The following is a 517,138-nucleotide window of genomic DNA, read 5'->3' as shown; positions in this document are numbered from 1 at the left end:
TCAATGTATTTTCATTGTAAATTTAGAAAATGTATGTGTGTGTGTGTGTGTGTGTGTGTGTAATAATAATAATAATAATAATAAAACAAATATAATATTAATAAAGCATAAGGTCTTTAAAAAAAGAGAGAAATGTCCAGGGTAGAAGACATTATGTAAAAGTTAAAACACTGCTGCGTAGGCTTTACAAAAACAAAGTCAAGTGATTCCCATGAGGCCACAAGCTATCATCTGTGATAATCACCACTACAGGAAGTGAAATGCATCAAAACAAACTGGACCTCTGTTATAAATATGAATGGGCCATTGTGACTATCTAGGCACGAGTTGGTTGGGTTGTACATTTGGCCAAGACATACAAGACAGTGCCCTTGTGTGTCCTTCACCCATGCTGAGGAGAGAAGTATAAGACCCGGCCATGGCTGAACAAGATTCCCCCATTCTGCCCACAGAGATATTGCTCTCAGACCACAGATATCATAGTGTCAGACAGCACATACTTCATGCGGAAAGAAGCTATTTTGGGCTACCTATAACTGTGTGTTCTGGAATGACAAGCAGATGATAACCAACTAATAGAATATGCTAGAATAATTATTTCTTACTCTCAGCTCAGCTTCACAAGAAAGCTCAGTGTGTATAAACTGTCTGCAAAAGATTTAACTGCCTGTTATAATATACAAAGGAATATAAATCCTTACAGCGTCTTTAAACGTGAAGTATGCTGTTTCTGCGCATACTACTGTCACCTAGTGGAACTACACAAATAAAGCATATTTCCAAACAATCTTTACAAACGCCCATTATATACATATACCCTTATACCATAATTATTATATTTACAGTATCTTACTATTTCATATGGGGTTTGACAGTAAAGAGCTGACATGTGCACCAAAGACAGTAATGAGCTAAAATGTGTGGCAAAAACTAGAGTTTAGCTTACCTGTAGAGAAGAAACTCCACACGAGTTCAGTGTCTTGATTGAAATTCAAACATTCCATCAAAGTCTTGTAAAAGCACCGCCAGCATTTACCCTTGTTTTACCCCATTGTCTATCTCTGTGTATTTTGGTAAGTCTTCGGATTTTGGCTTGTAACCAAATTTGGATTTCTATTCCCATGTCAGCCCGGGTCCCACACTTGGTAAACACCCTCTGACTCAGCCTACTACAGTAGCTACACCCAAACTCTCGCCATTGACATATCTGATCCGACCGCCCTAAATGTTTTGATCAGGGGTCTCCGAACTCGGTCCTGGAGGGCCAGTGTCCTGCAGAGTTTAGCTCCAATTTTCCTCAACATACCTGCCTGGAAGTTTCTAGTATAAGACCTTTAATTAGCTAGTTCAGGTGTGTTTAATTAGAGTTGGAGCTAAACTCTGCAGGACACACACCGGCCCTCCAGGACCGAGTTTGGTGACCCCTGGTTTAGATGGTATCTGGGTGTCTCAGTGTGTTGTTTACACTTTTGGGGGAAATAGACCCATGAATGGAATATTTATAGTAGTGAATGAACAATAAACTGGGTTAAGTTAAGAGAATGTATTTTGACAAAAGTCTTTCAAACTTCACCTTTAAATTTTGGTAATCAATGGTTTACATGTACTACTCATTGTCATGCATTAGGGGGAGACAAATACTCACAAACTCTATACTGGGGTACTATTGAGAATGTAACTGTAACACTTTACTTTTTATTATTGTATTTTTAAGATATTTTGTGACGTTTTTGGTAGTCCAAGTGAAATATTAGATTGTCGTGATAAAAGCTGCAAATGGATGTTTTTTGTTTTAAATACTACAAAAATTTCCAGAGACTGAGTGTTCAACTCAGAATGGAGATGTTAATCATGTTTGCCGCATACTTGGAGGCATTCTCCTCACATACTTGAGAGTGTCTTCAGGACTGTGTGCTGAGTAACACACTCATGAGGCCTTGTGGCCCGGGTTCAGTGCTCCTCTGCATTGCTGTCAGCCAGCTCATCTTCAGCTCTGTCAAGCAAGGGCTCTCTACGTCTGAAACAATTAGCAACTTGATGTGAGCTTTTAGAGTACAACAGCCCAACCTTGACACCCGTGACAGTCTTTCAGTTCGGCAAAAGGGAAATGTGAACAGCACTTTCTAAGAATATCATATTCTTTGATGTGTCATTACTTTAGTGAAAATTATTAGATAAGTTAAACTCTTACTAAACTATTTCTGATCCTGATAAGCAAAAACGTTAAAATGGTTATTTAAAAACATTTTCACAATTTTTATGCAAAAGCGTTTTGTTGACTGTATTCATGCATGCAGCTCAACCACTAAACAATTAATTTTGTAAATCTTATTTAATATAGATGTTTAAATTTTAATGCCAGAAAACAACAACAAAAATACTGATCATGGTTTTAAAACTTGGCCCAAATTTCAGTTTTCAAAGGGTTGCAAAAATTGTATTCAAATCTCTGTAGTTTCTCTGTCTAGATTTAATTTATTCAATATATATATATATGCAAACTTTCTATTTACCAATATAAACATAGGCCTGACCTGCAGTACACAGACATGGCCTTTAGTAACTGAATTTGTTCATACTTTTACAAACTCATAAGACGATTCTAGTTTTACACCCAATGACCCTGCAAAAACATGCACAAGAACGTTTTCCCTTGCTTTACTTATTTTTCTCTCCAGTGTAAAACACACTTTAGAATGTGATAATTTGACTTTTGAGATATAAATTTTTTTTTTTTTGAAAAAAATATATGTGGAACCAGTTGCATAATACAGAATAATTGGGAACAGAAGTTAGAGCTGTATTGTCTCATCTTTATTATATCTTCCACTATCTGTGTTCAGATTCTCTTTACAGCTGAATTTCTTAGCCATGGTTGATCTTTTCAGCATTATTAATGAAGCATGCATTTGAACAAGTGCTGACATTTCTGTACAGTATATCCTCCTGATATCCTTATCCTGAAAACCATATACAATTCTGTCAAAATGAAAATGACTGATTTCCTGCTGCCATATTCATTGCCCCGTATCTGCCTGAAAACACTGAATATTTCATATTTCATATTTTCCCCACATTTAAATTTTATGTTTCAATCTTCAAATCTTTATTCAAAGCTTTTGAATTCAAAGCTTTCAAATCAAGAAAATCTTCCTCTTCCTCTCATGGGTCAACATTGCAAGGACCCAAGGTCAGGGAGCATACTCTTGCACAACCCTAAAAAATATGTATTTATTAATGAAATAAGGACTTTTATTTTTATTATCTGTTATTTTGAAAAAAAAAAAAGATGTAGGTCTACACTTGGTAATTCCATAAACCCTTGATTTCTTCATTTTACCTCTTCATTTGTGGAGTTTCTTGAGTGTTTCAGGTCATTGTTTTGTTATTGCTATGTCCACTTGTGGTTCAGCCTCAGCCTTTAGACAGATGGTCTCACATTCCCCTCAACTACTTTCTGGTTTTGTGTAATTTATGGTTGACTCAGTGTCGGCAGTCTGGCCAGACCCTGAGGCACAGCAGCAGCCCAAAAGCATAATGCTTCCATCACCAAGCTTTACAGATGGTCCGAGGTGCTGTTGGCCAAAGGCAATCCTTGTTTTTTGCCAAACATGTTAAGCTTTGGTGCCAGTCAGCTCTAACTCTGTCTCATCTGTCCACAACACACTGTTCCAACATTACTTAGATGTAGTTTGGCAAACATGCCTAATGAATCTGCAGTATAAATCCTGTAGCCTCATAGGTTTCCTGATCACTTCCAGAAAATGTTATTGGTCAGCTTGTGTGGTGAAATCATTTGACCTGATAGATAGCCCATGGTTTGAAATGTCCCCAAATAGACAATATTTCAATCAATCAGAAATAACAAATTGATAATGTTGAAAACGTTTGAAGATTTATAAATTTGTAAGATTTTTCAATCAATCAGAAATAACATATCTATCTATCTATCTATCTATCTATATACAGTATATGTGTGTGTGTGTGTGAAATTATATAGAAATATATATAGAAATTAATACTTTTATTCATCAAGGACACAATAATTTGATCAAAAGTATGACAAAAATGTTACAAAGAGGTTTACATTTTATTTTATTTATACTTTATGTCGCTTCATAACGTTATGGTTGATCCACTGATGGCAGATGGAGTATTCTGACGATGCTTTTCTACGGAAGTTCTAAGCGGCCATGCCATTATAATTTTTTTTCTTTTTGGTTTTCTCGTTATAACGACTTAATTTTCTTGTTATCTCGACATAACGAAGTTCGTTTTCTCGTTATAACGACTTAATTTTCTCGTTATCTCGACATAACGAAGTTCGTTTTCTCGTTATAACGACTTAATTTTCTCGTTATCTCGACATAACGAAGTTCGTTTTCTCCTTATAACGACTTAATTTTCTCTAAGAATTTACAAAACTGCGCCCAGCAGGTGGCACTATAGACCTGAATATAACTGATGGGGTGTTGTATACTATCCACTTTACTGTACGCGGACCTTCCTCGTGATCGCTATAATTTGTGCAGTCTTGTTTATTACTGACATTTAATTCATTCATAAATGTTAAATGCTTGAATCAATATGAATATTTTGTGTATTCAGTTCCTGCTAGATGCATGAGTTTCACCAACGCATTCTGTTTCATCAATAACTGCTTATCAAAACCAAGGTTGACATCACTGTATTCTGTTTGCACCAATATATATTATATTTGTGCTTCTTTTAGGCTCATGATTAATTTAAATTAAATTTTTATTTAATGATTAGGTAGTTAATAAGCGGAGATGTTCTGTTTATCTACAGTAGGACGGGGTTTAACAATGTAGGCTGATGTGCTTCTTTTCCTTATTACTAATCTTTATTGTTAACCATATTGATGAGAAATGTGATGTATATGTAAAAATCCATAGGCTAATTTAATTCAGTTTTGTTCTGTAATGTTGTAATGGTTTTTTTCTACACGCATAGTTTTAAAAACTGTATTTATTATGGAAATAACATACTTTAAAAGAATTCACGGTAATATGTGACGTCATTATGTTGTGACTGACGACATGAAATTTCTCTACTAGTCTTCTCCCTGGCGTGATTGTTACTGTTTTATACACAAAAATTGTAGCCTACTTGATGTACTTGTACTTTGATGTTTAATAAAAATAAATAAATAAAAATAATTAAAAAAAAAAAATCTCTGTACTGTTTAGGCTATGTGTTGTAGCCATTAAAGAAAACATATTTGGTTTCATATTTGTTTAAATATTATAGGCTAATGTAATTTTTTTATTTATTTAATCAATGTTTATTATGAAAGTGAGCATGCAGCATGAGAAAGATATGATACATCATGCGCAATAGCCTATGAGACATGGAGTGGGTAAGACATGATTTTGACCACTTTATTCAGTTTTGTTTTGTAGAAAGACTCTGTTTAAAAGATTTTCGTTTTGTATAAATGTATCTTAATTTTGATCAATATTTTATCAACCCATTGCCTGTATTTAATAAACAAGCAAATATATTAGCAGACAATGTAATAAGGTGCCGGCACATCACTTGTATTGCACGTGAACTGGAGGGCGCAGAAACTCAGCTTGTGCCTCACAGACAGTTTTGAGAAATATAGGCTATCTATTATAGAAAGCTTAAAAATGTCTACTTTTAAACGAAAATATTCAAAACGAAAAGAAATAGGCTACTCTCTGAATATGTAGGCCTAATCCATATGAAATGTGCATTTCTCTCTGGCGTTCATGGCGAGTCCGCATCGTCTTTGCAGCGACACAGAAATATTAAAATAATTAATCATTAGTTTATATCTTATACACTATATCTTAATCCCACATTAAACACATATGTCTGTTTTTTATTTTTTTTTATTTTTTTCACGTTTTTAAGTACAATATTAGGTTAATCCACAGCCCCCCACCAGGGGGGGCTGATGCTATGACGAGGGGGGCTGCAGCCCCCGCAGCACCCCCCCTTCCCGCGCCATTGCACACACACATACACTACACGTACACATGAACGCTCTTTTCAAACAGAAGCTTATAACACACATGATATCTGCCACATAATGACTACTACAAATTACAAATTATATATAATTTTATTTCATATTAAGGGAAAATTAAAAGGGAGTTTAATCCAAGCAGCTCTAATGGCGCGGTGTTGCCATTTAAACATGTTAATTACAAAAACAAAACGTTCGTTGTACTGTCTCTGGAAAAAATCAACAGTGATTGATGAGCCTTTATTTATACAGTATTGTAGACGTTATTATTACCTAGGCGAAGCAAAATTTGCTGAAATATAGGCTACAGTAAGAGCGCCTGCATGGCTGTCCATCAGATGCCTGTCAAAGTTGAGTTCGTTACTATAGCAACAGTAAAAACTTTCATGTCGTTATAACGAGGGAAAACAAACTTTCGTTATGTCGAGATAACGAGAAAAATAAGTCGTTATAACAAGAAAACAACTTTCATTATGTCGAGATCATGAGAAAATTAAGTCATTATAACGAGAAAACAAGAAGGAAAAAAATGATGGCCGCTTAGAACTTCCGTACTAAACGACTTTCGTTATGTCGAGATAATGAGAAAATTAAGTCGTTCTATGGGACAGTCTCAAGCCTCCCTGTTTTCATCCAAAATATCTTAAATTGTGTTCCAAAGGCGAACAAAGCTTGTACGGGTTCGGAACTACATGGGGGTAAGTGATTAATGACAAAATTTTCATTTTGGGATGGAGTATCCCTTTAACATTGTGAACTGCCATAATGAATAATTGCATGAAACTTGGACTGTTTAAAAGTTTCTAAAGACGAACAAAGCTTTTACTGGTTTGGAACTACATGATGGAACTTACAGAAGCCAGAAGCTTTATTATTATTATTATTGAAGTAATTAAAAAGGGCAGAGTAAAAAGAGTATTTTAATCTGGAATAAATTAAAGTCAAGATGTAACAACAAGACTCAAACAGAAAACCCGAATACAAAGGACTTTTAAACGAGTTACATCTTTATTAAGTTGGATAATGTCCACCTCCCTAAACAGTAGTGTCTCTCATAGTTTTTCCACACTGGTTAAAACACAATGAGCAACAAGCACACGTACACAGACTACTTCACAATACATCTGCGAACCATATTGCACCCATATACATGTACATACTTGGTCAAACGCACAAATGCACAACCCTACATTATGGCAAAAATAAAAAATCTGATGTGCAAACATTATGAGCACATCTGGAATTATTTCATTTGAGACATCAAACTGCGAAAGGAGCATTAATGAATGTCTTTGAAGAATGTCAGTTTATTTTATGAGCATGTAATGGTATTGTAGAATACGACATCTCTAGTGTCACGAATCTGATTGAGGCGGGTGTGTCTCAAGGCACAGAGGCAGCTTATAGTTTTGATTGACTGACTAAGCAGGCATAGAGGTTTAGTTAGATATCAGTGGAGATTTTTCACATAAGCAAATGTGCATCCAGATCAAAGCAGATCAGATTTAAAGGTAAAAGTATACAAAAAAGTTAAAATCCTGTCATCCTTTAGTTGTGTCCAAATGAGTAATATATATTTTTTTCTTAAAAAAGGGATAGTACACCCAAAAATGTCACCTCACTCTCATGTCGTTCCATTTCTTTCTTTTTTTCCTGCTGAACACAGTAGAATATTTCTGAAGAACATTGATAACCAAACCATTTTGCTTTCCATTGATTGACAATTGCATTTTTTGTACATACTGTACAATGGAACTGAAACAGTTTAGTTCCCAACATTCTTCAAAACATCTTCTTTTGTGTTCTGCAGAAAGGCAGGTTTGGAACAACATGAGAGTGAGTAGATAATGACAGATTTTTTATTTTTGGGTGAACAGTCCCTTTAATGTCAATGACGCCAAACGTCAGTAGATCTTGTAACTGATCATAAGAAGCCAAATTTACAATATGTACGTATATGGCAATTTTCAGCAAATAATCATTTAAATTTGAGCCTTTTCTTTCCACAATGCTATCACATGGCTTCAGAAGACTTTGAATATAGTATATAAGTCATCTAATTACTTTTATGGTAATTTTTATGAGCTTGTATAGAAAAGAGCAGTGTGACTATTTTGCTAAAAATCTCATTTTTTTTAATCAACCATTTGGAATGACACGAGGGTGAGAAAACAGTGACAGAAGTATTATTTTTTTGAGTAAATTACCCCTATAACAACCATCAATTCACGTTCAGATCCTAAAAATCTGCATGAGAAAATGCGACAGATCTAGATAACTGTTTGGCAAGGGGTGGATACAGAGGTAAAGAGTTCATTAAATAATTAAATGCTGATATAATAAAGTAATATGACTAAATACACATTTAGATCCAAAGTCACTGCTCTTTCAATGAGCATGTGAACGCAGAAACGCTCAGAAAGAGCTCACATCACTTGAATAAAGCCGTTTTGCAGCATCATTCTTTTTAATTCTTTGGAAATCAGACAGGAATTATTTAAACACTACTATTACCCTAGTTAGTTTAGACATGTTAGGCATTAACATATACAGTAGACTTCTGACAAGGATACTAGCTCTACGGGTCCATCAAGAACACTAAACACTGAATCTTCTGACGTGACGGGCTATACAGTTTTAACAGTCTCTTGGTCAGGCTAGAAAGGACTCGCATTCACTAAAGATGCTGCCTTAACGAGAAGAGAATATAGTTACACCTACTTCTAAAAGGAATTTCGCTTTTCCTGCTCGATTTTAACAATAGAATACAACTGACACAAAGATTTAGAATAAAGATTTGTTTTTCTGCATTAATTAATGTCTCGCCCCTCCTGAGACACAGATCAGTCTGATATACACTACTGTTCAAAAGTTTGGGTTCAGTGATATTGTGATTTCTGAAGGATCATGTGACATGGAAGACGGCTGGTAACCGAAATAACGGCTTCTGAAAATTCAGATTTTCCATCATAGTAATAAATTACATTTCAAAATAGATTCAATTTGAAAATAGTTGTCTTGAATTGTAATCTTATTTCACAATATTACTGTTTTCACTATGCCTTTGATCAAAATAAATGCAGTCTTGGTAAGCATAAGCGATATTCAAAAGCAACTTATTGACTTTTGAACAGTAGTGTAAATTGAGTGTGTAAGTGAAATACATTTGTGAAAGAAGTGAAAGAATTTTAGTGTGTCCTAACAAGACCCAATGCAACAAGTAATCATCTGAACGCAAAACAGCTATGCAGCGTGACAACGACAACTGATCAGAAGATAATGTTTAATATAATTACCTTAAGTAGATTTTTAAACCTATGATATTTCACTGTGGGAAAGGCTAGCAAGTAATTTGTCACAGAGACTGCAATCATGCGATCAACAAAATGCACTTTTTTACATTTAATATCTTTTATCGCATGATGTCTGGTTAGGACACAGTGTTCTAGTCATGAGATGAAATTGAAAGACTTAAAATCTGAAAGCACACATAAAACATTTTTAAACACTGCAGACAGCACAATTTGCTCATAAAAAATAAAACATAACTAAATTAAAAATCACAAACACAGGTCAAAAGAGTTGAGGTGGGTAATTTTCAAATCCATTCTTGCTAGTGAAGCTTAAACCACACATTTCAAAGAATAATTTTAAAATAAATTATTTATAGTTAAGATTAAACCACACATTTCAAAGAATAATAATAATAATAAAGGCCAATTCCAATACTCTGCTTTTGGAGGGCGGCACAAGATGAGCAGGCAGTTCGCTTGGAAGCTCGTGACCTTCTAGTTTGACCTTGATCAGATGATTGGCCAAGGCAAACTCCTCGTCATCGAGCATCCCATCGTTATCAATGTCAGCCAGTTTCCAGATCTTACCCAGCACAGTGTTTGGCAGCTTGGACTTCACCATCTCCTTCTTGGCATTGGCTCCAGTCACTTTTCCATTGACGGGTGAGAGAGTGTAGAAGATTTCATCATACATAGGTTTGTCACGTGCCACCACCCATTCGACTTCATCAATGCCCTCGCCGGCTCCCTCGCCATAACCGTGTCCGAACGGCCCATTCATGGTTCCCTCGAAGGCACCGCCCTTCACCACCTGGTTGGGGTGCTGCGTCTCCTCCTGGCGCACCAGAACCATAAGCTGGGCGATGTCGTGAGCCAGCATGTCATCCACGGTGTCCAATAACTTCATTTTCAGAGGATGGAACTTGTTCAGATCATGTGCTTGAAGTTGCTCCTATTCAGTGGGAAAGAACGCTTAAGAAAAAACACTGTAGGAAGTAACAAAAGATCCTGTCGACATCTGTTGATATTTAAAGGGTAAACCAGCTCCACTCCCTTCACATACTCTGTTCCAGACAGGCTGTGTCAGGCTGTTAATGCTTAGGCTTCTTTTGGAAATAGTTTCATTGGCAGAGAAGAAACATACAAACTAACTAGCCAAATCTTGTCTGAAACAAAATTTACTCAATATTCATTTGTTTATAGAACTGTTGTATAAAAACAACAGTAATATAAACAGCATTTATACTCAAGTGATTTTTTTTAATTATAGAAAATGCACATCATCAGGTTTGGAGAGGTCCACCCAAAGCTGAAATTTATATAGCTGTTTGTTGATGTAAAAAATGTGGGACAAATGATGCTGATTTTGAATGTGCACTGAAAGACCCTTTAGAAGCATTCTTGAGTCAGCCTCAATCTTTGTTGGCTAAATTGACCTTACCTGCATTTTCTTAAGATTAGGGAAGTCTCCCGGGGAAATCTGGTGCTCCTTCTCAATGCGGCTGTAGATCTCTCCCAAGCTGTTAATCAGCTCCTTCTTTTTGTTGTCCTTCCCAAAGACTGAGGGCATATCTTTTTTCAAGGAGCTAATGATGTATGCATGGACCTGTGAGAGCACAAAAGAAAAGCTCCTTTTAAGTTTATAGAGCAAAAATCAGTTTATTACAATTACAAAGAGCATGCCTGGGTTGTATTTATCACAAAAAAAAAAAAATTATTAAAAGGGACAGGGAGAGAACTTAAATGTTCTTCTTTAATGCATCCAGCTGGATCTGGAGATTTAAATCGAGTTTGACAAGTGACCAGCACTGACAGTCCCCAACACTTGGGTCTCTATGGCCCAGCCCATGTGTTTTGAGCAATGTTTGTACTGATGGGGATAATAAAGGATTTCAGACGTAAATGAACCGACATCAGAGTGTTTTTTGTTTCCTTTTAGATGACAGCTTTATGTTTGACTACCTATGTTATTGTTCTTTTATACAGTGGGTATAGAAAAAAAATCACCCCCCTTTAAAATAATCACATTTTATCGTTTTGCAGCCTGAATTGAAGATGGACAGTTTTTGTTTTATCCAGCTGTATTTACTCAGTGAAACGAAGGTCTGGAATCTATGGCAGCTTTCATTGGCCAAGGCCTGCCCATGTGGCCGTTTGACCGACATGTCAAACAACCAATCACACACATACTTTAGAAAATCCAGCATTTAGTTGATCCTGATAAGCACTCGTTGTCACAGTTGTAAACACTAGGCTTTCTTCTTTCGTGAGGGGGTTTGGCACAACTGTATCTTTGTTTCCAGGTAGAACGTTAAAGAATGCGACACATGTCTCGCGGAAATCCTGTAGAATTCAACCAATCTGATGATGGCTTTGACAGTCCTGAAATGTTTCTACTTTTGTGTGCCATATGCATCAGACGTTTAGCCAACGGTCCATGGGTGTGGCGTCTGAGGCTGAGACTATTTATAACCATGTCTTTATGAGGAATGTCATTATGAGTCATGATCCCTCAGTATCTTTCATCACATTTAACAATCCCCACTAATCATCTGAGTCAAAGTCAAGGGCTTTCTTTGCATTTTCTGGTCTAGTTTTCAGATGTAGCTGATTATCTGCACAAACAGTATCTTGTTTGACTTGCATGTTTAATATATGTATTCACATATATTCACATTTATTGTATATAAAAAGAAAGGGAGAGGCAGACAGATATATGACTACTTCATAATGTCCTTTGTTTTTTTTTTTACAGAACATATATATACAAATATATGTTAATAGAGCTGAATCAAGCTTAGATTCAAAATTACTGTAGAGGCAAATATAATGTGCTTAATGTGGAGTCGAGAAAAAAAAAATCAATGACTCTGAGTTCAGTCTTGATCAAAAATGCAGGCGAACATCAGGGTCATTCACAGAGCCACATCAGCAGAGTGTATAGTTTGGAAAATGGCCTCATTACTTGGGCAAAGTCTGCAAGACCAGACAGACAAAAGGCCTGTAAACACACAAAGTGCATGTCACTGCTATTACTTTTATACTAGAGCTATATGCTGGACCACATCAAAAACATGTTGGAATGACAACAGCATTCACAGCATCTCAACTAAATAAATGGAGAAAAAGAGACCTTTTATTCTGAATCACACACTAAATATTTTCCATTGAAAATCAACATATAAATCCATAAGTGCTTGTTTTTGCTTTTAACAAAATTTGCTAGTCAAAGTTTGAGCAGTTTGTTAGTTGTTTCCTGCTTTTGGTTTCAGGAGTGGTTTGGTTCAGAACTTTCCAAGACTTTGGAACATAAAGGATTAGTTTACCCAAAAAGGAACATTCTGTCATTATTGTCTGATGTTCCAAATGCTGTTATTTTTTCTGTGGAACACACTCTATATTGAAAGAGTTTGAAGTGATGACTGCTTTTTTATTTTCATAGCCATGGTAACTATTATTGATCATTTTAGAAGGGATGATTTCTCGTCACTTTCACTTTCACTTTTTTTGTATTCTGAGGAACGAATAACAGTGACTTGAAGAATAACAATGAAGAATAATGAAGAACAGTAAAGAATAACAATGATTTCCTTTATTTATATGCAGCAACGGTTTGAGTTAAAAAGCTTCATTTGTGTTCTACTGAAGAGACAAAGTCACCTACATCTTGGATACCCTGGGGGTAAGCAAATAAACTTAAAATTTCATTTTTGGATGAACTATCCCTTTAACTTATACTGTAGATATAACCTTATTAACAATCTAGTTGGGTCATTTTTTGGTAGGCTACATGTCAAATCTCAAAGGCTAACGTAATAGAATTTTACCTTAGCAAGACGAGCTCTTTTGATCAGATCGTTGAGCTTGCGAAGGGCGGCGTTACGAGGCAGCGACTGGATATCCTTGAACAGGTCTTTCTCTTCCGCCTCAAACAGTTTGCGATTGTCTGGAATCAGTAACGGATGTGACCAAAAAGAGCCGATGTAGACACGAATCACCTCAGGTGTGTTGACAATCTTCCCCAGTGACCACATGAGAGCGCCGTAGACCCGCATTAACTGCTGCGTCTCGATCTGGTCGGCCTTATTAAGCACAACGCGGATCTTGTCCTCATGGTTCTTGAGGGCCTTAATGACCTCTGAGAACTCGTCTGAGATGTCCAGCTTGTGGGCGTCGAACAGCAGAATGATTCGGTCCACACGTTCGGCGAACCACTCCAACACCGCAGCAAAGTCATAGCCTGAAGGAGAGATTGGAAAAGAGAGTGATATCCTGTCCAGTATTTACAGTTCACAAAGCTTTCGCACCGGATGGATGCTCGCACGAGAGCAGTGAGGCAGCCAGCCAATCAGAACGGGCAAAATGACCTTGCTAGACCTGGCGCTCACCAGTACTGAAGCTGCTGACTCTCTTCCAAGTATCATTAAAATGCTCGGGCCTGTTGTGGTTTTTATGATCTAATGTCTGCCAGTAAATGGCTTCTGCAGCTCAACTTCACTCCCTCTCCAGGGATGCAGACAGTTAAACTGCAAGTCCACCATTCGAGAGGACAGCAAGATGATGACTCATTTTAAACCAAGGCTGCATTACGTAGAATATTATGGAATTATTGTAACTAAATGATGCATTTAGATGCATTAACCAATATTAGCAAATGTGTTTTATATTAAAAGTCAATCTAAACGATAATAATATCTACATCAATATATACAGTGTTTTTTCCCCATGATAATTTAAAATACTGTACAGTACTTGGAAGTATTTACAAGTGTATGAACATGCATATGGTGAGTTTCGTATAAAGTACTGAATTTTTTTTTCTATGTCTGATTTCTGCATGCAATGTCTGTATGATTCAGAATGGCTGTTTATGAGTCTGGCTCTCTAAAGAGCCGCAGACTCTTGTGAAGGAGCGTAAAACTAGCTTTTATATTATCTGGGTGACTGCACATTCAACTGAGATTTGGGAAGGGGTAGACTGCTAATAAAGGCAGAATCCTGCAAATGAAACCTAATGCTGTGGTCTAATTAATTTTGTAATGCATGTTATGATATCTCTAAATCTATTTGCGTTGCTGCTATGCAACCGAGTACAGAAAAAGGTTATGATAATGCAATACTGCTAAATGAATCAAAAGCCATGCCGTTGTGTCTGAACCAGCCTCAACAGGAGATTATTACTGTGCAGAATTTTTGCTTTAAGTGGGGACAGACAAATAACTATCCCATAGCAACCGGTTATGACAACATGTGCTCGTGACAAGAAAATCATAACCTTGCTAGAGAAAACAAGGTTCACACTGACAGAAGAAAAACCTTGAAAAGCTAAACTATCAGTACTCATATACTGCAAAAAATAAAAAAGTTTTTTTTCCCCCCTTGGTCCACCTCTACACTACATGCCTACATTTGCTCTGCTCAGTGATGTTATTGTTTACTAAAATTAAAATTATTATTTTTTTGCTAAATCAAATGAAGCTAAAATAAATAAAATATGAACATTACATAAAAAATTAGATATGCTGGCAACTAACTGAAATGAAAATAATTTAAAGCTACATAGAAATAACTTAAAAAGCCAAAAAATGACAACACTGAAGCTTAAACTAAAATTAAAATAAAAAAGCTAATTCAAAATATTGATAATTGCAATACCAGTATATCAACTGTAGTATTATTTAATGTATAAACTATTAGAATTAATTATGATTTTTAATTTTTAAGTCTGGACACACCTGTTGGAAAAAATGGTTTATAAATAAACTTAATATGTGTAATAAGTTGTAATTTTCCAAATTTTCCACCCTGAATCATTAAGTTGAAAGACATCTGAAAGGAGGAAAGGTAATGATTGATTCTTACAAGGCTCTGCTGTTGAGTCTAGCTGTCCTTTTTTTTTTTTTCCTGATGTACATCTTCTGCAACAACATCCTGCTTATCCTTAGATACACCGTCAGTGTGCTTCCTTCATAACCAAGCATTTTTGCTATGACCCTGACTGAAAATGAGTACATTTACAGGAGTAAAGAGGAATTAGTCCGTTAACATTCTGGTTTTTATTGGTTTTTTTGTGAGTGTGCGAAGTTTTTGTCATGCCCTGACATTTGTGCTTTTTTCAGTTTGCTTATAAATATCTAAATGGCTAAAGTCTAATCTCACTGTAATCAGCACAAACTAGGCTATAATAATATGTGAGCAGCATGTATGTACATGATTTTTGAGAAAAAAAATGTTATTCGTGGTTAGTGAAAAACTAAAAATGTTAAATCACTTGAATAAGGCAATAAAAACATATAGAAAATTGGTTCCCAGATATTTTGAGAACTGGAGCTTGTAGCCTAGAATTTTTTTTTTTTCTAAATGATGTGAAAAATCATCTTGTTTACTCACTTACAGAAAAACAATATATTGATTTAAATTTTCTAAGACACTTTTTGTTGGTTAAAAGTCATATGCGAGTAGGCGTCAACTATCATGAATTCACACCTGAGAAGACAAAGACCTGCATAATGAGCTGCATAATGAGCCATTCAGTCAGCTGTGTCAATGAGAGGGATGAGTTACAAGAAAGAATGTGAGGACAAAATAAATTCTATTTAATTTTATGTTTGTAGTTTATTTAGAATATATTTAATTATCCCACAACATAATTTAATATTCACTTGTGAGTGCAGTTAAACAGTTTTATTAGGAAAAATCAAAGCTGGCTTTCAAACTGAATTTTTTGCATCATTACTCCAGTCACACAATCCTTCAGAAATCCTTTTAACAATCTTCTTTTTACTACAAAAAAAAAACATTTATTGTTATTATTATCATCATTGTTATTATTATTATTATTATATTATTATTATTATTATTATTATTATTATTAATGTTGAAAAGAGCTGAGAATATTTTTTTTTAGGTTTTTTAGGGGGGTGAAAGAACAGCAATGATTGTTACATTTGTTACAGTTACATTTATTGGTACATTTATATTATTTACATCAAGCTTTTGAATGGTATAGTAGTGTATATTGTTATTGAAACTTCATAATATTTCACTTGATTATACATTTAGTCAGGAATTATAGTTTTGGAAAAAGTATTTGGAAAAAGTCTAACTAGTAAAATGTTTACACGTTATGTGGAAAACTAGTACAAGTATATAAATCAATAAAAAGAGACTTACTCATGTTTCTGATTTCTGCTGAATAAAGTGCTTCATTCTTTTTTCTGAGGAAATCAAATCTCAAATCCTCAACCACATCACATCTTTTTGGGGGAGAATTATGTCTTATTCCTCTCATCGCGAAGCAACAGTAAAATAATAAAAACTTGAAGAACAGTCTCGCTGCGTTGTCTTCTGTTGTGTGGGCGTATTCAAAAGCCGCGCGCTTCAGTGAAACATTTGAATCTCAAAAGCGCGCTCGGCGCGGGGGCGTGGTCGCATTAGAAGATAATGAAGGGAGACGTGAAAAACGGACATCGCGTTGTTTTCATATGGATTACTTTATCACAGAATATTTGTTTTTCAGCAGCACTTGTTTAGTTTAAAAGTAGACATGTCAGGCTTTCTATATAGATATCTCTCTCATGTCTCTTCGTTGAGTATTCACTGAGTTACAGTTCATTTTAATGACGCATTTGTATCTGAAGATCAGCGCAGACAAAGGCTGCAGACAGAATCTCCTTGTTTGTTATCTTTATTTTATAAGTGCACAAAGTTTTGTGTGTTATTATGTCTGTATACAAAAAAAAAAGTAGACCCTTTACAGATTCGATTGATGTATTGCACTTATCTGTACGATCAAAAACTGAAAGTGTAATTTAAGTTCTTTTCGGGGTTATCAGGAGAAAATACCCCAAAACGCGTATACGCGTTAATCGACTCCAGAGGGTTAATATTTCAATTTATTTAAATGTAATTTGGGTGTTATTCGGTGTTAATATCTTAAAATGGGTGTATGCGGTGTCTACAGGAATGGGGTGGACCATCCCTTACGATTTGGCAGTTTCACTTGAGGAAGCTTTATTGTCACCTGCAATAGTGTGTTTTGTCTTTTCAACAACTTATAGATCTCTATCCAGAATTATCGTAACTTCAGACTGGGACTAGCCAACTCAATAAAGGTCTAAGAAAGATACCATCTACAGTAACAGACACATGAGACAGTGTCATTGAGAGCAGGACAATAACAGCGGTGAAACTGAGCTCGGTATTACAGCTGTGATTATATTGTTGCAGAGGGACAGATCTGAGGGTTAATATCAGGAGGCCTTATGATTTCACAGCACATCTGGTGTCGAGTGGTGCTGGAACTTCATTGGTGTAATAAGCTGCAGGTGTTAACAGTAGTTTGGCAGTATCTACAATACCTCCGTATGGACATTTACGCAGGAAGCTATAACCAAAGCCATCTTCTGTAGCAACTGTTCATGGGAAGAGAAAGATATAAAGATGTCAAATTACAGTAACACAAGAAAAAAGAATAGACTTTTAATTAGAAATGTCTCAGATTCTTCCCTGAATGACAGAAGTGAAAGTTTAGGTAGTTCATGGCACTAGAAAGCGAAACAGTCTGGTATGAACTGATGAAAAAACAAATACAAAAAGGGAGATATAAAAGAGCATGAAAAAAAAAGGAAATGGTTTTGGTTGACACTGTGCTGCGTTTGCACTCTGCAACATCCTGAACTGATGAAGATGCTAAAAAAGATGTTAATGAAAGAACATGCATAATCAAAACCATAATCATAAAATGCATCATAAAAAAATATAATGATTTCTTGCAATTCAGTTAAGATGGTGATTCAGTAACCGCTCTAAACAATTCAGTTTAGTGAATGATTTGCCAGACTGATTCAAACTGGTAACCCAACTTTTTGAAATTTTCACAAAAAAAAATCCTACTCATATGTCTGGGAAACAGACTCTACTGGTCATGCTGTGTTTCTGATTTACCAAAAAGGGATTTGTAAGTTTTAGCTTACTGTAGTTGTGCTGGATGTCACTGATTCACTCAATAGGAACCAGCTCATAAGAGCAATTTGTTTGTGAATTCAGACTACACTGGTTGTGTTGGATGTTATCGATTCACTAAGAAAAAAAAAAACAGCTCAGGAGAATAATTTATTTATTTATCATACTACACTGGTTGTGCTGAGTTTTATTGGTTCACTGAAAAGAATTAGCTTATAAGAATAATTTGTGAATCAGACTACACTGGCTGTATTGTATGTGTTGTCTTGTACACAATGCAAATGAATACTTATTTTCAGATCCTAAAATGTCTATTTACACCAACTCTGATGTGACTAAATAACAAATACAAAATATTCACACTAAGATAAATGTCGAATATTCATGATTCAATAATCAAGTAAATAGGCTTGTCAGTAGGCTTGCTTGTCAGTTAAGACTTTTCATTTCGATGAAATATAGCTACAAGTTGTTCACCATAATGTTGCAATCTGAGCCTAACCTTTTTCCAATTAAAAACAAATAGCAGCAGGTATGTGGTTTTGAGCTTCATGTGGTTCAGAGCCGAGGTGTTATTTAAGACAGCATGCTACTACAACAAATCTCTAATGCCATTAAATGAACCTTAACCACAAACAGATATTTAAGTAACCACTGCTTATCTACAAACCTACGATCATCTGTTACACAGTCAGCTGAACATATAATACAACAGAACCACTCCAGTGATTGGATTTGGCAGATAGCATTTCCTGGAGGAAATAAGGTCTATTTCACAGCACCTGCCTGTGGTGGAGGTAGAGGAGAGCTGGGAATAATAAAGCTACTCTTGGGAGCAGTGCTGGCATGCAGTCAATAGAGCCTTACAGCTGCACGCTCAAAAACATGCTACACTGCCAAACACTTGATAACAGAGTAGACCAGAGAGAAAGGGATAATGAGTCCTGCAGAATTACAGCGATTAAAAGTTGAATGATAAACCTAATGGCAATTCTCCACTAATGACTCTCTATGCAGAGGTATAACTAGGATCATATGGTCCCATATGTATATATATATATATATATATATATGTCTATATATATGAGAGAGAGAGAGAGAGAGAGAGAGAGAGAGAGAGAGAGAGAGAGAGAGATGTTGTTTTGATGTTTGTCAGACAAAGCCGTTTAAAAGCAAATGCTTTCTGTGAGATGCTGTTCTTGTAATAGATGCATGAAAAAGTGCTGATGGGTGTTAGAACTGTATAGATGTTATTAATGGAGTGATCTGAGTGGGAACCGTCTCTCAGTGTTGGTGATGATCTAAACACTACAGCTTCAGATCGATCCGGTTACTGTAGTGATACTGTAGGTAACACAGTTAATCTCAACTAGTCAAATTATGATTATATAAAGAATTTCAGTGTCTAGTCTGGTAGATAATGCAGCTTATTTTTGTCAAGAACCATCCACTCCATCCATCCAACAGAAAGAATCTATCTTACATTACCATTTAAAGGACTGGGTTGAGTAAGATTATTATTATTTTTTTTTAAGAATCCGATTAATTTATTCAGCAAGGATGCATTAAAGTGCTCAAAAGTGACAGTAAAGACATTTATAATGTTACAAAAATTTATATTTTAAATAAATGCTGTTCATTTGAACCTTGTATTCATCAAAGAATCCTGAAAAAGGTATGTTTTCTCTAAAATATTAAGCAGCTGTTTTCAATATTAATAACAACAAGAAATGTTTCTTAATCTGCAAATTACCATATTAGAATGATTTCTGAAGATCAAGTGACACTGAAGGCTGGAGTGATGGCTGCTGAAAAATTCTGCTTTACCATAACAGGAATAAATTATATTTTAAAATATAATAAAATAAATAGAAGAGCGTTATTTTAATTCATAATATTTCACAATATTACTGTATTTACTGTATTTTTGTTCAAATAAATTCAGCATTGGTGAGCATCAGAGACTAAAAACATTAAAAAGTGTAATGTGTAAATGTTTCAATGTGCATGTACAATGGGCCCAAAAGTCTAAAAGAAGTGAAAATGCTTTGATTTTGCACTTTTGACACATTATCCCATTACAAATTATACTAGCCTAAAAATATTTAAAAAATATTTAGTAGGTAGAACTGGAAACATTTAGAATTATAATCCCTATTTTTTTTAATTATTGTTGAATCTTATATTTTTGTAATATGTATGTATGTATGTTTTCAAGATTCAAGATTCAAGAATATATATATACACACACACACACACACATACACACATATACATATCTTAAGCGTTTTTTCCAGGTTAATTTAATTTGATTTTCTCAGATTCTATGTCTTCTGTACAGCACTTTATAAACACTAAAAGGTGATTAGAATAAACTGACCAGCTATATAATTGTGTACAAGCAGGCCAATCAGACTGGACTCTTTCAGCAATTTCCTGTTTTTTGTAAGTACAATATGCATCAAACAGTGATCATGAATGGTCTGTGGGTGTGCCATCTGGGACTAAGGCTGAGTAGAAACACAGCAAGAGCATCTAATTACAGACACACAGTGAGTATAAACAAACACATACACCTGGCTGAATACACCTGGCCAAATGCTCCTCAGAAAGAGAACTCACAGAGCATGCAGGAACATCTTATCTTACTTACAGGAACCATATCTTATCTCACTGATCTGATTCAGTGCATATAACCAGTCAACGGGGAAAAAACTGCCTATAGCCATGAAAATTAGTGAGAAAGTTCCTCCCTATAATCTCATGTGACTGCTGAAGAAATTCCACAGACCTGCTGGACATATTCAAAAAACAGAGGACACATGACAGACATTTTCTCATTATGTCCTGCTAAATACAACCATCTCACTGATGTGTAAATGAGAATTTTGGAAAGGAAAAAGTGAGGAGAAACAAAGAAGACAGCTGGGATGGAATTTAACAAATCTGGTTCTGACTTCCTCCGTTAGTCTTTGGAACACAGTTTAAGATATTTTAGATTTAGTCCGAGAGCTTTCTGTCCCTCCATTGAAAATGTATGTATGGTATACTGTGCATGTCCAGAAAGGTAATAATAAAAACATCATCAAAGTAGTCCATGTGACATCAGAGGGTCCGTTAGAATTTATTGAAGCATCGAAAATACATTTTGGTCCAAAAATAACAAAAATGACGACTTTATTCAGGATTGTCTTCTCTTCCGGGTCTGTTGTGAACGCGACTGCTGTGACTGTTGACGTACGACGCTGCTGACGTGTTCTCTTCCGGGTCTAATAACAAAGAAAACACGTCAGCAGCGTCGTACATCAGCGGCGTCACTGCAGTGTTGTGAACGCGCTCACAACAGACCCGGAAGAGAAGAAAATGCTGAATAAAGTCGTAATTTTTGTTATTTTTGAACTAAAATGTATATTCGATGCTTCAACAAATTCTAACGGACCCTCTGATGTCACATGGACTACTTTGATGATGTTTTTATTACCTTTCTGGACATGGACAGTATACCGTACATACATTTTCAATGGAGGGACAGAAAGCTCTCGGACTAAATCTAAAATATCTTATACTGTGTTCCGAAGACGAACGGAGGTCTTACGGGTTTGGAATGACATGAGGGTGAGTCATTAATGACATAATTTTCATTTTTGGCTGAACTAACCCTTTAAGATCAGCATGAAATGAAAATTCACTCTATTTTGTAATGCATGAAATATATCTTATTGTTAACATTAAGTTTGGGTGCACTGGTCTTTTTGACTAATACATTATAAATTAGTAATTCGTTTGCAAATAGCACTACATTGGACAAGAACTTCACAATAGAAACTTTCATGTTCAATTAACATCTCAGCTAATACAAATTCATTTGTAAATTCAGCAACTTGTGTCAGTTGCCACATAATGTTCATTTCGTTACTGAAAACTAAAAATGTTCGTCGCTGAGATTTTTTCCCATGACTAAAACAAGACTATGATGAGACATCAATAAGGTGAATAAACAATAACTGTGACTATATCAACATGCAATATCATTGACGATAAAAGACGAGACTAAAACCAAAATCAAAATAAATATATTATTGCAGACTGCCTCAAGAGTTCAAATCCCCAAATCAGAGCATCTCTGTTAAAATGATACATTTTCTGCACGGTGTTTTGCTTAATTTTTGCAATCTGGCAACCATGTGCACACGCTCATTCTTCATTACGGAAGCTACGATGATGATCTGAAAACACCGACAAACAATTAAGCTGGAGTTTTGAGATGTTTGGCTTGAATAAAAGTGTCATTCAGCCAGTCTGTGATCTCGACTATTTAGTCGACATTCTATTGATTTGTGATTATTGGTGAATTAAATTATATTATATATATATATATATAATTTTTTTATTAGTTTAACCATTATACAGCATAACAAAAACAAAAACGTTTTAATTGACTTAAACTAGACTAAAATGCTCAGACATTTAGTTGACTAAAACTTAAACTTGACTAAACAAAAACAAGACAAGGTTGTCTAAATAGGATAATAACTAAAAAGTACATGTGACAGAGAACTAAGACAGAGACTAGTTAAAAAGACTTTCTGTTCCAGTATATTAAAAAAATGAACCAGTTCTCAATTCCCAACCCTAAAAGAGAGACAGACGGTGAGAGACAGAGATAACCATTGTAGCAGCACATGCTTAGATCCAGTGTTCAAACAGGAAGAAAGAATGCTAAATACTACAAGATTATTGTTATGAGAGTAGCAGAATGCAGTCTGAAGTGAAGGTGCCATTAGTTGTCATGAAACTGCTTGCTCTTCTCTCATGCACTCATGTGTGAGAACTTAATGACTTAATCCACAATTCAATGGAAACTTTGAAAGCTCACAAACAACATGTTCAGTGCGATCAATAGCTCTTTAAAGCCGGAGCTACGCAGCCATAGACTAGCACACACACCAATGCCACTTGGTCACTGTAGCAGTCTAGTTTTTGACATGAGTACTATTGCATAATGTATTCTGTTGCACATAATACAATAATACTTTGTAAAACTTTTAGGCAATATTGAATGTATATACTAGTACTCCAGTGTGTATCTATTTGATGCACATAAATTACACACTTACACTTTGTTTTCTACAGAGGCTCTAGTATCAGATGGCGACTAATTTTACTGCCACATTAAAGTGCTTACCTTTAAACCTACATTTACTGCTTTCAGCACAAACAAGAGCTACTAAATATTTGTCCGCTGAAATCACAGAGGACCTTGGAGAGCCTGGCTCTTGGCTCTGGCCTCAGAAACATGAGTGTCTAATCCTCGGGCTGTATCAATCCGGTCTGTCAGGCTGAGTGCTTGGGTAAAATGAAAAGCGCTGATGCCAGGAAGCCCAGCGGTAATACTATGGGCCGCTTAGCTGCAATGGACTTTTCTGAATGAGTGATGAAGTAACCATGAGCTAAACAAGCTTAGTGTTACAAGGGCATCAGTACAGTAATTCAACCAGAAGTGACTTTGTACAGTAACTTTTATATCACTGAAATTATATCATTTAACATTTTTTATGAAAGTCTAGAATGCTCAATCATGCATGAAATGTAATGGCAGGTGGAAAACTTATGCATACGATAGGCTTAAGAGTCAAAGCTTGTTAAAAAAAAAATCTACTTGAACCAAATAAGTTACAAAATATCTACCGTGAATATCCATTACTAAGCATTAAGTAGCAAACCAGAGAACAAAAAGAAGAACACATCCACCATCCTTTGATACGAATACAGTTGTGGCTGAAAAACACTATAGATACAAAACACTATAGATACAATTTAGTGCAAACTCAAATACATTGTATCTGTTCTTAAAGTTATGAGGCAAAACAACATTCTTCATCTTGATAAAGCCTCGTCTCTCGTCATATTCAACACAGACTTTCAACACATCACAATTAAAAAGTAAAAACAGATTGAAACTTCAGTTACACAATACACCAATACACCAACAGTGTTGCTTTTCATTATAAAAATCACGAAGACATCATGAAAAAATTATAATCGCTTTTTCTCAACATAGCGATCAAGTGAACTCTTTGGTAGTTAGTGTTTCTTATGGAAAATCTTTTTCATATGATGCCACAGGGAAAAAAAACTAGTATTGAAATTTGAGATCACATGATCTTGTTATGCTGTTGTTCTTTGAAAACATTCGGTGATTGGTATAACCAACCACAACAATACTTAACCATTAAACCTAGTTATACTAAAATGTACAATGAGTCACTTAAAACCTTTTAATATTTGTTTACGTCCTGCAAAATATTACAAATTATGTGTATTAAAATAAAGGTTTGGCAAATCCTACTTAATAACATCTAAGATGTGGGTAAACCAAGGAGAAATTTTGGGGTCAGTAAGTTATAATACTTTTATTCAGTAAGGACACAATGGCTTGATCAAAAGCCTTTGAATTGTCTGAAAATATTATGCTTCAAATAAATGCTGTTCTTTTGAACTTTCTGAACTTTCAAAGTATCTTAAAAAAATGTATCAGGGTATCCACAAAAATATTAAACGACAACAATTTCAAAATTGATAATACATTTCTTGATCATAAAATCAGCATATTAGAATGATTTCGGAACGATCATGAAACACTGAAGTAATCGATGCTGAAAATTCAGCTTTGCCATCTCACACAGTATTCCTGTTTTTACTGTATTTTTGATCAAATAAATGTAGCCTTGATGAGCATACTGATTTATAAACAGTACCATCTTTTGAACAGTATTGGATAAATATCAATAGCTCCTGATTCAGATGATTTTCTTCATCTGTGCACATGCATGTTGATGCATTTTGGAAGTCAGTTACCTCTGCTGATCCTTTGTTTCTCTCCGCTCAGGATTCCTGGGGTGTCAATCACACTGATGCTCTCCAGAACAGGGTTGGGCAGCTGGGCACACACAAACCTGAGGGCCAACCCAAACAAACCAGAGTCACACTCAAGGACACTGCAGCAGTCTTCCAAGCACATGACTGGCACACTAACCATCAGTTTCCACACTTTTATGCTTCAATCTTGATTTGAGCTTGTTGTCTTTGCTCTCTCTTCAAAATGAAAATATACATTTGTCATAGAGTAAAAAATGCTCTCTGATTTCACACTGCTATAAAGTCCCAAATTTCGTAGTAACTTGGCATGAAGACATGGAGCAGTGTGCCATAAATCATTATTTTGTTACCATTTACGTTACAGTAGTTTGACCAACCTGGACATAGTAAAACATAAAAAGCAAGACAGACTTCACATTTTTATAGCCTGAGAAATAAGTCTGCTCTGAGATGCTTTAACAACAAGCCAAAAACTAGTATACATGGCTTTTGTGGCTTAGTGTGTGAACTAGGCTCAGAAAAAGTGTGTCATGTTTTGGAGTGAATCACTAAGGACCTGAGGCTATGGGGAAACATTATCCTAACATTATTCATTCTCCTTTAGACAGTCCCTACTAGAACACATTGGACACAAACAACTTGAAACCACTGAAGAGCACATTCTAGCAATTACATTTCAGAACATCTGGCATCAGACCACATGCTAGTACAATGCATGGAGTGGATGAGACCAAATATGAAAGTTAAGCAGGAAAGTTTTATTTACTATGGGAAACTACTCAAAACCAAACTTCAATCTGATTGAAGAAATTATAAATATATAATACCAATACTAAATAATTTGATGTGTAATTCTATGCACTACTACACCATGCTCACTGAGCTGCTGCTATTTGTGAATTCATAAATGATATAGTTATCTATAAATAAATCTGAAAACCAGGGCAGTTGTCTCAGGCATTTTAAATTACATAAACCTACAGCCAAACAGGGTGCATGGCAAGTCATGAACATTTTTCATGAAATTTGCATTTGCAGAAATATCCAAAAATGAAAAATCCTGTAACTATTTGCTCACAATCATGTCATTATTTTCTTTGTGTGGAACACAAAAGATAATATTTTAAACAAAATGTCAATTTTTGTCCATAAAATGGAGGTCAATATTGTTGTGGCCCCCATTTACATTAATATGGACATTCTTCAAAATATTTTTATGTTTTGCAGAAGAAAAAAAGTCATACAGGTTTGGAACGACATGAGGATGAGTAAATAATGACAGTGCTTGTGGTTCTGGGTGAACTTTTCCTTTAAAGTTGCTGCTCTTCTGACAGAATTACATGAGAAATATTCAAAAATATGCAGGCTTTGCAATTGCAAAAGGCAAAGAGACAATTTTCTCAAGAGTTTCTGCTGATTTCCACAACAAGCAGACAGTCTGCCAAACCATCAAACTATGTAGTACAGCAAAGACCACCTGCAACAATAATCACATGCATGCGATTGCATCACTTGGAGGTTTTATAAAGGAATGTTACTCTATCGTTGTGTAATTTTAAGACTGTGAATGACAGCCTGTTTAATAATATGCTGGTGAGCTCGATGTTATGATGTGCTCTTATCTGTCTGTTGCTCATTCACGTGACGGGAGGTCAGCATGAGGAAACTCAATCAAGAGAAGGAATGTTGCCTAGCACCAGCCCCCCTCTGTGACATCATCATAAGATAGGAAGACCATGTTACATATGCAAACCTCTGCCCAGACTAAAGCTCTAAACATGTCCATTTCAATAAACATGAGAACTAAAACAAAACGCACTGTTTTATCATTGTTTGAATCCCACCTGTTAAGGAAGGCATTGCCAAAGGCGTTGAGTTTCCGAAAGGGTTTTTTGGGATCCACTACCAGAGCGTTTCCTGGTATTAGTCCCTCCATGGTGCCATGCATCACTGCTATGAAGGAGTCAGTTGTGGGTTCTGGACCAATCCGCATACCAGGGAAGTCCTGTTCCAGGAGATATCTATACAAAAAAAATAAAATAAATAAAAATATGCACACACAAATGCATTTAGTTGCATGCAAACACTTTTTAATGGCGATTATCATGTGTAAAATATGACAGTTATGTTGTTGATTTGAGAAAGTTTGGTTATTTAAAATGGTTTCTGTTATAAAAATACAGTGAATTCAATATATATGTAGCATTTTTACATATAGAGTCCAAGAACATGTAAAAAAAAAAAAAGATCCTTTTCTGCACTTTTTCTAATTGAATTAACTTTTTACATTTTCAACATAATTTTGTTGTAAATTTGAATAAAAAATAAGTTAAATATCTTAATCATTTTATGTCATATTTTTTTTAGATTTGTCATTTTTTTTTATAAACTTTTAGTTTATTTCCATGTTTTAAAAAAGAAAAAAAATCCCTAAATTCCAATCTCAGTTCTCAGATGTTTGAAACTTTTATCCACTCTTTGGTGTCCATCCCTGTAATGGATGCCTCATGTATTGTATTTTTTTTTTTTTTTTTAAAGAAATTAATACTTTTATGATTGATCAAAAGTGACAGTAAAGACATTTATAAAGCAACAAAAATGTGAATTTCAAATAAATGTTTTGAGCTTTTCTATTCGTCAACAAATCCTGAAAAAAATGCATCACAGTTTCCACAAAAATATTAAGCAAAATGTTTCTTGAGAACAAAATCAGTATATCAGAATGATTTCTGTATTTAGCTTGTAAGACTATGTTCACATAATGGTTCAGATGAGTTAATAATGCTAAGATCACACTCTAATGGAGAATGTGAGTTTGCTAAGATAATGTTTACTCTTCTCAGCACAGAGCCATTCAAACAGACCCTGCTGTGGACATGTGATGGCACTGAGACTGTTTGGAATACAGTGCAGGTCAGAATGACAGTCTGAGAAACTACAGAACACTTGGCTTCAACTGAGAACTTTTTTAGCTACAGTTTATGTCAGTAACACAAAAGTGTAAACAGGACACTGGTGTCATTTACGATAGGATGTTTTGCCATGGCCAATATATCTAATACAGATGAAGTTAACTCTTGCTTTTCTGTAACTCTTACAATCATTCCAGTGATTTCAATTCCACTTCACAGTGACAGTGAAGACTGGAGTAATGGCTGCTTACAAAACAGTTACAAAACCCCAGGAGCGACAGTGGTGGATGAAGGGATGAAATGATATGTGACAAGTTCATTTGAGCATTTGAATTGGTCAGCTAGAATGACTGCTCGCACATTTCACTGTGTTAAAAGTGCAATTAATTTTACATTGACAAAATTACTGGACATGAGTGTCTCCAGACTCCAGCTCCTTTTAAAACAAAGTGCAAAACAGTCATGAGCCAAACTTTTGTATTATGTGACCATGTTGAAAAGATTCAATGTTGAACTTGAAACCACCCCGACATTATAATGAAGTGTTTCATGGGCTTTCTCACATTCAGGAAGCACACATAGAAAGCTGAGCTTATTTACTTTCGTAGTTATGTGTTCAGTCAGCAGAATAGCCGCTGTGTCCACTGAGGCTCTCATGGCCCTGATGAATAATGCACAGGAGGAAAGAGAGCCAGAGTGAAAATGAGGAGGCACGTTTGTTATTGCTAGGACAACACCTCACTCTCACATTTAACACTCACCTCAAGCAAAAACACAGCTCAGTTACTAAGATGTTTGGAGATGGTACAATTGTTTTGTGTTGCATTAACTTGATGAAAAATACAGTAAAAACAGTAATATTGTGAAAGATTATTACAATTTTATTGAAATGTTTTCTGTTTTAATATTTTAAATTGTAATTAATTCCTGTGATGACAAAGCTGAATTTTCAGCAGCCATTACTCCAGTCTTCAGTGTCACATGATCGTTCAGAAATCATTCTAATATGCTGATTTGATGTTCAAGAAATAATCATTGTTATTATCAATTGGTCATCTTAATATTTGTGTGGAAACTATTTTTTTTTCAGGATTCTTTGATTAATAGTACAGTTTTAATTCTATATGTAATGCAAATATCTTTTCTGTCACTTTTTAATACATTCAATGCATCCTTGCTGAATAAAAATATAAATTTCTTTATAATAATAATAATAATAATAATAAACAAACAAAAAAGTAGCTAGCCGCACACTGAATCCAATGCAGACTGAAAAAGTCTAGAAAAACATATCTTCAGTGCTCCAGTGAATTTTTTATAATTAAAAATAAAAAAATAAAAAAAACTCACTAATTTTGAGGAGTAGTGAAAAGAAAAAAAAAGTGATGTGACACAGCCATGAGACATACTCAGAATTTGTGCTCTGCATTTAACCCATCCAAAGTGCACACACACACACACACACACACACACACACACACCTGGAGCAGTGGGCAGCCATTTATGCTCAAGGGCACCTCAGTCGAGGTATTGCCGGCCCAAGACTCAAACCCACAGGATTAGGAGTCAAACTCTCTAACCACTAGGCCACGACCTCCCCAGTAGTGTAATTCATGGTTAGAATAAAGTAGACTCAAATTAAATGCTTGCTTAATGAAATTGCTAATATATCTACAACTTGGCAATGAATTCAGAACAATGTTCAGGTTAGTCTTAAAAATGCTGTAATGACCACATGAGTCCTTCTAAAAATGATATCTGGCATGTCTCTATCCACATTTACGTCTCTTAAATTTTCTACATTCTGGAACCTTTTGACAAGTTACTATGGCAATTCTTGAGTCGTTGGAAGTGTCTCTCGTTTCCTGGTGATCTTTAGCAGTCTGTTGCCTTTAATCTTGATTCACTGTAGACCCGTAAACCTTAAATCACCCAGCAGACAACCATCACACCACAGCAGCGACATTGTGTCATATAGATACATCTTAGAGCTGGAGCCAGGCCTGGTCTGTTCACAAGGTAACCGTCTGTCAAAGCTAAAATTATAGTACTATGTTAAGAACCTTGTTTAGCATGTAACATCAAGATCTGTATTCAATGAACACAGAAATTAGGTTCTCATGTAAACAGATTAATGATATCTGTAGCACAGAAGTCATGAAATATTTTGGCTTATAAACTTCTCGTCAATTACTTTTTTAATCTATTTACATGCTTCCCCAACAGATGAATCAGTCTTGCACTGATAAAGCTTTTGTAAAGTTACACATGTGTTCACTCAATATAAGTCCTTGTGGTGAACTGACAAGGAGCCATTAACATTCCTATAGGATTGTGAGGAATCTCACATGGAACATGCAAAACTGTTTTTTAGGTGTTACAAATGTGATTGCTACAGTTATTCAGATATACAACATACTAAGGAGGTTGTGTTTGACATGACTATTTTATTAAATCATCAACAGGAGAATATTGTATAATCATAATCATCAATATTGAGAATATTTTTTGATTTTATTGTAATGATATTTTGTCAGTATTTTTATAATTTTTTTTTATCGTTTTATTTTAATGATTATTACATTAAATACTAATTAAAATATAATGACTTAATGCACATTAAAATAATTAGAAATTACCTTATATTAAAGTATTATATAAGGAGAATATATATTTATGTATGTGTGTGTGTGTGTGTGTATATATATAAATTACATACAAGTATGATGCATTATATAATGTTTCTGCATGTAATGTATAATTTATTATAAATATAATAGAGTGCTTAATTATAAAGTTTCCTAACTGGTGTCTTCTAAAGGGTTCAGGACGCCAGAAACTGTTTTACAGGAGCCAAAACTGCCATCTTACCTTATGAAGCTCGTTTTGCCAGTGGAATACTGTCCCACCAGGAGAACCATTGGCTTATTGTCAAAATCTGCTTCCTCTAAAGCGGGTGAGTGAAACTCGTGGAATTTGTAGTGTTCCTCCAGTGGAAGCAGTTTGGTTTTGTAAAGCTTCTTGAGTCCTTCACTGACAGTCTGGAAGACCTCTGGATCTTTCTTCCTCCTGTCATCGGTACCCAACCAGCTGAACATGATGCAACTCGAGTATAGGCAACCGTAGACGATGTATCTGTTTTTTCGTGTGTTATTATTATTTCGCAATATGCACAAACGAGCCGAAGACCTATTCAAATGAATGGATTTGTAGTGACGTCGATGTATTTCAAGAGTCCATTGAAACTGTTCCCTTGTCTCGATAGGCCACTCACGACACAAAACGCACAAATGACTAGACCATAATTACGAAAAGATACCGATGCATTATATAATATTCTGCTTATATGTTACGGTCGAAAACATGGCCAAACATGCAGCCTTTCATTCAGACTTTGTTAGAATAAACGCGCGCGCCGCTAGAAGCTACAATGTATCACTGAGCAAATGCAAGAGATACAATTTCTATTATGAAAGAAAACGAGCGCCAAATCCTCCAGTAGAGCAGATTCACTCACGATGACAGTCGTCCACAGACTTCCCACTGCAGCAGATTTAAATACCAGTGCGCTGTAGAAACCCGACACTAGAGGAAATGCCCCACTGGCAAAGCCCCACCCAGAACACGAGAGCTCCAGTCAGGGATGCAGCGCCAATGTAGCGGATGGTGATGGTTGGTACTGCTGCTGCTTTTAAAACAATACAATACAATATACAGGTCCTTCTCAAAAAAATTGCATATTGTGATAAAAGTTCATTATTTTCCATAATGTAATGATAAAAATTCAACTTTCATATATTTTAGATTCATTGCACACCAACTGAAATATTTCAGGTCTTTTATTGTTTTAATACTGATGATTTTGGCATACATGAAAACCCAAAATTCCTATCTCAAAAAATTAGCATATTTCATCCGACCAATAAAAGAAAAGTGTTTTTAATACAAAAAAAGTCAACCTTCAAATAATTATGTTCAGTTATGCACTCAATACTTGGTCGGGAATCCTTTTGCAGAAATGACTGCTTCAATGCGGCGTGGCATGGAGGCAATCAGCCTGTGGCACTGCTGAGGTGTTATGGAGGCCCAGGATGCTTCGATAGCGGCCTTAAGCTCATCCAGAGTGTTGGGTCTTGCGTCTCTCAAATTTCTCTTCACAATATCCCACAGATTCTCTATGGGGTTCAGGTCAGGAGAGTTGGCAGGCCAATTGAGCACAGTAATACCATGGTCAGTAAACCATTTACCAGTGGTTTTGGCACTGTGAGCAGGTGCCAGGTCGTGCTGAAAAACAAAATCTTCATCTCCATAAAGCTTTTCAGCAGATGGAAGCATGACGTGCTCCAAAATATCCTGATAGCTAGCTGCATTGACCCTGCCCTTGATAAAACACAGTGGACCAACACCAGCAGCTGACATGGCACCCCAGACCATCACTGACTGTGGGTACTTGACACTGGACTTCAGGCATTTTGGCATTTCCTTCTCCCCCCAGTCTTCCTCCAGACTCTGGCACCTTGATTTCCGAATGACATGCAAAATTTGCTTTCATCTGAAAAAAAGTACTTTGGACCACTGAGCAACAGTCCAGTGCTGCTTCTCTGTAGCCCATTTGCTGCTGTTTCTGGTTCCTGTGCACGGTGGCTCTGGATGTTTCTACTCCAGACTCAGTCCACTGCTTCCGCAGGCCCCCCAAGGTCTGGAATCGGTCCTTCTCCACAATCTTCCTCAGGGTCCGGTCACCTCTTCTCGTTGTGCAGCGTTTTTTTGCCACACTTTTTCCTTCCCACAGACTTCCCACTGAGGTGCCTTGATACAGCACTCTGGGAACAGCCTATTCGTTCAGAAATTTCTTTCTGTGTCTTACCCTCTCGCTTGAGGGTGTCAATGATGGCCTTCTGGACAGCAGTCAGGTCGGCAGTCTTACCCATGATTGCGGTTTTGAGTAATGAACCAGGCTGGGAGTTTTTAAAAGCCTCAGGAATCTTTTGCAGGTGTTTAGAGTTAATTAGTTGATTCAGATGATTAGGTTAATAGCTCGTTAGAGAACCTTTTCATGATATGCTATTTTTTTGAGATAGGAATTTTGGGTTTTCATGAGCTGTATGCCAAAAATAATCAGTATTAAAACAATAAAAGACCTGAAATATTTCAGTTGGTGTGCAATGAATCTAAAATATATGAAAGTTTAATTTTTATCATTACATTATGGAAAATAATGAACTTTTATCACAATATGCTAATTTTTTGAGAAGGACCTGTAATATAATATAATATAATATAATATAATATAATATAATATAATATAATATAATATAATATAATATAACACATATAATATATTATAATATATCACAATATGCTAATTTTTTGAGAAGTAACGATATTACAAATATAACATTAGTTTACACTAATATTGCGATATTACAATATAATTAAAACTAAAAAAAATATATATATATATATAAATATATATATATATATGAGAGAGAGAGAGGTCTAAATTAAATTATATCTAGCCTGTATAATGGTATGTTCAGTTTAGTGTTGATTGTTATAATCTATTTTGTAAAGAAAGACTAAGGTGGGCCGAAACACTGTGTAATCAAGCATGACAGAATAAGTTAAATATGTTGAAAGATTAGTCTGCAGGCAATATTCAGCATACTGCAGAGCAGTCGAAGAGGATTCAGTAAATAATTGTGTAATTAAGTGTTATTTAATAAGTTTGATGTGTTGTTGTGTAAATGATTTTTTTGTGGGCATTTTTTTTTTGTTTGATTTAGTAAATTGATTGGATTAAATCAACAGAAAATAGAAAGCAAGACATTTTATCAATTTAATTCATGGAGTAGAAACTGTGACTATAGCTTTCACCACCAGATGTCTCTCTCACTCACACAATAGATTTGATCTTTCATTTCAAAGTTTTAATTCAAGTCGAGGACAAAAACATATGATTGCTGCAGAAACAAATGAAAACAAACTGCTCCTGTAATTACATCATATTATTATACAATTCTTGTGAGAGATAATAATTCTTGTGCCAGATAATAGATGTAATATGCTGTGAAGCAGTTTCGTCATGTAATGTATAGCAGAAACAAATTTCTCCCATTTGTGTTTTTGATGAAAGGAACATAGAAGCAAACAACCATGACACGTTTTCCTAGATGAGGGGCATATTTTTATTAATTGAAAAAGGAAGATAATTGAAACCTGGCTATTTAATATTCAGGAGCTGTATTGTATCCCACTGTTGTCCTTGTTAGAGGCTGATGAAGCACAACAGATATGAAGACGCACTTCTGCTAAGCTCTGTTTCATGTGCATGAAGGCCTGAGGCTGTTCGTTTTGCTCTCTGAATCCCCATTACAAGAGCCAACTGTTGTTCTGTTGTACTGTGACACAACACTAGTTCACCTAATGGACGATCAAAGTAAAATAAGCAAACTGTTACACACAATAAGAAGAATTTTGCCCTTGTAGCACTGTGGAAATCCTAATTTAACAGGAAACTGCACTGTATCAAATCTAAACAAGTATCAAACACTATTAAAGTGACGGTTCACCAAAAACAGAAATTCTTATTTACTCACCTTTTTGCATGATTTTTTTTCTTTTTTGGTTACCATTTGGTTACCATTGATTTACACTGTATAGTAATCAGAATCAGAATCAGAATCAGAAAGAGCTTTATTGCCAAGTATGCTTACGCATACAAGGAATTTGTTTTAGTGACATAAGCTTCCAGTACACAGAGACAACAACAACACACAAAAAAACAAAAAAACAAATTGCAAATAAATAAATTGTATGAACAGTTGTGCTATAGATGACAATGGAATAGAATAGAGTAAGATGCAGAGATGTACTTGGATGGAGGGGTAACAAATAAATATAAGAATATTGCACATTTTTTGCATAAGTGGGGAACATTTAACTGTAGTAAGGTAGTTTTCCTCTAAGAACTGTTTTAGCTTTTATTAGAAGGATAGTGTTGTCATATAATTTGCCATTAGGCCTATTGTCCTAAAAAAATTAAATAAATTTCAGTGTACAAATCAATCAGCCTAGCATGAATAAATAAATATTAAAATAGTATTATGAAATTTCAGACAACGGAATGCTGCAACTGACCAATCAGAATCAAGTATTGTAGAGAACTGCATCTTAATTTTATTTTGGGGGGTAAACTATTCATTTAACTCAGCCATAAACTTTATGGAAGCCACTGGAATGCAATCTTGACTGAGGCTGCAGGAGGTATTTGAGTATATTTTGAGGGAACAATGAAAGGAAACCGTCTTGTAAAGCAGAGAGAGGTGTGGATACCTGGGGAACGCGATGCTCCATCTGTCTTATCATATATTTAAGGAATAAGTCTCTGGGGCAGCTCGCACAGACTTGATTTATACTGTGTCATACATCATGACAAGGTCGCCAGGCATAGCATCTATGAGCAGCAGCGTGTTTGTGTGATTCTGTCACTTTGATGGAGTCCATGAGGCTATGCAAACCTGCTGCTTGTTTGTGCCATTTCACTTGTGAATTCTGAATCTGGGCAAATCTCTGTATAGTAATATCACAAATGGAGGTTACTTAAAGGAATCTGTCACCCTGCATTTATCTTCTTGTGATTCTGTCACGTCCAATTTCCTACAGTTCATGGCTGTGTAGCATTACATACAGACTTAATGTATTGATAGGAAAAAACATAATTTTTTCTTCCTTGCTCCTCTTGAGCTGTGATGTGGGCTGGCGGCTCCTTCTGAGCATTTAACAGTTTGAGTGGCTCCACAAGGATCTAATTATACACACATATTAAGCCATACAGTGGAGTGTTTAATAGCATAAATGCCGAGGTGTTTTTTTTTTTCAATCCTGTTCAAATTATTACTATGTCAGGTGTTGGGTTTTTTGCAGCTAGCTCTTGACAATCCAGTCTCAAAAAATATCACAAATGATTTCGCTTTACAGTAATATCTCAGTTATTCCTTCTAGAAAGCAATGAGATTAAGGAATAGTTCATGCAAAACTGAAAATCTTTGGAAAATTTACTCACCAATGGATCTTCTGCAGTGAATGGGTGCTTTCAGAATGAGAGTTCAAACAGCTGATAAAAACATCAGAATAATTCACAAGTAATTGACACAACTCTTCACGTGTTATGAAACAAATCCATCATATTTATATTATCTTTTAAGTGTTGCTTCCAAATGCCAAAATACAAGTCCATAATCCATAATAATGCTTCCTACAGTGAAAAAGTCCATCCCCTGTTGTCCTGTCACATCATAATCCACCAGCATATATGTTTAGAATGGTTTTGAACTGTTTTTGCTTGTAAACAGTGCTTGATCTGTGCATATATCTCTCCTGATTCAGCTAAAATGACTTTCACTGGACTCATATTTTAGCAGGAAGCAATGGTTTGAAGTTAAAAATGTTTTAATTATGAATTAGATGTTTTTTTTTTTTTTTTTTTTTACAAACAAGCAGCTTTTCACTTCCCAAGATGTTAACTGATGGACTGGAGTCATGTGGATTACTTATGATATTTCTATCAGCTGTTTGTACTCTCATTCTGACGGCACCCATTCATTGAGCAAGTGATGTAATGCCAAATTTCTCCAAATCTGTTCAGATGAAGAAACAAATTCATCTGCGACTTGGTTGGCCTGAGGGTGAGTAAATTGTCTGCAATTATTCATGTTTTGGTGAACTATTCCTTTAACTGGGGAGTTAAAGAAAACCTAGTAACAGTCATTTCAGATTAGATCTCAGCTGTGATTTCCCAAGATACTAAAGTATGCAATGAAATGTCAGCAAGCTCAATATGAACTCAGATCACCTGGTTTAGGGATAATTTTATTACAAAATGTTTGAGTCATGCTACCCACATTCATTTTATAGCTATATACAGTAGTTACTTAATGAACAGTATGTCAACAACTGTCAGATTTTTCTATTTTTAAGGAATTTTAAAAGAAATATCAGACACAATATAAACAGAACTCATCATGAACTAAAAGTATAATGTTGCTGAGCTTCTTGTGAATTAATCATCTGTACAGTACATGATATTCAAATAAATAAATAAATAAATAAATAAAATCACACCATACATTTATCGTCATTTGATATCCCGTTTCCTAGAAATATATTATGGAAATAATATGGTTGTTAATGCTGTTTCATGTTGAATTTGAATAAAACAACTATTGAGCAAATGCAATAAACAACATGTAAGCAATAACATATCCTTTGAGAGGACTGATGGTTTTTCAGTCACACTTTTAATTAGACGTTACACAAAAATCTAAATGAATGCATAGTGAATAGAGTTCAAAGGGATATAATAAGATAAAAAAGGCATAATATGCATGCAAATATATGAGTGTATTGTGGTGGGAGTGATGGAGGATTTGAAAGGAGGACAGAGTGAGATGTGAAAATCACCTGGCCTGATCACTAATGGTGAGGAAGCTAATGGACTGATGGACTAAACTGCAGGTGGGTCAGAACCACAGGCAGATTAGTGGGTCAATCACAGAGCACTCCCATCCACAGCAGGATTAAACAGCACTGTAAATGTGTGGTCTGTATCAAATATTACTGCCTGAACATTATTACGGCCATTACGACAATTCAGTGTTCCCACAATGTTCAGAATCACTTCCTATGGACGCCTGCTGCTGCATGATTTATGCCTCTGATTTCCTGCGACTTTCAGAAAAAGATCAATGTTAGAAATAACGCTGATTTTATTACGCTAAATTCTCTATTCTGTTTTAGATTGTTACATTATGATCTTATTGTGCTTCTTTAGTGGTTGATGAGATTTCACTTTTTTTATGAAGGCATTTTCAGTTTAATAACTACAAAATGACTTATTCTGGTTCTAGTGTGGATTCCCATCCTGTGCATAAAGACATGAGTTATTTTGAAATGCATTCAAGCCTTTAGGATTGTAAGGGTCACACTTCATGGCTATTTAAAGTATGATTTCTTTGATCATTTTCATTAACAAAAATATTTACTAAGAACGTTTTGCTTATTAAGTTAAATTGCTTATTAAGTATGGAAACATTACATCGTAATGTTCTTTGAATGTTCAAAACAGCCATTGAATTTTTATTTTTTTTACCTTTTTTTTTTTTTGGTTATGCAAACAGAAGATTCCATTCCATTTTACATTCCATCACTTTGCAAACATTATGGTAATGTAACTTTCGAATGCTTTATTTTGAACATTATTAAAGCTCCAATAACACTGAACGAACATTCTGTTAATATTACTAAAAAACATTTATTCATAACTTTGAGAGAACTTTACCAGAAATTTAGCCAAAGTTCTGAAAATGTTCCCTGTTAGATGGATTGTTACTAATGTCTGCTTTGCGTTCAAGAACATGTGAAATGTGGGAATGAATGACGCTTGAATGGGACATTAATTCATCTGACACAGAACAAGACAGCTTCAACTGAGAGAGATGAAACACCTGTAAATAATAGAGGAGCTATAAATCAATGCTAGCAATCTCACCGAGCAATACAAAGTTTTTATATAAACAATTTTAACTCTTAAGTATCAACACAGCTGTTTTATGCATTCTGTAGGTGATGTAACATGATGCAAATGAGCTGTTGTTCAAGAACTCAAGGAGCTGTGTCAGTAAAGAGATTGAGGGTGACATCCTGCCAGTCAGGTGCATTCATGCGGAGTGATTCCGTCTGTCAGGCACTCTTCCCACAGTTCAGCTCTTTGTCACCGCTCTGACTGGAGTGGGAATTTGGTGCTTCAGCCATGATGGATGACATTCTAATTGAGGATAGAGAAGGTGATGTTCAAAATGATCAGTGGGCCTCATGAGGTGACCAGATAATCAGTACAGGCCAGAAATGTGGATAGTGTGCAGTGGTAGAAATTAGGTCTATGCTGGGGACCTGAGTTAAATCTGGTCTGGGTGTTTTGAGTGAAGGCTTTTTTTTTTTTTTTAAGGTGAATTGTTGAAGAATACAGTCTGCCTACTTTACATTGTTTGTGTTTAAAAGGTGAATTGTTGAAGAATAGACTTATTCAGAAGAAGAATCTTCTGAAGCAATACAATAACATACTGAAATGTAAGTAGTTTTTGAAACTAGTTTACATTTTTAACTATTTTTTTTTTCGAAAAGCATGTTCTAGACCAACTTTTCACATTCATGAGAGCAAATCGTTTGAGTCAGATAATTTTTAATGAATGAATCAGTTCACCCAGTTCTCAAAATCGGTGTGAATGATTCATTCACGAATCAGACTGATTCCCTGTTCACCTAAATGACTCAATGATTCGGTTGTCTCGGTTAACTTAACAGCCTACTAGAAATGAAGATATTTTATTATCAATGATATTGATGATTGTTGATATTACTTCTCTTAGGAATACTTGATTCTGATTTGTCAAGCGCAGCATCCAGCAATCATATATCAGGCACTATTTTCATGTCTCTCGTATAGCACCACTCACACTCTCATTTCATACAAACTTAACTGCTGCCATCTTGGGTCTGAAATATTGATTGTAGTGAAAATGATCTCAGAGAACCTCAGTAGGTAGTGTTATTGTAATACTGTTGCACTGTTAATCTTGCTACTAGGTTAGTTGGTTTGTACATTGTAATGGACAATTTTTTCTTAATAATGTAGCCTGCAGGTTTCATGGTTTCATCTGAAATTAATATTTTATGTCTAAAAATATATTTATTACATGTCAAGTCACTATAATAATTTTTATGGTGGTTTTACAATCTTTTTGTAGCTTAAAAATGCAAGTCCCTATTTATTATAATTGCATGCAAAAAAAGAGACCCACATTCAAAATTAGTCCTATAATCTAGTCTCACAGAAGAAAGTCGTATGAGTTTGGAATGACATGAAGGTGAGTAAAGTATGCCTGAATTTTTATTTTTGGGGTTAACTATCCTTTAAGCAAGAAAGATTTTAAATAACATAATCTCAAGGGGCTTAGAGTCTAGAAAAAACATACTATACACTGTTTTAGCTTCTATGTTTGACAAATATCGTTGCTTTATAAACAGTCTCTAATCTATAATTTTGCCTAATTTTGCCTATAACTAACATATGTTACAGACAGTAACATTGTCTTTCTTTCACACTTTTCTCTGTATATACGTCTACAATAAAAGAGAGAGAGAGATTTTCTTCCAGGCCAATTCAATATTGAAAGCATGAATGTGTCACTCCATGCTATCATTGCCTGCAGTAACTGCTTTTCTGCCATGATAGGCTTGCAAATCTGAATTTAAAACTGCAGTAGTGCTAGTATAGGATGTAATATACACAGGTCCTAATAACTCACTTTGACAGAGTTGCTATACAGTTGCTTTCTTTAGAAGCTCCTCAGAGTGGGCTGTATAGGATAATGGTTCAAAGTCATGCATAGATTTATCAAGTACAGCTAAAGAATGTCTATTGTGCCCATTGTGAGCTCAGGAGAATGCATGCATGTGTTTGAGGCTATTTCTAACAGCATACTAAGGCAATCAAAGCCAATAATTTGGCCTGCATTAGGAGAATAATAAAAATCCACGTCCAAAAAGGAGAAATCCATTTGCACACTTTCCCTCTGTATCGCTCCAGTCCCAAAACACATTAAAAAGTCAGATGAAGTGTATGAATTCATTCTGATCCATTAAAGCACAGTCAAAATGTAAAAATAGGTACAATGCACCAGTCTTGCACAATAATGTTTCTGCTGCAGTCAGCAGCTAAGAAGCTCAGTGGATCAATGAAGCTCTATTGACACCACATCTTTTTCATATCATGAGCTATCGCTGCATGAATAATTAAACTGATCAATCTAAGCTGGGCAAGAGCTATTATCCTTATTGACTCTGACATTTCTTTATGAGCACTGTTGAGCTTCTGAAAAGATGGTGAGATTGTCTTTTTCAGACAGAGTGAAGAGCAGGATTTTTGAAACATGACCTTTTATTGACAGGGGCCAGAAGAAGACTGCTAAACAACAAGAAATTGGAGAAGAAAGTAAGTAAACTCATTTATATGTCAGATAATATTAATTTGATCTGTAGTTACTAGAATTTGAAATATTAGAATTATTATTAGTAGTGTTGTAGCCATTTTTATAACAATCATCTTATCTTTTTGTGTACAGTCGTGGCCAAAAGTTTTGAGAATTACATAAATATTAGTTTTCAAAAAGTTTGCTGCTAAACTGCTTTTAGATCTTTGTTTCAGTTGTTTCTGTGATGTACTGAAATATAATTACTTAGCACTTCATACGTTTCAAAGGCTTTTTTATCGACAATTACACGACATTTATGCAAAGAGTCAGTATTTGCAGTGTTGGCCCTTCTTTTTCAGGACCTCTGCAATTCGACTGGGCATGCTCTCAATCAACTTCTGGGCCAAATCCTGACTGATAGCAACCCATTCTTTCATAATAACTTCTTGGAGTTTGTCAGAATTAGTGGGTTTTTGTTTGTCCACCCGCCTCTTGTGGATTGACCACAAGTTCTCAATGGGATTAAGATCTGGGGAGTTTCCAGGCCATGGACCCAAATTTCAACATTCTGGTCCCCGAGCCACTTAGTTATCACTTTTGCCTTATGGTACGGTGCTCCATCGTGCTGGAAAATGCATTGTTCTTCACCAAACTGTTGTTGGGTTGTTGGAAGAAATTGCTGTTGGAGGGTGTTTTGGTACCATTATTTATTCATGGCTGTGTTTTTGGGCAGAATTGGATGAGAAGCAAATGAATGGTTTAATGGTGTTTTGATGTTTTAATGTTGGAGTGATGATGGTATGGTTGTCCTTTTCTTCTCCGGACAAGCCTTTTTCCAGATGCCCCAAACAATCGGAAAAGGGCCCCACACGGAGAATATGACTTTGCCCCAGTCCTCAGCAGTCCATTCACTATACTTTCTGCAGAAGATCAATCTGTCTCTGAATTTTTTATGTTTTTGGAGAGAAGTGGCTTCTTTGCTGCCCTTCTTGACACCAGGCCATCTTCCAATTGTCTTCGCCTCACTGTGCGTGCAGATGCGCTCACACCTGCCTGCTGCCATTCCTGAGCAAGCTCTGCACTGGTGGCACTCCGATCCCGCAGCTGAATCCTCTTTAGGAGACGATCCTGGCACTTGCTGGACTTTCTTGGACACCCTGAAGCCTTCTTTACAAGAACTGAACCTCTTTCCTTGAAGTTCTTGATGAACCTATAAATTGTTGATTTAGGTGCAATCTTAGTAGCCACAATATCCTTGCCTGTGAAGCCATTTTTATGCAACGCAATGATGGCTGCACGCGTTTCTTTGCAGGTCACCATGGTTAACAATGGAAGAACAATGATTTCAAGCATCACCCTCCTTTTAACATGTCAAGTCTGCCATTCTAACCCAATCAGCCTGACATAATGATCTCCAGCCTTGTGCTCGTCAACATTCTCACCTGAGTTAACAAGATGATTACTGAAATGATCTAAGCAGGTCCTTTAATGACAGCAAATGAAATGCAGTGGAAAGATTTGTGGAAAGGTATTAAGTTAATTTTCATGGCAAAGAAGGACTATGCAATTCATCTGATTACTCTTCATAACATTCTGGAGTATATGCAAATTGCTATTATAAAAACTTAAGCAGCAAGCTTTTCCAATTTCCAATATTTATGTAATTCTCAAAACTTTTGGCCACGACTGTATATTATTAATTTGCTGTATTTTTGTTTGTATTTTGCTTTTTATATTTATAAAATAAAAAGTAGCATATGGTTTGTTTTAAAATAAAATAACATAAAATAAATGCTATTAGTGAATTTTTTAAACTAAGTTATGTTACACTGTAAACCCTAATATTAACAATTAAATATTTTAAAACACAACCAAGTGGTCTTAATTAAGGATAATTAAGTAACAGTTCCTTTATTTTACATTGATTGTGCAAGTATTGTATTGTATTGTAGTTGTTGCTGTAACCTTAAATTGTGTAGCTCAATACAAGCACATCAGATAGTCGCTGTATTTAATTGCACTTAATTAAGATGACCTGATATGGGTCATTGCATCAAATCTGTCTCACAGTGACTCTGAAGTGACTCAGACTGTAACCTTGGTTATTATGGGCTGGTCAGACTGCCTCAGATCTGTTCAGCTTGATTTCACAACTAAAGAGTAGAAAATCAATGAGCTCTAAAATGATCTGCATGGGTCAACAAGATGACCATGAGCCTGTTGACTTCATAGATCTCATTCATCTTGTTCGTGATGTCTCTCTCTTTATATCCTTTAAACGCAATGACACACACATTAACACTTCATTTCAAGTGGATACACAAACATATGCTTGATATACAGTAGCTCCAGTCTAGTAATATAAAATGAGGAATTTACTTATTTTCCCTCGTATATTCCATAATCTTTAATTCATTCAATGATTCGTTCATAACACTGAATCATTCACGAACTAAACAAGCGACTAGGTGCTTTCCTAATCGCCTACTTATGCACTATTCTATGAAGTTTTGTACTATAGATAGTGTGAGTAATGCGTTCACACTGAAAATTCCAAAAAGAAAAAGTGCACTTTAAACACCTGGATGATGCACTTAACCGAAAAAACTAAGTGTGGAATGTTGGACACTTCATGCAACTGTCGCAGCTGTACTTATGTAACAAAGGGGGAGGGGCTATCAGACTCTTATAATAAATGACAAAACCTTACATGGTTGAGTACACAGTGCTTAAGTACATAGTGTATGAGTGCATAGTGTATAGTGCGACATTTGGAACGCAGCTACTGTCTTTATGAGTGAGTCATTGAATCATTTACTTAATCGATTCGTTCAGACACTAACAAATTCACGGAGACGCACAGTTTCGGCTTCTTTGAACTTTTTCATGGATTGTGCAAAAATAGTACGCAAATTAACTAGAAATAGTGTATCCAAAATGCTGGTTACTCAATTGTGTCTTCTTGTTTATTTAACTGTTGAATAAAAGCACAACAGTTGTAACATGTCGCATTCCTAGTACTTTTCTAAATATAATTTTTTTGCACATGTGATATTGCTTCAGCAGCGGTTTGTGGTTTAATCTCTAAAACATCACTGATAAAATTCTTGTCTGTCAATACATATATTGATCCATAAATAATTTTCCTGACAGCAAGGGTGTAGGTGTGGTTTTGGCATTGCTGGGGACATGATGGTAGACAACAGACGTGTAATTGTCAAGTTGCAATTTAGTAGTCATCTTTGTCACTAACCTTTCGTGTCTATATCCATGTAGACAATCCTTATATGCCACTTTGGTTGAAAGTGTCAACTAAACGACAAATTAGCCATTAGTAAAACTGGAAATTTAGGGGAGCATCATCTTGATAACTGCAATATACAGGGATTTACAGATTAAAGCATTTAATGGCTGAAGGACGTATGTTTGGGCTGAGCAGTCACATCAGCAGTGCTTGACAGAGGATGTGGTGTCATTGTGAAAGTGCACAACCTTTGTTAAAGTTCCACAAGGCACTTTTGACTCCAGCTAATTAAAATTCCCATTTCACCCTCAATAACACTTTATTATTTGGTTGAGTAACTTCCCCTTCCCCTACACACTCTGACTTTGTGTAGAAGTACATGCTCTGCTGTATCAGATGAGGTTTAAGAGGTTTAATCTGGCCAGACAGAGCCAGTAGTAGACTGATCCTCCTACTTTGAGGTAACACAACAAAATAGCATAAATTAATGTGTTACGTGCCCACTAACTGCCACTCACCATAACCGCTAATTTGCTTAGTAGTGCCAAACACACACTGAAGCATCCAGCATTTTCCTTACAGAGGGAAGCTGTTGAAGCCAAGTTGAATACAAGAGAGCACCATATTCTTACCTTGTTGTTTGGAAAACAAAACAAGTCAATCTACCATGATCACCATGATGCTCATAGTAACATTGCTCTACATTTATGTAGAGCGATTCATATGCTAGCTGTACATGATTACATATTCTGAATGCCTCTAATAGCTTGAAGACTGAGAACATCATGAATACATTTATAACAATATACATTTATAAACTAATCAAATTAATCATCAGTTTTCCCCAGACTGTTCTCGTGTCTGATGAAAGTATGTTCTGCTAAAACTGTTAGGGCACAATGCAATGTTATTTTTCTCCTCCTTCAGCAATGCAGAAGGTTGTGTGAAGTTCATCTGATCAATTCTGCTGGTGAGCTCTCTGTGGGAAACTTCAGAGACTTTTTATGGACACCTCTACATACAGCAATCTACATACTCGTTAAGATCTAATTCTGCTGGGTTGCACAGGAGGCAGACAAAATCATCAGAGACAGCTGGCTCCCCGTTTAATGAGATCTTCTCAATCTTTTACTGACCATTTATTATAAACTGGTTTTTATGAAGGTCTTCTGAGCGTTACTGGATAAATATTTGTTACAGACAACCATCACAACACAACAGAGTAAACCACCACTTCCACACAGCAAATTAAACAATGTCCATCCTCTGAAACACTGTGAATACACTGGTCTGACGGCATCTGCTGCCAACACACTGCAGTCATGACCACAGACTGTTGTTATCTCTCCAAAACTAAATCCAACCTGCTGTTAGATCACTTCACAAGCTAGCAGCTGCTTAGGAGGACCATAACAACATTACAACAGGCATACTGCCAGGGCCCTGTTTGGAAATGCTAGAAGCCATAGATTGCATTATAAGGATAAGAACATTCTTTCCCAAGAAAGTAAGGTTATTATTAGATTATTTTTATGTCCTGGAAGCCATTAATCTTCTCAAGTTGTGACCACCGACCATGCAGATTGCATTTTCTTTCCTCTTCTGTTGTGTATTTAATTAAATTAATGGAAAAAAATCTCAGTCGTCCAACAGTGTAGCAGAATAACCATGTTCGAAATCGACAAAGACTCAGTGTTTTAACATTGGAGACAGAGTGAGATTAAACAAAGCAAGCAACATAACATATTGGTCATTTGGGAAGACCCTAATATATATATATATATATTATATATATATATATATATATATATATATATATATATATATATATATATATATATATATATATAATTCAGTATTTCAGAGAGCCACCTAATAAGCCTTAGCTTGTCAGGCCTAATAGTCAGACAGCTTGTGAGTGCAACACAATTGGAGTGGGTGGAAACATAATGTCTCTGAACCCCTCTGAAGCACTCAACTAAAGAATGTCATTTTTTTGCAGCTCAGTTTACCAACTGGATGTCATTTTAGCCCATCCCTTAGTTTTCACACACAGCAGAAAACAAGAAAAATTATCATAGCCTTAAAGATGATAAAGATAGCAACATAGGAAACAATTAGTGTTTTCATCATGTCTTCTTCTCCAAATCTGGTCAGTTGATGAAGAAACAAACTCATCTACAGCTAGGATGGCCTGAGGGTGAGTAAATTTTTAGCAAATGTTCATTTTTGGGTGAAATATTCCTTTAAGGAATCAAACTGTTGTAGGCTCCCCTGTGCAAGTTAATATTATGCTAATGTTCTCTTTGTTAGCATGCAAAAGCCATTTTTCATGCTGATCCCGTTGTTTTCAGCCTGAATAGATTCGTTTCTTATTTTTATGAAACCGTTCAAAGTCCAGGTTGCAACTGTTTATTGAATTCACCAGCTTTGTTTTTCAAACCAGAAATAAAATGGCCTTTCAATTTATACTTTCAATTAACTTCACCATCCCATACCTCTCTTTATCCTCTGCCATGATCTTTAGCCAGCAGCAGTTTGAAACGGACAGAAAGTGTGTACCGACACTACGAGTATGTTCTCTTGCACCTCTTAGCTGTGTAGTAAGTTACTGTCAAGACTTACACCCATCAAACAACACCCAAGGCCTGCTCTTCAAATCCACTCTCTGTCCAATTTAAGGTGAACTGTTTTTGAACGTGTTCAAAGTTACTGCAGAACTCAAGTTGAGATCTGCTGTCATGGAGGGAAATCTTTGGACCCTCAATGTTGAGATGGTGACCAAGACAGCCTTATTAATGTTCTAGTCCTCAGCAAGCTGCTGTCAGCTTGTTTTAGATGTTGTGTATGCTCATATTCTCTAAAACAACAGCTCCACTGGCAGTTGAGTCGAGGCAGTTTTTGAATTAAATTCTAGTTGCATGCAGGCAGTCATAAATCACCTGCCAAAAGGTGCAAAACAGAGGGAAATTTGTCACACAGACGTGTTGAAAAGAGATTATTTATTTTTTATTTTTGGCAAGGAATGTCATTAAAAAATGCAGCTATAGAACTACAACATGTCAGTCATTTTGAATAGCACAGATGAGAAGTGCAGATGTTCACGATCCAAGAAAATGACTTTAATATGTTGGAGGGAGGTGAATGGCTTGCTACAATTTAGAGACTAAAATAGCAAATCCCTCACATAACCTGCAGTACCTTGTTCTATTCAATGGATGCCTTCAATGTGCTTATAAGAAGCAATCTTCAGCAGCCACTATGAGCTGCATTATTGCGAAGGAGCTTAAATTAGCATTTTTTTCCCCTACAAAATGTCAGTACAGATAACAGTACAGACTATATGGAATATTTGTACATTAAAAGTTAATTCGTCACACTGCAGGATATTTTCACATGAATTAGTGGAGGCAAAAATAGTGACTGCTACAGGGTTCTTTCCCTTGTATACATATAAATTATTACTTAAAATTTGTAACTTAAAATCTTGATACTGTTTTAAGATGGTATGATTTAGTAAATTATTCATACTAGAATTTATATCCATTAAAATGAGAGATCCTGTTCATGTACATCTGTACTCCTATAGCATTGCAGCACAAAGGTAATGAGTTTGATTTCCAGGAAACACATATACACATATGCAGTATAAACCTTCAATTTATTATGTCACTTTTAATAAAGTGTCTGCCAAATAAATATATGTACGTAAAGATTCCAATGCTATAAATATTTTTTTAGATTTTTCAACATAGATTGATCATGTTGAGATATTTTGTATCATTTTAGAACCATAGGAAAGAAAAGAAAAAGGATCAAGTTTCAGTTTTATCAGTATGCAATTAGTCATAGCATCTTGCTCTCACTTCCTTAATTTATATTGCATAAATTATCATAATCTCATGAATAATGAAGAGCTATAACAACCTAACCCTAACACACACATACAGAGAGAGAGTTTCCCAATACTAAATACTACTATTATTTATATAAAATATTATTTATTGAATAATATTTTTTAATAAACAACAAAAATAGCCATCATAAAAGTTGCTAGGCAATTAATTCAAAAGTACAAAGGCAGTGCTCTGATATGCATTAAAGATACATAAAATATAACGTGATGAGATTTTGCCCTCAGCCAAAACTATTTGCTCTGGAACAAATAATAGATTAATGAGACCAAAGACCAAAGACGTTAGATTTACCCAAAACGAATTACTGTCTAACCACTACAGAGACATCAGAGCCAATGGCGAATTCCAGAAGATCTGGCGGAGGCGAGGCTACTCTCGGCAGGTTCATGAGAGCTGAACGACCACTGACACCATGGAGCTCACATCTCCGAAAACGTTGAAACAAATGTTTAAATAGACGTTATCTTTTTTAACAAACTGCATATTTGAAGTCTAAACAACTACATTCTCGCCTTAAAAACTCTTAAAACTACATTCCGTGACAAAAAAAATGTAAAATTATAGTGTATTTGGGCATACGTCATGACACTCGCTGTGAGAAATACAGGAAGCAGAGTGATACTAATGGTGTTATCACTCTAATATTGCACTCTTATCAGCCAATCAGATTCGAGGACCAGAAAGAACCTTTATAGTCTATAGTGTGTGTGTAAACACTAATTATGATATAATAAAATTATTAGATATTCCACAGTCATTCCATTAATGTGTGTGTGTGTGTGTGTGTGTGTGTATATATATATATATATATATATATATATATATATATACATACATACATACATATATATATATATACAGTATATATTTTTTTTTATTTATTTTTTTATTTATTTTTTTTTTTTTTGAGTAACGTGACTACTCAATGTGAGTAGTAGGCCTATGAACACTTAATACAGAAGTAGCAACAACAGACAGATGTCTGGCGGATCAAACCAGCAGACTGACTGATGCCAAGCAGCAAAGTGCACCAAGATGATATCAGATCCTGGCATATAAGACAAAACCCTGGAGACACTACAGACAACAGTGTTGTGGTCCCACTGGTGGGCTCTTTTGAAAAACATGCGTCCTAGTTTCCAAAAGGGTGGAGTGAAGGAACATATCCTCTGTTCTACTGATCTGATCTTTCCACACGCACAGCTGGGGGTCGCTTGAGATTCCTCACAAACCCTTGGGAGCGACATCAGATGAGGTGCGCCTCACCGAGAATGGCTCACAAATCTTTTCAGATTCCTTTACGTGGCTCACATTCTTTCATGCATTACTTTAAGTGCAAGCTATTAAAAGTTCACAGGTGAGCACTGACTTTTTCAGAAATTCAGGTCACAAAATCTCAGTGGAGACGCTTAAAGATAAAAGTCTTCACAATGGAATCACGACATCTCATTAAAATCTGAAGCAGTGAATATCACACTGAGGTGAAATAAACAAGCAGCAAGCAAGGAAAAAGAGAGATTTTACTGTACATTTAAAGAATTTTTTATGATATCATTTTATCTTATATTACTATTGATGATATCTTAGGAAAACAGCATACAGAAGAAAAAAATCTGTATATCACACACACACACACACACACACACACACACACACACACACACTATTGCGATTTAAATTATTGTTTTTTTATTTAAATATACTTTTAAAAATTTATTTATTCATGTGATGCAAAGTCTTTAGTGTCACATGATCCTTCAGAAATCATTCTTTTAATGATATTATCACTATATTTTAATTTATTATCACTGTGGAAAACAACTGTGATGCCTAATATTTTTTTGGAACCTATTTTTTATAATATATATAGCATTTATTTGAAATAGAAATCTTTTGTAAACACTACCATGAAAATTCAGCTTTGCCACAAAAAAAAAAATATATATATATATAGGGGTGCTAATATATATATATATATATATATATATATATATATATATATATATATATATATATATACATATATACCAGACTATACATATAATCCATTACTGGTTTATTTTTATTTATTTTTTACTATAATAATTTTTTATTACTAATATTTTTTATGACTATTATTTATTTAGTTATTTATTGTAGATGAAAATCTTTGTATATGTATTGTTTTGCAGTGTGAGAGAAGAGCCAAGAACTCTGAGAGCCCAAATGGCCAGTCAGCACTCATAGAGCATGTCTAAATAATGCAGGAGTGAAGCAGCGGCTGATGTGACGGACCTGACAGACTGGGGTAAATGAAAGTACAATCCTCAATGTCAAGCAGACAGTGGTTAGGCGGAAGGTATTTATTCACCCATTGGGTCTCCTGTGCACATTGTGTGCCGTGAGAGGTGACAAATGTTATTAAGATTGCCTAGTTTAATCTGATCCCAACTGAGGTCTTATCGTTAGCAGGATCTTAAAAGAGCCTCTCAGCAGTGTATAGATTTCAAATATAAGATTTTACAGGGGACATGAAGGACATTTGGATGTCATTAAATGTATGAGTTTTAATTTCTAGCCTAATTAAAATCTAAGAACATTTTTACCAACAACACAACAGTAGAGGACAGAATCAGCATTCATGAAGAAGGTGAAGACCTGCAGTTAATGATGCTTACAGTTTTAAATCACTTACGTAATAATATAAAAACTAATTTAGTAGAGAAGATAGATAGATAGATAGATAGATAGATAGATAGATAGATAGATAGATAGATAGATAGATAGATAGATAGATAGATAGATAGATAGATAGATATATAGATAGATAGATAGATAGATGTGCAGGAGCAGCCACACAGAAGAGAAGGTGGACGTGTAGTTTGACACATAGTGCTGAACAGCAGCTGTGATCTGAGATGCTTGTACATGTCGCATGTTTGATGTGAACACAAAGCACAAAAGCAGAAAAACGTTTTCATGTCTGACAGGACAGTGTCTTATGTGTACTGTGTACTGTACATGCTCATATTGTCTAAGAACAGTTCCTGTTACAGAATATTCCTGAGTGGATTATTCTGGAGTCTCTTTGTCTGGTTTGGCTACTTTTCAAATATGAAAAGAAAAAAAAAACAGCTCCATGCAAGGCAGTTGGCAGAGGCTTCAGCTAGATCCTTTAGAGGTAGTTCACCCAAAAATGAAAATGATGAAAATCTGTCATAATTTGTTTCAAAAGTGTATGATATATATTTTTTTAATTTCTGCAGTCAAATAAGATCATATTTTTTAAAAACCAACTGAACATGAGACAATAAAAAACATAAATCCACATATTATATTTGCATTCTATTAAAAGGCCTCTACTGAGCAAGCAACATTTCCATGTGTAGGTGGCTGATAAATGAACTTATCATATAATGCAATTATGAAATGATTTCTTTGTTTGACTTGGTTCCTAAGCAGTTAAACATCAGGCCGCGTGAAAACCGCATTAGTCGGAGGGACCCAGGAGGCATCAAAGCGCAATCAACTCATTTAGTGCCCCTGTGCTTGCTGTGTAATTACTAAACCACAGCAGCCAAATGGAGATCGATGGCTGACCGAGAGGCAGAGTGATGAAAACAGCGAGCGAGAGAGAAAAGGCTTATGCTCAGCTGCACATCTGAAATGCCATGTCTGCGCAATAAAATGTCACAACACGCCGTGTCTGCTGCAAAACAAGATTACCTGATGTCAAAAGCACAAGATACATATACAGCCAGTCATGCAAGGGGAAAAGCATCAAGCATGGAAGATTCACTGCGGCTCAGACATCAAGCAAAGTCAAATTTGGTGGTTCGAGCTACAAAGCAGAGAAAATGAGAGAGAGGTAATGCAGGGGTGAATCAAGACAGCATTAATTTCACTCTAGAAGGAGCACTGATGGGGAATGAGGGGGGATTTTTTTTTAAATTAACTAATTTAATTTAGGAAGCTACAGGAAAAGAATCTGGTGCAAATCAGTAAAATGTACTGAACTAAACAGGAACCAATTTGGCATTGCACAACACCCTTTATCATCTCTAATTTTGTTAAAACACAGAATAGAACTGATACTGCCATTTTTTTGCATAAAGCAGCATTCTCAGCAGAGGTCACTGTGTATCAAGGCTACTTTCTTTTACAGAGAATTTAAAGGAATTGTTTCCAAAGCTGAACACCAAATCAGCATGATTTCTGAAGGATCATCTGACACTGAAGACTGGAGTAATTGCTGCTGAAAATTCTGCTTTTCCATCAAAGAAATCAATCACATTTTAAAAATATATTAAAATAGAAAAACGTTCTCAAAAATGTCCTGCACACCATTACATACCACCAGCAGACCCGAACCACTGATACAAGACAGGATGGACCCTTTCATGTTGTTTACGCCAAATTCTGACCCTCCCATCTGAATGTCGCAGCAGAAATCGAAACTCATTAGACCAGGTGACCTTTTTCCAATCTTCTATTGTCCAATTTGGGTGAGCCCATGTGATTGCAGCCTCAGTTTCCTGTTTTTAGCTGATGAGAGTCGCACCCAGTGTGGTCTTCTGCTGCTGTAGTCCATCTGCTTCAAAATTCGACATGTTGTGCATTCAGAGATGCTCTTCTGCATACCCGTGTTATAGCGAGTGGTTATATACTTTTGCCTTTCTATCAGCTCAAAGCAGTCTGGCCCTTCTCCTCTGACCACTGGCATCTGCCAGGCATTTTTGCACACAGAATTGCCGCTTACTGGATATTTTCTCTTTTTCGGACCATCCTCTGTAAACCCTAAAGATGGTTCTGTGTGAAAATCCCAATAGATTAGCAATTTGTGAAATACTAACAACCATGCCATGCTCAAAGTCACTTAAGTCACCTTTCTTCCCCCAATTTGATGCTCGGTTTAAACTCCAGTAGATCATCTTGACCGTGTCTACATGCATAAATGTATTGAGTTGCTTTCATGTGATTGCCAATTGGCTGATTATATATATATATATATATATATATATATATATATATATATATATATATATATATATATATATATATATATATATATATATATATATATATATATATATATATATGATAGATGAACTTGAGAACTGTGCAACTGAGCAGCTAAGTACAAGTTCTGCATAATAATTATTTAAAAAAAGAAAATATACAATTCTTCAAAGATATCTGTTTTTGGATCTGCATGAGAAACAAAAGTCATTTGGGTTTGGAACTACATAAGGGTAAAAAAATGGCAGAATTTTCTTTCTTTTTTTTTTTTTTTGGTTGAACTGTCTCTTTAAAGAAGATAATTGCCAACCTCTCCAGAGTGACTGACAGTTTGAGACGAAATTAATGAGGGGAAACAGTATGCGCTTGAACACGATTGGCATGATCAGCAAGAAGGGGTGAAGAACAAAGGCTGAGAAATTACTGCAAAATCCTCAATTCTTCATCTCCTGACAGCTATTCATCCCCGCTCATCTTAGTCTTTTTGGCAGGATCTTACATTTTCTTCTAGCGGTCATTTTCTTGACCTTTGTCTCTGGCAGAGCAATTTCATCGTCCTGCCTCCAATATCAGAAAGAAATATCAGCGGGGTTATGCAGTTGACAAAGGGGCAGCACATAACAAGCACTGCCAAACTCCTAGACATGAACTCAGAGAAAATCGATAATGGACCCACTGGTCCTGATCTTTTAAACGATGTGGACTGATGGGAGATGTGGGTGCTGGCAGAGCTGAACAGAGCAGAAGCAAAAGTGGAACCATGGATCTTCAGTTGTTGACCTCCTGAGTGACTATAGCATGGTGGAGTCAGTGGGGTTACATTAACACAAACCCAGTAGAGAATCTTTTGTGTCCTCCCCCTCAAGTGCACAGAACCCTGCACTGATGGAGTTGGCAGGGGATGCTTTATAATAGAAACTGTTACTGGCTAAAACAGAGAACTCTAGGATCCTGCTGAGGATTTTGGAAGGACAAATCAAGCTTTTAACCCTACAAAGCATACTGTATTATTTTCTTCACTGAACAGCATTGCTTTATTATGGAGCCCCACAAATGACATGCAAGAAAAAATAAATTTACGAAATAGTGCACACGATTTCGCCCTCCTATTTTTTTCCTGCATGTGGGGCTCCGTACTCTATATGTTTTGCCCACCACAATAAAAAACTACAATATGATATGATACAATATGATCTTTGATCATAAAACTAAGCATTTAAATATCATCTTATGACATATTATTGGGAGATACAGAGTGACAAATTATATATATATATATATATATTAAGTAAGTAGTCTACTATAAAGATCTTTTTGATTTACATTACATGCTATCAGAAATCCATCTTACTTTTTGGCCATATAAATATCAGCAACTGCATCAAATTGTATATTCTCAGTATGAGTTTTTCCCCCCTCGAGTATGAGCTCCATATTCTCCTATATCATACTATTTGAGCCGTAAAAGCCTGAAGTATGAACAACAAAACACATATGCTATTAATGAACTAGTTATTTCATGTTAGGCTTTACAGCATTGCTCTAATATTCAATAAATGGCTATCATCTGAAACTACAAATATCAGAACATTTCACTGATCTGCTGTAAATACAGTAATGATCATTCAGTGGATTGATATTTATTACCGTCACTCATGGGAATGCTGTAGATATCAAAACACTCTTCTAGAGAGTTTGGAGAAGTTATTTATTAAACAGCGCTTTGAAATACCTTATTCTGATTGGTCAGTTGTGCCAATCATCTGATATGTCCTAATATTCACCGTCATCCATAGCAAAAGGTTTCTTATTACTGGAGGCCCATATAAAGGTAAAAATATAAAATAATCCTCTCAAATCAATATTTCATACATGACTACACATTTCCTCTTACATATGCATATGAAGAACCTATTTCAGTTCATGTAAATGGTTTTCAAATTGTATTTACTTAAGGAGCACAGTTGTGATGATTCTGCCAACAATGACTTTAGTGGGATTTAAAATGACAATGTGGCCAAAGGCTGTACGCTCTTCAGTGGAGTGTTAAAGTGCTCTAATGCTGGGGATCCTTTCACTCTCTTTTTTCTCTCTGTGACTGACAGAGGGCAAAAAGACTGTAGGGGTCTTGGCCCTGCTTTCAATTGAGAATGACAATTTGTTTTCTCTTCACAATCTGCTAAGGGATCATCCTAGTGTTTGCTTCTATCAGCATCAAACTATTAGCCTCAGAACAGCTACATATGGCATACTTTCATTTCTTTGTGTCTGTTTTGATTTTGAATGTAGACATCTTGAAAAGCAAGCATGATCTGAAAGTGACCTCTAAATTTGTTTTTCAGAGTGTTTCAGTCTTGGGCTGGTAAAAGGCTAAAACTGGATATTCAATGCAAAATAAATCAACAAATAGGAAAGAACTTAATTTTATGGACATTATACAGTAGCAGTACAGGTTAAGAAGATGTAGTAATGTCAGCCAAAAACCAGGTTGTTCCAGAGGCGAAGCTAGTTTCCTACGCTTTTATGAAATGTTACACAAACAAATGCTAGAGATATTGTCTTGTGTTGACCCAGGAACTGTACATTTAATTAGAAGCAGTAACTATATTATGCAGCCGTTTTGAGCCATTTTTATAGCCTGCATTATGCATTGCAGCAATAACTAAGATAAGGAAGACCAAAATGGACCAAACTAAAATGAATCTCTATTCACAAATGTAGAACAGGATTCCATTCAAAATCTTGATGTTTTCTGTATTGTATGATGTGAAGCACGCAGTAGTATAAGTGTTAGGGGTGAAGGTTTGAGTTATTTGGTCACTGGCTGTGATAACCCACAGTGGCAGCTTGGCAGCTCACAGTTGTCCCTTGATAGCCATTCTTAAAGCTGGATAATGATGACCCCCCACACCATGAGTCTTGAAGACAGGAAAATCTCCCTGAGACAGAGGGATGTACATGGAGACAAAGCCTTTCTGTCGATAACTGCGAACTTACAAGACGAATGAGACGTCTGCTCCTGCTTTTCAGTGATTGCGTTTCATTTTCATGCGATGCCAAGGCTGGAGTAATTGTTGTCCACTGAGACATAATAAAGCTGGTTAATATGTTTCTCTATCTGGACTCCAGACCGTTTCCTTCAATACAGTGGAAGTTAATCCACCTTGGGTGAATGATGCTCAAGGTCGTGGCAGGGGCTGCTCTCTCTATTTAGCATCAGAGAGACACTGAATTTGTCTTTATCTGGCTAATGCAGAGCTGGAGTTTTCAGCCCTCCAGTGATGCAGTGTTTCATGAAAAGTTTCAGGCTTAACACTGGACATTTTGAGACATTAAGTGTGTTATTATCTTAAAGGATACAGGTATGCTAAGAAAAATAGTCCACTACAATGTACAAAAAAATTGTCCCAGCAACATATTACAGTCATATTAATAATGAAGTCTTTTGAGGTGATATTTTTACTATATTCATTAACTAAGATGCAAAAAGAGACGACAGTTGCATTTATAAGAAACAAGAGAGAGCAAGTTCACAGTTGATATAAATGACAAAGTAATGCCAGCATATATTAAGATGCAATCACATTTACTTTTTTCGACAAATATTTGCTGTTGAAATACAGTCATTTCAATAGGAATCTTGGATTTCGCCTAATGGCGAATGGGTTCATGTGGAATCAAGTGATGCCATAAACAATTTCCCAAACACTCCTTCCATCTGCCATTAGTTGAAAAACAGATAGACCTGCCCCCAACCCACACCCTTAGAATCCAACATAGTCCAACCAAGGTGAATCACAACATTACAAAAAAGTATTTGAAAAACGACAAAACGACAAAGGTACAAAACTATGCACTTAAAATCTTTGACATAAAATAAAAATGATGGATAAATATAAAAATGTTTTTACATTCGCTAGTTTTCAAATATCTGATTGGTGTTCAGGTGTAATTTTTCCACCAGGACTTCTGCTGTTAAAAATAAAGTGAAATAATGCGGACAGACGGCTTCCACAGAAAAATATGATTAACAACCTTGTAGCACACAACAGGTCTGTCTTTAATGGTTTATAAGTAATGGTTAAGAACCAATCAAAATGAACAGGACTTTTACTCCTGGAACCTAGTTGTTCACTCTGTTTGTTGAGCCAATGTTGCTGTACAGGGATGATTGTGAGCCAACGACAAACATTTTGATAGTGCCACCACAGAGCCACATTTCAAAGAAATCAACATTTAAATGGCCAAAAATTGTCACTGCACATTAAGCAGGAATAAAAAGTATTTCAACATCATTATACTTCAGCTTTTAAATATCACAGTTACAGTGCTGCTGAAGCAATTTGTAGGTCAAAAGAAGAGATCTCTATGATATAACGATTTTTAAACCATAAAGAAGCGCTCCTGTTGTGACATCCTTAACCACCAGGATTCCGAGATTCTCTAAAAATAGACTCCTCTGCATTGTATTGACTAGTGCAGCTCTCCTACACATATCATTACATAACACGTCTGAGACAAATCTTCCTGCTCTCACCCTTCTCATCTTGATCTTCCCTCATAATGACTCATTCTCACTGAAATAAAGTTTAAAGAGTGCAGACTTTTAGAATGTCAGGTATCAAATAACGACTCAATGGTTTGTTCTTCAAAGCTATTAGGTCCAAACTCTGCAATGCCAAGGAGTTTAACAAGAAAAAACAAGTAAAATCACTACAGCATCAGGAAGGGCTATGTAAGAAAACACCAGAACCTAATTGGATGTAATTGCCGGATGCAGGCAGCCAGACTATAGCAAGTGATGAGGGCATCTGAGCTGCGCCACGTCTGAGTCTCAGTATTCTCCCGGCTCCTGCAGAGCTCATCCTTCTAATGAGAAGAGGAGGACAGACTGAGGAAGTGGTAATTGGATCCTCCCTGTCCTGTCGCCTGGGCATGTGTGGCGATGTGGCTGTGCTTTATTTAGATCCTCTAGGCAAACAGTCTCAGTTCTCCACTTGCCAGCAGCGACCACAGAGCTCGTGAGAACAAACCACTCCTGCCTATCTTGAGCTCATTCATTTGCAGAAGAGAAGTTTGCTCTCTGCAACTGCATGCAACAGCTATGCCATTATATTATGAGCTAATGAGGTTGTGCTGACATGCTAATTAAAGCAGGCTGTCTGCACAATTCGTTTGGGATTTGTCTACTTTTGATGATCATGTAAACAACTACCTTAAATATACTTTTAATCACTGTTTACTTACACAACCAGACGAAATGGAATAAATGCAAGCAGCAGGCCATTAAGAAAAAATAGGGTATTTATTTAATGTCAGTGTGCTAGCAGATATATCTCACAAGTGCTTCATATTGGGGTAAATTCAAGCGAAACAAATAAAAAGGTTGTGTGCTGTTCTCCAGTGTGAGTGTGTGTCACACTCGGTGTGTGTCTCGCAAGTTTGTGTGTCCAGCTGCCAAACTCTGTTCTGGAGAACATCAGCATGATTGACACTCTGGAAACCTAGGGAGGAAGACAGAAGAGAAGATCAGCCAAAGCACATACAGGCAGACTGGGTAGGTTAGACCATGTTTAATACTTTTAGTTTTTTTGTTAACAATAACAACACTGCCCAGAAGCATTGTGAGCCTAACTGATCATACAGATCATTGGTGCCACTGATTTCTACAGTCTACTTAGGTTTACAATGCTTTTTGGAAATGCAGCCCTCGTCGAGATGCTTAAACAAACAGAGCAATATTTTGATAGTCACAGTGTCTTCAGGGGAATCAGCCAACAAGCAGCTTACTTACAGTTGACTCTGCATATTAAACTGGGATAGGAAAAAATATTTTACTATTAGAAAATTACACACTTCACCTTTAAGTATTTGCCTGATTATCTCTAAACCTCACTCAAATTTGTTTTCCTTAAGAGCAAAAACCTTCAGCACTTGACAGCACATGTTTTTTATCAGACAAACTGTAGAAGATAGCATTAATATAGAGGCAGTAATGAGGTCATGTCATTGAGTCAGAACGTCCTGCAATCCCAGCATACCTGGGGTGTGCTGAAGAGACAAATGGAGTGGACATAGCCGCACAGCAGGACACAGATGTAGCCCCTCTTGGAGGTACATGCTCACTCTCTCTGCCTCTCTATCCATCTTTGACTCCAGCTGAGCTCTGAAAGGTGAGGAGAGGCCAAGGAGGAAGGATCACGAGAAAGGCATCTCCCATCTCTGAGTGTGTGCTGACTGTTCACATGGGCTGATCACCAGCATTTTACTGCTCTCGATGCCGTCCAGAGCCATCTCGCTGTCCACGCAGAAACGAGACACCAGGTGCTCCAGGTGAGTGCCAGATTTCTGCCAACGCTGCAGTAACACAGGAGACATAAACACATGTGAAAGTGCACATTAGCTGTGGACAGCATAAAATATCTTGCATATAATGTATAGAACACATTCATACTTCCCATATATCAACTTATATGTACGCCTCCCTGCACAACAAAGCAAATGTTTTCTGAAGCTACAGTATGCCGCATGTCCCTGACATGACAAATGTGTCGGGACGTGTGGAAATGCTGACATCGGCCTGAGAGTAAAGCCTCTCCTGAAGGGTTGTCTAACACTGGGACTGATACTCATAGAGCTGATGTTAGTGGGTTCCTCCGGGAGCTTTCTAAGTGCATCTTGATTTATGGTCTGTCAAAGATGTCTCCTGCGTTCTCGCCGGGAGTGACTGCAGTGGAGTTACCTGCTTGCCGTCGCTGATGTTGCATGGCACGAGCAGTATCTGGGAGGCAGGGAAAGTGGTAAGGATGGACAGACAGTGTTGCTGCTGGCGGATTTGCTGTCCATGGGTGTAGATCCACTCCTGTGTGGGAAAGAACGCAGGCTTTTCTGATGCTGATCCAACATATAATGAAATGAAAAAGCAATAGCAATTCCCTTTCTAGAGAATTACTGTACACAGATTTCAATAGACTGCATATCTTTGCTGTAAATACATAGATCTTACAGATGATTTAAAGGAATTGTAGCGTGAACCAGACAAATTAAAGATTCGATCGGGAGCCTGGTTGAAACATGAGCTGAATTCCACAGAAAGGCAGGATGTTGTAAATCAACTCCCAGCACCACAGTCTGATAACCGACCAACTCTTTCAGAGAACAGCTTTCAACATTAACACCATTAGAACAATTATTGACAATTTCAATTCGAAGAAGAGATTGTCTAATTTGGGGCAAGTCATCGAAGAAATGGACAGTCTGACCGTCACATGTAAAGCCATGAGAGTAAACAAGATCGTTGGATTGACTTCCCCCCACCTAGCAGAACCAGACTGAAATTCCTAAGGAGATCTGTTAACCCCTCTGGTCTTCACAGGACATATCCTTTCTCCCCAGAATGGCACAGAGAATGCCTTCCAATGCATATATGCACCAAATGAACTCAAAAAAGACTTCTAAATGGATATCAGTCCATTGCTCAACTCCATATCATACATGAAGCCACACATTTGATTTTAATGTTTCTAATCACTTATTGTGTATGTCTTTTTAAATAACTCTTGAATAGCTTAAGGGATCATATTCATGTTTAGTATGTGTGTGTTCGAATATTCTTGCTTGAAACGTTTTCTGACCATCAGTTATTTGTCAAATGTATCATATTCTTGTTATAGGAATCATGCCCAAATTATACCCTGCAAGAGCGGGAAAATTCGGACCACGAGCTTGATAAGATAACATATGATTTATGAATGGGTGGGACAAACATCGGAAACACCCTGAGAAAAGACAATATCTAATTGGTCAAGACAACATTTGAGGTGTGTGCCAAAAGGCCAGTTTAAATACTCAGGACACCATCAAATTATGCTTTTAGCTTTGCTTTTAGTTTAAGCTTTTAGTCATGCTTTTGGCTTTTAGCTTTGAGCTTTCGTTTAGCTTTTGCTATCAGTCATGCCGGCTTTTAGCTTTTGCTTTTCGCTTTTAGCTTTTAGTCATGCTTTGTCATTACTTTTAGCGTTCTTCGAGCGCCGTTCCAGCGTGCTTCGGCCTGCACGCCTGCTGCTACTTAGCCACGATGAGAAGAAACACCACCTAGTCTCGTCAAACGTTTACTTCTTTTCTTTTCTGTTTGAGAGTTTCGTGTTCTGAGTTAAGTTTTGTAACGCCGTGTCTCCGAGTCTGACCTCGCGTGCCCGTCTGAAACTACAACCAGCCCACAACTCTGCATCTTCAGCCAACGCCCAACCACGGGCTTCCCAAGACGTCCCTTCAACGACTACTGAACTTCCAGCCAATCAGCAACTTCGGGAAAACCCCCTTTTCAGCGACAACAAAAGGGAACCCCGTTAAACAGGCAACGCAAGTAACCTCCAGACTCACATCTGTACTGGTGTTATCTAATATAATTTTAACCTCATTGAGGAACTCAGTGCGAGGGTTAATTAAATGATTAAATGGTTGTTCATGTCTATGCAATTTCACGTATTGCTGTAAACTTGGGATTTCACATTTTCATTCTCTTAAACTCACTCTTTCCTAACGTTCTATCCTCCTGCAACTTGTGTGAATGTGTGAGTGCGTGTGCTTTTGTTTAGATTAGTTTATATGTCTTAGATTTATCTAATAAAGCCTTATTTATATTGAAAAGAGAAGTATCTTGTGTTTTGTGCTCACAAGTTAATGTCTTAAACTGCCGATCTTGTTACTGTGCTAATTAATAGTGTTTTTCACTATACTTTGGATATTAATATCCAGCGCAGATTTGATGTTATACGGCTCGTTCAGTGAATCGCTGGCCGTTTCTGTGATCAGCCGTGAAAGTGTGATTCTGTTCAAATTCCCTTTAAAATCTTAAATGATTCCCTTTGAGCTAAATTGACCTGTTTCCCTTACAATCTTTGCTGTAAATACATAGATCTTACAGATGATTTAATGGAGTCGGATCGTCTGGACTGAGGGACGACTTCTCACTAAGAGAACAAAGGTCTTTCCTGATAATTAACATTTGAACACTCTCTTGAACACCCTCCTGCATAAGTAAAAGTGCCATCGGAGATGCACCATGCCTAGCAGTTCACACCTCACATCACACTCCCTCCTCACACTATGATCCCCATCCTTTCTCCCTCACCTGAAACTCACTCTAAATCTATGCAATGTTAAGTGTATACAGCAAGTGACTATATATGCTTGGTATCATTTGAAATGTCTCAGTTTGCCTGGTACAATGGTCTCAACCTTACAAAAGTAGACTAAAAGATAATACAGATCCTAAGAGTCAAGAGATATTTTGATTACTGTAATTGGAGTGCCCTTTTTCAGGGTTTTCCATGTAAATTACCTTCTGTTCCCTTTGAGGTGTAAACTACACTGGTCTGGGACCTGACTTAATCAAATTCCAAATGTTAGTTTCTGTTTTCATCTCGGGGGATGTTTGTCTTGGTCTGAGGTATTTAAAGGATTGCAGCAAAAAAGGATCAGGGCGATTTCTGTAGCCAGAAAGCCCGTAGTGTGGTGTGTGTCTCTTCACTTCATACTTTGTATTTCACTAGAAGTCATGTATGCATCTTTCACTCTTAGATTCATCTTTGAGAATTTGATGTCTTGTATTGATTTGATATCTTTGAATTGGGTATGTAATTGGCAGAATACATATTTACCTGACTGATAATAAATTGTTACATTTGATTTTATTCGGTGTTATTCTGTAATTATTGACTCTAGTAGATTACGTTGTATACTTGCTAGCGCATGAGCATGAATGCACGAGTACACACATTAAAGAATAAATAGAATAATCAAATGTGAGAATAATAATAATTAGAGATAGACAAACAACCAATTTGCCTTTCAAAAATTCCAAATTCGAGGTCATACTAAAATGGAGTCAGATTAGATCATTAAATGGAGTCAGATTTGAGTTTAATCTAAATTGAATAACTCTACGCGCTGAAAAGACCGAACACGCAGGAAACCTTCAGCCAGCACCGGATACCGTCCTTGGACCGTGTGCGTGGACCTTACAGCTTACTCTCAAGACATCCAATATATAGATAAAGAGTTAAAATGCCTTAATGATGGGCTTGTTTCTTACATGCAGCTTTATGCTTCACAAGATTAATTGATGGACTTGAGTCATGTGGATTATTGTGATGTTTTTATCAGCTGTTTGGACTCTCATTCTGACGGCACCCATTTACAGCAGAGGATTCACTGGTGAGGAAATTATATAATGGTAAAATTTCCAAATCTGTTCAGATGAAGAAACAAACTCTTCTACATCTTGGGTGGCCTAAGGGTGACTACATTTCTTTTAAATGTTATGTGATACATTGGACTGATAGCAAATAAACCTTCGAAATGGAAAACTAAATCAGAATCAGAATCAGAAGGAGCTTTATTGCCAGGTATGTTTACACATATAATGAATTTGTTTTGGTGATGGAAGCTTCCACAGCACAAACAGAATGACAAGACAAGACAAGACACAGATAATAAAATTAATAAAATAGTTTTAGTAAATAGGAAATAACAATATACAAATATATATATATATATATATATATATATATATATATATATATATATATATATATATATATATATATATATATATATATTGTCTACACAATGTAGACAATAGATGGTTGTACAGGTATGTTATGCATAAATGCAAGGAAATGTAAATGTAAAAGGAGGTATGTGTGTTAAATAAATGTATAAACAGTGTTTGTATTACACGTTTTTTGCCAAGTTAACAGTTCATGAAATGGATTGCCTGAGGGAAGAAACTGTTCTTATACCTAGCCATTCTGGTGCTCAGTACTCTGTAGCACCGACTAGATGGCAACAGTTCAAAGAGGAAGTGGCCTGGGTGTGAGAGGTCCAGAATGATTTTGCCAGCTCTTTTACTCACTTTGGTTGAGTGCAGTTCTTGGAGAGTGGGGAGGGTTGTACCAGTGATTCGCTCAGCAGTCCGGACCATCTGCTGCAATCTTCTAAGGTCTGATTTGGTAGCTGAGCTGAACCAGACAATTATAGAAGTGCAGAGGACAGATTCAGTGACTGCTGAGTATAACTGTATCAGCAGCTACTGTGGCAGGTTGAACTTCCTCAGCTGGCAAAGGAAGTACAGCCTCTGCTGGGCCTTCTTGACAATGGAGTCTATGTGAAACTCCCACTTCAGGTCAAGAACTTCAGGAGCTTGACAGAGGGGTCTTTAGAGGTGCAGTCATTGGTGTAGAGAGAGAAGAGCAGTGGGGAGAGCACACATCCCTGGGGAACGCCAGTGCTGATGGTGCAGGTGCTGGATGAGAATTTTCCCAGCCTCACTTGCTGCTGACTGTCTGTCAGGAAGATGGTGATCCACTGACAGATGGGGGTGGGCACAGAGCGCTGGGTTAATTTGGACAGGAGGAGCTTTGGATAATAGTGTTGAAGGCGGAGCTGAAGCCCACAAACAGTATCCTCACATAAGTTCTGGTCTGTCCAGATGTTAAAGGATATAATGCAGTCCCATGTTGACTGCATCATACACAGACCTTCAGGGGGTCCAGTAAAGATCCAGTGATGTCCTTCAGGTGGCCCAGCACCAGTCTTTCAAATGACTTCATGACCACAGATATTAAAGCCACAGGTCAGTAATCATTTAGTCCTATAATTTTGGGTTTCTTTGGGATGGGGATGATGTCGGAGCGTTAGAAGCAGGAAGGGACTTCGCACAGCTCCAGTGATCTGCTGAAGTTCTGTGTGAAGATGGGGGCCAGCTGGTCAGCATAGGTTTTTAGACAGGCTGGTGTAACACCATCTAGGCCTGGTGCTTTCTTTCTCTTCTGTTAAATAAATGTCTTCTAGTTTTAAAGTCATATTTGTTCATTAATTTGCAATTACCTTAAAAAAAATCCCTCTTTCATAGGTTTGCATTAACATTACATTTATGCATTTAGCAGATGCTTAACCAAAGCTATTTATCAATAGAGGAACATAAGTGTTTCATCACAGAGTCGACAATATCCATAGTATACAGTGTCATATTTATTAGAAAACAAGATTAGGAAACAAGCTAGAGCATTCACAGACAGTTCATTTAAAGATGTCTGTTCTAATATGTCAGCTCTACTTAAATGGTAAACAGAGAAAGAGATGTTAGAAGAAAATAGTCACTTTTTGCTTTACTTCAAGAAGGTTGTCTCATTTGCTGTTCTGAGACAAGTAAAGGGAGAGAATGACACACGAGGGCATGTGTTTTTGTGAGCCATGCTGATGAACTATTTCCCATCTGGTGAGTCTTACAGATGCTTAACAAGGTCATGCGCATGCAGGCAGCAGGGAAACATGCTCTTGTGGTGTTATGAACACACTTAAGTGCTCTGAAATCACTTTTGTGCTGTTCTGGCCCGAAATCTACTGTCTACCATCATCTCTGGGCTTCATAATTTAGAGAATAAACATCTGTAAAATGCAACTTTTTACAGTGCACAGAGAAACAAGTGAGAGACTCAGTTAAATAAATGATGTTTTATTAACAAAGTTTTGGAGGAGCATGTTCAGATAATAAACTAATTCAGCACATGTGGAGTATGTTCAGATAATCAATTTAATTAGCATTATAGTAAATATATATATTCAGCTAACTTTCCCACAACAATTTTTCTGGCATCCCTCCTCTCCTCTCCCCAACTCCTCACTCCTAACTATTCGTTTCCCAGCTCAGGGATACGGGGAACTCTCTGGGTTTGGGCTGAATTCTGAGCTCGGAGCCCTCCCATTGGACAGCATGCCAAATATGCTCACTATTTGCTCAATCTGATTATATCTAAGTGCAAACTCAAGAAACTTTTCTGAGGAGAATGAAATTCTAAGGCTATATGACTAGTAGTTTGTGGCTTTGGATGAACCACATTTTCAGTTTAAGAATTGGATCCCTTTGAATCTTTGAGCTGGAGTTTCTGGCGTTTTTCTCATCATGGTCCATTAAATGAAAATAATAATACAAAGTTAAATTAAATTAAATAAACATAATATAATTGAAACTTTATTTAAAAATCAAACATTGATTATAATTTATAGTTCCTTTTAAAACACCCATTTAAAAAAATGTTTATTGATAATTCCTAGGTGCAAAATTGAATAGTTATATTATTTCTACTGAACAGTTTTACTATTACTTTAAATTCAAATTTATCCTGTTTGTTAGCTCAATTAAAATCCAGCAATTGAATGGACTTTAATAGCCATTTTTGATTCAATTCTGAATGACACACAATTGTGTTTTTCTTCCAGGCTCATGCGCAGGTGAGGGAGCCATGAAGGGTGACAGTAGGGCAGATTAACTGCTCAGAGACCAGAGGGTACCTCTTTGTTTAATATAATTACACAGCAGTGCACAAATGTGACCTGAATTAAATCCCATTACCCCGCTGTAAAAGCTGCCCTTTCAACATGCCCCTGGTTGCATAGCATTTAATATAATCTAGCGTCTCAGAGTCATAGCCTAACCGTGTGAGATGTCACTGATTCCTGGTGTGAGAGTAAAATATACACACTACCTTGGCTCCTTCTCTGATCTTCACCAAACTGTTATTAGAGCAAGATATGTTCTAAATTGTTATAATTCGTCATCTAAGGTGTAAGTTTTGTGAATGCCAAATAGGTATGGATAATGCAGCCAGTAATTCTTCCAGCAATGGCAGTACCTTAAATACATTAAATGATATGGAAAAACAAATTAACACTTCAAGCATGGCTTTTCTGATATTATGCTAGAGATTTTACCTGGTTGGCTGCTGGTATGTCTTTGGTGATGCTGCAGGGTGCAAGTGTGAGCACTGGGAGATCCTGACCCTCAACTATACGAGACTCTAGACAGTTCTGTCTCTGCCGGATCACACCAGATATAGCATCTGAATCATCAGGAACTCTGGAGTGTTGTGATGATAAATACCCCACAGAAAAGAAAGGGAAAAAATACAAATTAGGTCCTTAAATATCTCAATTGTTTCTTCTAGGAAGCAAAGAGTAGCAAATTATAAAAAAAAATTGCTTAAGTCTCCTGACTTTTAATCGCAGACTTTGGCAAATCTGAACACAGTTTGGGACAATATTTCTCAGTGAAAACTTCCAAAACCAATTTACATGGTATATGTGATCCGTGTTCATTTTATTTCTCTATTTGGGACATTTTTTATCATTGGTAACTTCCAGAAGAAATTTAAGTTGCACACAACACACTGACTCCTCAACTCACCTGAGCTCTGGATAGACATTGTCCAGATACCACTTGAAGGATTTGCACTTGAGACTCTTGCGAAGCTCCTGCCTACCGTGAATACTGATAAGAGAGGAAGAGAATGAGCAGAATAAGAGATGAATCTTTTCCCTAATGCCTCCCCATTATAGATACACACATAAACACACACATGCCATCAGTCACTCACTCTCCGTAGGATTTTCCCCTAGCAGCCGGTCGAGCTGAATAGTAAAACAGTTTGAACTCATCCATCCAAACCTCAGCAGTCCTTCTGGTGTTTCTGAAACAGAAGGAGCATTGAAATGTGAACACTGAAGTGTGCTATATGAAAGACTTCACTCAAAGATACACACTTCAGCCTCAAGAAGATCATTACGATGACCTACCAATTCATCAGCTAAAATATTGCTTGTACAGACAGGTACTGAACAGACTTGCAACTGTAATTCTGAAGAAAACTGAGTGGAAAACTCACTGCCACATGCTAGGGTGTTCTGGGTGTTTGTCAGGGTATTGCTATGTGGTTGCTAAGGTATTCAGAGTGTTTTTTTAGCACAGTGTTTTGGGTGGTTTATACTTGTGGTTAATTCATATGTTCCTGTAAGTGAGATTTATTTATTTATTTTTTTTTTTGTTTATTTTATAAAGTGAGATTTATTTATTTTATACACATTAAAACTCTAATTTCTTAGAAAACTAACAGCACTTTTCTCCTCAACAAGCTGCACAGTTAAAGCTATCATTCATGTCTATGGCATAAGCAGAGCAGGACGAATTAAACAGCAAAGTGTAATACTAAGGGTTAGGGTTTATCACTTATATCAGTTACTGTGAATTTAATATCAAGATATTTGATATTTTGCAAACAATTTTAAGTGGGATTAAGTGGGTATAGGAATTATAAGTGGAGAAAAAAACAATTCCATGTCCAGTCAGATTTTAGTATTTAAAAAGCCTTTATTTGCAGGGGTACTTACAGCATTAAAAAGCACCTTTATATACTTTATATTTTATTTAGTTTTATGCAGTATAAATTTAATTCAATTTATTTATTCATTTTTATTTAATCAATCATTTACATATTAAATGAAGTCATTTAAAAAAAAATAAAGTAGCTTACACTGATTTGCCCATAGTACAAACAAAGTGGTGGCATGATTGTTGCTGACAGCTGTAGAAATTATATTCAGAAGGAGTTTATTATATTAAGTAATTTGTGGTGGAATGATTGTTGCTGACAGCTGTAGTTATATATATATACATCATATACTATATATACATTATACATATGTATATATATATATGTATATATATATATAAATATTTTATATCCTTATCATATCTATATCAATAACTTGTTTCTGTATGAAATCTGGTCACATATTGCACGTCTTGATTCGTCAAGACATTTTACTGCAGGTTATGCACAAAAAAAGCAACAACACAAAAACAAACCATATCTGATTGTTACATATCTAACATAACTCTGCTAACAGACGTAAAAGGACATGGTTTTTAAAGTATCTAGTAAAGTCAGCTAACGCCTTCAGCATTTATTCATTAGCGTCTCTGAACTATATGAGGAAACAGATTTTGTTGACTGAGCACACTGCATAGCAATTCAGATTCAGAAAGAATGTTGTGCTATGCCCTTAATATTTCATATGGTTTCATGCTGAGGTTTTTCCCTGGAGGCGAAAAGTGATAAAAGCAAACAAATTTTACACATCAGATTTTCTTCTAGGCAGAAGTTGGAGTATTATCTCTATCTTTGGCATGAAAAATCCGACAAATAACATAGAAAAACATTCAACATAGATAAAAAATAAAGAAGATTAACATATTCATATTTACAGGTTAACACCCCCCAAGGACAAAACAAGGTCTTCTGATGTTGATAAAAAGTGTTACACCCTTTATCAGCAGGAATATGTATTATTAAAAACTCAGCTGAATATGCTGGATATGAATTAATATTATAAGTATATGCACTTCTCAGGACACTTACTTTATGTAGGTGTTGGCATTGCCCTCTGGGAAGATGTAAGGATGTTTCTTGCGGTGTTTATTGCCGATACTTCTGCAGGGAATGATTTATGGGATTGATTTATAGGATTCATACTCTAATAGATATTTTTGAAGAAATATCTGAATAAATAACAATATAAGTGTGCTATACAGTATTTTAATAGCATTATAACCTTAGAGAGTATACACTACCGAAAGTTTTAAGTCTGTAAGATTTATTTATTTATTTACCAAGGCTGCATTTATTTGATAGAAAATAGAGTAAATAAATACATTTAGTACATTTTCGACATTATTACAAGTTTAAAATAATGTTATCCATTTTAATATATTTAAAAATTTATTTATATGATAACAAAGCTGAATTTTCAGTGTCATTACTGCAGTCTTCAGTGCCACATGATCCTTCAGAAATCCTTCTAATATGCTGATTTGGTGCTCAAGAAATATTTCTTATTAAGTATATTATCAATGTTGAAAACAGTAGTATCACTTAATATTTTTGTGGAAACTGTGATACATTTTTTGAAAAATTTTATTTGTATAAGTTTATTTTTATTAAAAAAAAAAAAAAGTAATTACTGAAAAAAAAAAGTGTGTTACTGTTTAAATATATATTATGTCAATAATATTATGTCATGTAGAGTAAAATAACTTGCTGATGTGTGCATGTGATTTACAGTAGCCCTCCAGGATACAACTTCACTCTCACGGCAAGAATTAGATCATACGGTTGAAATCTCTTGTCTAAATATGCCACTGCCCAATGCTCATTTGCAATTATAAGCACAGCAGCCTGAATAAACCAGCCCTGCAACAGCTCCAGTCTAACTGTGTCATATATGTATGGTTAATGATGGTTTAACCCAACACAGAGAGAACCATTCAAATCCCCATTGTGCATTCCTCTTAAGAATTTTTACAGAGCCAAGAAAAAAATCTTTATATAAAGTTAAATAAATAAAGGCACACACGTTTTGAGAAAATTGATTTCACAGCTATTTCTAAGTTCAAATGTCACTGAGTGCCATTTCCCCTCTGTGAAGAGACAACAACCCTAAGTTTCCTCTGTCAGAGCTTGATCGGGGAAGGAAAGTGATTGAGGTTTACGTGCTGTCAGACAGGTGCTCTCATGCATAGTAATAACTCACCAAAGTTCTCCCCTCCCCAGATGTCCATGGCTGTGTCATATTTTCCCAGGCGATTGAACCAGGATCTGTCAATCACAAAAAGACCTCCTGCAATGATGGGCGTTCTGAGGGTTGAAAGAGTGAAAAAAAGAGTGAACATTAAGACTTGACCCTAAACACTTCAATCCAAGTGACTGCTTAAAATACTGCTGTCACTCAGGATTGATGTATGAAAACATTTCCTCTTGAATGTGGTTTCACTGAAGAGTCTTGGAACGAGGAAAGAGAATAAAAGGTCACTGAAGTGAGGGAGTGTGGTAACAGTACAGCTCAGTTCTCATTCTCCTGATGAAGCTCAGCTTGCCCTTCAAAATCACTGTACCCAGAGAGCTGCTTCAAACGCTAAGGACACTAGAGGAAATGGTCTGGTATTATCGTAACCATCTGAATTCCATCAGCAGTAATCTCTTATTGTGAAGAGGCAGGACACATTGTTTCATCTGCCACTCCTCAGGGCCACTTACATACTTTCATTTCAGATTTATTTACTTTTCACACATCTGTTCTCATCTCATTTTAGAAGGCAGAAACAATAAATAATAGAATAAAATTGATTTCTGGGAAAAAGGTATGCATATAATATATCAAATTTATATATTATCGCCAGGATTGAAATTATGTAGTTATCATCATCAGATTGATTAGAAAAGTAATAGTGCACTTGTGCACAAGTGGCATGACTGGAGTTGTCCTTAACACAAACATGTGGGAATGGTTATAAGTTTAAACAGATATTAATCCCAAGTATAAGTAATATTAATAGTGATAATTGCTTTTTCAAACACCACTATAATAACTATCTTATGGGAGGCTAATATAGGCACTGCTTTTAGTATCACCTAACCCACTATGGATTTTAACTGCACACCCTTGATGTATTTATTCTACATACATACTGCTTTTACACAGCAAGGAGGCATTAAATTGATTTAAAAAGTAAGAGTAAAGACTTTTATGATGTTACAAAAGATTTCTACTTTAATGCACGCTGATTTCTACTTTAATAAAAAAGAATCTGGGGGGAAAAAATAGTAAAAATAATTTTTTTTAAAATTGTAAATCAGCTTATTAAAATTATTTCTGAAGGATCATGTAACACTGAATAATGATGCTGAAAATTCGCTTTGCCATCATAGGAATAAGTCATATTTGAAAATAACTAAAAATAGAAAACAATTATTTTAAATGGTGAAATTATTTAACAAAATTATGTTTTTACTGCTTTGATCAAATAAATGCAGCCTTGGTAAGCATAAGAAACTTCTTTCAGAAACATTTATAAAAATTTTACCACCCCCAAACTTTTGAATGCTAGTGTGTGTAACACGCTAGAAATATATATATTGTGACGTGTGTCCCGAGCGCTCGTCAGCGTCGCCCTGGAAACACAGTGAAATCACCGGCACTAGCTCGTTACAGGGCTGAGCGGGCCGCACCTGCAGCTCGTTAAGCGGCGTCTACTTAAGCCGGGAAGGAAAGCAGTGTCGGGGGAGCAATGTCCCCGACGCAGACACTAACTCTTTCCTCCTCTGTTATAGAGAGCAGCGTGTGACCGTCAGCCCCAACCAGGAGAGCAAAGCACGGGGATCCACCACTCAAGGCACAGAGAGCACGACGGCGAGGCACCGTTTTCACTCAGAGCACAAAGTTTTCAATAAATCCACCCTTCGGGGATTTTCTCTGTCTATCGGTTGTCGTGTAGTTCCTCCCCTCGCCACACTGGTGGAGAATGCGGGCAAAAGTGTGAGGTGGACACCGACAACCGACCCCAGAGGTCTTTTCCCTCTGCTCTGTTTCCACAGGCGGCCGCTCTCCCCCGGCATGGAAGAGCTGCTTAAAACACCTCACCGAGGTGAGCATCCGTCAGCAGCAAATAATGGAGCACATGGCCTCACGTCAAGGAGACGCCGAACGCGAGCTCGCCGCCCTCCGCACCGCCGCCCACCGCACGCCGCTGCCTGACCCCCGTGTCCAAGCCGTACAGCTGATGCCGCGAATGACGGCGCACAACGATGTGGAGATGTATATTCAAATGTTTGAGGCCACCGCGATCCGGGAGGCGTGGCCAGAGGACGAGTGGGCCAGACTTCTCGCGCCGCTGCTGACCGGGGAAGCGCAGCGGGCGTATTTCACCATGACGGCTGAGAGAAGCCGGGACTATGGAGAGGTGAAAAAGGAAATCCTTGCCGAGTAGGCCTCTCCCCAATCTGTGCGGCGCAGCAGTTCCATGACTGGGAATATCGAGCTCTAAGACAGCCTGCTCGCGCCCAAGCGGCAGAACTAACCCGGTTGGCCCAACATTGGCTGTTGACAGGGGGTCCCCCCGCACACAAGGTAGCTGAGCGTGTGGTGATCGACCGACTCCTCCGCGCCCTCCCCCCGCGCGTTGAGACAGGCGGCTGGCATGAGGAATCCCACCGATCTCGACGAGCTGGTGGAGGCCATCAAGCTGGCGGAGGCCGCCCAACACTGGGAGGTTGGGGAGCGAGCGCTGCATTTTCCCCGAAGGGTGGTCCAGGAGCGACGCACGCCAGAGGGCACCCAGCGACCCGTGAGCAGGCCTGCGGTTCCCGGCCCCCAGGACGAGCCGATGGCCGATGCCCACCGAACCGCCGCGCTCCCCAGGACGGACGTGGCTAGCAGGCTGTTCAGTTCACAATCCGCCGCCGGAGGCCACCGCGAGCCGAGGTACACATCAATGGCCGGCCGTTCATCGCCCTCCTCGACTCGGGCAGCGGGGTAAGCCTGATACAACCAAATGTCCTTCCGCCCCGAACAGGTTCCAGAGCCCGGCTGGCGTAACGTGCGTGCACGTGCACGGGGATACCAGACATGTACCGGCATGGCGAGTGACCATCACCGCGACCCCTGGTTCCTGGCCCGTCGAAGTGGGAATCTTAAAGGACCTACCGGTACCCGTTCTCCTCGGCCGGGATTTGGCCGGGGTTCGATCAGCTCCTCACCTCCAGCACACAGCCTGCTAGCCTGGCCGGGAACCGCCGACGCCGGAGGGATCAGCAAGGCGCCCTCGACGACGCCCCGCGCTGCTGACGTCGGACAGCCCTCGAGGAGGTGAGTCCCCCTCCCAAACCTCTAACCTGTTCTTTGATGTCTTCCAGCAGATAGCGGGAGGGGGGACGCTCGCCAAAGAGCAGCGTGGGGACGAGAGCCTCAAGCATTGCTGGTCTCAAGTGCGGGTGGCGGAAGGAGAGGATCTACAACCAGCTCCCCACCCCACACCCCACTTCATCATCCAAAACGGCCTGCTCTATTATGTCGGCCAGCGGAGGGGGGAGGAAAAGACGCTGTTGGTGGTACCGCGGAGCAAAATCCAGACGGTGTTGGAACTCGCCCATGCCCACCCGATGGCTGGCCACCTCGGCGCTCAAAACACCGCGCAAACGGATCCGGGATCGATCTTCCACTGGCCTGGACTGGAGGCGGATGTCAAGGCGGTACTGCCAAGCTTGCCCGACGTGCCAACGGACATCGCCACACGCTCCTCCCCCCAGCCCGCTGATCCGCTGCCTATCATAGAGGTGCCCTTCGAGCGCATCGGGATGGAACTGGTGGGGCCGCTGCCGAAGTCCGCCCGGGGCCATGAACACATCTAGTTATCGTGGATTATGCCACCCGCTACCCAGAGGCCATTCCCCTCCGCAAGGCCACCACAAAGAACATCGCACAGGAGCTCTTCCTACTGAGTAGTCGGGTTGGCCTACCAGCGGAGATCTTGACCGACCAGGGCACCCCTTTCATGTCCCGGATCATGGCTGACCTCTGCAAGCTCCTCAAAGTCCGGCAGATCCGGAACGACCAGTGTGTATCATCCACAAACTGATGGGCTTGTGGAACGTTTTTAACAAGACCCTTAAGCAGATGCTGCGACGAGTCGTGGCCGAGGACCAACGCGACTGGGACCAAATGATCCCCGTATGTGCTGTTCGGGATCCGGGAGGTGCCCCAGGCTTCCACCGGCTTCACGCCCTTCGAACTCCTCTTCCGGCCGCCACCCCCGAGGGCTTCTAGATGTCGCCCGGGAAGCCTGGGAGCAACAGCCTGCGGTATGTCGGACCACCCTCGAGCACATCAAGGCCATGAGGGAGCGGATCAACAGGGTCATGCCGTTGGTCCGGGAGCACCTTTCCAAGGCCCAGCAAGACCAGCAGCGCCTCTTCAATCGGGCCGCCCAACCACGGGAGTTCCAGCCGGGAGACTACGTCATGGTTCTGGTCCCCACCTCCACCTGTAAATTCCTGGCACGTTGGCAGGGCCCATACACGGTCACCGAACGGGTAGGACCCGTCACCTATAAAGTGCGCCAACCAGGTCGCCGAAAGGAGGGAGCAGCTCTATCATATAAATCTGTTAAAGCGCTGGGGTGGGGACCGGACCCCAACTCTCGGCCCTCTCCACCACCTCTCCCGTGGTTGTAGACATGGATCCCCATCTCTCCGCGGCCCAGAAGACGGAAACTGCAGCACCTGGTCGTCAGTTCTTGGATGTGTTCTCTCCCCCTGCCAGGGCGGACGACCGTCATCCAGCACGAAGTCCGAACACCACCAGGAATTATCGTCCGGAAAGCGGCCCTATCGTGTCCCGGAGGCTCGGCGACACGCAATCGAGACAGAGGTACAGGAGATGTTAAAGTTGGGGGTAATTGAGCCCTCGCGGAGTCCCCTGGTCCAGCCCCATCGTAATGGTCCCGAAGCCCGACGGCACCCCTCCGGTTCTGCAACGACTTCCGCCGCCTAAATGAGGTCTCTTGAATTCGATGGCTACCCCATGCCCCGGGTCGATGAGCTCCTGGATCGACTGGGAAGGGCCCGGTTCACATCGACTCTCGACCTCACCAAAGGTTATTGGCAAGTCCCTCTGTCGAAGGATGCCAAGCCCAAGACAGCCTTCTCAAACCCCCAGTGGCCACTGGCAGTACCGGGTCCTTCCCTTCGGCCTGCACGGGGCCCCCGCCACCTTCCAGAGGCTCATGGATGTCCTGCTGAGGCCCCATATGGCCTACGCCGCGGCCTACATCGACGACGTGGTCATCCATTCCGAGACCTGGAGGGAGCATTTAGAGCGGCTCCGGAGGGTGCTGCTGGAACTCCGCCGGGCGGGGCTCACCGCCAACCCCCGGAAATGTCACCTGGCTCTCTCCGAAGCCAAAGTACCTGGGCTTCTGCGTGGGTCGCGGCCTCATCCGCCCCCAGGAAAAGAAGGTGACAGCTATCCTCTCGGCCCCGCGGCCCACTACCAAGACCCAGGTACGAGCCTTTTTGGGGTTGGCAGGATACTACCGTTGTTTTATCCCTAACTTCTCCTCCTTAGCCTCTTCCCTGACAGATCTGACCAGGAAGGGGCAACCCGAGAAGGTGGCCTGGAGTACAGAAGCGGAAGAGGCATTCCAGCAGGTGAAGTCAGCCCTCACCTCGGAGCCAGTCCTTCGAGCCCCCGATTTCAACTGCCCCTTCCTGGTGCAGACCGATGCCTCAGACACCGGGTTTGGGAGCCGTTCTCTCCCAAGTCCAGGACGGCGAGGAGCACCCGGTGATCTATATTAGCCGGAAGCTGACCCCCCCGACCGAACAACGGTATGCCGCCGTGGAGAAGGAAGCGTTGGCCGTCAAGTGGGCAGTCCTGGAGCTTCGCTATTACCTCCTCGGCCGCCGGTTCACCCTGCTGACCGATCATGCGCCACTGCAGTGGATGGCCCGCGCAAAGGACACCAATCCCAGGGTGACCCGGTGGTTCCTTGCGCTCCAGGACTTCCACTTCACCGTACAACACCGGGCGGGGACAGCCAACGCCAACGCGGACGGCCTCTCCAGGATAGGGGCAGCTTTCGCAGGTCTGTCAGGCTCCACTCCCCACCCTCCCCATATCTCCCCATTGTTCCGCAGACGCAGGTCGACGCTTAGGGGGGGGGAGTGTGACGTGTGTCCCGAGCGCTCGTCAGCGTCGCCCTGGCAGCACAGTGAAATCACCGGCACTAGCTCGTCACAGGCTGAGCGGCCGCACCTGCAGCTCGTTAAGCGGCGTCTACTTAAGCCGGGAAGGAAAGCAGTGTCGGGGGAGCAATGTCCCCGACGCAGACACTAACTCTTTCCTCCTCTGTTATAGAGAGCAGCGTTTGACCGTCAGCCCCAACCAGGAGAGCAAAGCACGGGGTTCCACCACTCAAGGCACAGAGAGCACGAGGGAGTTGGAGCACGACGGCGAGCACCGTTTTCACTCAGAGCACAAAGTTTTCAATAAATCCACCCTTCGGGGATTTTCTCTGTCTATCGGTTGTCGTGTAGTTCCTCACCCTCGCCACAATATATATATATATATATTTTACCACCCCCAAACTTTTGAATGCTAGTGTGTGTAACACGCTAGAAATATATATATATATATATATTTGGCATTTTTTGTTTGTGATTTTTAGGGATTATTTATATGCGCGTTTCCACTGTCGGGCTTAAAGCGGGCGTGCTAGTGCGTGCCAGGGCCATACGTGTTTCCACTGTCACTTCCGGGGCTTGACCGTTTGCCTCGTCGGGGCTTCCTCGGGGCCAAAACCTTGGGCCAAAGCGGGCCAGCTGGGGCTAGAGGAGTGGTTATGAACAAAGGCGGAGTTTCTCCACATCTGGAGAGCGTCAGCGCCGTTCATTTCAGAAAGATGACAGCTATAACATCAACATTAAAAACTTTTTAAAAAATAAGCTGAGCTCAAAACTCACTTTCAGTCAGCAGCGAATGTTTGATATAACGCGATCCGATGTGGATTATAATCATCATAAAAGGCAGTAATATTTATAAGCGATGTAAAAGACTATGCACGCTAAACATTATAACGTTACCATAATAAACATGCTAAATGCAACCACTTGGAGAAATCAGACGTCCGCTTCCTATTCTCTATCACAATTGTGTATTTATTTAGTAACATATTTTATCTGTCATAAGTCTCGTCTCGAGAGTTTAGCTCCATGTAGCCTATCATAAAAATATAATAATGATTTTTGTTCGGGAGTTTTTATAAAAATAGAAAAATTATCATTCATTCTAAATGTAACGTATATAGGCTACTGTGGCTACAAATAAACAGAAACAGTCTCGACTGCATAAGCAGGCTATTTTCATAAGCGTTAAAAATAAATAAATAAAATAGAAATACATTTATTTCTGTGTGATTAATTTTGAGTCCTGATAAATTGATTCATTATGCTCAATGTATCACTTATAGTAAAACATAGATGCTTTTGAATTTGAATATTTAACAAAGCATGCAAACAAAAGACCGCTGTTATCGTGTTTGTTTTGTGATCGCGCTATTTCCAGTGACTTATTTCTCATTAGTTTTCTGATAACTTCTCTTTGTTGGTGAAACGATGGGGTTGCATGACGTTGTTCCTGAGAGGCGTGTAAAGGGCGGGTTTTAGTGACGGAGCTTCTGGCCCGACAGTGGAAACGCAGCGCTATTTTGGCCTCGTGCTACTGGCCCGAGGCTATTAGCCCCGCCCGGCCCGTTTTAAGCCCTGGCTCGCAAAGGCTCGCACTGGCCCGCTAATGAATCACCTAGGGTCAAAAGAATTCTTGCAAAACATATAACATGCCAGAAACATATTAATCATTGAAATAATGATCCAATCCTAGATTTCAGTATTTCAGCATTCACAAAAGTTCCAATTTCACATTTACAGCACAAATATACAAAAACTCCTGCCAGCCAGGGAAACAACTGGCTGTCAGTCAGGGGTCATGTTTGTGCAGTCCCTCTCTCATATCATTCTTAAATATACACCACTGCTTCCCATCTGCGTCTTCACACACAGCTTTCAGTGACTCAGTTCGCTGAAAGCTGAAGTTCGTGTTCACCGGTGCACAGCACACACAGGAGCAGACGGGATCTGAGCCCCTCTCAGCCTGACTGCCTGCTTATCTGAGCTATTAACAGCCTTCATTACAACAGCCTCTGAGAGCGCTAGGAACAGTGTGAATTACACCATAACAAGAGGAGAGAGAGAAAAACGATGGATGGGGAAAAACAACCAGGATTTAAATGTTGAAGTTGCTTTGTTTATAATAATCAAAACTGATTAATTAAAGAACTTTATAGCAGCTTAATATTTAAATTATGATATAATATTTCAATTCTTAATGATCAACCAAGCTGAACTTCCGAGTAGAAATCAATGCTTCGAATACCCTTTCTCTCTTCAAAGACAACATAAAATTAAAATAATATTTAAGTTCTAATAAATGCTAAATGCTAACTGGAAATGATTGATCAGTGCATGTTATTCATAAGAAAAAATGTTTTAATCAAAATGTAGTACATTTCTCCAGACCTGAAATAACTTATTTTTTGTTACCAAGGCCACATGGTGGAGGAAAATGATATCAACCAACCAGGGCCGGCTTTCCCGATAACGATTGATCTTAGCGATTAAGAGCATTTTCTACGAGTAATTTTACGATCGTTCGTTATTGTTTCATGTGCATTTCCCAACAATGCACTTAAAGCAATCGCACGTAGCTGTGCTTTAAGTGCTACTTAGGAGTCGCTATCCGTTTGTCAAGTGCTGAAATGTCACCTTATAGAATGGCTCTTAATGCTGCGTTCCAGACAGACAACTTGGATATAATAACTATAATACAATACAATATTATCTTATATTATAGTGTATAATATTATACTTTACATAATAATATATAATGTACTTTATATAGAGTATAGAGAGAGAGAGAGAGAGAGAGAGAGAGAGAGAGACAGACGTTATTTCCGGGTCTAATACATAGCCGGTTTTCGTGCACTTCAGCAAGTCATTGACATATTTTTTCCCCCCAGTCTTTGAAGCATTTCCTACATTACTTCTTTTATTCATTTTTTTTCCAGTCATTTAATTTAGATGTGTATTTCTATTTTTTTCTGCCCCTTTTAATTATTTCATTTATAAATTAATAAAAATATAAAGAAAATGAGTCATAAAGTGTACAATAAAGCAAAATCAAATCCTCATATTATAATCACATTGCACTTGAATCTAGTTAAAGGTGTAATCTGCAGATTGTCCTGCAGGTGACTGCATTAATCTGTCTTCTTACGATGCACTCCAGAGCACTCGTAGATCTATGATGATTTTCAAGTGCTACATAAGTTACGATGCTTTTGGGAACCAGACCGTAATATTAAGATCAGTCGTACGATCGTTTTTACAAACTTCTTAGGCTTACGAAGCTTTTGGGAAACTCAGCCCAGATTTTTATATTTTCTGGAGAAAACATGAGTGATTCTTGCCCTTGTAAAACTCGCCCCCTGCGATGTAAGAGTAAAACAGGCTCCACTTTTTTCACTCTCAGCGTATAAGACTGCGCCAGTTCTCGAGATTAATCGTTTGACAGCACTAATTAATAATATATCAATTTAAATATGTTTAAGTCATCTTGTGGCCCCCTACGCTGTAAAAATATTTTTCGAAGTTTTTAAATAAAACAAAGATTATTTGATTACATTTTACAAGAAAATACTTTTCAGTCTTTCTACTTCAAAATTTCATGTTTAACGTATTGGCAATTCTTGGTAATTAATTGGTAATGAATTTCTGAGTAAAATTTTTTTCTACACCAAATGTTTTTCAGCATAGCTGAAAAGAGACAAGAACCGAATTTCAAAATTCTCTGTAGATTTTAAACATGGTGCTCAAAGTCCAATAGGTGCTGGACCAAACCTCTGTCCTCATTTTGCAGAATAGTTTTTATAAAAGCCCTTCTGCTTCTCTTCACCTACTTAATAGGCTCTGTAGGGTCAGCTCTCTTGGCTCGCTTTTCAGCTGATAGTTGCTCCCATTTAAAATGTAAACTCCAGTCGAAGCCTGCAGCAGAGATAGAGGGAAGAAAGAGAGATCAATGAAGATCTTTTTGCTTTAATTTCTTGTAACTTTAATTTTTTTAATAAGTCATAATTATACACCGCAGTGGTGGTTATAATTAAAGTGTTCTGCCGATGATAGGGCGAGGCTTACATCACAGCTAATTGTTAGATTTGTTTCTGTGTGACATTGCTGATTGGGGACTGTGACAGACGCCCCTTGATGTCGGTGGTGGGACAGTGAATGAAGAATTGTAATTGCAGCTTTTACCTCCTCGCAAGTCTGAGGAAGCGGCGACATAGGCAAACGTGTCCATATTAATGATGTCAATCACAGGGCTGGCAACACAGGTCGGCTCCTGAAAAATGAAAATATTACAAAATGAGACAAAAGAGCACAAGAGATTTAATAAGGAATGTGAACAGCTTGACTCTCTGTCTGTTCAGCTTGATTTCACAACAAAGGAGGTGGAAAATCAGCTAGCACTGGGATTATCTGTTACTAAGAGCGAGTGAATGTGCACACACTCTCGTCCAACATCATTACACCAGACTCTCTGACCTCATCGCTCAACTCTCTCATGCCACACAATACCGTCTTGCTGAAATAAAAGAATACTTGAGATGTGTCAGCACTACTAGGTTTTCAAACTACTTCAACTTGCCTGTGAAATGCATTTTGAAAAATGTGATTTTGTGAATTTTTTTTCTAGGTAAAAAAAAAAAAATTTTGTTGTTTTTGTGTGTGTTGTTATTTTGAATAAAATCACAATTTTTTTGTGGTGCAAAAGATCTTTTTATTTTTTTGTGATGTGTGCTGCTAGCAGTTTTATATGCACAAAATATATCAAATAAAAGAATCAGAAAAATAATCAGAATCAGAAGAGCTTTATTACACACACACAAGGAATTTGGATTTTGGATTGGAGATTGGAGTTTAGAGTGAAGGTAAAGAAGTTGAAGAGTTGGGACTTGGAAGGGATGGAATATAACACTAATATAAGGAGAAAAAAAACATAAATTAAATAATGTACTGTATACAGAAATAGAAGTATAGGAAAAAATGTAATGATGGTCAGTTGGGGGAGTGCTGGGGGGTTTCTCCTGAAGTACACGAGTACAGTTTTGAGCGTGTTGAGCTCCAGGTTGTTGTGACTGCACCAGACAGACAGCTCTTTAACCTCCTGTCTGTCCTTGATGAGGCCGATGACTGTAGTGTCATCTGCGAACTTAAGGAGCTTGACAAGGGGTCCTTTGAAGTGCAGTCATTCGTGTAGAGAGAAAAGAGCAGTGTGGAGAGAACACAACCCTGAGGGGCGCCAGTGCTGATGGGGATAGTCCTGGATGTGAGTTTGCCCATCCTCACTAGCTGCTGCCTGTCTGTCAGGGAGCTGGTGATCCATTGACAGATGGAGGTGGGCACAGAGAGCTGTGTGAGTTTGTCTGAGAAAAGGTAAGGCAAGATGGTATTGAAAGCTGAACTGAAGTCCATAAATAGGATTCTTGCATAATTCTCAGGTCTGTCGAGGTGTTGCAGGATGTGATGCAGTCCCATGTTGACTAGGTGAATGTGTGAAGTGCAGATCAGAGCGGATGGGGACTGGCCTTTTCAAATCGGCAGTAAAACACATTCAGACTGTCAGCCAGTTGTTGATTCTCCACAGATTGTGGGGGTGGTGTCTTGTACAGGTACAGAACATCCTGGTAGGAATGCACATATCTTCACAGAAACTGATATATGAAGTTACAGTCTCTGTAACAGTCCAGATCGGTGGCTGCAGCTCCAAAAAACACTCCAATCAGTGAGGTCGAAACAGAACTGTAAAACTTGCTCTGTTTCATTAGTCCATCTTTTAACAGTACTTAAAACAGGTTTAGCTGATTTTAGTTTCTGCATGTAGGTCAGTATAAGATGAACCAAACAGTGATCAGAGAGCCCCAAAGCTGCTCGTGGGACAGTGATATGCATCCTTTATTGCTGTGTAACAGTGATCCAATATATTACTGTCTCTGGTGGGACACGTAATGTGCTGCTTGTATTTTGCCAGTTCACGGGAGAGATTTGATTTGTTAAAATCTCAAAGAATTAGGGCTGCACGATATATCGTTTCAGCATCGATATCATGATGTGGGCAGCCGCGGTAATCACATTGCAGGATGTGCGATGTTTAAAATACTGATCGTTACATTTATACTGATCGTTTTCTTTGCTCACACTCAGACACGCGTCTACACCGGACACGACAGCTGTACAGAGATACCCATTTTAAATACATTTTCAGTGCTGGAAATACATTTATCCTTTGTTGAAACTTCCACATCGTCATGGAGAGCGCAGGTCACGGTCGCTTAGCAACGGCAGACACCATGAAAGCACAAGCTTCAGAGCACTTTGGAAAGAAGGAGAGAGGGGCGCGGCTTGCGCTTTTCACACATTTTTAGGCGTGACGTGAACGGCCCCAAAGTCTGTCTATATGGGACGCGACAAACCGACCGTTACCAATCATTTGAACTTTGTGTCAGTATGTCATAAACGAGGCATCAGTTTACTGTCAGGGATTTGTCATGTCAAATTGTGAAAATCGTTTATTAAATAAATTCATTGCACACAGAAGCTGGCTGTTCAATGAGTGCTGTATCCAAGCATGTTAACAGAAAGTTGAGTGGAAGGAAAAAGTGTGGAAGAAAAAGATAACCAACCGAGAGAACCGCTGCCTTATGAGGATTGTCAAGCAAAATCGATTCAAGAATTTGAGTGAACTTCACAAGGAATGGACTGAGGCTGGGGTCAAGGCATCAAGAGCCACCACACACAGACGTGTAAAGGAATTTGGCTACAGTTGTCATAATCCTCTTGTTAAGCCATTCCTGAACCACAGACAATGTCAGAGGCGTCTTACCTGGGCTAAGGAGATCCTCATCTGCACTGTTGCCCAGTGGTCCAAAGTCCTCTTTTCATATGAGAGCAAGTTTTATATTTCATTTGGAAACCAAGGTCCTAGAGTCTGGAGGAAGGGTGGAGAAGCTCATAGCCCAAGTTGCATGAAGTCCAGTGTTAAGTTTCCACAATCTGTGATGATTTGGGGTGCGATGTCATCAGCTGGTATTGGTCCACCCGTTAACCAAGAAATTTTGAAGCACATCATGCAGATGCTGATTTCATTTTCCAGCAGGATTTGGCACCTGCCCAAAAGTTGGTTAAATGACCATGGTGTTGGTGTGCTTGACTGGGGTATTGTGGGGTATTGTCTATGGGGTATTGTCAAGAGGAAAATGAGAAACAAGTGACCAAAAAATGCAGATGAGCTGAAGGCCACTGTCAAAGAAACCTAGGCTTCCATACCACCTCAGCAGTGCCACAAACTGATCACCTCCATGCCACGCTGAATTTAGGCAGTAATTAAAGCAAAAGGAGCCCCTACCAAGTACTGAGTACATGTACAGCAAATGAACATACTTTCCAGAAGGCCAACAATTCACTAAAACATTTTTTTTTATTATTGGTCTTATGAAGTATTCTAATTTGTTGATATAGTGAATTGGTGGGTTTTTGTTAAATGTGAGCCAAAATCATCACAATTAAAAGAACCAAAGACTAAACTTATTTAATACACAAGTTTCACAATCTGAGTTGAATTACTGAAATAAATGAACTTTTCCACGACATTCTAATTTATTGAGATGCACCTGTTTATAGGTTCACAGCAGTTTAATGTTCCTGTTGCTTTCTGTCATGAATGTTCATCAAATAACAAAACACAAAGAAAATATAAAGCACTGCTTGTTTGATTTGTATCTTTGTTCTGTTATTTATCTATGCCTGTAATTTGTTTATTTCCTATCTATTCACCTACAAAATCACCCCAATCACTGATCTTTTTTTTTTCAAATAGAGCTATTGAAGTCATCACATTTTATTTTCATATCACAATATATGAAAAAAGTCCTTGTTGGTGTGGGTGAGGAGAAGAAGTGCATCCGTTTTGTTAGGAAGGGAATATATATTCGCGAGATGAATGCTTGCGAGCGCAGTTCGAAAGCCGCCCGCACAGAGCTTAACCAGCGTGCCGGCACGTTTCCATCTTCTGCATCTGTATGCGCGTTTGAACAACACAGCTTTACCTCCAACAAGAATGTCCAACAAAACGTCTGAATAATCGAAAACCCGAAAAATATGTCTGGGATGTGTTGCTTAATGTTAAGGAGTTTATCTCTGGTAAAACTTATAGAAGAAGAACACAAACATTGAGGATGATTGAAACATCAGAAGAATTGAGGCCATTTGCAGTGCCATCTTGAAAGTTATGTATTCAGGTAGAAGTGCTCAACAGACTGCTGACACAATATGAATAATTGTAAAAATGTACCTCTTTGACCCTCTGCAGCAGTGGAGGCAGCCAATCTTTGTTGACCTCACAGTGACTGTCCAAAAAGGTCAGGATCCCGGCTCCTGCAGCGTCAGCCCCTCGAACCCTGGACCGGATCAGTCCTGTGACACACAGACACACATAGATCAGAGACATGGAAGAATTCACTGTCCATCAGAGCTGCACATTACATCTGTTGAGAAGCCTGTTAAACTGACAAATACTCTCATCTCAACAATCTCATTCACAGAAAAAAATATGAGAACAGCCATTTAAATCTGATTAGTTGAAGGGACAATTAAAGCCTTATGGTTATTATCGAAATCAGAGCAAGAAGCTTTTCCGTGAAAGCAAAGCTATTAAATCGGCAGAGCCTGACTGAAGATGCATAATAATTGTAAACGTGCAAGACTCATGCAAAGTTTCATGCTGCACAGCAACTTCAGCCAATTAAAAATCCCATTTCATCCTCAATAAGGCTGTATTTTCCAGATGGGTGAGCGCATCCTCTACAGAGTTGTTGAGAGCAGGATGTGTTTGTGTGTGCATGCATATTGGGCTGGTGTGGCCCTTCTGTGTATGCGCTGGGCAGATGGAGAAGGAAGAGAGAGTGAGAAAGACAGACAATGAAAGAGAGAGTGAGAGAGTGAGTGAATGGCAGAGATTACATTAACCTACAGCTAATAGAGTCAACATAGCAGAACCGCACACCCTGTTTGTAGCTCCGGGACGACAATAGGGTTTAAATGCCTTTAACAATTTTCTCTTGTACAGAGTTGGCTGCACAGGGGTTTTATGCATTAATCAATGCTGTCTAAGCGACAATGTGTGACAGTGTGTAATGGAACCTCAAAGCACTGGAATAAACAGGGAGGGGGCAGCAACTGGCTGATCATTACTAATAAGAACTTTGAATTTTTCTTGGCAATGATGACTGAACATTACATTATTATTCTTATTAATACTATCATTATTATTGGTGCTTGCACATACTTTGGTTTAGGGAACAAACCCTAAAGCCTTCTACAGACTGCACAATTTTACCAATCCTATAAGATCATCGCTGGTCACACTGTGCGACAAGGATCTAATAAACTTGGGTAAGACATGCATGTAGACTGTACAATGATGACACCTATGGACTTGTAAGCTACGACTCACGTTTCTATAGAAGAATAAAACATCATTAGCATGCGATAGTGGTAAACAAAAAGACCCTAATGAATTACACTTTAACAGTTGTAGTTTTTATCTGTGCTCAAAAAAAGTGGAAGCGGCAAAAGAGGAAGGAATAAGAGCTTGAGGTAAGGAGTTTTATGTTTTAGCGCCATGTCGCGTTGATTTTATGTCGCATTTTTACTGGTTGGTCAGTAAACGTGGGTTGTAACTGCAAACACACTGAATTTCTGACACTGCCAGAAAATTATCGTAGGCTATCTTTGGTTGCATTGTTTCACGATGCCAATCTTTTGTCTGGGACAGCCGAAAATCATGGAGTGTGTCTGGGCTTAAGCCAGTGATCTCAAACCCAGCTCTGCAGAGTTTAGTGCCAACCAGCTCCAAATCACCTGCTTGGAAGTTTCTAGTAATCCTGAAGACCTTGATTAGCTGGATCAGGAGTGTTTGATTAGGGTTGGAACTAAACTGTGCAGAGCTGTGGCCCTCCAGGAACTGAGTTTGAGACCAATGCCCTAAGCCCTGATATTAAACTTTTGTGCATAACTAGACAGGGCCATGACTTATTAGCTCATTTGCAGCTTATTTAGAAGAGTTGTGCTATTGCTTTTCTAAGCGATTGGACTTCACCTGGCAGATGATAAAATTAGCAAACAAATCCAACAGACTTAAAATGAAGGAAGGAATCAAGCCTTATCTAGGGAGCAGATTATCAGAGACTTTGAAAGTGGGCTTTTGACCACCTAGCAAACCCTCAGAACCAGTATTGTTACCTAAAACTATAAAAAATTTGTTTATGGTAATTAAAATAAAGCTGGAATAAAATAAAATAAAAATATTAGAAGAAAAATTTTAACTTAAAAATTTTACAAAACAAAAATGAAAAATGTTGCCTGGGCAACTAACTAAAGAAAGAATTGAATAAGTTATAAATAACTACAAAATTATTACAAATTAAACTAATAAGTAATAAAATTATAGCTATATAAAGCTATATAGAAATATAAAAAAATTACAAAAATATATAACAAATTACTAAAGCTTAAACAAAAATAAAAATATAAAAATAATGGAAAAGCTCAAAATACTCAATATTAATAAATACCATATTAGTATATAAATAACAACACCCTGCATCCATCCATAACACTGTGGAGAGTTGTATTGTTGCACAACGACCATGATTTTTGAATGAGAATGCCTTACTCATATTACCTTCAGAATGTATGAAAATCCAGTTATTAAAGTCTGAATGCATTTCATCCCAGTGACATTAATGGCATAGTGATAATAAACTAAATGAGAAATTTAAATACAAATTGGACATGGAAATTTATGTAAAGCTTGACCTGTTTAATTTACCAAAAAGCTAACCAGCCATAAAGATGACTTAACCTTTCAACATCCATAATGTTGTTAAACCATGCTAATGGGATTTCATCAAATATTAAGTGGCCATTTTAACCAAAGTCAATCTCTAAGGGCTTGGACAGCCATTCTGAACAATAGCTGACATAAAATCTGCCACAGGCTGTACAGCAGTGGCAAAATCAATATTTGCTATAACAGTTAGATGCACACCAAAATGCTCTGCTTACAAATGGGTTTTTAAATTGTTTATTTTTTATCATAAGTGTAATTCTATGCGAGCTGTTTGCAAACGAATCTATACTCCGTCACCCTCTAGATTCAATATACTGTATCTGTTCATCCGAATGGAATGATATAGATGATAGTATGAGTGGATGGCAGCAAAACTGTATCTGCTCTGTTTTCCACCTGTGCAACCAGTACATGTAAGAAAGTGTGAAACACTGGCCAGAGTTTCAGTCAATGTGCAGTAATCTTCCTCACAGTCTGTTCACCATCACCCTCCCAGTAACACACCACCTGCTGTTAAAACACACACCAGCACACGGGCGAAAAGCAAACAGCTGCTTTTAGAGCCTGGATGGTATTACAAACAGGCGTGTTGTCAAGCCCAAAACTAAATATTTAATTCATAGGGAGAGGGAAAGAGTGACAGAGACGTCGTCACTGGCCTACCTTCTCTGCGTTTATTGCGAAGACACTTTGTTTTGGGCAACTTGGTGAGAAGAAGGCAGTCATTTGCTGAAAGGGAAAAACAAATATTTAAATGTATTTATTTTAAATATTTATCAAATATATTACTTAAGAGTACATTTATGTCATTAGAATATGAATTTTTACTTTTTCTAACATAGAAATTCAAATATGCTATAATGCACAAAACTCACGATCTTCGCTGAAATCGTCTACCAGTATGATCTCATGAATCAGATGTACAGGAGTCCGATTCAACACACTGAAGAGAAACAGAATTAAAACTGTTAGAACTCCTGTACAGCAAAAAAATTATAATGAAATGTTTTTAGGCTGTAGGCTATAAAATGAATCTTTCTTGAGGTCTACATCAATGTTATTGTTAACTAAAACTAACAAATTGTTTTCTGCAACTGAAATAAAGCTGAAATAAAATAAAATATTAGATTAAAATCTTAAACATAAAATACTTAAATGAAAATTTTAAATGCTACTTTGGCAATTAACAAAGATTAATTAGTTTTAGTACTGCAATTTACAAAAATAAAAGTGAAATAAAACTAAATTAAAGCTAAATACACATATTTTAAAAAAAACTTAATAAAAATAACAAAAGCATATAACAAATTTATTAAAACTATAAAAAACTAAAAACTAAAATGAAAACTTAAAATATAAAAAATCTAAATATTAATAAACACTATAATTGTATATAAATAATAATAAAATACCACATGCCTACATACATATTCATACATTTAAAATACAGAAACTGCTATCATAATGGCCAGTTTATTCACATAGGAGGTATTCACATAGTATAGGAGGTTGTCATTCTGAAAATTCTCAAATAACTATTTGCAAGGGAAAAAATAGATCAAGTACTTATCAAGTGCTCCATTATGCAATTTTTCAAGGTTCCTAATATTGTTTTGGGAGTCTCTTACAAAAGGTTTACATGCATGCAAGGTCAAAAAACACTTTAGTTTTCTCAAAATATGCATTAAATATCACCTCATTTTCCAACAATTCTCAAACGATTTGTTTGAAGTAGTGGAGCTGGCACACCTAAAAATAGATGTAGAATAATTTTTTATAAACTAAAAAAAACTATAAAAAAAAAAAAATTCCCCCTCAAACAGGAATCGAAAACATAGTGCCTACAGAAAATGTAGTACAAGTCTAATATAAACACCTGCACAAAATTGTTTTTGCAACCTATTAATTAATCAACCTTCCTCAGACTTACCTTACTTCTCTCAAACAGGGAATTTTTTAACAATCAAAACATTTTACATACATACTGTTTGGATTTAGATGCTTTTCACTGAGACATTTTTGCTTTCAAGTGACAGTGACTGCATGCTGATTTATTTTGATTTATGTATTCATTTGGAATACTGTCCCTCTTTCCTTTTATACCTGCTCAGACTAATTACAAATCAAAGCACTTCATCACCAATTTATGCTGCTGTTTTCTATCAGTGCTGTACCGACTGTGAAAGTGAATGTCAGTCTACTGATTTTTGTAGGTGGCTTTGAAGGAGCAGGGTAGCGCACTGGCCCAATTAGAACCATAAAACCAGGTAAGAAAACAGAAAATGTGGCTCTGAATTGTGCTGTACTTGGTAAAAAAAAACAGTTACTGCAAAGTTACTTAATGAAATAAGTTACTAAAACGTATCTGCTTTAAAGCAGTTACAATACATTTACATGTATGCATTTTCCAGACACTTTTATCCAAAGCTACTTGAACTAAAATTTTCTTATTCTTTCAGTCTAAAATAATTTATTGATTTAAAAGTATACTGTAAGTTTCAAAACTCATAACTTCCTTCTGAGTCCCAAAAAGGCCATTTATCGCAAAAGCTGTAAAAATTTCTTTTTTCTGAACTAACATTTTAAAGGGACAAAAAAATAAGTGGAGGGGAAAAAAGGGTATGATATGATCCCAGAAATTTATTACCATCTTGAAACATATGAAGTGTCTTAATTGATTTTGTAAATAAAACTTATTTACAATTTATATAGTAAGTTAGCATAAACTCTCTGCTGCCTTCGGATGCAAATAATGTAACATAGCTGCTTGCCATCCATCACATTGACACAAGAATGTTAAAAGTTTTTCAAGGCCCTTCTGGTGAATCAATTCACGTCCTTTCTCATCCATTTCCTGAATTGCTTTTTTTAGTCTACAGTAGGAATTACTCATCTTCAGACAGGAGGAAATAGTGCCTCTGTTGCATGGACGTCGCCAAGGTCTGTTCTGACCTCCCTATACCTGAGGGGTTAAGAAAAGCAAATAGCCTCTCCGCATACCTCCTCTCACATCTCTCTCGCTCGCTCTCATTTGCCTGTTAAGTAGCCGCAAGGAGAGTCTGAGAAAACAAGGAAATGCTCCAGAAAGTTTCTTTTCCACCTCTTAGGACTTCAACAGCAACACCCATCAAAAACTGCCTGGGGCCTACACTTCAAACCCACTCTGTGTAAATGCTTAGTCTATGAAAGCGTTCATGTGAAGAGATGTTTGTGTGCGTTCATGTGCATGAGAGAATCCCCACATAGGGAAAAGGTCATAGAAAGATAAGGTTTAATACTGCTTTGCCATCAGAGACCATATCTACAGGATATGTCAACAGGATATTTTGACGTCATTATCGGTGCTGTTGTTAAATGGCTGGTAACTTTAACAAAGATTTAGGGTTAAAGCAGGGTAGAAGTCATTGCCGTGACTAATGTGTGATGAGTGGAGTTTAGATTCCACACACTCCAGGGTGAAACACCTCACACCACATCCCTTCACCGTAGCCTCCGGAGACAAACTGCACCTGGATACTGTTAATGCTCCAAAAGCAGTTTTTGGCTGAATCTAACAAAAACACACCTGGCTCATATTTCATCCCAAAATGTTATTTTATTTATTGTTAGAATACAGAAAAATGCATGAATACTGCACTGACACTTCAGGTGCTTGAATCAATATTTTTCTTTGTTAATTTGTGTCCTTTCTCATGGCTCAATTAAAGTAAAAGCAAATCATCTAAAAAAAGAGTGAACTCTGACAGAATTGTGACACACATTGCAATGTGTATTTTATCGTAAGGTATTTGGCTACACCAATCCCTAATATTTCTAGAACCATTAAATGGGGGGTCTAATGCTATTTCATGCATTCATATTTCATTCATGCAAAATTAGTTATTTACACTGTTAAAGAGTTGGATTCTCATGCTAAACATAGCTAAAGTTTCAAAAACAAGTTGGATGTATGACAGAGTATTTCTGTGCCAAATACACTCCTTCAGGGTTTGTATACATTTCTGAAAGTTTTTTTCAAGTATGGCCCTTCATAACGTCATGAAGGGCGGAATTCCTTGTATGGGCCCTTCTCCTGGAAGGGCACGCATACACATCAACCAGAACGAGAGCAAGAGCATTCCCATCAACGTTCTTCATTCCGGTTATGGAAGTCGTCAGCAGTGCTGCACAGGACTTGCTCGAGAAGAATGTCTTCAAGAAAGTTTGTTTTTGGTTGTGAGGGAAAGATACCCTTGTTCAGCTTCCCAAAGAACCCAGCATTATGGGAACAGACGATGCAGTTTTTTTTATGGCAGCAACGGAGTTGTGCACGTGTATTTGTATGTTCTCATCATTTCAGTGACAAATGTTTTATTAACAAGGGCAAAGGTCAAGACTGAGGCGATAAACATATGCACCAACACTGTCAAAAATAATACCTTTGGGGTAGAACAGCTTGTTACTGGGGCATAAATTTGTACCTTATTTACCCCTAAAAGACGCTTATTAGTACTTTAGTATAATAATAATATGTACCCTTAAGTCATTCCTTTGAGAGTACTACCCTAGCGACAAGCAGTCATATCCCTAAAGGTGCAATTTTTGCACATTTTGTCTGAAAATGAATAAGGCTAAAGCAAATAATAGTGTTCCGTTTTATGTATCTCAATAGGGGCTAAAAGCTACATGTTTTCTTTGTGTCACAAAAGGAAAAGGAACAAATATGCATAGCAGCAGCTTATGAGAATGGAACTGATGGATTTAAGTCCAAGTCTTACCTCCGAACTGTGCGCAGCAGGGTAGATCGTGCCTCATTGTGAAACGTGATCACTATGGTAGTGGATGGCAGGTCGGGATCATAGTGCAGTGTTGTACACCTGGGAGAGACAGGAGGGAGTCAAAATAATGAGACTCTGTGGTACTAATTAAGCATCAAGTTTAACGTGTGGCAAAACCTTTACTGATTTTACACCTACTTAATAATCAAATGTGTTGGAGTTCAAGTCATCCCTTAGCATATGGCAAACAACAGCAACTCCTGAAATGTGTAAAGCGAGTGTTTTTGAGGTGCTTTAGAATCCAGTGAGCACTTAAGAATAGACAACATAAAACATGGGCCATGGTTAAGAAAGATGTTGCATGTGTTAACAGGCAAACAGCACCCCATTGTGTGGAGGAAAAGGGAACATGTGGTTAGAATGGAAAGGACAGCAGGCAGAACCCAGAGGAGAGCATAAATAATGGAGGATCTGATTAAAAATAAATAGCATTTTCGCTTCACCCCAACAGCAGAAGAAGTGGGCCAGTAAAAAGCACTTTGTTTTGAGGATGAACATTCTGACTTGCGGTAAACACCAAACATTACCCTGCAGTGCTCCACCTCAGAAATACCAGAGACTTGAGGTTTGGTTGTAAAAAGTGTGTGTGGACAAGAATAAACTAAAGATCAAAATGACTCAGTGTTATGTGAAAAAGTATACATAGTCTTCCCAACTTGAAACATAAATCTATTGTGTACTGACTACTGGAAAGCAGTTATGGGAATAACAGGTTACCCACCGAGCCATTTGGCCTTGGTCTATGAGAAAAGCCTACAGAGAGTAAAAACAGACAGAGGACAGCCTTTGTAGGGAGACTGTGTCCTAGATTCTGAAATCCATACACACATCTTTTCTTCAACAGACTTCATTTTCACACAGATGGAGAGAAATAAATCTGACCTTTAAGATGGGGTGGAAGATGATCTCTAGATACAGGCATATCTTAGACATTGTTATTTTTAAAATTGTCATTCCAGTTAATATACATTTTTTTTTTTACGAAAGATGTTGTTATGATGTAATGTTGTCTAAATGTTTAAATATTTGTGCTATTTGTAAATAAATTTGTACTGTTTGTAAATAGCTAAAATATACTTTTTTTATACTGTAGCTTTATATATTAATGTTTGTGTTTTAATAACATCACTCAAAATGCTTCATGTGACAAGTAGTTCATCCACCCATAAAAAAGTTCACAATCTATCTAAATACTAAATGTATAATAAAGTATGCTCTGCTAATGCAGTTAGGGTTGGGTGATGTCTATTCTCATTTCGATTTTGGCACACTCTGCAGCAGCTGACCACTAAAGGCCCGGGAATACTTTACTTTCCGCTTTCCGTTCCGTCTCGCACACAGCCGCATCCCCACAGCTTTCAAAGTATACTTACCGCGTATGAGCACGGACAGATGAGCACGACACATGCACAGTATCACCTACTTGACTCACTCTGTCTCAACATTAACCTCACACCTGCGCTGTTGTACATGGACCGTCCACGCGGGGGGATGGGGGAGTAATCGTGGTGTCTGTCAGCCATCAGGGATGGACGATGGCATAAGGCGCGTTTCCATTACAGATTTATTTTTAAAAAGTTCTGATTAATCTTGGAGCTACTGTTTTGGTTCACGACTGAAAACTCTTTATTGAAGATTTATTTAAAATCCCTTTTTTTTTTTTTTTTTTTTTTTTAACACTTGAAAAAAGTGGCCGGTCTTTGCTGTGTTCTATTGTTATGGCTTGCTATGACATTAAACATAATCATTGATAATTTTTACACAAACAAGCACATACAGTACATCTGTGAACATCACTAAACTACATTTTTCATTACTACACCAAAAAATTGAGGTGGTCTGGTGTAAACCCACTACTCAAACCTTCTTAAATTAGTTATATTAGTAGCAGCATGCTTGCATCATAATCACCTAAGTGAATATATATTTAATTTTGGGGAATGTATATTGAAATATGGCTTGCTTAATTAATGGCTCTGTTCCAACCTGGTAAGCCTTGCTATCTGCTGCCCACTCTCTCACAAATAGTGTTTCTTACACAAACCACACAGAGGAGACTGGACACAAAACTTCTTTCAAAAAAGCATACACTTAACATGTAACTAAGCTCACAATCAAACTCTAATAAGCATAACATACAAAACACATGCAAATATTAGGGCAAAATGGTAAATTAGACATCTAAGTTATGCTGCATAGCTTTTGGAAGTCTTTGCATCAAGGACCTTGTGAATGATGTTTTGTATTGCTGCCTAGGTAATTCACTTGGTTTTGAAACAGAGCCAATTTGTCTGGAAAGCCTGCTATTGAAAAAGTGAGAACTGACTGAAATTGATTCACAGAGTGTAATTTAGGCCTTTTCCATCTTGTTTTTTCACTCTAATGTGATCATTTAAATATTGAGTCAAACCGTGAAATAACATGATATAGATTTCACCAATCATTAGACATGCCAAAGCTTTTAAAATGGTTTAATCAGAGAATCAGCGCTTGGTTGGAAGAACACACATAATGTAAAGTGGAGATGTACTTATGCTTGATGACAAAACTTTTGGGGGGTTAAACAGTCATGATAAATTTGCTTTGGAATCAAGTACATGTATATCTATGCTTTTGCTTATTCATGAATACAGTTAGATCAGCCTTAAACACACTTTATGAGCTAAGGGCTGTGTTCACAGCTTTATATGCTGTTTGAAGCCTCTACTGGAGGCAGCCTGGGAGCAAGATCTATTGCTCAATGCAGCTATAGCCCAGTGTCTTTTGAGATAGGGGGATGCTTTAAACAGCAAAACACAGAACATCATTAGAGTTTCTGTCAGAATACAACACCTAGGAGAGGGGAAGCATATTGCTGTGTACTTGATATTTTGCCAAAATGATGGATGCGTCCCTGAGAAAACTGTGAACTGGGAATGTCGTCTTAGCATTTCTCATTATGATGTATCCAGCTCACTTTCCTTGAGATTGCTACTGCTGGACAAAAATCACAACATACAGCCTCACCAATGGAAATACTGCATATGACAAATAGGAAAAAGGCAGTAAAAGTTAATTAACTAAGCTGCTCTATTGAGTACTTGCTTTGCATTTGTTTTATTGTTTATTATACACAGAACAATGATAGGACCCGACAGGGAAATTTATCTCAAAAATATGCATTCATGTCTCAGATTCTCTATGGAGATGCGAACATCCTACAGGTGCTGCTTTTGTTATACACACAATAGGATGTCTAAGAGCTTTAGGGAACTGAGTGACACTGCTTCAACCTTGGTGAGCCGGAAAGGCCCAGGAGACAGCATGCCTTTTCGTTAAGCTTGAGCATGATGAGAATTAAACACACTCACATACAGTACATGGCCCAAAATATATATAAAAAAAAAAAGAAGGCATTTTTGTCCATTTATTGATAAGGCACTGGAGACCTAACAGGAGGGAAAACTGGAAATATCATGGTTCCTCGAGTTGATAATGAGCATGAACATCTGTTTTAAAGGGCCTGTGCTTGATTTGGAAGGATGCTGGTGTGAGTACACTGTCTAATTGGCAACTGCTGATGATCTGAGGCACTTCCTCTCAGGAAATCCGCAAGCACATGCCTATCATCACTCAGCAAATCAAACAAAACAATTTCAGTGTCTTGTCCTGTGTGAGTAAATTTTCAGTGACTGTGATAGTTTGTTCTTTGTTCGTGTTCATGCAGGGCTTTTCTTTTTTGTCTGCAGAAGCCTTTCGCCGGAGATCAGGTTGCAGAAAACACTAGCGTATCCATGAATTATTAGGCTATCGATTTATTTTTTATCAAACTATCACGTTTATTTTTCAAATCCACTGGTCACAATTGAAAGCCGAGCTCAGAAATAACTTGTATCTATCAGGCAGGCACTTATATAAAGTAGCCTAATATTAAATTGAATAAATGTTAATTAAATCAAAATAATGGAGAAGCGGCCAAATCAGTCAGCAGGACACCAGGATTTTTCTGGACTGACTGCGGGGCAGCAGGCTGTACACACATCAATGGCGTTCATTTTCGGGTCCAGTCGGGTTCGAAAATAAATGCCGTCGGGTCGGAATCGGGTCTTATTTCATCGGGTCTGTCTTGGGTCAGGTTTTTCTTTAAAAAATAATAATTTATGCATGTCGGGTTCGGGTAAAAAGTGATTCGGGTCGATTCAGATCGGGTACAGATTTTAAGACCTGAGAAGACCTCTAATTCAAAGAACAGAACTAACTGTTGTATAAAACGTAACAATTTAAAACAGGAAATTCAGAAAATATCCTACATTCTGGAAGAAGGTGCCAAGTAGACAGTAAAAACGTAAGTGCACTTTACAGAATCTTCACTTTCAGTGAAATTCATCAAGTCAGAATGTAATGTTTTAACCTTAAATCTACAGACAATCTTTACTATATGGTTATATTCCACCCCCTCCCCGGTGTTTCATCATGGTGACTCGGAAGCCTATTTTTGCATTGAATAAATGGCAGCTTTAATGAACAACATTTGCAAAGCTCCTGGTGCCTGAGCTTATCAGTTATTAGCCCTTGAGAAATGGAAGTCCTTCTGAATTGAGGTTCATGCTAATTTCCTCTGGTGGTGGTTCTTTTCTCTGCAGCAAAATGAGGTTCAGGCACCAGGCTAAGTGAAAGGACCAGGGTCTTGCCACAGATGGCTGTCAAAGTCTCATTCTGCATTTGATTGAATCCTCTGCCAGTTCAGCCTTAGATGTAGTATTTTTTTGCCTTCTCCACATTGATAGGACTAAGCTTGCCTGAAGAGACCTGAAGGAATGTGTAAACTGAGTGCAAATGTTCACTCCGGATGCATAACCCGTGTTGCTTAATATACTCTTATCAGATCATGCAGTATGAGAAAATGCAACAAGATCCAAGAAGCCTGTTAAACAAGAACAAATAAATCTAACAGGTTATATTTATTGACCAAATATAGTCAACAAAATAACTTGCATCTGTACTGACAACCAAAGCCACAATGAAACAATGGCTCCTGCTGGAACGGTAGAATTATCCTTTGTTTGTTGAATTTCAACTTAAGTTAATTAAGAGGTAAAGTTGGCACTTTGATTGCATTTTCCTGGAAATTTCAATATTGCTACTGGTCAACAACAGCGTGAACAATGAGTGTGGTGTTCCTACTCTAATTACAAAGGCATTTGAGTCATGTAAGAGGAAGGAAGAAACGAGGGCTACATAGAAAATAGACAACACTTGGAAAGAGAGAGAGGCATTACAGCACTGCGCCTGCATAATGAGCCGCCTCCTCACCTTTTATCGGAGATTCTCTCTACTGTCTCCAAGCCCCTGCATGAATTATTTCTGCAATGCTATAGAGGCCCCAAAAGCTCTCTAGATGATTTCTCATAAACCTGACACATACCTGCATATTTTTGGAGACTGTGCAACCGAGAATAACCCATGGTTAGGTTTTAGCTTACAAGGCACATTCATCAATAATTTTCTCTGTTGACAAAAGAGTGGATCTGTGGGCTCACATTGTGAAATACATCTGCAATTCTCAGAAAAGTCTGCATATGATGTTTACAAAACACCAATAAGATTATTTTATTTACTGTTGTTACAAGACGTAAGTTAATTGTGAAATATAATAAGCATAGTCTACTAATATGTATATTGTTTTTATATTTTTATTGTATATTTTTAAATAATTTATTAAAACTAAGGACTTGCATTTATTTTTAAGAAAATGCAATAAATTAAGGATGTAACAATGCACTGTGAGCCAGTTGCAAATCGATACAAATATGTGATAACTCAAATCGGTTGAGATGTTTAACGAATTACGATACAGTTGGGAGAAGGTATTTTCTTTTCATCTTGACTCTGTGTTATGCATATTAAAGCAGTGTTCATGCAGTGCTGCTTTGTAACCAAGGAAATGCTGTATTACTGCTTTTCCATAAGCGTCACCTGCTGTCAGAGAATGAAATTGCATTCTCATTCCATCTGTCAGCTGTTTTTGTCTCATTCAGATGTTTTATGTAGCATAATTTCACAAAGTTAAAGTCAGACCATTCCGTTTTTGCTTCAAATTTCAAAATTATACAATCTAATTTACATTAAAATCTGCTAATGCAGCATGGCATCTTTATTTGGATCATGATTAAAATACAGTGGTTGCCTCTTTCCTGAATGGAAACAGCACATTCAAAGCCTTAGTTTGTTTATATGAAGAGATTTCTTTTATTTGTGTTATTTATTTATTTATTTATTTGATTTGGGGTTTGTTTTAAAATTACAATTTAGTTGTGTTATTGGACATATTTCAATTATGCAAAGAAATGTTTAGCATTTTGTCTTAGAAATAATAGAATGACATCTTTTAACTTATAATTTGTCTTAAATCTGATTTTTTTTTTTTATAAAATAATATATATATATATATATATATATATATATATATATATATATATATATATATATATATATATATATACTGTATATATAATCATGAAAAACTGTATTGTGAAACTGTATTGTTTGCAGATGTCATCTCTAACCTATTTACTTGAACAATAAATACTTTTAAAGTTTATATAAAAGTAAATGAGTTTTCTGAACTGAGACTATGATGTTGAGAAAGTTATGATCAAAGTTCTTGTTTATTCATGGAATGCAAATAAAGATTTATCAGTTGTGAATACACAAGACTTCGACCCTGTTTATACCTGGATTTAACATCTGATCACAGTGGTCACATGAGGTGTAAACAAGAGAAAATCTGTCGCAGCTGATCACATGTGATCTGATTAAACGAGATAGATGTTAATATCTAGGTGTAAACATGGTAAACATGAAAAGAATCCAGAAATAGCAGCAAAATTAAATGTGGCACTCTGACTGAAGAAAGTGACGTGCACTAATGAGTGAGTGACCTCCCACAGTGCTGCAGTGTGAAAATGCAATGTGGCTAGGAGCGGTCTACAAATACCACAAGGTCATGTTGCCACAGAGAGCTGCCAAATATCACAGAAAGCATTCATAATGAAGCTCAATTACCACTGCAAATTAAAACATATTAACAATCAAATAATTGATATCTGCTGAATTTCTGAAACAACAATGATCCACCTCTTTTTAGTTTATATTATACATTTGCTGGCCATTGAATATGGCAGTAAGTGAGAAAAATGTGGTTGTGGCAAAGTTTTGTCGAGTTTTGTCTGTGCAATTGCTGAATTAGAACCAAAGGCTGATAGTACAGCAGAACAATCTCAAAATGATTGATTAATTCTACCAAAATTTGAGTTTGGGGTCATTAAGATTTTTTTTTTTTTTTTAAGAAATTAATACTTTATTTAGCATGGATGCATACAATTGATCAAAAGTGATAGCAAAAATATTTACAATGTTATGATTTCTTTGAATATTATTCTATCAGCACAACTTGTTTTCAACATTGATAATAAGAAGAAATCATTCTTGAGCACCACATCAGCATATTAGAATGATTTCTGAAGGATCGTGTGACACTAAAGACTGGAGTAACGACTGCTGAAAATTCAAGTTTGCCATATATTACCATAGAATGTTTTTTTTTTGAACTGTAATAATATTTTAATACATTTTTGATCAAATGAATGCAGCCTCTGTGAGCATAAGAAACTTATTTCAAAATCACTTTAAAACTCTTACCAAACACAAACTTTTTTTGAATAGTAGTGTAAATGCTTCATAATCTAGTACAGCATATCGACTTTAGAGAACCTGAGAAGCACTCATAAAAATTTTGCTCGTCAAATTTAATCCTTACTCTTTTTTTTTAATCTCAGTACACGTTTCATCAGTTTCTAAAAGTTTTCAAGAACTCACAGATGAACATTCATTAATTTAAAATGAACCATGTGGATGTTATATATAGATCTCACACACACACACACACACACACACACACACACACACTCATCAGTTTATTTAATTTTTAAAGTGTTGATGTTATATATAGAGGCTTACCTGTAATGCCGGGTGTCTCTGAGCGCTCTATTGCTGGGGATTCTCTCGCTCTCTCTTTGATTGAAGGCATACAGACTGTAGGGGTCCTGGCCTGGCTTCCATCTGTGAGCATTGAGGTAGTTTTTCTCTTCAAACTCTTCCAGCAGGTCATCCCACTCAGCATCTGAGATCTACAACATAATGAAAACACAGGAATCAGACTTACCGAAATTATTTACCTGTCCAGTTTTCACTGTCTGTTGTCTTGTTCCACAAAAACACTGGAAATCAAAGATGCTTTAGGCTACATTACTCATTTCTATAGGTCTAACCAAATCCTAGTATCTCTCAAAGTAAATAGTTTCAAATCCAATAATAATAATAACAATAATCCACTGCAAAACACAAGACTCTGATATGAGTATGTTCACTTGGTGGAAAGACACGTTCAGTAAACTATTTAAAAGAGTGGGAAAAAGTAAACAAAACAAAAAAAGTTGCTGTAGGCAATATTCTCAATTATCATTCTGAAGCACCATCACACCAAACACCTCGAAATATGAGGCACACAGCAAGCTGTAGTCACGAATATTGAGGGTTGAACACACTATGTCTTAAAATCCATAAGGCCATATCAATCATAATTTAATAAACCTCCACATTCTGCACCGACAGCAGCATGAGAGTTTCCATGTTTTCCCACTTATTATTTCCTTGTGCTTTTTTGCTGATGTTAGACCATTAAGGGGGCTGGAGGCTGTTGGTTTTGGTTGGGGTTGGTGATTACCCATGCCAGCAGGTTGGTAGTTTCTCCCCAGACGCCTGTATGAATGCTGACTGATGACGATGCCTTCCTTCTCTCCTGCATTCCCAAATGCAGCTACTGCCCTCCATGGAAATAACTGCCACTAGCATTCATATTTGTGTAGAGATTCTGCTTAAAACAATAGCGAGTGTTGTAACAATGAAAATACACATCGTAAATCAATAACCCATGTTTATGACAGGTGCAGTTTCAGAGGTATTGCTAATTAGGACTAAGGGGATACAGAGAATAAGATGTCCTTTTTTTGCTTTGTTTTGTTTTACAAAAAAACAGAATTGATCAAATATGAGCTTTAATGAAGGTCATACACATACATGTGAAGAATAAATCAAGTATGATCAGAAAACATAATATATAATTTAAAAAGAACCCGAAAAGTACCTAGAAAAATAAAAAATACCCAAATGTCATCAAGCACAAACCACCTCTTAAAGGCCAATTCAAACTGTGCCAACAAACACAGACCAAAGGCGACATCCAACCAATTGCAGTATCATTTCTCAGACATTCCAAAACCTGACAAATGCTGATTCACTGTGTTCATTTGGTGAAAACAAGCGCCAACTAATGCCAACAGACACAAACAAGGGTAACACACTGATCTGACAAAACCCGAAGAGCGCGTCTTGTTGCCTTTTGTCTTCATCTGTCTGTGAATTTGCCAAACAAATTTCTCAGTCACAATAATTTCAAGGAAGTTCATATATACTCTCTTTTTTAGAATAAAACAACAGCATTAATATTGAGCTATTAAATTGTACTTCTGGAGTGAGTAGACTTCAGGGCATTGTAAACACAATGAGTTAAGAATTCACCAGTGAGCTCACAAGTCATTTCACAGTATTGCGTGCATGGTTGGGATGTCATGGCCTGCTGCTTTAAAACAGCATCTTTACAGCCAGTAACAGAGGTGGGTAATTGCACATGTCTGTTTCTTTAGACTGCTTAGCATAAGATAATGGCTGGGCTTTCAATTTCACTCGCCATTTCAGTTTCCAAGTCTATTAGTATCAGATGATATTCAGTGGTGGAAAGAGTACTAAGAAATTGTACTTAAGTAAAAATATTGCTACTTAAGGAATAATTTACTTGAGTACAAGTAGAAGTACTGAAAAATAATATGACTCAAGTATTTTGCTGAAAATCTACTCAAATTACTGTGTTACAAAGTACTTTAGTATTATTTTTCTGTTTTTACCCAAAATTAGATGATGTGAGCATTATGGAACAGGGTTAACCCTAATCCTAATACCCATGTACTATAATGTCTGTTTCACAAGTGAGACCTAGGAAATCCCTTATATGGACAAATACATCTGATATCACTACAGCTGAATAACATGCAGATATAGATGCTTTGACTGATGAAACGTGGAAGACAATAAACACACAACTGAAATGCATTGCTAATTGACATAGCTTGTATCACAGTATAGAATTTTATAAAAAAATATTTTCTGTGATAAGAAGCAACATGGAACCAAAGAAGCCAACTGTTTCAAACACGACTGATGTTATATAGTGATTTTGGATCAAAGCATGATATCAGTCTCATAAATTGCCATGTTTGACACTATGTTAAGCAAACATACTACCTATCCCTGTTGCCAGGAGCAACTGTTTTATAACTTATTTTGAAAAGTACATTCAGGTATAAGATTATGTGGTTGTTTTTAAGAAGGGAAAAAGCAAAGAAGGGTAAGTAAAGGTTTAAAAGAAAAGAAAGGGTCTAAAACAGTGGAATGGAATGGAAAAATTCTAGTAAAAAATAATGTGGGGTAAGGGTAAGGTTGCACAATTCCTAATTTCGATTCCAATAAGTTAAAAATAAAGAAATAAAGAAATGAATCGTAGATATCATCTCATTCCAAAATATTTCATAGTTAGCTGAATACTATGAATTAAAATCAACAAGATAAAGAACACTTACACAAGGATGTGTGTGCAGCAGAGAAAACAGCCTGTGAGTCTTCTTGACTTGAATGGTTAAAATCACATTGATAATGTAGTCTGTTATAATAACAAAGGTGGACTCCAGGCACATTTTCGGTAGGACAAAAAAGGGCATTTTATTTAACCCATTCCTAGGCTTGGGAATCCAAAATCTATTCCAATTCTGGAATAGGACATTTAAGGTCAGGAATCGTCTACTTGTTATGAAATTAAAATTTCGATTCCTCTTATTGTAATATGACTTTAAACCATTCAAGCACAAGAAGACTTGCTCTGTTTTCTGTACTGCACACATAGGAGCGTAGCCATCATTTCAGAAATGAGGGGGACAGAAATGTAAAAAAAAAAAAAAAAGAACAACTTTTGACTTTTGTCTAATTGACAGGCTTTATTATTATTATTATTTTTTTAGCTACAGCCATAGCGGGATGCCTTTGTCCAGATTAGGGATTTCCTGCACATGGTAAGTTATTATATATTACTTTTACTAGGCTGTTTTGGACTTTCTGCGCGAGAGCGCCCTCCGGCTTCGAGTATGAATGAAACATGCACTGCATGTTCACATCATCTCGTTTTGGATATGAATAAATCGTCTGGTCATACATAGACATCTTGTCTCTTTGCCCATGTGCACACACATACAAAACACGCTGACTGACAGATAAATCATGGTTGATCTATCAGCCAGATGCACATAAAAATGTACACTATACTGGAGCACTAGGACCCACTCAGACCACAGGGTGAGCACCCCCTGCTGGCCTTACTAGCACCTCTTCCAGCAGCAACCTAGTTTTCCCAGGAGGTCTCCCATCCAGGTACTGACCAGGCTCAACCCTGCTTAGCTTCAGTGGGCGACCAGTTTTAGGCCACAGGGTGATATGGCTGCTGGCAAAAGTGCTAGTCCAGTGCCGGCTCACTCTGTTTCTCCATCAGCGCCACCTTTGTCTATTTTTTAGTAATTTTTGTACTTTGTACTTTTGGTGAAAAATAAATGTAGCGAAGTTGAATGCTTTAGTTTTATTTTACTCAAGTAAAAGTAAAAGTAGCACAATTTAATTATACTCAAGAAAGTAGTATAATAAAAAATGTACTTTAACGAAAGTATTTGTAATTATTTACTTTCCACCTCTGATAATATTGGTGGTATCTGTCTGTCTAAAAGCCAGGCTGATATTGAAATGCAGATGCACACATTCTCATAATAAAAACAGTATGTAAATGTTCTCATTAGGGATATGCAAAACTACATATTTTCAAAATCACATTTGAATAATTAGGGACCCCAATCATACAAGTCTCTCATGGACTGTTCATACAGGAGTCAGTTTTGGACACAACTGGACAGAGTGCAACAGAATGGAACAGGACAGAGATATGGTTTTTAAAAGCTAAACATTTATTTATTTATTTATTTATTTTGACTTGCTGGTTTAAAAATGCAAAGCTCACTGTGAGGTACTAAAAAACTCTGTGAGCAACAGCTAAAGATGTCTGTCTGCATGTGTACATAGCCCAACAGGTAAACAATACAGACTCAATCCAAGAAAAGATCTCTTCAACTGGGTTGCTAGCAGATATTCAACAAATATATAGGCTAAATATCTCTAACCTTTATTGCACAAAACTCCCATAGTTCTCACAAAAACTGAGACATTTGTATTATAATAGGTATTTTTATAAGCATAATATTTTACAGCAGACAATTTTAAGTTCCATGCCCTGTGCTTTAAAAAGTGGATGAATTGCACACTAAAACCCTTTAAAGCATAAATAAATTCATCTCCTTAAAAGTATTACTGCAATTAAATAAATAAACAAACCCACTAGACACCCTCAGCAATGGCCTGTTCAACTATACCTAAGGCTGGAATACAAAACACAACTTTTAAAATCTAAAAACACTAAGTATCATTCACTTGGCGACTTTGTAAATATCACAGAGAAAAGCTGGGCATTGTACACTAAAAGATCACACACTACAAGACTTTCAAGTTGTTCAGAACACGAGAAAAGCTGGGCATTGTACACTAAAAGATCACACACTACAAGACTTTCAAGTTGTTCAGAACACAAAATTCCCATGTAATCAAAGTTTCAAACCAAACATAGTACCTACTAGACCTTATGCAATTTCAGACGCAACTAGTGTGTTCTAAAATAGGCTAAAATATTAAATATGTTTGATATCCTCAGACTGGATGGATTCATAATCTGAAGCTAAAAAATATAGTCTGTGCCCATTTTACACTACACAATTCTCTGTGAAATGTATTAAACTGGACTGCCCAAAATCTGCAGACTGACTTTCGGCAATCAGCATTGACTCATCCAGACTGCAAATCAGGGCAAAAAAAAGAAGTTGTGTAATATATTATGCCTAGTATATTAGTCCAGCATTTAGTTCTTATTACTCACAACACCACAGGGACGTCTTCTTCATTCATTCTGAGTTTGTCTAAAACAGCCTAGCAACTTTAAAGCGAAATGTCAAGCCTACAGGCTGAGCTAATATTCAAATCACAAAACGTGAGAGCGCTAGTAAAAATGTAACATCATTGTTAATCTCGACATTTTGGATTAGGGCACGATGACTCACTGCAAAATTAACTCTTTTAGAATACTCAGTAACAGAAAGAGAATTTAATTAGCACATGAAAAAAAAAAAGATGACAGGTTCTGAATCAATCAAATTTCAATTGTCACATTTCCAATCTGCTTAATTTTAGTCACCTTCAAAAGACAGCGTTGGCGCAACCAGCCCCACGCTCCATCCTGAAATCATTAGTTTCTTGATGCTCCACAGTCAATGATCAGGGCATCTGAGCTTTGCAACAATTGGGGCTCAGTGTTCCCCCGGCTCCCACAGAGAACAGCCTTCTAATGAGAGGAGGAGGACAGAGTGAGGAAGTGGTAATTGGATCCTCCCTGTCCTGTCGTCTGTACTCTGTATGTGTGGTTGTGTGGGTCCTTTTTATAGAGCGTTCTTTTCCACCAAAGCCTCTGCCCTCTTGCAATGCACTAAACCACACATCTGAACTTCTTTTGAAATCCTGCTCCTTTTTTAAAGGCCTCAGCACACTCTCAGCAGGTACAGAATCCGTGCATGACTGTAAAATTGGTCTGCGGTGTTGCATTAAAATGATTCATTCCAATGTTCTGTCAGAATTCATGTGCAGGCAAATAATGAATCCATCAAACTCCATCTGTCCAGTCTAACACCTCAACGCAGTCACACAAAGCCACTATGAATATACCCCACAACAACACTGTCTGCTTGTGTAATCTGTATTGTGGGACAAATCTGCCATGAATCATGGTAATAGCAGATGTCATGGGTGATATCTCAGTCCTCCCTTACTATTATAAAGATAATGCATCTCTCGGCTGATGGGGGAGTATCTTCCCATCGAATCTGAGTGAGATGTCACCACCATTTGATGAATGGTTTGAACACACTGGCCACCGTGACACACACCGCATTCACCTCAAAAGCCGCTGCACCAACCCTGTATTTCACATTCATCCTCACCAATAACAGCTATTGCAGGTTCGGCCTTGCCTGTCAGGGTTATTATAGAAAATAGAAATTGAAGCAAACAGCAAATGGAAACATGATGCTCAACACAGAATACTAAAGTAGACATTTTTCTACCAGTGCTAAGTGCTTAGTTGTCTGCAAAATCTATCACCTGGAGATTTTCAAGGCCACATTAACTGTTGTTAACTTATTTTTAGTTTTACATACTCACACAAGGATTTCATTCACAAGGATGTACAGAGAAACTGAGAATAAAAAAAGTTAAATCCATCAATACTTAAGCATACATAAGCTAAGAATTCTTTCTGCATTTTTTGAGATAAATCCGATCATTAAACCATAAAAAGTCCATCATTGTCTCTGTACAGATGTAAGGAGCATCTGCGAACTGTTTTCATATTTCCGTACCTATAGTTTTGCTCAGTGTTGAGATATATTACACCATACATCATGTTTCATAGCCCATTGCCCTCAGTGATACTTTATTGTCATATACAAGCCGCTGTTTGAATGAAAAACTGACTTACAGCATAGATCTATACAGCAGCTAGATCTATTTATTAAGGCAACACATATGCGCATCATCTCGCTTTATACTGTTTGTGAATACCCTTGACCTTCTATTTACATTACTTTCTATCTTAATCATGATAGCTATTGAACAAAATAGTGGAATTATTTATTGATTGGTGCCTCCTGGTAAAATCCAGCACATCTTCAGAACTAGAGAACTATACATTCCTTCATTCACTATTTAATCTAACACATACCAAACTATTTTATATAGTATATTTCATATAATATATAAGAGAAAATATATGACAGTTCAGTCATCTTGAGTTTGCATATTTATACACCCTTACATTTTGTCCCAGATGTTTCTCCTTGTCTTTAAGATGAATAAAATAAACACAAATGAGACCGTTTAGAAATTATAAAATGAATGTGAATAATACAGCACACATAATTAGATTTTTGAGTTCATGCTGAAATCTCAGACTCCGGTATCTTGGCAAACAGACTCTTCTGAAACTCCAGAAAAGATGAACCACCTGAGAGATTATTACTTGTCAAGAGTAAAATAGAAGACTTTCCCTTAAGAAATAAACCTTAATAAAACTCATTGCTGTCTATGAGAAACAACTCTCATTTGTGCTTTGTCTTTCCTGTGGGGAGTCAAAAGGGGCTGAACACTTGTTTCTAAAGCAAATGTCAGGGGTACAAATGTTCCAGGTTCGTTTAGCGTTAATTACGACCATTTTCATACAGCCTATGTAAATATTTACTTTTCACGCAATAATCTAGATTGAATATCTCCTCCCTCGTGTACGCACGTGTATATTAAATTATATATTAAATTATAATTATAAATTATATCCTGTATATTAAAGCTATTTCAGTGCGTCCATCATACTGATAGAAATCCATGTTTGAACAGGAAAATGGACCAAATTGGCTATTACAGAATTATATTGTCAACAAATAAAATGTGAAAAGGTTATCGCAAAGCATATTTCGTCTCCCGAGGGAAAAGTAAGATAAATTTATCCTCCTGGTTCAGAATAAGTTCAAAAATTCATCTCACTAAACTGACCTGTTTTACAAACCCAATAATATTAAAAAAATAAAAATAATAATACATAATGGACAGTTTTGCCCTTTATTATTGGATCAGGTAGGCTATCTAGTAAAAGTGGTGCACCTTCACAAATATTTTCTATCCGAAGAATTAATATTAAAGAGTTACTGACAGGATTTAAAAAGCAAGAAACCACAAAAATCAAGCCATTTCGTCCATGAGGTTTGTTATTTCTAACATATCATGATGTATCACTCACCTCTTTTACTTGCGGTTGCTCGTTTCTTTGGTCAGGTAGTATTTTCCGGCTATTTAGCAATATAAAATAGAGTAAAGCGGCTATCCAAAACAACGCTGCGAGAGCTAAAGTCAGCTTTCGAGAAAGCCTCTTCATTTTAAAACGTTAACGATTCATTTCAGTTTGAAAACCATTCGCGCGCTTCTCTCTCAGCGAAGGAAGGGCGATCTTGTGTTCTCGACTCCGCGCGCTGCGCTGCGCCCTCGTGCCTAATATCCAGAAATGAGGTTGTCGCTCTCGTGCGCAGCGCGCTGACTTGCTGAGACTGTGGGTGACGCTGGACGCTGTCCAGCGCGATTAAAATCATCCTGTGTAACCACCGAGGTACCGACATGAATGAATTTAGCACCACCTACCGCGGAACAGCGCTTTTTTTACGGACATGTCTGTTCTTGATGCGCTTCTTACACAGTAGACTCGCTCTGAATTTCTCTCCGTTATTTGTGAAATGGTCTCACAATAAGCAGGGCTCGATTTGTAGTATTGCAAAGCCATGGAAATGAATAAATACTTAAATGCAAAGTTATGAAAACGTCTATGGTTAATATATTTAAAGTTATTATCACCTATAAAAGTTCGTTGTGCGTGCAATCAAAAAATATATATATATATATTATATATATATATATATATATATATATATATATATATATATATATATATATATATATATATATATATAAAATCCTGATCTTGTAATCAACATTGACTAAAAAACTAATGGAAATTAAATTCCACTAAGACATGAAATCAGATTTGAACCAATGATTTCAGATAACTGTGTTACATTTCTTGTAACTCAATATCAGGCAGCCAGTAGGTATACAGACTGTCTGAGGCTGAGACTAAGGTTGATCTATCACCATTTCATTCTTGAAACAGGGCACTTATCCTCAGGAGGACTGTGTTTAAAAAGTGCACTGCAAGACATGATAAGGCCACCTGTAAAAAATAAGTTTGAAGAATACAGACCTATATTACGCAGGGTCTGTGTCTCAGAGTCATCCTTGTTAGTGCCTGCTGAAGCATGCCAGATATATCAAAGCACATAGTTGGTTTCCTCTTCAGTCGCTGGGCCTGAGGGAGCACATTAGCATAGTTCTAATTAGCTTTTATGCCGTATGCCAAAGGTTGAATATGCAGCTCAGGGAATATTTTCACAGAAACATGAAAAGCTTCCTTAGTTATGCTACCCACTGTCGAATTTGAGCATATTCATTAGTATTGTGAATGGTGTTCGTGAGACACTCAGTGTTGCTAATGCTACATGGCTGTTAAAAAGCATTCTGTTTCTCTATTTTGCAATTAATCTCTCATCCTAAATTGGTTAAAGTTGATGTGAATTGGTGTTTGTAATCCAAGTTATTTTCACAATTTGACATATTTGAGAGCGCAGCAGGACATTCAATGAAAGAATGTACACTCTTAAAGAGAAAGGTTCCAAAAGGGGGTTTTCGTAATGATGGCCTAAAGTAATATTTTGGGCTCCCCAAAGAACCTTTCAGTGAACAGTTCCTAAAAGAACATATTTTTTTTTTCTTAGCGTCAAGACCATTTTTCCTCTTTGAAGAAACTTTTGTTCAATTGAAATTTTCCATGTATGGATGTTCAGGGTTCTTCATGAAACCATAGATTCCAATAAAAATCCTTTTTTTTAAGAGAGTAAGTTGATTTTATCCACTGGAATTTTATTAGATGGTGAAAAGTGGGAGTTGCATACATGATTGGAGCCACTACGAAAGTAAGTTTGCTAAAACAATGGCCATCATGTGTGATTCTTGATAAAACTGTGTTTTATGATCTATTGATTTCATGATTCTTTCCATGCCATCCCTTGCATCTCTGGAAAATCACTCTGTATAAGACAGGAAAGAAACTTAATTTGTACTTGTCTCTCATTTTTGATAAAACGGACAAAGGAGCAGGTATTTATGAGTGTGTGTTCTTGGTTTGCTTGGCCTTTCTTCCATAATTTTCATAACGCATTTTAGTTATGGTACTAGGAATAGGAATGCAATGCGAATACAACTTTTTTTCCTTTTAATTTTGCTGACTTGCCTTTAATAAATTTGATGTTGCCTCACTTCTAGATGTTACCATTCAGTCAGCATTGTGAAGCCAAACCTCTGGTCAACAGCGCTCTGGTCAACAGCGCACATTCTGGTCTGCCTTGCAGCTGGCCAATGCAAAACATTGTTTTGCTTGTGAATCTCTTGTTAACTTGCTACCAAGTGCTTCAGACAAACTTTAAAAAAAATTGGCAAACTTTGGCAAATCCAGTGAACAAGTGTTCTTATGAATCTGTTATCTTTTAAACATGATTTTGCTGGTTTCACAACTTCAGGCAGTCATAAATTACTGTTCACTGATACTGGCTCACACTGTTTTAATTTACAGATTTAAAAACAAAACTTTTTTTTAGTATAAAACTTTCACTGACCAACAAAAACTATCCAAACAGAATATGGCATTTCAGGGGGACATGGATATATCAAAGGCCCTGGTTATCCTGGCATTCACTAGACAGATAAATTAGAGGTAAAGAGCATAGACCAAGGATAATGTTATATGGACAGGTCTGTTCTACAAGGCAATCAGCCAGGAGTGAAAGGGGAGTGAAACACGGCTCCTGAAAAACGAATTACCTTAGCGTGACTGAAAGGGAAACAATAGACTAAAAGGGTGCAGAGAGCAAGAAATTCCATTTTGCTTTGTCTAATGGGTCGATAACAGTGGATGGGCAAAAAAGCAGCCAACAGGAGCGTGAAGAGAGAAACAACATCTGAGAGCATCATTTAGGACAGCCAGTCCTATAAGTATCCGAACAAGCACTGTAAAGTAAAAAATAACTGGTAAAACAAGCATGTATTCCATTTGAAGACAGTAAATTAAGAGAGAAAAGATGTTGTCTGCTGTGTGTGTATATATATAACGCTATATATATATATATATATATATATATATATATATATATATATGGCGGATATCTATGAGAATGCTGTATTGCAAAGTCTATTGACAGTGTGGGGAGATTCTTTTAAATTGCTATGCTTTATCTGAGTGGGCGCAATAAAATAAAAATAAATGAAAAAACATTTAAAAGTGCTGCTGTTCTTGGCACAAATGTGCAAAAGTGCCAGCACAGCCAGAAAGTAAAAGCAGAACGACAGGTGATGAGGCATTCCTGTGTGTTTGGATGTTGGAAAGGCAAAGCGGAGGCAGGACTGTAGGAGCAGAGTTAGATTCCACAAGTGCAAGATGAATCTTGTCTAGTGAACTGTGAAGATCGGGGAAAAGAAGCTGACTTTAACTGAATAAATGGTGGCGGTGAGAAGTCAAAGCATGTTTGTTCAGACAGTGAATGTGGAGAGCTTAATAAGGACATACTTCCACACAATCACAATCTGCCTGTTGAGGCACAAAAGTGCTGACAAACTTTCTCTATTTTCGACACTTTCTCTCATATTAAAAAGAACATTTATGCTTATATCTATAATCTACACCCAGAGTATTGTATATCTTGCAGGTAATGTATGAAATATCACAGTTTGATCATTTCTATTCAATGCGGTCAGATTATTTCTGATCCTCGAAGGATCAGCTCTTTTGACTATTAAATGTGTTCATATAAGCACCTGAGGGGCAGTAGGTTCCATCTTAGATTCAGCTCAGCTATTATTCAAGTCAGCCTAATGGATTTGTCTCAAAAGCCAGAGAAATAAGTTCTTATAATTTTCAGTATTATAGTGTCAAGTATCATGGCACAATGTTAATACCTCCGCACAGGGTGAACGTGCTGGATTGTATTGCACGGTGAAATGTATGGTAATAAATTGAGCTGGAATGGCACAGTCATTAATCAGATGTAGCACAGTAGGCCAGCCTCAAAGGAGAGAGATGAAGCACTTTGTAAGCAATGGAGGAGCTGCCAGTGGGGAAGATGGGAGGCTTTCAAGCCAGCCTTCCCCACATAGTCAGCAAAGATCAACAGCAAAGCGCAGGCAAGGTGCGATTGGAAGTGAATTCCGTTTCACTGAATTTACATGAGAAAAATAATTCATTCACAAATATACTTGAACAAAAACTGAATTTATGTTCAATTAAATTGAACAAAATAATTATTTGAGCAAAAGCCTGAAATACATTTTAGATTTCAAGTGCTAAAAATAATTAAAATGGTCTATAAAATTAAATTAAATTAAAATGTAAAAGTAAAGCAAAATTAGATTTTAACCTAACACTTGAGCCATCAGTTCTGAAAATGTGGCAGATAGTTTGTTGGATGCTTTTCGGTAAGAAAAAAACAAAAAGAATTAATTTAATCATTTAAAAAAATAAATAATTTTAAAATAAAAACATTTAATTAAATTAAATAATGAAATAAAAGAAAAAAACTCACATTAGTATGTACTAATCTAATACACATGGCCTCAAAGCCACAAAACTTCTGTTTTGAGTTTATGGGGTCTTTCAGGAGTAAAACTATCTGTCTTTGGGTCAACTGGACTAACGTCATCCTGAATAGAACTGCTATTCTCACTGGCATGCTTATCATCAAATATCCTCTTTGAGACCACCATCTCTCACACCAAATAACCATGGTAGATAAAACAACAAAGAAGAGACATTCATCTCTCTGAATGTAGTATTGTGAGATGTGTTTGTCCTGCATACTCACACAAACAATCTCACTCTCCTGGATGGGTGTTGTCCAAATACCACTTGATGGATGTGAACAGGAGTCACTTGCAGAGCTCTTGCCTGCCAAAAATTCAGATAAGAGTGGTGAAGAATGGAGAAACAAAACAACAGAGGAATATTTTCCAATATAGCCTTAATTTCTTACAAATAATGTACACCTTCAGACACAAGCATACGCAAATGGCCACCAAAAACCTAAAAAATTCAATGATGACCAGGACACAGAGAATACCATAAACAGAGCTGCATAAATAACACCTACAATATACTCTCATTGCCATTTTTCTGAGGTAAAACAACTTACTTAAGGTACAATAGAGCTGGACAGGCTGGTAAAGATTTTTATACCAACAGCATTGCATTACTTGTTAAAACTAACATTTTAATTATACAGAAAAGCTAGTTTATCTACATTCTAATGTTCATTTTTATTTATTCATTGAACTTAAACATGAAAAAGTAATGAGTCGCCATTAAAGAAAAGTCTGTCATTAAGATAAATAGCCGAATTGTGATCCCCCCACCCCTCTTTCTCAGTGCGGTGCTTTTTTTATCATACTGTTCCAACATCACTTTCTGTCAGGCGGAGTAAGTGAGCTCATAAGAATCTGCCTCAGGGGATAAAATCATCCATGAACAAAGCTGTAAAACCACAGATTAAATGCTCCACCAAATTCCTCCTGATTACTGTTTGTCATTAAACACTACATCTGTAACAGGTCTGCCAGAGCTATTATGAAGCTGAAGGCAACAGTGATAATCAGACAATGGAGATGTTTGACATGACGGTCAGTGTCAGGCGGTCTGAGGCAAGGAAGATGAGTTACAGACCCAGAGTTGCTTTGGTAAAGTTTCAGCAAATTGTATTCAGATGGAGAAGGATAGTGAAGCAGGATAAGAGGTGTAGAGATGAGACTGGTGTGACAGATAAAGGGGGTGTGATGCAGAAAGATGAATGGCTGTCTACAAAGCACTTTGGGAGAGGGATAATATGGTTGAGACGGACTCTGTCTCATTTTTCATGCTTAGGGAAAACAGCAGCAATACTTCTCCCTCTTTCTCAGTCCCTCTGTATTTTCACACCCATCTGACTTTGCGGTACATGAGTCCCCAGTCGCTGCATCAATTAAAGGTGTCATCTACTGAAAATAGAGCTAACTTGGTATGAATCCACTGAATGTGTGTCACACTTTTGTCAGAGCATCTCTTTATCACATGCTCACTTTGAGTCATCCTCCAGCTCATATAACTGACAAAAATCCACATTAGTTATCACCGTAACGTTGCATGTCCTGGGTTTGTAAGATAGCATTCAGAATCAGATGAGACAAAACAGCGTGGGGCGAATTCACTCATTTCATTACCTCATCTTATTCGCAAACCAGAGACTATCTAGTTTAACCAGAGAGTATCGGCAGTAAAATCAGTGGAAGTCGCTGTGATTCTATACAGCACAAATACACCTCTTTTTATGTAAATTAGGCTTATTATTTATAGATTGTGGCTTATTTACAAAACACAGCACTATTACCACCCACAGACAGAAGGAGGTAAACTGAATTTTATTAAAAAGAGATGTTTATTTGCATTTTATGGCAGCAGTAATTCATCAAATAAAAATCAAATGATGGAGAAGATATAAGTGCCTTGAAAACACACATTTTAGTGGTGGAAGTGGTGGAAGGGTGCTACAGTTCCAGTAAAGTATGCCAGATTGTAATAGTCTGCTGCATTCTCCACAGCTGTGCAATAGTAATTAAAAATACACATTTTTGGAAGCATGTTTGCTTTGTTTTGCCTAGATTTGCATAATTCCTTTAGTGAACTGGGAACTAAAACAATGCACAGCAAGCAAATAAACTATAAACGGGCACACTGCATTCTCTGCTAATTCTTTCCTGTATTTTAAAGCAGATTTATCAGTACATTTAGACAGAATTCAAAATAGATGGAAGAAACCAGGTTGAAAATTTTCAAGGTTGAATTGAACCTGGATGTACTTAATTGGTTTTGATGTTATCCTGCACTACTTTCTCATTACTTTGCCTGGACTTTCTATAGTAATCATCACTTCCCTTCAGCTGCTTTCTCAACATTGAGTTTTAGCCTTATAAATGTGCTTAGATCACAGCACAAAGATAAAGGCCACAAGGGCTTGGGGTTTTATTGCTTGATGAAATGAAAAATTGAGGCCTTTTCCCACTTGACTGACTAACACCTCCCCATTTTCATCTCCTCATGCCAACCAGATCCCACTTTCCTGCTTTTTTTCCATTAAGAAACTTTAGAGGTTAAAGGGGTCACTTCTCCCAGCTCATTTCTCAGCAACCATGTGATTCCAATTGAATCTGGTCAAACCTGCGAAAGAGAGACAGAGGGGGAGAGATAGTAGCTGCTTTCCAGTTCACAAGGTCCCTATGTGGTGTTCAGATATGTTCAGATGTTCACTTGCAACATAGTGAAATAACAGCTGAATCATGCACATGAGTTTTGTATATGATGATTGGATATGTAAATTAATCTTTGGTGGGTAAACTTCCCTCTCCACTGATAATGTGTATTATTTTAAATATGTAATAATATGTTTTTAAAAAATAAATTAAATAAATAAATAAATACTGATGAATGCATTATTATAAATGTATTACATATTTTTTACAGTATATATAATGCATATTGTATGTTTATTGTATATTATTGTATGTTTATTTATTAACCCAAAATTCAGATAAATAAATAAATATAAACCTGCAAATATACAGTAAATTGCCTTTACAGGCAAATAATATATTTTATATAATTACTCACTAATGTATTATATACACTGTTTAATGTCATATATCAAAACATACTGTTATATGTATATTGTATATTTAAAATCATTTATTAGGTATATGATGTCATCATGCTATTTCATGACTTTGCAGACTGTTCTTTTTCAACCAGTTTAATCAAATAACATCTCAGTATGAAGTGAAATATAATTTCTTCCATATCTGAAGTGCCCTTTGTACTGAACATGTATACGAGTTGGAATCTAAATTAATACACAAATATCAGAATTACATATGGAGAGCATTTAGTTTGCTAAAGACCAGCTGACAGGAATCCCTCTCTCTGCCTTAATTAATTTTTAGAGTAAAGACTGTCAATGATTAAAGCGATAAATTCTGCTGGTGAGGGCTTTAATCAGTAATGGTTCATTAATGGCTAGATCCCATCTGCCCACTGCTTATGCTGGCAATAACCTTCACATAGAACTTTAAACATGGCTGCTTTGTTTACAATCACACTAAATGAATAACTTCTCAAATTTATTGTTGTTAAAAAAAAGCTTGAGGCCATTAATTCCAAACTATCTTCTGTTTATAACATATTCAATCCTTTTGGTAATAGAACAGCTTGTTAAAATTCTGCGATGCATTATAAATACTATGCATTCCATTCAAGTCTGCTTTTACACTGGTCGATAAGCAATACATTTAGAAATGCATACACATGCTGAATGAGTAGCCAGCGATGCATAAATCTCTGGGTGAAATCCTTGCACCTCTCAGATGTTGATTTCCCAAGAACAACAGACTTGGGAGCATGATAGGTGAGCCCTGGAGTCCTGCATTAATCATAAATTCAGAGGTAAAGTTAATGCAATGCAAAAAAAAAAACATTCAGTCTGACAGAGCATAACGCACTCCAAAACATCTAGTCTCCAGTGTTTAATAAAACAAATGAGATATTGCTGTGCTAATCTAAACCTGTCTTAAATGCAAATACAGTGTCATTAGGGGGTTTATTTTTAGAAAGGCCTGTGTTCTGCTCCACAAAATGTTTCTTCCCATAATGCCATGACCATTCCATGTAATGTGAAGAGACACACATTTGTGCTGAATACCACAGCCTTGTATTGTAGGACAGTGTCATTGTGACAACACCAAACCTGTTGGAGCCCTTATATGGCACTGTAACCCTAGCCAATTAAAAATCCCATTTCATCCTCAATAACACTTTATTCTGGATGGGTGAACTCAGCCTCCCCTGGTTTGCATGTCTATGGAGTAGGTGCATACTGTTCAAATGAGGCTTGAGTTCTTCTATCTGAGCTGGCCAGCTGGGTAAAGAGAAAGCAGAAGCGATTATCTTCAGCTAAAGTTAATGGAACCAACATAGCAGAACAGGGAATACTCTGTGTGAGAATTAGGATGACAGTTGAGTTTAAACATAGTTAACCTTTAACAGTTCTGTGAGACGAGATGTTTCATCCAGTTAGTTACACAAAAACATGCATCAATGTTGAACCTGAAGTAAAAATCAACAAAGTTGTCAATCTCAAATGATTTGGGTCCCTTAAAACTGCTTTATATCTGTATGCGGTGACTTAATAAGAAGTAGAAATAGTGTGCGTACACACTATTTAAGATTTTTTAAAATGAAAATGATTTCAGCATATTGAAATTGATATTTAGGAAGGATGCATTAAATTGAAAAGACTAAATTGTTACAAAAAATATATTTATATATTACAAATAAATGCTGATTTTTTCATTAAATAATCCTGAAAAATGTATCTAGTTATTTTAAGCAGCACAACTGTTTTCAAAATTTATAATAACAATAAATATTTACTGAGAACCAAATCAGCATATTAGAATGATTTCTGAAGGATCATGTTACACTGAAAACTGGAGTATTCAGCATTGCCATCACAGGAATAAATTTCATTTTAAAATTTCTTCAAATAGAACAGTTATTTTAAATTGTAGTAATATTGCACAATATTTCTGTTTTTATTTGTATTTTTGATCAAATAAATGCAGCTTAGTGAGCATAAGATATATATATATTTTTTTTTAAAAGCATTACAAATATTACCGACCTCAAACTTTTGAATGGTAGTAGTATTTATACATACACTATTACTAAAATAGAACTGCATATTTTAGAAGTTACACAAGTTACACTAAAATACCATTTTGATTTAATAGCATCTTTAAATTGCAACATTTGAAATGCATTTACTATTTTTTAAATACAGTAAGAAATCTGATACAGCCATCCAGTAATTATCTGTATCTCAGAATAGAAGTAAAAGCTTAGGTGGACCAAAGAACACAAACCAGGGAAATGAACTCTTAGGAGGGCTTTGAGTCATGAAAAGAGCAAACCTGCTGAGCAATCACAGCATGGGAGGCATCGCACACGGCTTTCATTAAACAGCACACGCTCGTATATTAAGAGACCTCTGGACCGTCGACGCTGAAGGCACAAACCTGCTGAGCACAAAAAGCATCTCAATCAATACTCTCCTCAGAAATGCCTCCTCTAGATTTTCAGCTGAATGTCTGCCGAAGTGTTTTACCTTACTAATGGATTTTTCCTAGTTCTGGTAGTCGCAATCACTACGCAGATTGGTAACAACATAATTTATATCTCATTATACTGTGTCTCAGATGCTAATCAAAGCAAGTGAGAGTCCTAGATTTTTAGCTTATATTTGTTAAATGGAGCAGAATCTTTTTGTATCTCCTTATTCCACTCATTCCTCTCCTACAATCACCACGAAGAGAACTGATTTCACTCTCAAGCCTGCTCTCTCTGGGATCCGCTGCTTGAGATCCGTTAATACACGAGTCAGGAAAACCCCTACACAGAAACAAAGCTTCCTTCTCCAGCCTTCTGTTTCAACATGACATAATCCAAGTGGGTGGATGAATCTTGCTTTTAGCGCTTGTGAGATGGCTTAGTTATATATATTTTTTCACCATTGTTCTGATACAATCTGCGCCAAAAACATGAAATGGTGTGAGGGAAAGGCAGAAATACAGCATTGATAGGCCTAGTACAAGGGATGCAGTTTACAGCTCCGACAAAAGATTCAGTGACACAGTGCTTTATAAGAGAAACAATGCAAAACAGCAGTGCGTTAAGTTCACACTCTTAAGTGAGAGTTCAAAATCACAGGATCTTACAGAGTTTGGCACACAAAACACAGAAAGACATTGTAGTAAAACAAAATAACTGCTCCGCGAGGGACAATTCTTACAATATAAATAGAAAATAATACAATCGATGGATTGTTCTGACCACAGAAAGTATAAAACGCAATTATCTATTACCTTTACAACTGATACTTTCCACTTTATTGCTAGCCTGGCAACAGCCTGTTTCTCTGTTCTTTTTGGTCCATTTGCACAAATCCTGCTGGGGAGAATATGGATTTTTGGAAAGCTAGAAATGCATGTCAGGTTGCTGACAGAATGCCATTTGATCCTGGCATATGACGGTATTCCTTAGAGAGAGGAATACAGACGACAGTGTAGTGGAGCCAGAGATAGATGAGTCTTTTGAGGAGTCTCACCTCCCACTTTCACATATGGCTGTGTGTTATTGATCTAATATGATGCTCAACCCACTCACAACAGGAAATGGAACTGTACGTTACTCTGCAGGGTCACAAATAATAAGCCCCAAAAAAAGGTGTTGATGTTTGTGGTAATATATTGCAGCAATAATAATTTGCATCGAATGAGGCTGGATGACTGTGATGTGTGACGGAGCTTTATTATGAATTCACAAGGAGCAGAAACACAGTCTTAATTCACCGTAGTGTGTGTATTAGTAACTAGAAATACATCTCATTCTTCACAGACATGCTATGACTGATGGTATCATCAATCTTCATATCTGGCTCTGCTTGACGATCTTAATTAAAATTCACAGCCTTACTGTTGAGTTTGCAAAATACAGATTTTGAAACAAGGATTTTAGGATTAAATCAAAATCAAACATGCGATTCTCTGCAAGGTGAGTGTGAGAGTGCTATTTTACAGTGGCTGTCACTTTGGAGCGCGATTTAAACCTTCTTTTCTCTGCTGAGCAAGGTAGTTTTTCACTTTTCCTTGAAACTTGTGCTAGAAAATGCTGATGTTTTTGCATAAAACAGAATGTTCTTTGCTGCTTTTTATATACTACAGAGACATCAGCTGTTCCAAAACCTAATGAGCTGCCTCACTACCTGACAGCATCTTAACAGAAATGGAAGCTAATTTGAAACGCTTTGCATAGCATTCATCATTCAAATAGTGCTCAATGTAATCCAAAGACAACAACAGCAAAACCAGTGCACTCCAACTCCTGAAGGATTTAATCTTATCAGTCAACTCTTTTATGTGAATGAATAGAATACAGCACAACCAGTCTAGTATGATTCCTAAAGGAATGATTCTAATGAACTGGTTCTTTTTAGTGAATCAAACACATACTGCTGCTCAATAAATGTAATCCTTTCAACTGTAAGTACACCAAAAATTATAAATATAATGATAACTATTAATATAAAAATTATTATATAAATATATAAAAATTGCTTTTATTCTGAAAGAAAAGAAGAGAGTCCTGACTATAACCATTCACTTCCGGTTTTGAGGCTACAATAATGGGCACTCAAGGAGAGCAAGGAGTTGTTGCAGGAGCGTTTCCGCCTGATGAATTCCCGCAGATCTCATTTCTATTTCTGAGTGAGTTTGAGAGCCCGCCTCAGCACCACAGCTTCGATCTATCATTCAGGGCTAGAGATGAGGATGAGTTGTCTATCACAGCAACGAAGGGCAGGTCTGACTGATCGGACGAGATTCTTCCAGCCTGTCCTGAGCGATTACACTCAGGACCCAACTGAAAGGAAAGGTCTCCATTACATATGATAACCCTTGTTCCCTGATGGAGGGAACGGAGATGTTGTGTCCCTTGTGCCACAACTCTGAACTGGGCGACTCAACTCAACTGTGTGGGTTGAGACGCTTCTAGACTATTCAGAAAAAAACGAGTGAGCAAATGCCATGCTGGCCTATTCATACCTGGATGTCAGGGGCGTGGCTAGCTATGCAAATTTTGCTTGCCAATTTCATTGGCCTTTTCTCAATTATGTCAGAGGAGTCTAGGCTCCCAAGTGCGACCCCTAGTGTCGGACCTTCGACACAATGTCTGCATTTCCTCCATCAAGGAACAAGGGTTTCCATACGTAACCGAGATGTTACTGACTGGTTGTTCACATTACAGTGTGTAGCTAAAGACACACATTGTTCATTTTGTCAGAAGTATTTACTAAAAGTAAATGATGACTGAATTTGAATGACTATCAAGTAAATGTTTAATGGTTTTGTTTGAATGTCAGTGGGCACCATGCGGCACAGAAAACAAACAAACTGAATTTCAGCTTCAATTGCTGGTGTATCAACATGATCACTGCACTCTCAACTATTCACAGCTGTTGGTACACAGAATTACCATAATGCTGTACACCACTATTTCTGTTATCAGGACGCTCCCAGAGAAACATCTGAAATTGAGGATGAGTTTTCAGAGCTAATGTTTTTGAAATGCTGAGATTCTTGTGCAAATTTTATGAGCATGTGCTCTTTCTGTTCCATAATTGGCTGCTGTTGCAATTTTGAAACCCCACTCGCTCAACACCTCTGGAAGATCGCCATCAGTCGCATTCTCTCGTAAACCAAATCAGAGGTGCATGAGAGGGATGAAAACACTCAGTAAAGCATCACCTCTGATTGAGCATCATTGTCTCTCGCTTGAAAAACGCTTTTGACAGCAAGCTATCTGTGCTACACAGCTGCGGTGCTCAAACGCTGAATTTGGCATCACAGCAGAACTTGGGCAAAGCCAGATGCCTTTGAGTGGTTGAGATATATGATGGTCCGGTCCAAAAAGACATGATCAGTCTTTCTGTCCAATTCTACTGACAGACAATCATTTGCTGATGCATTCCGAATGGACGCCAATTTAAAATCAAATCAACATTTTTGTATACTCAAACGTTTATTTTAAGGTTTTAATACATTGTATTTCTTACCTGTAAAGCAGTTTACGTTCTGTTTTTCCTACAAGTTCAATGGGAGATGTATTTTGAAAATGCATCACCACTAAGGAAATAAACCATGAAAGAATCAATAGTCAGCCTAGTGAACAAATTTGACAGTAGTATTGTGATTATTCATCTTAGAGACACAGTTCACCCAAAAATGAAAATTCTATCATTATTTACTCACCATCATGTTGATCTGAACCTGTACAAGTTTCTTTCTTCAATGCAAAACCAAAGTCAAGTCAAGTCACCTTTATTTTTTATAGAACTTTATACAATAGAGATTGTTTAAAGCAGCTTCACATTATTAAACAGGAAACTAACAAACTTCAAATATAAGACAAAATTAATTCTTCTGTAAAGGAGCTCTAAAAAGAAAGTGGCATCATTTTTCAGCTATACAGTCAGTTCAGTGTTGATTCAGTTCAGTTCAATAACAGCGTAAAGTACTTCATTTAAATTCAAATCAGCTATAAGCTGCCCTACCGAAGAAAGTAGTGTCGATATACAACTTGAGTCAGTTCACAGTGAACGACAGTGTCAGTGTCACAAAATACATCAATTATGAACAAATGTGATTCAGCTACAAAAGCAGAACACAGAATAGTGAGAGAAATTTTAAAGGCCTCATTCTTTTGAACTGAATATTCTTGGCTGTTCTGGTTCAGAAATCCAGTCTAAACAATTTGTTCATGATTTGGACTGATTCAATGATCTTGTTAAAAATGCTAACTATCCCTCTGAATAATGGTTTAAAATATGTTTTTTCCCAACACAAAGCTATTGTATGGCTTCAGAAGACTTGGAAATTCGGGCACAGAGTCCCGCAGAGGCACATGATTCGTATATGATGCTTTTTAATCTTTTTTTGAAGATTAAAAACTCCAGTCCCAATTGCATTGAAAAGAATGACCAAATGTATCTGTTCATGTTCCACAGAAGAAAGACATCCTACAGTTTAGAGCAACATGAGGGTAAGAACTTTCATTTTTGAGTGAACTGTTCCTTGAAAGTTTATTCAGGTTGCTCATACACCTGAAAACTTGATTCTGAAGCAGAAATAAGCATTCATCTATTCTTATGCTGACTTAGCATCTAACAAACGCCACACATCAAATGGTGTTTACTCAGTCATAGTTCCTCAACCACAATTCCCTAAATTCCTGCACTGAATATATTATGTTACATAAATGCTTGGCCTGCCTGGCTTAAAAATAACATTATGTCTTTCATTACCTTTTGCACTGCAGAGGTTGTGACATGCAATAACAGGTTTCATCATTCTGGTGCAAAGGTTGTAATGCAAACTAAAGCTGTTATTTCTGTGCCACGGTACTGCCTTTATTGCAGATACATGGGTGACCATATTGAAGAACATCAAATGCATTTAGAGCCTGAAAAACAATATGGGAAGAGAAAATAAAAGGGGACTTCTTGCCTTTCCTTCCTCTGCCTAGGCAGACCTGAGTAGAGAGAAATAAGAGGTTATAAATTTAAGATTGCAAGCAGGAGACACAAAATAACCGAGAGCCTCTGGGGACAACAGGGCTTTGAAAGATATTCTGATGAGGCTGGGGAGACGAGTCAAGAAATCAGATGTTTGTATCGACTCTGTTTGCATGAGTGAATTAGAAGCGGGAAACAATGATTACTTGTGTGGTGTCTTAATCTTTTTCATGACATTATTTAACAAGAAATCTGAGAATGAAGATGGGCTACAGTGCTAAGTTTTTGCTAGAATCTCAATATCTGTGCTAAAAACCACTGATCATATCTATTTGGTCTATACTTTTTCAGTCATATCAACTGACTGCACTGTCACATGACAGCAAAGAATTACACATGATAGAGCATATTAAAAATGTATAAACATAATATAAAACTACAGGTTCTGAATGACATACAGTATACTTTGAAGGTAATAAATAAAACTATATTTAAAACAAAATAATAATAAACATAATAATAAAATTTCATAAAATATTAAATATACTAATTTCTAATTTAATAGCTTTAACATTAAAATATAAATACAAAATAGCTAATGATAAATAAAATCCTTTACAGACACATGTAGTGGTCTCAGCATCATTCAAACCAATCAGATACTGCTCTGGTTTTGATCTGATAGGTCTAATGTGGGCCTGAGGCCATTATGCTGGTATTTATAGCTAGACATCAGATGAACCCAAGGCAGGGAACACATTTTTTCAATATTCTGGAGAGAGTGGTAGACAGTGTTCCCACCTGGGATTTTAATAGGTAGCTGTTTGAGGAACAAATTTTTGCAGAACATTTTTAGCCTTTTCCCTGAAGACGTTTTTCTTTAAATTGCCACCATAAAAGAATAGTTCATCCAAAAATGAAAACTCAACCACATTTTGTTGCTTTGCAGCCTGAAATGAAAATGAACACAGTTTTTGTTTTATCCAGCTGAAAGATATAACACCAACATGTCAGAGATTAAAAAACCGAATCACTGAGTTGGATAAAGGATCACCCTCCTCCTAAAAATTATTTGTAAACTCAATCAGGTGTAGCTAATCACCTTCTCAATGGCACACAAAGCCATTTGACTTTCATCTGTGATTAGCTCAGCATGAAAAGAGCTTTCCAGGAGCATTTCAGTTCTTGGTAGTGCAACTGAAACAAACAATCAACTATGGGTGGCAAGGCACTGTCAAAAGATCTCCAGAATAAAGTTGTTTACAGGCACAAGTCAGGAGATGGATTTAAAAAAAATAAAAAATTCAAGGGCTTTATCAATGCCTAGAGGCATAGTAAATTCTATTATTAAGAAGTGGAAGGTATTCGGTACAACACAGACCCTCCCTGGATCAGGACGGCGCTCCAAACTGGATGAAAGAGTCAGGAGGAAACTGGTCAGAGAGGTGACCAAGAGGCCTACAGCAACTCTGAAGTAGCTGCAGGAATTTATGACAAGGAGTAGTCATTGTGTGCATGTGACAACAATATCACTAATTCTCCTCAAATGTGGCTTGTATGGCAGGGTTGCAAGAAAAAAGCCACTCCTCAAGAAAGGCCACATGAAGTCATGACTGAGCTTTGCCCAAACACACCTTGAAGATTTTGAGGCAGATGAGACTAAAATTTAATTATTTGGCCTCAACACCAAATGATATGTCTGACGGAAATTCAATAAAGCTCACCATCCAAATAATAACATTCCTACAGTAAAGCATGGAGGTGGTAATATCCTCTTATGGGATGTTTCTCTGCAGCAGGGACTGGAGCATTTGGGAAAATGAATGAGGCAAAATACTGTTAAATTCTTGAGGAAAGTCTGCTGCCCTATGCCGTAAGTTGCCAATGGGAACAGGGGTGGAATGGCCATCGGGAGCACCGGGACATTTCCATTTCCATTTCCACATTAGCAGGTCGGTCAGAATTACATTTACATCATATTTACTAGGGGTGGGACGGTTCACTGAAAAAAATAGAACTGTTTGGTTCTCCACACACGGTTCAGCACGTGCTGGGACCGCTGTTCAACTTAAATCTGACAAAGCATCTGCAATATGGTTTACTATAAATAACACGTAAAACAAACAGGGTTCAGTTACTGTATGTTTGTGTTGATGGTTGAACATTCTGGCTTCCCAGAGATTACAACAACAGCAATAAAAAAAAAAAAAAAAAAAACCCCGTGGACAAACCATTCACTTTTGTTCAATATGAATACGTTTTACACTGGATCAGTGCATTCAATTTAAAGTGACAGTCTTTATATTAATCGAACACCTAAAACAACAAAGAAATCACTCATTTGCTCTTGATTGAAAAGCTTTTGTAACTTTAATTTGATTTATCTTTAATTTATAGTCTTAAAATATGATAAAATATATGTTTTTGATTTGATTACTTTTTCCATAAAACATTTCTGTACCTAAAACAGTGACTCTAATGCTATACCTAACTAAAAAACCCTGAAAAAGAACTGTCAGTTTATTTTTATTTGTACGCTTTCATCCAAAGCGATTGTATTTATTTGTAAAAACTTTCTTGTAGTTACAAATATATCTATAATGATAGAAGTTTTATGATCAAATGATATAACTAGCACAGTACTTAGATACAGTATTTTTTTTGTGCCAAATTTGACCAGAAATTTTGATTTTCCATTTCTAGCCTACAATATGTAGCCTAGTCTAAATATTTCTTTTGAAGGTGTCGAAGGAAGCAACAGCGCTCCTGCTGTGGAACAAGAGGGGTCGGACAGTTCAGCTTTTTAGTCAGAGCAGGAACCTTCAGGTAAAGTTTAAGCTATAAGCAATACTAAACATTCTGGCTATACTCTTAGAACAATATGTGCTTTAATGATTTATAAGATCATCAGTAGTAGGACTGTGATCATATGGACATACAATTGATGGCTGCACAATTAATATAGATTACTGAAAGTGCTTATTTCATATTGCAGAGAAACTAGATGTGCAGAGTGAGAGAGAGGGGGATTCAGGGAAAGATGATATAGATGGTGTATTCCTAGTGAGTTTTTGAGCGTTTATTTATTTATCCATTCATATTATGTATGGTAGTCTACCTGTTACATCAACTAACAGGATTAGCCTACAAGTTTAGCAGTCTGGTGGACACATGAATTGGGTGGTGGTGACTGCAGCAATAGATGTGGCCTGGGGTGGAGTCAAATTCCCAGCCTGATTTAGTGTCCCAGTCCGCCACTGAATGGGAAGAAGGTTTACCTTCCAACATGACAATGACCCAAAGCACACAGCAAAACGGACGACACAGTGGTTGAAGGAGAAAAGGGGAATGTCCTTGCGTGGCCTATAGTCAGAGCCCAGACTTAAACCCTGATTGAAAATCTGTGGAATGACTTGAAGACTGCAATCCACAAACAGTCACCATCAAATTGAACTGAACTTGAGCAGTTCTACGAAGAAGAGTGGGCAAATATTCCAAAGTCTAGATGTGCAAAGTTAGTAGAGACAATTCCCAACAGACTAAAGGCTGGAATTAAAGCAAAACGTGGTTCAACAAAATACTGATACAAGGAAGTGATCCTTTTTTCAACTCAGTGATTCTGTTTTTTTATTTTATTTTTTTCTTACATGCTGGTGTTATATCTTTCACTTATGTTAAGTTGCACTGAGTAAATACAGCTGGATAAAACAAAAACTGTGTCCATCTTCATTTCAGGCTGCGAAGCAACAAAATGTGATTATTTTAAAGGTGATTATTTTCTATACCCACTGTCCATACTACACACACACACACACACACACACACACACACACACACACACACACATACACACACATTATTTATACACATACACACACAAATACATATGTAATTTAATGTATAACCACAGAAAAAGTCATACATGTTTAAAATGATAATAAATAATGATCACGAACGAACTATTAAGATTTTACTTTAAGATTTTCAAACTCAAGCATTACTTTCATCCAAAACTATTGACAATTTCACTCTGCTGGAAGCATTAATTAGCAAGAACACAGGAAAAAAATAACCAAATAAGTAATTATTTCTTATTTCCCTTATTGCTTGTTTTTGTTTTTGTCTTTTCTCTTTCAACCAGAAATCCAGCTAACTTCTAAACACCTTAGGCAGTAATCAACTTTTTCTTTCTTACAAAAACTAAGAAAATCTGCTGTAGCTGAAATTAAAACTTGCACAAACCGCTAGTATAGAACAAAGTCATGATGCCCTGGGATCTCAGATGATTTAAGGAAGGGGAGACAGAGAAATGAGGCAGCGTACACTGATGAGATTTCATTTTTCTTTGATTTAACTTTGTTTAAAATGCCTAGTGGTAAGTGGGCAGGCTTCTAAATCTGCGACCATTGGAGTGAGTACCAATTGGGCCTTTTTTAATGAAACTTCAATTTAGAGTAGGATAATAAGATATTGCGGGGAACATTACCTGTGCTTCACACATTTGACAAGCTGATAAAGCACACTGCTTAGGCTGCGTATGCCTGCAGTTATCTGAAGTCGTTCCAAATTATAATCCATTTATACTCCAGTGAATGTATGCGGGTGATTCTTCAATTAAAACAAAAAACAAACTGCATACAAATGTGTTTTACAGCAAGAGATCACAGTAATATTGGTTATGGCAGCATGCTGAATCTCTTGAACATTTCCAACAGGAGGATGGATGACTACAGCACAGGTGTCAACAGGAAGAGCAAGGCAGTCTGGGTAAAAGCTAGTGTTCTGGCAGGATAAGACACTAATCATCTCTCTCTTTCTGTATCTGTCTTTTGCATGGAATCGTAGCGTAATTCCTGCCGAGGTGGGGTAATATTGAAGGATTCGGATGAATAGTTAGAAGGGGGCTGATTAAGCTATTTCATCAGCCTATTGTGATCCTGCGCTGACAGCCCTAAGAGCTTATTCTTGTGAAGCCTTGTTATTAAGTTTCTCCAGATAAGTCTAAGTGTCTGTTACTGGCATTTTGCATTATTTGCTGGGTTCACTGTGCTGATGAATTACTGTAACACGGTTTGGGTCACTGTGTCATGTTCAGTTCAGTTACTCGAGTGTCTGTCAGCCTAAAATGACTTTTATATAGTTTTAACACCCTCCTCTGATGAAACAGAAGGAGGGTGTTTAGAAGGAAACTGGTTACTTACGGGTCGTCGGATCGCTGGCGGATCCATATCTTAAAATATGTTATATTGTAATGATATCGCACAGTATTACTGTTTATAATGTATTTTTCTCAAATAAATACAGCCAGAGTGAACATAAGAGACTTAAAATATTAAAACATCTTACTGACCTCAAACTTGCTTATGGTAGTGTGAATAAAATTAACTATTATTGGCATAATAACCTTTTCGCATATGAAATCAGTAGCAACACTCCCACAAATCTCCTGAATACCAAATAGTAGCTGATATGTAAACGTAGATGGTCATATGTAAATCTGCTCATGGGTATGACATCAATATCCATATTTGCTGCATAAATCTCCATATAGTCTTATGGACTCGGAGAAAGCTTTGCTTTATGAATGTCAGAGCATATCTACATGGTTCATCAAACTTTTTTATTTCAAAAGATCCAGAAAAATCCTGGTTTCGAAGATATGTCCGCTCTATTGGGTGGAATCCACTTATATAAAAGAAATATCTGAACCTGACATTAACAGAGATGATGAAACAGATGAAGCAACAGGGATCGCTGCTCGTGTCATTTCTTTCGTGAGCAGTGACACACACGCACTCACTGCCAAAATGTGAAACAGCTTCAAATTGAGGACATGAGACTTGTTTAAGGATTAGCTGGCTTTGATAGGAAACATCCCACAAATGATCACAGGGAAATCATAGGGAGAAAGATTGCAGCCTCTGCCAGCATACCTGCGCTTTCGAAGGGAAAATAGAGCATGCACTGATTGATTATTTTAAAGAGAAGGAGCGATAAAGATGTAAATTAGCTTTGAATGTGTTCATACACACTTACAGGGGAACCCAGATATTTTTGGCATGCCTCTCCAGGCTCTGGCAAAAAAAGAAAAAAAAAAGAAAAATAGACCTAGAACAAATACAGAGCATGCTCATTTTTTTACTTTAAATTTTCTTTAGAAGATTATGTTTAATGCATTGACTGAATTTCTGTTAAGTCCCTGAAATGAAGGCTGTCATTCAAATGCTTTTCTAACATTCAGGTCAAATAAAAAACAATTCACTCACGGCTCCAGTTCAAAGACCGGAAGACATGACCAACGTGCTTAACTGCATCTCACACAGGCAGAACGAAGCTTTAAATTCCTAAATCAATACAATGTCCAATGCGCTGAGAAAGCAATAGATTTATTATTTATACATAATGATAGGAAACAATTATGTTGAAGCACACTGCAATTTGTCAGTTGTTAAATGCAAGCATTTGTGGGGCACTGGCTTACACAGAAGTAACTAAAGTATCTCAGACACAACAATCAAAGTTTTAATTTGTGCATATTTATATCTATAGTTATATCTATAGTTTAACAACAACAACAACAAAACAATATCATCCTGTCAGGGTTTATTTCGCAGTAATGATTGTAAATGATCCCACTTTTTTACGTGGCTACTCAACAAAAAAACATGAAATGTATAACAAAAAAAGATGAAAGACTGATTTGAGTAGAGATTATTTCAAAAAATGAATGATAATAAAAAATAGTCCAGTACAATCTACAACACAATCTGCCTAGCAACAAGATGAACATTGCAATAATATTACAGTAATACTAATAATGATTACAGTCAAGGTGAAGACTATGAAATATAAAATGCAGCCATTTAGTAATAGCAGATAAAGAAATTATTAGTAAAGAATGATTACAATGTATATACATTATATGAAAGCAATGTGAAACAGAGACTGTAAATGACCCCTTTTTACATGGCTACTCACCAAAAAAAACATTAAATAAATATAAAAAAATATGAAATACTGAGTCGAGTAGAGATTATTTTATTATCTTTCCTGTATATCATCTAAAATATGAAAATGCCGGTTGATTGACTGATTAGAATTCAGTACTGCAAAGAGCTGTTTAATAATAATTAATAAAGAATGATCACAATGATGCTAAAAGCTTAGTATATGAAAGCAATTGTAAAACAGATTTACAGAATTAAATAAGAGGCTCTTAATGATCCCTTAGAGACAATTGATTAGGTTCTAATGAACTTGTCCCGTCTTTAATGTGACCCTTAACTTTAGTGTAACAGTGTTAATTGATTACAATACTCAAGTGGGTTTTTTGTGCAAACATATGAATTGCATTGACTTCCTTGCATCCAGAACATGCTGGCCTACAGACATCTGTCTAAGGATATGAGCTGGCTGGAAGCCAAAAATAATGTTGATTAGAGCTTGCAGAGGAGCAAAAGTGATTTCTAATAGCTGTCAGCATCCATTTTTCAACAGACGGCATCACGCTGTCAATCATGGACAGCAGGATAGTGGGCAATCAGTTTGACCAGCCTGATTCTTGGCTGTTTATTCAATTTGAAGTAATCAGGGTCATAACTGAACTTTCTGCCACACCTGCCAATGGGTTAACTGAGAAAATGTACCAGCCATAAATTTCTCCTAATGGCCAAGAAACTATATTGCATGATAACCTGCAATTTATATATATTTTGCCCCTATGTCACTATGATTTTGTAGCGGACAGCGCAGGTCACTATGTCACTTGCAGCATCATATAAACAGCTTGAGCCAGTCTGCAATCTATGAAACCACACCATTCAAAAAAACATGATTTCATTCCTCACAATTTCACTTTGGTTGTTTAATATTAGCAATATTCCTAATGTGTCATGGCTTTGAACAGAACAAAAAGCATAAAGTAGAAGATGTGTAAGCATTTGGTGTGTGAATTCTATGTCTTGATTTAAAATGCTCAAGTCATGTCAACAGTAAAGTGCAGAGTATTGTTTTAACTGTATAATTCAAATTTAATAATGTATTATGTTGCAATTCCTAATAAAGTTACTGTATAGTATAAATATTTTGTGCTGCAGTATTGGGAATGTAAAATTCCCTGTAAAACAACATCCCTGTGCATGCGCTCGCTCAGCATGTTTCTCACCGGGAAGCGCCACAGAGCTGACAGGACCTGCAAGGTACATCTGAGGCGATCAGTGTTTCTCTGGTGAAACAAATGCCGGGACAGCTGTTCCAGCTGGCTGAGTAAAGCTGACCTCAGACAGAACACTCCGGAGGTGGATCTGTGGAAAGGTATAAGAGATTCAAGGTGTCTGAAGCTGCAGCAGCAGCACATTGTTGATCCAGCCTTATCTCTTGTCTTAAGACTATTGTGTGATGTAGTAAAGTGGTTCTGAACTGACTCAGAGAATAAGCTGACATCGAAGAAACAAAGCAAGATGAGTTAGGCAAAGTAACCTTTGAATATAAATCCCCATGACAATGTAGCGACAATTGGATAACCAGTTGTCCTTGGATAACCTTTTCTAATGCACATAGCCTACCTTAAAGGGATAGTTCACCCAAAAAAATCATGTTGTTTCAAACAAGTATGACTTTCTTTCTTCTGCGGGATACAAAATAATATATTTTGAAGATTCTTTTTCCCAAACAATGAAAGACAGGGGAGTCCAAAACAACACATTTCTAATGGCCACGATGGAGCATGCTTTGAGCGCTAACAATAGTACAGCTGCATGTGTGAACAGTCAAATGCTCATTATGGCAAATAAACAGTAAAAACCTTAAACAGAGAAGATGAAAAAATTAAATACGTGTCAGAATATTGGATCCGTGCATTAGGACTTGCAGTGTAAATGCAGTCATGGAGCTGTGTGAATTGGGATGCAGACATTGCAGAAGGCTACAGGGCTTACCATGTAGAGAACTTCAGGTAAACTTTTCTTAATGAAAACATCCTAGATAAAGGGCTGATCGGATTGTGCAAGGAGAAACGGGTTAGGGTGTCAGAATATAAGTGTGTCCATGCGGTAGATGTGGGCTTTAAAGTCAGAGTGCTAAAAGCACTGATCAAATCTATACAGAATACAAACTAATGAAATGCATGATAAGCAGCATTCTGAATGGAAAAAACTTGGTACTTTGACATTAAACATACATACATATATAAATACGTTATTCACAAGAGATTAACACTTTATAAGGTTCCATTAGTTGAATATTAGTTAATGTATTAACTAACATGAAGAAACAGTTGACAAAATATTTATTACAGTATTTATTATTCTTTGATAAATAGTCATTTATTGTTAGTTCATGTTAATTCACAGTGCATTAACTAATGTTAACAAGCAAAAAAAAAAAAAAGATTTTAATAATGCATTAGTAAATGTTTAAATTAACATTAGCTGAGATATATAGAATATATAGAATATTTAAATATATAAGAATAAATGCTGTAGAAGTATTGTTCATGCTTAGTTCATAATGTTAACTAATGAACCTTATTGTAAAGTGTTACCAATATTTCACTTTATTTTCTTTACACATCATTCATATAAAGATTTTTTTTTTATTTTTTTTCCTTAATTTGGGTCATTAATATTTTAAACAAGTAGCATTTTGCATTTAAAGTGGATTTTCATAGCATGGTATTAAAAGTATATATATATATATATGTGTGTGTGTGTGTGTGTGTGTGTGTGTGTGTGTGTATTTATCATTTATTAAGTCTCAAAAGACTATGCATTTTTTTGATTTGAATTGAAAAAAAAAAAAAAAAAAAAAACGTAATGTAAAAAAAAAAAATAAACAATTTAAAATAACTTTAAATGTATTCCTGAAATGGAAAGCTGAAATGTTAGCAGCCATAATACTAGAAATTAAGAAAAATTTCTCAAGAAACATTTTTTTATTATTATTAATGTTGAAAACAGTTGTGCTGGTTAAGATTTTTCGGAAACTGTAATACATTTTTCTTTAGGATTCTTTGATGAATAGAAATAATTTGTATTTTTTGTCACTTTTGGCCAATTTAATGCATCCTAATGTAAATAAAAATGTTCTTTTTTTTTTAACAAAATGAATACCGCATGCTTATATATGTATGAAATCATACTGACCCCAAATATTTGAACAGTCGTGTATAACATCATGACTACCCATATAAATTTTCTATTTGGCTAAAAAAAAAAAGTTAGAGCAGCAGGAGAGACTGTCCTGTTGAGCACAGAAGAAACTGCCAAATATTTCCCAATGAGCAGAATAGAACAGTAATATTTTTGAGGTTAGCATGTGACTGGTGCAGTGAGACAACCAACTAAACTTCCTTGTAGTAGTCCACGGACTGAGCAGTAATTACGACTCCATTCATGTCAATGAAATAACAAGCTGGTTCTATTGGAGTGTTTAAAAGAAGACCAAAGCATGTGCACTCTATTAAAAATCTGTGATTTGGTCAGAGGCTGGCTACATGCCTGGCTGTAATGCCATTGTGGCTCTCAGGAGCAGCTGTTCAGTGGTGAGTAATTTGACAGCAGGTTGGATTTTGTTTTGTGGAGATAACAACAGGCTGTGAAGATGATTATGGTGCACTGACTGAAACCACCGCTACACGCTGGCAGTCCTGTGGGCTTCTACTTGAGGTTCAAACTCTCAGAGCAGAATGGAGTGCTCAGAAATGCTCCAAGACCACTGATGGGAAAATACAAGTGAGGCAGATTCCACTTCTGTGCTCAACCAAGTACTGGTTACTGGGACATCTTGTTTATTTAATGCAGAGCTTAGTAAAGCAGGCCTGAAATGTGGCTGTGGCAAGCATCAAGGTTACTATTGGTCATTCTTAGGGGTAGGGATTTAAACATCTTGAAAAAGATTTTATTGTGTGTTTCCAAGAAAATGGCAATAAATAAAATTAGTTTTTGTTTTTTTCTTTAAAATGCATTTGTACTTCTGTTTCAGAATAATACATTGTTCTATTGTTCTTAATTTTAATGAATTAGTTGTTTTTGCTTAATATGTTTAATAAATGTTAAAGGTTGTTAAAAGATTATATTATTTGATAAGATGGACTCTAGAATAATATTGTGTTTATTTATCTTTTTATTTTTGACATTTCTATGGTTCATAAATGTTAAAGGTTGTTAAAAGATTATATTTTTTGATAAGATGGGGGTATTTGTGATGCGTTTATGGTGGGGCAGTTGGGGGTTAGTTGGGTTGTTCGAGGTCACCTCAGTCATGGTATACCCGGCCCGAGACTCAAACCCACAACCTTAGGGTTGGGAATCAAACTCTCTAACCACTAGGCCACGACTTCCCCCTCTATTGTCTTTGCATGAATGTGTTCTCCACTGAAGCCACACATGGCTAATAAAACCCAGACGTATAACAACACTGATTTAAACATCTTTACACTTCCTCACATCCTGGCCTCTAATACATGTCCCAATACACAGAACTCTCCTGAACAAGTGTTCAATAACTGAAAGAAAAGAGAGATTGATTTCTCCTCTGCTCTCATCCATCAGTGTCTCCAAAATGAATACATCCATCTGTAAGCATATTGCTTATCGACCCCAATTAAACTAAGATACAAAGCAAATGTACAATTATCAAGATGCTTTACGATGTTGTACGAGGCTGTTTGTCATTTGACAGTTGATCCTGGGCAGTTGTGGCCTAATGGTTAGAGAGTCAGACTTGCGATTCTATTCCATCCTCCATGAGCAACAAATCTGCTAGTCTTTAATTTGAATAAATCTATCAATCAAGTAATCATAGGCTTACATTTATTCATTTAGCAGACAATTTTATCCAAAGCAACATTCAAATGAGAAACAATCTAAAACAATCAGTTTAAAATCTTAGGAAAAGTAAAGGCAGCAAATGCAAGAGCTATAATCTAGCCACTGCTTAATTAAATGTTATATTTCATTTCTACATTATATCTACAGCCTCTTTGGGATGTATGACAAATGTTATGCAGGAGCATGTCTTGCAATTGCACTCGGCTCTATTTTAAGTTCTCAGAGCTGTAAATTATGCAGAGACTGGATTGTAGCGGATGTGTTGATATCCTCCTCTCACATCTCTGACACACAGTGTAGTCAGGGCTAGCATAACAGCAGGATTCTAAATGTGAGAAGCTTAGTCACAAAATGAACTTCCTACTCTTGGCAACGTCATTGTGCTGTCATCTGATTTTTTTTGTTCTAGCTCACGTGTACTTACAGATTTTGAAATTTTCAGTTTTGTGGAACAAGATATGTTGCTGTGACTGTTTTGTAGTCATACAAAATTTATGGAGGCTTTGTATGGAGGCTTTCCGCCACAGGATTGAAAAAAAACAAAACAATAAATAAATTAATTAATAAAATAAAATAAAATAAAATAAACAAAACAATAAATAAATAAATTAATAAAATAAAATAAAATAAAAAAGTGAGAGTGACGTGTGGACAAGTGGTGGCCCATACACAGAATTTGTGCTCTGCTTTTAACCCATTAAAATGCACACAGTAGTGAACACACACGCACCGTGAGCAGCCTTTTTTTTTTTTTTTTTTCTGGCACCGGGGGAGCAGCTGGGGGTTCGATGCCTGGCTCAAGGGGTCTCACCTCAGTCATGGTATAGAGGTTGGAAGACAGAGTTGGTCATTCACTCCCCCACCAACTACAATCCCTGCTGGTATCGAGACTTGAACCCATGACATTTGGGTTACTAGTCCGATTCTCTAACCATTAGGCCATGACTGCCCTAATAATAAGGTAACTGAGACTTTTTATATCTTCCACTTGCGATTTTAACATCTTGCAATTCTGACTTTAAATCTATTCTGAGCTTTTATCTTGCAGTTATGTGTTTATGAATTCTCATTTATAATTCTTGCATATAACTGCCAATCATGAAGGGAAAAAAACAGAATTGAGAGATAAAACAGAAATGGTGAGATATAAACAGAATTGTGGGGGAGGGGGGGATAAATCACAATTGCCTTACATGCATATTGTATTGGTTTCTATGTTGCAGCTCAGGAGAAGGACTACAAAAAACACTTCCGAGTAGCATGGTGGCAGATTGTCTGTTAGATTCGAGCCTGCCAAAATTGGGGATGTGATAAAAAAGGAAAAGGAAATTAAAACCTTTTAAATGCACCTCACATTATTGATTGTTCCATCTACAAAGCATCTGCCTTGAATTGCATTATATCAGGAGAGTATTCATGGAGCTCAAAGTTTTAGAGAACAAGACACCTGTCTGATGCAGCACATGAAACCTAAGCAGAAATATACATGCTGAGAACATGCATTATAGCATCACAGATGCTTGTAAAACACCTTCATAAAAGCCTCACAACACCCTACAGCAGGATCTTCATATCTGGCCCACGAAATCCACATTCCTGCAGAGTTTAGCTCTAATCCTAATCAAACACACCTGAGCATGCTAATCAATGTCTTCAGGATCATTAGAAAATCACAGGTAGGTGAGTTTGATCAGAGTTGGAGCTAAACTCTGCAGTGCATTGACCGTCCAGGGCAAGTTTTGAGGAACCCTGCCCTACAGCTATCAGATCACACAAACCCATTTACCCCGCTGCTTGATCCCACAAGGAATACAAGGCTAAAAACTGTCTTTTTTTACACATTTGAATGCCTCAGTAGAAGTGCATGAAATTACACTTCAAATTGGCATGCATTTTCCCTCCCTACAGGAAAGGATGCATTCCCATGTCTTGGTACATTAATCAACTGGAAATTGAGACAGCGGGTGAACACACTACGGCTGTCACAGAGCCAAATATACAGTAATGTAGAACTTCCACCGTCTCAAACAAACCAGAGGGTCTCTGGTATCACTCAGTTCATTAACATTTTATACAGAGAATACAACAGAACAGCCCTCTGGAGTGAGACTGTCTTTTTACACTGATGGTGAGGAAGGGTCACACTTCACACTTTTCTGAACCTGCAACACAGAGGGTTCTGCTTCCTAGCGTGTTTCCAGAGCCAACACAAAACCGCAACAAATGGCCTCAAATCTAGGTTGTTTCCCAACCTATAAAGTTCCTGTAGCAGGACTGCCAACATCCTTCAAACAAGAACCTCTTCAAAACAAACAGCTAACATCACGAAGAAAGAGGTGTTAATTAGATAACACGTTTACTCAGTGTTAAAGGGATAGTTCACCCAAAAAAGAAAAATCTGTTATTATTACTCTTATTTATTTAATTTCTTTCTTCTGTGGAACATAAAATTAGATTTCAACAATAGAAGTCATTGGTCACCAACATTCTTTAAAATAACTTATTTTTTGTTTCAGAGAAGAAGAATAAAGTCTAACCGGTGCAAATGACATGATGGTTACATAATCTAAAATTTAAATCAGCAGCGCCTCAGCGTAATGCTTTGACATGCGCTAAAAAATTGAGGTCCCCAGGGATGTTTAGTATATTCTTGTTAGATTTATCCTACAATATTCAGACATTTTTATATCAAGGGAGATAAATAACTTACAGAATTAAATAGAAGCTAAAAGGCCTGAAAAATGTTTAGTTTGAAGTAAAAACTCCAAATTGAAGTGGTCTGTTTGTCTGGGAATTAGTTCTGTTATACACACATGCCTCTAATCTGCATTTATGTTCATCTTTAAAAGCATTTTCTAAATGAAATACTGCACTTTTATATGGAATACATTTCACTGCATAAAAGGCAACAGTCTCGTGATGTTTCAAATTATGTCATTTTAGAGTTCTCTCTGAATTGTGCTCAAGATATGTGAGAGAGCCACAAAAACAGATTGTCATGAACAAAGTCACTGACGGATGTCTGAATCCTTTTATTGCATGAATTCAACATGATTAGTGCTTTCTTTTACTGCTGAAACAATACTTACTTTAATAGTTTGAGTAAGAGTGATATCACACAATATGCATTTTTTCAAAACAGTGAATGTTCTAGATAATGAGAATACAGTTATATTTTAGATCTGACCACTGAGGAGATGTGGCATGGATGTGGCTTCTCACAGGCTTAAAGAGACAGTTCAAATATTCAGAAGATCTAAGGAGTTTCCTCTCTTAATCTATTCAGATCAACCTTTGCTGTCCTGTAACGCTGTCTGTCGGATGTCAGATTTGAGCGATGTGTAGTGTGAGGGGATCTTCAGAAGACATCCAAAACAGAAGTGATCCATCTTAAACTATCACCAGAGCAGCTACTAACCAATATATCAATCAGTCAGTATGACAATTCACGCAATAATACAGTCTACAGTGTAAATATCTTTTCAAAGTATTATTACTGGATATAACAATCACTACAATTATAACATAATATAATATACTAAAGTGCAAATATGCTCTAAATTATAATTATTATTTCTCAACATTTCAATACACATATCTGACCTTAACATTTATATTAGTAAATTTTTAGTTACTGTTACTCTTTACAATTCAAAAGTTTTTGGTCAGATTTTTGTAAAGACTCGCTAAGGCTGAATTTATTTGATCAAAAATACTGTAAAAACAATATTAATGTAAAATAAGTTTACAATATATAAGTTTCAAATATCAGTCCTTTTGGAGAGACAATATAATCATAATTGAATCACTATTAAATCAATAGATCTGAGCTGCTGGTGGCCTTTCTTTGCTGTAAGGTAATTATATTTTAATTCAAGTCACATTTTAAACTCCAGCTTGATCCTATTAAAGAGTGAGATGGGAATGGCCTTTGCTCGCTAAACTACTAATCTACTTCTACGCCTGCCACCTGATGTTTCGTGTAAAGACTGACTTGTAATAAAACTCTGGGCCTTCAACACCACATAATGACAAAAAGTAACACCAAACAGTGTTTCTATTACTTTACACACATGACAAGCTGAAGTTAATTTCATCATAACAACTCTATAATGTGAGTACTGTACATCGACTGTTAAAAACACTGGCTGTCAATCACGTCATTTGTGTCTTTTGCATTTATTGGTGGCAATTGAGCTGATTGGGTTTATGGGTTTTTAAAATATTGCATTAAATTCAGATGTTTGATTGCTGTGAGATCCTAAACAGTACTGCAGTATCTGTATTGAGAATCACTGTTTTTCATAGTGTCTCATTTCTCAGTGACCTTTTCCTCATACAGTCCTTGGGGAAGGAAACACTTGAAAAATGCATTTCACACATCAAAATAAATGCAAGACCTTCATGTACTTTGACCCATTTACTGTGATGCTTCTTTAACCTGGCCTGCCTCGCGGTTATCTGCAGATGTTAATATTTGATGTCTGTATGGTAAGAAGGATCAAGGTGAACCTCAGAACTGCTTAATGTTTTATCACTGCGTTTTTGCATGTTCATTTTTTGAAGGGGTCTGCATGGAAATTGTAAAGCAGAACTACAAATAATGAATCCTTTCTGAGATGCCTTTTTCATAAAAAAACCCCAGCTCATTTCAACAAAATGTTGCAGTTCACTGTCTCCTAATTATAGTCTTTCTCTCAGTATTACCTCCAATTACAGCAAAACATCTCCTCTTTTAATGTCCCTTGCTGTGTCACTCTCAACCTGATCAACACGTTTTTTTACACCAAATTACACCCACCATCCAACCAATTAATATTTAGTAAATGAGGACATTTCAGCATATTTATTTGTTTATATACTTACCGGTTTCACAGCCTCTCCAAATAATGATTTTACAAAAATGTCTTCTAAAACTGGTATTTATGCACAAATACACAGCAGAATGAGCTAATGGATCGTGTGGGTGGATAGGGTCATGCTGCCGGACAGATGGCTAGACAGTGTTGATCAGCCGCCTTATCAAACATAATAAAAAGTTTGGATTTGTGGGACTGGACCACTGTTTATGGCAAATTCATAAGTTCACATTAGCCAACAATATTATGTATTGGATAACATGTACAACATGGAATACGAGTTAATCCATAGGTATGTGAGGGGGTTCGAAAAATTCATGGGAGCACCTACTATTACAGGGGTTAATTTAATTTGTGCAGCAAAAAACAAACAAAACACAGGTCGTATATTAGTGTAGTATAAGTTGTGTTTAGCAGTGTTTTAGTCAGACACTCAGTGAAATGGTTGGCTTGTCAGACTTCCAAAAAGGCCAAATCATGCAAGTCCATTTAGCAGAAGCATCTGTAACCTAATCAGCCCAATTTGTTGGTAATTTAATATTTAGTATGGCAAGACTTCAGTGAAGAAGGCGGCGAAAAATTAAAATGAATGAAAGGGACAATCAAACATTAAGAAGGACTGTGTCCAAACAACAGAATTATCGAGGTAAAAGAAACAGCAAACCTCAATTATTTATCCTGAATACCGTTTCCATGAAAACTAACCACAAGAGAATATCACAAAGCCAACATCCATGAAAGAGCTCCAGCTGCTAAAACTTTTTATCACAGACATCAAAGTTGGAGGACCAAGATGAACTTGAACTTACTTGAATATTATCGAAGCACTTTGAGCAGTTTTGGAGAGAAAAGTGAGAAACAGATTCCTTCCTCCAACTGGCAGATGTCTTCATAGACATTAATAAATATTATAATATAAAGACATATTGCCATTTCTCAGTTGTTCACATTATTTTGTACAACCCCTGTAGCTATTGGTTCACATCAAAATGTAAGGAAAGGACAGTTAGCACTGATTTCATAACCCTGGGTTATAAAGACCTGCTTTAGAGATATTCTACATCTCTAAAACGTAACAGTGAGACGTTTAGAATCAAACAAGCTATCATAAACTGCCTCAGTACTTACTTCATTAAATATTAATGCACTTTGTACAACTGCAAAAACTTTCTAGCACTTAGACTTAAATTCATTAATAACTGGAGTAATAAAAACATGAGTATTTTTGCTGCATGTTTCAGAACAATTCTGGAGTTCCTAGAGTGAATCTACATGGCAACATTTCCACAGATTATTTAAGTTATTAAACGGGTCATCTAATGTCTTTGGCCAATCAAGTCTATTTACCATATAAATATGCAAATAAGTAATCCCAGCGTTTACAAACGGACACTGTTAAATCTTGAAACTTGACTACTCATGGTTAATTACTGACCCAAGAAAATATGAACAGTGTGACAAGACACAAACCAGACATGATAACCCAAGATCCTGTAGGTTTAAGAATAAACTTGTGAAAAAGCCCTGGCTGTGTATATTGAGTAGAATAAATCCACAATACAAGAGTGACCTCTAGTGGTTACAACATATGTTCACACAATACATAACAATTGAAATGTGTCCCTCTAATAGTTATATTTTGTCTATATATGATAAAATAATATTTATTTGACATATACAGTATGAATAAAAAATTAAATGCATAAATATATTTTTGAAAAGGTCAAACGTGCTTGACTAAAACCACTATGTAACGCTTTTCCTCGAGTAGATTCTTTTGAACTGTTCATTTCACTGAACCGGGTCAAAATATTTCAGTAGTTCAGTAGTAGTCGACAAACTTATTCCATACTTTAAAACGTTCCAATGCATCCATATGCTGTTGTGTATTACAGATTTTTAGGTGACTTAGTTCTGTTTGTTGCAGCCATGATTCAGTTCTTAAATAAACGGGTCATTAAAACATAATTTGCATAAGTTATGACATTATTATTCATATTAAAAACTGTATTGTAATACTCTTTTATAAATACTAAACAAAAAACATATTTAAAGTGATTACTGATTAAAAAGTACTTAAATCCATTGAAAATAGTCTGTCAAAATGCATAAATGTAAATTAATACCAACTCTATTTCGTATGTGTACATAAAACTGTCTTACCATCAAAAAAGAAACATTTTTTCGGTGCGTTTAATTTCTGCTATTCGTTTTCGCACCGTCACTGCAAACAAGCGTCGACTCACCCGTCGCTTCTCGGCTCATAGTGATTCATAGAAAAGATTCGACTCAAAAGAACAATTCATTCACGAGTTGGAATCGGGCGCGTCTAGTGACGTCATATTCAAACGCCATCACATCTATGTTTGTTTTGCTAGCATGTAACAGTAACAGCTAACATTAGATGTGTTTTCTCAGTAGTTTTGAGTTTCACTCCGCTGAGATGGTGCTAGGAAGTGTCGTGTAATGATAAGAGGACGCTACATGCGTCGACACCATGGTCGACACACGAATGGTAACAATGTCAGACCAGGAGTTTCTCCAAAGTAAGTTCATATTTGAATTGTGAGATCTGCTTGTGCTGCTGACTGTATTAAAATGAAAACAACATGATAATAGTATCTGTTTTAATATTTTTATTATTCTACGACACAACTAAGGATAATTTTAATAGACAAGATTAAATTTCATTGTACTTACATCTTATTGTAACGTTACTTAATTTATTGAAACATTCTGACGTATTTAATCATTTATATTTATTTCTTACATTTAATAATATAACTATAGTAACCACTGATAAAAGCATGAATTACTCATCATTTCCATGCTATTTGAATAAATAGCATATAGTACCATTTCTATTTAAATAATGGTACTAAATGGGGAAAAATAGTTGCATATATACATTTATAAACCCTAACTGCCATTTAACAATTAAAAAGTCTAAATAGATATTTCCAATGATTGTACAGTATTTCAGTTCACTTTAGTTAGTGTTTACTGAATCCTTGTAAATATTTCAAAGATTTTGTTCTGTGGTGTAATGACTGAGATTTATCTTTCCTCTTGCAGTCATCCCATGTCTGGCCGTTACCTGCACACAGTGGGCTCTCCGCCAGCTCAGACCGTTTACTACCACTGGAGACACTGTTATCAGCCTGGTCATTTAAGGTGGACACAACCATCACACCTGCAGCATCGCTTGTCCTCCTTCAGCACTGTCAGACATCCCTCCAGTAGGCCCCCGCGACCTCCGGATCCATACAACTGGAGCTACTGGAGGCAAACTGGAATACTGCCACACACTCAACCCAGACGAGGCCTTCAACTTTCTGCAGGTCTGATGGACCACTCTAATAGCGAGCCACCAAGGAAAAGAAAGAGGAGCTCAGACAGGAGGCAGGCAGGGGAAGATTTACAGTGCTCACATGAACGTTCACCTCCAAAAGGCAGCAGGATTCCAAAAGGAAGTCCTGAATGGCTACACAATGTAACCTGCACTCCAGTTCCTCCAGGAAAATTTCCATCAAGCCCAAACGAGTCTCCATCCACACCAGGTGAATGATTTAAACTGTTTATACTGATGTATTGTTATTGTTGCTAATGTAGTTGTCCATAAAAAGCCAAATATTTGACTTCCACAGAGTTAAAGAGACATTGGGAGGATCTTTCTCACCTCTGTACTGCTGCACCATCTGTGAATGGAGGGAGACAAAAATGGCCATTTGACTTTTCTGTGATGTCCTACAATATCCTCTCACAAGATCTGCTCTGTGATAACACATACCTTTACAGACATTGTCATCCTCCAATTCTGGATTGGCGCCATAGGTATCCAAACATCATCAAAGAGCTGGATAAGCACAGTGCTGATGTAAGTGAATGAACCATTTGTGAATGAATTGCAGAGCAACATTCGTTTTAGGTTTATGTTATTTATCTGTTATGTTCAGCGGACAGGAATTGATGATTTCCTTAAATATCTGCAAAATCATTTTCTCTATAGATAATGTGCCTGCAGGAGGTGCAAGAGGACCACTATAAGCAACAAATCAAACCCTCACTAGAATCTTTAGGTACTTTACTTTCTTGATGTCTCTTTAGGTGTCTTAAGTTTTGTCAGGTCTTTAGATGTTATATTTTATTCAGAATATTTTCTTTAAATATACACTACTGAACAAAAGTTTTTTTTTTTAATCAAAAATACAGTAAAACTGTAATATTCTGAAATATTATTACAATTTAAAATAACTATTTTTATATTTCATATATTTTAAAATGTAATTTATGACAGTGATGGTGAAGCTGATTTTTTTTTTTTTTAATGCTTCCTTGCTGAATAAAATAATTGATTAATTAAAAAATAAATATGACATTATTGTAATGGGGAAAAATTAATTAGATTGCAAAATAAAATGCAATATAAAAGCATTTTCACAGTTGGACTTTTGAAACATACTGTATTTAAGAAACAATAAAAAGTGATGAATACAGCACTTCATTTTTAATGCGGTGATCTTTTGCCCTTAAAACAGGCTACCATTGTGAATACAAACGGAGAACGGGACTGAAGCCTGATGGATGTGCTGTGGTCTTCAAACGTGAGCGCTTCTCTTTAGTCTCATGTCACCCAATAGAGTATTTCCAGCATGGCATCCCTCTACTGGACCGTGATAATGTGGGCCTGATTGTGCTGCTGCAGCCCATTGACCCCCGTTGCTCACTCACCAACATCTGTGTGGCCAACACACATTTACTGTACAACCCTAGACGTGGGGACATTAAACTGGCTCAGCTGGCTATGCTTCTGGCAGAGATAAGCCGGGTGGCCCAGTTACCTGACAGCAAAGTTTGTCCTGTTCTGCTCTGTGGGGATTTTAACTCCGTTCCTTGGTCACCCCTCTATCACTTTATTAGGGACAGCACACTGGAATATGATGGCTTAACTATTGGGAAGGTAGAGAATTTTGCAACATTTCCTTACTTTTTTTTTGACACAGTTTTGGCCTCTTTTAAATTGTCTGGCTTGTTGATTTTGCAGGTGTCAGGGCAGGAGGAGAACCCAAGGGGGCAGCGCATTCTAAGTGTTCCAATTTGGCCCAGAAGTCTGGGCATCTCTCAGCAGTGCCAGTATGAAAGCCAAACAACAGGTCACTTTTCAGCCCTAATTACATACAGTGGGTATAGAAAAGAATCACCCCCTTTTAAAATAATCACATTTTGTTGCTTGGCAGCCTGAAATGAAGACACAGTTTTTGTTTTATCCAGCTGTATTTACTCAGTGCAACTTAAAACAGTCAAGTGAATTTAGTGTGTTTAGATTTTGTTCCTTCTCAATGGCACACAAAGCCATTTGACTTTCACCCGTGATCAGCTGTGGTCATTTTGATCAGCTCAGCATGAAAAGATCTTTCCTGGAGCATTTCAGTCCTTGGTAGTGCAACTGAAGCAAACAGTCAACTATGGGTCACCCATCAAAGGATCTCCGGGATAAAGTTGTGGACAGGCAAAAGTCAGGATTTAGATTAAAAAAAATATTCAAAGGCTTTATCAATGCCTAGAAGCACAGTGAAGTCTATTATTAAGAAGTGAAAAGTACTGGGAACAACACAGACCTCTCCCTGGATCAGGACATCACTCCAAACTGGATGAAAGAGCCAGGAGGAAACTGGTCAGAGAGGCGACCAAGAGGCCTACAGCAACTCTGAAGAGTGGTCATTGTCTGTGCATGTGACAACAATATCACAAATTCTCCTCAAATGTGGCTTGTATGGGAGGGTTGCAAGAAAAAAGCCACTCCTCAAGAAAGGCCACATAAAGTCATGACTGAGCTTTGCCTAAACACACCTTGAAGATTCTGAGGCAGATGAGATTAAAATTCAATTATTTGGCTTCAACACCAAATGCTATGTCTGGCGGAAATCCAATACAGCTCAGCATCCAAATAACAACATTGCTACAGTAAAGCATGGAGGTGGTAATATCCTGTTATGGGATGTTTCTCTGCAGCAGGGACTGGAGCATTTGTCAGGATAGAAGGAAAAATGGATGGCAAAATACTGTCAAATTCTTGAGGAAAATCTGCTGCCAGAAAGTTGTCCGTGAGAAGAAGGTTTACCTTCCAACATGACAGTGATCCAAAGCACACAGCAAAACTGAGCACACTGTGGTTGAAGGAGAAAAAGGTGAATGTCCTTGCGTGGCCTATATTCAGAGCCCAAACTTAAACCCGATTGAAAATCTTTGGAATGACTTAAAGACTGCAATCCACAAACAGTTACCATCAAATTGAACTGAACTTGAGCAGTTCTGCAAAGAAGAGTGGGCAAATATTCCAAAGTGTTTTTCCTTAAAGTTTGTAGATGAAATTAGATGTGGAATGATTGGTGGAATTAAAGCAAAACGTGATTCAACAAAAGGTGGTCTTTTTTCCTGCTCTGTGATTGTTTTTTTTATTTTTATCTTTTATTTTTTTCTTATATGTTGGTGTTATATCTTTCACTTAAATGTTTTAAGTTGCACTGAGTAAATACAGCTGGATAAAACAAAAACTGTGTCTTCACTTCAGGCTGCAAAGCATCAAAATGTGTTTATTTTAAAGGGGTGGGGGGCTCTTTTCTATACCCACTGTATAATGTAAACAGATACTAATTGGATAATAATTGGCAAGAACATTTATAAACTTTAAGTGTGTTGAAATATTATTTCTAATGATCACTATTTGTACTGTTGAAACATTTGGGGTCTAAGAATTTTGAATGTTATTGAACGTAGTCTCTTATTCTTACCAAGGCTGCATTTATTTGATCAAAAATACAGTCAAAACAATAATATTGTGTGAAATAATTACGATTTAAAATAATTGCTTTCTGTCTTAAAGTGTAATTTATTTCTGTGATGGTAAAGCTGAATTTTCAGTATCATTACACCAGTCTTCAGTGTCACATGATGATCCTTCAGAAATCATTCTCATATGCTGATTTGATGCTCAAGAAACATTTCTTATTATTATCAATGTTGTAAACAGTTGGGCTGCTCAGTATTTTTATTCAAATGAATGTAACATTATGCAATTTTATAAATGTCTTTATGCTCACTTTTGATCAATTTAATGCAGCCTTGCTGAATTAATTTTTTTTTTTTTTAAATGTAGTGCCCCAAATTTTTGAACGGTTGTGTATGTTAACCATTATAGGAATTTTTTGTTTGTTTGTTTTTTTTGCTCCTCTGCTATAAACAGTTACAGAAACTTAGAAATTTATGAATGCCATTAGATTTAAAATATCAAAGTGGCATCTGAAAATAAAGGATGCAAGTCCTTTTCTCAGTTTTTTTTTTATATTCAGTCATTTTATGAAATTTCATCTTATAATGTAGTAAACAGTAATATTAATTTCAACAGGGACAGTCCCAGTTTTAATATAATTCTGGAGCAACTTTGAAAATTGTATGCAACTACTAACATTTAGTTTGAAATCTTTCCACAGATTCTGATTTGAGGGATTTGGAGCGGGCAGAACCAGATAGGTAAATATTAATCCATATCTCTATAGTGTCTTAATTTTTGTATAATACTGCCAGACACATTGATAAAAGTATTAAGTAAAGTTTCAGTAGATCTTTTGTGTTCCTTAGTCAATATTTTAAATATTTAAACCCAATAGTACAAAATATATATAAAACAATGTGGATTTTTTTTTAATAACTTAAATCTTTCAAGATATGTCACTATTTCCAGCAATATGGCTGCCCACTGCTCAGGGTGTGTGTTCACAGTGTGTATGTGTGTTCACTACTGTGATGGGTTAAATGCAGAGCATTTTCTGAGTATGGGTCACAATACTTGGCCACACGTCACTTCACACACTCATTCACTCACGTTATTTTGAGCCATACAAGTCTTAATACCCCGGGTTTCCTTTAAATTCTAAAAGTGATTATTCATCTCTCATGTGATCTGTTTGTAGTTTTACCAAGGCCAGCATTGAGCACTGTTTGAAGCTGACCTCGGCATACTCCCACTATCTTAAAGAGAGCAGTCAACCTGAGATCACAACATGCCACTCACGGACAGCCATCACAGTCGATTACATCTTCTACTCCGCAGCTCTGGGGGATGTGATGGCTCAAGCAGGTTCGACCATTACATCACTATTCTCTTTTAAATTCCTTGGAAGTGTTGTTGTGTAATGTAGCATTTCATTTCAAATAAAAATTCAGATTATTTCTTTTTGCAGCTATTGTGGTTGCTGTTACCACATAAACACGTATTTGAAAGTGTACTTCACCCGCAAGCCATCCAAGATGTATCTGAGTTTGTTTCTTCATCAGAAATTTAGCATTACTTCATTTGCTCTGCCGTGAATGGGGGCCGTTGGAATGAGAGTCCAAACAGCTGATAAAAACATCACAAGTAATCCATATGACTCCAGTCCATCAATTAATGTTTTGTGAAGTGAAAAGCTGCTTGTTTATAATAAACAAATCCATCATTAAGCCTCATTCTAACAGCATCCTTTTACTAAAGAGAATGCATGAGCAAGTGACATAATCATAAATTTCTCCAGATCTGTTCCCATGAAAAAATAAACTCGTCTACATCTTGAATGGACTGAGGGTGAGTACATTTCCTGCAAATTAAAATTTTAGGTGAACTATTCCTTTAAGTATCCTCAAAGTAGAAGCTGATGCCACTAGACTATTAATGTACGTGTTACATCACTGCTCCTGTAAACGTGTGACTTGTGATTCTGCAGTTTGCTGCAGTGCAGTACATTAAACAGCTAAATTTCTGCTCCTGCTGCTGGTTACCATGGCACTGTTTTTTCCTTCGTTTACCCAGAATGCAGTGTGCCACCAGAGAAGGGTCTGCAGCTCCTGGGCAGGTTATCCCTGGTGGGGGAAGATGAACTTCAGAAGGTTAATGGTCTTCCCAACCAGCACAACTCCTCTGACCACCTGCCGCTTTTGACACGTTTCCGTCTGCACCCTCAAGAAGAACAAAAGCATTTGCGAGTATCATAAAGCCTTTTATATGTTTGTAGCCAGAGATGAAACATTTTTCTAACAAACTCAAAAAAAAAAAAAAAAAAAAAGTTCTCATGTTTGTTTCACACCAGCAAAAAATGACATGACTCACAGATTCTCTTGAGACAGTCTATAACACACTTGAAGAAGAAGTGGAATAACTTGTCCAAAAGTTATTTAATAACTTGTTTACCAGACATGCAAACTGTAATCAATAAATTAGGGATGTTTTATTATGAAAAATCGCAGCTTTGACAATAAGCAAGTCATTTGAAGATGTTCATTTTTTTTCCAGGCTTTACAAGGTAACTATTTCAGACTTGGGTCATTTTAAAGATTATTATAAGAAGGTGAAAAATAATAAATTATTTTATTTTCAAGCAGTTATTTGTGTAGTATTTTATTGTGTTGCTCTTTATTTAGCAAAAAATGTACAGTGGGGTCATTAAAGCAAAAGGGCAACATGCTGAATACAGTGAAATTCTGAAATGCATGTCTTTCCAAATTGTTATGCTGATAATATATTTTATAATTAAATTATTTTTTAAGTTTGAAAAGTAAAATAGGAGCATTTAACTAATGGTAATTCTTAGCAGTGTTATTTTAGAATCCGATTCTATTTCTATCTCTTTTTAACATTTTAAAGTAATTTTTATTGTATCTCTGTTTTTTATTTTGATTTTAAAGCTTTAGTAATTTTGTTGTTTTGTCATTTTTATTGGTTTTTTATTTTTTTTTTAGTTTATTTTTTTTTTTTTTATTATTTTTTTTTCAACTAAGTAAAATGTGAAATTTTGACAACTAGGTGAAATAAATTTCATTCATTCAGTTTTTAGCCTGTTCCCACAACTAATTCCTATGACTTTGCATCTGAAACGTACATTACAGCTTGAATATATTCTGAAAGTGAAGGGAAAACTTGCTGACAGCGACAGTTACTTTCTGAGGTCGTTTCGTAAGGATTTTATAAAGAATTCAACTGTATTTCTGGATTATTAAAATGCAGATGATAAGACGCTGAAAATAGGGTGTTCTTTGACCGACCCGGGATTTTTTCTCTAGGCGCGAGACAATAGTGGGTGTTCTAGGAGGCCTTTTATCTTTGGTGTAGAGATGAATAATGAAGGATTGGTAAATCCGTCGGGTCTCTATTCCTGTGTGTGACTCCGTCTTTGTAAGTAGATTAATGCGGGGATATTCCCTGCATACAGACAGAGAGACTTCACTCAGGCTGCGTTCTGTAGCTGTGGCTGTGAGATTTAGGGCAACGTTGATGTTACATCACCTGGTTTTATCTCAGAGCTTCTCTTTTGCAAGAGCAGCTCTTTGGCCCAGAGAGGAGTGCTTTTGTTGAGCATTAAAACTTTACAAAACCAGTCTTCACTGCTAAGGTAACGTTAGGGGTAATATACAGTCAGCCGTTCAGTATCGCAACATAAACGAGTTTATTAAATGGAAAATAAATAAATACATGAACAAATTTCCGCTTTGAAAAGTATTAATACTTATACGCTTAAGTCTGAAATCAGTTTCATTACAATTGATAATTGAGACGCAAAATGGCATCGGTTGCGTTACACCAGATTGTCCAGATCAGAATCAAGTAGAGATCCGCGTAAATAAGCACAGTGAACGGCCCAATCACAGACTTACAGAAAAACAATAGTTTTTATTAAACCATGCTACAGAGGAATGAACAATTTACATTAATGCTTCATCATAGGGGAACTGAGGTGAACCAAAAACAAATTTATAACAGAACAGAGGACTGATGGTGCAAGTTGAGGTAAGGCTTACGAAAAATGTTTGTAAGACAGTTGAGGGTTAAATGAATATTGTAAAGTCCTTGTTCAGGTGAATACATTTATAATACGAAAAATATGAACAGAAAACTGAGGAAAGGTTGAGATTTTCATAATGAGAAAGTCACATCTTTAACATTCTTACTGAGAAAAACATTTCCTTTAAAATTTTTGATTATTTATCATACATCAAAATTGATTGTATTTTCAGACAAGCCTGCATTTAAGACATGGAAACCAAACTTCCATCTATAATCTCATGAATATTCATTTCACTTTATGAATTGTTTTTTGGTAATGCTATACCATTAAACGTATCTTGCAACTGAGATTAACTCACTTTCTAATCATTGTGCTACAGAGATGTAAATTTTATGTGCTCTTTAATCATAAAAAAGTCAGTGCTAAAATAAATTAATTTTATAATGATGGGTAAAATGTCTCATCTTAGCACCTTTGAGGAGAGATCACTGCATTTCCTTAAAACCAGAAAGCCATTTTCAAACCAAAACTTTTTTGTCTGCCATAAAGTTTCACTCACAATTTCACACATCTGATTAGTTAAACAAAAGTTATAAATGATATAAATCGGTAACAATGTGGTGTTCTCCAGCAGCAGACCCCTTCTCTCCCAGAAAGGGTCTGAGCAATTCAAGATGGTACATTAAATATGTCATTGAAACTCATATGACCTTTCATCTTCATGTGACTGGGATGAAACTTTCAGCCTATAGATGATATGGACGTATTCAATGGTCTGGCACTTGTGTGGTTCAGGAGCTTTTGATAGAAAGCTGGTACCAATTACAAGGCAGAATGAGCTAGCTATAATGTGGTAGTTTAGTCAATAGCACCCAATAAACATCGTTCAGAGAGGAACCGCTCATACAACCCACGAAGAATTGGTAACAATGTCACTGCTACAATTTTAAAGATAGGTCTCCTGTCAAGAAGAATGGATTGGCAGACCTTCTCCATGCGCATAGCTGAATCTCATGAGGTGAGAAAATTCAAAGTGATATGCTGTTGATAAAGAGATGCGATTTTGTGTATGCTTCTACACTTCTAATATAGCTAGAACCTATGAAGTCCTTAGGGGACAGAGACATAGTGATGGAAAAAAATAGAAATATGACATGGGAGTAAAATGTACATGTTAAAGATTTTGCATTCTCCAGCTAAACTTTTACATTCCCTCAAGAAACTCTCTTTTGCTGAGAAACTGAGCAGTTGATCATTTTTGTGAAAGTATTGCTCTCCCCCCAAGAAACTTTCATATTCTAAAAATTACATTTCAATGTAGCAAAAGTATCACATTCCCTCAATAAACTGTGTTCGCTGGCAAAAGCATTGAAATATAGTTTTCTCTTTCACTTCATATTAAAAAAATTATATTTGCTTTTGCATTCCCTCACAAAACTTTTGTTTCTCAGGAGAGTTAAAGTTTTTTTTTTCCCCATCACCATGTCCTTTCAGGACAGAGATGCTCAATCTCAAATAAAACCAGTACAAAGCCTTCAATGTAAGGTGACGTCAAACCTTAGTCAATAAATCATGTCCATTCCTTGCATTTCACAGGAGTGTTTGGGACTGTATGCAGGTAACAAAAAAAAAGTAAAGTGGATTGAATACAGTTCTTGTGGGTAGAATGAGTAGCTCTCTGAAGCTTAGATCCTTTGTGTCCTTGCACTTCTGGCAAAAAAGCATACGTCCTCTCTCCTTCAGGCCAGTCAGCCTCCAAAACTACCAGCAGCACAGCACGAGGCACTGAGGTTTACATCTCTCTGCCAAGCACAATCCATTCACACTCCAGCTCTCACCGCTTGTGGAGATTCTTCCAAAAATAGAGCCTTTTCCCCACATTTTCCATATTTGCCTGAATATTTCAGTCAGTTCACAACTATTTTTGTCTTCTAAAGTGCTTGACAATTACTAGGGTAAAAACAATTTTAAAGCAAAGTTGATATCCTTCACTATTAAACATTCCACTATTTAAAAAAAAATGTCGTGGCTGGAAAAGGAACATCATATTCTGTTAAAAACATTTTTTAAAATCGCTTTTAACTTTAACTTTTAGCTTTTTAACTTTTGACTTTAAGAAGGGCACCAAATTTTCCCTCTAACATGAAAGTACAACTATAAATATGTTCAATATGCTGTGCAGTTCACAATGTGCATTAAATAGTGTTTAAAAACATCTGTGGATCTGACTGAGGGAGGACGTGTGGAGGATAAAGCTGGTACGTTTAATGTCTTAGATGCGGATCTGGTAGCCATCACTGAGGGTGCTGAGCTCTGCTGGCTTTCTGTCCAGTGCTGCTGGCCTGCAAAGAAACATGTTTATGTTAGCTTCTTTTTTGAGATTATTGTTGCACAATGACAAATATGCTGAACCTTTTGGTTCATTCATGGATTAAATGTTTTAGAGCAGAATTAACCACATCAGTAAGAGTGTAAAAAGAGTGTTTTTTTTTTTTATAATGATGTAATTTTTTTATTAGTGAGAATGTTTTATTATTATTATTGTTTTTTAATTGGTTTGGTTGATTTTTATTTTTGTGGAAGCCTTTTTTTCAGGATTCTTTGATGAATATAAAGTGAAAAAAGCAGCATTTATTTGAAATAGAAATGAATAACTTTTTGATAAATTTAATGCATCCTTGCTGTATAAAAGTAAAAAAAGGTCTCACTTTTGAACAATAGTGTAAAAACACAAAATAATAAAAATATTAAAGACACAATCTTACATTAAAATGTTATTGTTAAGCAAATTCATCCTTCCACTAGAAAATATAGTCCCTGACAGATAAACCTACCTAGTTTATTTGAAATATTGAGCAAATTTCATTTTAGACACAATATGGCCAGCTAATTTCTTTTACTTTTGCTTTCTAGTTAACACAGACAAGTGGATTGATACAAACACTAAAAATTTCAAGTGCTGTTAGATAAACACAGTCCGAGGACAAGACCTAACTGCTGTTTTAGCCTATAACTAATTTGCATCTCACACCTTTTTTTTTTTTATCCCACAGGGTTTATTTGCTGAGATAAATCACATTCATGTTCAATCATCCCTTTCAGTTCTGCTGAGAACACACAGAGCTGCTGAAGAACAAAGTGCTCCATCACAGACCTCCAGCACAGCGTAACTACTGTTGCCTTCAAAGGTCTAGCACATTTTCCCTTCCACCGTTCACTTTTATGCTACTGCTCTTGTGAACAACTCAATATCTTCTCCTTGTTCTTTTAACTGATGTTGGCTAGTTGAAGCATGTGCTCTCCAGCTCTGCTTTTTACAATTCCTTCTTTCATAAAAGATTAAGAACGAAAGTTTCTCAGGCAAACTTTACCAAATAAATGTAAATAGATTTGTCATTGCAGGAAACCACAACCACAATAGCAGCAGCCTTATGATATGTCAAAACAAAACACTTTTATATCTCAACCCTAAGATACATAACTGAAAAAAATATTTTTACTTGTATAATAAGTTATATAATAAGTATCTTATGCTCACCAAGGTTTCACTGATTAAAAATACAGTAAAAACAGTAATATTCTGACTTTTTTTAACAAAAAATATTAGTCTAGTTAGGCCAATATTAGAAACAAATTCTAATAATTATTTTTCCCAATGCACTTTTTTTGACAGCTGAAGAACAACCTCCAGGAAGAATACTGCAAACTCCAAACTCTGTGGGTACAAGATGTACAAAGGAGACAGAGGAGGGTTGGGGTGAGCCTGCAGACAAGCAAACATCCTGTGTGTTAGAAATAGCCCTGGGTGGAGATAATGCACTTTGACAGGGAGGAGACTCAGGAAAAGGGCAGGAGCAGATTTGTTGTACCACAGCTAAATGTCATTTTGCCTGCCCCTGTTCACTCAACAGCTTTGATCTGTCAAGTATGGAGAGATTTAGATGTATATTTTCATTTTATCTTCTGGGTGTTTCTGGTCTTTAATGATGGACAGAAAATTGTGGTGAGAAAAACAGAGGGGAGTGTGGGTTCTTATGTTTGTTTATTTTATTTATTGTTGGATCTTTTTCTCTGATATTATTAAATTTTCCAATTTTTTGACCTTGTAATTTTAAGAGTAATTAAAATTTGATTTTTTTTTTTTATGTGGTGTGGTGTGATTTTATTTTCATTTAGTTGGATCTTTTTCTCTGATGACGTATGCAGGAATTTTCCAATCATTCAGTCCACTTATATTCCCCTTCTTCTTACAACTGACTGCAACATTGCAAATTTCAAAGTTGTAAATAAACGGGATTCTTTTACTTTTCAATAATCTGCAATTTCAGTCTTCAGATAAATGTCACAATACAGAAGTAAATTTGCCGCTACACTATTTCTGAGTGAAAATTTTGACACCAAATTTTAAGTGCTTCCATTTTATTGCAACCTTAAAGAAACAGTTCACACCAAATAAATTCTGTCATAATTGACTTATTATTTCTGTCAATATTTACTCTCACGTCACTGCAAAGCCATATTATTACGGCTTTGTTATAACTGTTAGTTCCTCCATAAACATAGAAGTACACAAAAATATGATTTTTGTACACTTGCCATAAAACAACGATTTTACACAAGAACTTTTTGGGCAATTTTGGTTTGTTCCTCACACAAACGTATATGGTTTAAACTTATATGGTTTCAGTAGATTATTTTAGTAAGTTATCTGGACTCCTTTTAAGATAATTTTGTTTCTTTTGTTTGCTTGTTTTTGTCCTTTTGGGAGTTTATGTCTTTATGATTTTATATGAGCTACATGAAGTTACCAGTGTTGGGGAAAGTTACTTTTAAAAGTAATGCATTATAATATTCCATTACTCCATAAAAAAGTAACTAGTTACTTTTTATGGAAAGTAATGCATTACGTTACTTTTGCATTATTTTTTGTCACCTGAGCTGGGCTTGCATATTTATCTTTAAAAACAAAAGACCCAAAAGTGATATTTATTTCTCTCAACACGGGGACAGGAGAGCTGTCAGTGAATAAATGAGAAAACAAACTTGTGTTACTTGTTTGAAAAAGTAACTTTAAAAGTTGGAAATTTAAAAGTAATCATAATTACTCCCCCATCAGCTGTAGAACTGTGGCGGAGTTGGAGAGCAGATTCAGCGTGACTTCATTTCATAACTTCATAATTCTCTCCACTGTAAGTGAATGAACAGACTCATCTGCCAAGAGATGCATTTGCTGTGAAGTTCTTCAGGGTAACTAAGGGTGATGCTGATGTTAAATGGTTGGTGTGTTTCAGCTGCTGCTCAGTAATTAACATCTCAGACCATGTGACGGGAAGGTGCTATGGAACACAGCAAAAATAGCTCCAATTGAGAAGCAGGAGGTCCACAGATTTGAAGTCTAAACTTAAGTATCATTTCATGCCTAGTGTGGTTCATCCTATCATCCTAGAGGAACATTAGTTTGACTAAACAGTTACAGTATTGTGAGACACAACAATCAAGAGTTTTTCTTTTCTAAGACGTGTCAAAAGAAGCACTTCAATACAACATGTAATTAAACAAAACTCAACGGCTCAAGCTTGAACTTACAGGGGACCTTGCTGTGGTATTTTTAAACTGCTTGACATAAACACTCTAAATGAGCATCTTTGATGGTGCTGATGGGGCTTGCTTTATTTTTCAGTATCTCACTTCGATTCAAGACATCAAGGACTTAAGCACTTAAGTAAAATGTGTTTTTTTTTTCAATTTCAATTAGAGTAAAATTATAAAACCTGAAAAGGTAAGTTTATACCAATCAGCAAAAAACACTAATCTACAAAACTAAACATATTACAGTGATCTGAATAAGTAATTTTTTTTTAAATCTGTTTTATCTATTCATTTATATGAACCATCTGAATGAATCGATTCACTTGAATTAACTGGCCTTTCAAACACTACATAAGATCATTGACTCACATCCTATTAGAGCAAACGCCAACCCAGTGTACTGCCCGAGGGCAGCTTGTACTAACAGCAGAGGAGTGTCACATCAGCTGCAAGTGTTTAAAACTCCACTTTGTTTAACTAATTAGCCCTAACTCCCTGCTCTAGGTCTTTTTATCCCACAGCTTAGGGATCCCTATGTACATATGTCTTTCTAAAACGACCACTTCTTTCAGAGAGGAAGCTTTGCTATCTATCACCATGTCACTTTTTATGACTCTGTTCTTAGTAGATACAGTGCACTGCCTATATTTCCCAGGATGGCACTAAAAAGAAAGAAACCTTATTTCCTCAACACTGCAAACAATAGAAACGTTGAATCCATAAGTCAAGCACCTGGATGAGAGGAACAGGGTTGTGCTTCAGTAACACAAGAAGCGGTCACCATCACAGCTCTAATGAGAATGCACTGGGTTAAAGCCACTGCACGGACGTGAAACATGAGCAGACAATGTGTGTCTTCTTCAGTGTTCAGTAACCTCAGTGACCACCGCTCAACATCTGGGTGTGACAGTGTGAGCATTTCACTTGCATTTGCAACTAAAAATAGATAGGAACAGTGTGCTAATTAAAAAAAATGTGACCCTGGACCACAAAACCAGTCATAAGTTGCACAGGTATATTTGTAGCAATAGCCAACAATACATTGTATGGGTCAAGATGTTTTTTCTTGTGCCAAAAATCATTAGGATAATAAGTAAAGATCATGCTCCATGAAGATATTTTGTAAATGTCCTACTGTAAATATGTCAAAAATGTATTATCATTAGTAATATGCATTGCTCAGGACTTCATTTGGACAACTTTATAGGTGATTTTCACAATATTTCGTTTTTTTTGCACCCTCAGATTCCAGATTATCTCGACCTAATATTGTCCTATCCTAACAAACCATACATCAGTGGAAAGCTTATTTATTCAGCTTTTAGATGAAAAAAATGGACACTTATGACTGTTTTTTTGTAAAAGACTGCATTTATACTTATTTTCTTGACAGAAACTTTCTACCAAGTGACTTGCACACAACCACGGCTTATTTCTCAGAACTGAGTTTCCTCAACATCAAAGTGTCCATACTTACGATTTGTCTCTTCTGTAGACATGTTGGCGTCTTTGGGGACTGCTGCCTGCTCGGCGGCGCGGTGATAAAGACTTGCCTCGGGTTCGTTCTTTGATTGGAGACTGAGCACTGGATGACTTGAGGATCTGCAATAAAACCCAATTGTTTTAAAACATTCATACGTTTCATATATTTTCTTTTCGTTATTATCTCATATATATATATATATATATATATATATATATATATATATATATATATATATATATATATATATATATGTATATATAGATGCTAGGTGGACTGCAAAAATTTTGCACTTTAAATAATAATATATTATAGTTATGGCAATTTGATTACAAAGTAAAAAATGTAAAAAAAATAAATAAAAATGAAGCATGCACGGATGAATCGTTTACAATAAGATCACAAATGCAATGTTTTGAAGAGTGAGTCCTAAATTCCTCAACATCCATAAAAAGACGCCTACATTACTTTTAAACATCCAGAGCACAGTTTCCACTGTCTGCTCATGTGGTTCATGGAAACTATGTCACAGCTGACTACGGTCATCCATACAAGTCATGGAACCTGGGACCACATGACCTACTTTTTACTGTCTAGATGATAAACATGTCCCATGGTACAGTCATACAGATGATGTCAAGCTAGTATGCTGGTCTAACTCTTTATAAACGGCCAAGGACAAATAAAGATTCATAATTTAACCAGGAAAAACATAATTGTTTACTTTAAAATAAGTGTGATCCTTGTAATGTAGCTCTGCCTCCCACAGGACCATATCTAGTTCATACTGACCTAGCTTAGTTTTTGAAAGGGACATTAGATCTCTGTTCCAAAACCTAAGATATGTCATTTTAGCAATATTATAAAGGCAACAAAAATATAAATATAAAATATCAATAAAATATTTATAATTTATCAATAATATATTTATAAAAGATATCAATAATATAGTAATGATATTGATTACAATTTTATTTAATCAAAAATTAATTTTATAAAAATAGGTTTGCTCACAATAAGATAAATAACGCAAATGCAATAACGCATTTAGAAAACAGACGTTAATCATAAAACAATTCTCATTACTGGAAATAAAATAAGTATTAACTGAAATATTATATATATATTTTATTTATATTTATTTAGTTATTTTAGTACTAAATAAGTATGTGTGTGTGTCATTTTAGTACTAAATGTGTGTGTGTGTGTGTACACATAATTATTTAGTACTAAAATGACTAAATAATTATAAATAAAAAACTCAAATTAAAACAAAATTTTATTCAAAATATTAACAAAAATACCATATAATCTCAGTGATACTTAATATAACACTGTCTCTTAGAAGACTATGGACTCACCTTCATCCTCATGTCACGGCCATGCTTCTCCAGCTCTTTGCGCATGTCTTCATGGCCCTGCTTGCAGGCGTTGATCACCAGATAGTTCCACTCAATCGGCTGGAAAACGTGCGGATTGTGGGGCACGTACAGGCCAATTTTGATCTTCTTCATGGTGTGCTGGTAGCGGCGGTACGAGTCCTCAAAGTCAAACACCAACTCGCTGAGCGTACGGAAGCCCAGAGATCTGTCCATAAGGTCAGCACGTCGACTCATACCCAGGGTGCCATATCGACCGTTACAGTAAACGCCCAGCACCACGTGATAGAAGTGGTGGCCGGAGAACTGGGTCTTAAAGCTGATGGGGAACCGTTCCACGGAGGTCAGACCGTTGGTTAGGTAGCTGGAAACACAGGGTCAAGGATTTTGCTAACGTTCATTTGTGATGAGTTTAAACACGACAGGTTGGGTGAAATCAGTCAAAAAAAATTCAAGTCAAAAAATACCAGCTGCTCGTTAATTAAGTAATAAATAAATGGCAATTTTTATCAGTGTTAAAATTCAGGAGGACACCAAAGTGTTGAAAAATAACTAATCCTCCACAAGGTTTTCTACTTGGTGTGTACTATTGATTTTTTCCAAATCCAATCAGAGCTTTCAGTAAGTTTAGTTTTGCTTACTTCCAGAAAAACAATAAGCTAATGATTTACTTTAGGTCAATAAGAAGCTGCCCTTAACAACCACTTTTTCCATTCAGACTCCTAAAAGTCACTTTTATTGTCACATCACAACAGCACATGTGCCTTGGTGAGTGAAATTCTTGGGAGCGTGCTCCAAAAATTGCAGAAACAATTTACATATAACCATACAGACTTCAACAGATGACAATGTGCAATATAGTCAGTACACACAGTGTACTATTAGACATACTTACAGTTAGCACTACACATTATATGCTATATGTACATACATACAGTTAGCACTACACATTATACACTATACACAGAATGTACACATTCTACATTATGTAGACATATATACACATAAAAATATGCTAAGGTGCAACAGATTATACATGAACTGGATACACAAAACGTCATGGATGTGCATTGGATGGTATCCAGTGATAGCAGGTAGATTATTATATTAAATGCAGTGTGTATGTATAGTCCAGTGTTGAACTGCTGAAGTTAAAGTGCAGTGTGTGGCATACCATATTGTGGGAGTATTCTGTAGGGTGCTGTAGGGTGTATTAGTTTTAACTGTTCAGTAGTCTGATAGCCCGAGGGAAAAAGCTATCCCTCAGTCGGCTAGTGCAGGATCGGATGCTGCGGAGACGTCTTCCTGAGGGCAGCAGAGACAGCAGTCTGTGGGACGGGTGGCCGGAGTCACTGATGATCCTCCGGGCTTTCTTTATACACCGCCTGGTGTAGATGTCCTGGAGAGAGGGAAGCTCACCTCCAACAATGTGGCAGGCAGTTCGAATGACCCTTTGCAGAGCTTTGCGGTTGCCAGCGGTGCTGTTTCCAAACCAGGCAGTGATGCAGCCCGTCAGGATGCTCTCTATAGTGCAGGTGTAGAATGTTCTGAGGATGCTGGGGCTCATTCCAAACTTCCTCAGCGGTCTCAGGAAGAAGAGGCGTTGATGTGCCTTCTTCAGCACTGCATCAGTGTGTGTAGACCAGGTGAGATCCTCACTGATGTTAACGCAGAGGAACTTAAAGCGGTTTACCTGCTCTGGCGATGGTGATGTGTGTGTGTTCTCTGCTCTGTCTCCTGTAATCCACCACCAGCTCCTTGGTCTTGTCGATGTTGAGTGAGAGATGGTTCTCCTGACACCATTTAGTCAGAGTGCTCACCTCCTCTCTGTAGGCTGTCTCATCGTTGACGGTGATCAGGCCTATCACCGTTGTGTCATCAGCGAATTTGACGATGATGTTGGAGCTGTGTGTGGCTGTACTGTCATGTGTATACAGGAAGTACATGAGTGGGCTGAGGACACAGCCCTAAGGAGCACCAGTGTACAGGGTCAGCAGGGATGAAGTATTGTTGCACATTCTGACCACCTGACTTCTGCCTGTCAGGAAGTCCAGGATCCAGCTGCACAGAGATCTGTTTAGTCCCAGAGTCTGGAGCTTCGCAACAAGTGTGGCAGGCACTATTGTGTTAAATGCTGAGCTGTAGTCCACAAAAAGCATTCTCACATAGGTGTTCTTATTTTCCAGGTGGGAGAGAGCAGTGTGTAGGGTGAAAGCAATAGCATCGTCTGTAGAACGGTTGCTATGATATGCAAATTGAAGCAGATCCAGTGAGGCAGGCAGCATAGAGCAGATGTAGTCTCTGACGAGTCTCTCAAAACACTTGCTGTAGATGGGTGTAAGAGCAACGGGTCTCCAGTCATGATTTTATTTTTCTTTGGTATTGGGACAATGGTGGATTTTTGACAGTTATATGACAGTTAAAATTTGTGAGTATATTCTCAGAACCGACACTTTGAATGAAGCTTAATTGTTTCATTTTATTCTCTAAAATAAAAATAATCTACAGTAAGTGGTTCTTCCTTACTCAACTTTGGAAATTCAGCATGTAACAATTTGGGCTACATGAATTAAATAAATGACCACTCATATTATGTGGTTTTCCTCTCTAAGCAATCAGTCGAAATATAAGAAACAATGCCAAAGATTTCTAAAGAAGAACTTGAGACCAGAATATCAAAAGGACTTTTTTAAGAAGAACTTGAGAAAAGAATATAAAAGGGAATTTATAACCTAGCAACTTACCAGAACTCCCTAACAACCACATGACACACACACAAAAACACTTTTAGGGCCACGTATCCACCAAAGCATTTTTAGCCAGCTGAAAATGCCAGGAGCTCTGCTGAAAACGCCCAGCTGTGAACGCTTGAGAGTGCAGCATTTCTTTCAGCTGAGATGCTGCGGTTGATACGGAACATCCGCTGAAGTAATATGGCAGACGCATCGTGAATGAAATGTTTCTCCAAGCCTTATTTTTCATAATAATAATATGGTAGTTTGGCAGTTTAATTTGGTAAAGACATAAATACTCATAGAAAAGCAATATCAACTTGTCCATTGTTGTTCAGTTCAGTTGTAGTACAAGAAGGGTGTGACGGTTGGTCGGTATTAGTCCCGCCCCTCCTCCACTGTGATTAGTCAGCTGACTAAAAAGTGACAGTGATGAGCGCTGTGTCTTACAGTAGCCCCTCACTGCGGAACACAAGTCCAGGGGGTGTGGTTGGATCCAGATCTAGGGGTGGAGATGGTTGGGTTTAGGGATTAGGGGGTGGAGACTGGATCTGGATCCAACCATGGCCCCTGAACTTATGTTCTGCAGTAAGGACCATCTCGTGTTTTACCCAAAGTTGAAAATGCTCGAGCGCTCAGCGTGAAAAAGACGCTCAGCGCTCGGCAAGCTCCTGGCTTCCCAATGAAAACAATTGAAAAAATAGACTAGCCTCAGGAAAAAACGCTTTGGTGGACACGCGGCCTTAGACTTAGAAGCTGCAAAGCAACATCCTAGAAACCATCCATAACACTCTAGCATTGTGGCAAGACTGGCAACAATGTCTGCATGTGCAAGAACCAATAAGAACACCCAAGCAATGACCAAGAAACTAATCAATGTCAAAAAATGTAGTTCAAAAATACTGACAACCCAAACTCTAACATTAATATAAAAAGCTGAACGTCTCAATATCGAACAAAAACGTTCTCTTTCCATGATGTTGCAGAGGAGTGATTGTATCTGCTTACAACATGGGGCCGTGGATGGCCACCTCCGTGTGGAGCTCTCCAGTTGTTTTAAAGTTTTTGTTAGTTTGTCCCGTTTTTAGCTATATTCCCACAGTCAGTTTTACCAGGGATGAATTGCTGAACATTCGGCAGTACACACCACCCAATATTTCACTGTGTATTGTCACTGTAAGCTGTTTGTATTGTGGAAGCTTCAGTCACCAAAACTAATTCCTCATATTTGTAAACATACTTGGCAATAAAGCTCTTTCAGATTCTGATTCTGAAGTTGGTCAGCAGACACTCGGCTAGACTGGCCTTCCCCTTGGGCTTGTCCTTGTCTCTGCCTGATCTCTTCTGTAGTCTTGTGCAAGTAATCTGTGCTCACTGCGGCATGGCAACACATGATGCAGCAGCTGCTGCCATGAGGAGTCACCAGGCTGTGAGTGTATCAGCAGGGTTCACACTAGGCATGGGCCGATTACCGGTTTCAAGGTATACCGCGATTTGAAAATTAACTAATTAACTAATATTTTCCATTATACCATTCCTGCTGTATGCGCTGTTTTCCATGTCTCCTCAAAGACTGAAAGAATAGGAATCTCTCAGGCTGAGTGCAGTGTAGAGAGTAACACTGACCCCTCGTCCTCATGTTGGTGCGAGCGAGCGGTCAGTCACGTGTGTGTGTTGGATGGCCGAACTCAAGGCCCGGGTACACTTCACATTCAGCGTTCCTTTCAGTCTCGTGCACAGCCGCATCTGCACATCTTTCAAAAGTATACTCAAATGTGAAAATATGAAGTGTGTTAATGCCCGATAACACAAGCCAGAGACGCTGAAGACAAACGCACAGAGAAAAATACTTTAGCAGGCAGATCAATAACTGTTAATGATGCACAAACTATTGGAAGAAAATCCTCAATATTGATTTGGGGGTTTATATGAATATGTTTCTGAGGGGAGCTGACTGTCTTCTGAAAAGTTTACATAGTGTAATTTCACAAAGCTTGTCAGAACATTCTGTTTTTGCTTCAAATTGGGTTATTATTAAATCAAATTATGTGTATGATTATTATTATACAACTAAATGATATGAAATTATATAAATATGTATATGAATTATATAACTAAAATTGCTAATATAACTAAAATATAACTGCATGGCGGCCACGCCAAGTAATGACGTCACGACGCCCAAGCCCTCTTTTTAGGAAACAAATCAAAGTAAAAAATAAACTAATTCTACTGTTTCGAATATTCTGTATGTTGCTCAAAAACAAAATATATTGTGTCCAGCGGGGAAAAATATATTTTTTTACCCAGTCATTTAAAAATAACACATTTCAGAGCTGTAACAACAATACCGTGATACCGGGATATTTTTGCTTAAGGTTATCATACCATCAGAATCTCATACCGGCCCATGCCTAGTTCACACCAGGACCCATCTGCACCTATGGACAAAAAAAGACTACTTTTTGACCTTAATGCCATCAATCTCATCAGTAAACTTCTTTTAGGGTATCCATGATGTAATTTAAGAAGTACCGTACAAACAAAACAAGAAGAGATTAGCCTGACTGCTGTTCTCCTTTCTGATGCTAAATTTCAATTCATGTTGCCTTGAGGTGCTAAAATGAGGAAGTGATGCTTTATTGTTTGCAACCACCGTTTAAATGAATCATTATCGTCACACTTGTCAGTAAACAGCGGGCCTGTTCCTTTTTGCTGTTGGGTACCGCTCAAGCTGCCAAGTCAGCCAAGAGCACATAACACAGATCTGTTGAGCCATGTGTGTCCAACAACACAACACAACGCAGTCCTGGAATGTCTTCACTGCTTACCATCTGCCTTTCAAAGACAATCACTAGCACAATATGCTGGTATTCCATAACACAAGCACTCTCATCTATAAATCAAACTCCAGTGGTCCACAAAAATATAGGCTGTTCCTCAGTAGGGATGTAACAATGCACCCCATGTCGGTTGTCACAAATATGTGATTTGTTGTAAAAAATCGCCACATATGTGACAATTCAAATCAGTTGAGATGTTTAATGAATTTTAACATGAAACTTTTGGGAGTGGGATTTCATATGAATGTATCTCTGAGGGGAACTGAATGTATTTTGGTTTGTTTGGTCTAACTGTTCTAGTTTAATTTAGTGTGTTTTGATTAAATTTTTGTGTTCATAAGATTTGTTTTGCTTTGTTTACAGCAGTAACCAAGGAAACATTGTATCGCTGCTGTTCCATAAGCGCCACCTGCTGTCAGAGAGTAAATTTGCATTCTCATCCAGCCTGTCTGCTGTTTCTGTTTTGTGCAGATGTTTTATGTAGTATAGCTTCACAAAGCTAAAGTCAGAAAATTCTGTTTTTGCTTCAAATTTCAAAATGTTATGATCTAACGAGTGGGATTTGGCTCATGAGCAGTGGGCTGCAAATTGGTTAATATTAATTGAGGCCTTGTTATCATCAGCAGCAAAGTTGTTACAAGCTGGTGAAAATCTTTACATTTTCTTAAGTAAAGCAAACATATTGTACTTAAGAACTTTTATAGACTGGTGAATCATACGTAATAAGACAAAAGACAGTGAGAAAGCAAAGTTACATTTAGATTTTTTATATATATATATATAAAAGGAGAATTGTTAACTCAAGTCCATTATTCTTTTGTAGCATTTTGAAGGCAAAACTTTCTTGTTATTCGAAGTAAATACATGCTCATTCAGTAAGTTTTGTTCGCATGCAGCTCTTTTGAGTTTCCTTCTCTCTCTGTGTAGACAAATACACACACCCAAAAACCCCACCACCAGTGTAGTAATGAGAAGACACCAGAGGATCACATTACCCATCAGCAAGGCCATGTGGTCCTCTCAGCAGCAGTGCAGAGAATTTCAACATTCTTATCTGCAATGCACGCACACCCAAACCTGCAGGGATTTGCTTCTGCTATACGTTCCAAGCACACAGTGTTTTCATTTTTTTCATTTTGTCATTATTTGAATATGCAGGCAGTCTTTTGAAGACTTCATTTCTATCCAAAATTTTGATAGAAATCTATAACAGATATAACAGCTAAAAAATGCTGACCTTGCATATTTAAAAAGTTGAAAAGAATATGGCCTTAACTAGTTTTACATCCCAAATTTTGGGGTAAATCCATAATGGACACCTAGAGTTGAGAAAATTAATTTCAGGATTTCTTCTTTTTGATGTTCAGACCCAACTGAAAAGTTACTGTAAATGGTTCCTGCGCTACTACCATTAACAAATGGAACTGCACTAGGTATAGCCCTGCCCCATAAGCTCACACAGTTGGTTAAGTGCTGCCTCTCAGAATGTCCTGATTGGGTAAAGATAAGTTCACACCAAGAATTACAAAGATAACAATAATAATCATATTACCGTCCTCACTTATTCGTGATAAAGTTCTGTTTTTTATAATCACGTGCTGCAGTTTTGTCATCTGCCACTTTAAACGCTCAAAAAACTCTTTAAAGGACAATGGATTCTGATTGGCTGTCAATGTTTTAATCATTAATCAGCTGAAAAAATAAATGTTTTGGAAGTGATTCCAACAAAATTGTTCTTCAATTACATTTTCCAGTCCCTCCAGGATTTTGCAATCACTGAATTTTTCGCAAAATCAAGCAAACTCTGCAATTTTCGCAAATTTTCGTAATTGCCGCAAATTTCCCACAGAATTTCGGATCAGAGTCGTCCCCTGACCGATTTACAAGAGCTACATTGGATAAATGAACTGAAAGCGGAACGAATCCATGCTACTAGTTTGGTCTACACAGCACAGACCGTTTATCTGATCGAGCTGGAGCCGCGGGCTGATCTCGATCACGCGACACAGTTAAACACAGCACTGGGAGATACAGTGTGAAGAAAGCAGTCGAATTCGCCACAGAATCAACATCTCTGTGAAATCTTGTGAGAAGCATTCAAACTCGGGGCAGAATTCTGTTAAAGCTGATATCAGAACAAACGCCACTGATGTGGAAACCAGGAAAACCTTGTTCAATAAACACAAATCTCCACCACTGTTCACCATGGATTTAACAGTAAAACTACAGGAACAACTTGTGGCAGAAATGGTCAAATGTTTGTCTAATGTGTTTTTAAATGCTTCACGCAACTTTTCCCAGCACTACAAAGCTTTAAGTATTACCGAATTTGAAAGAAATTTTTAATGTGACAATATTTGTTCATCATAGGTTTCCCCCATGTATAAAACTAAAAGTTTCATAATGTAGGAAAGCAAACAATTATTTAAAAATAAAAAATATATTAAATTACCACTAGTAGATGGCTGCAGAGAAGTACTTATAGGCCATTTCCACTCCCTAATATATATATTTTATATTTAGACATTATGAATGACAGTAATAAAAGTACATTTTATCAGATGTAATATATTTATTACATCTGTAAGATGTCTGCTAAAGATCTGGGTCTGATAAACGTCTCAGAAGCAGTTTGTCATGCGTCCTAATAAATGTCTATTTGACATCTGAACGGAAACATCTTAGAGACATATTGCAGATGAACAAGCACTCTTAAAAATACATCTTGCAAATGTAAATGCAGACATTAAATAGAAGTCTCCAAGATGTACATGTGCGATTAGGGTGAGTGCTTTAATGTCAGGTGCTGGTGCCACCTTCTGTAGAACTTAATGGCACTGGTGCTGGTGTCCTCAAATGTTAGTCTGGAGCCCTACAGTGGTTCTCGAAGTCAGAAAAGTCATAACATTGTAAGAAGAATGTTGTCTGTGGTATATTTTCACTGCAAAATAATAAGAAATGCCGCAAATATCACCGCAAATTTTGAGAAAAGCTGCAGCAATATCAGTCATTTTAGGCCGCAAAAATCAGAAAAAAGTTCAGCGAAATCCTGGAGAAACTGATTTACGTTATAATTGTGGTGTGTATTCTGCTATTCTTTTGAATTTAAAAAGATTTTTAAAGGGGTTATGACATTTATTTTACCAAGCTCTAGTGTTTTGTTATTTTGTTTTTGTGGGATTTGTTGATTTTTTGTGTTTGTTAAATAAATGTGTATTTTGGTTATTGTGGGTTTTTTCAAACTGAGTCAAAATGAGGGTTGAAAATGATTGTTTTTTCATTTATATATTTGCCCAGTATGAACATTTTATGTGCAGTATTTAAAAAAAATGGCTTACAGTAACTTAAACTTTAAAACAACAATAGCCTCAGTGTTCTCTGATAGTTTAATACTCATTGTTTTGATATTTGAGTCCTCTGGGACTGTAGGAAAAGCCCTTGAGAGCACTATAGATTAAAAGACGGGTTTTGTATACAAAGATACAAATCTCAAAGTGATGTAAACTGGAACCCTTCATTCTCCTGCTCCCCACCTCAAATCTACATGCAGCTAAAGCATTTATTTGCAGCTAATGACCCATGAGGTGCTTGACTCAAAGTGAAGTCCACACTACGGCTCTCGTGAAACATACCGCAATCTGCAAAGCAGATCTCCAAAACATTTCTCTGCTGCACTTGGCATTTGCATGGATGGAGATGATATTCACCTTGTGTTAACCCTTGGCCTGGATCTGATGAGCTAACTGACACTGATAGTTCCTGAAAGAACTCGGCCTCCCCAGTGGCACAGCTGCATCGACTGCATGGACAGGAAGCTGTGCCTCCCTTCAGGAGAATCTACTACGACAGTTTCCTAGCAACAGCTGAGCCTAAAAGCTACAGGCTAAGTTGAAGGGGTGGGGGATCATGAGGGAAGACAGTGATTTGAAGCACATTGCCTTTGATAGATCTCTGCTTAGTCCTCCATCCCAATTTCAGCAATTGAGAAATCAACAATAAAAATAAAAGTAAGGGAGAAATGGGTCTTTCCCAAGACAAATTAACTGTGCTCCATGTTCCCGATGGTGATAATTACTTTTATAAGAACTGATTTATACATTAGGGACTGAAGGGTTCAAGACTAAAAAACCCCCCCACAAGATTTCTACATTTTCAGAAGAAAGTGTGAGTGCTACCCACATCTATCTATTTTCTAATGCATGTTATTGATCTTATTGTAAATTATTTATCTATGCAAGTTTCATTGAATTCAATTAAGAGAATGTATTCGATCAATCACTGTTATTTTAATATTATTTATGCACACAATTATAGCCTCTTTTAACAATTACTCATATTATTTCTATTTATCTTTCATTTATTTTCATTTCATTATTAGTTTTGGTACAATTATTATATTCTTATTTGCTGATGCGATTAAAATTTTTCCTTTCTCTTTGGAGTGTTACAAGCTCTTGGTGCATAAAGAAGATCTGTGAAGTTGCAAAGACTAAAGTCTCAAATCCAATGAGATATTCTTTATAAAAGGTAAGAGTCAACCACACCCCCCTAAAACGGCCGTTCTAACACGCCCCTACATCTCTACGTTACTATGTGGAAAGATTTGCATAACACCGCCCAGATGTTCACGCAAAGAAAGAAGGCGTACCTTTTATTCTCGTCGTAGTATTGTAGTTGCCGCCGCCGTCATGTCGTATAGACGCTGTGTGTTTCACTGTGAAAGCGAAACTATTTTGTTTGGCCTTCCAAAAGAGGACGATATCCGCTTCGTCATGCCTGGGGCTAATCTGTGCTGGTCGCTGAGGAAATACATTAACTTTGCACTGTGGATCGCCGGATTGGCTTTCACCGTGGATGAAGTGGAGTCCAGCCCAAAGTCGTCACATGTGGTTGCCGCAAGCCCAACGGACACTCCTTCGTAGAATCCGCCGGCCGCGCCATTCTTAAGCCGCCCGCCTCTGCTCACTCAAGCCTGCCGCGGCTCACTTTAGGCCTCTGGCCTTCGCTCACTCAAGGCCGCGGTGTGTGACGCTGTTTCGTTGAGAAAGCGAAACTACTTTGTTTGGCCTTCCAAAAGAGGACAAGACTAGAAATCATGTTTATATCACGTTTATAAAAGGTTTTATGTTTATGTCTCGTCGTTCCAGCCGGACAGGGCATTACAATATGTTAAGGGGTGTAACATTTCCGTCACACGCTTGAGGTATTCGGCCAATCACAATGCACTGGATAGCTGGCCAATCACAGCACACCTCGCTTTTCAGATCGATGAGCTTTGTAAAAATCGATGCATTTCAGAAGGTGGGGCATACAGGAGAAACAATAATGCACAGTACATGGAAAATAATGTGTTTTTTGAACCTTAAACCACATACACCAAATACACAAAATAATGTTCTTTTTAACAGCATCATATGACCCCTTTAAGGTTTTTAGTTTGTCATTTTGGTACTTAAACTTCTCAAAAGTTTCTCATATAATATTTATGTTTCATTTTATTTCTATTTTTTTTTTCAATTAATAAAAATAATTGAAAATAGTTTTACTTTTTGTTAACAATAACAACACTGTTGTCAGTAAAGCTAAAGGATACATTCCAAGGATAACTGCTTCAAGGCATTTGATGGGAAGTGATTCTCGTATCATCTCTCTGGCGGTCTCCATCAACCTGGAAAGAGATAAGATTGATGCAATACAAGGTCAGTGACTTCTTTTCAATCTAAAATGAACCTAAAACTTGTTTTCATGTCTAGTTATAAGCTCTGTATTTTGTAAAAGGGCATTTCGGCACTTTTAAAATTAATATCACACCTGCAAAACATTTTTTAAAAGAGGATTTTCCACCAAGAGTGCAAAATAAGTGTAAAATAAGAAGGACCGTGTGGGGGGGGGGCTAAAAACAGGAAGGATGGGGTAGACAGACAGGATGATGAAATCACTTACCCACTCAGAGGTCTGGTTTTCTTAACCTCAAAGAACTGCGTTCCAGTATGGTTGTATCTGTCAACAGTTAAGGAGCTACATGAAGTCTGTACGGCTGATTTAGGAAGCCTTGTTTTCCTGTTTTTTTCACTGTGACTCATGCGTGTCAAAATGCACAGCTGAGAACAATATCCTGTTGAGCCCTACATACTCATTACCCTTCACAGACATTTCTGTATTTGTGGAAGGAAATTCAGATGCTGATATTTTAACCGCACACAATGATGAATATAAATACACACAGCAGCTTAAGTCATCTAACCAAGTAGCACAGACAATGCAATATCCAACGTAAAGGAATAGTTCAGCCAAAAATTAAAATTTGCTGAAAATTTACTCAACCTCAGGCCATCCTAGATGTAGAGGAGTTTGTTTCTTCATCAAACAGACTTGTAAAAATTCAGCACTATATCACTTGCTCACCAATGCATCCTCTGTAGTGAATGGGTGCCATAAGAATGAAGAGTCCAAACAGCTAAAAAAATTAAAAAAAACAGCCGTCAGCTGTCGAACTCTCATTCTGACGGCACCCAAATCTAAATTTCTCAAAATATGTTTAGATCAAGAAACAAACTCATCTACACCTTGGATAGCCTGAGGGTGAGTTAACCTTTAGCAAATTTTCATTTTGGGTGAACTATTCCTTTAATCTATATCAAAGCCACACATTTTTGCTAGCAGCCTTTAAAATATGAGGCAGAAAACTGTAAAAGTCAAGAGTACCAGAAGTATGCAGACCCATGCTGATATGTCTCTACATTAAAGTGACTGACACTCCAACCAAAAAGACACTTTGAGTAACTCAAGTTGACTGAATAAATTACACTGAGCGAAAAAGCCTAACCACACTCCAAAGAAATGAGTGCCCATGAATCCATAATGCATCCAGAAGAAGCAGAGGTTTAGAATACATCAGTTAAACTTTTCCAGAGCAAACGGTTTGTGGAGGTTAAAGGATACTGCAAATTTCTCATGTAGTTCTGGACGGCATGGAGCCAATCAGGCACAGACATCGATGGCTTAAAAGTTGGAACCGATGGCACAGGGTGCTGTGAAAACACAGAGAGAATTAGCAAACTATATCCTTAAACTTTTATTCAGCATTTAATTGATCAAAAGTAACAGACATTTATTATCTTACAAAGGATGTCTATCTCAAATAAATGCTGTTCTTTTGAACATTCTAATCATCAAAGATGATTATATTGATGATGATATTAATCAGCACAATTGTTTTTGACATTGATAATAATAAGAAATGTTTCTAGATCACCAAATCTGTATATTAGAATGATTTCTGAAAGATCATGTGACAATAAAGACTGAAGTAAATTCAGGTTTGCCCACTATTTCTGAGTGCATATGTCTTTATTCTAGTGTCACGTCATTGATGTTAGATACTTTTAGCTAACTTTTATTTGCTGGATTTCAGTGGTTCAGATCAGAACTGAACTGTTGGACAAGAACAGTTGAAACAAAAATATATTCCTTCATTTTCTGCAGTAAAAAGGCAGTCAAACATTTCTGGAGCGATTTGAGGGCAAGTAAATGATTACATTTTAGACTGAACTATCCTTTTAAATCTTAAATGAAATGTAGTATTAAGAAAGGGAGGTTGTCACTTGTTTTTATCCTGAAGTTGGCAACCTAGTCACAAGGTAACTTTTGTAACCACAAGGAGATTCATTAATCAGATTATCATGTCTCAATGGCATGAAAAGTCCTTATCTATAGAAACAGTGCTTCATTGCTCATTTGAAACCCCTACAATGACACTTCTAACTGTGAAGAGAATTAGCAATGAACAAAGGGCATCCTCTCGCACACAAGCCTCCATTCATTAGAAGAAAAGAAGAAATTAATGAAAGATAGAAAAAAGGCTGTCCTCTATCTGAAACAATCTCTTTATTACAACCCATTAACAGTATTAGACCAAAGTTTGTCACATAAATGCAGGCAGGATTAACCATTGGTTTTTACTTTCAATAAGGGCACAGTGTGTGTTGGAGGCGTGCAAGAGCTAGTGGGTCACAGGAGGAAATGAGAATGGGAATCATCTGCTGTTTCCTCTTTATCTCTATCTGCCCAGTGCAAGAGAATGAGAGACTGTAGAAAGGCAGCGTAATACAGTCTTGTGTGTCTGTGCTGACTTCTGAAGCCTTTGAATGCATGATACAGAAGCACAGAAATACATTGTGCAATTGGTCTAAAATTTTGTGCCAATGTTATGATGGCAGAATAACAATGCTGTTGTTCTGAGTAGAATAACTTTTGAAAGGCAGATGTGCGAACACACCTTCTTTCTCAGCACTTAAATAGAGGTGTTTAGAAACCTGAGGTGTAACAAACGCCACAAGAACTTATAGCCTCATTAAAATGGTGACTCAAAAGGCAACTCAACATAGTACCAATATTTTTACTAAAAGTAAAAGTAAACAAAAAAAATCAGCAATATACTGTTTTTACTGTATTTTTGATCAAATAAATTCAGCCTTGGTGAACATAAGAGACTTCTTTCAAATGAACCTTTCTCTGGCAGCTGAGAACCACTGCTTGAAATTATCACAGCGCAGACATCATTTTAATTCAGTTCAGTATTGATTTCCAAAAAGTGTATCTAAATAAAAATTACACTTTGAATATTGATTCTGACACTCTCTGAGAGAGGTTTCACTTACATCTACACACTACTCCACTGGCTCAACTGGGTCTCTCCTACCCTGAAAAGAGGTCAGCAATAAATAGGCCACAATCCACACTCACAGGGCCGTTAGCTGACCTCTACCCACCCAAGGGACTGTAGCGAAACTTGAGACTCACAAACTGTAGGTGACGATACAAGCCGCCCATCTAAAAGATCAGATGTACACTTTTTTTTCAGTGGTTACAAAGTTCAAAACAAATAGGTCATTACGAGTTACAGACACGCAAACTTTGGAAAAATTATATTTTTAGGACTATGTTGATAAAAGGAAAAAATATATATTTCTAGTCTCAACATTATTTGTTCTTCAGACATTCCCCTTTAACAGATGTACCAGCTGTATGCAAAGTGACCCACACATGCTTTTTGACAGACTCATATAGGGCCTTAGAAATAGTGGCTTGGTAAGTATTAATATTTTGGCTTTATTCTTCATTTATGTATTTCTTTCACCATAAAGAACAAATGTTTAGCTGGGGACCTATGGTTGAGATGTCAAGGAATGACCCAAAAACTATTCGATAAAGGCCCTACTGCTAAACAAAACAACAGGAATTATGCAGATTATCCCTAATAACACTCTAGCAAATGGACTGCAACCAAAAACCAAAGCCAAAGGATCAGTACCAAAGGATTGGCTACATTTTGGCATGCATACACTACCATTTAAATGGGATCATTGGTAGGTCTTGGTAGGCATAATGATTTAATGTTTTTGAAAGAAGCTGCATATGCTCATATGCTTTGTTTACATAATAACTGCAGTGTCCTTGGATCCAAGGTCCAGGATACTCTGATTCTCCATCAGTGTGATCATTCACAGGTTCACAGTGAGTTCTTTCCCTCTTTCCCATGGACTGTCACTCTCTGTCTAATGGCTCGAACATGTCTGGCTAGTGTCACAGCTGTTCGAGTGACTCCTAATCTGGCTGATCTGATGGATTCACTCCACGCACCTGTTCAACACTTGCTGGTGGGGAATGTCCCTTAATAAATCACTTTATTATACACATCTAGGGATCGGACTTAAAACTTTCGACCAATCAGATGCCTTTGCTCTGCACGCATTAACACATAAAGGCTTGCAGGAATGCACAATAGTGTTAACTAAAACAAAGGAGCCAGAATAGCACACTGCTTGACCCTCAGAATGCTGTCCGTCTGAGCACTGAGGATTATTTAGTCTGTGATTAAGACTCACTTTATCCCCTCTGAGGCCCTTGATCTGCACGCTCTATGAATCCTTATCAGATCTGAACGGTTTATGTTTGGAGGTTAAAACAATATTGTGACAAAGGGACATGGCAGCAACCTTAATCCTAGTGACAGTTCTAAGATGTCACATGGCATTATTCCTCACTTGATGTGCATTAACAGAGGCATGTTTCTGCACAGTTGTCATTGGTTGGATCAGATCTCTCATTTGCCTAGTTTGTAATGAAATTATGAAAAGGGAGCACAGTGTTGGAAAACACAGGGATGAGTAAATCCACTCCTTCCTCTTTGTGGAAACTGGATCACACAAATGGCAGTTTGTGAGATGCTATTTATATATAAACACTGTTCCGGTAAATGTTTCCAAGGTTTCATATATAGGCCAAATCTGAGGTTCAACTGTTGAATTGTTTTTTTTTTTTTTTTTTTGTGAGTGTGGTTTTGAAAGCAATATCTTATGCCCACCAATGCTGCATTTATTTGAACACAGTAACACATTTGAACACAGCTGCATTTATCTGAAAATACAGTAATGTTTTGAAATATTATTACAATTTAAAATATCCATTTTCTATTTTAATATATTTTAAAATGTAATTTATTCCTGTGATGGCACAGCTAAATATTTAGCAGCCATTTCTTCAGTCTTCAGTGTCACATGATCCTTCAGAAATCATTCTAATATGCTGATCTGGTGTGCAACAAACATTTCTTCTTATTATTAACATATAAAACAGTTGTGCTGCTTAATATTTTGTGGTAAACGTGATACTTTTTTTCATCCCAAACGCCATTACTGTCACTTACAATCGATTAAACGCATCCTTGCTGTATAAAAGTATTACATTTTTTCCAAAAAAAACAAAAATGGTTAATACTGACCCCAAACTTTTGAACGTTACTATGTCAAATATTACTTTGACAGAGAAGATGTGTTTACCACAGTACAGTAATGTATCAAATGGTATTATCTATGAAAACTTTAATATATACCAAGGTAAAAAAAATATTATATTCATGTAGCATTGTACTACACACATGTCCTTTTTTTATCCACTGCATCAATTTTTTTAACTGCACATATGTATAAACACACATACAGTGGCTGTTACTCAAAACCTAGTAACTTGCCAAGAATAACTGCTTTTTTGGACATTATATAAATAACTTCTCATAGCTAGACAGCATTTTTAGATATTCTGGGGTACCACATTTTTGGGGATTATATAAATAAGCTGCCTATCAATATATATGAGCTTCCTAACAAGATAACATTGTATAGTGTCATATATATCAAGACAGCATTTTTGGACATCTTTATGACACCCAAAATATTGTCTATGCATGCTGCTCACTGGGTTATGGGTTTTGGGACTCAGACTCTGCCTACATAAATAATCCACTACTTTCCACTTACTTTAGGGAGGTGTGTTGCATTTCGTATTCTATCCACCATCTCCTGTCCATCAGGATGAACTCTGGTGACGTGTGACCACATTCTCTCCCAGGTGACGGTGTCTATGGGAAAGCCCGTCCTGTTCACGAAAAACGGGACCCCACCGTCTTTCTCGTCTTCCTCACCGGACGACCTACCGGTGTTGTTCGCGGCAGTGTGTGAGGAGGATTCAGCGGCCGGGCCGGTAACGTTAGTGTGACAGTAGGTACTGGTGCTCTTGGACCGACCGTGTCTGCTGGTCTTGGCCGATGAGCCGCTGCTTGTGGAGCTGGGTCCGGTCATTGTTCAGAAGTCTTCGGAGGGGGAGTTTCCCCTTGTTTTTCCCCAGATCAGTTATGACTGCCCAGCACTCATGCACAAAGACATGTTGCGCTTCGAGCATGCATACTAATGTGCCAAAACCCACTCGGTCCTGCTCAAGAGTAAAAATTCAGGAGGTTTGAATAAGATCCAGAGGCAGAAAAATGGTCAGCGATACCATTTCTGGAGCAAACTATGGCTGAGTGTGCTTTATGTCAGAAACGGTCATATATGTTTCCAGTAAATAGCATACTGTAGTTGGCGATCAGCTCCGGATCTCAGGGTGTCACAGAAACTAACGTTACTTCATCATTTCGCTAAAAACACTGAGGAGGCGTCTGACTCCTGCGGAGGGATCACGGGCTAAATAATCCACGGTGGAATAATGTAACATCTGACTGTAGAGTATTAATGAATTATCTGATTTCCTGAGTAGGCGTGTAACCGCTTTCACTGACGGTCTCAACAAATGGTCACTCACGCTAGCGTTTTTTGATACTGTTATTGTATCACCATGAACTACAGCCAACCACGTTCTACTGGCTTTTCATTGGATGAAGCAACACAGTAAAGGCGGGTTCAGTTCCATATTAGGGCAATAGATCCGCACGTGATTTGCCAAAGTGGCGGAAATGGGCGTGTACCTTCGTTGTGCATCCAGCAAGGTTTTATTTTTGTGAGCATTTAAATGTGCATTTAAACTGATAGTGTAATATTTCAAACCCAAACCATAAAAATATATTACACCATTTTAAAAAATGTACGTTGAGGGCATTAACCACTTAACTGTCGCTACATTTTTCTAATAAGTAAAATTGCACCTTTTCATTCTTTCCGTTAAAAATGGCCCCAAAACACATGAAAGTAAAAACTGTCAGGAGTGTTATTTTAGTATCATTGAGATACTGTTATGGTTTTTATTATTATCTTGATTTAGTTTTTTTTTCTTCTCCGTTTTTTGAAATTTTAGTTAAAGGTTTAGTACTCATTATTTTATGTCTATATAGCTTTTAGTCATTTTTATTTCAATTTTAGCTATTTTAGTACATTATACTAAATGAAAATGAAAAATTTTTTATTGAAAACTAGCTTAAATAAAAAAAGTTGTTATTATTTATTTGAGTTTTATTTTATTTTGAGTGACAGTAATTATTTTTAAGGTTTTAGTTTTAGCTTACTATATTAACCCTAACTCAGAGTTTCTTTCTACCAATAAAGAAGAAATACCCAGTGTCTAAAACATATGGATGGGATGGAATTATATTTAATTAATATTTAATTACAATTTCATAAGAAAATAACATTAAACATTTTATTCCTGTTGCCCTCATATGAGTAGTGGTGGTATGTAACAACGCCCTGTTACTCATTGTTCAGGCACAGAAGCATCTTCCAGATATCTCCCATCTCCAACAGAAGCTGTATGCGCAGATTGAATCATCCACCAGTGCTGCATATTTTGGATGTTTCTTCTATAGACCACTCATCAGCTCATCAGCAGAGGCTTCAATGCGTGAACCAGGTTGACAAATGATTATTTTATAAATAGAATAAAGAAAGAAATGTTATATGTGTGCTTATTTCATTAGCTGTGATCATATTTTATATTATTTATAAGATAAAACATTTTATTATTTAAATATATTTTGTATATTTCTATATTTTAGTATATTTCTATTTCGACTGTCATCTCCTCTAGGTTTCTGAAATAAGAGATTGTACACAAGATATTTCTTACCAAACAATTGCGGAATGCTTTTAGCTTCTGCTCTCCCTTCAAGGAGAAGTTCAAAAGACCCAATTAAAATAGAACACATCTAATACCATTCCGAATGGCGTTTTAGTCATGAGTGACAAATGATAACTGTCCTGTAAGATCACTAGAGGGCGCGCCAACCCTTCTAAAGGTTTGCATTTCATCAGACTAGGGATTTGGATTTCATTCAGTCAGAACTGCTGAATCTGTGTACAAACTACATGCTGTTTTGCAGATAATTTCAACTTTATGTGTGCTATAGTTATCTATAGTTGTTTTTCCTGTCATTTTTATACATACAAACTGTATGTTCGACGTCATCATAATATTTTTAATACAGATTGTTACTTCCTAAAACGTCTTTCATGACATCTTATTATATATTTAGAGGTTTTCAAGTGGCCGCAGAACAGTGGTAGTGGGCCCATGAAAAATTCAGAGACAAATAATGTAAAAATTAATAAATATTAAAATTAATATATAAATTAGATTACAATAAGTAAATAAATCTTACCTCATAGTACTGTAATGAGTAGAAAAAACATGTAACGTACTTGAAACTAAAAATTGTCAGAATATTTTATGCATTCATGATATTAATTGTGTATCTAAATAAGAAACTACATAGATGCCATTGCAAATTTTAGGATGGAAGTTCTTTGCATGAGAATGATCATAATGATCACGTAAAAAAAAAAAACCTGTTTTAAATTACAAACATTTGCAATATATTTACATCTGTATTATTTCACATTTTATTGAACAAGTTTTTTTGTTTGTTTTTTTAATCAGCAAACAGCATAACTTAATTTTAACAAGATTCTTTTTATTATTTTACGACAGCAGTGATAGAAACATGACACATTTCCACTTCTCCAGTGTCCAGATTGTAATGCAAATGAGTTCCTGCACAGTTTTACTTTACAGTGAATCTTCCCAGTGAAGTTTGCACAGCTGCCTTCTTTAACCAACAAGTATACTAAGTAGAAACAGTACAAACTGAATCCAAAACTTAATACCAAAAAATATGCTGAAATAGCAATCTTTCCAATAAATATGCTTCACAAAATACAAAAAAATAATCCATAAAAGGCAAACCTAGGCTTATAAAATAATAGTGCTTCTCTTTCTACCACACGTCTGAGGTGTGACATTTTCATTAAACCTCACTAGGCTTGGCAGCGATACACTCTTGTAAATGGTAAACATTCTTTTTTGAATGAAACATTCTTAATGTGCTCTCTGGAAAAGACTAAACAAGTGTAATGTTCTTTTATGTTTTTCGGGTCAAAAAAGCACTACGCATTTGCTTTTAACTCACAATGACTGCATAAGCACTTAAAATGACATCAGTCTCTTCATGGTAAGTGAATTTTTCATGATAGACCATTTTGGTTTACAGAACACTCTTCATTTAATGCATGGGCAATCCTAATCATCCTGAATTGATACAACGGGAATTTATAGTCTTTGTGGAATGCAATGCAACAGCAGATGTGAGAAATGAACAACAATGCTTTACAGTAGCACACAGTCGGAAAGGTCCTTTGAGACGAAGCAAACAAACATGCTGTTCCAATCACACTAACCGGATTGTGCATATGGGCATAACAAGCCCTGTTAAATACCTAACATTTGGTCCACAATTCTTGAAACAAATAAAAAGTACTATGCCTGTATCGCACATTTCAGCGTACATTTGGAGAAATTAATTCAGAGCATATTTGTGAACACTCATCACTGTGCGAAAATTTTGCTTTTAAAACAAAATAAGGAGATTTCAAGTCATCTCAGGAGAGTCTGTGATCTGTTGTGATGTCTGCTGTGCTGTTGGAGATGTTTAAGTCTTAAATTGAAGTCTCACGATGTAAGCTAGAAGACTCTAACTTGAGGTTACTGGACACTTTTTCAGAAGGCAGCTCAGTGGGAACTCAGGAGAGACAAACACATGTTCAGTTAAGATCTCATTAAGACCTGGAACTTTTTGCATTTCTCTAAAGACAGCAATAAATCGAAAACAACAGGCTACCGAAAGCCGAATACAATACTGTTCAAAGGTTTGGGGTTGGTAAGATTTATTAATGTTTTTGGAAGAAATCTCTAATGCTCACAGAGACTGCATTTATTTGATCAAAATACAGTAAAAACTATAATATTGGGAAACTGGAATACAATTTCAAATAACTGTTTTCTATAGTAATATATTTTAAATTGTAATTTATTCCTGTGATGACAAAGCTGAATTTTTAGCAGCCATTACTCCAGTCTTCAGTGTCACATGATCCTTCAGAAATTATTCTAATAAGCTGATTTGGTAAAACATTTATTTTTATCATAGATTTTTATAAATAGACATTTTTGTAACATTATAAATGTTGTAAATAAAATAAAACTTGATGAATAAACTTTCTTTAAAGAAATCACACTGAAAATATGATCTAATGTAATATGAATATATATGTTATATATATATATGTGTGTATGTGTGTGTGTGTGTGTGTGTGCGTTTGTGTTTTTTTTTTTTTTTTTTTTTTTTGTGTGTGTATATATATATATATATATAATATATAAAATCCAATTTCTAGACATTTACATTTTCTAATACTGCTAGGCAAAATGCCTGTTTTCTCTGTACCAATGTCAATATCAAGATTTGCATGGTTGAGCCTTGTTGTGTTTGGCATATTTAGTTCACAAAAGTGACACTGGAAATAAAAATGAGGTGGACTTACGGCTTGTCCTTTGTTTATATTGCTCACATTGACGCCGTGTCTTTTGAGGTCTGATTTAATCAGAGCTGTAGAAACAACACAGAAGTTTCTTAATGCTCTTCATTAACAATACTGATTTATGAGAGAAAAGCCTGTAAATAGGAAAATTAACCTGTTAAAACAATGCCAAGGAGGATCCAAGCACACAAGAAAATGTTTCCAATGAGTGGGCTATAGTCTGTGGTAAGTTGCCCTTGGATGAGAGTAAAAATGATGCCGAACACCTAAAATTAAAGACAGCAGAGTATGAGACAGAAATAAGCCAGTAACAATGACCTTTCAAGAAGAATCTAAACCTGTTCTGTAACATATTGGAGGATACATAAAGCAAATGCTGAAGGACTAAGTTTGTCTAATTGAATGTGGGTGTGCATCTTTCCAGGTTGTTTTTATTTGAAAGTTGTTACCATGACATTTGGAAATGATCAACTGAAAGCTTCCTACAAAAATGAAACAAGTCAGGAATGAGCAGGTCATACATACCTGTGCAAATGCATTCAGAAGACCAGATGACGTGCCTTCCGACTCAGGGTATGTGATTTCAACACCAAATTCGAAGCCAATGGGAAGGTAACCAGTCATAAAAAACTTTTGAAAAGAACTGTATTAACATGAGTCATATACACCTACCTGGCAGTGAAAACTATTTGTATGTGAGGTGCTAATGTACAGCATGCACAAACATATTTTAGTGAATCAAACAACATTGGAGAAGCAAAACCTGACCACTGACCACTTCTGCTGGTTTTACACACAGAACTGTGTCAGTGGGCTGTTCACAAAAATGTCTTAAAACACTTGCTTTTGTTAAAATAAAATAAAATAAAATAAAATAATTTATTTTTTGTTATGACATACAATAATATTATTTGATACATAATAATATATAATAAAATTTTATATTTTTTGATGTATAATTTTTTTATAATAAATAAAAAATATAATAAATTTTAATTAGTTTGTTTTAAATTTATTTGAAATATATTAAAAAAAAATTCAGAAACAATAGTAACAGGTACACGTTGAACTCTAGTAGCAGGCTTACCCTAGGGCACCAGCAGTAAAAAAGATAACAAGCAGATGGTCCAAGTTCAGCGTGAATGTGAACACCACCATTCCAACGAAGGATAGGATGTAGACGGTCAGTGTAGTCAATCTAAATGATAAAAGGAAAAAATGAAAAACTTTGACAAGCTGCTTGATCTGATAAATAATAAACAGTCAATGGATAAAATGAAGTGATGAGGGTTAATCATGAGTATAAAAACTGAGTAAAGGTGTGTTCACATTTATCGTTGTTCTTTCAATAAGAATCCAAACAATCTGGAATTTCACATGAGGATGCGCATTTCGCAAAGAGTTCTCGTTGGTCACGCAAATTCACCAAGTTGACCAACAGAAAGTGACTTCTGTGTGAACTGTGCTTCATACATCACTGAACTATTGACAATAAAAATAGACCTTGATTGTCCACAATATTTAGCCAAGATGTGACCGCATCTTAAAAAGAGAAATTGTAGTAATAAAATAAATATACTCAACCTAGTGAAAAAGATTAAAACATCAGCAGTTAATAATCTGCTAAATAAGTACTTTAAAGCCATTTCAATTCAATTAAAATCTAAATATTTTAGGAATATAATATACGGTTTGGCAGATATACATACTTATAGGTTTTAGTACGATCCAACCAGATTCCACACAGTATGGAGCCAAGCATTCCAGCCACCACCAAAGTCAAGCCAATTCTCCCTGTGTTTAGCTCTTCACCCTAAAGAAAGAGTTTTTAAGAGTTTAAATTAGCATTTAAATCATTTTTAAACATGCTAGTAATGCTGTCCTCAAGTGAGCTTTGATTTCAGGGTTTTGGGATTAAAAGCTCACAAAAGCAAGTTCAAAGAAAGTCAAGAAAATCCTTAGCGATCATTCGTTTATAATTACTACTAAAGGTATTCATAGCTTAAGGGATTTGTTGCAACCAAGCCCAGAATGTGTTCTGAGCCTGTTCTACAACGCTTTTGACTAATGTTTATTCTTTTGTCAGGGACACCTCTTTCAAATAGATCTCACATCAAGACAATGAAGTGTTATGCACGGTAAGAACATGAATCACATGGTGTGTGATCACTAAACTTAAGCCTGGTGGGAAAGCCTGCAGAACATTCAGAAACATCAAACTTGGGAATGTACACAGTGCTTGTCTTTTCATTTGGACTCTGTTATGAGTAGCAGGCATGCATGAAAAGCGGCTAATGAACTGCAAGAGCCTGGACAATAAATCGGTGACCAGCCGCCCATTCCCTGCAAACAGTACCCAAGTGTGCCTGAGATGAATGCAGAAAGACTCCTACACTCATCCACATGACATTTTCACGCTGAGTTTATCAAAGGTCACTTACCGGATAATGAGTAATCATCATTTGATTGAGAAGTGTAGATACAGAGTAAAATGATCCGGTCATGATGCCTAAAAACAATTTCAAATATTTTATAAATTATGTTGAAAAAAATGATTTGATAATGTTTGCTGAAGTGCAGAACTTTCTACATAATAAAATTGAAATTGCAGCATTAGAGATGGGTTGATACTGTATTATCACTGTTAATAAGTTAAAGTTAATAATAAAGTTAATAAGCCATACATATGACGAAATAATCATCTCATAATGAATGGTGTATGGTGCACGAAAGCACAGGGAACTTATTAATATGGGATTAAAGTAACAGTTAACCCCAAAATTAAAATAATCACTAATTCAGTTTTTAATTATTTAAAGGGATAGTTTACACAAAAATGGAAATTCTGTCATCATTTACTCACCCTCATCTCGTTCCAAACCTGTATGAGTTGCTTTCTTATGTTGAACATAAAAGAAGATATTTTTAAATAATTGTCTTTCTCACCATAGCTGATGAGGAGCAGAATGAAGGGCTTGTTCTTGAAGAGGTTGATGATTGATTTCTTGTATGAATAGTCTTCAGCTGGAACGGTGGAGAGAACAGCTTGTGCTTTGCTGGGTGGGAGTGGAGGTCTGTCCTTGACGACTGAGGAAACGAATGAGAGAGACACACATGAACTTCTACTGTAATTCTAATAATCTCAACTACTGAACATGTCTACAGCTGTTGTGAGGATTAACATACTTGTATTCATTTTGATACTCTTTAAAATGTTAATCAATGTTGCATACAACTCTCTTGCCTGTGTTTATAAAACAGCTCTTTTCCATATTCTGATGAGAGATTACATCATTATATGCAAATATCATGATGTGCAAGGTGTTCGTTACAACTTGTTTGTGTATTATGAACTTTAATTGCATAAAAGCATGCACAAGACTGAATAACAAAAGGTGCATGATTTGTTTAGACCAAGCATTTATACATGTATTAGATGCAATTAAATCTTTATGTCCTGCCTCTTTCTTTCAAATGCTGGAAAAAAAAAAGGTTGTAACCATGTGAAATTGAAATACTAGGTATTACCAAATATTGTTAGAAGGAAGAACAGAGTTGAAAGTCCAGCTGTTCCATAGAACATTATGCTGATGTTGTGCCCCATGAGATCTTTGTCGTCAGCTGTGTTGGGAACCAGTACAGGTGGGAGGAGGAAACCTATGGCTACACCAAGCTGAAGGGAAATAAGACCATATTACACAAAGTCCCATGAACATATCAGTATATAAAACAATAATAAAACACTAGACGCTTTAAGAATAATAAATACACACTGTGAAATATTTCAGGTCACACTTTTAGTTATAGTGTTCATATTACTGTGTATTTAACTGCTTAGCACCCTTACAAAAATGTACCATGGTTACCATAGTTCAAATATTAACATACAATAGAAGTCAATGGAAACCAAAATTGCTTTGTTATCTAATTTCTTCAAAATATCTCCTATTGTGTTCCCAAAAGAATGAAAGAAAGTCACACAGGTTTGGAATGGCAATTTGCATTTTTGGGTGAACTATATCTTTAAAATAATTATACAGTAATAAAGTTATTTTGTAAGAGAAAACTGCTGATAAACTTCTCTATCTCTTAAAGTAATAAAAATTATTATTATTATTAATTATAAATTATCTTTTGCCTGTCTCATAAAATTTTTATAATAAAATAATACTATTTTTGCGAATAAAATTGATAATAGAATATCTTGTTATTCTCTTATTATAAAATAATAATGAAAAAATAATTGACTAGACTATCAGCTTGAACCAGCTGAATGCTCAAAAGACCTGTTTAAAGCAAAGGACCAGTGTGAATCCAGCTGGATTTTCCAGCTTTTACTTTAGTGGAAACTATGATATTTTTATGAAATCATGGCGAAAGCATCATATTTTTTTAGAAGGGAAATTGATAATTAACAAAATAACGTGAAATTATTTAATAATGCTGACCTGACTTTAGCTATGCGGAATTTTAAATACAAAAGCAAGTGATATTCGTAATATGTTAAATGTAAAGTAATATTTAACCAAAGTAATCGCTAATGGCATGTAATTTAGAGGTCACACCTGGTTTCCCAACACCGCTGTGGCACAGGCCGTGGAAACTTCTCTCGGGCCGAACCAAACCGACGCGATTCTGGAGGGGAGGCCGAGGATGAACACCTGTGCCACAGAGCATATGACCTGTGCGGTCATGGTGACCCAGAACAGGCCGGGCCCCACGCTGGCGCACTTTACCCACGCGCCCAGGGCATTCAACCCGGCCCCTAACAACGCCGTCATCCGCAGCCCCTTCTTATCCAACAGCCACGTCGCGGGGAAGATTAAAGGTACATACGCGACCATATAGACAATGGAGAGCCAGTCAATCGTGGTGCTTGACACACTGTAATAGTCCACGAAGATGTTTGAAATGATGCTGTACTGGATCCACTGAAAGGCGTTGACGAGCGAATAGAGGCTGAACACCGCGAGAACGGCAAACCGCTTCCAGTAGAGCCTCGTCTCCAGCGTTTCGTTATTCTGTTCGCCGGGCAGCATCGCCTCTTTTTCGTCCGGTGGTGGAAGCTCCAGTTTCTGCACCTTTGGATCCAGCGTTATATGGACCGATCCATTGGAAAGCTCCTTGTAGGCGCTGTCCTCGTTTGTATTTCCTTCAGTGACAGCGCCTTCAGGTTTACTGTTAGGCAGAACATGCTGCTCTTGAAGAAGCTCACCTGCCACCATTTCGACTAAATTAACACTCTTCACTTAGACATAAACGATTACACTTCAAATTGGACTAGATGCGTAGGCTAAATCTCTTCCGGATGCTGTAAGCGTATGAGACAAAGAGATGATGATGATCCACTTGATAATAACGCAGATAAGACACTGTAATTACACTTTATCAGTTTGAATTGGGTCCATCTTTTCGATCACTACCGGCTTCAGCAGCATGAGTGATGATGGCGTGATGTGCGCATCCTCCTCGGATTTGCTTATTCCGCTTTCCTACGTAGGTCGCTACAGTAAGTGGATTTATAGGCTTGGCAAGGACCAATGAGACTGCAGATGGGGCGGGGCAAGTAGCCGAGCGAGCCCTACAGTAGCTACAGTATCTACACTGTTTAGTAGACTAGGAACAATGCGAGCTGCGTTGAATGGCGCTTCAGGCACTTTTTTCTTTTTCCCATACATAAGAAGAGGGATCTTAATTTTCAAACCAAATATCTTGCATTTTTTTCTAAATTATACACAAACTTTATATATAGGCTAAACGTTCTGTAACAATCTAAAAAAAATAATAAAAAAAAAATAAAAAATACAATAAAATAAAAAAGCGCCGAAAACGTAAAATTTCTTTATATATATTATCTGATAGCTAATGTTACCTCTTTGTTCTTGAATTCTTTTTTTTATTCTTTATTCCATATTATTAAAATAGTATAATAAATGTCACAGCGAAATCAATGTAGGCTATGCTATTAAATTCAGTCTGGGCTTGGTGGAAATGTTGGAGACTTTTACAAAATCCTGTGTCGTGTTAACATGATAATGTGAGAAGCTAGATTACATATGTTCAATGTAATTTTTAAACACATTTACTGAAATTGACAATGCTGTTTCAGCAATGCTGCTTTTTCAAGACGTGTTAGAATGAGGCCTACGTTGAATTCATTCTACTGACAACCCTAGTTTTAACAGTAAAAAAGCATTTAAGTTATTGATTTAAGTTATGTGAGCTATGGCTTGAGGATATGTTGTTTAGAACTAGTGAGTGGTAATGATTTTAAATTCATATCATAATAAAATTTTATTGATATGATAAGGATACATTTTAAATTATGTTAATATATCTTAATGTCTAGGTATCCGTTCAAAAATAACCGACCAACAACAACAACCTAAATTACTGTTAAATTCTGAAATTGGTAAAATTTTCTGAACACCTGCATTAAAATGCTATATACAGGTGCATCTCAGTAAATAAGAATGTCGTGGAAAAGTTCATTTATTCAGTAATTCAACTCCAATTGTGAATCTTGTGTATTAAATAAATTCAATGCATACAGCCTGAAGTAGTTTAAGTCTTTGGTTCTTTTAATTGTGATGATTTTGGCTCACATTTAACAAAAAACCCAACAAAAACTCTCAACAAATTAGGATATGGTGACATGCCAATCAGCTAATCAACTCAAAACACCTGCAAAGGTTTCCTGAGCCTTCAAAACGGTCTCTCAGTTTTTGTTCACTAGGCTACACAATCCCGGGGAAGACTGCTGATCTGACAGTTGTCCAGAAGACAATCATTGACACCCTTCACAAGGAGGGTAAGCCACAAACATTCAATGCCAAAGAAGCTGGCTGTTCACAGAGTGCTTTATCCAAGCATGTTAACAGAAAGTTGAGTGGAAGGAAAAACTGTGGAAGAAAAAGATGCACAACCAACCGAGAGAACCGCAGCCTTATGAGGATTCTCAAGCAAAATCGATTCAAGAATTTGAGTGAACTTCACAAGGAATGGACTGAGGCTGGGGTCAACGCATCAAGAGCCACCACACACAGATGTGTCAAGGAATTTGGCTACAGTTGTCTCATTTCTCTTGTTAAGCCACTCCTGAACCACAGACAATGTCAGAGGCGTCTTACCTGGGCTAAGGAGAAGAAGAACTTGACTGTTACCCAGTGGTCCAAAGTCCTCTGTTCAGATGAGAGCAAGTTTTGTATTTCAATTGGAAAGCAAGGTCCTAGAGTCTGGAGGAAGGGTGGAGAAGCTCATAGCCCAAGTTGCTTGAAGTCCAGTGTTAAGTTTCCACAGTCTGTGATGATTTGGGGTGTGATGATGTCATCTGCTGGTGTTGGTCCATTGTGTATTTTGAAAACCAAAGTCACTGCACCCATTTACCATGAAATTTTGAAGCACTTCATGCTTCCTTCTGCTGACCAGCTTTTTGAAGATGCTGATTTCATTTTCCAGCAGGATTTGGCACCTGCACACAATGCCAAAAGCACCAAAAGTTGGTTAAATGACCATGGTGTTGGTGTGCTTGACTGGCCAACAAACTCACCAGACTTGAACCCCAGAGAGAATCTATGGGGTATTGTCATGAGAAACAAGAGACCAAAAAATGCAGATGAGCTGAAGGCCACTGTCAAAGAAACCTGGGCTTCCATACCACCTCAGCAGTGCCACAAACTGATCACCTCCATGCCACGCCGAATTCAGGCAGTAATTAAAGCAAAAGAACCCCCTTCCAAGTATTGAGTACATGTACAGTAAATGGACATACTTTTCAGAAGGCCAACAATTAATTAAAAAGTTTTTTGTTTAATGGTCTTATGAAGAATTCTGATTTGTTGATATAATGAATTGGTGGGTTTTTGTTAAATGTGAGCCAAAATCATCACAATTAAAATAACCAAAGACTTAAACTACTTCAGGCTGTGTGCATTGAATTTATTTAATACACGAGTTTCACAATTTGAGTTGAATTACTGAAATAAATGAACTTTTCAACGACATTCTAATTTATTGAGATGCACCTGTATGTCAGTGTTGCCAAGTTTGCGATTTTCCCTTGGAATTGGGCTACATGTAAACTTGTTTTTCTTTTCCCGGGGTTTAAAGGTTTGCCCATATTGCAAAAATTGTAATTGACTGAAATGCATGTAGCTACTGAAATATTTTACATTCTACCAAAGATAATACTGTGCTAGATTATGACATTTGTGAGGGAGCGGCCTTTGAGCTTCTGTTTATGACTACTACTAGTTGAAATTGTGTATAATGCATACTGTAAAATATGTATTTTAGGTAAGGAAGTGGCATATTTTGTGTTGTGACATCCATAACTATGTCTGGAGATATTCCCTTAACTTTTTCAGTGTGTTCACAGCAGATCATTATGTTTGCCAGCTCATTTCTAACCTAGAGCAGTAAGAAAAAGAAGAAGAAAAACACAGACAGTGAGCTTCAAAACATCTCAGTCATAAGGAAATCTTACATGTTATGTTCTAATATTATAATATTATAACAGGTTAGGACTTACACGTTTGTCAGTTCCCAGAGCTGGAGAATCTGTCTCGAGGCAAATGTGTTCCAGTGGAATCTGTCTGATTAATTTTGCTCTCTGCATTTAAAATACATTTTCATTATATTAATGAAAAGAAAATTTATGTTAAACCTCATGCCTGTATAATAACGTCCATATAAGTTTAAATATAATTTTCAGTTCAATCATATGTACATTATGTGCTAACATTTGCAGTAACTGGAATGTGACGTGGAACAGGGTCATTCTTTAATAATTTTTTTTATTGCATATTTTTTATTTATGACTTTATGATGATAATTAAATGAGAATCCTTATCCAACCTGCTCGTTTTTGCTGACAGCAGGCGAAAAGGAGAAGTAGAATCTAGCCTGAACCTCTTCCATAGCAACCGAAGGCTTCCCGGCAAAATTCTGCAATAATACTTGTCTAATCCCTAAAGACATAAAAGAAGAGTTATGTAAGAAATTCAGCTGCAAAGGTCACAGAGACACAATGATTTGCTAGCTCTTACCTAGTTCTTTCATTGTGGCTATGGTAACTTTGGCTGCTGACTGGGAATGTACATTCCTTTAAGATAAAAGAATGGACTGAGTTATGAGCATTAAAGAAACCACAAAATGAACAGTCAGTTATATAGTTTTATATTCTGTTTATATTCAGTTATAAAGTTTTATATTCTGCTATGTAAAGTAATGTCAAAAATTGGCAAACCACGTAACCATTTCTGAGCTGCTTGTATGATTTCTTTAAATTTTGTAATCATTTTTTATTTTCTTGTATGATTTCCTGTAACTGAAGTTCGGGTCTGGACTCGATCCCATTGAGGAGTAATTATGCTCGGCATCCCAGAACGACTGGCAAATTGCCAGGGGCGTTCTTTAAGATGATTTCAAGGCTGTTTTGTCAAAGACGCTTTTGATCTTGGTTTTTGACTGCAGCTGGAGAAGTAAGATGTTGAGATTCCGTACGTTGCAATAAAAAGAAATCCAGCGCATAATTTTAAAAGATCAAAGAACCGCAATCATGGTGGACCGATGAGAAAATGTGTAATGCCGTCCTTCCAACGGGATTCGGCAAAAAGCATTATATCAGCTGGCTCCAATGTTTTTAAGGCCAAACAAGTATCGTCGTGATGAGTTCATCTCACTACAGTAGAGTACTGACTGTCCTGACTTCAAAGTTTCAAATCATAACATTAGAAATGTGTAAAAAGGCCTATGTACCTTCACCTAGCCTTGTACAATTTTTTTTTATATCCAATTGGGAGTGGGAGTTTTGATTTAAGACACGCCCCATAATTCAAGTGCAATGGAGCAAGCCCCATTCCAGAATATGAGTATGATAGTCAGGCTAATGATTTCCTGTAACTTAGAGAAGGCTCCACTGGCAAATTCAGTTCTTTAGATATTTCAAGTTGTTTTGTAAAGACTTTTACTACGCTAATGAGTGATTTTTTGCAAACCTCAGGGAGTTCAAGACCAATTTTTTTTTAATATGTATTAGCAAGCATTAGATCACATTTTGTACTGAGACAACATTTTTCAACATTGAGTAAAAGCCTATGGTAGCCTTAGCAAGTGAGACTCAACATTTTAAATGGACATTTGTTTTTTGGCCTTTTAGATTTCCTAGCCTTTTCAGTGTCTATTGAGATTAAGCCTTTAAGATCCATAGTATTTATCATGATTTTGACAATATTTGAGCATTTTTTTTATATTTTGTTTTACAATTTCTGATTTATGGAGTTAGAAGATTTTTATTAATTTAATCACTCTAACACAAATCATTTTTTTAAGTCACTCCCAAAACATTTACTCTAAATCATTTTAAGTCATACAGAACTTATTTACATTTTCTCACTTCATTTAATTTCACATTCCTTAAAATGACTGCTCTACTTTGTATATAAACAATGTAATCAAAGTAAGCAGAATTTTTGTTTGGTAGGTGTTGGTTCATTTCATTTTACATAATATTAAATAATATTATAAAAATCCCCAGCAGTGTCTGTTGAAAATTGTCCAAAAAAGATAATATCTGCTTTACCTCCCCGACTGCCACAAAATCATCTGTGTATTTTGGGAACAAGGGAAGGAATGGCTCCAGCTCCTGTTAAAGCGAAACTAATATAAATCATGGGGGAATCTTTTAATGTAAATCTTCCTATGTCATGTTATTTTATATTCACCTGAATCTTGACACTATGCAAGTCTTGCCCTGATCCCTGAAGGGGATGAATCCCAAAACAAGAGAACACAAACCCAGGATAGCTATATCAAAAACATTAAATATTAGTAAAGCTGCATGTGTCCATTGCTGTGTAAGCATATGTGGTACTGTATGTGTGCAACTGGAACACTGTCATTCTAAACGCATCCAAAAAGCATCCAAAGCTTTTGTTGACACACGCGAAGTTGTGTTAACTTACCTTTTTGACAGGTGAATATCTTTCTCAAACTGGATCCCTCTGTAACTGCCACTAGAGCTCTCACTCCAGCCTAAAATTACATTTATTAAACAGAAGAGGACACCATTGCAACCTCTGAGTCAACTTTTATTGTTAATCAGATTTATTTTCTTAGGCTTGACAAAAGCTTACCCTTTTAACCCTCAGAAGTGCATCATATATGTCCGAGGGAAAACCATGAAAATAACGCCATTGAGTTTAGTTGACTATGAGTTTTCTTAACGTAACTTACCTGTGTAAACTCATTTGCTGGCAGGTGACAGTGACAGTCAGTAAATCCTCTAGCCATGATGTTGTGTAGCCTATATAAAATGTTTTGAGGACATTTCTGTGTAAATTAGTAAATAAAACCACACGTTTTCATGATCTCTATGCCATTTTCTCAATCTCTCTTAACGATTGCCTGGAGGGCGGAACGTTTCGTCCGCTGAAGTGTTTCTCTCAGGGTTTGTTTTGTTGTAACACATTCTGCTTCCGTTTCCAGGATTTATTTTGAAAAATAAGCGGTAGTCATGGAGGGAGATCGTGATTATAGGGAGGGAGCAGATTATAGAGTAAATGTGAAGTCGAAAAAACATGTTCGTGAACAGCTTGAGAAGTATACAGACTTATTTAAAAAGTTCCTCGATGGCCAGTGCCACATTTCTGAGGAAGACAAAACCAAATTGCTGAAAGAAATGGTTGTGGTAAGTCTAGTAGAATAAAAGAGATGACAGTTCAATCATTTTTTGTCTTTATCAAGTGTATCATGGTTTTAACATAGAAACACCATCTGTTTTGCCTGTGCTATTCAAGTATGTGAGTTATGACACTGACTTTATTTTCTAAATGTGTTTAGATAGACGCAAAACTCACTTAACTTTACTCCGATGTGTTTTTCATCATCTTTGTTATTGTTGTGTATTTTGTTCCCCCCATTCACCTTATTTGTCTTTTTTTTTATCTTTTAGAACTTTGAATTCACAGTGCAAGAAAATCTAGTTGTCGGTGGCTTGTCGTGGGACGAGGCGTCAGAGGATTATTGTGAAGGTAAGTTACTGTTACAGTTTTAGAGGACTCATTACACTTTTTGCAAACCCAAGCCATAACATTATTAACCATTACTTTGTGTATTTAGACTATGAGAGCACAATAAATGACATTATGGATGAGAAAATAGTTGAGACCGCCTGCAAACGCAACTCTTACCCAAAGCAAATACGCAACCAGGTTGTGCGATCATTAAGAGCAGAGAGGAAACTTCTGGTGAGACATGTTTTTTTTGTTCTCTTATTTCCTTTATTTGATCAAAAATACAGAAATAAACTGTAATCTTGCTAAATGTTATTACAATGTGAAATAATGGTTTCTGTTTTAATATCCTTTAAATAATTTATTTCTGTGATGCAAAGCTGAATTTCCATCAGCCATTACTTCAGTATAAAGTGCCACATGATCCTTAAGAAATCATTCTAATATGCTGATTTATTATTGGAATCATCAATGTTGGCAACAGTTGTGCTGCCAAATATTTTTTTGGAAACTGCGATACTTTTTTCAAGATTCTTTGATGAATAAAAAGTTGAAAAAAGAACAGCATTTATTCAAAATATAAATCTTTTCGAACAGTATAAATCTTCTTAACAAAATCAATATAATTCTTCTTAACTTCTTATAAATCACTTCTTAACAATTTAAAAAAATTTTTGCTGATTATTGGTTTTTATTTGTTTGAATTTATTAGAAAGAATAAAAATTTGCTGACCCCCAAATTTTGAACTGTTGTGTATATTGTTAGAAAAGATTTCTCTTTTAAATAAATGCTCTTCTTTTTAACTTTTTATTCATCAAAGAACCTTGAAAAAATATATCACAGGTTCCAAAAAAAAAAATATATTAAGCAGCACAACAGTTTCCAGCATTGATAATACAAATAATATCAACGTATTAGAATGATTTCTGAAGGATCATGTGACACTGAAGACTGCTTTGCATCACAGTAATAAATTACATTTGAAAACATATTTAAGTAGAAAAACTTTATTTTACATTGTAATTATATTTCACAATATCACATATATTCCTGTATTTTTTTTATCAAATAAATGCAGCCTTGATGAGCATAAGATACTCCTGTTTATTTTTATTTTGTATTGTTTTGTTCACAGGCTTTGAAGACTGGACACACACACACACACATATATATATATATATATATATATATATATACACACACACACACACACACATCACAAATTTAATTATTAAAATAATAACATTCCAAACTTAACATTAATATCTTTAAAAGTCTTTATAGGATATTATTTGTATTTATTTATATTTGGAACTATTTGAGAACACATTGCACTGAGTAAATTTTTTTTTTTTTAATTTTATATGTTCCACCTTTGGCCACTAGATGTCATAATATCATTGTTTTACAGTTGTAAAATTTTAGGTGTTCCACCTCTGGCCACTAGGAGTCGTAATATATTCGAAAATAAACTATTGTGCTTCTGTAACTCATACAGTATACTTTGGTGTTTTTTTCAGAGAACGGGTCAGTTTGATTTTTTTTTTCTTTTTTCAGAAGACCTAAATGTTGCTGTGTGAATTTAGCTTATATGTTTTTACTGTTAATCCATTATTTTAGGGTTTGTATGAACAGGCAGTGAAGCCCCAAGACCTAAAGCCAGACCCAGCTCAAGGTGTGTGCACTTTTTTTTTTTTTAGTAAAAGTTCATAATTTGTGTAACAGTATTAGTTACTAGCCGTTAAACGTTGTTTTCACAGAGTTTGTCATCAGAAATGTATCAGCTGCTGCACCTGCAGTGTTCAAACAAGCCAGTACTGTTATGAAGGTACAAATTTATTATAATTACCATATTTGTGTGTGTGTATACATGTACAGTATTGTGCAAAAGTCTTAGGCCATTAGTATTTGTGCCATCAAAAAAAAAAAAAAAAAAAAAATGTTTTAAGCCAGTTATTTCTATATTTTGCTGTAGTGTGTAAGTAGGAAATATAATTTTACATTTCCAAACATTCCTTTTGCCATTAATTGTAATAATCCAATATGCACAAGGAGTCTGACAGCAGCCAGTGCTCCACACAGAGATCTGATCTCACCATCATCTAGTCCGTCTGGTATTACATGAAGAATCAGAAAAAACTGAGACAGAATAAATCCAGAAGAACTGTGGCAACGTCTCCAAGACACCTGAAGAAACCTACCTGAAATATATGTGCAAGTGCACCTACGACAAAAGCTGTTTTACAAAAAAAAGGGTGATTGCAGCAAATATTGATTTGATTGTATTAAATGAAGTTAATTGATAAATACAATCTATTTATGACACTATTTTTGAAAGCATTCTCACTTTACAGCATTTTTACACCTTAAACCTTTCACAGAAGTGTAGCTTTGCAGATAGGTTCCTTCAGGTATCTTTGAAATGCTGCCGTGGTTCTTCTGGAATTAGTCTGGATGATGATGAGATCAGATCTCTGTGGAGCACTGACTGCTGTTAAACTCCTTGTGCATACAAAAATCTCACTGGATTGTTACAATTAATGGCAAAAGAAATGTTTGGATATTTCCTACTAACACTACAGCAAAGGACTTTTTTTTGTTGGTGAAAATATTAATGGCACAGTACTATATACAATGCTCAAAAAATTAAAGGAACACTTTTTAATCAGAGTATAGCATCAAGTAAATTAAACTTCTGGGATATTTATCTTGTCAGTTACTGTACATAGCAGAGTGGGTTGTTAATTCATTTCAGCTGCTTTGGTGTTAATAAAATTAACAACATGTGCACTAGATTAGAAAACCCCCAAAACAGGAATGGTTTTACAGGTGGAGGCCACTGATATTTTTTTCCCTACTCATCTTTTCTGATTGTTTTTCACTAGTTTTGCATTTGGTTAGGGTCAGTGTCACTACTGGTAGCATGAGGCGATACCTGGACCCTACAAAGGTTGCACAGGAAGTCCAACTCCTCCAGGATGGCGCATCAATATGTGCCATTGTCAGAAGGTTTGCTGTGTCTCCCTGCACAGTCTCAAGAGCATGTAGGAGATTCCAGGAGACAGGCAATTACTCTAGGAGAGCTGGACAGGGCAGTAGAAGGTCCTTAACCCATCAGCAGGACCTGTATCTGCTCCTTTGTGTGCAAGGAGGAACAGGATGAGCACTGCCAGATCCCTACAAAATGACCTCCAGCAGGCCACTGGTGTGAATGCCTCTGAGAAAACAATCAGAAACAGACATCATGAGGGTGGCCTGAGGGCCTGACGTCCTCTAGTGGGCTCTGTCCTCACTGCCTGGCACCATGTAGCTTGATTGGCATTTGCCATTGAACACCAGAATTGGCAGGTCCACCTCTGGCGCTCTGTTCTTTTCACAGATGAGAGCAGGTTCACCCTGAGCACGTGTGACAGATGTAAAAGGGTCTGGAAAAGCGGTGGAGAATGTTATGCTGCCTGTAACATTGTTCAGCATGACTGGTTTGGTGGTGGGTTAGTGATGGTCTGGGAAGGCATATCCATGGAGGAACACAGAGACCTCTACAGGCTAGACAATGGCACACTTACTGTCATTAGGTATCGGGATGGAATCCTTGGACCCGATTTCAGACCCTACGCTGGTGCATTGGGTCCTTGTTCCTCCTGGTGCACGACAATGCCCGGCCTCATGTGGCGAGAGTATGCAGTCAGTTCCAGGAGGATGAAGGAATTGATACCATTGAATGTCCCCACGCTCGCCTGACCTAAATCCAAAAGAACACCTCTGGGACATTATGTTTCAGCGCATGTGACCAGGTTGCCCCTCAGACTGTCCAGGAGCTCAGTGATGCCCTGGTCCAGATCTGGGAGGGAATACCCCAGGACACCATCCTTCGTCTCATTAGGAGTGTGCCCTGACATTGTCAGGCATGCATACAAGCACGTGGGGGCCGTACAACCTACTGAGTACCATTTTGAGTTGCTGCAATGAAATTTCAGCTTAATGGACTAGCCTGCTGCATCCTTTTTTCACTTTAATTTTGAGTGTCTTTGAATTCAGCCCTCTGTAGGTTGATAATTTTAATTTCCATTAAACAATGTGGCATCTTTTCATTCCTTACAAATTACCCAGTCCATATCAGTATAGATATCCTGCATGATATTTTTCCCCATTGAGATCTGATGTGTTTTTCAAAGTGTTCCTTTAAATTTTTTTTGAGCAGTGATATATATATATATATATATATATATATATATATATATATATATTAACATGCCCTCCATTTTCCTTCACTCTGTTCAGTCTCTGAAAAGTCTAAAGCAGGCAGCTGAGGGCTTGCATCAAGTACTTGACATGCAGCCTTCAGCGGAGTCAGTGGAAATCTACAAAGAGATTTTAGTAGGAGACATCTGTCCAGATCTTCACCACAGGCTTCCCTCCACCGTCAAAAGAGCTGTGTCTGATTCAGAATACAGTGCAGACTATGTACCCGCTCGAGAAATCATCCAAAAGACTGATGTAAATTAATGTGTATCTGTATGTGTGTGCATCATTTTTTGTGGCTATGGAGAAGGGCAGTAAAGGAGTGTTGTATTGACACCTGTTATTAAATAAGTGTTTTGTGTAGTGTAAATAAATATAAAAAAAAAAACTTTGTGCATATAGTTTCTCACCACTTTCTTTTTCCATTTCAATAAATTACGTTATTAGAGAACCACTGTGCTGATGTGGTCCAGGTTCATACCACAAGGTGTAAGTGGTCTACCAGTGTTGGTTTCCAAATTAACTGGCACTGAACATCTTTTCATTAAACAAATGAGCCAAATAAACATCGACTAGAAGGGCTCTTTTTGTATCCTAAGTGAACAAAGATGAAAAGCTGACAATTTTCTTAACACATAAACAACCATTATTTGATTTTTATGTGTTCTTTCTCTATAAAGATGCAGGAATGTATAACTTTGAGCGAAAGGCTAGTAATGACTAATTGAACTAGAACTGTCAGTCATGTTATCTTTTGTAATGCATTACGACAGTATTACCGGTTTTGTATTTAACTTATTTTGCCAGCATTTGATTTTACTCTTAAAGACATTCATATTGCCTGACGGAATGTTTAAAATCCTTTTTTTTTAAAAATAGCTTTTAGAAATCACCGGTTTAAAATGGAAAAGACAGTCATTTCGTGGAAAGATCGTAAAGCGTTGAAAATACGAAAACATTTACACCGTCAGAAGTTGGAGCTCTCGAGAGCACCACGTGACTTCAAAGAACATCAGCCGAAGGCATTTGTAAGAAATCACTAATGTTACTGAGGGATGTTGACTGACAGTTTAAACATGTCTAACTATGCGCTGATTAAAACGACATAATAGTTCGCCTTAATTTTCCATACAGTTTCGTGAACTGAAGTCTTTATTGCGCTCGTGCTCTTCTGCACCTGTCATGTCACTTTTCAATGCGACAAGTAACTTTACTCGAAATGATGCTCCAGGTTTACGGTTGTTTCGAAAGAGTGAGGTATGTTACTTATTTATTCTTGTTTCCTTTGCACAATTACGAAATAAGTTTATAACCTAAAATAAAAATGTGCCAAATTTACAAATAACTACTTTCCACCTAACACATACATTCTCATCTTTCTGATCTGTGCCACCCAAAAGGATTTTATGGTGAACTGTTTGTGAATTGTTCTGTTATAATGAGATAAAACTGAACATTAATTTAAATTATTAAGGAAACAACACAACATGATAACAATAACATATGATTGTGATTCAGAGCTCTGATGATGAAGACAAAAGGTTAAAAAGAAGAGAAAAGAACCGAGTTGCTGCACAGAGGAGCCGTAAAAGACAAACTCAGAGAGCTGATGAGTTGCATGAGGTTTGCAAGCTGTAAATTATATAAAAGATGCTGATTTCTGCATTTGTTCTTCTAAGTAAAATTTGCAGATATAATGTGTATTTTTCCCATGCAGACATATGTTAATAATTGTGGGCAGACATTGGAAAATACATCAAATGCACATTGACGCATCCGATTGATGTGGTTTTTGACATACTGAAATTTTCTGTAACCAGGCGTATGAATGTCTGGAACAGGAGAACAGTCTGCTGAGGAAGGAAGTCCAGATTTTGATAGAGGAACAGCAACGCTTGACAGATGCCCTCAAAGCCCATGAGCCTTTGTGCCCTCTTGAACTGTGGCATGACCTCAACATCAAGGTCCATAGGCACAGTGTCACCTGAGTTTATGTCTAGATAGAGACACTCACATCTGATGCTCATGATGTCTGAATTTCCATTTAGCATAAATTAATTATACTTGTAATCATGCAAGGGATTTATGCATACTAGCATTTTTAATCTAAAGTATTAATTTGTGTGTTCATTATGCAGTGTTTTCTTTGCAGTGTGTTCATAAAAGTGAATTATTAAATCCTGCTTGAAACTGCAATGTAACAAGCTATGTTCAGAATACAGAATCTAGCCACATGTTAGTTTTCCCAGGGTCACGCCTCACGTGAATACATCCGCTTTGGTATTTACTTTAATAAAGAAAATAACCACTAACTAAACCATCTGTCATACCACAGTTAGTTGGTTGTGAATGAATGACATGTGAGAACGGACTTCTGCTTTATGAGAGCCAATCCAACCAAAAAGTTAGTTTCAAAACTCTGTGAAAGCAGGTTTATGTCTGCATATTATTAATTACTATTAAAAATAACCATAACAGTTTAATTTGCATGTTAGTGTTACTTTTCTGTCTTGCTTGATTGTGTTTTGCTTTTGGAGTGTATTGTATGTGTTGTAAGAAAAATAAACAATTATTTTAATAAAAAACAATCATTCCGTTTTTATACACTTTGTGATGCAGACTGAAATCCAGTAATTACTGGAATTGAAATAGTCATACAATTTCTATTAAAATGAGGTCACCAAATCAGAAGAAGTACCCGGATATGATGTTTATTTCTCATTTGTGTTGAAACCATATCTGGGGGAGGTTGTGGTAAGATGGTGGTCATATTTTTTTTCTTGAATGCATCACTTCCTAAAACCTCTGATGACTTACCTTCCTAACCAGTGCAGGGTACACACTTCTGCATTTCTCTTCCAGTTTTCTCTTCTCTTCTGAAAAGTCCTAGAGCTCCACATGAAGCTGTTGACTTTCAATTCAAAACCTTAAAGCCAAAAAGCACTGCTAGAGAAAAATCATAAAACGGCTAGTTTTAGTATATTCAGTATAAATGTTTATTCAAGCACAAATGCAATTGTTCAGAATGGGTTGAGTGCAAAGGATATAGTACAGAAAATAAAATTGCCTTAATTAGGGCATGACAATATTTATGTAGAACACAAGTTTTATTTCATAGCAATTTCAACAATGCATAGCTTTATAATAGTACATACAAGTCTTCTGGTATGCATGGTGCGGGGAGCCTGTAAATGGAAATGAATATACTGTAGAAAGAGAGAGAGAGAGATATTTTTTTTATTATTATTATTACAACTGAAGTACATATCAGAAGTACATAATGTCTTAGAGTCAAAGTGCTGAGAACCAGTGTTTTATAGTCATACATACATATATACATATATTTAACAAATGAAATCATACATGATTGTCAACAGTTATCTCTGCTTCAAAAGTTATTAATTGCAATCTGACTGCAATCAAAGGTGTAGTTTTGGGTTGAACATTGGGAAGGGAGGGGGGTTGAAGTGTGAACTGTTTTAGTGGAGTCCCGGGTCATGCTCCCTCATAAGGTTTATTTATTTGTTTGGGTTATTTTTGTAAAATGGTCTTTTGTGCTATCATCCACACATGTAAAGTTGGTTGATAACATAACTGCAATAAATTAATAGCCTAGTTAACAATTACTTGTTTACATAGGATATATAATGCATTTTATATTATTTAGGCACTTATAATTTGACAGAATGTTCTAATTCAACATGCCATGGGAAGTCAGTCTAAAATAACATTCTCTAATATTGATAATGTTTATTTCTTACTCCTTAATAGTTCATCAGGCTCTTAATGATTTAATCTGTGCCATCTCTTGGAATATCTAAAGGCCAAGTTTTTCCATCACTCATCATTGTCACAGTTCGCAGGTCTGTGGATTCCTGTTCTGTTGTTTTGTGTGGGTGTGTCTTTGCTGTCACTTGTGTTGCTGGGCAACTCACGAGCACTGATTAGCAATCAGCTGCAGCTGTGGCTCGTCAGTGCTGCTATATTATGTCTCTGTGTTTGTTTGTTCATTGTTGGATTGTTCTGTACTCCTTGCAGTTCTCTGCTTTTAGTCTCCTGGGTTCCAGTTGCTCGGTTTGGAGTGGATGTTAATTTCGTCTTGGAGTTCCTGCCTCTGTTTGGAGTGGCTGTTTATCTGTTTGGATGATCCTTGTTGGATTGCATTCAGAGATCTGCCCATTGTAGTCCCTGTACTGCCAAGGACCAGCTGCATCAAGACTTTCCTGACCAGTCGTTGTTCTATCGCTGTGAGAGCTTTTCCTGAATAAAGGAATTATTCACTTGCAATTGAATCTCGAGTTTTCAGTCCTGACATAACAATCCGACCAAGGATGGATTCAGCAAGTGGTGAGTGGAGAGACGTCATTGCTAATAGCAATGTTCGTATGGATCAACAGGATGAAAAGATATTGGCTATGGGTCGTGTGGTGCAAGTCTTGGTGGCACAGGTGTTGGAGGTTACTGCCCAGCTCCAACGTTTAAGAGCGGACATCAACGGAGCGCCCACTGTGCCTACCCCGCCGTCTGTTTCCCCTTCTGTGGCGTGATCGGATCAACACATCAAGCCTCGTCTTCCACCTCCTGCTCTGTATGCTGGTGAGCCACATTTATGCCGAGCTTTTATAACTAAGTGCTTGTTGTTTTTCACTCTTCAACCCAAGTCTTTTCCTATGGAGCAGTCCAGAGTGGCGTTGATGATCACGCTGCTTTCAGGACGCGCTGCGCTCTGGGGAACAGTGGTGTGGGAAAGCCAATCACCATGCTGTGCCTCATTCCAGTCCTTCACGGAGGAGTTAAAGAGTGTTTGATCGACTCGTTTCGGGATGTGAAGTGGATTGGAAACTGACGGATCTGCGACAGGGTAATCATTCAGTTACTGACTATTCCATTGATTTCCACACCCTAGTGGCAGAGATGAAATGGAACGAGGAGGCACAGTGGGACAACTTTCTGCATGGGTTGGCTGACCATGTCCAACGGGAGATCGTCGGGTTGGATTTACCCATTACTCGGAATGGACTGATCGAGTTGGTGATTAGAGTGGACAGCCTTCTGCAATGTTGTGATCAAAGACATGCAAGTTCTTACCCAGAGGTGGAATTTGCTGGTGACAGTCCAATTTCAGATCTTGAACCCATGCAGGTGGGCAGAACCTGGCTGACCAGGGAGGAGAGGGATCGTCGACGGACCAACGTTTTGTTTATACTGTGGAGCGAGCGGGCATTTTGTTACAAGCTGTCTGGTAAAAGCCAGAGCCCGTCAGTAGATGTGAGTTTATTGACAGGTGGAGTTTCCTTCGAGAAATCCTCTACAGCTACTCTCCTTCCGGTCAGACTACAGTGGGCCAATGCTTTCCATACCTGCCAGGCTTTAGTGGACTCAGGAGCAGAGGGCAGTTTCATAGACGCGTCACTGGAGGCTCTGTTACTCATTCCGGTGGTCTCGCTACCTCAGCCTATCTCTGTCCAAGCACTCAGTGGGCAGGTTATGCCATCAGTCACCCAGAGCACAATACCCATCAAGCCCATCACCTCTGGTAACCATATGGAGGAGATTAGACTACTGTTGATCAATTCCCCTCTGGCTCCTGTGGTGTTGGGTCATCCCTGGTTGTCACTTCACAATCCCCACATGGACTGACAACAGAACACTATTTGTGCTTGGAGTAGTTTGTCATGCGTCTCGTTTGGTGTCTGCCTGTTCTTCCGTGTTGTGTTCTGTGTTTCAGGAGGAATCCATGGACCTGTCTAACATACCGAAGGAGTACCTGAACCTGAAGGAAGTGTTACATAAGTCTCGAGCTGCCTCTTCCTCCGCATCGTCCCTATGACTGTGCCATAGACTTATTGTCAGGTACGTCTCTGCCTAAGGGCAGATTATACCCTTTACGTTCCAGAAAGGGAGGCCATGGATTGGTTGTCCACCGAGCTGTTTATTTGTGCCTGAGAACTTGCGGTCTGATGTCATCCATTGGGGTCATTGTTCCAGGATCGCTTGTCATCCAGGGGTCAATTGTACCGGTTATTTGGTTAAGCAATGATTCTGGTGGCCTTCTATGGCTCGAGACATTCGTGGTTTTGTTTTGGCCTGCTCGGTTTGCGTGGTTGGTAAGCCTTCCAATCGACCCCCAGCGGGGTTCTTGCAGCCGCTGTCAGTCCCTTCGAGACCGTGGTCCCATATTGCGCTAGATTTCGTTACTGCCCTCCCACCATCCCAGGGCAACAGTGGTTTTAACCATGGTGGACCGGTTCTCGAAGGCGGCTCATTTTTATTCCCTTACCCAAATTACCATCTGCCAGGGAGACGGCGGTTTCTGTCATTTGATCATGTCTTTCGCATTCATGGCCTCCTGAAGGATGTGGTTTCTGACAGGGGTCCCCAATTTGTCCAAATTTTGGAAGGAATTTTGTTGGTTACTGGGGGCGACTGTCAGTCTTTCCTCGGGTTATCCTCAGAGCAACGGTCAAACTGAGAAGGCCAACCAAGATTTGGAGTGTTGCGATGTTTGGTTTCTCAGAACATTCTTGTCTATTCAGTCAAATGTATCCTGGACTCTAGGCGGAGGGGACGCGGATTTCAATACTTGGTGGACTGGGAAGGTTACGGTCCAGAGGAGAGAAGTTGGGTGCCTGCTAGAGCCATTGATCACTCTCTTATTGATTTCAATTGACAGGTAACGGCCCACGGGAATGCCTGGAGGCGTTCCTAGGGGGAGGGGTACTGTCACGGTTCGCAGGTCTGTGGATTCCGGTTCTGTTTTGTGTGGGTGTGTCTCTGCTGTCACGTGTGATGCTGGGCAACTCACGAGCGCTGATTAGCAATCAGCTGCATCTGCAGCTCGTCAGTGCTATGTCTCTGTTCGTTCATTGTTGGATTGTTCTGTGGGCTCATGCTGTGCTCCTTGCAGTTCTCTGCTTTTAGTCTCCTAGGTTCCAGTTTCTTGGTTCGGAGTGGGTATTTTTCGTCTTGAAGTGCCTGCCTCTGTTTGGAGTGGATGTTTCTGTTGGGGTGATCCTCGTTGGATTGCATTCAGAGATCTGCCCATTGTAGTCCCTGTGCTGCCATGGACCAGCTGCACCAAGACTTTCCTGACCAGTCATTGTTCTATCACTTTGATGGCATTTCCTGAATAAAGGAATTATTCACTTGCAATTGAATCGAGTTTTCAGTCCTGACAATCATTAGACCCCTCTTACACATAGCTCTCGTTTCTGACTTGTACTTGATCTTAAGAAAATGTACCATAGCTCTTAACTGTAGCATTTGTTATAAGGCTAGCTTATTAATCGCTACCAGGCCAATAATGACTCCTTATTCTATATAGCACTTATGAAAAACAACAGCCTGCAGATTTAGAAACAATAGTTAGGCTACAACATGCCAGTTTTATTAAATCTATAGGGAAGAATCTAGTCCCTTAACAGACTATCTATTATAAATTATCCAACAAATTAGACTATTTACCTCAAATAAACCTACAATAAAACGTGTCAAATTCATGAGGTTATGAGAAGTTTAAAAAGATTATAATAGTGCTATTATGTATATGTACTTGCTAATTTTGGTTATTCGGTGGTTACCTCCCCATCCCCCGCTGCAAACTACACCTCTGATTGCAGTATTACAAAACATCTGCAATGTTCCTGTCCGGGTCTGCATCTAAACAAGCGGAAATGAGAGTCCAGTGCATGCTGCAACTCAGCGTCTATTTGTGTTATTCCTCGATTGTTATGCCCTCTAGTGGACACATTAACACATTACATACACTTTATTTTATATAATCTGTCTCTATATAATTTGTAGCCTAAGTCCACTGAAAATAGACATAGCTGCTTTAAATTAAAGTGATAATGTAGTTTTAATCATCTACATCTACTGTAGCTACTCTGAATGAAGGCCATTAGTTTGTATGACTAGTCTGATCGACATTCAAGAAATGACGTCTCTTCTAAAACTCAGGCTGGGTCAGAGCTGTAAATATCTCTTCTTGTCACTACACGAAAATAAAAGGAAGCAGAGAAGATTATCTATTAAAAAGTTTCGTACTGTTTTGCATTGTCTTTAAAGTGCACATGTTTTGAAATCCGAATAGAGGAGCATGCAAATACGGTTTGTGAACTGGGAAATTAGGGGTGTGTCTTAAACGGAAAAATATTCCTGTTATGGTAACCTTTCCTTCCTGATCTGTTAGTTCCTGGTAGCGACTGTAGGTGGTTGCCCTCGCATCTCAAAATTCTTGTAAACCTTACAGGAACTTCGAGAATGTGGTCCTTGAAATTCCCATTTAACCTACACTTCCTTGAGCTCCCCCAAAATAAAGAAGGGACATTTTCATTGTACTGGCAAGGAAGTTTAAATGCATAAATCCTTATCTTTGCACACTGAGGGAAAACCAATCAATATATGAGTTTAGGAATGTACACCACAGGGTTGTCATTCATTATAATAAACCCCTAATAGTGTATTATAATAGTAGGCCTAATGGCTAAATGAGCTGTAAAACTGTCAATAATGTTGCATATGCATAGGTTTGTATACACTACAATGAATGAATAAAGCATTCCAATGAGCTAATAGGTTAACAACCTGTCAGTCATGAATGCAGTACATCAAAACTTTAAAATCATTATCATTAAAATAATGTTTAAGGTTATGTGATGCTTGAAATAGCATTACAACACCCTATTTGGCATCTGTAGACTTTCAACAGTTTTAATGCTTGCATCAGAATGTGAAGTTTCCACTGATTGCATTTGTTGCCAAGGGCTGGGACTATGTTGGTTCATATTCAGGCAGGGCAAAGTGCACTTGCCTTATATGGTAAAAGGCAGTTCATGATGTTTGGAATCTGGGTATTTAAAAAGGCATGTTAAATAGATTTTAGATTAGATTTCATAAATGCTTGGTTTTATTACTCATTCAAAACATTTTCAATTTTACATTTTGGAAATATTAAGTCCATATTTTTATCATTTTGTACTGTTTAAAAAAATATTAAGTTCCATATTTTGTATACTGTAGGCTGGTCATTTAGTTCCTGTATCTAGTTGAATGGTTTTGATTAGAAGTAGTGATTCACTTTCGTTTCATTGCACTGACCGGGAAACAAATGTGAACAAAGAATGTTTAATTCTCGGTGATGATGTTTTCAGGTGAAAGAGGTGGAAGTTATCCGAGAGTCATTTCTGAGAGTTCACATGTCTGACATCAGTCCGCATCAGCAATGATTAAGCAATGAGCAGCAACTCGGACATGATTGCCCCATATGTTTTTTTTTTTTGTTTTTTTTTTTTAATACTTTAAGGGATGTGTGCAAACAAAATGACACACATAAAAAGGCCAAAAGTGACTGTTTTTATTGTGGTTCATAGAAAGGGTGGAGTACAAAGCAATGATGGCATCCAATGAAAGATTACAAAGCATTTTATTAACTTAGATTAATTCAATAATAAAATTGATAATAAGTACACAAAAATAGACCTATATATATATATATATATATATCTATATATATATATATATATATATAAGTTGCATTTTTACTGAAAACCAGTAAGCAGTGTCTATTTTTTTTTTATTTATCATAACTAAAACCAGTCATGTTTTATTATTCCCTCTCAAAGTCCCCTCTCAAAATGTTAAAATGGAACTTTTTGTTCCTGTACAACCATGTTTCTTTCTAGAAACAATTTTGAAAAGCAAACCAAGGCAGTATTGGTAGCAATTATTCAGAATTCTAAATAATTCCCTCTTTTTTTTTTTTCCTAAAAGGAAGTTACCAAAACTTAGGTACCACCACAGCTAAGAGTTCTCTAGCAGCTTTGTTCTTTATGAGGAATTTCAGGAGCCTTTTACAGTTGCTATCTTCTGATGCAATTCCCACTTTTAATCAGTTCCAAAGCAATAATATGTTTCCCTTGTATGAAATTCCCCCACCTTCAAAAATAAACATTTAAATCAGCAGAAAATGCTGAATGTTCTCTGGCATGAAGAACCCAATCAACCTCAGTGTTCCAATTGGCATGTCTCTCAGGTTATACATGTGCAGACTTGCCCTACCACAAATTTCTCAAAACAACCATAAACGGTGCTGCTTTTTGAGCATGTCAAGTACACTTTCGAAAGTAGGCTAACAATATTTAGGCGTTGCCTCATCTGATGTAATCACGTCGATCCAGTTGTGTTTAATCACATCTGACTTAATATAAAACCAGCACAGAATGACTCAATTATAGATGGTATAGTTTTTATTTTATTAATAAAGTACAAAAACAAACAAGAGGCAGTCAAAATGAAGCCAAACATATTTCATATAAATATGTAATTGAATTTTACAGGCCACTATCTTCTCAATCATGACTTTTGGTAGCAATTGCACTTGAACACTTTGACATAGACACCAATGACGTGATAAATTCCGATTTAACCACAAATGGAAAGCATGTTTTCAATACACATTTAATGTCAGTAGTACCACATTTTGTGGTATGCCTGTTTAAACAAACACACACACACACACACACACAAAAAAAGAAAAAAAAAAGCTACCTGACGCCTGCATCACTTAACCTTTCAGTACATGACAGAACATACATTTAAACAATGCAACTATGCATTAATTTAAACATGAGGGAGAAGTTTGTGAAAAGATTAGGTGTTTTCCTCGGTTTCATATAAATGGAGTGATTTTTATACTCTAGTACACCTTTCTGTAATATTAGGAAATGCAGTCACAGGGCCTGATCAGATGTTTTGCAGTATGTGTTTCTTCACTGACAACAATACGTGACTACAATTGCTTGACACATGATCTAGGAACATAGCCAGACAATTAATAAGAGCTTTACTTCAAGTTTTTTTCCTTTAGAATAAGCCCAGCTAACAAAAATATGTTCTAAGTAGATTTTGCTAACATTCCCATTAAGTTATTTCTGAATCTTCTCTGAAAGTTTAAAACGTCCCGGTTTTTATTTTATTTATTTATTTTCTGGGTTATGCAAATGTTAGAGAAAACATTAAGGGGACGCTCCATTTAAACTGTTTGCAAACATTATGGGAAAATTACCTTTGAATGTTCTCTGAATGTTATGAAACCAACTAAAATGTTTGAAAAAAAGATATTCCAAGATGGTTTTGAGAACATTATTTAAGACCACATAACTTTAAATGAACATTCTACTGATGTTATACTTAATTTTGACAGAACCTTGTCAAAACATTAGCCAAAGTTCTGAGAATATTAGAATCCTGTTAGCTGGGAGTGTAGAGGTTTGTGCATCTAGACAATAACAACACACGGCTACAATATATGAAAAATGCAACACTTTAGAAAATAAGTATGTCCTTGCTAATAGCACAAAAACAATATATATATATTTTTTTACAGTAGGTTGACAAAATGCAGATCTTCCTGCTCACAGCATTGTAACAACAACATAGTCGGACAGTTGAGGTGATAGCGAACAGGCTTTCAGTGACAAAAGGTAGAAACTTCCTTGTAAGTAGTGTGCAGGACACCTCATTGTCTCAAAGTCCACTCTGTGTCGACTTCCCTGTTATTTTATTTCTCTATTTAATATGAGTTTCCTGCAATATAGACCAAGTCCTGAGAGATTAGTAGCAGCTTGAAATACTTCATGTGGCATGTTATGTGGACACCTAACAAGGCAGAGGCCCCAGATAAATATGTAACTAAACTAAACAACTTTGTCACCCTGTATGTCTTGCCAATAAATGAAAAAGATACACGCAAATTACTACATTTGTTTCCTCTCACTAGTATAGTACTTGCTGTCAAACACACCACCAGGGTTTCATTTAACCAACAAGCTGATAAATAAATGAAATCATGTTGTTCTAGCATCAACATGACATCAGGCTTTGGTGCATATAAAAAGCATATCATGTTGAACATACATATAATTACGAACACATTTAAATAAGAGGAAAAACGCATTAAACGTCCTTCAACACTTTAGTGCTTTAACAGTCTCTTTCAGTGTACATCAGATCGACCTTAACTGGCAGCATGGCAGACGCCCCATGTTTAGTCCTTTATAACGTGGGTGAACCTTCCAGTGTTCCTTGGCAAGGACTGCCAAACCATTAGCTTCTTGCCTGTACAGTTTGTGATTTAGAGATGTCCACAGCTAGTTGGTATTAAGGTGTGTGTTGGTCCACTTGTGGTAAGATTCAGACCCTGCAGGGTGGTCTCTTTGAATTGCTGGATGAAGAGCTTCCTCTCGTCTTCAGGGGTCTGGCCATTCTGAGCACGGACAATACAGGTGGGCCTATGCAGGTTGAGCATGTAAACTAGCTGCTGCTTTTGGTTTTTCAGCTCCTCAATCTGGGCTTTCAACTCAGCATTGATGGACTCCAACTTCTCTGACTCCTGAATTAAAATAAAAGCCATTTATGGAATATATATGAGTGAAAAATTCATTTTAGAAATATGAAAAAATATTTTAAATAAAATAACATTAAATAATAATAATAATAATATTCTAAATATATTCTAAATATAAATAACAAATAAAAATTATATAAAATATATATAAATAATATAAAAATATAATTGAATAATAACATAAAGAATACCTTTTGTAAATTGTCTGTTGTCTCCTTTTTCTTGTTTCTGCATTTCGCTGCTGCAATTTTGTTTCTTTCTCTCCTTCTTTTTCTCCTTTCGTTCTCCTCTGGATTGGTCTGAAATTACAATATATATCACATGCGTTCTAATATACCTATAGAGTGTAATACATATTGTATTTTATGAAAACGAAACAGCCTAATGATACTGGTTTAGCTCCGCAAGCGGATGAACAAGTGAATTGTGCAAGCATGGCTTTTCTACATGCATGTTACTCAATATAACTAAAGTGAAATACAAGAAATAACATTTGATTAAATGTTCTAACTGTAAATGAGTCGTTCTTACCTCACGCTTCATCACAGGTAGTTCAGTGGGGCAGTCTGTGTTCATACACGCTCGGTCAGTGGTCAGGGTGCTCATGCCGTTGGACAGGCGTTTGTTCTGAATGGCGTAGCGCAGCTCCTCTTTCACTAATGGAGTGAAGTTGGTGAAGTCGTCTAGCGTGAGTGAGCCAGGCGGCGAGAGGCAGGGTACTAAAGCAGTCGCACTGATCTCCGAGGGACCCAAACCAGGATGCTGGAGCATCATTCCGAAATCTAAAACATTTGAAGCCAGATTTAAATCATGGTCTTAATAAGGAAACTTTCTGTAGTCAGATACAAACTCTACCACCTTCTCAAAAAATGATTAGACTACTGACTTAACTGTAAAAAGTTAGTAATGTAATAAGAATGTGATTTTAAATCTGAAAAATTATATTAAAAAAACAATACATATTTCAGAAATAAAAAGTATGAATGAATATGATTGCATTAAATATATGCATATATTTATGATTTATTATAAACAATTGTATATATATTTTTATTCATAATTTATGGAGAAAATATTATATTTAACAAGGCAATAAACACACTGCTTAAATATGTTCAAATTACAGAAAGTAAATCCCCTTATGATTTAGAGAGTAAGGGGTATTCCCAATCTTATTTTATATAGTTCATTCTTTTAGTATCATTTTAATGTTGTGTATTGTTATCCTTATGGTGTTTTATGTTTGTAAAACTATAGCTTTATATTATTATTTACAAACAGTTTATAGAAAGTAAGGTTTTATAAGCTTAGTTTAAAGTCATTTGTACCACGTGTTATCCTCAGTATATTTTACAGTGATTTTACATTGCAGACTTAGCTCAAATAAGTTAGTATATTAAAATAATACAAGGCAATGGCATGTACAATGTGCTATTCCTTAATGTTTTTAACATCATCACAATATGTTATTTTAGAATATTTTCTGAACAGAAACAGAATTACATTTAGGTAATATATCAGACACATATTTAAATGTTATGCGATTACATTCAATTACTATACACGAATTATTTGTAATATATATGTTCTGATTATATGCACTGCAGGTCTACAATCATTATCAGTATAATCCGGTAAAATAATCATCTTTAACTGTTTAATAAACTCTAATCCGGTTACAGTGAAATCGCTATGTAAATCGGTGAAGTAACCCGTTTTTATTATTATTGGTTACTATTATTATTATTATTATTATTATTATTATTATTATTATTATTATTTTACAGTCGGCTATAACGATAACAGAACTAGTTAGGCTACATAAAATAATCAGTTATTCAGATATTTCAACATGAGTAAGCCTACCGCAGCCCAGTTCCGCACGTTTTGCAACAATTCTAGAGGACTTCGTTTATGCCGAGATAACAATTAAATACAATAAAATATAAACATAAACAGCATAAAAGATTACACTATGACTATAAAATGAACTATAATAGGTACAATCGCTTGATCCAAAACCACAATTGTATTGAAATCAGTCACTGGCTAAGTTTATTTATCAGAACATAGCGTAGGCAGTTTTCACAGTGTGTCCTAGAACACTTACAACAAAACCCATAAATAACGCGTGAAACACTGTTGTCACTCACCTTGTTTTGACTGAATAAAACGCGCGTGTTGTGATGCTCTCCTCCGACCGGAGTGTTCTCGCGTTCAGCTGCTAAAGTTACAGTTGTCGCCGGCTCGTTGCATCACCTCTTTTTATGGCTGGAGGACGTGAACTACTACTGTGGGCGGGGCGAGTGACCTCACCCTATTTATAGTATCAGGAAAGCAGTCTTTGAGATGATGCAACCGGGCAACCCTCCGTACGCACCATAACTGGGCAAGCTCAGACCCCCGCCCTCCCCGTACAATGGAGGAATCGAAGCCTGACATGTTCACCTAATGAGCAAATAAAGACATACCCGTGTAATGACATGGGATCTCTGGAATGCTCTAGTCTAATGTCCTGAATATTTGTGGGGAAAAATAAAACATATGGGAGAGGAGAAATTGACTGGCTAGTTGGTCAGAATGAGACCAGAAAATCACTCGCACTCTGTTAAACACACTCATATTTTGTCTGTTGGAGAATTGTATGAAGATGGAGAGAGGATCCCAAGGTCAGTGTGTTGCTGTCTTTTATTCAGTCTGTTCAGTGTTTTAAAGTCCATGAGTGAGCAAGTGTAATCAAGTGCTAACAGTTGGTTTTGCACGTCCACTAAAAATGTTTTCACCATTTAACAACTTAATGACCAGCCGTTTAACTTGCCCCAGTAATTTTAGATTTACACTCGAGTTATCAGAGGTTGATTTCTTCATCACTAATTAAATAAAAAAGTTTGAAGACATCAATGTAACTTTGGCATGACTTTGATTTTCCAGAGCATAAACTAGGTTTTCAATTTTATAGTGTGCTCAACTTTGAAAATATAATTTAAGGTTGTAAATATTATTATAGTGTTTTTTGTTGTTTTTTATTTTTTTCTTTATTTTATTCTATTTTTTTTGTTTTGTTCTAAATATTTTGTGATATCAGTTTATCGGTGTCAGTGTTAGATATAAATATGAGTAGACAACATCAACAATCTATTAAATAATCAGATAAAGAAACATGGTTGTAAAGCAAACGTTAGAGCTCATATAGTTTTTGTCTGTTTACTTTGATTTGTGGTGGATGGATGTTCAGTGGAATGATTTTGGAGTAATTTCAGGGAGTGGGCAGTCCGCAGTGTCTGCATTCCTCTACTTGATGTGAAGCACAGCTCTCTTGCTCTAGTTGGGTTATTACCCACCCCGGTACATGCTCTTACATCTGTGTTCTGGAAATTTCCAGTGATATCTCTTCACCAGTCCTGGTGCAATCACTACTAAAACACTCCCTTATTACATACAACTGTGCTTGTACACAAAATATTGTTACTAAGGAGTCATGTCTAAACCTGACACAAAGGTAATATTTGTTGACTGTCGGGTTAATGAATCTGGGTATAAATAAGTTCCATTTGACTCACAGCTATAACCATTTTAAAGTGAATTTGCTGTTGTTGTTTTGACATCCACTGATATATGAAAATAATAAGCTAGTGGTTTTATATAAGATAATTATATTCAGAGTTTTTTTTTTTTTTTTTTTTTTTTTAATAGCATTTCATGTGGTTTTTGATTTTTCCCTCAGTGGTTTATTTTTTCCTTATTTGCATTTTGCTAAAATTTAAATACATTCATTTAATATAAACTGAAAGAAAACAAGTAGCTTTTATAAATACACAAATATTTTTTAAGCTATAGTATTTTTTTTAGTAGTTTGGTAGGTTTTAAAATTGTGTCTCTTTGTGCTTTTTTATTTTGTATGAACTTTTATTTATTTTTAATTATTTGACTTATCTTTATTAGTATTTTTTTCCCTCATTACTCTAGTTCAAGGTAGTTCTTGGTATTTGTTTCTGCTTGGTGAAAATCAGTTTAAAATTCTGAAACAATAAATGTCTTGTTCCACATTAAGGCAAATTAAGTTTTATTTCTGGTTGTCCAACATTAGGGAAAAATGTCCATAGTTCATGTGATGAACTACACCTATGGTTATTGTGCTGGACAGCTGTGAACTTGATGGGAACGGACTTCAGACATTTACTGTCACCTTGACACCAGTTGGTTAAAAGTCATAAAAATGATTTCAAAAAGGGAAGTTAGTTCTGTGAAAAGCTCTCATATTATTTGTTGGCAGCTGGAACTTATTTGATTTTATGTTGCCCAATGCAATGAAATACAGTCATTTTTATATGCTGCTTAATTCTTTTTGTGTGTTTGATATATATGTCTACAAATTACAGAAATAATCTTATGAAATGTGTTAATTAAAGTTGTACATACACCAAAATCATCGCCATTTTTAAAAAGCAAATGTGTCCATAAATACATTAAATACTGTAAAGATGTACAATCTGAGTTAGATACTAAGATACATTTATACTAATTTTTCTAATGAGACATAATATTCAGTTTATGTTTAAGCTAAAAATGTCTACCAGACCTGTGTGTGAACCCACGCAAGATACGATCTATATCTAAAACGTTACACAGGGCTTAATATAGCAGTGTTCACCATCTTATCATCTCTTTATCATATCTGGAAGGGCAAAATCACGTCATAGAGTCCAGCTTGTGCTCCAGCGTATAAAGTCAAACAGGTGTTTAAAGGCCTGTGGCCATTATGTGTCTGGGACATGGATATACAGCTGTTATGATGTCAATATTGACCTATTAGCTATTAATACACAGTGAAGATTCAGGAGAAGTGATTTCACTTTTCCATCTGTTATTTGTTCATTGTTGTCTATCAACAAAAATTTGAAAGGTTTGAGTGAAAGAAAGGTGAACAAGATACATATAATATTCCGTGTAATATGTGATCCTTTCCATTTAGTTTCTTTATGATGTGAAGAAAACTTTGCAGCCATATTTTCAAATGTCTTTCAGTTTTGTTATTATGACACCGCCATTCAAACTATCTATATCTTTATTGCTGATCTGAGTCTAATAAAATTTTCTGATAAGAATTAACACAGTTCACGAGTTTAAGGGAGATAAATTCCTATGGATGTAAGTACGTATGTATATGTATTTATTAATTTATAAAATTATTATTAAAATTTAAAAATAGGAATCATCATTAAATCACATAGAAGTACTTGATGTAGCCTATTAGATTTTATATTGTTATGTTCATAATAATGTTGCATGTATCTTTCATTTGGCTTCATTTCCATTTATCTTTCACTTTTGTTTTTACCACACATCCACTATTTAACAACCCAACATTCACTATTTCATAACCAGCATCATCGTCATCATTATAATTAAATGTATATAAAACATGCCCTAATTGTGCTGATTCTCTCTGTATATATGTTGCCTATATTTTCTGAAGCACTTTGTAATATATATATATATATATATATATATATATATATATATATATATATATATATATATATAGTAATATATATATATATATATATATATATATAAAGCAAAGAAAGAAAGAACGAAGGAAAAGCCTGATATTTTTCTTTCATTTCTTGTTTTATTTTCTTTCCAATTCCATTCAACTGCGTATGGGCATTATGAAAACTGAAAATTTTATTAAAACCCAATTCAGACAACAATATAGTAGGTCAAAATGTAACCAGATTATTTTAATTCATTTAATTTAGTTAATTAATTATATTAGATTATTTTAATTTCTCTTTCTTGTACTTGTTTCTTTTTTAAACTACAGAAGATGTGGCCTTTGTGTCACAGGCACAGGTTCAACAGCGCACAAAGCACTCTCATAAGAAGCACAGACTGCGCATTGTTTCTTTAAAACACGCACGCGAGTATTCTCGCCAGGGGGGACACGTCATCCTTCCGGGAAATTGAGACTGTACGGTAATCCTGAGTATTTCCCTTGTTTTTTAGGCTGGGAGGTGTGAAGTCAAATCACTCTTTTCCCAAAACATCACGCGTATGAAACGAAACGTATATTGCTGGAATAATGAAAGGTCAGGATCGATATTTTGATTTGCACTTTCGGTCTGACACATCGCATTCCAGTCAAACGTTAGTCATCGAAAACGCCTGATGTTTTCTCTGTAGATGTCAGTAAATCCAATGATACAGTACAATATCTGTTAGTAGCCTATACCATAGCTCACTATGAACACAGTCAATACCTTTAATTTTTTATATATATATTATCATAATTCATAATAATCATATCTTAATATTAAAATAATAATTTTATTATTATTTTAATTTATGTTTTACAATTGTAACAATAACTGAATTAACTATAGTATTTTGGTGAGGCTATGGATAGCATGGTAATTTTTAGGTATAATATTTAGGTATAATGCCCCACCCTTTAACCGACTGCAGTCAGAATAATATAAAAGTAAAAATATAGACATTATCATATGAATCCAAATCTACCTAAATCATTTTCTAAATCATTTTGAAACTAAATCATTTTGAAACTAAAATTAAATCATGTGTTTGCATTTAGCTTGTTACAGTGTGACATGCTGCAGCGATAAACATCAAACTCTGGTTTATTATTTGTTAATTCCTAAACTAATTACAAACGTTTGCACATAAAAGTACAAGTAGTATTTATGGTAATTGTCAAGACCCAAAAATGGGTCATGGGTCTGATGTAGGATAATATCTTATACTAATATAGCTAATATTTGGCCTAGTGTTTGTTCTGTCACACTTTTGCTGTTAAGTATTTACTAAGTATTAGTTAATATTTATAATTTTAGTTATAATTTGCATATTGTTTGGGGTATATTCAGTACATTAAAAAAAAAAAAATCAGATTTTGAGATGTTTTAACTTTTAACTAGGAATGTAAAATCTGGGTCTTGAAGCAAAACAAGTCACTCCAGGTGGTTTCAGGGCTTTCACCTCATACACCTCAAAGTGACTAAATAATTGCCCATATTTCTAGTCTGACGAAGGTTTTTTTTTTTTTTTTTTTTTTTTCTCCATATGTATTTCTATATTTAGAAGAAGTTTTGTGTGGGCTGAGATGAAAATTTTCCAAACAGTGGATACGGAATGTATACGCAAGCTTCTTCATCTTGTGTATAATAATATAAAATAATATTGTATTATATTATAGAATGTAATATATGTAATTTTTTATTGTATTTTTTAAATTAATTGTTAATGGTAATACTAAAAGGTACATTGTCTTAAATGACTCAGCAGCACTGGGGCCCAAATATCTGTAGCATCACTTGCTCTGTATAAATGTTGACACTGCTTTCTCTAAATAATAGTTTATATAGCTTTCCTCTTACATATGTGACATAGACAGCTGTATGGCTCATAGTTATTTATAAAATCCCAGTTAACTCAGTGCTACCTTCACACTACCCTCACCCTGGCACTGTGTACGTGTTTACATCAGCTGCGTCCATAGTGACAGACTCTCGCCCAAAAGACTTTCGTCGCGGACAGTCGAAGTAGAGAAAGCCAGGATTCCCAACCCCATCACAGGCTGTGACCTCATTTCTCTCTCCAGCATTTTGTTATTTCAGTCCTATGTGCAAACAGCATGTAGGGTGGGAGCAAAAACCTAAAGGTCATTCCCCACGAAAGCATAAATGCCTTACACAATTCATAAGGAAACCAAATTGAATCACACTTGGAATGTAATACATGTAATGAAACATATTAGCGAAACCTTCCTCTTTTTGGAGGCACTCATTTTCCTGTCTTCAGTTTTTGGTTTCCATTTAGAATGAAACTTCTTTTTATGGTAATGTAAACTACGATCTCTACTATCTGCTTCCTGCAGATGTGAAAGTATATTGCAGCATGTTCTGTGACTAAGGAAGTTTTTATGAATTTTTCTTCTCATTTTGCATACAGTGCGCATCCGAGCAGTACCTCAGGCTAACCTCATTTTCATCATTCATTTCCCATTCCTCACTTCTTCAATTTGCTGTAAAATCGAAGAACTGGATTAATTGGGACATTTGACTTCTTACTGGCATGTAGAACGTAATTTGCTCTAATTTCTGGTATTTTATTTCAAGCAGGGAATTGAAGCAACACAGGCCCTCTATAAAACCCACTGCACTTAGTCTTAAAGAGCCACGTAATATTTAAGAAGTCACGTGACTGCCTGTAAAGGATCTAGCTCTGAATGATATAAAACTGATACGGTGAGCACAGAGCTGAACGAGAGGCTTCAGCCAGTCAGCTTGCTACGGTGAGATGACATCATCTGACTGCTCTGTGGTGTGACTACAGTATAGGCATCATTGCAGCATAGGATTAATAGTTAATGATAATCCCTTGAGATCAGCCAATCAGAGTGCAGAAGAAGGACATAGTCAGGGCATGTCCACAGCCAACAAAGCAGTGCAGGACTGAAACCAAATCCCTGTGCTTGGCCTTACCTGGGACGATAGTCTCTTTATATCTGAATCAAGATTAGTGTATATACACATTTACATTGATAAGAGATTCAGCACAGGTAAAATTGTGTAAAGGATGAAGATTTCTAACAAAATAGTGATATTTGTTTCTAAAAATGCTTATTCATAATTTTTAGAGCACAATACAATTCTATATACTGTAGACTATTTTTTCAACAATTTGATAGAATATTAACTTGCATGAGCTCATGTGACGATGAGTTCATTGTGTGCAATCTGACATCATGATGAGTCAGAGAGTAACAGGACTCTGGAAATGCAGGTAAAGGCAGATGAGTCATGGAACAGCAGCAAAACAAAAACGCCCTGTCTCAGCTTTTCCTTATTATTATCTAAAAGACAAATTCTCTTTTTATAAATTTTTTACTTTTTTTTTGGAATGTCACTTAAGCTAGCCTATGTTATTATTATGAAGAGGAAAGTTCACAAGGTTGATCATATTTAGGAGGTTGTGGCATCTTAAAGATTAAAAACATTGTTATAAACTTGTTAAATGAGTCATGTTTTTTGACAACCAATGTTCTCCATTAACAGTATACACATTGCATATACTGTTAGTATACACATTGCACTTTCTACGTTCATAGCATGATTATTGAAAGGTGAAGTGTGCTAGTTCTGCACCACACCAACAGATTTCAAAACCTCACCCCATTCTTAAATATTTGGTTATATTATTTGTCTGGCATTGTTATAAAAGCATAAAAGTTCTATAAATGTTTGAGTATTTTGTACACATGACAAGAATAATAAGTTATAGCCTTTTAGAGAGCACTTTTAAATCCAGAAATTGACAATAAATTGCGTAGTCCTGCAATATTATGTAAGCTATCATAAGCAAACAGAGATAATGTTACTCAATCTTTACAATGATTACAAGAAGATTTTTCCCTTATATTCCTGTACTTGATGTAAACAGTTTCAGTAAAAAGGTCACGGGACAGAACCAAGGACCCGTGTCATGTGATGAAGGGGAATTTCCTGTTTGCTGATACATAACAAAGAGCACGCTGAGCACGGAGCGAGTCATGTGACTTGAGGTGCTTCATGTGGCATTTGCAATATGGAAAACACCCTTATAGTTATTCAGCATTTTCAGGTGGCTTATGCAACAATGAGCCCATTCTTGCTGTTTCCTCATATATAGCTCATTACTTATCAAAAATAATAATAATAATAATAATAATATTTCATAAGCATGACAGTGCAGTTTCAGCTGTCTAACCCATAATTATTGGCAATTTGACGTCATGTTTTTATAAACTTGTACACTTGGCTGGTGTGTAGGTATTGGCTGTGGTACTAGCCACAAACTGACCCACATAGCTGCCCGAATGATGTCTCAAACTGATGTAATTAACTTGTTTTGTCCATAGGCTTGTGCTTAGCACTGTGTCTGGTACAAGACTTGCTAACCTCAGACTGTATCCCGTAGATGCTTTCTTATCCAAACCAATTTACTGTACACTTATAGTGTCAGTCAACTCTACATTAAAAGGGATAGTTCACCCAAAAATGAATTTCTGTAATCATTAATCATACATGTTTGGAACAACATAAGGGTGAGTAAATGATGACAGAATTATCAGCTCAGATTCTACCATATCCCTAAAATCTAGATGACTGTAAAAGTCTTAATTTGGCTAAATTTTTCTTTATTAAATGAAAATGTCAAATATTATTAATTAATTATTTAATTTATTCATTTAGTCAAATTACAAATGGAACAAAATGCACACAGTACTATTACTGTTTAAGCAATTAAGTTTTTTTTAAAGAAATTATATTTTGATTCAAAAATTATGCATTAAATTGATTAAAGGTGACAGTAAAAGACTAAAAAAAATTTCATTAAAGAACCCTAAAAAAATTACATAGCACAACTGTTTTCAAAATTGATAATAATAACATAATTTATGTATTTTTCTGAGCACCAGATCAGAATGATCTTAGAGATTACAATGATTTCTGAAGGATCATGTGACGCTGAAGACTGGAGTAATAACTGCTGAAAATTCACATAGATATGTATTAAATTATATTCAAATAGAAAACTTTTAAATTGTAATAATATTTCACAATATTACTGTTTACTGTTTTTTTTTTTTTTTTATCAAATAAAGCCTTGGCGTAAAAAATAAATGAAGACAATCATGATTTTGTGGCCATAACATTCTTAAAATTATACAAATATAATCAAAAACTAAACTGACAAATCAAAAGATTATGCAATGTCATGATTTGGACAAATAAATATTTATTCTTAGTGCATTAATTTCTTTCTTTCCAGTACATTACTTAAAGGGTGGCATATAGTCTTATCTACAACAGAGACAAAAGTTTTTTTTTTAGGGTAAAAGCAAGTATTGCTTCTATAGGGTTGTATTTTGTGCAATAGCATTCGTCATATGCTTCCCACGTGTCTAGGCATCTATTTTGTCAGATATTACTTAATTTCTTCCCGATTTTATTTCTGTAGAAAGCTTAGTTTGAACTTGATGTGACCTAGTTGTTTAGTTGATTTGAGCTTGATTATAGATATGTGCTGCCCTCTAGAGTAACCTGGGAGAGTTTTATTACAAGGAAGAGGAGCTCAAAATAATTGTCCTCCGTAGTTCTTTTATTGCAAGAAAGCAGCCTGTTGGTTCAATAATGCCTAATTTTTAAAAGCCAAAACAACAAACAGTTTTCTAGTCAAATAATGCATAATTTTAATGAACAGTATTATCACTCACATTATTTATTAACATTCATGGTCATTTTACAAAAGGAGAAGCATACTACAACCTGCAGAGTTTGCAAAACAAAAACATCAGTCCAACAGTTCTCCTTAATTTGTAGAACCAAGTAAATACAAATGAAAATGCTCCCAATATGCATTATTTATTCCAGTAGCAGTGCAATCATCATGCATCGTTACTGTTGCAGAGGTGAGCATGACTGTGTTTTGGTCCTGGAGAGTGTCCAGCAGCTGCAACAACAGATTCAGTGATATCATATACAAAATGTCCATAATTCACCCTTTGAAGTTTACAATGCAGATGTGAATGCATGGAAAATCATTATGTATGTATTATCTTTTATGCTAGCCATGGCGTGACAAGTTATGTTATGCTACAGGGATTAAAAAAAATTAATAAATATAATGTACTACAGTTTATTATAGCATGTAAAATCCTTGGCATGCCTGGCTGGGTCAAGGTTTACAAACAGGACCTCTAGCAGGTCATACTGAATGCCTGCTAACAACAGAGGATCTGAACTCCATTATACACTCGTCTCTCAGAACAGCCGCGAGGTCGTTTCCCCTGGGTCGAGTTTAGGGTTTGTGAGGAGAACAGTTCTGTGCTGTACAGCATGAGAGTTTCTTTAAACTAGATTTGTAAGGAGTTCGGCTTTCACAAGTCCACTTCTTTCTCAGTCTTGTGCTTAATTCTGAAGTTCCAGAGGCGTGCTGAAGGTTTCGTACACGTTGGCGGCAAACTCTTTCATCTGGTCTATCAATAAGAGATCCTAAAAACAAGAAAGAAAGCAAACATTGGTGTGTGTGGGCAGCTTTTATACCACATGAAAGTCAAAATGAGTCAATGCATGTGATAGTTCTCACTTGGACAAAATGACTGGGTATTTCGCTGCATATTGAATGTATCTGTCCGTTGATGATGGGAATGATTTTGGCTAGTGGGAGGCTTACATGTGATAGTCTGGAAGAAAAGCATGTGGAAAAACAGGAATGATTATTTTTACATCATGAATATTGTTTACAAACCCGAAATATATTGGCCTTAGGAAAGTGATAAAATGGCTTAAATGTTGCTTAACTGTTCAAATACTTTTGGGGGTCACTGTACGGACCTTCCTGAAAAAAATTAATTTATTTACACTGACCGGTCAGGTGTGCTGGAAGGGTTGGAGTCCCCCTGTGGGGGTCGGAAAAACTCTGACATGTTGTCTAAGAATCGGATAAAGCCTCGGCTCAAGCAAGTACAGAGTACAGTAATGAAGTCTGGACTAAAAAAAAAAAATTATTGTAATGTAATTAGTACATACTGAAGTGATCTCTTTAAAACTATTGATTTCAACCAATTTAGTCTCATCTTCTTTTTTCATTCTATCATTAATGCTCTCTGAATCCAGAATTGTGTTTTTCATACAAAAGCTCAAATAGTTATGGATTTCCTTTAAAAAGGAACTAAATGTGTTAAGGTGTTCAGTAAAAAAAATATATGATGAGATTTATTGTGATTAATTATTTAAAACTTTCAACAGTCCCAGCTTTTTATTTCCAATTGTCTAATCTCTAGGTTTATATAGGTGCCTTGATTTCCCTCACCTTTCAAGTATATCTCTGGTTTCATTCAGCAGCTTTATTGTTGTGACATCATTCTCTGTGAGACCACAAGCCTAAAAAAAATTACATAGAAATAAATAAAATAAACAGAAAGAAACCAAGAAAATGTAAAATGTGATGTAATGTAATATTAATTTAAATTGTTTTTTATTATTATATGTATGTATTTATAATTTTTTATATTTTTTAATTATTATTAATGTTATTTAAATTTAATTTTATTTTATTTTTTTTTGTGATGTATTTTTTTTTGTATTGTATTTTTAAATGTAATTTATTATTTATTTGATTACAGATATAATCTGTTGTAACATTTTAAATGTCTTTACTGACACTTTTAATCAATTTAATGTGTCCCTGCTGAAATAATAATAATAATAATAATAAAAAACATTTTTTGTAGTGTATCATGAATCAAAATATTATATATGTATACTTTATATTATATAAGCATATGTGTATGCATATAATTGAAGCTATACATAAAATAAATTAATAAATTATATCTAATTCACAAATAAAAAACAAATAAATGATATATATCTCTACCTGTGAGGCTAATGTGTTCTCTTCATCAGGCATCATGTACCAAGAAAGACTTTTGTGTTTAGAGGAAGCACAGCCCTCCTCCACTAACTGTCTGATCTGAGTTAACTGTTGTTCCAACTCTTGTAGGGACAAACTCTGCTTCAGAGACACCCTGAGGAGACATGGACTTTCCTGCTAAATATACAGGAAGACTGACACAACACAATAGCTGCAATGGCAAATAAAGCCACGACAATGGGATGAGTAGATTAAAGGGGTCATATGATGCTGCTAAAAAGACCATTATTTTGTGTATTTGGTGTAATGAAATATGTTTATGCAGTTTAAGGTAAAAAAAAAACAAAATGCAGTTTAAGGTTCCATAATGTAATTTTTTGTTTTTCTTCTTTGTGTAGATTTTTGTTTCTTTTTTTTGAATTCTGTGAAGTGAGTAGTGTGCTGTGATTGGCCAGCTATCCAGCGCGTTGAGATTGGCCGAATGCCTCAAGTGTGTGATGGAAATGTTTCACCTCTTAACATATTGTGATGCCCTGTTCGACCGGAGTGATGAGACATAAACATAAAATCCATTATAAATGTGATATAAACATGATTTCTAGTCGTGTCTTCTTTTGGAAGGCAAAAAAAAACAAAGTAGTTTCACTTTCTCAATGAGCAACAGCGTCACACACCGTGGCCTTGAGTGAGCGGAGGGGCCGGATTAGGGGTGGGGCGAGTGAGCGGAGGACGGAGGTAGTGAGCGGAGGACGGCTTGAGTGAGCAGAGGCGGGCGGCTTGAGAAGGATTCTATGAAGGAGTGTATCTTGTGCTTGTGCAAACCACATGTGACGACCCCGGGCTGGACTCTGCTTCGTCCATGGTGAAAGCTGATTCTGCGATCCACAGTGCGAAGTTGATGTATTTCCTCAACGACCAGCACAGATCAGCCTCAGGCATGATGAAGCGGATATCATCCTCTTTTGGAAGGCCGAACAAAGTAGTTTCGCTTTCACAGTGAAACACACAGCGTCTATACGACATGACGGCAGCAACAACAATACAACGAGAATAAAAGGTACGCCTTCTTTCTTTTCGTGAACATCTGGGAGGGGTTATGCAAATCTTCCCACATACTGACGTAGAGATGTAGGGGGCGTGTGTTAGAACGAACCGTTTCAGGGGGGGGGGGAGTATTAACCTTATAAAGAATATCTCTTTGGATTTGAGACTTTAGTCTTTGCAACTTCACAGATCTTCTTTATTCACCAAGAGCTTGTAACACTCCAAAGTGAAAGGAAAATTCAGAAAAATTCAGAAAATCGCATCATATGACCCCTTTAAAATTCATTCATCATCTAATCAGTCACTCAACGTACGGTCCAAGAACTTCCTGGACAGCTTTCTTCACCACTGTTATCAGTTCAATGAGCCCTAAAAAAAGACAAAAAAAATGAAGATCAGTATCAGCTATAGGGAAAATGCATTGTATTAACAGTGTTTGCATTTTAAAGCCTTGTATTTTCCAGGCTTGCATTTGTAGGGGCTGAAATTCAGCATAGTTGTTTATTTAAGCTGTGAATATTTCAATTCAAAACAATTCACATACATTTTCAGAACTAAAAATTCAAGAGTTAATTTTCACCTTCCAGAGTTCACTTCCTATATATTCAATCTGTTTAAAAATATGATGGATAATATTTGTTATGATATATAACACTGCGAAACGAGTAACAGTGAAGGTTTTGAATTAAATGTTAACAAAGCTTTTGCGTCTTAAATCAGCTTTTCCACATATACATACTTGCCCTGATTATCATATCTTCTACATACCGCTTGCTCTATTTCTACAAATCAGTTTTTTTGTGACTTGCTTTACCTGTTGCTTTGGTCTTCATCAACACCCACTTGCACCACCTTCTGGTGAGCGACTAACAGCAGATGGAGGTCATGCATCTGTCCTCTATTGCTATACCTGCAGTTCCCGGATTTTCTGCCGAATTTGAACCACTAATTTTGTGGAAGCAAATTTGTAAAGTGAAATAATATTATACATCGTATTTTTAAACAGACTGAATATTTCGGGGGTGAATTCTGGAAGGCGAATATGAATTATGGAATTTTTAATTATGAAAATTAAAATGTTTTGAAAATGTTTTGAAAATGTGTGAAATGTTTTGAATTGAAATATGCACAGCTTAAATAAACAACTATGTTAAATTTCAGCCCCTAAAATGCAAGCCCTGAAAATACAAGGCATAAAAAAATGCAAGCACTGTTAATGCAATGCATAATTTTTTCAGTTAGTGCAGTTCAACATGCTTTTTTGTTTCAAAGACATTTGTCATTATTTTTCTTCCATACAATGACCTCGTAAACAGAGGATTCAACTCTAATGCAGATTAAATGCTCTTTTTACAAATTTGACATTGTCCTCACCTTCTCCAAGAAGGTGCTGGATACTTGACAGATATTGTTGTTGAACATCAGGAGGGGCCAAGGGGGTCTAACGTAGCAGTATAAGAGAAATAAAGTAACATTTACATACTGTAACATGGTAAAATCAGGTTGCTTTGCCTTTAAAACACCAGGCCCTGACATACCATTCCATTCTTTGTCACAGAGTTGTCCAGGTACAAGTAGCCACCAATTATGTTGAGCTGAACTCTGAGTAACACCACCAGCATGCAAGTGCTGTAAACCGCCACAATGCTTCGGGTAAAACCTACAGAGTAGAAATCATTTATGAGAACAGGAATAGATGAGAGTTTGATTAAAGTCAATTAGAATTTTTGTTCATAACCCATTTTACTTCCGTAATCTGGCATATAATTGTCAAACAGGACATTCAACTAATAATTGCAGTACGGGAATCAAGTGGGTGTTGCTTAATAACTATTTAGTCATTGCTCAACATTTTCAATAACCCACATGACATCAGCAGAAAATAATTTTTGTGTATTACATTTCACTTATATATATATATATATAAAACTTTTCAAAAGTTTGGGGTTGGTAAGGTTTTTTTAATATTTTAGAAAGAATACAGTATTAAGAGTAATATTATTGAAAGATTGTTGCAATTTAAAATAACTGTTTTCTATCTTTAAATATTATAAAATATAATTTATGTTTGTAATGGGAACGCTGTATTTTTAGCAGCCATTCTTCCAGTCTTCAGTATCAAATAATCCATCAGAACTCATTCTAATGAAATCAATCATATCTAATCATTCTAATTTGATGCTCAAGAATCATTTCATATTATCAATAGTCCAATCACAACACTCACTGCAGTGCTCTCCCAGCTCATATAGGTGCGGAGACCTATCTCTTATATCAAACGTTACTCAAGGTCTGCACTCTAAAATCCTTTTTTATTGCAGGAGATATAAAAGCAGATGACAAATGTTTTGGCTTGCTGCCTTTATCAGTGTCAATGAATAACGTTTTATTATCAATGCTGAAAATATTTATGCTGCTTAATATGTTTGTGGAAACTATGATTAATTTTTTTTCAGGATTTCAGGATACTCTGATTAATAGAAAGTTCAAAAGAACAGCATTTATTTGAAATATTAATATTTTGTAATAATGTAAAAAAAAAAAGGTAATAAAGTAAAAGCCTTTACTTTCTGTCCTTACATCCTTTCTGAATAATATTAATTCTTGTAAAAAATAAATAAATAAATATATTTTTTTTTCTGAAAAAGCTACATTGAATTGCCACTGCTCTTCCATATATTTAAACACAACAAATGCTAAAAACAGCAAAGAAAGAAATGTGCAGATCGTGCATTTTGTTTTGTAAAGAATTATTATTTTATTTGTATTATTATTATTATTTTATTCATTTATTTATAGTTATGGATGACCAAGCTTTATAGTTTTTTTTTTTTTTTTTTAAGTTATTATTTGCTTGTCTTACTATCTTCTTGTTATCATTTGTATCATTTGTTGTGTGGATCCTTTTATTAACAATATGTATGTGTATGTGTGTATATGTATATACATACATATATGTATGAAGGTTATATAAGTATATGTATATGTTTTGTAATTGTATGTTATATTTTGTTTATATGGAAAATTTAAATAAAGTGAGGAAAAAAAAAAAAAAAAGAATCTGCATTAAAAAAGTAAATACCCTATTAAGTAAATTTTGATTTCATGTTGACTTTAATGCAATTAATCCATAATACTACACCAAAATAAAAATAAATAATAATAATAATAATTATTCAACTCACTAATAATCTTTAGATCCTCCCAGATTTCAAGTTTATTAGCTGGCCTGTGTAGGAAGACATGATCACTTATGTCAGTTATGTTTATTTATTTTGTAACGTAGATAATCATCTATAATTTACACGAATGACTCACTTAGTCTTCAGCAAAGCGGTGAGGCTCTCTGAGTTCAGGTGATGTACGATCGTCTCTCTGAGAGTGGGGAGCATTGATAACACTATAAAAAAGACACAATTACATACATGGGGCAGAACAAACATCACTTTCATGACATTTATTAATTGATCATATCATTCTGGTTTTTTTTTTGTTTTTTTTTACCTGTCATGTTACATGTCCTCTGGTTGCTTTCAAAATGAAACTGTCTCCGAGCTTGAGCAATGTATTCAGTTGCCTCTCGCTCCTGCATCTCCTGAATTTTTCTTTGTGCATATTTACCAAGTAGATAGACACCTGAAAACATTACAATATAATATGCATCTTAAGAAACTGACATGCAATATGTCAGATACATTCAGTGATATAAAATATTTATGCTGGCTATAAATACAATGGGAAAGTCCATATCAACTTTCTTTGACTGTGGCAGTAGAAAAACTAGGTGACAGGTGAACTGAGATTGATTAGATGGATGTGGAAAGAAGATCTAATGCTTGGCAACACTGTAATAACATGCTAAACTATATGTTTTCGCATATTAACATATTATAACTACATGCATTTTTATTCAGCTGTTAAAACAAGAAAGAGTTAACGCACAGTCACACGTAGCTAACAATCTCTAAACTATACGCATGCAGGTGGTCAAGCTGTCCACGTTACCTCCAACAAAAACCCCAGTGAAGATGAATTTCCTCTTATGGCGTTTGATGAAATTCCATGTAGAACTCAACATTTTAAAAACTGACTTTACACCGCAAAAAACGACAAAACTAGATGCAAAAGCGTGTTTTACACGTAACTCACTAGCTAGCACAATGCTACATGGCAATAACTTCAACTGTTAGCAGCAAACAGGCGATCTACAGATAACAGATATCGTCGAGCGATCGATTATGCGTTCGTTTCACCGCCCTGAACGGTACATCTATTTTTACGGTCCCCCGTAAACACGTGTGCATGTAAGCAGAACGCTCCTGATTCGTGCTGCTTTATTGAACTTAGACGGTTATAGATTTGTTGAGGATACTGATGGAGATGCAAACAGACAGTGTTGAACCCGAGAAGAGGGATTTTCTGGAGCCGTTACAAACAGGGATGTCAAAGGCGTTTGACGTGGTAAACTTCTCTGATATTTATAGTTAACTTAACAGTATTTACCCTTAAATACTGTAGTTACTGCAGCCATTGATATACAAACAGGGATGTCAAAGGCGTTTGAAGTGGTATGACATTGCCGTTGAAACAGTTGAAAATCCGAGTATGTATGCATGCATTTATGACGATTCATATAATATATGGTGTTTTTTGTTTTGGTAATAATAACTATCGATATTTTGGTTGTCGTGGTAAATGTGCCTACATGGTAAATGTATTTTGGGTGGTTTTGAGAACATTTTAAACAAATGAATTACTTTTAAAGGCACTGGAGGCCCTTGAGAATGGTGAGGTTCCTGTTGGCTGTCTGATGGTTTACAACAATGAGATTATTGGAAAAGGAAGAAATGAGGTGAATGAAACAAAAAATGTAAGTAGCTTCACAATGTGCCTAAATAATTATAATAATGATTCCATTTATTGTTGTTATTGGAATTAAGTAGAAGCCAGCATCAATACTTATTATAATGTAATTGACTATAACCCAATGCTTCAGTATTCACAATGTAGTATATGCTGTTTCAAATCTGTTAAGTTATTCAGAAATACATAAACAATACGGTTCTTGCAGACTGTGATGTGAATATACCTCTTTTATGATTGACATGCTTTCAGTTTCTCAATGTAAATCCATTTTGGTATTTTTGTGAGGCTTAAAGTCAAAATGTGTGGGTGGAGTAACTGTTTAGAGATTGTCAAAAATAAAAGTCTCATATCAAGGCTTTTTTTTCTTGTAAGTGATTCATAATCATATTATGATTATGATGTGTATTCTCAAGGTGAGAGAAAAATAACTATGTTTTACTTTAGTGGTTGTGTAATGTGAATTTCTAAGAACTGGTGATGCATTATGAACTAGTTTTTAAAAGTAATTTCTCATTTTAATAATCTCAGACATCTTTATTTGCCATTGACCTATATATTACAGTTTCTGTTACGCTAAGACTTTGATTAATGGTTTTTCCTAGTAGAACACAGAGAAACTTTGGAATAGATGAAACGACCTCACGTCTGTGCCTGCTTTGCCCAAGCTACTCGGCATGCAGAAATGGTGGCACTGGATCAAGTGCTTGATTGGTGCCGTTTCAGAGAGAAGGACCCAATGGAGGTGTGTGAACAGACTGTACTCTAAGTGGAGCCATGTATCATGCGTGCAGCTGCTCTGTGCCTGCTTCATATCCTTGATGCCAAAATGTGGTTCACCATTAGTTTAGAAAAGTTTACACATACAGTACCATTAATGGTTTTGAAAGAATCCTTTAATATCCACAAAGGCTGATTTTATTTGATCAAAAATACAGTTATATTGTGAAATATTATTTCAAAATATAAAATAATCATTTTTTTTTTAATCTTTTCATTTTCAGTATATTTTATTTTTATCATTTCAAATTGAATTTTACTGTTGAATTTCACAATTTAGGATTAGGGGTTGATTTTTTTTTCAGAAATCTTTGAAATGAATAGAAAGTTAAAAAAAACAGTATTTATAATAAATAGAAATATTCTCTAGCATTATGAAGTCTTTACTGTCACTTTTGATCAATTTGATGCATCGATGATTAAAAGTATTAATTTCTTAATACTTGACAGACACCAAACATTTTAACAGTATTGTAGATCTTTGTGTCAATCACAGCACTTTTTCACTGTTTCTTGCGAATAGTAAATTTTGAAAGCATTATTACTTTTTTCCCAGGTTTTTATTGTCTGGTAGTATTAAAATAATCTCAGTGCTAAAAGGACACCTTAACATTTAGACAGACATACCTCTTGTTGTATATGGGTGCAAAAATGAGCGGTTTGGAGGCTGTGGATCCGTACTGGACGTCTCATCAGATCATTTACCACACACTGGAACTTCATTTAAGGTAAAAGAATTTCCCTCCAGTTCCTATCCAGTTCAGTTTAAATTCCAGCTCATAGACATTCTGAACCGTTCTATGTGGCTAGAATATTTTTCTTGTAGAAACATCCACATTCCCTAAATTGTAGTCCAGACCACATTGCATATTTTTGCTGTAGCACATGCTTATTTGCTTATTACAGTGCATCGCTGGCTATAGAGCGGAAGAGGCTGTTGAAATGCTCAAGACTTTCTATAAACAGGAAAACCCAAAAGGTAAGGGAGATCTGTTAATTTATGCATGTAAATGCCGTTAATGGTTTCATTGTCCTAATGTTTTTTTCTCCCTTTTGTTAGCTCCCAAACCTGAAGTGAGGAAAGATTTGATCAGTCCACCAGATGGCGCTGTACTCATTTAGGTAAAACCAGGATCTCAAAATGAAGGAAGAGAAACAATTGCTCCTTTGAGCTGAAATGGAATATATTTGAACATTCAGATTCATTTACAAGACATTGTCAGTGCCTGGATCTCAAAGACTTTTGATTTTGCCATCTTTTTGAGATCACTGATTTAATCTACTATTTGAGGAACCACGTTTGCTCATTATCTGGATCACATTGCTTGTAAACCTCTAGGCCTCCTCTTCTCTGTGGCTGGACGCTGTGAGTTGTCTGTTAAAAGTGTGTAGAAGCAATAGACTGGGCCTGTTCTGCATTAAAGCACAGGTTCTTCTCCAGCTCTTGCTCTCTTTGTGTCCTTATACAACCCAGAGAACTGGTTCTGAACTCTCAATGATCTCAGTCTTGGGCTCACTAACAGATGCAGGACAGACCCAGGTTTTAAAAGTTTTCACTTACTTCATAGCCAGAAACTTTAAAGGGATCGTTAAAAATTAATTTGTATCATTACTTTCTAACTCTACTTGTTTTTTTTTTTCTATAATGGAGTACAAAAGAGTTTTTCAAAAACATATATCCCATTTTTTTTTTTTTTTTTTTGAAAATGGAGGCTGACAATTTTTATAATACCAAAAAAGACCATAAAAGTATCATAAAACTGTATAAGAGTAGTCGTGCTTTATTTACTTTCCTTTTGTGTTCCCTGGAAGATGGAAAGTCCCACAGGTTTGGTATGACATGAGGGTAAGTAAATAATCACAATCAATTTTAGGTCATGTTTTTGAAGGTCTTTCTTTATGTTTGCCAGTGTGTGTGTTTTTTTCTTTTTGCAATATCTCACACATACTAACTTGGAAAAATACTCAAAATACTACTTTCTCATGTATTTTTTAAAGATATTATCCAATTTAATTTCAACTTTAGTTTAATTTTTTTTTATGTGCTTCTGTTATTTTTATTATTTTTATTTTATTTATTTAATTTTTAATATTACCATTTTGATCTGTATTTTTTTTCTTCTTTTTTTCCAGTCAGCAATTTAAACTTATTTTGGTAAGTTGCCAAGGAGGCATTTCTAATTTTCATTGAGTTTAGTCTTAACTTCTAATATTTATTTTATTTAATTCTTTTTAGTTTTTAGTTTTAGTTAACAGTACAAGTACAGATCCGCACAGTTCCACTTGTTGTGAAAGTATTCATGTCATGTTGCGTTTCTGGTTATTAAAGTATAACATCTCAGCTCAGAATGGTTCCCAAACCTCATGTTATTAAGTTGCCATGTAATGTGTTATTAGTGGCTGGAAGTGGGAACGTATGAAAGAGCAATCAAGCGGTTCTGGAAGTAGATGTGAGGTGTCTGAGATGTTTAGGTCTGTCGTTTTTCAAGGTCTGTCATCTTATATGGTTACGGCTTCTGCTGGCCATATTATATATTTGAAAAATATCCTCGGTCAGTTACTGCTCTGTTATTGTCATTGTAAGCAGAGAATCCATGGGTTTTATTGTTTTGTGATGAATGATCAGACATGGAGCGCTCGCAGCTGGCTTTTTTAATATGACTGTTCTATCCTGATGTTGAAATGACAGGAGCTGTCATGTCTAAATAAAAATAATCATTTAGATTCTTTGTGTTAATAGTATGGTCTTAGTAACTGATTCAAAACAACAGAGCACTGCTCGCACACCTGGTAAGCATTTGACAGGTGTTATGCCTTGGCAGCGTCACGCAGTGAGTCAGTGCGAATAAAGAACATCGTAAAACTAGCTGCAACCACCTACGCTGTCCCTGTTCACATGGAACGAGAACAATATTTTGTCTCTAACTCTTTATCCATAGACGGTATTTCATAAAGCTTCATTCAGCTTTTAATAGAGTGAAACAAAGTGTTGAATTCATGTGAAGGAGCGGTATATTTCATAGTAGATTTTCCAATGTTCATTTTTTTTGTCTGAGGTGAATCGTAGGTTTCTATAATCTCACAGAGGGCTTGAGAAAGCTCACAGAGATAGTTAGGACACAAGGCGTCTTATTCTACAAGCAAGCATTTATTTTTAAACGTGATGTGTTATTTCATTATTTACAGGAGAAAAGGGTACATGAAAATTGGATTCTTCTAGTTTTCTTCAGTCTGAATGTCAGCAAGTACTGTTTGTTAACTGTTTTACTTAAAATTGGCTTTTTCATGAGGGAAACAGGATTTTCGGTGCTAAAAAAACGGTGGGAATTGATAGAATTGTGAAAAAGCAAGTTTTGCATATGCAAATGTGAACTTGCTAAAAAAAAAAAAAAAATTGCTAAATAGCTATTGGCTAACGTTTTCAATTGCCTGTGTGGCCCAAGTGACATTAATGGAAAAGGAAATTAATTTCAGGGAAGGTTATTGCATTTTGATTTGATAAGTTATTATAATTGAATTTAAAGCCAAACATTTGGTAACACTTCATAGTGTTACTTAATATTAAATAATAAATAAACAGAATGTATTATTCCAAGCCTCTTATGCTTACCCAGGTTGCATTTATTTGACCAAAAATAGAGTAAAAACAATAATATTGTGAAATATTATTGCAGCTGAAAATAACTATTTTCTGTCTTAATATACTTTATAATACAATTTTTGCAGCCATTAATCAAGTATACTGTGTTTTTTACCCCCCAGGGTTCTTTGTTGAATAGAAAGCATTCATTTAAAATAGAAATCTTTTGCAAAATTATAAATTTTTAATTTATAAATTACATTTAAAAGTATTAATCTCTTTTATTAATTTCTTAATTTCTTAAATTAATTGACCCCAGACCCCCAATGCTAGTGTATACCAATACGTTTTTAACATTTCAAGTGGTATAAATAAATAAAAAATAAAAAAAGAAAATCCTGTCATCATTTACATTAGTATGACTTTCTTCTGTGAAACAGAAATATTATTTTGTGTTCCACTGAAGACAGTAAGTCATACTGGTTTGGAACGACATGAGGGTGAGTAAATGATGACAGAATTGTTCCTTTAACTATGAACAATACAAATATTTACAAATAAAAATGTTAATTTTCTTAAAATTGTTGTTCGTTGTAAGTTTATGATACATTAACTAATGTTAACAGATTAAAATACATTACAAAAAGTGTTACCACAATAACATACCAATGAATTGTTCACAAGACCAGGAATGTGCGTTAAGAAAGTAAATGAAGCTAATGATCCAAAGTGTTAATAATGTGGCATGTAGTCCTTTATGGACTGTTTTATCTGTCATCGAGCTGTCCTTCAAATGCATCCCACACACCATTTACACTGCAAAAATTCTGCTGTACTCACCTCATTAACATCTTTTTTTTTTTTTTTTTAATACACATTAGGGGACTGTTCAGTTTGGTACTTCTACATGCAGGAGATATAACTCGTGTTAACGAGACTATGAAGTGTGGTTCTGAAATTAACACTCTGACAAAGAATTTAAACACACATACACATACTTTCACTCACTCGCAACATGCCTCCAAACACTGTGCTCAGACAAAATTGTCAACAAAAGTAGACCTATCGGAGTTTTAAGTCTATTATATATGAAATAGTAATGAAATTCAATTGCCAGTCAGTGTTAAAGGTATTCTACATCTATTTTTTGACGATTCTCCTGAGAATAAAATGCATGATGAGGTGTGAACATGAATTATGAGTATTTTGACAGTTTTGTCTGAAAATTTAGATGTGATAATACAAGGTTTCTCACTATAGGTTTTTTTAAACAGCCCAAGAGGCTTTGCTCCTCAGGTTTGTGCTTTTATCGCATGGCATTTCACTGTTGTGTTGCGCCAAATTCATCTTCTTCACTATTTGGGACACACATTCTAGACTTCAAGTTGAAAATTGGACTTTAAGGGGATGAGGGCCTGGTTATTTGGACTTGTCCATCAAAAGGTGATTGCAATTCCTTGTTGAGCGAAGTCCTTTTCCTCAGGCCTGAAATGTGTGTGTTTCTCATTAAAAGAATGTCCAGCTCTCCACAAAGGAATTGTTATGTTTGGGCAACATCTGTGTCTTAAAAGGCGAGGGGGAAAAGGCCAGAGAAAATATAGGACAAACATTAAATCATAAGTACAACAATTTTTCCTTGGTAACTGAATGGTTGGCTCTACTTTTCCCACAGAATTGTGGTGTGTCTGTGTGTGTGAGTGTAAGGAGAGAAAGAAAATCGCTGAGTGAAGACTCAGTGTAGGTTTCGATTCGTTCTTCCTCTCGTCTGGCTTCATCCATAGCTTTGGAAGAACATAAAAACGACAATGAGAAAATTATTTTTGAACTTTATTAATAAAAGAAAAAAAAAAACATTAGTGAATTAAACCAAAAAGGCTAGTCATATTCATAAGATATGAAGCATTACATCCCTTTGAGATAAAAATAAATAAATAGGAGGTAACACTTTACAATAAGGTTCCATTCAATAACATTAGTTCACTACATTCATTTTATTTCAATTTTTAATTAAAAAATAAGTAATTTAAAGAAGTAAAAAGCTTAATTTGTTAACATTTATGGCTATGAACTTGCAAACAAAAATGAACAATTGTATTTTTATTAGTTAACATTTACAAAGTTTGATAAATGATTTAAAAACTAAATTGCTTATTATTAGTTCATGTTAGCTAATGTTAACGTATGAGAACTTTGTTATAAAGTGTTACAAAATAGGGCAAGGTCAGTTTCTCTTCTGACAATATTTGGATTTCTTGCGGAAATATATGCTCCTCTTAATCAAAAACTTTTATGGCTTCAGAAACACCATAAACAGCTCATCAAAGTGAATTATCTTGTGCTTATTGTCGTTTGCCAGATGCTACTGTGTATATAAAGGTGTTGCTTATTTCTTTTACAGGGGCAACAAATGACAAATTCCCTCATAAATCATCCCTCTGTAAATAAATAATACCTGACGTGAGTCATATTTATAATGTGGTTAGTTAAACTGGCTTTAGACACACGAATGCAGCATGTGTGCAGTACACATCATTCAATGCTCACACAATGCTTGAGGTACTCTGAAATACTGTAACATTCATACCATAAATTAAATACATGAATTATTCAATTTAATGTTCAACCCAATGCAGGTCTGTGCTTTATTTAATTAAGGGGCAGTAATGAGGATGAGACAAATGTCTCGGGAGACTAAGATAATTATATAATGTTAGTTTGAACTCCAAAGTTCATCAACTGATTTAAATTCAGAAGAAGAGAAAAGGGGCAGGATAACATCTGTGGTGGTCTTCAGTCAGTTTTGGTCTTGTCTGATTCCAGTGTGCCTAGAAGAAAAAAATATTTTGATTATGTAGATATCATTAGGTGTGCACCAGTATGATTTAACTGATATGGATAATCAATTTATTTTTTTTGACCTGAACTGATATGATGATGGAGCTGTTTTACTGAATATAGCTGATATATTTCCTGTATACACCATCCTTTGAACAAGAATTTAATATTGAGTAATTCACATTTCAGACACTAAATGTGTAAATGTCCATTTATTTTGTTTATTGTTGTGGTGCCAAAGCAGGATCTAACCAGAAGTAACTTTTGTATTAGCCTATGTATTATAGTAGTAGGCATATAAAACAGTATATCGTGTGAATTGCAATTTGCCTTCAGAGTCAATAAATGATTAATTTATTGAAATGTTAAAACTGTATTAATAATGTATCTACAAATTAATCAAGATTATAATAATTGTTGTACTGTAATGTTTGTGACACCAAATGCATTAACTAATTATAACAAATTGAACCTTATAATAAAGAGTTGCCATTAAATTATCATATTAAATAATATTTTATCATGAGCTTGCTTGCAACTTCAGCAGAATTTGTCAGGTGCTGATAATTTTAAAAATATTATGCATGCAGTAATATTAATTTTTTAATAAACGGTTTCTTTAGTATTTTTCTTTAAAATTTCACATTAATTGTTGGATACTGCAGTGACTGCATATTCAAGATCTGTGATCTCTTGGCAGCTGATTAAGCATTTCAACAAGCTGTTCGAACCATGAGTCAGAGTGAAGAACAGCGCAAAGCATTAGTGACGGATGTGTTCATGGTTAGTTTAGCTGGAGGGGCTGTCGGAGATTACGGTACTGCTGATTTGGACATAGGAGGGAGATCTTGTACTTAGGGTGAAGGGACATAAATCAGCTCCATAAGAGAGAGCCTGAGGTGTGTGTGTGTGTGTGTGTGTGCTGCTTCGGTGATTCGCAGGTCAAAGTCAAACAGGTGGGAGGAAGAGAAGCCTTCGCCGTCTGCTGCTCTCAGACTGCTCACGGGCTCTGTTCTCATCTGCTGCACATTGCCTTTGGCGGCACTACACCCACGATGCACTGCTCCCAGTCTATAGCGCTAACAGGTGGAGAAGTGTACGTGGGTGCATCAGGAAGCTAAGCGGGATATATTTACATTTACATTTATGCATTAAGCAGACACTTTTATCCAAAGCGACTTACAGTGCATTCAGGCTATACATTTTTTTACCTAATGTGTTCCCCTGGGTATCGAACCCACAACCTTTTGCACAATGCTCTACCACTGAGCCACAGGAACACAGGGATGTATATGTACCTGAGGGGAAGCGTATAATGTCTCTAGCGGTTATCCCTGCGTGGGTTGAGGAGCAAGAAAATTTCTAGCTAGACATGATAAACATAAAATTCACACAAACTCACACATGTAGCCAGTCAATGGTGGATAATTCATAAAATCAGAAAAACACCCAGAAAAAAAATTATTTGTCATCCCAAACCTGTATGACTTTCTTTTTTCTAGAACACAAAAGGATGGTGTGAGCACCGCTCTTTTACATCCAAAAGTGAGCTTGGAAAAAGAGCACAATAATACAGTATTTAATGATTGTCTTTTATTAATTTTAATTCGCTTATTTAATTAGACAAAACCGTATAGAGTTTTAATATCAGCCATTTATTAATATTGGTAATATCAGCCAGATATCAATATTGGTGCATCCCTAGTTTGTTCCTCACATAAAGCCTTCACAGGGCTTGGAATATAGTGCGGTTATATGGACTACTTTTATGTGGGTTTTTTTTCTGTTCTTTTGTGTTCCTCATGTCATGACATGAGGATGACAGAATTTTCATTTTTGGTTAAACTGGTTGGTTGAATCCCTTTAAGAAGATATTTTGGAGAATCTTGGTAACCAGTGTTGGGACCCATCGACTTCCATAGTTTGTCAATGGGACCTTCATATGTTTAGTTACCAACATTCTTCAAAATATCTTTGTTTGTGTTCCACAGAAGAAAGAAACTCATACAGATTTGGAATGACATTAGGGGGAGTAAATTGTGAAACAATGTGCATTTTTGGCTGAGCTATCCCTTTAACTTACTCTTTGAGGAATCCCAGATGTAGTTGTTCAGGATTTCTCCCAAGACGTAGTAGACGCTGATCAGAGCCGTGAGGCAGATGAAGAAGAGAGTTCTGGCCATGGGCCCAATGTGCTCCAGCAATGGATAAACCCACACCCCTGTCATGCTGTGCACCCAGCACATCCTATGAGAGCGAGACAGAGAAAAAAGTGACCTTTGCACCCGTGATCTGTCCGTGTGTCTGCTAAATCCAGTGTTTGAAAGGCTGCAGAAGCAGTCTCCGCACAGTAAATTTGTCTACCATTCATGTCTGTGAATGCTAGACACTGCTCTTTTTCTTACGATGCGGTGCTGCTTAAATTATTATTTTTTTTGCTGGAGCAATTTTAATGCAGTCACATGGTTATAATCTACGGTTTGACAGTCCGTTTATGTAATGGATTGTGCCTGTTTAATCTACTCCTGCACTCATAACCTTAGCTTTAATATTTGATGAATATTAAAGAAGCCCCATCTACCTACTTTTCAAATGGCTTGTTTTCTCAGCCTCGTGAGTGACCTGTGAAATGGTGTGTATATAAAAGCTGTTTCTGGAAGGTAATCCTCATGTAAAGCTGCCTATGGATTTAACAACTGCAGACAAGTCTTATTCCCTGACTAAATAAAATGCAGTGCCTAATCTGCTTAATTTAAGGAAGGGAAATAAGAAATATGAGAGGTGTGTGCTGATAATCTTATACTTAAGGTGATTTTGACAGAGGCCTCCTTCATGCTGTCAGACTAGTTTAGGTTGGCTCCAAGGACTTTCTTCATATTGCCAAGTAATCTGTTATATGCAAGACTAAATAAATCCTTGGCTGATTATTTTCCAAAGGTTTCTGGGGCACTGAAACTGGGGTTGTATCTACTAAAGACACTTTCCATGAATTTGGTACAAAACAGGGCTTTAAACTCTTAAAATATCCTTTTTTCTCCAACAAATGGTGCTTGTCAACCTCAGGAGGTCAAACTAAATGTTATACGAGCTGTTTTATTTTCTATTTATTTTATATGAGGTTTGCAGTTTTCCAATGTTGTTGCCAAGTTGAGACTAATTGGATCTAAATAGTTTGAAAACCTTTATTTTTGTAAATATGTTGTTTTATTTTTATATAAATAAAACAACATATTTACAAAAACAATTGTAAATATAATATTTATAATTATTATTATAAATATCAATAATTATATTTATTATTATTATTGTTGTTGTTGTTGTTTTTAAACTACACCAGGATGTGTAACAGACGTTTCAAAAACCTGATTTGTGTGAATTTATTTTCCAGACATGATGATGATGATTATTATTATTATTATTATTATTATTATTATAAGTATTCATATTTATTTTACTTTATTCTTAATTATTTATTAATATTTATTATTGCATCACCATAATTACATTTATTAGTAAATAAACTTAATAAAATAAATAAAAGTGCTATTGTTTTTAAAGTACACCAAAATGTATGGTTTGTTTGATTTTTTTTTTTTCAATTTTTATTTTTGTAAGCAACAATTATTATTAATTATTATAACAACATATACTGTATTTAATAATAATTAAAATAATAATAATAATAGTAATTATTGTTCTTGTTGCTGCTGTTATTTTAAAACTGCACCAGAATATCTAACTAATATCTAACATTTAGCCTAAAGCTTTGTAGTTATTGATTAACTTATAGTCAAAGTCTGTTTTAAATGATGATGCAGTCATTTTGTATGTTTTAAACTTTCTCCTTTTGCTAGGTTCATTTCATGTTAGGTGACAGTTTACACAGGATTTGTGCCTCTAATGTTTTTACAATGTAATGGGAGACCAAAGTTTACCCTGTTCGTGCAGGAAAGTGCCAGAATTCAAGCCAATTAATTACTGTTTAGAAAGACATAAGGGAATGATTTGGAGGTCAGGAAGTTCAGGTGGCCAGATGGAATCTTTCCTTTTCACTGACACTGTGCTAGAACAATGCAAATCCAATTTCCCCTGATCATCATACCAATGACTGGTGTGAAAAGAGACATTTACCATACAACATATCCCACAGCAAACATGCACACCACGAAGAGTCCACAGGTCCTGCTGGGATATCGATGGTATGTTGTTCTCATCTCAATTATGATGAAAGGAAGAACTGTTGTGTGCTGAAAAGAACAGAAATAGATAACGTTTAGCTTTACAAATTACTTTAAAGCATAAAGCGATGGCAGCAGTGTCCCCCTGTTTAAACGCGGTTTCACTGTGGACTGATGGGTCATAAATCTGATATATTCAATTTCTGACTTACGTTATCATATTGGTTACTCTGATATACTATTGACAGATTATAAATATTACACTTTTGAAGATTTTTTAAAATTAACCACCTGCAACCAAAATGCAGCTCTATACAGAAAATAAACGTATTTCAAAGATTCTCCGTCGAGTATTTCTTTTAATAACGCCTATAAATTATAAAACGGTTATTGTGAGTGGGCTGAGGATAATCATTACAAACCTGATTGCTGAAAAATGTAATTTACAAGTAGAGTGGGATCAGATTTACATCCAAATGCTAATTAATCTGCACAGAACGGAACCCAAACCACAAAGTGTAGCTATAATCTGCTTAAATTATCCGGTTTTAGTCAAAATTACTGAATCAAAAAGATGTTTGTGTCTGCGTATGGAGCCTTTTCTAAACAGTGGGTGAATAGTTCTCTCTGTTATTATTTTATGTTGCTTCACAGCCTAGATCATAAACGCTTGTTGCTTCAAGAACCTACATCATAAACACTTGTTGATACACACTTTTATCTGTATTTGTTGCAGAATTAAGCAAGTGATGTGTGGCAAAAATACGCCATGAATTATGTAATATATGCAAAACAGATGTTAAACAGCTATTTTTCAGCCATCTTGATTAACTCATCGTTACACTCTTCTGCATAAGGACCGTGAATAGAACGGTTACATAACTTCAAGCAAATTACTCAAACAAGAAATGCAAAGGAAGCTGGGTGTGAATTGAAGCCGAGTGTTTGACAAACAAGCTGACATGGTTTCATGCACTTGAAAAGATGGAGGCATGCTAGACGAGCCGAGCCTGGGCGGGGGATTCTTCTGCCATGTGAGTGACGAGAATGGGTGAGCTATCATTTTTATAACCATTACTACCATTATGAAAGCCAATGCAAACACTTCAGGTCATGGATGATAACATAAAGTTAGTTTATTGGGTGTTTTTTAATGTACAGCTGAACATCTGTTTCATTTTTATGAGAGCGCTACCATGTGCATTGTGCATGAGAAAACATTTAGGCTGATGGTTTGTTAAAAGTTGCAATGAACAATGACATAATGCACATAATTTACTCATCTTTACATCATTTCAAACCTGTATGACTTTCTACTTCTGTAGAACTCGAAAGAAGATATTTTAAAGAATGTTGGTAACCAAACACTTTTGCTTCACATGGACTTCCATTCTTGACTGTACAATGTGGAAGCCTGTTTTCACTTTGGAATAAAAAAATGAAGAATTGCAAATTTAATCTCACATTTTTTTCTTGGAATTCTGAGTATATGTCTCACAATTCTGGAACAAAACTCAGACTCAGAATTGCAAGACAGAAAAAGTCTCTTGGCTTTACTTTTTTATTTTTATTTGTTTTAGATAGTGGAAACACATTATGGACCATATAATGGAAGTCAATGGGAACCAAAATTGTTTGGTTACCAACATTCTTCAGAATAGCTTCTTTTGTGTCCCACAGAAGAAACAAAGTCATACAGGTTTAGAATGACATGAGAGTGAGTAAGTGGTGACAGCATTTTAAATTTTGGGTGGACAATCCCATGGGTCTCCTTTCATTGCATGTTCACTTCTTCTGTTAGTCACCAGATGGCACCCTTCTTACATAGAGACAGTCAAAACTCTCATCCCCTGCAGACCTTGCCTCATTTGACCCCACGTCTATGGTGGAAGCAGCATTCAAAGGAAGACTTACAAGCCTTACTGAAATTACATGACATGTTGATATTCTGATATGCTTTTAACATGCCACCACAGCTCTTACTGAATCCCCTTTTGCAACACATAATCATATTTCCACACTAAATAAAAAACAGACCACATTTACTGGGCTTTCCCTAGATATGAGCGTGCCAGCCCGCTTAAAGCTCCGATGCTGGGTGTTTAAGTCCGTCTCATGAGATCGGCAGGTCTGAACTTGTCTTTGACAAGTGTGATGAGTGAGATGTACAGTCAGTGAGAAAGCAGCTATTTGTGTGTGTGTGTCATTCTGTGACTGAACCCATGATGTGCTAGTTATCAGTTATGAGTCATGTTACTGCTAACTAAACAGATACTGTAATGTTCCAGAAAAGCGGCCAATGTCAATCAAAAGTCATATACTGTAGTAAGGTTAAACAGCTCTGGTTCACAGTTTTCAGCATATACAGTAGTTGTTGTTTTCACCATTGTTGTTAAGGTTTACAGAGTGTCATAAGCGCCTCACTTTAAAAATCAAGCATTGCGATTTTTGAGTCTTAATAATTGTTCTCAATAAAAATACTAGATTACTTAGAGTCAAATTTGCTTGTTTACTAAATGGAAAATGCCCCATATAGCCAATACATTCATGTCATTGTCAATAGTACTGTGTGTATGGTTGAAAAAGATGTTCAAAACGATTCTTCTGTTACTTCCTTCATGTAAACCTAAGAGTTGTTTGATGCCTGTCACCATCATTGAGGTTTATGTGTAAAGCATTGCGGTCTATGTGCATTCAACTGAAACTTTTGCACCTAATGCCTTTGCTTAGCAATATGACTGCAAAGTTGAAGTAATTTTTTTGTCATTTGTAATTTGTGTCATATATACACACACACATATATATTATATATACACAGTGGTGTGAAAAAGTGTTGCCCCCCTTCATGATCTCTTATTTTTTTGCATGTTTGTCACACTTTAATGTTTCAGATCAAACAAATTTAAATATTAGTAAAAGATGACACAAGTGAACACAACATGCAGTTTTTAAATGAAGGTTTTTATTAAGGGAAAACTAAATCCAGAACTACATGGCCCTGTGTGAAAAAGTGTTTGCCCCCTAAAACTAATAACTGGTTTGGCCACCCTTAGCATCAACAACTTCAAGCATTTGCGATAGCTTGCAATGAGTCTGTTACAGCGCTGTGGAGGAATTTTGGTCCACTCATCTATGCAGAATTGTTGTAATTCAGCCACATTGGAGGGTTCGAGCATGAACTGCCTTTTTAAGGTCATGCCACAGCATCTCAATAGGATTCAGGTCAGGACTTTGCCACTCCAAAGCCTTCATTTTGTTTTTCTTCAGCCATTCAGAGGTGGACTTGCTGGTGTGTTTTGGATCATTGTCCTGCTGCAGAACCCAAGTTCGCTTCAGACTGAGGTCATGAACAGATGGCTGGACATTCTCCTTCAGGATTTTTCGTTAAACAGCAGAATTCATGGTTCCATTTATCACAGCAGGTCTTCCAGGTCCTGAAGCAGCAAAACAGCCCCAGACCATCACACTCCCACCACCATATTTTACTGTTGGTATGATATTCTTTTTCTGAAATGCAGTGTTACTTTTACACCAGACGTAATGGGACACACACCTTCCAAAAAGTTCAACTTTTGTCTCGTCAGTCCACAAAAAGCTCTATTCCCTTTACTTACTTTCTCATTTGTTTCTGAATTTCTTTGGATCTCGGCATGATGTCAAGCTTTTGAGGATCTTTTGGTCTACTTCACTTTGTCAGGCAGGTCCTATTTAAGAGATTTCTTGATTGTGAACAGGTGTGGCAGTAATCAGGCCTGGGTGTGGCTAGAGAAATTGAACTCAGGTGTGATAAACCAGTTTTAATAGGGGGACAAACACTTCTTCACACAGGGCCATGTAGTTTTGGATTTTGTTTTCCCTTAATAATAAAAATCTTCATTTAAAAACTGCATGTTGTGTTTACTTGTGTTATCTTTGACTAATATTTAAATTAGTTTGATGATCTGAAACATTAAAGTGTGACAAACATGCAAAAAAAGATGAAATCAGGCCAACACTTTTTCACACCACTGTATATATATATATATATATATATATATATATATATATATATATATATAATTAATACTTTATTTATTTGATAAATACATATATGTATGTATGCTTGTGTGTGTGTGTGTTGTGTACACACACACACACACACACACAAATACAATCATACATACATATATATAGAGAGAGAAATCCATATAGAAATATAAAAACTAGATAAAAATCTAGTATAGAAATGTGCGTATGTACACATCCAGACATCTTTACCTGTTTTCTCAGCACCATGAGTGAAGGATTTTTTAAAGACTTGTTAAAAATGTCATGATAAAAATGGTTTTAAAAAAATGTGTTGTGAACCCCCTGCATTCTGTTCCCCATCTAGCTATTTGTGAACACAAGAACACGTCCTGTGTGAATGAGTCCATGCTTCTGACTCATTCTGTGCTGTCTGCTCTCAGTAAGTGTGGTTTGGCACACTGCATTTAGTAGCTGCTAGTCTATGCTGATTGCAGGCTGCAAAAACACTAGGGCGTTAATTGTACTTGCTAATTTCTTTATTGTGTTTTTGTTTCTTATTAATAAGAATTTATTATTAAGATTACTTCATAAGGATTAATCACCTAAATTAATATAAATTTAGTGTAACATTCAAAGTCAAATGATGCAGTATAAAATGGAATGTTTATATATATATATATATATATATATATATATATATATATATATATATATATATATATATATATATATATATATATATATATATATATATATATATATATATATATATATATATTTTTTTTTTTTTTTTTGACAGTGATGTTGGATACTCCCTCTAATCCTTTGTGTGTTCTCTGTTCTTCTTGTGTGTCCATATGTACATCTTTCATCACCATAATGATTTTTCCCTAATCATTCAATGCCCTCAAATATTTACAAAACATGTTTGCAACAAGTTTCAGAAACCTTTTCAACTCTTCCCAGAAGCAAGTCAGGGAGTCGAAGTTGGCACTTGGATAATAGATGGTTATTCTGTTCATTACGGTGATTACAGTCTAATTGCTATAATGCAAAACCTCTGCAGAAAAAAACAAAGAATGTATGCTTCTAGAGGTGTGGAGATGTGTCTCAGCATGCATGTAACACTGAAGTATTCTCGAAGGAGCTCGCTCACCCACACACATTCCATCTATCAAATCACAGTGAGGGGTAATCTTTAATGCCCCACCATCGAAGCCCCTCATGATCTGCTGAAACGACTCTCAAGCTCTCCAGACTGATCCTGAGAGGCTTGTGGCAGTACTTGAGCACTTATGCAGGGACCGGCGTGGGTTTTGAAGCTGCATACCAAAAAGAGAATTGTAACTAGCAAAAACATTTACATTAGCTAGGAAGGCCAAAAATATTGAATAGGACACAATTTGAGGCCTAATTTGGCAATGATTTGCACCTGCTTTGTGAACTTCTTTTTAAAAATGAACCCTTATTGGCTGGTGCTTTTCAAAATATTTTCACCAGCTCACCAAGTCTGCATTTATTTGATAAAATATAGTAAAAACAGCAATATTTAGAATTATTATTACAATATAAAATAACTGTTTTTTATATATATTTGAAAATGTGATTTATTCATGTGATGGCAAAGCTGCACTTTCAGCAGTCATTACTCCAGTCTTTCAGAAATCATTTGAAAATGCTGATTTGGTGAAACATTTATTATTATTATCAGTGTTGAAAACAGTTGTGCTTTTTTGTGGAAACAGTGACACATTTTTTTTGTCACTTGCAATAGTCAAAAGACACATTTTTAAGTATATACAAAAAAATCCATAAATATTACAAATATATTTTTACTAATAAAAATTATTTGTATATGTATTAGTTATTTTACTATTAAATATCCGTTGTTAAAAACATCTAAATAATATTGTAGAAGTACAATTCTGTGTTTCTGTTATTGATTAGTGGTCTCTTTAAAGATTGTAGGAGCAACACAGTACTCACAAAAATATTCTATAAATACTTTTACATTAAATATAAAATGTATTAAAATATGTAAAATGCATATTAAAATGTAAATATCATTGACATGACCTCTGACACAAACCACGCAACTATTGCTTCACTTTATTAGTTTCTTTCTGTTTGACTGTTTCCATCCTAAAATATCTCTCACACTCTCCTTCACAGACCAAGCACAGGCTTAGGGATAGTGTTGGGTTTGACCCCAGGACCCTCTCTCTTCATATACATAGTGTCTATTTCATTGGTAATGATAATAATCATAACCTCACAAGCAATTATGAGTTGTGGTTATGGATGCACAACTGCCAGATCTCAGAAGAGACTGAATTTGAGAAAAGCGAGACTAAGAGAGATTGTATCTGTGGGTGCAAAAATCCAAAGCTCCAAGAACAGCCCTTTGCCTGGTGATCACACTTAATGCATTGTGATCAGTGATAAGCTATGCTTTAATGCTCACTGACACAAATAGTTATTTCATGATATGGAGAGCTCTAGAGGAATAGGCTCATTGGCAGAACCTTTGCCCAAACCTTCCAGCTCCTGGAGTCTGTTAAGCAGCACTGTTTCTTGTTTTTGTCTTCTGACAGTGGTGAGACAGCGTATGTAAGGATTTCACAGCTGCGTCCCGGTTGGGATTCAACCAAACACTCTGTGGTCAAAGTGTCAAGGCTTCAGCTTCTGCCACATTAGCGTTTGGCTGCAGTCTGTCATTCTATACTTGAACCAAGGACATAGTTTGTCATTAGCGGAATAAAAATATATCACGGTGCAGCAATCTGATAATAAAAATCTATGTATCCATTACACAATTTAATAATCAATTATAATGACTATAATAATTCTCCATGTGTTACAGATGCCATCTCAGATTACTTAGTTCCTGAGTTTGGATTTCTGCATCATTCACAGTTGATTGCCTCCATTTGTTGAAGCTTTCTTTCCCAATTGTGATTTATTTAATTATTCTAGAATATTTGGACAATATACTTTACTTTAAAGTTGCATTAATGTATAGTTGTTAATTATTTGGCGTTGTTTATGTAATGTTTATGTTTATGTAAATTGCAGTCAAAAGTCTGGGAGTGGCAAGTTTTAATGTTTTTGAAAGAACTCACCAAGGGTGCATTTATTTGATCATAAATAGAGTAAAAACAGTAATACTGTAAAAATATTAGTGCTGGGCAATGATTAATCACATATTTAAATATATTTTAAAATGTAATCTATGAATTTCTAGCAATCACTACTCAAGTCTTCAGTGTCACATGATCCTTTAGAAATCATTCTAATATTCTGACTTGGTGCTTAAGAAATGTTTCTTAGTATTTCTTTTTTCTTATTAATGTTGAATAACAGATGTGCCGCTTAATATTTTTGTCATTACTAGTCATTGTAGTGGTCAGTGTTGACAAAGCATACAGAATATAAAAATATGCCACAACAAATAGGCCAACAAAAGTGCTCTTCTTGGAAATCGATAGTGATCTGTGCAAAGAGAGCAGAGTTGTTCTTTTCGAAAATGCAAGACAACTATGATTAATGGGGTGTCATATAAATACACCTACTACAGTTCGTTTGGTACTGTGGATAGAGTTACTTGTGACAGATGAGCCAGTTGGTTAAAGGCCCATGATTCAGTTTGCGCTGCTATCTTATCACAGTCCAGCTTGCCCCGACCTGTCAAAGCGGCAGAACCCTGTGGAATCTGAACAGGAGATATGCATGCTTACCATGCAGCTGGCCGCCTGATAGAAGGCTCACAGAGGGTATAGGGTGACGGAGAGAGTGCTCCCAAGGTCGGGTGTTGGGTTTCCCTGCTTATAGCCTCCCAGGCTGGTTGTGAGATACTCCCTACGGCTCCCAGTCGAAAGGGGCTTACATGACCTCTTAGCCCTTTTCCCTTTGGCAGCCGTGAATCCCCACTAAATATCACCCTGAGCTGCACCGCAAACAGCCGCCACCACAAGGAGAGCCTGTTTAGGTCCCCGCTCAGCTGGATGGGTATCAGTAGATTTGGCCTGACGGTGCATTTTTCGCCACTGAGGCGAGCTTGAATGTGACCCAGACTTGTTTTATTTTAGCCTGTGTTTGTAGGCCCCTGTGTTAATTTAACATGGCAGCTCTCTTTCTCTGACCACCATGCTGAGACGCTCTTGGAGTCTTGTGGTTTTGGCCAGCATGCCTGGGCTGTCTGCGGAAAATCCCCTCCAACAAAACAGCACAACTCACTCAGAGGACCCTGAACTATAAACAGGTCAGGCCTTGTCAAACACTTCCAGGATTGACTCCATATCTTCCTCTTTCAGTGAAAGTGTTGCATGCACTTCAGTTTGATGCCGTGCGAGTGTCAATACACAGAAACTATTTGTAATTTTGTAATTTAGATGATTATATATGAATGCATAACAAAAATCATCTTAGTGTTATTTATTCATTGTCTTAGTAAAATTAATGATAATCATCATTGATATGCAGAAACCATTTCTAAATGTTGTTTTCAAGAATTAGAATGCAAAAAATATTTTTTATATATATTTAAATAGTTTATTAGTAGTAGTTATAAACATAATCTGAGTGTTATTGTTATATATTCAGTGTTTTAATAATTACATGACTAATAATAATCCTTAATATCGATATGCAAAAACAATTTTTAATTGTTTCAAATAAATTTTATTAGAATGCAGAAAAGTGTTAATTATTAGTAGTAATTAACATAATCTGAGAGATATTGTTACTTATTTAGTGTCATAATAATAAAATGAATCATTGAAAATCAATACACAGAAATAATATATTTGTTTATTGTTATTATTGATCAACATCTCAGTGTTTTTATAATAAAATAACTAATAATAATAATCATTATCAACATTGATCATCAATATGCAGAAATGGTTTGTATTTGTTTTTTAAATAAATTATTAGACTTCAAACATTTTGTATTATGTATTGCATTATGTATTTTGAGTTTATTATATATATGAATAATCAGTGTTTTTGTCATTTATTCAGTGTCTTAAAATTATTATTATTCATAATAAAAATGATTATTATTTATTCATAATTAATGATGTTTTCTGCTGCAATAAACTAATCATTTAATAAAACAGTAATTACAAATTAACAGGCAATGGACGTTTTTAATTATGTTTTCTGTATCTAAATTCTAAGCTACATTTCTCACTTTAAAATGAAGGCCTGTAATTTTTTTTTTTTTTTTTTTTTTTTTAAGTATTTATCCGAAAATATGCATTAAGTTACTTTATCTACAAATACTGTTGACACTTGCTCTGTGATAATAGATTGGATATTGAGAATTACTGGCCAGAAACCTGTGAGCCCTAAAGTTTTGTGCAAGACCAAGTGCAAAAGACTCCAGTGTAATGCGTGAGACTTTCTGTGTGAAGCACATGACGAGATTTCACAAGCTCATTATGCACCGCTGATCGCACTTCACTGGCAGCCTGCTATAGCAAAACTGGTGTGAACACAGATGTTTCTATGTGCAAATTAAAAGCAGGGCTTACTGCTTGCTCTACTGTCGAATACACTCCAAGAATTCTGAGCTAGAGATGTTTTCCAGCCTCTCCGATGTAAAAACTTCTTGGCCAACTTTGTCAACAATGGGCAAGGATACAAACTACAAAACGGACATCTTTCGCTGGGTTGAGATGGGTAAATATTTTCCCAGTTGTTAAGGATGAGCTAGCAAGCCAGCTATGCGCTTATTTTAATGATGGAATTGGATAGAGGAACTTCACCTAGTAACTTTTCCAGGCTCAACATGGCAACTCAATCATGAGCGCAAGTGTGACATCGTACACCGCCGTACCCTGAAATATTACCGTCTAGAAAAATGGACCTGCAATTATTGATCTTTATAAAGCAATCCCCCAGCACTTAAGAAAACCAAAGGAAATAGCTGAACAGAAAGCACTTCAAAAGATTATTTCCCCGTAGAGAATCAATGTCATTGAACATAGTAGTTTTTTACCTCTTTGCACCATTTGTTTAAGATTTTGGGTTTGTTCTGTGAAAACCCAATCTGTCTCTTGATCTTTGCGGAATAGCACATCTGTTTCCTTTGCTCCACACAAAACCAGTTCAGACCACGTAGAATCACACTGACTGTCAGCTGAAACCTCCCGGTTCACCCTGATAATACGCACATGCATTGCTGAATATTTGAAACAATTCACCGCTGACCAAAGTGTCTGCTTTTACTCAGAAAGGTCAATGTGAGGCCTCCATTGCTGATTTTATAGAGACTTTATGATTTGTATTAGTGTAATTGCTAGCTCATCTCAAGCCAAAAAAAGTCAAATGTAAGTGCATGATATTTTTAGTTTTATGCTTAAAACAAGGGAATGAACCTTGTTAAAGTTAGCTCAGTTTCTGACAATCTCAAACAATCTCATTTTGCTTTTAAAGTTTTTTTTTTTATTAATTTTTTATTATCTGTAAGATTTTTGATTCTAATTGTTAATGTTTGTTAGTGCTATTTAGTGTCATCATAAATGTATGTATTTATTTATTTATTTAGTCCCTCAAAGCAACAAAAGATTGCATTCTGAAAATAATATTATTAATAATAATATTAATAATTATTATTTATTTATTATTTATCATTATCAGTGTATTTATATTATTATATTTTATTATTTTTGCAAGGCTTGGCACATTGTTGGATTTTCATCTCTATTTCCTCTAACTATTGTTTTCTCCTAACAAAGGCATCTTTTTTTTTTGGCTTCTTGGGGTGATAACCATTTGGCTTATAAATCAGGGTATTGCACATCCAGTGTTACTGAGATACTATTACAGTTTTTATTAACATTTTGAACTATTTTTCTATTTTCTATTTTCATTAGTTTTAGTAATTTTGTTTTGTGTTTTTGTCATATTTATTTTTCTAACTATTTAAAATATGTCATTCTTATGGTTTTAGTTTTAGTTTTAGCTAACTATAATATACATCCAGTCTATACATCCAGCTTTTTGTTTCCTTGTTAAAAATACACAGTAGCATAAAAAAATGTAAATTAATCTGTCATTATTCATTCAAAATCTGCAGATATGGCAATTGGAACAATTTGTAAAAACTAATGTTAATATGTTTTTTCCACCTGCCTGCTTGATAAGAGGCAGTTGTTTTCACGTTTGAACACAAACGCTGGATTCTGCTGGAAGTCTCTAGGGGAGATGATCTCTTGTTATGACAGGCTGTTTTGGCTCAGAACGGCTGGCACAGCAGCAGGGATGCTCTCTGGCAAGCGTGGATACAGTGCTGGCATGATGGGGCTTTTTAGTTCTCTGTGCCAAGAAGTGTGTTGGTTTGGTAGCTGCTCTTTGGCCCATCACATGACAGGATGCTGATCTAGGCTTAATTTGTCCCTCAACACACTAATGCAGAGTACTGATCCCGGTTTAATTTGCTCTACATCACGGCTCACCCTAATTTAATCCATAACACATTAGAACCTGACCATCAGATACAGTATAATCAAACTGCATTTGTGAAAATCCAGCTTAAGATGTCAAAGCCTTTTTGGATGTCTTTTGCACGTAACAGGTCTTTGATAAAACATCAGGATATTATAGTTTGTTTGACTTCACTATACCGGGTTATTTGCAACGAACCCTCATTGCATAAGGCCTTAGCGCATTATGTCCTTTGTAAGTGGCTGGAGGCATGCCAGGCAAAACAACCAGATCCCTCATGTCAATCTGGAGCTTTAGTGAGTGAAGTGGTTGCCAAGCAAAGAGATAAAGCTAACACCACAGAACAATGACAGAGAAAACAAGAGCAGCCGCTTCATAATCCAGCATGGCACATGGTCAAATCACAAATGAAGGAAATTTACAGAGATGCCGTCATGATAATAGAATGCTTCTTTGTGTTCTAACATGCACTCTTGAGTAATAGAACTTTTTGTATACACAGATCCAGTCTATTAATATTGGTATCTTATGGAAGCTTGTTTTCACCATGGAATCAAAAAATAAACAAAGGTGACTGTGACTTTATATCTCATAATTTCACTCTTTTTTCTTTTTTGAGTTTACTATTCTTGCAATTTTGAGGGGGAAAAAAGGATTTCAAGATATAAACTCAGAGATATAAATGCAGAATTGTGGCATAAATGTGTAATTCTGAGGAAAAAGTGAGAATTTTGAGATGTAAACTTGCAATTGCAAGAAAAAAGTTAGAATTGTAACGTTGTTATTATCATTTTTATTTCATGGCAGAAACATACAAAAAAGAACTGTAAGATAAAATATCAGAATTCTGAAGAAGAAAAAGTCAAAAATGTGAGATATAATATCAGTTGCAAGAAAAATAAAATGAATTCTGAGAAAAAAAATGGGATGGGGGCAAAATTGCAACAAAACTTGTATATTTAGAATTCAGAATTAAGAGTAAGATTTTTTTATTGTGCGATACAATTTCAGAATTGCATGAAATGTCATATATATATATATATATGTTATGGCAGAAACAGGCTTCCATAGTATCTAGTGGCATTTTTAGGTTCAAATAATTTATTAGTTATTTTTATGTTATCTTGGTTTGTATTGAAACAATATTTTTTTAGGTTAGTATTTTAGTTCATAGTTTTAGTTTTGTTAGGCCTGCCAAAATTAATATGCTATCTGCTATAATTTTAATGTTTAACAGTGTAATCGCGTTTATGGTAAGGTTTCAAGTTTATAATATACAGTACTGTGTTTCCAAAACTAACATTGAAATAATTTATTAGTTACATTTATTTTATTTTAGTTAGTATTGAAGTTCCATTTATGTTTTTATTTCAGTTTTTGTGTTAACACTTTCTATAAAGCCGTAATTTATAATACATTATAAGGCATTATAATGAATGCATAATGTATTATAAAAAACAAAAAAACTTATAATATGTTGTATCCTCTCATGAGTAATCATAACAACAGTTTTAAAGCATTATAATATTTTCTTATTTGTGGTTATAGCATTTAAGATTACGATGATTTATAATACACAATGAACACAATGCATCCACTTAACTTACAATGGATTATATTTCATAGTTATAATGTATTATAAACCTCATATCTTGTCATTATTAACTTGTTACTTTACTTAAAGCAGACAAAGACCACTTATAAATAATGACAGCAACAATAATAATATAAATAATATGTGTTCTTAAACAGCCATAAGATCAGATATCTGATCAGATGAATGTGTAATATGGCACATTTAATTTTAACTATATTAACTGTAATATCAGTAAGATAGTAAGATACTGTAGAGATCTTAAATAAATAACATCAAGATATGAGACTTATAGCCTATTATAAATTAAGTGGATTTAACATGATGTTTATTGTGTGTTATAAATAATCATACTCATAAAAGTTATAACCATCAATAAGTACGTTTTATAATGTATTATAATTGTTATGATTATTTTTGATAATGCATTATGCATTCATTATAATGTCTTAGAATACCCTTATAATGTATTATAAAAATGGGCTTCATAGAAAGTGTAACCATATATATATATATTTTTTTTTGTTAATGTTAATAACACCGACCTCTCCCTTATGTTCACCAGTGCAACCGCTGATTGTACTATGCTTTCTGCAACAATACTGAACCGCTTGTGTTTCTCAGCCGGGCTGATATAAGATCAAAGCACACATCCTCCGGCGATGCATGAAAGAATCCGTGGGTAAACGTTCTATGGAAGATGACGGTGGCACTCCACTGTGGAAAATACCACAAATATGATGATTTATTTTGCTTCACTTTACTTCACTGCATACTAGGAATGGCAAGCCACGGGACAAAACATTTTGCAGGGAAACCTCAATGGCCATAATGAAGGGGAGCCTTGTTTTAACATGTCATTAAAATGATTCTGCATCTTGCAGCAGTCTGCGGAATTACAGTCTGAGCTTGTACGAGACCAGTACCAGTAAGTTGGCAAGAACCACCAGATGGCAATGTGTCAACAGCCTGATGTATGTTTGCACTTATGGAGACTAATACTAATATTTCAATAATATGCATATGAATCAGGGTCTGGGCACTGCAGGTGATTACTAGCCTCTGTAAATTGTAATTTCTAGTTGTCAGATAGATTTTTTGGTTTATATACTTGGGCAGTATAATAAACGATGGGTAGTTTGCATCCAGTTTATGAGTCCTGAGCCACAATTATTTTGAATTTATGTGTATTTTATCATCATTCACTCCAATGAATTGGTTTGGACAAAAACAGTCGAACAGTTTCCTTTTTTTTCTTCCCCTCTTTTTGTTTCACAGAAAAAAGCAAGTCATAGAGGTTTAGAATGACTTGAGGGTGAATAAATGATGTCGGAAATGTTATTTTAAAAAAAAGTTATTATATATATATATATATATATATATATATATATATATATATATATATATATATATATATATTAAACTTATACTAATTAACTTGGGCAGCCAGCTAGTGCGTTAACTTTGGCAGCCATAAAATGATAAGAAAATAATAATAATAATAATAATAATAATAATAATAATAATAGAATAAAAAAGATTTTAAAGAGAATATAAAATGTTTTTAAAAATGCACAAAAAAAAAAAAAAAAAAAAACTTTTTCCGTGGGAGTTTGCCTACCTTATCTAACTGTAAAAGATGCATGTATTGTATTGGTACATTGGTACAAAAAAAAAGGAAAAATTTTTTGGTATTTTTTAATGTTAGTTTTTATTTTATTTTTTCCTGAAAAAAGTCTGATATACTCTGACATCTGGTGCTTATCCTTGCGGTATCCTAAAGATGGTCTGTGTAACACCGTTGGTTAAGCAGAAACTAGTCTGTCTGAGGTTGTTCTGACAGTGGCAAACCAAACATGTTATTAGATGCAGAGAAAACACCACTGGAGTGCATCAGGAGCCCGGATCAGTTTAGCACTGCCATGGATGGTGACATTGATCGATTTGAGTCTTATGGATGTATTTCTCCTCTCGCTCAGAGGATGGATTCTTGTTACTGTAAATGGTGAAACACTTATCCCCACAGTCTGAACGTACTGGTAGTCACAGCAAGAGTGTACAGTTAAAGACAATTTTTGGAGGAAGGCACTCTTCAAATTGGCCTGTGGGCACAGCTATTTTCTACTCTAAACAACATCTCACAAATCCAACAGAAGGAATTGTAGAGAAATTTCACAGACAGGTTGAGAGACAATTTTAAATAGCGAAGTCTGCTTCCTCTCAGTGTGAGTTTTTCTTTACAGGCCAAAAGAAGCTGGAATTGCATTACTGACCTATAGTGTTCGGTTAAATTGGATACTTGTGTAAAAATCATTCTCTGTTGCAGCAACAGATGTTTTTGAAGGTTTTGAAACTGTAAGTCGGTCATAAATATTGATTGTCTTTGAACTTACTGCATGGTTATTTAACCGAACCAAGGGCATTCAACGTCACCCTTTTAAAATGAATTGCCGTATATCGTGTTTGTTTCTCCCGAACAATTAGCAGTGTGAATAAAGGAGCGACTGAGAACTTGGAGTTGTTTACCACAGGTAATCAGTCATCATTTAAAAGCTACCGTGAACCTACCTGCTGAATTATATATGAGGAAAGTAAGAACTCAGACTGGGCATTCTAGCGATATGTCAGCTACTCCAGAAAATACCTTTACATGGGAAGTCAGCCTCTCTGGGTCTTTTGTACTTTTATTTCGAGATGTGCAGCAGTGGTGTCTGGTGTCAGATGTTTATTTGTGATACATGTTTGGAGCGAGGTGCTTTGAACATGGGGGCTTCTCAGCGGGAGGCCACTGGCATTAACATTAGAGCAGCGCAATACTCTTCTGACAGGCCTCTCTCTGCAGTGGAGTAATTGCAAAGCGGAGATGGGATTATTGTCACAGATACTTTGACGCAGGTAAACCGCCTCCTGATGATGCCATGAAACTTTAGTAGCGGCCTCTTTAAGTCCCATTGAAGTGGCTTTGATTGTTAGCGCCACATTATGAGTCCTGACAGACTTGCCAAATATACAGCAATGGTGCTGACAGCTTCAAAACAGGGAAAATGTCCTTTCCCTTGTCACTTTTTTTGTCTTATTTCTGTTTTTTCATGTCACTTACTGTCTGTACTTACAGAAACAAAGTTTTCAAATTCTAGTGATGTGATTATTATTTGCAAATATTTGCATGTGTCTACATATATCTAGAGAGTCCCTGAAAGTTTCAAAGGACTTTTGTAGCCATGAGCTGCACGCACCAGCAGAACTATAAATATGTCTAGCATATTCAAATAAAATGACTTAAAAGGCGCAGTTGTCCAGTGCTGTTATATTTTGTTGTGGCCTACTTTCTAGGGAAGCTGTGAGAAGCAGCCTCTCTCTCTCTCTCTCTCTCTCTTTCAGTGCATCAGGGTGTAAAGGATTCATAAATGCCCAGCTGTGGGTGTTTCACTGACAGGAACATGGTATGAAATAGAGATTTGACACTAATAAGCAGAACTGATTTGTTTTATTTCTGTTTTTTGACAATAACTAAATCATTCAACTACAGCAATAATAATAATAATATTAATAATAAATAGTCCATTTAGTTAATATTATTATTTTAAAAATAAACATTTTATTATAAAATTATTATTTATTATTATTATTATTACAAAGTTGTTTGCAGTCTAAATAGTATTTATTTCTTAAATATATTTTTCATTTTTTAATATTATAATGTTATTGTTATAATTTATGTTAGTTTATAAATGACTTTTATAGTTAAGAAAATTATTATCATAATAATTATTATTATTATAGTTGCAGTCTAAATAATATTTTAGTTAATAAATTAATTGCATAATTGTAAAGAAAATTATTATTATTATTATTATTATTATTATTAAATCATATTTATTTTTAAGAGTATAATTGTATTGTTATAATTTATTTTAGTTAATAAATTAATTATTGTAAATTATTATTATTATTATAATTGTAGAAGTCTAAATGGTCTTCATTAAAAAAAAAAAGTATTTTTATTATTATTATTATTAAATTAATCTCTGGTATAAATCTATTAATAACTGGTATAAATGCTCTCAGAGAGAAAAGTATTTTATTATTATTATTATTATTAATCTTTGTTATTGTTTCTTTGTCAGAGCAGCCAGTGAACAGAAGACAGTTACCATAGCAGCATGGGTAAACAAACAAATGTGGTTCCATGGAATGCTTCAAAATATTTACAATGGAGTAACCCCTTTCAGTCACAGGCGGGATAATCTGGAACTTTCTGCATAGCGCAAATTGTTCTCAGCTGGAAGGTAGTTCTCTCCTGTGGGTCATTCCTCAGCAGCACAACTGTATTTAGATCACAAGACCTCTGCTTCTTGGCTGGCTAGAGAAAACCATTGTCTAAAGCAGAAAAGAGCATTCGCTTCACTGAAAACCCTGAGTTATGGATTTTGAGTGGCCTTTAGTGTGAATATGGGGTTGAACATTTTTTGATCTTTCCATCCTTACAATGCACAATCATACTCTTCATTATTTGCATGCTTTTTTTTCCCTGCTGTCTGTGACCAGAATATTTTTGAGTCACCGTCCATCAAAATCATTAGGGAAATATGAAGAAATGACATGTACATTTTCAGCACATAGGTGAAAACCAAACCTAAAAAAAATCATGTACAGTCTAATGTGTATTAATGACAAAAGTTTAACCCTGTGGAAAATCCAGTTGCATGTGATTTCATATTGCCACTGCAGATTAAAGATAGAGACAATTTCTGATTAGGCTCAAAGGTTACATTCATGTTGATTAATAACCGAGACATGTTTCCCTAGCAACTGCTACGTGTGTTGTCACTGGCCCCAGGCTATACCCAAGTCAACCGAATACATCCTGTTATTAGCGACGACTGAGACATCCAACCACATTTCCAGTAATAGCCTCATTCTGAGTTGTATTTCCTATCAATCTATCAGAAGCCTCTAGGTCCCAAAACCTCTTTCGTCGAGGCCACTTCAGCAGATTAAAGAAGGATTCAAAATAGAAGCATTAAGATTATTAAATATCTTTTGTAGAGTCTCTTCTACACTAATTGCGGCAAAGTCATTTCAGTTTTTCAGATGCTTTAATGCTGCATTCGTGACAACATATCGACTTAAACATTCTTTCTCACTGATGCCAGCAGAGTCACTTTTGTGTTTTGCTGATGGAATTACACACCAGCTAAAAATGCTGCCACTCTTAACATCACAACACTCACTTGTCATGAAAACAAGACCTGCCACTCGGACCCCACCTTGGAGCTTTTGTTCCATCTGATTGAAATGAAAGTTTGCACAACGACTAGCATTTCACATCTGACGTCAATGTGGCCCAAGAGATTGAAAGAACAAAATGTGCTTTTCTTTTGTTCCTGCCTGAGAGTGAAGTATCTGTCTGTCTGTCTGTCTGTCTGTCTGTCTGTCTGTCTGTGTCTGGATTGTGTTTCCCAAAAGCATCGTTAGCTATGGTCGTTAGTTCCATTGAACTCCACTGGAACTTACGATCATAGTTGCTTTTCGGAAACACACCCCTGTCTGTCTGTCTATCTATCTATCTATCTACAGTATTTATCTAATAATATCATTGTTCATTTAGAAAGAAATTTGTATTGTCAGTGATTTCAAATTAGCAAACATATTTTACAGTCTTGTAGTTTCTAGAAAAAAAGAAAGCAGTTTCCCACTCACCATGCCATGGTTTAGCCACTGAGGTATGAAGTTGTCCAGGAGTCTTGGATATACCAAATCTCTGTCATACACATAAAGGGTCCAGAACATAGTCACCACAAACTGCAAATCAAAAACAAAGAAGACACTGATAATGAATCATCTGATCACAGAAAAAGACTTTACTTTATCAGCATTTTGCATACTGTAAAATATGTCTTTTAATTTTTATAGTAATTTATTTAAGTAATTCCTTAATATTAAGTAGATGTGAAGAATATGTGTGGTATGTGATATGATTTAATTTGGTTTATATTTATTTTAAATAAAATGTGTATATCCACACCTGTGACTGAACAATTTTCTGCTGTCAATGTTTTTTTTATTTTATTTTTTATAATAATGCTGGTGTGTCACTACTACGCTACTGTGAGGAACGACAATGCTAAAGCACTTTCCTATGATTAATATTGTATGTATTCGGCGCAGAACAAGCATTAGAATAATAAGTGATTCTTGAATGTTATCAAGTGCCAGCCATTTAAATTATGGACTTTCCTGAAATGAGCTAAAATGAGAAAGCTACATTTTATCTTCAGAGAACTTCATAACTTTTTAAGACCTCTCACTCCCCACAATGACTTTAAATTGAGCCCATTCCTCACCCACAAATTCCCAGCAGGTCTTCCGGCAGACTGCCTAACTCCTGCTTCACGCCGGCACATCTCGTTATGCTGAAAAGTCTAACTTTTCTAATATCCTCTTTGATTTCCTCATCTACAGGACAAAATCTCTGTACAAAACCATCAGTAGCACTAAAACCAGCCATGAGCACAGCGAACCAAGACACAGAGCTCATATTTTCATTTCAGCATACCATAATTAATCCCTAAGAGCTGACTTAATTTTTCTTGCTTTTATCCAACACTCACTTGGAGCTACAGATGCCTTCTGTGAAAAAGGCCAGTGTTAAGATGATGAGGACATCACATATGTTGTCAAAAAACAGGCAGGTTGGTGTGGGGCATACAGGCCTTGTGAAAGAGCGTTTGAAGTCCCAGGCTCTCCGAGGAGGAATTTCACCTCCCTTGCTGTAATCCCGAACTGCTCAAACGTATTTGCATTAATGGGCCTCATTTATGGGCGTGACAGATTTCTGTTTGGTTTGGGTGTGTTCGATTATTTTGCAGGATTCTTGTTTCCAGTAAGAGCTTGGATGATGGTCCCTGTACCCAAATAAATGGGCGGCACTATGAGGATAGCCCTTGTGAAAGGGAACTGTTGTACTTTTAAAGCATATTTCAAGTAACCGCTGGGCTTCATCTTGAAAGCAGAAGTTAAATAAGTTCACTGCTGGACAGGTGGTTTATTTGGATTTGCCTGTTCTACACACTCTCATCGGGCACTGTGGATAAACCACATAACAAACCTCTAACCTTCTCTATTATCCAGCCAAGCTAGCTGGAATGGGAGACTCCATCCCTAGGCCTGACATACTGTTTCCACCTTATACAAGCCTTTCAGTGTCATCCGCTTCCAGTTATTTTAGCTGTACAACAACAGTCCTTTGTGCAGCAAGATATTACAAACTGTTATTTTGAATCATATAATTTGAATGTATTATCATAATCATAAACACACTGTGTATCGCAGATAGTTTTAGCATTTACTGCACTTTGATATTCTTCTATTATTCTTCTAGTTTTTTACCTATAACTGAAGTTTTGCTCATTCACAGACAATATCTTACTTATGCTTTTTAAAATAATGTGGATAGACTAAGGTTGTTAAAGAAATATTTCACCCAAAAATAATTGTTGAAAATGTACTCACCCTCAGGCTATCCAAGATGTACTGTAGGTGAGTATGTTTCTTCATCTGATTTTTTTTTTTTTTAATTGCATCTCTTGCTCAACAGTGGATCTTCTGCGGTGAATGGGTGCCGTCAGAATAAGAGTCCAAACAGCTAATAAAAATATCACAATAATCCACAAGTAGTCCACTCTACTCCAGCCCAGCAATTAATGTTTTGAAAAGTGAAAAGCTGCATGTTTGTAAGAAACAAATCCATCAAAACTTTTTTTTTTTTTAAATCCTCTATCCATAAAATTGCCAAAAAAACAAAAAAAAAATTGTGAAAAAGTGGCCTTGTCTGAATCAGGATGGAAATGCGCACAGATCAGGCACCATTTACGAGTGAAAACAGTCCAAAACATTTCTAAACAAATATGTTGATGGATTTTGATATGAGAGGACAACAGGGGATGGGCTTTTTCACTGGAGGAAGCGTAACTGTGGATTATGGCCAGCAAGAGTTTCAAGTTAAAACGCCTTAATGATGGATTTGTTAATTATAAAAATGCAGCATCTCACTTAACAAGATGGTAACTGATGGACTGGAGTCATGTGGATAACACTTGTGGATTATTGTTATGTTTTTATCAGCTGTTTGAAATCTCATTCTGATGTCACCCATTCACTGCAGAGGATTCATTGGTAAGCAAGTCATGTAATGCTAAATTTCTCAAAATCTGTTCCTTCATCTACATCTAAGATGGCATGGAGTTGAGTAAATTTCCAGCAAATGTTTGTTTTTGGGCGAACTATTCCTAGTGCCACTGTGTCTCAGTCTACAATGCAGAAGAGTGAATATCAGCGAGACACATATACCACCAACAGGTGCCAGGAAATGACCTGGGCTAAGGCTAACAGAAAATACACATATCACTCAAACACAGTAGAGCCAGTTCCCCAATATTAACGTCAACACTAATTATGCTCATTGTGATTTCTGTAAGCTGAGCCTCATGCCTTGCTCTTAGACTGAGGGCCAGGGCCAAGTCAAGCATCTACTTTGTGTTTGTTTCACGGCTGTCTGGCTGCGAAATTTTTTACAAGCTAACAAGGAAGCCTCCCCTGTCTGCTATCTCGTTAATCCTGCTGAGAATCTGCAACCTACAAACATCCACAGAATGATGCAATAGTCAAATCTATATTTTTATGTATATTTAAAATATTATATTTATTTATTATATTTATATTTTATAATACTGTATTTAATATTAATTTATTGTTATAAATTTTTTTATTTGTTTAGCAGAATTTCCCCAAAAACATTAACGAAAGTGCATAAAAAACATTCAGTATAGTCATCAGAAGCCATCAGCCAAAAGTTTAACATAATTAAGATTTTTTTTTTTTTTTGAAAGAAGTCTCTTATGCTTTCCAGGACTTCATTTTTTTTATATCAATAATACATTAAAAACAGTAATATTGTGAAATTATTTTACAATTTAAAATAATTTTCTTATATATACATATACATACACACACATATACATACACACACATATATATATAAATATACATACACACATTCAGTATCTCAGAAAATTTGAATATTACTTAAGACCAATACAAAGAAAGGATTTTTAGAAATCTTGGCCAATTGAAAAGTATGAACGTGAAAAGTATGAGCATGTACAGCATTCAATACTAAATGGGGCTCCTTTTGCCTGAATTACTGCAGCAATGCGGCGTGGCATGGAGTCGATCAGTCTGTGGCACTTTCTCAGGTGTTATGAGAGCCCAGGTTGCTCTGATAGTGGCCTTCAGCTCTTCTGCATTCTTGGGTCTGGCATATCGCATCTTCCTCTTCACAATACCCCATAGATTTTCTATGGGGTTAAGGTCAGGTGAGTTTGCTGGCCAATTAAGAACAGGGATACCATGGTCCTTAAACCAGGTACTGGTAGCTTTGGCACTGTGTGCAGCTGCCAAGTCCTGTTGGAAAATGAAATTTGCATCTCCGTTAAGTTGGTCAGCAGCAGGAAGCATGAAGTGCTCTAAAACTTCCTGGTATAGGGCTGCGTTGACCTTGGACCTCAGAAAACACAGTGGACCAACACCAGCAGATGACATTGCACCCCAAACCATCACTGACTGTGGAAACTTTACACTGGACCTCAAGCAACGTGGATTGTGTGCCTCTCCTCTCTTCCTCCAGACTCTGGGACCCTGATTTCCAAAGGAAATGCAAAATTTACTTTCATCAGAGAACATAACTTTGGACCACTCAGCAGCAGTCCAGTCCTTTTTGAAGCAAGACGCTTCTGACGCTGTCTGTTGTTCAAGAGTGGCTTGACACAAAGGAATGCGACAGCTGAAACCCATGTCTTGCATACGTCTGTGCGTAGTGGTTCTTGAAGCACTGACTCCAGCTGCAGTCCACTCTTTGTGAATCTCTCCCACATTTTTGAATGGGTTTTGTTTCACAATCCTCTCCAGGGTGTGGTTATCCCTATTTCTTGTACACTTTTTTTCTACCACATCTTTTCCTTCCCTTCGCCTCTCTATTAATGTGCTTGGACACAGAGCTCTGTGAACAGCCAGCCTCTTTTGCAATGACCTTTTGTGTCTTGCCCTCCTTGTACAAGGTGTCAATGGTCGTCTTTTGGACAACTGTCAAGTCAGCAGTCTTCCCCATGATTGTGTAGCCTACAGAACTAGACTGAGAGACCATTTAAAGGCCTTTGCAGGTGTTTTGAGATTAATAAACTGATTAGAGTGTGGCACCAGGTGTCTTCAATATTGAACCTTTTTCACAATATTCTGATTTTCTGAGATAATGAATTTGGGATTTTCCTTAGTTTGTCAGTTATAATCATCAAAAATTAAAAGAAATAAACATTTGAAATATATCAGTCTGTGTGTAATGAATGAATATAATATACAAGTTTCACTTTTTTAATGGAATTAGTGAAATAAATAAACTTTTTGATGATATTCTAATTATATGACCAGCACCTGTATATGTAACCCTGGACCACAAAACCAGTCTTAAGTCGCTGGGGTATATTTTTAGCAATGGCCAAAAAACATTGTATGGGTCAAAATCATCTATTTTTTTATTATACCAAAAAACATTAGGATATTAAGTAAATAATGTTCCATGAAGATATTTTGTAAATTTCCTACCGTAAATATATCAAAACTTAATTTTTGATTAGTAATATGCATTACTAAGAGTTAATCTGGACAACTTCAAAGGCAATTTTCTCAGAACCTCAGAAAACACAGTGGACCAACACAAGCAGATGACATGGCACCCCAAACCATCACTGACTGTGGAAACTGTGTGTGTATTGTATTTTTACACTTTGCTTTATTTAATATTTAGCCATTAAGAGATAGATTTTGTTATGTTATTATGAATAATCCATTGCAATGTAAGTGGAATGCCTGTGTCTCTTTCATTAAAAAGAAATGAACAGAGCAGAGTCAATTTTCTTTCCACTTAAGGTTTAAGTCACATTGACACTGTCATTTGACATCTTAAACTCCTTACTAACATTGTGCCATGCAATATTAAAAGATCTTTAGGCAGCCAGAGACAAAGCAAGACATTTGTGATCAAAATTTAAATATTTTCCATGCAATTATTATCTGATGGTCATCACGGACACACACACACACAAAACAGAAACAACATAGTGTTTCCTTCTTCACTTCGCAGGACAGGATTTTATTGCATAACTGGTTTTGTGGCAGTGCCAGATAGATGACTGAGCATTTGCAAAACAAATAGGCTGTACATTTAAGACAATGCGTATTGGTGTCTGTAGTCCCCTAATGCAAAGCAAAATGTGTGGATGTGGCCAGATATAGCGGCATGTGTTAAGAGAATACAGATGCTGTCTGACCAGACCTGCAGGCTCATGCCTTTTCCATCAGTTCACCTATTGTACCTTTTAAGGAATCAGATGATTCAATGTTTTGATGGTCTAAATACAAATCTAAAGGCTGTCTATTCTGACAAGATGCAGCAACCGTCTGAACTGGATTGCACAGTAAGGATACATTAAACTGATCAAAAGTGACAGTAAAGACATTTATAATGTTACAAAAAGATATCTATTTCAAATAAATGCTGTTCTTTTGAACTTTCTATTCATCAAAAAATCTGGAAATAAAACGTATTACAGTTTCCATGAAAATATTAAACAGCGTAACTGTTTTTGGCTTTGATAATATTTAGAAATGTTTCTTGAGCAGCATATTAGAAGGAATTTCACAATATTATTGTATTTTTAATCAAATAAATGCAACCTTTTAAGTATAGACTTTTCAATAATATATACAGTACAGACCAAAAGTTTGGAAACATTACTATTTTTTAATGTTTTTGATAGTATTTTTTTTTGTTTATATTGTATCACACCTCTCATAAAAGCAGATGAAAAACCGGTAATATTGTGATATATTATTACAATTTAAAATAATTGTTTTTAAATTTATTATACTTTAAATTATCATTTATTTCTGTGATGCAAAGCTGAATTTTTAGGATCATTATCACATGATCCTTTAGAAATCATTCTAATATGATGATTCATTATCAAAGTTGGAAACAGTTCTGCTGCTTAATATTTTTTTCAGAACATGTGATACTTTTTTAGGATACTTTGATGAATAGAAAAAAAAAGAAGCTATGTTTTTAAAATATAAATATTTTGTAATAACAATATACAATACTGGTCAGTAATTTGGGGTCAGTAATTTTTTTTTTTCTTTCTTTTTTTAAATAAAATCAATACTTTTATTCAGCAAGGATGTGTTAAATTGATAAAAGGTGATAGTAAAGAAAATATATTATTAGAATTTTTTTTTTTATTTTGAATAAATGCAGTTCTTTTTAACCTTTTATTCATCAAATATATTAGACAGCAGAACTGTTTCCAACACTCATAATAAATCAGAATATTAGAATGATTTCTAAATGATCATGTGATAGACTGGATGTTACATGTGACACTGAAGGCTGGAGTAATGATGCTGAAAATTCAGCTTTGCATCACAGGAATAAATTATTTAAAAAAAAGCTATGTTTTTAAAATATTAATATTTTGTGTTGTAATTATATTTCACAATATTATTGTTTTTTCTGTATTTTTGATCAAATAAATGCAGGCTTGATGAGCAGAAGAAACTTCTTTCAAAAACATTAAAATAGTAATGTTTCCAAACTTTTGCTCTGTACTGTGTGTGTGTGTATATATATATATATACTGTACACTACTGAGAGATGTACACAAATGTATGTAACTGCAAAATTGCAAAAATATAAAACCATTGGTCAGGCATATGCAGTATTTTACCTTTGGTATCCCCATACAAATCCCCCATGCTCTATACACAACCCTCCTTTCTTAGATCCACTGGATGATTGCTCGAAATAAGTTTTGAATAGTCAACTCTGTTTTTCTGTGGTTTCAGACGTCTTAATGTCAATGACATGTGTGGGAGGGGAAGGGCAGCTTCAGACAAAGTATTGCATTCATGTTGCATTACTGTAGTTTTTTTTCTTTCCCACACATTAACAATGGAACTTGATGGCTCAGAGAGTTTACGGTAGGTTCACACACTTTAAACTAACCACACTGTAAGTCACCGCCAGCAGCCAATGACTTTTGCTGATTTTCCGTATACAAAAAATGCAATGTTTGCATGTGTTCAGGCTTATATAAAAGCTGAAACTTTTCCAAACTCTAGTTTGAATATTAGATTTCTTTGCACGGTAATAATCTGGATCACTGCATCATTTCACTTTGATAATAGTCCATATTGGTGTTTTTATTCCATTTCAGTCCAATTTTCAATGTTGATTCTAAGCATTGATTTTATCTGAATATCAACATATCCTCATTGAGCCAGCAGCACTGCTCACAGTCTCCAGGTCCAGCTAACAAAAACACAGAGTATTTTTACAGATCTCAGTCAGTTAGTGCATATATGCAAAATGAGAAATCTGATTGGTGGTTTATACATACCGCACCAACGGGAAAGGCCAGAACAGCCATCATCCAGTCTCGTAAGCCAATGAGCTTCCTCAGCTGTCTCTCTTGCTCCATACAGGCACTGCCTTTTGTCAAAAGGCTTGAGAGGTCAGTCAGGACACACACTCCAAAGAACACCGCCTGAATGACCTGACATGGGGAATCATAACATACTGGTCAGGAAAAAGTAATGAAGTATAACCAGAAAAAATGGGACACGTCCCATCAGATTTGAAAACTTCAAAGAACAATTATGGGGCATTTTGACTTTTCTACATTTTAGAATATACATTTATTTTATATTGTAACAATATTTCACAGTATAACTGTTTTTATTTTTAATTTCTTTTTATTTAGATATAAGCCGACAAATGCTGAATGTCAGCGATTAGTAAATATAATTGAATAAAAGACATATAAACGACTGAGGTCATGTGGGGTACTTGTGGATTATTGTGATGTTTTTATCTGCTGTTTGAACTCTCATTCTGACGGCACCCATTCACTGCAGAGGGTCCATTGGTGAGCAAGTGATGTAATGTTAAGTTTCTGATGAAGAAACAAACTCATCTACATCTTGGATGGCCTACGGGTAAATAAATTATAAGGACATTTTCATTTTGGGGTAAAATATTCCTTTAAGCCCTAACTGAAAAGAGCAGTCAAAGCTCTCTGAGATGTAACTTGGTCCATTTTAGTTATAAATAAATAAATGAATAAAATTTCCATGTTTTTTTTTTTTTTGAAGGCCTCTCATTGACACGCAAATCAAAGCTGTCTTATAAAAGGAACACAATGGAAAGTTGAAGGGAAACTTGATGAAAGCCATGCATTCATCTTTGGTTGTCTCAAAATATAATATGAGTATTTCTAAGTGGCATTTTTTTACAAGAGCAAACAAACTCACATCACAAGAAACAGAACAATATACAGATAGAGTTGTCAAGCTTTAAATGTTACAATGCATGACAGACTGCAAGAAAACTGGCATTGGAATAATTTAATACACAACCTTTCCTCCATAACCTATTTCTCGTCTTAAGCTAATATATCTTAGCCCATTTTCCATTAGCGACATTCGTGATGAGAGTGTTAGGAGATTGCTTTGACATTAATTTAAGATGGAAAGACATTATGGAATTATGAGGGTTTCTTTATTATATCTCCTCCACAGATATCCAACATGCAAATAAGTCTCCCATTAATACACTCTTTAATATTTCATTCCTCATTATCTTTCTGCTCCTAAATTTGTTTCCTGGTGTCTGAAGACAGGAGAAGCCCTTCTAAGACTTCATATAAATGTTCGATTTGGCCAAAACCAATCTTTTATTGGAAAAGTCTTACATCCCTATTACCAGCTGCCTAAAATGATCTATTTTTCTTACTTTACCCTGACTATTGTTTTTGATCTTTGCTTTTGCTGAGCTAAAATGGACATTTATTCTTTTCTCACATCATTTCAGAGAGTTAAAAAACAGCCATGGTGCATGGACATGAAGCCAATATGGGCATAAAATCATTTATTAGCTATACAAAGTCTTATTTTGTGCTTATAAACAACCACAAGGATTTCTGGACTGAGACTCAAGTCTCCATGAAATCTAGTGAATTGCTTGTTTGAGGCTGGGGATAATAATAAAAACTCAGTTCTTATCAAACAACATACCGCTACAGTACTCTGCAGAAACAGTGGATTGCAAGAAAATTAACTAATAACATATAGCATTCGTGATAAAATAAATGTAATAAAACAATGTGCAGTTGTTTTATTTCAGACGCTATGCATTCAAATGCACCATTTCAGTCTTAAATTATTAGACGTGAACAGACTTTTTCCAACCCTATTTGTCTTCAAATCAAAGATTTTATAATTATACTTGCAAAGCGTTTGCAACATAGCAACTGTTCTCACAAAAATATAGGCTGCCTTTCATCACGGTAATGATACACTCAGAAAACCTGTGCATCTGTGCTAATTACACTCTGCTAATTAATCCACGGGTATCTCGTCAGATCAATGAAATCTTTCAGCCACACTTGACCAGGTACTTTATATATGACACTGAGAGATCAGTTCTATGCCAGGCTCCTCAAGTGTCCTATTGTGAGAATGGAAAGCCAAATCGGAACCCCTATATTTAATAATTAATTAAGCCTGATGAAAACATAAATGGCTAAAATCACAGTTAACACAGTGGTAGTTGCTTAGAGTGTTAATAAACATAACAATGCTACAGTGAAGTAGATCAGTTGTGGATAGTCAATGCAAGTATTTGATCCAGACGTACTTGCGTTTCTTGTGCCAAGATGAGATAATCTGCCTCTCTGAATGTGGCATGTGTTTATCGTCTGTTCTAATATTAGTTTCACACAGCCTCATCATCCAGGTTCTTTATAGCAATGCTATGAGTGGTGTCAGAGGTCCTTAAATGCTGTCAGAATTAATCATTATACTATTACACAAAGCAGCACAAACAATAAATCACGTTCCTGTCTCTCTATGGTTGTGGTAAAAGTGAGTCTAGTTTTTCTGTGCTTATGGACAGTTAAAGAGTTTATGAATAAACTTATAACATAATCATTGTGTTTTTCAGGTTATAAAAAAACTATTAAAATAATTTTTGTAAATAAATTTGATGTGCACATATGAATGAAAGTTTGGGTTATGACTGTTTTGGCAGATAAGAAAGAAACATTTCTTATTTCTTATTGAAAACATTTGTTCTGGTTATTATTTTTATGGAAACCATGTTATATTTTTTCAGGATTCTTTGATAAATTGTTTAATTTGAAACATTAATATCTTGTAACATTATAAATGTCTTCAGTCACTTTTGTTCAATTTAATGCATCTTTGTTGATTAAAACTAGTCATTTCTTTCTGAAAAAATAAAATAAAATCTTACTGAGCCCAAGCTTTTGAACAATAGTTATATTTGTTAATTCTAGTGCAGTGACTACAGTGCACTATAATTTCAAATAAGTACTATGGATTCTGAGAGAAAACAGCATAAGGTTCAAAAAGCTCCATCCACAGTAATCTGAACACATCTGCACAGAACATATCTGTACATGAGATTATTCCCAAACAAAAATGGAAAAAAAAGCAAAAACTGCTCTGGAACAGATGTGTAAAAGTGAAGTGTAACAAAACAACTTTTATTGCTATTAAAAATCACTTCAGAAAAAGGGGGAGAAATGGGCTGTTTATGTGGAAAACATGAGTCATTGGCTCACAGACTGTCATAACAGTCAGTGTGTATGTGCGTGCGTGCAGTTGCTGGTGCCTAATGTGACCTGCATTTACTCGAACAGACTGGTCCCTTATGGTGCCAGAACAAAAGGATGAAAAGGATAAAGGATGCTTCAATTTATATGTAAAAACTGTAAATGCACTCTCAATTTGTCCTCCTGTGAACTGATCATAATCCAGCACAACCCTTCAGAATAAGATTCATTATTAATGATGTGACAAATGAAAAGCATGACATCATCATTACAGATTTAAAAAGTCATTACGTCGTGTGATTAACGTTTAATGCTCAGTAAATATGTCTTAAGATTATTTGTGTTGGCGTTTGGACTCCTTTTTGAAGGAACCTGCATATTTCAGCATAACGGGCCTGTCATTATAATGCATTATGGGGATATCTTATAAATATATATCAGGCACTGCATGGGAACGATGCACATGCACTTACCAAATCTATGAATGTAAGAAACTTCCAGCTACCGCCGTATGTTTGATGCGCGGGCATGTCTATGGCTTTGTAATTGCAGAGGATGGAAAAGTAAGAGAGGAGTATCGCTACTCTGAGGATCTGTGATGGGATGAGCGCCATTTTCCTTCCCCCGTCGTGTTTCCGTCTCAGGAAATATCCTGTTGACAGAGGGATGCTGTTATGCGGTGGGGAGAGGGAGAGGGTCGCGGGGATCCGTGCGAGATGTTGGTGGAGGCGCCGGACGTGCGCGAGAGGTTGTTGCTATAGTAACAAGCATCGCTGCCTGTGCAGAGCAGCTCGAAACTGTTCTTCGTGTCCACGCATGCGCATTAAGTTGAGACGCTGGACAGCACCAGTACTGAGTTTTGGGGATTTGTTTCGCCTGTTCTTTTCGTTTGTCTCTCAATAGGATAATAATTTTCTGGATTTATTTACTGCCCTCATATAGCACAAAATGTTTAGATTAAACATTTAGTCTCTATTCTAGAGTCTAGGTCATTGTATTGCCACACTAGTCTGTTTACTAGGTGGTTTATTAAGTGGTTTATTTTTTAACATCAGTTTGTATGTTCATATACCAAGTTACAAAAATGATTGCAATTTCCACCATTATTGGCTAAAATAAAAAATTTCCAAAAACAAAACTTTTGTTCTAAGAATGTTTTGCTAACATTCCCATTAAGGAACGTTCAGTTCTCTGAAAGTTCAGATGTCCAGGGTTTCAATTTTTATTTTATTTTTTTCTGTAAACAAAGGGAACACTCCATTTTACCATTTATAATTTTTATCATCGTGTGAAGGTTCTTTTTGATGTTCTCTGAAGGTTCTGAAACGAGAAGTAAACTTAAAAAAAAGAAAATGTTAAATGAACATCCAACTAAAATGTTTCAGAAAAAAAATCCATAAATGATGTACAGTATAAATAATGTTTTCTGCAAATGTATTGAAAGCATTATTAAAGACCAGATAACTTTGAGTCTTAAACTGTGGTGGTTGAAACCAAAGTACTAAACCACTGATACATTTGACTATATTATATTATATTTTATTATATTATAATTATATTATATTATATTATATTATATTATATTATATTATATTATATTATATTATATTATTTACTTAGATTTTCAGTATCAGGCATAGAAGCTACCAGAATATAATGAAACATAAATAACCCTTCAAAAACAACCCTTTCCCACCAACCCATTTCTGAACTATTAAACTGTAACCTATAATTGGCCATTGGAGCCCATCACTCTTTGAGAGATGTCAGACAGTAGCAGACAAAACATTTTTGCCCCCATAAAACCTGCATTATGATACAGTATGGCAGCCGGAGAGGTTTACAGTGGAAAATCCCTTGCCACAGGCACATAAATGGTTCCCAGAACTAGCCATTTAAGAGGATGGAGGAACGAGGATTAAAAAACTATGCCTGCCTCCACTAAAAGCAGCGTTACAGGGGCTGGCGTAATTCCTGTGACCTGGACTATACTGGACTATCTCTACATTACCTAAAACAGGGTGATTTTTTTTTCTCTTTTTTTCAGACCAAGGGATAATATACATAATAGACACAATTTTAGCGGTCACACCTCAAATAGCATTATGGAATGCTTTTATGTTTGGACTTGTCACTCACATGCCATATTATCATAGCCAAATCCACTTATTACCAGAAAGTTATTGCTTTTTAAAAAAGTAATATATATATATATATCTAAAACAAATCAGGTCACTGAAGCTGATGTGTGTAAAATGCTTTTTTTCTGTGAAAAATGCAAAACCTTATATTTATCTAACTCGACCTAAGCCTCATGAGCAAAATGAGAAAATGCAAAGAAAATATAAGGCACACTGACTGCTGTGCAGGTTCTTCACCTACTGTGGAGTTTGATGGGATCTGCCAGAGTGCAAGAGTGCTCCACAGTTCGTGGTTAGCTGTAGGGAGCATGCAAGAGTTTCCAAAGCTGAGGTAGACTTGTTCACAGTAAGTGCACTTGAGTGAGATGCGTGTGCATGTGCTTCTATGAGTGGGTCCTCCAGCAACCCAAATCTTTATCTCATTCGGTTGGCCCCAAGCTCTCTGACAGGCGAAGCTCAGATTTCAAGTCCAATATATGTGCAAGAGTAGGTCTCAATGAAATGTGTTTATCATTATGATACAGTGCCAAAAGTCTTGAAAACACAGTTTAGGCGTCCCATCTCACATTTGAAAAACATACTTGCTGAGTAGATAGTACAGTCAGTCAGGGCAGCCAGTCTATTTTGGTTTTAGTTTTCTTAGGGTTTATTTTGTGATATCTACCATTTGACTGTACATCATGCCGCTTAATTGTTATACTCTACACCTACTCCTCAAAACAATAACTATGCAAACATTAAATATTGATTTGAGTTTAAAATTTTTACCTGTGCATTATATTTGAGACTTCCACTAAGAAAAATGCCCCTTAATGTGCAAAACAATCAGCCAAACAACAAGGTGAATAATATCACTGTAATACCAAAGCCATCTTTGGTCTGACTACAATCTATTTTTCAACACAATCAATGGAGGTAAAATGGCGCCAGTTGCATTAAACAAGAGAGCAAGAGCCTGCAGAGTTATACAAGAGACAAGAAAGTAGCACCGGTTTGGTTACAGTAATATCGGTCTGATATGCAGCAGTGTATCCGTTGCTTCCTATTATTCCAGAAATATAGTTTACACAAATACATGAGTGCTTGGCCTACAGGCGTACTGTTAGTTGTTAGAATCTACAAAAAAGATTGACATTGCAAAATATTTGTAACCCAACACAGGTGCTATACGTGTGCTGGGCAAATGCTAGTGGATACATGAGCGCACTTGCCTTAAGTACAGGTATATGGCTTTTCACACTTGAAATAGTTAACCATGGGTGATTCTAAACCCCAAGTAAATTAAATTCTGGGTTATCTTGTTTCACACTTCCCACTGCTCATAATTTATCCAGGGTTAACAATTAATCCTGGGTATTCATAAGAAGACATTTCACACGTTTCACTGTAAGTTTCTAAACCCTGCATTATTTGCATATTTTCCAGGTCAGTGTCACTGATTTGGCAGACGCAGCACACAGTGTTTTTACATAAAGGCTATACTGTGCATTCTTATAGGCTAGACTGCCGACTGCACTATCAAGTTTTCCTGATTGAACTTTTTGTTCATAAAGGGGCTTTGCAGTATGAAAAGCCCATGTGTTTCTGGCTTTATAATCAACAATGCTGTCTACAATAGATGGACAAATGGACAAGGATAGAATTTTCATGACTGAGTTGTTTTTGGAACGTTCTCACACTGAACATTGCGATTAACCATTTAAAATCACATACACCAGAGAGCCACATAAAACTTTGTATTATTCAAGTTTATCAAGTAATGCAAGAACAAACGTGTATAATGTATTAACAAAGAAATACTGCCTTTTGTTAATGCAGTAGGGAAAAAAATAAGCAGTGACTGTGAAGGAGATGGGCTTGTGGCTTGTGTGGCTGGCCTGCTCTGCTTTCTATATGTCTCTTTCGATTTTCTGTTAACTTAAAAAAGTTCATAGTTTATAGCCAATAAATGTGCAATGGCAACTATCATTCAACCACATTTGAAAAGAGAGTTTAAGGCACTGAACCACAAGTCTTAATGCAGTTCACAGATGGTGTGTAGAGCAATATATCTGTCTTTTGGATACATTTATCATCATGGTTGGAGTTGTGTGGGGAAAGTCATGCTAATCTCTAGTCAGATCTGTAACAATATCTCATGTAATTAGGTTGAGTTGCCTTTACGTCCGTATACCAGCATGACATTGTAGTAGCAGCTTATGGTTTATAGTTTATATTTTTTGTTTTTTGTTTAGTAATGCTTTGTGCTATGGAACTGGTGCTGGTGCTGGTGTTTGTGTTTGTTTTTGTTTGTAAAAGTCTGCCCAATCAATCTAATGAAGAGAGCGAACACACACATCTGCTTGCTCGCCCGCCTCCTGCTTACCTTTGTCCTGGTTCTGCCAATTAGATGTCCCTTCTCAGAAACCTCCCACTCTAATCCCGCAGATAATAAGGAAATATTATTCATTCATTACAGTTGCCTCCAAATTCAAATTTGGTTTCATAACTGTCCTATGGTTAATCAAGAAACGTCAACACAGATTATGAGCTTTTTGGATGAAGGTTGGCAGGACCACGGGAGCTTCAGCGGTCACATTGTGCTCATTGAGAGAGCAGATCTTCAGTATTGTGCACTAACAGTTCCATTTCAATTCATGCACTTAAATTGACAGGACGCATTTAAATTTGATTGTAAGTATTATTAAAATGAAGTGAAAATCATATGAGCAGCATATCAGTTTTCAGCATTTATAATATTAAGAAATGTTTTTTTTTTTTTTTGAGCTCCAAATCAGTTGAATGATTTTTGAAGGATTGTATTTATAATGTAAAGAATTTTTTTTATTGAGCTCCAAATCAGCTGAATGATTTTTGGATCATGTGATACTGAAGACTTGAGTAATGGCTGCTAAAAATTCAGCTTTGCTATCACAAAAATTAATAAATTTATAAATATATTAAAATAGAAAACTGTTATTTTAAATTGTAATAATATTTTCTTATATTACTGTTTTTCGCTGTATTTTGATCAGTAAGTGTCTTGTTCAATCCCGAATCATTTGATAAGTAGCCATTTCTTAAAATCGGAATTTTTCAAAACCCTGCAGGTCTGCATCCTGTATCTTCTCTCTTTGTCATGGGCCATTTGCTTGAGAATGAATGATGCATGTGGTGAGGTTTATAATTGTCCCTGTGGACTTCGAGATTTGAGTGTTGTTTACTGTGCCGGCGGCTTTCATCATCATCTTGACAAGCAATAAATGATACGGTGTGTATATAAAACACTCACCGAAAGCAATGGAGTTTCCATCATCACACCACACATTTCATATCATTACCGTTTATGGTCTGCGGTCACAGCCTGTCCAACTATACAGATAACACACACAAACACACACACACACACACACCTACAGAGATATTTAAAGCACAAGGTGTGTGTCCATAATGGAGAGGTGTGAAAAGACAGATGGCCGATGAGAGGTGTCTAAACACTATACTTTAACTGGTTTGGAGATAGAGAAAGTACATAGAAAACGCAAACATACACCATGACAGCATAAAAGCTGGGCAAACAGAATTATGAGCAATAATAACACGCAGATGAATGATACAACTATATAAGAATAACTCACCTCCTCACACTGAAGTATTTCCATTACCTGTTCGCAACAGGTCACTCATTAGACTCTTGTTTAGAAATAGAGCACAAAACCTTTTTTTTTTATATGTATTTATTGGCTTTTATTTTAGACTATGAATCAGCCATTCAGGCTGTTAGAGTGTTAACTGAAAGGGCAAATAAATTATTCATCTATTAAATTAAAGGAATAGTTCACCCGAAAATGAAAATTCACTGCAAATGTAGCACCCTCAGGCTGTCCAAGATGTAGAGTTTGTTTCTTCATTAGAACAGATTTGGAGAAATTTAGCTTTACATCACTTGCTCACCAGTGGATCCTCTGCAGTGAATGGGTGCCGTCAGAATGGAAGTTCAAACAGCTGATAGAAACATCACAATAATCCACAAGTAATGTAAGTTATCCACAAGCTGCGTTTTTGTAATAAATCAATCATTGAGATGTTTTTAACTTCAAACTGCCACTTCAGACAAAAATACAAGTCTTCTATCCATAATATTGCTTTCTCTAGTGAAAAAGTCATTTTGTCTGAATTAGGAGGAAAATATGCACTGTTTACAAGTGAAAACAGTCTTAAACAGTTCTAAACAAATATGTCGGTGCATAGATTTTGATGTGAAAGGACAACAGGGGATGGACTTTTTCACTGGAGGAAGCTTTATTATAATTGGACTGTATTATATTTTGATCTCTCATTCTGATGGCACCCATTCACTACAGATGATCCATTGGTGAGCAAATTATGTAATGCTACATTTCTCCAAATCTGTTCCAATGACAAAACAAACTCATCTACGTATTGGATGGCCTGAGGGTGAGTACATTTTCAGCAAATTTTAATATTTGGGTTCCTTTAAATTTAGATAGTCTGTGAATCATTTTGTGATCTTAGAAACTCTTGTGTGGTCCTGCTATTGTCTTGTTTTATATCAGATGTGTGGATAAACTGTTTTCATTTAATTAATTTGGTCTTCAGCCAAGAGTGTTATTTTTATTCACTGGTGTAGATTTTAGACTATATCAGCAGTCATGCTTCACTACGATTGTGTTGTCTTCTATTAAGGGACTTTATTAAGATAGCAAGCTTTTTTCATCAACTTTAATCAGTGAATATAATTGCATTTGACAGATAGGCAAATGTCAAAAATAGGCCACTGGCTGTTAAAACAAACGTTTTATTGTTATAATGATGTCCTTTCTGATTTGTGGGAAAACACGAGGACAAAATCCGTGTGTGCCAAGTATACTGGAAAACCAGTGCTCTGCCAGGCTTCAATGTTTTACCGCTTTCTGTCAGTTGTCAACTTCAAACACAGTGCTTTGGTCTCACAGGATGGAGGAGTCCGCAATCACTGCGCTTTTATCTCATGAAAACACGTTAACCGCCTTTATGCAGGGGCCTCTGTGCGGTCTCCAGCGTCCTGGAAAATGAGATAGGGATGAGGAAGCACACACTGAAAGTCATATTGACCATGAAAAAGAAAGCAATTAAAAGGCACCAGTGTACTCTACAGCTAGAGGTTGATCACACAGTTAGGGGTCAAACTAAATGCTAATGCTTGTGGCATAATACCAAGTGGCTATTGTATTATACAAAATTAGTAAAATGTTATATTATTAAATATTTGCATTTTATTTCTGTTCAAATATATTTTACATTTAAAGGGTTACTCCATCCCAAAATGAAAATGTTGTCATTAATCGCTTATCTGAGCTGTACGCAGATGGCTTACACTCTTCTCTGTCAGCCGCGCTGTGACGATGCGTTGTTTGCTTTCAACCCAAAGTGTAAATACACGTAAAAAACGTATCCTTGTGGCGCTGCTGATACAGAAGAGCGTACACCATCTGAGGAGACGAATTGTTGAATAAAGTCGTTATTTTTGTTTTCTTCGTGTACAAAAAGTATTCTTGTCATTTTATAATGTTACGGTTGAATCACTGATGGCAGATGATGATTCTGATGATGCTTTTCATACTTTCCTGGACCTTGACACTGTTATTTACTTGGTAGTCTATGGGACAGTCTCAAGCCTCCCTGTTTTCATCCAAAATATCTTAAATTGTGTTCCGAAGACGAACGAAGCTTTTACGGTTTTGGAACAACATGGGGGTAAGTGAATATTGACAAAATTTTCATTTTGGGAGTATCCCTTTAACTTATTTTTTAATGGCAAAGCTTTATTTTCAGCAGCTATCACTCCAATTTTTGCAATGTTACATGATACTTCAGAAAGCATCAAATATGCTGATTTGCTGCTCTAGAAATATTTCTGATTATCAAAGTTGAAAACATTTGTGAGTCTATGGGACAGTCTCAAGCCTCCCTGTTGTCATCCAAAATATCTTAAATTGCTTAATATTTTGGTCAAAAAGGTGAGAATTTTTTTTTTTTTCAGGTTTGTTTTATGATTATAAATGTCTTTACTGTCACTTTTAATAAATGTATTATGTCATTGCTAATTAAAAGTATTAATTTCCTTAAAATCTTACTGACCCATAATTTTTGAACAGCAGTGCTTTATGTGACAGCCATGATTTTATTTTATTATTATTATTATGTTTGAAACATTAACAATAGTAATAAAATAAACTTTGTTAATCAGATGATAATGCAATATCATTCTCAACCACCAGAGGTCTTGATTTTACAGTATGGCCGCCATTGAAAATTACCTTTGACACTGATTTCTAAACAGCTATATTTCAATATTTCAAAAAGATTAAATCTTAGTATCTGAATAAAATTAAATGTTAAAGATTGATTTAATGATTCTGATGATGTTGATGATGAGTGTGTGATTCATTAGAAAGCATGTCAGGTAACTTCTTGTAATTAAACAAACGAATGAATCATAGCGGCATTCTCTTTTATAGTCAGCAGACCCAACAAAGGAGTATTTGAAATGGTATGGACTCTGAGACTTTAGGTGTGTCTACTTGTCAGACCTTTGCCAATTTTACAGGGCGGTTTTACACCTTTGGTACATGAGATGAAAGGAGTTCTTTGGCAAGGATTCACACATTAGTGCCCTGCCTTATCACAAAGACAACCTGATCTTTGTCAAGTGTAACAGTTTCTTATGTAATTTACTGGCAGTGCTATAAGAGCAGAAGAATGCTCTGGGATTCCTAAGAATGACGTGTTGCTGAGTATGAGGTTAATCACAGGGATGTGAAAGCTACACAATAGTCGCAGATTACTGGGGGTAAAACTGGGAGTGGAAAAGGGTGAGGCAGATCCCTTCATGTAAGCTCTGGCATGATGACTGCTGTTGAAGCAATATTACACCATCTCAACTGGAGAAACAGATACAGCCTTGGGCTATTCCTCTGTGTCATATATATATATATATATATATATATATATATATATATATATAATACATATATATACACACACACACACACACACACACACACACATATATATATATATATATATATATATATATATATATATATATATATATATATACATATATACATATGTATATATATATATGTGTGTGTGTGTGTGTGTGTGTGTGTGTACGTGTGTACGTGTGTACATGACTTCTTTCACAGAGAAGTGGGACTCTGTGTCTCAAAGAAAGCATGAGGAAGCTTACTGTTGACTGCTTGTTTTGACATCTTAATTATGAAGAATGTGGCTTTGAATTAGCTATTTTTTCATAAATATTTCACCAAGTATAAGGGAAAGAGACATTAAATTCTTTGATATATGTGTGTATACAGTGTTTAAAGGTTTGGGATTTTAAGATTTTTATTTATTATTTTTTTAATGTTTTTTTTAAAGTCTATTATTTATTTGATCAAGAATACATTAAAAACAGTAAACTTTCTATTTAAATATGATAAAATGTATTTAATCCTGTGATGGCAAAGCTGAAATTCTTACTATTATCAATGTTGAAAACAGTCAATTTAATACAAATAAATTATCAAAATTAAAATAAATATAAATAATAATTATTTTAATGTAATGCATCATTGTAGAATTAAATATCTATATTATCATATTTAATTATATTATTATGTTAAAAGTCTACACACACACACACACACACATATATGCACTATACATAATATACTATACATGCTCTTGCTATACCAAAACTTACTTCTGATTAACACACACACACACACACACACACACAGATATGCACATATACACATTCATAAACAAAGAGCTGTGGCTCAACAGCACGTACAGATATAAAGGCCCTCCCATCATTGCCTTGCTTGTAAACAATGAAGTAATCTACTACATCTGTATTAATGTAACATGCATCAGACATATATAAATTAAGTATATTAATGAAGATGCGGAGGAGGAGGTGAAGGTTAAATATCTATATATATATATATATATATATATATATATATATATAAATATATATATATATATATATATATATATTTCAGTAATCACAGTCATGGGAGTTATGATTTGCTTCTATGAATGTCTATAGTGGTGATCACCTCTGGGAAACAAATGTGCATTGTGATTCATGACATTCAAACATTTATAATAGCACGGAGTAGTGTTTTATCTGGTCCACTGATAATTAACTGAGAACTGCTCTGTGCTGCTGGGAACACCCTTGTGTCCTTGAGAAAATGACTTTGCAGGCTGAGTACATGCAGACACCTGCACAGGCACTAGCGAGCAAACGCCAACCAGTGCAACAAGATGACTTGATAAATGTTGATGAAACAAGCCCTTTGGGTCAAGTGCAGACATTTCCATTTCCTTTTTATTTCCTGCGGGAAAGCATCATTGACTGTGATGCCTAAGCTTGTCCGGCAATGCTGATTTATGTCTGTGCGCTGTCAATTATGCTTGAGTGACTCAGATGCCAGCACTTCTTTGGGGATGCCCTTGCTGAGGATTACAGAGGAGCTCCCTATTGCCAATGTGAAGGGAACTCCAGGTCACAGCTGATGTGATCACAAGCTCCTTAAAGGAAACATAAGCCACTCTAACCTAGCCAGTAATCCATTTAATACAATACAGAACAGACGCACCACTCCCGACAAGACAAACATGCACATTTCATACCACGGACAGGACTTTCCCATAATTTCTATTGATTTTATAATGAGCTAGAGATATTTTCTATCTCCCACCCCTAAACTGATGCCTCAAACAAGCCTTCCTGCATTTTGGTTTCCCATAATGTAGGGTTTACTGTTCTTATAAAGATATTTGGTCCCCACAATGTAGGCAAAACCTCATGCACATGCACAAATTGAACAGCTACAGGCAACCAAGCAAGAATTTCTCAGTTTACTTAAACAATCTCTCTTTATTTGGGGCCAAACAAAACCTACATACATGTGAACAATGACCATGTTTATATGTATATAATACTCCAATTTTGGTTAAAACTTTGCTCAGAAAAAGACTGCATTTTGCAGCATTTAAGTAATATTGAACAGTAGTCAACTTATTGTCACTCATGTATACACACACACACACACACACACACACACACACACACACACACACACACACACACGTATATTTCAACATCGGGGGGACCAATATATATATATATATATATATATATATGTGTGTGTGTGTGTGTGTGTGTGTGTGTAAAATTAACATGTAAAATATTGGCCAAAAATATGTCAAACAAGATATGATTACATGACATTTATATAATTAAATATGACGAAATTCTAATAGACCGCATATAAACACTGTCAATGATGCAGAGCGGACAACTAGGTAGTCTACCTCTACTTACCGCCTAGGGCTTTTCTTTCCTAAATATGTGTCATGCATGGAGGCAGAGAAAACAGGTCACTGCCATTTTAGAGTAGAAAATAGAAAAATGTGATGCTGAAAGAAGTCATATTGTGCAGTAGTTTATGGATGATTACATCTACATCTTGGTACAGATACTAAATCTAAATTTGTCATTTAATACTGCCCTAACATTATGAAGGGGCATTTCAAAATGAAATCTTACTCTATTACTCTAGTGTGACCTGCAAGTCAAGTAGATCTAATGTCACTGAGCGTTCCCGCCCTGCCCTGATGCATCAAATTGCAGGAACACAAGACATCTGTCGCGGTTTGGAGTCAGAGGAGCTCGTTCTGGAGAAATTTCACCAAGGGAGTTCCCTCCTCCTATCAAGACAAGGAAGAGGCCGGGCGGGTAGTCTCGGTCAACCCCACTCCCCCCTCCCCCTCCTCCCCTCTGCAGCTCTACGGGGACGCGCGCTGGGGGATCCGATGACGTCACAATCACACTAACACACGCGCGCGCAGATTCTCGCTTTACTTCTTTCTCCCTCTCTCGTTTTTCTATTCTGGGAAGCGTCGCTAGGAATAACCCCGTCTCCCCTCAGCCGGTCGCGAAGCCCCAGACGAAGCGGACTAACTCACTTTCATATCTTTCTGAAGCAAAGAGCACTACATTGTACTCCAACACCTGGCGTCTGCAGCGTTGTCGTCACAATTCGAGTTTAACTGATATTTTGTGCCAGAGCTGGAAGTGGCGACAGTGGCGTTTGACACTCTTTTGGAATGTTGTGGGCGGATTTGAAAACGTTCAACCGGTAAGTTTTAGTCTTGTATACCTTATTCTTATTATGTCAAGGAGTGACATTTTTTTGAAAGCTCGATTAAGTGAAAATGAGTAGCGGATTGGTCCCCTCCGTTTATTGGGACATGTGGGGAATACCCCGTTTGCTTGGTTGGAGATAGTGAATATTGCGTAATATCCTAAGGAATTTGCAAGGCTGGTTCGGGAAAGTGAAATAAATCACTATCTTGAGAGCAACTGTCATTAATGTTATATGGTCTGTACTGTTTTTGTGGTCGTAGACCGTTGTTTTTTTTTCAGCATGGGTAATGTTGTGATCTGTATTTTCATGTACACACCGCCTGTGCGCGTGTATGTGTGTGAGCCAGAGAGAAGGTGGGTGGGACTTAAGCTCGTTCCGGGAATGTTCCATGACGCGCTCTCAGTCAGTGAAGGGCCCCATTAGGGAGACTCTCGACTTGCGATTGTTGCTCAAGTCAGGTGGCACCTGCTGTGATAGGAAGAAACATTTATTAATTTATCTTTTTAATGTGGCAGCGCAAACATACATTATATACAAGATACATATAAATTAATGTTAACACACACACACACATATATATTTATTAAAACATTTTGCTTTCATGTTTTATATTAATGTAATTTTGAGAACCACTGTCTTTTTTTACATTAAATTTACATTTATGCAGGCACTTTTATCCAAAGCGACTTCCATTGCATTCAGAGTACACAATCATTTTTTATTTTTTTTTGGATCAGTACTTGCTTTCATTAACGCTGTACTGTTTGAGCTACAGGAAAGCATTTCTGTCAAAAATGTTTAATGTTCTATTCTTCCATGATTAATATAAGATATTATATATTGTATATAAGAGGAATAGACAGTAGGGTTATGTAACAACCAAGCACACCAGTAGAGACATGGTCAAGGGTGTAGCCAAGTATTTACAACCCATCAGGCAAATTAGTTTATTTGACTATGCCAAATAGATGAGCCAGTGCCCTTTGCACTGGCTTGATATACATGTCCAGTGCAATGCATAAACACACCCACAGTATCTCTTCTTGACACTGACATATGATACATAAACATCATTTTGTTTTCCATCACCTGGGTTCTATCCATCAAGAAGAAACAGACAGAGCTGGAGGTTTGACAAATGTCCTCACGCATTTTTTCCACAACAGAATCAATCACATTGATTCCGTGTTGAGCTTTGACACATCTAGGCTTCCTGGCAAGTTTTTTTGTGATTGTTTCTGATGGAAAGTCACTTTTAAAGGTAAACTGACCCACCTTTTGTTCTCACTTAAAACACTCACTCACACACACATTTATGATTAAACTCTCTAAATGGCTTTCATTCAGTTATGCCAACATAAACAAATGGGTTCCAGGAATTAGGAAGGCATATTCAAAGGCTTCAAATTCTTAAGTGCTACTTTGATGGAAATTTGAAGAAGCTTTCTTTGTGACAGCCTGTTCCCCAGTGCAAACTGAACCATTAAATGTCGCGAACCCTCAGCACAAATTTAGGAAAGCAAAGGTCACTCTCCAGCACTTAGTTAAACGACACTGTCATTGGCTACAGAGGGCACTGGCTGCAAGTCTTTTAGAGCTCATGCCATTTTAATTGGATCAAGGTCTTTTAGGAAGGCACTGTAAAAAATATTTTTCAAAGTTGTAAATAAAGATTATTGGTGTATGTTTACAATTCAGTGCCTTACTTGCCGTTTCTTTGTAATAATTTGCCAAATTTACCATCACAATTATTACTAATTGTTTATATAATACACCTAATTTTGTAACAAACTACAAAATTAAATTGCATTTACAATTATGCATTTAGCATATGCTTTCATCCAAAGTAGCTTTTGCATTCAAAGTATACAATAATCGCTTGAACTCATGACCTTGGGGGTGCTTGCGGCATGCTTTGCTGTTTATGGTATGGGAAAACTGGCATGCACCAGTTGTGGTTAAATGCTAAATTGTGCAGCGGACCACTGTTGTTTTTCATGTGCATGATGAGGGGAAGGATTTGTTCTCATGGTGCTGGTATGGAAGAAAACAGTTGAGGCATATCACCGCTTACACAGTGTGACAGAATGGATGCCAGCATCTGGGTTGTGCTTTTCCACTTGTTGCTTCAGGTTACATAATTGAGGTTTCTTCTCAAGAATACAAGGTTAGGAAGTAAAATAGCGATCTAGGGTGGCCACATACTTAGGCTGAGTCTTTATTGAAGACAATCAGAGATGAGCGATTGGCGGAGGTGCTTCTTTTAATGTGGTTTTAATTTTCTCATAACATTTTATACAACAATACTGAACTATTTCATGGCAGTATTAAAACTAGCTCTCTATCTCACTACATAGTGTTAAATTTAATCCAGTAAGGATGCTAGGAGAATTCTGCATGTGTGTGTGTTGTAATCCTGAGGCTGTCTTGAGAGTGTCAAGATGAGCCGGCGTCTGTGTTGACACCCCGCCAGAGTGCGAATGCTGTGCGTGACGTCCTCGCTCGCTTCAGCTGCATAACAGGAAATACTCACGGCCTCCCCTCCTTCCTGCTTTGAAAAAGAGGTAGTCTCTCACTCGCACTCATTCTCCTGCCCTTCTTTTCTTTCGTTTCCTGCAGCAGCAGGGCAAGGCGAGACCTATTTTTATTTTTTGAGGCATTGGCGTTGGTTGTTGCTCTTCGGACCAGCCGACCAATCAGAGAGCAGCTGCTTACGCCGAAGAAACATGATCATTTTTTTCACTCTTTTGCTCTTTTCTCTGAGCAAGTGAAGGTAGCAGGAGGGGGAGCAACCAAAAGAAAGAGTGTGCAGGAGTGAGGGAGGAGGGAGAGAGAGAGTGAGGGAGAGAGAGAGAAGGCTGCAGACAGCGGTAGGGAAATAGCTTCTCTCACAGAACGTGAGCGAATGGTGATTGTACAGGCTTGCGCGACTGCCACAGCAGAGAGGAAGGAGGTTTGGAACCCCTGAGGATCTGAAGGATGCCATGTCAGGTGAGCCACTGATCTGGGCCAGGAGAGATAGTAGAGGAGCAGTGAAAAAGAATGAGAATGAAAATAAAGAAATGATGCTTGTGGTTTCCTGCTGCTTGTTTTTAAGTCCTATAAGGAGTCAGGCTGAAGTGACAGCTGATTAGCAGGCATTGCCAGGGGCTCTGACCGATGCTGGACACATTTGCACAAGTTCAGTAGCTTACGAGAATAAGTTTGTTAACCCACTGACATACCCTTGCCGATAATGTGCAGCGATTAAATACAGATACCTTGCACGATTATAGATAACTTATGCACTAGGTGACTTGACATAATGAATACTGCTGCACATTTTTTGTTGGTATGTGTGTGCTTTAATAAAACCAGTGTTGCATGCACTAATGACATTATCTTTTCTCTTTCTGAACAGGGTGTGTGAGGAGGGTGTGTACCTGGATTAGATTCCCGGGACCGTCAGGACAAGAAAACCAAACACTGGGTACAGTATGTTTAAGATGTGTCTGAGATGCCAAAATCATGTCATAAATTAGCACAGGTGTTTATGCTATGCTTGCAGCTGCATCAATCAGAAGTTCGTAAAGCAGTGACGTCATCGGTTTCTGTGTATTTGGTAAAGCATCTCCAGAAACGTTTGTGCAAGGGTGTGTTACTCGAAACCCATCGCGCTTTTGCAGTTTCCGAGCTTTGTTAATAGGCCTGAATAATTAATGAGCAGGTAATTGAGTTGGGCTAATTATTCATTATAAGAATGATGAATATCATCACCGATTTGGGAAGTATTTCTCGCCTCTCATTATTTTCAGTCACTTTTGATGAACTTGCAGGCGACTTTTTTTCTGGGTTGAGTTTGAGATAACAAAAAGAAAGAATATGTGGGACGAGAATCGAAAAGAGGAAGTGAAAATAGTAAAAGTTGAAGGAACTTTCTAATCTATTTTAGAATATAGTCATCTTCAGTGCATGCATTGTTTTGGTGAAGGTTTTTGAGGTAGGCCGGATGTAATGTATATCATGTTATGTTGTGTGCACACATTTTGTAGCCCAGACCTCTTCTGTTTTTCTTTCTTTCAGTCAGTCTTCCTCTACCATATGCTCTGGATACAAAGAGCTGTTTGTGACTGTACATAGTTTGCCCCGTAAAAATAGACGTATAAATAGTTGATAACCATCAAGCATCGCACAAGCCTTCCAGTGAGGCACCAACTATGCTGAGCAAATTGTACAAGAGTGTATAAAAGTAAATTGAACGTGTGTTGGTTGATTCAGGGTGTGGTGCTGTCATGTCTGTTACGGTGTGTGTTTGACGTTGTGGAACTCTGTGGTTAGCACTGGGCCGTAGGTAGAGTGTGAAGTGTTGTGTCTGTCTGGACTGGAGTATTGTGGGGGAAAAATGTTGATCCATGCCTGAAGCAGTCCGGTGATGTAACTACAGTTTGCTCAAGGTGATAAAACAGGCAAGCCGTTGAACTTTTCTGTTTGTGTTTAGTCTGTTCAGGTAATGTTGAGCAACAAATTTGAACAGTTTGATGTGGAAGTCTGAGAGGGTTTGCCGTGCCGATGTGTATCACAGTGCGCTAAATGGCACTTGATTGCTCTTGACTCCAATTGGCTAGGAGTGTTGTGATGCTCTTTGCTGATTTAAGGTGACAGTAAAGTGCCTTCTGGTTATCATACGCTGTTCTAATTGGAAAAACATGGGTTCCCTGGTAGAAAGACAGCTGTACGACAGTCGGGCGGTCGTTGCCCTCTTCTGAGTGGCATGTGTTTGTTTACTTCAGGGAGCATGAGGGTGGTGGGTATGCAGAGGTCAAAAGGTCATTCTGTCAATCTTCTTCCAGCAAGGGGTGAGTTATAAGTGGATCAAAATGACAAAGGTGATGAGAGGAACTTTGGTAAGGGTGCTTTGAGTATGGAAATAGTTTCACATTTGGACTAAGTGAGCATTTGGATTTATGCTGTATAATTTTGACCTTCTGAAGCATTATGGTCACCTGAAAATTGGTGTGCTGAGTATGGCTAGATATTGTTACATGTCTTCCGAATCAAATATGTTTGATTTGATTCAGATTTTTTATTCAGATTCTGATTCATTTGGGTGAAAACGTTCAGTTTTCTCACGAATGAAAGATACTCTCTCTTTGCTGATACTGTTAATGATTCAGGGCAGTGTTTCAGGTGGATTCAACTCATCTTTTTGAACTGAAGAACCAGCTTAAAAGACTAATTTATTTTTGGAATCAGTCATCATTGGTCGTGCTCTATGCTTTTGATTCACTAAAAAGTACCGGCTTATAAAGTCATTTGTTTTTGAATCGGATATACTGGTTATACTGTATGCTTTTGAGTCACTAAAAATAGAACTGATTTGATTCACTAAAAATCAGCAGCTCATAAGAGTCATTTGTTCATTAATTGGTCTACAGTTGGTCAGTACACAGTGTACATCAGAAAAAACATGTTTCAACTGGTTATTATCATCAGCATGTGAGCTTTGGCATTTTTAGTGCATGTTACTTAAATGACTTTTGGTTCAGTAAACAATGCTGAGGCGTTTTGAAAAAAATATTTGTAAATTTCAAAATCACATTCTTGTGACGTTAGTGCCACCTGCGAATACCAGTTGAACTTTTGACCAGCACGAGCATGATGATGTCATGCACTCAGCTCAACAGTCCAGTAATGACAAGACAGTGATTATGACTAATACTTACAGGCAATCTGTGCACATGTTAGTGTTTTTCAGCTCAGTGTGGCAATGGAGGACTTTTGTTATGGATTGCCACTCAGAAAATGCTCACGGTCAGGACATCACCTGACCTGTGTGTGTATATGTAGGTGTTTGTCCCTATATACTGTAGTTCATGACACTTTTCACCTTATTGAAGGGCTGTCAGGTCAGGCATCTTTCATCCAAGGCAAAAAGGTCAGAGCTGCCAATGTAGTGACCACAGTTCTCTGGAGAGAGACGTGCTTCTGCTTCCTGCCTTACAGCTCTTTAATGTTTAAAGTCTACAATTAGTTTGCGACAAAAAACCTTGAATGTAGCAACTCGCAGCATGGGCTGGTTGAAATCTCTCTGAATGATCATCAGGTGAATATTCTGTCCCGAATACAGAGAAGGCAATGAACAAGAACTGAATGAAATTGTGCAAGGAGAGTGAGGGATTGAACTATTTAACTATTTTTTTTTCTTTTCATACATGTCAGGGCTAAAACATCCGAAAGCTCTTTTTCCAAGTTGGTTGAAATGTTTGTGATTAGCTGTGTAAAGTGCATGCAGCATGACTGCAAAAACTAAAGTGTGTGTCTTTTAAGGAATATTCTTGTTTCAGCTTAATTAACAGCATTTGAAACAGCAAATTATTTTGATTTTGAAAAAGAAAAAAATCAAGGTTACAGAGGATGCAAATGAGGCACATTTTTAGAAGATTTAAAAGCAGAAATGTATAGCTTATCATTTTAGAAAAGCATAATGCATGCTGTAGTATTTGAGCTAAAATTGTTCTCATAATTTTTACATGGCAAATATGCTTTAACTTAATAGTTAGTGATTATTATATTTTTTTAGAACACTAAAATCACATAATGTGCATATTGTTTGTCTTTTGGGTAAACTTTGAAACGGTGAGTATTTTAACGTTTATTGACTTGCCCCATTCACTTTCAAATAAGGGTGCATGATTTGCCAATTTTTTTTCTTAAATTTTTTTATTAAAAAAAAAAAAAAATTTAATTGTTATTTTATTGTTTGTATTTTTTTGTTTTAGTATTTTTTTTTTTATTTTTTTTTAATAATTTTATTATTATAATAATATTATTTTTTTTAATGTTTTTTGAATTTGTTTTTATTTGTTTTTTTTTTTTATGAATTTTTTTAAAGTAATAATAATAATAATTATTATCATTATTTAAAAATATACAGATTACTAAATAAAAACAAAGTAGGAAATATTACTATTGTAATTGTACTGAAAAAAAAACAACTAAGTAATAATAATGATTTTATTACTTGTCATTTCTTCATTTTCAAATGTTAAACCATCAAAATTAATATTGATTTAAATGTGTGAAAGGGGATGTCAGTCTTACAGTGTGCACTTTGAAATAGACTCCATTTTTAGACATAGTTTGTAGGTTGTACAGCAGTTGCACTGCCTGTTTACAGTTCCTTTATGCCATCTGATATCACTTAAATCCTTCCTTGATACATTTAGTCGTCCATTAGCCCTTAAGTGGAGGAAACGGCCTAGTACGAGCGATCGACTTAGTAAAACACACGGCACGGCAAAAACACTATGCATGATGATTATACAAATCTTTCCCTTTCAGCAGTTACATGTATCATGCTAATGGAGGATCTCACTCATCAGAAGAGCACGACCTCCCTGATCTACAACGCTGAGATATCTGCTTATGATCTGAAACATAGCAGGGGTTCCAGGTCACGCCGACGGCTCCAGGTTGAGGGAAACGAGAGCTATCGGTCAGCCTGGAGCTTTTGTATGAACCCCGCCGAAGAAGACAATGCACAAAAGCCCCCTAAAGTAGCAACACATTCTCTGTTACTATGGGAACCTATCAGAACTGTGCTTTGTCCTTGATGGAATCGGATGGATAGAGAAGCTGTATTAGTGGAGCTTAGAAGAGAGAGAAACAGACAGAGAAAGAAGAATTAAAGCAGGAACTAGCTTGTGTGAGGATGAATGGAGATACAGTACGAGAGAATTTCAACACGGCGGGAGACTCTTGACCCTCAACCCTTGCTCTGATTGATCTGTCTGTATCGATTCAGTGCATTAAGAATTTATTATGCCACTAGACATGTCACTAGATGAGTGCTTTGCTGATTAATTAGGTAATGGCAAAAAATACAGCAGTGTATTGGGTCAAAGAAACAAAGGATATGCGCACACATATACACATAAAGAATAAAGCACATGGCGCAAGGGGACCAAAACTAGTCTCGTCTTTCCCAAGCAGAACAATAGTATGTGCAGGTGTTTCATCTGATCAGAAATAGAGCTCCCATCCACCCACACACACATACAGTTATACAAAGACACACGGAAACTCATACGTATGCACCAATGAGCACACACATACATTCTCATTCACCTAAACCATTTACGAGCAGCCACGCATGGAGCACACCTTTGTCTAAAAAACAATGCTATGTTAGATACAGTATCTTTGGGTCGGAAAATAAGTTAACAGATTTGTTACCCAAAAATGTAAATTCTGTCATCATTTACTCACCCTCTTGTAGTTCCAAACCTTGATGACTTTCTGTCTTCCATGGAACACAAAAAGAGATTTTTTGACTAATGTCTGGGTCACTGTCTGTGCAATTTTTAAAAAGATTTAAAAAGCCCTATAGTAAAAAGTATACAAATATTGTAAATATCCTCCATACAACTTGTGTGCTATAAGAGTCTAGAGCCTTTGAGACTTACATTTAAGTTATTATTCACTTATTTTTCTTCCAATCCTATTGGGAACACAAAAATTGTATTACGTTTGCCACTATAGACGTTTAGACGTTTACTCAACTACGATGACTTCATGAATTATTCATTCATGGATTGGACATCGGTTCTCTCATAAACTCTCATGAACATGTGAAGTTTGGGCATATGTGAGGGTTTTTAGTGAATAACAACATTTGATTGTTCTTCACACTAGTTGCTATATTTGTTATATACTGCATAATTCGTATGGACCATTTTGAACCCCTTTTACTTTATTAATATTGAAAGAATGTTCTTAAAAAATTCTGATTAATTAAAACACCTTTTGTGTTCCGCCAAAGAAAGAAGGTTTTAGAGGATGAGCTTAGCGTGAGTAAATGATGTAAGTAGTAAGATTTTTTGGTTGACTTCTCCCTTTTCTGCCAAGCTGTTCAGTAGATACTCAGCTCCTCACAGCCCCTCAGCTGTTCTATTCTTCCTCATGCCACTTTCAGATAACAGAGCATTTGAATTTGAATAGTCCAGGAGTGGACAACAAGCGTGTGCGCTGTTGTTTCCTGTAGCCGGGCAGAGGCAAGGCGAGCGGCGTGTGTCCGTAGGCAAAGCACATGGAAAGCAGCGAGAGAGCGAGCAGGAACTGTCCTGCCTCGGTCTCCCACACATCGCGCCAAACAGGGCGTGCAGGCAGAGAGCTGAAATACGCCCTCCTTTCGTTTCCTTCTCTTTGACAATGCAAATCGCACACCGTCCAAAAGCTGCACCGCTGCAACGGAGCACGCTTCCTGTTTGACAAGGTGCATGTGTGAGCGTCTGAAGAGGTGGAGGGATGCGTGCTGGAGTTGAAGCCGGGCCTTTGGTTTTTATGCCCACTCAGTTGCCACATTGCAAGCGTGTGTGCGGGCACTCAGCTGTCTCGATAAGGTCAGACGGCGAAGGCTGTTTCTGGCATGGTATTGCATCACAGCAAGAGACCCATTACATTTGCGGCTAGAACCAGGTTCTAGTGATGCGTATCTCCCTATCTCGCAGACTCCCCTGTGCACTGCTATCTCTCCGGATGTCAAAGGTAGACAAAGCAGCACTTATGTGACACTTCTTTAACTAAATCCTCTAATTTAATCATGGGATATCTATATCTTAATCTATTAACCCAGCATCTGCAAGTGACCAGCAGAATGTGTCTCTAATTTGCATGAAAATCCACATAATTAGATTGCTAACATCATTAAATGATCTTAGGTTTCTCTAGTTTTTGTCCTTTGTCTCGAATCTTTGTTGTTGGATGGAGGAATATATTTATATCATATTACAGGCTAATACATGAATCGACTGCAATTGCTAATCATAATGACTTTTTGGCAGTGGGTTGTCCGAAAGCTGGAGAAAATTGTAAACCCTGATTGGGGGTTATTCAAGGAGAGCTCTGTTTTGACTGTCTGTAGAACAGGTGGTGAGCTGAGCTCGGTAGGATTGGTTGGCAGAGGCTGTTCGTTGAGTTGGTGAGGTGGCAGCTGCGTTGAGCACTGAGCAAAAAGTAGCGCTTTCCTCCCTCCCCGCCTCACTTTCAGCACACCCACGTGCCACCCGCATGCCGAAAAGAGCTGCTCTCGCCCCACTCTCGCTGCGATGGGATGAAGGTGTAGCGAGGGGGCGGATGGGGGGAGTGTGTTGCAATCAGTGCAATGGAGAGATGAGGAAAGGTTTCAGTATAGATCAGTGTGAGTGTTAATTTTGACAGTGAAATGTTTGTTAACAAAGTTTTGTTTTATTTCATCGATCTGAAGTAAAAATTACACAATTTAAATGAAAACCTATTGCTTACAAAAATTAGTATGAGAAAATACACTAAAAATGCAAGATATTAACAATGTGCTAACAATGTTTTATTTGTTAAAATTAATATATAAAATGTTTGAAAACTTAAATGTTGTTTTTCTATTTTTTATTAAATGCAGTGTTTATTATTATTTATATACTGTAATAGTATTTATCAATAGTTTGAATTTATTTATTTTCAGTTTTAAATTCAATTTTACTCTTTATATTATGTGCTTTTCTTCTTTATATATATATATATATATATTATATATATATATATATATATATATATATATATATATATTTCAATGTAGCTTTAATTTATTTGTATTTTTATTTTAGTTTTAGTTATTTCAGTTCTTCAACTTAAACTTATTTTGGCTAGTTAAGGCAACATTTCTCATGATTTTGCTGAACATTTCTCTTAATTTTTTAAGTTTAAGTTTTTCATCTATATTCATTTATATATCAATTTCAACTTTATTTCCATTAACAACATTTATTTTTTTGTAATTTTAGTTTCAATTAACAGTAACAGCACTATTAAGATGCCTTTTTAGTCAAAATAAAACTGATTAAAATGTATAAAATGAAATATATATTAAATTTAAAGACAGAAGCTATGAATAAAAAAACTTTTTAAAATTAAAACAGGTCAGTACAGTTATTTTATTCTGTGCTCAGGGGTTGTTTTGCTTTTTAATTTTTTTAATTTTTATTATCACACTATCTTGTCATTGTTTTGCTCATTTTGTCAGTCATTGTATCCAAAATTTACTTTTGTTATTTGATTTTTGTTCAGTTGTACAACAGCAGTCTCACCTATCTCCTCGTTTTGAAGGTGACCTACTTATAAGTAGGCATGGAGTATGTTCCCCTATTGTGTGGTATGAAGCAGGTAATCCCTACTGTATGTCATCTGTCATCCAACACTCTTGCATATGGAGTATTTGGCCAGTGATGAGGGGTATAGAGGGGGTAGGCCACCCCCCTGCCCACACGATGAGTGCCCTGCTGGGAATGGAGCACTTCTGACACTGGCCTGTTGGCCCATCTTCCCAGGTCATTAATCCAACATTCTGTCATTAGCAGTCCCACGCTTTTCCTCAGCAGCTGTCCTTCACACTTGATAGCAGTACACTGAAGAGCTTATTAAACAGAGCACAGGCTGGACAGTGTGCTTCTGTTGACACAAATGAGCAGCGGATGACACTCGGTCTCCCTGCAATCAAGAAGGGTGCTTGCAATTAATTAGTGATGGTCTCTCAAGCTCAAGATGCAGCCAAGAGTTGCCCTAAGATGTTTGTACTCTGGTCGGGAGACTAACAACAGGACACATGGGGATCAGGAAGTGGTTACTTAATTCTTTGCAAACAAAATTAGGTTTGTGTGAGATTAACAGCATCCGAAATCCTCAGGCACATCAAATTAAAATCAGACAATAACCGTGCACATTTGGCCAATTAGCATAAGTTAGGTCATGCCAGGTCATGTCTTTGACAATTGACCCTTGGTAATTGTTGTTCTCTCATACTGGAGATTTCCAAGAATAGTAAAGTTAACAATTTAAATAAAGTGTGATGTTGCAACACATTTTGTTTTTCATATGTTTGCCTTTAAATTAAAGGGAATTACGAAAAGCTGCTTGAAGCCTTATTTGAAAGCAATTTCAAGTGATTCTTTTTAGCTAATCAATGAATGACTCTTATAAACCAGTTCTTTTTTTTTATCAAAAGCATACATTTAATGACAAAATTCACTCCACCCCAAAATGAAAATGTTGTCATTTGTTCACTTACACCCATGTCGTTCCCAACTCTGAAAGCTTTGTTCATCTTCGGAACACAATTTAAGATATTTTGGATGAAAACCGGGAGGCTTGTGACTGTCCCATAGACTGCCAAGTAAAATACACTGTCATGGTCAAGAAAAATATGAAAAGCATCGTCAGAATAGTTCAAAGGTGTTTTCCAAAATGGCGCTACGGTGATGTGGGGAGAGACAGAGGAGACAAATTGTTGTCATTATTTTAGTTTTCTTCTCGTACAAAAAGTATTCTCGTCACTTCATAACGTTACGGTTGATCCACTGATGGCAGATGGACTATTTTGACAATGCTTTTCATATTTTTCTGGACCTAGACAGTGTATTTTACTTGGCAGTTTATGGGACAGTCACTTACAAGCCTCCCGGTTTTCATCCAATATATCTTGTGTGTGTGTATATATATATGTGTGTATATATTGTGTATATTGTGTTCTGAAGCTGAACTAAGCTTTTACGGGTTGGGAACGACATGGGGGTAAGGGATTAATGACTAAATTTCCATTTTGGGGTGGAGTATCCCTTTAAGCCAGTGTAGTCAGATTACAGAACGAATGACTCTAAACCGGTTCTTTATAGTGAAACAAAAGCATGCAGCGTAGCTAGTGTGGTTCAGTCTCAGTCTTAAATCAGTTTCTGACTGGTAGTTCATATAGTGGTGTGTAGTTAAACATGCACTGTGCATTTTATCAGTGTTGTTTTATTTATGAGTTGAGTATGTTCACTTGTTTTGTTTTGATATTAAATCGTTATTTCTATATTTAAGGCCAACTGTTACATTTATGCTATGTCTAAAAGACTGTAGAAAGTCATTAACTGCTTTTGCAAAAATTGTTTTAGATGAAGGAGTTTTAGATGCAGTTTTATTTATTTTTCCCAGACATTTATTGCTTAAAAGTACAAAATAATTGCTAATGAAACTGTTAAGGACAGAATCTTTAAGAATTCAGAACTGGAATCACTAAATTCTTAATGATTTCTGTCCCTATTTATTCTACCCTATTTGTTGGAATGACAATGAGAGCCACCAAGCTTTCTAGACATCCACTATAGGACACCTGTAATCTGCCAATGGATTGAATTATGTTAATTAAGTTTTATGAGCTGAGAGACAGAAAAAAGCATGAACAATTCTTGATGCACAGATTTGAAAGTTGGATGCACAAAGTACACATGAGGTTCTGATCTTTTGCCATTTGTGATGAAGGACAAGATTTGAATCTACATCTGCTTTAATAATCTGCCCTCTCTTTTCCTCCTTGTAGCTTTGGACTGATCCATCCATGCAGGATTGCCAACATTTCAAATACTCAGGAGTGTTCATTTCTTTTCCTAATGAGACATTTTATCATTACACGGCCAGAGTGGCTCTTATAATTTGTTGTTCTTCCTTGCTAAATAAGAAAACTCTGCTTTGGACTACCCAATAGACTGCCCGGAATGTTTTTATTAAAACTGCCATCTTCACATAGTCTAGTGATGAATGGCCTGCTAAATCTTTCCCTTGCTCCAATTTACTGCAGGGATTAATAGAAGCCAAAATGTAATTATGGCATGTGAGCGGAGACACATATTAAAGCTCTTTGTTCTCCCTTGACATGAAAGGTGATTACAGGTGTAGTACAGCTCTATGTATCACTACTTTGGAAATACACCTCTGTGAGTCACCTTTACTAATACTCAAAAGTGGTTTTGCATAAGCATGCCTATTTTGGGTCTGTCAGCTGTTGAGGTTTGATTAAGGTTCTGACTAAGAAAACTCTTACTGTATATCACTTTGCTGAGGCAGGGAGTTACAGATGTTACGAATCAAAGCTAGCAAAGTGCTGACAGAACCCACAGCGTATTACTCACCTGACGTCTTGTCACAGAATTACTTTTTCTGCCTAAACAGTCCTTCCAGACAAGTTGGAACGAGATCTTGGAAACAACAGCATCATGGGATTGGGTTTATCTAATGTGCCTCACAAATTGACTTGATATTTGTTTCTAGTAAGACAAAATTTTATATATTTCATATATGTGTACTCTAAATCAGGAATATAGCCATCATAGACACCAGTTAGACTGCATTATGCATGGCTCTGCTGGTTGTTAGGATGACAAAAAGAAAAAAAACAAATTTTTGGCTGGTCTGCCTTAGCGGTTTAACACTTGTGTCAGTGTCAACATGATTGAAATGGCTAGTCAAATAAAAGAAGGCTGTCTTTAATGTTTACAGAAGCCAAGATTAACAGCTCAATGTTTCAGTTTTAATACTGAGAGGGTGCAAGGTAAAATGTAATAATTCATATTTAAAATATTATATTTTCAACAGTTGTGTAATGATAGAAATGTTAAACAACAGACACTAATATCCAGTGATGCAAAACTGCTTGTTTTTGTCAAATTTAACTGTTTTGTATTGGCTCAAATCATAATATGATGCAACAAGAAACATTAACGGCTGTTTTTGTCATTTTAGGCATATGATTAAACATAAATGTGTGCATATTTTAAAATAAAAATAATATTCGCAAATAGTTCAAACTGATTGAAAACTATAACAATAAATTATAGTTATTTTGCTCTTCTTATTTTGGTCCCCCCCATGGTCAGGACACATTTGCTGCTTTGCTCTAAATCAATTTAATTTTTGACAAATTAAACAACCCTGAAGTATCAAAACTTTTGGAGTGCTACCCAGAATGTTTCTGAGGCATTTCGATGCACTGGCTACTGATGCATATATCTTTGAGTCTTTGCATTTGATTTGTGTTAAGCTCCTCTTCATCACAAGAGGACAGAGGAAGGGAGGGAAGGGCCGCCACTCCACCTCCTCCTTTGAGTCTGGATCCCTTGATCAGAAGCCTGCGACTCCAAACGGCGTGTCATAGGTTCTGACGAGTGCAACCGCTCTCTGTATCTGCGGCGCGCGCCGCTTCAAAGACCTGAGCTGTCTGTCTCGGTGCATTGATCCCAGTCTCTCTGATAAAAAGATATAAAAACACTGACAATATTAGCAAAAGAGATGAGCTGTAAACTTGACATGTGTTGAAACGTGCCCTGCTTTGAGAGCCCACCAAGCAAGCTGGGAGGGGGCAACTACGCTTCATGACATGCTTTATAAAATGCTTTTGGCTGTGAATGACTGTATCTTCATGCAGTGGAAGAAACGGTGGCATTTTGTTTTGCTCGAGCGCTATGATCAACCAGCTTGCCTGGGTCACCATGTGACAGGAAGCATTGCTAACAGAGATGTTATTACACTGACAGCCAAAAAAAAAAACACCAGAGATGTGAAGCATGTGATGAGATAAAATAGACCTGTGTTATCAGTATTTTGCCATTATTTGAGTGTTTACTTTGTTTCATCCATCTGGTTGTCTTCACAGCTGACCCCGTTAGCATGGTTTGTTTCAAGAGAGACAGCATTATGCCAGCCTAGTCTTCCATAGCCAGACTTTTGACTGTGACATAAAGTCTGGTCCACATTGCAGCTAATTCTGGCCAAGAACTGCCCACTTAAACAGGAAGAGACCATCTGACCAACCACATTTTGTTTTGTTTTTTAAGTGCTGCCAAAGGTTTGGGGTCAGTACGATTTTTTTTTTATACAAATTAATACTTTCATTCAGGAATAAATGTGTGCCAGTAAAGACTATTTGTCAGTAAAGACAAAAACATATCATGGTTTCTACAAAAACTAGTTTCAATGTTGATAATAATAAGAAATGTTTATTTAATCGATCTAACATGCTGATTTGGTGCTCGAGAAACATTTCTGCTCTTATTTTATTATCAATGTTTCTTCTGCTTAATATTTTAGTGGAAACCGTGATTCACTACTATTCAAAAGTTTGGGGTCAGAAAGAAAGAAAAAGTGACATAAATAATATTACAAAAGTGTTTTTATTTCATATAAATAACGCTAAATTCAACAATGAATGTATCACAGTTTTCTCAAAAAATTATTATTGCTGACAACTGAGCACCAAAACATCAGAATATAAGAATAAAGGATCATTTGACACTAAATAATGAAGTAATGGTCGCTTAGAAAATGTAGCTTGCCATCACAGCAATAAATTACATTTTAAAATATATTTTTGAAAAAACAGTGATAATACTGTTTCATGATATTAGTTTTTTTTTTTAAATCTTACCAAACATTTGAGCAGGAGAACATGTATATATAACATATTATATATTTTAATATATTAATATATACATTTATAATTTATAAATACTTTATTAATATAGATAATTTATTTTAATATTTATTCATGTCTTCTGAGACAGACATTTTTTATTAGTTGAATGGTAGAGGAGACACTCATAGTCAAAACACAAAACCTGATGGTAAAAATCAATATTTGATCACTTTCCAAGCTTCAGAAGTTTTTTTTTTTTTTTTGTGGTCGTGAGATAGATGGAAGATTACACAGTCGTTTAGCGAAGCATACTCATTTAGCTCGACGACTTTCTGATCTTGGTTTCCTCTTTGGAGAGGGGTAGCCACCTGCTCAGTGTCATGTCAGTGATGTCTGCTTTCCTCTGCTCAACATGTGGTGTGATGTAGGGCTGTTGAGTGAGAGGAGGTGTTGCTGGTGTTCGCACACACATGCGTTCTCACACATGCACACACAACGTACTGGGAAGTCTAAGGAAGTGTGAGCTACCACAGTGTCAGGTCTCTGATGCTCCCAGCAGCCCATGCTGAATACACTCAGCATCCTGCCTGAGCTGACAGTCTGCTCTCTGCTGACTACTTGTGCAAGCATCTGTGTGCGTTTGTGCGTGCAAGTGCAAACACTGTGAAATTCTGTTCCTTTGAAATGTCAGGTGCGCAGGCCTAATGCAAAACCATGTTAGTCACAAGGCGTCCCTAAAAAGATTTTCCTAGCTTTGAAATCTTTGGAGGAACAATGTAAAAAACTGACTTGTAAATTGCAACCTGCAAGTATGACATCCATTTAAAAGGTTTCGGAACCAAAATATCCCAACCCTTGCTCACTTTCTCCCTCCAGTCACCCTGTGGCCAAAACAAATTGTGTGGCAAAGCAGGAACATTTTAAGTGAGACTCGAGGCACTGTTCCTGGAGGATTGGATCTTGGCAGGGCTGCACCGGTAGCGTGGCAGGAGGGGGGTTTCACTTTATCCCAATACTGTCAGTTTCCTCATCCCATCTGTGAGCTTGGCAGCCTTGTTAAATTGACATTGCTAGTCTCCTATCTCACCTTCTAATTTTTGCTCTGCAGCCCATCCAAGAATCGCAAGTGCATCCGTTCTCCTGTGCTGCTGGTTTCCATGGTGTTGAGGAACTGTGGTCTGTGGTGGCATGCCAGTTTGGTGGATGCTGTGCTTCAGTGGTCCTCCTTACTGGGCAAACTGTTTTTGTTGCTCATGATTTAAAGAGACAGTTCACCCAAAAATATAAATTCTGTTATCGGTTACTTACCATCATGTTGTTACAAACCTGCATGTAAAAAAATTAATGACCAGTACATTTTTCCATTTGCTTGTGTGATACAGGTTACGAATAGCATGCAGGTGAGTAAATAATAGAAACCTTCTATAAACCTAGGCATTTTAGATTTTAAACTCAAACCACTCTGGAATTATTTATTTTATTTTATTTGCTTATGAATTAATTACAAATTCTATAAATAAAATAATAATCTAATAGGGGTGTGACAAGATCTAGCGAGATCCGACTGGTCTCGTGAGAACGTCACGATATCCTCGCGCTATTGGCACGTGTCTTATTTTTTAGAATTTTTTGCATTTCAGTTGTTTTTTCATTAGTATTTGTATTTAAGCTATTTTTTTTTTGTCTGTGAATACAATTTGCTTACCTGCGGTTAACAGGATGCTCCAGTGTTTAAACTAATCAGCTATCTGAACGATCGGGCTAGTGCTGCTTCCTCCAGAACGTTTATCATTCTCACAAGTTTTAAGCCTTGTCAGTTTTAAGCCATTCAAATGTGAGACAGTGTGAAAGAGATTTCAGTGCGGTACTCAACGAACGCACGCACACATGCACGCAAAAAGCCGCAGCTCAGACAGCATATGCGAGAACCACATTGAGTTTTCTTTCGCGCCTTCTTGACCAAATGCACACAAAATTATGTCAGAATCATGGTCTTGATGATTATCCACGTAAACACGTATTGTTTCCAACCCACTCTTCGCCCCCAAACCTGCTGGATCAGCCCTCACCATATCGGCTCAAATGCATAAGCAATTGCACTTATTATGGGCTCAACAGTACTTTTAAGTTACTTTTCCTTAATTTAAAAACAAGTGTGTGTTCAAAAAGTAAAAAAATGATTACTGCACTGGCCAACGGAGCGAACCAACCCTGTGACGTCACACGCTGTGGTACTGCAACATATATATATACATTTTTTTTCTCGTGGGATAAGTGTCTCGTCACACCCCTATAATATAATTATATATTAAACTGAATTAAAAGAAGACTAATTATAAATGGGTAAATAATAGAAACCAAAAAATATAGTTTTTTAAATTGTCGTCACATTTTAATTTAATTTAATTCAATTATTTTATTTGCTTTAAATAAAATTATAAATTGTTTAAAATTAAATTAAAACATTAAAAGTGGACTAATAATATATGAGTAAATAATAGAAACCTATTAATACAGGCTTTTTTGATTATAGTTGCACCACTGTGTAATCGTTTTGTTGCATTATCTTTTATTTTATTTTATTATTTGCTTTAAATGAAATAAAATAATAAATTATTTAAAATAGCAATATATAATGATATTAATTAAATTAAATTAAATTAAAGCATTAAATGAGGGGTAATTATATATCAGTAAATAATAGAAACCTATAAATGTAAGGGCTTTTTTATTGTAGTTATGTCACTGCAGAAGCATTATTTTATTTTATTTGTGTTTAGACAGACACACTCTAGGTCTGGGTTGATGGCCTTGGTATTTAATCTAAGATGCAATTCCGGGGGAGATTTTAATGAGTCCCAAAAGGCTACTTTGGTTTGTCAGGGCATATAAATATTGAAGCAGCAAATTTTGGGGCTCAAGACTGTAATCCTGTCAGCGATTGTTGCATTTTTGCTGAGGTTCCTTTTCATACATTTATGCAGGGGTGTTTGAAGGTTTCTTATCCAACATTTAACACTGTCTCAGGCTGCCAGTTTGCAGCACAGTGAGTAATGTTTCGAAGATCCAGGGAGGTATGAGGGAAAAGTTTAGGACATAGAAATCTTTGCTGTGTTTACCACAACTACATGCAGCAACGTGGCTCCCAGTGAACCCCTCAGAGAGGTTAACTGTGTTAATTAGCCCTAAATAGGTACGACAGTGTACTGCCCAAACAACTTTGTGATTCAAGAGACTCTAGTATTCTACCATTTGACAAGGGAACTCCCAATTACTATGCAGAGCCTTACATGTTGATGTGTAAAATCGTCGTTATTGCTTTTACATATATTGGGTGGGGAAGTCTAATGGTTAGAGAGTTTGACTTCTAACCCTAAAGTTGTGGGTTTGAGTCTCGGGCCGGCAATACCACGACTGAGGTGCTCTTGCGCAAGGCACCGAACCCACAACTGCTCCCCGGGCACCACAGCATAAATGGCTGCCCACTGCTCCGGGTGTGTGTTCACAGTGTGTGTGTGTTCATTGCTGTGTGTGTGCACTTTGGATGGGTTAAATGCAGAGCACAAATTCTGAGTATGGGTCACCATACTTGGCTGTATGTCACGTCACTTTATATTCAATCTTGGATTGGCACAGCCAGAATAAAAAAGAGAATACTAGTCTGGCTTTTTACAAATATCCTGCTGAGGGAAGCACTTTATTGGCTTAGACTATCTACTTGGTGTAAATACACAGCACTGGAAGCCTTGGCAGTGGCAGGGTGAATTGATTTCCTCTGGTGGGACAGACCCTGGATCTGTGAGCAGAAGAGTGAGACAGCAGCCGTTTACTTTTCTGTCTCTCTCTCTCCATCACTATGCTGCATCAAGGCCACTTTCAACCCTATTTCTACCCATTTACTACTCCCTCCTTCTTCTCACACTCCCTCTCTGCCTACACTTCATCATGTTTTTTTTTCCTTCTGACACTCAGTTTTTTCCTCCTCTATCTCTGAATATATTGTCGCGTCTGGCTGTGAGTGTGCTCTAAGCACATGCTGCAACCTTGATAGATGTTCTCTTCCTCTATCTCTTTCTCTCCCTCCCTCCCTGCCTTCTTGTCCTCCTCTATTTCTGCATCCCAGTGCTGCAGGTCTGTATTTCGCTCCCCCAAACGAGTTCGGGATCTTTCCCCTGTGTGATGTCAGATGCGGATCTGGGTGAAGGAATGGGCATCCGTTCATGTATCTCTTGTTCTGTTGATGGGCTCTTGGAGAAACCTAAATTTAGCAGCTCAGTGCTCTCTCTGTTGTGTTTGCCATGCATTGCTTAATTAGCTGTTGCACACAGCATGGCAGAGTACATCTTGGATGCATTATATAATGCGTTATATAATTGGATGCATATTTCATGTTGAATGTTGGAGAGGGAGGCTCTTAAGAGTCCCATTCTGTAGTTGAAGATGAGTGCTAGTGTCAAGAAGAAAGAGAGTTTGGAGATATGAGGCAACATAAGGGGTAACCACTGCTGTTATTAACCTGGTTGAGGTACAGCTCATATTCTCTTTCAGTTCTGTCAAAGTGTTAGCTGGTAATCAAAAGGCTGTAAAAGGTAATAATTATCAAATAATATTTTAGGGTAAATGTACCCATTAAGCCCATGTACCCTTTAAGCCCACTTTCAACTCTCAAATTAAGTCAAATTAAAAGAGAAAATCTGATTTTATGCTGGTCATTATTTTAACCAAGTCAGTGATTTGTTACTTCCTTGACATTATTTTTATTGCATACCAATTAACATTTGCCAATGTTGAGTTAACTCCACCCATGTGCATACTGTCTCAGGGGACCTCACACAAAGACACGCAAAAACTTTGGTGTTTCAGGACCCTTCAAAAATCAGCACATTTCTGCAATTTTCAGCTGTTCCTTTAAGTATACTGATATTATTTCAAATAAGAGATAAATGTATTGTTGAACAAATAGTACTTTATCATTTTATATAATTTTCTTTTAAATGGAAAGATGAGTTTTATTGACTTGCGCACAAAGCTAATCTCAAGGTCAAACCATTAGCCTAACTGAAAGATAGATTGACGAAGAATTAAGCATGTGAACTACAAACACTAAGTGTTTCGTTTACACTAATTCACAAATAAATACATCATAACTTGTTTTGTAGAACAGATTATTTTCATGAATTAACCTTTTTTCAAAGATGGGCTTAAATGGTACAGAGCCACAAAACATATGCAAACTACAGCCAACACAAGCTAACTTTGAATCAAAATTTTTTACATTTCTTAATGTGGGTGCAATGAAAATTACTAGAATGCTTAGACCACAGTATATTTAAGCTTCATGCATGTCTTTGTAAACATATCTTACAGACAAACATTGTCTTTTTTCACCATTACTCAATGTGGAACCATTCAAGCCCACCTAATGTTTTTCAATGAGGAATCCAGTCAAAATTCAGGAACTCAGTCAAAAGTACAAAGGCAGCGCTCTGATATACAGCATTAAAGTTTTATAAGATATAACGTTATGAGACTTTTTAAGAACCAGATAGAACTGTTGTATAAAATGTAATATATCTATATCTAAATATATATATTGGAAACCTCTGGCCTAAAAAATATCAGTATTATTAGGCAGTGTTCCTGCAAAAAGTGAACTGAAATTGCTTCAGATTGCTTTATTGTCTTACAATGGACTGATAAACTACTAATGTAAATGAGATCTTCTGCTAACATAAAAGCAAATGTGTTTTTGAAGTCATTGTATAGTTGGCTTCTTTTCTTTGTTGAGCGTGATTAGCTTGTCAGAAACTCTCTATGAGAGATCAATTCAAGATGTTTTCTAGAACGACGTTCTTTATAAACCAACAGGTCTTGTTGATTGTTGGAGTAATTGCTGTAAGCCTCAATGAGTCATTTCTTTTCCCAAAAGCGGAGAGGTTTACAATAGATGTTAACAAGCTCATGGCATGACACCAGCTTACAAATTTCTGACTGGAAAAGGGCTGCAACATAATAACCCCTCAGGAGAGGAACATTTGTGTAGTTTACAACTGGAAAGTTAAGCGTGTCATGACCTGGCCGTGATATTGTAATGTAATGTGAGTTAACACAGATACACCCAACTGAGTCATTCCTTCACAAAGTCTTACAAGGCAAATTTGATGGTTGTGTTTGTTTCGCACCGCAGGAAATAATGTCATGGCATGTTGAGGTTTTCCTTGAGCAAACATACGCTCTTGAAATGCTAGCTGATTGCGATGCAGTGGCCCGAGATGATAGTGGCATCCAGGGGGTGCTCGGAGGGGGTGCTTGTGACCAGGCCACTGCTGCGTGAGTGGATTGCATTTCCAGAGTGACAGATAATACTGTAGCCCAGCTCACTGACAGAAATTCATTTATTCGTCCTCTTCAGGAAACTATTCATGTTCACTAACCTCTCTGCTTACAAATCCATTAGCCTTGGAATAAATCATCCCACTGGAGAAAATGGACTTTTACATTTTTTAACCACCTGTCCAGCCAGTTTTTATGTCCACTGGTCTAAGTTTTTAACACTTTTTTTATACTACACTGGTGATATCTTTGAAGCTATCATGGTGATATCTTTGAAGCTAAAAGAACAGAAATAGTGTTGTTATTTTTTTCTTGCAATGCAGAGGTCATAGTTGTGTACATTTGGAGAATATGAATGGCTCATGGACTTACACTGAGAATGTTCCAGAGCCCTTCAGGGACATTCAGTGGGACATCCTAGCATATTTTTAGAAACCAACAATATGTTCAATGTGCCCTACTGTTCATCCAGGATCAAGGCCCAAGTTTAGACCTGCCACACAGCAGGGTTGTAAGCTATTCACAAGTGAATTGAGAATGCCGTTAAAATTCGGTTTAAATTCCTGGATATTGATTGACTTGGCTTACCAAAGCAAACATGATGCATACTTGCAATTTGAATCTGAATGCAAGTAATAAATAAAATGAAATTCAAATAAATACTGAATCTCTATTTTTAACTTTTAAATGTTAATAACAGAGCATAGATAGATTTGCATTGACATGTACATATTTATGCATTTCATGCCAATTCTAAACATTACACAACCCAGCCACACAGAAGAATTTAGAGCCCTGTATTTTTGTACAAACAGTGTGTAAATAGAGGCAAAAACAAAACCGCTCCCAAAAGGGTATAATTCATTTTCCCTTCTGGATTTTTCAGATTGTAATTTTAGAAGTTTGTGATGAACAGAGCAAGCATTGAATTTCTATTAATAAGACAATAATTTATTGTTGAATGGAGATTTTTTTTAACATTAGATTTTTTTTTTTCTGTCAAATGCATAATTATCCCTGCATGATGCATTCTGTAAATGAAGAATGAAAATAGCTTCATTTCAGTTATGAAAACATGTAGATCAAATAAGATACTCTAAACTGCTCTAAAATTGACAGTCTGATGCATGAGAATTGATGAAAAAAATGCAGCTAAAGTGCCTTTAGCTTTTGTGCTTGACGTTTCTTTTTAATTCTTATGTAGCTCAAATGTGTTGTCAGAGCAATTGAGTTAATTTCAGCTGCAAATGTTCTATTCTCAGTAACTGTTCTGAAGTGGAGAAATATAATTTCTTAAATTACCCCCAATCTAAGGTCTTTTCCATGCCGCAGTGGACTTCATCCGGTTCTGGGTGCTAAATTAGAGGCAGGCAGTATATACAAAGCTCGAATCTGTTTGCTGTGCACTTTATAGAACATTTGTTCTCACTCTGGGCAGTGGATGAGTCACCTGCACCACAATGTGTTTTTGTTCGGGGAAGCAGAGGGGAATTGGACGCAACAGGGGTCTTCTGTTTGGGAAGCCCCTAGTGTTCAATCCCAACATCAGCCATCTGATCTGATTCAGGGCCAGGGCTAAAATTGGTCGTGCTTGTCTGGGCGATTTTTGTAAACTGACACTGCATGCAAGTGGGCTCATTTGGGGTGGCCTTGCCCCCTCCGTGCCTCGCCTTTAAACGCAACAGGTGCAGCGGAGCAACTTGAACCCTATGGAATGACAGACTGCTGAGAGAGATGCTCTGAGAACTATGCTCAGAGGGGTATTTGCTCCACAAGGTTTCTTTTCCCCCATATTTTTCCTTAGGGCAAAATTTGAGACAGCTGCTTGGGAGAGCCGCAGATAGGAAAACATGCTCCTGGGTTGCATAACAGGAGAAAGCAGGTCCCCGATGGTGCACAGAGTGTGAGCCACTGCCTCGCACTCCAGTGAGCAATTGTGCAGCCCTCGCTTGAGAGGCTGTTTGTTTTGGAATAGCTGCTGAGTGACTGTTTTCATCAGCGTTTGCGCATGGCCTGTCAGACTACACACACGCACCCCCTTGAACTCCTGCTGGGCCTCCTAGGAGAATCACTCCTGGCTTGAGTCATGCTGGGGTTGAGAGGTCAAATGGAACACTGACATGAATTTGTGCTCAGTTCATCAAGGCCTGAAGTGAGATGTCAGAAATCTGTGACTGTGACCCTGCAGTATGTTGAATAAAAAGCTAATTTAATCTAGATTTTAAAGTCCATGCTTGAGCCTGGAATGTGGCAGTTTATTTATAGGACATTTAGCCTGAAAGTTGTTAGATGCAAATTATTTTTTAATCATGTCATAAGCTGTTTTTTAGTGTGCACAATTGTGATGAATGAGTGTGTGCATACAAACATACTGTACATACATACATACATACATATATACATAGTGTGAACTATCCCAATATTAACATCTGCCTAAAAATATAACCATGTGTACACTGAATAAAAGGCCACATTTATTTCATTAATATATCTTATATTCCTGATAATTTAGTTAAAAATATATATTTTGTCCTCACATTCATTCTGCATTTACAGTTAAATTATCACTTCCTGTATAGAGGAACACTGTGTAGGTATTTGATAGGCGTGAGGTTTCGTGTTAATTGGATACCGCTGTGATTTTGATGCGCTGGCTCAGTTCCAGACTATCTTCAGGTCAATCGCTTACTGAATCTGCAAACCCCTCTGTACTTTTAACATGTTAACATGCCCTAATTGTGTGATTCATTCATGTGTGAATAAGCTCTTGTTTTCGAGCAGTTGGCTGTGCCCTGTTCGCATGCGCTTGAGGGATCTGATGGAAAGTACTGTGCACCGTTACAAATGAGACCCAGCACAGGTTGCCTCTCAATTTTCTCTGCTCTAGTTATCCACTATTGCATGATTTTCCCTCTTTTTAGCATCTTTTCACAGTCCTAGTACTTCCAGCAAATGTGAATGAATGACTGGTAAAGTAAAACAGGCTCAGGAGAAGTGATTTCAGGATGTACCCTGCTGATTACGCTGCTTTTTTTAGTTATATACAACTGAACACGCTCTTGACAATTCCCACTCTGGAGGATTGATGGTTCCTGAAGGCATGAACTTCTGTTGTCACCATTGCATGGAAACAAAACATCCCTTATTTCCGTTATTATTTTTCTTTTTCATTATATTTAAATTTATATATTTGGAAAAACTGAACAAAACATCCCTTATTTCCGTTATTATTTTTCTTTTTCATTACAGCTCAATAAATATATTTCAAAAAACTGCTGGCATTTGAGTGATGCAAGATGTTGTTACAGAGAAACATTTAGTTATTAAGCATTATTATGAAACCACTTTGATACAGATACCAGAAGTTGTCTTTTTTGTACACCTCTATGGGAAAGCAATATTTCCAGCAATACTTAATTATTGATGCAGTAAATGTATACTGGAGGAATAAACATTCCTATTAAATCACTGGGTTTGTAAAAAAAAAAAAAAAAAAATAATAATTATACACACACACACACACACACACACACCCATTAGTAGTAGAAGTAGAATTATTTGCAGTGAAATAGACTCAATATAATAATAATAATAATAATAATAATAATAATAATAATATACTATTATTATTATTATATTAATGTGAAACAGACTGATTATTATATTAACATAAATATAAATATATAATTAATATATATTAGAGAATTATTGATGTACAGCAAGTGTTTGCAATAAGTGTTCTATCATCAAAATAAAACTACTAATTAAGAAATGGAATTAATGAAACAGCCTTGGGGAGCCAGTTGATTGATATAATGATCTGCTTATGACACAGTTTGGAATAGATCAACCTGATCTTAGAATTAATACATGACAAATATGCAAGAAATGGAGGTTGACATATTTTGCTACAGCATCTTGTTTCACAACATGTCTAACTTCACTGATTTCTCAGTGGTTGCTGATTTAGTAATGATACTCCTAATGAATAATACCATGACTATTCAGTTGCAATACATCAATGTCAAAAAGTTCAAAGGTGTGGGACAGTAACAGGAATCTCACCACTGTGGCAGCAGGACAGTGAGGTCACTTCTCAAGGTAGTTTGTGCAATAGATGTCATTAGCATCAAAGAGAGGAAAACTTCCACGAGAAGGGGAAAAATAAAGGCAAATCCCAGCTGGGGGTTTGGTGAGGTAAGCAGAGGATACTGTGGTGATGGGAGGATCCTTCATTTCTCTCGAGTCCATCCCGTCATCGTGGCCTGCTGATTAGGGGAGTGCTCACAGCTTGCCAAGGTCCAGAGCCTCACCTCAGCCATTAAACTTGTTCATTCAGCACTAATGCCAGCTGAAATCTTGTTCCTGTCCTATTGTCCCCTAGCCACAGACCTGTCAGGATGCTTACTTACTGAGGATGATGCAAAGAAACAGCCAGACATCCATTCTGCCCTAGATCTTGTCCTAGACCATTTCTCTGACCATAACCATGAACAAGACAGGCCTGTACCTGTCTGCATGGATAGCATTTCTTTATTTGCTCTCACACTCAGCACATTGCCTCATCAGTAGTGACTTGGGTTGAGGGACATCTACATGTAGGCAGAATGTGGACTGACACCATTTTTAGATCAAGGGCAATCACATTCTAAGCAGTTAAATATTAATGAAGCTTTACCTGCCTAGTTTAGCAGGAAATGCACTATTATGCGTTACTGCATTTACTAGGAATTTGTGTACATTTGTATGCTTGCATGCATATGGCCACAGGTAGCGGATGAATAATTAATTTGTGCAGCAAAACAGTGGAAGATAGATGAAGCCTGCTCTTTATTTCTTCATAGTTAGCAGATGGCCTCCTTTATAATATTCGCCAATGGTGAATACCAGATGATCTTACAGAAAAAGTATCAATATGTGGAAATCCCTTTCCACCTGTACAAAACGTTTTTGCAATATGGGTCATTTTTCATCTGCGGTGGGAAATCGTACCTTTTAATAATAATAATAATAATAATAAATGTAAAAAACATACACTATCTTTGAAGTTTTTTCTTACCGACCCCAAATTTTTGAACTGTAGTGTTCATTTTGATAAATGTGATTGTATCAATATTTCTAAAATGTTCTATGATATTGAAACCATCACAATGGTAAATTTCTGGAAATCTGACCATGAAAGTAACAACCCAGACAAAGTAGTCATTGGCTTTTGATTAAACCTTCTATTTCTCTGGATATTGGGTGATAAACAATTTTTAAATGCATATCTATAAAGAATATTTTTAAATAACAAGGACTTTGCCAAATTTATGCATCTCATTTGCTACTCCAGTTAAAGAATGATCCGTGTAGTTTAATTAGCAGAGCAAATCGTACCCTATCAAAAATAATCCAACACATTTTAATGTGATGCCCTATTGGAGATCTATCGCTAGCTTAACCAGCAGAGTTGTTTACAGAGAGAATTGTTCAGACAGTGAGTGAGAACACCCAGGGAACCAGTTTGGGTCCTTATAGTGTTTCTTATTATAGTCAGCGATGTCACAGGGGATCCTGGCTACCAGTTGGCCAGATTCTTGGTTAATCACTGAGTCGCTCTCCAGAGGTCAGACCTGGTCAAATATATTTAGCTGCGTAAATTAGATTTTGCGGTAAGGGCAGAAGTCTGCCGAATAGCTGTGTATGTTTAGCTTGCAGATGTGATAAACTGATTCATCTTTGGGATAACCGGGATGGTCGTTATCACGGTGACTCCTGACAGCTTGATGTCATCCCGCAGGGTGAGTAAATGCTCCCTGGAATGGTGCCGCAGCTGTGGTCCGATGTGGCCATAACTCTTGATCCGACAGCTCATTCAGGTGACCCTCAGAAGGGCTGTATTGCTGTCACTCAAGACAGTGTGGTGGCAGTAAATATATTAGAATAAGTTAGAATTAATCTTCTCTGCGGTGAAGGGGGTGGCCGGAAGTCTCCGCTCAGCAGCCTGGTTCTCCCGTTAGATCTTCTCTCTTTGGGATTGTCGCAGTGCACGCATTTCATGGTGTGATCTATACGCTAAATGTATCAGTGTCTGGGCCTGGCCGAGAGTGATTGGTGAAAGCACATCTATAAAGGGATATTTGTAAGAATTAGCCCAGTGAGCTATTTTTAGCCCTGCGGGAGGTGGCGGAAGGAGGGGTGAGTGGTGTTACCATGTTGTTATACACCATACACTGTAGACAATCCCAGGGTCAAAGGCACCAAGGCCAGACTGCAATTAAAGCACTGTCTGATAAGACCAGAACTGTGTTATGCACAAATGCACACGCAAGCGGTCAGAAGGCTGTCTGTGATTTTTCTGAAGTCCTTTGACCCATCTGCAGTATTTGTGTTCTGAGCTCTAGAGATTTAAAAAGGCACCAAAACAGCCCAGAAGAGCAGGCACTGCAAAAGTACCTCTCAGTGTAGTCTGTTGTATAATCCCTCTAGGGGCCCCAAAGCTATTTTTGTTCCTGGATATGCGTCACAACTGGGTATTTTCTCTGGTGACTAGCTTACATCAGTAGGTCTCCTAGTATACGCTCTATCAGCGAGAGCCTTCTGATTGATGGGAGTTTCGGCTGGGGCTGGTTGGCGTTTTATTTCTGGCCTCTTAAAATGGACAAGGGGAATCTGAGATCGGCGGAATGTTGTGGATGACCAAGGACCTTGAGAAGCCAGGTTGGTTGACAAATAATTTTTTAACCTTTCTCAAGTTGTCTCTACCAATGCGTCTAGCATTGATCAGAGAGGTGATATCCTGTGTTTTTGTAAACTGATGGTGGCTGATGTGACCGCAAGCAGCCGGGGAGCACAGGCTTGGGAGCAGAGGAGCGTGTGTTAGCTGTTTTCCATGGGCTGCAGCAAGCTGTCAGTGACAGAGTCTCTGCTTGCCCATTCTCCCTGTATTGCTCGCATGCTACCGTAACATTACCACAGCGATATAGCCTTGCTTTTGTTAGGAATCTTTTTCATGTGCATGACCCTTTCTTTTTCCGTTCTCCTGCATCTATTCTCTGCTGATGGTGCACTTGTTGTTACGGGGCTGATGGTACATTGCTGTTAGACTTTGATACTGATGCATCCTCAGCGTCTGTGCACAGAGGAATGTCAGTTCCCTTCTCAGTCGCGGAACACCCCTCACATACCCCCGCCAAATTCCCCTTGGGTTCACATGCCTCAAGTCATCCATCAGTTGCACTGGGAATTATAAAAAAATGCTTTTTTTGCACAATGCGTCTCATCTGTCTCCAGATATGCTACCCCGCCCCCCAATACAGCTGTCTGCCTTATCAGCATGGGATAATTCATTATGTGAGGAAAGGCTCTGGCAATAATGCAGGGAAACACCAGGCGAATGTCACGGATGCATGTATCCCAGTTCTAGTTAAAAGTCACCAGTTTAAAGATGCATTGATTTCTTTTGTGTAAAACTCAAACTTATATAAATGTACCAATTAAGTTTCATTCAGAAATGCTGAACTTTACAGCGACCTTGAGATGCAGGTCAGGAGTGCACATCCTCCTCGTTTTCTTGTTGTATGTCTGCTTGTGTAGAGTGAAAGAATTGTAATACATCTGTCTGATTGCAATGGAATGGTCCTCCCTGCCAAGTGTGCTGCATTTTCCATTCACAAATACTTCATGTTCCGGATTCGTCTGCTGTACTGGAGTTTGGAGAGGTGTCTCTGTAACAGGGTTCAGGAAATGCCTCATTTGATGGCTATTGAGAAATATCCCGTGTACAGATCATTGTTTGTTTGGGGTTTACATTATTTTCCCCTTGGGCTCTGAACATCTAAAGTGTGTCAGCGGAGCGTACCACCGCGGATCCTTTTGACCTGTTATTGTGATAGAAAGCAATTACCGATCAGAGTGGGAAACTCTGTCCGCTTGTGAGCACGAGAGTAACTGCTGCACTCACGGGATTAAAACAGACCCTCGTGCACAACAATCAGGTACAGACCCGCTTCATCAATTGCTCTGTCTTGGCGGTGGGACAGGAAGTAATTGTGTCCAGGTTTGGGCACGCCATTCTTTACCGTTTGTTTTCTACTTGCCATTATTTGATTAGCCCCAAGTCCTGTTTTTTCTGAATTTGTTTGTATGTGTCACACATATAGCGATCTCCTGTTTTTGTTTTCCCAATTTAGTGTTTAATTCTTTAGCATTTTTTCAACATTTACACACCCTCATGTAATTCCAAACCTGTAGGACTTTCTTTTTCTTGTGCAACACAAAGGGAGACATTAATTTAATAACAGGCTTTTTTTCCCCCCGATATAATTATTTATTTAGATATTTTTTGTAATTTTGCGTGCTTTTGATATTTTTATATTTCTATTTTGCTTTAATTTATTTCTTATTTCAGTTGTAGTAATTTGTGTACTTATTTCAGTTAGTTGCCTAGGTAACAGTAACACTGAGCTCTTTATTTTCAGTTTTTCATTTAATATTCAGATTTCAGCTTTATTTCCAATAATATTTTTAGTTAAAGGTAAAAACATTGATTGTTTACTAATTATACATAATTACTTACCTCAAGAATTGCCAAATGTGAGCTAGGGCAGATAACAACTTAAATTTTGTTTATCAGATGCCTCAGTTTCACTATTTAAGACCTGGAATATAGTGCAGAAGTCATATAGACCACTTTTATACTGCTTATTTGATGCTTGTACTGTATGTTTTTTCTGGACCTTAAAAGCTCCAGTCCCAATTAAATGTAATTGCAATGAAAAGAGCGTCCGGTGCATTAAACAATGTTCTTTTGTATTTCACTGAGGAAAAAAGAAATGAGTGAACGTGAACTATTCCTTTAAAACAAAGAAAATGCTAAATAAATATTTGACCAACAATCAAGATTCTTTCAGTCTTCGAAGAGTACAGCGGAACGGCACTTCATTCATGACCTTGTCTTCTTTTGTGTGTCCTACACAGTGTTCCTGCATTTGCTGTCTTTGTACACTTCCTCTTTTCACGGTTTACTTTAATGAAACAATTTCTCCGCCGAAAGGCTCGCCACTCATTTTCACACATTAGCATGCATTTTCCTTCTAATCATGACACATTTTCATTCCCAGACAGAAATGGATGTTATGCATCTTCGCATGCTGATTAGAATCAACCATTTACAGTTAAGGACCTGATTTCTTAGAAGTATAGAAAATGGTGTTTTGATTATAAATTCCACTATTCAATAGCTAAGCTGAAGGCAGCTCCATTTGGAGACAAAAAAAGAAATAAATAGAGAACCACAGGGTACAGATGGCAGGAGGAGGTCACCTGTACACCTGAATGGTCCTCTGTGGCCTTGTGCCACAGCGCTCCTCCTTCTGTTGAAGAGGAGTGAAAGAGACAATACTACCACATCCATGCCTGCTCCTCCTGCACGATTTCCTTTTTTTTCCCCCAAGAATCTCTAATGCTGAAACAGAGGTCCCTTTTTTGTCATGTGTTGACAGATAGCGATGAAATATCTTCGCATTATGTTGGCTTCTGACAATGGGTTTGGCATCTGCAGTCTTGAAGGATTCTATAGTGACCATCGGTGCGGGTTAAAAGTCAAGGCTGCTCCCTGAGCAGCATTAGAGAGATGCACAGGAGAAAGGCAGCGTGTCCATGGTGACACCACTGGCATTTTGCCCCTATTAACTTCTCTGACCTTTGTGTAAGTAAATGTGGCTATTCTATGAATTAATTATCCTGACGTCTGCTTCCTTTTCGCTAAATAATAAAAATTTCTATTTGGTTAATTTCTGTTTTAGTGCATTTATATTATTCCTTGTATTTTCCGGTTTCTATTTTATTTCCATTAGTACATTAAATTGAGAACTTTTGAAAAGTTTCTAATGAAAAGTTTTCATTAAAACTTTCAGTAATCAGTGCCAGTAGCCACTGTCATTTGGTTAATAATTTTCTTAATAATTCCTGTTGGATTCATAATTTTTCAATTTATTTCCCATATTATACTTTCATTTCCTTTAGTATATTATAGTGAGAACATAGAAAAAAATATTTTCAAATTAAATATTTTATTATATATTATATTTTGTAGTAAAGCTATATTGATATAATATAAAATCTTAATATTTTCATATTATATTACATTATATGTACAAACATTTCTATTATTTATATTTTGTATAGCTAAAAGACATATGGTTCATATAAATGAGATATATTTATATATATATATATTTATATTATTTGTATTTTGTTTTGTTTTATTTATTTTTTTTATTGTTAAATGGTTCATATAAATGAGAGATATATATATATATATATACACACACCTCCACACTCCACACACATATATATATATACACCATTTAATTTTCTTTTTATTACTTTTACTTTCAGTAAATAAAGCCAAAGGAAACATTTGCTGAAATGTATATTTGCTGTCATTAGAAACCACACATGAGCAAATACAGTGCAAATTCAGGCAGGGTCTTATCGAAAACAGCATGGCCAGGTTTTCATAATGAATACTTAGGCTTTCATTCAAAATCTACTCTAGCTGTGCCTTGTGACGCAAATGTCACTGATCCGAGTGCCAGAAGAGTGTGGAGGTGTGTGGATGGAGGTTGGACAGACCCTTACTGCGAACCCTCTCTGTGTCTGTGGCCTGAGCTCCAACTGGGCAAAGCTCTCCATACCTTATGTTCGGTCCTGGCCAATGCCAGATCTGTAACAAACAGTGAGACCTGGATACCCAACCTGAGCCAAATGGGCAAGCACTCTGTGACTCACACTTCAGCGAGAGAGAAAAGGTGGAAAAGACGGGATCCAGTGTTGAGATTCAAAATCATGATTTGTTTTGAACAATTATGTGATCTCCTGACCTAGATTATTGTATAGTTGTTATTTATGCTGTTTACGATTTGAAATGCAATGCATCTGTGAACACAAGTAAAGCAGCAGAGGGGGGCAGAAAGTTCAGTCATGCTGACCCCTTGACTTATAGCAGGTTAATGTAGATTTCAGTGTTTGCGTGTGTACTATGCATCGCCAGCAACATTTTTTGTGTCTGTATGTGTTTGTGTGCATCATACTGTATGTGTGCAGCCATAGCATTGGCCAGGCCCAGTGTGTGGGCTGAACTCAGGAAGTGGGCAGGCAGCCACTTGGACCCCAGGGTTCCTATCACAGATGGCCCACTGACATTAGCCCAGGCCTAGGGTCAGCTAAGACATCATATGGAGAGAAAGAGAGAGCGAGACTCATGACATTCTCAGCCTGAAAGGATGAAAAGATAACAGCGAGAGACTGTCTGATGAGAGACGCACAAATACACTTTACCTTTGCTCAGGTGAGGCTTCTCGCAGTTCTTGAATTCGAGAAGTGGAGAGAGAAGGTGAGAGAAACTTGAGAACAGCCAGGAAAATGGTGGATTTATTCCATGGAATCACAGGTGAGACCACCTGTCTCCACTGGCCTGAATAAACCACATTCCTGGCAGCTTTCACGCCAGAAAATCAGTTTGCTACGATCGAGATTCACATAAAAGCAATTTACGGTTCAGATCTATCCCAGTTACAGATTTGACGTTTAATAACACATATTTACAGACTTTTATTGCACGGGCATAAATTTATCTGACAACCTTGTCTGAACTTACCTTTACGGCATGGTTTGAAGGTAAAAATTTGAAGTTGAGCTTCAGATGCTTTTTTAAAATTAGTGTCTTTTTTTATCTCTTCTTTTTCCAAAGAGCCCTGTCAGATAGATCAGAGTTTTTTTCCCGTCTCTTTTTCTCACCCAGACTCCCTCTGCTCACTGAGAGTCTGTGGCCTTCATTATTAATGCTGAAAAAAAATCTGGCTTTACACACCAGGCTGGTGGACTGTACCCTATAAAACATATCATCTAGCATATGAGTCACTCCATGCTGGATGCAAGATTTTATAGGCAATCGTTTCAATAAAATCCCCTTTTTCAGCAAAACCTTTTGTAGAGGGATTTTGTAGAGAATGAGGCTAGTCCCAAACATATGTTGTATTTTATTTGCTTATTAGTATTATTTTAGTATCATTACTATAGTATCTTAATATGTAGCCTATTAATATTTTGTATTAATTCTTATTTTTGTATTTCCCTTTTTTAATTTTAGTTAAAGATGTAGTCATTTTGTTGTTTTAGTCAATATGTTAATATAATATTATTATATTTGTATTATTTTATGTTATATTAATTTTTAGTTTTAATCATTTTAGTACTTAAACTAAATGAAAAACAGACATTTTGCTCCCTCGGCTAACTGAAGGTTTTTATATTTTATTTTAGTTAACATTTATTTTATTTAAATTTTATATATATTTTGTATATTTTATTATATATTTTGTTTTAATAATTGTAATTATTATTTTAGTTGTTATTTTTAATTATATTATTATTTAATTTAGTTGTTTTAATTTTAGAGAACAGGGAGGGAACAGAAAACCGGGCATAGACCAGATTCAAACCTTCATTTCCCACATGAGCACCACAACTAAATATGTATGGAACATGTGTTTGCATACTAAACACTTCACCATAGCTTTTTATTACTGCAATACAGAATTTAAACATTAAAAATGAAAAAATGAATTATGTTAGAGGAGGCTGTTGGTAATGAATCATCTTTCTTTATCTGTCAGAAACAGAGATACAAGATCCCTGTGCCCTAGGGAAACAGTGTGTGGCTTTTTTAAAATGGGAATCATCCAGAGGTTTCAGAACAGGAAAGAACCAGATTAATGGAGAAAGAGAGAGGTTACTGTAATGAAACCCACCTGAATCTTCAACCACTAAAGAGAAGAGAGCAGCTGACTTTTATTCAGCACACTGACACTCTGACACGCTGACACTGAGGCAAGGTGAGGGCCTCACTTATATTTTTAGTCTGTGAATGGAAGGAGCCATGAGTTGAGTCAGAGGGAAAAATAGACAGAAAAGAAATGGAAGGAAATGGGAAAAAAAAAATCTGCAGGCAGATGGAGAGGCAGCAGCCGTGGGTTGCTGTGACTGAGATTGTGCTGCTCTATTTAAAAACCAGAGGATTTTGTTAATGCTGCCGTGGGGTACATGTTATGTGTGTGGAGATGGAGAGACAGGAGTGTGTAAGTAAGTAGGAGGACAGAGGAAAGGAAATAGAAAAACTGCTGCTAGCATTGCAGCCCTCATTACAGTGCGACACAGATCTGACCACATACTGCTGTGGGCAGTGACACTTATCTATGAACATTATAGCATGGCTGTTTATGGTTTAACATCACTGCCTTTTGACCTCTGCCCTTGGTAAACATCAACGTTTAATGTCTGAATATGGAGATTTGTTTTTGTTTTTACCAGTTTTCAGCATCAACTAGGATTTTTCTATGAATATACTAGTTATTATATTTACAGTAAAATTAAGTAAACACTTCTTCTCAGGTACTACACAAAATGGGTCTATAAGATTTTTAACGTTTTTTAAAAGAAGTCTCTTATGCTCACCATGATTGCATTTATTTGATTAAAAAAAGTAATATTGCAAAATATTATGTAATGTAAAAATAACTTCTATTAAAAAAAAAAAAATTATATATATATATATATATATATATATATATATATATTTATATATTCCTGTGGTGACAATGATGAATTTTCCAATTTAATTTTTAATTACCATTTTAATCAGTCCTTTGCTAAATTACGTATTATTTTATTAATTTTATAAAGTAATAATAAAAAATGTAGTGACCCTAAATGTTGGAACGGTTGTGTTAAAATGAAATGAAATAATATGAATACAATGTAATGTAATAAAAAAATGAACTTTTTTTGTGTAGGTTATGGATAATGGCATCCTTAATCTGAAGCCAGAAGTTAAATCACACATTGTACAGAACAGTATTATGTTGTTTGTGATGTAGTTGAACAATAAATATTCACATATTTATTTAATCCATATCTAGCCATCAGCTTTTGACCCAAGCTACTGCATTAAACTAAAATGCATGAAATTACAACATCAGAACTCACTTAAATTTATCTCAGGAAAAGGAACATTGTTGAAACATTGTAAAATTGCTGTGAAAGTCTGTAATGGAGAGGGCCGAACCTCATATGCCCACTGTGCTGAGAGTGGTTCAGATTGTTCATTTTTCAGTGCCAGTTATGGGAGATCTCTCTGTGATACAGAGGAGAGGAGGCTGCTACTCATCCATCTGCGTACAGTCACACCAAACAAAAGCTGAGCAGGAAGCCGTTCAGCAGTGAGAGAAACTAGATCTTTATTTTGTTTCTGTCTACATTTATCACCCATGGAGATGGCCGGAGCTGTCCAGGTTGAATGTAAAAATGGCCTTCCTTAGAGAAAAGGGGTATTAGTTTTTGGCTTTGCTATTGGATTGTATTAATATTGCAGTCTGGTAGAGCCAGCCATTGTTTGCATTAGTTAGGTTGTGGCCTTAAAGAATGAAACCTCAGCTGCCATGAGTTTTGTGTTTTATATAATTTAAATTTCAAATGTTTGAGGGCTGTACATTTTTTTTTTAAAGAAATTAATACTTTAGTTCAGCAAGGATGCATTAAATTAATCAAAAATAGCAATTAAGAATTTTTTTTGATGTTTTAGAACATTCGGTTCATCAATCAGTTGTGAATAAATGTATCACGGTTTCCACAAAGAATATTTTCAACATAACTATTATAAGAAGTAATAAGAAATGTTTTGTGAGCACCAAATCAGCATTTTAGAGTGATTTCTGAAGATTTGTGTGAAGCTGAAGACTGGACTACTTTGCCATGACAGAATAAATTGTGTTTTAAAATAGATTAAAACAGAAAACAGTTATTTTAAATTGTAATTTTATTTTTAAAACAATATTTTACAATCATTTGAATCAAATAAATGCAGCCTCAGTGTGCATAAAGAGACTTATTTTAAAAGCTTATTTGCAAAAATCTTTTTCAAATCAAACTTTTTTTTTTTTTTAACAGTAGTGTGTATAATATCTTTTTCTATTCTTTAAAATGTCTAGACTTGATTCGGTCTACATGTTCGGATAAAATGCCTTATGGCATTCCACATCGATTTTAAGTTTTGCAGTGTATACACAGAAACTCTGTCGGTGTTAAACAACACCAGTGGACTGCCTGTGGGGATATCCCGTCAGCAGGTAGACATAAACACACTGAGAGATCCTCACACACTCAGACTCCAGCATATGCAGGGCATGCATGTCTGGCCCATGGAGAGGGAGGAATGTGGAAAACCTCTTAATGCACCTCTGATTTTCCACTCCTGCTGATACACATCCCATTATCAGTTTTATAAGAAGGCTGGAAATTCCTCCGGTGAGGTGGCTCCAGCGTGCAGATGCCCTGGGCGGCACAGCCACTACATTCCTGACTGGGGGGCCTCTTTCCGAGACAATTTAGGGTGGCCCCTTCATGGCTCGTTTAATAGTGATATAAAAATGCTCCTTTTCCCCACTTCTCCAGTCATCAGCATGCAATGCAACACGACATAATGCGTGCGATATACTGTGAACTCATGAGCTGGCAGGTCAGGCAGTCATTTGCTCAGCGTTTGTTGATCCAAAAGATATTTAAAACAGGTTAAGAGTTTTTGGTGATGGAAAGTCAAAAAGGAACTGTTGATAGATTTCTAATGTGTCATGGAAGAGGATTGGTTGCATAATATGCAGGGCGGACAAAGGCTTTCTAAGCCAGACTTCAGTTTGAATGTTATTTCATTGTTAGTGCTTGAAATGGGTGGATTTTTGATTGTTAGAACATATTTTGACAAGAACGATACCACAGAATCAAGTCCTGTAGACGTAATACAGGCAACACAATCCAAAATGTTATGTAGCAGTACTGGCTCTTCTAGAAGTACTGGATCTTCTAGAAGTCATACGCTTGTATGATCTGTGTCAGATACATACAGTGCAGTTGATATTGAATATTCAGCAAATAAATGGTCATGCCTGGAACTCATTTAGCAGTCTATGTTACACAGTAACAATGGTATCGGGGCTTTTTTTCTTTGAAATCCGTATTAACACACTCAGAATGTGTGACGTCTACCTCCGAGATTCTTGAACAGATTTGACGTAGTTGCATTTCACTACGACTCAGCAATAGAAAGTAGATGAATGGCTAATCTGGGTTAAAATGGGATCAACTTGGTTTTGCTTTAGAACTGTTACAATCCATTTTTGGTATTATTTGTTTGTTCTGTTCTAAATTTATCCCAGAGCTACTTTCAGATTATAGCAACGTGTTAATCAGGTGCAGCTGTGACGTGGCAGATTTAGCAGCTCAGCTCAGATCATTTTCGTAAAGCATCATCAGTTACGTAGTATTTGGGTGTCCTTTCTACATTAATCTCAAACTGCGACTCAATGATTTGAAACAGGTAACAGGACAGATTACAAATTATTAGAATGTTCCGTTCTATATTTACAGCAGAACTATATTTAGCTAGATGGCTTTAGCAGTTTTGAGTTCCTGGGTGGCAAATATTACTGACTGCTTACTAAGAACAGGTTAATGAAACTGAACCCATAATAAACATTAGACAGACTTTAATTAGTAATTTATCAATATCTGTCATTATTGAATATTTAACTGTCCATGTTCATTTGCTGTATTTTTTACATTTAAATTGTAATTTTTGCTATCCTCTTAAATTTAATCTACACTAATAACTAACCTACACTAACACTTCCATGTAGCAAATCTTGAAATGATTATACTTTTTGTATTGTACTGTACATTATAATGCCTAAACTCACTTGTAGCAATTAAAACTATTGATATTAGTGTTTATTTATTATTTTAAAATATATAGATAAAATAACGTGTCATTTTAATTCACCTCAAAAGTTTGATAAAAAAAAAAATATATATATATTTTTGGTAGACCATTCCAGCTTTTGCAAGGCGAACTAACAGAACTAGATAATGTGGTTGTAGCTCAGCTTTGTCCAGCATGTATACTTGGACAGAGCGATATAATCTGTAGCTTGATTATAACTGCACATGTAAATATAGTGAGGAAGTTAGACCTTAGCTGCAAGACAGCTTATTAGTTTTTGCTTCATTTAAAAAAAAAAAAGTAAACGGCCATGATTTGCCTATGCGGTTCGTTTATGTGTTTATTTACTTCTCTTACCCCTAGTCTGATGTGTCTCCAGGGATAAATGTAAATACACACGTACAAACAAGCTCTCCTGGGATCCGTGCACACCCTTAAAAGATATACACAAACAGCATACGTACACACTTAAGCATTCAAGAGGCCTCATGTGTGCGTTCCTGCTCAAGGCCAGATGATGAGGACTTGTTTGTGATGGGGGCCAGCAGTGACCTCAGACTCTTAACAGAGAAGCTAGTGTACCCCTCCACCCCTCTGACACACACACACACACACACACACAGACTCGCACAGTGCAATTTGTATACCCCTCCGCCCCAGCGAGACAGCACAGCATCTGTTATGTAAGTCACGCAAACACTGCCAGAGTTCACCGCAAGGTTCTCAACCGAGTTAGATGGTGGACCTCAGTGCCACCTCATCCCCTCCGTCTGCGAGGAGGTCTGCATTGTCAGAGACACAAAACAGGGCATCCTGGGTGTTACGCAACACACTCACAACTCGGGATTTTGACTTTTCGTCTTTGTATTTGCTCCGCACTTCAGGACAAAGGGCTGAAGTAAGAACTTCATTGTCTGGATCTGATTCTGTTAGACAGGGCTTTCCTCTTGAGAGTCAGCTTATGACATTAACTGTACTTTCCTCTCATCCAAAGTTACACCTTCCTGTGCATGGAAAACTGAAAAAAGGGTTTTGTGTCTGTCAGGTGAAATGAATGTTCAAGTTGTTTGAATATGGCAGACGTGTTTGTAAGATCGAAATCAGAAGGCAGAAAGGGCTTGTTGAAATTGCAATGGGCGTTCAGACTGGAGCATTTGATTTGTGTCCGGGCATGGCCATTGTTTTCATTTTTTGAGTTGCTGATAGACAATAGTTTTTAGCTTTTAGAATGACTCAGTGTTGAATTGAAAGTTATGCAAAAAATGAGAAACCTGAGTGGTGAATTTGAGTTTACAGTCTGAATTAAATGTGATGAGATAAAAATACATGTACTAAAAAAAAATTAACAAGAATTTTTTATTTATTTATTTTTCTGTTCTGCTTGCAAAGTGTAGGGCGATTCACACATAATTCTTGTGATGTGGTTCTTTTTAGGGAATCACATTCATACAGCATAACCATTGTAGTCCGATTTACAAACATGTGACTCTTATGACACGGCTCTCTTTAGTGAATCACATACAGTACTTACAACTTGACCAGTGTATTCTGAATAAATAACAAATGACTAAATTTGGTTCTTTTTAGTGAATCATATATTTACCATGTGTAGTCAGTAACAGTTTTTTTTTTTTTGTAATTCAGTAACTCATTCCTTTAATGAATCATTTAAAAAGACTCACAAACTCAGTCTGTACTGAATGGATTCATCTGAATGAATCCTTTACTAAATAAACTTACTGAATCAGTTAAAGCTGATAAGCTACTACTAAATATTGTAGAAACTTAATTTTCTGTAAAGTTGCTTTGCAATGATTTGTATCGTAAAAAGCGCTATACAAATAAACTTGAATTGAATTGAATTGAAAGCTGTCCTTGAATCAATATCTGGCTCACTAAACTGCAATATGACTCACATTCTAAATTTGTTGTTGTTGTTATTATTAATATTGTAGTTTCAATATGCTAGTCAATGTAAACTGGTCTGTGATAAGGTCTGCATCATTAAAGTCTAATTTGGCTTTTATTTGGTGATTTTTTTTTTTTTAAGGGGTTCACAGGGGAATCTGCTAACCCGTTAGCCAAATAACTATCTGTTTTAGCTGTTCATGGCTCCCCAGTATCACATGTGACTCAGCTGAATGCAGCCACGGTACAAACATGATATGGAACAAGCTGAGCGGGAAACACAGGCACATGAAAAAGCTCAGCTGCATGTCAATGGAACTGGAAAAACAATTATCTTAATTTCGTATTGAGGGGTTTCATCCCAGTGCTGGGAGAGGCTGAGAAATTGTGAATAAGCGGTTCCATCCCCACTGTGCTGCATTTGTGATGTATTTGTGTCTTTTAGAAATGGAAATTAATGGTCAGATTACACTATGGGCATGCCTTTGGAAATGAACATTCCCGGGGAGATGACTCGTCACGTTACGGCAGATGTGGAAAACGCCAGAGAGCTGCTTTATTTTCCACTTTCCAAGTAGCTTGGAAAAATAATTTCTCAAAGTGACTCACAACAAGGGAAAGAAAAAAACAACAATGCCATCAGAAAGTGCTTTGCGCAAATATGTGTATTTACGTGCTCGTGCCCAGCTTTTCCATGGGTAATATTTGGTCCGGGGAAATTTCTGGCATGTTCCTCCAATTCTTTTTCCTCCGGTGGTACCCAGAGTTTCCAAGCCTGGAACTGTTAATCAGTGTTTGTTCTCGGCCCAAGTGTGTGTGGCAGACCCCAATTCCATGGCTGGAAAACCTGTGGCCTGACCCTCGAGTCAGAGCAAATTAACAAAACAAACAACAAAAAAAAACAATTCATCATTCTTCACCTCACTTCCTTTGTTTCCTCACTCAGAAAGATCTATAGAGATTTGCTTTTGCATGTGGGCAGATGTGTACGTGTGTGCGAGCGAATCAGTCGCCTGCACTGTTGTGGTGTTGTAGCTACAGTCTTGTGGGAGTTGAGTTCGCACCTTTACATTACCACTTCCTCTAACGTCATTGACACAGTTCCGGCCTCAACAGTAGTAGTTGTTGTGTGGATCTCAGCGTTGCAACCTGGTATGTCACCCAAGATTGTGCATTCACTGACTTTCTGCGATTGTAATGTTAGTGCTATCTTCTCAGTTACTTTTAGTATCTTGAACTACTCGATGAAAAGGATTAATAAATGCATCAAAATCACAGGCCACACTTGTGTATTCCCTTAATGTAATATCTCCTATTTCTCTCTGAGTTCAGCAGCTCCTCAGAAGTCCAAAGCCACTCATTCTGTGCGCACACTTGAGGCCCTTTCAGGGATAGAGACAGGCAGATTTAGATAAGGAGAGAATTCATACATTGTTGTCTGACACTTCTCTTTCACTGAAAACCTCTTTACATCAGATCCATAGAAGCTTGTTTCTGCCTCTGAGTAAAAATAAATAAATAAATAAATAAATAAAATACAACGGTATTTCTGACTTCTTTCATATTCTTACAACATAACTTGTTATATCCCAGAATCACAACTGTATTTCTCCTAATTATGACTTAATTTTTCAAAATCTGAGTTTTCTCATAGAGACTATATCTTGCCCCTTTTTTCTTATTCTTATTCCTCATAAATGCAAATTTATGTCTCACATTGGCAATATCTCAGAATTAAATCTGACAGTTACCACTTTTTCTCATAATTGACTTTATTTCTTATAATTATGAATTTGTCTAATATTAAAACTTAATATCTCAGAATTTATTATAACTTCATATCTCAGAATTTTTTTTTTCTTGTAATGGTGCATATCAATATCTTAAAACAATTTCTCACAATTTTTTATATAAAAAAGTGACTATTTATCACAATTGTGACTTAATCTCTCCCAATTGCAACTTTCTTTCTTGTAATTATGACTTTATATCTCACAATGTGACTTCATATTTCACAATATGGCTTTATTTCTCATTTCAAGCTTTATTTCATAATTACCTGCTTTTTTTTTTTACTCTGAGGAAAAAAACAATCTTCCGTTCTGTTTGTGAGGCATCAAAATGTTGTTGTGGCCACTGTCAAAAATGTTTAATAATAATTATTTTAGCCACGTTTTCCGCTTTCCACAATCAGCAGATGTGAGAAAAAAAAAAGTGTTTATTACGTTAGAAATCTGGATATTTATCTTACAAAATCACATGGATTCGCTACAGGGGGCCTTTATTAACCCCCCGAAGCTGTGTGAGAGACGTTTTATTACAGATGCGCGCACTTTATTTCACGTCTTCTGAATTGACAACAAACACCCGCTTACCCTATTGAAAGGCTTGGAAGAGTAAGGACAGTTTTTAAAATAACTCCGATTGGATTCGTCTGAAAAAAGAAAGTCACATACACCTAGGATGCTTTGAAGGACAAATTTAAATTTTTGGGTGAACTAACCCTTTAAGTGCAAAGGTACCTCAAGGTACACATTATGTTATCATTACTAACTGATTTAATATTCAGTACACATGCATGAAGTGTAAAACAAGTAGGGCATAACCCTATGACAAAAAAAAAAAAAAACACAAATATTGCAGATTCTGTGGTTCTTACATTCCTCTGCGGTTTTCTCGTAAATAGCTCGGTATTGCGATATTGCGGTTATTGCGACAGCCCTAGTGTACATTTAAAATAATTTTCTATCTGTACAAATTTATTCCATTTACAGAAATAAACAGACTTTCAGAAGTGACCACCAAAAAATCGCACCTGAAAAGACCATTCTGAAAACGCATCTGAAAAGTTATCTTACTTTGGCCAGCTGATGAGTCAAAGGCACAAAGCCAGAGGTGAAGAGCAGCCATGTAGAGGAAATGGAGATGCTGTTATTTCACTGAAGATGCCGTAATTATGATGCCACAGTGGCTTCCTCTCCTTCCTCACACAGCTGTGACAGTTCCACCCTCAGCACTTGAGCCAGACACCAAAGACGCTTTGTCTCCCTGTCAGATTCCTGGAAGTAAAGGCTTTAATCGCATTACACAGATACGCCTAATTTGTAGGAACGGCCCTACTCTGATAAAGATCTTAGCATCAAGAATTGTTTGCAGTCGAAATTAGAGTGAGACTCTTGACTGTTTTTTTACTGGTGGAAAAAGGAAATATTGCGATTCCTAGGAAAGTTGGCACCTGGATGGCATGACGAGGTGTGACTGGCTGTTATTGTGCGTTTGGGACACAAGCTACTTAACAAGCTCTTCCCACAGGCAAAGCATAAAGGCAGGCTCCTGTTTTTGGAAATACAACCATGTCCTTAGGACTCAAGTGGTTCAAAATGCTCTCCCTCCCTCTCTATTTCCACTGGATTATGTGGCCTTGACTGCCAGGCTTGACTGTAGTGGGCCACTTTAGTCCTGCACTTCAATATTAATGCATCAGAAGGCTTTCGGAGGGGCTGTTATTATCTCCCGCGCATGTCTGTCTCCAGCAGAGTGACAGTTAAAGGGACAGGCGCCACAGAGCAAACAGGCTTGTGTTCTCTATGATGTGGGCCAGCCAGCAGAGCCCAGAGAAACACTGTGGGGTGACTGATTGATATTCTTGGCCCCCAGGATCGTCCCCCGTGGCCTGTATTCACTCTTAATTATAGGAGTGGTTAGAGGGCAGGGCACTCTCTCTCCAGTAATAATATTATTCTATTGGGTCTTAGGGGAGAGCCGCAAAATGTCAAATTTTCTCAGCTCCGTTAATGGCTTGGTTATGCACTCTGATCATGGGTAAAATCCTCCTGTGTAGTTGGAAATGGAGCATGGTTGAGGTCGAATCAGCATATTGCTCTGTCTGCTTCTCTTTTGCAGTGTGTAAGTAACACATTTATGCATTAACCACCATCAGTTCTTCTCAGGAAACTCTTTGTCTTGAAAAAGGGCTTTCAGCAGCAGCACAGCCTCCTTGACTCTGGTGTTGGTTTAAAAACAGCTCAGTGCAGACACAGCAGAGTGGATATCAAAGGCCAGAGAATGGTATGACCACGGCACTGTTATGCCTGCAGTGGTGAATCAGCACTTCATGCCCTGGAAAGTTTTTCCTCAGTGTTTGTGGTATAGCAATGCTAGACAACAGGAAATCTAATGTACTCTTTATGTTCCATAAAGTGCTTTTAAAGTAGGCCCACAACTCTTTCTGTTACTTTTAACAGCTGCGATACTCCTTTTCTTGGAAGTGTCTCTTGCTAGAAGTGTGATCTTGAGTAATAAGTGTGAGAAGGACTCTTGCATTAGTTCCTGGACTTAGTGTCACATTTGACCTAGACTGAAGCATATATTTGTTCATTAAAAATGTCACTGGGGTTAAAGAAAATCATATGAGCAACTTCCCTTCAGTGTGAAACTCCTTGACTTCCTTAAAGGCTGCTTGTCACTCACTGGTAGGGTTGTGACGGTGAGGAAATTTTATTAACAAAGAACTGTTATTAACAAACCAAATAAAAATGCACCATGCTATAGGCCTAATATAAAATAAAAAAAAAATGAAAGTTTAAAAAAAAAAAAAAAAAAAAAAAAATCAGAAAAACTGTTGTAAAATATTTTATAAGAATAAGAAATAAGAAAGCTTGCATGCACAGCATACAACTTGATGTAAAATTTTAAACAAATCTTCCGCCATCGTCTTGTCTGTCTCACCTCACTCTTCTTGTCGGTCAGCTTGACTCACATAAATGAAATCTGACTCCTGCTGCTGATCTGTGATGCGACTGTTGTTTGGCACACTGCATTGAGCAGCCATGTTCAGTTTTTAATTGTAATGTCTGTTTTCTAACAGAACTAAATGATTTTTGTAACTAAAAAAAATCAAAAAGACAGTGGGGGCTGTGCCGCGTTGGGCAAGTGACATAACCGGTGTTGCAGCTTAACACCGGTAACACTGTCAACACCGACTATTGCAGAAAGCCTACTCACTGGGTTTTGCCAAATTCAGAATTCTAGCTATCTATCCTTCTATTGTTCTAGCCATCTATCGCTCAATCTATTGTTATATAATAACAACAGTTCCTATATCAATAGCCTAACAAATAGAATAGACTATAATGTCAGCTAATTATATTATTTCTGAACAACTGTTTTGGCAGTGATGTAGCCTATTCTTTCTAGAATTACAAAAAATTGTGCTTTGCAGATGTAGAACTTATTTCTCATGGAAACCTAGCTATTAAGCTGTATTGTAATTTGACTCTTAGTTCTTTCTGATGTATAGAAGGAAATATTATATAAACATTCTCAGAGGTGGGTAGTAATGAGTTACATTTACTTCGTTACATTTACTTGAGTACATTTTTTGGGTAACTAATACTTTTGGAGTATATTTAAAGATGTGTACTTTTACTCTTACCTAAGTACATTTTTAGTGAAAAAACTGTACTTTTACTTTGTTACTGTGGGCCACGCTCCTCTCATTACTTTATCTTAATGCAATACAAGTTTTAAATGCTTCAATTTATTCCAAACGCGCCATCTACTTTTCTCTTGGCAATGAGCGATGCCCATTCGCTAATGATTCATTATTTTGAGTCAATTCTGTTCAAAAGCTTGATCAAACCAGTTGGCAAAGCAGTGAATTGGTTTGTGAATCAGTTTGAATGATTCATTCAGTTCCCTGCCGCGTGTGTTGAGCCGCATGAAGCAGTTCACTCAGAGTTGTAACAAAGTTTAAGAACATCAAGAGCGTTGAAGACGTGGCTTTGGATCTACAGCAGAAAGCAAATCTGCAAAGGCTATTGTTTGCTAGAGGTGAAGATCTTTATTAGATGAACAGCGTGTGCTGTCTACAGTTAAACAGGTATAACTTAGATAGGCTACATTTGATTACAGTACACGATACCACTATGACATTACCAGTTTGTTGTACGTGTAACTTATAAATTAAGTACAATGTATAATTTTTACATGAAATAAGCTGTCGCAGAGTATGAAATGAATACCCTCCAAACCCGTGTTAGCTCTGTTCCAGGAGTAATGCCTTCGCTTAGACACAATTAATATTGATATTTCCAAAATATTTATGCTTGCAGAAATATACATTTGTTTACATTTTGCAGAACAGATTGAAGAAGATCTGTCAATGTGCATTTGGTTCGATAATGTTCAGATGTTCGGTAACTTAGCCGTCGTGTGAGGAATTTTCACTCTTCTCCGTGTCAGAGGTTATTTATTCATATATAATACATAATTAATAGACTTTAAAATATAATTTAATTCAGTGATGCAAATCAGAATTTTCATCAGCTGTTTCTCCAGTTTTTAGAGTCATTTGATCCTTCAGAGATCATTCTAATATATTGATTTATTACCAGCGCTGGAAACAGTTTTGATTCTTAATATTTTTTTGGAATCTGTGACATTTTGATTAGGATTCTTTGATGAATAGAAAGCTAAAAAGTACATCATTGATAGTAAATCAACATATTGGAATGATTTCTGAAGGATTATGTGACACTGAAGACTGGCATAAAGGCTGATATATAGATATATATACACACACACATATACACACACACACACAACATAAATTGTATCTATATATCTAAATAAAAATACACTAGAGATATACAGTGATATATGATCCACAGTAACTAGTAACTAACTAGCTACTTGAGTAGTTTTTTTTTTATCCGATACTTTTTTACTCTAACTCAAGTAACTATTCAGACTTTTACTTTTAGTTTTACTTGAGTAAATATTTTTATACTTTTAGTTTTACTTTAGTACAATTTTTGGGTACTCTACACGCCTCTGAACATTCTTCACTTCTGAGTTGTGTAATGCAGGTTTCAGGAAATTTCATAATAAATCAAGACTGAAAGTAAGAGTTAGGTTTGAGGGGATGGAAGGAGTGGCGCCGTGTTACAAGACTGCTGCACAGGAAGTGCTGTTTACCCCCCTAGGAGAAAGAAGTGGGTTATTGGTTAGAGGATGCTGCTGAAAGCAGCTGGTTTCTCACTACAGGCCTATCAAAGACCATTACAGGAAGACCCTCTTCCTGCTGCAATACCTAATATCCAGAAATAAAGATGTCTAGCATCACCTCAGATAATTCAGCAGGAAATTGTACACTATATTACTCTCCTATTACTGTCTAGCCAACAATCTGGAATGACGTATTTTCAATGAAAACCTGAAAGGTGGCAAATGTGTTATTTTGTGTTTCATTCTGACTGGTGCCATTGCTGATTGGGTGTTAATAGCCATTGCTGCATCAAGTCTCCGGACTCCTCAACCTTCAGTTGGTATGTTTATATATGGTGGGCTTCTATAAAAGGAGCGCATGTCTCTCACAGGGTAATGGCACAGTGCGGTGGTTGTGCTGCCCGAGCCCATCAATTACACAGCCGTAAAGCTCTCATTTCAGCCCAAATAGCTGCCATTGCTGTGTCAAAGTCCCCACCAAACTGCCTGGGTACTTTTAACAACCGCCCTCCCTCTCGGCTGAAGTAAATTGGTGAAAAGGCATGTTAGAGAGAAAATGAGTGGAAACTGGACAGACGGGGCCTGGATGTATTTTACAGACTGACTCAGACACCAGCTCAGCGCCAGCTTCTTGACTTGTATAACAGTGTGGAGATTGGAACAGATAGAGTGAGCTTGACTCACAGTGCTATCGTGGAGAATCTGCTCTTGTTTTTCTTTAGTAGAGGAAGGAGAGAGAAGAACAGAAGGACAAGTGGGCGGACTCTCCTTACACGGCAAAAGACAGCTGAACCCAGTGACCTCGCTGTGGTCCTCGAGGAGAGGTTCTTCTTTGGCCCTTGGCCAGTGTGGAGGGTGGGATGGTGTGTTCTACAAATGGGTTCCTCAAGCCATTCTCTCAGAGTGCTTGTTACGGATCTGTTACTATCACACCCAATGTAATGTTCTCAGCTTGTGTGATATAAGTCACACTGCCCCCGTCTCAATCTCAGGGGAGAATTCTCCTGGCAGCGGATGAACTCGTGCTGATGCTGGCACCATTCCTTCACTGAGGCCTGCCTCTGATCTGAAAAGAGTGCTGCTTGTGAAAGGGGTGACAAGGATGGTAACTGGTCCACTCATCCCCCAATGACGTAAATGTCACTTCCCCCTTTCAGTCTGGGCCTAAAAGTCAGATGCACAGTGATGCGAAGGGCTGGAGAAGATGACACTGATTAGCTCACTCTGGGGGTGACTGTCGTGGCTTGCGCAGGATGGCCATGGCACTCTTTAATTAATGGTCATTAAACACCATGAGGCTCCAATTTGTTGCAGCCCAAATCCTGTCTCCCAATGTGCTGATTACAGAGCGAAAGCCCAGCTCTTCTACACCTGCTGGATTGAGGAGATACTCATTGTGCCTCGTTCTTGGTCATGTGGTTCCACTGACTCTTTAGATAAACAAGCAATGGAGAGACAGCACTCCCTCTGGAATTTTGCCTAATCAACAGTGTGTGATTAGGGCTTTATAGCTCATCTAAATCACAAACTATGAGACTTAAATATTTTTGTTTCAGCTGTTTTGTTTGACTATAACACCTCTAGAGGTATTTGCCTCATGATGTTTCAAATTAGTCGTAAGCAATAAATCAATTTCTTGCCTTTTAAGACTGGACAACTCATAAATAATTGAATACCTAACATAATTTTCCACAGGGGTATCTGGCTGATTCTGTTATATGTGTCTTTTATTTTCTTGAAATTTTTGCAAAGCATTTAAATTGTTCTTGACGTTGGAGCCGGTCTATAATGGTTGCTGTTCACTTTTTTTTTTTTTTTTTTAAATCTTATATATTTTCTATATAAATGTTTTGTATATACATTGTTGTTTAGTTGCCTCTGTATTTTACTTTTGTTTCATAGATACTGTTCAGATGGGAAGGTCCCATCTGGATTGACCAAATACACCTTGACACATGTGAAAGTAGTTCTTCTGTCAGAGTACAAATATGATTGGATGGCCAACCCACTGACCAGAAGCAAACCATTTCTCAGTCTGCTGTGAAGATCAGATATATTAGTTAAAAGCAAAAAACCAATCTTGCCACTTCTATTTCAGATTTTATTTTGGCCTGTCATTGGAGCTAATTCGAGTGCAAGTCAGCATTTGCAGTCAGGAAATCCACTTAGCCCAATTTTCCGGCTCTTATGAGGGGTAACATGACACTGGACCCCAGCCGTCAGGGGAACACTCACCGCCCAACAATAAAACATGTGACTCTGATGTCATGACCACAACTATGTGTAGAATTCCTCACTGATGCACTCATCTATCAGAGGTGCTCTTTCCATTTAAACGCCCTGTAATGAAGAGGCATGGGAATCAAAGGGTGGAAGGAAACAGAAAAAAAGATGGAAGGGGGGATTTGGTGGGGGATTGTGCGCAGCTGGGGCTGAAGGAAAACAACAGAGCCTACTGATTTGTTTGTTTGCGCTGGGAGACATGTGATGGTTTAACGGGATCCTTTCCTTTTTTCTGCCTTCTTTTTTAAGACTAAGCTGAAGGAGGTAGCTGTCACCTTTGTTGGTTGTGTCATTTGTCAAAAGTACTTTCCAGTTTCCCTCCATAAATTTTTAAGTCGTCCCATTAAATATAAGGTAATTGCATTGTCTCTATATGGTGCCTGGAGCTACAAGTCCTATTAAAGAGACACAAAGGCAGCGAGTGTTAAGACTATTTATTAAAAAGAATGGTATTAATTATGGAGGAGGAAGAGAGTGCGAGATAGGGAGAACTTGTGATGCTGGGAGGGTCAAGAGTGTGGATTTGTTCATGTAGTTGTTAATATTGCGCAAATCGATGACAATCCATGGATGGGGATTTGACTGGTGTTGGGTTGATCTATTCTGGGTAGTAACTGTTCCTCCTCACCCTATTATTTGTCTCCAGCTGGGCTTCATTAAACTGACTTCCTCAAGTAAAAAGAGGCTCAGATTTGGAAAGGATGGCTTCATAGTTCATCAGACATGCAAGAGAATGCAAAATGATACACGGGCAGAGGAAAAGAGGTTTAAAAGAGAATGAGTAAAAGAGGAAATGAGAGAGAGCGGTGAGCGCAGCGGAGGTGTCAGGGTGAGGCAGGTGCCCCTGACAAAGTGCAGACTGGTTCCCATGGTTGCAGGGCCGGTACGATGAGTGGCGAGTCAGAATGATGACAGCTCTTTTAGCCCCAGGGCCCTTCCTCCTCCGTGATACATTTAGGTTCTTAATGCCACCTCAAATGATCTTGCTAACTTTCCAGTATTACTCTGCATGAATTTTTTAGCACCCTGAATAATGTTGTGGAAGTGAGGCAACAGGAAGGCTCATCTCCTTGACAAATTTTACTCAAAGGATGTGGTCACTGACCACATGTAATATTCAAGCCAGGTTAGTGTAAATAAGGCTAAATGCACTGAGCTACACTCAGCTGCTTGGTTGTTGGCCAAGATGTGCCCAATAAACTGCCTGTATAAATCGTTATCTGAAATTCTTGTATACTGCAGATCTCTCTAAAAATGTACATAAATGAAAAAAGACATATCTGGCATTGTGACTTTACATCTTAGCATGCAACACACATTAATAATTGAACTGGAATCTTCAAATAAAGAATTGTTTAAGTGTTTTGATATTACATGAGATCCTTTTGAACAACTAGGATTTCCTCCTGGTTGAGCAGGCTGCACAATTTCATTTTTATGAGGAGTTTGTGTTCCCTCACTGAAGCAAATGGAAATGGATTAGGGTAGAAACAGCTTCATAATAATATATTTCCTGTGTCAGTTCTGTAATCCTATTCACTTTAAGACAAAATAGGCAGAAAATGGTGTGAGAATGTTGGGAAGGGGTTTGGAAACCTGAAAAATTAAGCATTTATGGCATGACATAATATGGCTCGTTTTCCACTGAAATCATTTTGCTGAAATTACTCAGACCATTGAAACAGAAAATATGCATTCACTTGTCACTCTTTACATTTTAATTCACACACTGTGGAGTGGCACAGAGCATAGTTTATGAGAGCTTTGACAAAATGTGCCACATGTCCTCAAGTACATTCAAATTATAATTTCCAGGGAAAAAAAGTGGAGTCATATAATTACAGGCAGTTATTTATACTCTGTATATCTCCAATTCATCGCCTGTTCATTTAGCTAAAAGCTCAATGTTGTGTCTCTATTTTGGATGCTTTTTTTTAAGATGAAGCACTCATCATTGCGCCCATCACAGCACTTCTCAATGGTAAGAATAGTCTCTCTTGTGAGTACTTGACGACCTGTTGTGGGTGAGCTCCTTTGTAAAGGGTTTTGAGTAAGCAATATAAATACTGTAGCTGGACTTCATTTCCCTAAAGCATCATAAGCCTACGTAGAACATAGAAACCATTGGCACAAACCACTGGTTTACGAACACCAAAGTTCTGAAACCCATTTCAGCAACCAAAATATACTTCACTCCATGCCTAGTCGGTAAGGTTGATCATTTGTGCCTTTTTAATCAGCATGTTTTATTATGAAGACAAATTAAACCTTCCTTAAAATGGTATGTTAAAACGTTTTGAAAGTCTGGTGTCTTGATTTGGTGTGCAGTGAAATATACATGAGCCCTGGTGAAAGGTTTTTTTTGTTGTTGTTGTTGCTGCGGGTGAGAGGAAGTGTTGCCTGTGCTTACCCTGGGTGAGCTCCACTGCAGATTGTGATGCAACCTCACAGAAATGTCTTGTTTTTTCTGGGTTAGCTGAGCTTGTCTTAGTGCAGCAGAGAAGCATAATGGTGTTTGTAATATCTCCAGCCCTGGGGCACATTAGATTGCGAGGCTGAAGAGCACAGCTTGGCTGCATTCACTCCAAGGCAGGGAGCATGAAAACACGGTGAAGCATGCTTCTATAGATGGGCTTTTGGAGAGCAGGCCTGAATGGCACTACAAAGGCCAAGCAATTTGTATGACTAAGAACTAAGACCTTAAGGTTGTAGTCTTTGTCAGAGAGGCTTCTTCTGGCATCTTTATCTTCTCACAGTAGACTAAAAGAATGGATGTACAATGCATGCTGAATCAGGAAAGAATCAGAAAACCTCATTCTGGCAGATTACCAATCAATATAATTACGCCTAGTGTTTAATTACAGTCTATATGTTTTTTGTAATTTATGTAAAAGGAAAAAATGTGAAAGACAATTGCCATCTTGCAGATGTCAAATGAAGAAAAGGTTGACGTTTAATCAGTTTGAATCTGTACTGGCATGTCTCATAACATTTATAATATTGCGTATATTATCCCACAGACAGACTCTTCATTGCAATATGGTTTGTGCATAAACACATCAGAGGATTCATATTAATAGAGCACGATTGCTCCAAAGGGAGTGGAAATATTGTTCTAGCAGATGCTCAGTTCCAGTTTATTTATTCGATATGAAGAGCCTTAAGCTACTCTGATAGTCTCTATTTAGTCTCACATTATCATTAAACTTGTTTCCTTTCGTTGTCTCTACAGTGGTCTGCATAATCTCAGTACCCTGGCCAGGGGATCTTACTTGTCACCCCACTTCCCAGCCTTTGCCTGCCTAACCTGAATACCATAGAGGGAGCAGCATTGAGGCCTTTACCCTGAGAAACAAGAAGATCCCAGACTTACAGAGAACCTTTGGGTGAGTTCACAATGTCACACCACACAAGAGCAATGAAGGGAGGCCATGAAGGACCCAGGTGTTTAATATGGAAAAAGTGGAAAATTGAGGTTAGGGAGACACATGTTCCTTGGGCTGTGCATCTGGCGGGACCGTGTGCTGAGGTTGCATGCCTCAGAGATGCAGTAGGAAGATAAAAGTGCATCGCTGATTATATCTGATTTACCACGACTAATAAAAATTTTGATAAGCTTGGGAGTGGAATCATATAGATGAATCAATATTTAAGAGCGCCTTTAGTAAGTTCAAAGATCAAAAAGGATATTTTGGAATTGATTCCAATTTTTAGTCCTCTACACGTAATTCCTAATGTCCATCTGTGACAGATAATGTAGACTTAAGGCTTGTACACTGGTATTGTACACTAAATGGCTGAGGATTACACAAGCCATTCCGAACATGAACTCGCAAAAAAACATGCATCTGATTGCTAGATGCATGAAAAATGAAAGCAATATGTGTTCTAAAACTGACTCAAAATATCAAACATGACTGATATCCTCTGACCGGATGGAATCATGGTCTAAAGCACAAAAATTGGAGTCCATGCCCATCATACATGACTAAATTTTCTGCAAAATCTGTCAACTTTGACTGCTCAGAAATGGCAGACTGGCTCTGACTGTCGACAGCTAAAGCGTCCAAACTGCAAATCAGGCCAAAAAATCTGGGCAAAAGTCATACAGTGTATTTTAGACCTTTTAGGCCCTTATAGCAGAGCAAAGATCTGAACATTAAATCTGTTCCACAGTTCTATGATATATTTGTGGATACCACAAATGCCTGTGCTTCAAAGCCTGAGCCGTGAGCAGTGACAGGGTTTATTTTCAATGGTGCTCAGAGAAGTGGATAGGCCTGGGCAAAAAAACAATATTTATATTTAACGACGGTACACCATCATCGATAACAATAGAAAAAAAATGTTAGATATATCGCATGATAGTTTCACGCTTTTTTCATTTAAAGGCGTGTGTTATGAGTGGCAACTAGACAGCCAACAGAACACACAAGCACGTGCTGAAATGAGTGCTGTGCCTGTCTGCAATGAGGAGACTGTGAATCAAAAATAGGAATATTAGTCTAATTTAAAATAAATAAAAACAGTTTATTTGAATTTAGATGTGCATCAGGGTGACTTGTCAGCACTGCACGAGATGCGGTCAGGATGATGTAACTGTCGTTGTTGCATTTTAATGTTTTTGTTAGTCTATCCAGTTGAACCCACAAAATGCGCCGCTGCTGCATTTTTCATTCAAAATATTAGATAAATATAGAAACGCAATGCAGAGAAGATATTGTCGAGATATCAAAACCAAGCCATTCACACAGAACGCATATTCGGCACATTTTTGAGACTCAAAACTATGACTGTTGCATTCGTGTCTCACACAAGAGATGAATAGAAAGCCATGTAAAGTTAAAAGAAGTTAAACTTTTAGAAAACGTCTCGAAAATTTGTAGGGGTTTTATTCCATTCCACTGCGCCTCGTATGCAGTGTAAATGCAATCGTATGATTGGCGCTTTGGCTATTTGTATTAAGCTATGCATAAATAAATGATGCTGTTTTGTTAATATTCTTTATGCAATTTACGAAATTATGTTTGATTTATTAATATTAGTTTAGACGGTATGCACTTTTTTATAGACAGCCCCTATTTCATTGCATTAAATAAACAATTTAATGGAGGTGCAGAATTTTTCTCATTACATCCTCCTGTGGCCTCAGGAGACAGGCCAAATGTTTCCTTAACACTTATTTAACCTGCATAAAAAATATAAGAAAGGAGATATTTGTTTCAATTTTATTTTATTTAGTTTTATTTGTTATTTTAAGTAATAAATTGGGTAAATTAAAAATACATTGGTTAAATTTAAACCTTTTTTCTACTGCTCTGTTTAAAGGGGTCATTGGATGCCCATTTTCCACATGTTGATATGATTCTTTAGGGTCTTAATGAAAACTCTGTAACATTGTTTGGTTAAAATTTCTCAATGGTAGTATCAAAAACACCTTTACCCTGTCAAAAACAGCTCTTTTCAGAGCAAGCTGTTTTGTAGCATTTTCCTTTAAATGTTAATGAGCTCTGCTGACCCAGCCCCTCTCTTCCAGGCTTCTCTCTGAGGCACTGTTTACTTTTGTCGCATTCATCGTGAAACTTGCTAAAAAGCACATTATTAGGAAAGGCGATTTGCAATGTTTCAGTTAAAAAAACCTTATACTCACTTTTTCTGTTGGTAAAGCTGGACCACAAATGATTTGCACATTTAGGTAGATCGCGGGTGCATTCCCTTCAGAAACAAATGTAATCCACTGCATCTTCAGCAGTGCAGATTTCGGGAGTAAATGACAACTACAATCTTCATTATTGTATCCAACAACAAAACACCTCAATCGCTTAAGAGACATTCTTGTCTACACCTGCTCCAGCGTCGAAACAATGGCGGACTGATGACAGTTTACTCAGGGGAGGTCTAAGGTAATATGCCAGTCCAGTCTGTGCTGAAACGCTATTGTCAATCAAACTATTGTGGGAAGGGCCTGTCCGTGTGACATTACAAAGACAGGCATCTGAGATCGGCTTGATTTGAGAAAGGGGTAAAGATTTAAGTAGATTAAAAAAAACACTGGGTGGATTTTTATCATTATAAGGTGGTTGTGTACACACACTGCCAACACACATTTCAGTTCAAACAACTTGTAAAAGTGCATGTAGCATCCGATTACCACTTTAGAATGGTTATGAAACATTTTCAATATTTATCGATACCGAACGATATGAAACGTTATATCATGATATATTTTAAGCTATATTCGCCCAGCCCTAACCAGTGCTTAATCTTTTAACCTCAGCTCCAGTACTCATACCATGACGTTTTCAAATATGTCTGAAGGACTTGATTAATTGTATCAGGAGTATCTAATTAGGGTTGAATCTAAACTCTGCAGGGCTCCGGCCCTCCAGGAATTGAGTTTGACACCCCTGGTCTACAAGATCCAAGCTGTATCCAAACCCTTTTTAAGGTAGAGTCAAGCTAAGACCTCCTTTGTAGTTAGTCATTTCCCCTTGGGTTCTGTGATTTTACATGTGAACAACTGGCCACAGGTTTTACATTTACATGGTTCAGTCAACCTCATGAGGTTCTAATGCAGTTGAGAGGAAGTAAAAAAAAAAAAAAAACAAGGATATAATTTCAATGAAGCATAATGTTTTAAGTGGGGAACCAGTAAGAAAGACAATTAATCAGTGCCTCCACAGCTGCTTCCTGACATTTCTGTAAAATGTTGTGGAAAATTTAATGAAGGCTAGCTTGTAATGGTTTCAAGCTTACCCGGTGGAAAATATGACAATTTTTCCATAGACAATTAAGACCAACATGAAGCCCTGTTTTTCACTTTTTTTATCCCTGTCTTTCCTTCCATAGGGCAGTGTTTGTGTTTAAGCCAAGGCTAAATGGAAACATGTACATTAAAACAGATACAGCTGTGGAGTCTGAAAAACCCCTAGGATTGTTGGCGCTTCACTAAACAATCTAAGCAGTGGCACCTACAGGAAGATTTAGTGTCAAATCGCACGTTCCCTCCCACAGTCCACAAGGCGGGCATGTTTTTAAACACCGCCTCCAGGAATGTGTCATAAATCCATCTAATGTCCTATACATGATGCTAATGATCTTTTCCATATTTACTTCCTTTCGTTTTTCCTGCATTGCACCAGTCCACAAATATGCAGCTCTTGTTTTGGGAGCGGGTTATTCACAGAGAATGTTTATCTCTGCCGTTTTCAATTATCGAGCCATCCTGTAATTACACTGCTCTGCCCCATATTGGACTGCTGGTGTGCCTCAGAGTTCGGGCCAGACCTCTATCCGAGACTGGAGTACTTTTTTCCTTCCAGGCCCCCCTTTTCTCTAGTGGCTGGTCCAGTCACTTATTTGATTGGTGACAGTATCTTGTGCTGGGGGGATAGTGATGGCCTTTCAGTGTGGCAGTTAAATTAGATATGACCTCATGTTGAAAGGGGTTTATTCTCTCCTAAATCGCTGTTGTGTTTTCTATCAGCAGGCAATGCCTTTTGACCCATCACCAACAGCAGCACTCCGATCATGGTAATGTCCCAATGTAGACCTCTTCTGTGACAGAAATAAAAGAGATAGAACTGCTGCTTGGTTTACACAGGGCTTCCCATCAGACCCTTCAAATGGTTGGTGGCTTGTAGAAATAGATATCAGTAGCTTATTCTTTATTAGGACATAAATGGTAGACATAATAACTGGGCACTTTCTTAACTGCAGTTACTATTCATCAAGATAAATCGCAACATTTCCCAAACTGAGGCAGTGCTAATGTCTTATTTAATGGCTGATGTCAAGGCCCAGTCAAATTTTAGCGCATAGCAATTTGTTGAGAGAGCAGCCGTCTGGAGAGATGATGTTATTTAAATAATCACCATTGATATGATTATAATGACAAGCTAATGGATAATGTGTCCTTTCCGCTGCCGTACTAATCAGAGAAAGCGAGTGTTTTCTCACTCTTCTTTATGCTGTGATATTGTCCTTATGAAAGAATTGCCCATCATTTCCATGAATGTGAGTCTGTTGATGCTTGATTTTTCCGGTACATTCACTCTCTCCCTCTCACTGAGTTGCTGGCATCACAGCTGCTAGATAATTACGCATTCGACCAAATGTCTTGAAGGGTTGTATGCACCTCGTTTCCGGCGGCGCACGGATCATGCCAGCTCTGCCATCCCTCTCGGCCCACACAGCCAGAGAATTGGATGGGCTGGGTTGTGTAACTGAAGCCCCTTTCATAACGCAATTCATCAACACCATAACCCTGCATCGTATTCATGCCTTCCCCACCCACACAGGAACAGTCACCCACTCTCCTCACCCCGTCTCGAGATGGCTGTAGATGCTTCCCACGCATGCTTTCTCTCTCCAGCACACACATAAATGCTATGGCTCTCCTGTGCAGAGTGTTAAAAATACTTCCCTTTGCATTAATGACTTTTTCCTCTCCTCCATAAAACTTTGAAAGACTGGCTTATCGGTCAGAACTGCTGTCTTTTCATGAATTCCTATCAATCCTCCTATTTCCTCATTTCAGAAGGCTTTGAAAGCATTGTAACTATTGTTGAATAGTGCATTATGGAAGTCCTTGGAATGTGATTGTGATATTGATGATGTTAGAACTCCCCTCCGCTGACCATCTGGACATGATTCTAGCAGGCCTGTCTCTCTGCACTGGCCTCTAACCCAACTGGATGTGGAGCTGGATGAGTCGTGCCCAAGATTCAACTTTGGATTCTTAATGAGGAGTCAGTATGACACTCCAGGGGGCTGACTCACATACATTTTGGGTGATACATCCTCCAGTCCTTCTAACACAGACCAAAATCACACCGTAAAAGTTGCTGGATGAGCAAAAGGTAAATCTTGCAGGGAGCTGAGATAAACTGCACAGACAAAAGTCCTGAGCAACTGAAGGAAGAGGTCATGTGAGGATAGCATTAGTGGGCCATAATTCAGGATTGTCTCAGAAATGTCCTTTATTTGATTGAACAGACAGTACCTTTTTTTCACATAGTTATAATAAATTAAATAAAAGAACAGCAATTGAGATCCTTCCCACATGGAGTCATGGTTGCTAGAATAATTGCTTTGAATAGACATGTGCCAATTCCTTTAAAACAGAAGACTTTATTGTGATATCCTTACTTCAGTCTATTTTCAGACTTGTTCTCATCTGCTCTGTGCCAGATGATAAAGCCAGTTGGAGTAGTAAAAGTTGCCTCCATCACTAATGAGTTGGGATAGCTGGAACAAGGACAGTGGAAAATCAACTCGGCAACCTCTCCTCCTCTGCAAGAGTAGTGGTATTCGTGCACACTTGAAATTCCCTTATGGCAGTAAAGTTCCTCTTGAGACAACCAAGCAAGGTGTAAGCAAAATTTAGATGCACAACTACAAGGTGCAAAATAAAGTTCGAGTAACTGACTTGTTTTAACAGTAGGAATTTGTCACTAAAACCTCTATAACCACTGAATTGAAACAATTAGCAGCCTGTTGAATTATTCAGTGTCTGTCCTATAAGGGACAAAAAATTGTGCCACTTGGACTCAGGGAAATGAGTTCTGGCTTGTGTACCTCCCCAGCATCATAGCTGTGATGTCATGACTCATGAGGGAGCAGACAAAAGGTGGAACCCAATCTCTGGAACATACTGCCCGCTGTGCCCAGGTGCATGATCTAGTAACACTGTCTGCCTCCAAAGACTCCATTAGCTTAAGTATGCAAACTACAATCACATACATATCACCTAATTCTTTCTGAGTCATTTACACTACTGAAGTTGCTGATCTTTGTGCTTGAACCAACCGATCACACCATAAGCAGCTTTGGACTGAAAAGCCATCTCTTAAAAAAGGTGGGGAGCGGTATATGGACAAGCTTGACTGAATTACCCTAGTTGTATATTGCTATAACCCTGTAACTTTGACAGAAGTTAAGCACCCAGGCAGCTGATAAACACAGTGTTAAAGAGCATTACTTCCAGGTCTACTTCTATTTTATTCTTTATTTAGTTGTTCATTTATATATTTATTTGTTTGGAGTCTTGCAGTGTCCTGCGGTGAACTTCGGGGAGATTAGGCATTTCCACTGCATAATGGCTTTAAAAGTTATAGCACCTTAAAAAGACAGGGAGTCTCCCTTCAAGTGAAAAGGATATCCAAATAGCTTAGAATGTGACATAATGCTTCACCAAATCCTTTTAGGACTGCTGCACCGTGCAGCATTCATTGACAAACAGACTTTGAGAAGGCTGCTGTTAATCCGTTCACTGGAATGTGTCTGAAGGAATGTATGTTGAATGATTATTGTTTTTGTTTGGTTGGTGTATTTTTATTCATGAGCAAGCATCCTCATAAAAGTTTTTATGTTCTTTATTATACCGATATTGTGCATCCAGCATGGAGGACTTGCTGTGGCCCCGGGCTAAGAACCTCCTACACTTTGTATGGTGAAATGGGGCAGGAAGATGAGTGGGACAGCAGCATACTGATCTCAACCATGCAAGGATCACAATAATCTTTGGGCATAAACAAGTTTCATAACCATCTAGTATGGGGTGGTTGAAAAATATGTTTTGAACTATATCTGTAGAACAGTAAATACTGTAGATTCCCTTTTTAACCGTGGCAGAGAGCACAGGTACTTCATGCCATATAAGATTCTTGTAACCTCTTTTGGTTTATGTAATATGATGACATAGTAATTCTATTGCGAATTCTGATGGATTTGCTTTGAATGGAGGTACTGCTCTTATCCTCTTCACAGTATGTCCCACACATGTACTCTCAAATTATAAGCACATCCATTTGCCTCTTAAAAATGTGATTCAAAGTATTTTTAACCTCCCTTAAAAACACAGGTTATGCAATTCATTCAGTAGATGCAGTATCTAACCCAAAAGCCCATCATGTCATAAAAGGCAAGAAAATCATTAGCAACAGAGCTAAGATGGGATGATGATATGCATCATGGCAATAGTACAAAGTGTTATCGGTACAGTTTTTGCTACTGTTTATATTAGCATAACTACTGTGTAAATATCCGCACAGCGCAGTACTACTAAAATTTATCAACACGTGAGGGTGATAAAGAAACATGCATGAATGAAAGAATAAAGTGCTTGGGGGAAAATTGTATCCGTGCAGTAGGTCTTAAAGTGACGGCAGCCTATAATAACTGCTGCAGTCTACTGCTTGTTAATCAAACAGCAAAAGAAAAATCTATGTACTTTAAAGTAGTATCAGGAGAATCTTGAAACTACATTGTGGTTCTTTTATAGAAAATTTTCTGTCATTGCATTCTAAAAGCCTCACTAATTTATAGAATTGGGCAGAAAGTTTGTTGTGCAAATGTGCAAGTTGTGCTATAGGAAGCAACTGGGGAGTTCATCGTTTGTCTTGGTTTGTGAACACATACTTTCCTGTGTCAGGCATGGAAGAATTATGAAAACAAAATAAACCAAAAGTTAATGTTTCAAGTGCTATAAATACCAGTGGTTTTTCTGCCCTGCTATTTTTAGTGCTCACATCGCCTTCCAGACACCAGCGTCACACAGTTTCCTCACTCATACTCAGGCAATGCTGTCTGTTGCAATCAGAACGAGCCTAAGATTAAGATATACATCACACAGAGAGTTCAGTACCTTCCCTTTACAAACACGTTCATGTTCTATTTATTGCTTTGAGTACATACTGTACCTTAAGGCTGTATTTTGGTCTGTAATTCTCTCACCTTTGTCTTTAAGTGTTCACAGTGTTAATGTTTTTAAAAGCATTGAAAAACCTAAAACTCTTAAGGAAGAAAATGCTTAGAGTTTGCCCTTTAAACACCTACACACACTACGTAGAATGTCATTTGCATTTCTTGGGCTATTTTTGTATGTTTGTGTCTCTTTAGGAAATGAGTGGGCAAGGTTGTTAATGATGACTCATGAGCAGAGGGAGGTGGTAGCTCCTCTGCATCAGTTCATTGAAAACTCTTGACACACTTGCTAGGCGAGAGGTACACAGCTGTGCAGCTGCCTAGATGAAAGAAATAAACTGAAAGAAATAAAACAAGAAAGCAAGCTGTAATTGAAGTATGATGAGCAACCAGTAACAGAGTTACATGATCAACAGAATTTTTTTTGCCAGCTTTTTTAGACATCAGCTTTTAAAAATGTTAAGGTTGTAATGTTAAATATGCAGTATTTTCTTAAATACATGTAGAATAATAATCCTGGTCTAAAAACAATCTTTAAACTAAATTTTTTGCTCTCTTATAGATACTGAAACATCAGAGGACACCAAACAGAAGAGGATCAAGCTTGGATGAAACAAAAAGTGAATGGACTGTTTAAATGAGTGATGGAAAGATACTGGCCTGATTGTCAAAGAGGGACATAATTTACATTTTAAAGTGGAGCAACACTTGAAGTATGAAAGTGAAAGGACCTTTTATTTAGGAGTCACTTAAGTAACTCATCTGGCATGACAGCTTACATGAATGTAATTTAGCAAACATCTTAAGAAACCCCATTGAAGTACTAAGAAAAATGGAGACACACGAACCTGCTGTTGGCCAAAAATGCACCAAGGAGCAACGGGAAAAGAACCCCTTACAAAGAAAATGGGTGTCTGAGCCCTCTGCTGGATCGAAAAGAAGTACCTTTGCAGATCCAGATGTTAAAAGACACATGCATCGTGAACAAAGTCTTACAAGTGGGACAAGCCTTGCAGGCTCCACTCAGAAGTTTAGCTCTGGAAAGCTGATGTCATCTGGAGTGACACATTCATCACAAGAAAGCCAGTTTCAACAGGTCTTCCCTCGGCCTTACTCCTACCAGTTGCCACATTCATACCCGCAGGAGCCTTTCCTTGGTGGTACAAAGCCACAACCTGGGTTAGAGGCCCATGCCTGGTCTTTCTCTGGGCAATTGCAATCTCTGCCACCAGATGATATGTTTCCTGTACACTCCCGCTCTCATGGAGTATTTCCCCGTCAGAAGTCTCCAACTGGTTTTGGACAGTTTTCCCAATCTGGATCCGAGCAGCCAGATGAAAGTCATAAGAAGGAACAAAAACCCAAGAAGCCAGGAAAATACATATGTCACTACTGTGGCAGGGCATGTGCTAAACCCAGTGTGCTTAAAAAACACATCCGGTCCCACACAGGGGAGCGTCCTTATCCCTGTGTTCCATGTGGTTTCTCATTCAAAACCAAGAGCAATTTGTATAAACATAGAAAATCTCATGCTCATGCTATCAAAGCAGGACTTGTTCCATTCTCCGAGTTAGCAACTCGAACAGACACTGATCAAGCATCTTCAGTTGGGGAAGCAGAGGCACACTCTGATGGTGAACAAAGCACTGACACTGATGAAGAAACTGCAGAAGGTGCACTGTTCCCTGAAAAACGTAGCCCACAGATATCATTTGAGTCTGACAAGAGCCCAATGGAAAGGGGACCAGCATATGCAGATCCAGCAGAGGAACTGTCTGTGGCATCTATGAAAGTGCCTATTTTAATTGTTCCAAAACAAGGGGTACCATCTCCTGCCACAGAGTGTCCCCAGTTTACAGACATTAAAGGTTCAGTTATTGGTGGACAGATGGGCAGAGGAGATGAATCTCATACGGTTAAACGGAGACTTGCCTTAAGACTCACTGAGAAAAAGGACCAGGATTTAGAGCAGTCTCAAAATCTCTTGAGCCCCCACAGCAAAGGTAGCACGGATTCTGGTTACTTTTCCCGCTCAGAGAGCGCTGAACAGCAAATAAGCCCACCCAACACCAATGCAAAGACATATGAAGAGATAATGTTTGGAAGGACTTGGTACCACAGAACCAACTCCAGATCCAGGCAATCAGTCACAGTTGGGATGGTAGCTATTGCTAGTCAAGACACTAATATCAATAGGTCTAGTGCCATGCAGGAGTTACCCATGGGAAAGATATCAGAGGATCATGTATTTTATCAAAGTGATTGTGCAGAATCACAATTAATTGCTGTATGTGACCCAAAGCATTATCATGCTGGCTCTTGCCAAACTAACACAAGTCTTCTGGAAGCACCCTCTGATTCAGGGCCACTGATTAGAAGCAACTCAATGCCAACACCTTCCCCAACCAACCTCAATGTCCCACCAAGTCTAAGAGGGAGTCACTCATTTGATGAGATGATGACCCAAGATGACGTCTTTTATGGAGGAGCTGCGGGCCTAAAAAGATTAAGGAGGCAGGCCGCCTTTGAACACTCTGCCCAAGAAGGTCATGGAGAATCAGAGAACTATGGGAAAATCACAGGTCCAAACTCAAGTTTGAAAATGGGAGAGAGAGGGCCTCTGATGCCAGAATTTAAAGGCTCTGTGTCAGAGATGGCTTGCCCAGAAGTACGCACAGCATACGCTTCATATGGTACAAAGGTGGGAATGACAGAGTTTACCACAAGAAAACGGCGCATGAAAAAAAGTGTGGGTGAAGAGGAAGATTGCCTTGGACAAGATGATAGCAGTCGAAGTGGCTCCACTGAAATGACAGGGGATTACGAGCTAAGACAAGGAAGTCAAGATTCTGCCAAGGCAGCTCCTGCTAGTAAGGGATCCATGTTTAGAGCACACAGCCCATCAGACAGTTTTGACAGAGGCTCATGTATGACTCCAGATGACATTGTACTTGTTCAAGATTCAGACACGAAGACTGCTGGTAATGTAATATCTGTCATTCAACATACTAATTCGCTCAGCAGGCCAAACTCATTTGAGAAGACTGAATCAATTGAACATCCATTTTATCAGCCAGATAAGCATTCTGGACATCATTCTGAGCAATCAGACTCAGAAAACATTGATGATGTGCAGAGCCCTGATTCTCATCATAGACCAGAAAGCATGGAACAGCTGCAGGGTGACAATGAACATGGATCTTTCTCTTCTAACCCACTGTATCATATGCCCCATAAACTGGTACGACAACCCAATATTCAAGTGCCTGAAATAAGAGTTACAGAAGAGCCTGACAAACCAGAAAAAGAACCTGAAGTACCAGCTAAAGAACCAGAGAAACATGTTGAGGAATTTCAGTGGCCACAAAGGAGTGAAACATTGTCCCAGCTTCCTGCAGAGAAGCTGCCTCCAAAGAAGAAACGTCTGCGTCTTGCAGATATGGAACACTCTTCTGGGGAGTCAAGCTTTGAGTCCACTTGTACTAGCCTTTCAAGAAGCCCTAGTCAAGAAAGTAACTTATCTCATAGCTCAAGCTTTTCAATGTCATTTGACAGAGAGGAAAGCATCAAATCTGTATCCCCAACTAAGCAAGATGACTTTGCTAAGCAGTCTGAGTTCTTAACTGTTCCAGGCAGTGGCAATTCTCTGTCTATACCAGGCCATCATCAAAGAGAGATGCGACGCTCATCATCAGAGCAGGCACCCTGTGCTTTACCCACTGAAGTACCAGAAATACGTAGTAAGTCATTTGATTATGGAAGTCTTTCAACCGGTTCAAGACAAGGAGAAGTTTATGCAAGTGCTTCAGCTATGAAGGAGCGTAGACGAGGTTACCTTGTTAGACAGGCATCTCTCAGTGTATATCCTGAAGTAGTGGTTCAAGAGCCAATCTCAGAATTGAATATCAAACAAGAGCATTCTGAGCAAGTTTCTCAAGCTGCTTTAATTGGTACATCCTATTGTGTAACCAGTGATTTGGCAAGACCCAGAAGAGGTACACAGTCAGTTCTTGCATCACATCACTTGCTGCAACAAAGCATCAGTGAGGACAGTCTACCTGAGGATCATTTTCAGAATGCTCCTCGTTTGCCTGCACAGCTTTCATCAGATAGTGAGCATTCAGTACATGAGCACATGACCCAGGATATAATTCAGCACTCTTCACTTCAGAGCAACCTGCCATCTTCACCTTTCTTGCCATTTCAGCCAATGTTCTGGCATCCTGAATCAACACAAAGAAACAAGCAGCACCTGCCGTTCCAGACACAACAGTTACAGAAACTACATATCAAACAGCCAAATCTACAGCCCATGCTACAGAAACCATACCAACCTCATCGTCAAATTCAGGTGCAAACAGACTCAAAAACTGACGGGGTAAGTCACAACTATCCATATCCCTCAAGAGCCTCCCCACAGCAACTTGGGGTCTTGTCATCTAAAGTGCTTACTACAAGCTTCTTACAACAAGTTCAGCCTATCTTTGCCACTCAAAATGTAGGTTCACAACCATCACTCCCTGGAATGGTGGTACCAGTCAGGATCCAAACAAATGTGCCATCTTATGGTAGTGTTATGTATACAAGTGTTTCACAACTCCTCGTCACTCATTCTCAGAGCACAACTTCTATCAGAGTTTTATGCACAGACAATGTGTCGACTGTTTCACTAACAGGCACTGCATCAAAGCACCAAGTAGGCATCAATTTATCCAAAATATTAGGACATTCAGAAGGGTCCTTAAATATTCCAATATGGAAAGTACCTGAATATTTACCTGGGAGCCTTAATACAGGAATTCCTTTGTCTTTGACGTCAGGAACTATCTCTACTACAGATGCTTCCTCTAGTATCGGGGGGAGTAAGAGAATGTTGTCGCCAGCTAGCAGTCTTGAACTTTTTATTGAAACCAAACACCAGAAACGGGTCAAGGAAGAAAAGATGTATGGCCAGATCGTAAAAGAGCTTAGTGCAGTTGAGCTGAGCAATTCCAGTGCACCGAAAGATAAGTCACCCAAACCTGAATTTTCAAAGAGAGATGACTCCATAGATGAACAAGAGAGGATGTCCTCATCTCCACCCACTGATTTCTTGTCATCTAAATTCCTTGGGTACCCATCTGCACCTCATTTACCTGATGTGCCACCAAAAGACAACTTCATTCCACCCTTGCAAATTATTACAAATGTGGCTAGCAGACCAGATTCCCCAGAAGAACTTGATGTTGATGAGTCTACCCCAGAGGCAAGCTCAAGCCCACAATCAGTAATCTCCTCAAGTGATACTCAAGAAGAATCTAAGCAGAACATTGGTAACAAGTTCCCAGTAAACATGCTGGTGCAGCTAGCTGCCAATCAGGGTGGTGGAGTTGTTGGCAGCACTCTTCTGCTTACTGACCTGGCAGATGTCCATCAGTTTTTTCAATTCCCAAGTCTTCGCACACCAACCAGTGTCAGCTGGTGCTTCCTAAATTATACCAAGCCAAATTACACACACACAACTCCCCTAACCTCTGTGTATGGTTCTTGGTGTGTCAGCTCTTACAACCCCAACCCACTCAACCTCAGCACCAAGGCCACCTTGGCACTTCTGCGGTCCAAACAGAGGAGGAACACTGAGATGTATACAATGGCTGCTATGTATCAACCTGGCACTGGAAAACTTGTTTCATCCCTCCGGTGGAAACAGAAGTTTGAGCAGGTATTCCTGACTGCTCCTAAAAATACACAAGAACACTTTTTTTTTTATTCAAATTAAATTTACAAATAACAATATGCATTTAATTCCACTGATCCATTGATTGATATGGTTCACTTTGGTTTGGGTCAGCACAATTTAAAGACACTATACAAATATAAAGAAACAAGTTAATGTAAAGAATCATTGTTTGTTATTTCTCACATAGAATGTTAGGGAAAGCAGACCATTGTAGTATTATTATTATTATTATTATTATTATTATTATTATTATCATCATTGTATTATTATTATTAGTAGTAGTATTATCGTTAATGTTGAAACATAAAAGTTGCCTTTTGCTCGTTTTTTAATTTCTCAAATGATCAAAATGTTAAAAAAATAAGAAAATGCACAGACCATATTATGTTGCTAAAGTTTTATGCTTACAGTTTTAGGATTCATTATTTAATCTCTTTTTTGTTTACATTTCCAGTTGAAGCCAGAGCTTATACAGTTAGATGTTGGAAAGTTTGGGAAGAAAATGAAGGGAATCAGCTTAAGAGACAGGGGAAAAGAGGACCATGGAGAAAAAGAAGCTTCTTCAAAGCAGGCTGAACCTACTCGTATCAAAATCTTTGAAGGAGGGTATGTGAAGATGTGTGGTTACTTTTTGAACATATAACTAAGTGTTCTTTATACAAGATGGGTCTTCCCTAAAATCCAATTGAAAGTTTAAGACTGCTGGGAAACAAATATTACGATCTAAGGAAATCAACATCTATCAACATACAAATTTAATGGTGCGGTGCCTAAATCAGTTGAACTCAAGAATCTGGAATGTCTATGACTACAGCGTGTGTGTGTGTGTGTGTATCTTATTTTTAGCATTTTAAAGCATTGGTTGCTCCATATAATAAATATATATATATATATATATATATAAAAAAATTAAATTGATACAGCTGTGAAAATATTTTAGTTTAAAACATAAAAGAATTATGCTTTCAAAATATATAATGTGATCTTTTTGATGTGATTTAATTCCCCATCAGCATTCACCAATATATTTTAAAACCTCCAATAATGTAAATAGCCCTTCCCTTGTTTTTATTTCAGGTACAAATCCAATGAAGACTATGTTTATGTGCGTGGCCGAGGCCGGGGAAAGTACATCTGTGAGGAGTGTGGGATCCGCTGTAAAAAGCCAAGCATGCTGAAGAAACATATTCGCACACACACAGATGTCAGGCCATATGTCTGCAAGTTCTGCAACTTTGCTTTTAAAACAAAAGGTGGGTTTTCTCATCCATTTCCTATAACAACACACATGCAAATGCACACAAAACATTTTAAAACAATTTTATAATTTGAATAAAACTTTAAAACAAACTATTTAATCAGAATAAATTGAGGGATAGGTATCATTTTGGGCATGCCAATGCAAGCAATTCAAACTCTATAAAATCTGTTTTGTTTTTTTTTTGTTTTGTTTTTTTTAGGAAACCTTACCAAACATATGAAGTCAAAAGCTCACATGAAAAAGTGCTTAGAGCTTGGAGTGTCAGTGACATCTGTGGATGAGGCGGAAACAGATGAACCAGGTATGATTCAGATTGTGGGTACTTTTTATTGAGAGGAGCCAATACTGCAGTATATGTTGGCGGCTGGAAGTAGCACTGGTCCAGGAAAAGTAGGGCACCTTCATACTAGCACGTTTGGTGCGCACCCGGATTTGATTGACATCAGAGTTTGGTATGTTTGGCTAGTGTGAAAGCTGTCAGGTGAATGCAGGTGCACATCGGGGTACCAAAGCCGAGACTACCTGAAGGAGGTGGTCTGAGTTTGATCGCATTCGAACTGTGGGGCGGTTCGCGTGAATATGAAAGCAACATGGACACGGGTGTGCACTTGTTCAGGAAGTAAAGTAACCTGCACATGCATTTTAACCGATTACAATGTATTTTCTTCAATAAAACACATATAAGTTATGATAGTGTTGCTGATTTACCATGGATTTGAGCGAGAGTGAGCCTGCAGTGTATTCGCGTGTAGCAACTGCAGTCTGAGTGGGATTTGAGTGGTAGTGAGCTTTTTGTTTATTATATTGTTGTATATGAGATAAGAACTGATTCAAGTGATATATCGTTTACTCTGCTGAGCATAATAGTACCAAATTAATAAAAAACACAATATATTGACACATGTTCTGTTTTCTATCATACGTGCATGTTTGTGATGATGCAAGATGACCACAAATGCACTGGGGTTCGACAGAATCAAGAGAGAGTGAAACCAGACCAATGTAGCATGGGGTGCCAGGAACAATCACACTCGGGTTCGAACCACAGCAAACGAGCCCAATGTGAAAGCCACCTTAGCCTAATTAAAAACAGAACCCTGCTACTGCCAGTTTTAAATAAAATAACAAAATAATTAACCAAATAAACTAAAAACAATATTTTGCCCAATCAGTGGAAAGCAAAGGAACCCAGTAACCTTTCTAGACCAACTGATATTTAGGAACAGATTAAACACAATTTGCTATTAAAATTCTTCAAACAGTGTTGATTAACCTGTGAAAGTCAGCTGAGAAAATGTGCTATTGCTCTTGTTTTTCCAGACACTGAGGAGGTCCAAAGAACATCGGAAAAGATTGGCATGTCAGAGATAATGGCAGAGCACCAATTCTCTGATGCTGATGACTCAGAGGGTGCTGAAGAGGATGGTGATGAAGTTGATGAAGATGAGGATGATGATGACGAGTATGATGGTGATTCAACGCCGAAGACACGTTCTCGAAGCACAAGCCCACAGCCATGTGCCATCCCCTCACTCTCCATCACTGCAGTCGCTGCTTCACAGGAATCCACACCAGAGCCTCTGGCCTCTGTCTCCAAACAGCCTCTTTTCACTTATTTCACTAGTCTGCCCAGTATTCAGATCACCCAACTCATGGCACCCAGTGAGAAAGTTGGAGAGGCCCAGATGGCTGAATACCAGAAGCTCCTTCAAGGGGCTCTGGGCGAAGATCACAAAAACAGACTGGATGTGCCTAGCTCTATGGATGAAGACCTTGCTCTCTCTCCAGAACACAGCTCATCCTCCTTTGACTTCTCCTGCTCCCGTCTGTCTTCACCTGGCTGTGATTCCTCCCCTCTGCGAGAAAGCTCACCTTCCTCTAGACGATATCTGTCCCCTCTAAGGGACCTCTCCCCACGTGGCCGTTTGTCACCAAGGCGAGAAGCATCTCCCCTTAGGCATATCTCCCCCAGGCGGGATGCTTACAGAAGGGATCTGTCACCGAGAAGGGACCTTTCTCCAAGAGGACATCTTTCTCCCATCTCCCAGACAGGACGGCCGACATCACCAGGAAGGGATCTCTCGGGTAGACTTTCTCCCAGAAGCCGCAGGGGCATGATCAGACCTGTGTCCCCCAGGAGGGGTCTCCATTATCAAAGCGGCGCATGGATGCACAGCCCCAGCCCACATGCAGAGATGATATCATTAAGCCAAAAGACCAAAAGCCATGCAGAACTGGAGGTGGTAAGTTTGTTTCTATAACTTATAACAGTAACTTATAAAACTTTAAATCAAAATTATAATATAGCTGTAAACAGTGCACTAGCTAGGCAACCATATCTCTTTAACATTACACAGTGCAAGTGACTGGATACTTTACATGCATGCCAAGTTTGGTGAGTTAAGGGATAAAAATCCTGGCTGTTCAAAGTGAGGAATAATAATAACGATATGCCAGAGTTAAGGCAATAGTCAGCATACAGCATGTTGGATCCTTAATGAAGTATACAAAGCTCAAGTATATGATTGCAATGCAAGTGTGGACAAGTAAATTGTAGTGATAGTCGGTTAATGTTTCTACTAACAAATGGCCATCATAAAACAGGATGGAGTATTTATTTATACTGTATACTAGTTGATTTAGAACTCCCTGGAGAAAATGGAAAACTGCAGTGCCTATACAGTGTATGCAGTAATGTAATTCATTTCAGTGCTACCTGGCTTGTTACCATGGAGTTAGGGGGATAATAAGATAAATGAGCAATGTCTATTATGTAAGCTTGGCCATTTTTACTGGCAACTATTGTTTTTGTTCTTTGCGGTCTTGTTAAATTTTCCAAACTTTCCAAGAGGTCCAGTTTAAATAACTTTGAAACAAGCCCCAGATAAGCAGAATTCTTTGCCAATCTTATCACCTAAAGTGAATTTAGCTTCACAAGGATTTGTCTAAACACTGCCTTTAAGATTTTCCAGGAATATTTTCTTAACATAAATAAACCATATCTTTCAACTGTTTAGGACCAGCTAAAGACATCTCATCTTCAAGGGGATGCTCGCAATGCAGACACCCCCTGCATCCACCAGGGATTATTTAGCCACCTTCCCTTGCACTCCCAGCAACAGATCCGCACTCCGTTCTCCATGATACCCATTGGCGGCATCCAGATGGTCCATTCTGTGCCCACTCCTGTCACTGGTCATGTCCACCCCACACGCTTTCCCCTGCAGAAGAGCACCTCAGAGGAGTCCAGCACCAGTGAGGTGTCCTTCCACCTTTCCGAGGGTAGAGGGCCCCCCAGCAGAGGCCCAGAAGACTCACCTCAGTCCCACAAAAAATCCATGTCCCCCAAGGCTCCATCACCTTCCTCACAAAAGTCACGAGATGACAGCTCTGACAAGGAGAGCAAGCAGGAAGAGTGCATCCAAACGTGCACTAAGGCAATTGCCTCACTGTGCATTGCCTCAGAAGAAAATCCTGAAAAACTGACAGTTCCAATTGATCCTTACCATCAGCACACATTATCTCATTCACCCGCAGCTCAGCAAGACTGTGCACTGAGAGCGCAGCACTTTTGCAGCTCAGAGATCAGTCACCCCCTACACTCCAGAGCAGAGAGCAGTGTGTCTGCCACATCAAAGACTCCCACAGCAAGCCATCCTACTCTCTTCAACACAGAGACGGCAGAGCAAGCGTCTGGCCAACAGGGCCATGGAGAGAGGCCAGTGACCATAAAGAAAGGCAAAGATTTAAAAGACGCTATTAACAACAGGTGAACAAGGTCGAAGGGAGAGTGGTTAATTATGCTCACACATTTTATATTTACACATGTACAGTACATCCATGCACACACATAAAACAAGTGAACTGATTCAGTGGTTTTAATGTACAAGTATAGCATGCCTTTTATAACATGGTTTGCTATCTCAACTATAATTACTTTCTTATTTAAAGTTTTAAAGAATAAACATACACACATACATATACATACATACATATATGTGTGTGTGTGTGTGTGTGTGTACTTATATATGAGCCTGACCAAAATTGCTTATGGACTTTGTCTGGTACTTTTAAAAAATGTACAGATGTGTGTGCCTTTTCCTTACTTTTTGCTTATATTCTTATAAGCATTAAACACGAAGACATGTAAATATATATATCGAGTTTTGTGTATCCTGCTTTGTAATAAATGCAATTTACCGTCTTTTTGGACACTTTTAGTCTGAATGATGTGAAGTATCAATACATGTAAGGTTGCACTAAAACATATTTTTATATGTGTGAAATTAAATGGCTTTTGTGTACAGCAGCGATTCTATAATACTATTTATTGTATCATGTTTCATAAATTGTACATTTTTCTTAATGTTGTGGATGCCTTTTCTATGTAAAGCATGGGTTTTACTATTGCATAATTAGAGCAAAAAATTATGTACATGTAATATGGCTTTATATATTTAGAAGTATGTGTGCATATACTTCTCAGTAAACTCTCTTTATTTAGAATTCTATATAATTTAAGTAAATGTTTATATACCTAGTATACAGAAAAATGATATATCTGCACGTTTTAGAATGACACCCACATACAGTATGGTAGTTGGTTCTAAGTGCGTGTACCCTTCTCTTTCCTATTGGCTGGTAGGCTACACTAGTTGTAATTTCACCGTTCACATTTTAAATGTAGAACTGTTAAGCATTAAGTGAATCAACTTTCGCACTTCTGCATTTCCTCCACCACTTATTGAGGTAGATGTGAAAGGTATTTTGATCTTCTGTGAATTATGTTGCTTGAAGTATTTGACTTGTTGATGATTAGTATGGGGAACATTCCAACAGATGTAAATATCGGATGCTTACGGTTCTGTATATGCTCATAGCCATACATATTCACACATTGAAGGAGTTCGTCATGGGCCATGTCATCAGTCCGTAAACACTTTAATAAATGTACATATGAAAACTCCAATACTGAGAACTCCTAAAATGCACCTTATGTTTCCTAAACCTTCCTAAAGAATCCCAAATTATATCACTTTTAGTACTGGGATTGGAATTTTGAGTTGAAGCAACCTAACTGAACTGGAGTATGGAGCCAGTGCACTCTTGTGCGTATATCTGTATTTTGTATTGTGTATATATGATCTATGTAACTGACTCCTTTGACATCTTTGTCAGTAGTCCCTGCTATTCACTTAACTGTATTAACATGTCTTTCAAACTATGGTATCAAAAGCACAAATCATTGTATTGAAACAAATAAAAAGAATAAAACAAAAACATAAATAAAAAGGGTAACGTTGTGATTTTCAGTGGAAAAACAATATGTACAATATCAGTTTTGACGAATCAAAGCACAGGTGAAAAAAATACAGATTGCTGTTTTCAAATAAATGCAACTATGGTAAGCATGTCTGTGGTGTCTTAATGCTTCTCTATTTTGCTAGGAAACTGGCACAAAGTACGAATGTTCAAGTTCTCTTTCAACTAAAGTAAAAAGAGAGGTGAGATTGAATCTGTCAGTATACAAAGACATCTTGCATTGCTAATTTTAGTAGTTGTGCCTGACTGTACATGAAAACTGTATTACCACCATGTTAACACACGTTGACACAAATAGGTTGATGTGACATCTTTTGTGCATCTACCAATTAGATCAACCCATCAATCTTCTTGCTTTCATTTGTTTTTCTAACAGTCTTATCAGTCTTTTAAATTATTTTTAATCTAAACAGTAAGAAAAGTAGTTCTAACTTCTAATAATCACTGATGTGATCACTTGCATATTCAAAATCAATTTTTTTTAATAAAAGACAAAAAAATGTATTTTTAAAGGAAGCTTGACCTTGAACCTAAAATATTTTCCTACCAATCTACACTCACAACTTTTGCTCCCGAAAATTTCATCTTGAAATCTATTACAACATCAGAACGGACTAGAAGATCCACACATTTTGTACATTTAACATTAACTGCGATGGATCCTGAGCCTCATTAGAAATACACTGTTGTATCAGAAGCAGTGCTACACATGTTGGTTGTACTCCTGAAAAATCTTCACATCTAGCAAACAATCAGTATTAAGAGGGTTTGTAAACAGACTGATCAAGTGCACAGATTATTGGGAATTTTCCAGTGTAGTGTATGTCACTAGTACAGCACTTCTATTATCATTAACATTATGCATTATCATTTTCCTTTGTCTACCATTTTATTCTCAAAATATATACCAATTATTCCCAAAATAAGACATCATCCATTTATCATTAACTATGTGGGGTCACATGATGTATCATTTACTGTTTAACTTAATGGAATGGAATTGTGCTTCCTGAACAATGTTAGGAACTCAGAAAAAAAAGTGACATGTTCTCCTCCCTATAAATGAAATGAAGCAGAAACTTGATTGCTGTCATAAAAATGAGTGTAGCAGAATTCTATACAAGTGCACCAATACCACTGGCAATACCACCCATAATAGCACTCTTAAAAGTCTCAACAAATAGCAGCAGCCTTGTTCAAACTGATGGTGATTAGAATTAACTGGGACACACAAGCAAAGCTACAATAAATGTTTGTGATCTAACCAGACTGACATATTTTTCTCTGCTGTTTTATATCTAAACAGCTTCTGTACAGATTGAATATGAAGAAAACAATTAGTATGTTAGGTCTTCACATAGGTTGGGGGACCAACCCAAAGTGCTGCCCCCTTGCATGGGAACATATATGTGGAACAGTTAACATTTTGCCTTTTTTTCATTTATTTATTTTTTTAACTAAGGCAGTCTCTAGCCAAGAAGAGAAGAAAACCACAGCCCACATTTTCCATGTGTAGTAAATGTTCCTACACAACTTTATTCATGGGCAACAACAGCGCTTGTCCTGCTTGAGGTGACCGGATGTCATATCTGATAGACCCTAAAAATAAAAAAAAGATCATGTCTGGAGATAATTCTATTGAAAGTCACTAAGAGGCCTCAATTAAATTTAGTGAACTTTCAAACTTCTCACATTGGCAGTATGTTATAAGCACATGCTGTAGTCTTAAAGTGTGTTATTGAAGACTTTTCTTTAAGACATACTGCCATCTGTTGGTTTAGGATATAAATGTTTTTTTCTATACATGAACTTTTATGGTTTAAGATAAAACTTTTATTAGACCTTTAATGTTTTACACATGCATAGCTTGTGCAATTCTACTGACTTTTTCCCCCTGATACTTTTATTCAGAAAGGATGCTTAAAATGAATGAAAATAAAACAAAAGTGAAAATATTTGTATTGATATTGAATGTTCTATTCATCAAAAAATCCTGATTATCACAGTTATTAAGCAGCACAACACTGATAGCAATATGAAATGTTTCTTGAGCATGAAATCAGCACATAATAATGACTTCTGAAGCATCATGTGACACTGAAGACTAGAGTAATGATGCTGAAAATTCAGCTTTACATCACAGGAATAAATTACATTTTAAAACATATAACAGTTTATATTGTAAAAATATTTCAATATTATTTTTACTGTATTTTTCATCAAATTAATGCAGCCTTGATGAGCATAAACTTATTTCAAAAATATTTTTTAAAAACGTACAAACCGCAAACTTTAAAACGATAATTCTCTCACAACAAGTACTGTAAATTACACAGGGAGGAAGGAAACCTAACTTGGTACATAACACAATTTAAAATGATGAAAAAATATAATGTGTTTTAAAATTATCAACAGTTATTATTATTATTATTATTATTTTACTTTATCAACATTATAACCCAGCTACAAATATACTGAAATATACTGAAATATACTGAATCTCTGGTTCCTGTCTGCCGTATTGCTGTTTTTCTGTTAGAATCGCTATTTTACTGTCACTCTCTGTTGTTTAAACAGCTAAATTATAACAATGCTCCGCATATTTCTGATATTATCTATCAAACTAATTTGACATCATTTGCTTTTTAATCTAAGTTAGCATTTGTAAGCCTGTTAGCTTGTCATTTGCGCCCACAATTTCTTTACTCTCTTGCTCAGTTTTTCACAAGTTCATCAAACAACTGTAGCAAGTCGGAATCATTCAACAACAATGGTGAGTAATGGCTTCTCCTGTTATTGTCACTTGAACTGCTTGCCACATGTATGGTGTAACCTTTTCTGTCAGCGGCGAGGGATTCACATGTGATAAATGCAGGGAAATAGTTAGGCTGACAGAAGATTTCAGAACTAGAGACACGCATCCAAACTTTAATTGAGGATAGTAAGAATGTTAGGGCCTTAGATAGGGCTTTGGATGTTACTAGCTTAGTGAGTCCTGTACACTGTTCATACACTGTACACTGCTTTGTAAATAATCTTCCCGATTTGTCTCAATTCCTCAGCATATCCAGTAGCTCAAATTTTTTTTTGCTGTAACAGAAAATATTGACTCTCTTTTCTAGCACTTTAGAGATGGTCGCTCCTTTACACTTTAAGAAGATTAATGAAAACAGTCTGACACTGTGGTATAACGAGCACACTCACGCCCTTAAGAGAGCATCCCGGAAAATGGAGCATAACTAGAATAAAACAAAACTAGAGGTATTTCGTTTTGTATGGAGGGAAAGTGCTTCTACATACAGAAAAGCCTTAAAAACCGCTAGATCAGCTTACTTTTCGTCTTTTTTTTTAGAACAAACACAACCCCAGGTATTTATTTCATACAGTGGCTAAAATAACCAAAAATAAAGTATCAGCCGGTGCAGACATTTCCCAACAGCAAAGCAGTAATGACTTTATGAGCTTCTTTACTTCCAAGATCGATACTATTAGAGATTAAATTATAACCTCCCCCCAAAGAGGCTTTAAAACAATCTGTATTGTATAAAGCGCTATATAAATAAAGGTGACTTAACTATAAATCAAGGTACTCTATTATATCAGGTGTGAAATATGTCTGAACCAACTTATGTCTATGTTTGCTATCAGTGGTCATTAAGGCACATACAGTACCTGTAAATAAGACATTAGTAAGCACTAAAGGAGTGGATCGTTAGGTGATGTGGTTCACCATACTGACCATGCTTGGCTGTGTCTCTCTGTATATTGAGAGGGACAGATATATATGGCTTGGCTGAAACTTCTGAATCATAATAAGAACCAGATGTAAAGGAGACAGCGACGGTCTCAAAGTCAGACTTATAGCATTGTTTATAGTCTGTTACTTCCAGCTTTCTCTTGTGCGAAGTGCTTCTGTAAAACTTTCCAAAATTAATTTATAGGCAAAGATTTTTTTCCCCTTTCTCTTATAAAGTGAAGTGGCGTGATGTGTAGCCAAGTATAGTGTCCCATACTCTGAATTTTCGTTCTGCATTTTACCCATCCAAGTGCACGCACACAGCATTAAGCAGTGAAGGGTGGAAGAAAGAGCTGTACGTTTACTGGTACAGAGACTCAAACCCGCAACGTTTGGGTTACAAGTCCGAATCTCTAACCATTAGGCCACAACTGCCCATAAAGAAGCATGGAAGCACATGCTCAGAGATTTTCTGCTTTTGGTGCTTGACACTTTTTTATTTGTCATTTTGTGTTTCAAGAATAAGGTCCAAAGTTAAGAATATGATAGAAGTTACTTAAATGTAGAATGTTTTTCTCTATTTAACATTACAGTAGTGAGAGAAGACATCCCTTATTGATAACGTCTTCCCTCAGGTAGATAAGCCCATGTTTTCTTGTGCAGCTGGATGTTGGAGGCATGAAAAATTATTACGTTGTTTGCATTCACCAAAACAGATTTGCTGAAAACAAAAAACACTGACAGTAATTGCCGTTAGCGCGAGTCCCGCTTGCTGTGAAACGTGAGCGACCAACCAGCAGAGATTTCCGCTTTGTCTTAAGCCTTCCTCAAACAGTTATGTTCACAATTTGTGATTTACTTAACGCATACTGATCATGCATGTGAGGGGGCTGTGACTGGATGATGACAGGTGCCGGTGATCAATGTCAAGTGTTGTGATCAGCGTAGCAGTCAATAAACAAGACAAGGGAGGTCACGGGGCAAATCAATTAGGCCCAATATACTGGACATCCCTGTTTATACGGGACACTTGGGAGCCCTACTTTTGATGCCTCAACCTAGGGCTGCACAATTAATCTAAATTAAATCGCAAAGGCAAAAAAAAAAATCACGATTAGTCAGAAGCTGCGATTGTCATGCGTATCTTTCAGTGAAGCACGGTTCTGTGATTAGCAGTAAATCTCCATCCAAAGGCCAGAGGGCCCTCTCACGCTGAAAATCCAAATATGCCCCAAAGAAGAAATCCTGGAAACGCCTATCGCTGAATAAACAGAAGATTTAACTGCTTTCACTGATTCAATGTGACTAATAAACACACGACTACCGCAATATACGGTTTATGAGTTCTTATTATAATTTTCATCATAATAAAGTATATCTATAATGAAATGCTAATCGACATAGCTTTATCACTGCTTAGAATACAATGAAATATTGTTTGCCTTAATTATTCAGTTTAAGAAGCCACATCATCTCACAGAAGGATTTATTTTAGTGAATTTGGAGTTAAAACATGTTATTAAATGCGGTATTTTCACATGCTCTGAGATTGAGCAGCATTTACAACACAGAGCCGTAGTTCACTGAGAAGAAACGCAAACAGCTGTCACAATCGATTTCATCGATTTCATAATCCTACACTTATATTGTCTGCGATTATGAATGTGATTTTGCATAGCTTGTCAGAGAACTATGGCTTTGCGTAGTAAATGCTGCTCCACCTGAAATCAGTTGTTGATAACGTCTTCCCTCAGGTAGATAAGCCCATGTTTTCTTGTGGTGCTTGATGTTTGGGATTAATTGCATTCGATTAATTGTGCAGCCCTACCTCAACCCCTACTGAATTGAAATTCAACAAGCCAATAATTCCCTGATTTATCTTCATAATTTTCATGACTCGGACAAGCACATGAAGTCACCAGTGCATCAGGAAAGCTTAGAATATGGAAAAGTTTACATTCAGGGGTTGGAAATATTGCCATTACACTGATTTTGTCCTGAGAAAAAGTGTGATGTGTAATTGTGGCATTACTTTACTCTGGCATTATACGTCTTGCCCACCCACATCCCTCTGATCCCAATATCAATTATATTACTATAATTAAAAATCTTATAAACTTATGTGATTTCTTTTGATAAAATTCTTCATGAAATATAATCATATTTGGGTAACAGATAAATTGTAGCTACAATTAGCTTCAAGCTACACATGACAATTAATACAACACTTTTACGTAAAAGTCACAATCAATCACCATTGAGTGTTTGCAAAAACTTCTGACTGTGATCCCATGTAGATTTTGGTCAAATGATGAGGCAGAAATATATTGTTAGTAACATTTTAGAAGAATTTTATGGGGAAGATACAAAATTACAACTTGTGGGGGCGTAAAGAAAAGTAATGTAACTAGTAGTGTAACTAATTACTATTGCCAAATAGTAATAAGTAAAGAAATAATATTAATTCTGAAAGGAGTAACCAGTAACAAGTAATAAATTACATTTTTGGAGTAACAAGCCCAACACTCATGTCATATCATGATGGAACCTATTAACCATGGCAGATGTTAAAAGCAGGGTGGGGTGAAAGACAACTTCATTGGCACAATAGGTTCTTTATAGTGAGAAAAGGTTCTTCAGATTATTGAAATGTTCTTCACACTAAGAAAAAAAATGGTTCTTTTAGGAAATAGGAAATCTTAGGAAATATTAAATACTGATAAAAAAAAAAAGATGTATACCCTGAACGCACTGTAAGTTGCTTTGGATAAAAGCGTCTGCTAAATGCATAAATGTAAATTATATGGGGAACCTAAAATGGTTCTTCTATTGCATTGCTTCAAACCCTTGATTTGAACCTTGGTTTGTAGTTTCAACACATTCCAGATTTCCGATTATGCATTTGGCAATCCAAAACAGTGAATCTATTCACCATTCAGGCAAAAGTTTGCTTCAAGAATGACCACACTGCTGACGTGATTTTATTGCTAGCACACCCTGAGCACATGCAAGTAATTCGTCTTATCAGCAAGGCATATCGGCATAATTTTTTATATCGGGCCGATGCAGATTTTTATATTTTAAGCCAGTAACACTTTACAATAAGGTTCATTAGTTAACATTAGTAAACTACTTTAGTTACCATGAACTAAGGATGAACAATACTTCTACAGCATTTATTAATCTTAGCTAATGTTAATTTAAGCATTTACTAATGCATTATTAAAATCAAAAGTTGTGCTTGTTGACATTAGTTAATGCACTGTGAACTAAGATAAACCAACAATGAACAACTGTATTTTCATTAACTAAAATTAACAAAGATTAATAAATACTGTAATAAATGTATTGTTCATTGTTTGCTCATGTTAGTTAATACCTTAACTAACAGTAACTAATGGAACCTTATTGTAAAGTGTTACCTTTAAGCCTTTATCGGCGGGATAATTTCCGATAATATGGTGCATCCCTAGTTTATATATATTCTACATAGTCCTATGGCATGTTAATTTAAATATTACCACCATCTCTGATCACTAATTCTGAATGGTGAATGAAGTGTGGCAGCATCCTGAGAAAATAAAGTTAAAAGGTTCAATGAAAACATCAGAGTGAAGAAAGAGACAGAGGAAAGCTGCTTTCTAACCAGAGGAGTTTAAACTGTGATCACCATTGCCACCTTTAAAAGTGATTCATTTGGAAACACTTGGGGAAAGAACAACATCAGTTTTGCTTTGGTGGCTTGTGGAAAAGCTGTAGGCGTGCAGGTACATACAGAGAGGTTACTTTCCATCCATACACTAGGGCCAAGTAGACAGAGCAGGAGTTTGGCCAAGCGCAAGAGAACATTAATGCAGAACTCTAAAACATTCCACCGATGGCCTCAAGTGTGTCTTGTTTTCACACGGCAAGAGCCAGGAGAGGATGATTAGCTGTGCTTAATCTTCTCCTTGAGGTTTGCCATTGATCGCATCTTGTACATTATGGACATACGATTCCACACCCGAGCGGAATAAAGACATGTAATGTACAGTGGCAGGTAGGAAGTGATCAGGCAGGCAGGCAGACAAGCAGGCGGGCAGCAGAATAGTAGGGGTAGATGCAAGCCCAGCAAGACCTGCATGACATATGGTGAAAAATCTGTTCTTCACTGTTATTAAGTGGCTCTCAGGCTGCCTTCAGCCAAGGCATACCCACTAAGCCATGGCAGACACAGAGTTCTGTTCTTGCAGAGCTGACGCATTTTGATCCAGTTGAGCACTCTAGGGCTGCCCACCCTCTGATAGTCCATTATAATTAGAATGCTTTGTCGTCATCTTTCTGTACACTGATGGTCTCATAATTTGCAAACTGCCAATTGCACGTTTTAGCACAGTGCTAAATATTTTGCATGTTGATTACAGTATATACACACAGTAAAATGCAAAGACATATTACATGTTTCACAACAACATTTGTTTTAATATGGTTAGTTATCTTTTCTGTATGTGCCAGTAGAAAATATTCAAACATTATACCAAATAGTCCTTTTCAAACACTGTAATAATTATGTGAGAGTTTTGTATGAGCAGGAGTTAAATATATATATTTTTGGTGAAGTATTTTTTGTTCCTGTGTACAGAATCTGTTTTTTTTTTTTTTTTTTTTTTTTTTTTAAAGCAACACACACACAAAGAAAAAAAATCTACAGAGGTAAGTCATCAGACAAAATTAGCATTTTTAACCACTACTTTCAATGTTTCCCCTCTTAGAAATGGCCCAATAAATCTTAAAGACCTTTGCCTGAGCCCAATTATCTAAATATAGCTCAAAATCTTTGGGGTATTTCAAGTTGCAGTTGACCAACGTGTGTTTTTCTGGTTGCGTAATTACTGTGATTCAGTGCAAAAATAACATAATTATCTATTGCTTACTCTTTAATTAGTTTTGTTGTCTTATCTAATGTGAATGCACCATAAGTTGTTTTATGGATTTATCAGAACAATTAAAATCCTGATATACAGATGGTCAAATTTAACAAATTAAAGCCTCCATAAACTTGTTAGCAGCATTAGTGGATGGATGTAGATGAATGAATTTAGGTGCTATTTTCATTTCACTATAATTAGAATTATGGCATGTCATTTTGTAATACACTATAAAATAAGTATTTTTATTATTTACACTCAGAAATTTCTAGTTAATGTCACAAATAATTACAAGGAAATGGCTGAAAGACTGAAATAGTATTTTCTTGTAAAACTTACTCCAATAATCTTTGTTTTATTTACAATTTAACAAAAAAAAAAAAAAATTTATGCATTCACCCAAAAAGAAACTTCTGTCATTATTTATGAACATCATATCATTATAATCATGTAGGCCTTAATTGTAACTGTGAAACTAAAATAGAGACACTTAGCAGAATGTTTAAGATGTTCTTTTTAAAAAAATTGAAAGTGAATTGAAAGTGTATGGTGACCAGCTTTAATCTCTTATTGCGGTCTATGAAAGAAAGTCATGTGGTTGAGAAGATTAATAAAAAAATATTAATTTTTGGGTGAGCTAGCTCTTTAAAGAAAGTTTTGGTTAAACCTACAACAGATTATTGGCCCCAGCGCTGAACTGAACCTTATAGAAAAGTTCAAGCAGTTCTTAGTGTAAAGCAGACAAAATCAGTACCTGACAAGCTCTAATGCAATCTGCGATCAAAATGATGTCTGACACCCTCTCAAAAGCAACTTCCTATAAAAGTCACCACCTCTCCATTAGTGCTGTCTGGAACAGTCACCCGCAACAGGCCCATGTAGAACAGCATTCACTCTGTAATCAAAGGTAAAATGTGTGGTTTTCAGTAAGAAAGTGTCACAGATTGAAAAAATAAAAATGACAAGCTTATTTCATTCTGTGCATCCGGCTCCCAGGTTTCCAGCTGGGATAATCAGCAATAAATCGCATTTAATTTCCCTGAGAATGTGTGTCCAAGCCCAGAGCTTGAATATGAGACAGGATGTGGTAGACATGTGTTAGCAGGACTTTCAGTAAGACTACCATGTGCTCGTACATTATTTTTCACTCTGGAAAGAAGAAAGCATTAGCACTAACTCATCCGCAATAAGCTGATGTATTTTTGTATTTATTAAAATAGTGTGTTCTCACAAAAATAGTAAAAAAATAAATAAAAATCTTTCAAATTCTTTCAAAAGCATTGTAATTCAGAAGTTCAGAACTCTATAGCTACTATATAAAACTGGATATAAATAAAATCCCAAAATACTGCACAAAGTATCTAAACCCAGGAAATTACAGACTTAGGCTATATTTGTAATATTGCTTATTTTGCAAAAGTAGGCAACGTGAAGCAACCTATACTTTCTACAGTTAATGTAAAGTATAATGTACAGTTAGCCAGTCATCAGAGCTATTAAGTTAAAAAATCTATATTGTTGCTGTATATGTACACGAATTAAGTAAAGAATTAAGTTTTAAAATCGTATTTTGATTTCCTAAATCGAAATCGAATTATGAGGTGGCAAAATTCTAACGAGAATAATTACTTAATAATAAATTGTATCAAATGACACTAACCCCTGGTGATACATTTCAATAATGCTGTAAGACAAATTCGATGAAGGGCTACATATGGGTAATTAACCATAATAAGTGATGGGACTGCATAACAAACATATGTTGAGGTACAGCTACCACAGTAAATGTACATTTTTATCTGCATGGTCTATGCCCACTGCACTTTTAATTAATGTGGGCACTAACCAAACCTGCATTTGTCTAAGACTTGTCTTTCCAAATGGTAAAACACTGAAGCTTAGCTCTGTCTGACTCTGAAGTGCTGCTTTGAGACGTGGGAATCTCTCGCCTTACTTCATTACACAGCGAAAAACGCACGACAACCATTTTTATCCATTTTGCTGGCCAACAGGTGAAACATGGTTATCGAGTCAGGAAGACTTCAAAATGTACTGATTTTCGTTTGATTAAGGTACCTACCTTTACGAATAGGCCTAGTAACAAGTTTGTAGCTTGAACGCTTCATCTTAATCCCACATCTGAACACTAGGTGGAGTTATAGCGCACTTTTTTCTGTTAAACCTGATCAATCGCCCATTGTAGGAAGTGATGTCACTTTCACTCTCCATACTTAATGTCTGAAATCGTTGATTATTTTTAATAATTATTTTAAGCAGTATCTGTATGCGTATGCAAAACATGATTTATGAAACTGAAATAAAACAATTTCAATACACCAAATAGCTATTATATTATATTATAATAGGCTATTTAAAAAAATACATAGCCTACACACAAACAAACATACTGTAGCTACACACACACACACACACACACACACACACAAACAAACATATATATATATATATATATTTATATATATATATATATATATATATATATATATATCACACATATATATATAGCATAACTGCGGATGTCATAACATACCCAAGTAACTTACCACTGTTATTTGTCTTACAAGAATAAACGTTTCTACAGAAGGGAAATTAAGAGTCTGGCTGAGAAGTAATTGCTGATAATACTGATGCACACCTCAGCAGGTAATGTGGTCAAATCCTGCACACACACACACACACACACACACACACACACACTCAAAACGTTTTCACATATATTATTTAAGGCTTAAAGGGGAAAGTGCAGCTGAGGGTCAGCGAAAGTCCAGGGGAGTGTGTAAAACACCGCACCTGTGCATATGAAGGTTTTCAGGACCAAGAGTACTTTAAGAGATAGGACAGATTAATCATTGTCTTCTCTCAATAATATTTTACTTTTAATGTATTTGCTGGCTCCAGGATGGATAATCATGAACAGATTGTTTCAGGCTTGCTTGGCAAACTAACAATAATTCTGTTGAAATGTTTACAAAGCTTTCTTCTAGTATAGAGGTCAGTTTTCTGTGAAAACAGCAAAGTTATTGATTTACTGATTGATTTAGTCAGCGATTCTGCATGCCTTCGTATATTTTCATCTGACACTACAAGCAGTTAGCTAAAGTCTCGCTGCTTTATTAATGAACACTTATTCAGAACATGTACATAGCTACAAAAGATACAACTATTTTTTGTTAATGTATTGTGATATGAACAAAGACATAGCACAACGAATTTAAAAACATTTTCCTCACTCTGTCGTCCTCTGCCAAAGATCAAGCCTGCATGATTGTCTTCAGTTAAAGAAAAAACAACACTTACATTCAAATTAAAGAATCAGTAGTGGCACTGTGTAGTTCACAGTTCAATATCAGAAGCATGAGCATTTTTTCAGACAGTCTGTCAAACTGTTCATTATGTCTCTCCCACAGCTGCAGGAAGAAGCTCTGAAGTTCTCCTTCCTCCTCCACCTCACCTCACCTCACAGATCTAATTGCTGTAGCCAGGGGCTCTGCGACCAAATATGTTGTTTTGTTTTGTGCCCAGCCTTTAATTATCTCTCCTGAATGCAAAACTAAACCTAATCTGGACTAATGAGAAGTCAAAATGTGAGCTAAATAGAACTACGGGTGGGAAAAAAATAACCCCTGTGGTGCTGCATAGAGTTGGCCCCCCTCGAGATTAAACAGCAGGCTCCAGTCAGGACAATTCTCAGCAACTTTCACACCACAGTTAATATCTCTTTGCCTGTTTGTGCAGTGGAGCTCGTGTCATACACATTTTCACTAAGTTTGAAATGATCATGGAATCCTGTTTTGTTTGTGTAGTTCATATTTTGTCTAAGTTTGAATTGATCATTTAGGGGAAATGTCCACAGTTAAGAGAGTCTGGCACGCAGATGCTTATATTGAAATGTTTCAATTGGCTTTTTATTGTTTTAATTAAGATGGAGGTTTACCACAATGGGCTTCCCTTGGTTTGGGTAAAAGACCTGGTCTGTCTAGGTTTTCCACTTTGAAGAAGATGGGTTTCCTCTCCAGGCTGTAGCTTTGACTGTTCTTCAAACCTCGATTCCTAACATAGCATCAGGAAGGGAAAAACAAGAGGGCACAGAAATTCCCACGAGATGCCAGCTCACCCATGAAGTGGAACTCAATCCATCCATTTATAATCTGTGAAGCACCTCTGCCCTAACCATGTTGGAAGCGCCTGATGGAAACAGGCAATGTTGAGATACCTTCTTTCACAAACGTTTCTACTGGATTTAGAGCATCTCTCCAGACAAAGAGTACAAGCTCTCCCTCTCTCTCTTTCACTGACACTCACATACAGTGAGTCTTGGCAAACACCTGTCCCTACTATTGTGAAGAACAACTTGGCAGGCTGATCCAAAGAGGGAGATGGGGGGAGGAGGGTGTGGTAAGCTGGAGGTGTCTATAGAGTGTCGCAGAAATTTCTGAGAAACTCCACAACCTGCCCTCTCTCCCCTCACAGCTTTCCTCTCTTCCTGTGGATAGACATCCAGGAGACAGGCTTGCCAATTAAAATACTGTGCATTTTAGAAAAGGAGCATTATGGATTTTTCCTTCTTATTCTTTATAAGTGTGGTTGTTTTCATACTGGGACAACAAGGTAAATGACTATTATCTTTCTTTTCTCTCTCTCTCTCTCTCTCTCTCTCTCTCTATATATATATATATATATATATTGGCTTTCTGTTCAAATCTTGAACTTGAAAAAATGCTAATCTAGTTTACATAAGATTTTATCTAGCAAAAGCCAATTCTGTTAAAATTTCATTATCAGATTCTCTCTCTATTTTCACATCAAATTTACATATTAAAAATAGATCTGTTTAGCAAATTTCTTGTCATTTGAAGGGATGAACTAATTGCTGTTAATGTTTCAAGAAAATAATTTACCCACCCTCATGTGTTCCATGCCTGTATGACTTCCTTTCCTCTATGGAAATATAATCTGGATTTTTTTTATTCTAAAAAAAAATATATATATATCTTCTTTTGTGTTTCAAGATATAAATTCAAACAAATTTTGACAGTTTCAATTTTGCATGGAATACCTGTTATTTTATTTGATGTTGCAATTAACTGACATTTTTTGATAGATTTCTATTATCAACTTTTTTTTTTTTATAACACCAGTCACAATATGCAGTTAGTCATGCAATAGCTGATTGAACTAGGTTGAATTAGGGTTAAATGTGGCGTAAAATGCTGCTTAAGCCATTTGGTTTGTGTGTAAACTCCCCATATGTAGGCCATCTCCTACCACTTCTATGGACCACAGAACATAACTCTCTCATAGTGCAGCAGAAGCAGTGACAGTTGCCTCAGAATGGTGTAGCTTTTGTGCTGTGGGTAGGTTTAATTTTAATACCGTGCAGAGTTCATAGCCAGTGCAGGCCATCTCTGTAAACATTAGTTCAAGCAATGAGAAATTTCAGACACTTTGACTGTGATAATTTCTTTGTTTGTTTTACAAGGGAATTTTTCTTGAATCAATTGACATGGTAGCAAGTTAGCTCACAATTTTTTTACCAGAAAGGTTTGTTGTTGAGGTCTTTAGTTGCAGTATTGGATGTATGCAGTGCAAAACTCCAGGTTATTAGACTATTTTATTAGCAGTATTGTATGTAGTTGTTGTTTTTAGTTGCAGTATTGGATTTATGTTATCCTCAGTAGTTTCGAGTTTCAAGGCCAGTCTCCCACAGGACTGAAATTGGAACAGCTTTTAATTTTAATAACAGCAGTCAAACTACTTGGGATTAGTAAATGTTTACATTATATTGCTAACATGTTAATGCTAACAACAGAAAACCTGTTGCTGTTTCTTCAGGTGAGAAAGCCGTGCTTGTCTTTTCCAATTCTGCACTGATCCAACTCGGCAGTCCTCTCTCTTTTCAGGGCATGGGTCACAAAATCATTTTTTTTCTTGAGAAAACAAACTGTCCTGAGGTGCTACAGAACTCGCCTTAGGTTTCCCATCTAGTATCATACCAGTATTGAGCTGATAGTGAAGTCTAGCCTGATCAAATATTACAGGGATGAAGAAAACATTTCCTGATTGTCTTTCTCACGATTTAGGGTAGGATGATATAAAGTCAGTTGTATGTGAATTATGTCAGGCATTTTTAAACAGACATTCCAATGGATTTGAAACAAATTCCAAGTTCCACATCTGAGCTACTCTCTGTGATTAATTATCCTTACCTGATATATGAAATCGAACCCCAATGTTTCACCGGGAAACCTCAACTGACACCTTCAGGACATGGATGACAACTGATTTCCAATCTCAAAACAAAAGTTAGACCATTTGTTGTGTATTCCACATCAAACTTCAATAGTTAGACCCCCATAGCATTGTTATAGTGATGGATCACAGTGATCACTCCCAGATCACTTTCCACTAGACCTGGGCATGCAATTTTATCCTCTTCTATAAAGCCTTACAGCCTCAGGCCCTGTTTGACTGAACACCTTAGAAGTCATTCCGGTTCCTGGGGTCCTGCTAATACCCCTTTCCATGTACTGTATCCTGAGCAAAACTAAGAGACCTCTTGCAACCTCAGTTCCTACTTCATGAAAGAATTTAACTTCTAACTTTTCCGGCAATTGAAAGTACCACGGTAGGCACTATTCTTTAAAGTACCTTTATGTAAATACAAACGTACTTGTTTTTTTGTCTTTTCCTTTTTTTGGTCTGTTGAAGACTTACCATGTTGCAGATGAGTGCGAGATCTGTTTTTGATTCAACCATCGGAAGCTGTAGTGGTGGTTTGCTTTGTAGCATCTACATGCGCTGCTGGAATCCTAGAGGCATAAAATGTGGTTGGCCACAGATTCGTATTTGCTGTCTTCTTTAAACATGGCCCACATGGGCCACTTGGCTTTTCATTCACTACAACCTTAATGAAGCTGAACCATAAGCCATTTTTTTTTTATTCTTTTGTCAACTACATGAAAACTGGATTTGTATGGGAATCTTCAGGATTAAACAAAGTGGACCTCGAAGACACAACACTGCTAAAATGTTTAGACAGCAGCTTAGACATGTTATGTCTAACATCATCAAGTGAAGAATAATATTTTGACAAATTTTGAGGTTTTTGTCTCAGGTGTAACACATCAAAGCAAAAAGACTTAGGTTTTGGGTAACATAAAATATTAGCCAGGAATCTGTGAATTAGCTGTAAGTCAGCATTTTGAAGGCTGTATTCATAATGTTACCCCATTTTTTTTTTTTACTGCAACTAATATTATTAAATTAAAAATATAGTAAAAATTGTGAAATATTATTACAATTTAAATTAGCTGTTTTCTATTTTAATATATTTTACAATGCAATTTATTCCTGTGATGGAAAAGTTGAATTTTCAGCAGCAATTTTTCCAGTCTTCAGAGTCACATGATGCTATAGAAATGATTCTAATATACTGTTTTGGTGCTCAAAAACATTTCTCATAACTATTAAAGTTTTAGGATTCTTTAATGAATAGAATCTATACATCTTTTGTACCATTACCTTTTTGTAACAAGTTCTTTTCTTTGTATCTGTGTGTCCCAGGGTCCCTTGCAAACAGAAGTCCATCTGTGAATGCTACTCCACAGATTCACCGTCGTGAACGACGCTGCTCCTGTGAAAACCTGAAGGACAAAGAATGTGTGTACTTTTGCCACATAGGAATTGTATGGGTCGATACACCCAGGTACATCACCCAAACATTGATTTGTGTATGTCTTTGAACAACACATTATGTAAAGAAGAGAGAGAAGTGGAGGCTGAGATCTGTTGGGGACTGATGTTGGTAACCTGTACACTCTGAAAGCATGTATCTGGTTGTATTTAAGTGTGTGGTCTCATTAATGTGGCCCACGCATGGAGACCTGAGGACGGGCAGACTGCCTTTGGTGAAAAACAACCCAGAAACCAAAGATTGAGGGTCTGCCTCTCAGGAAGGGAAACCTGGTCAAAATTCAAATTCAGAGAAGCACAAGGCTTTCGGTTCTGTTCATGACTTTGAAAAGAGTTTTACATTGTGCACACACACACACACACACACACACACACATATATATATATCCAGTTGTTGACAATGTCTAAATGAATTTATTTTTAAATGATTTATATATTAAATTTGATTATTAAAATCTAAATAAAAAATGTATAGGTTTGATATAATATCCACTGTTCTCTTTCAGTCAGGTCATTCCCTATGGTGTGGGTTCACTTCAAATGCGTCTAAGACGAGATGTGGTGCGATGCCATTGCGCAGACAAGAGAGATAAAAAGTGTTTGCGGTTTTGCTCTTACTTGGATCTCCAGCAAGAGTGAGTGTCATTATTAAATTTGCTGTATTTGACACACATTGTGGCAGCTGGATTGTTTTACTGATGCACTACTTTGGTATTCTTTTGCAGAGATGAAAATGCCTCAGTCAAAAGGTCCCATCCCAGAAACTACAAAGAACAATACAAGTCTAGATTGCCCCAGAGACCAAGGCGGCACAATCCAATACAAACAACCTGAGAGAAATGAAAAAAGCTACGTAGTAACTTCGTAATTGTAATAATAGTATATTATTACTATTTGGGCAGCAAGCCTGGCCATGTGTCTGAATATGTGAGCTGTGAATGGTTTAGACATAATTTCTATTACTTTGGCTTGTCATGAAATGCTAGCATCTCAACAGTGACAGTACATGAAGCAAATAGGAGTGATAGTGTATATTATCTAACTGTCAGTATTTTGTAGAATACTGTAAAACTGTATAGTTTCATATTGACATGTAATATATATTGTTTGATGTTTCCAATTTTGTTTCCATATAGTGAGTACATTTGGATATTTATTGAGAACAATAGCGGCTTATGGGCACTTTATCTTTGCCATTAATCATATAAGTTGGCCTCAGGTAAAGATTATTCTGGCATCCAGTTTATGCTTAGAATTAGGACATTATCAAAAAAAAAAAAAGATTGTAAGGAGTTTTAATTTCATTTCTAGATTGTGTAAATGAAATTGTGGATGTTTTTCAATGAATAATAATAATAATAAATACCTCTCCACTACTCAGACAAGCAGTTTAAATTTATTGGTGGATATAAGTTGATTTCTCAGACAACTGAAACAAGTTCTAATCTAATGAATGAACAGAATATCTATTCTAATGTGAAAAGGCAAATAAAATAAACAAAAACCGAGTTATCGGTGAAACTGTTTTATCCATAGGATGAAGTATGGCTGCAGTATATATTATTTTGGTTTTGGTACCTACTTTCTGTATTTTTAAACTGTAAATAATTCAAACTTCTAATGATGGAAAGATTGCTTACAAACTTACTGTACCTACAATGACAGTAAGGCTGATATGTACAGAAAGAGTGGAAGTTAAGCAGAAAATAACTTTGGAGAGGTATAGTGTGAGAGAAACTGATAAAACTGTCATTTTGCTCAGAGATCAAACAGGAATCTCATCATGGGAGAGGATAATGGCAAAGCTAAATGTTTCCACAGTGCTAGAGGCTAGCAATTTTCTGAATAGCTGCACTCGCTCTTTCTTTTGCTGTTGTTGTTTTCCATGAGGTGACGTGTAAAGCCTTTCTGGTAAATGTAAACCAATATTATTGGTTGATCTGGTTTCTGAGTGATTACATATTGAAGGATCAACTATGCAGTTCATGTAAATAGTAGTGGGCCTCCATCTTTATATAAGGCCGGGTATTTATCTCCATTCATTTTTGGCATCATCAGGAATGCTGGTTTACCTCACAGGAAGGCTTTCACAAGAAACTTCTGGAAGGAATTTGTGGCGCTCTCATTTACTACCGGGACAAAGGAACAAACACTCTATTCCTGTCCCCCCTGTTTCAGTCAAATGCATTGAGCCAGCCACTAACCACATTGTTAGATTCTGGGAAACACCCTGACAAAACCCAACAAATGATTAAAGTCAGCTAAAAACAGATCATTAAGATTATCAAGATATGGCCGCATCACATACCATATATAAATCGCAATTTACTGTATCGTGATGTTTAATTAGGCAACCTTTTTAATATTGTTTGGGAAGTTAACTATGTGCACATATCAAACAAACAGGAAATATGAAATGGTTTTGACAGAAAATTTGATTTCCAAAACTCTTACATTACAGTATATGCGATTTCCATTTAGGCCTAGCACAACCCAGAAAACACAGAACATTCCCTTAACATTAAAAAAAGGAACGTTCAGAACATTCAGAAATAAGAGATCTATAACTTAATGGGAATGTTAGTAAAACGTTCAGTTTTAGAACATATTAACTTGTTAGCTGGGAATACAGACACAAAATTTCTGAGGCATCCTTAATATTTCAGATTCTCCACCATAAGCAGAAAATTGTTACTATTCAAACAAATAAGAATGACAAGATGTTTTAAGTGCATTTAATATGCAGGATGTCACATTTTCATAAAGCATCCATAACCGCTATACAATGATGATCTACACTGATGACAAGAGCAAACTGGATAGCCCTCAGTAAGCATTTCCTCAGGTGACATTTTCTTCAATGAAGCATAGAAATCTCTTAAAAGCATTTAAAATAAATACCAAGTCAAAACAACAAAGTCATTAAACTACAGCAACAGGAATATCTGAACATGTTAGATTTGGTGTATAGCAGAGGACTGATCTCAATGTTCTGCTCTTCTCTTAGAGCAGTTTTATGAAACTATGCACTGAAACAACTGAACATGATCATACTGTAAAAAAAAGAAAACATTTTCTGAAACATGTTAATCAGTAGTAGATCGTGTGAAGACTAAAATAGAGAACATTTAAATAATGACAAAATAAAAGCATTAAAGGTTCACTAATTTACAGTGAAAATGTACTTAAGGTAAAGAAAGCTAAACCAAGGCAGAATTCACAAGCATGAAAATTCACGCTCCAACCATACTTGTTCTTTCAGTCCCGAACTGAGGAACTAACTAGTACTCCTCATGTTTGTCAGTCAGTATTTGGTTGTGAAATGGTCCCATTTTTTCTGTCATAGCAAGCATTTATGCATTTATATATACAAAAACAAAAACCAAAGTAATGTGCAAAAAAAGTATGCAAAACCGAAATTAGAAAAAGCACAAATAGAAATGTTTATTTTTTTTATTTAATGGTAACATAGTCACTATAAGCTGAATATCACAGTATGTTAATTCCACACTTTCATAGCTTGCCCTCTCTACAAGGTTATGTGTTTCTCTACTCCAGTCGTGGAGGGTGGAAGGACTTGGAAGGTTAACTCAATATGTAGCATAGTCTTTACACACAAGGTAAGTTTGTGGGACAGAACAGGGCTCCGTCTCAGCCTCCTTTCACTAGAATTTAGTGCTGTTGCTAAAGCTGTCTGACATGATAATGTTTTTGTAGAAGTTGTCCGAGTGCACGGAGCAGTAGCCCTTTACCTTGTCCAGGACCTGGTGGACGGGGAGGATGGACGAGGAAGCCTCTCCGTCAGAAGGGCTGCATTTGGGACTGCTCTGATTGGAGAAACCTTTACCTGCAAATATGCCATAATGGTTCATTTAAGTACTGAGGAATATACTTATACAGTATAGTGAGATTTAGGAAAAGCAAGTATTGGTGGCAAAGTATCTATACACTTGCATACAAGATGTTGATGACAAATGGCACACAATGTTTTAAACATACAGTATTGGCTACTTCAGAAGAAACAGGACTGGTTTGTCTATGCTTTGACAGTTTGATCATATTAGTTTCCAATTCATTCAAATATATAAGGGGTGAGTCGTTATTTTTTTTCATGCTATTCTGTTGAATTTCCATGCCTTTGTGCATTCTTAGGCAAAACATTCCAATGCACACATGCACCTTCAGTCCCCTTCTATAGCACGATACTTTTGTCTTTGTGTGTGTGTGTGTGTGTGAGTGTGTGTGTGTGTGTGTGTGTGTGTGAGTGTGTGTGCTTTTTAATGTGCAATAAATTGAACAGCGTATCATGCCCTATTATGAGGCTTCAGAAAGGTGCAAAAATTGGAGCACACTTTTGGAATTTAGGACTTATGCTCCCATGTACCACGCTAGAAAGTTCACTATTTAATGATGATGAGGAAGCCATCTAAATAGCTAAAAACAAAGGTCTCAGTATAAAAATAAATATTATTTCAGAATACATATATTGTGTAAAACCGACAAACATACTGTACAAACAAACCTAATTCTACTTCTAGAACAAATCAGTCAATTTATCAAAATCATAAATTAACATACTGTCAGTTGTAATTGATCTAAAACAAAAAATCCTTCCATTATGGGATTTGGGAAATGGGATTTTCCCTTCACTAGGAAGTGCAAGAATATAACAGTACAAACAGTAACAAAACAAAAAATCATACATTTGTAAAATTAGAAATCTTTTTTCTTTAATGCATTTAAATAATTGTATTTAATTATTAAATAGAAATACAGAATAAACTAATAAAAACAAAGGTGTCAATATAAAAAAAAAGATTATTTCACAATACACATAATGTGTAATAATGGCAAAAAAAGAAGAAGACCTAGAAAAAGAAATAAATAAAATATTGATTAAAAAATCCTTCCTTCACCTAATGACAAAAAGTGTCATATTTTAAAAAAAATATAAATAAAACATTTATTCTGTATTATACTTTGATTCATTTAATTTATTTTACTAGAAAGAAAGAATAATCAATTGTAATTAACTGTACTGTTGATTAAGTAAAAAATCTAAAAAATGCATATTACAATGACTTAAAATACATAAGCGCGAGCTATACTATGTGAACTTTTGAAGACTGTATTTTTAGACAAATTTAATGACCAGCACAGTATTCCCCTCATCTCAGCATAAATGCAAACATAATCCTAAATTCTAAATGTCTCAATATTTTACAATGACAAAACTCTGCTGTGCATGACAGTATCTTTGATGTTAAGTGCATTATTACTGTAATACAGCAAGTGCATATAATCTATCCCCTGCATGTAGAGTGATCCTGCTGCGGGGATGAAGTATGGTTTTATATATTTTAGTGTCAGCAGTGCAAGCTGCGTATTTCCTCCAGTGGGAACATTAACACTTCCAAACGGAAAAAAAAGCACAAAACAAGGGAGACAAATTAAAACAGCCCACCGTGAGAACCATTAGTGTCAAACAGAGTGAAAATGACATTCAGAACTCCTAAAAGACACTAAAGATTGTCAATGTCTACTGAAAGACTGGGTGGGAGTCAAGTCTATAACCTATTATTACATATGTATTCGGAATGAGGTGTTTCCTTGTATTGCAACACTGTGCTAGCAACTTTATTTGCTATTTAACTGACAATGACAACCAGCAGCAGTGTGCTTTCTAGTTCCTGAATGTCACTCCACAACTTGGATTCAATCCAACAGGCAATTATTCCACCATAAAACATCACAACAGATGCCTAATGTTTCCAAAAAGGTAATGTCATATTAAGGACTGTTTTGGAGGCTCAAAAAGAAGCATTTATGTGTTAGGAGTGAGTTAGACTAGATATTATGTCTAGGGCCGCTGGATTGAATTCAGTCTATCCCAACAGGGGAAGCTGATCACATGAATAGAGCAAAGCAGTTTGAACTCAAGCTGGCTTGCATGGTTTTACCTCAGGAAGTCTCTCCATGGCATTATTGCAGGGTACTATCTATACCACAAACATAAATACAGACACACAGCACCACTGAGTCCAGACGTAGTCACACAAAAAGTAACACAGTAGAGCAAAGCACAAAATAACACAAGGCATGAAGGGCAATATCCAGCATTACACATCAAAGCACTATATTACTGAGAGTTTGAATCTTAACCCTTTGATGCATGATGTTTGCTAAAGTGGACAGATCTTTAAAGGCTATTTTTAATCATTCATGTACACTACTGATCAAAAGTTTGGGAATGGTATAGATGTCTTTCAAATAAGTTTCTTATGCTTACCAAGGCAGCATTTATTTGAAGTAAAAATAGTGGAGCAATATTTATATATAACTTTTCTGTTTTTATTTCAGTGTCACATTATACTATAAAAATAATTCTAATTCTCAATTGGTGCTCAATAAAATATATGTAATAATAAATATAGGTACTAATATATTTTTGCCTATCATAGTGGACACTATGCATTATTATGAGCATATTTGGTTTCAGTTGGCCTATTAATTTCATAAACATTTGTTGTAGGTTTTTAGTTTTAAAAAGGACCTATTTCACTTATATATATTGCCTGTTCTTGTGTTGAAGTAAGAACAAACAGCAATGGTTTATGCATCAAAGGGTTAATGTAAACGAACAACTGTTGCCTAAGCAATCCACATCATTACTTTTACACTTACCTGCATTACTGTGCCTGGCAAAGGGGTTTAGTGTGGCTTTGGCTTTAGACGTCCAGTTGGCTGTAGTGGAGCCAAAGGAACTGGAGGAGAGGGATTTTCCCAGGTTATCGGAACTCACTTTCTTGGTATTATTAGTGGCAGTCTTGCTCCAGTCTGCAAAAAATGATTATTAGTTATTTATATATACCAGTTAACTTTTACCACACAGGTGAATCCCATGCATAAAGATACAGCATAAGAAAAACCCAGGAAATTCAGATAACATACTGCAATTCCATCATCCTAAATAAAGGACATACAACTTTCTAAAGAAAAGTTGTGCAGGGCTGCCATTCCAAAAATAGACTGTTTAACTTCACATCTCATTTGATCAGATTTAACTGAAAGTAAAGCCCAGCTAAGGCCTCTCTGGTCCTAAAGTTCTGTGATACTTCAGGTGAAAAAAAGTCTCCAAAGCTGGGCTTTACTGAAACACACATAGTGCAACAAAAGTCTCAGGAATTCAGCACCTAAAGATGTAGTCACAGCACAGTCCAATATGCCTATAACAAAAAAATAACGATATAAAAAAGGTGGGGGGTGAGTATATGCACAAATACAATGTTACAAATAATGTGTCCATGTGCAAAAGAAGTATACAATGCAGACAGCATTCGTACAATTGATTTTAACTAAATAATGTAGGTATTACTTCATGGAATGTGACTGAATATATGATTATTCATCTGTATAGGATTCTGGCACATTGACAAAATCCCCTAAAAACATATTTGTTTAATTAATAATACCAACTAAATTTACCCGAGTTATCTGCCAAGCGAAACTTTCCACAGCACAAGTATCTCCTCCATTGCTTCTGTACATTTTCTTTCAGGGCACAGTGGAACACAAATATGAATAATCCTGTTGGAAAAACAAATTACGCTCCTTAATCTTTAATGATTACAAACCCACAAGCTATTTTAAAATGACCTTATTTCAGAGGCAGAAGATACTAAAGCGACCTCTGGCGGATTACATACACAACTACAGATTTGTAGACCGAACCCCCTACAGGCCGAAATAGCTCAGTTGGGAGAGCGTTAGACTGAAGATCTAAAGGTCCCTGGTTCGATCCCGGGTTTCGGCAGAGTGTGGAGCTGAAAGCAGCTTTTTAATGTTGTTGACTTAAAATGTTAAATTTGGTATCATTTAAATGGTTTTAACATTCAAACTTTATTATAAAATATTATAAAGTACATTATTTAAAAAAAGGTAAAAATACTTTTGGTATGTAAAAACAACACATGAAAGATATCATTGCCGGCATCAACTGATTGCATGGAGTCTTCAAATTTACAGGATAGTGAAAATATAATGATTTAAACCAACCCTGTAGGGAGTTGAAAATGGAGAAGAGGTACATGAAGGCCAAGCTGACTGGACCCCAGGCAAAAAAAGCAAAGCCCCAGGTCATGCCCAGCAAGAAAGTCAGGCTGACCACACTGCGCAGGTTACGTAAGATCTCCTCTTGAAGTGTTCGGTTGCTGCGCTTGCCGTTACGGCCGCAGATCTGCATCATGACCACGATGAACATGGCAACATTCATCAGGAAGATCATGGAAAAGTAGCCCACGCACGTCACGTAGAATACCACCGGACTATGAATCCAACAGCTACAGAAGGAAAGACCAGGAAAACCAACAGAATGAGAATATGGAACTAAAAGTCTTTTTCACATAAGACATCAGATATACATGTAAAATAATGGTCCGTTTGAATTTTTTTTGGGCAAACACTTACAATTCTGTGCCCTGTCCATTCTCTCCTTTTCCATAATATTTTTTTCCATAAGAATTTTTGCCCACAGCCAACACAATGCCAACAATTGAAGCAGGGACACCTGAAAACGTAGTCAGATGTTCTCTATTATAGATCAGTGTATCGAACACAAAAAAATCCATGGCAAACAACTATCAAAAGGAAAAGCTACTTACAGTAATGTAGCACTTACCCCATCCCACGAGACAAAACTTGAGGATGTATCGCCGTATGTAGGTGTTGAAGACCTTGACCAGGGCAATGTACATGTGGATGGACTCTAAACCCATCCAGGTGAAGGAAGTGAGAAGGAAAAAGTGCAGAAAAACAGCCACTGTCACACACAATCCCTCAATGTCGTATGAGGCCAACCAGCCATCCAGAAGAAACACCATGTTGAGGAAGAGCAGTGACGTGCTGAGATTCATCAGGATCTTGGAGGGATAGTCTCGCCGCAGCTTCCTATAGATTTATATTAAAGAATACAATGAGTCTTTCAAATTACGTTGCACCTTTAGCCATTTACACTATCATTCCGAAGTTTGGGATTGGTATGATTTTTTAATGTTTTTGAAAGAAATTTAATAGGCTGCATTTAATTGATCAAAAATACAGTAAATGTAATATTTTGATATATGCACTGCAATTTAAAAGAACTTCTTCTAGTTTAATATACATTAATATGTAATTTATTCTTGGGATGACAAATCTAAAATTTCAGCACCCATTACTCCAGGTTTCAGTGTCCCTTAATCCATCAGAAATCAACATGCTGATTTGGAGCTCAAGAATCAGTTCATATCATTATTATCAAAGCTGAAAATAGTTGTGCTGCTTAAAATTTTGTGGAAACAGTGCTACATTTTTTCAGGATCCTCTGTTTTATTTAGAAATAGACATTTTTTTTGTAACAATGTAAAAGCCTTTTCTTTCACTTTTGATCAATTTAATATGTCCTTGCTGAGGAGAACCATTATTTTTTTTCAAAAAGGATCACTGAATACTAGCAAAAATGTATGACCATTCTTAAAGAAAAAAAAAATTGATTTTAAACTAATAAATAGTAGTCTAATTCTTTTATACAAGTTTAGCCCTTTAATAGGCAATCCTGGACACTGAGATGGGCAGGACATTCTTTGAGAAAACATTAGAATTTTAATAGCCATTAATGGAAAGCCAAATGTAATATTGTCACAACATAGATGAGTCATTAAAAACATGTTTAAAAATGTGTGTAAGAAAAATTAAGTAGCTGTAAATCAGTCACTTGTTTTTTTTTTCCATTACAAAGAGGCATAAATCAAAGATGCAGTATTTGTATCCTAGTCAGATGCTGAAGGACACTCACTCAAAAGCGATGTATGTGAGCAGTGTTGCTGCAGAAAAAATGGCTGAGATGCCACAGCCAATGTAGGTAATGAAGGTAAGAACCCTGTTGTTCTTCTCATCTATCTGTGCCGAAGCTCCAGAGATGTCCTAAAAGACAAAAGTGAGGGAAAGTTAATCAATAGTGACACTGATCAGAGATGCAATCAGTGACAATTCCTGAAATATTAAAGACAAGTCTATAGATAAATGTGAAGGATGTATTTCCTCGAACAAATTTTCCACAAAAAATTAATAGTACAAAAAAGCAGTTTTATTCTATTATTGATGTTTTATCATATTATTTATGAACAGATCAACATATTAAGAAACCCTGTTATTGGACATTTTTGCTCATGAAATGAATATTGATTACCTGTGAATAAATAATTTCTACAATGCCACTTATATCTTTTTTATAAGGCTACATTCAAATGGCACACTGGTGCGACATGTACAAAGCACACCTAATATTATAAGTGTGCAAAGTCTTGATAGCTTCAGTACCACACTACAATGAAGCCTCCTGATTAGCTATTTGTCAACTATTTGGCCCTGTTTGTTTCTGGCATTGTTAGCTACTCTAGATGACATATACGACACATCAACGTTGCTTCAGTCTGCCATATTGGCTTAATATATGAAACCGCTCTGTTGGGTCATTTTGTTGCCAATCCCACAAATCTCACCATTAGAATGCCAAAGTGTGTGAGGTGATTACACAAGCAGACGGTCCTGTTGCTGTTGGACTCCGGACTGACCTCGCAGCCTTTACTGTTCCAGCCCCCTTTGTGATCTAATGGAGACAAATGGATATTATACAATTACTGTAAGTCTATAGAGTAAAGCTTCCTATGGGACTGTTTTAATGCTTAAACAGTGGCCAAATAAATCATTTATTTTACCGTCATTTTGAAGGGTGAAATCCCAAAACACACAAAGACGCTTCGGATCTCTCTGGAGGACAGAGAGACAGACACATTTAGATATGGTGTTAGACACCATTTTTCTAGTTAGCTTGCACAAATAATTTTTTGGAAGAGAACTATTGCTCTGAAACCTCATTGACGGGAAGGTTAAACTAATAAAATGAATGGTTACTGTAATTACTCCAAAAAATATATCAGCAAAACCATCGTTTCTGTAAAAATACCAAATCTGGCAAAACATTACATTTTTAATAAATAAAAAACTGAAGACCTGGTACTCCAGATGGGCAATCTCTATTTTGACGGGATCCTGCAGGTTTTTGATTGTGAAGTTGCCAACACTGCTAGCCACCACATAGCTGTTCAAGGACATGCCATTACTTTGCCGATCCTGTGAAGATATGAGACAGATTGTCAGGACAAATCTGCTCATCTTAGTTTTTAGGGAGAGTCAGGCACATCAAAATTACACCTCAACACTTTTTTTTAAGTATGGACAGAGTTTATAATTTTTGTTAGCTATTAGTAAGTGACAAAAGATGCATTCAAAGATAAGGAACATATTACACATACAGTATATGTTAATTGAATTCAAGACATACAGTTCACATGTTTGGGAAATATCTTTAAAAAGTCTCTTATGCTCATCAAGACTCCATTTATTTGATCAAATGCAACAAAAACAGTAATATTGTGAAATGTTATTATAATTAAAAATAACTATTTTCTATTTTAATAAATTCTAAAATATAATTTATTTCTGTGATAGCGAAGCTAAATTTTCAGCAACCATTCCGGTCTTCAGTGTCACATCTTTCAGAAATCACTCTGATATATTGATTAGGTACTAATGAAACTGTGATATGCTTTTTCAGGATTCTTTGAATAACAGACATTTTAAAAGAACGGCATCTACTTAAAATAGCAATATTTTGTAAAAGACTGTAAATTTAACACATCCTTGCTTAATAAAAGTATTATTTTTTTTTATTTTTTTTAAATCTTACTGACCCCAAACAAGTTTGAATGGTAGTGTATGTTACACAATGTTAAGCACAATTTAAAGTTTATTCTGAGGAGTTAGTTAACTCAGCACAGAGAAAACGTCCAGAGATTCATTACCGTACCATGAGCCATCCAAAGTGCTATTAACAGAAATATCAATGAGAACTGTCATTATTACAGTATATTGTTCTTCGGTCCTTTAAACAAAGCCTTATTGTAATGTGAATGGACCACAGATACTTCATTCAGAGAAAAACATTCAACAATAAAAAAGCTCAATCAGTTTGTTCTCACCTGAAAGAGTCCTGTCTTGCTGAAAAACATGAAGTTTATTCTGGACACGCTTTCCATTTGTGAATTACTCAAGTTGTGCAGTAGTGTTGGAGGTAAAGTGACCACAGCCAAAGCATTCTGGGCTTCTGACTCAAAATCAATCTGTGGAGGAAAAGTTACTTAAGTTATACCATAATGTGTGTAATAATGGTATAAGAGCTACATGTGCGTGATTGCATTTGAAGAGATTACTGCACCCTCTTCCAGAATAAAGTGGTAGTGAATCCATTAAAAGACCTCAAGTTAGATTCTGGATGAATAACCAATGATGCATTCTTGGAGATATAAAAATGGTAAGAATGTCCTGAAACGTGGCCTTCAGGTGAAAATCTAAACTGTTGTTAGGCTAATTTGTATTTTTATTCTTTAAAACCCCTTAAATAGTTCCAATGATTGAGTTAAACTTCAACTATAAACATACGAAATGGCACAAAAATACAACAATTTAAATGTGCAAGCATGCTAAAAATACAGAAAATCCACTTGCAAAAATATACATTCTGACATTCATGCCCTGAGAAGAGAGAAATGTGTCATTTTCTGAGTCGGTCTCAAACTGTACAATGTTGCTTTTTCCTTCCACAACTTTCCAGGAACCATTGGCTCTTAATCAATGGGTGCAACCCCTGGGCATGGTCCATACACGTCACCTCTCATTACACTGCTTGAATTTCTAAAGATTACTTTAAGACTTTACTGCTAAAATGTTTGACCAACCAAAAATACAGCTAAAATGTTTGGCCAGCCTGCTTGAGGAAGTCTTAAGCAGATTTTGTGTGCAGCACATGTTCAATTACACATGGATAACCAGAAACAGACGCCATCAAGCAAAAATACAAAACAAAAAACACTCACATACTCGTATAAAGACATGTCAAATCTCACATCAAAAGACATGAAGTAGAGAGGTGAACATTTTTTGAAGGATAATTACCTGAGGGTCTGTCTGGTTTGTGGCTATAAATGCACTGAAAGTGGTCCCATTAAAATTGCTGATGTTTAGAGCAGAAACTCCAACAGCCAGATATTTGGATGTGATGGCTAGTGAGGGTCCATCAAACTCAATCTTCTGCACCAATTCATCCACTGCTTTGAGAGCTCTGAACATGCCGATACAAAAACAAGACGCTCAGATGAGAAGACTAAAAAACTTCCAGACTAAACATAGTACAAGAAGACCCTTCAGTGAAACTGAAAACATTTGGACAGATCAGATACAAAAAATATAATGCTTTGCTTTCAAATAATATGTAGAAAGAATAATGCAATATTTAACCACATATAGCCATTTAAAACCGTAAAACTAAAAATAAAGGGAATAATTTCCATACAAGCTTGATAGAAACAGGCAATTGTTAAAATAGTGCCAGATGACAGCTGGATTCATTTTCTACAGTGCAGGTATGAGCACATACGTCTCTGAGGCGTCCTTTTGAGCGGCCTCTGAGCTGATCATGACGTTGGAGATGATAGTGACCACAGTGCTGGCCAGGGTGGCGTTGATTTTGGCTATGTTCACAAGCTCCTTCACCTTGAAGACAACCTGTGTCACCTCCTCCTTAGAGAGCTCACTATTAGTGATGTCAGCGAGCTGCACGGCCACTTCCATTGCATTCTCTGGTAAATTGAAAGTAAGAGTTACTGAAGCTGGTTTTGATTTCAGATTAATGTGTGCAGTGTGTATCAGAACCTACCTTGTGAAACTGAAATGCTTGTTATATTAGTGCAGTTTCCACGGTCCGGCAGGGTCCAATATGATGTATAATTATACTGGCTAATCATGCTAAAGAAAAAAAATAAAGAAAAAGAAAAATATTTAAATTGACTTTTCTAACACAGCTGCTAAAACATGATTACTGACTGTAACCACTTCAATTAGTAGTTTATTCCCATTTGCACCTATATTAGAAGGTATCAGAATTTACTCACCAAGTCCTGGATGCGTTTTGCTCTTTGTAAGGGAAACAGGGGATATACTGGGTGACTGTGGGTCTGCTCTCTGGCCATCTGTAGTGATGGGAACTCCTCTGCCCGACAGTTTTCTGAGGTAAGACAAACACAGAAACAAAATTTAAATGATTCACTTACAAAAGTTTCTTGAAGGAAGAGCCATCCTTCTGAAAATTCCCAACTATCCTCAAAGGTGCACTCAGTAGTTTTATCCCATTAAAAGGTTTTACCCTTAAGATATGAATAATTTATTTGAAAATATGATTAAAATCATATGGCTTTGATAAATAAAACTTTGCTGTGGTGTGAAGCTACATTCATGCTGCTAGGTATCAGTGTAAGTTCAAGGCAAATACCACATATTTTAATAGGAGATCAGTAATAATTAGTAATAATTATAATTTTATTTTGCAGTAATGTATGCAAGTGCTTATTAATAATTTACAGGGCTACTGCATTGTTATTAAACACTATGGAGCATGCCATATATACCCATTAAGTTCACAGTCACTCTGTTCAATATCAAGCCATTTCCAATTGCAGGGGCACTTCTCAGTATGTTCTCAATCTGTACTTCTGCCAGACTTGCATCAGTGGTATTCTTATACACCAGCAGGGCCATGTAGGTTTGTCTGAGAAGAAAGCAATATCATATTATATTTTTTAGAAATCAGTAATACTGAAAACAAAACATTGTGAAACATAGTTACTATTACATTAGAAAAATCAGACAAAAATGGTAGCAGTATGCAAATGTTTACCGTATAGTTGTGGCCCTTGAGAGAACAGTGTTAGGTTGGAGATTTAAAAGGGGGTAAAAGTGAGATTGTGAACAATCATTAAACAAAATGAACAATCATTAAATATAATAAAGAAATGTTTATTTACACTTTCAAGTAAAACAAAAAAAGAATCCTACCTGACACTTTCAACATAAACTCTGTAGATCCAGTTTTGAAATGTTTGATTGAGCTGTAAAAATCACAGAAATGGATTACTAAGCAGTGGCATGTTTAGAAAGAATTCAAATTTCATAAAATTACCAGTTATTTTAATATCCATTATTGGAGTTTTAAAATGTATTTAACACTGAAACAAACCATATATATATATATATATTTGTTTTTGTTTATTTTTTAAACTTATTAAAAAAAAAAATACAAATATACCCATTGAGATATCATCGTCTTAGCATCTCTGTCTGGGGTGTTTGCTTGTTCATCAGTTACCACGGGTGGTATTTTGTAAATATTATCTTTTGTAAGAGGATATTGTTGTTTTTTTTTATTATCAATCAAAACACGATTTAATCAATTCACATTTTTCTGTGTTGCATAGCAGTAGTTAAAAATTAAGTCTTTATCTTGGCAATTAGCTATTTTGAAACAAATGTGGTCTCAAGACAGATCTTCTAAATTAAATCTATCCAAAGCTTTGTAAAAACAAATTCAGTATATAAGATTTGGCAGTAAGAACAAAAACAAAACCTGATTCACTAAGCAATGTATTTTAAGAGCTACTGCTATGCTGCACTTCTATCACAAGATGGCTCTCATGTATCTTGAGTTGTTAGTGCTGGACTACTTTATAATCCATAACTACTCCATGCCAAGATTTTCTTAGGAGACTCCTAATATAATGATATTTTAAAAACTTATTTCCACAAATTGAAAATGTGAGAGAGCTTCCTTAGTACACTGTATTTTTACTCCACAACTCAGGTAGTCTCATAAAATCATTAGAGTGATAATTCTTGAAAGTACGGCTGAACAGTTCAATGTAAAATAAATAATTAAACAAAGCAGTCTCCTAAGAAGGAAGAATGATACAAATCTGGAAAATTACAAGAGACCTATGCACTCATTTTGAGTGAGCGAGTAACAGCCAGTATTGAAGAGCACTGAAACTCAATGATTGTCTGAACTGGCTATTGTTAATCTTACTACTTCTAGTAAATCACATGGAATCAAAAAAAAAAAAAATGTAATTTGCACACCAAGATGACAGACTGATTTTCCCCCCAAATTGAAAAACCATTCTACGATCACTTGCTCAGAAAATCACGATTCAGCAATAAAAGAAGATATCTCTCTTTCTAAGGTCTAGATTGTTATTGGAAAACATACTATTCCTGGTTGAAAGTCCACACAGGCATGTAATATGAAAGGGAGCTTTACATGGACATGGGGCCAGTTCATGAGAGTCTGTAATGGTCCCATTGGTGGCACCAGTATGCACAGAGCCAAAACCTGCGCTGACTCCTTTGGTTGGGGTGTTGACTGTGCCATTTGTGGGGACAAAAGACTGCTCGTCAATACTTAGAGACGGATGTGTCTCGCTAGCTGTGGTGGCGGGCTGAACAACGAGCATATTGTGGCTATGACTGGAGGGGTTTGCTGATTCATTCTTGGCCCAAAATGGGCGCTTTGTTGTTGTGGAGTGGGCATGTTTATTGTCCAGCAGGTCTTCACTGTGGCTGCTTGAGATGTACATTGATTTGGAGGGTTGGATGACTGGAACGGAGACAAGTTTTGATGGCGTGCTGCTTGTAAAGGTGGAAAATTTAAGAAAAGCAGAGTCTGGTGGGGTCTGAGATGACAGATCTGCACCAGTCACAGTCATTTGCAAAGGATGATGAGTGTGCAGCACATTCTCTGACAAAGATTCAAATGTGTGTCTATCTGTAGTTCTTAACAATTTATAGTCTTGAATAGTGTTTGAATGGCTCACAGTCTCCTCAGTGGTCATGTATGCAAAGTTACTATATGAATCAATGGAGTCATGTGTGCTGTTTTTGTGAAATGACTTTGAGACTTCTGAGACATTTAGAGAAGTAGTTGTGTTGAGAAACCATGTGGTAGTTGTGGCTTCAGCGTTTTTGTAGGTTGTACTTGTTCGACTATATGCACCAGAAATAACAAATCCATCATGATGAACATCTCCTGTAGAGTGAGAAGAAAGGACATTGCCAGGCTCTATGAAGTTAGAAATGTCTATTGTCTCTGATTGATGTCTGAATTTGGTTTCATAAGGTGAGGCCTCATCTGGTCCATTCTTACTTATCGAACTAAACAAAATTGAGGGAAATATTTCAGGTGATGTTATTTGGGATCTCTCCCCGTTGGCTTTGAAATAGTCGAACCATGCAGACGTGGACATGCCATGTTCTGAGCTAAAGTCAAAATTGTTGTGGGAGGACAAATCGAATGTGGGCGACACATCTAGCCTCTCCACTTTCATTTGGGAGTCTGAATTAAGGGGTGAAGACTGAGAACCTCTCCATTCGTCTGTCAGGACCACCGCAGAACCGTATGGTAATTCCGAACTAGCGCTGACAGAAATATGAGGCATATGTGACAAGTCCCTCAGATCAGCCTCTGGAGGATTAACATCCCCTTGCCTGCTTAAGCCTCTGAAAAGGGTCTCTGGCAATCTGTTTACACGCGATGGCTCCAGCACCAGAGGTGAATCTAATTTGGACTGGCTTCCCACTATTGACGTAGAAATGGCGCTCGTGATGCCTGGATACACAGTGAGAACACTAAGAGTTGGGAATTGGCTGGAGTCAACAGCTTGTGGGTTTTCAGAGAGGATGAACTGATTGTTCATTGAGGGTAAAACCAGGTCAGTGTTGTTTTTGGCATCAGAGATAAAAAGACTTTGGGCTGAGCCAGGTGTCAGAGATTGGAAAACATCAGTGTGAGTCGAAGAAGACAACAGACTTGGTCTGATGGCCTCTGTCATTAAGGAGTCACTTTGAACCCCTGCAGTAGGCATCGAATTCAGTGGCTCAATAAGAGTGGCAGCGCTGTGGGTTGAATCCATAAGCAGTCCAGCCACTGGCTCGACACTATGAGAAGCGAGAGAGGAGATAACAAGTCTCTCTGTTGTGAGGGAATAGCTGCCCTGTGGAACGAGAGGGCTCGCTGCCAAAGGCTCTCTGAGCAAAATAGTTTGATCGAGGAGATAGTCGAAAGAGCTCTGTTGAGAGTTTGATGAAGAACAGGAAGAGGTGGTATCGGTAAGACTATACTCAGGTTCTGTAAAGCCTGTCCTGACATTACCCTCTGCTAAAGTTTCCACCTGGTCATGTATAACCGTTGTGGGCTCAATGGTGGACTTTTTCTGATCTTTAAAGGTGTCCTCAATGGCAGTTGCCTCTGAGAGGCCCCAGGGCACAGTACTTGTTAGCTTTAAATCAACAAGGTGTGTGGGCGACCGCTCTGGCCATGCTGCTGTTTGGTCTGAGAGACTCTTGAGCTCAGGCTGAATCATTTGCACACCTGTTCCTCTCAGAGTCATGGCAGGAGATGGGATAAGTGTCCAGCTGCTGTCTGTCTCCAGCCGCTCCGAGACCTGTGCCAGCTCTGACATTGCCCAGGGTACACTAAGGTCTGACTGACTGTGTAAATGTTCCTGTTTACTAACAGCCTGTCTCATTGGTCCAAAAGCCGTGGTGTTGACAGCAAGCACACTTTCTACCTCTAAGAAAGACATGTTATGAGGGATGGCAGTGGCCAAGCTTTCATCCAGGGAGTAGGTGGAATCAAAATCGAACAGGCTGAAGACATCATCATCCAAGTTAATGTCGTAAAAAAATGCCTCCGGGCCAAAACCAGATGGATAATCAAGTATCTCCGTGCTGTTCTTGTCACTATCGCTCAGGACCAGTTGGGGAGCTAGTGGCTTATTCTTACGATTACTGAGTGATGGCACCTGGAAAGACTCAAAATCTTCACTCTGATTGTGAGCATCTGGTTGCCACGGAGGCTTCACCTGGTAATAGGCTGGCCTCATGCTTGTAGAGTCTGTTTTCTTAGCAACGGAGGCCATTGTAGATGTTTTCAGCAAGTGGGATTCATTCGTCATGCTTATTGTTGATTGGGCAGGCGGCTTGGTCAGATGGATGGCGGGATGTTTGTGTGGCCGAGAGACGGCAGCCTCAACTTTCTTCTTCACTGGCCAGATGAGGGGTGTGGAGATGAAGCCGAGTGATGTTATGGGGCCCCGGGGAGCAGGAGCAACATGAGGCCTAGCAGGGGGAGAGCTAGTGGATAGAGTCTCAGTGCGAGGAGTAAACCGCAGTAGTGACCACAAAAATGCAGCCCTCTCTTTCTCTGCTCCAGCTCAATTATTCAGCAGAGGATCCCAGATTTGGTAAAAATGAAGAGGTCAGAGCAGGCTATTATTTATCTTTGCAGATACATAGTACACCATATAACAGAACAATATACTGGAAAGCCAACCTGGAAAAAATCCCATTCTAAAAACAATATAGAACAAGCACAATAACTGTTAAAAAAAACACAAACATAATCCAGTGATTAAAACATAACCGATGACTGTTAAGAAAGCAAAAAGGAAGTTATACAGCAGAAACAGGATTTCAGGAAATCTGTCTGGAAAGCAATGCTAATGTTAGTGCATAAGGAAGTAAAGAGAGATAATATTAGCATCATAAATAAGCCATTAATTATAAAATAGATTATATTATAGTACACAGAGTGCTATGCACAAAATAAAAGGACATGAATGGTAGTTAATTTTGAAATGTAGCTTTGCTAAAAGCAAGAGAACAGAAGAGATCTGTTGGTTGGCTGCCCAGAAAGGTTTTAGATCAACACATTTAGGGAATTTAAGAATATGCAAGGAAAGAGAAGAGCGAAGTGTTTAAAGACTGCTGATCACCTGAAAAAAAAAAAATACAAAAAGCTTTCAAGATTCTGACAGATACATACAGGAAGTACACATCAAGTCCAAATTGAAAAAATAAAATAAAATATAAAATAAACGGATTTAAGATAATCCCAGCACACACTTGACAAATTAGAGTTAGTATGATGTTTATTTATACAATTAATTCTTAAAATTCTAGTAGGTAATTATGCTAATATTCCACAAGTATACAAAACATGCATAAAAATAGGTATGAGGCCTTTCATCAGCACCCAGAGCATTTCAGAGCATTTAACCAATCGTTTTAATTCCTGTTCCCATTTAAACAAGCTAGCAGTTCCCATTCTGCCAATTCAAATGAAAGTTTAGCAGTGACATTCCCTGGTAAGCACAAGCGAGCCATTTATGACATCAGAGAACAGGTTTGGCTTACCATTGGTTTTGCGGTTGGGCAGAGGTGAGTTAGTAGCAGCAGCTGCAGATGAAGGAATGGATTAAGTGACTGATGAATGGTTTAGGTAAATGAACACACATAGAGTTAAACTATGTACAAAGGACATGAGACAAGGGTCCATATACTGCCATGCAATTTTTGTTGGGCAATTCTGAGTAATTTGGCTAATAAAACTGTTATTTGATAATACATCTTTTGTTAGAAGTGATGTCTTACCAGGATTGATGGGTGGCGGGTTAGATTGGATTAAAGATGATGTAGTTGATACTAATGATGGCACACACAGACATGTTAAATGTTTGGTTAGTAAGGCAATATATAGCATACATGTATGTTAATGGCTAAATAAAAAGAAATATTTTGCTCAGTAATGGTTAGCTTACCAGAAGTAGGTGTTGTTTTAGTGCTAGTAGTTTGTGTGAGTAGAGCTAGTGTTGGTACAAAGAGGCAGAGCCATACATGTATTAGTGAGGGCATTTATCATACCTCATTAAATTGAATTCAAACCAGTAGGAAACCTAGATATCTGCTTACCAGATGTTGGGGTTAAAGTCATGCTAGAAGTAGATGTGTATGAAAGAGTAGTAGTAAGAGCTGATGAAGAAAATAGAGATAATGAGCTCTACTGACATGCATCCATCTTTAAAATTACAAAACAAACATCTACTGGGTTATCTGCTACATAAGATTATTTTAAAAATGTAGATATGCATTTGACTTGGAACATGCCAGTGAAGAAATTAATGATGTAAGAAATTATTTATTTGACAGATGGCATATGACAATTTTATTTATTTTTATACAACACAAGAATAAATAATTGATGACAGTTTTCATTTTGGGGTAAACTATCCCCAGTTATATTAAGTAAACCGCCTCATTTGGCATCTATTTAAATTTAAACAATAAACGGCACTGTTAGATGCCAGAACAAATGAAGAAAAAAAGATGAAAAGAGAGGGAAAAGAACATTTAAAAGCAGTTAATACTGTTTACTAACTTTTAAATCACCTGTAACTGCAATGATATGACAGAAAAAAAATAACTAGGGACATTATCAGTAGGGTGCTGTGATTCAACCGATTCACCAAATAAAGCAAACATTCTCACTGGCATTTTTTCAAATCTACTTCTGAACGTCAAAAAAAAAAGCATTTAAAATTCTGGAACAAAGCCACTAATATTAATAAAACATCTCTTTTTTTTTTAAATGGAACATTACTTTCGCAGCTAATAATTACGTTCTCCAAATGAGTTTAACACCACCTGTTCTGCATTAGGCAAAAGACACAACCATCATGAAACAAAAGGAACACAGGCATAAAATGATGAGAAGGCAGATGTGAATGCTTACCATGGGTTGCTGCATTAATAGGAATCGTGTTAGTGGTGGCAATGGAAGCGGTGGTAACAGTTAATGTTGCTGGTGGCAGGGATGGAAGGAGGGCACACTGGCATTAAATGGAGGTTAGAGTGAAACCAAAAATGCAAGAACAACTGGTGGAGCAAATTAACTGCAAATGTTGTGTGCATTACAAGCATAGCCAGAGATGAATATGAAAAAAAAGAGAATTACCAAAAATGTGAAATATGACTTGTTCTAAAACTATTTAATGGCAAGAAAAAATTGGCAACAAATGATTGTTTTTAACTTCCCTTGCTGAGTCACACAATGTGCTGAAAAGGGAGATGTTTGCCTGCTAGTTCTCATGTTTTCCTCACAATTGTTTGTCTGTTACTAGTCATTTTCTACAAACACCCAGTAGGTCAAATTCTACCTTGTGTATCCTCAGAAATACATAGTCAGTCTGTCTTTTTTCCACTTATGATTTTTTCCTTTTTCCAGTTATATGTAATTAATCATTGTGAAATTTCGAGGAGGCAATTATATAGAAGTTACCTGTGATTCCCTAACCCAAAAACTCATCCAACTTTAGTGAAACATCATACTCTATATACAGTAAATTGATATGGATTTCTCTGCATAGATATTTTAACTCTTTGATAGGTTGCTCCTGCAAACATTTGATACATTAAAGGGGTCATATGACGTTGCTAAAAAGAACATTATTTGGTGTATTTGGTGTAATGAAATGTGTTTATGCAGTTTAAGGTTCAAAAACATTATTTTCCACATATTGAACATTATTGTTTCTCCTCTATGCCCCGCCTTTCTGAAACGCATAGTTTTTTACAAAGCTCATCGGTCTGAAAAGTGAGGTGTGCTCTGATTGGCCAGCTATCCAGTGCTTTGTGATTGGCCAAATGCCTCAAACGTGTGACGGAAATGTTACGCCCCTTGTCATACTGTGATGCTGTGTCCCGGTCAGATCACCAGCGCGACAAAACAAAAACAATAAAAACCCATTACAAACGAGCCATTTGTTGCATCCAGTGGGGACATAATTACAGATAATAATGACTTGTACTGTATTTTTACGAGTTATGTTGCATCGCGCTGCGTAAACATAAAACCATATCTGCATTTGTGATCGGAGAAACAAAAAAGCAAGCGCTACTCTACACCAGCGGTTCTCAATTCCAGTCCTTGCTCCCCCAGCTCTGCATATTTTGCACGTCTCTCTGTTAACACACCTGATTCAGATAATCAACTCCTCCGTGCATGAACTGTGTTCCCATTGACATGGTTCCTACACAGTGTTCATTGCTTACTACTCCCTGAGCAGGGGAAATCTGTTGAACCTCACTTTGGAACATTTCTTCATGGATTTGCACTGCGCAACATCTTCACACACGGGAAGGTGAGATAATATACCTCTGTAAATAAATACAATTTAAATTTATGTCTCGCACACTTCAATGCACTGTGAATGGAACATATACGTTTGCTTTGAACTGGAATCATGGCGGAATATCCTGTGATGTCCACTTCGCAGTGTTCAGAGCAGGGGGGCGCGAGGACTGGAATCGAGAACCACTGCTCAAAACTTGCGTTTGAATCATCATTGGCAAATCCTTTACATATGTAAACGTACTTGCGTAGCACACATCTAAATATTTGGGTTGAAACAGCGTCTCCACAACAAGGCGCCGACCGCAACAGCGAGAATCAAAGTTACGCCTTCTTTTTTTGCGTGAACATTTGGGCGGCGTTATGTAAATCTTCCCACATTGTGACGCAGACATGTGGGGGCGTGTTTAAATGAGGCGTTTTAGGAGGGCGTGGACCAGTCTTAACTTTAATTAAGAATATCTCTTTGGGTTTGAGACTTTAGTTTTTGCAACTTTAGGGATCTTCTCCATTCACAGACAGCTTGTAACACTCCAAAGAGAAAGGAAAACTTGAAATCACATCATATGGCCCCTTTAAACAAAAAACAAACAAACAAAAAAAAACGATGATGACAATAATAGTTCAGTGACGAAAAGAATGGCAAAGTTAATGAAAGAATTAAAGGTTATTCCTTACCCCAGAAGACTAACTTTATTGAAAGACTGTCAAATCTCCAGGCATGAATCTGCCATTTTTATACTTCATGGGAATGAATATTACACAGTGAAATTTCAGTAGACCAGTGGGAAAGAAGCATGGGATAATGACATTTAATGGCCATTACTAAGGACAGGAGGCCTGAGGATTCTCATGGCTCCCAGATGATGACAGACGTTTACTGGCCACCAATTCAGTAAAGGGGTGTCTTAATGAGCGGAAGCCAAGATGTTTGTTTGGCATGCTTACGCACAGCTAAAGGACGAAGACTTGCCAATTAGTATTATATAAAATATTCAAGGAAAATTATTGTAGTTTAAACTCTTTAATGTTAAAATTAGCAATGAAATTAAGAGACAAAGGAAGCAACCCTTACGAAAAATAAGTTTATTCAAGTGTGCTATTAGTATACTTATTTTAAACTAAAAAATAGGAAAGTATATTTTTAGTTTACTTTTTATGTACTTCTCAGAAATGGGCTTTATGTACTTCTAAGATATAAACTTATAATGACAATTAAGTATACTTGACTTATACTTACAAAAAGTCAAAATATACTTGAACTTTACTTAAGTATACTTAATAAAATAAACTTGAAGTATACTACTTTTTGGTAAGGGAAGTCATATAAATGAGTCAAAAAGGTCAAGACTTTGTTTAGACAATAAGTGTTTATATTGGGTCAACTAATTATGTCGCAAACTATGTTTTAAGGAATGTTCTCAGCATGAAAAGTTATAATAAGGATATTTCTTCCTACCTGGGCAGCCAAGTCCAGGGGAAGCACAACCCGTGGTTCTCGGGGAAAGAGTTGCTATGGCAGTACCTAAGAAAGATTTGCATTTAACATTTAACATTTTATGATCCAATAAATGTGAAACTAAATAAATAGTTTACATTGTGAAAACATTTGATATTCAACATTCATAAAAATATCTATTAGATCTAAATAATACACATAAACTCTTTTTTAATCTAAAAATCTAAAATGAATCAGGTTTAAGATGGACAGACTTGGCCTTTCCCAAAGCACTGTCAAAAATATGAATTCTCTCTCTTTTACATCCATGAATAGAAATTCAAATCTACCTTAGGACAAGATTTGGATTGTAAAAGTGTCATACATTTCCCAGCACTCCTCTGGGCTTTCACAATGGAATGTGACCTCAAAATGTCCACACTGAAACTTGAACATCAGCAACTCCGGTGGAATTTAATAATTTGCCACAGCTGAATGACAGAAATGTTCTGTGGGCTGATTTGATCGAGGCACAAGGAATGCCACCTTTTCTCAACACATATCCATTAGGAATGTGTGAAATACCAAATTGCATCTTGTTTCGCAATTCATCCACTAGTTTCTGACAAAGTTCAAGCTGTGTTTAAACAACATTCTCGAACACATAAAGACACCAAATCTTCGAAATAATTTAAAAGCCAGACAATCCACAAAACCAAAACCTCAACGTGCAATGCAAATCTACTGGTTAAGCTTTAGTCAATGAAATCCTCATCAGAGCATGTCTGAGGATTGGAGCAATAACCAAAAGTCTAGTCAATAAACCATTTGCATGGACCAAGATTTGAAAGGTTTTCCAAAATCTGTTTGATTTTTTTCCACCTTTTAAGAGATTTGATGGCTAAATGTAAATCAAAAAGCTATCGGTTCCAAAAAAAAAAAGAAAAAAAAAACTGATTATTTTGACATTTTCAAATAACTCTGACTTAACTCTGAGGACAAGTAATTTGTGAAAAAGATGATTTGATTCAGGTGTGAAACTACAGAGGAACAAATCCATAGCACATCCTAGGAATGAAGTAGCAGGGTAACTTTTAAGAGCTCTTAAATATATACGGAGACATCACATTGCGACAACTGTCCAGCGTTATAGCGCAGAGTTTCTGATCATCCTCTGTAAAAGGCAGGTTGAGGCGGGAAAAAAACCTGAGCTGTTCTAAAGACAGACTCCTCCGCTGTGTTTCCATGCAAGGTTGGATCGCTGTCTTCCACTGGTCTTGACAAAGGATGAGAGGGAACCACATGAGTAGCCAATGGAAAGACAGGGGAGGGTAGCATTTTAAAAGCATGCTTATTAGTGACAGCATTAGTTTTGCTCCGGGCTCAACTTCACAGGCCTCTTGACTTTATGCCAACATCACAAGCACAGCTGGCTGTAACTGAGCAAAGGAAATAGTTATGTGTCATAGGTTCCAGCATCTAACTGTCTGCAGTAGGCTAAGGGGGTCTTACACTGCTCCTGACAAGGCCAAAAAATGCTAGCAAAAAGCAAAAATGCCCTGGAACAGGTCTAGCACTCAAATGGCAAAAATTCTAAATGAATGAATGGAACAAAAGAATGTATTAAAAGGGGTAGTTCATTCAGTGTGATTATTTATTCACCATCATTTCATCACAAACCTGTATGACTTTCTTTAGTAGAGAACCAAAAAGGTAAATTTCTGAAAATATTCTGGCCACTCTTTTAAAAATACTGAAAGGACTGTCAAGCTACAAAATGAAATAAGCACCATTAAAATATCATAAAGACAATTCATGAAGGAATCATTCTTTAGATTCAGATATTCTAAATGAATCATGTGATCCGAGTCACACAATCAGGCTAAATGATTTATTTTAGAAATGGACAGATCTGGTTCCCATGTTAGTTAACAGCTCGCTGGAAATGAAGATTTTCAGTGAATAATAACTTAAAATTCACAAAGCTGATATACTGACTCCAGATGTGCTGATATTTCTTATGGTGCTTTTACATTCTTTATGACGCTTGAAGCTTCATTCTCCATTCAGTTCACATCAATAGAAGAGAGTAACCACTGGCATACTGGAAATGAACCTTTTTTTCCCCTTAAAAAGTAGAAAGTAAAGAAAGTCATACTGGTTTGAAATGACAAGCAGGTGAGTAAATATAAGTATACACCAATAAACATCAGCTCTCCTGTCAGAAGTAAATGTCCATTATGTAGTTCAGCACATTTCACAGAAAATACACTATTATGTGCAAAAAGCATCTGCAGGTACAGCCACATTGAATGACATTGTGTACACGTCATGCATAACCTTCACAGCTCAAAGCAAGCAATTATGCATATATTAGGCATGTTAGCAGTACACTCACCACTAGTTGAAGCTGTTAAGTGAATGCAATTTGGGTAACAGACTGCAAAAGAAGATGAGAAATTAGTTGCCTTTACAAACTACAGTTAGCATAAGCACTTCATTCAATTCAAGTTAGCCAGTGGCAGTGATATGCAAGTAAACTGCATACAGTATCTATTAAAGGAATTTCATGCTTTGAAATGGACAGATAATTAAAAAGCTTTTGAAAACATGAATCACAGTATATACAAGTAAACAGTGGAAGTCCACATTGAAAATCTTGGGTTCAACATCCAATTAAACCTTGCATCAAATAATTTTAGAAAAAAACAACAACACTCAAATAAATGCAAGTCAAATAAGAAAAAAAGCAATTCTGCAGTGGCTATTTATGAGATATTACTTTTGTGTAATGTGTGATGCACAAGATGGTGATCAGTCAAGGCTATCATTATCAAATAATTCTGTATAATATGGTCGTCAGGCTTTTTCACAAAGCAAAAGTGGGGCAAATCAAATAATACATTTGTGTAGATTTTTCACTTAAACTTTTCACTCATATAATTTTCATGCTAATAATATCATTTACAATGAAGAAACTGTCAAAAAAGAAGCATTTTCAGAGCATTTTCAGAGCCAACTGTATATTAACATAAAAAGACATTGTTTTATGACATTGTGCATCGTTAATGATGGCATATGATTGGTTATCTAAAGGAACTCTGATGAGGAATCAGTGCCCTCTCTGTTCTGTCCTCCTGACAAGGAAATACCTTCAACAGGGATCTATATAGGCGATTTAACAGGTTATCCAGAGAAAATAATTCCAACACTACTTCCATCACTAACACAGACCAAATGTTGACACAGGACATATGGCTTTATCTGTCTTTAGAGCACAGAAAGTTACTGAGTTAATGCTTTTGATCTGTGGGGCCATAGTTTAAAGCTACACTTTTTTCCATGGGCTGCTGACCCAAGCTGTGCTGGGCATCTAGAGTTTCAGGAACCTAGCTAAGTGGAAGAAAGCAGTCCCTGGTGAGGCTTGTTATGCATATGAGTCATGCCTGCCTTTGCTCTATTCCACCCAAAGCTCATTCCTCTATACGCTGAGAGTTGGAGGGCATTTGAAGGACTTTAAAAGTACTGGCTTAGGTAGCAGTAGGAGAAATGGTTCTGAAGATTATTTCTGTATTTGTTTTTTTTTTTTTTATCAGAAATTGCAAGAGGAATGGACAAACTAAGGGCCCCTTCAAACCTGGCATTAACATCCATTTGCATCTGGAAAGTATCTGGATATGCTTTAACTAGACTGCATTTTCACCTTGCACTTCACCTTGTTTCCAGTGTGATACAATAACACGTATTTATGTAAAATGGAAAACAGCACTTACATATTATTTAAGTGTTATATGGACATAAAAAAAAAACCTTATGCAAACCTTATGTCTTATGCAAGTTCACTTCTCAAATTTTATTTATTATTATATTATATTTTAGAATTATATTATTAATATATCAATCATAGTAAAAAATTACTCATCAGAAAAATTATTCATCAAACAAATTTTTCTACTTGTACCTTGTGGCTAACAATTTTCGTGAGTGTACAAATTTTGCAATAAAAATCTGAATAGCTAATTACTGTATAATTCAATAAATAAATCTTTTCATTCCATAAATTCATTTATCTCATATATTTATTAGAAAATGATATTAGTGGGCAAAACTATAAGGAATTGAGTTATGGTTTCTCCATTTAATCTCTACTGGTTATGAATCATATACCAGCTTCCACAGAATATAGCTGAAACCATCTACTTACTGCAGCTGAGTGTGCTGTCGGTCTGTGTGTAACTGCCTGGGATAGTCCAGTAGCGATGATCCCAGTCAATGACGTTTCCCTCAACATCACAGGTGAGGGCAGACAGCTCGGAGTAGGGCATGGCATAATTCCATAATCGGAAATTGTATATGAAGCCATCCAAATTCTGATCGTCCACACTGACCGAGCTTGACCCTTTTCCTGCAAGCTGGAGGGTTCCCCCACTCGACAAGGTGTAAACCTGAGAGGGTGCGCAGGTTTTGGCTCGATAGTGGCCTCCAAAGTACACTGCCACAAGGCCAGTGGACTTGGTCCAGGTGAGGCAGATGGGTGTCATGCTGGATGTGATGTCTGAGCTGGTGAGCAGGTCATTTACAGAGCAGAAGGAACCGTCGATGAACAGTTCCATGCCTCTCTGTGTCTTCTCAAATGCCAAAATGGATGTCCCAGAGGCATCAGACAAGGTAAAGATGGTCTCTGTGCTCTTCTGAGCTGTGCGGGCAATCTCAAAGCACACAGTGAATGCAGTGAGAACAGGAATGGAGACTGAATTGGACACTCTCACTACATTCCTGCTGCTTTTTGGCATTGTGACCTTCTGGTTCCTCAGTGCCACTGCCACTGTAAGAGTGAAAAACCATTAGATCTTAAAATATGACACAAATGCACTTACTTAGTTATTGTGGAATAGAAATGGTTCATTCAAACCTCTTTATGATCCCCAAATTGGCTATACAGGACAACAAAGACTAAATACAAATGTGAATCAGCTAATATAGAGTAACTATTTCATAATACTGTATGTTTCAACACATGAGAAAAGACGAGAAACATTAATGTCTGAAATCATCCAAGTTTGTCAGAAACATTATATTAAGTAATCATTCTAAGACAAGCTTATTAAACTTCTTCCAAAACGGACAGTCATATTCTTTTGCCCATGTTAAAACACCTCTTTTATGTCATATTTGCTGACACATTTCATTTGAATTGGCGGAAGTTTGTTTCTGTTGGCCATCTCAATATAAAAACCACAAGCAATTTAGAATGGAAAAATACACCTCCAGTTGGACTATTAGATCCCTGCACTCTATATTTGTGATGCTTTTTTGATATAACCAGACATCTGATGCTATTGAAGGATCACAGAACAAGCAATGTGTTTGCTGAATGCTAAACACTAATGAGCTTGATCTCAAAGGTGTTCATTTCAAACCTGTTTCACTGGGAAGGTAATAGTCTAAATCTGTAAAAGCTACTGGGTACTAAAACTGTCTGACTTCATAACAAAGGTTATTTTTTGCAGGTTGTTTTGTTTTGCAAGAGTGTGTGCTTTTTCATTGAACATAATTGTGTCTGTCAATTTATACAGGCACCCTTGTTGCCTGATAGTGAACTGCACCTAGACAAAAGTGCATGTTTTAGTTTTGCTCACAAAAAGATTTATTATTCTAAATAAATACAATGTGTGACTTACCAAACTCTTTCCTTGCTTCACAAATTCTACAGAAAATCATTATTTTCTCGTAACTTGTTTCTCGTAATTATCACTCAGCATATTAGAATGATTTCTGAAGGATCATGTGACACTGAAAATTCAGCTTTCCTGTCACAGGAATAAATTACATTTTTGTATTAAACATATTCAAATATAAAACATATACTTCGTAATATTTCACAATAAATGAGTGTTTCTACTGTATATTAGTCAAATAAATGCAGCCTGGGTGAGCATAAGAGACTTCTTTCAAAAATATTTAAAAACTGGAACCCACAATCTCGAACATGAAGCGTACGTTTGACTTTTTACTCTGTTGAGAAAACAGGGATCTATATGTTTATGAAGAAGAAATTATGCCAATGAGAATGAAATAGAAACATAATTTAATATATATTATCTGAAAGCGAGCCTTATTATCTTATCAATTAAATTAATTTCTTTTTTTTTTTCTGAAAAACAAGACAAAAAAATGTTTAAGAAAATTTTGCAGACTGAAAACTCTGATTGACAAAATGACAAAAATAGTTAAAAGTTTGTGACTGTGGTCATAAGAACACAATGAGATGATATTGATAGCATGAATGACAAAGCAATATGATGTGAGCAGCTGTGATATGAAACAGAGTGGCAGAGTTTAGCAATGTAATCTTGATAATACTGCTGTCTATAAGGTCTGATGTTTGTTCATTAAATTAAAACACTGCTTTCAATGTCACGCTTGTATGGAAAAGTGTATTCTTTTTTTTTTTTAACCACAGCAAAACAAAATTACTGGCATCCAGTAAACCATAACAGGGTACAAATTTTAAAATAAAAAAGAATTTTTTTTTTTATAAATTATGAAATAAACATTAATAAATTAAACAATGTGTTAAAATTGATCATTAGTTATAACAAAGTATAAATTAAAACATCTAAGGTAAATAAACATGCTGTGAAGAGTTTGCCATATATTTTAAACATACCTTGCTTGTAACTGATATGGAAGCCTTTCTTTTGGATACTAAAGTCTGAGTTAAAGGAAACCTCCATCACATTGCCACTGGAGTTGAGAGTTAGTCCATTGGGTGTTAAGCCGCAAAATTTGGCATCATTTGTGCCAGTGCTGATGATGATGCGGTCATAGATGCAGCCGTGCGCTTCCTCGAGCTCAAAATCTAGGAAGGTGATCTGCACTATAAAGCCGGTCGGGGCCTGTATGGTCCACTTGCAGGCCTGACTGGGTGGGTAGTCATTGGGGTAGCAGGGGGAGGTAAAAGAGCCCTGGGAGTCGGTGAGCACCACATTGCAGCTGACGCTACTCTGGCAGCTCTGTGCTACTGCAAGCAAACAGGTCACATGTCACTTTAGCTTGCAAAGGACAGGTATTAGCAGGGGCCAAGGACAGGAGAGGAATCAGGTGACAGGAAGAGGCGTTTAGACGACTGCTGGGTTAGTGCATTGACAAGAACAGAAGGGGAGGGAAACAGATATCAAGTTTGGTCGAGATATGGTAAGTTACCACTTAAGGAATCCCAGAGTCATTTCCCCATAATGACGAACTAGAATCTTAAGTCATTTGATAGACTTATAATCAACACCACTGACCATATCCTTTAAGATCCCTCAAGGCAACTCTCAGATTTGAAGACTTCAATGAAAAAAAAAAAGACTTGACTCAGAGACAATGGCCTCTGTTCATGCAGTCCCGAAAAGCACATAAGCAAAAACCACAGCACTTTTTGGCAAATTGAGCAGCTCTGGGCAATTAAACTTTCTCAAGATGCAGTGGCTTCCTCAGGACAAGTTTGATGTAAGTAAACAAACATTACTGAGGGTTAAATTTCATAACCCATTCCAACAGTCAAAGGACAAACTAATTTCAATGATTTATAATGTGCTCTCCAAGTAAATAATATTCCATCAGTTTTTTTTTTTCTTTCTGCAGAAACAATTTTTCCTTTACAGTAATGATAATGTTGAGAACAACAAATTGAATTTTCATGCATAAAATATTAAAACTCTTTGCATGAAACATCCAAGTGATCCACTAGTGGCCATAAAAAAGTGTATTCATAGTAGTTAGCTTGAGGAGAAACACGAAATATGGGATTTGATGGCTTTTCACAGATTCCATGTGGGGAACAATAAAGTTGGAGCACTTTAATCCTGAGAACTGTTCTCTAATAGAAGGATAAAGGGCATCCACGCTAGAAAAGGAAAATGATCTTCCGTTTAAAGGGACACAAACTACATCACAGATTATCATTACATGCCTTGTGCTCAGCAGAGTGGACAGTAGATACAAAGGCTAAATTTCAGACCACTTACATTTCAATCCAAATGGACTGAAGCCAAAACCACACACTTTTCTCCTTTCTGATTCTGTTTAGAAGTGGTGACATCTAAACGTGTTTATAGAATCAAAAGATGTCTTATTCTGAAAACCCATGAATGCGTATTACCACTACTTTTGCAAATTATTAAATTTGTTCACTCTAATAAATTTGTTAGAACGTTTTTGTATAAATGTCATAGCTTTTCCAGTTGTTTGCGATTTACTGGATAAGGATTTTTTTTATTTTATTTACTCTTAATATTTCTACATGATAAAACATTTTAGATCTTGGCATATATATATATATATATATCTATATATATGTGTGGTATATATTGGATTATGGTATATATTGTATATTTTGGTTTATGGAATATATTGGAGTATGGTAACACACACGCACACACACACACATATATAAATATATATATATTATATATATATATATATATATATATATATATATATATATATATATATATATATATATATATATATATATATATATATATATATATATATATATATATATATATATATATATATATATATAAATGCACATGGAGTTAGATGTTATTAATTTACATGACTTTTCCAGGTCTAGAAATCATACTTTAAAATATTTAAACTTGCATTTAAACTTAAACTACAGGTTTTGTCTTAACTGAAGTGTTCTTAAGTGTTCTTATTACTTTAAGTCAGGACCAAACCAAAGGTAAACATGACTGAACTTTAAAAAATGTAATCAGGACACAAATTACTAACTATACTATACATAATTGCTATACACACCTTTTCTTGCAAAAGTGATGCTGTGTGCCTCAGGTCAAGTTTTCTAAATGCATAAAATTAACGGATAATTTCATAATGGAATAACACTATAAGAAACTTTCACGAATGCTTGTTTCCCATAGGCCTGTGCCAGCATTCAAGCCAAATTTAAATTAAACTTAAATTAAGAAAAGCCAAAATATGTGATAAAAATTACTTTTGTAGAGTGACTCTGAATTTAATAAAAGTACAGCACATTATTTGTTATGGCTCCAAGGCAAACGATCTTTGGCTGTATTGCTGCAAGTTGTAAACTGTAAAACAATTAAAGTAAATAGATTTTATACATGTACAGTAACTACCTAATATTTAATTTTATTTTACGATGAAAAACCAGCAGACATTCTACATTCAAACAACACTTCATAAATGTACAGCAGACCCATTTTATTGGAGCGTAAGCTAAGGTTTCTACACATTTGCATTCTCCTGGTCCCCTCTGAAGGATCAAATACATCGGACAAATCAGAATGTCAGACCAGTCTGAACTGGGTCACTACAAAATTCACCACAAACAAGACCCCATCAACACATCTGGGACAGAAAACGGTGGAAAATTCATAAAAGTTGTCCAGCAAAAACAAGGAAGGAGGTGAGGGAAAAAAAGATCATTCTTTCCGCCATCATGCCTGGGGTTTAAACAAGCAAGGAATGGGATCAGCTTTTGACAAGTGGCCTGTGAGTGTTTTGCAGAAAGAGGCTGAAATCATTATTGGACGGAATCACACTACTGGAATATCCTGCTGTTTTATAGTTGTGTGCAAAGCTGTCGGAGTGGGCCACAGTAAAAAGCAGCACAACCAACTGTGCTACAAAAGCCACAGCTCTAACCCGGCACAATATTACGTGCTGCTCAGATCCTGGTTCCCACCCAGGACGGGTTCATTTCAATAGTGTGTCAGGGGGACAGAACACGTCACCTGCCTTTTTTAATGAATTTTATTCACACAAGCTGTACAAAACAGCATCACCCCACTTCACTTACTAGCGAGACTATTCAAAATAAGTAAAATTTGTCTCGTTCATGTGTAAAAACGTCAATGTAAACAATGAGTAGCTGGTAACAGCTTTCACTATGTGTTGAGTGTAATTGCGTTAAATGCATTGAAAATGAAATAAAACATAAATGCACCTTGTAATGTCAACCCTGTTATCTTTTTAAGGTATAATTATATCACACATATATTAAAATAAATTAATTTAGCTTGAGATGGAACAATTTAACTTATACACTTGATCACATTTAAGATTGTATAAAAATAATGCTTAAAAATGTATTAAACTGGTTTCCTAATTCATTTTTGCACTTTAGCAATATCAAGAAACAAGCACTGCAGAGAAAATTAATGTTTCAACAGTACTGTGTAGTCTATTTATGTCCTAAAATATCAAAAAAATAAAATAAAATACAAAACTAAAATAAAATAAAATGAAATGAAATATTGGTGATATGATGGGATTTGCGCAGTGTTGTGAAGTGACTGTTGATGAAGTGAAGATCAATATGGTCATTGATTTCACAGGAGAAAAGGAGAGCTTTGATCTCAAAGTATCCTTTTAGAAGGCCGCTTAGGGAAGATGCCAAAAGATGGAATGCCAGATACAGGGATCTCAGGCTAAAAAGTCCTGGGAGATTAAAAATAGCCCTTTCAGCAGCATCACATTTTGCGAAAGCTTTAATCCTGAAGTGTCTCATTTCGCTCACTCTTTCGTCTTTGTACCTCAAGGTGTGCTGCATTCATCTGCCAAAGGTCAATTAACAATTCACCCAAAAATGCAAATCCTGTCATCATTTAGTCACCTCTCTTTCATTACGGATGCCTGAATTATTTTCTTGAGAAGAAAATGAGATGCAAGGCACAATGTCCAAGCTGTTCTTTTTCATATGAAAAAAATATTATTTAAACTCCAAAAAATACCCTAAAATACTATAAATGTCATCCTCAGAGATGTATCAGTACCAGTTATATTCTTATTCATGACAGGGCAAAAAAAATGTCATCCTCAGAGATGTATCAGTACCAGTTATATTCTTAAATAAATTAAAAAATGAAATAATAAAAGCTGCTATACGGGATGTGAGCATTGTTGCGAAGTGCCTGAAAAAGAAAAGAAAAAATAAAAATAAATAAAATTACATAAAAAGAACTAAAACTGATGAAGTGAAGGTCAATTTAAGTAGGCCATGACATTTTATTTATGTTTTATGAGGCTTTTTATAATTCAGAATCATACAATTATAAGCTTAAAGCTTTCAAATTTGCTTTCACTGTATGGGAAAAAGAGCTCAGACATTCTGCCCAGCATTTCATTTAGTGTTTTATGGAATCAAGAAAAAAATAATATATGTTTGGAATGACATGAGGGCGAGTAAATTATATTATTTTCATTTTTGGGGTAACTATTCCATAATTAAGTCCATCACCTGCACACTTTTTTATTTATTTATTTATTTATTTATTTTGTGTTGCTCTTGATCAGCATGGAGCAGCTGTTATAAGGATCCAGTGAGATTTAACTCTATAAACACACCCATGGCTCCCAGAAAAACAAGGCCATCCAAGAACAAACATGTGACAAGTTGTGTGTACATTTGTGGTTTCAGTATAAATACAAGCAACAAAAGCATATTGTGAACATATGCACAAAGGGGTTGGTCTCTCTATAGGCAATAATCACATCTGGTTTTAATGACAGGCTCTTGCACGAGGACGGTAAAGATTCCATGTCTGGAAACGAGAGTCTGTGCACGCTGTTTCCTGAACGTGACAAATCAGATCTAATCAACAAGTTATTTCATCAAGAATTTTCCAAGTTTGAGCAATATTTGATTTACGTGTAATTTAAATGAGGGCTGAAATGCCTACGAGAGCCGTACGTCCTAAAATGATGTTCAAAATTGCTCTTGGCCTTCACCGCACAACATTATTCCATTATTTGTTTTTGCTGTGGCTTACATTAATTGAATTTCATTGTTTTGAAAGAATTTTAGCACTCGGTTGTTTAAACTATTAAAGCGCTTTAGAAATTTTCCTGATGCTGATTCCCAGCACTGCTCTAAACCATTTCTGACAGGCATCCAAAGACCATAAATGATCCTACTTGGACCAATATAACAGTATGAACAAATCAGGAGAGCCATGGTATGCGACTAATATTAAAAAGACACGTGCTTTTCATATGCAGCACACAGGAAACTTAAATTCAGCAACAATAGACCAATTAAGGATTCAAGCTGCCAGTTAAAGGCAAATCCACTTTTTTTTTAAGCATTGAAATCCTTAATAACACATCTGAATAATAACTCAGCCTCGGGAGAAACTGTCATAACAAAGATTATGTCAGCTTCACAAAAACAACTAAAATGTGCGTAATGACTGACCTACAAACAGAAGCGGTCACAGTAAATATTTCAGCCCACCAATGCATGCTGTGAGACCACTGACAAAGCCAGATCTCACCCTTGGGTCCTGTTTTTTTAATATATGGAGGAGTATATGTAGGATCTTTCTTCACAACTAAACTGATGGTGGCATTTTTTTTTAAATGACTTTTTATGACTTTGAGATATTTTTCATGTATAACTGGTTGTGACTTTCTTGTCAAACAGAATTCAAGGACATAGACAACAAAAGCAAGTTAAACGTGATTTAAAAAGCACGATGAAGAGCAAGAAATGCAACAAAGTCATTTAAACATGTGAGAGAAAGTTTAAAACGTACATATATAAAATGAATACAGAAACAGTGAAATACGTAAATTGAAAATATGAATTAAGGAAAGAGATGAATTAATGAAATGGAAGCAATGTTGATTAGCATGATGAGCAATCAATATACATAGAAACTCAGATCAGATAACACACTATTTGCATTATAACATTTTACATTTATAACTCTAGAGCTCCTTTACCTGAGATCGAAAAGCAGATCAGCAGCAGGAAAACTGAAAGAGTATTCTGGAACTTCCATCTCCACCACCTACCACTGATGAACGAAATCCTGCCAATCAGATTTAGAAAATTACATTTCAAAACAAAACCACAATTCAATTTATTACTTACACATAATTTTAGTACAGTGTAATGAAAACCACAACTGCATTAGAGGTTTCATTAAATGGATTGTTAAGGCCTGGAACATCATTTGATGCAACGGATGTTTGGAAATACATTCGATTTTATTTGCACAAAAAATGCAAATAGCACCATGAATTGTTGTTTCTGGTTTTCTTAGTCATTGACTTAAAACACTTTATACACAGAAACTGGCATAAACTTCATGCATCAGCTTTTCTCACTCACTCACACACACACACACAGGAGTACAATATCTTTATTCATGCGTCTATAATTTGGGAGAACTTTGAAAGTTGAAATTATGTATTTGTGGCATGGAAACCATTTTTTCCTTGTCAGAACAGTGACCACAGCCATGCAAAAACTGCCCCGTTACATAATGAGTAATCACTCTCCCATGTCAGCCATAATAAGTTTGCTGAAAAAGATCACGGATAGTGAGGTTTACAAAAGAGTTCACCACAATTTACAAAGCAAAACTTGAAATGACAGGAAACCAGAGGCTAAAAAAAACATAAGAGAACCATTCATATTTAGTGTGTTATCTATTAAAGCATTCATGCATGTAAAAAATATCATAGCTGCTAAAATAAACAGAAGCATACCTTGAATTTTAGCTATATAGAAAAGCAGTGTATATAAAAAGAAAATTACAATTCTTAAAACTACTTCCGTTCCATATGCCATTTAAAGGGATAGTTCACCCAGAAATTGTAATTCTGTCTTCATTTCCTACTCAACTGCATGTCTCATGACTGTATAGAACACACAAAAAAAGTTACTTTGAAAGTCACTGGAGTCCAAACAACCTTGAACACCATTGTTGGCTAGCTGCAAGCACACCTACCAGAGGTTTAGAGCTTTCCGGGGCAGCTGTGGCCTAATGGCCTAATAGTTGGACTTGTAACCCGAAGGTTGCAGGTTCGAGTCTCAGTGCGGCAGGAGTTGTAGGTGGGGGAAGTGAATGAACAGCGCTCTCTTCCACCCTCGATACCCATGGCTGAAGTGCCCTTGAGCAAGGCACTGAACCCCTGTTTGCTCCCCGGGCGCTGGAAAAAACAGCTGCCCACTGCTCCAGGTGTGTGTGTGTGTGTGTGTTCTTTCCCTACTCACTGCTGTGTGTGTGCACTTGGATGGGTTAAATGCAGAGCACCAATTCCGAGTATGGGTTACCATACTTGGCAAATGTCATGACTTTCAAAAGGGAAGTCGACAAACAATGCACTTAAAAATAACAGATCTTAAATGGTTCTTCGTAGTACCATAGATTCAGAAAATAACCTTCTTCTTTTAATCAAGAACTGTCCCTTTAGAAATAAAAACATTTGATGAAAAATATCTATGTTATTCAGATCAGCGAGTTGGTTTCAGAGTTCTTTGAAACATTACAACATACATGGTTTTCTAAAGAACTAGAGAAAAAAAAGTTCTTCAAATGATTCTCCTGTTGCAACAAGCTGTATAAATCATTCCTGGTTCTAACTGGATACTTTGTTTTAAGAGTAAAGTTACAAAGCATGTAGCACCAATCCACACATCCATCTCAGAATAACCAACTGCACATATCTGTGACTTTTCACTACAAACCACATTAAGATGAAACATTTGAAATGGTATATTAACAGACAATCCCTGGTCTGAAATCTGCTTCCAAGAAGGCGAGTTGTGGGGAGTCACTATCTCAGGTCCATGGAAAATGAAGATTCCAGCAGGAGATGACAACCACTAGAGACCTCGTAAATTATTCTGACGAAGACGGTTTTTGTTTAATTGGGCATTGTTCATCTGTATTAGGATTAGAGTGATAAATGTCTTCCTTATTATAAATGGATGGAAAATTCCCTCCATCTGTGACCGAGTATATTTTAATGAGATTATCGCAATGCTTCATTTGATACTATGGTTAATAACACCTAGTCTGTAAGCTTTTGTTGCCAAGACTTGAAGTGTGTGAAGTTACAAGATCCTGTGTGGTCCTGAGATCTTGTTTCATTTTAACAACCACTGTCAAAAGATAGAGAGCTCTATTTTCAGCCCACAGTGCAGTTTAGCGAGGGCAGAACAAGCCAGCAGGACAATAGACAGGGCCCTGAATTCATATTTTATTAAACAACCACAACATGCCATCAGTAGCATTCATTAGTAGGCCACAATGGTGGAATAAATTCATTAAATAGGACATGAAACCAGAAGGGAATCTTATCTAAGAGGAATGTAAGTCCACTCAACACCCTGAAATAAATCATTGTTAGAAGTCATAATTACTACATATTTTTCAGCCTTAAATAAACAGCCTCATGTTTGGTGTAAGGTGGTGCATTTGTCATGAGTGAGAATGAGGCTATTTATTTAGACCACCGTATAAAATTAATGTAATACATGACATTAGAGAACATATGAATATTGTTCAGAATGCTCCCCTAAGCATATGTAAAAACACATGAATGGGGTCAGCGACTCAAGGGACCGCGCAAGCAGAATAAAGAACTTGATTCATCATGGCAAAAATGGAAACAGTGGCTTCTGGTATTCAAATCGCTAAAACGCCAGAAGATCATAATGGAAAATAAAAATAATAAAAACAATCTGCATTATTATTATCAGCCACTAATGATTTAACTGTAACTGAACAGTACATCAACAGTTTTTAATTGCTTCACTAACTTCAGAAACACCACAGCTGTCAGCACTACAGGTAAATGGGATGCATATTCACCATCCTCTCATTTTTCTCTGACATGAGCTCATCTCATCTAATGACCTAAGAAATTCCACAATTACCTACTTCATGGTTGTGCCTTGAAATCAAGTAGACAGTCTGGCATCAAATGTCTGATGCCCAAAACGCTGTGTAGGCAGGCAGCTTACTATAGTGAGAGAGACAGACTATGAGTGGAAGCTATAATTTAGACATTTTAAATACTATTTAGTTGTTTACAGTTTTATTTGCGGTCATCTAAAAGTCCAATTAGCAATTCATCTGCCCACCACCATTGTAATGTGACACCCATTCTTCTGAGCCATGGATTTTTCACTCTTCTAAGTAAAAGTAGTATGCAAAATACAACAAAATGCGCACAATAGCCTACACCAAATATATATGAAACAAAAGACCATGACCTTTCCATTTTATAAAAACAACTGAGCTACAATATCAACGTTGTCTAAAATAAATAAATAAATTAATTAATTAATTAATTAATATAAAACACGTAGCTGTTTCACGGCTCAGTCTCTAATAGTATTATTATTTATTGTTCTATTGAACATTGATATTTTGAACTTTTATTAAACGTAGCAACACCTTGTGGCAAATTCTATTTCCACTAATCAGAGCCCTTTATTGTTCGCAAAGTTAAACCGGGAAAACCTCAAGATTTGTTTACTCGAGTTTTAGTTCGAATATATAATTTCACAAAGAAAAGTAGAAGAAGCTCGAAAAGTCACTTACATTATTTCATTGAAGCTCGTCTCGTTGAAGAAGCATTATATATCTTCTCCTGTTTGAACAACTTCAGAGAATTTTGAGAGGCAGCCCACCATCAACTCTCACGCGCCACGCCGATTCTTAGTAACACATATCATCATCGGGAATATTCTTAAATTAACTGCACTATCTATTTTTGGTAGATGAAGCTGTTTTCCGAGCAGACAGATGCGGGGTAAAACGTTAGCTAGAGTTTACTAGACAAAACTGTGCTTGTCCAACCGCTGGAGGCAGTTCTCAATACAGCCCCACCCTTCAGTGTGAGAAATCCCGGGGAGACCCCAAAAATAAGAAGTAAATACATGAATACTTTGCATTAGTGTTCGGTGCGCACTGTTGCTAGAATTAAATAGGATAATAAGAGCAACAGTGTAGAACAATATATAATTAAGCAGATGATTACGTTATATAGAAAACAATAAGCATTTGTCAAATCAAAAAACTTTTCAAAGAAAAAAAAACGAAAATTAAGATATATATATATATATATATATATATATTAATATTGTTTTATTTTGTGTACTTTTAAATGACCTAAATATATTGTATAATTTATATTTTTAAATTAACTACATCTCCTATACATATACACACGTGAGAAAGAGAAAAAATTAAAGAGGTCTAGATTTTCACACACAACTTTAAATTAACTAGGTACATTATATTAACTAGCCTATATAAAAATTAAAGAGGTCTAGATTTTCACACACGAATTTACACACACACATACACATACACATACTGTAAGAATAAGTTGTATATTCTTGCCTTCGAGATATATATATATATATATGTGTGTATATATACAAAAACTATATATGAACAATTGAAATTAACTATTATATTAAGTAATAAACACAGACACAAACTAAAATAAATCAGGAATTTACATTAAATTGCATCAGTGTATTCAATATGTAAAATATGTATATATAATTATTATATAAGTTTGTAAAAAAATATACACAAAAAAAAAAAAAAAACATTAAAATGTTTCTTTTTAATGTGTGTTCTTAAAACATACAAGAACAAAAAATATATAATTCAGGCATTTTCCTAATTAGATTTTCATGAACAATTTATTAATTCTTACTAATTTGTTACAGACCTTATAAACGGACTGTAAAGATGAGCTTATCCTCAGTCACTCATGCTAGTTATTTTGTTTTCAACGTCAGAGAAGATCTTCCAGTTAGATAGTTCCTACAAGTCGGGTAACTGTATTTGCATGTACCTCAGATTCAGATATAGATTTCAACATTCAGGTTAAATAGTACGCTCTTAAGAGATTTCAGGTCATGTAGTTGTAACCAATGCCTGTTTACTACAGACCTATGAGATGATGTATGAATGATAATACTGAACATTTTGTCATCCTTTATTTGGATGTACAGGCTGCCTTTCTTTGAATCTGATAAGCGAGTCCCTGTAGGGAACTGTTAGGTTTTGATCTATTGTGGGTGTGAGAACCCATACACAATAACACAGTCATTTATTATAGGCTAGCTACAGTTATATGTTTTGTTTAGTATTGAAATTTACAGCCACAATTACGTTTTATCACCATAACACAGAAACTTGGCTGAAGATTTTGAATGTAAAACAACTACAGAGCCAGAAATTAAGATTTGCACGATCCTTCCAAATTCTTTGCGGTTCACAAATTACTCATTTATTCTGCTCAATAGCCGTTGCAAAACATGGAAAATTTTAATGATAATGCAGCATACAAGGTGGTAAAAAAAATCCCATTCCCACAGCACTGATAGCGATCAAGTCATAAACTTTATCTATGCTTGTCAATGTCAATACCCTTAAGCACACTTTAAACACTAAAAAGAGATTACAATGTCATTAAATATGATGAACGTGGTCACACAGAATTTAAGCTTAATCTTTAAAGGTTAAAAGACAACACTGTAAAAAAAAATGATTGTGATTTTAACAGTAAAAGACTGTAAAAATGCTCCGGTAAAAACCTGTTAATTGGTTATCAGTAAGTTTCCATTCTATATACGGTGAATAAATGAGTAGTTCATTCATGAAACTCTATTGGCGCTCTAATTGGTTCATTCAAAAACATGTTCCCAGCCAATCAGGTTCAAATTATAATTACCGTATGCCTATAAACCGGACACATTCCATGCTCACCATTCCTGCGTGCAATGAGTATCCTTTTGCTAGCCCACCGCCTCCCCAGCACCACCTGCCTAGATCTGCTACTGGGGGATCTTCCTCTCTTTCTAGCAGCAGCAGCAGCAGCATGTTTCCTTTTATTTTATGATCTGTGCATTTAGCCAAAGCAAGTCTACTTGCTCTGCAGCAGCAGCAGCAGCATAGCAGATCTAGTCCACCAAGACCAAACACCTGCTTTTCTAATTTTATCAATAAAGCTTTTACAATCCTTTGCAAGAGTTGTCATGACTGAACTGTAATTACATTTAATGTAAGTTTACAGTAAAACGCTGTTAAAATTATGGTTTTTGGAAGTGAAAAAGAAATAAGTAATTGCATAATTTACAGTGAAAACCCGTAAATTGACACTCCCAGAATTCCCTGCAGGACACTTCATTTTATTTTTTTTCATTGAAATAACTTAGATTTTTCTTATCAGTTGTGTACATTAGGGTTTTATCTTACATCTAATGTTGTTAAATTAATGTTTATTGCATTATTTCAGTATCGTGTGTCACCATGATGGGGTTTAGTGTGGGGTTTAGTGTTTGTGTGAATGACACCGTGCATCTTCTCTATATATTAGTATTTCCCTTCTCAGCTTGTAGAAGAGCTGTTTTATGATGAGCTCTGATTCATCAAGTGACTTTCTCATCACTACCTGTTTTTAGTGGTTATCAGTATTACAATTGTTCAAAACAGATATTAGTACTTCAGTATGCTGGTTTATTAACATTACATCAATTAATGAAATACTTTTTTTATTGTGAATTTAAGTTAAGTCTGTAAAACCTAAAATGTTGCTACCATATTTTTAACAGTAAAGTTCTGGCAACCACAGCTGCCGGTATTTTACCGTAAATGTCATATTATTATTTTTTTACAGTGATGTTATGGTTTGATCCTCTGCTCTAGTGTAAATATGCTGTCCTAGATGGATTTTATCAGAAGATATATAATACTTTGTAAATTCACGTGAGCCAATTAAACCAGAGTGCAAAGGAGTAAGACAGGTGGGGTGGAAAATCCCAGGTGATGTTCATTTGCATCCACAGTGAGGCAGGAAAGGATTCAGGCAAATGCAGATCCATGCAGTGATAGCTCAGTCTACTTCCAGATAAGTGCATTGCCCTTTCTATTACACTTCAGGCTAAAGTGTGGAAAGAGAGGAAAACAGTGACAATGCTAATGCAACCGCAAAAAACACAAGTAGAGCAGAAAACAACAGGAACTGTCTATTGTAATTAGATGTTTCCTGAATATGCACACACTGAACTGAAGAAGTTCAGTCATGCATAGGGCTGAATGGGTTGTGACTAGTAAAAAAAAAAAGAAAGAAAGAAAAAAAAACCTTCATAAATACACTCAGTGTGCATCACCTTTAGTGCCTTTGAAATACAATATCATTCCCATATTTTAAATTTCCAGAAATACTTACTGCGACACATTTTACTGTTGCTGCTACCTGGAATGATTCAAAAATTAACATTATGAATTGAAAAAAAAGCATTTATGAAAATATGGAAGCCTGTTTTGACCACGGAATAAAAAAATGAAAATGGTAATTGTGACTTTTTTTTTCTCACAATCTCAATGTGAGCTGTTAAATGTGAGACATTGCCAAAAAAAAGAGAAAAGCTGCAAGTTACTTTTATTTTTAGTGCTGTCAAATGATTAATCACATATTAACAAAAACTTATGTTGGATATGTGTACTGTGTATATTTATGATGTATATATAAATACACACACATATAGTAAATATTTTGAAAATATTTACATGTGTATATATTTATATTCTTATATTGATATTCTATATAAATATATTTAATATATAAAAATAACATTTTTCTTAAATGTATGCATGCATGTGTTTGCATTTATATATACATAATAAATATACACGGTATACATACATATATTATGTAAACAAAAACTTTTATTTTGGATCGCGATTAATCATTTGACAGCACGAACTATTTTTATTTTATAATAGTAGTAGGAGTAATAAATGCGAGATGTAAACTCAAAACTTGAGAGATAAAGTTAGAATTGAGGGATGTAAATTCAGAACTGCAAGAAAATATCTTACAATACAATTCTGACTTTTTTATCTGAACTGTAAAGATAAGTTGCAATTACCTTATCATTATTATTATTCTTTTTTTTTTATTCTGTAGTGGAAATGGCTTCAATAAGAAAATGTTTTTTAAATTTAATTTAGCCAAATAATCTGCACACATTTTCAATTAATTCATTTTTTATTGCCGGTGATTTGTTTAAAGCTGCCTGTGCAGAGATCCAGTTAACACTAATCCTCATTCATGCTCTAACTGCATGTGTGCAATGCTTATCGTTTACATGATGCAATGCATACACCTTGGAAAGCAGCATTTAATGACTACATTTAATAATGAAGCACCAAAAATCTAAATGTGAGATGCTAATTTTTCAGGAGGATTTTTAAAAGAAAACATGCACTGCAAATGACCAATAAAAGAGTTGACCAAAAACGATTTATTGTTGATTACACCAACACGTAACTTACAGCAGAAAACAGTTACCATGAAAACTAACTGCAGAATCCTTCCACCTAAAGCATATACATGTAAAGTAGTTAAGGGCAAAGTGTCTCTAAAACTCACGTTTCAGAGAGCCTGAGGTAAGATGAGTGAGATCCTGTTTAAGACATATCTTCAGACATGGTACCATGTCCATGCAGATCTAACCAAATTATTGTGAAGCCAGAAAAAAAAAAAAGACCAAACCACCTCAAACCTAAATATGTATGAGCTCCTCAGAATTTTGAAAGGGTCTTTCACATGCACCTGATTTTTAGTGTTGTATCTGTATCTCATCAGTCTAGTAATGAGCACCTATTGACATCCAATATGGCAGAAACAGATGTTGCATTGAGTGATTGGGGGGACCCTGTGGAGTGTCTCTTTTTGATAAAGATGGGGCTAGGGAAAAGGTCCTTTTTCAGCTGCTCTGGGCCAGATCTCTGATTCAGTGGTTTTAAGAAGGACAGCACAATGGTCTCATTCTTTGCCAGTGGTTAGTAGCTTCAGGGCCTTCTGCAGATTCTGAATGGCAGTGCCCACATCCTCATATTGCAGTGCACTGCCTGCGTATTTACAGTATTTCTGAGCCCGAGTAAAGTCTTCTGGTGTGAACCGCATATCACCTGTAAAAAGAAAAGGTTTACATATGTTAACAAACTTGACACACACATACACTCTCTCTCTCTCTCTCTCTCTCTCTCTCTATATATATATATATATATATACACACACACCATATATATATATATATATATATATATATATATATGTATGTATGTATATATATATATATATATATATATATATATATATATATATACACACACACACATATATGCATGCGTGTGTGTGTGTATGTATAATATATATATATATATATATATAAAAAATGCTGCTGTTTTCAACTTTTTCATTAAAAACCCTGAAAAAAAGTATAACTTTTTCCACAAAAATATTAAGCACAACAATTGTTTTCAACATTTATAGCACCAAAACAGCATATTAGAAGGAAAATAAATCAAATATTTCAAACTTTTAAATGGCAGTGTATATTAAGTCATTAATAAACCAATAGCGAATATATAAATTATATTTATAGTTATCACCAGATACCTTCCCTAATAGTATTTTGATGATTTCCAGGGGAAAATTCTGGAAAGCCATGCACCCATTTCAAACTTGCATGTCTCTCCAGTGCCCACCAGCACATTAAATTATAGGGTGAGCTGAGGTTGAGCTAGTTTATGAATACTTAAGTTAAGTCATTTGCCAGTGGGCATGCAAAATATTATAGTCATGGTGCACGAATGCCTTAACCACAATGTAAACTATGCTGGCTTTCACAGTGACATTCTGAGTGACAGTTTGAGCTGAATCCATAATGTGGGAACCAAATAATGAACTGGACAGAGACGACCACCAAAGCACTTGTGAGCTTTCAAAATAGTTTTAGGTACAGCACTTCTGGGAACCTAAAAAGATCTCTAGATCCTGTCTCCTCTCCAGTATTAATATTTAACCATAATACATTTTTGCCTTTTTCAAAAGCACTGCTTGCACCTCGATTACTACAATATGCACAAAGTCTGGGAAGACTATAACCACAGAACTATCTCAGCTGAAATGCTTGATTTCAAGAACATTTCAACAAGTTACTATACTGGTAATGTTATGACCTTGGTTGTCATTTATTTTGGCTGTAGAGAGGGTGAAATGTGGAACAGAAGGTGTATTTGTGCATTTATGGGACTCACACTGGTTCAACTTTGTGTCATTCACAAATATTCTACTTATAATGCTGATCAATTGAAAAGAGCAAAGAAATAACCAAAGATGCAATTAGAATGACTTGAACATTTGAGGCCTCTTGGTTGGTGCAGCAAGACTGAAGACTAGCTTAAGCAGCACTTTAGACATGACTGCTGGTAAGTACATGTTCTGTGACATGAGGATTCGTTTGTTAACTAAGACACATTTCCCAGTTACGCTGTAGTGGCATGATCCACCTTGGGACTGGTAATAGGTTTGTTATTGTTTGGTGTAGGCAGAGCGGCTGTCTCGGGCATGTCAGCATATCTGCTTATTCGCTAGCCTTGTTAATCACAGTCTTGGCAAGTATTGATCACCGTTAACTACTCTGAAAATAGTGATTAGATCAACATGGGTTGAGAAAAGGGATTGAATTAATTAAATTCAAAGTCATTTAACCTATTTATTGAAACAGAATTAAAGTATACAGATTCAGTATGATATAAAGATAAAAATAATATTAAATAAATATAAAAATAATAAATATATAAAAAAAAGACAAATTAAAGCTAAATAAAAATAAAAAGCACAAAATTACTAAAACTTAAATTAATATGAAAATGTATAAATCTAATTCTATTACATATTAATAAATACTATTATGATATTTAAATATAAAACATAACGTCTGCTGAATTAATATTAAATAACCTCCATTTTCGCCTACGTTAATTTGTTTTTGTTGCTTGAACAGTTTCTAATTGACTTTCAGACTTTCAAACCAGTTAGACAATGTCATGGCCGATATGTTTTCAGAAAAACCTTAATGATTCAGAAAGGACAAGCAATTTGCAGTATGACATTGCAAACTTTTCACACTGAGGTTTTACTTAATAATGGCTAATATTTATGTGTCATCTTCCTTATTTGTCCCTGTCTGGGTACCAGTTATGATAGCAGACTGACTTTAATTAGCCAAAACAATACCAAAAGATGCGCTTTTTTAATGTATACATGTCTGGTTAGGCTAGAAAAGCAACTTTTTGTCGTCGCAAATTTGTATCTGGGTCTTGCACTCCAAATTCTCAGTCTGCTCTATTTCTGGCAATTGCAGCAATAATGGGCAGTCTTTGTATATGAAATGACCTCTAATTAGCCCACTAATTAGCTAAATTATTTAACTGGCAGGTTGAATGCCAACAGTAGCTTTGGGCACAATAGACATTGATTCTTTTTAAAGGTACATTCCAGTGACACAATGGCTGTTAGTAAGAGAATGCAATTTTGAGCTTCGTCTGTGGCCGGCCCCACCAACTATGGAAAGCCAAACTTGTCAATCTCCTTCCTATAAAGCCTTCATTTATTTCAGAAAATCCAGTGCAATGTCTGACTTTGAGGTCCATTTTGAGAAAATGAGGTCCATCAAATCTGTGAAATGAGGTTCTATCCTTTCTGTCATGACTGTTTGCTGATTTTGGTGAGAATGGATTTCAGTGAAGAGGAGTCATCTTCAATCAGAAAGCTTACCTTGCTGGGTACTGTTTAGAAGTGAAGGATCAACCACTGGCATGGTTCGTGGAACAGGCACTGGTTTGATGGGATCTGCTGCTCCAAAAGAGGGGAAAAAAGTCCATTAGCTCATGACCATGAATGTACTTTTGCATTTGCAATTATGGCTGATAGGATGTTGAAAAACTGTAATGGATGAATTAACTAGTCCATTTATTTTAGACCGCTGTAACTGATTTAGATACGCTCAGATACCAGCTACGGCTGAGCACAATCTTTCCAAGGAGGGAAAGAACGAAATGTGGATTTTATTTAGAATACACACACACACACACACACACACACACACATATAATATATATATATATATATATATATTTGGGCTGTCAAATGATAATCACGATTAATCACATCCAAAATAAAAGTTTTGTTTACATAATATATGTGTGTATACTGTGTATATTTATTATGTATATATAAATACACCACATGCATGTATATATTTAAGAAGAATATGTTATGTTTATATATTAAATATATTTATATATATAATATAAAATATAAGAATATAAATATATAAATGTATATACATGTAAATATTTTCTAAATATATAATTTATGTGTGTGTATTTATATATACATAATAAATAACCCTGTACACATACATATATTATGTAAACAAAACTTTATTTTGGATGTGATTAATCGTGATTAATCATTTGACAGCCCTAATATATATATATATATATATATATACATATATATATATATATATATATACGCATATAAAGCAAAGTTCATTTTGTTTAATCTAAAGAGTCTGAGAGCGGACATGGAGTCAAATACAAAAGCAAGGAAATGAGAGCATGCTATGCATGATCAAATTAAGTGGTTGCACCTCCAGGGTGCCATGTTGCAGATTAGTCATTTCCGTGTCTGGAAGCCATAGCACTAATCACAGAGGACAGAAGTTACCAGGGGAAACATGCCCCTGAGCATGCCTTTCTGTGCTTTAGAAAGAAAAACAGGAACCCTGAAGTACGGGAAATATACATGCAAATACACTGCAGCTCTGTCCCAGTCCTCTGAGAAGTACTAATTAACCTCTACATTTGAGTCAAGGGATTTGTGTTGTTATGAATGACAATCAGTGTTCATCAACCGCTGCCCACACTAAGTGAGCAAATACTGACTTAAAATTTAGTTATCAAATGCATGGATATCCATAAACAAGAAATGTGTTGTTATGAATGATTTGCACATTTATTTGATCAAAAATACAGCAAAAGAAGTAATATTGTGTAATATTATTACAATTTAAAATAACTTTTTATTTTAATATGTTTAAAATTATATTATATTATTTTGATTCCAAACCTGAAGTTTCAGCAGTCATTACTCCATTCTTTCATGCTATATGATTCTTCAGAAATCGTTCTAAATGCTGATTTGGTGCTGAAGAAACATTTCTGACTATTATCAATGTTAAAACAGTTGTGTTGTGCAATACTTTTTGTGGCAACAGTGATATATTTTTTTAAAGGATTTCTTTAATGAATAGAAAGTGCACAAAAACTATTTGAAACAGATTTTTTGCACCATTACCATTTGCACCTTTCTATAAATTGAATGCGTCCTTGCTAAATAAAAGTGTTAATTTCTTACTTACCCCAAACTTTTCAATAGTGCTGTATAGTGGTGGCAAGGCAGATGGTTACACTTAAGCTCAGCTTGTTTACCTTCTGAATGGGGAACCTCTGCAGGTGTATTGGCTGGCGCGTGTGACCCAGGGGGTATCTGAATATTGCTGAAATTGGACACTGGGGGTTGATTTGATGGATGGCCGTGGAAAGAAGGCTGAGATTGTAGATTTTGAGGCGCTTGTGAAGGACCACCACCCTCGGCACCGAATTCATCATCTAAAGTAAAGAGAAAAACAAGCAAATATGTTCATGCAAACAGCATTAGACTTTGTCAACATTAAGCTTGTCGTGAAAGCATCCAGAGAGTTCACCTCTTTTAAAAAGCCTTTATGATAAAACTAATGAACTTCAGAAAGAAGTTTTCCTTCCAAGAATAATTTTTCCACAACTAATGGTGCTGTTTCCTGCTAGCACTAATCAGGTTTTTCTTTTTTTTCACATTATCCCATCCAGTGCTGAAAAGATTCCTATGTTCACAGCATTATTTTCTCTCACAATTTTATCATGAATACAAATCATGGAACAAATGAGCCTCACTGCAAGTCAACTGTTGGAGGGCTTTGAATAAAGCTGTAAAAACCTTTGATGAAGTGGCTTCAATCTGAAAGTACCACAACAAACTTCCTGTAGCCAAGGAGATACTTGGCAGCACAGGGAAACGAACATAACATAAAAATATGAAATTTGGACACACAGAATTTTATCAGATTTGATTTATGATTTGATTTAAGCTGGAAACATTTTTGTTCCTCAAAACCCTGGAATAGGTTGATGAGGACAGCCATTACACGGAACCAATTTCAATCAACTGCAAGCTGATCCCTAAGACACCCCAAAATGAGTGATGAATATAAATAAATAGAACAAGGAAAAAGAAATTCAACAAACTGTGGCTGGGTTCTTCCATTTGAAATTTAACAACAATCCCACATTCATAATGTTTCTAAAGCCCCTGGGCAGATTCAATTTCGCAAAAATATTAAATTACAGTAAAACGCAGTTTAGAGGTTAGCACCATATGTATTTGCCTGCATCAGCAACATTTAATAACAAGGTAAAACTTCAATATAACATTTCATCACAGGGAACAAGTAAATGAAGCATATGAAAAACACATTTCCAAATTTGGTTGATTTAAACATTTAAACATGCTTTTTTGACGACTTTCCTTTCACCAGACATGTGTCAGGGGGTTTATTTTCATAATCGGCAGTGAAATAATAAGGGTGGGGCAAGTCAAACAAACATTATGCTATTATGAAAATATGGCCTTTATATGGTTTCTGTGCAAAAGGGCTTGATCAGCCACAGATCAGGGAGATTCCTGGTCGATCCTGGAGGAGAGTTTTGTTCTCAGAGTGATGCTGTAGGCAGATGAGGAATTGTGAAAAAGGCTATAAGTTGGCAGACTATGACCATGAAAGACTATACTTGAGACTGCTTTGTACTGCTATATTGAAAAGATGCGCTGTGATTACACAATGATAGCACTACAAAAAAGCCATCCTTTCTGTTTTTAATAATCCACACCACAGCCATGTGAAGAAGCTGTGGCTCTGGAAAGAACTCTGAACACCTGAATATATATCATGCTTTTCCTTGGGCAGTGAGGGAAATAAATACCAGCAATGTATAACCTAAACTACACAACACATAGAAAATTAATGTTCATTTTTCTAGGTGAGTAATCCACATATAATTCACATGAGCACCTGACCCTCTCTAAACAGTGTTGAGAGCTGTAGACCTGGAGAAAAAGTCAAATTCCTGTCTGATAAATCAGCGAGAAAAAATATGAAAAGTTGCAACCAATGACAAAAAATAAACAGTAAATAAGCTTTATTTTGTGCATAATTTTTGCTGGACTTTTCAATGTGACTTATTGATGTTTTGGAAAGTTTTATTTTTTTTTTTAAAAAAAAGGGGAAAATATGGTGTTATAATGATCATTTCAGTGTTCTCAAGAACTAGAGTGCCAATCCATAATATAGAACCCATCTTTTACTACCCAGTCCTTAAGAAAGATTGATCTGTTAACCTTTTTTTAAAACTCTATTAAAGTTCTCACTGATGAAAACAGTCCAAAGGCCCTTTGTTTTAAGTAGGAAGGTGATGGAGAGGGAACCAACATTGGCTCAAGCACACTATGGATTCGTAAAAGTCAACATGAGGATTAAGAGAAGCTCTCTCTGCAAATACATCTCTTTATTTATTATTGATCTGCGCTGACAGCGGAATTCTGAAAAGTGGGTGTGCTCAACCAAACTGTACAGCTGCTGGCCAAAATTTGTGACCTACATTACATTTTAAAGAAAAATGTATTCTGTGCTAATTAGCGACAGGGAGGGAATGGATAAATTGTGAACAGATGCAATTGTTTTAACATGCAAGATGAATGGCTTAGAATGATGCAGTCATGTTCATCTGGAAAAGTATGGAAGGGAAAAAAAGTCATCTGTGGAACTGTAACATGTATGCAACATTTGACGAAGTGGATGTTGAAAGAAAGATGCTGTAAAAATACAAACTAGTAGCAATCAGAATTGTTATGGTTGATTTAATTTGCCAGGGCTGTCATTATTGGAAATAATTAAATTTGATGCATGTCCAAAATACGTTTTGCAATCAGTCATGCTACATAAAGTTATAATGTTATACATTATCATACTGTACATGTATACACATGGTCATGCCTGTTATATGTGTCTCAATTTAGGCCAACCTTGCTTATATAATCTACTTAATGCAAACCAATCCAACTCCAGAGTTTCACCGGAATACTACAAAAGAGTCATTTAGACAATGATTTCAGTATGTCTAGAGCATGTTCTTCACTGAATTTTTAAACCTCTCATTTTTTCCAAGCTGTAGAGCCCATTTCAGTTTGACCTTAATTTCTCAACAGGCTAAAATAAAGAGACCCTTACTTTCCATGGAGTCATGGCACGGGTGCAAAACCTGCTTCAGGAAATGAACAGCTACTGGTGTAAACACTGTAGATGAGTCTTAGGAATAGTATACTAATTGAGAAAGTTGTTACAGATCAGTTCTCTTTCCTTCAAATAAGACTTTTTTTCTCAAGCCCCGAGGCATGCTTGCTGTGCAAGGACGCAAAACCACTATTACGGTTTTTTTGGTGTTAGTTGGCAGACTTCTTTGTATTTCATTGTTATTTATTCTTTATATATTTTTGGTATGTGTTTTTGGAATTCTTTGTTTTTTTTGGAGTTACATTAAAAAATGTCCTGGCTTTTCCAAACTTTAAATTGGCAGTGAATGGGTGTTACTATTCAATAGTCCAATAGATGACCAATAAAGTGCGCCCATCTATCATAAAAAAGTCCTCCACACAGCTCCGGGGGGTTAATAAAGTCCTCCTGAAGCGAAACGATGCATTTTTGTAAGAAGTGTTACTATTCAATAGTCCAAAACCAATATCCCTTAAATCACTCATTTTTCTTTTAAAATCCCAGTTTCGATGAGGACCATCTTTTACGTCTCCTATGGTCCTACGTCATCCGCATCAAATCTCTATCATGTATACGAAACTGAAAGAAATGGACAATTAAAAAAACACCAATTCACTTCAGGAGGCCTTTAGTAGCTAAACATATTCCTGAAAATGAAATTACAGCGGATTTACAGTCATACATTGTTCACTATTATTTAATGACTTGAAGCAAAATTTGTCTGCTCAGTACCACTGTTTATACACAGGATTAACTTGACTAACAGGCTGTAACAATAACAAGTGAAAGAGACCCCACTGAAAGCAATTAGACGGAGAGGCAAGATAAATCTGTGATAATGTCCTTAAACTTTGCACAGCAAAACGCTGTAAGCTCTTGGCAAGCTCAGTGGGGATAACCAAGCATGAGGTCTTACAAGAAGGGCCCAGCTCTAGTAAAGCTCAAGAAATATTTCTGTGACGAAAAACACTTGTTACATTAACAGCAGTTAGCTTGATCAGAATAAAACCGTGATGAAAGCATTATACGATATCACATAATACAGAAAACTGTGTTATGTCATTCCCAACAGCGTAGTCTACAGATTTCATGAAGCAGGCCTAGCCCATGTGGGAATGACTTGTCATTTTGAACACTGAACGAGAAAATGTTATAACACATTCTAAATAAGACAGCTATAAAACAAGATATGCTTTATTTTTGAAACTGCAACCATATTGTTGGTAACAGTTGGTAAACTGCAAAAGGCTTTCACAAGTAGATCAATTTGTATATTCTACATTAGAAATATGTTGTATTCCAGACCTATTTAACTGCCGCTTTCAAATTTCACAAAGGTATGGTGGTTCCCGCTTAAGTTCGGTTATTTCACCCCATTTGCCCTGCATGAAAAAGTTTCATGTTGGTAAACTGTCAATCACTCAGGTTTAAAATCGATGAGGCATCTTTTACAGTTTCAGTTTAATTATTTTTTCTTTTACAGTCTCATCAAATCTTATCAAAACTGCTAAAAGGGATGGAATTTTGATAACAGGATTTAATTGTGGTTTAGGATGAAATTAGGATTAAGAAATGGACAATTAAAACCACCAATTCCAAGTAATAGATGTGCTCTTGAATGGTACTTGCTTCAGCTTTATCCTGTTTATTCTATTGGGTTACTGATCAATTTTGAAAGCCGATTTACTGTATTTATTCAGAATTTCATCCTAGCTGGAAATGTTTGTCTTGAACACTGAAAAATGTTATAAAAGACAGCTATAAAAAAAAAAGATGTTTAATTTTTCTTTTTTTTTAATGATCAAAAATATTAACGTAACTGTTCTCTGCTGCTTTCATTCACAAAATATTCTAGTTCGGATTTGCCCCAATGAAAGTTTCATTTGGTCCACTTGCTGATGAAGTTGAATAGCCCTGCTATATGCTATTGGCATGACCATGGTGTTAAATAAAGTTTCAAGAGGAAATGTGTTTGGTATTGCTATATTGTGTAAACACTTTTCTTTTCCGAATTTCCAAATCCAAACCTTGGCCTTATGTTATTCCATAAAAAAAAATCATTGAATTAATCATTCCAATTTTCTATTATAGTGAACATAAGCAACCTATTAAACAACAGGCAATCTATTTGTGTTTTTTGATTTATTACATTGTGTTTTTTTTTTGTTATGTTTTTTCCTGTTTAATTGTTATATAGTTTATCCATTATATATGTTGCTGGAGATTTCTTATCCACATTCTTGAGAAATCACCACTACAATGCAACTTCCTATTACTATGCTGTTACTTTTTAATTTTCGAAAAACAAAATAAAAAACATTTAGCTGCTTCTGATATCAAACCCCGTCTCAGATGGCACACCCACAGACTGCAAACAGTTACTAAATGTAACAAAATTGTAAAGTACTTTCTCAATCAGGCAAGATCTAACGTTTGGCTGGCTTTGTCCATCAGTTTGTCTGGGAACAACACTGTGTTTACAAGGTATTACTTTTTTCATTTAATTTTTAAAGACACATTTTATTTCTGCATTCATTCTCTGTGTGTAACCCTAACTTGACATGATGCTTCAGCCCTTTCCTTTCTAATGACTATCCTTGAACTTAAAATAGTTAGATTAGCCAACAGCGGATCATTTCACACTATTAAAAGGGGTGGCAACCCTGATCCACTCCGTGATTGTTTAAATAATCACTACATAAATAGCAGCCTGTTCTGACTCGCAGGGGGAGGGTCACGGGGCGAGGCGGTCATCTCCTGTGTTCTTTACAAATTGATAAGGCACACAATGTGCTAACATTTACAGATTTAGAAACAACAGACTCACATCGAGGAAGCCACTTAGTAAACCTGGAGGAAAGCCTCCCAGCTGATGTGAATTTTTTTTTTAATGGGAGTCACAGGATCATTCTGGGGGAGCAGATATAATATCAGCACTTACCATATGCTTCCCCCTCCATTCCAATAGGACCTGGCTGCGGAGTCTCACCATTCTTCAGACAGTTGTGGATGTAGGCTGCCTTCCACTTTGCATACTTCCTGTGCTGGATGTTCTGGATAGGGGAGAACATGTGAAAAGTCATTCAGTCAGTCAATCATTAAGATAAGAAATCCCTCAATTAATGAACTTTCCCGACAACACAATAGGCACTTAAAGCGCAGATTTGATTTGTTAGTCAGGATTTTGTCTGGACATGACATAGATAACACTTGACAAAAAAATTATTCACTAATGACTATGATTACGGTACATGCCCTTATGAATGTGAGTTTAATGACTGGTATGTTCTGCATTGTTTTTGAATAAAGCAATAAGACATGAAAAGCTTGCACTGAAATTGATTTAATGTTTTAAAGTGCTTTTATGCATGATAAGAGAAATTCCTTGAATGGCATATGCAATATGTTAAAAGACACCAATATTTCTTAAATATACAATAATCAGGTGTTTTCAAACTTTTTGATGTTAAGTACCCACAAATTAGATGACACCTTTGTAAAAGGGACCCTTTCCTAAGAACAAAAAGACAGCTATATATATTTTTATGTATGCTTAGTGAGAAAAATATGAAATGCAATATTAAAAAGACCTAATCAAAATGTAAAAAAAAAAAAAAAAATTTTTTTTATTATTTTACTGTACTAAAACCAAAAATAATTAAAATATTATCTGGAAAATATTAACTTTGTATTAAATTGACAACATGCTTTCTCTTTCTTTAAATTAATACAGAATTTAACTGATGTGTTTCAATTATGTATGTGTAACAGCTATTTTAGAGTCAAAACTATACATTATATAAAGCAATCTTTTGCAGTATGAAAAACGAATGCAATGCATTTAGTATATTATTCATTTAAGAGTTGTAATTACTGAATTTGTACTGTAAAACATTTTATCATCTAATGATTTCAGAGTATGTCTGCTTTATTTTGAACTGTCTGAAGCATGCTGACACCACCAGCTCAAATCCATTAAAAGGGTCTTGCAGACTCTTGAAGCCCTTTCACATCTCTACTTCTACTTTCACATACATCAGAACCGAGTCCTCTCAAGTCTAGAACTAAAAAGTTTCCTTTCCTCATGTAATCTAATATGGCACAACTCCCATGTGGCATTGTCGGAGAGAAACAGCACAGTAATGGAGGGCGATTCTGAGAGCTCATTGTCTGGGTTAGTGTTACACAGAGAAGACACACTGTTTCAACAGTTAATCCAATGAGCTCTCTACAGTAGGAAAATGTCTGGTCCTTAGGGAGCGAAGAACACTCAATGAAACATTGTCCATCTTCGGACACAGGTCACTTCCCTCTGTATATAATAGACATCAGCGGCCATGGCGACCAGTAGGGACGGTCTAAAAGGCACACTGGAAATACACAGATTCAACTGGTGGATTAGCAACACTTTCCAGGCACTAGTTTGCCAAGAATTGGCCTCTCAAAACCTGTGTGTACATTGAGTCTGGTGAGGCGTTGTCACTCCTTGGGCTCAGCTTTATAGTTTCCCATTAATTTCCACCTTTTTATGTTTTTGTAGCAGTTTTCAGATTTGAACATGAGAGAACATGGCTCTAATGATGTATTTGATTCCATTAGACGTTTTCACGTTCCACTAAATTAGGCGAGCTTGTGTCTGTGCCATCAGAAAGAAACACATCTCAGGCCCATATTTATGTCCCTTCAACAAAAAATACAGACCTACCCAGTTGACAATGTAGGGGACAGAGTGACTCACCTCCTCTGATAATTCGCCAAAGACACTCAACACATCAAACAGAAGACTCGAGGTGTAGAAAGACTTGATCAGATTCCTGTGATCAAAACACACATTAAACTGTTAACACTGCAGTCAATTAATTTCTCAAAGTACAACAAATAAGCCTCTGGTATGTCTCAAAGCAGATGTGTAAAACAAACAACATCTGGATTTTACACACAAGGTACAGTTCAATCCTTTGGGGTCAGTAAGATTTTTTTTAATCCAAGGCTGTATTTATTTAATAAATATAAAAACAGCGTTATATTAATACAATTTAAAATAACTTTTCTGTTTTATTTTAAAACCTAAATGTCAATACCACAGTTGTGCTGCTTAACATTTTTGAAACCGTGATAAAAAAAATTCAGGATTTACTGATGAAAAGAAAATTCAAAAGAACAGCATTTATTTTAAATAGAAATCTTTGTAACATGTAATATTGTCAAATAATGTGTTATTTTTCTGAGAAATCTTGAACATCTGAGCTCTAAAGCAAAAGAGACTATTCACTTATTCTTTTTTTTATTTTACTTTTCTCTTTCCAAAAGTGGTTTTATTTCTTCACACATGGTGCCATTAAACATGCATTTACGATGTCATCAACATTGTTTTTTGCTGTGGACCCCAAAGTAGTTTTCTTACTTAAATGTCATCATCCAAGGTTTAGGTAGGTGTTTTTTAATTTCCTATGAAAATTTATGCAATGACCCTAAAAGTCAGGTATTGTGTTATTCTCATACAACAGTTCCCTGTTACCATCCTGGGACATATTAATCATAGTCACACTTCTACTGTAATCAAACACTTTAACGTTCAAACTTCCTAGAATAAGGAACCATGAAATGACACGTGAGACAAGTGAATATCCTCTTTAAATGAAAATAAACAAATATAATTTAAAGTGATTCATTTAAAACCCTTTCAGTACACTTTCATCTTCAGGCACACTGCTCTGTTCACTTTGAGAAAAACCTCACTCTCACGCTACATTCATGTTCAAGAAAACCTAAAGGAACTTGTTGACAATACAAACATTGTTTTTCCAGAATAAGGATAAACGTCATGAACTACAGTACTTTTTAAAAGTAAAATCATAAAGTACACAATGATTCACCTTTTGCACTGTTCGAACAAACCCTAAGTATGTGAATACATCCTGAAGAGTGGCCTCTGGACAGGGAGTGTATGCAGGTCTGACAGCTTCCTACAGTAAGACAGATCTTTACTCTAAACCTCATCTTCAGGAAGAGGATAAAGAACATAAGGGCAAATGTGGCATGAAATGCCAAAGTTTATCCATTTCAGAATGTATTTTGAGATCATGAAGGGAACCTGTCATTTCTTCTTGCAGCAACACAAGACTTTGTTAGCAATTCACTATTGGAGGTTTTTCCTGCGCAACTACATTTCTGAGATTGTATTACTTCTAGGTGAACATTTTATAAATGTGTACTCAGCTTTATCTAGCTACAACCAAACTAACAATTACTTCAAATTCCTTGGGAAGTGACAGTCTGTATGACCTGAGGCCTGAGTCACTGCCAGGTATTCAGCTCCTGGACCCTTTACCAGCACCGCACTGGTTATGACATCACTGTCCACAACAGCTTCATTATACTGCCATGACCTGTAACGCTACACCTGGCTAATCCATGCAGTCTCACTCCCAGGCAACTGCCCTATACAGAACCAGCTTTGTTGCTAATTTTAGCCTGCTACTCACTCACTGTATGTGCAAAAGTGACAGTGGGATTATTTCGGGTCATAGTTCAGTAAAACTGCAATTAAGGATGGCACATTCAAACAGCAACACATTTCAAGTCTGAACAGTCTGGGGACTGGCAAATTTATGCAATCCAGACCCTGACTTACTTGTGGAAATTTCCTGATCGATCTTCACTGTCTGCGTAGAGGAACATTTTCAAGGCGTAATTCTCAATGTGGGCATTGCCAACTATTTCCTGCGAGATGGATTCATTGTCGCTGAGCTCCTTCTTCATCTGAAACACAAAGAACCACTCAAAAGTTAGTTTTCCATGTGCAGAACTGATGTTAATGGTAATATAATCTTAAGTGCTATGCAAATTAAGTCATTTTAGCATGTTTTAGCACGGGCGATACCGTAAAGAGTGTTTACTGCATCATTTATGACAGATTCTAGATGATTACTCTCTAAAGCCCTAGTTTCCATAGCATGACTCATTAATTCCTAAGACGCATCGGCCACTTTGATTCCACTCCAGAAGCCTAGTGTAATTAATATTTTGTTGCAAAAGAGAGTTCCCTCTGGAGGGTTGCCCACGCGTAATTAGTGGACTCATTCACCCAGCTATTATTATGATCCTTTCTGAGACACCAGGTGAATGAATTTGTAGCCTCATAATTCACAGAAAATGGTTAAAATGCAACAGACAATAGCATTGCATGGACTGAAGCAGGCTTATGCTTTCCTTACTTCTAATAATACTGAGACAGCACCAAATCTAAATATTTCCATTTGTTTTCTTAGCCCAAGTTTTCAACAAGACTTGTCTTCATGGCCTTCATTCTTCTCCATATTGTTACATTGACAATAAATGTGCTGTAGCTTAATTTCAAATAAATTTTAGACTGATATTATATAAACATAAGCCATTTTTGTGGTCGTCCTGCATAAAAAAAAATTTTTTTTTAAAAACTTCATTGCAACATCAAAAGGAATAGCAGGTTTCAGCACATCTGCAGCCTTGATCCTGATCTTGACAAACCAGTGTAACACATAGATGTTGGTAACCCGGTCTTTTACTTAGGTTTGGAATGGCCAGCACCCAAACGCCAAAGCCTCAGTCAGCCAGCGGCCCCAGGGCTCTGCCTTCCTCTCTGTGATGTTACAGTCTACTAGAGAGCATCAGGTTTCCTTGTAAAATCAGTAAAGCAAATTCAACTGGTTACATTTCAACAGGTGGAACCTAGGGGCCTGAATGGACTCACTGTTCACATTTTAATGAAATTTTTACCTATTCTATGAAAAAGTATCGCAAAGGCACAGTACATCACTTGTGCTGTATTACAGAAGAATATAAAAACATAAGTCGGAAGGAAGTGTGCAAAAACAGCACAGAGAGAGAAAGCGAGATTGAACGCTTTCAGTTGCCAGTGCACACTAAATCAAAGCCCTGAAACTAGATCTTGTCTCTGCACACCGATTCCATGAGGTTTACCCAAAATCCCCCTGGAAAAAAAGGAACACTGGAGTCATTTTAACACTCTTACTAAAGGAAGCTTGTTCTGTTAAGAAAATCGAAGAAGGTGCTGTTTGTTTTTGGGCCAAAACACATGCTGATATTTAGCACGAAAGCATATATAGGTGAAGTGAACCTTATCGCGCACATTCTGCTTCTTTGTGCAAGTCTATGAGACAAAAACTCTGAGATCACTGAGAATTAGAAGTCATTTTTTTTACAAATGCATCAGAAGCCAGGAGCCCATAATTGGCTGGGAAGAATTGTTAAATAAAGTTGTTATTTTGGTTTTCTTTGCGCACAAAAAGCTTTGTAAAATTATGGTTTAACCACTGATGTCACATGGACTGTTTTAATGATGTTCTACTATGTTTCTGTGCATTAACTGTGGTAGGACCCTTGCTTTCTATGGAGGGTCAGAGAGCTCTCGGATTTCATCAAAAATATCCTAATGTGTATTCCGAAAATGAACAAAGGTCTTACAGGTTTGGAAAGAAATTAAGTTGAGTAATTAATGACAGACTTTTCATTTTTGGGTGAACTATCCCTTTAAGCTCACAACTCATACATAATCTATAAATAGCTATAAAGCAAAAAAAAAAAAAAAAAAACCTTTTGCACATAATCCCCTGAATGACAGGTGGATGATTCAGATCATAATTAAAGAGCAGAGAATCATCCTTTCACACAGGTTGAACAGTGCTAAATTAGAGAACACTGTGTGCTTCAGACCTTTTGACCGGATGTGCCTGCCAGGATCTGGGTCTCCACAGATTGCTGTTTCCCGTTTCTGTGACATTTAATGAACTGAGCTGAGGTGATAGTAAAAGCAAGCTCTAGAGACTGCAGGGTCTCCACTCTTGTCTAATTGGTTCCAGAAATGTCTATAACAGCATCTAAGCATAAAAGCTATGTTTTTTTCATAGCTTCCTGGTCTCCTTCTGAGGAGACCTATAAATTCAGCCTTTTGAAATGTGATGATGTGAATACAGTGGCCTTAGTACAAAAGGTCACTCATCATTTTTTGCTAATGCCACATACACAAAAGAATTCAAAACCAGAAGTATTGAGTCTAGAATTATGAATCTAGTTTTATCTGTAAATATCATCATTTTACAAGATAAGGCAGTACATTTTTATAAATATCCCTTTATGTGAATAGTTATAAATAGTCCACATGAGTTGAATAGTGTGCTTAATGAGTTAATGAGGTAAAAAAGAAATATATATTTAAACTATTTAGTACTTACCATTTCCAATTGATCCATTAGTTTCACAAGAAACTTTCGGCACTCTGGAGTTTTGCCATCTAGTTTCATTCCTGTCTGCATGGCGTGAAGTCGACCTGAAACACATTAAACATGAGAGGAGCAATTTACTTTCAATGTCAGTGTCACTGCACTTAGGGTTGGGTACCGAAACCTGGTGCCAATATGGCACCAGTACCTTTAAGTCCAGTTGTCACTAGTTAGAGTTACAAAACATGCTACACACCTATATGGGTCCCAAAAGCCTTTGATGCACACTTTGAATACCACAGCTACAAATGCCAGGACAAACACCTTGCTGCCGTAAGAGCATAAAATTACATTCAAATGCAGAATGAAGTACATTGACCTCACACATCAATGAAGAGCTTTAACCCCAACAGCCTATTTTAATATTAATGAATGAAATTACAAGTCTTGATCAATCAATACACCCTAACAGAAAAATAATTTGATCTACAAAGAAGAGGCAAAGCATGAAACAGGAAGTGCAGAGTTCATTCATTGGAATTCGAGAAGGATCTTCGCAAACAAAGTCTTCATTATCGGGTGCCTGGAAGAAGACAAGACAACAATCAATTGCTATTGCACAAGTTCAAAGTCATTAAGTTAAGAGGGAGGGTTAAGAGGGACATTTGGGGAAAAAAAGGCAGTAAGCCCAGAGCCTTTGGGATATGCTCCACTAATGAAGATAATATCTGGTACCACCCACACTTTCACCAATTTAAAATCTCACCTAGGTGAACATATGCTGTCCCAAAGGAAATTAAAAAGATAAGGGCTTAAAAAGTATTCCCAGGCTTGCTATCGTATTTATGTGAAGAAGAGGGGTGAAACGATCCCCTCGTGGCTAAACATGAGCCAAAATCTTCTTGCACTAAACACTGAGATACATCAGTATTGACCTATTACTAAATGTAACAAAACTAAATGTCACAACAATGAGAAAACTAAGAGAGAGAAATTTTATGTAATGAACTTATGAACTGTTTTTACTTGGTCCTTAAAATATATATATTTGAAGAAACGTATTTTAATGGAAATACTGTGAAGACATAATTGGTACATAATTAGTGTAATAAAAAAAATACAGAAATCCAAGAAAAAGGAGCGTTTTTTTTTTTTAAATAAAAACATGTATACGTTATAACCTAATACATATGTAAGTCTATAATTTGAAATTAATAATAAAAAAGTCTGCATAGTATGCAAACATAAGGAAACCATAATGTGAATCATATCAAATAAAATAAACACAAAGTGGAAAGCCTGGAAACATTTTCTGGATATTACAGCGCTTTTAGAAATATAAAATATCCAAACATAATAACCAATTCCACATGCTTTGCTGAAGTGACATTCGTCAAGCCAAAACGGGACTTTGAATGGCACTTTGTATGCGAGGCAGACCTTGAAATCAGGTATCTAATTCCGATTTTAAACACATTAGCCAGTAAAACACAGTGAACTGGCAATTGCAACTTCCTGAAGGAAACAAGGAAAAGCAAATATACCCAGCTGTGAGTGCTCAGGCCACAGCAAACAGATCCTGAGTGTTAGTCCTCATAAAGGTGTCACTGCTGGATAGATCTGCGCTCTCTGCCAAGAGGTAAGGTTCAAATTTCACTAACTGAACTACAAATGTTTTTGTTGAGAGAGAAAAACACTAGATAGAATACACACCTGAAACGTAATCAATTTTAAATGGTTCAGACTGCTATTAAATTAAAACCATTTTGGGAGAAGACAGGTTATAATGAGGTCACAATTCAAATGGTTATCAGTTAGATCACCTTGTGTGGACAAAATAATTGGAGGCTCAATAGATGGCAGCTGAAAGGAAAAGCTCATACAGTTTACGATATATTTTTGTCAAGTACTTCCCGTCCTTGTTTCTTTAAGAACATATCATTTCCTCTTCCATGAGGCCCAATTTGCAGAGATCTGATGTCTATCAGAATAGATCATAGCATACAGTCACAAAGTCCTCCTTTGTAACTGTATTACACCCATACTGCTTGACATCCAATTTTCTTCATCTGAAACAAAGCAACACTGAGGCCATTCATAGTTGTAAAGCATGAAAATAAGAACCATAATCTATTATTTGCCTACGGGTGATTTTATTTTTTCTGTTTTATAGAAAGCAAGTGTAACAAGGAGTGTGAATTTCACTGAAATCTGTATAGCCTTATCAAGTGACTTAAAATTGCTCTATAGATTAGTCATTTTGGCTTAATTCGAAATACATTTTTAAGTGGTCTAAATGCAAATTCATTTTTTTTTGTTTCTTACTGGTCATTGATTAGACTATTTGTGTGACTGGGTTTAAAAAAAAAAAAAAAACTGATTGCTCCCATTCAATGCCCACTGTGCAACAAAACACACTAGAGTATCTCAGATGCTCATTATGGCCAAGTAAGCATCAACGCAAGCTTGACGTTTGACAGACGAAAGACAGCGTGACTCTTCAGTCGAGGACATGCCCAAGTATTTCACTGACATCTGCAGTAAGAACCAAATTTTATATTCAGGAATGTCAGCCCGCGCACTCTGATTTCCCTACTACAAGGATGTTATTATGTAGCTGCTTGCTTAGCCTGAAGACTGGATAAGGTCCAGCAAGTATGAAGGAAAACAATGTCAAAGAGGGCCTTTTCCATAGGTTTACAGCATGGTGCCAATTAGAGAACTGGAGCTCTGTCAAAGAGACAGAAGCCAGAGCAGAACCGCATCTGAAGAGCATTCTGCTTTAAAAACCACACACAACTAAAGACTGCCACACATTAATCTGGAACTGTGCACATGGCTGTCGCACATTATGATGTCTTCATATAAAACATCAATTCTTATAATCCAGAATAACAGATTTGCTATTACTAGTGATTTGAAGAAGTACAAAATTGGTTCTTTCTTTCATTATATCACAATGTAGTTCATCCTAACTTTAAAAGTGTGATAAAAAGTGTGAAGCATAATATACACTTCAGATTAAAATACTGGGTATGACAAAATCACTTATTATTATGATTCATAAAGCAAGCTTGATTCATGAGCCAAGAATAATTAAATTTTAGGATAATGAAGAAAGACATGAAAACCAAGAGAGAGTGTATATGCATCATCATCAACATCTAGGCAAGTCATATAACAAACAGACCATGATTAACTATTATGAGGATAAGCAAATGACAGATAAAGTCATTAAAAAAGGGGTCCAGTAAGTTAACAGAAAGAATTCCAGCAAAGCCTGATTCCCTCAGTTAAATGTCAATGCTGACCTCCAGTGGCACACTGAATTCACCCTCTATTAAAAGAAACTGCTTAGACCTTTTAGAGTTAATAGGAAAGACTTTATGTATTAGTACAACAAAATCAGAGCTTTAAAGAAACAACTTTCACAAACAAAAACATCACTGAATGTCTCAAAGCACTGCATACTAATGGAGCTTATATGAAATAAATGTAAAAAGAAAATTACACAGACTGTTTTAAAAAAAAAAAACTATACACAACATTATTAACTGGAAAGAACAAAACAATTGCACACAAAGCAACTGATCTGTTCAGTATAAATACACAGCCTAAAATCAGCATAAATGTAATAATCGTTGATAAAAAAGCAGAAAATATTCCAAAAAAGGTGTGTTAGTGGGTGTTGATAAACTATGCAGAGTCATTTAGCAGTGTAGTACATTTGCTCATAGCCACAATTTTGGCAAGTGAACTTTGCAAATTCATATCATCCCCATGGATTGTATTTACAAGCCTTTGAGTTATGAGATCTTTAAAACCCTTTACTCCAGTCTTCAGAGTCAAATGATCCTTCAAAAAAAAAAAAAAAAAAAAAAAAAAAAAAATCACACAAAGTGACGTGACATACAGCCAAGCATGGTAACCCACACTCAGAACTCATGCTCTGGATTTAACCCATCCAAAGTGCACACACACAGCAGTGAACACACACACACCGTGAACACACACCCGGAGCAGTGGGCAGCCATTTATGCTCCGGCGCCTGGGGAGCAGTTGGGGGTTCGGTGCCTTGCTCAAGGGCACCTCATTCGTGGTATTGCCGGCCAGAGACTTGAACCCACAACCTTTGGGTTAGGAGTCATACTCTCTAATCACTAGGCCACGACTTCCCCAGTTTACTCGGTTCTGTCTGCTGTCACTTTTGATCAATTTAATACATCCTTGTTCAATAAAAGTATTATTTCTTTCCAAAAAATAAAAAATAAAAATAAAAAAATCATACTGGCCCCAGCCTTTTGAATGGCAGTGTATCTGCAGAAGGAATCAGATTCAAATGTGATCATCTTTTCAGATGGTTAGATTCCAGCTATATAAACAAAGAAACTAAAGTCCAAAATTTGTGATAATGGCACATTTCCCCCCTCAATTTCAGCCATAACTTAATCTTCTCAAAGTAGTTCCAAAACAGATTTATATCTATCTTCTCTACAATACTTTGCCCTGAAACATCAGGATGGCATTAGCCTGGAACCTTAAACATGGCCTTTGCAGAGTAATTGGACTGCCTGTAATTGAAATCAAATTAGTTGTTTATTTTTTTTTTGTCTAAAAGTGTGCATCATCTTTTGAGTCAAATTCTTAAATTTAATGAGTCAATTAGAATAAGACAACATTTGGGCTGTTTCCAAACAAATAATATCAGTATCAACAAAATTAATCTTTGTAATGCAGAGAAAACACAGAAGCTGCATCTGAAGAGGCATTTAGATGTAGGCCTATTTACACTATTTAATTCAGAGGAACATGAACGCATTTAACCTGAAGTTACAAATGCATAAATAACATTTTATTTTAAACATGAAACACTGAATACTGATATTTACAATTATTTAAAAAAATGAAAAGATACTTTAAATGTGAAATTAAATCCACCAGTAGGTGGCAGCATGTCACTGTTAATAGCTGAGTCATTGTAACTGAACCGAATCATTTAAACAGTTGATTCATTCAAGAACGAAATGCCCTCATGTTGCTCAGAGATTGCTCAGGGTGTGTCTCAATCAGCTCCCTAGCTCGTGAATCAGTAGATCGCGTACACAAATTCGGTCACTGGTAAGTTCCCTGACTCACTGCACGTTGGGACAGTGATCACTCGAATTCCAGTGACATGATTACGTACAACGTCAACGGACAACATAGTAGAATGTCATCACTGGAATTAATAAACAACAGCCAGGACCAATCTATTTTTTTTATTCTTTTTTATTCTCTTTAAACACATCATTCTTACAACATTTCAGCCGAAAATTAATTATAGCCTAAATGTAAATTAGATGTGTTCATTACCTGTCTAGCATTGTGTGTTTGTTGAAATAGTCTACAGTTATAACAAATATTGTATCTACGGTGAAGAAGTCCACCTTTGATGATACATCCTATTTACATCTTATTTTTTCTAGTACATAATAGTTTATAGTATTTACACTGGGCATTTTGTAGATTTCAATACATTTAATTTACTTTTTTGTACAATTTGTAAAACCACATGAATAATTACAATTAGTATTTTGAATGTTAAAAAAATGTTAAAATATTCACCCCAAAATTACAATTCTTTTATCATTTACTCACTCTCCAGTTGTTCCAAACAACTGTTTTATTTTTTTATTTTTTTTCTGTTTAACATTAAAAAAGATATTTTGAATAATGTTGGTAACCAAACAGTTGCTGGTCTCCATTGACTCCCATAGTATGAAAAAGAAAAAAAAAAACATACTATGGAAATCAATGGGGACCAGCAACTGTACATTTACACTCATTCTTCAAAATATATTCTTATGTGTTCAGCTGAAGAAAGAAATTTCTTCAGGTTTGGATTTAGAACAAATTGAGGGTGAGTAAATAAAGACCACACACACACAATTCATCTCAGTCTACGTCACACTTTAAAAGTCTGTACGGAAGTATTACAGTATTGCTAAAAATAGATGTACCACATGCAAATTCTGACACACCTCTATAATAATTCAAAGTACCAAAGTCCTTCAAAAGCCCCACTCCTTCACAACACCGATACCCTCCCAATGATGACTGAAAAGATTGTCAAAATGCTGACAACACAACTTCTGAATAAAATACATTCTGAAATGTACTGTAAACAAGGTTGTGGAAATTTCAGTTCACATCCTATCACAACACACCTCAAGATGGGCGGACAAGGAACTTGTTTTTCAGCATTGCGTAGTTAGAATAACAGTAATGCCTTATGTTACATGATTCAGCATATATCTGATCACTCTTACACCTGCCACAAAAGTAACAAACTGAATATCATTCCTAATGAATGACAACATCTCAACTACAGATCCCAGAACAGCAGTAAATCTAGCACACGAAAGTCCCTGTGATGTACTCGTGATGCAGTAAAGTTTCATCCAAAACATCTCAAAACAAAGCAACTAGTCAGCCAATCCTGCCAACTTAGATTTATTGCTAAACTATTGCATCAAAACAGCGTGTGTGGAGAGCTATTAAACTGGGAATCTAGCTGTACATATGTAACGTTACTTAAAGACATATTCTATAACCTAGGCTGTTAAAATAGCAAATACATGATCATAACAGAAGCTGTTAGCTAGGTTAACATAGTAACTGAAACTAACTTCCACATCAGACTGGTTTAAATACAAAATTTCTCACCACTTCATGTAAAAATACTGATAATTTAAAAGCATTTAAGTAGAATTATACTGGGATAATCTAAAAAAAAAAACAGTGAGAGGGGAGGGCTGCTATGTTACAAGCTAACTAACTAACGTTACGTTAAACAAAACAGTATTTTTTACAGACTTACAGTAATAAGCGACCACCGGGTCTCTTTTGTCGTGTTCCTGCGCTGTTCTTAAATGGTGTTGGATCGGTTTCAGCTGCGGTGGGAGCGCCATCCTGAAGAAAAGACTCTGTTACAAACTTCTACGGTTAGCAAGAGTCAAAAAAAAAATGGCTAATAATATGACAGAGGCTCGCGAAGAAAGCCATTTCCGCGTTTTCACGTGAAAGCGCAGCCACGCCTTTACTGACCTCCATAGGCGAGGAGTAGGAACTGACCGACATATCTGTGGTGACTTTTATTCTGCATAAAATAAATATTGGTATACATAGCAATGTTTAAAAGTTTTGTCTATTTAGTAATCATATATTTTAAGGTGTAATTTGAAATTTATTTGTCCTACTATAATAATTGTTTTAATTAATTATAGGCTATATTTACATCAATTAAAAGTCATAACTTTTTTGCTGTTTTTATTGTTATATATTTTTGCAATGTATTTGCATTAAAGAGTTATAATAATCAAAAGTTTTTTTTTTTATTTTTATGAATTGTATTTGATAACTTTTTTGCTGTTTTTATTGTTATATATTTATGTTGTGTATTGTGACTTTTAAGAGTTATAATTGTAGCTTTAAAGGTTTTTTTTCACCCCAAAATGAAAATTTTCTCATTAATCACTTACCCACATGTCGTTCCAAACCCGTAAAAGCTTCGTTCATCTTTGGAACACAATTTAAGATATTTTGGATGAAAACAGGGAGGCTTGAGACTGTCCCATAGACTGCCAAATAAATAACAGTGTTAAGGTCCAGGAAAGTATGAAAAGCATCGTCAGAATAGTCCATCTGCCATCAGTGATTCAACCGTAATTTTATGAAACAACGAGAATAATTTTTGTACACGAAGAAAACAAAAATAACGACTTTATTCAACAATTCCTCTCCTCTGTCTCTCTCCAAATCAGTGTAGTGCAATTTTGTCAAATCTGAGCAGTACGCAGGCGGCGTACTCTCTTCTCTATCAGATGTGCCACAAGGATACGTTTTTAACGTGTATTTATGCTTTGGTCGAATAGACAACAGCACATCGGCGCAGCGCGGCTGACACAGAAAAGCGTACGCCATCTGCGTACTGCTCAGATTTGACAAAATGGCACTACGCTGGGGGTACTACGCTTGGAACAACATGGGGGTAGGTGATTAATGACAAAATTTTCATTTTGGGATGGAGTATCCCTTTAATGTACAGATTAATGGTACTGTCATAAAAGGGCCCCTCATAAAGTGTTAATTCCTGTTATCCAACAGATTCTTTTTTTAATTGGATTCCCCTTATAATATGTGTAAATATCACTGATATGGAAAGGTGTAAAAAAAAAAAAAAAAAAAAAAAAAAAAAATTGATGTGAATATTTTAAATATTTTTAATTGTTTGTGGGTTTTAAAAGGTTGTTTTTGATAGTAGGGGGAGGTTTGTAGTGAGGTTCTGTTTATTCTGACCTAGACTGATAATACATTATGGCAGTCATACATTATATGAAGATTTTCATGCATAATTTTCATCATAAATCCCACAGACACTGATCAAAAAAACAATATAAATGATCAACTTTCTACACATAGTACAAAAGCTATTACTCAAATAGCTGTTGTGTTGAAACAGTGGGAAGGCCACTGTTGGAAGATGTGCAGGCCAGACATGCTGTCAGATCTCCTCGGATGTTTCATTTATGCATAAATAGTATCCTTATAATAAATAGTTACCCGCTGACACAAAATAAGAGATCACAGTATGCCATTTTGTACCTGAGATGAAACACTTAGCTGAGAATAATAACAAAAGTTGGATGGATGGCTGATAAAAATGTACAGATACAGATACTACAACCACACAAGATAATTCTCAAATGGACATAAAACTAGATGGAAATCAACAGCTGATGAATGTACTATCAATGTGCATGTTTGTAACTAGATACCATAGACCGTTCAATAATGTTTTTAGAAACTAATGCACTGTTGCATGTTATTATTATTCCTAAAGAAGAATCAATCTTTGTTGAAATTTAAATAAAATAATATTTGTCAAAATAGTACTTGCATTTTGTGTAATACTTCGATATAAATATAAATCTGAAAATAATATTGCAGAGATAATAATTATCAACTAAATAGCTCATACAAGTCAATAAAAGAGTTTATCCTGCTCGAGAGGTGCTTTTTTAGGCTTTAAAAAATCAGAAAAGATAAAAAGATTAATGAGTCCCTTGCCATTAATTAGGCTTGTTTTGTTTTGGTTATTCCAGAAAAGGAATAAGCTGTCTTGTTTTAAAAAAGCATGCATTTCTGTGTCTACCACTAGAAAATGCAGAGGTATGTGGGTTTATGTCCTGTCTGTCATTCAGAGACCCACAGAAAACATAAAACAAACACTGCTTAAGTATCACTCAAAACACTTTCTAAATTCTCAAGTCACTGGCTGGTTTAAATAACCAAGTCTTCGGAACAGAATCTCAAAAATCTCAGCGATACAGAGGAGTATGGTGATGATGGTGAAGGTGTACATCGCACTGAGGAAGATAGTCTTCTCAAAGTGTTCAGGGACCATACACTTTGAGATGTTGAAGATCTTTGCCAGGGCACTGACATCGCACATATAAATAGGATCAACCAGGAACCCAAAAAGTTGTCTCTGAAGCCAAAATGCTAAAACTTCCAGAATTATTCTCAACAGGACAGAGATGATGTAGAAGACTGTGGACACTGGCCGCTGAAGGATCTCATCCTGGTCTATATTTTTACAGGCAGCATAAAGATGAAACACAGCTCCAGGCACCAAGACAGTGACTAGCTGCAACGCCCAGAAAACCTACAAAAAAAAAAAAACTTTATTTTTTTCCTTTTCTGTCTTTAGGTTTGTTTGTTTTTCCACTTTTTCATTTTGCCCAGTAGTATGTTTTTTATTCAAGTTTCCACCAAAGAATTACAAGAGATTATATGCCATAACACATCTTCGCAATTAGCTTGTCATACTCACATAGTAGAAAACCTGAACAAATAGTTCACCCAAAAGTGAAAATACGCTGACATTTCAGTCACCCTCATGCCATCCAAGATGTGAGATTATTTGTTCATTTGAATAAATTTGGAGAAATTTAGTATTGCATCACTTGCTCTCCAACAAATCCTCTACAGTGAATGGGTGCCTCAGAATGATAATTCAAACAGCTGATAAAAACATCACAATAATTCATAAGTAATCCACACGACTCCAGTCCATTCATTTATTGTCCTGTGAATTCAAAATCTGAGTGTTTGTAATACCTGTGTGGTTTCCTTGTGGATTATTGTGATGTTTTTATCATCTGTTTTGAGTCTCATTCTGATGGCACCCATTCACTGCAGAGGATCCTTTGCAAGTGATGCTGAATTTCTCCAAATCAGGTTAACTGACCAAGAAACAAACTCATCTACATCTTGGATGGCCTGAGGGTAAGTCAGTTTTCAGCAAATTTTCAATCAACTATTCCTTTAATTTATCTCAGTGGAAGTGACAGATAAGTAAGCTTCAAATCTTAAAGTTACTATGAAAGCTTTTTTTTTACATTTATGTTTTGATTATTGGATATCTGAAATAGTTTTTTAAGATACAGCAGGTTGCCAGATACCTCAAACTCCAAATCTTACATGTTTAGTTTCATATTTAGATTAGTAAAATGAATTAATGAATTAATAAAAAGCTGTTAGCTTCTCAGAATTAATCTTTTGTGTTTTTTCTTCCTAATTATTCCTACACCCATAGTCACTTTTTACCTGTCATTTCATGCATATTTTGATACCACAATAGCAGGTTATTAAATCTAAATATTTTCATGCACTTTTACCTGAGGTGTTATAGGCCTGAACTGGTTGTAACAGTAAAGGTTTATTTCCCTTTTGTCCGGATCACAGCTGAAGTGGAGGGCCTCATTGCCATAGACGGCGAATCCAAGGACTCCAAGGAAAAATGTACGCACAGAGCCAAAAAACAGTGTGTGGAACTGGCCTATCACTGTTGGAGGCCTGAGCTGTAATATGCAATGAAAAGATTATAACACACAAATGCAAGACCAGATATGCATCCACTAAAATCATGTTTATATTCAATTTTTCTAATTTTGCATATAAAGATACTTTACATTCATTATATACTTACACATCCTTCATAAAAGTTTTTGATCTAGTTTAATGACATATTTTGACTTCACAACTCTGCATCATTAACTTGTCACCATCATTGCCAGTCTTCTAGCCTCAGGCAGAGGCAGATGGCAATTGTGAACCTTCAAATGACCTTTCGCTTTAGAAACCTAGAGAAACCCTTGTCAATGCATTCTCTTTTTATCCGCAGTGCCTTCATCAATTTACTCACTCAGTGCAAAAAAACAAAAAACAAAAAAGAAAAATAACAAAGGCCACAGGACATGTGGTCAGCCCATAGGCTAATCCCTATCCAACTCTGTCAGCGAAAAAACAACTCTTGTATCTCACAATAGAACAGAGCAACCATGACAATTGCAATGAAATGCAATTGTATCACTGGGCATATCACATAATGGAAAATAACAATTAACAAATAACACAAATTCCTTAGCAGAACTTAAACAGGCTATTCAAATCATTGTAATAAATGGCATTTAAGACAAGTGCATTTTTTAAAACAATGTCAAAACAAAGGATGGTTGAGTAATGATATCTTGGGATTTTGAGACTCTTTAAGACACCTGTAGACCTGATATTGATGTGTATACCAGTACAATTTTCTTTCTTGATTACATATATCTATATACTATACACAGTATGTAGCTATACATCTATCTCAGATAATTGCTAATAGGCCTAGTGAAAGTTTCTCTTGACTTACCCGCATTCTTCTCTAAAACTACAGCACGAGTAACGTTCTCACGGTAAGAAACGTTTCACACGCGTTAAATCGTCTATTAAAAGTCCACACACCAACCGTAATCCAGGCGGAGTGCTGTTCATCCCCCTTCTTAAATCAGAACCGAGGTCCTGCTCTCATGTCACTGCGTCCCGAGGGAAAGACAGACCTGCTGGAAAAGCGGCATGTTGGGGGCGCCTTTCTGACGGCAAGCTTTTTCGAGTCATAAACCAAAGAGCAAACAGACAAGCGAGGCATCAAAGAAACGTAGCAAAGAATAGATCATTATGGCCACACAGATGCTAATTACCGAAATAAGAGTACTGGGGTCTGGCGGTCATACGGTCATTGCGCACGTGGTGCACACGCAAGCATAGGTGTCAATCAAAGTGATGCTTCATATATGACCGTGCTTGATTGTTTTGTTAGCTCACAGAGATAATGGCATAATGGATGACTGTATTATATGAGTTTATATAATTAACGCAAAATGGTTGTGTCTGTTTCTAGTGTTTTTGCAGTATTTCTGAGAATAAAAATGTATTGAAAATAAAAACTATTTATTTTAATATTAAAGTAAATGTGTAAATGAAGTTTTCCATACATCTGATTCAAAACTAATTTAAAATGCAATTCTTTATCAATAAATGAAATACGTCTCTTCTCTAATGAACGTGTTTTAAATGTTTTAATTATAGTCTCTGGCTGGTCGGGGGGGGTGGGGTGTTTGTGTAATGTTAGTATTATTATTTTTTTGTGTCACATGCTTTGTGCGTCAGTGCTGGTTTTGGATAATGGAGAAGGAAAACTATAAACAGCACGTACCTTACTGCAACTAAATAGTTCAGCTGCACCCTTCTCTAATTAGATTTTCTGTGTCCACCAGTATTAACATGTTGCATCAAGAGCGCCTGAAAATACCAGCAGATGTCACTAAATCAACAGATGACCGCATGCAACCAAAGTGGCGAATTGTATCCGTTTAGCCTATTACCAAAAGACACATTTACACCAGACAACATCTGTGTTGCGATAAACATACACAGTTATATAAAAAAAAATGATTTTGTTCGTACTAGGATGTGAGTCAAGTTGAGTAACCAGTCCAGATGAAATGCTAGAGAGAGAGAACGAGTTGGGCATGTGATGCTTTTCATTCCTAGTCTGAAACCCATTCAGGTATGCAAGGCTCATGTCAAGTTGAGAATTTGACTGTTCCCTTGGCTGATCTTAAACGGAGCAGAACTTACACCGCATCATTCCTGAATAAGTTTCTGAAAGTTTAAATTCAGCCTTCAGTTTCTAATTGGCTAGCGAGGCTTAAAAGTCTTTGTATTCAGCATAAAGCCACAGAGTTTAGTTTCAGAATTTCCCGGGCCCTTTGCTTAGGAGGTTTTGATGTCTTTGTTTTCAGGGTAAAGCCACAATAAAATATATTCCAGACTTTTCAAGGGCCCTCTCTTCCTTTGGGGCCCTGGTAATCAGTACTGGTTTTACCCCCAGTCCGACGGCCCTGAAGCCACAGAGACGATAAGGAGCAGTACAGACACGACCATGATAAATTAGTTCTGACTCTGAGACCAAGGCCAACTGAAAAATCCGATTTCAAGATCTGTCTAGACAAGGAACCTTTGACATCAGCACTTATTATCCATAAATATCTGTTTGCAATGGCCGCTTATTTTATCCCTATAATGATGATACGGCAAACCTAAATGGAAGTTTGAATAAAAAATCTCATTATGTAATTCTTTGGTTACATTATCCATTGACACGCGACACATTCACACAATTTCCTTTTCTGTATTTCTTTTTCAGATACCTGTTTTTCTACTCTAGTCCAGACCCAGTTGGTTTTCTGATTACGTGTTTATTGCATTTCTTCCCTCAGCAAATCCCCCCTGCAAGTCATAGAAAGAGCATGAAAGAGCTATAGCCGAACCCCGATAAGGGAACGCGCGGACAAAAGCTGCACCTGACGAGTCCAGAAAGCACAATCCTAGTTTGCGCTACTGATGACCAAACGCACCATATGACCAACATCATTCTTTCAGAGTTGGGGCTTCGTTTTAATAAATAAATAAATAAATACACGTTAAAACAGATCGTGAAGGGTGATAGATAGATAGATAGATAGATAGATAGATAGATAGATAGATAGATAGATAGATAGATAGATAGATAGATAGATAGATAGATAGATAGACGGACGATGGACGGACAGATACAGTAGATAGATAGATAGATAGATAGACGGACGATGGACGGATGGACGGACAGATACAGTAGATAGAATAGATAGATAGATAGATAGATAGATAGATAGATAGATAGATAGATAGATAGATAGATAGATTGATTGATTGATCGATCGATTTAGAACTGTTTGGTGCTGCGCTCTGCAACACTGTCCGCATTAAAGCGGTGGCTCTTATGGCAAGCCAATTTAACATTTATTCCTTTAATAATATGCTTCTAATACTCGTTTTCTATTAAACCGGAATAGTTGCCAGAACCAACTCGAATACACACTAGTAAAAAGTGAATCATAGTGAACCAAGTCTAGAGGTGAAAAATGAATACGTATTAAATGACTGGTTATGTCAAGCCAAGTCAAGTAACCTTTATTTCTATAGCACTTTATACAATACAGATTGTTTCAAAGCAGGTTCAAAGTAATAAACAGGAAAATAGCATAAGCAATTATGAAAACTCAATAATGAGACAATCCAGAGTCTGTAAAGCAGGTCTAGTAAGACAACAGTGTCATTATTTAGCTTAAGTCAATTTAGTGATGATTAAGTTCAGTGAAAATGTAAAGTTATTCTATTTTGAAGAGAGTTCAATTCAGCTAAGTAGTTTTACAGAATCCAGCATTATTATTAGTTATTTAGTTGAAGTCAATTCAATGTCGATTAAATTCAGTTGGATAAAAGTGTAGATGTTGCAAAAAGTGTCATTATCCAGCGTTTTTGTGAATGATAAAATGAGAAATTTAAAATAATACAATTCACTTTTGGATTTTTACTAGTAGTCTAAAATACGTGTTAATAACATCAATACACAATAGTTTGTCTAAAGGGTTAAATGTTAAAATTGTTTGCCACAGGCTCCCCCTTAGCTTGTTCCTGTCCGTCAAAGAAGCCAGTCAACTTTTAGGTACGTGGCTGAAGACATCGCTCATTTCAGCACCAAGTTTGGCGGACAGCACCTCTCTATCTCTCTCCCGAGCTGGAAGCCCTTTCAACTGCTTTCTAACCACTAAAACAAAATATGGATCATTCTTTCTCTGAGGATACCTTAGTTTATGAGAACTTCACAGATGACTGGACATCAGAAGGAGGGGAAACGGTGCATTTCATCATTCAATGCGTTATCCCGTCGGTCTACATACTTATCATAACCGTTGGTTTACTGGGCAACATTACTCTTGTGAAAATATTCATCACTACCAGCGCGATGCGAAGTGTACCAAACATTTTCATCTCCAGTCTGGCCGTGGGAGATCTTTTGCTTTTGGTCACTTGTGTACCAGTGGACGCGTTCAGGTATTTCTATGAGGAGTGGATTTTTGGAACGGTGGCTTGTAAGATGATCCCGGTGATCCAGCTCACCTCGGTCGGAGTCTCCGTGTTCACTCTCACGGCACTAAGCGCGGACAGGTAAAAAAAAAAAAAATAATAATAAAAATTTAATATAAATAAATTCCTCATTAAACAACTGCAATCACTAATGACGTTTATCTATAAGATGATGATGTTTTACCACTAAAACAAACAAGAAAAATGAGCAATAAACGTTAATGACTTAAAGCAGTAAATAGAGATATTTTTTTTTTTTTTTATTTTTTTTTCTTTCTCTCTCTCTCTCTCTCTTTTTATATATATATATATATATATATATATATATATATATTCACATACAAACTATTTTATATATACAATATATATATACAAACTATTTTGAATAAAAAAAATCTCTGTTTACTGCTTTAAGTCATTAAACAGCATAGAATTCCTTATTAAGCACCTGTAGCTGAGGGCAAATGCACATTACTTTGATTTACAGAGGAATCGTGATGATGTAGATATCATACAGCATTTGGCAAACAGCCGGCAAGAATTCTGTATTATATTTGATTCATGGCTCAGATATATTTCTCAACAACAAAATTGCAGTTAATTTCTCTGACGTTACACAGAGTGATGGGGTTAGGTAAGCAAAGAGCACAGATTTGGACAGATCATGAAAGATTTATTATGTAGTTTGTTTTTTTATATTTTCTGTACACATAAATATTGTTTTGAAGGCCGGAAGTTATCTATACAGCCTACCCCTGACATTATTTATTCTGATTTACTCTCACTGCAGTGAATTTTATTATAGAAATGCAATTTTTTCATAACCAAATTGGACCAAGGCTGTTGTCACTAACAGAGGGATCATTACAGCAAAGAGATGAGTGTTTGGGATAAAGCTTAATAAAAAATATTGTTTATTCAAGAAAATCTCCACATACATTGGGATCATAATTCCCTAATATTTCTTCCCATAAATGCCAACTGAAAGTATGAATATCTTTAGAATTCAAAGATTACATTATATAGATTACAGTGCTTCAAATCCTAAATTATGTTTGACACCCTAATATATTGTTTTATTAATTGACAAGCTAATTTCTGGCTGCATTAATGGAAATTAAGAGCATTGGTGATCCGTGGTGTAGATGACAAATGTCCCCTCTGTTTCACATACTCTGTGTTAAACTTCATTGTTGTGTCAGTGCTTGGGGGCCCTGGCTAAAGGTGATGACCTTTCCTAGCCTGATTTGTTGCTCTGTCTGTTTGTTGTTTGGAGCACCTGAAAGTTAATTTGTGTCACAGTGATTATGCCACCACCCTGGGGTCCAAGCAGTTCTCATTTATTGCTATTGATTTGAAGGCTGCTTTAACAGTTCTGTTCCCCAAAATGACAATTGAGATGCAAAATGTAGTCAATGTTCAGCTACTTGTGATAATGAATTACCTGGCCAAAGGAATTAGATTTGAGGAAGGATGACAAATGTATTGACAATTTTTAACGTCACCCAAACAATTGTTTTGAAGACTTCATTTGATTAGAACTTATTCAATACTCACTGTCATGCATGAAATACAATCAAGTTCATACTGTTTGTTCAATTGGGACATGTTTACTCAGGGAGAAATCAAGCTGTGATCGTGGTGCTCCCCAGCTAACTCATGCCTCAGGCAGAGCAGTCCGTTTTCATTGAGAGGGAAAAAAGCAAGCCCGGGGCAGTGAAACCTGGTAGAGGAGAAAAGTCAGGACAAGTATGCTGTCATATGAGATTTCCATTTACTTTAGTGATGATGGCACCAGAATGTCTAAAGGACACTGTCGAACAGATCAAAACGTGCCAGTTTGTCAATACGAGAAAATAGACAATTTCAAAGCAACCAGTTTTCCACCATGAATTTCCTCTTTTGGTTTTTGTATATTCTGTCTGTAGGCTTTGCAGCTCCAGCAGAATATCAGAAAGATGTGCACAGGAACTATTGTATTTCCTATACAGCTTTTCTTTCAGGAAAAAAACATTAACCTAGAGATGAATCATTTATGACTTTGATCATGTAGTTTTAGATTTACTGCTTATCCCCAGTGTAAAGGTTGTTTAGGTTCAAGTATAGAGAAGTAACATATAGGATAATTTTTTTTTGTTACATTAATATATGTATAGCACAAATCACATTGTAAATATATATATAGTTTCAAAAATATTTTAAAAAATATAAAAAAATATATAAATATATAATAAATGTCAAAAATATTCAGCACTGATTTCACACTGTAATATTCTGAATTTATAATTCCAAAAATCTGTAGTGCCAAAGTAAAAAACAAAAAAAACGTTAGTCCCCAAGAACAATTAAATTATTCTTATCACTTGGAAATGATCATTTAACAGTGTCACAACCTTTGGAAATACTGCTGTTTGTTTAAATAAATAAATAAACATTAAGGCAAATTTTCAGAGTGTGTAATTTCTGATTGTGGCTGTACTGACCGAGTAGTCAAATCTTTAAAAGACTGTCATATAATAAGCTTATCCAATAAGAGAAATGTATCCCTGTATGACGACAGCAGTAATTTTAACAACATGGAATGAAACTGAATAAGACACTGAGCTGTAACACTTAAAATGCATAATCTCAAAACCGTTGTTTTAATAATAATGGGTCAAGTATAAACAGGCACACATTCTGGTGTGGACTAACCATAAACCTCAGCAGAGAATCAAATCTGACTTCAGATAAGAGCCCACAGTGTAGTTTTCCCTGAAGCAATGAAAAATTGTTGATAAACAAAGCAATTTTCTCTTTCATCCATCCTCAACCTGAATGAAAAGCACAGCAATCTGTGTGCTGACAATTCTTCACATATGTTTCTCTTAGACACAAAGCTATTGTGAATCCCATGGACATCCAGACCTCCAGCGCAGTGTTCTGGACCTGCTTGAAGGCTATCACTATATGGGTTGTCTCAGTGCTGCTGGCTATCCCTGAGGCGGTCTTCTCGCAGGTGGTTCATATGCCAGACAAGAACATGACATTCACCGCTTGTGTGCCATATCCACTCTCCAATGAGATGCATCCCAAGATTCACTCCGTTATGATATTCCTTGTCTACTTCCTCATCCCTTTGAGCATTATCTCTGTTTACTACTACCACATTGCGAGGACACTTATCAAGAGTGCTCACGATATGCCAGGTGAGATTAGTGAGCACTCCAAAAGACAGGTAAGAGGTTCCGGGGGAAGTGCATAAAGCTCACACAGTTTAATGCATACACTCCACGGTTTTTTACACTCCATCTGATTTTTAATCCATCTATCTGATTTTTATTTATCTGTCTGATATTTTTAATCTTTCTTGTATCCGTCCATCCATCCATCCATCCATCCGATTTATATATCTATTCCATTTTTTAAATGTCAAACAAAGAGTTGTCCACCCAAGATTACTTTTATTTATTTTTTAACTAAAAAATGGACTTCACTAAAACTTAACTAAAAAATGTATCATATAGGATTTACTTTTCTCAGAAATTGATAACAAATTTCACAAATAAATACAAAGAAATAACAATCATTGAATTAAATTAAATGTGAAATTCGGAAAGTATAAAGACTTAAATAATATTGGTTTTGTAAAAATTCAGGAATTCAACTGGAGTTCAAGAGGCATTCTTAATGCAGTTCATAATGCGTATAGCCCATACCCATTATTTAGAAACAATGTCAAATTGCTGTAACAGAAATGGAACTGGCCCTTTTATGATGATCTAAGACCAGATTCCTTTTTCTAAACATTTTTAGAGAAAGTATAAAATGAACCACTGTTGAACTGAGGGACACCCTTCATAAAATGTTCCCTTGATGGTTTTTTTGAGACAGGGCACTTTATCTTTTGCAGGGCTGTGAATCATCAGTTAAGCATTGTGCCAAGGGTCCTTAAGGATGACAGATATTCTCTTTAAAATTCTCTTTTTGCGGCTTTTTCAAGGGAGCTAACATTTTCTGCTCCCTCTTGCCCTTGATAATACAGTATATCATCCTAATTTACTGCTGCTCTTATCTCTTCTGGTTATGAGTAATTATGCATTTCACAGGACAAAGCAACATAGTCTTTTGCATCCATCATTCATTTCTCTGAATGGCATGAATGGCTTTTTGGGATATAATCTCTTGTATTATGCACTGCATGTACTTCTTTGAACAGTGGAAATTATGCATTGTCAGAATCTCTAGAGCCAGCTGACAAGAAATTACATACCTAAAAATGAAAATTCAGACATTATTTACTCACCCTTACATTATTCTAAACCTGCATGAGTTTCTTTATTCTGTGGAAAATAAAATAAGATAAATTCAAAGCACAAAGCAACATGCACTACTGGTCAAAAGTTTGGAATAATTAAGATTTTTTAAATATGTTTGAATGAAGTCTCTTATGCTCACCAAGACTGCATTTATTTGAACAAAAATGCAGAAAAAAATATGATCACAATTTAAAATAATAATTTTCTATTTTAATATGCCACAAAAATATAAAAAAAATATTAAGCAGGGAAAAAAACTGTTTTCAACCTTGATCATATTAAGAAATGTTTATTGAGCATCAAATGGATCATGTAACACTGAAGCCATGTTGTAATGGCTGCTGAAAATTCAGCTTTGCCATCACAGGAAAAAAAATTACATTTTAAAATATTAAAATTCACAATATTACTGTTTTTGCTCTATTTTTGATCAAATCAATGCAGCCTTGTTAAGCTTTTTAAAGAGACTTCCTTCAAAAACATTAAAACATGTTAATGATATAGGAGAAACATACATTGCTAAAAAGAGCACCTGTTAGAACTAAACTTGATTCCAGCAAATGACAATCAATTACTGGGTTCAGAATCAGGCTAGAGGATGTACTACTGAACCTGCATGCATTTTTTATTGACCTTTTCCTCATTTAAAATGCACCTTGTGCTTTATTGAGTGGTCTTATCTGTCATTTTTTCTCCTCTCTTCTGAGACGGAAACGAGGAAGCGTCTAGCCAAGATCGTTCTGGTGTTTGTGGGCCTCTTTGCGCTTTGCTGGTTCCCCAACCATGTTCTCTACATGTACCGCTCATTCAACTATCGGCAGATCGACTCTTCGCTGTCACACCTCATCATCACGCTTGTGGCGCGCGTGTTGAGTTTCTCCAGCTCCTGCGTGAACCCATTTGCCCTGTACCTGCTGAGCGAGAGCTTCCGAAGGCACTTCAACAACCAGCTGCTGTGCAGACAGCGCAAATACCAAGAGCGCAACACCAGCTACCTCCAGAGCACCTCTGCTATCCGCATGACCTCCATTAGGAAGAGTACACCTGTTGTCGCCAACGGACATGGCCAAAAAACAGGAGTCTGCATTTAGCAAAACCCGAGCATAAGAGTTGCTGGTGACTTACATTTAGGTTCAATTGAAGTGTTTGGTTACCCAGCTGGCTAAACGAGTGGTTATTGAAGCAGGAAAGACAGAGGGATTACTGTTGTAAATATTGCATGCATGTTTTGGGTTTTTTTTTTCAACGGATGCAGTGTTGCTTGAGCCCAAGAATGAAATTTGCTTCATTTCTGAAACATTATTCTTATTGCAAACAGAAAGGAATTGATATCTCACTGATAAATGAAGACTAATTCTATTTATCCTCAACCAAAACACAATTTCTGCCTGTATAAAATATCAGATCTGTACAAAAAAAAAAAAAATTATTGTATAATGGCAGGTTTGCTTTTCAGGTCAATCTTATTTAATTTATCATCAAATCTAATGATGAAAATTCACAGACGGAAAGTGCACTTAATACAGTAAATGAATGTTTGGAAAAGCAGTTTTGATTTCACCATGGGGACAAGCGTATTATAGAGATGCCACTGAAATCATTTACATTGCCTATGATCATTCTCAGACAATGACAATATATTAAATTCAGGAGCAATGAAACACATGGCTCTTCCCAGTGAATGTTAATGTCTATGATTATAGATCAGACAGGTCACACACTCAAGGGTAAACTGTGGTGATTAGATTAATATGTGCATAAACAGATTAGGATTCAACATGAATATAAATTTCTCAGGCATGTTCCCCCTTACCTTCCAATGTATGAGTCATTGGAACACCAAGATCATTGTGGCAGAATATATGCTGTGTATCATTCTTAGATTCATCAGCAAATATTGTCATCTTAAACACTGCATTGCAGTACATCATTATTTTAAAGGGGGTGATTCTTTTCTATACCCGCTGTAATGATGTGGAATAATCATGCAGTCATGAAGTGAAAATATCACCTATAAATGTAGCAACTGCCATTAGCTTCTGGACTAAAATGGGCAGTGTACCTATGAGCCACCTTTTGAGCCTTCATGAAGTTCCTGAACCTATAAAAAAAGCATCAAACCTGATTTAGATGACATGATTTAGTGCCCTATACAGTGAGTTTAAAGAGTTTTTTTTTGTGTGTGTGAGTGAGATCTTGTGGCACTAAAGGTATTATTTTGGGAAATCTGTACCTTACACAAGTCTCGTTAAAACCGAATACATGCACTTTTACTCAACACATACTTTTATTTAGACCTACAAAGTACGTATTTCATTGATCATCATAATACATTTTGATCTTATTTACTGAACTGAAGTCAAATCACATTTCCACTTTTCTTTCAAATCAATGAAATCAATTTTAATGAAAAATTTTGTTAATGATAACTTATTACAATTATTTATCCTTGTAAAGAGACATCTCATTTCTCACAACACATATTCTTTGACCTAAAGCAATGTGTTTTAATTATGTTGAATATTAGCATGACACTTGACTTGTGCCATACACAGTCGGTGTCAGTTTAACATCCCTATGATGTTTTAAAAAAGGTTGATTTGCACAGTTTCAGCATCAACAGTTACTTTAATGAGAAAATTTCCAATGGCTTTTGATCTTATAAGCATATTTCAAATTGCAAAGGTATGTTTCTGGCTAGATATTTTGACTTTTAAGTTATATTTTGACAGTACCCGTAATTTTACTTTTTACACCCTGCATAATATAATTATAATATAATAAAAAATATAACAGTACAGAACATAAAAAATAGCATCTTTTAGCATCATGAAGTGAAGTGAAAAGACACGTAAAACTAACCTCCTCAAAAACTCAATTGTAACTGTTCCACAGAAGCAGGATCTAAATGATTTGGAATGATTGATTAAACAGACTCACTACCCATTTCCCATCTTCTTTATTGGGATTTCACTCTGAGAGTAAATTAAACATATGGATTAACTTAAACAGCGCTCTTAAATTGGATAAAGAGAAGTTCAACCAAACTGGTTAATTATATCTTTAAGAACACATGCAAAAAAAAATATTATTTAAGAAAAAATGCAAAAAAAAAAAAAAAAAAAAGTAAAAGGATGAAGCTAATCCATAAAATAAATATTTCTAGCCTGCAATATTGATTAATTTGCAATTTTCTGCTTACAGTGATTATTATCAGTTTAGAATTCTATATTAAAATGAAAGCAATCAGTAATAAATTTAAGCAGTGTTATTTGCAGTAATTTGGATGTAAAGTGTATGTCATAGTCATCAGTTCATAACAGCAAAACAATGTCTGTTATTCAACATGGGGCCTCCCCTCTGTGTCAGGGCAGATAAGGACCCAAGAGCGGATGAGGCTGAAAAATGGTAACTTTATTCACGGAAGGAAGGCGAAGGCCTAACGTCAAAAAAAAAAAACCAAAAAAAAAAAACACAAAAACCCCAACTCGGGGAAAAAGGCTCAGTCTTAACTTCCAACTGCACGGCGGGCCGGTAATGCGCTCAGCCTCCGTGAGCGCCAGGAGAGGAGGGGCAACAAATCCAAAACGGTAGGCAGGAGAGTGGTCGGGCAGACAGGGGGGTCAAGCGAGGTGCAGACAGGGCTGAGAACGGCGGGCAGCAACAAGGTCAAAAACAGTCCAGGTAGAGAACCAGAAGAGCAGTCCGAAATCCTCTGAGGGCAAAGCACACGTTACACCAACCGGGCAGACAAACCACCGAGCGTACTGACCAGAAAAGAGGAACAGGACAGGACCGAAGCCAAAACGCCCAAACATCACAGAACACACTGACAAGGAGGAGTGAAATCAAGCAGAATAAATAGGGTGAGTAACGAGATAGAGGGAACAGGTGCGTCAGACAAGCCGCAGACTAGATTGCTGAGGGAGATCAGCTGGCGCTAGAGCGAAGGGAAGAAAAACCAGAGAAAATAAATTAAAAATCAAAGAGAGAAAAAAAATGGTTTTCAGAGTGTGTAATTTATGATTGTGACTGTGCTGACGAGGAGTAGTCAAATTCCTAAAAGACTGTTCATATAATAAGCTTATCCAATAAGAGATTATGTATGCTGTATGACGACAGCAGTAATTTTAACAACATGGAATGAAACTGAATAAGACACTGAGCTGTAACACTTAAAATGCATAATCTCAAAAAACCGTTGTTTTAATAATAAATGGGTCAGTATAAACAGGCCACACATTTCTGGTGTGGAATAACCATAAACCTCAGCAGAGAAATCAAATCTGACTTCAGATAAGAGCCCACAGTGTAGTTTTCCCTGAAGCAATGAAAAATTGTTGATAAACAAAGCAAATTTCCTCTTTCATCCATGCCTAACCTGAATGAAAAAGCACAGCAACTCTGGTGTGCTGCGACATTCTTCACACATTGTTTCTCTTTTAGACACAAAGCTATTGTGTAATCCCATGGACATCCAGACCTCCAGCGCAGTGTTCTCGGCACCTGCTTGAAGGCTATCACTATATGGGTTGTCTCAGTGCTGCTGGCTATCCCTGAGGCGGGTCTTCTCGAGGTGGTTCATATGCCAGACAAGAACATGACATCACCGCTTGTGTCCATATCCACTCTCCATGGAGATGCATCCCAAGATTTCAGCTCCGTTATTGAGATTCCTTGTTCTACTTCCTCATCCCTTTGAGCATTATCTCTGTTTACTACTACCACATTGCGAGGACACTTATTCAAGAGTGCTCACGATATGCCAGGTGAGATTAGTGAGCACTCCAAACAGACGCAGTAAGAGGTTCCGGGGGAAGTGCATAAAGCTCACAACAGTTTTAATGCATACACTCCATGGTTTTTTATACACTCCATCTGATTTTTTAATCCATCTATCTGATTTTTATTTATCTGTCTGATATTTTTAATCTTTCTTGTATCCGTCCATCTCCATCCATCATCCGATTTATATATCTCCTTCCATTTTTTTAAATGTCAACAAAGAGTTGTCCCACCCAAGATTAACTTTATTTATTTTGTAACTAAAAAAATGGACTTCACTAAAACTTAACTAAAAAATGTAATCATATAGGATTTACTTTTCTCAGAAATTGATAACGAAATTTCACAAATCAATACAAAGAAATAACAATCATTGAATTAAATTAAATGTGAAATTCGGAAAGTATAAAGACTTAAATAATATTGGGTTTTGTAAAAATTCAGGAATTCAATTGGAGTTCCAGAGGCATTCTTAATGAATGCAGTTCATAATGCGTATAGCCCATACATTTTTTTTAGAAAATGTGTAATTTTTGTGTAAGAGATGGAACTGGCCCTTTTATGATGATCTAAGACCAGATTCCTTTTTCTAAACATTTTTAGAGAAAGTATAAAATGAACCACTGTTGAACTGAGGGACACCCTTCATAAAATGTTCCCTTTATGGTTTTTTGAGACAGGGCACTTTATCTTTTGCAGGGCTGTGAATCATCAGTTAAGCATTGTGCCAAGGGTCCTTAAGGATGACAGATATTCTCTTTAAAATTCTCTTTTTGCGGCTTTTTCAAGGCAGCTAAACATTTTCTGCTCCCTCTTGCCCTTGATAATACAGTATATCATCCTAATTTACTGCTGCTCTTATCTCTTCTGGTTATGAGTAATTTATGCATTTCACAGGACAAAGCAACACATAGTCTTTTTGCATCCATCATTCATTTCTCTGAATGGCATGAATGGCTTTTTGGGATATAATCTCTTGTATTATGCACTGCATGTACTTCTTTGAACAGTGGAAATTATGCATTGTCAGAATCTCTAGAGCCAGCTGACAAGAAATTACATACCTAAAAATGAAAATTCAGACATTATTTACTCACCCTTACATTATTCTAAACCTGCATGAGTTTCTTTATTCTGTGGAAAATAAAATAAGATAAATTCAAAGCACAAAGCGAACATGCACTACTGGTCAAAAGTTTGGAATAATTAAGATTTTTTTAAATATGTTTTGAATGAAGTCTCTTATGCTCACCAATACTGCATTTATTTGATCAAAAATGCAGACAAAAATATGATCACAATTTAAAAATATAATTTTCTATTTTAATATGCCACAAAAAATATAAAAAAATATTAAGCAGAGAAAAAACTGTTTTCAACCTTGATCATATTAAGAAATGTTTATTGAGCATCAAATGGATCATGTAACACTGAAGCCATGTTGTAATGGCTGCTGAAAATTCAGCTTTGCCATCACAGGAAAAAAATTACATTTTAAAATATTAAAAATTCACAATATTACTGTTTTTGCTCTATTTTTGATCAAATCAATGCAGCCTTGTTAAGCTTTTTTAAAGAGACTTCCTTCAAAAACATTAAAACATATTAATGATATAGGAGAAAACATACATTGCTAAAAAGAGCACCTGTTAGAACTAAACTTGATTCCAGCAAATGACAATCAATTACTGGGTTCAGAATCAGGCTAGAGGATGTACTACTGAACCTGCATGCATTTTTTTTTATTTACCTTTTTCCTCATTTAAAATGCACCTTGTGCTTTATTGAGTGGTCTTATCTGTAATTTTTTCTCCTCTCTTCTGAGACGGAAAACGCGAGGAAGCGTCTAGCCAAGATCGTTCTGGTGTTTGTGGGCCTCTTTGCGCTTTGCTGGTTCCCCAACCATGTTCTCTACAACCGCTCATTCAACTATCGGCAGATCGACTCTTCGCTGTCACACCTCATCATCACGCTTGTGGCGCGCGTGTTGAGTTTCTCCAGCTCCTGCGTGAACCCATTTGCCCTGTACCTGCTGAGCGAGAGCTTCCGAAGGCACTTCAACAACCAGCTGCTGTGCAGACAGCGCAAATACCAAGAGCGCAACACCAGCTACCTCCAGAGCACCTCTGCTATCCGCATGACCTCCATTAGGAAGAGTACACCTGCTGTCGCCAATGGACATGGCCAAAAAACAGGAGTCTGCATTTAGCAAAACCGCCGAGCATAAGAGTTGCTGGTGACTTACATTTAGGTTCAATTGAAGTGTTTGGTGACCCAGCTGGGTAAACGAGTGCTTATTGAAGCAGGAAAGACAGAGGGATTACTGTTGTAAATATTGCATGCATGATCCCTTGTTTTTTTTTTTTTTTTTTTTTCAACGGATGCAGTGTTGCTTGAGCCCAAGAATGAAATTTGCTTCATTTCTGAAACATTATTTCTTATTGCAAACAGAAAGGAATTGATATCTCACTGATAAATGAAGACTAATTCTATTTATCCTCAACCAAATCACAATTTCTGCCTGTATAAAAGATCTGTACAAAAAAATTGGACTAAAGGTTTCCATTATTGTATAATGGCAGGTTTGCTTTTCAGGTCAATCTTATTTAATTTATCATCAAATCAAATGACGAAAAATTCACAGATGGAAAGTGCACTTAATACAGTGAATGAATGTTTGGAAAAAGCAGTTTTTGATTTCACCATGGGGACAAGCGTATTATAGAGATGCCACTGAAATCATTTACATTGCCTATGATCATTCTCAGACAATGACAATATATTAAATTCAGGAGCAATGGAAGACATGGCTCTTCCCGGTGAATGTTAATGTCTATGATTATAGATCAGACAGGTCACACACTCAAGGGTAAACTGTGGTGATTAGATTAATATATGCATAAACAGATTAGGATTCAACATGAATATAAATTTCTCAGGCATGTTCCCCCTTACCTTCCAATGTATGAGTCATTGGAACACCAAGATCATTGTGGCAGAATATATGCTGTGTATCATTCTTAGATTCATCAGCAAATATTGTCATCTTAAACACTGCATTGCAGTACATCATTATTTTAAAGGGGCGATTTCTTTTCTATACCCGCTGTAATGATGTGGAATAATCATTCAGTCATGAAGTGAAAATATCACCTATACATGTAGCAACTGCCATTAGCTTCTGGACTAAAATGGGCAGTGTACCTATGAGCCACCTTTTGAGCCTTCATGAAGTTCCTGAACCTATAAAAAAAGCATCAAACCTGATTTAGATGACATGATTTAGTGCCCTATACAGTGAGTTTTAAAGAGTTTTTTTTGTGTGTGTGTGAGTGAGATCTTGTGGCACTAAAGGTATTATTTTGGGAAATCTGTACCTTACACAAGTCTCGTTAAAACCGAATACATGCACTTTTACTCAACACATACTTTTATTTAGACCTACAAAGTACGTATTTCATTGATCATCATAATACATTTTGATCTTATTTACTGAACTGAAGTTCAAATCACATTTCCACTTTTCTTTCTCTAATCATGAAATCAATTTTAATGAAAAATTTTGTTAATGATAACTTATTACAATTATTTATCCTTGTAAAGAGACATCTCATTTCTCACAACACATATTCTTTGACTTAAAGCAATGTGTTTTAATTATGTTGAATATTAGCATGACACTTGACTTGTGCCATACACAGTTGGTGTCAGTTTAACATCCCTCTGATGTTTTAAAAAAGGTTGATTTGCACAGTTTCAGCATCAAAGTTACTTTAATGAGAAAATTTCCAATGGCTTTTGATCTTATAAGCATATTTCAAATTGCAAAGGTATGTTTCTGGCTAGATATTTTGACTTTTAAGTTATATTTTGACAGTACCCGTAATTTTACTTTTTACACCCTGCATAATATAATTATAATATAATAAAAAATATAACAGTACAGAACATAAAAAATAGCATCTTTTAGCATCATGAAGTGAAGTGAAAAGACACGTAAAACTAACCTCCTCAAAAATCAATTGTAACTGTTCCACAGAAGCAGGATCTAAATGATTTGGAATGATTGATTAAACAGACTCACTACCCATTTCCCATCTTCTTTATTGGGATTTCACTCTGAGAGTAAATTAAACATATGGATTAACTTAAACAGCGCTCTTAAATTGGATAAAGAGAAGTTCAACCAAACTGGTTAATTATATCTTTAAGAACACATGCAAAAAAAAAATAAATAAATAAATAAATAAAGTAAAAGGATGAAGCTAATCCATAAAATAAATATTTCTAGCACCGAGCTACAGTAGCCTGCAATATTGATTAATTTGCAATTTTCTGCTTACAGTGATTATTATCAGTTTAGAATTCTATATTAAAATGAAAGCAATCAGTAATAAATTTAAGCAGTGTTATTTGCAGTAATTTGGATGTAAAGTGTATATCATAGTCATCAGTTCATAACAGCAAAACAATGTCTGTTATTCAACATGGAGCTACAGGGCCTCCCATATGCTAGTCCTGATAAATCTTTTGTTAAGTTTTGAAATTATTAATGTGTTGATATGTTTTATGCAAGTATATGGGATTTAGACATCTATGTAATGCAGCAATGCAATTCAGTCATGCATGTTGACTATAACAAGATCATGGAATCTTAATCAAGATCTTTTAATTAAAAACATCAATAGCCAAAACCTGACTCAATCAAGCTTGCATATAACAGTTTTGATTACACTATATTTGAATAAAACTCAATTGTATTTACTTCAGGACTTTACAATTATCAATTTGATTAAGTTGTTCATTATAACTTTAAGAGTTTATATTTTAATCAGGAATGTCAGACTCCCGCATATTATAAACCGTCAGTTATGCTTACAATGTGCATGTTTCCTAACCATTTCTTTTTCACAAAAAAAGATCAAATATAACCTCATTAAAAATATTTCACTATATTTTACAAACATGTTCATTATGGGACCATACTTGAATGAATAAATATGAATAAATACACCATGTAATTGTTCTATGTGTTACAATATTACTAGTTGGTTTTAAGTACATTGTATGTGCTCATTGCAAAGATGTATTTTAATGTTTTCTTGAGATTATTTCAATGTATTTGTGAGACTTTTTTTACTGTATTATTTGTGAGACATAAATCGTTCAATAATATCTGTCAAGGTGTGTTTAAAATGGCTATTAAATTTATTAAAAAGTTATTATTAGTTAAAAAGTTATTAAAGATTCTAATGGAATCAAATTAAACAGATATTTGTAGAAGTGTGCTTTGTGATCCCTGAAACCAGACTTGGTGGCAAAACAAGTTTTATTTATTTATTGGCTATATTGACTTCCCTAAGCAACTGCGATGCAAATTTGGTCGATTTTTAAAGAGCATAATCTGTTTATTCACAGATAAAGTTAACTTTAAAGTAAACGCAGCTGAATGAGTCATGGTGCACAACATTTGAAAGTCAGATGTAAAGAATTTTTAAGACACGTTTTAACCTCTTCTCCCAGATTGGAATTGCATTTTCTTTTTATTTGTCACATAGCGAAATTGGAAGAAAATATTTGTGTCAATAATTGTATATCAAATATAAATCAACAAAAACAAACATAAAAAGGAGTTTTTCTCTCATATATTTGTAAACCCCATACAGCACTGACTGGACTAATATTTTAGCTCTTGCTCATACATAATAGAAATGGTCTTTTATGTAATAGTAATGAAAGTGTATGAAAATCTTCATTCTATATGTACACAGTTTAAAGCACAAAGTTCATCCTTGGAAATAAGATAACATGATGTGTGTTTTTCACTATCCCAGATGATTTCCCTCTTTCTTTTCACAGAGAGAGTTCTTTAGTGACATGACAATCTAACATTTCCTTTTCAATTTCACAGGAAGAGAGTCAAATCAGACACTGAGGAGCAGTGAGAAAGCAAAAAACTAGCAAAAAATTGCACTAGGAAAAAACACTAATACACAATTTTCCCAACAACACCTAGTGAAAGGCCGAACAGTGCAGATGGTTAATTATGCTTTTATTTTTATCGTTTCAGAGCCAAATTCCAATTGTCATGCTGATTTGTAGTCCTGATTGTAATAGCTTGTAAATTGTTTGCTATTATTCCATCTCAGCTGATCACTGTACCAAGATTTTGGGAAAAGTCTTCTAGTGACCCTAATTAACTTTAGGTTTAATTAGGGAGTTTAAAAATGGCTTTAAGAAATAAAGCAAAAATAGAGACAGCCTAAATTCACTTTTTCATTGTGATATTGAAATGGGCACACGCTCTAATTCTCTACTAATCATCTGCAGTGGTTGATGAATTGTGACCTAACTCTTTCACTTCTATGTAACTTTTCATAATCTTATGCCATAAAATTGCAAAGCCTCAAATGTCTAGCGACACATCTGAATTGGATATTTAAGAGTTCAGCTTTTTGCAAAAAACATGTGCAAAAGAGCTTGCTAAAATGTCAGTGGTTGTTGCCCTCTAGTAAACAACCCTGGTAAAATGTATTTTTATAACTCCCCCATGTTCTGCTGAACTTTGCCTGTTAATGAATATGGAGGCTATTCCTCTGCCGTCATTCTGATAAGGCCAAAGCTCAATCAAGGAATATAATTGGCAGACATCCCATCATTGTGTGTGATAATTCCATTTGACACTGCATCCATGCTGTCACTCTTCACACATTTATTAGCTCACATCTCAAAAGTGGCCAAATGCTGATGGCACTGATGACTTTTAGACAGGGCGCAACTACTTATACCTTCCACAGAATAAATGGCACTTTCTTAATAGAATAATTTAATTACCCAAGAACTGCCCTAGTGCTATCAATTCATCTCTTCTTAAAGGAATAGTGCACCCAAAAATGAAAACAGTTGCTCTATTGTGTTTGTTTTTGTCAGCCTTTAACTGTTATTATGGGGTGTCAAACTCAATTCATTGAGGACCGGAGCCCTGCAGAGTTTTGTTCCAACCCTGCTCCAAAACACATACCATGTAGTTTTCAAATAAGCCTGAAGGACTTCATTAGTTGGATCAGGTGTGTTTAATTAGGGTTGAATCTAAACTCTGCAGGGCTCTGGCCCTCCAGGAATTGATTTTGACACCCCTGTTAAATGGGAATAATATTAGTATTGTCATTTTTGACAATTCCTTTACTGTCTCCAATACACTCATGAATATTTCGCAGAAACTATATATTTATCATAAAAACTCCACCAGTAAATGTCAACATTAACAAGAACAATGTCACAGTAACAACAATAACAACACGAAAAGTCTCTAAAAGAAACAGAAAACAGCACTAACTTTCAAACATAAACAGTAACAAAGTGACCAAAAGCTTAAAAAATGACAAATTACAAAATGAAAAAATTAAATAAAGATTTAAATCAATTTAGCTAAACCTTAATAAAAAAAAAGTATATTAATAAAAATTCAATAACTCTCTACAATAATTGTTTTCCTCAATATAACTCAATATGTAAAATAAGAATATTTAAATAAATTTGTTTTATTAAGTATATTTATATGTTACTCCTAAATATATATGAAATTATTAAGTAAATTGATATGGTTTTAAACACTTAATAGTATACTATTAACAAAGAAGTTAAAGACCCCTGGTTAAGATCTGTCTGTCTGGCCTTTAAAATTATCCAAATGAAGTCCTTAGCAATGCATATTACTAATTAAAAATGAAGATTTAATATATTTATGGTAGGTGCTAATGAAGGAAAGCTGACAAGTTATGATTACCTTTGTCTCAGCAATAATTTTATTTGAATGGTTATGTGACAATCAGATTAATATAAGGTAAATGAAATATTAAGAGTGAGTGTGATTTTCAAAGCAGTCTTTCTTAATTCATCAGGACTCATTCAGGCACATTAGAAAATTAGTTTAACTGTTCTCAGAATATATTGCTGTTCCCTTCCAGCAGTGTGCAAATCAAACTCTGATCTCATAGTAAAGATATAATTTGTTATTATAATTACAAAATATTCACTTGGGCCTGTTAGTCCACCATAAATGTGTCAAAATAGTGTGCTAGACATTTATATGCTTAACCATTCTCATTAATGTTGTGTACCTTTATAAATAATTGAAAACAGGTTCCAAAAGGAATCGCCAGTGAAGCATTTGTGGAGGATAGTACTGGCCTATGGCGATTTAGTCACCAAATGTCTCTTAAAGCACCTGCAAGACATTTCAAATGTTTCAAATCCCCTCTGTGTGTTTGCTTTCTCTTCCTTCCTCACACACTCACACACATAAGTCAGCTTAAATCCTCCTTCCACATCTTCCACCCTGCAATGTTTTATCAAAACTGACACAAATATGGGCTGGCAAATAACATCACAGACCAGCTGGATGGCAGTTTCATCAGGTCCTCCTAATTTTTGGGTAATGATCTCTCAAAAATGATCACTGTTAAAAAAATATCAAAGCAAAAATGATGGGAGAGAAAGAGGACATAAGACAGAGACTGAACAATTGAATAAAATAAAGAATTGCTTTGACTTTGAAATCATTAAAGAATCTAATTTACAATAAAAATGAGATGCTTTGTGGATTTGAAATCTTTAAATAATATTATTTATAATTTATAATCCAAGGCATTTTCATGTTGCCTTCCTATATTAGTCTAAGAGAGAATAAATACATGATTTCTTCATCAAAACAGGTTATTCAATATATTTCAAGAGCAAACAGAAGATTCTTGGGGACAGAAGTAATAAATTCAAATGGCCTTGCCTGGCACAACACAAAAAGCCACTGGGAAGGCCATTTACAGTACTTTAATACATAATTATAACCCATATGCAGGCAGGAAATAATTTGTCATTAAGCAGCTTACCAGAACAGAATGAAACGAATCAACTGCTGTTAATTTGTGCCAGACCCTTGAAATTATTCTAACAAAAGTGGATTTACAGAAACTGTCTGTATTCTGTACAGGAAATGCTGTTATTTGTATATAAGTCATGCATACTGATATGTATATTATGTCAACATCTAATTTTTGCAATTCTGATTTGGTGGTGCAGAAATTAAATAATTAAATATAAAAACTTATATATATATATAGTTTTATTTTAATCAAGGATATAATCAGTTCTCACTGTCCAAACAACACTGAATAAATATATTGATTCCAACTCACACAATCATTTAGACATCAAGATATCGATTGCACTTTATTCTGCCATACATTGCTGCTTCTCCACTTCTAGAATGGCAAACAATTCCCATAGACATTGATGTATGGAAGCCATTGTTAGTAAAGCAACTCCTGCCCTCATATGTTTCAGCAAGTTGTGTGCTTTTGCTATCTGGTTCGCCCAGCGACCTTTGTGATTGGTCAGACTCGATACTACTGTTTATCATGGTTATTGATTAAAAAAAAAAAAAAAAAAAAAAAAAAAAGATAAGGTTAGAGTATTGTTTAATTGAATGGGATGGTGCTTTGTTGAGGCAAGATAGAGGAGTGACCGATAACTTAAGCCTTAATCAACATGCATTCTCATTATATTGTGGTCCTAAAGCATCCACTCACCACTCAATATTAGCAATATAGTGCTGTGCTGCACAGTTCATCAAACAAAAATGCATTGCAATTGCTACTGCAAACAAAGATGGCAAAACAAAATGAAAGAGGGACCCTTTTAAAGAATATGCCAACCACGGCTATCAGCAGAAGAAGAAAAATAGTGGGTTTAATACAAAGGGGTTTACATAGAGAACTTTAGCTAATAAGTACATATTGCAATATTATTGTCTTGATGTCTAGTGTTATACTCCTGCCTAGTGGGAGCAACAGTGGCGACATAAAAATGGATGACATATAATCATTTTCAGTTTTCAATTGTAGCACAAGTATGTTAATTTCCAAAAATATTTTTTGCCAAAAAGAAAAATATCAACCCATGTTTTTACTGTGAACTAAAACGGCAACAAAAAACTATTTAAATTTTTTTTAAAAATAGAAATAACAATACATTTCAGTACTAAAATTATTAAAACTAAAACTAATTTAAGCTCTCTCTCTCTCTCTCTCTCTCTCTCTCTCTCTCTCTCTCTCTCTCTCTCTATATATGAGAGCTTTATATATATATATATATATATAGCTTAGTTTTTTATTTTCATTTTTAATTTTCGCAATTTTAGTGAAATTACTGCAGTAATACATTAAACAATACAAAAATAACACTGATAAAACACCAAAGGGATTTATAATACATAAAGCCAATTACCTGAGCCATAAATGTCATGTGACCCTGCAGTAGCGGAAAAAAGACATCATGTCAGTGCTGTTTGGCTGACGGCACTGTAAAAATCTGCACATTTCCGTCCTCTTTACTAGCAGCTATCTTAGGCTGTAAAGTCAAAGGCAGAACACATGGAAAATATTATTATAACACAATGAAATACAGGCAATTCATATATTTTAGTGGTTAGCAGAGCGATGTAATCGTGTGTTACCACCACTGAATGGGCTGGAATGAAGTGATTCATGGATGAGGAAAGATACAATGTTAAAACCTCCTTGAGGCACAGCTGTCCATTAAAAGAGAGCAAAAGAAGAAGAAAGAAAGAAAAAAAAAGAAGAAGAAAAAAAAAGAAAAAGAAAACCAATAGGACAATCAAAACAATGTATACAGCTTTATTTGTTATTTTAATCTCTTACTATATTTCCTACTTTAAACTTACTCTAATTTTTTTATTATTTTTTACTCTGAGGCAGAAATGAGCTTCTACATGTTAGCTACTGTAAAAGCAATTTAAATAAAATGTGATTTAATAAAGAGTAAAAGTTTATATTTGTATTTGTAAAAATATCTGGTAACCTGAGATCACGTTCTTCTGCCTGCCTGCCAGAGAAAATGCAATTAGGTCTGTCTCCACAAATATCAAACACTGGTGGTGGAAAAGTGCTGAAAGCTTAATAAAGGATTTATTGGTTAGGAGTGTTTGCTAGAGGTCTGATTGGACAGGAGCTGCTTCTAAGGGTCAATTGCAGTTGTTGTGAAGAGCTGCAGATAAGTGAATGGTTGCCATTATGCTATAAGCCATCAGTGCAGAATAAGAAGGATAGCTGTTGTTGGTGTACCCATAAGATGCCCATTAACTTCATTTCCATGAATAGAATTCATTTTCCATAGGGTATCCACCAGGTCATTTCGGCTGTTCCCATAGTGACGGGACGATTGGAAGCTGCAGGGAAAACCAAGCGAAATTCAACAAGCCTTCACATATGATTTCAAGTTATTTTACACAGTCAAAATGAAGATTTTTTTATTGATTGATTGATTTGTTCAGAGAAAGATTTTATTGCGTGCATCACAGTTATAGTTTGTTACCTGAAAATATTGTTGAGAAATAATATGTGTACGTGAACAGACTACTGAAAACAGTCATTTGCAGCATATGATACAAATTGTTTTATTTTGAACTGAAAAAGCTGCATCAAATCACAATTTTATAATCTCACCACTGGACTGGAAAATGAAACAAAAGTTTTGGAAAATTATAAAACTGCTTGATTTTGTAAACTATTGTGCATTTAATTTAAAGCCAGATATTTATTATAAGCATGTTCAGCACAGGAAAACATTGCAGGCTTTAGTTCCAAGAAGGTAATATGAATCAGGGAAAGTAATGAAGGAAGTAAAATGGGTACAACCAACATGCAATGCAACAACTATTACTGATACTACTAAAAATGACCAGTAACAGCGAATTACTGTCTTTAGCATGCTTTGTCTTCACTTTTCTGTGCTTTGAGTCCAGAATACATTAATATTTATGTTAGAATCTAATGCACTACTTACAAACTACACTGCATACTGCATCCTCAACTCAAAGACAGACTGCTTTATGTACGTCCATCAAATCCTCCCAGTCTGCTAGCTCAATGATAAATATATGCATCTCTTCCCCTAAGCCTAGTATATAGCATGTGGTGTGGCATCTGGGCAAGCGAGGGATGTTTTGAAACCTCTGAAGATAAGCCTCCTGAATGTCTCTGCCACATCTTTACGTCTGTGTTGTGTTGAATCAGCCTTAGAAGTCTGCTCGGTGGGGAGGAGGTTTGAACAGAATTTAATTCTCACCCGGATCAATGGTAAGGTTGAGGTTTCTAACAGGATTTAGCCAAGGCTTTTTTTGCTGTATCGATCTATCCAACTTTAAAACATCCTCAGAGACTACTGGGAATCAGAAGGCACAGTAAGATGTCATCACTACTGTCAAGCTTTTTGAGTTACAGTACGGAAAAAGTCATAATTTTCCACAATTTCAATGGTCTCATTTATTCGTAAATGTGCTGAAAATGGTCGATTAAAGCATTTAGAGCAGTAACAGTGTTAAGTACTGTGGCAGAAAAGCAATGTTTTTTCCCTCACTCCAGGGCCTAAACATACTTACTCCAACAAGACTATCTGTGTTAATGATTATGTAATTAACTGCTCTACTTCAGACTTCAAAGTAATTAAATTGATTTAAAAAAAAAAAAATAATTATTATTATTATTTTTTTTATTTTTTTTTCAGTTTTGAATCAGTGTGAAGTTTTAAATGCGCTTGTACAGCTCAGCCAATGACATAAAAAGCCTTGCCCAGGGGCATAAAAACTACAAATCATTAAGGCAAACCTTTCAGCAGAATCATCCGTAATACCTTGGACAAACATCACAGGATGTAATTGCAGTAACAAATATTTCCATTACTATATTAGCCAGATATTTTCCCTGCCACTTCTCTATGGGCATAATTGCAAGTATAATTAAGCAGTGCTTGTGCACCTTTTCAATGGATCAATACAGTACATCTCACCTCCTCCAGCCTTCTATTAACATTGAAATTTCTTCATCAGTGTGCCTCCTATACTATATTATACCAGCGGTTGCCACAGAGACCAGAAAAGACATCTGAGCATCTTTTCAAATCCTAGGTAATAACTTCAAAAGGGTTATCCAAGAATCCAAGGACCTTTGAATTCTGCTTCTCTTTTAAAATGTAAATGTGTCATATATTATAATATATATGTCTTTTTGACTTATCAACATCATATTCACTTAAGTGGATAATAGTCACTCTCATGACATTCTTTGCTTAATGACTTTCTTGCTTCTGTGGAAATGGAAAATTGGAAGTTTTAAAGAATGTTCACACTGCTCTTTTTCTCACAGCTTATTAAGTATATTGAATGAATGAATAAATGAATGAATGACTGAATGACTGAATGACTGAATGAATGAATGAATGAATGAATGAATGAAGTGAATGAAGTATATACTAAGTGGTCTGAAAACAATTTGATAGCTTTGCAAGAAAAATATCAATTCATACTTGTGTTGAATAAAAAAAAAAGTAAATAATCACAGAATGTTAATTTTGAGGGAATTATCCATTTAAATTGCTTCTTCACGTGAAGAGGATGAAGGCTGAACATCAAACTTCAATTAATAAAGAGAGTTAACGTCTGCACGGGGGGCTGGTAAAGCAGCTTAAAGTACATACTAGATTCTTGCTAATCTGTCACCCTTGAAATTTAGCTTTATATAGTAATACTTCAACTTATATATTAATACTTATATACTTAATGAACTTTTAATAAGATTTCTGATACAACTGATATTACTTTTTTTTTTTTTTGCATTCCAATACTGTAAAGCCTTCAGGATATAAAATTATGAATCTGAAGCATAACAGAGCTCAATGATGTCTGTTTTCTAGCAGCAGTCAGTTCCAGAGGTGAAGGGCCAGGGATGTCTGCTGGGTCTCCAAATGTTTTCCACTGTTCATAAAACAGCAATGGAGCAATAATCTGAATTATGAAGCTGAGAAAACAATTTTAGTTGTTTTATTAAAAGTAATAGTTTTGTAGGGCATCTATGACTTTTTTCATTATGCGATTTTAATATAGACAACGTTTTCAATATGTGTCATTAACATTTTAGCGTGGGCACAGAATATGTTTTTGAATGACACTGATTCCTAAACAATGCTTTAAATCTTCTGCAAGCACTTATAAAACATTTTTTTTTGCAACATCACAGAGTGTCTGGAAGTAAAGAGATCATCCATTGCCTGGTCTTATCTCAATGAACAGACAGCAACCTATTGACCACACACACACACACACACACACACACACACACACACACACACACACACACACACACACGTGTTTGACAATCACTCTTTCATGACCTAAATGGCAATGGGACAAAACAAATAACCATTTAACCAGATGCAATGTTCAAACGCAAATCCAGATGCATATTTTTATTAATTAACGTAATGTTAATTAACCTTCCACTGTATCATCTGTTGCATATTAAAATGCAAATCTTATCCTGTTATGCATGCAAAAATTTAAATGTACTGAATATATCTGAGGTAATAATTTTAACTTTATTTCCAATTCAGCTAACATATGAATGCTGGCATGAATCAAACCATGTTTCTTCTATTTATTTTGCAAAAATACATGGAAGAGTTATGCTATGTCATGGCAAATTTATAATGTTTTGCAAGAGATATGATGACATAACAGTATGATAAATCTCCTTTACAGGGAGCTAGAAAATAACAAAAATCTCAGTTGTTACAGTTCTTGCTGGTAGAGGTTAAAAAATCAACAATATACTTTAGCGGCCTTAATGTCCAATTTCAAACATGATTAAGTTGTAAGGTGTAATTTTACAGTAAGTTAAACACAACCTTAAATTAGTCATTCCAATGGTAGTAGATGTATACTGCAACGACAACTTCCTGGTCTTTTACAAATGCAATTTTTACTAAAAACAACAACAACAACAACATTCAACCAACATACTGTATGGTAATATTTCAGTTCAGCTAAAACCTTAATATTGCCTCAGTGTCCAAATTATTTTTTTTTCCAATGAAACACAGATATCAGGACAGATGCCATATTTAAAGTATATATACAGTGAAAATGAAAATTATATTTTTTGAAAGAAAAAAAATGACTGTTTAAAAAACAGAAGAACTGGAAATTGAAATGTGCATGTCACGGATTAATACAATTAATATTTAACTTGGCAAAAATTTGTTTCAATGTTGGTGTGAACGAACCTTTCTGTTATTTGTGTTACATTTTACTTCGTATTTTTTATGTGAAAAGTCATTTAAACTCAACTTACAGTACCTTTTTGCCTATGGGTCAGACCATATGGGTCTCCACTAGATTTTGAAAGCTGGTATATCACAGAGGCAGTTTTGAAAACAGCATACACGGGTGGGGATTAGTGGATTCACTCCTGCACATTAATATGGAACACAACTGACATCTTGTAAGGTCATTTTTCGTTTGCTGTGAAAAAGAACAACCTGTATACATTAAACATGAGCACTGAGGAGATCCCATCTGCACATCAAATTCTACAACAGGAAACAACTTAAGTTGACACTGGTGCCAGAACTACTTGCTCTGATGTACTGATCAAATCCTTGCTTCACAGAAAAATCCAATAAAACATATTCTCCAAAGTAGGGAACACACAAAAATCTAGCAGTCAGGTTAGTTTGAGCCGTTGGGTTTATTGTTTTTTAACAATGCTCATCGTGACAGACAGAATGGAATACTGAGCATATTCATGCATAAACGTCTCCAAAGAAATGAAGAATGTTATGCAAAGCTCACTGAGGCATTTAGAGCTACTCTAATGAATATATCTCAGATAAGCGATTCACTGGGTTTAAATTATTTCAACCTAACTGTTCAATCTTATTAATGGGATGCCATAGGTCCTGCTCCAGAAACCAGAGAAATCCCAGCCACCAGAAAAATCGAACACTGAAAATCAGCTATATCGGTTGCTGTCGTGAAAAGATCTGATTTAAAAATCTATAGTGCAAAAAGTAATGCAGGCCAAAACTATGATCAACAGTAACTAACGATCAAACCATTTAGAATTGGATGGAGTGAAATGCTTCTAAAATCTTTACTGGCTGTCATGTAAATATGGAAAGCTTTGGCACAGTCAACTGGAAGGAAATTCAGACACAAATCTGAAAGGAAATTAACTTCACAGTGGATCATGACACACTTCAGAGGGTGTTTGAAGTGCTGGAGTGCTCATACACTTTCAGTTGTAGAGGCACTTTTGAAAACATGCACAAAGACTCACTGACACATTACAGTGTCCAACTGGCACATCCAAACTAAAGGATGTGTTCATAATAATTAAAAAACAACCTTAGGGCTCCAAAGTGCAATGATGTTGTGTAGGCTACAGAACTCAAACTCTATTATTAAGTTATTTAATCCTACAATGCAGCATGTTCCTCAGAATGCTATTAGATATTCTGGTGTAGTCTACGACTGGAATACTTGAATAGTGATTATTCTAGCCGCTCCGCCTGTTAGTCTGATGAGGCTTCTACGGTAATGCAGAAGAAATCAGACAGCGGTGGTAAATTGACATGCCGATACTGCAACAGGAGCCTCAATGTCATTAGCTATATACTTAAGAAAGGTCACAGCTCTCATAAAAAAAAGACAAGCCTTCATCTCAAGTGTAGATTAAATCACATTCACTACGGTTCACTTTAGGCCGACCTCCAACCTTCATATAGAGAACAACATCCCAATACTGCCCATATGGAATGCCTCTGGGATTAATGGAGTTGATTACTCCATTGATTTTCTATTTTTCAACGATTCGTCCAATCTCAACTTTATTGAGAGTGGAACATGAGAATAAAAATACATCTATTCTCTTTCAGTTGTCTTTGTTTCATATATTACTTGTCATATTATTGTGAAGTGCACAAGGACTATCAATTTTGTTACTGTAAGCTATAAAAAATTAGAATAAGTCCCTTCTAACATCAGTTGGAACCATGTTCCACAACTAAAGTGAGAGGACGGACAAAATTTCTTATCTAGATAGGCAGGCCTGTCTCATGTGGCGACACAAGTGAATTAGACAGCTGGCGATGGCAGCTGGGCCGGGGTGCTTGGTTTGATAATGCACTGCAGGTAATGGGGTGCCAGGCATGTAATGGCAGGTTGCGGACTCTACATATAGGATAAATATAGGTCAAGCAGTAGCTTTTGGAAGAAAAATATCCTAATAATGGAAAAATTATATGCATGTACCGTACCTGTTTAGATAGCACATATGTAAGAAACATGAAGAAATATGCTTTTTTACCTAAAAGTACAGTACTTAAAGGTATAGTTCACTCAAAAATGAAAATTCTATTTACGCAGCAATTGTGTCCCATTAAAATAAGCTAAATGTGTTTAAAGAGTGTTGTGTCTAAAATAAAAGTGCACACTTACAAAAATAAAGATGCATTCAAGGTTGTCTTTTTGCTTTTTGTATACAAAAACAAGTAATGGTCTCTTTCTGAGCTCAAACAGCGTAAAGGACATAAGAGAAAAATCAATTTTCTCTGCTCCAGCTTTCCCCTCTATAGTAATATTTGAAAAAGTGGTTCTGCTAATCGCTGCTGGTGGGCATGAATATTGGGATTGTTTCATGCGTTCAGAGATGATAATGTATGCCAAATATCCCATGATGCTTTATCAGATCTCATTAACCATCATGACAGATGGCATCAGGTCAGATTTTCACATTCTGATAAGCTAATCTCACAAACTGTCAAAGAGCTCAGAGAAAAAAGAATATTGCTGATTGGTTCAGTGGCCTGGTCCTTCACAAAGAACTGAATACATCTGTGAAAATGACTGTGCTATGTATGGTTGGCATCCGCAAGTATCCATTTGATTCTGTCAGACCCTCATACTGCCTTTAACACAGAGAAAAAAAATTTGCCACAATATTAATTCCTACCCCTCTTACAGCATGGAATATCCAGACATTTTATCACATCTAATTCAATTTGCTGCATAAAAGAGCTCAATATTTGAGTGTTTTCTTTTCCATCTCCAATTTCAAGTGTCACAATATAGCCTACCCACAAGAGCAAATTGCTTGAGATGAACATGAAGAATCTTATTTACTGTGCATAGGCTCAAATTTGAAAAGGTTATTTTAATATTTGCTAGATGAGGCATTACAATATAATCCTTATTAAATCCTGCTTAGCTGCTCGCTTGTTTGCTGAAGTTAGGGGGATTTTCAACATCCATTTTATGCAGTTAGTGTCAAAACACATGACCAAAATTGTTAGTTTGAAGGTTGCCAATGAGATGTTCTGTAAAGATTATTGGATGACAACATAAAAAGTGCTTTCTTATTTTAAGAGAAATTGAGCCCTTTGTCATTCAGACAGATAATTAAATGTAAATACATTTACAGTTACTTATCTCCTTTATCTATTGCTTTATCTAGTGCTAATTTCTGCATATATTTTCTAATTTTATAGCATAGAAAAGATATTATTAAAGTCTAGATTATAATAGGTTATGATCTAAAACAAGAACTGCTTCATTAGCAGCAAATTCTCAGCTTAATAACGTTTATCTCACAGAATCACAATAAATACCATGTCTTCAAACAAAGCCCTAAAACACAAATAATAATAATAATTATTATAATTCTAATAATTATAATACATCACTATTTTGTTTCGTACATGAGCATCCTTAAAATATTTTATATATTTTCATTTTAATCAATATATATAGTTAAAAATCTGAATTGTGTAATGTATTAAGAATTGCTTTCGGAGAATGACTGGAATTAAAATGTAAAATTCTATGCAGAATTAATATAAATATAAATATTACAAAATATTAGACAAAAGCTTGTATTTAATATTTAATAATTTTTTTAAGGATGCTTATTTCTTTCTGGAAAACAATATAAAATACTGATTAAAAACTTTTGTAGTGTTTGATGTTTGATTTTTTTTTTCTTTTGGTCTGATCGTCACCTTGTTACAAAAAAACCAATCATTTCTGACCTTTCCTTATTATCCATGCAAAAAACAATCCACTTTAACCAGCACTGCAATTGCACTGCAGATTATTATTATCAGCATGTTATTTCAATTCTAATATGAGATGTTCATTATTCTTGTGTCAGTACGTGATCTGTATGCACAATGTGACGGTATCTGGAGTGTTTTTGGCATTTGAGGTATAAACTTAGCACTTGGCCTGCATTCTCAGCTAACTGCTCTGGTAATTACTTGCACACAATATGTATATTTTCCTGACACTATGTTCTGCCAAGAACCACTTGGTGTTAGTTCTTTACCCCAGTGAAAAGCATTTCAGTCTCTGTTTATGCCAGGGGTTCTCTAGAAAAACTTCCCATGCAACAATGTGCATTAAATTTAGTCATTTAAATATTTTAGATAGCAACATTTGAAATATAGTGACGTGACATACAGCCAAGTATGGTGACCCATACTCAGAATTCGTGTTCTGCAATTAACCCATCCAAAGTGCACACACACAGCAGTGAACACACACACACCGTGAACACACACACCCAGAGCAGTGGGCAGCCATTTATGCTGCGGAGCCCGGGGAGCAGTTGGGGGTTCGGTGCCTTGCACAAGGGCACCTCAGTCGTGGTATCGCTGGATGGGGACTAGAACCCAAAACCTTAGGGTTAGGAGTAAAACTCTCTAACCATTAGGCCACGACTTCTGCCAATAGGGGAATATAGACAACTCAAGCAAAAAATATATAGCTTATTTTACACTACTTTTCCACTAGTATTCACCAGAGTATCCCTGATAATTGTATAATCAGACTGAAACCTCTACAATCAGACCTATACTGAAAGAGCAAACTCAAGTAATTGACACAAACCAAGAACAGAGATGACTGTTCGGATACACGTTTGTGAAAAATCTGACCTTTTGAGTGAAGGTGGGCACTTGCCAGCAGTATACTTTCAAAGTCTACACTTTTAAAGCTTTTTAAAGAAAAAAAAAAGACAGAAGTAGAATTCACTTTACAAGACATGCTTGCAGTGCCTTTGTTTTGTATGTGTTTGCTAGATGTGTCATTCATTCAGCACTGAGTGTAACTGCTGTTCATTTCCATTAGATGGATTTACTTGCTTTATAGTAAAGTCATTATATAGAAATGATGTCAAAAATTCATCATGCACACCAAGACAAATGCACAGAAATTACAGCCTGTATTTAAGTAATATCACATGAGTGCTATTCAAGAGCTGTGTTCATAATTAGACCAATCTGATATTGCTTTCAAGTTTAACAAACAAGAATATAGAGCAACTTACAACTTAGAAAGACATCACTTGTCGCCACCTATTGGAACAGAAAGAGTCATTGAAAATCCAAAATTTATTTGCATTTCTTCAAAAGAACACATACTGTATACACATATTCTTAGAATACTTTAGTCTTGCTGGGAACGCTAGCATAAACATCTTGAACTATGTGTTGTGAGTGTAAAGCTTCCAGCTCTTATAAAACACAGGAAATCTCTGGGGTATCAGAAGGCTGAAAACACTGTCCTAAAAATCAATGGGCTTTAGATTGGTGATTGAAAATAGTCAGTCTCATCACACCACATAATTTTTTATTGCCTAGAAATCCATGTGCTCTTTGCACAGTTGTGTATTATGGTGTTTTAGTCTTGAATATAAGTGCAGTAAAAATCGCAGCCCAACAATAATGTTTAGCTTTATGAACAATTCACAGTTGTTGTTTAGTAGTTGCTCTGTTCGATCTCAGATGTTCTGATTCAGTCAGTATTTTTCTCTATGCCACATTTGCCAACATCTTAGACTGTCATGAGACTGTTACAGCTTTAAAATAAGAGAACATTAATAACTAATACATGTTTCTAAGCATATATCAAAGTGCCAACTGCCAGACAAATTGTAGCTGATAACTGGCTGTTCTCAAACTGTGACTAATCAGGAATTATAACTGTGATCACTTCAGAGTTAGATGTCTTGTACATGAAGTGCTTCCATTAGTTTGAAAATAAAGAGGACTATACTTTGTAGTGTACTTTCAAGACATTATACATCTGCTATGTTAGATTTATAAGTGGCATTCGAATGTATATTATGATGTGCTTTTGAAAGCAATATCCAGTCTTGCAGAGGGATTAACCTTTTAGTGTAAGGTCTCTCTGAAGGCTACATAAAGTATAACAGAAAGAAATCTTAGTGTACAGCCACATTCACACACACACACACTGTACCTTGCCAAACCTCCATTTGCGTCCACAGACAAGATGGCCTCGGCCTCAGCAATCCTACAAAGCAACAGAAGAGAGGCACAGAGATGAGGTCAGGAGGGTTAACTTCACTCACAATGTCATGATAATGCATGTTTGCTCTGATTGACAAGCCAGCACTGCTAAAAGACCTGTTTTCACACATAACCTTATCTCCTCCTGATGCCCCCCATGCAGTCCACTCTCACCACCATAAGACGCTATACAGCAAAAAAAAAAAAAAAAACATCAAACAATGCTAGAGTTCAAACACTGCAAATCTCAAATATGACATCCATGAAAATGTGCAAATCTACAAAATCAATGCAACAATTTATGTATGAATTATTTCATATAATTTTGTCTACCACTGCTGTTTCCACAGGTGCTCTTTCTGTTCCTTAAATCATAACGTGGCTTAGTTATTGTTAGCCCCAGTCATTATAACCACATGCACCACTCAATTTAAATAACTTTTACCATTCAAGCTTTCACACGGCTCAATTAGCAGCAATGAGGATGGCAGAAGGCCGGAGGGCAGTATTACTGCTAATACACTCATAACACATAGTACACACATCCCTCAAAACCTTTAATGTCCATTTGGAGCCCAGAAAACCTGCGGTTCAGGAAACCTACGAATGGACCTGGTTATTATAGCTCTATTGTTATGATAATTGGGAGCTTTTAAATATTTTTTTAACAAATGAAATAAATTACATTGGTGACATTAATTTAATGTACCAGGGACACGGCATTAAGACATTAACATAAGCGGTCCCTCTCTCCAAAATTAGCATTTCAAACACAATAACACTTTTTATTGTCATATGAATCTCTCAATCGACTCTCTGTAATATGAAATTGCTCAAACTTTACAAAACAAATGCATAGGGGGGGTTTGATGACATATTTTGCTTCCATTGTCCTCATTTGTAAGTCGCTTTGGATAAATGTGTCTGCTAAACGACTAAATGTAAATGTATTTTATACCCAGTGGCCCAAAAGAGCACTTCAACAGAAAAACACACAAAACAAAGATGTTTTGGCTTAATAAATTGTATGGGGGAAATTGGATGGTGATTAACAGCAGGAACAAGCTTCAGAATGTTTTTCATGATGTTAATAATCCATCAAGCTTCCTTTTGTTTTGAAGCTACTGAATCATACACTTCAGACTCTGACAGTGTTTATCCCGATGGATTCATTCAATTTTAAAGATAAGTAAGCAAAATGTAATCTACAGAAATTGATGTAAAATTTGCCCAAATTAAACTGTTATCCTGAAATTATAGGAAAAAAAAATGTCACAAGGGGAATTATTGTGCAACAGCTGATTCTGTAATGAGAAATGCGGATGGTCTGCAAGAGCAAACCCTTTGCACACCTGTCAGCATTGCCCAGGGCAACGATACACACAAAACAGAGTGAACATGCAGGGTGGAATAATTGCCAACAACACCTGCCGCTATTGAGTCATTGACAGGAGAGAAAACAATAGGAGCATCTTAGTCAGGTAAGCAATGTCTCCAGCAGACTCCTTCACCTGTGTGATAGGAACTACACTGAGCTGCCCATAACTCTGACACTGGCCCATCTTCTTGCCAAAAATCAAACTGATGAGGTAATACACAAGGACAGAGTAGATTCCTAACAGCAAGGTAATCATATATTCATTTGGTGTTTAGCAAAACGAGATACCTATAGTGATAGTATCCATCATTCATCTAGGAATTTATTAAATTGTGAACCCACATAACAAGTCATCACAGAGTTTCTAATTGAATTCAACATCTCAATTACTGCACAAATATAGTGTCTAAATGTCACTGTGGCAGAATGCCTCATTCTGTATGCTTTACGTTAGGTGAAGCACAGTCAAGCTAAAACTGAAGCCCATACAGACTGGAAATTAAATGAGTGTACAAATTATATGTTAGACAGAGTCTCTATCTCTCTTTCTATATAACTTAGATATTTTTTTGGAGGTGGGTCGATGTTTAGTGTGGCTGTGTTTATTTCTGAGGTGTATATGTCTGAAAAGTGTATGTCAGCACATATAGCGTGCTTCAAGTAATTTCTCAATTATATTTATCCTTATATTGTAGTGTATGGCAAGGAAATATAGAGTGCGTAAACCAAGCCATTATTCCACAAATGTTGAGATGTTGATTTGTGTAGCTCAGGTTTAACCAAGTGAGAAAATGTCTATTCACAAATCCCTACACATCCATTCTGTTATCAAACTCTTATTGAAGCGAGAAGTAAGGGTGAAAAAAAAAAACACACACTCTCATCAGGACACACTATTATCTTGAATCAAATTGTTTGACAATAAAGGAACTTATTACAAGGATGACAACAACTGTCTTTAAACCTTTTATAACGAATTGGACAGCTGGTCCATCAAGTTAATCCCTGATTTGAATAAATGAATTTACAGAAGATGCTAAATTGTTACAAAAGTTGTTATTTTTAAAATATAATAGAAAGCAGGAAAGAGAAAAGAACCCATTTACAGTGTAATTTTGTATTTTAATTGATATTTATTATTTTCATTGTCATTATTTATATATGCTTACATGGAAAGAGTGTACACACGTAAGTGTTTTAATATATTTTCAATTTTCCCTGACACTCACATATTGTTCTCCATTTTATGCTGACAATGTTCCACACATATGACCTCTCTGCATCCTTTCAATCTGTCTCAAGTTTAAAAAAAGATCTAGTACTCAAGCAATAGAAGCCAATATTTCTTTAAGAAAAGAAAAGGGGAAAACAATATGATGATTCTGTGATTGGACAGTATTTCTTCACCTATTTCTTTTCACTTAAATCAAGTTAGATAATTAGATAATTTCATTATGCATCCAATAGTATCAGTAGTCATTATAACACAAAAAGTTCCATACAGTAATTCACCAACAGAGGTCTCTGTCTCTACACTACTCGTTATGTGTTTTCATCTCAGTGATAATGCCTTCTTCCATATTTACTTGATTAGTTCATTGGTTTTTCCTTCTCATAGTTCCGTTGGCCATTCTGAAATGAACTCCTGCCTTTACTGCTTCTTTTCTGTGGACTTAATTATTAATTATTTTATTAGTCTGCACTAAACGACCCCTACAACACTTTTGTATCATTTCAGAAAACTTGGAATATAATGCAAAAGTTGTATGGACTGCAATTAAGGCCTGGAGTTTGAAATCCCAGTTCTTATTAATTGCAATTGTTGCAATAGTTGTTGATGTTTTAATTATTGTTTATTGAGCCAATCAATAGTTTGTTAACCATTCATTCAATTATTTAACCCATATTGTATGCTACGTTATGTGAAACTTCCATAATAATATGATTCTACCATTTTCATGCGTTGTTGCACCAGTTCTATTCTACCCTTTCTCTAGTTTCTTTACACATCTACTTTACACATCTACACATCTATACTTTAAGTTGTCCAAGTTTTGTCCTTGACAGATGCCAAAGACCTCATCAAATCAGCTATTTCTACTTCCATCCTAGTCTGTTGTGATCCACTGTATGACAATCCAAATTGATTTGTGTGTACAAACTAATATCTGCAATAACATTTAAAAAGAAAAGGACATTATATTCTAAAGAATGGATGAGATACAATAGATTTCACAGCTCTGCCATGAAGTGGAAAACTGTAGTCCTCTACTAAGTGCTCTACAGTCAAGCAGTCTGACAATCCATCATGTTTTATAGCACATCTGGAGTATTTGGTCCTTTTGTGTTTGCATTTTGCAAAGATTTTCTCTTACTGAGCTCAAATGATCAAAAGCCTCGTTGACAGCATGGAATGCAGCCCTTTTTTTTGGTTTTAAATATCTGGGTGTTTCCATAAAACCTTCCATTGAGTAAATTATTATGCTCTATTACAGAAGACTAAAAGCAATTTCAAAACATGGAAAAATCTACCAGTCTCATTTATCAGTTGAATAACCCTCACTGAACTCCATTGCCCACATCTGGCACTTTTGCTGGGAATTTAAAAAAATTGTTTGATAGAGACATAAGGAATGGGTTGAAAGTATTAGAAACCAAGGGTCTACATTGAAAAAATCATGTCTACAAAATGTAAACAAATTTAGATTTGTCTCATGCAAAACTACTTAAGATTATAATTGAATAACCTGTTGTTTCTGTTGTCTTCAGAATAAAACTATTTAAAAATACCACTTAGTATTACACATACAGTGTTTTTCATTCTCAGTGTACTTCATATTATTAAATTGCAATATAATAATTCATTATTCATCTTAACTTGCTCATGTACATTCCACACACAGGCTGAAAATATCAGGAACATTTTGTATTAATCAAAATAACTATTATCTGAATGCTCCTGATTGTGTGAACAGTGCAATGTGCAATTTATCTTATAGCTCATTAGAGTAAATCTAAATCTGCATCCTATAAGGTTGAATGATTGCTTGTGTATGGTGACATAGTTGAATGATTGCTTGTGTATGGTGACATATTAAACCAATGAAATATACACTAAAGTTGGTAAACTGTTAAATGTGATTTACAATAGTGGACTGTAATTTCCCAACTAAGCTCCCAATTTCCAATAAACATCCCTTTAAAGAACGTTTACACTCATGAAAGTTCAATTCGTGAAAGTCATGAAACAATTTAGCATCACATTTCTGGTCTCTTTTGAGTGACAAGTCCCTTGTGCATAAAGACCTTCCGAATGTTCTGTTGCAGTTCCTTGCACATACCAGCTTCATCTACTTAATATTCAATAAACTTTTTTCCATTTTCTTCTCAATCAATGATACATCTGTTTATTAACAAATACCGTGTTTGCCATACTCACTCAGGAAATTACATGAATCCAACTTCATCCCCTCAAGATTCTTAAGGTGTCTTTCCCAGGCCAGGAAGCAATCAGAATCTCCACTGAAAGCTGATCATGTCAAACACGAAGACCTTCAAGATCATTCTCATCACAAGATGCACAGGCTCCCAGTAGCTTGCAATATGACTCCCTGTTAGAAAACGTAATGCGGTAGTTGGAAAATAACATCCTGTGGCATGATTCAGGTTTTAGAAGAAGGCTCTCAACTTCAAGAGTGTGTTACCAGATGTTACCAAGATGTTAGCACAGTTTATACCCGGGATGTTGCATAAATCTTTGCCACACAGAAAAATAGGCACAGACCTTGTATAGGAACATCAACTTCAAGAATGATTGTCTCAAATTACGGTATGTGCAGTAGTGACCCAGTAATGTGAAAAGTCATCGCATATTCATATGAGACAGAATGCTGAATAAATGGGGTTCAATTTTGAATTTCAGATGAATACAAAGTTTGGGAACACCCAGGGCTCATCAGTCCTTGGCGGTCTTAATTCTCTCTGCTAGAGATTACTCTGCACAAACCAAAAATGAAAAATTAATTTACATAATTGGCATAAGACAAATATTAAGTGATGCTGTCTCCCAAGGATATGCTGGAACTCTTCAATCTCCCACTTGGCTTTTTTTTTATCTCTGAACTGCAGACACAAATTGAAAACCCACAGCGATGCAACACTGCATTGAAATAAAACAGGGTTCTCACAGGATTTAAGTTTTAAATGAGGCTCTTAATGATGAACAGAGACACTCTCGTAGACCTGTGACATGGATGATTTATTCATCAAATTAGAAAGAATCGACTGAAATTCAGTGTTATCGGTTTAAAAATGTCTGAATTTTTTAAAAATGTCTGTCTAAATTTTACCTCTCCCTTTTTTTTTTTTCAGAGCACTGCAAAAATTGGACAGGCCTCTGACTATTTTACATTTATTATCAACACCATCATCATTTCATGAATTCAATGTCATTATTCATTCATTCTAAATAATTTGGTTTTCAGTTTCCATGCTATGTTTTAGAGATGGTAATGAAGTGCAAAGGTGTTTGAAGAAGGTACTGAATTTTAACACTGTAAAGATTTGCATTGAAAGAGAATTGTAGGGTACAACATCCAACATCTGAACATCAGTTTTCATACAAGAGCTTTGAATATACTGTATATGAACGCTATTGTGAATCTGCAATGTAAATATTAATATGACTGCTTCAACCAGACTGTTACATTTTTAAAGTAAGTTTTAAGGGTCAGATCATGTCAAATCCACCTGTTGTTGCTTTTTACAGCATTGGAAAATGAAGTAGATATAAATAATAGACTTAAAAATAGATGCATTTTTTTATTTTACAGCAGCATTTTATTTGAGAATAACACTTTGACAAGCACCCTTTGAGGCTTTGAGAATAAAAAGATATGAAATACATAAAAATATAGCATGTTGTGGAAATGGCTCGTACTGTAATTGCTTCTTACTACATTGCACTCTGGAGTAGGTTTCTCAATTCTGATTGCTTGCTTTCATGTCTCTCGCATCACATCACTGACTCGTGCTTTCACGTTTCATACAAACACAACTACCACCATCTTTCGTTTCACTATCAACCGTAGAGAAATTACAGTATTGAATTACAGTATTGTAATATTTTTGCATTGTTCGTTTTATTGTTAGGTGGGCTGTTTTCCTAAAAGGATGCTTAAAGAAAAGGTCAAATTCAACCTCAAATCAAAATGTAATTTTCACACTTTTATTTGGAGATTAGCTGTGTAATAACCAGCTTAACCTACGTTTAGATGGTCATAGTAGCAAATTAAACTCTGTTATACATACCTACAATTAACAGTGACACTTAATTTCCATTGTGTTGTTGTTTAAATTGTTTTTCTCTTTTTAAAGAATGCCAGTGTTTGGACTTTAGGCGTTTATTCTCACTTGAGGGTTTTGCGGACATTAGAAAGTCAAGAAATAAAGTTATTCCCATAAGGCTTTATAGATGCAAACAATTCCCTTTAGCTACTTGTAAATATGGCAAAATAATGTAAAACACTATCACTGTGTGCAATATGATGTGTGCACATTGTCAAATCTGTTTATCATCTTTTTGCAGCTGGGATGACGACTTCCACACCTGGGAAGGCACTGGAAAAAAAATACAAACGCTTCAGTTTCTGAAGATGTCAATCTGCCTGACACCAAATTTATTCCTCTGCCCACTTCGGACATGAGTTTATAAATTCTGTCAGGGCCCACAAAAGAACAAATGATTTAAGTTGGTGGAGAAATGAAGACCCCTGGATGATATCCTCGAAAATGTGTTTGCCTCTGCAACTCGCGATGTTTGTGGAACTGCCATTTGTGATAACAGCTCTCACGGGTGCTGAGACACAGCTATGACAGCTTTATACTATAACAATCCTTGTAACCATGGGGGTTAAAGGTCAGATGAGCAGAGGAAACCAAGTAGGTCTGGAGAAAACAAGCATTACCATTCATCTGAAATGCAGTTGCATGGCTGCCGCAGGACCTGACAGAAATACCTCAATTTTAAATCTGTCATCTATGCTCATGGGCATTCTGTTCTGCTGCCTGGCTGTTTTGAACAGAAATGCAATGTGACTAATCATTCTGACAATGCTTATTGGATTGCCAAATTCTTTAATAGTGACTATCCTGAGCTCTTAGGTCCATTTCAAATGTATAAGGTTCTCTTTTAAAAACAATTCGGACACTGGTTAAATTTATTTTTATATAATGAAGTACTGGCTATATTAATGTTCAAAAGTCATAACTGTAAGTTTACAATTGTGAGTTGGTACTTTTTTCTTATAGTTGCAAGTTTACATCTCACAATTCTGACTTTACATCTTGCAATTGTGAACTTTTTCTAGTAATTCTGACTTCACATGCGTTTTTATATGATTTGCGTTTTTATATTATATATGGCAAATCTTGTAATATATATATATATATATATATATATATATATATATATATATATATATATATATTTTACAAGACATGCTTTATATATTATAAAAACACAAGAAATAGAAATAGAAATAATCTCTGCTGACATGTATGGCTATCCACAGTACAGTGGACTGAATGAAGACATAAACAGCTAAGTTAAAGGACTCCCATTACAGTTCAAGTGTCCATCAACATCCTTTTCCCCATACTTTTTCCTGTTCCAGGCGAAGTGGCGGCATCAATAATGGGGTATGCAAAGGTCATCATATTTTGACACGGCAGTCACCCTAGTATAGCGTCTTTCTGTGCGGCTGGTACACGAGATGGTGGAACACATCCATCAGTCCTTGAAAAGAATGCTGACGCACTCACCGGGTCCCAGCGGAGTGCCCTACAGGGCTTTGTAATTGCTTTTTTCTTCACAGAGCACTCATTTGTCCTTCATGGAGCTATGTTAAGCCACCCAGGTGATCATGCATCCTCATGACAAACACCTGTTTCTTTGCTCGGAGGAATTCACTTAGTGCTTTCTTTTAGAGCAAAATATTACAGATTCATTAATTAATTTGGTTAAAGTGATAGTTTACCTTTAGTTGCTGGTACCCATTGACTTACATAGTGTTTTTTTTCTCCATACTATGGAAGTCAATGGGGACCAGCAACTCAAGGTTAACTATTCCTTTAATCTCTAAAAATGTCCACCACACTGCATAGGTTTTATGTTACATACTTACATACAGTATAGTGTGTCTTAAAGATTTAATTACTTTCGAATTAATTTTGAATACATCAAGAAATGGTAATGCTTAAAAACTGTACTCACACAAGATTAATTGTATAGTTTCATATCCACACATTTAAAAACTAGAACATGAACTTCACTCTAGAGCCTTTTGATCTCGTTTTAGGCTGTTCTTCAGTGTTAGGCTATAAAAGTAAATGAGCTATTAAACATCTTTTTTCTGGCTGATTTAACATCACTGAATCCAGCTACTGCATACATCTATAAAATAAAGCAGCAAAGATGCTAAGTTAATTAATGTTTGATGTAGTAAAACACTGAGCCAAAAATTTTATCATTGTTGCTTGCATATACTATTGTACCAGGACTGTTCCTACTTCATAACAAGTCCAAAACTTGTAGGTCTGGTGGACAGACAGATACGGATGCTCACTGAGTTACAGTTTAACTTCAAAATCCATTATATATATAAAAGAAGAAAAGCTGTCAAAAGTAAGGGAGGGTTACTTGAAAGTCAGTTTTGAGGATCCATATGCTCCATGAAAATGAGATCAGTTCCAGATAGGAAGGAGAAAGTGACGACATGAGAATTTTGATCAAATGCAAGAATTCTGTGTTATTATTTATTTATTTATTTATTGCATTTATATATTTTTGATATGTATGAGGGACATGTTAAAGGGATAGTTCTCCAAAAAGTTACATTTGTCATCATTTCCTCATGTTGCTCCAAAACCTGTACAAATGGTGATGTTTTAAGAAGGCAGATGGTAACACTTTTCCATGCAGTTATAATTAATGTGGGATGGAGTTTTCAAGCCTCAAAAAGGATGCAAAAGCACCATAAAAGGAGTCCATACGAACAGCTCAAGGGGAGGTATCATATATAATAAACAGTAGCTTTAGAAGGCTTAGAATAAAGTGCACGAGTCGCATGGAATACTTGCCAGCTCTCAATTATTTTAATTTTGGGGTGAACAATACCTTTAAATCAGGGATTGGCGTCACTATACAGAACAGCAAGTATCAATGATGCACAACCTCTTTGCATCATGGAATTGGTGGCATTTTGTTGATTAGGGCCATGATATCTGGGCATGTCAAAACTGGTTATTCTTACTATAAAATCAACAATCGACAATCATGTCGTCTCTTCTGGTTCCAGGAGCTCAAAACACTGAAAAGATCTCAATCATTTCCCTAGGAGATTAAGATATCAAGTTATTCAGACTTACCATATATTTTATTTTTAAAGCGCATCAGGTTAACAGACTTTTGCTCACCTTTGCTGGGGATGTGGCAGCTCGACAGTGAAAAGAAGCAGTCATCAGAGTCTCTGCTGACACCAAATGGCAAATCTGAAGAATGCAACAACATTTTTTGACATTCTTTTTTGGTGGTGTTGTGGCTGGTCGGTGGTGAGAAGAAGTAACAAGGAAAAAAATGAAGGGGGAAAATGATCATGACAAATGTTTAGAATGTTTGTTTTGATCATGTAAAAAAAAAAAAAAAAAAAAAATAATTAAACCATAAGTATTTTAATTGAGGCTTATTCTTACTTAAAACTTTAGCATTAGCTTATGAATGCATTATAGGAACATGTCTTGTTTAAAACTTGGGCATCTCTGCTCAAGATCATTAGATCAAATCAAAACTCTTGAGATATGAAATATATGTGAAATATGACAACTTATATGCAAATTCCACAAAATGCACAGGAAATGTTAACGAATAATGCAAATTCTCACTGTCAAATGAAGTCTTTATTAGGCAGAAATGAAATATCTTGCCTTCAATTCTTATTTCATAACGCTAGGGGGCACTGTTGAAACATCCATTATTTAATCACTCCCAAAGTCTCATTAAACTCCAAAAGAGTTTTCTGTTGATGAACTGCATAGATGGGGGATGGTGACTGCTAAATAAACCACAGAATATCATTATGATTTCGATTTCAGGAGGGAAAAACACATCTAAACTTCACTGGTCCTTAACAAATCTACACCAAGACTGGAAACAAACGCCACCATAAAAATTCCTCAAGAAACTGACACATATTTATTTACATTTTTGTAACAACCATATTACAGAACTATCTCAAATATAATTTCAACGTTTTATATTATGTCAGATTGATTATCAAATGCCCTAACAGTAAAAATAAATAAATAAAAATAAACGCTTTTAAACTAAAATATGAAGATATGAGTCATGCCAATGAAGTATATTTTTATATTCTCATCACTTGTCAGTGGCCTGAGTGTGATCTGTGTGAGCAGGGGACATCAACAAGCTTTATTCTTTGCATCCTTGAACTCTGATTCCAAAGTTGCCTAGCAACAGTGACAGTAACAGCTGAGACAGCCTTGATCTTGTTGTTTAAACCATTACAACTAGGTGATGTGAGAAGTGGTACCATGGTAACAACAACAGTGGTTTGAAGCAGGTGTTCACATTGGCACATGTCAGAAAAACCCACAAAGACTCAGTCTAAACATTCAAGCTGTTAGATAACAATATATCTTTTAAAATTCAAAAAGTACTATATTAATAGTCATTGTAGCAATCACAAACCATTCAACCATGTTTTGCACCAAAACATTAATTTCGAACCACTTTTACAGTATGATTTGACATCAAATGCTGTGTAGCTGTCTATATATATATATATATTTATATATATATATATATATATATATAGCTGCCACTTTTACAGTATGATTCGACATCAAATGCTGTGTAGCTGATACAGTATTAATAATTCTCATACATAATAAACAGTCTCATTCTAATAATTAAGATTCTTCAGCAAATGGTGTAATTTCAATTACAAAATGAATGTTAAACATATTTAATTATATATACAATCATATATATTATTAATAATAATACTAAAAATAACAATAATCATACAGTAAGATTCTACAGCAAATAAATATATTGTGGTGTGTGTGTTGTGTTGTGTGTGTGGTGTGTGTGTTGTGGACATATAAATATATATATATATATATATAATATATTATATATATATATATATATAATATATATATATATATATATATATATATATATATATAATATTAAATTCCATTATTATTATTATTATTTATTATTATTATATAATTCCCATAGATAATAATAATAGTTCTCATAGATAATAATAAACAAACTCATTCCATTATAGGGCTGAAAAACAAACCCATGGGAATACAAACTAGCATCAATATGGCAATTAATACTGACAATAAGGTTTATTATTTGTACAAAGCTCAGATTTGATTTGGTTGTTTAGCTGTCACAGTTTCTGTGGCCACATTCAGCTCAAAGTGATTGCCAAAGGCGTTTGCCCTTCAGACTTGTTTGTTTGAGATGAAATGTGCACTGTGTGTGTTCTGAGAGAGAGCATCCATGCAGGTATGATCACAACCCGCTGCTTTATTCCACCCTGCCAAGTTGAAGCACACACTTCTGCTTGATAGTACACCCATGGACACCTCGAGTCTGATTCGTTTAGCCTGTGTGTACCAGCCGTGAAGCATTGCTCTCCGATACGAGATCATCCTTTGTAGCACTTTCAATTCAATTTCACCAGCAGCCCCTCTATCAGCCGTCATTAGTGAGTCATTTCTCATGGGATTAGGTGCTAATGATTGCGGGAAACACAATATACTCTTCCATCAGTTCCTGTCATGTTTTCATGACATTTCATAATTGCTTTAGCAAGAGAAATCTAGTCCAAGTGCTGCATTGGCTTTTTTAAAAACACCATTAGCCAATACAGCTTTTCAATTATTTTTCATGGATGCGATCTCTCAGTGCATACGGGCTTGTGTTTGGTGCTAGATGTGAAAATCAGGCTCACATGCAATCTGTAGCTGCTGAATTCTGTAGAATCAGAATACTGTCAGTTTCACAAATCTCCTTCTCCTCAAAGGGAGAGTTCCCCCAAAAATAAAAATTTCATCATTATTTACTAACCCTCATGCTGTTCCAACCCTGTATGACTTCTGTGAAACATAAAATATGTTTCAAAATAAAATAAAATAAAATAAAATAAAATAAAATAAAATAAAATAAAATAAAATAAAATAAAATAAAATAAAATAAAATGTTCCAATCCTATGCTGTCCTCATGAAGGTTAGTAAATATTTATGGAAATGTTTATTTAAAAAGTCTAAACCAGTATGACTTTGTTTTTGACAGAAGATTTTTAAAATTAATTAATTAATTAAAATCAAATAAAATATAAAATAAAAATTAAATAATGAATTCGTGCCCCGACCCCAACACGAGGGTGAGTAAATTATGTCAGAATTGTTTATTAAACATTCTGACTAATATGATTATGCTTTTCATCTCTGTTTAACACATTTTACCATGTTTAAATACATTACACAGTTTCCCCCCAAAATAAGCACAGAGAAAAGCTCATTTCCATCTGGGCCTGGTACAGACAGAGATGGGCAGTATTTGAATTAAATGTATTTAAAATACGCATTTAATTACTTTCAGTAAATCAAAAAATCAGTACTGAACCATACTTTGTAAATTAATAAAAATATTAATTATATATTGATCATTAAAGTTAGTTCAGAGTTAATTAACTAATGTTAACAGAAGCAACTTCAAAATGTAAAAAATATATTAGTAGATGTTGAAATTAACACACTCAGTTACACTTTATTTTAAGGTGTCCTTGTTACAGTGTAATTATACATTTAAGTACTGAGTAATATTAATTAACTACATGTACTTACTATATGGTTAGGGTTAGGATTAGGGTTTGGCTTAGGGTTACTTGCATGAAATTATGCATAATTTATTGTTATTATAATAGTAAGTACATGTAACGTGTAACAAGGACACCTTAAAATAAAGTGTTACCACACATTCTAACTAGATGGTAATCTAGATGGCCAAATATATACACAAAGGCCAAAGCATGAAATTATATACATTATATACAGGGATATTATATGTATACACTTAAGCTTTAATTGCTTCTATTCTAGAACACGTGATGATTATCTAATCAAAATAACAAAATATGGCAATCGCACACAGCGCAAAAGCGCAGCGACGCGTCTAGGAGAACACACAGGTAGGCGCCGCATTTAGTTCAAGTGGCGGTCTAAAATAGTTTATTTAATAACCAAACGGGCAAAAGTTCACTACAAGATTGATCAAAACAGAGGTATAGATGAGCTTGAAGTTTGGTGTTAAAAAAACAGAGCAAAACGGAAAGAAAAAGTGCAATCTATATTATAGCTCTCTATACGAAGCATACAGACTTTATTAGAGCCACAGAAAGACAAACATTTCACTGAAAAATGCAACGAGCAGACCTTCTCAGCCGCTTCAGCAACGGACGCAACCAGGAAAAAACTATAGTCGTGAAATTTTTGCCAAAAGCTGATACCAGCAATCAACTATCGGTGCTGATTAATCGGTAAAACCGAAACATCGGTCGACCTTTACTTACAGGTATGAAACAATGTGAGGGTAATTAATGACAGAATTTCCATTTTTGGGTGAACTATCCCTTTAATTTGTCCATGGTTCCATCTTCCAAATGGAATATATATATATAAACAAGTAAAGAAGCTGTTTTGGTGCTCAGTGTAAACTGGATGAGTATGTCCTAAAATATCAGATATTGCTCACTGAATGTAATTACAGGACAGAAGAAAAAGCTGTGCTGCTCGACTTGCTAGCTGATGAGTGACGTTAGCTTGCTAGCTAAAGTTAGTAATTTGTTTCTATGGACAAAATGAACATTTTTCCAAGGTAAACTAATTTTAATGAACCTCATCTGTTGACATGATGTCGGTCACTCGCTCGCATTACTACGGAGTATTACTAAGTTGCTGGCCACAGTTCACTTAATGGTGTCACTAATAACAAGGGTTTCTGAATTCTACATAGAACCCTTCAACAGCTAAATATCAGCATTTTTAGGAATTAATCTTTACTGTTGACAGTGAAATAGCTTGAGTCATCCTCGAGTAGGACTAGGCGGTATGACAATACAGTTTCACAGGACTGCTTAATTTTTGACACGGTGATAAAGAAACAATAAAGAAACATGCAAAAATAAAGTATAGACATGCTTGATGGTATTCAAGTAAACACAGTCGGTTGTGTCTTAAGTGAACATAAGAAATCAGAAGAAATATGTATCAATATTGATCTATTGTCTAGTGTTAGGGTTAAAGAATATATTGTTTATAAGTTGTTCAAGGAGGAGAAAGCACTTCTCTTTCTCTTATGTGTGCATCGAACTCAAAGCAGTATTGCTAAATGTAATGGCACTGTCTCTTGCACTTCAAATGATTGCTTGTAAATATTGTTAGTATTTTTGTATTTTCAAATAACAAATGACTTGTATTTTAATAAAATACATTTGTCACACCAGTATTTTGTATTTTAAATTAAATACATGAGCAAGTATTTTTAATTTGTAACAAAATACTTTTTGATGCATTTGTGTCCATCTCTGGGTACAGATAATATACAAAGTCAGCAGGTAACACGACACTTTCTATTAAATGTTCCAACTAATCATATTAAGATAAACATCAATCGCTGATTTTCTCCAAAAGCAAGCAATTACACAACGAGACTATCAAAAAGCAGAGACTTCCAAGGGCAATATTCCATCTCGCTTACATCACAAAGTTCAACTGCACTTTTAGTTCTACTGTACATAGACGTTCCTAAGATTCACATCAACAATCTCATTTGCAGAACAATGTGAGGTGGCTGACATATGTCCGCAGATATTCTGGCTGCTGGTGCTAGTTAGTCACCAGAGTCCAGATGATTCAAAGGGCGAATGTGGCAGATCTCTTTGCTGGCTGCCTGCTCCTCTCTACGGGACGTAATACTGTGAAAGCCAGAGCAGGTCTGTTTCTAACACGTGCCTCTGGCCACATGATCCAAACAGACCCCAGCTGTGTGAGGGATCGTCTCTGCAGCCCTGGACACAATACAGTAACGGCTCTCCTCGTGTACCCATGCCTCGCTTGAAGCCAAGTCAGCATTTTAATGCAGATGGCGAACCACTGAATGCACAGTGAACCTTCCAGCAGGCTCAGTGCGATGTGCTCGTAAGATTGAGGCCTCTTCATTAAGCTGTTGAAGGAAATTAAGGCCCAACTTTGATCATGGCCCCAGCCCGCCAGGACCCAACAAGCAAATCTCTCTCCAGAGGACAGCCAACAAAGCAAATCTCTCTCCAGACTATGAGCTCAAATTGTCAAGGTACTCCGTAGTCATCCATGTGCTCGTTGGTTGATGTGTTGTCACCTGTGGAATGCAGGCACTCAGCTACATATAATCACTCATGGTGAGAGTTGGGAGAACAAAGGATTCTTGGCTGTACGTGTCAGTGTTTGGACATTGACCCTCTTGGCTGTACTGTAGACTTGGACATTCTGTTCACCAGGGAGTAGAGCGGTGAGGACTTGTGCCTCAAATGGCCTCCACGAGGCATGCAACTAAATTGCTGTCGGTCTTAAAGCGATTTAAGTCATTTCAAATTCAGATTACAACTAAATGATGGAAAACAAATTTTTATTTTAGAACAACTAAGTAGTATACCAATAAAGTAGATAAAACAACATAAAACGTAATAATAATAATAATGAATCAAAATAAATAAATAAAGCAAAACATAAAAATAAGTATGAGTAAGTATTTATTATTGTGTAGATAAATGGACCCCATGTATTGTAAAAAATCAGAATAAGTCAATATTAATAATATTTTTTATTTTATGGACAACTTGTTTTTTGTTTGTATAAATTGGAAATTTTTATTTTAGATTAAAAAAAATAGTAAAAAAAGAATATATATAAATAGGGATAAAGTAAAATAAATAGTAAAAATACACATAAAATAAATATTAAAACAAAAAAGCAAAGCAAAATAAATAAATAAAAAACAAAATATAAAATATTCTAATAAAACATACAATATTTCGAATAAGTCAATATTTATATTATGGCACAAATGACCTCCATTTGGCATGCAAATGGTTTGTTGTTGGTCCTTAAGTCATTTTAATTCTTAAAGCCATTTTTAAATTGTAATGCCAGCTGGAAAAACAAAACATGCAAGAATAAAATAAGCATATTTTAAAAATAGGAAAACAAACAAACAAACAAACAAACAAAAAGAACATTTAAGACATAATATAAGTTCAAAATATATATTATAAACATGTCCATTTTTATCTGACTGGATGTGTAAACACAAGACAACTCAAAAAAAAAAAACCTTTCACACAGAGTGCTGATCCCCCTGAAAATAGCCATAAAATGTGCCAGAGTGCCTTTTGTGTGAACACAAACATGTCCCGGAATTGATCCGAGGTGAGATCCCTGGATGAGGACCTAGTATGCCAGGATCAGTCCCGAAACGAGCCCTGTGTGATCAAAAGGCAGAACAAATGGTGTAAAGTTTGTGTCGTAGTGACGATGCACGTTATTGTGCGAATATATTTCTGTGTGTTTTGAAGGCAGATCAACATTCATGACAAAAAAATATGTGCAGAGATCAGGGAGCTCCTCACTATCTGCACTGAAGCTGAGATCGTTCACGAGCATTTTGGAACGCTACACGTCACATCGTAATGTCACGCATCTTTACAGGATGTATTTGAACGCAGGAACAGATTCCAGAAAATCACTGGCAGTGTGAATGAACCAAAATCAAACGATCCCAGGACAAATCATGGGATTATCAGTGTATTTTCCAGAATCTCTTGCGTGAAAGAGGCTTAATACAACAATAATACGCTATTCTTCTACAAAAAGGTGTCCTCTTTTATTCAGTTCTCAATAATAAGCTCAGCTATTTTCTGTCACACATCAACTCATTTCATGCTCACACGCAACATGATGGAGTATTACTGTTTAGGGCCACTGGAAAGCTGAGATCTGAGTCAAGTAGAGGAAGAAAACAGTGGGCTTTCTTCTGTCTTGAAGTGCTTGGCGTTCCTTACCTCTGACACTGCTACTTGAACCATTCATATGTTTCTGTGTCTGTCCTTCTTCACTTCTCTTCTGTGTGACCTGTAGAGTGTTTGAAGCCGGTATCTTTGAAGACACTCTGAGCACACTGATCTCAAGGTTTCCATCCTGACAAGCCATTCATATTTATATTCTTTCTTAGCACTTTTGTGTGGTTCTATAGTGGGTGACATAGTAGACGAGCTGATGACAGCCTCCATGAGTTTGCATTGTTCTGTGGTAACCAAACACCTCTTCTTTAAAGCTGCCCCTTTACAGCCTGTCATGTGGAAGGAATTTACACACCTGGCCTCAAAGGAAGTTATTTGTGGCACTGGTTTGGGTAGGTTTTCAAGGTAGGAGTGCTACACCGGACGCAATCTCTAAATGTTAAGACCGCATTGACTCAATCGCAAAGCCTGTAAACATGGCACAATTTCATTTGGGCCAGATTGAAAGCTCATTCACTCAATTCACTCGCTTTTTCATCTGTACTCAAAGGCACATGATTGAACTTTCAGACATGAGAGTGATCTCATTGTTCAGGCTGCTGATCTGTGACACAAATGTAATGTCCCTATTCAGCAAATCACACAAGCCCTATATTCACAAATGAACAAGTAACAAGGCCGTAAGCGCTGGTGTACAGTTGAACTGAAGAACAGAGGAGCTAAACTTGGATCCTTGTGTGGCTTTCTTCAGTACATTAGAACAATTGGTCAATATTAGTCAGGACAAAAACTGCCTATTCTGTGTCTCTTTGGAGGTCAGATTCCTAAAGAAGCATCATGAATGTTGTCTTGTATTGTGTTTAAAGCTTCTGTGTCGTTTCTGCTCCTCTAGTGTTGACCAAAGACAAATTGCAAAATCAAAAAGGTATCCCAAACAGTCTCACTCTTAAAAACCTAAAATTATGTTGGTTGCAAAGCCTGCAATTTGATTTTATGATCTATAACTGATAATAAAATTCTATACATTAATGTTAAAAAAAAAACACTAAAAAAACAGTGTTTAAATTTAGGCATTACAATATTTTAATGTATAATATGAAAGATCATGTTGAGATTTGCTGAAGATTTTACATTATTAATAAGTTATATAGTAATAAGTTATATATATTAATAGTAAAAAGTGTTATTGAGCTTCCAATATCAGTCGTTTTAATTAAGTCAATAAATGATATGGTTTTATTTTAATATTATATTTTTTATTCTTACTTACTTGCATATAATATATATATATATAAAATAACTATAGAAGTATTGAAAATGTGAAATAGTAAACTATTGCTTTAACATCCAAAAACACACAATACTCATATTGAAACTTTAAACAGAAAAGGTTAAACTGAGAAATAAATAGAGAAAGTAGAGTCCACTAGAGATCTGATGGACAAAAAGGATCTACGAGCAGTTAATCCCATAATAGTCCATCAGGTCTTAAGAGACACAAATGCCCCATTATGGCTGGAGCTGGAGTAAAATAAGCCTTCCATCACATGGACAATAAAAGCAAACTGATCAGTGATCAGAGAGTGCTGCCCACTGCCATCTCTATACCAAAGCTTTCACTGTTTATGGAAGCCCAATTAAGTCCTATGACAAGTTGCAGTAACAGCACGCCTGCCACATTCAAACATTAGGCCGCATTTCATCAATGCATTAGTTATTAGTTTGGGCAGAAAAAGACTTTATAATGAGCTCAGCAGACATGGGCTCCAGAAGTCTCCAACGCTGCATCAGATCGACAAGCCTTAAAGAGATAGTTCCACCAAAAATAAAAATTGTCATTATTTTCTAACCTTAATGTCATTCCAAACCTGTATTCTAATACTAAAAAAGAGAATGATGATTCTTTAAAATAGTTTTTTTCTTCCACAGAAAACCAAAATCAAATCATATTGGCTAAGTAAATAAAGCAGAATTAAAATTTTTGGATGAACTGTCTTAAATGAATTAAGTCCGGCTTTCAAACATCACCCAACTTCATCTGTCAGTGTTTCAGATGAATAATACATTAGTTCACAAACACATTGACAGGTTGAATTCAGTTTGTTGTTTTCCTTCTCTGACAGTTCCATCACCTGTCACTCAGTTCACACGAAGACTGGCCGGTTTCAGAGAGCTGACTGGCACCGTCTGACTGCCCCAAGCACCCTGTGTTAGTGTCAGACATTTTCAACTGGTACAATGCCAGCTGTTCTCATTTTTATTTCCACTGTGAGCATGAAATTAGTCAGGTCATAGGATGTAAATTCAGAGATCACAGTCACCTGTCACACCCATATTGTCCAGTTGCACTTTGCACCAGTCCCTAATACAAATTTTCATTTTAACTTGCTGTGAAAAACCATTATAATTAAATGCTGTGAATTTTCGCTGCTCCACCAACTACAATGTTCAGTAAAATGTCTGAGTAATCAAAAACCAGTACAAGACTGTGTACTGCCGAATGTTCAGCAGATCATCCCTAGTAGGGGTGTGTGATATATATCGCCTGAGTAATATCGTAATTGTTGTTTTAACGATGTGCAAATTGAAATTATAGAGTATTTTGCAAAAACCGTTCAAAACACCTACAGAGTGCACGCATTACGTGAAGTTCAGACTAGTGCGTGTGCACATTTACACTGCGTTCTTTCACTTCATGATTCAGTCTAATAAAATACGATTAGAAGGATCACAAAATTCAAGATATGGGGACAGAAAATGCACGTATTTATATAATTTTTTTTATAGTCAGTCAATATCACACAAAGAGTGCCATTTTTTCTTTAAAAATGACCATGATTACAAATGTTATATTGATTAACAGTTCAATAAACTAGAAGTTAATTAAGAGACTTACGGCTTAGACACCTGTTTTTGCTCTATTTTGACAAAAAATAAATAAAACCAAAAAATTCCAAACAGCCACAGCACAGTCTTGCGTCTCTGAGCAACATGATGGTGTTTCGTTTCTGAATGAATCAACCATGATTCGGTTCAGTCAGAATGACTCACTTATAAACAGTGACTTGCTGCCACCTACTGGCGGTTTTAATTTCACAATTAAAATATATTTTTATGCATTTGCATGTTATATGCATTCATGTCCTACATTAAACAGTGTGTAAATGCAAATAAATGCCTCTTCAGTTGCAGCCTCTGTGTTTCCTCTGCATTGCAAAGATGAATTTTATTGATACTGATTTCATTTGCTTGGTAACAGTCCAAATATCTTATTATTCACTGAGTAAATGTAAGAATTTGACTCAAAAGGTAATGCACACTTTTAGGAAAAAGGTTTTATGAAGTGCTATTATGAGGTGATAATTATATTTAAAATTATTTTTATAGTTACTTTTATATATATGTTTTTATCTGTTCTGTGAACAGAATATGAAGAATATGAAAAACTTTAGGAGTCCACGGTAGTCCTTAAGATACCAGCACAATAACACACTCAGCAAAATATGGTCCAATTATTGTTATCAATAAAATCCCGGAAAATATAGAGATAATATTTTTTGTCAATATCACACACCCCTAATCCCTGGTTACTGTGTTTGAAGAAGCAACAAAAACATTAAAACAATTGGAGAGCTCCAGCATATGCTGTGCCATCTTTCTTCAGAAAATCAGTATAATCTATCTATATTTTCCTTTTTTACCCTGTTCTTCCCTTAGTTTAAAGAAAGTATGAATCAGCCAGAGGTACTGCCCAACATCCTAAATGAACTCTAAGCTGCATTTACTCACAATCCTCTTCCCTCAGAATCCATCTACAAGTATTGTCCACTCAGTTTATGGACTGTGCAGTTAAAATGCTGTGTAAACAGATTGTGTTGAAAAGCGAATAGCTTGCCAAATTAATTACTTTGAGGACTAAGGACTCCTGCTCTGGACCAGTACTAACATCCAACATTGTTTATTCAACACAAAGACTTCACCCTTTTCTAGTTTATTCAGCATTTCTGAGTATCTACCCTGCCAAAAAGTGACCATTACCAAAATGCAAAGATGGAGAAACCATAACAACTTCATCCAGGAAAATCTGATCACTTCATACAAAGCGTCCGGATATCCGTTTTTATTACATTAGCCGGGCCTGCCACACATCCTGAAATTGAATCAAAGCCGACTGATCATGAGTAATTAATATATGATTAGACGGTTGCAGACGACAGCCGTTTCCCGGCAGCAGACGGAGGGAGCGGGAGAGCGGGAACGGACAGAGTGCCTGTTGAGCTTGCGAGGCAGCCTTGCACAGCTGTGAGATAGAGATGACCCCTGCCTCACTGCTCCTCTGGCATGGCACACACGCCATGCAAGGCTGCTCCCAGGAAGAGGGAAGCAGGGCCACTTTTGATGGCCACAAACCTTTAATTAGCCATCAGGGCTGAATCTGGCCCAGCCTCTGAGGCCCACCCCCTGCCTGCCTGCCCTCGCTGCTCTACAGCTGTTTCTCCATCGACGGGCAGCTAAAACAAGAGTTCATCACCAAGCCTTCCTGATGCCGCTCTAACTGTTATTGATGAAGGTGCTGGCACACAGTCAGCCTTGAGTGCTGTGCTTTTGTTCTTGACATAGTGCACAGTTATGTTTCTTTAAAGGAGTAGTTCTTCCAAAAATGAAAATTTGCTGACAATTTATTCAGGCTATATACAACATGTAGATGAGTTTGTTACTTCATCGGAACAGATTTGGAGAAATTTAGCATTACATCACTTCCTCACCAATGGATCCTCTGCAGTGAAAGGATGCCGTCAGAATGAGAGTACAAACAGCTAATAAAAACATTACAATAAGCCACAAGCAATCCATATGACTCCAGTCCATCAATTATCATCTTATGAAGTGAAAAACTGCATTTTTCTGAGAAACAAATACATCATAAAGGCATTTTAACTTTAAACGATTGCTTCTGGACAAAATACGACTCCATAATTCACAATGAAGCCTCCACCAGTGGAAAAAGTCCATCCCCTGTTGTCCTCTCGCATCAAAATCCACCATTATTTTATGAACTATTTTGGACTGTTTTCAGTTGTAAATGGTGCTTGATCTTGCCATTTTTTTTCTCTTTTGTCTAAGTCCAGTTTTATTTGATCTTAAAATTCTAAGTTATTTACCTCTATGTCATTCAAAAACTAAAAAAAAGAAGAATGAATTGAATTCTTACAAATATTCTATTCTTTCATTCTAAGAATTTTTTTTTTTTTTACACCTTTTTAATATTATAAAGTGCAAAAGCACTGGGACTGTCAAACTCTAAATTTATATAAAAAAGCACTAAAAAGTAGCATAAAAATGTTTTATATGATTTGTGTATTATATACTTATACTTAAGTCATACAACAGTTTTGAGAAATCAACTAAAATAAAATGTTTGTTACACATTAACTAGACATTCTTCCTAACTTTCCTTGACTCTGATTCATGAATAAATCATTCTGTTGAGTTGCTTCTTTAAAAAAATAATCAGTTCTTGCCGTTCACAAACTGGTCTGAAATATTTATTCACAATTTGGAGAGTTCTGCTTCTTGAATTCACCTCACTGTCTATTCAGTTTATAGTGGTTAATAGCCTACTGAAACAGAAACCTGTCAGTGAATTTTGACTTAAATCTCTTTTTTTAGTTCCAATGATCAAAATAAGGAAATAGGACATACAAGTTTATGAATTTATACAAGCAATATATATTTGAGAACAATATATTTAGCAGCCCTAACAAGACTATTGGCTGTCCACTTTTTAAGTCAAGAGCATGATGGGAACACAAAGCCAAACAACGATTTGTACCTCTATACAGACTTGCTGTTCTTTGTGAACAATAACTTTGAGAAGAAAAAAACAACTTCGTTCCATAATACAGTGTTCTGTCAGAGCTTTTTTCTGGACTGACCTACTTTGCTGTTTATTCCTGTCTTTTCATGCTTTTTTCTGAGAGAACAGTATGGCAGAATTCCCTCCCTGACTTATCTATCTCCAGGAGCCCAGGTCTGTAAGCACTGCAGCAACAACATGATAAATGACTACTGGAGTGTTATTATTTTGTTTAAATAAAAGGAATCATAACATTGTATGTAGTTTTTGTTGTTAATTTAGTACTGGCCTGAATAATAAGATATTTAAAAAACACACTCTTTTAAACAATTTTAAAATGTTTATAGTGCTTCCAGTAAATACAGTATAATTAGTAAATTTTACAGCTGGAAATGAGAAATATCTTGGCTTTTGATAGAAGGTCAGTTGTTTGGGGTAAAATGTGTAAACTGAGCATGAAAGGGTCCATACTAACGGATGAATGAGGTCGAGCAATAAGCAAATGCTCCTGTTGACTCACATGGATGTTTGTTTATTTTCCTTCAGGTGAAATTTCGGGATAATTGTGAGTGGCTGCTATAACTGAACATTTCAAATAATGTTTATTGTTGAGTAGATTACTAGTTATAGCATTTGAACGTTTCAGAAATAGATGGTTTAAAGATGGGAATAGCTTTGCATATACACAAAAGACAAACATTTCTGGGAAATGCGCAAATTCTGCCTCAGTACATTACTGCAATACATATGAAGATGAGCAGTTCAGGCACATCAGTTTCCAGCTGAAACAATCACTCATGTGCACTGATTACCTCGAAAGAGTCTTCGGTCATGTCTCACATGTGAACGGTGCCTCAGACAATGTGAGAATCAGATGGAGTGTAGATAAACGCTGCCACTGTAATTAGCTGACAAGATTCAACAATTGAAATAAAAAAATAAAAAAATGATAGAGAAAAGATGTCACTGTGCCACACAAAAATGCATTGACTGTAAACTCATACAGATTAGCATTTTTTAAAGGGGTCCTATTATCCTTTTTTTACTTGAGATATTTTATTTAACAGAATGACTCATTTGGACTTCAACACATATTTTCCGGGATTTGTGATATCAAAAATATCGACGAATTTTTTACTTGAGATATTTTACTTAAAGAAGGCAAAAAAGTGTTATTACTATGCTGGAGGCTTTCCCAAGGCAGACAAACTTAGAAATGGTGGTTACAATCATCCTGGTTTAAATCGCCCTCAAACTGATTTGATTTTGATGCGATATTTAAACTGAAGCTCCCAGGCGGCTATTGTAAGGGGCATGACATTTCCCGACCTGGTGCTAATCACAACACATACTGGCCCAGCTAACCAATCACAGCACAATTCGCATTTCAGAAAGCGGGCCTCCATTTAATACAGGAACTATTCGAGCCGTTTATGCCATAATGTAAAATATATGAAAAATAATGTGTTTTTCGAACAACTTCGTAAGAGAGCCTGTTCTAGTACACCCTCAAAACAAAATCAAGACTTTGTAAAAGAGCATAATAGGACCCCTTTAAGACATAATTTTTATGTAATTAAAAACGTTACTGACCACTCCCACCTTAGCAACCGTTGTCATGATAACATCAGCAAAAGCAGCTTTACAGTGTTCTTGTTAGCATTTATGTGTTTACACTGCTCTGCCATGACATCAAAAGTCCTTACTGTCATTTTCCAGTGAAATTCAATAGTTTATAAGAGATCCAAACAGGGATGCTCCACAATGCCAATGTCAACCTAAAAGTAAAGCTTTTTCCACGGGTGACCACCATATGTTAGGACAGCTGGTTAATCTGGACACACTGGGTGTCATGGAAAGGCTTCTCAGCCAGCATGGTCCATCTCAGGAAACCGCACAGGCCAGAACCAAAAACTCTCTTAAAGTTCCCCTATTATGCCATTTTTACGGTTTCTAATATTGTTTTGGGAGTCTCCTATAGCCGTCAAGGAAGTGGGATTCGAATTACGTATAACGACTCGTTTAGGCTGTAGAGAGTCAGTTCTTTATTTTGAGAGACAATAACTTTATTTATTGTGCACTTTCAGCTTTACAACTTTGCAGATCGTTTACATTCACATACAGCTAGATTACACACTGCATGAAAGGCAGTATTAGAAATGGCATAATATGGGCACTTTAATGTCACTTTGGTTGGCTTCTTTCTAAAGGAATATGCTAATTTTGGATGTATTTTCAACAGTTTGGATGTGATGATAAACTTGATACCTGACCTTTTTAGTATGTAAAGTCTGTGGCATTGCTGAAACGATTTTACAGAAACAATAAAACTTCAAACTGGAATGATAACAGGAAGAAAGCTTGTCAATATAGAAATGGGGGATCAGGTATGCATTTTGTTAACCTGAAATGCATTTTTAACTGACAGCTTCGTAGTGCTGGAAAAGAAAAAAAAACTGTTACTGAAGAAAACAGTATTGATTAGTCCCATGGATTTACTTAATTTACGCAATTCTAGCAACTGAAATCTTTATGAAGTGGTTGATAAAATGAAATAAATAAATATTTACTGCAGAAAAGAATACTATTGACTCATACCTCAGTTTTACTTAATTATTAATGTAATTCCTGCAACTGACAACTTTTTAGGGCAATAAATAAATTAAATGAATCTTTACTGCAGAAAATAATAAAATTTACTCATCTCTCAGTTTTAATTCATGCATGTGTTTTAATAAAATGCAAGCTTTATCTTTCATTATAATTTGCCACTGTAACCATGAATTATGCTTTAAAAGAAACTGATAGACAATTTTTTTATGGTAATCAACATTATGCCACAAATTCTGTTGAAAATGGCTTAACTTGAACCGTGGGACTAGTTCTGTTTGAAGATTCCTCCTTTTTACTGTTATTTCCTTACAGAATGACTTGTGATGCTCTTTTTGCGCCGAATAGTAATGCTAAGCTGACATATATATACAGTTTGTAAATTTCCCCCTGGATCTAAGATGAAGATAAAATCACATATCACTGTTGTACAGAATTATTTGCAGCACATTTCTGTTTGAGTCAGACCCATTTGAACACAGACAACCCACTGATCACAGAGGATGAGAACTGGGGAAAAGGAAAAAAAATCTGAGCTGATCACAGGGGAGTTGTTCCTAGAGCATGCAGCTTCTGGTGGAGTAATTCAGACTTCGGGATAGATGCCTCTGAGAAACAAAGACAAGGCTTCCCTGCAGTATGCCGTCCTGCATCTAAGCCATTTATTTTACAGTAGTAGAGACAAAGTAATATGTCCTAAAGCAATCTCTTAACAGATTCACAACAACCAACAGATACTCGTATGATTCCTTTACTAATGAAAGCTGGCAAGAAAATATTTTTCAAACAGAAAACATTCCCAACGTGGGACTTCAAATATGATTCAACTGATAGGTCTAGTTATTTTTTACTATATAAAATACATTATATATAATTTAGGATAAATATTTCAGCTTCCTATACACTATAAATGTCTTTAGAATGTGTGATTCTGTATATATTTTATAATAATTCAATGAAAAATTTTATATTTGATAAACCAGATCATTACAGACAATATTATCACAAAAACAGAGCTTAGAATCATTATTGTCTGTGTTTCTCTTCATCGAAACCTTAAAGCTTTTCAATGCATATGAAACTGTTTTAAACATAAAACTGGCAGGAAAAATCTCTCCTTGAGAAAGTCAAGGATCCCACTACAATCACTCTCACCATTATGAAAGTGTATAATGAATGCTTAATTGTCACTGACTTCATGTGAGACTGTAAAAAAGATGTAGTACTTCACATCCTTTCAGTGCCTGGAACATTGTTACCAGCCCTGGGATGGGGAAGTCAGAAAGATTTAGCAGAAATTCCCTTATGTTTGTGTATGCAATTTGCCTGGATGACCCTTGTAACGTTGCATATCTTCAAAGATATGTGTATGCCCTCATTAATAAATGGCAGTGTATTTCATTTGCAGGTAATATATTTTAGAATTGTTAAGCTTTGATGACACATAGATTCCACAATGCCAGCCTGCAAATGAATATTTCCCAAAATGGCACATCTGGTTTATACATAAATTCATTGCTAGATCTTTCTCAGAGAATGTTTCTTGACAAACAAGCTCAGGTGTCTCATTAAAGGAAAGAAAGTAATTTGGGGAATCTTTATCCCAAGTAGAAATCATTTTTGTTTAAACAAGATCCATTGTAAAAATTTAAGTCCTTGAATCACTGATGGTGTCACACTACTGTACCGGAGGGGAACACGGAGCCAAGGATAATCAAAATAGTCTTTATTAATCCAACACGGGGTAAATCCAACATGGGAAAACAGGAGGAAGACACACACATGGAACTGGTAGAGCCGGAGGATGCCGAGGATCCGGGGGGCCAGGGCTGAGCTGAGGGCTCTGGTGACCAAGACAGAGGCAGAGATCCAGAGATCCATAGTGGAGCCAGAACGACTGAGGACCAAGGTGGAGCTGGTGGGAGGAAGGAGCCCAACGGGGCTGGTGGGACGGAGCGACTACGCGCAGCCAGTGGAGAGGATTGCGGGTTGACGCATGACAAAGGCGGAGTCCGAGGGACGAGGGAGCCTGGTGGAGCAGATGGATCGATGGTTGACGGTGGAGGCAAGGGAGCTAGGAGCCGATGGGACTACGGGCCGAGGCGGAGTCCAGGCCTCGGAGGCTGGAGGTGAGGGAGACTCCGACCACGGCGACTCTGGAGGATGGCAGTCCCACAGAGCTCGCACTGCAATGATGGTGGGCTGAGGGCGAGCAGAGGGGCTGCGAGACGACAACGGTGGAGGGGGCAGGAGCGGGTGGGAGGGTGGTCATTTTGGAGGAGCGGCCACTGGAGGACACTTGCTAGGAGCAGGCACTGGAGGATCAGAAGCCCCCTCAGGGCTGGACGAGGAAACCAAGGACGAAGGAGGGCTGGACGGGACCAGCGGAGACGACGGAGAGAGGAGAGGGGGCAGTTCAATCTCCAGTTCAGATTCCCAGTCTATAAGATCCTCCTCCTCATTTTGGCCCTTTTGACGCTCAGGCGCGGTGCAGGGGGCAGAGCTCCACTCCACGCTCACACCGTCAGCGGCTCTCTCCCTTGCAGGTAGCTGGTGATGTGAGCTAATAACAGGAACTGTCTGGTATGGTCCTCGAGAGATTGTCCTTCCTGCTCCAGCAGGAGGAGGAGGAATTAGGGGTGAAGGAGGGGATCCTTGAACACAACGGAAAGAAAAAGGACTGAGAAAAACCGGAAAACAAACAGAGGATAGACACGCAATTTTTAGGGCGGGTCTTCTAGCACACTACTGTGCCGGAAGGAACCAGTCTATAAGATCCTCCTCCAAGGAGCCGAGGATGATCGAAATCGTAAATCCAACATGGCAAACCAGGAGGAAGACACACGCATGGAACTGGTAGACCCAACAAAACTGAACTGAAAGGACTAGGATAATAAAGGCAGGATAATAGAGGAAACACAGGTGTATGGAATCAATTAATAATCAACCTAAACAACGACAGGAAACACACCAAATAAGGAAAAACAATAACTGACACACATGACAACAGGTCCAATCCTAAAAGATGCAGCTGTGTTGGCTCTTAAGACAAAAAAAGTTTAAGAAACACTGCAACTATAGTATTTCTTACATGTCTAGTTTGGAAGGAGATTACTGAATGCAAAACGTATAGATACTATGGGATATGTATGTCAAAGATATTAAGTATGGCCTAAAAATTAATTAAATTAAGATTCTTAGACATACATAAATGAAGGCTTGGTTCTGTGTCATTGATGTTTATCTCTTATCGTAATCTCTAGCTCTTGACGTCTTATTAAATGGCCTATTTCAAACTAATTTGCTTACCTTTATCATTTTAATAAGCCACGATTTCATTCTGACTAAAAGATGACCTCCGTAATAGGGGGTAAGAGCACGACTATAATTTGGTTTTTACATAATTCAGCAAGCAGTATGTCTTCTTTTTTGACATACCACAGAGTGAGCCTATTATGAAAACAGAAACAACATGAGCTGAAAATCACACTCTCGATGTAGACCTGGTGTTGTGATGCAGCAAAGACAATGCGTTAGTGAGAGAACTATAATATAGTGAGAACTACAATATAGTGCATGTCTATAAAAAATTAAAAAAATAAAATAAAAAAATTATCAGAAACATCTGGGTATTCCAAATACATAAAAATGTGAATCACAGTCATAAAAAGTCACATTGCTGTTTAAAGTGTACATGCGCAGTCCTGCTGCACTTGTTAAACACTTCACATGACATCATCCCATGAGTCTTAATTTTGTGGGATCAATTATGTAACAGAAATATGCAGCCGCAAATATGCAAATTATGAGTGGCAATCAATGAACGTCTCCAGCAGAGACCTTAAGAATGTTCTCCACAAGTCTCATTTCCCATTCAACTGCGTATGTCAGGTGACCAAAGTCATTTCTTAGTGCAAAGTGCCAATGACTGAACAGATAATGTGTTGTCATATGAAATTACAGAGAGAAGTGAAAGGATGCTTTTCACACATCTCAATGTGAACGAGCTCAGGACTGAATGTAATGAATATACAATATGTAAATGCTAAATGTACAGTCAGTCAGTCATTATGGAAGGCATAATATACAGCCAGTAGGCCATTACCGCAATATTTATATTACATCGCTACTCACAAATTACTGATCATCTTCACTATAGTTGATAACTTGTAGTAATCACCTCGCTCAGAACAATCCTGGCATGAGAGAAAACATCCCCTGACATACCTTAAACCATAATAAGGATACAATACAAGATTAATGTGCAGCAAATGCATGCATTAGAACATATTTAGAGAAATTTAGCATTACATCACTTGCTCACCAATAGATACTCTGTAGTGAATGGGTGCCGTCAGAATGACAATTCAAACAGCTGATAAATAATCCACAATATGACAATATGTAAATAAATTAACATCTTGTGAAGCATGTCTGTAATAAACAAATCCATCAAGATATTTTTAACTCCAAACAAGTCCTCTATCCATAATATTGCTTTTTCCAGTGGAAAAGTCGTCTCATCTGAGTCAGGAGAGAAACATGCACAGATCAAGCACTGTTTACAAGTTAAAACAGTCCAAAATAGTTCTAAATAAAATATGGTGAATTCTGATGTGAGAGGACAATAGGACATTTTCAACGGAGGAAGCATTTTTATGGATTATGGACTCGTATTTTGGCCAGAAGCAATGGTTTAGAATTAAAACGCCTTAATAATGGATTTGTTTCTCACAATCAAGCAGCTTTTCACAACACAAGACGGTAATTGAGTCGCATGGTTAACCTGTGGATTATTGATTGTTTCTATTATTGTTTCTATCAGCTGTTTGAACTCTTATTCTGATGGCACCCATTCACTGTTCATGTTATTTGTTGACATGTTCTTTTAAGTGTCAGTCAGTGCTGTTTTCATTTTAGCATAAAGTATTAGTGCACACGGTAATGATTAAACTAACAAATGGGTGCAAATCTCCACATTAGAGAAAAACAGCAAGACTGCCGCTGTCTATCACTTTTGTTATATGAAGACATTAATTATCTCTCTCAAGTCTCACACGTGTATATTTAATGCTGAATAGCTCATACTGTATATTGTGGTGTGTCAATGTGTTTTTCCTGCATTGTTCATGACAGATTTAATAAGCAACATATGGTACACATGTCCAAAACACACAGCACATCACATCAGCACTTGATTCATGACAAGAAATTGATTTGTTCCCACTATTTCTGCCATGTTAATCTCTATACAATGGGTTTTATTCACTAACTGTGTATACAGATTTAAGACCTTTGTGTGAATGTTTAAAATTGTTTCTATAAAGTAGATCCGACTGAAATGTACAACCAAATGTACTTTTTTTCCCCCTGCATATATAAATATACAATTTTAATGCAATTATTAGTGAAATGAGACAATACACACCGATTAACACTAACTTCATTTTAATACATCACTTGATCACCAATGGATACTCTACAGTGAATGGGTGCCATCAGAACGAGTCCAAACAGCTGATTAAAAAATAAATAAAAAATCACAATAATCCACAAGTAATCCACACAAATCCAGTCTATCAATTAATGTCTTGTGAAGTGAAAAGATGCATGTTTGTAAGAAACAAAGCCATCAGTATGCAGTTTTAACTTTAAACTTTCTCTTCTGGCCAAAATGAGTCCTTCCTTGATCTATAATGAAGTTTCCATCAGTGAAAATGTCCATCCTCTGTTGTCCTCTCATATCAAAATCCACAGACATGTTTGTTTAAAAGTTTTTGAAGTTAAAAATGTCTTTAGATGAAGAAAAAAACTCATCTACATCTTGGATGGCCTAGGGGTGAGTACATTTTCAGCAAATTTTCATTTTGGGGTGAGCATCATTCCGTTCATTTACCATTTTGTGCAAAACTGTTTCATGCACTGCTTCTTATGCTATTAAACATATATTCAAAGTGCTGAATACCATTATTTGTTGTATTAGCAGCAGTAGAGTGTCATGAAGTGTGAACAGCTGAAATAATGTTTTTTCTTGCTCCAGTTCAGTGTTTAATTACTGAAATGAATGAGCATCATTCTATGATCTTCTTCTGCAAACAAAACTGCAATAAAATATGTTTAATAAGCATTTGAAAAGCAGTATAAGAAACAACCAGCCAAGAGTGTTACTGTGCCAACTGCACAAAGCAGCCACACACACACATTGCAGATACCATCTACTTGCCCATTTCACTGCAGAGTCCAGGCACAGAGCCACACCATGGCAACTGAGCATCTGGCTTTCCAAAAAGATAATCCAAGTAATCATCAACTAAAGGGATATTAGCAATGTCATATTCTCACACTCACCGGCAAAGCATATTATGCTGTGTGTGCAACACAACATGGAGCGCATCGGAAAGTAAACCATGTGGCCAAGTAAACCGAGATGTCATCATCGTTTCATGCATGCAAAGTGCAGTTTTTAATTCAAGTTACTCGTGGAATTTTGACAGGATGGTGTTCACGTCCTCAAATATGTGCATGGCCTTAATATCATTATAACTTGGTCATTAAATTAGCATAAAATAATGCATTGTGAAAAATGCCTAGCATATTTTAATTTGTATTCGGCATGCTCGCTGGAAAATTACTTGAATAAATCTGGAGGCAATGCCATTTTGAGAGCAAGTCTCAGGCATGAATAAAATCCTTAAGCATTTACCATAACTAGAGTGTTTTCAGTCCCTGGGGCTGCAGTGCTTGTAAACACCTCACTAATCAGAACACTCAATGCTCACAGGCTTATTGTCTCATGTTTCTTTGACCCAGAGCATTCCTTAACATGATTAAAACAACACTATTAGCATTATTTCCAAAGAAAAGATACAGTAGGGAAAACAGGAAAACTCCTTAACCTGTGAAGTTAACATTCTGCTGTTATAAGATCTGAAAATATGAAAAACATTTCATCCAGAGAAACTATCCTCTTTTTCTGTCTTTTTTTGTAAAAGTTAAGTTGTGAATATATTAAATGGTGAACATTTTCAAGGAAAAATTTACACACACACACACACACACACACACACACACACACACACACACACACACACACACACACACACACACCATGTATAATTTAAAATAAAGACAAATTAAAAAGGCACAGAATAACTCCAGATTATATTATCATATAGATTATAAATGATCATATATAGACAGTATTGATAGAACTTACTTTAATTTAACAAGCAAATACACATGTAAAAAAAGTGTATATTAGGTAAATTTAAATAAATAATTTAAATTCAAACAATTCATAAGCATTTGAATATTAGTGTATCATCGTTTCCACAAAAATACTAAGCAGTAAGAAATGTTTCTTGTGCAAAAATCAGCATACTAGAAAGATTTCTGAGAAATCATGTGACACTGAAGACTGGAGTAATGATTGCTGAAAATCCAGCTTTGCTATCAGAGAAAAAATTAAATAAAACAGTATAAATAAATTGTAATATTTAACAATATTACAGCTTTTACTGTATTTTTGATAAAATAAATGACTTTGTGAGCATAAGACGTTTCTTTCAAAAATATATATTTTTTTAAATTAAGTATTCCAAACTTTGGACTTGTGGTGTATAAATATTTAAAGCTTGAAAGGATATGACTAACTTTTTTTAACAAAGCGAAGTTATCATAGCCGATTCTCTTAGCTTTTTTGTTAGTCTTGTCCATGTCCAAAATTCATGTCCAGTACTGCAAGCGGAAACACTGCAGCTCTTTCATTCCTTGTTGACAATGTGCCCTTTTGATCTATAATGAACCATTCAGAGTTTAAATCACACACTTTATGAGCTACTGTGTTTGATCATGCAGCTGAATGCATTGGCTATAACCCCACGCAATGTTCAGCTACTTTAAAAATCGCATCTTACATCACAGACTTAGCAACAGCAAAAAACAGAATCTAACAGAATTAGATAAGATGCCAAGTGACTAGTGGTTACTGTAATTATTCACCTTTTAGCTGTTTAGATTTTAAAATGAAAAACATGAATATTTTTCATCGTTACAACAAAAATGGAAACGCATGAACAGAATTCATCATACTTATTCACATGAATCACAAGCTTCAGGTTCAGCATAAATCAAATCAAACTACAGCATGATCGTTTCGGTGAAACTATATATTTTTCCAGCCTTTACAGGCAAACTAAAATAAATCATGAAAATCAAGAGGACTTCCAAATTGTCTGAATCAATAAGCAAGTTTGATTTCAGATAAGATAACCATTAGGTGGATCAAACGAATGCATCCGGTGATGCTACACCAACATCAGAGCTCTCTTTAAATGCATAGATTTCTCGCTTGAGTTCTTCACGACCTGCTCCAAATATGCTGACTGCTCATGTTTTTGGAAGCCCAAACGCTCTGGGAAATCGTGTTTGAAAAGTGCTTAAGGATGTGTAAGAAGACACTTACGGCTTGTTGCATAGCAGAGATATCGAAGTAAATCAACTATAAATGCAGTAGGTAACTCTTCTGATTTATTAAATTTGAGTGTAACTACTTGCTTTATTAAGTTTTGCATATGAATCAGATTTAGATCACTACAATGTGTCTTGAAGGTAATGTGTGTAAAAGTAAAAAAATTTCTCTTATCACAGCTCTTATCCATATTTGAAAAATAATTGCTACCCATCATTCAAAAGTTTGGTGGCAGTCTTTTTTTTTTTTTTTTTTTTTTTTTTTTTTGATTAAAAGAAATAATACTTGTTCAGCAAGAATGCATCAAACTGATCAAAAGTAACAGTAAGGACTTTTACATCATTAAAAAAAGAAAGAAAGAAAGAAAAATGTTGTTTGGAACTTTCTATTCCTCAAAGACTCCTGAAAAAAAGTATAATGATTTCCACAAAAATATTAAGCATCACAACTGTTTTCAAATTTCAAAATAATAATAAATGTTTTTGAGACCAGAAATCAGTATATTAGAATTACTAAGAAATTAATTACATTTGAAAATAATTGCAAATAGAAAACTATTAACAGTCAATATCAACTGTCAATTTTAAAGGGGTCCTATTATGCTTTTTCACTTTTTGAATTTTAGTCTTTTAGAGTGTAGTGTGTATGTTTGGGCATAAAAGTT

General features: G+C 36.4%; 17 protein-coding genes, 2 long non-coding RNA genes, 1 other non-coding gene and 1 pseudogene across 26 annotated transcripts; 8 read left to right on the top strand and 13 right to left on the bottom strand.

The window, feature by feature from the left end:
* Positions 1-9,706: 9,706 nt before the first annotated feature.
* On the bottom strand, positions 9,707-31,700 carry LOC109053748 (EH domain-containing protein 3-like). Its single transcript, XM_042778337.1, has 7 exons — positions 30,936-31,700; positions 26,997-27,173; positions 25,132-25,229; positions 17,670-17,723; positions 13,137-13,549; positions 10,751-10,915; positions 9,707-10,261 (listed from the first exon to the last, which is right to left on the bottom strand). The coding sequence occupies exons 1-7, from the start codon at positions 31,160-31,162 to the stop codon at positions 9,707-9,709; spliced, it is 1,689 nt and encodes a 562-aa protein (XP_042634271.1). The 5' UTR covers positions 31,163-31,700.
* A 25,119-nt stretch (positions 31,701-56,819) lies between these two features.
* LOC109056048 (polypeptide N-acetylgalactosaminyltransferase 14-like) lies at positions 56,820-108,901 on the bottom strand. The gene is made up of 17 exons (XM_042778335.1): positions 108,458-108,901; positions 100,321-100,490; positions 92,263-92,361; positions 88,381-88,448; positions 88,169-88,234; positions 84,947-85,068; positions 80,851-80,938; positions 80,499-80,583; positions 70,656-70,788; positions 70,555-70,571; positions 69,514-69,585; positions 67,693-67,785; positions 67,503-67,586; positions 67,031-67,175; positions 59,997-60,116; positions 59,296-59,611; positions 56,820-58,758 (listed from the first exon to the last, which is right to left on the bottom strand). Exons 1-16 carry the CDS (start codon positions 108,590-108,592, stop codon positions 59,453-59,455), a joined length of 1,656 nt encoding a protein of 551 aa, XP_042634269.1. The 5' UTR covers positions 108,593-108,901; the 3' UTR covers positions 56,820-58,758; positions 59,296-59,452.
* Positions 108,902-116,161: 7,260 nt separating this feature from the next.
* Positions 116,162-142,529, bottom strand: LOC122149013. The gene is made up of 4 exons (XR_006162794.1): positions 142,366-142,529; positions 131,680-131,818; positions 118,360-118,464; positions 116,162-116,810 (listed from the first exon to the last, which is right to left on the bottom strand). It is a non-coding gene; the product is annotated as an uncharacterized LOC122149013 (long non-coding RNA).
* Positions 142,530-142,532: 3 nt separating this feature from the next.
* Positions 142,533-149,707, top strand: LOC109058898 (protein angel homolog 2-like). Of its 2 annotated transcripts, XM_019076096.2 has the most exons (9): positions 142,533-142,748; positions 143,278-143,762; positions 143,850-144,079; positions 144,212-144,281; positions 144,741-145,162; positions 145,247-145,355; positions 147,693-147,732; positions 148,173-148,339; positions 149,048-149,674. In XM_019076096.2, the coding sequence occupies exons 1-9, from the start codon at positions 142,669-142,671 to the stop codon at positions 149,227-149,229; spliced, it is 1,785 nt and encodes a 594-aa protein (XP_018931641.2). In that variant the 5' UTR covers positions 142,533-142,668; the 3' UTR covers positions 149,230-149,674. The 2 variants fall into 2 exon arrangements, with proteins under 2 accessions (XP_018931641.2, XP_042633992.1); XM_042778058.1 differs by lacking the exon at positions 145,247-145,355 and having other exon boundaries at positions 144,741-144,806; positions 149,048-149,707.
* A 1,174-nt stretch (positions 149,708-150,881) lies between these two features.
* LOC109058896 (tubulinyl-Tyr carboxypeptidase 2-like) lies at positions 150,882-177,234 on the bottom strand. Its single transcript, XM_019076093.2, has 7 exons — positions 176,361-177,234; positions 171,985-172,073; positions 170,986-171,042; positions 170,636-170,710; positions 159,450-159,831; positions 158,083-158,207; positions 150,882-153,358 (listed from the first exon to the last, which is right to left on the bottom strand). Exons 1-7 carry the CDS (start codon positions 176,679-176,681, stop codon positions 153,289-153,291), a joined length of 1,119 nt encoding a protein of 372 aa, XP_018931638.1. The 5' UTR covers positions 176,682-177,234; the 3' UTR covers positions 150,882-153,288.
* A 2,026-nt stretch (positions 177,235-179,260) lies between these two features.
* LOC109058893 (feline leukemia virus subgroup C receptor-related protein 1-like) lies at positions 179,261-191,148 on the bottom strand. Of its 3 annotated transcripts, XM_042778056.1 has the most exons (14): positions 191,103-191,148; positions 190,232-190,287; positions 190,041-190,153; positions 189,715-189,795; positions 189,543-189,593; positions 184,713-184,857; positions 184,131-184,271; positions 183,626-183,693; positions 182,894-182,997; positions 182,272-182,382; positions 181,710-181,827; positions 181,339-181,450; positions 181,188-181,252; positions 179,261-180,386 (listed from the first exon to the last, which is right to left on the bottom strand). In XM_042778056.1, exons 2-14 carry the CDS (start codon positions 190,242-190,244, stop codon positions 180,303-180,305), a joined length of 1,206 nt encoding a protein of 401 aa, XP_042633990.1. In that variant the 5' UTR covers positions 190,245-190,287; positions 191,103-191,148; the 3' UTR covers positions 179,261-180,302. The 3 variants fall into 3 exon arrangements, with proteins under 3 accessions (XP_042633990.1, XP_042633988.1, XP_042633989.1); XM_042778054.1 differs by lacking the exons at positions 189,543-189,593; positions 189,715-189,795; positions 190,041-190,153; positions 190,232-190,287; positions 191,103-191,148 and adding an exon at positions 185,750-186,961; XM_042778055.1 differs by lacking the exons at positions 189,543-189,593; positions 189,715-189,795; positions 190,041-190,153; positions 190,232-190,287; positions 191,103-191,148 and adding an exon at positions 185,750-186,960 and having other exon boundaries at positions 181,710-181,815.
* A 614-nt stretch (positions 191,149-191,762) lies between these two features.
* LOC122134302 (putative deoxyribonuclease tatdn3) lies at positions 191,763-192,626 on the bottom strand. The gene is made up of 4 exons (XM_042778334.1): positions 192,420-192,626; positions 192,149-192,218; positions 191,909-191,990; positions 191,763-191,829 (listed from the first exon to the last, which is right to left on the bottom strand). Exons 1-4 carry the CDS (start codon positions 192,474-192,476, stop codon positions 191,763-191,765), a joined length of 276 nt encoding a protein of 91 aa, XP_042634268.1. The 5' UTR covers positions 192,477-192,626.
* Positions 192,627-192,648: 22 nt separating this feature from the next.
* On the top strand, positions 192,649-197,836 carry LOC109058892 (kinetochore-associated protein NSL1 homolog). The gene is made up of 6 exons (XM_042778057.1): positions 192,649-192,873; positions 193,138-193,216; positions 193,305-193,432; positions 194,820-194,874; positions 194,960-195,027; positions 197,481-197,836. Exons 1-6 carry the CDS (start codon positions 192,700-192,702, stop codon positions 197,703-197,705), a joined length of 729 nt encoding a protein of 242 aa, XP_042633991.1. The 5' UTR covers positions 192,649-192,699; the 3' UTR covers positions 197,706-197,836.
* Positions 197,837-197,971: 135 nt separating this feature from the next.
* On the top strand, positions 197,972-200,033 carry batf3 (basic leucine zipper transcription factor, ATF-like 3). The gene is given in 4 exon segments (XM_019125692.2): positions 197,972-198,698; positions 198,960-199,064; positions 199,262-199,371; positions 199,373-200,033. Coding segments are annotated over 4 exon segments (363 nt in total). The 5' UTR covers positions 197,972-198,623; the 3' UTR covers positions 199,446-200,033.
* An 8,715-nt stretch (positions 200,034-208,748) lies between these two features.
* On the bottom strand, positions 208,749-212,153 carry LOC109112803 (cyclic AMP-dependent transcription factor ATF-3-like). Its single transcript, XM_019125693.2, has 4 exons — positions 212,001-212,153; positions 210,379-210,629; positions 210,039-210,146; positions 208,749-209,832 (listed from the first exon to the last, which is right to left on the bottom strand). The coding sequence occupies exons 2-4, from the start codon at positions 210,619-210,621 to the stop codon at positions 209,575-209,577; spliced, it is 609 nt and encodes a 202-aa protein (XP_018981238.1). The 5' UTR covers positions 210,622-210,629; positions 212,001-212,153; the 3' UTR covers positions 208,749-209,574.
* Positions 212,154-221,076: 8,923 nt separating this feature from the next.
* LOC109112804 (peroxisomal biogenesis factor 3-like) lies at positions 221,077-228,552 on the bottom strand. Of its 2 annotated transcripts, XM_019125696.2 has the most exons (12): positions 228,337-228,552; positions 227,836-227,967; positions 227,650-227,731; positions 227,517-227,560; positions 225,870-225,991; positions 225,706-225,772; positions 224,646-224,700; positions 223,291-223,441; positions 222,724-222,794; positions 222,279-222,401; positions 221,998-222,094; positions 221,077-221,903 (listed from the first exon to the last, which is right to left on the bottom strand). In XM_019125696.2, exons 1-12 carry the CDS (start codon positions 228,407-228,409, stop codon positions 221,820-221,822), a joined length of 1,101 nt encoding a protein of 366 aa, XP_018981241.1. In that variant the 5' UTR covers positions 228,410-228,552; the 3' UTR covers positions 221,077-221,819. The 2 variants fall into 2 exon arrangements, with proteins under 2 accessions (XP_018981241.1, XP_042633986.1); XM_042778052.1 differs by lacking the exon at positions 222,279-222,401.
* Positions 228,553-235,609: 7,057 nt separating this feature from the next.
* Positions 235,610-271,188, bottom strand: aig1 (androgen-induced 1 (H. sapiens)). Its single transcript, XM_019125697.2, is given in 7 exon segments — positions 235,610-236,379; positions 238,473-238,636; positions 240,521-240,636; positions 259,325-259,426; positions 267,133-267,288; positions 270,843-271,068; positions 271,070-271,188. Coding segments are annotated over 7 exon segments (870 nt in total). The 5' UTR covers positions 271,141-271,188; the 3' UTR covers positions 235,610-236,344.
* Positions 271,189-282,400: 11,212 nt separating this feature from the next.
* LOC109112808 (human immunodeficiency virus type I enhancer-binding protein 2 homolog) lies at positions 282,401-357,394 on the top strand. Of its 3 annotated transcripts, none has more exons than XM_042778048.1 (9): positions 282,401-282,709; positions 286,119-286,187; positions 336,533-336,686; positions 345,569-350,707; positions 351,180-351,331; positions 351,803-351,978; positions 352,186-352,287; positions 353,307-354,229; positions 355,004-357,394. In XM_042778048.1, the coding sequence occupies exons 4-9, from the start codon at positions 345,839-345,841 to the stop codon at positions 355,757-355,759; spliced, it is 6,978 nt and encodes a 2,325-aa protein (XP_042633982.1). In that variant the 5' UTR covers positions 282,401-282,709; positions 286,119-286,187; positions 336,533-336,686; positions 345,569-345,838; the 3' UTR covers positions 355,760-357,394. The 3 variants fall into 3 exon arrangements, with proteins under 3 accessions (XP_042633982.1, XP_042633984.1, XP_042633983.1); XM_042778050.1 differs by lacking the exon at positions 282,401-282,709 and adding an exon at positions 285,402-285,709; XM_042778049.1 differs by lacking the exons at positions 282,401-282,709; positions 286,119-286,187 and adding an exon at positions 310,857-311,987.
* LOC109064207 lies at positions 357,187-368,131 on the bottom strand. Its single transcript, XR_002013351.2, has 3 exons — positions 368,032-368,131; positions 366,706-366,846; positions 357,187-358,907 (listed from the first exon to the last, which is right to left on the bottom strand). It is a non-coding gene; the product is annotated as an uncharacterized LOC109064207 (long non-coding RNA).
* A 2,272-nt stretch (positions 368,132-370,403) lies between these two features.
* On the top strand, positions 370,404-374,505 carry LOC122149012 (endothelin-1-like). The gene is made up of 4 exons (XM_042778047.1): positions 370,404-370,580; positions 373,536-373,677; positions 374,171-374,299; positions 374,390-374,505. Exons 1-4 carry the CDS (start codon positions 370,523-370,525, stop codon positions 374,496-374,498), a joined length of 438 nt encoding a protein of 145 aa, XP_042633981.1. The 5' UTR covers positions 370,404-370,522; the 3' UTR covers positions 374,499-374,505.
* Positions 374,506-377,124: 2,619 nt separating this feature from the next.
* adgrg6 (adhesion G protein-coupled receptor G6) lies at positions 377,125-414,712 on the bottom strand. Its single transcript, XM_042778046.1, is given in 27 exon segments — positions 377,125-377,511; positions 380,349-380,501; positions 381,150-381,251; positions 381,720-382,003; positions 382,131-382,230; positions 382,342-382,610; positions 383,497-383,624; positions 384,203-384,309; positions 384,419-384,470; positions 384,714-384,833; positions 385,742-385,882; positions 386,715-386,880; positions 387,196-387,397; positions 387,475-387,563; positions 387,710-387,796; positions 387,798-387,822; positions 388,223-388,362; positions 388,492-388,506; positions 388,650-388,702; positions 388,900-388,985; positions 395,215-395,283; positions 398,072-398,137; positions 402,255-402,875; positions 404,721-405,074; positions 410,816-410,904; positions 413,767-413,848; positions 414,433-414,712. Coding segments are annotated over 26 exon segments (3,705 nt in total). The 5' UTR covers positions 413,772-413,848; positions 414,433-414,712; the 3' UTR covers positions 377,125-377,329.
* trnaf-gaa lies at positions 381,405-381,477 on the top strand. The gene has a single exon. It is a non-coding gene; the product is annotated as a tRNA-Phe (tRNA).
* Positions 414,713-419,144: 4,432 nt separating the features above from the next.
* On the bottom strand, positions 419,145-443,388 carry LOC122133939 (vacuolar protein sorting-associated protein VTA1 homolog). The gene is made up of 8 exons (XM_042778045.1): positions 443,217-443,388; positions 436,370-436,464; positions 433,771-433,898; positions 431,875-431,950; positions 430,078-430,189; positions 424,204-424,383; positions 422,483-422,560; positions 419,145-419,829 (listed from the first exon to the last, which is right to left on the bottom strand). Exons 1-8 carry the CDS (start codon positions 443,305-443,307, stop codon positions 419,684-419,686), a joined length of 906 nt encoding a protein of 301 aa, XP_042633979.1. The 5' UTR covers positions 443,308-443,388; the 3' UTR covers positions 419,145-419,683.
* A 1,317-nt stretch (positions 443,389-444,705) lies between these two features.
* gje1 (gap junction protein epsilon 1) lies at positions 444,706-448,624 on the bottom strand. Its single transcript, XM_042778044.1, has 3 exons — positions 448,190-448,624; positions 447,079-447,261; positions 444,706-446,063 (listed from the first exon to the last, which is right to left on the bottom strand). The coding sequence occupies exons 1-3, from the start codon at positions 448,217-448,219 to the stop codon at positions 445,662-445,664; spliced, it is 615 nt and encodes a 204-aa protein (XP_042633978.1). The 5' UTR covers positions 448,220-448,624; the 3' UTR covers positions 444,706-445,661.
* A 2,608-nt stretch (positions 448,625-451,232) lies between these two features.
* Positions 451,233-457,414, top strand: nmbr (neuromedin B receptor). Its single transcript, XM_042778042.1, has 3 exons — positions 451,233-451,777; positions 454,568-454,913; positions 456,702-457,414. The coding sequence occupies exons 1-3, from the start codon at positions 451,389-451,391 to the stop codon at positions 457,083-457,085; spliced, it is 1,119 nt and encodes a 372-aa protein (XP_042633976.1). The 5' UTR covers positions 451,233-451,388; the 3' UTR covers positions 457,086-457,414.
* A 1,926-nt stretch (positions 457,415-459,340) lies between these two features.
* On the top strand, positions 459,341-462,988 carry LOC122149061 (annotated as a pseudogene).
* The last annotated feature ends 54,150 nt before the right edge of the window (positions 462,989-517,138 follow it).

The sequence above is a fragment of the Cyprinus carpio genome, chromosome A20, assembly GCF_018340385.1.
Source record: "Cyprinus carpio isolate SPL01 chromosome A20, ASM1834038v1, whole genome shotgun sequence".
In the NCBI taxonomy this organism is placed as follows: domain Eukaryota; kingdom Metazoa; phylum Chordata; class Actinopteri; order Cypriniformes; family Cyprinidae; genus Cyprinus; species Cyprinus carpio.
This window is presented reverse-complemented; position numbering and strand designations above follow the sequence as displayed.

What these genes read in the sequence shown, in the direction of transcription:
- LOC109053748 (XM_042778337.1), bottom strand. Translation starts at nt 31,162, where the DNA reads ATGTTCAGCTGGTTGGGTACCGATGACAGGAGGAAGAAAGATCCAGAG. An exon ending in GGCAAAACGAGCTTCATAAG is followed by an intron (nt 27,174 to 30,935) that starts GTAAGATGGCAG and finishes TTTTTTGTATAG; the next exon opens with ATATCTCCTGGAACAGGACT. An exon ending in AAAGAGCTCGTCTTGCTAAG is followed by an intron (nt 10,916 to 13,136) that starts GTAAAATTCTAT and finishes GTGCTCTCACAG; the next exon opens with GTCCATGCATACATCATTAG.
- LOC109056048 (XM_042778335.1), bottom strand. Translation starts at nt 108,592, where the DNA reads ATGAAGAGGCTTTCTCGAAAGCTGACTTTAGCTCTCGCAGCGTTGTTT. An exon ending in CTGCTGCGCACAGTTCGGAG is followed by an intron (nt 88,449 to 92,262) that starts GTAAGACTTGGA and finishes GTTTCTCTTCAG; the next exon opens with TGTGTTGAATCGGACTCCTG. An exon ending in GACCCTACAGAGCCTATTAA is followed by an intron (nt 70,789 to 80,498) that starts GTAGGTGAAGAG and finishes TTCAACCCTCAG; the next exon opens with AACGCCCATCATTGCAGGAG.
- LOC109058898 (XM_019076096.2), top strand. Translation starts at nt 142,669, where the DNA reads ATGATAAGAGGACGCTACATGCGTCGACACCATGGTCGACACACGAAT. An exon ending in ATGGCTTAACTATTGGGAAG is followed by an intron (nt 145,163 to 145,246) that starts GTAGAGAATTTT and finishes TTGATTTTGCAG; the next exon opens with GTGTCAGGGCAGGAGGAGAA. An exon ending in GAGCGGGCAGAACCAGATAG is followed by an intron (nt 147,733 to 148,172) that starts GTAAATATTAAT and finishes ATCTGTTTGTAG; the next exon opens with TTTTACCAAGGCCAGCATTG.
- LOC109058896 (XM_019076093.2), bottom strand. Translation starts at nt 176,681, where the DNA reads ATGACCGGACCCAGCTCCACAAGCAGCGGCTCATCGGCCAAGACCAGC. An exon ending in GAAGCAGTTATCCTTGGAAT is followed by an intron (nt 159,832 to 170,635) that starts GTATCCTTTAGC and finishes CTGTGTTTCCAG; the next exon opens with CTACCTAACCAACGGTCTGA. An exon ending in GTCTACAGAAGAGACAAATC is followed by an intron (nt 153,359 to 158,082) that starts GTAAGTATGGAC and finishes GTTTCTTTGCAG; the next exon opens with GCCAGCAGCACTGGACAGAA.
- LOC109058893 (XM_042778054.1), bottom strand. Translation starts at nt 186,409, where the DNA reads ATGGTGGCAGGTGAGCTTCTTCAAGAGCAGCATGTTCTGCCTAACAGT. An exon ending in CAGCGGTGTTGGGAAACCAG is followed by an intron (nt 184,858 to 185,749) that starts GTGTGACCTCTA and finishes ATTTCCCTTCAG; the next exon opens with CTTGGTGTAGCCATAGGTTT. An exon ending in TTCTGAATGCATTTGCACAG is followed by an intron (nt 181,451 to 181,709) that starts GTATGTATGACC and finishes CTTTAATTTTAG; the next exon opens with GTGTTCGGCATCATTTTTAC.
- LOC122134302 (XM_042778334.1), bottom strand. Translation starts at nt 192,476, where the DNA reads ATGGCTAGAGGATTTACTGACTGTCACTGTCACCTGCCAGCAAATGAG. An exon ending in CAGCAAATGAGTTTACACAG is followed by an intron (nt 192,219 to 192,419) that starts GTAAGTTACGTT and finishes ATGTAATTTTAG; the next exon opens with GCTGGAGTGAGAGCTCTAGT. An exon ending in GATATTCACCTGTCAAAAAG is followed by an intron (nt 191,991 to 192,148) that starts GTAAGTTAACAC and finishes TTTTTGATATAG; the next exon opens with CTATCCTGGGTTTGTGTTCT.
- LOC109058892 (XM_042778057.1), top strand. Translation starts at nt 192,700, where the DNA reads ATGGAGGGAGATCGTGATTATAGGGAGGGAGCAGATTATAGAGTAAAT. An exon ending in TGCTGAAAGAAATGGTTGTG is followed by an intron (nt 192,874 to 193,137) that starts GTAAGTCTAGTA and finishes TTTATCTTTTAG; the next exon opens with AACTTTGAATTCACAGTGCA. An exon ending in GTCAGAGGATTATTGTGAAG is followed by an intron (nt 193,217 to 193,304) that starts GTAAGTTACTGT and finishes TTGTGTATTTAG; the next exon opens with ACTATGAGAGCACAATAAAT.
- LOC109112803 (XM_019125693.2), bottom strand. Translation starts at nt 210,621, where the DNA reads ATGATGCTCCAGCATCCTGGTTTGGGTCCCTCGGAGATCAGTGCGACT. An exon ending in TACCTGTGATGAAGCGTGAG is followed by an intron (nt 210,147 to 210,378) that starts GTAAGAACGACT and finishes TTGTAATTTCAG; the next exon opens with ACCAATCCAGAGGAGAACGA. An exon ending in CAACAGACAATTTACAAAAG is followed by an intron (nt 209,833 to 210,038) that starts GTATTCTTTATG and finishes ATTTTAATTCAG; the next exon opens with GAGTCAGAGAAGTTGGAGTC.
- LOC109112804 (XM_019125696.2), bottom strand. Translation starts at nt 228,409, where the DNA reads ATGTTGAGTTCTACATGGAATTTCATCAAACGCCATAAGAGGAAATTC. An exon ending in GAGGACATGTAACATGACAG is followed by an intron (nt 227,732 to 227,835) that starts GTAAAAAAAAAC and finishes TCTTTTTTATAG; the next exon opens with TGTTATCAATGCTCCCCACT. An exon ending in ACCAGAGATATACTTGAAAG is followed by an intron (nt 222,402 to 222,723) that starts GTGAGGGAAATC and finishes TTTTTTTTTTAG; the next exon opens with TCCAGACTTCATTACTGTAC.
- LOC109112808 (XM_042778048.1), top strand. Translation starts at nt 345,839, where the DNA reads ATGGAGACACACGAACCTGCTGTTGGCCAAAAATGCACCAAGGAGCAA. An exon ending in ATCAAAATCTTTGAAGGAGG is followed by an intron (nt 351,332 to 351,802) that starts GTATGTGAAGAT and finishes TTTTTATTTCAG; the next exon opens with GTACAAATCCAATGAAGACT. An exon ending in GGCGGAAACAGATGAACCAG is followed by an intron (nt 352,288 to 353,306) that starts GTATGATTCAGA and finishes TTGTTTTTCCAG; the next exon opens with ACACTGAGGAGGTCCAAAGA.
- LOC122149012 (XM_042778047.1), top strand. Translation starts at nt 370,523, where the DNA reads ATGGATTTTTCCTTCTTATTCTTTATAAGTGTGGTTGTTTTCATACTG. An exon ending in GTATGGGTCGATACACCCAG is followed by an intron (nt 373,678 to 374,170) that starts GTACATCACCCA and finishes GTTCTCTTTCAG; the next exon opens with TCAGGTCATTCCCTATGGTG. An exon ending in TACTTGGATCTCCAGCAAGA is followed by an intron (nt 374,300 to 374,389) that starts GTGAGTGTCATT and finishes ATTCTTTTGCAG; the next exon opens with AGATGAAAATGCCTCAGTCA.
- LOC122133939 (XM_042778045.1), bottom strand. Translation starts at nt 443,307, where the DNA reads ATGGCGCTCCCACCGCAGCTGAAACCGATCCAACACCATTTAAGAACA. An exon ending in CGATCAGGAAATTTCCACAA is followed by an intron (nt 431,951 to 433,770) that starts GTAAGTCAGGGT and finishes TTTTGATCACAG; the next exon opens with GAATCTGATCAAGTCTTTCT. An exon ending in AGAGGTTCCCCATTCAGAAG is followed by an intron (nt 422,561 to 424,203) that starts GTAAACAAGCTG and finishes CTTTTGGAGCAG; the next exon opens with CAGATCCCATCAAACCAGTG.
- gje1 (XM_042778044.1), bottom strand. Translation starts at nt 448,219, where the DNA reads ATGAACAGCACTCCGCCTGGATTACGGTTG. An exon ending in CTCCGCCTGGATTACGGTTG is followed by an intron (nt 447,262 to 448,189) that starts GTGTGTGGACTT and finishes TGCATATTACAG; the next exon opens with CTCAGGCCTCCAACAGTGAT. An exon ending in TCAGGCCTATAACACCTCAG is followed by an intron (nt 446,064 to 447,078) that starts GTAAAAGTGCAT and finishes TTTTTTTTGTAG; the next exon opens with GTTTTCTGGGCGTTGCAGCT.
- nmbr (XM_042778042.1), top strand. Translation starts at nt 451,389, where the DNA reads ATGGATCATTCTTTCTCTGAGGATACCTTAGTTTATGAGAACTTCACA. An exon ending in ACGGCACTAAGCGCGGACAG is followed by an intron (nt 451,778 to 454,567) that starts GTAAAAAAAAAA and finishes TGTTTCTCTTAG; the next exon opens with ACACAAAGCTATTGTGAATC. An exon ending in GTGAGCACTCCAAAAGACAG is followed by an intron (nt 454,914 to 456,701) that starts GTAAGAGGTTCC and finishes CTCTCTTCTGAG; the next exon opens with ACGGAAACGAGGAAGCGTCT.